Source organism: Sus scrofa, chromosome 1 (assembly GCF_054392235.1).
Source record: "Sus scrofa isolate SSC_HxYL_T2T_F1_AM1 chromosome 1, Sscrofa_HxYL_maternal_Yorkshire_Landrace_v2.0, whole genome shotgun sequence".
Taxonomy (NCBI): Eukaryota; Metazoa; Chordata; class Mammalia; order Artiodactyla; family Suidae; genus Sus; species Sus scrofa.
The window spans coordinates 40,337,886-40,914,601 of record NC_139383.1 but is presented as its reverse complement, the minus strand read 5'-3'; the positions used below and the strand labels follow the sequence as shown (position 1 = coordinate 40,914,601).

Here is a 576,716-nt window from a genome sequence, read left to right as displayed (position 1 = left end):
TAATTCTGATTAAGCATGGTTTATCATGACCTTGTTTATAACAGCATAAGTAGTTTCATAAAAATGATACTTTCTTTGTCCTTGTTTCTACCTTAATGTTTTTACTGCCACAGACTTGTGGAGTTTATGAAAAAGTTATCTAACTGATGTGTTGTTGGAGTCCTTGCCAGAATCACTCACATTTATACTTATTTCAAGGGTATCTGGGAGAGTTTGTGTAGCTTAATCCAAGCCCTGGACTTGTCACTGATCTCTCCCTTGATTTCTTCTGGTTGTACAAATGAGAGAAAGAAGAAAACTTTTGATAAATTCTTATTACCCATGATAGTGGAGATTTTTCCATATTTATTTGATTTTTTTGTTCATTTCTCTTGATTTATTAATTTTATGTTGAGAGAATTAAATATCCATGAAAAGTCAGTATCAAGGGAATGATGCAATGCATTTCAATGAGATAAGATTATTGGAAAAGATTATGAATGAAGGTGTGGCCCTTGAACAAACCCAAAGTGCCTCTAGATTACAAAAAAAGAAAAAGAAAAAAAGCAGCCTTATTAACTCAAGGCTTAGATACATAAGTCCACAAACAGCCCAGTTTTTAGTCGAACTTATTTTCGTGTATAATAAAATTGCAGTCATTTGGTAAAATAGTGTATTCTCTTATTCTGAATAGCTGCTTCTTCTAGATATCCCCAAGTTAGCCATTGGAAAGTTTTTGTTTCAAAAGGTCATAATTGTAATTCTAAGAGGTATTTTAGGAGTTTCTCTGTGGTGCAGTAGGTTAGGGATCCTGCATTGTCACTACAGTGGCTTGGGTCACTTCTGTGGTGCAGGTTTTCTCCCTGGCCTGGGAACTTCCACATGCTGTGGGTGAGATTGGGAAAAAAAAAAAAAAAAAATGTGTTTCAATTGCATATGCTCCACTAAACAGAGTATATTGAAGGTAATTTTTTATCGAAGGTTTGGGATAATTATTCTACTTGCAGGAGAAAAATTATCTTACTAATTTTCTAATATAGGAGAGCCCTATTTGATTGCTAATGAGTGAGGTTTAAAAAAATCACGTCGTGGCTCAGTTGTTAGTGAATCCAACTAGGAACCATGAGGTTGTGGGTTTGCTCCCTGGCCTTGCTTAGTGGGTTAAGGATCCTGAGTTGCCCTGAGCTGGTGTGGGTCCAGACGCAGCTCGAATCTGGAGTTGCTGTGGCTCTGGCGTAGGCTGGCGGCTACAGCTCCGATTCGATCCCTAGCCTGGGAATCTCCATATGCTGAGGGAGCGGCCCAAGAAAAGGCAAAAAGACAATAAATAAATAAATAAATAAATACAAAATAAAAAATCATTTGATGCTGGGAGTTTGGGGTTAGTAGATGCAAACTATTATATTTAGAATGGATAAGCAATGAGGTCCTGCTGTATAGCACAGGGAACTATATCGAATTTCCTGGGATAGAACATGATAGAAGATAATATGAGAAAAAGAATATATATACGTATTACTGGGTCACTTTGTTGTACAGCTGACATTGACAAAACATTGTAAACCAACTACAATTTAAAAAAATTTTAAAAATATCAATTGGAAAAATAAAGACTCAAAGTATTGCAAGGCTGATGGAATGACAGTGGAGAGTGTGCAGCTGACTGGCTGGGAGTACTGAGAGCCTAGGAGATGATTCCTAGTTGCATTTTACATGGGGAGTGTCATCATGGGGTTTTTTTCTTATTTACTTGATTTTTGTTGCTGTGATATCCATTTATCTTTTTAAAAAGGGAACATGGAAAATGTTTAAGTCTGTGGTCTTCAAAGCAATGAAAAACAAAATTCTACATGCAAAATCTCATATAAATATTATCTTATGTGATCCTGAGGACTAGCTTATGAGCTGGAGCTTATCATCACTCTTTTGAAGCTGGAAATAGCTGGAGAACTGTTTTGTCCAAGGCCATATAGCTAAATCCAGATCTGTCTGACAATGAAGTCAGCATTATGTCCACTACACCACATTACTGCAAAGGCAAAGCAGCTTTCTACTAAGCCTTTTTGCTGTGTTTGCATAAAATCAGTTGTAACTATCTTTTTGTTTTTGTCTGGATAGCATCCTCAATTGTTAAGCTTCTCACATCACCTTTTACCTATTTTTTGCTCCTCTGTGTGTGTGTGTGTGTGTGTGTGTGTGTGTGTGTGTGTTTACTTTGGATTTTTTAATTTAAAATTTTAAACTTTTTAAATTTAGCTTTTTTCATTTTTTTAAAGTTCTGTTGAAGTATAATTGATTTATAATGTTGTAAGTGTGTCATTTTTTTGTTTTTGTTGCTCTAGGAAGGAGATTGTTGCATCTGCAGTGCCATACTCTACTTTTCTACGTATATACCTTGCTAGAATTTATGTGTGTATTTTACTTGTAAATACATCTTTAAAAGAATATACACAAAAAAGCTGGTTAAAATGATTGTATTTTAGGAGGGGAACTGAATGCTGGTGAGAAATAATTATTTTCCTTTGTATAACTTTTTGTTCCTTTTGAATATTGTACTGTTTATATATTTTACCAGTTGAAATTTAAAAATACCTCTTAGCTGTGGACATTTGGGGAAAAGCTGTTAAAGACCATGAGACACTGCATTTTTAGAAATCCAAAGCAGAAGTGAAATATTTTAAATGGTCGCTATATTGTTCTTTTCATGGATTCACTGTGATATTGGATTTGAGAATGTGCTAGATAATCTAAATACTTTTGGTATTTGGAGCTTAAATAGCAAGAGGAGGCACAGGTCACAATAACTGCAGCACAAAACTTTTGAGTACGATGTATGTTATAGATCATTTAGTCCAATACCCTTACTTGTGAAGAAACTTAAATAGTAGCAGAACAGGAAAAAACAAACAAACAGTCTTTGAATTGTAAATTGAACATGGCCTCTAATTTGCCTTATGGTAAATATTGGCATGGTAAATTCATAGGAAAAAAAAGACACCTTAAAAATGACTATTATAATATGTTCTGAAGATCAGACAGCTTCTCTGGCCACATCTTTAGGAAAGGTATTTAAGTGAAAGAGGATTTGTGTCAAGAAAATAATTTGCTTTATTTTTCTGAAGGTTCTAATTCTGGTAATGCTGTATGTAATTGTCATGACATTTTGGGAGAAGATATTATTTAACAGCAACAATTTTTTTATGAGACTGTTATTACTGTCCATTAAATGTGCGTATATGCGTTTGTATTTTATTTTGGCTACACCTATATGTGGAAGTTCCTGGGCCAGAGACAGAACCTGTGTAATAGCAGTAACTAGAGCCATATCAGTGACAATCCTGGATTCTTAACTTGCTGAGCCACCAGGGAACTCCTACATGTGTGTATTTTATTTATTTATTTATTTATTTATTTATTTATTTATGGTCATCCACAGCCTGTGGGGTTCCCGGGCCAGGGATCAGAAACTAGTCTCAGTTGCAACGAAGGCTGTAGCTATAGCAATGCAGGATCCTTTAACCCACTATTTGTGGCTGGGGGTCGAACCTGCATCCTGGCCCTGCAGAGATGCCACCAATCCCTTTGCACCACAGCTGGAACCCCATGTATTTTAAAAAATTTAAAAATTTATTATTTCACATATTGCAGCTACAGTAAATAGTGCCATTATCATAATAAACTGACAATGGACAGTCATATCCGTGACAGACCCAAAAGTATGATCTAGCAATGGCAGTTGGATATTCATTATTGTAAAAAGCTATTTAGAGTCAAAGAATCACCAAGTGGAGATGATGCATTCAGATAACAGCCTGATCTATCAATTTACCTACTGTGGATACTTTCTGGTCATTAAAAAAAGAAAATTCCCTGGTAAACTTCTTTGGCATGAAATTTAAAGGCATCGAATGTATGGAATAAAATATATGCCACCTTGTTTTTACATTTTAGGATATTTCACTTTTCCTAGGTTCTCTGGCCATTCTCCCCTGTGGTCATCTTTAATAAATGAGTATTACTGCTGTGATAGGAATAACATCATAACAAGAAAATCATTGATAGATTCTGAGGAATAGGCTGACTCACTCACTGACAAGGAAAAGGAAAATGGATGTGTACTATGATTATCTCATTTGAGGACTCACACATATGAGCACTAGCAGCTTTTGTCCCCTGATATTTCCCTGCTTTTAAAATCACATATCGCTTTTCCCGGTTGAAGAAGACGTGTCTTTGCCCGATGTTTTCCGTTACTATGTTGTGTCACATCCTGATTGACTCACGTCCTGGCTAAACTCTGTTTTCTTTTTTTTCTCCTCTCACACTCACAGTTTTAACAAGGATATCGCTTAAACCATCCTCAACTTTTCTAAAACCATTTTCTATGTAACTCTAATTGACTTTATAAATTTAGAGAAAAAGATTTCAGAAGAAATGAACAATTTTGTATTTTTCCCATTTCTAAATAGTAGGTTTTGATTCAGCCTGGTTCATATCGGATTCTTTGACTTTCCTTTTAGGATAGCTCAGATTATAGCATATTTAGCGAACTGTTATGCTACTTTATCTACTAAAATAAACTCGTGAAAATTCCTTATGTAAGCACAAGATAAGAGGGCCCTGAATTCAAACGGAATTTAGATAAATTTAAATCATTTTAGCACCTGGAGTTTTCTTTTAACACTGGGGCACTTTCAACTGACTTTGCCAATTCAAAGAAAAAAAAGTGGATTTTGCGGTAACAGCTATTTGACACATCTGTGGTTTATTAAATAATGATTAATTAGTGTCTAAAAGGAAAAAAAAAAGCACATAAAATTTGTGGTTAAGTCATGACGGCACTGGTTATTTTTATCAGCCTAAGTTTTCATATTCCTGACTGTTCTCATTAGTAGAATATTCTCATTAGCCTGGTATGTTATTACACTATCCTCCGTGGTATCTTGGGTGGGCGTCCAGTAGATGATGTAACTTTTCAAAGAATTGCAAAGCTCCTTGATGTATATAACAACCTCATTTTAGAAAATTCTTTTTCTAAGAAGTTTTTTAAGAGGATTACTGAGATTTCATCACCTGGATCATGGCATACCACTTAATCCTCTTTAAGCCATAATGTTTGAAGAATTAACTAAGCCATGATTCTTTTGTGTTATGGATTAAATCTTTATTGGAAATACTTTCCTCTATAATTTAAACTTGGTTTTGATGGTACTTATGGTAATTTTAGCAAATAAAGAATCTTAATTGGTATTTGGGCACGAATTTTCAATACACTAAAACTCAGTGATGGATTAATAGTACTATCCATTTCAGAATGAATTTATACCATCAATTATAAATTATCTGATTATTAGAAAATTTATATTAGACTTTAATGACTAGAAGACTGGCTTAAATCACCTCTTCATTTTTACAGAGTAAAATAATACTAGAGTCTATTAAAAGAAGAAACTATATTGAGTTCTCTGGTAGCCTAGGAATTTAGGATCTGGCATTGTCCCTTTTTGGCTTGGTCACATCTGTGGCATGAGTTTGATCCCTTTGGCCCTGGAACTTCTGCATGTCATGGGCATGGCCAAAACATGGAATTCTAGGAGTTCCCATGGCTCAGCAGTAATGAATCCTACTAGTATCTGTGAAGATGTGGGTTCGATCCCTGGCCTTGCTCAGTGGTTAAGGATCCAGCATTGATGTGAGCTGTGGTGTAGGTCACAGACGTGGCTTGGATCTCATGTTGCTGTGGCTATGGCATAGGCTGGCAACTGCAGCTGTGATTTGCCCCCTAGCCTACGAACTTCCACATGCTGTGGATGCAGCCCTAAAAAGGCCAAAAAAAGAAAAGAATTATATATGAATATATATACATATATATAAAACTATATACATATATATTTTTGTCTGTGTTCTTAGCCATGATTTCATAACCACCTACCATGTTCCAGGCATTGTAGTACAGTATATGGGTAGTACAAATATAAATTAGAGCCAGGTCTGCCCTCGGGGGGACTCTCACAGTCTGGACGAAGGGGGAAACAAAGATACAACGTCCTGCTAAACACCTTTGTTAAGGTCTACAGGAGATGTGAGAATAAGGTGTCATGCAGCGCAGACGGGAAGTGGGGATGAGGGTAGCAGGGATTTACAAAGAGAACAAAAGTGCTGTGAAATTCTAAGGACTGAAAGAATGTATCAGAAATAACATTTCAGGAGTTCCCGTTGTGGCGCAGTGGTTAACGAATCCGACTAGGAACCATGAGGTTGCGGGTTCGGTCCCTGCCCTTGCTCAGTGGGTTAACGATCCGGCGTTGCCGTGAGCTGTGGTGTAGGTTGCAGACGCAGCTCAGATCCCGAGTTGCTGTGGCTCCGGTGTAGGCCAATGGCTACAGCTCCGATTCGACCCCTAGCCTGGGAACCTCCACATACCGCGGGAGCGGCCCAAAGAAATAGCAAAAAGACAAAAAAAAAAGAAAGAAAAAGAAATGACATTTCAGGCTGGGACACTGGTGGAGGGCAGGGAGGTACAAAGGGAAATTCCAATGATTCAAGATGGGGAAGGCACAGGCATAATAGGATGATTTGGCCAAAAATTCATGAAAAATGGATTGTGGCACATTATAAATAATATAGAATCATGGTAAAAAATATGGACTACATTCAACAGAAAACAGGACTCTACAAATCTTTGAGAAAATTTGCTTCTTTATTTTGGAATAGCAATTTGAAAATTTGTTTTAGACTAGAGGAACACTAATCCCACACATCAGAATTTGTGATAAAACAAATGTGTGGTATGGTGCTGTCTCCACTTCTTTCTTGGAGATTTGTCATAGGGAAGAACAAATCTGACTCTGTATTAGATCTGTTCCTTTCTCTTTAACTTTAATCTCTGTCCTCTGTCACCTGTGCTTAGTCATCATGGCTCTGCATCTTTTGTAAAAGGATGCTGCCTATAGCCTAAAATATATAGGTTAGCCCATTCATAAGGCTATGGCCTTTAAGAGTATAAATTTTTAGAGAAAAAGTTGCAGAGCAGAAAATAACATTTGTTTTGTTGGGGGTTTATGGGAACATCCTGACCTGACCTACATGGACAGCCACAAGAACAAAGGATTTCAGCACCAAGAATTTTGTAACGATTAACCACTTCCCCCTCCCTTTTCTTGTATAAAAGGATCCTGAATTCTGACTGAGGGGAGATGGTTCCTTGAGACATTAGTCTGCCATCTTCTTGGTCTGCTAGCTTTCCAATTGTAAGTCGTTATTCCTTGCCCTAAGAACTTGTCTCCCCATTTATTGGTCTGTTATTCAAAGAGCAGAACGAACTTGGACTCTGTTAACAGATTCACCATATTCATCAACAGACTGAAGCCTTGGAAAAATTCTGTATTAAATAAGCCTGTTAATATATTTAGCCTACTGTTTCCTAAATTCATATGCATTCATAGAACTCTCTTTTCTGATTTTTCCATTTCTTTTCTGCAGCATACTTTAGAAAATTCTGTTTTATAAAGGAAACACTTATGGATGTTCAGAGTATGGATAAAATGGGAAGATGTTTGAGGCTGACGGCCAGTATGGACAGATATAGATGAGATATGACTGTGCGAATGACGAATAACATCTATTTTGAAATTTGTGTTATTTTGAAATTATGGCATTTTTGATGCCCTTGTTTCAAACCTTTATGTAGACAAATTCTAATTTCCATTTAAATTGAATGAGCAAATCGACTTCTGTGAAACATTTTCTTTTTTTTTTTTTTTTTTTTTTTTTTTGGCTTTTTGCTATTTCTTGGGCCGCTCCCACGGCATATGGAGGTTCCCAGGCTAGGGGTCGAATCGGAGCTGCAGCCACCAGCCTACACCAGAGCCACAGCAACGCAGGATCCAAGCCGCGTCTGCAACCTACACCACAGCTCACGGCAATGCCGGATCGTTAACCCACTGAGCAAGGGCAGAGATCGAACCCTCAACCTCATGGTTCCTAGTCGGATTTGTTAACCACTGCGCCACGACGGGAACTCCGTGAAACATTTTCTTAGACCACTCATTAGACTATCAGGAGTGAGTCTGTAAATAATATATATATATATATTGTCTTCACTAATACGCACTTAAAAAGAAATATACAGTTCCTTTTTAAGAAATCCTGGCAAAATATAGCTATGTTAGTTATAGTTACTACTGTCAGTTTTTAAAATAGTCGTAACTGTGAATAACGTAAGTGAATGAAATCCATTTGCCATCCGTGGCTGGAAATTCTATGGTTTTTGAAAGCTGGAATTACTTGGGAGTGGCCATTCAAATATGTCATGGAGGAGATAATAACTTCACTGTTTCCCCTTAAAATCTGGCCTACACAAAATGCCCAAACAGTTAAAATATTTCAGATGAAGTCTGATTTTGTAACAGTTTCTAAAACTGGCAAAGTAATACATATTGTAAAACATACACAAAGCTTCTTCTCAATTAGATGAAACATTTTGTAGTAAATACTAAAAACTCCATCACTCATGAATTCTGGAATAACCTATTGTAGGTACTTATAGGGATCTCTTTTCCTTCAGCTTAGAGAAATACCATTTTCCCTTGTTTCTCAAAACTGTCTATTTGCAGGTGACTGCAATATCAGGTCCAAATTCCTCTTCAAAACACAGAAAATATTTTCATGTGAAACACCAACACTAAAAATAGGAAAGTGTTTTTGGCTTGTAACCACTGAAAATTATAACATTTAAAGAGAGAAGAGTGAGTTAAATTGCTATGTTAGCTAAAAACTTACCTTACCTCTATAAATCTGTTATATTTAACCTATAAGGATCTGTTTTTATCTTCCTTTAAATGACTTAAAAAGAAAGTGCTATTTTTGCTAACCCTTTGCATCATTTGGCATTGGATATTCCTTTCTTACCCTATTTGAGAAAGATATTTCCTATGACTTAGTTACGATGCATTGTCTGTTTCAGTTCTCAACTTTCTTGAGATGGGGTCTTTTTGTTGTTCATATGTTCTTGAGTTTTTGATGTGTAGTTCATTTCTCACTGTGTTTTCTTTTTCTATAATTTTAAAATTTCTTTTACCTTGACCATACAAGGACATGATGAGAAATTTGCTTATCCCAGTTTTGGGCATATTTCTCTCTCTTCATTTCTAGCCTGTTAGGATGACTTCCTCTATTCACAAGAATAACTATTTGTAAATAGTCAAGAGAGAGACCCAATAGTCTTAGGAATAATGCACATCTATAAATACTCTCTTTCATGGGTACCATTTTTCACACTCTCATAAGAATCCTTAGGAGATAATCTTCAGATTGGTAACCTGATGTCCTTACATAGAATATCATTTTTCACATTATCACAAGAGGTAGCCCAGTGAAAATTCCTTACAGGGGCCTTTCCTTTATGGAGGGGGCAGAGATCCTCTAAAATGGAACAGTGTTATAAAAATACATGTTTGTCCCTTCAGGCAATTTAAAAACAGCTGTAGATGAATGTCAAATTGGGATATGAGGAAATAAGTTGACTAAAACAGTTGATGTTGGAAATCTGAACAACACACATACTTGGCTCAGAATTTCAATCAAATGCCATACTGGGCAAAAGCCCTACATCCTACCTATTTCATGTCTATGTGGGAGGGGAAATTTGGACTCAACAGAAAACAAGCTCAACAAGATTTAAAGAGCCAAAAATTTAAATATTGTGTGAATCATTCATTCTGAGTAACTCCAACTAGGCTGTGAACGTGTCCTGATGCACATATCAACCGAAGTCCTAGTGGGTCAGCTTGCTTCAGACAAAATTGGCTCAGAGAAGCATATGGAACAGTGTTGGGACAGATTCTAACTCATTTGTTTTACGTACGCTAGGGACTATTACAATGTATTAGTAAGGAAATTAACAGCCGTAATAAAACAAAGAAGTAAATGGTCAGCATGCCAACAATTTAAGCAGTTCCTCATTTGTCAATATTGCAAACAGAACCAAAGTGCTGTTTTATGAAAATGTGCTTCAGGAATTTTATTGGATTCTGTTTTGATTATAAAACAATCTTTGATGCTTATTAAAACTTAATTTAAGCCATTTTAGAAGCCTGTATTTTAATGGAAAACATTCTTTTCAATAATTTCATGCAAAATCAACGAGTCCATGATTTTTAATGCAGACCTCTTTTTATGTGAGATCGCCCAGGAACCAGATCTGATATGTTTGAGAAACTTGATGTGTAGAAGAATAGTTAACATGTTACATGTCTGATAATCTCTGTTTACCCCCAAGAAGAGTTAAATATTCCCATGTTTTTGGCATCCTAAACAAGTAGCGGTCTAGAAAGACCAAATCAGAGATTGTTAGAATTTCTATCACCTCTAATTATTATTAAAACAGTTGAATGATTTTTGAATTTTCTTTCCCATTCTTTTATCTACATGGTTAGCCATATAAGACAATACTGAGTGTACTCTCTCTCTTATTCAGCCTTTTAGTGTCTGGTCATTTAGTTGGCTGAAACATTCTCTAATAGATTCCTCTGGAGAGGCTGAAGGGAACACTGCTCTCTGAGAGCTTTTATGTTGACAGCAGCTGCCAGGAGTCTTTCATACGTGGAAATCAGTATTGCAGGATATAAAATCTTTGACTCACATTTGCTTCTCATGAATATTTTATTTTAATTAATTAATTAATTAATTTTGTCTTTTTAGGGCTGTACCTGCAATATATTGAGGTTCCCAGGCTAGGGGTCAAATTGGAGCGGTAGCTGCTGGTCTACACCACAGCTGCAGCAATGTGGAATCCAAGTCCCTTCCCACAGCTCACAGCAATGCCATATCCTTAACCTACTGAGCGAGGCCAGGGATTGAACCCACAACCTCATGGTTACTAGTCGGACTCATTTCCGCTGCGCCACAACCGGAACTCCCCTCACGAATATTTTGAATACTTACTCTATTTTCTTCCACCATTAAACTTTAAGTAATATGTAATTTTCTGTCTCTTCTAAGTCACTTATCACTTTTGCCTAGATGGCCAAAGCTTTTCAAGTCCAGTAATTTTACTAGATTATGTCTTAGTGTAGGTCAGTCTAGGTAGATACTCTTTTTTTTTTTTTTGTCTTTTTAGGAATGCACCCATGGCATATGGAGGTTCCCAGGCTAAGGGTCAAATTTGAGCCACAGCAACGCAGGATCCGAGCTGTGTCTGCAACCTAACCACAGCTCACGACAATGCCAGATCCTTAAACCACTGAGCGAGGCCAGGGATTGAACCCACAACCTCATGGTTACTAGTCGGACTCGTTTCCACTGTGCCACAATGGGAACTCCTGCTCCACAAAGGGGGAACTCCAATATTCTTAGGTATAAAATATGTTCTTCATTGTTTCTGTTTTTTTGGGGGGGGCAGAGGGTGGGTGCTGCCCCTGCATCATATGAAAGTTCTGGGGCTAAGAATTGAACCAAACAACAGCAGTAACCTGAGCCACAGCAGTGATAATGCCAAGTCTTTAACCATTAGGCCACCAGAGAACTACTGAAATTTTTTTTTTATTTCTTTTTTAAATTTTACTTTTACTTTTTTTATTTTAAGGGCCACACCTGTGGCTTATGGAAGTTCTCAGGTTAGAGGCAGAATTGGAGCTGCAGCTGTGGGCCTACACCACAGCCATAGCAATGCTAGATCTGAGCTGCATCTGCAACCTATGCTGCAGTTCACGGCAACATAGGTTGAATGGGGCCATCGACTGAATCCCCAACATCGTGGATAATAGTTGGGTTCATTACCACTGAACCACAAAGGGAATTTCTAAATTTCTTTTTTTTAAATTTTTTCTTCCCAAGAAAGCATTCTTAAATTGTGGTTTCATGCATATGTATATATATATTTTTTATTTGCTTTGGTTTATCTAGCTAAAGACTCCTGTTACCCATGTTCAGATACTCTTTCTCTATTTTCAGTATTTGTCATTTAAGTCCATTTTCTTTCTTTATTTTTGATTTTAAATATTTTCTCCCCTTTAAAATTCTGTTTCTTTTATTCACTTGCTTGTATTCAATTGCTTCATGTTGTATTAGTTTATCCTTTTTGAAGCTATTTTTTTTTTTTTTTTTTTTTTTGTATTTCTTGGGCCCCTCCCTCGGCATATGGAGGTTCCCAGGCTAGGGGTCTAATCGGAGCCATAACCACCAGCCTACGCCAGAGCCACAGCAACGCAGGATCTGAGCCGCATCTGCAACCTATACCACAGCTCACGGCAACACCAGATCGTTAACCCACTGAGCAAGGGCAGGGACCGAACCTGCAACCTCATGGTTCCTAGTCAGATTCGTTAACCACTACGCCACGACGGGAACTCCCCTTGAAGCTATTTTTAAAAATTCTTTTCTGAGTTCTGTCATGCCAATTTTGAGTCTTTCTAACTCAAATCAGAACATTATTCTTTTGAGTCCTATATTTTTTGTTGAATGTCTTTTAGTTTGTTTGAAATGGAAAGTTATATCTTTGATATATTTTGTGAACATATCTTTCTTTGGGTGCTTTCTTTTTCTGAAGATGTGTCATTCTACTCCTTATTCTCTTTTTTTCATTTGTCTTGAATGGTACTTGACTTTGATTACTGTGGTGGGTTGAATGGTGTCTCTCTTGGATTCATATCCATATGGAATCTTAGGATGTGGCCTTATTTAAAAATAGAGCCTTGGAGTTCCCTTGTAGCACAGCAGGTGAAGGATCTGGCATTGTCACTGCAGTGGCTTAGACTGCTGCTGTGGCACAGGTTTAGTCCCTGGCCTGGGAACTTCCACATGTCATAAGTGTGGGGGAAAAAAAAAAAACAAAAAAAAAAACCTCTACAGATATAATTAATTTGTATTAGTTAAGGAACTCAAGAGGAAATCATCCTGAATTAGGGCTGGTCGTAAATCCAGTGACCTGTGTTCTTATAAGGGGAGAGTACAGGAATTCCCTGGTGGATCAGTGGGTTTAAATCTGGTATTATCACTGCTGTGGTGTGGGTTCAATCTCTGGCCTGGGAACTTTCATATGCTGTGGGCGTAGGGCCCCCCCCCAAAAAAAAAAAAAGAAAAAAAAAAGAGAAGGGGTTGAGGAGAGAAACATAGAAAGAAGAAAGCAGTGTAACATTGGAGGCGGAGAATAGTAATTTGTCCACAAGCTGAGGAATGTGAAGGACTCTAGCAACAGCCAAAAGCTAGGAGAAAGGTGTAGGATGGTTTTTCCCTCAGTACTTCCGAAATTCAACCAACCCTGTTGATATTTTGATTTTGGGTTTTTGGTCTCCTGAACTGTGGGAAAGAAAATTTCTATTTTAAGCCACCAAATTTGTGGTAGTTTCTTATGGGAATCCTAGGAAGACCATACAGTCCTTTCCTGTTGTTTCCTTCAATGTAAAATCCATTTTTATGGGATTTTAGAAGTAACTATGGTTCATAGTGGCTTTTATAACACAGAGCTCCTGCTTCTATTGTGTGTGTCTGTGAATGAGTGTGTAAGTGGTACAAAATACGCAGCTGAATTCCTGAGATGTCTTGCCTTTGAATATTGACCTATCTGTTCAATTTTGATTGAACCCTGGCTGCTCAGTTTTGTGAGCTCATGGAGCTGCCTGCTCCATCCACAGGCCTTGTTGTGGATCTCTTACACTCACCGACTTTTGGATGGGTTAACAGGCAGGAAACATTTTCCAAAGAATACCTGTTGGCTATTTTGACAACTTTCTCCTTTACAGATGCCAATAATATGCAGGTCCTGTGGCTACTGTTTTTTTGTTTTTTTGTTTTTTTTTGTCACCTCCCCTTGTTTGAGAGTTTGTGGGGCTACCTGGTCACACAGTATTATATCAAATGTTGTCTGTGGGCTTTTGCTTTGCTATATTATAGCTCTGTCTGATTCTGTGAGAAGGGATCCAGGAACATTAAAAAACTATACCACTAACCCTCACCTTCAACTTCCAAGAATCCTTTCTGCCTAATTTAACCGTTAAGAAATCAGTTTGCATTACGGTGCTTCTGTATAACTAAGATATATCTTCATATATCATTTATTTATTGAATAATAACACTTCTTTCTCTGGATACTTTCCTGAATTAAAGTTAGTATATTTATATATATATTTTTAAGGTCATTGAGTTAAGAAGAGTTCCCATTGTAGCTCAGTGGTTAATGAATCTGACCAGTATTCATGAGGACGCAGGTTTGATCCCTGGCCTTGCTCATTGGGTTGAGGATCCAGCATTGCTGTGGGCTGTGGGGGAGGTCTGTAGCTACAGCTCTGACTCAACCCCTAGCCTGGGAACCTCCATATGCTGCAAGTGCAGTCCTAAAAAGCAAAAAAAGAAAAGTCATTGGGTTAAGAATAGTTGGTGGACTCCCTTGTGGCAAAGTGGGTTAAGGATCCGGCATTGTCACTCCAGTAGCTCTGGTCGCTGCTGTGGCTCAAGTTCAATCCCTGGCCTGGGAACTTCCACATGCAGCAGACATGGCCATTAAAAAAAAAAAAAAAAAAAAAAAGTAGTTGTCACTTTTAAATATTGAAACAAAAATATACTTAAAAGTTGACTTTGGGTTTTTAAATGTCTCATGTAATCCCTTACTGGTATTCTTTCTTCCTTCCTCTATTTTTTAAAGATATCTTTTTTTCAAGAGGTACAGTCAGTTCATGTATAAAATGAACAAGCTACAAGGATATATTGTATAACGCAGGGAGTATAGCCAATATTTTATGATAACTTTAAATGGACTATAATCTACAAAAACATTGAATCACTATGTTTTTACAAATGAAACTAATATAATGTTGTAAATCAACTATACTTCAATGAAAAAATACTCTTTTACTTATACATGCAAATTGTTTGAAAAGTGATGTTTTACAAAGCTATTTAAATGCCAGCGTCTGCTTGTTTTCTTCTTCCTTACATTTCCCACTTTAGAAAAAAAAGGTTTTTTTTTTGTTTGTTTTTTTTTTAGTTTTTTCAGTTGATTCTTTGCCTATTGACTTCCATGTCTCTAAATGAATTTCTTATATTACTTCTTCCTGATTATTTCAGTGCGGGGCACTACTCCTGACTTTTTATCATGTAAGATGACGATTTACCTGTCTTCACCACCCAATGGCCTTCTTTACCCCCGTTCTCACACTTACACTCTTCCTATTCCCTTACTATCCTTATTTAATTATATGATACTTTTGCTTGAATGAAAATATGTTTATTAGATCACAGTCAACATTATTATGACAATTTAATAAATGCCATTCCTCCCAAGAGTTAATAAGGGTCTTACTATTTGTTTGTTTCCTTCATTTTCTATGTTTTTATCAATAATTGAAGCCAAGATTCTGTCAAGTTGTCTGATGTGTTCAGATTCATCAGGTGGTTTATCTATCTCAGTTTGGAGACTTTGGACCTGGGGCTCTCTGAGCTTCTCCAGTTGGCATTGATTACCCTCTGTCTTAGTCCATTTGGGCTGTGATAAAAAACATAGACTGGGTGGCTTAGATTTAGCAGAAATTTATTGTTCACTGTTCCGGAAGCTAGAAGTCCAAGATCAAGGTGTCAGCATGGTTGGGTTTAAGTAAGGACCTTTTACCAGGTTTCAGTTTTTATTATGTAAATGTTGGAAGTTTTTCGTCTCTATCTTTGGCCATTTGGATGATCTCGTCTCCCTTCTGAAACACCCTTGGTGGTTCTAACCAAGCTGGTTTACCCTCTAAGGGGCATCTGGCAATGTCTGAAGAAGACACATTGGGTACTCTTTGAGGTGTCACAGCTAGAATTGCTACTGGCATCGATTGGGAGGAGACAAGGGATGCTGCTAAATATTCTAAAGCACACAAGACAACAGCCTATCACATGAAAATTATCTGTCAATAGTGCTGAGGTTGAGAAACTGCCCTAAACCGTGCATCTTCAACAAGGGTGATATTGCTCCCAAGTAGAAGGAAATTGGTTCCTGAGGATTGGGGTGAGCGGGGGTGGGGGAGTGGCTCAGCTATTATGATCGTTCATGATCATTCAAAGGGCCGTGATACAAAAACAGACATGTTGAGTATCTCTTGTGCTAAATTTTAAGGAAGGGATAATTAAGGAAAAAATGACTGAAATATATCTTAGGGGAAAATTAGTGGGAAAAAAAACCAACGTTGAGAAACACTGCTACAAACTGAAGAAGATTTTGTTATTACCACTCAAATTTTGATGGAACTGCATGTGTGATCCAGATGCAGGAGGCAGGGAGGGAGGGCAGAAGAACAATGCAGTGAAGACTTAGAACCAGTGGGAATTTTCCCATAAGATTGTGGAAAAGAGAGGTTAATGAATGAGGTTCAAGGGGGTGAATGGAACAGAAAATAACATAAATGCATTATTCTAATGTAAACTATGTGCCCATTTCATAGTATTTGGGAGTAGGGAGCATGGTCCCTAGATTTTTTTTTTTTTTGTCTTTTTGCTGTTTCTTTGGGCCGCTTCCGCTGCATATGGAGGTTCCCAAGCGAGGGGTCGAATCGGAGCTGTAGCCACCCGCCTACGCCAGAGCCACAGCAACGCAGGATCCGAGCCGTGTCTGCAACCTACACCACAGCAGGATTATTAACCCACTGAGCAAGGGCAGAGATCGAACCCTCAACCTCATGGTTCCTAGTCGGATTCGTTAACCACTGCGCCACGACGGGAACTCCTGTCCCTAGATTTTTTAATAGAAATGATCTTATCCATGATTTCTTTCACAGACTCCACCACATTCTTCCTTGGAGAGCCACAGCCAAGTAGATTTGGAATAAATCTTCTCTCCCAGTTACCAGCCATACGGCCTTGAAGCTATCACTTACTATCTCTGAGCTTGAATTTATTTGTTTAAGAAATGGAATAAGAATCCTCTCTTGTAGGGTTGTGAGGACATTAGAGGTATGTAACTGAAAAGATGAAAGCTACAATATTGCTATTTTATTTTATTTTATTTTATTTTATTTTTTGGCCATTCCCGCGACATACGGAAGTTCCTGGGCCAAGGATTGAACCTGAGACACAGCCGTGATCTGAGCCACGGCAGTGATAACATTGGATCCCTAGCTTGCAGAGCTATGAGGGAACTCCAATGATATTTAAATAAAATGTTCTTTATGTAAATTATATATAGACCTAGTAACTTCATCAGGGCCAACTCATCAAGGTAGCCCAGTCAGCCTTGGTCAAGGCACATGGCACAATATGCTCTTGTTAGTTATTAGAGAATTCAGTATGACCATTGGGAAGGTTATGTACATTGGTGAGTTATGTGTATATGAATACTTACATATGCTGTAGGTGAGCAAGCGATTGTGGCCTACATCAATCTGCAATTGGGGTGGGGTGTGGATATATCTGTTGATGTAAAAACAGACGATAATAGGACAGCTTCATGGCTTGTGTGAATTTAGCCTGTCTCCAAGGATAAGTGTATTGATTCCAGCTCACTTCTATAACAGAATTTGCTTTTCTTGTGGAGGAGGGTGTACCATGTTGAAGAAGCTCAAATCAAAGGACACCTGTGTCAGCTTCAGTTTCACTAAAAAGACAGAGATAGAGGAAATCAACTATCACAATGTGTACAGTGCAGCTATTTCCAAATGCTAATCTCAAGCCCTTGAAGCTGTGTTGCAGATGGACATGACCTTGATAACTTGAGCACAATTTGCTCACAGCAAACCCAAGGATATTTGAGTTTTTGCCTCTTAAGAAGTTGTTATTTCAAAACATTCTACCACATTCCATATGTCTGTATTAAATGCCTAACACAGTTGCTAGGTAATTAGTGAGATTTTATGCACTGGAATGGCAAAAATCACGCACAATAGAAGCTTTATGGGACCTTTTAGTTAATGATTTGTTCTGTTTTAGGAATCATGAGATGAGTCAGCATATCTTGACAAATTATGGAAAATATAGTGTTAACCTTTTAAAATGTGTATCATGCATCCATTTGCTAAATACATCCATTTGCATTGATACCGATAGTTAAGATTTTAGTGTTTCGGCAGCAGATAAAACACAGTGTAATTATGGCAGAATTCTTATTTTGTGAATCATTTTATAGCTCATGATGTGTTCAACCTTGTCAGTTTCATTTCAAAGTGTAAGGTAATGCCTGTCATGTGTGGTGTGAACTCATTTGTACTGATGAGACCCCTATTGTGTTAGGAAAAAAAAAAAAACAGGATTTTGCGATATGATAAAGAAATGCCTCGTATTTTCATGACCACTTTTGCTGCAGACTTATGTACCTGCCACTCTAAAATTGCCTAGGAAACAGAAGGTGTTTATTGCAACAAGTACAGTCAACTTTATCAGAGACTGTGCTTTAAACCATTGCCTATTCCTTGCTTTTAGTGAATACTAAGCATATTGCCCATCTTTTCCTTTAAGATGAATCAATTATTTAATTTAGTATTTAATTCAGTATTTATTGAGTGCTATAGCATGCAAGGCACTGCAGATGCAACAATAAAATAGAGACTATCTGACCTTCATGGAAACTACATTCTGGAAAGAGGAGGTTAACAATAAACAATATAAAATAAATAAGAAATTAACCTAGAAAAAAATGGAGGAAGAAAGCTATATAGTGTTAGGCAATGGTGTTTCTAATTTTTTTTCTTTGTATTTTGGTGTTTCTAATTTTGGATAAAGTGTCAAGTGAAGCTTTCACTGAGAAAATGACTTTTGAGTAAAGATGTGGAGGACCCAGCATGTGTATATGGAAAAAGGAACAATTCTAAGCAGAGGTCACAGCACTGCAAATGCTCTGGGATGAGAAAGTACTGGTAATTTAGAGATAAAGGAATAAAGCTGTGTGGCTCTAGGGTAGGAAGGAGGGCAGAGTAAGAGAAGATGAAGTCAAAGCCAGTAGAGAAGACAGATCAGGCCACAGAAGGGACTTTGGCTTTTGTGATATGTATGAAACTATTAAGTTTTTCCCTTTCTTTTGGACCTTTTCTCTGACAGCAGAATCATACCTGTAGCAGTAAGAATTCAGATTGTTACAGCATGAATCCTAGAGGAAGGAGGCAGTATTTTTTTGTTTGTTTGTTTTTAAACTTGAACAGGGTACTGTTTCCAAGCTAGCAATATAGCAGGAAGGCAAAGAGGAAAAAGTTAATTTCAGCTTTTTTTCCACTTTCAAAGAGGATTTGAATATCGAAAAGAAAGCCTCTGGGCATTGTACAACCCTTTTAGTGTTGTTGATGGACTAGAGAGAGAGAGAATAGAGGAAGAGACTGAAGATCTCTGTCCACGTCCCACCTTCAGAGGACCCAGAGAGTGGTTGTGTGTGACCTTGAAGGGTGTGTGGGTGGTGCTCCAAGAATCTTGTGCTCAGCCTGAAGTTGCCATCCTCCACTTGGAGGGGGGCCTTAGTTCAGCAGAAGAACTCAAAGATATTGTTATGTGTATTCCTCGAAGAGGGACCCTGCTCCAGGCTGCACTATTGTTTCTTGACTATTTCTCCCCTTTTTCTGCAACCCTTCATTCCCTGATTAGCAACTGTCTGAACCTGCCCTTTGGAACTCGGTGAAGCCCATGGAGGCTGGAGAAGACTTATTTCCTATAAACAAGAAATGGGGGACACAGAAAGGATTTGTACCTGGGAGACCCACAGGGTCCTGCTCAGTTTTGAGACCTCTCTGAGTAGCCCCCTGCTCCCTACTTCAGTGAGTATTTCTCTGCAAGAACCTGTAAGATAGATCCTGTTTATGCCCTGGACTTTCTCATTATCCTGCAAACAAAGGGATGGGGTCAAGTTGGGGCACTGGATATCTGGACAGCAGGGGTCAAGACATGATGTTCAGGAGAGGCTGGACAGTAGGGCAGACAGCTTGCTTATACCTCAGCAGGTAGAATGGTGAGCCTACTGGTGTCTATCTTATAGTTATGAAAGTATTAAAATTTTCCTTTTCATTTTGACCTTTTTTCTGATAGGCAGAATTATATATCTGTAGCCTCAAAGAGTTAAGAATGTTACAGTAGGAATGCTAGTGAAATTGTAAAACTCAGATTGGGACTTAAACCCACGGGCTGGGCTGGGACTTTAACCCAACCATGACACAGGTTTGGGACTTGAACCCACTGTATTTTAATTAAAATCACACTTGATCTCAGAACTTACTGAAGTTCAAGCTCTTTATGTCTCAGTGCAGAAGGAATTTAGTAAGAGGCAAAGGCATAGGTAAATAGATTTACTGAGAGAAATAGACAAAAGTGTGGGCCATCTCAAAAGGTGAGAGAGTGTTCTTGGGACTAATACACTCCCACGGAGTGTCCATCCTCTGAGAAGGGAGGGGACCAGAAATATAGGGGTAGTGAGTTTTTATGGGCAGGGTGGTGAGTTTTTATGGGCTGGGTGATTTCATAGGCTAATGAGAGGAAGGATTTTTCTATCTATTTGGGGGAAGGGGGAGGGATTTCCAGGAATTGAGCCACCACCCATTATTTGTCCTTTTATGGACAATCTTGGACCAGTCATGGCACCTGTGGATGTGTCACTTAGCATGCTAATGCATTACAATGAGTGTATAATGAGGCTCAAGTTTTATTGGAAGTCAAACCACCCGCCATCTTGGACTTAGTTCGTTCTAACCAGTTTTAGTTATGTCCTCAATATCTATGTCATTTTTTTAAAGGTTATGCCCTGTCCTCTTTCCTCCTATTTCACAAGGAGAAAGAAATACTTTTCTTTTTTTATGAAGGAGGGGTGTTTCAAATTAGTAATAAAGAAGAAATGCAAAAAGAAAGAAATATCGCTTTTGTTGGATAACAATAATTTAATTAGTGACAACAAATAGATATTATCCTTCGGCTAGTATACAGTACAAATAAATTTGGACAGGGCATTTATTTTAGTATGTATGTAGAACAAACATGGAACCTTCCTGAAACTTTATTAGAAAAATTCCATTTCAGATACTGACTCACTGAAAGAGAAGTTTTATTAGCTTTTATTTTGTGCAGAAAATAAATTTTCTTATTCATTCATTACTAAACATATATGTATAGTACCTATGTGTCAAGGACTTTTCTAGGTGCTAGAACACTAACAGTGAACAAAGAAGTCGTTGCCCTCATAAAGCTTACATTTCAGGAGGTCCCTTTGTGGCTCTTTGGGTTAAGAACTTGACATAGTATCAGTGAGGATGAGGGTTTGATCCCTGGCCTCACTCAGTGGGTTACAGATCTGAAGTTGCCACCAGCTGCAGTTGTGGGCTGCAGATGCAGCTAATAGCTGGCATTGCTGCAGCTGTGGTAGGCTGGCAGGTGCAGCTCTGACTTGATTGCTAGCTTCCATATGCTGCAGGTGCAGTCTTAAAAAATAAATAAAATAAATAAAATAAATAAAAGCATACATTTCAAAAAATTTGCAGAGTTGGAATAAATTTCTAGGCCCAAGTAGTGTTACCCCCAAACTCAGTTTGCCTCTTGGTGGATGCTGAGCCCCAAAACACAATCAAGCCAAAGACTGGGAGAAGAAAGGATTTAATATCACTTTCAGCAGGTAAAGAGAACACTGGGGATTTTTCCCAAAGCAGTCTCCCAGAACAGCAAAATTGGGAAAGTTTTAAGCTAAAGGTACATGCATATTCATGAAGGGGTTTAAGCTTAGGCATGGGATTCAGCAGTGGAATTCAGCATAGAATTGGGGCAAAGGTCAGGTTGTCTTCCTCAGTTATTTTTTAAACAGTAGATACAATTATAGACTGAGTCATGTTCTATAAACTTTTAGTTAAATAAAAAATCTAGATTATGTAAATGATAGTATTTTTATAAAAGAATTTAATTAATTTATAAATTTACAGACTGATTGAGGGGGTCTGCACATCATAGCCCATGAGCAAATCTGGCCTTCTACCTGTTTACGATTTATTGAAACATAGCCCCAATTATTTTTTTACCTATTGTCTACTGATGATTTTGAGCTGTGACAGTGGATTTGACCATTTACAGCAGATACCCTGGGACTACAAGGCCTAAACTATTTATTGTTAGGACCTTTCCAGAAAATATTTGCTGACCCCTGGTGATTAATCCAAATATAATTTGGAGTTCCTGTCGTGGCTTGGTGGAAATGAATCTGACTAGTATCCATGAGGACAAAGGTTCAATCCCTGGCCTCATTCAGTGGGTTAAGGATCTGGTATTGCTGTGAGCTGTGGTGTAGGTGGCAGATGCAGTCTGGATCTGGCATTGCTGGGGCTGTGGCGCAGGCCAGCAGCTATAGCTCCAATTCACTCTCTAGCCTGGGAACCTCCATATGCTGCAGGTACGGCCCTAAAAAGACAATACATATATATTGCCTTCAAACTTCGTTGCCTTCAAACCTCGTTGAAAATTTTTAGACTGCACAAGCAGCACACTTTCCAAAGCTGTTTAAGACAACTTGGGGGTTGAAAACATATTCATGTGCAAAATAATGTTTTCATCACTTTCATTATCAAAGCGTCAAGGCTCAAAAGGCATATAAATGTACATGATGACATGTGTATTCAAAAAGTTGATTTTCTCAACATTATTAAATAAAAGCTGCAACAAAACAGTCATTGTGCCAGCAACACTGAAAAGTATGTAATTATTCTTATTCTTAAATTATGTATAATTCCTTCCTTTACATTGAATAATTATGATAGATCTTAGTTTAAGCAATTTCTGGACATGTATTTTGAGAGCAATAGTGGAACACACAGTATTTCAGAACTGAAGCTCCAGATTGCATCTTTTACTGTTGAGTTCCTACCTCTCTGGTAGGAGAGAAACCAAATTCCTTTTGGTTTCCCAGATGCTCATGTTGCTCCACTTCATTGTATCCTCCCCAGGTTTTTGTTGAACGCTATGCTTGACTCCTATTGTCTACACTTATTTTCTTTTCTTCATCTATCCCAAATATTTTGCTTTTTTCATGCATTCTTGCTTTATACCATACATACTTGTATTGTATCTGAAGAAACCTAAAAAGAGCTACTAGCATTTCTATACCCTTTGACGTTTTCACTCTGTTTTTATTCACATATGAGATTTTCCTTTGGAATTTTTTGAACTTCTGACCTCTCTTTCCCTTTGGTTCTATTGTCATTTTTCCTGTGTTCCTCTTTCTTTTCATTATGATATATTTTCTCATGATCACAGTTTATCCTCTCAATTCCCATGTAGCTATTACAGCACCTATCATTTTGGTGATACCACACAAATGCTCTGGGTATATGATTAGGGAATTGAAGATGGGGAATGAGCTCTTCTAAGATTACAAAGCTTTATTTTGCAATCTGCCTGACTCTGCAACCCTTCAATCACACAGTTGAAGGCATTTAATTCAACTCAACCTCTCTGACCAATTTCCTTTAAATAGTAGGGATTTAGAAAAAAAATTGGCTGATAACGTCCTCTCAAATTAGCATAGCTCGTTTTTCTCTGATTTTGTATAACAAATTAAATTGATAATCATTCTTGTGACCAAATTCGTTCTAAGAACTGGTTCCTGTTATTCTCCAACAACTGAGGTTGAACTCTGTTATACTCGTTGTATCTCCCTTCCCCTAGAATTGGGAGGGCCAACTAACTTGGTCACTGGGTCTTACCCATTCACTCAGTTTGGTAGCTAAGACCATCTTTTCAACCTCTATAACCTGACCCTGCCTTCAGGGAGAAGCAGCTTGATTAAATTGAGATGGGTCTTTCAAAGTAGCAAAATGTATTTATCCTGTTGGAATAAATCAATAACTCTTGAGGATGGCTTTAGAATTGGTTTTGTTGAAATAAGCCAGACATTACCTCTTCACACTTAGGTCTTACATTGAGAAAGTAATGAACCTACCTTCTTCACATTACTTTCTGAGCTTCTAAGTGCTGCTACAGAAAATTAAAACAAAACAGGACAAAAAACCCAGGATGACTAATACTCATTAAATTCATAGTAATCACTTCTACTGACCGTTGAACACGGATGGGCAATTTTCTCCATTTCCTAAACAAATTTGTCCTTCCACTCTTCATCATTGTCATTTCAAATTTAATTAATTCCCCTCAAATATCAGACTCTAGCTATTTTTTTCCATCCACTTCTCACTTCATTTTCTTCAGTGGATCCTGGAAGGGAAAATATATGCCACTAAGCAGAAACTCTCTCAATGTTCAGCATCACATCTACATACCATTACACTACTCCCACCTTTCTTTCCTCCTCTCCCACAGTTTTAATAGAAAGATTCGCCTCTTCTTCTCTGAGGCTATTCCCCCATCCCTGCACTGGACCTGAAGATTATCCTCCTTTTTTTTTCTATCTCCAACTTCTCCCATTTTTCTTGTACTGTTTTACTCACCGGGTAGGTAAACAGGAGGAAGGCAGCTACACCAGATGAACAGTTCTCCTGAGTTTCACATCACTTTAGCTACTGAGTGTTCTCTTGCTTTTTACAGCCCAAATGCTTGAACAGGTTGCCCATAGTTTTGTCTCTGCTTCCTAACTTCCTGCTGGTTTCTCAAGTCCCATAATTTGCTTTTTACTCTACCACAGGCCGAACTTGCTTCTCATCAAGATCACAAGTGACATTTATGTCCTTAGATCTGCCCCTTGTCTTGATCCCTTGTAAGAACTTGATACCTTTGGAGTTCCCGTCACAGCTCAGTGGTTAACGAATCTGACTAGGAACCATGAGGTTGCAGGTTTCATCCCTGGCCTTGCTCAGTGGGCTAAGGATCTGGCATTGCTGTGAGCTGTGGTGTAGGTTGAAGACGCAGCTCGGATCCTGCATTGCTGTGGCTCTGGCGTAGGCCGGTGGCTACAGCTCTGATTAGACCCCTAGCCTGAGAACCTCCATATGCCGCGGCAGCGGACCTGGAAATGGCGAAAAGACCAAAAAAAGAGAACTTGACACCTTTAACTTCTTCCTCTCAAAGGACACCCTCTCTTATTGGTTTCTTAGATACAGTTGCCTCTCTATTCACAGAAGCGGTGGTTTCTCCCAGGCTTTGATCTCCCTTCCCATATTCTACCCATTGTCCTTAAGTAACCATCCCCTCTCATAGCTGCTATTATTATTTATATTCTAAAAGCTAGCCGCCATCCCCCCATCAAAATCTCTACCCTCTCCTGACCTCTAGACCTATAAACCTAAGAGAAGATTTTATATATCCATTTTGCTGGTTTGCAAGGTATTGCAAATCCAACTTGTTCAAATCTAAATTTATCAATTTCTGTTCCCAACCTTCACAAAAAAAAGTTCTCTTTCGTATCACCTTAACATGATAACTTGCTCAAAAAGTGACAGAGGATATTATTCTTGATGAGTACTATTTCTCCCCATGATCCATCATGTTAATTTTTTTTTTTTTTTTTTTTTTTTTTTTTTTTTTTTTTTGGCTGCATCTGCTGCATATGGAAGTTCCCAAGCCAGGGATTGAAACTGAGCCACAGCTTCAACCTACATCACAGTGTGGAAATGCCAGATCCTTAACCCATTACACCACAGTGGGAGGTCCTCCATCATGTTAATCTTGTGGGAACATCTAACCTGATCACTCAGGTCTTATCCCTTCACCCAAGTTGGTAGTTGAGATGGTATTCCTTGGTTAAAACACTGTGACATGACCCTGCCTTCAGGGAGAAGCAACATGATTAAATTGAGATTAGTCTTTAAAAGCAACAAAACTCTTCTTACCTTGTTGGAATAAATCAATTATTCATGAGGATGGCTTTAGCATTGATCTTGTTGAAACAAGTCAGACATTACCTCTTAATATCGAGATCTTAGTTTAAAGAAAGTAATGGACTGGCATTTTCCACTTTTCTCTGAGCTCTGAGCACTGCTTCAGAATTCTTATTCTTTAAAAAAAAATATTATTATTATTTTTTGGCTGTGGTATGGTATGTAGCAGCTTGACATGGGGTCTATGTTCCCAGACCAGGAATTGAATCTGGGCCACAGCAGTGAAAGCTCTGAATCCTGACCACTAGACCACTAGGGAACTCTTCTTCTTCTTTTTTTAAGTTGAAGTATAGTTGATTTATATTATATTAGTTTCAGGTGCACAACACAGTGATTAATATCCTTAGGGATTTAAAGTTATTATAAAATACTGGCTGCATTCCTTGTGCTGTACTATTTAAACTTAAAACAATGGAAGAGGCAAAATGGACAGAATTTTCTTTCTGTGCAGTTGCCACTGCCTTAATTCCTGCCACTTCCTGAATTCTAAAGGTAGTTCATTTCTCTCCTTTTCCTTTTTGGTTTATAATTTCCATAGTTGGTGTCTTTTTTCTGCCAGTAGTTTGTGTGTTTCTTCAGTTAGAAAGTATAATTTATATACATCAAATTTGCTCAACTCTTTAATAAGTAGAGAAATGCAAACTGAAAGAATAAGTTTTTTCATTAAAGACTGGGAAAAAAAAGAAAGTATAATTTATATATTATTATATTTCTAGCTAATTATTTATTTTAGTGCCTGAAGCTCAGAAGGGAGTGAATAAACAAACAAGTAAATGACTCCTCTAATATTCAGACACCTACCTGCCCTGAATTGCACCTACTGTTTACCTTTTTTTTTTTTTTTTCCCCCTGTGGCATGTGGAAATCCCAAGGTCAGGGACTGAATCTACACCACACTAGTGACCTGAGCCACAGCAGTGACAAGGCCAGATCCTTGACCCCTAGGCCACCAGGAAACTCTTACTGCTTACTTTTAGGAAGACCTAGGACTGTCTGCTCACCTCATCTGTAGGCCCTAAGTGGACTCATTTTAGGTTATTTATGCCTGGCAAAATTAAGATTGACAGTTATTGCAGATCATATTAAATCTCAGCTGAGTTTTGCTGACAGATAACTTTTGGACTTTCAGGCTCTACGACTGGGTGCCCATGACCCGGATCACTGTGTCTGGGAAGCTACAGGGCATTTACCTTCTTAGAATATCTGTTTTGGTCACTTAGTTCTTTGAGATAATATTTATATTAAAACAGGGACATATTATATGGTCAGATGTAGAATTTACAGCAACTTAAAAAATAAAATATAAGATTTCAAGACATGAAACTTCAAAGAAACTTTGTGATGGGGAGGGCCAATCTCTCTTACATTCTCATGCCCTGGGGATATGTCTTCTGCTTATTTATTTGGGGATACTAAACTTCAAAAGTTGAGTTTGGAACATTGTAGGCGTGTGTGTGTGTGTGTGTGTGTGTGTGTGTGTGTGTGCATCTGCGTGTGTTGGAGGAATTTTTGTCTACAAAGATTCTACAGAAAGAATTGTTAACACCCCCCATCACATTAAACAAAACTTGAAAAATCCTCAAAGTTTAGTATACCAGGGCTACCAGTGAACAGCCTAGTTTATAGCTGAATTCCAAGCTTTCTAATATCAAGATCTAACAGTTTTAATAAAGGAAGATGATTTTTCTTATATTATCCTTCCCTGCAGCCAGTGTGCAGTCAAATACCTCACTGCCTTACTTATTGAATTGCTTGTAATGGGAATATGAGAGTAATCTGTCACACATGGAGCTAGAAATTTCTCTTGGTATGTCTAGATTTAAGACAACAGGATTTGAATGTTATTGTATTAACAAACAAGTAAAACCAATAGAGCATCACAAAATTAGCATTAGTAATTCCGCTTAAGGAATTTTCATGAGAGTTTAAAAATCCCTTTAGAGAAGCTAAAAGGCATGCTTCTATGTTTTCTGTCATGGCTAACCACAACAAAGATGGCATATGTTTCTTAATGTTTACCAAAAGGGACAGATGTAGACCTGAATTTTGAGGTCTTTGCTTTTTAAGGAGTCTCCACTAGGCAAATGATTTAGATACATATCTATTAAAAGTAATCATTTCTCTTCCATGTAAAACTAACTTACCATGAATTATGCTGTTCTTTCAATTGCTGGACAGAAGTCTTTCAGGTCTATTTAGTTTTTTTTAAATGACGAGGTCTGCGAAGGGTCACTACAGTCCAGATCATGGGTGTAGCTTAATGATTCTGGAAAAAGCCTTTGATATATCCATAATTTCTATGTCCATAAAAGAAGGAGGCCATGCACAAAAATCTCCAAGCTCTTTCTCCCTTGAATAGGCTGTGATATTATCAAAATAAACAAGAGTCTGGACTGAAGCTTTCCAAATTCAAGTCAGGGAAACAAGTAACATCTCTTGCTTCCACGTTTATTAGACAACATTTCCAATATATACTGAACTTAAATGTATCCAATGAGAATATATCAATGAACACATTTTGGGCTGAGCTCTGCATATTTTTGGTACTTCCTCTTTCTAAAAATATTTATTCACAGAATGGAAAAGATAGAAAAGAAAATATAAAGTGATTATGATCCCTAGATCCTAGATTCCTTCAATGACACACAGGAAGTATGTTAGGAAAATCCTTCTGCTCATTGCTGGCTAACATGAGTTCGTGATTTACTTGAATAAAGCCTTGTGTTCTTATTTTGTTGTGTCTAGACAGCCAAATTCTTTACTGCAATTCAAAGAATGTGCAGCCAGTGTTTACGACATAATAACAGAAAGAAAACAAATGCAATAAATTTCAAATTATGCTTTTAAAAACCATTGAAAAATGAGACAAAGAATGATTTTTGTAAATAGTATGTACACTCCTTCAGGTATATGTTGGGAAGTATTTTAAGGTATGAAAAACAACTGTGAGCTGCAATCTGAAAGCCTTGGGAGATTTTATTTTACATAATTTTGAAATGAATGTGTGCACAAAATATTTCTTTGATTGAATAATGACATTATTATGAAAATATTTCAAACAAAATAAAATTAAAAAGAAAAAAAAAGAGTTATCAAAATCATAAAATGTGGGCAAGGGATGTTAGGAAATAAATAGACACTTTTTTTGTTTGTTTGTTTCTCTTCTTAACTTTAATATAGTAATGAAGTGTTTGAACCTACAGGACCATCAGGCTAAAACACACAATTGTAGGAAGGGGTTAGCATACTTAAAAAACAGGGCAACCACAAGCCAAAACCAAACATTGCATTCGCAAAAAATGAAAAAAAAAAAAAAAAAAAAAAAAACCACTCAAGCAGATAATGACCGGAGACCATCCAACCAAAAAAAGAAAGGAAGAATGGAGAACCATAGAATCAACTGGAACACGAGGTTCAAAATGGCAATAAATAATCATCTATCAATTATCACCTTAAATGTCAATGGACTGAATGTTCCAATCAAAAGACACAGAGTGGCTGAGTGGATAAAAAGGCAAAAGCCTTCAATATGCTGCCTACAAGAAACTCACCTTAGGACAAAGGATACATATGGATTGAAAGTGAAGGGGTGGGAAAAAATATTTCATGCCAATAGACATGACAGGAAAGCAGGAGTTGGAATACTCATATCAGACAAAATAGACTTTAAAACAAAAGACATAAAGAAAGACAAAGAAGGACACTATTTAATGATTAGGGGATCCATCCAAGGAGAGGATGTTACTATCATCAACATATATGCCCCAAATACGGGAGCACCCAGATACATACAACAAATATTAACAGACATAAAGGGAAAAATTGATGGGAATACAATCATAGTAGGAGACTTTAATACCTCACTCACACCGATGGACAGATCCTCTAGACAGAAAACCAATAAAGCAACAGAGATCCTAAAGGAAACAATAGAAAAGTTAGACTTAATTGAAATCTTCAGGACACTACATCCAAAAAAAAAAAAAAAAAAAAACCAGAATACACATTCTTCTCAAATGAATAATGACATTAAAACAGTAATACTGTAGCACTGGCAATAGGCTTAGATGGTCAATTTGAGTTTTGTGGATTAAACCAAAGATTCTTGGTAAGAAACATCAGTGTATTATAAATAGCAAGAGAGACATAGAAAACCATTGGCTCAGCAGGAGCTGTCTATTTGGGAGAGAAGACAGAAGATTTGAAGTTGCATAAATAGAACAGACGTCATTAAAAATACAGCTTATGTAGAAATGAAGAATATTGTACCCCCAAAAATGTTATTTGAAACATTTTAATGGTATAGATGTAAGTTTTTCTGCAGTGATCCAGTGGGTATATTAACTGTCATGTACATCAAATAAAACAAGGCAGTTAGAGTGTCCTGCAATAAGACCTTCATTCAAGCTCTGAGAAAGCAGCCCATTAAATTAACTTTTATGCTGATAAGACTTTTTTTCTGAGAAATCAGGTATCTTTATGTAGTGGCCAAACAAGGCAACCTATGACTTTTTTTGCCTCAAGTCATTATTCACAGAGGAAGCCACTAAAGGAAATTCACTCTTCCTTGGCCTTAATTTGGGATGAGGACATTTCTCTTTTGTATATTTTGTAAGGTTCCTTGAGGCCACAGTGGTGAACTGGGCTGAGGTCAGTAATGAGTAAGGCCGTGGCAACTATTAAAATAATGGCAGTCGTAGTAGCCAGCTATCCTTCCCAAATCCTAGAATATTTCCCAATAAATGATGGCATTTCAGTAATACATAGAGTAAAACTTATCACTGAAAATTATTTATATGGATTGGTTCATTGAGTTTTTCTTTTCAGCTACTTGTTGAGCCCCAAAGATTAAGAATTTATGTTTCTATTGAAAATGTCTCCTTTTTCCCCAAAGAAGCAGCTTGGGGACTAATGGAGCTAGGAACAGGTATATGGACCAGTGAAAGATTAAAGATTATAGTCACATAGTTTAAAATATAAGTGGACATGCACTGATTGTAGCTTTAGGGGAATAGGTAGCCAGTAAAACATATTTTCCTGGTTTTTTTTTTTTTTTTTCGTACTAGCAAAATATCCATATCCCTCATAGAAATCATTTTATAACTTCTTCTTATGAAATTTTCAAACACATTCACAAGTAGAGAATAAGTATAAGGAGTGCCCATGTACTTACCCCCCAGCTTCAACATTCTCTGAGACATTTTACCATTTTCTCAGTTAATATTTCAATCTGTAGCTCCAAAATATAAAGGCTTTTAAAAATAACTCATTGCACAGAAAACTTTAACAATAATTCAAATGGAAAGACATGAAGTGTCTTAACTTTAGGTACTTCATTTGGCATAGAGAAATTATATCCATAATTTATTATTATTATTTTCTTTTTAGGACTGCACCTGGAGCATATAGAAGTTCCTTGGCTAGGGGTAGAATTGGACCCCTGCGATGGACATTTAGGTTGTTTCCATGTGCTGGCTATTGTGAATAGTGCTGCAATGAACATGCGGGTGCCTGTGTCTCTTTTAAGTAGAGTTTTTTCAGAAGATGTGGTATATATACACAATGGAATACTACTCAGCCATAAAAAAGGATGACATCATGCCATTTGCAGCAACATGGATGGAACTAGAGAATCTCATCCTGAGTGAAATGAGCCAGAAAGACAAAGACAAATACCATATGATATCACTTATAACTGGAATTTAATATCCAGCACAAATGAACATCTCCTCAGAAAAGAAAATCATGGACTTGGAGAAGAGACTTGTGGCTGCCTGATGGGAGGGGGAGGGAGTGGGAGCGATTGGGAGCTTGGGCTTATCAGACACAACTTAGAATAGACTTACAAGGAGATCCTGCTGAATAGCATTGAGAACTATGTCTAGATACTCATGTTGCAACAGAAGAAAGGGTGAGGGAAAAAATGTAATTGTAATGTATACATGTAAGGATAACCTGACCCCCTTGCTGTACAGTGGGAAAATAAAAAAAAATATTAAACAAACAAACAAACAAACAAAAGAATTGGACCCCTGCGGCCTACACCACAGCTACAGAAACGCGGGATCTGAGCTGTGTCTTCGATCTACATGATAGCTCACGGCAAAGATAACCCACAGAGTGAGGCTAGGCAAGGAACTCGCATCCTCATGGATACTAGTCAAGATTGTTACCCCTGAGCCACAATGGGAACGCCTATATCTATGATTTACAGAAAAGGGTGAGCCTGAAATGACCCCATTCTACTCAGTTCTTTCCAGAGGTTCAGCTCAATTGCACAGAGAAACAAACCGGGTCATTCCAGCAAAACAGTCATTTCATCGTCTGTCTTTTAAAGGGTTCCAGGAATCTGAATGCAGAAGCTGAAGAGTCAAAATGATGAGTTTGTGCATTATTTGGCTTTTCTCAGATCAAGCATATTGATCATTCACACTTTTCTGGAAGGGTGAATGTTGACACATAGCTCTGAAAAGTGAAATTAAGGGGATCGTGAAAGGAAGTCATCATCTTCAGCGGCAAAATCTAACAAAGCTCAGCCATTTCAAATTATATTACCAATTCCAGTGATTATCTTAGGAAAATAGAACAGAATATAGAATACATTTATATAGTGAGGGACCTCATAGAGCTATCTGCTCAGTGAAAACAATGACATTCCTAGAAAGGAAATCATTAAAGTTGCAGCGTGCAAGCAGGAAGGTGATTTAATAGCAATGGGAAGATACTGTTATCTGACACTAGTGTCACTCATTTCAGGGGACAATGAGGATTTTAATGGTTAATTTTAGCTGTCAATGTGGCCTGGCTTTGGCACCCAGGCATTTGATCAAACACCAGTGATTAACATTCAGGCCACTAGACTATAAGTAAAGACAATTATCCTCCATAATGTGAGCAGGTATGATCCAATCAGTTTTAACCCTTAAGAGAAAAAGACTGAGATTACCTGAGAAAGAAGTGATTCTAAATTGCCTTCAGACTTAGTACTGCAACATCACCTCTTCCCTGAATCTCCTGCCTGCCAGCCAGCCAGCCCTGCAGATACGGAACTTGCTGGCCTATGTGAGCCAGTTCCTTAAAGTAAATCAGTCCATCTCTGTCTCTTTATCACCTGTATCTTCACACACACATGCTCACACACGCACACACACACTTTCTTCCCGCCTTTGGGCAACTCTAACACAGAGATAAAATAACTCTTTTATGCTGTAGAAAAACAACTGTATTTAAGCAATATTATATATTTTGACTAGGCTTTCGGAAAATCTGGAATCATAAGATCTTAGAATCGGAAAGGAACTTAGAGCTAATTCAGTCAGAAGTTTCACCCCTATATTGTTAAAAGTTATACTAAGGGTCAAATGATTCATGTGTATTATACATAATCTTCCTAAAACTCCAAGTTAATATGCAGTTTTATATATGAGAAGATAGGCGCAGAGAAGTAAATAACTTCTCCAAGATGACCTGGGAGGCAGTTGCTCAGCCAATATTTGAATTCGATACTATTTGAATCCAAAGTCCATTATCTCTTTTTTGATGTGTGACTGCAGCCAACATGGGGCCCGGGAAGGGTCTGTCCCAGTCTGCTCTGCCCTATCGCCACAGCGTCCCCACCTGGCTGAAGCTGATGTCTGGAGATGTGAAGGAGCAGATCTACAAACTGGCCAAGAAGGACCTGACTCCCTCACAGATGGGTATGATCCTGAGAGACTCACACGGTGTAGCACAAGTAGGTTTTGTGACAGGCAAAAAAATCTTGAGAATTCTTAAGTCCCAAGGACTTGCTCCTGATCTTCCTGAGGATCTCCACCATTTAACTAAGAAATATCTTGGAGTTCCCATTGTGGCACAGTGGTTAATGAATTCGACTAGGAACTATGAGGTTGCAGGTTCGATCCCTGGCCTTGCTCAGTGGGTTAAGGATCCAGCGTTGCCGTGAGCTGTGGTGTAGGTTGCAGACATGGCTCAGATCCTGGGTTGCTGTGGCTCTGCTATAGGCCGGTGGCTACAGCTCTGATTAGACCTCTAGCCTGGGAACCTCCATATGTCGCAGAAGCGGCCCTAGAAAAGGCAAAAAGACAAAAAGACCAAAAAAAAAAAAAAAAAAAGAAAGAAAAAAGAAATATCTTGAGAGGAACCGAAAGGCTAAAGATGCATTCACCAGTTGATTTGATATTATAAGACCAAATGAGGCCATCCCCCCAGTGGAAATACAAGTCATTCACAACCTTTGCCCTAGCTAGATAAACATGTTGTTGTACTCAAACAATAAAATCATTGTTTAATTAGGAAAAAAAATTCCATTATCTTTCTAGTAAGTTTGGTGGCTTTTCTTCAATGCAGTTCCTAAATGCTTGGACATTTTTGATGATGTAGAATTTGGTGATGCAGAGGCCATTGCATGGCAACTCTATATTTGAACATCTTTGTTAGAAAGGTCTTCCATATTTTGAATCAGATCTTATTATGTGTTTTGCTCTCCAGAGCTACATTTTCACATGTCAGCGCTTCAAATGCTCGAAGCTAGCCATTTGATCCAAAGATCCTTTTAACATTTTTAAAAATGTTTTGTCATAGTAAACAATTTCCAGATTCCCTCCCTCTTGATTGTTTTTTACTGATGTTCTTTGGCTAGCTCTCCCTTGGTAAGATCCAGCAACTATTTCAAATTTGGACTCTAGTATTATCTTCTCAAAGAACAATGGAATGTGCTTTCCCTCTTGTTCTAGATAACACTTTATCGTAATGTAGTTTAAGATTTACTAGCTCTTTTTAAAAAAAATTCAGGAGTTCCCGTTGTGGCTCAGTGTTTAACGAATCCAACTAGGAACCATTAGGTTGCAGGTTCCATCCCTGGCCTTGCTCAGTGGGTTAAGGATCCAGCGTTGCCATGAGCTGTGGTGTAGGTTGCAGATGCAGCTCTGATCCCGTGTTGCTGTGGCTCTGGCATAGGCTGGCGGCTACAGCTCTGGTCAGACTCCTAGCCTGGGAACCTCCATATGCCGTAGAAGCGGCCCTAGAAAAGGCAAAAAGACAAAAAAAAAAAGAAAAAATCAGTGCAGGAGTTCCTGTGTGGCTCAGCAGAATGAAGTTGACTAGTAACCATAAAGACTTCGGTTTGATCCCTGGCCTTGCTCAGTACGTTGGGGATTCAGCGTGGCCATGACCTGTGGTGTAGGTCGAAGATGTGACTTAGATCCTACATTGCTGGTTGTTGTGGCTGTGGTGTAGGCTGGGAGCTACAGCTCCAATTTGATCCCTAGCCTGGGAACTTCCATATGCCCCTAACCTGGGAACTTCCATTTCAGCCCTGAAAATCAAAAAGCAAAAAAAAAAAAAAAAAAAAAAAAATCCGTAGGTATAGTAATTTACAATATTCTGTTAGTTCCAGGTATAAGATTTTTAGTGTAGTTTTGTGTCCTATTAATGTAGTTTCATGTCCTTTTCATAGATACCTTTATAAGAACTGGTCTCTCATCTTTGTATCTGTGTGGTCAGTGTTTATAGAACTTTGAATTATCCACATGAAAACTCATATTATTAGTTTCAATCTAATGGTCAAGTCTACCAAGGTATTTAATATTGTATATTCCATCTGTTTCAATGCATGATTCTGGTTAACTTGTGTAAAGAGTTTAGTTTTATACATGAATACAAAATATTAGAGCAACATAGTAGTATAAAAGTTAAATGAAAACTTTTAGAGATATATTGGAGTTCCCTTGTGGCTCAGTGGTTTAAGGATCCAGCATTGTCACTGCTGTGGCTTAGGTTGCTGCTGTGGCACAGGTTCAATCCCCAGCTGGGAACTTCCACATGCTGCAGGCGTGGCCAAGACAAAAACAAAATCAAAAACATTTTAGAGAAAGTATTTAAAGAAATATACTTTGTGGCTTTATTTGCAGTGAAGCCCTATTTGAAGTCACTAGGAGTGAACACATTGCTATGAGAAAGACTCTAAAAAATGAGAATACTAAAGCTTGAACTTTGGGAAACAATTTAACCTTTAAACATGGGAAAGCCCACTTCAGGTAGGGAAGAAAAAGAGCTAATTCTTTAAAGTATTCGAGAGTAGGGATCAGCCTTGTTCTGAAACATGTAGGAATGAAATAAATATTTTTAGTAAAACCAGTGCAAGAGGCAAAAAAAAGATAAGTTAGAGAGCAAGGAAAAGAAAAGAAAAAAAATAGTACTGCGTTGAGAAGGAGTACATTTGATGCTGTCAAAACTGCAGATAGATCAAAGGGAATGAGAAGTGAGAACAGACTCCTTGATCTGGCAGTCACAAAAGCAGTCCCCAGTGATAGGAGAGGTGCAGTTCCAGACAAATGTGGGTGATAGAAGTCAGATTGTGAGGCGTGAAGGAGTGGATTAGTGATGTGGGGGCAGAGGTTGAGACTTTCCCGAAGCTGAGTGCTTTTAGAGAACTACAGGCGGGTGGCTCTTGGACAGGTGGAACCAAGTATTTGCGCAGTTGGGGAAGATTCATTGGCCTAGAGATTGATGACACTAGAAAGAGAAGGATAATTGAAGGTGTACATTCTTAGGGAAAAGCAGCTGGGATTGGATGAAGAACTGAGCTGAATTTGTGAGTTTTGTTCAGAAGGATAAACATGATTTCCAAAGGCTGAGTCACCCCCAGGAAGGCAGGCAAGCTGCATTACGGTTCTGTATAACCAAGGTGGAGATTAGGTAGTTATCAGGTAGAAAGGAAAAATGATTCAGCTCTGGTCAGGAGGACTTCAGTAGCTCAGTAACAAAGCAGCATAATGAGAGTATGTATGGTCAGGATAGTGTGAGAAAAAGAATGTATGTGTGTATAGGTGACTGGGTCACTTTGCGGTACAGCAGAAAATTGACAGAACACTGTAAACCAACTCTAATGAAAAATAAAAATCATTAAAAAATTCCAAGTAAATTAAAAAAATAATAATAATAATAAATAAATAAATACCCCCCCCCCCAATTCCTTGAAATTCCCCTGGAGAGTGTATTAGTTTGCTAGGCCTCATAAAAAGTACCACAGACTGCATGGCCTAAACAACGGAAATTTATTTTCTCATAGCCTGGAAGCTAGAAGTCCAAGATTAGGGAGTTGCTAGGGTTGATTTCTTCTGAGGCCTCTCTTCTTGCCTTGTAAACGGCTGTCTTCACTTTGTCTTCACATGTTCCCCCGCCCCCCCCCCTCGCTGCCCTGTGCATATCTGTATCCTAGTCCACTTTCCCTATAAGGACACTAGTCATTTTGGATTAAGACCCTCCCCAATCCCTCCACCCGATATAAACTCATTCTACCCCTGAAACTCTTGAGATTCTCAGGGTCATTAACTTCAGCATATGAATTCTGGGGCACGTGGGGGAGGTCAAAGGACACAATTCAGTGCATAACAGGAAGAATGCAGATAAAATCATTTCCACTTCTTTTTTTCTGGTAGATGAATAGGTTATAGAGAGTAGAGCTTGAAATTTAGTGTGTGTGGAAAGCAGAATAATGGCCCCCAAGGACGTCCATGTCCTAATCCTTGGAAACTGGTGATGTGCTACTTTATATGGCAAAAAGCTCGTTCAGATGTGATTTAGTAAAAGAGTTTAAAATGGCGAAGTTGGAGTTCCTGTCGTGGCTCAGTGGTTAACGAAACTGACTAGTATCCATGAGGACTTGAGTTCAATCCCTGATCCTCAAAAGTAGAGATGCTTTCCCCACTGAGTTCAGGGTTAGAGGGAGATGTGATTCTGAAAGAATGGTCAGGGAGACGAAACAGTGCTGTTGGAGGAAGGGAGCCAGGAGACAAGGAAAACAAGCAGCTTTTAGAAGCAAGAAAAGGCAAGGAAATAGATTCTCTTCTAGAGACTCAGTACTCTTCTTTGTCAACATGTCGATTTTAGGCCACTGAGATCTGTTACTCTTCTGACCTACAGAACTGTAACATAATCAATTTGTTTTATGTCTTTTAAGTTTGGGGTAATTTGCTACAGCAGAAATAGAGAAGTAACAACGTGTGCATAGGAGTAGCCTGGAGGTCTATGAAAAATGTGATTCTGGTCCAGCAGGTCTGGGGCGGGGCCTAAAAGTCTGCATTTTAACCAGGTCAGGTCAGGTGATGCCAGTGCTGCTGGCCTGGGGATCACACTTTGAGTAGCAAGGCTGGAGAGAGCATGCATTCGACTCTCTTTATATTATAGATAATGGACTTGAGGTTTAAAATGTGTACTGGTAGAGCTATCTTCAACTCCCAGCCCACTTCTCTCACTGTCATTGCACAGGTACTAAAAACGGAAGAAAGGAAGCAAGAAGGGAAGGCAGGAAGAAAGAAAAAAAGAAGCCCATCAGGGAATGGGGAATAGCAAGCAAGGAAAGGTGCCAGTGTTTGAAACATTTGGCTCCAGAGCCTCTGTGTGTTTATGGTGACTTCGAGGTGTGCTGGCTGACAGCGAGCTGACACAAACTGTTAATTACCAACACATCAGTAAACTAACAGCTGTTCCCTATGTGCAGCAGACTGAGAGCCCTCTTGTTCCCAGGGGTTTCTAACTTCCTAGGTGTCAGCACGTTCAAGAGAGAAATTTCAGGACAAGAGAACATTTTGTTGTGACAGTTTAGAGGGGTAATTTCCAGGAAGAGGCTCAAAAGCTGCAGATCATCTGTAAACTCAGAACTATAAATACAGAGGGAGTGTTTCCAGTGACCTGAAGGGTATGTTCTAGGTTTATCTTGTTGCCTGAGGCACGCTGTAATTATGTGAGAGCAGAATGTCAGCTGATCTCTGTTCAGAGGTTGTAGAAAGTACCAGGCTTATTAAAGAGGTTAAGGAGCTCCCATGTTGGTTGTAACAAAACTCCAAGGTGAAAATCAGAAAGGAAAGGATTCTAAGAATGTGGAAGGGACCTGTGAGGAGAGGCTGGTGAGCCAAAAATTATAAGGAGGAATGAGGAGAAACTGTAACACTGAGGCCACCTGGAACAGTAAAGAAGATTCTCAGGGACCAGAGCGAGGTTCTTAAACAACTTAATGCCTGAGTATCATGTGCTTTTCCCAGATCCTATCACAGAGGTTTTTTTTTTTTTTTTTTTTTTTTTTTTTTTTTTTTTTTACCTTTTTATTATGGAAAAATTCCAAACATATGAAATTAGAAAGCATGATATATTGAACTCCCTCACACCCACCCCAGACTCAACAATGATCAACTCATAGCCAGTCTTCATTCACGCTATTCCACCTGCATAATACCTCCCCTCTCAACTTTCCTTTTGCCCTGAACTATACCGATGTGCAGGCATCATGGAAAAAGCATTTTAAGTGGACAGATGAGTAAGCACAAACACCCCAGGACAGAGGGTGCCTGGCAAAAAGGTCCATGTAGGTGGAATGGGGGAGTGAGGGGAACATTGGTGGGGGAAGAGATTTGGGACGTTGCAGGGCAAATAGGTGTAACAGACACACTGTCTAGGTCTTTGTAGTTCATTGTCACAGCTTCAGCTTTTACTCTGAGTGGAAATTTTAGAGCAGAAGGGACTAATAATTGTGGGAAGCTAAAATTGAGAAGCCAGGGAGTTCCCGTTGTGGCTCAGAGGTAATGAACCCAACTCATACCCATGAGGATGTGGGTATGATCCTTGGCCCCACTCAGTGGGTAAAGGATCCAGTGTTGCCTTGAGCTGTGGTGTAGGTCCCAGATGCGTCTTGGATCTGACATGGCTGTGGCTGTGGTGTAGGCCGACAGCTGTAGCTCCGATTTAACCCCTAGCCTGAGAACTTCCATATGCCTCGGGTGCGGCCCTTAAAAAGATAAATAAACTAAACTAAACTAAAATAAATGAGAGAAGGCAAAGGGGGTGACAGAGCATTACTGGATCTCCATAGAGGAGCTGCCTGGTAGGAGCTGTAGTCAGAGTCAAGAGTGAAATTACAGCCAAGAACTTTGCTCCAACTTCAGGAAGGAGTAGGGGAATGATCACGCCAATTGCCATGGTAATTGGACTCAATATCTCTGATAAGAGTAGCCTCCATCTCTGCCTCTTGGTTCAGGGGTGGGGGGAGTCTGAATGGTCAGAGGGCTCTCTCAGCTTCCAGTTCAATGGAACATGACTATGTCTCTCCTTGGAAGGATTTCTCCCTTGGTAACTAGAACCTTCACATCACCAAGTCCAAGTCTCTGGGGACAGACCCTTAAAATTTCTTCAGTGGATTAAGTATAATAGTGAGAGGGATCCCTTCCACCCCCACCTGTTGGTTCCTGGATTTATGTAATCTGGTGATGGAGGAAATGGTACCACATAGTCCCCATTTCACCAATGAGATAAAGCACTCATTGTTCTTTGGTTTCTATACTATAGGCTTAAGAATTCACCACGTAGTCTATTTCTTTCCTTATATTTTGCCTATGTATGCTGTCCAATATAATTTATCTAAGACTAAGCAATGAACCTAAATATATGAGAATAAAATTTAAATAAAAAATTAACTAAGGCAGGAGTTCCCATCCTGGCTCAGTGGAAACAAATCTGACTGGCATCCATGAGGATGCTTGTTTGATCGCTGGCCTAGCTCGGTGGGCTAAGGATCCAGTGTTGCCGTGAGTGGTGGTATAGGTCGCACCTGCGGCTTGGATCCCACGTTGTTGTGGCTGTAGCGTGGGCCAGCAGCTACAGCTCTGATTTGAGCCTTAGCCTGGGAACCTCCATATGCCATGGGCGCAGCCCTAAAAAGACAAAAAAGAAAAAAAAATTAACTAAGGCAATGCCAACAACATAAATTTGCTTCAAGGTTGAACAATGTAAATACTCCTATTGTTATATATTCAGGGAGAAACCAAAGCCCCACATTAAACCCTTTAATCATTGATAGTTAAACTTGTAGAAGTGACAGGTCATGGTTATTTTCTGCTCTGCCTCTGCCAGAGAGGTTTCAGTCAGATGTTTGGGGCTCCTTTTGCAAATAAAGCCTCAAGCATCCTTCACTAGGTACATGGTTCCTTCAGTGCATGGAAGGAACTGAGCTGAGCTGAGATTAATTGCATTAATCCACCCTCACACTTCCCAGTGTCCTCTTTGTAAAGAGTCTGAGCATTTATGGGACTCATAAGCCTATCACAGTCCCAGCCCCATCCCCACAACATATCAGCAAATCTCTAGTGTCCAATAAACGGTAAGGTAAAGATTCATGCGATCAGCACTCCTCAAGAACCCTCATGGATACAAGTACCAGTTTCTAAAGGGAAGCGAATCTGTCAGAAACTGAAAATCTTCTTGGTTTCATTCTCAGCAGCATCCTGGTTGGCATATGCCAGTTGTCCAGAACTTTAGGCTGTGACTTGACATTTGATGGGGAAACATCTCCCATGAAGATGTTAACTGTGGTGTGATATTATTTACAGCTTCCCTGATTCAACTGCCTCTTTTTTTAGAATAGCACATGAGAAAAGTGAGACATGAATAGGAAAGTGGGTCGACCATTGGCTACAAGATTCTTACCCAAGGTTTCTTCTTCCACATCTTGCATATTTAAAGATCATTTCCAATTTTTCTTTTGAACCCTATGAGACTGGGCTTCCTGAATTGAGGAGTTAACTGTTTAGGGGCACAATCTCCATACTCTCCTCAGAGCAGTTTGCCACTCCTCATTTGCAGCACATTTCATATGCAATGTACTGCACCTCCCCCTTCTTTCTTGTTTTTCTGTGGGTCTGAGTGCCAGCTGCTGGCCTTAATGATTCCTCTGGAAATCCTCAGACTCATTCTTGCTGCTCACTTGCTTTCCCAAAAGGGCTTCCTTGAAGCTCAGGCCAACACACGAAATGTTTATGTCTCTGAGGTGCCAACACATCCTCTGCTTTTTTTTTTTTTCCCTGAGTTTTTTTTCCTCTTAAATTTTGATGTTTGTTATTTTTGCAGAAACTTCATCTTACATTTGTTCTTAATTCAGGAATATTATTAGATTACATTTTGGAGTCTTTCTATTATCCAAAAAACTTTGGGAATCTTTGCTTATGACTCTTCTAATTCTTTTTTTGGTCTTTAGTGTAGGTGACACATTTTGACAAGCCCTTGAGATTTAAATCTTATTTGGCTGCCTTAGAACATCCATGAAAATTTGCAACTTGTCAAGACTTGAATTTCTCCATTACTATGTTCTCTCAGCTCTGCCCCTCAAGATATTTGCCGATAGGCGATTTAAAGCTATAAGCTAAGAACAAGAAATTGATGTTGGTTGGGGAGAAGTTCTGAATGTCAGATTAAATTTGTAGCAGAAATTTATTGGAATAAACCCTTAGCATGGTCACATTATAGAAGAGATACAAACAAGGAGAGTCAAGAGTGACATTCATTATAACTGCTATTTTAGGAACAATACTGTCTTGCTGTTTTGGCATATTTTTTATAAATAGAGGAAGGCAAAGCAGCTGAAGTAAGAGAAACAGGACTTATATAGTGATTTAATACCATATTGAAAACTCACGTTTCTGTTAACAACTTCTTGGCTCATCTAAATATCTATGCTATTGATTTGAGAGCAATGTTTACTGTTAGAATAATAGGACACCTATAATCTATTATTGAGGATGAGATCTTTTTTTTAAGTTAATTTTTTTTTTTTTTTGCTTTTTAGGGCCTCACTTGCAGCATATGAAGGTTCCCAGGCTAGGGGTCAAATCAGAGCTACAGCTGCCAGCCAGTGCCACAGCCATGCAGGATCCAAGCCTCATCTGTGACCTATACTGCAGCTCAAGGCAATGCCAGATCCTTAGCCCACTGAGCAAGGCCAGGGATCGACCCCCAACCTCATGGTTACTAGTTGGATTAATTTCTGCTTCACCACAACGGGAACTCCTAGTGCATTCTTTAAAGAGTGGTCTTGGTCATCTTTATTTCTCTTTTCCTTTTAGTGGAATACATGTTACTGTTTGCTTAAAATTCTCATTCAAGTAACTAACATGGAAAATCTGCCTCATGCATTGGTGTACTTAGGTATACTGATATGTATTTTAACAAAATAAAAACGAGAAGAGTTTTCATTGTAGAACTCTAAAGGATGGATAGATATTTGCTTGTAGCTCTTGGAGAACAAACACTAATCTTGTAGCTTTGGTTCTTGGTATGGCATGTGGAGGATAAAGGAAAGAAGGATTAATGCTTTCTCAGGTAGGATGGTTTTGGTTGGAAGTATCTGAGTATCAATTTAATCTAAATGATAAAGAATTTTATCAGCTCATATAACTATAAATCCAGAAGTAGGATTTACTCACAGTAATATTTCTCTGCTTTTCTCTCAGCTTTGCATTGTCAATGTCATATTTGCCTGCAGGCTGTTATGCCTCATGCTCTCAGGATGGCTGCCAATTGCCAGTGGAACAACATGCTTCCAGTTCACATTCTGTAAAAAGTAGAGAGAACAGTTTTCCATTAATTCCTTTGAGAGAAAAGAGGGATCTTTTCCAGAAGTGTCCATCAACCTTCTCATATTCAAATGACCAGAATTAGGCCATTCTGAACCAGTCATCTGCAAGGGAAATGGAATTATACTTAGCTGGAGCAGACCCATCTCTTGAAGTAACAATAATTCCACAATTGAACAACTGTGTCTCAATTGGAGTGAGTTGTAATGGATATTAGGGAGTCGGTCACAATACTTACAAAAAATGTGAGTCATGTCATAGAAATCTAAAAGGACTAATTTTTTTTTCTTTTCTTTTCTTTTTGCCATGCTTGTGGCATGCAGAGGTTCTGGGGCCAGGGATCAAACCTATGCTACAGCAGTGATCTGTGTTACAACAGTGATAACCCACATCCCTAACCCACTGAATTACCAGACAACTCCTAAAAAAGACTAAATTTTAACTCAAAAAGAATCATCTTTGAAAAAAGCAGCTTCTTTCCTATGTTCAATAGAAGAGAAATATAGCTCAGATTTAATTTACTCCTGGTAGTAATTTCAGTTTTCTAGTCTCCAACGGAAATGGCATTCCATGTTAGACTATACCCACGATGCTTAACATTTTAACTACTAAACCCAAAGTCTCTAAAAGTTTTGCCAGCTGATTTTGTTGCACATTTTAGGTATTAATGATGTATTTTCCGTTTTTTAAATAATTGAAGACATTTATACCTTTCTTTTTTTAATTACTCAATGAATTTATTACATTTATAGTTGTACAATGATCATCAGAACTCAATTTTATAGGATTTCCATCCCAAAACCCCAGCGCATCCCCCACCCCCCAAACTGTCTGCTTTGGAAACCATAAGTTTTTCAACGTCTATGAGTCAGTTTCTGTTCTGCAAAGAATTTCTTTGTGTCCTTTTTTCAGACTCCACATGTCAGTGATAGCATTTGATGTTGGTGTCTCATTGTCTGACTGACTTCACTTAGCATGATAATTTCTAGGTCCATCCATGTTGCTAAAAATGTCAGTTCCTTTTAATGTCTGAGTAATAGTCCAATGTGTATGTGTCCCACTTCTCATTGATGCACTCCTCTGTTGATGGACATTTAGATGGTTTCCATGTCTTGGCTATTGCAAATAGTGCTGCAATGAACAATGGAGTACATGTGTCTTTGTGAGTCATGGTTTTCTCTGGATAGATGGCCAGGAGTGAGATTGCTGGATCAAATGATAGTTCTATTTTTAGTGTTCTGAGGAATCTCCATACTGTTTTCCACAGTGGTTGCACCAATTTACATTCCCACCAGCAGTGTAATAGGGTTCCCTTTTCTCCACATGCTCCCCAGCACTTATTGTTTCTAGACTTTTTGATGATGGCCATTCTGGCTGGTGTAAGGTGGTACCTCATAGTGGTTTTGATGTGCATTTCTCTAATAATGAGCGATGGTGAACATCTTTTCATGTGTTTTTTGGCTATCTGTGTGTCTTTGGAGAATTGCCTGTTTCGATCTTCCGCCCATTTTTTGATGGGGTTGTTTGTTTTTTTGGTATTGAGTGGTAGGAAGTGTTTATAAATTTTGGAGATGAATCCCTTGTCAGTCGATTCATTGGCAAATGTCCTCTCCCATTCTAGGGGTTTGTCTTTTTGTTTTGTTTAGGGTTTCCTTTGCTGTGTAGAAACTTTGACGTTTGATTAGGTCTCATTTGTTTATTTTTGTTTTTACTGTCATCATTCTAAAGGGTGGATCTGTCATTTATGGAAAGATATTTATAACTTTCAATCAGCGTTAGATAAATCATGCTTTCATAATAAATGATAGGATTCTTGCCAAAAGAAGCATTTTTATTTCCCTAAGATACCCTATTGCAAATAAATATACATTTTTCTGAGTCTTAATATATAAAAAATAACTAAATCCCTATCTTTTTAGACCTTCCTAGAGAGGTCTAAAATGCCTCTCTTCTAACACGTTCTTTTTTTTTTTTTTTTTTTTTTGTCTTTTTAGGGCCACACCCCAGGCATATGGAGGTTCCCAGGCTAGGGGTCCAATTGGAGCTGTATATGCCCCCCTACACCAGAGCCACAGCAACTCAGGATCTGAGCCCTGTCTGTGACCTACACCACAGCTCACAGCAACGCCAGATCCTTAACCTACCAAGCGAGACTAGGGATGAAACCCATGTCCTCATGGATGCTAGTTGGTTTCGCTAACCACTGCGTCACATCGGGAAATCCACATTCTTTTTTTTTTTTTTTTTGTCTGATTTTAAGTACATGATCCAATAAATGGTTTAATTTAAATGTAAAGATAAATTGCAACAGTTCTGAGGATTTTGTTAGAGACTTTTCGAGCTTTGGCTAAAAAAATAAGCAAGTATTGAATTCTTTCTGAAAAATAGGAAAATAAACTTGACACAATTTTTAAACTATTTATACTGTTAACACAAACACACACATACACACTCACTATCACCACCACACATGCAAAATTTTAATGGGTCTTCCACTGAGCTTGTCCTGTAGGTATGTTTTGAGGTTTTATTTATTTATTTATTTTGCTCTTTAGGGCTACACCTGGGGCATATGGAAGTTCCCAGGCTAAAGGTAGAATCAGAGCTGTAGCTGCTGGCCTACATCACAGTCTCAGCAACGCCAGATCCTTAACTCACTGAGCAAGGCTAGGGATCAAACCTGCACCCTCATGGATAATAGATTAGTTTCTGCTGAGCCATGATGGGAATGCCCTGTTTTGAGGCTTTTTTATACCAGATATCCCTTTTTTTTTTTTTTAAACAGTGTTTCACGGAGTTCCCATTGTGGCTCAGTGGGTTAAGTACCCAACTAGTATCCATGAAGATTTGGGTTTGATCCCTGGCCTTGGTCAGTGGGTTAATGATCTGGCATTGCCTCCAGCTGTGAATTAGGTCACAGATGAGGCTTGGATCCCAAGTTGCTGTGGCTGTGGTGTTGGCCAGCAGCTGCAGCTTCAACCAACCCCTTGCCTGGGAACTTGCATATGCCAAGGGTGTGGCCCTAAAGAGAAACAGCAAAAACAAACAGTGTTTCAAGAAAGTATGAAATAGAGAGAAAAATAGCCTATGAAAACCAATTCTAAATGAGATATGAACTAAGGCAATGATTAGGGTTTTCTAGAAGCTGCCACACCTGTTCCAATATCAGGCAATGGGAGAGCACCAAATCCTCATAGCTGGGCTCTGGAGATTAGAGGAATGAGAACCAATGAATGAATAATTCATAATTTCAGCAAATTTTAAATGTTTTCTTTTAATTTTTTGTTGAAGCAATTATCAAGATAGATAATTTAAATGCCCTTTTATCATAACCAGAGGATATTTTAAGAAGGTTCCAACTCATTTTACACACACACACATACATGTGTATATATATATATATATATATACACATATATACATATATGCAAAATATATATATCTTGGCCACACCCACAGCATGCAGAATTTCCCAGGTTAGGGATCGAACACACACCACAGCCGTAACCAGAGCCACAGCAGTAACACTGGATCCTTAACACACTGAGCCACCAGGGAACACTTATTTATATATATTTAGATAGTAAAACATTGTAGAATGCTGTAGATGTTGATCAAATTCATAATCTCTTTTTTTTTTTGCCCAACTACTCAGTCCATAAAAATGTGGGTTTTTGTTTGATCTACACATGACAAGGGTGAGGGATGGGGAATGGCGGAAAAACAGCTATAGGGAAATAATTCTATTAAATCTTGCAATAATGAACCAGGCAGTATTTCAAAAAATCATGATCATAAATATCTTTACCATTGTAAATGTTTGGGTCTACTTTTCTTACTGACATTTTTGCATCTTATGTATGTACACCGAGTTTTATTAACAAGAGCAATATTTAGACAAATTAAACCTAACAGAAATCAACATTTATATGACTATGTCCAGTCTCAAGAATAGCAAACAAATTGGAAGTATTAATGAGATGATATTTGAGAGCTTATTGCATCACTGTTCATACACACAGACATGGAGGAAGTGGTTGGGTCATTTTGACGGTCAAGTGTTAGATGTGTTTACACTCAGCCAGATAGTGATTTTCCAACTAGGGGTATAGATTATAAACAAATAGCATATAATTATTTAAAGGGGTTCAGCTTTTACTGAAGGCAGAGAGAAAGCTAGTCTTGAATGAGAAGGAAGAAAATATGTATGTTTTGCTTTTAGTAAAGTCATATTAATTAATATTTAGGATAACTACAAATTAACCTCTTATCAAACAGGCCTCTTATACAAGCAGGGTGCTTGTGGTTCTTGACAGAGATGCGAGCCTAGGAAAATTTTTGCTGAAAATGGAGCTGGATTGGACCTTGAAACTCTGAAGACCTGACTAATATACTATTCAGGAGGGAATCTGGAGTTCAAAGTCAAACAGTTATTCCAGCCAAAGGATTAACTTGGAGAAAGTGGGCACAGAAAGAGAAATTGGAGGTGAAACAAATGGAGTGAACCAAAGACACATAGACCAAACGAAGGGTTCCTGGCCATATTTCGTGAGACTTAAGGGCTCGTGTTTTATATAACCTGTGACTCCTTTATGTATAATGAGCAAGCCACTTGTTAAGGTGCCGTGATGGTTCGTTATCAACCAGAGGTGGCAAAACATTTTATTTTGTTTGCACTGTGTAATACTTAGCCACAGAGTGATTTGAAAGAAATTTGCATTAGTTGGCAGCATTTAACAGAAAAGGTATTTTACCCCTCTATTTACAGCTTTCTGAAAACACCAGAAGATCCATTATCACTGATCTTGCTGCCAGTATTGAGTCACACTCCTGTCTCTTGCAACAGGTACCCATTCCCCTGTCTGCCTCAGTCCCCACCAATCCCCACCATCCCTGACTCAGTGAATGAGAGACAGCGTTTTGCCATCACGCACACCTTGTTTTTTTTGCTTGTGATAGAATTAAGGCAAAATTGAGATATTTCTTAAATCCATTTGTAACTTTTTTCGGTTTTAAAAGGCTTTTGTTATAAAACACTTCAAATATATAGAAAAGTAGACAGAATAGTTAAATTATTCCCCATGACCCTGTTTCATGGTATAACTGTCATTACTCAAGTCTAATCTTGTTTCATCTATCCCCCCACCCACTTCCTTCCACTGTATTATTTAAAAGAGAATCCCTGACATCCTATCATTTTATCTGTAAATATTTTAGCATGTAACAATAAAAGATAGGGACCCTTTTATAGAATAATCTTATAGCTATAATATTACAACATTAGCAATAAGTATTTAATATTCTCAAATACCAGATTACCAATTGTCTCATATATACATGTTACAGTTTGGATGAAAATAAGGTTAATATAGGGTAATTGATTGATGTATCTTTTAAATATCCTCTAATTTATACCATCTCTTAGCCTTTGTGTCTCTGCTTCTCCCTTTGTTTTTCTGTCTCCCCTCACTCCCTCCCAATTTCACTCTTCTCTTTTTTCTGGCCATTTATCTGTTGAAAAAACCTGGTTGACTGTTATGTAGAATTTCTCACAGTCCAAAATTTGCTAATTGCTTGCCCATGGTAAAACTTAACATGCCCCTCTATAATCTGTATTTCCTTTAAATTAACCTGAATTTTTTGGAAATAATACTTCATAGTTGGTGGTGTGTTCTGTTTTCAGGAGGCACATGTTAGGAACCTAGTATCCAGTCACTGGATATAGACTGCTTTAATGCAGTTGTGTTTTGTTTCTTGATGGATTACTATTTCTAAAGCCCATAGGCTAAGTCATATTAATCTTAATATATCATATTTATCCATTTCAAGATTGATATTTTCTTTCTCATTTAGTGAGAAATTTGGGGACTCTAATCATGATTGCTTTAATAATGAATCATAGGACAAAATTCTTCATTAAAATTTTACTATTACATATGTTGCAGAAGAGTTTTTTTTTTTGAGGGGGGGGAGGGCCACACCCATGGCATGTGGAAGTTCCTGGGGCAGGGTTCAAACTTGTGCCACTGCAGTGATCTGAGCCACTGCAGGGACAACTCTGTACTTTTAACCTTCTGTTCAACAAGGGAACTCCAGAAGGAGATTTTTAAAAAAATTTTGTGATCATTAAGCTTTGAGCTAATAGTATTATCCTGTAGGAAAAGATTGATGGTTCATTTATTTCTCATCCTGGGAATTCCATTTTTCCAGAAAATTACTAGTCTGAAAACAACAAATTATGTAATCTATATATAGTATCAGTATTTGTATATCCATTTTTATTTCTGGATTTGCTGTGATACTACTAATGAGAAGTGTATTATCATATCAGAGGCTTAAAAAAGAAAAATGATGAAAATGCTGGAAAAATGCCACAACCTGATAAAATATTTCTTGAAGTTTGGAATAAAGTTTTTAATTCTTTTTGTATGTACTATTTTGTATATAACTATGGAAATGTAAAGAAGAATAGGGAGAGGCAAAAATTGTAGTTAAAAAATGTGATTTATAGGTTCTTATTTTATATTCAGCTGCCAAATGGATTATTTCCTACTCCCACGAATGAGCAGAAGAAGAAACTTCTTAGATTACATATTTTGAAATACATATAACTTCCAGGTAAGTATTTTTTTGGCCAAGGCCTACTATAAGACAGTCACAATTTATTACAGGATAATTCTCCTGAGAAATTATTTTTATCTCTTTATTTGCTTTATGCCACTACTTAAAATGAGTTGACGAACATGGCAGCAAGTGTATTCACCAGTAGTGCTAGGAGAGTAGCTAATAGTCTCACGTAGCTATTTAGCATCTTAAATGTTGTAAATCTGAATTGAGATGTGATGTCAGTGGAAAATTCTGGATTTTGAAAAAATAAAAAATCCAGGAGTTCCTGTCATGGCACAGTGGTTAACGAATCCAACTAGGAACCATGAGGTTGTGGGTTCGATCCCTACCCTTGCTCAGTGGGTTAACAATCCGGCGTCGCCGTGAGCTGTGGTGTAGGTTGCAGATGCGGCTCGGATCCCGTGTTGCTGTGGCTCTGGCGTAGGCCGGCGGCTACAGTTCCAATTAGACCCCGAGACTGGGAACCTCCACATGCCGCGGAAGCAGCCCAAGAAATGGCAAAAAGACAAAAAATAAATAAATAAATAAATAAAAATAAATAAAAAATCCCATAAAAATATTTTATGAAAAAACCTCATTAGTAATTTTTTATTGATTGAATGTTGAAAATAATATTTGAATGTATTGGGTTAAATAAAATATATTATTCACATTAATTTTTACTTGTTTCTTTTCCTATTTTTATTTTTATTTTTTATTTTTTGTCTTTTTAGGGCCGCACCCATGGCATATGGATGTTCCCAAGCTATACCTGCTGGCCTGCGCCACAGCCACAGCAACACCACATCCAAGCCACGTCTTCAACCTTCACCATCACTCATGACAACAAAGGCTCCTCAACCCATTGAGCAAGGCCAGGGATAGAACCTGCATCCTCATGGATACCAGTCAGATTCATTTCCGCTGAGCCACAATGGGAACTCCTCTTTTCCTATTTTTAATGTGGCTACTAAAAAAATTAAAATTATACACGTGACTCAAATTTGTGCTCCTCATTACATTTTTATTAAACAGTGTGATCTAGATGTTTTAGTTTTTTTCTCTAATATTTTACTGTGAAAGTTTTCAAATAAATAGAAAGTTGAAACAATTAATAGTGAACATCTCTATCCTTTACAATCAACATTTTGCTATACTTGTTTTGTCATGTCTAGCCATCTAGACATGACAATTCTCGTCCAATTCTTCTATTTCTCCACCCATCCATGTCACTTTTTGGTGTATTTCAAAGTAAGTTGTAGATATCACTGTATGTTCCTCTAGATTCCTCAGCATGTAGAAGCTTTAGTTTTGGACTCTATCAAGAATTAATAATCCCTTGAGCCATGTTTCTGCCTTTTAGATTTGATTGTGTTAGTGTTCAGAGGCATAAACAGACTAAATGTATCAAATTGGATTTAATAAATCTTCTGACTAAAAGGAACATTTAATCTCTGTTGATGTTAGAGTACAGATCTAGATTACTCAACGAATATTTTGAAACCTTATAACATTAAATACTGGTTAGAGAAAAAATTCCACCTTTCCCTGAGCAAGTGGCAGAAGGGCCAGTCCGTGTTCCAGGTCAACTGTGTGACCATGGATGGTTTAATGACTTCTTTTAGCTTCTGCTCTCAATATAGTGCTTATCTCGCAAGATTACAGAGATTAAAAGAAATAATATGTGCAACCGATTTGCTGGAGGGTTGGCATATGCTAACTTTTAAAAGAAAGCTTGATGGAAATCAATGTAAAATAATAGGAATATTTTGTCTGGTAGGTGGATCAGGGGCTCCTTTGGCAACATAAGATGTATAAGAATAACTCAAAAAGAAAACTGAACATTCTTATAGACTACCCATCATTTATAAATATACTCAGAAAGGCACATATTATATAAAACCATCAAGAGAAATGTACATTAATGTCTTCGGCATTTAACTTATAAGTATCTTATAGAAATAGTCTAAGACATCTGTCAACATTTACCAGTTGAACTCCCTAAACAGTTTGGATTTGTGCCCATACTCGGACTGGGGACTTGAAGAGAAAATGTGTTTACGAAATTTTTGGTGATTCACTAATGGATGATGTGCTAGTTAAAAGGCCAGCATAGTCAAGGAACTGACGGATAGTAGAAGATTTAGCTGTGTTGTTTTTCACTTTCTCTGTATAGCTATATGGTCAAACTACATTAAATATCCTTTAAAATTCTAATGATATTAATTTTTAAAACTTTTATCAAAATAATGCATGCGCATGATTTTATTTATTTATTTATTTATTTTTCTTTTTAGGGCTGTACCCGAGGCATATGGAAGTTCCCATGCTAGGGGTCGAATCCGAGCAGAAGCCCTCAGCCTACGCCACAGCTACAGCAATGAATGCCAGATCCAAGCCTCATCTGCAACCCACACAGCAGCTCACGGCAACGCCGGATCCTTAATCCACTGAGTGGGGCCAGGGATTGAGCTTGAAACCTCATGGATACTAGTCAGGTTCATTATGGCTGAGCCACAATAGGAACTCCAAGAACCATTTTTGAGGGTTTTCTCATTATTCCTATTTTCATCGAATCCTAATCTTTTTTTTTTTTTTTAATGGCCACACCCACAACATATGAAAGTTCCTGGGCCAGGGATTGAATCTGAGCCACAGCTGTGACCTATGCTGCCGCTGCAGTAATGCCAGATCATTTAAATTACTGTGTGCGCTGGGCCCGAGATCAAACTTGCACCTCCTCAGGAACCTGAGCTGCTGCAGATTCTTAAACCACTGTGCCACAGTGGGAATTCTGTGAATCCAGATCTTCTTTCACAGAAGTAAGAACATCCCATCTTTTGAGAATTTTAATATAGTTTAATAGTTTAATATAGTTTTAATATAGTTTAATAATATAGTTTTAATATAGTTTAATAGTTTAATATAGTTTAATATAGTTTAATAGTTTAATATAGTTTCTTCAAATTTTCTTAGCTTCCTCTATAGTTTACAGTTAGTTTTGGTCATTGTCTTTCATGTTTCAGATTGTTTCTTTTTTTTTTTTTTACGGATGATGTCAGAGAATGTTTTGCCTATGTTATTTTGTAGGAGTTTGAGGGTATCTGGTCTTATGTTTAAGTCTTTTTTTTTTTTTTTTTTCTTTTTTTGTCTTTTGTCTTTTTGTCTTTTGTTGTTGTTGTTGTTGTTGTTGTTGCTATTTCTTGGGCCGTGCTCCCACGGCATATGGAGGTTCCCAGGCTAGGGGTCCAATTGGAGCTGTAGCCACCGGCCTACGTCAGAGGCACAGCAACGCAGGATCCGAGCTGCGTCTGCAACCTACACCACAGCTCACGGCAACGCCGGATCGTTAACCCACCGAGCAAGGGCAGGGACCGAACCCGCAACCTCATGGTTCCTAGTCGGACCCGTTAACCACTGCGCCACGACGGGAACTCCCAGATTGTTTCTTAACCTTCTCTGATAATTAATATGTATTCAATAGTGAAACACCAATAAAGGGCTTAGACGCTTTGTCCTTTGGACTAGTGACTAGTGGACCTATGGAATTTTTTTTAATCTTTTTTTTTCTTTTCAGGGCTTCACCCATGGCAAATAGAAGTTTCCAGGCTTAGGAGTTGAATCAGATGTACAGCTGCCTGCCTACACCACAGCCACAGCAACACAGGATCCAAGCTGCATCTGTGATCTACCACAGCTCACATCAACACTGGATCCCTGACCCATTGAGTGAGGCCAGGGATCGAACCTGCATCCTCATGGTTACTAGTCAGATTTGTTTCCACTGCAGCACAACAGGAACTCTGGCCTATGGAATTTTTATTGGAAGGTTTATTATTCTTAGGGAAAGATTCTCCAGTCTCCTGCTCTGAGACTATAAATCTGACAACTGACATTTGGGGGCCAGGGTAGGTCCAGGAGCCATTTAGCTCACTATAGAGTATGTAGAGTTTTACTAGATACCATTTCACCTTCCCCTTATCACACTCAGAAATTAAGTCTAATATTTTACTCCAGAATTGCTTTAGGTTTTGTTTTCCAACTTTGAAACAGTTCAGGTTCAATTTCTCTTTGGAAAGAAATTCTTCTCCTGCAGAGTCCTTGAGTGTACCTAAAAGCACAGAGAAGAGGCAAACAGTGTTACTGCAATGTTTTCAAACCCCTGACATGCCATCCTTTAGAAATACCTGATATCTCTAATTACTGAGATTGGGGGAGATCTGAATACAAACTGATTCTTTGCCCCCAAAACATGGACTTGCACTCTCTCCCTTCTGCTAAGGCATATTCCACTTTTTTTTATCTGCTTTCTAAATTTGTAATCTATTGTGAATGGGGTTACAGATATCTCCTGTCTCCTACTCATACAAAAGAGGGAATTTGTGTTTTTGTGTTTCTGTTTCTTCTTTTTGATTTTTGGAGGGTTGTTTTTTTTTTTTTTTTTTTTTGATCTTTTTTTAGGGCCACACTTGTGGCATATGGAAGTTCCCAGACTAGGAGTCCTGTTAGAGCTGTAGCCACCAGCCTAAGCCACAGCCACAGCAATGCAGGCTTCGAGCTGCGTCTGTGACCTACACCACAGCTCAGGGCAATGCCGGATCCTTAACCCACTGATTGAGGCCAGAGATTGAACTCGCAACCTCATCGTTCCTAGTCGGATTCATTAACCACTGAGCCACGATGGGAACTCCCCTTGCGTATCTTTAGAATTTTGATATATTGCATGTTTTTCTCCTCACTGAAAAGAACTTTATGAGAGAAAGGAGACAGTCATTGTAGGATAGACTTTATACTGGGATTTTAAAAAAAAGAAAAAAGAAAAACTGTGAGTGGTAAGATTTATATGCTTGAGATATTTATACTAGAGTGAAGAATCCTTCACACTATCACATATAATTATGATTATCTCTCCCAGATTAGTTCTTGGCTTACAAAATAAAATGCTTTCCCAGGCTAGACTTCAAAGACACATTTAGCACAGACAGAAAGAAGGAAAGAAAGAGAGAGCGAGAGAAAAAAAGAGAAAAACAAAAAAGAGAGAAAGATGGCTCAGAGGTAACGTTCATAATTAAAATCATGATTATTCTAAAACTAGCCTTTAGAAGTTTTACTAAGAAAACCTTGAAAGTTAATTAAAATAATATAACTTAATAATACTTTAGAAATGAGCATCAGATAATCGCTCATATTACATTAACACTTCATGATTTTCTCAAGAAACACAGTTAGCTTTATGTTCCTTTAATTTAACAATATGCTTACCTGGATTTATAAATTGATATAAAAACACAGTACAGTGTTTACTATGAACAACTATGAACAATGGCCCAAATAGAGTACTTTTGTATTGCCACTGGTAGGAATGCCTCTTGGGATGTACAAAGGGATTTTTTAAGAGCATTCATTTAAGTGACTAAAATATTCATTTTTGATGTTATCAGCACAGTGGGCAGGTTGTCTCTTGAATATGCTTGATTAAAAAATGGTTTAGCTCAGCCCAATATTTTTCTCATTAAAGGACTAAGGCATTACTGGAGAGTTTCATGAATAATCTTTTAAAATACCAACACTATAGTTAGCTATTACCCTAAAATAACATTTCCTGGTTCCCTTTTATACTTATGTGCGTATACAATAACAGTAAAATAAAAAGAAGTTTGGATATATTTAAGTTAGAATCAAATAAAAGGAAAAAAGGACAATATACATTTCACAAAATTAACCCCTAAAGATTGTTTAACATGTACTCCTGCTCGTTAATGAACATTTATCAAAAATAAACAAAAGGAAAAAAGAACAAAATGCTCAGATTTGCAATTTACATCCACACAACTACCGTTAACATTTTAGCAAATTTTCTTCAAACCAGTCTTTTCTTTTCTTCCTTTCTTTCTTGGGCAGCACTTGCAGCATACGGAAGTTCCCAGACTAGGGGATGGAATCAGAGCTGTAGCTGCTGGCCTACACCACAGCCACAGCAACCCTGGATCCTTAACCCACTGAGTTAGGGCAGGGATCGAACCTGTGTCCTCATGGATACCAGTCGGGTTTGTTACTGCTGAGCCACAGCAGGAACTCCAAAACCATTATTTTCTATATTGCTGATGTTATTTATTTTAAACTTCTGTTGTTGATTATAAATAACAATTTTTAAGTATGATAAAGAACAACAAAAGGAAGAAAAATAGAGGAAGAGATCATTAGCAATGGGTCAAGAAAAAGAAGAGAAAAAATTTTGCTTCAGGTGCTTTCCAAATGCTGGCCATTTTCTTTTGATAATAGTTTGAAAAATGTGCAATGAACACACAGACCTAGAAGCTGAAATTACTGAACAATAAAGTCTACAGAATTTAAATGCAGCACAGTGTTATTTGGGCTTTTTTTACATTGGAATAAAGTAAAAAAAAAAATTTAAATTAAAGTTGTCTTTTTTTTTTTTTTGCTCTTTTTTTAGGGCTACACTGCAGCATACAGAAGTTCCCAAGCTAGGGGCCCAATTAGAGCTGCAGCTGCCCGCCTATGCCACAGCCATAGCAATGCAAGATCTGAGCCACATCTGTGACCTACACCACAGCTCACTGCAAAACCAGATCCTTAACCCACTGAGCAAGACCAGGGAGCAAATCTGAGTCCTCATGGATACTAGTTGGGTTGTTTCCACTGAGCCACAATGGGATCTCCTAAAGGTGCCTTTTAAAATAAAATGCACATTTGAAACACCACTGATTGCACCTTATGTACAAGACGTCATATTAGACCACACATTTCAAAATCCATAAATGTTTATTAATCCATAAATATGTATTAATTCATACACAGTGACCGACCCAAAGTAGTTTCTAAAAAATATTTTTTTGAGGAAATGAGTAATGTTCTTAACAGAAAGAGGCTGTGAAAATAATATAATATTTGATCTGTACTCAAAAACACCTTATAATATTGTTGGGAAGATTAGTCAGCAGATGAAAATGTGAAAAGTGAAAATGAGCATATAGAGCAGTTCAAAGAAAGGAGTGGCCAGCAGGTCATGGAACTGGAAGAAAGAATTCACGGAGAAAGAAGGACTGAGAGGGACTTAAAGTTAATTAGAATTTGTATTCTTTAGCTTAGTGAATTAAAGAGGTAGCAGTATCAGAGATGGGAACAATAGTGGGAGCAAAAGTTGAGAGAAGATATTGGACACGAAAATAGTATGAAATTAGAAGATTAATGTTAGAATGATACATTGAAGGCTTAGGTCTAGAAATAAAGCTATAAGACAGCTATCATGAGACAAGCAGACATCAAAAAGGTAGTTAAAATTGTGATGAAATGTATAAAGCTGAAGTTGTGTGCCAGGTGTCAGGAAACTGGCACAGGGAACACAAACACAAATGCATGTGCAGGCAATGCACCTTCATGTTGTCTCCCATTACCCCTTTCTAAAAGAAACTTTAAATCACGTAATGACCTTAAAAGCATGACAATATGGTAAGACATTGAATGATGACTGGCTAGGATTTAACCAACTTGTCTCTTTCCCTCTTTGGTGTGTCTGGGAGACCGTTGGTGGGAGGCAATGGTCTCTAGTTCTTAGAAAACACTGGTGGTGTCATTTTTATCTTATGGTCACTTTAAATGGCAAATAGTTTCTAAATTGGAAATTAGAGGGCTTGTCCCTTGTAAAAAGTTAAAGTTTCCAAGTCCATTCAGTATAAAAACTATTGCCTTCCTTCAGTTAGGCTCTCTGCAGGAGGAGAAGTGTCTTTGCTTTCTTATCTCTTTGTCATTTAACTCCTCACCCTTTTAACAGTTGTTGTTACTGATCCTTCTGTGGAAGGGAGAGGAGGGAGGAGGAAAAGAAAAATTCTTGTTTGAGTGGGACTATCCTAACCTGACTTCTGGGTTTCTGCAGTTCTCATATCTACTCCTCTTGGACTACAGCTGACGTCCCATCCACTTTTGCTCCCATGAATTATTCCCTATACAGAAGCCACAATGGCTCTTTTCAAAAGACAAACCATATCATGCCCCATTCAGGATGTAGCATGGCTTCCAGGTGCCTAGAGAAAAGTCCTGCTTGTTCTGGACCCTGTCCATTCTTTCAACCTCACCTTTTTTCTTTGTTGTGTGTTAACATTGTTTCTAAATTATTGCCAGTAGGTCTGTTTTCATTTCATTTAAGTTTTCTAACAGGTTTTTACAGGAATATGAAAAGCTATTGATTTTTATTTCAGACAGTTTACAAGTAGATAATATGTCAAAACATTTAGGTTAACTTTTTTTTACAAAACAGTTATAGAAGGAATGAACCAAAACAAACGAACTCTCCCCCAAACCTGAATTCCTTTGTCATAAACTTGAATCTTATTTTGACTTCAGTAAGAAAAAAGAAAGCTTTATAGAGTGTGATATTCTCACTTTTACACAGGAATAGAAGAAACCAATATACGGTGATGAGAATTATGGGAAAATGCCAACATCCAGTTTTCCATTTTCCTATTTATTCAAACTTCTCCCTATGGTTCTATTTTGCTTTTATACCTCTCTTAGCCTGAGTGAATATGTATTGGGCATAATATCAAGATAAATTTTCTGTTGTTTGTCTAGTGGTGCTTTTCGTACCACTACATTTAGCCTTATTCCATATTGAAATGAACCCATGAATTTGGGGTAGATTTACTAAGCCATTAACATTTTCTGTGGTGGTAAAGCATGGTTCCTGAGATTTTAACACGGAAAATTTTTTTTCTCCTCTTTCTTTCTTTCTTTCTTTCTTTCTTTCTATTTCTTTCATTTTTTAAAATACTAAGTTGAAAAGAATTTGTCTGGACATCTTTAAGTCTTACGATTACCAAAAACAAATAAACAAAGAGGATAATAAAGACATTTGTTTGGCTTCAGTGATTCTTTGTAGTCTAGCAATTCAAAAATAAATAAGTAAAACTGAAAATAATTCCTACTTAAATGTTTTGGGAGAAGATTGTTAAAAGATGTTTATTAATTCAGTGTGATCTGTATGAACTGGCAGCCTTGGCTATTTTGAAAATTTTGCAATGAGTCAAAGGTTTTCAATTTACATGTCTTAAAGAGAATGTTAAAAAATATGAGGATATTCCAGTAACAAAAGAATCTCAAATTAATCTGTTTGAGATACTCTATGTATATTTTTCTGTGATTTATGAGCTGCTGCTCATTTTTATGAGTTTTTAAGAACTTTCCCTCACTAGCACTCCCTTAAAATATCCCAATAACTTGTATAACTTTTGCAAATAATACTTATGTAGAAATTGGCAAGGAAATAAATATCATTCGCAAAAGCCAGAAAATAAATCTTAATTCAACATAGTTAATAGCTTTTTTCTGCTTTTAGTATATATAAATAGATTGATTTTTGCTTTGTTATGGGACATCCACATCCAAGTATATAATTTGTTCTAACCAATCATTTCCCTACTCTATCTTAATAGCTTTCATGACCTCAACTTACTCAATGAACTGTAAGTGTAGATGCACTTGTCTTATTGATTTTATGTTTGCTTTATGGGAGACACAAATGAATAGGAAGAACCAAAGGCTAACAGAGCAAATCTGATACATGATGATCTGGCAGGGCTACTAATTTAAACAAGTCTTTCATCTTCAGCAAGGTACTCTATGATTTATCCAGAATGCCAGAGGAGACATGCACCTAAAGGTGCCCCTCTCATACTCTCTAATAGGATTTCATGGTTTAGAATAGTGGTTCTTAAAGTGTTGTGGGTACCAGCAGCATCACCATCGCCTAGGAACTTGTTAGAAATGCAGATTCATGGGTGCTACCCCAGATTTGCTGATTCAAAATCCCAGAGGGTAAGGTCCAATAGCTTGTATTTGAACAGGGCCTCTAGGCACTTCTGAGGGCCAGTGTCAGATATGTTGCACATAGCCTTGGCACTGTTGCCAGAGGAGGGGCCGGAGCTCCATGCAGAAAAACATGATCAATTTATTACATTTGGATGTGTTCTGCCTCTTTCTCAATGAATGATATACTTCCTCTGGGTAACTTGACATGGAGGACATATGTATGCAGTCTTAGATGGAAGAAAAGAGACCTGTTCCTCATCCTCTCCTTGTGCTCTACACAGTTTAGAACTTGTTATATGAGGCAGAAATTCCAACCCAAACTGGCTCAAGTGAAAAAAAGTATTAATTCACTCAATTTCTGACCATCTAGGAATTAATGACAGTAATAGGTAGCATTTATTGAACACTAAGTATGTGTCAGACAGTGGTCTAATTGCTTTGCATGGATTAATTCATAATACTCACAAAGACTCTTTGAAGATGGTAGTGTATCTCCATTTTAGAGATGCAGAAACTGAAGCAGAGTGAAGTTAAGTAGCAGGATAGAGACTCAAACTGAGACAGTGGAGCTAGCTTAGGGCTGGCTTAATCAGAAGTCAAGTCATGTCTCTGGAAATCTTTCCACTCCCAAAGTTAAGCAGAGGTCCTAAGTCTCACTCATATTGACCCAGAGTCATAGGCTCCTCTCTGAACCAATTTGAGCTCTGGCCAAAGGGATGAGATGTACTGATTAGCTAAGAAAAATCAGGACCTATTTCCAAAGCTGGGAGTGGAGTGAGAAAATCGACCCTCATCCCAGGGTACTGTTTTAAGAGAAGAGGGGGAAGAGAGAACGGGTACTACAAAGGGGCAGAGAAGATCACCAAAGGCACAGCTTTATTAGTCAAGACTTTGGGTCCAAGTGGCATGAGCCCCACACAAACTAGCTTTGACAAAGAAGCATTTATTGCATCGTATTATTGAACCACGGGAAGGGGAGAGTTGCACGAGGATTTGAGGGATGACCACTGATGAACTGTTGCCAAGACTCCCTCTCTTTACCTTTCCACCTGAATTTTTTTTTACATGGGCACTATCTTTCTTTCTTCCTTCCTTCCTCTCTTTCTTTTGCTTTTTAGGGCCATACCTGCGGCATATGGAAGTTCCCAGGCTAGGGGTAGAATCAGAGCAGCAGTTGCCAGCCTATGCCACAGCCACACTGTATCTGAGCCGTGTCTGTGACCTACATTATAGCTCACCCCAATGCTGGATCCCCAACCCACTGAGCAACACCAGGGATCAAACCTGCATCCTCATGGATACTAGTCATATTCGTTTCCTCTGCACCACAAAGGCAGCTCCCCCATGGGCATTGTTTTTGACACCAAGCAATTTCATTCTCTAGTTCTGAATTCAAAGATCTCAGAGATGAGCTAAACTTGGGTGAAGAATCCAACCCTGAGGGACTTAGCTGTGGCCAGAGAGCTGAAATAAAAAGAGTAAGGGCTATCTTATGGGGAGGCCATTAGATGCTTACTCAACAGCCATTCACTTCTTTCCCCTTTCAAGTCAAACTCTAATTTTGTTCAGATATCTAATTTCCTTTGGATATGGCTACCCTTCAGGAGTGGTGGCTCCAAGCTCCAGCTCCAGCTCCAGCTCGTGAATCACAACCGATAGAATATAATCTGTTGCAGATACTGTTTTAGGAATGAATATATAAGCCAGTTCTGGCCAGAGAGAAGTAAGGGGCCTCTTCTGAGAGGTTTCTTAGATTGGATTTCCTCGCTGATTAAAAAAAAAAAAAAAGTATGGGGTTAAAAACGCCCACATACACATAAAAAACAACTTCTCTATTAGTGTAAAAGACAACAACTAAAAACAGAATAGAGGTACTACTTGAAGTGACCTTGTTCACACCAGAGTTGGCTTTTGCTTTTAATCTGACGACTATTTCAAGAAATTGTTGTCGTCTCTGTTTCACAAATGATTAGTCATTTCTTGATCTTTATCTTGGAGACGATTAGTCATTTCTTGGTCTTTATGTTTGAGTGCCCATACCTCATATGTGCTTTCTTTTCCACTTACATAAGAACAATGAAATGATGGCTCAGTACGGTTGGCATTATTTATGTCTCCATGCCCCCATCCTCAGCTTTCCTTTTAGTAGAGTCTGATACTGATTGTGTTTTCCTGTAGGCAAATGCTAGCTAGTTTCATTGTGGGTTTTTACAGAACTTTGTGACTTATGAGTAGGTGTCCTCAAGGAATTAATTTTTCAAGAACATGAAAAAACAGGTACGATGCAAATAAGGAGTAAGTGTATGTCAAAGGCTTACTTAGCTCATCAATTAGGGAAGCAGAATGGTGAAATGATAAAAAAAGCATTTGAGGAATTGAGCGTTGTCATGCACTGAACAAAAAATTTTGGATTTCTAGTTAAGTACAAACCTGGATAACATCCTAATGGACAATAAAACTATTTCCTCTGGTTATAATTTCAACCAGACAGAAAGTATTTGCGTCTTTACCAGACAAAATCCACAAAGTAACACGTAACATTAGAGTTGGACTCTAGTAATAAAGAGTATGTCAGAGAAAGATTCATTGCTCTAGAGATTTCAATAAGTATTAGGTGAACCTATTACATGCTCCAGCATGACACTGAAAACACATGTAATCATCCTTCTGCTTTATTTCCAAGATTTTCGTATTGTTTCTCAATAACAATAATGCTGAAATGTTGTCATGAAGATAATAAAAGAAAATATGTGAAAATGCTTTATGTCATAAAGCCTCATGAAAATGTAAAATGATGTTTTTGTAAGTCATTACTACAATTACACATTATTCCAAAGGCCAGCTTGACACAAAGGAGTCAAGTTAGAGTTAGACTGTCACTATTTTTTTTTTGAAAGATCTAAAACACAAGACATTGGTGCCTTCAATGGCAGGATGAAAATGAACTGTTTTTTTTGTTTTTGTTTTTTGTTTTTCAGGGTCACAGCCACGGCATATGGAAGTTTCCAGGCTAGGGGTCGAACCAGAGCTGTAGCTGCTGGACAACACCGCAGTGACAGCAACGTGGGATCCTAGCTGTATCTGTGAACTACAGGACACCTCAGGCCACACTGGATCCCTGACCCACTGAGTGAAGCCATGGATCCAATCCACATCCTCATGGATACTAATTGGATTCGTTTTCTGCTGCACCACGATGGGAACTCCTGGATGAGAATGAATTTATGTCAACTGGGACATGATATGCAGAAAAGCTTAGAAGAATCACAGACTTTTTTTTTTTTTTTTTTGCTACACTAGGAAGAAACATTGCAAAATAAAATTAAGTCCATTTTCTTGCCCCAGCCTGAAGATAATGCTCAGGAAAAACTATGAACACCTTACTTTATTAATTCAACAAATGCTATGCTGAGCACTAAAAAGATGCCCCGTGTGTCTTACTGTGGGGAGACTGAGGGAAATAAGATATTCTTTCTCCGGCAGAGTCCAGGTTTAGCAGCAGAAACAACACAAAGATACCTGACTGGAAGAAGGAAGGACAATATTTTGTTTTGAATAATGGCAATATGAAGCCTTGATTAATTTAACTACTGTTTATTTAATCATTTGTAAGTTGTATTTCTTGTTTTTGACAGGATACTTCACACTGAACTGCATAGGAATCTCCTTATTGCTCTGTCTTTATATTTTATATTTCGTTTCATCATTTTTTCTCCTTGTTTTTATATCTTCAAATATAAAGTAATTGAAGAAAAAAAGTAATTGAAAAATATTCTCTGTAAATTTTTTGATTTTTTAAAAATGAGTTTAGGAGTTCTTGTTGTGGCTCAGCAGTAGGGAACCTGGCCAGTATCCATGAGGATGAGGGTTCGATCCCTGGCCTTGCTCAGTAGGTTAAGGATATGGCATTTCCTTGAGCTGTTCTATAGATTGCAGATGCAGCTCAGATCTGGCATTGCCATGGTTGTAGTGTAGGCTGGCAGCTACAACTATTTGACCCCTAGCCTGGGAACTTCTACATGCCACTGGTGCAGCCCTAAAAAGCCAAAAAAAAAAAAAAAAGAGTTTAATAAGTCTAACAAAAATGTTAGCTTGTTTAATGCCTAGTATTAAAAAGAAGAATACAGACCTGTGTTTGAAGAACCAAACAGGAATAAATTTTATTTCTCTAGATTTTCCAGTGATTCTATAAAATTTTATGAGTATGATAGTTAAAATTCTGGAAAAAATAGTATTTTTTTTTACTACCAACTAATAAATTATTATTAGTATTGTTAAACTAAACCAGAGGCATAACCTGCCAAAAAAAGCTGGGATATTTCAATGAAAATGATGAGAAGAAAGGAGAAAGCTACTTCTGAATTGCCGTGTTTATTAAAATAAAAAATTTGCCCAAACCATCTGTTTCCTTGGTGTTTGTGAAAACCCCCTAAATATACCCTTCCAACTTTTTGCAGAAAATTATTTAGACTAATAACTACTTGATATTTCATCATAAGTCATTCCAGTTTTTCAAGTACAATTTTGGAAAGACCAAGAGCTGCCTGGAGGACAGAACGCATCTGTGATATTACTGAACTCCATAAGCTTTAGTGAAAGGAAAACTTGAATACTGTATGTAGTTTGTTACTGCTTGTTTCAGACAGACCTTTATGTATCATCACTGTTTACGCAGAAAAATCTTCATAGCAAACATGTTTTATCTTTAGAATTAGGTTCAATCTTATAGAATTCCAAATAGTTCTGGTAAAAGACCTAGATGCTATCTGGGCTGGAAGGGTAAAACTTAGAATTCCCATTCATCAATACTATAAGTTAGTTCCATATGCTAACTGGAGATGATTGCCAAGAAATACTATCGAGTGAAAAAATAAATTGTGGGGTCAAATATAATAATCTGATCCTATTTATAGTCAAACTGTAACAGAAGAGTCTACATGTATGTACCATTATGAAATGGAAACAAGTGTGTTCCTCTCTCATTACTGAGGGGAAGCCTCTTTTTCTACCTTTTTTGTTTTTTTTCCAGTGCTTGATTTCACAGCACTGGAAACAAACAAATAATATATAAAATATATATATATATATATTATTTTTCATGTGTGTATGTAGTGGATAAAAGGATAAAGAGATAGATAGATGAAAGGGGATTTTGACTTTGCTCTATATACATGTGTGTGTTTGATCTTTTTTTTTTTTTGGCCACTTCCACGGCATGCAGAAGTTCCCGGGCCAGGGATCAAACCTGTGCCACAGCAGTTACTCGAGCCACAGCAGTAATGACAATACTGGATCCTTAACCTTCTGGGCCAGCTGTTTGATTTTTTATAGTGAATATGTATGATCACTTTTAAAATAAGCAGAAAATCAAGATATGTCATTAAAAAAAGAAGAGATGAGCTATAAACACTCACATGTAAATAGATACATATTATGTATGTTAAAACATATTTTATATGAACAAAAGCAAGATAAAAAATAACATGGTTTTTCCTATTTATGTTAGAAAAAGAAAAGCAAACTCTGTTGAGAGTGATGTTGAAGAGAGGCTTTCACTTTTTCTTCTACATACTTCTGTGTTGAAGTTTATTTAGTAAGTTTGTGTTTATATAACTATGTGTGCTATTTATGAAAAAAATATTTTTTGTGCCAAGAACTATCTGTTTATTTTCTGCCTAATAAAGGATGAGTCAAAAAGAAAGTTTAGGTGAACTTTTTAATATATATTCAATGATTGAATAGGAAAAGTCTAATTTTGAATAAAAATCTCAATATTAATCAGAAGAGTCTCTTATGAAATTTTCTGAAACCATTTTTGATATTTTTTCTCAATTTAAGAAATTGTCCTTTATTTAAATACTATGTTTTTCCTGCTTAATAGCTCTAAGGAGCTCTTTTAAATTGATGTTTAAAATATTCCATCTTTATTCTTGACAGGGATACTTATGTATTTTAATCTAGTCCATTAAGTTTGCTTTCTCATGAATAGGGTTGAGTCTTTCTTTCATAGAACTTGCACAAATGTCTGTTTATTTAATTGAATTAATTAATTTGTTTTATTTTATTTTATTTATTTATTTATTTTTGTCTTTTTGCCTTTTCTAGGGCCGCTCCCGTGGCATATGGAGGTTCCCAGGCTAGGGGTCTAATCAGAGCTGCAGCTGCTGGCCTATGCCAGAGCCCAGCCACGTCTGCAACCTACACCACAGCTCAGGGCAACGCCAGATCCTTAACCCACTGAGCAAGGGCAGGGATCAAATCCGCAACCTCATGGTTCCTAGTCGAATTCTTTAACCACTGTGCCACAACAGGAACTCCAAATGTCTGCTTCTTTTTTCTTGTGGGTTCATATTTATGGAGTTGCCATCTTTCTTGCTGGCGACGTGTACCCGAATGGAGGGATGATGACAGCTCAGATACTATTTGACACTCTTTCTGGTAAAGACAAAGTTTGTGTTGGGGTGGCAGGTGGGAACAAAGGGAAAAGAACCTCTTGTATTGCATCTTCTAGCCTGCCACCACTCAACCTGCTCCAAGCACTGCATTTATGGGGGTGGAGGGGAGGTGTGCCTCCTCTTGCAGTTACCAAGTAGGGGCTTTGTAATGGGAAGTCACGTGGTCCTTCTGCACTAGATAGTCAGCCTATCCTTCCTACCCACCCCTGGACAAGTTATGTTCAGATGAACCGCCACCTGTTGCAGGCACTGGACTGGAACTTAGGTCTTCTGTCCAATCCGTGAACCCAGTGTGGCCGAGGAGGTGCGGAGCTGGTCAGCGAAATGTAAAGAGAGGAAAGTACAGAACTAGAAAGATTTCCTCCATGTTCTGTGGGACCTGACCTATCTTCTGAGTCTCCAAGGCCTTTTTATAGGCTTTGATGTAGATTACGGGATCCCTCAAAATTCTTTTTAACTTTGTGGCATCTCCAGGTTTGGGTTCAGAGGAAGGATTGAACGATTCATGCTTCTTCACAATCTGATCCTAACCACCATAACAATGCCGGCTTGAAATGTACCTGCCCGTCAAACCTTCTCTCTTACATCTAGCTTAATGTTTCTTATTTCAGTCCCTTTCCTCAGTGAAGCCTGATTCATGGATTAATATATATTTCCTTATACTTATCTATATAATGCTGACAGTTGGGAATATATAAGAATTTCTTCAATAGCTGGCCATCACCCCAGATGTTAAGGTCCGTGAGAGCAAGGAATAGGTCTGTTTTTCTTGTTTACAGATCTATGGCATCTATCATAGTGTCTGGACAAGAGCTGAGCATCCATGGATGTTTTTCAAAGGAAAAGTAAAGGGAAGGAGGAACAAAGAAAAGATCTATTTTAATTAAATTGAAACAAAATGTATATTTAGTCAGGAATGATCTACTTCTGAATTAGTCACATTTGTAATATATAAACAGTATGGAACCACAGACTGGCTTGATCCTGGATGCTAAATAACATTTGGCCTTCTTATTTCATTAATATCTTGTTATAGACCAAAAGTAGATGAATTTTCTGGAAAAGAAACATAATATGTTGCAACATCAAATAAAATTAATTCTGTATTATCCATTGAGAATGACGAATAAAGTGTTAACTGTGTATAAAACTATTACAATAAGAGTCTACACAATTCCTAGAATGGAAAGAATTCTTTATTTAAAAGTCTGAAAGTCTGTGTGAAAAAAAAAATAGCACAAAATTAAACTTTCTTTACTGAAGAAAATGACCACAGAAAATCAGTGAAGATGAAATAGGACTAGAGCAATAAAGGAAAGAAAGAAAAAAAAAAATGGAAATGTTAGGCATGCTTTTAAGATACTCCTTCTAAACACTTTAACAATTAAGTAAGTTCTCCTCTCTATTTGTTCTAACGTATAAAGGAATTACTCAGACCATTGTCTACGTGTCTCCTAAGCCAGATAGTTCAGTTCTAGGCACATTTCTCAGATTCTCAGAAGCTATTAGTTCATAAAGCCTTTTAAACGCCAGATAATGTCAGGGTATGAAATGATGTTACAATCTCAGACTATTTTTCTTTTGGGACGCCAGAGCTATGGTAGAAGCAGTTGGTGCTGCAGTTATTCTCTTATGTAATCTACCCCTCCCTTTCTGGTACAATAAGCTAATCTCAGATACATGAAGAGGCAAGATGTCTCTCTCCCATCTCCCCTCCCACATCTATCAAGTTCTCCAAGGTTGTCATCTTCCTTTGTGATCTACAATTAGAGGGTGAAGTCAAGTTGGTTTACAATGAAGCAAACAAGAAACTTTATCTACGAAATCTCTGCTTTTCTCAGTATTATTGCCTTTCACAATACAGTTTCTATTCCGTGCCAATTTGTTTTATTCTTTTTGCTTGCTATTGAGCCAACTTTCACTCCTTTGTGCAAAATGCACCCTGTGGAAGTTATCAATTACCAATTAAGGGAGTTCCAAGTGCTAGGAAGGAAAACAAAACAAAGCTCTCTTGGGAGGCAGGGCTTATACTGATGTGGAAAGCACCAAATTAAGGCTAATTCACAGAACTTCAGAGCATGACTCAGAGGCACCGATCATGAGTCATGGGCTTTCATTGAGATAAGGTCGGCAATACACATAGAAGAGCCTGGTGTACACAAAAACAGGCTCAAAAACATAAACTTGTCATGAACAGACTCGTGTGTTGCAAAGATGTATATTATGACTAGGATTGTCATATCAAAAAAAAAAAAAAGGTTAATAGGACCTGTGAAGAAATCAGTGTTTCTGGTGACCCAGAACACAGTGCACTGTAAAAGAGAGGCTCTGTTTTTATTGAGCTTGTCACTATGACTATGAATATTTCCAGTATGAGGAGGAGTTTTGGTAACACTTAATGGAACAAGTAAGGCACTTGAAGACCTGCCATAAGGAGAGGAGTAAAAGCAGGGCGCTCTGTGCCAGGTCATCTGTGCTCATGGGCTCATTCTCACTATCTACCCTGCCATCCCTTTGGCCCTAGTCTGTCGTTATCAAACTCCCTCTCTCCCTCACTTTGTGTGTCCAGCCAGCTTTTTGGCATGAAACTCTTTGTCATGCTATGGACAATACTGCATTTTCCTACCCTTCGATTCATTTTCTCCCAACAATGCTAGCAATATTACTAGAAATCTAATTTACTCTGGAGTTTTATCTCTAGCCTGGTTCGTTCCTTATCTGCTGCTTCCTCCACCTCCAACCATGTACATGCACACAAAGGTTCTTCACTCTTTTTCTGACTCTATGAGGCATGTTAACCTCTCAGCCAGGAAACAGTGGTGGATTTCTTATAGATCTTAGAGTCTACTGAGAGAGGAAATGGACTGAGGGACACTGATTCCTAGGTAAATGGGAAATAATGTGTAGGTTCAGAGATCTGGAAACAGTGGATGTAGAAATTGGACATAGAGGAAAACAAGAAGTTTCATTATTATTAGTAGTATTGTTATTTTAAGAGGAAGGTATCAGATGAGCGAGAATAATGGTTACACAGGTGAGGTAGTACAGAGGATGACACTAGAAATTGAGAGGAGAATTTATGCTGTGGAAGGTTGTAGGAGCCTGGGTCTGAATTCTTGGTAGAAAAACACAGCAGACAATGGCCATTTCTAGTTCGTGTTTCTTCCTTCACTGAATTATTGTTTCTGAACAGGGAGGATCCCAGGCAGTACAGGGTAAGGGTGAGGAAAGCAGATTCTCAACTCCAGCAAACCTGATCTTAGGTCCCAGCTGTGCAGGATCCTGGTATGTGAACTTGGGCAAATACAAACTCTATTTGGGCATTTGTAAAACAGACCTAGTACATGTATCCACTTCTTCGAAATAGTTGTTTATGCTCATTGTTTATGCTCTTTCTACCTCCCAAATTCCTTTTTACTTAATACAGCAGCTGCATTTGGCAAGTTAAGCCCTCCTTCCTTCTAGGTATACTTTTTTCTCTTGGCTTGGAGGACACCACACTTTCCTGGTTTTTCTCCCATGCCACTGGTTGCTGCTTCTTGGCTTTCTCTTACTGGTTTGTCCTTTTTTCCCCAGACTCTCAATGTCGAAGTGTCAGAGTTTAGTTCTTTTTCTCCATAAGCGTTCCCTCCCTTAGTGACCTCAAGCAGTCTTGCAGATTCAAATTCTATGCATATGGCATAGCCTTCCAAATTTATGTCTTTAGCCCAGACCTCTCTTCTGAACTTTAGACTTGTATACCAAATTGCCTACCAAAAATCTCCATTTGTATGGCAAGGGGGTTCTCAAACTTCACATGTCCAAAACAAACCTTCTGGTCTTCTCTCCCTAGGCTCTTTTACCTGCAGTCTTCCTCCTATCATTTGATGATGCTTCTAGGCCTGCATTTTTTGGAGTCAACCTTTTTCTTGCTCCCTTTCTCATATACCACATCTACTCCCTCAGCCAATCCTATTGGTTCTACTTTCAAAATATATCTGATCATTTCTTACCACTTCCTGTGGTCCCACCTTAGTCCCAAACCCATCATCTTTACCTGGATTACTGCAGTAGTTTCCTACCTGGACTCCATGCTACTAATCTTGCTTCCCTACAGTTTTTTCTTAATTCAGATTCAGAACAGGCTATAAGTCAGATCATATCAGTGCTCTGCTTAATACCTTCCAAACATATCAATCAGAGTAAAAACCACTTTCTACAAGGCCAACTCTTTTACCCCTACTCCCTCATCTTTCTGACTTTACTCTACCTTCCTTCTTTCTCCTTTCCAAGCTCACTTGCCTCCCTGTGCTACTTGAACATGCTAAACCTGTCCCCACCTTAGTGCCTTTGCACTGTTTTTTCAGTTCATTAAGAATGTTCTTTCCTCCGTATATCGTCATGGCCAGCTTCCTTCACCCTTAAACCTCTGAGGTCTGCTGTGTTACAAACTCAGTGTGGCTGACCCTCATCATCCCATTTAAAATTACAACCTGCCCTACCTCTGGTACTCTTCATTCACCCTTTAAACATCTCTATTTTTCCATAGCACTCATCGCTCTCTAAAAAATGTATATATATATGTATATATGTAATTTATTTATTATGATTACTGCTTATTGCTGACTTTTCTCAGTAGTATATAAGCTGTGACAGAACAAGGTTTTTATCTGTTTGCTTCACTGCTATGTCCTAAGCAACTAGGAAAATGCCTGTCACACAATAGGGATTTAATAAATATTTGTTAACTTAAATAAAATTATTTATTGGTTTTAGAGGGTTTGGGGTGTTATACAACAGGTGCTGAACCTTACATCAATATGGTGCCTGACCAATAAGCCTAAAAAAATGAATGACATCTATGAGCAAATATGCAGGATAAGAAAATTTTCCAGTCTTTAATCTTCCCTTTCCCAATCCCTTTCACTCAATATGGTGCTTAATTTTCCACTCTTCTTCTTTTTTTTTTTTTTTTTTTTTTTTTTTTTTTTTTTTTTTGGCTGTGCCCACTGCATATGAAAGTTTCCTGGCCAGGGATAAACTTGTGCCACAGCAGTGACCAGGGCTGCTGCAGTGACAGTGGCAGATCTTTAACCTGCTGTGCCACAAGGGAACACCTAATTTTCCTTTTTTAAGACCCAGATATAACCAGAAATTCCATGGAAAGAATCCATTAAGTTTAATCTTCAAGGCATTTGTGTAAAGGATGATTTACAAATTTGTTGATTATTTGATAATATATGTTATTTTCCAAAAGCTTTCTATTTTGAAAAATAAAAGTAATCTTTAGTCAAAGGAATATATCTCAAATTGGATTTGGGCATTTCAAAGAATGAATTAAAAAAAGTATTCTAGGGATAGAGAAATTTTTGATATATTTAAAATTATGTAGAGTATGTGTGGGCGTTCATTTCATCAAGGATTGAGAATGATCTTATGGATTAAAAAAGCTTTAAGGAAAATTAGTCCAAAGAAAGTCTAAAATTGTAAATACTTCATTTGTTGGAAATGATGACATTCAGTCCACTTTGAATAAGCAGGTCCATGGCTTGACATCTTATTACATAGAACAAATTCATTTCCATTTTGTTCAAAAGTAAGAAGATATTGGGAAGATCCATAGTCAAATAACTTATTCTCTATGAATAATTTTCTTCCCTGTTTATTGGCTCCAATCCCTTTTACTGAATTTTAAGCTGTGTAAATAAAGACACTAGATGCAAGAAAAATGATGGATACAAAAGTTTAGCATTATACATGTGTACTGAGAGCACTGTATTATTGATTCAATATTGAATATTTCTTGAGTTCCATTATATTGTAAGCAGTGTATTAGAGAAGTAATATACAGCTTGAACCTCAAGTAAATATAGAGAAAATTAGGATAAAATGTAAACCTACCTAAAGAAACAAAGACCTGTACTCTGAAAACTGTAAGATGCTGATGAAAGAAATCAAAGATGATACAAACAGATGGAAAGATATACCATGCTCTTGGATTGGAAGAATCAATATTGTCAAAATGACTATACTATCCAAGGCAACCTACAGATTCAATGCAATTACTAGCAAATTACCAATGACATTCTTCACAGAACTAAAACAAACTATTTTAAAATTTGTATGGAAGCACAGAAAACCCCAAATAGCCAAAAAAATATTGAAAAAGAAAAATGGAACTGGAGAAATCACACTCCCTGACTTCAGATTGTACTATAAAGCTATAGTTATCAAAACAGTATGGTACTGGCACAAAAACAGAAATATAGATCAGTGGAATAGAGTAAAAAGCCCAGAAATAAACCCAGGCACCTAGAGCCAACTAATTTATGACAAAGGAGGCAAGAACATACAGTGGAGAAAAGATAATCTCTTCAATAAATTGTGCTGGGAAAACTGGACAGCTACATGAAACAAAATGAGTCAGAACATTCTCTAACACTATACACAAAAATAAACTCAAAATGGATTAAAGACCTAAATGTAATCCAGATACTATAAAACTCCTGGAGGAAAACATAGGTGGAACCCTCTTTGACTTAAATCACAGCAACATCTTGTTCAATCCCCTACTAGAATAATAGCAATAAAAACAAAAATAAACCAATGTGACCCAGTTAAACTCAAAAGCTTTGCACATCAAAGGAAACCATTAAAAAAAATGAAAAGACAATGCATAGAATAGGAAAAAAATCTTTGCAAAGAATGCAACTGACAAGGGTCTAATCTCCTAAATATACAAAAATCTCATACAACTTAACAACAACAAAACAAACAACCCAACTGAAAAATAGGCAGAAGACCTAAATAGACATTTCTCTAAAGAAGACGTATGGATAGTCAATAAGCACATGAAAAGATGCGCAACAGCATTAATTATTAGAAAATGTTAAGTCAAAACTACAATGAGGTACCACCTCATACCAGTCAGAATGGCCATCATTAACAAGTCTACAAAAAACAAATGCTGGAGAGAGTGTGGAGAAAAGGGAACCCTCATTCACTGTTGGTGGGATTGTAAATTGGTACAACCACTATGGAAAACAATATAGAGGTTCCTTAGAAAACTAAATAAAGAACTACCATATAATTCAAGAATCTCACTTCTGGACATATATCTAGACAAAACTATAATTCAAAAAGATATATGCACCCTTGTGTTCATTGCAGCACTACTCACAATAGCCAAGACATGGAAACAACCTAAATGTTCATCAATAGATGAATGGTTTAAGAAGATGTGGTATATATATATATATATATATATATATATATATATATAATTGAATACTATTAAGCCATAAAAAAGAAAAACAATGCCATTTGCAGCAACATGGATGCACCTAGAAATTCTTATACTAAGTGAAATAAGTCAGAAAGAGAAAGACTAATATCTTTTGATATCATTTATATGTGACATCATTTATATGAACTCTAAAATATGGCACAAATAAACCTATCTACAAAACAGAAACAGACTTGTAGAGAATAGACTTGTGTTGCCAAGGGGGAGGAGGGAGGAAGTGGGATGGATGGAGAGATTGGGGTTGGGAGATGTAAATATTTGGAATGGATAAGCAGTTGGGTTCTACTCTACAGCACAGGGGACTATATCCAGTCCCTTGGGATAGAAAATGATGGAAGATAGTATGAGAAAAAGAATGCATATATAAGTATGACGAGGTCACTATGATGTACAACAGAAATCGACAGAACACTGTACATCAACTATAGTTTAATAAAAATAAAATAAAAGATAAAATGTAAAAGATGCCACCAAGAATCTTCCCCACTGATATTTAAGAGGACATAAACAACTCCCATGAAAAGTATACAACTTTGGCCAAGAATGAGTATAGCTGGTACAACTGGTTATCACAAAACTTTTGGTTCATTGGTTACTCTCTTGCTGTTCTGGTCATTTCATTAACCTCATAGTAATATATTCCCTCATTTTAAACAATCAAAATTTTATATCTTACTTGTTTTATGGTAGGGTTTTTTATATTATATTTATTCCTTCTCTCTCTCTTTCTCTCTTTCTTTCTTTCTTTCTCTCTTTCTTTCTTTCTTTCTTTCTTTCTTTCTTTCATTTTTCAGTCTATGAAACATCAAGAACTCATTTTGATATAAAATATGAAGTCTACATGAATTCTTGCCCATAGACAGTCCTTTTTGTTTTTAATTGTTGTTTTATAATGTTCTGTTAGTCTCTGGTGTATAGCAAAGTGATTCACTGTGTATGTAAGTGTATGTATATGAATATATAAATATATATATTCTTTTTCATGTTTTTTTCCATTATGGGTTATTACAAGATATTGATTATGGTTCTCTGTGCTATAGAGTAGGTCCTTGTTGTTTATTCATTTTATATATAATAATATGTATTTGTTAATTCCAAACTCCTAATTTATCCCACCCCTCCTTCTTCCCATTTGGTAACCATATGTTTGTTTTCTATGTCTGTGAGTTTGTTTCTGTTTTGTAAATAACTTCATTTGTATCATATTTTAGATTCAACATGTAGGTGATATGATATTTGTCTCTCTGTCTGACTTACTTCACTTAGTATAAAATCTAAGTCCATCCATGTTGCTGCAAATACCATTATTTCATTCTTTTTTACAGCTGAGTAGTATTCCATTGCATATATGCACCACATCTCCTTTATCCATTCATCTGGTGCATAGACATTCTTGGTCTATGGTTGGCAGCAGCAATCCCAGAACTCTGGAGAATAGATGGCATTAATTTTGTCAGCTTCCTCTGGGAAGATTAGGAGCAGAGAGTATTTCTAAGGGTAGAATCGTCTGGTCTTCCCTTCCCAACTTTACATCCACTTTGTGCCTTAACCCAAACCTAACCAGGAATTTTAAAATAGGTTCTATATGAAGATGGGAATCCATTGCTAATCACATTATATCCAAGGTAAGATTATTTTTTAATAAATGATGTGAAACTTTACTGTAGAAGAAATCACGGTAGATTTTTCAAAATAGTCTTGAAGGGTGGAAGGCCTTTCTAAATGTGACATAGTACCAAGAAGATATAAAAGATGTACTGATAAGTTGAAGTAAAGTAGGACTCACTATACGCAAAGGCTAAAAATAATTACAATCTAGAGAAAAACATTCAGAACCCAGAATTTTAATTTTCTTAATATATAAAAATTATCTAAAATAATTTGAAATCCAGCAGCATTTTGACAGAAACATATTCAAAGGCTAGGAACACATGGTTTGGAGAAGAAAGCAAAAAGTACATACTTAAGTGTATGTAAAGACATAAATAAAATGAAAATTAACATGGCACTAAGATATCATGTTTTGTTTACCAAATTTCAAATATGAACTATTTCATAATGTACTCTATGGGCATAAGTCTGTGGAAATATTAGTTTTTATACTTTTTTGTACATTGCTACTGAGAATGTAAAATTGCAGGGCTTCTATTCAGTGAGATCTATAAAAATCACAAATACACATATTCTTTGATTTGGCCATTTCACTCTGGGCCTCTCTCCAACAAATACACTTGTGTAAGTGATTCATATACAAATTTATTCATTGTATTTTCTGTAATTATGGAAAATTGAGACAATCTGAATGTCTAATAAGAGGCGGCTGGTTAAATAAGTGATTGCATATTCATCTGAAGAATTATCAGGCAGTTCTGAAAGATGGGTAATCTATGTACGGATAGGATTTCCAGGATATATCACTAAGTGTTAAATGCATGGCTTAGAACAGTCTGAACTGTTATATATACACCAAATTTTTATACAGCATTGAAGAAAATAGACAGAAATCCTGACTGCTAAAAATCAATGAAGTTTTATAATGGATTGGATATTAGCCAATATGAGAGGTCTATTATTAATTTTTTCAGGTGTGATAACTATTGTGGTTATATAAACAATTTATTTTTAAGATATGCTTGCTGACCTATTTAGAAATGTCAAGGTATATACAACTTGCTATCACATAATTTGGAAATCAAATTGATTCTCCAAAGATCTTTTAGAGCTCTCCTTTGTGATCAAGTGGTGTATTTGTGAGATAGTTGCCTATAAGTAGAGAGTATTATCTCTATTTATTTTATGAAATTTTAACATATTTAATTGCATCCTTTTCCAGATAGTTAGAGCAAATAATTAAAGTATCAACCATCATCAACTCTCAGTGATGAGTAGAAGAGAGGTCATTATATAATTCTTTAACTTTTTCTGTATAAGAGGTACACACTAGTAAGTATGAAATAAATAAACTACAAGGATATATTGAATAGCAGTGGGAATATAGCAAATGCTTTATAATTACTGTATAATCTATGAAAAGTTTGAACCATTGTCATACAACCGAAACTAATATAACATTGTAAATCAACTATATTCAATAAAAAAACAATTTTTTGTTTGACTTTTTTCATTTATTAAAGAGTTCAAAAAATATCTACCCACTAAAGCATATATACTAGAGAGTGGAGACAGACATAAAGAAATAAATAAGTAAATACATAATATTTCAGATGATAAATATTTTGGGGAATCACAAAACAGAAGGGTGGATAAGAGACAGAGGTTTAATATAAATAATTTATAAATAAATCTATGTACTTGAATAATATTTAAACTCCCATGGGCACAATAACTAGCAAGTAATTTCTTTTCTATGGGGTGGTCAAGAAAGGCTTTGAGTAGAAATTACTGGAGCAAGATCATAAAGGAGAAGTGGAAATTTAATAAAATTTAATAAAAGGACAAGAAGGGTGGGGGCTAAATCCTGAGAGAGAGTATTCTGGGAGAGATTAATAGTAAGAATGAGTAATTTACAAGCTCTACTGAAAAGATTTTGGTTCACAAGCCCTGAAATTTGTATTTTGCAAAGCTCCACAGATAATTCTAACGTGCTTCAAAAATTGAGATTCTATAGCAGAAACAGGTATATCTTATGGGAAAAGAGAAAAACAGGAAAGTAGTTGGAAGTACAAGCTGTTGCTAAGCATGAGAGAGTCTTTATAACAAGATAACGAATTTTGTTATGCAGGCGCATGGGAGCCATAAAAGTTTTTTTTTAACCATGGGAGTTACATGAGTGATCATATCTGAATTTTAGAAAAATCGCTCAGATGATGAGTTTAGGTAAGAGGAAGAGGTGAGACACTAGTGGCAGGGGGACCACTTAGGCTACCCCCAGTAATTTAAATCAAAGATGGTGGAATCTGCCCTGGAACTTGCAGTAGAAAGATATTTGGAGGGATACAGATCTTAGTCATGTGATATGAGTGAGAAGGACTCCAGATTTCCTGGTTTTGTGAGCCACTGACGGATGGACTTAAGGAAAGCAGAAGAAACAGGTTAGCATAGATAGAGAAGATACATCAACTTGCAACTCCTCAAGAGCTTCGGGGACACAAGTACGAATCTCTCCAGAAGGCAAAGGAAAATAAAATCCTGAAACTTGAGAAAAGTTTGGTGACAAAAATAAAGGTCTTAGACACTTTATTTTGTGTGTGGTATGTTGGACTTGCTGGGAAAACGTACTGATGCCTGAGGAAGATGCTGAACAAAAGGGAAGAGAATGTGAGCAGCATTTAAGAAATGGTCAGAGGAGGAAAAGGCAATGAAAGCCACGCATTCTGTTATGCCAAAGAGTCTAGAAATTCTTCCAAGACAGAATGTTAGCTTTTACCTTCTTTGTACACAATTTCTGAAGCATTAGTGCAACACATAGAACAGGTACTTAATAATTGCTTTTTGCATTGATGACCTAATGGCATGTATAAGGATCAATTTTTGCCTCTGAGCAATATTTCTGAAATCTAGATGAAGGACTTAGAGCCCAGTATCAAATACCAATGTTATTATCAATAAATCAATGAAAACCAATTAAAACTGATCTTCCTGAGTTGTTTTTTCAGTGTTATAACAGCCTAAGAAAAAAAAAAGACTTCAAATTATTCACGTGAACTTTCTGAGTGGTTTAATTACATGTTAATGAAACTAATACAACATTGTAAATCAACTATACTTCAATAAGAAATAAATTTAAAATATTATATGTTAACATTTCTATAGATATTTTGTTCTCTTTCGCCTAATATTTTGGGTTTTTTTTCACAGTAAAACATTAGCCGTAATAATTTTTAATTGTTTAAAAATGTATATGATACAACTTATACGGTTTTTGCCAACAATTAATGACACTTCAAAAGTCATACCGTAAACTATTTAGTACCTTTCTAAGAAATAGTCTTTTTTTTTTTTAGGGCCACACTTGTGGCATATGGAGGTTCCCAGGCTAGGGGTCTAATCAGAGCTGTAGCCACAGCCCTACATCACAGCCACAGCAACACAGGATCCAAGCCTAGTCTGCGACCTACACCACAGCTCATGTCAATGCCGGATCCTTAACTCACTGAGCAAGGCCAGGGACCGAACCCGCAACCTCATGGTTCCTAGTCCGATTCGTTTCCGCTGTGCTATGACAGGAACTCCAAGATAGTCTTTTGACTACAGTGACACTTGTAGCTACTTGTAGCTTAATTTTTTTTTTCTTTTCTTTTTAGGGCTGCACCCGTGTAATATGGAAGTTCCCAGGCTAGGGGTCAAATTGGAGCTGTAGCCGCTGGCCTACACCACAGCCACAGCAACTCAGGATCCGAGCCACATCTGCAGTCTATACCACAGCTCATGGCTATGCTGGATTCCCCACCCACTGAACAAGGGCAGGGGTTAAATCCTCATCCTCATGGATACTACTAGGATTTGTTTCTGCTGCGCCCCTATGGGAATTCCTATTTGTAGCTCAATATAGCAACTAGGTAAATTGAATGAAAGGCAACACTCAAATTGTAAGTTGTATGATCACCATCTCATCAGGTCACATAGTAAACCAGATAAGCAAAAGACTAAGACTCTGCATGGATTATTAATTAAGTAAAAAGAGGAAAACCAAAATCTGTTATTGTCAAGATTAGCAGTGGTTACTCATACGGTAGCTGGATGACCTTCAAACCAAGAAGACATGCAGATGTGTTGAAAGGGATGAAGAAGAAAAGGATAATGTTTATTGGACCCAGTGGCATCTTACAGCATTCAGACTCATAATTTCCTAAATGACTCAGCGGAATTACACGATTGATGCTTTGAAAAAATCAGTTCCTTAAGACAACTCCAAAGTACTAAATGGTGCTTTACTGACCTATGTTATTAAAATCCTTCTGCAATTTACCAAAACACACTCTAGAATAGTGTGTTTACCTGTTAGATCAGCTAATCTCTATTTCACTAAAAATGTCTTAAGAGCCCTGACCACACACATTGATATATTTAATTTTCTTCCATAAGTCTAAATAACTGTAAGGGTCAGAGCCATTAACTCTTCAGTATTTCCTGTGATATTTTGAGCTTCTTCAAAAAAAAATTTTTTGGTCATATACTGAAAATAAATTTCAGCCATATAATTATTCTTTATTCAAGAAGAGGCTGAAAGCATGGGGAACTTAAAAATTAGAGCAAAGCTGTTGTAACCCCCAAAGGCAAAAACTTCAATTCAGAAAAGTGGATTCCTTTTCAAATTACAGCATAAAAACAATCTTGAAAAAATAAATACCATGGCTTACACAAGCTTCCATCACTAAAAGCTGTTCTTCACTAGAAAATCAACTTATAAGCTTGTGAAAGAAATGATAAGGGACAGGGTGCTGATATTTATTTGTTTGGTCAAGTTCATTAGTTTCTGTTCACTGCTACATAAATAATTTTATCATGAATTAGAAAAAAAGGCAGTTAATGACTTGAGGCACAAAACTAGAAGGTTAATTTTTTTCACTTCCAAGAATTTAGCACTTGGTAAATCTTTCGTTGAGCTGATAATTAATAATTTATAGTAAAAAGCATAAATTATATTCTGGCATGAGTTTAGCTTTCCTGGGAAATACACATACTGACTAGCATTGTGTCTGTTTACTCATTTATCTTAGTTATGTTAATAAAATTTAGGATGTTGAAACTAGAAGCAAGTGTTTAGTTTGGTAACATTTTTAGGAAATATACTATGTTTAGACAGACTTTCAAAACAATCAGCATCCGGACGAAACATCTGATAAACTGTAAAGCAGGAATAGGTGCTTTAATTTTAGATAGAGAAAGGATGACTTATTTCCTGTCACTGCACGTCAGTGGCTTCTTTTATTCAGGACCAGTGTTAGGTGGGAAGGCATTGCAACAGGGCTTTGCATAGATTAGGGGAAGACATTCCTTAGTTCCTTAACACCTCTAATAGAAGTTGTTACAACCTGACTTAGTCTCCAGACTTCAGAGATCCCAACTTTTTTTCTAATTAGGTTGTAATTTACTGAAGGAGTTAGTTGCTTTTTTTTTTTTTTTGTATGCCAAAACTATGCTTTGGGAATAACTGATCCTTACATTTAAATCAGTATAGGGAGTCTGAGAAAGTCTGCCTCTAGTAAGCTAGTGTCTGGAGATATTTCTAAAATTTATATTAGAAAAAATTTTCAAAGAGATATTCATTTGCTTTTCTCTTGTTCTGCCCCTAAGTGAACAGAGGAATTTCTGCAATTTGGCCTGAAGAAAATGAAGAAGAATAAAATTAGATCATTGTGCTTCCATTAAAAATTTTTTTACTTCGGATCTCCACCAAAGGCTCTTAAATGACATAAATGTTCCTTTATGACAAAATAGTTTTTGTGTTTGTCCACATCTAACAATCAAATGATTGTATGAAAATTCTAGCCTCTATTGTTCTTTTATTGGGAAAGCCTTTGAAAACCAAAAAGATTTTTATGAACTTCAAAAAGGTGTGATGGCCAATTGTGTGAACTCCTGAGAGAGAATTCTCCCACTTATTCATAGAACACTGTGTTGTGATGTTGGAAACTCAGATCTACACAGGATGTTAGTGCCTGTGCACGTGTCTGCCACTGTGATGTGAGAAATACAATACCTCCAGGTTTATAAGGAGATCAGCTGTAAACAGGATGCTGAGTAAAAGCTATGGACACATAGCCTTGGAGAGAGAAAGGCTTGAAGGTATTAATGGCAAAGTTCTCCTGGAGTGAATATGAAAAACACATTCAAATCCTTTTCCAAATATCTTCTATGTATTTCTTATATGTCCCAAATACAAAATCCTATTTTAGAGCATAAACATTAATAAAATTGTAGCACATTCTTCGAATATTTCAAGGGCAGCACACATCTAAGTTCTTTTTTAAAAGTAACACTTCATTTTATAATAAATAAAAAATAAATCAAAAAAAGGAGATTTGATCTGGTTATTTATGAATTTTCTTCAGCTCAAAGATCAGAGTGTATAGTTCTATGCAGTATATGGAAATGGCTTTTTGATTGATTTAAATATAAAGTTTTCTGCACTTTAATTTTATAGGAGTTAAATATCATCAAGTCAAGGTATAAACCCTATGTAGGGTTTATATTGCTATAAACATTGAGCTTTTAGCTATTGGCCTTTCTATCCCTTTTGGAAAGATACTAGCTAAGCAACACTTCAGTAATTGCCTTTGCTTGGGGCTGCCTGCTGCAGAAAGCCAATGGAAGACCTTTTAGGGAGTACACGTATTCTCCATGATATCCTAATTAAAAATCAATATTTAAATGTGGTCAATTTCAGTTCTTTTTATACAAATGAATTTTATTGGAGTACTGTTAACATAGAATGTTATATTAGTTTTGGGTATACAACAAAGTAAATCAGGTCCTTGTTACCTATCTATTTTATAGAGAGTAGTGTGTATATGTCACCAGCTCCCAAAATACCAATACCAGCTCCCAAATTTATCCCCCGCCCCACCACATTTCTCCTTTGGTAACCATAAGTTTGATTTCAAAATCTTTGAGTGTGTTTCTCTTTTGCAATTTCTTCTGTACCATTTTTTGTTAGATGACACATTTTAGTGATCTCATATGATATTTGTTTTTCTCTAACTTACTTCACTTAGCAGGATAATTTCTAGGTCCATTCACATTACTACATGAGGCATTATTTCACTCTTTCTTTATGGCTGCAGTCTCAGGTCTTGTAAAGGGCAGAATCAGTGTGATGATTCGAAGGAAGATAGAAAGAAATCCAAATTTCCCAAGAAGGGCTTTGTCGTATCCACTTCCCTAAATCATTAACACTATTCTTAGGCTTGCTCTTTCCCTTCTTTTCATTTTATCTCAGCAAACTTCCCTCAGCCTTGCCACCTTACACGCACAACTCCCCTTGCCTCCTTGTGGTGAGACTGAAGTCAGAAAGAACCCACAAGTCAACCCAATCTTACCTGTATTTTTACTGCTTCTCCCTCTTGTCCTCTTGACTCATCTTTCTGCTTTCAGTTCTTGCTTCATGCACTAGCCTGTCATTCAAGTGCCTCTTCAACTTTCATTCAAGTGTCTCTGATCTTAAAAAGAAAACATAAGAAATGGCCACTTCTATTTTGTATGCTTCATTTACTTGGCTCCCTCTTCTTTTCAGAGACAAGTCACATTCACTGTTTCTACTTCCTTCCTGCCCATTCACCTTTCAGTGTGGTGGAATCTGGCTTGAGATTCCTTTACATTGGTTCAGTTCCCTTTGAGGTCCTCAGTAAAGTACTAGTAGGTAAAATTAGCATTTTTTTTTTTTCAGTCTGGGAGTACTAGACTTTTCTTAAGCAACTGAAATTACTCATCATACATTCTTTAAAACTTTTAGGTCCTTTGGTTTTGGTGACAACTTACTTTTGATAATCTCCTTACTTTGATTACTTTTCAATCTCTTATGGACTCCCTTTTCTCAAGCTTTTCTAAATACCAACCATCATCAGGAATCTGTTCTGTAGTCTTCTCCATTCTCTTTTTGAATGATCTCATCTACTAACTATATGTCGACTACTCTTGTTGTGAGCTGATCTGAACACAACCCTTAGGTTCTTGGTAGAAAATGGTAGTCATAGAAGAAATTTTGAGGATGGTGGGAGCTAGCTATCCTCCAGTATCATTCCTAGGTAACAATAACCATCACTACTATTAGCAAGGTTTTGAGAAAATTTTGCTACACATAAAAAATATTTATTAGCTAAATATTTATTAGAAAGTAATCACAAAACAATTTGTGCAATCTGTTCTGTAAATCTGAGGCAACAGCAAAATCCAGAGATAGTGGTTCTATTACCTCTATCATTAGCATCTGACAAAGTCCTTCAAGTTCATGGCTTATACCTGCCTAAGACATCACTAAGAGTACAGGCTACTAGCCTTGCTGGTTTCTTATTCTCTGTTCCTGAGTAGGAATGAGCAGGGAGTATTTCTCAAATACTTTATCCAATCCACAAACTGTAAACACCTTTACTTTCATTGAAAATACATTTCATCGAAATAATTTAAAAGTCACTCATTTCACCAATAAAAATCCATTTCTAACAATTACTATGCTAGTTAGCAAAGTATTGGTTTCAGTAGAGAACAAGATGGCAGAAGTACTTGTACTCATAGGAGATGACTCTGGAGTGTGGGGTTTTTTTTTTTAAGCTTCATTGAGGCATAATTGATAAATATAATTGCATATCTTTAAGATGTACACAAAGAATGATGACTTGTACCTTGTAAAATGATTACCACAACCAAGTTAATTAACACATTTATTGTCTTACATAGTCATCACTTTTTATCTCTGTGAGTGTGGTGAGAAGACTTAAGATCTACTCTTAGTAATTGTCAAGTATAAAGGACAGCATTATTAACTATAGTTACCATGCTGTATGTTAAAGCCTCAAAACTTATTCCTTCTGTAACTTAAAATTTGACCAATATCTCTCCACTTCCCCCATCCCTTGGACCCTGGAAACCATCATTCTAATCTCTGCTTCTGTGAGTTTGACTTTTTTAGATTCCACATATAAGTGAGACCACACAGTCTGTGTCTTTCTCTGTCTAGCTTATTTCACTTAGCATAATAGGGTTTTTGAGTAGACAGTCAGCTATCCTCTCAGACTCTGCATGCTTGATTGGAGATGAGGAGAGCCTGGCTTATAATCTAAGTATCCTATATAGAATATCACATTGTATATGTGGAAGTGTTTTAAAGTCAATTACAAGCATCGTAGCAACATCCTTGTAACTCTAATTTTGGGTATTCATCTTCATCTCAGAATTTTCACCCCATTTCCAGACTCACATGCAAATGATCAACTCATCAAAAACTCAGCTTGCCCAAACTGAACTCATATTTACTCCTTCTCTCAGATGTTCCTTCTTCAAGTTTTTCAGTACTTTGTAGTAGTGTGTGATCTGTTATTGCCTTTCCCATACTCTTACACACATGTAATCACTCAACAAATTCTCTCAGCGTTGGAGCCAAATTCTTCAAATCCCAACTCTATCATTTACTAGCTATGTGACCTTGTGCAAGTTTCTTAACCTCTCTGAATCTCAATTCCTGCATCTTTAAAACAGGAATAATAACATCTGCTTTCCAGGTTTAGTATAAGGGTGAAATGAAATAAAGCAAGTAAAGTACCTAGCATAAGGCTTGGAACATAATAAAGGTTCAAGAGATGTTGATTTCCTTCATTTCCTTTTATACAATCACCATCCTTTGGTGACCGAGTCTGTGCCTTTAAAGTAATTCATAATTAATTCGTTGAATAAATATTCATTTATTCTCTCGTGTGCTTAAAAGGTACTCAAAGTACTGGGAACACAGTTGTGGAGTGGGGTAGGGAATACAGATATGGGTTACATCTTATCCTCCATATCTAACAGGCCTAATATATTGCCTTGTACTCAGTAGGTACTTGATAATTGTCGTTGAAGAATTGCTGTGATAAGTCTAACAGTACAGTCCTCTTCCACTGATTCTCTTATTCTATGTCACTCTTTCACAACAAAGCCAGTACAGTTTTACTAAAGCTCATGATATTTTTGCTGGGGAAGAAGATTTGGGAGCTTCAATTATTGACTCAGCAAACCACAGGATGTCTCTGCAGAGAGCAGACCACAGCGGTCTGGTGGTGAGCTTGCGTGGACATGTATATCCTGGGACCCTCCAGATCTTCCAGTTACCCCATGTGACCTTTCACCAACTCAGCAGTGACATAGAATCTTCGTTTTTACTAATTTCTGAGCCCTTCAAAGAAATGCAGCAGACATTGCCCCCTCCAAATCCCTCATATTTAACAATTGCAATTTCATAGAGACACTTAGTTTAAAATGGGAATACTTTGAGGAAAACCGTACACTTAATGTTTGTGGTATGAACCTCGACTCCAAACTCAAGACCAAGTGAACCCTCTGTTTTCCAAAATTAGACTTCACCATTTCTTGCAGTAATGTAATCATTTCAGAGAAGGCCATTTGAATGCACATATTCACTACTTTTTCTGGAACTTAACAATTGTATTTTTTTCTCTCCTAGAAAGTATCTTACTCTTGAGAGAAAACTGCTGAATTTCTTTTTAACGAAGTGAAACATCCACCTTCAAAGATAAAGAATCAAACAATTAACAAATCTAGAAATAATATTACATTTAGTATTAAAGATCCAAATTTCAATGAGCAGTGTTTAAAATGGCAACTCTAAAGTAGCCTGGTAGTTTTTGGTGGTAGGGGGTTCTCAGAAGGAGACTTTGAGAAGTTGTACCCAGTAGTCAGTTTGGGGTTCATTAAATTTCAGAAAAAACTTTTCCTAGGGTTGATTTTCAACATCTTTTGCATTCCTGAGAACAGTCTTCTATATGTTGGGTTCATGAGGGCAAAGTAGTTGGCAAGAAGCAAACTTTCAAGGCAGAGACATGGAAGAAGGAGATAGGCATTGGATTGCAAAAGTTTTCCAGTCAAACCCAAACCAGTTTCTTTAATATTTCAAACCTGTGCATTTTAAGAAAATGTAATCCACATGTGTTTTATTCACTTACAATGAAATTGTGGAATCTTTAAAAACAGCTGTTTAATGTCAAAAAAAAAAAAAAAGGCATTTCAATGTTTTAGCTTCCTCCAGCTAAAACCAGAGCTGCATTTCTCCATCAGAAATTGATTTAAGGATCAAAGGCTGAGATGCAATTTGAAACTCCAAACCTATTCTTCTGAGGTGAATGTTTAGCATCCATCAAAAGAGTTGTCCCCTTAGAGAAATCATAACCTGGGGAGAGACTTTTCTCTTTTAAGCCTGTTTGACAATAGGCTTTGAGGCAATTTTTAGTTGGGGACATTTGAAATGTAAAAAATCCTTTGTTTTTCAAAAAGCCATGTGTTGTCATAATGTTTTTCCATGCTAAAAGATCAGATCATTTCACCGAATATTAGTTAAGCAATTTAATATTGCATTAGTCAGGGTTCTCCAGAGAAACAGAACCAATAGGATATGTGTGTTTATATATAAAGAGGTTTATTGTGAGGAACTGGCTCATACAAGTAGGGAGGCTGAGAAGTCCCAAGATGTTCAGTCTGTAAGCTGGATACCCAGTTTGTAGTTCCCGTAAGAGTTCAAGAGCCTGGGATCCATGTGAGTTGATGGTGTAAGCTCTAGGCTTAAAGCTTGCAGGCTGGGGATCCAAGAAGGGCTGACATTTAAGTCCAAGTCCAAAGGGTGAGAAAGACCAGTGTTTCAGCTCAAACAGCCAGGCAGGATGTGCATCCTTTTACTCAGCCTTTTTTTTTTTTTCCCGACTCAAGTCTTCAGCTGATGAGGTGAGGCCCACCTACATCAGGGAAGACAATCTGCTTTACTCAGTCAGTGGATTCACATATTAATATCATCCAGAAACACTCCTACAGTCACATACAGAATAAGGTTAGGCTAAATGTTTGGGTACCCTGTGGCTCAGTTAAATTAACAACAATAAATGTGTTCTAACACAGCTTTAGTCACTGAAAATGCCATGTTTACAATGTGTGCTGCCATCTTGAAAAGCTTATAGTCTAGAAAAGGTGGCCAACATGTAAACACAAAATCTCAAAGCAAGGTGATGAATTTAGTAATACACATAGGGTTCCACTGAGCTGTGAAGAGGAGAGTGAGGGGCCTGGTGGAAAAATGCTGAAAAGTAAAAATTTAGGGTTTTTTTTCCTTTTACATGACTGCTATCTGGATCAAATAACTTAATGATAGTTTTTTTAGACTCAGACATAGAGAACAGACTTGTGGTTGCCAAGAAAGAGGGAAGGGAGTGGAATGGACTGAGAGTTTGGTAGTAGATGCAAACTATTACATTTAGCATGGACAAACAACAATATTCTACTATATAGCACAGGGAACTATATCCAATCTCTTGGGATAGACCATGATGGAAAATAATATTAAAAAAAGAATGTATATATGTATATATGTTTGACAGAGTCACTTTGTTGTACAGCCAAAATTGGCACAACATTGTAAATCAACTATACTTTAATTTAAAAAAATAGTTTTTATCTTTTCTTGCAGGGGGATGGCTGTGCCCAAGGCAGGCAGAAGTTTCCAGGCCAAGGAGTGAAACCACACCACAGTAGTGACCCAAGCCATGGCAGTGACCCAAGCTATGGCAGTGACAACACTGGATCCTTAACTCATGAGGCCATTAGGAAACTCCAGTAATTTTTATCTATTGAGCCACTGCCCTGTGCTTGGTAGGGTGCTAGGTGGTTCACCTTGAATCCTCACAACCTGGTAAGAGAGTTGTTATATCATTTTAACTGTAAACAAAAGCAGATCAGGAGGGTTAAATGGCTTTTCCTGGTTTTGTTAGTGGAATTGAAATCCAGGGTCACTTGGTTGATTTGAAAGTCTATGCTCTTTCCCCTGTTCCATAAGTCTTTCATTCAAGAGTATTTACTATAAAATTTATAGTAAATTTCAACACAGTAAAATACCATTGTGATGCTATTTTTCCATTTCAATTAAATTTGAAAGATGCCGTGTTAATAAAAAGTTTCCGAACTCTGAGTATATAAGGAACAATCTGACAAAGTATCAGCTCCCTTGGGGAAGAAAGTGGTTCCTGCTCTAATACTCTCAGAAGTATTATGGCAGATTTCTTCAAGGTAAGATTAAAGGTAGTGTAAGGAGTGGTAATGAAAGCAGTAAGTTTCTCCACTAGAAAATGCATGTGTAAACATCAACCTTGGTAAGAAGGCTGCTTCTTAAATAAAAAACAGCAACAAGCACCTAAGGCAGTTTTAAGAGAGGAGTCAAGTCTTATTGAAAATGCATAGTGACATCAAACACCAGCTGCTGCTTACAGAAAATCCGATCCCACTTTTATCTCTTTCTACTCTGAATTCTTGAAGTTTCCCTTATTTACACCTTTACTTCTGCCTTCAGCTCAGTTTCTCTCCCTCTTTGTCATTCAGACACTGCTTGTGTTCCTCTTAAGGAAGCACAAGAGAGACCCTCTCCCATCATCTAGAACAAGGGAGGCAACAGACTCCAGAAGTTTATTTTTGAAAACAAACAAAACAGAGCAAAACAAAAATAACTTTTCTCACACCTCTCAAACACAATCTATGCTCACACTCACTCTTCATGAATACACATGAACATAAACATATGTGCCTACAGGAGTCCGTTGTGTGACAGGAGCAAAAAGATAAAGAGTAATCAACACTTGAAGAAAAATGACTAGATGATACATGAAAATATAGGCTAATGAGGTAAGGAGGAATAGCATGGGAGAACAAGTGTGCTGGGTAATATGGATGGATGCATGAAATCTGGGTTGGTATAAGCAGCACAATCTATGTCCAGTCACTGACTGCTGTGGGGGAGACTTCCAGACTGATGGCCATAACTTCCAGCTAAGCTACCCTTGATACAACTTGCGTGGTTGGTTGGTTTGTTTTTATCCTCAGCATGTGAAATAGTGATACCACAATCTCCATTCTGTCAACTCTAGGAGGTTCCTTGAGCTTTCTCATTGCACACTGGAAATCATGAACTTTTAATCCTGGTCTCCCATCCCAGCTCTCTCCTTTCCTGGGACTCCATCTGTGTTTCAGTCATGTCATTAGTTACTGCCAAGGTGGGAGCTGGTGGCTAACACCACCTATCTCATGAGATTTGTGTGAGGAGCAGAACAGCTTAAAACAAACAGAAAACCTGACACAGAATACAGTCAATAAAGGGTACCTGGGAGTAATTATTATTTTTAAGTTGATCAATACCAGGATATGAGAGAACACTGTGAAATGATTCAGGCTGTGAATTTACATTTTTACGTAGGAAAAAAGAGCACAGAAAGAACAAGGAATAAATTCTTCCTTGATAGGAGGTCCTCAAATACGCTTTGGTCTGTGAAGAATTATTTTTTTCTTTCAGAAACATCCCTTAAAGGCTAACAATGTTCCTCTTTTCTTATGCACAGATATCAATGGGAAATTCATAGTTAGAAAAACCGGCTCCTTTGTGCGACCGAGAGTCAAACTTTTGACTCCAATAAGTGAGTGCTTGGAGGATGACCTTGAATTCACTGCAGGCAGAGGAAGATAATTGAGAAATTTAAGTACAGAAATAATCTATTTTCAGATTATGCATGCCTTAGCATAGTGCATATGTTACTTCCTAGAATATATCACATTAACAATACTGCCTTTATGGAATCGATTCCTATGTGATCTATTGGTCTTATTTGAAGGTTATCGTGAAACACTGGATAATCACTTAACATTTCTGAGCACTAGTTTTGTATCTGAAACTTGGGAATAAAAATATCTATTTCTCAGTGTTATTGTGGATATTAAATGAAATAATTTTCAAAATATTAAGTATATTGTTTAAGATGTAGTAGGAAATGTCCATAAGTATTAGAAAATGAGACTTAGAAGCCTGATGTTCCTTTGCTTGTCTTGCTTCTAATTCAGAGATTATCAAGAAGGTAATCAATTGACACATTTAATATCTTATCTCTGTGACAATAAAATCTAATAATCATATGTTTCTAATAACTTTCCATAGGGTGTCTTTCCTCACCTTTTTTTGGAGGGGGAATAACCTAGATGCTTCTTCTTTTTTTTTTTTTTTTTCCTTTGGTCTTTTTATGGCTACATCCGTGGCATATGGAAGTTCCCAGGCTCGTGATCGAATGGAAGCTGCAGCTGCCCAGCCCATAGCACAACCACAGCAATGCAGGATCAGAGCTGCATCTGTAACCTACACCACAGCTCGGATCCTCATCCCACTGAGCGAGGCCAGGGATAGAACCTATATCCTCATGGATACTAGTGGGGTACATTACTGCTGAGCCACAATGGGAACGCCCTGTCAGGCTTTTCTAAACTTACCTTAAGGAAGTAAATAGTCTTTATTTGATTGCTTTTTTTTGATGAAAAGCAAATGAAACAAAACAAACACCAAGCTCATAGATACAAAGAACAGATTGGTGGTTGGGAGGATGGAAGATGGTCAAAATGGGTGAAGGGGGTCAAAAGGCAAAAACTTCCAATTATAAAATACATAAAGCTTGGAGCTATAATGTACAGCATGGTGACTATAGTTAATACTGTATGCATATTTGAAAGTTGCTAAGAGAGTAGATCTTAAATGTTCTCATCACAAGGAAAAAAATTTTTGTAGCTGTGTACGTTGACAGGTGTTAACTAGACTTATTGTGGTGATCATTTCACAATGTTTACGAATATTGTATCATTATGTTGTACACCTGAAACTAATGTAATGTTGTATGTCAATTTTACCTTAATTAAAAAATAAAAAGTCATTTCCTGATCAGCTATCTGATTGCACCATCAGCAGCTCAGCCCACTTCCCCACACTCAGTCCTTTCTAGCCTTGTTTATTCTTCTCTGCCCTTTTCTGCCTGACCTTTGAGAGGCTTGCAGATGTCAAGGATAGAGCATTCTCCCCTTGCAACAGTCCCCCTCCTCCCATAATAGTCAGCCCAACCCTTACCTCTGCTGCAATAATCTTTTTAAATAAATTCTCTCATCAAAGGAAAAGAAAGAAAGAAAGGAAAGATTACTCTTGAGAATTTTGGGTCAGTATCTGAATAAGGTTAAAAAAAAGCATTCAAACCATCTATGCTAGCATTAATATAGTTTGAAAAGATGCAAATTACCAGGTTGATTCTGATCACTAGAAAACATATGTCTATGGCACTACACAAAGAAAAAGCAGCAGAAATGTCTAACTACGCATGTATAATTCTAGGCTATTTTTATAAAGGCATTGGTAAGTCCAGTAAGCCCACAGAATTCTGCCTGTTCAGGTGTGCCTAGTATATGGGCGGTTGAGGGACTCAGGAAGTAAGTGATGGTACCCCGTTAACTTAGAAGGACCTCCAGGCATCCAGAGAGATTGATGGTTAGGGACTCTGGTGCCAGTCGAAGAAATCTGGCAGAAACAACTGCTGGGAAAGGGGCTGCTGAGGCTCTTTTCTAATCCATGTTTAAGAGGACAAATGACAAGCATCTCCTTCTACTCAATGGGGAGAGCAGAGGCCAGGATATTTAGCATTCATTGGGTACAAGACACTGAACAGATCGTGTAAGGGATGCATATTTATACATGCAAACATGCTATATAATGTCTTAAAGATGCTACATAATTCAAAACATGTTGAAGACAGTTTTTGAAAGAATGCTTGCTTTGATAAATTCTAACAAAAAGGGAGTTATCTTTACATGGGGGAAAGAGAAAGCAAGAAGATGTATTTTTCTTTGAGTTCCTATGTTTCTCCAGAGTCACAGAAGAGTTGTCTTTTAAAGGGATGCATAATAACTTTTTTTCTGTGACTTCTTCCATTAAGATGGTAAAATTACCTCTAAGGAATCTCAAAGTAGTTAATCAAGTACTTAGTGGGTTTCTATTGCTGTTTCTACCCAACTGTGTAACACTAGTTACATTATGACTGTGGTAAAGACAGTGCTATGGAAGAGATCTTTGTTATGATACCTGCTTGCACACTACTTCTTCAAGTAGATAAATCATTTGACTGTTCTTAGATATATTTATCCCATGATGGAAGAAGAAAATCTTAATTTTTTTTTGTAGAGACATATTTTTTTAGCATTTGGAAAGGACCGTTTTTCCTTTGCAAAAATACCAGTTTTCTAAATAACTGGAAAGCTACTTTTTCATTGCTGCCACTCATAATTATTTGCAGAATCAGTCATCCAGTTTGATACTGCTTTTTAGGTCTAGGAAACAAAAGTTTCAAGGTCATTCTAGTTCTAGGATGTTACAACTCTAATACCATTGATAATTCTCTTCTAAAATTGAAATCATTCAAAAATTTGGGGGATCAGTTGAAAATTTATGGGATCAAGAGTGTAAAACTATTTAGGTGACCAGTAACTTTAGGTGCCAGAGATGAAATGCAGACATATCAGTAAAAAGAGTAGGATAAACCAATACCTCTGGGGCTTGGGTGCTTGATAGGTCATGTGCCTGCCAGTTCCAGAACCCCTTCTGAGAAAAGTGCCAAATACAGAACGAATCTTCTGTGTAGATGGCTCCTTGGCAACATGCTTACCCACCATCTTGGCAGGGATTTTGTTTGAGCCAGAGGTGACCTAGAAATCAAATTGGTTCAGTAAATGTGAAGCTGAATCTTCAATGGTGACTGTCTGACCCAGTCAACCCTTCAAAGCTCACTCTCGACCTGCTGAATCAGAGACTGAGTCAGCAACGTGTGTTTTAACAAGTGCTCCAGGTGATTCTGACGCATGCCAAAGTTTAAGAACCACGGCTCTAGACTCTGAAGCACAGAGGAGGGGCCTTTCATTCACTGTGGGTAGTCAGGGAAGGCTTCTGGAATGGAGAGTCATAAACTGGATAAAAATATGTTGTGGCAAGAAACTTGGAATGGGTGTTTTACAAAGGGCAAGCAGTTTAAGACAAAGAATGGGGAGATTTGTTCCATAAAAGATGTGCTGAAAATGGCATTATAAGGCATGGACGTGGAGCAAACATAGTGTGAAAGAGAGAAAGTTGTAGGTCAACTTATTCCAGAACTTGTGTGCTAAGACTTAAGAGATCAGATAGGAGGCTGTTGTAAAATCCAGGTAAGATGTGATAGAAATATAAAAAGAGATGGTAGACTCAATAGTTCCTAATGAGGTATAATTTTTGGGGTTTGGTGCTGGACTGAAAGAAGGAGGGAGAAAGAATAATAAGTAGGATGACTATCAGCTTCCTAGGATGGCAGTGCTGTCATCAAATGAGTTATGATCCATAGGAGGAGTTTGTGTGTGTGCGTGCGTTTAGGCAGGTTGAGTTTGAGTTGCTAAATGGCAACCCTGAGAAAGTTCATGTTCGGTAGGAGATTGAATATTCATGTCTGAAATACTAAAGAGAGAAAAGGCTTGAGGTTGACTGTATATATGGTTGTTAAAGCCATGAGAATGGATAAGATTCCTCAGGTACAATGTGAAGCTAAAGAAGTTTTGTTTTCCTTAACCATTAAATATTAACCTCTTAATAATCTGATAAAATTATTGATCCTCTTTTCAGAGAAATGCATTCACAGTTAAAACTTTGCACATAATGCCTGGGTTCAAGGGTTTCTGGAAGCTCCTCTTGAGATGCCCAGGGATCCAAGTGAAGAATATTGGATCAAGTTCCAGTTGCCTTAGAAATCGAGATTAAAATAGTATCAGTTCATAGGTTGTGTGGTAAATGCTCAGTATGTGCTGCAACAGTAATAACAAAATAAGTATTTTGTTAATTCAAAAACAACCTAATTTTAATCCCGCATTTTAATTTCTCTCTCTCTGTTCTCCTCTTTCTTACTCTCTTCATAATATACACTTTGCTCCCTTTAGGGAAAAACCAAATGAAAGCCAAAGTAAGGCAAAATAAATCTGCCTGTCCATATAATCCATACCCTTTGGCTCTGTATCCTTCCATTGGCTTCATTTCTTGCAGATTAGAATCAAGGACTTCTACTGTCTATTGCAGACTTTCCTACAGAATATTGCAACCATGCACATATCATGTTTTTTGCAGTCATAGTTTTGCATTCAGGTTTTACCATTTATGAATTATGTGTCCTCAGCTTTTGTATCTTAACCTCTAAAGCCCAGTTTTCTCATCTCTGAAAAGAGTTAATCATCTCTATTTTGCCGAAGAGCATCAAGATTAAATAATGTGGATTTTGCAGAAACACTAATCCAAGTGCTCTGTCCACAGCAGGTCTTCCCCTAGATCCTGATCAAGGCCAGCACCTGAGAGAAGTGTCCATGAGGAATGATTAAACATTATTCGGTTGCTAAAATATCCCAGGACTTTTAACCAGATGAAGAAAAAAAAAAATATTTACCAGCTCTCTGCTTAGAGAACACGCTTGTCTGTGGTTCGAAGGAAATACTTTGACAAGCTGTGTGGAGTGTGAGGTGAGCTGCCTCCTTCCCCCAAAGAGTATTTTGAGTGAAAACAGATGGTCATTAAACTGAGTCCCTAGGAAGGTGGGTTCAATTTAAAAGGGAGCTTTAATTTGTTCTGTAGGTTGTACAGAACTGAGCCATTACCCCTCAGTGGCTTTAACCTTCCCCACCCTGCCCCCATATGGCTCACAGCTTTTCCTCTAAAGAAAAGGTAAATAAATATTTTTTTTAAAGTATTCAATTAGTATTATGCAAATTTGTTGACCATTCTGCATCCCTGAGTATTTGTTCCCCTATCTTAGTGTGGCTAAAATAGGGGTTGGTTGTGGAGGTACAATTAAGTTCTTAAATGGTGCAACTGATAGGTCATGCTTCATGGAAGTAATATTCTAGAGCTACGGTTTGCCCTCATTTTATTTTGAATCTCAGCAATGTGGACACCATATTCCTAGAAAAACTTATGAGTCTGAGGAAGCCTTTGAGGACTGACACAGGACAGGTGCAGATGCGGGGGGCGGCAAAGGAAGTCTTGTTTGTGAGTGGTTCTATTTTTTATATTTCTGGGGAATTTTTTTCTGATAAAGTTTCAGGTTTTAAGTTGTTTGAAAACCCATGTGAAAAATTCATAAGATTTACACTATTGCAGAACAAATAAATCCATATTTCTCAATTTTTCTCTTTGGTTTCACATATTTATGTTTCAGTATTAGAATATTGTTGACAGTTATTCCCATCTAGGAAAATTCAATTCCTCCACCCTACCCCCCTGGTGCCCATGTCTCTCAGCTATTCAAGTTTCCTCTTCAACAAATAAACAACAGTACCCTAACTCTGCTTTATAGGTTATGTAACAAATGTATGAAGTTACAAAGTGAAATGTCGTGGTGTGCATTTAAAAAAACTATTTTCTGATTTTTTTTTTTCTTTTTGGGGCTGCACCTGAGACATATGGAGGTTCCCAGGCTAGGGGTCCAATCAGAGCTACAGCTGCCAGCCTACATCACAGCCACAGCCACATAGGACCCAAGCTGTGTCTGCGACCTATGTCACAGCTCATGGCAATGCCAGATCCTTAACCCACTGAGCAAGGCCAGGGATTGAACTCACAACCTCATGGTTCCTAGTTGGATTCATTTCCACTGTGACACAATGAGAACTCCAATTTTTTCTGATTTCTCATTAGCTTTTCTCTGTACTTTACTCTTCCCTTTGAAGTAAGAGCACTAACCTGTTACCAGTTACTTTCATGACCAATCTATCCTCCCACTCTTGTGATGTAACCCCATTTTACATCTGACCAACCATTTAGCTGTGATAGAAGGGGCAGGTAGGACTTAATATTCTCCATGTGGAAGACAAGTCCTCCCACCGAAATACACAAGTGAAACTTACATTTGAGGAGGACAAATGGATGTTCAGGAATAAGATATTTCTTGATTATTTTTTAAAGTGAAGGTGAATATGTTTGATTTGGGGAAAGACTAGGGATAGGGTTCCAAACAGATTTATTACACTTACTATAAATTTACTACAACGGTGGCAGACCACTTAGTATAAAATGGAGCTTAAATCTTTGGTGATCAGAACACCATCTCAGGAGAAATCTGTTCTGAAATGTGTACTGTTAAGCCCTGTCACAAATAACTGTGAAGATGACATCCTGAGAGAAGATAAGATAAACCATAATAGATTGCATATAAATTTACTCTACTCTTACCCTTCAACGTATGTCAAATCAACTTTACAACTTTTTTGGATCAGTGCCTATGAAAAGATGTACCATGGGTCAACCAACATGTTCTCCTTTTAATTAAGGAACACAAATAATTTAGTGGGGGGGGGGAGGTGAGTTTGAGAATCTCTGTTTAATTGCTATTGGTCACAAACTTCCTTTTTTATTAAAATTAGCTCATAATAAAAAGAGAAGCCAATCTATAGAACAGATTAATTGCCATAATTGTATATCCTTTCATTTTTTCCATCCAAGTTATTTGAGGAACTGAATAAAAGGAAGAACTTGAATTTCCAAGGGTGAAAAAATTTAGAGGTGGAAGGGAACAGTGATGGCCCAGTGGTGAGGGAGGAACTGCGATATGGGAAAAATGTGAAGAATAGCAGAAAGCAAAATGAAAAAAATATTGCTATTTTTAACCAATTGATAAGAATTGGTGAAATTTTCTCTTAATTTCTCTCTTTCTCTCTCTCACACACTCATATATACACACGCACTGCACAAGCGAATCATTCAGTGGTTTCCATTAAAGCTAGGAGTTAGAACCATAGCTAATCGGCAATGTAAGCACATGAAATCAGAAAGGCTAATGGATTCCATAGTCATCAACTACTCTCCTGCTTTGGATCACAGACCAGGAGGGCATGTTTTAAACATGTGAAATAAATGCAGAGATTACATAATGCGGCTTTAAATTATAGTCATTTTAAACAGACCACTGTTATGTAGTAAAATGGTGTGTGTGTGTGTGTGTGTGTGTATGTGTGTGTGTGTGTGTGTCTAAGGGGGCATGTAGTTCGAGGAAGTATGATTTATGCGATCTGGGAAAATCCTTACAAATGAATTCCATCCCACCCTATCCAGGAAATACCTTGATTGTGGCAGCTACCTGCTTAAGCTGTATTCTATTACTGGTCTCTGATCGGTATCTCTGTATTGCTTGTCTTACAAGCTAGGGTAGTAAATAATAACAGGAAGTCATTAAAATAAGTATTTATAGTTAAATCTTTGTTGGTCAACCCAAGAGGGCTTTTGGTTATGCTGACTAGAAAGAATTCTTTCTATAATACACTTTCAGTATAATCCCCGCCTTTATAAGACCTGTTTTACTGAATGCAGTCTTTGTTCTGGGAGGAAATATCTCACCTCACAGAACAGCCTGAAATGTCGAGAAAAGTTGCTGAAAGAACCTAGTTCTCCATTTCTCATTTCCCTGAACTTTCTCTCATGAAATTTTTCAGTGCTGTACATATTCAGGGGAATGTCTTAGTGAAAAAGAGTAGACAGAAAGTTCCCAAAAAGATCAGTGGTTATTAAACAAAAACATGGGTCAAATAGAATTGTAGGACACTGAGGTATAAGAATAAGCAGCAAAGAACAAGCTTCAGACTGTGGAAAATTTCTTTTTGTCTTTTCAAAGTTACTGTACATACAAAATAAAATAAATCAGTCCTCTGTTCCCTGTTTCAATAACAATAAAACAAAAGAGCGTTTACTGGATTTTTCTTGGTTCAACATTGTTTTTCAAGATTTAAAATCTTCTAAAACACAGTATTCCTAATTTTTCCAGTGTTTTGGATACATATATTAGTCTCCAGAAAATTTATTATACTATGTTAGTTTCATGAAAAAATTTTCTTGAATAAGCATTGATTTCAATACCTCATAAGAAAGATACAAATATGCTAGTTTTTAATATTATAAAAATGATTAATTTTACATATATTCATATGCATACTTATATATGTTCAATTTATATTTTATGAATGAACATACTGTATTTTAGAATGTTCCTTGCAGTTTTATCATTTTGAGTTTAGGATGTATTTTTTTCATAAATACAATTTTGATGCTATTTAGCTTTTGAAAACTAGAACATCAAATCTTATTTAATTCAAAGAGCCCATGAGAAGGAATTTTATAATGCCCTTTGACCTAGAACTGCTTTATCAAAATTCACTCCTAATTCCAACTCAGGATTCAGAAAGATGTTTTGTGTATTCACTTACTCCTAGTGGTACCAATAGCTCAAAAGTTTGGGTGGGGTGGAAGTGGACAAACACTAAAGATGAAGAAATTTCTGTGTGTCTGTGTGCTGCCTTTCTGTTTGCATCACAAAAAGCAAATTGCCAGCTAGTTCTTCTTAGTGTTCTACATTGGAATAGATCTGGCACTTGGAAGCAAACAGTACCAAAATATGGGAAATTTTAAGTTGATCAGTCCCAATTTCTTGCCATCCACCCCACCATTTATCCATGTAATTAATTCATTTTGTGTACTTTATATTGTTTGTGCTTAGATTGTCACCCTTTCAAAGAAATGACTATTATTCAATGTATGAAGGAACTTCATCTCTCAGAGTAGTTTCAACTTTCTTTCAACTCTTATGGTTTTGGTTGTAGGAAAGCCTAGGATAAATTTGGCAACCTCTTCCATTTTAAAAGTCTAGAATGAGGGAAATGGATAGAAAGCTACCAAAGAACTGTACTGAAATTGAAGTTCTAATGCAAAAATTATTCTTTCAAGTTCCTAAGTTGAAGACAAATTACAGTTAGGCCTTGCAATGGAATAATTGCAAACATATTTCCCCTAAAACCATAAGAGGCTAAAATGGTTTTTCCAACAAAATATTTGGTCATAAGCTTTCAAATACATGTGTGATCTATGTGTCTCTCTCTAATTGCTGCTTGATAGAACTTTACAGATTCACTAAAAAAACCTCTCAGTAAATTTATTTTTAGATTTTTTTTTTTTTTTTTTTTTTTTGTCTTTTTAGGACCGCACTGGAGGTATATGCAGGTTCTCAAGGCTAAGTGTCGGATTGGAGCTGTAGCCACTGGCTGATACCACAGGCAACGTGGTATCTGAGCTGCTTCTGCAACCTACACCACGGTTCATGGCAATGCCGGTTCCTTAAACCCCTGAGGGAGGCCAGGGATCGAACCTGCATCCTCATGGATACTAGTCAGATTTGGTTCCGCTGAGCCACAACAAGAACTCCTATCTTTAGATTTTTAAAGGTAATTTTTTTCTGAAATTTTTGCTTGAGAATTGTTTAAATGGACCAGTATTCCATGAAGCATACTAGAATAAAATGAATTGATGTTTTAAATAAAGAAACCTGCTTTTATATTCACAAAGCTACTTATGCTATGGATTATTTTTGCTTTCTTGAAATTCTGGTTTCTTTCATTTTCCAATGCAACACATTATATATAGCATTTCCTTGGTTCTCTTGTTACCTCTCTGGTCTTTGCTTTTTTGTTTGTTTGTTTTCGTTTGGTCTCTTTTGTCCTCACTCATTTATTCTGCTAGCTTTGTGTCTTCTCTGTTTCAGTCTCTCCTTTTTCATTTCAACAGCCTTAATTGCCATCTCTACTGAGATAATCTTGGAGCCTAGGTGTCTAGTTTGTCTCTTTTCTGCATTTCTTCCTGACTGCTTAAAGATCTCGATTTAGGAGTTCCTTTGTGGTGCAGCAGGTTAAGGATCCAACGTTGTCACTGCAGCAGCTTCAGTCGCTCCTGTGACATGGGTTCCAGGGAACTTTCACATGCTGCAGACACAGCCAAACCAGCAAACATTCCCTTCATTTAACTCTTCCACAAGCACTGTAAACCTAACATGTTCAATACAAACCCATCACATTTTCTTTAAAAGCTTCCCAACTTTTCCTCAAGACATTCCAAATTCTGCTAGCAATAGTACCCTTTCCTCAGTCCTCCAGGCTTCTCAACATCTCTGGTGTCTCTTACTTTCCTCTACCTCCTGAAGAAATGACTCTATTTCCATGTCTACCTTCTCTCTTCCATTTATCTGCCCTCCCTTTTTTCAGGCAGTCATTATTTCTCCCGTGGATACATAACAAAGTTTAGTTGGTGCCTCTGTTTCCTGTCTCTCCCTACCTGAAATCCATCCTATACACTCACAAAGTAATCTTCCTAAAGTACAGTTTTCATTATATAAATTCTCTACCAAAAGTTCTTAGCTTACCATTCTCTGCTTATTAAGTACAATGTTCTCATCCTGTGGCTCAAGTCTTTCCAATCTTCATCTCAAAGAGGAGTAGCTGGTATTCCTGGGACAAACTGTGATTTCCTAGATTTTTGCCTTCATCAATGCTGTTCCTTTCATGAAGACTATCCTATCCTATCATATGTCTCATCTTGTGAAGATACCACTTAGTCTTCAAATGCTACAGCCATGCACTCTAGCCAGGTGTAATTCCTTTTGTTTCTTTTACACTTTTCCTCACAGCACTGTGCTTTTATGTTTCTAGTGTGTCCTGCCTTCTTCCACTTTGTACTTTAGCTATTTGAGATGGGTTTATTTCTGTTTAACACATTTTTGGTTACTCATTTGTGAAATAAAATGCATCTATAAGAGTGGAAGTTCTCTGAGGGAGGAGAGTGCTTATTCATATTTGTGTTTGATGTGACACATGGCAGGCGCCTAGGCAGTAGTGGGTGTCTTAATTACCACTGGTTTTACCGAGTTGTGAAAAAAGACACCAATAGCATTTAGTATATGCACACTTATACTTGCTCTACAGTTATTTGAGATATCTTAGGAAGTATTCCAAGAATTTAGTCCTAAAGAATACTGTCTTTCAGAAATCATTATATCATTTTGCCTCATTTTCTCATTTATAAATTAGGGAACAATAAACTTGAATTATATGAATTAACACATTCAAAGTACTTAGCGTCTGGCACAGACTAAGCACTTGATAGCATTTAGCTAATGTTATTATCAGTCACAAACAAGGTGGCTCCTTTCAGGAAGCAACCCCAGAGTGGTTAGAATGGAGGCATCTGGAGGCAGGCACAGATTTTTCCTGTATGTGTGTCTTTGTCTAAGTTCTTGGATCCTACGCATCTGGATAACTGAAACTAAAGTGAGCTGTGCCTGTTTCCCTCTTCACCTAATATAACCATCACCACTTCTGAGTAAACGTTACTGATTATGTTTAGATGGGGAATTCTCATGCCTTTCTGTTTCATGGTGGAGTGAATCAGATTCCATATCAATTGCTTATTTAAAATTATACTCTGTCAGTTTCATAAAATATAAACTTCATATGAAAAAAAGATTGAATATTGTTTATCACTGTACCTTAGCCCTGGCACACTGCCTTGTGTATTGCAGGCTCTCAAAAAACATTTCTTGAAGGAATGAGTCAGTTAATGGAATTAAATGACTAAGGCATGATTTTTTTGACCTTTAGAAGATATGCTATAGATAAACTTTTTCTCTTGAGAGCAATTAACCTACAGTTTTTAGTATAAATATAAATTACCCTTTACTATGTATTAACAGTTTCTTTGCAATCTTCTAGCGAAACAGTTCTATTTATTTCTCTGATATGTGAAACTTCAGTATAAGAAATGAGCAGTAAAACTTGTTAATGTATGACAGGGTTAGAAACATCCCATCTCACCTACATGAAAATCATCTAAAAAGATTAAATAACATTTAGCAGGTGCTTACTATGTGCCAGACACTGTTTGAAATGTTTTGAAAAATAAAATATGCATTTTCCTAAGCTTAGTGTGATATCCTAGATCAAATCTTGGAATAGAAAAAAGATATATGTGGAAAAATGGTGAAATCTGAATAGAGCTTGGAATTTGGTTAATTACCATGTACCAATGCTGGTTTCTTAGGTTTTGACAAAGGAATTGGTACACAGAGGATAACATTAGAGAAAGATGAGTGAAGGTGATACAGGAACATTCTGTACTTTCTTTGCAACTTTTGTGTGTATCTAAAATTATTCAAAAATAAAAGTTTATTAAAAATGTGTATTCATTTGTTTAATACTTAAAGCAAGCCTATGATACAAGCTTCATTATTATCCCCATTTTACAAGTAAGAATCTGAAGTACAGAGAGGTTAAATTATTTCTTCAGGGTCAACAGCTGCCATCAGTGCCAAGACACTGGCATTAAATAGAGGCATCTCACTCTAGGCTGAATACTCCTAACCATCTTAACCAGTACCTGTTCCTTTATCTCTTGATTCAAATTATCATAAAGCCATATACTAGGTATAACCATAGTTCCACTGATAATTACATCTTATGAGGCTCTGGTCATAGTGTGTGTGTGTGTGTGTGTGTGAGAGACAGAGAGAGAGAGAGAGAGAGAGGGAAGGAGTCTGCTTTGTGTGGCAGTGATACTCCCTACATAGCCTAGGCTTGGCGCTATTGCTATTGGCTTCCTGATTTCAGAATGTTGCATAATCAACCACACCCCACTACCATGACTACAGATTCCAAACTGGGTACATCTTAATTGGCCATTCCTGAAATTCTTATGGTCATGCCTGAAATTCATGAATCTCAGGCTGAGATATCAAGTTCTATGGTCAGTTATGAGAAATGCCACTGTCTTAGCTCCCTGTACTCGAACATATTCCACCACCTTCCATGTGGGTCAAGTCTATACAAGGATCACACTTTCATGCTTCCTTTGTCAAACTATTAATATAAAATGCATAGTTGCTACAAAGGACTGAAAAAACATTCAGAGAAGAAGGAAAACATACCAAAAAGCAAAAAAGCACACCAGGAAAGATAAACAAAAAAATCGCTCAGAAACTGTAAAGTCTCTGGCCAGAAACTTGAAGCTTAGCAGTAGCTAACATGTTCCAAATAATCTTATTGTACACAGCAGTCAAAAACCTCTTTATTCTTTAATGGGTATTTCTAGCTGCTTTCTTACACCCCTGAAAACTTTAGCCTTGCCTGCACAGCTGCAACTATGACCACAGGCCACTTCTTTTTCTCATTATATTGCCTACCTATTTGTAACAATATCCTTTATTGTTTCCTTAACCACAAACAGCACTGAGGGAGAAAGAAACACTTGGCCCTCTTATTTATTTCAGTATGACAGATGAAAAAGTATGGGGGAGGAGAGAGAACAGGAAGGGGAAATTTTTTCCTTCGCTCATTAATGTCACTCTTTCAAAGCACACACCGCATTTTCTTTTTTTTTTTGGGGGGGGGTTTGGTTTTGTGTTTTAATTCAGCCAATAAACATTTACACTATTTTCAATGTATTGGGGAAAAATGAAATTATTTATGTTTGAAAAAATTTGTATGGGAGTTCAAAATTTAACTTCTCTAAGAAGAATGTATTGTTTTCCCATAGATTTAGACTATTGATTAAAACATTTGACACATTCCTACTGGTCTCATTTTTCTTCTGGAAATTCTTCTTATTTTTACCTGAAAGATGGTGAAAACTAAAACTTAAGTCCCATAACATTTTATTTATTCCTAAAAAATATATTTCTGTTATGTCTTTGATTTATTCTTTTTTGGGGACAAACCATTTAATCATTTCTGAACTTGGATATTGATAATTACGTTTTCCTTTTGGTTCAATATGTCTAAGATATTTTTAAAAACCTGGAATAAAATTGTATAGAGAGTCATTGGAAGTGAGCCAAAATTGGGTGTAATGTGTAAAGAAAATTCAAATAGTGGTAGAACCAATTTACCTCAGGCTTGGTGTGAGATACTTTACTCTGGCTGCCACCAATCCTGTTACCATGGCCACCAGGGTCCTTCAGTCCCCTCTTTCTTCATTTATCCTTCACTTTCCCTTCCCCCACTTCTCTTCTTCCATTTCTGTCCACACACTCAGAAGGGTGGTTAAAGCAGAAAAGGGGGACATGATTTTTCATTCACCTTTACTCTCTCAGTAGTTTTTATTTTCTTTGACATCAAAAGTGCTGAAGATACCTCATATAATCCAATATAGTTAATTTTTTTTTCAGGATAACTATTAATTTACCCAATATCTTTTCTTTTATTTTTTTTAACATTGCTGGGCTGAAAGTTCACACAAATATGTATCTTGAATAAATACATCATGTTTTTTTTAATGATTTTTATTTTTTCCATTACAGCTGGTTTACTTACAGTGTTCTGTCTTCTTTAAATGACTTTTTTAATGATTTTTACATCATGTATTTTTTTCTCCTTCAGCACTTAGTACACTATTTTGCTGAAAGTGTGCCCTTAATATACCATTTAATACACACATGTATTTGCCTATAATTAGCACCATAGTCCATACTTGACTGAAAAACCTACTGAAAATATTAGTCTACTTCTCCACAGGACCAGTTAAGTTATATTGTTATACTTAGGTATATGCATATAACACCTTATCTTCCACCCTACATTTCTAAGCCTAATGTGTTTTTCACAGCCAAGCATGAGTTCTACTTCTCCCATTAAATATTACTGGTCCATCCTAGCTTTTTATCTTCCCTTACTCCTTCTTTCTATTTTCTGAATCTTATGACTTATACTTTACTGCCAATCCCTTGGCATGTAACTTTATCATTACTATATTAGCACCCCATTCAAATAAACACAAAAATCCCTGTGTGCTTTATCTATCAAACTAGATCTTGAGTTTCCATTGTGACCATGTCTTGTATTTATTGGTAGTCTCTGTTCTCTAACAATGGAAGGTGTCAGCCTATTATGATTGATATTTATAATCCTTCTGCTGACAGGAACAAATTAGGAAAATATATTCTACTTGTTTTCCTATATATTAATTTAGGATTGTTTAAAAGTCTCACACAACATAAACAAATGACATATTTAAAATTACTTTATAATGATTGATGGGAACTCTGAACAATGGATAGAAAAAGGCTCTAGTGCCCCTAAGTAGTTGACCAAGAAGAAAGCGGGTACCAGGAAGGATGAAGACTTTTACATCAAGTGATTTCAGACGGTATGAATGGTTATCTGAGTGGGGTTATGGTGCCAGGTTGTGTGTCATTCTGAGGCTGATAAGAAATGAATCAATTTGGCAAGATAAGAATGAATCACCTAAAGGTTCTTTGTGATTCCGGCATTATTTCTTGAAGATGAAAAGTACTCACTGTCTCAGGGTCAAATTAAAGACTCAACCCTTGGTAGATTAAGATGAAGAAGTCTCAGATTTGAGCAGAACATGGTTTTGCATTCCATTCACCATCCTCGTTTAAGTGCAAATAGCTAGAGTAAATGCTTATGGATATCTGAGTCATGACTAGAAATTAAAAACAGAAAGATCCTAATACCTATGGCTTAAGGACCATTATCACCACTATAATAGGCCATTGGACTTGGATTTATGCCTCTCCACACACTAAGAGCTGCAGTAATATGGTCCAGGAAGGATGATCTCAATTTCAGACTGAATATCCAAACATTAAACAAGTAGATGTTACATTCTACAGCATAAGAGAGAGTTATATTTGCCACACTGCACCTGATGGTTAATAACTTTATTGTGAATGACCTTATACAGGAAAGTTAATGTATTTTCCAAGCATTTTATTCCAAATGGTAGTTGTAGTCATTTGATGAAGGTGAGGTAAATAGTTTTTGTAAGTATACTTCAAATATCGATGCATGGGATATAGCATTATTCCTTATGCCAGGTAACAAATGTTCAGAATCTGGTTATGTATCTAGAGAACCTCAAAAATCACCTGGATTGTACATCTTCAAAATTACTTTAGTTTCTCACTGGCTTTGTTAATTGGAAAAAAAAGAAAAAGCTGCTTGTTGTAAATTGATAGCTGATGGTCATTATCACAAAGGGAAGGGAATGAAAACAGACCAGATTATAAATCTGCATTCCATACTGATTTCTCTGTTATCAAATTAGCTGAAATGAGATACCTAGCTAGCTCATGGACATTTCCTAGGCAACCATCATTCTTTATTCTAAATTTTACCAAGGTCTTAGAATTCTTAAGATAACCTGCAAAGAAGCAAATGCAGGTCTAGGATAGAGAAAATGAAAATAAATTTTGATATTTTACCAAAACCTGACATTGCATAATATTTTGAGGCACAGAAGAAAAAGTAGCCATTCCACACATAGTTAGCTAAGAGTATATTATGTATGTGTGTAGGGGGGAAGGGGGTGCTGGGTGCATAGGAAAGAAGGGGGTGAGAGAGGGAACAGACTATTTACTTTAGTTAAGCATATCCTCATTTAAAGAGTAGTTTTTACATTTTGTGTCCTTAACTCTTGACTTCAGCTTTTCAAAATCACAAAGGATCATGAATTCTATTCTTTTTTTTTTTTTTTTTTTTTGGTTACGCTTAGCAGCATGATGTGGAAATTCCTGGGCCGGGATTGAACCCTTACCACCACGGTGGCCCAAGCCACTGCCTTGACAATGCCGGATCCTTAACCCACTGCACCACAAGGGAACTTCCCAAATTGTATTCTTTCTAATCTCATTTGACAAGAATTTTCTATTGAGCTCTTTGCCTTCATTGTAGGGGTCAGAGAACTGAGGCAGTCTTTGGCAGAAAGGAAATGCAAGATAAATTTATTTCCACACTTCTTGCTATCCTGTATCCTCTTCCAGTTGTTTCTTTATGTCAGAAATTTTTCTTCCTTATCTTTATATCCCTATATCCTAACAATGTGTATGCTCAAATTATTATAATACCTATTATGCAAAATAGTTCAGTTTTGTTTAATAGGTCCACAGATACTTCTCTCAGGTGTAATATTCCAAAACTATATATATAGTTTGCATGAAAATAACATACATTATGTTATCTCACAAGCTTGTGATAACCAATATTTTAGTTAAAAACTGAATTCCATACAGGTTAATTATTTCCTTTTTAAAATTGTGGTCAGAAAACTTAACATGAGATCTACCCCCTTAATAAATTTTTAAGTGTACAATACACTCTTGTTAAGTATAGGTACAATGTTGTAGAGTAGATCTCTGAAACTTATTGATCTTGTAAAAACTGAAATTTCATACCTGTTAGACAACAATTCGGCATTTCCCTCTCTCCCCAGCCCCTAGCAACCATCATGTTGCTTATATTTGAGTATCTACCTCATGTAAATGGAATCGTGCAGTATTTGCCCTTCTGTGACATGGTTATTCTGCTTAACACAATCTTCCCAAGGTTCATCCATTCTGTCACATATGGAAAAATTCCTTTTTTTGCTTTTTTTTAAGCTGTAGAATATTCCATTGTTGAATATTCTCTCATCTGTCAATAGACATTTAGGTTGTTTCCACTTTTTGGCTGTTGTGAATCATGCTGCAATGAACATGGGAATGTAAATATCTCTTTGAAATTTCTTCCATCAAGGTTTTATAGTTTTCAGTGCAGAAGTGTTTCACCTCCTTGGTTAAGTTTATTCTGAAGTATTTTCTTTTTTATGCTATTATAGTCAAGATTGTCTTCTTAATTTTCTTTCAGATAATTCATTGTTAGTATATAGAAATTACTAATTTTTTGTATGCTGATTTTCTATCCTACACCTTCATTCAATTTGATTTTTTTCTATCAGGTTCCTGTGTCTGTGTGTGTGTGTGTGTGTGTGTGTGTGTGAGTGTGTGTGTGTAACCTTTAGGAGTTTACATATTAAAATCCTATTACCTGCAAACAGAGATTATTTTACTTCTTCCTCTCTGATTTGGATACCTTGTGTTTCTTTTTCTGGTCCAGTTTCTCTGGCTAGGATTTCTAGTACTATATTCAATAGAAGTAGAGAGAGGGGCTACCCTTGGCTTGTTCCTGATCTCAGAGGAAAAGCTTGAGCATATGTTTCAGTCTTCTTTTTCCCTTTGCAGAAATAAGTCAGGGGCTGGGAATCTTGCCAGTGGTGATGCACTGAGCTGGGGGAGGGGTCTCTGGTGTATGAGTGTGTACTAGTCCAAACCTTCTTTAGGCATCTAATAGATAACAGAGTATTTCTGAGACCAGCAACTATCCAAGAAATGAGCGACAGAAGCCAACCATTTGGCAGCCCCTGGAAAAATTGGAACATCTTTCTCTTTCTAAGAGAAGCTTGGAATTTGGATTATTTATTTATTTTTTAACCTACTCTCACTGCACTGAGACAGGAGGAGATGCTATGGCAATGGCTTGCCAGCTGATCTAAGCAGTTGTTTTTTTTTTTTTCCTCTGTGGCTCCTAATCTGGTATCCTTTTGTGTTAGTGCTCAGATTCATGCAAGACAGAAGCCAGTCCCCCAGGCAGACACTGAAAAAAATCAGAATGTTGGATGTATGATTGGGTCCTTTTCTCTCCCCATACAGAAGATGAGAACAGGAGGTTTCCTCCCAATCACAATCCCGTCTGTCGGGTTGGGGAGGAATTATGATGAAAGGGTATTTCATACTTTCCTTCTGGCTTCAATGTGGTTGGTTTTGCTTGCCCCCTGGGTGCAGTTGCTTCTCAACTCATTTCTAGATTTCTCACAAATGGAACTGATTCATGTATTGTTGTTGAATCTGAATGTCCATGGCAGGGAAGGTAGGTGCAGAGCTTTCTGTTTAACCCTCTTGCTGATTTCACCTCCCCTTTGAATTACTTGTCTCTCCAAGTACGTGGTTTAATAGTCATATATTTTTCTTATAATGCTTTAAAATTGTTAAAAGGCAACTGGGCTTAAATATACATCACAAAGTAACAAAATAACACTTTTTAGAAATTTAGCATGAAATGGTTAAATCTTTTGTGTAATTGCATGCAATTCTTCTTATGCAAGGCTCTAGATTCAGTTTTTTGCTGATGGATTTTCAGCAAGGAGTTCTTAGAGTTGCTAAACCTGCTGTTTAAGATGTGTGGGTTAGTTGGACTTGGGTGAAGAATTGCTAAATATTAAAACCTGGAAGAAGATTTTACAAATTTGCAATCTATTTTGAGAAGTAAAGGAAGAACTAGAAATTGAATACTGTGCAGCATGCATTGCCTTCCAACTTGAGGTACAAGAGTTAGAGGTTTGTTATGCAGTGTAGAGATTAGCGACCATAGTGGAAGAACGTGTCCAGATGTCCTAAGAAAACAATGAATGCAACAGACATCGTGATGAAAACTAGACGATCTTGGAATCCTATGATCTCTTTAAGGATGGCCAGGTAGGAATGTAAGAATAACCTCTGCCTCTAGGCTAGGACATGCTGAGTCATTCTCACATCTAGATGAGCAGATCAGAGGTAGTATGTGACTGTTTTAAGACGTGGAGCCTGAAAAGAGACAGAGAGTGGGGGTTAGAAATAAAGCCTAGGATTGATCAAACTCTGTCTTTCCACATGCCTGGTTTGTCACATTAAATTGTTGATTTCATTTGAATAAAATATCTAAACTTTCCAAACAGAACGGCAGAGGGAAGAGAGAGACCCTCTTCCCTGCTTACTTGATGGGTATATATTTAATAGACATACTCTAGCTAACTATTTCAGTCAACTGCATATGGTTTAGGGGAGAGTTGGGAGTGAAGGATAACCTTTGACTGTTAGTTATTACTCACAAAATTACAAGGATCTCAGCTTTGTTCTATCAACAAATATGTTAGTTCATACTTCAGATAAGGTAATCTTATTTCATGAGAAGGTGATCTTGGCTTCAAGTATGTATAAATTTTGTTGTTATTTTTCTTGAGTGGGAAACTTTGCACCTGTGCTTCCTTAAAGTACATTGGAAAAATGAAGACTCCAAAGAGAATTATTTTCTCTTTCCCATTCTAGCCAGTCCCACCTTAGCAACTTGGGAAACTACAAATTATCATGGTTCTGAAATTGGCAGACTTATGTAATTAGTTCCCCTAAATGCTTGGCATTCCACATCAATAAGTAGAAAGAAAGAAAAAAAAAAAAAAAAAAAAGAAGTCTTTCCTGTGGGGAGTATGGTAGAAATGTTAGAATTCTTTCCAGAAGAAATCCAAATCCACAACAGCACATTGTTTGCGTGTTTTTCTAAGCTATATTTTCAGCCTTGAAAACTTTCACGCAGAGCTTCCTGCCAGAATATGACATACACCACTGGGACTGAAACTAGCACCTGTGAGAAGGAAATCCATGACCATTAAAATATTCAATCCCTGGGTGGGACCTAAAAAAACCTTGTTTCATTGAGGTTGTGCCAAGAAAAGGCCACAGTTTAACTGGCACCGTAGCCATGGCCAGAGGCAGTTTATCAGGCACTTGGAATTCACAACAGTGCTCCAATTCTTAAATCCGGCTACACTGAACTAGATTCTAAGACGGGGATCTGTTTGATGCATATATCTCATGTACATGATATTACGCTTGCTTTGATTACTGCACATGTTGTCTTAATATCGCAGTCTCCTCTTAGCTTGTCAGTTTACCCCCTAGACCAGTCTTATAAGTGAGTGAAGTGAAGCCAGGTAAGAACAGCCAGTCAATATGAGTTGTCCCCACTTCTGGTAGAGACAGGGTGCATTGCATGAGTGATGCAACTAACCTTTGACCACACAGTGTACACAACCCTTGGCCATGGCAGAGACTGGGCAAAAGGGACAGAGCTAGTCCTACCCAAGGGTGTGGCAGTTATTCAGCTCCATCTGAGTATTACTACACAAAATATGGGTCCTTGTGGTAACAGATCCTCCACATTCTCAAGGGAAGCTATATGTGAAGTCACAGTGTTTAACCATATGTGTCAGTGCAGTCTGTAAGCAATTTAAGGGCAGAAACTATGTGTTTTATCTTCCAGTTGCAAGTAGTGCCCTTATAGCAGATCAGTATGTCCTCTGCACTCCCCCCACCCCAGTTTCCTATTATTTTAGTAAACTAAAATGAATTACAGCCCATGTATTTTATAGACATGCATGTGATATATAAAAGAGGTGGTCACATGATAGTACTTTGCTAATATGTTCCCTGTCAATGAAAAAATACTTTTGTATTAAATAGGACAATATAGGTATTGGAAAGAGAAAATTGAAGCACACTATGGATGAGAAATTTACAGAAACAGTTAATCCTACAGCTTGAAGATTTTCCACCTGGATACATCACATCTCAGAATATGAAGAAAAAAATCATCAAACTACTTAATAAATATTTTAATGAATACATGAAATAAATATTTCTAAGGTGCTGGATATAGTTAGACAAAAATAGTTATTAAAAGAGTCCAAGGACATGTGTCAGCTTCAGAAAATTTTTGCTGATCTGTAGATAAATGAAAAAGTGTACAGAGTGTCTGAAATATGTATATATGTTTATTTGTGTTTGTGTATATAAGTGTGCATAAATGTTAACTCTGTTTTCAAAAGGACTATTTTTTTAGATTTCTGTTCTTTCTACTTTTTAAATATTGAAACCGTGATATTATGATGATAGTGTATGTTAATTTATTTTCTTTAATATCTCTTTTGTCACAATATAAGACCATTAACTCTAGCTAGTCCCCAAAATATTATTTAAAATTTTCTTGATGCAAGAAATCCAAATGTCTGGTCATCACTGTATTGGGTGCTCTTTAGAGTTCCTGATTCTCATCTCTTTCTTATTCCACATGTTTGCCTGTGATCGCATTACAGTTAAGATGACATGGGCCGGTAGGTGGAAAGAGATTCAAATTATACAAGATGATAGAATGAGAATATACAAAGGTCTTGGTAGTTTGGTAAGTGGATCACATTTTACAGGATGTTTTTTTGTTTGTTTGTTTGTTTGTTTTTTGCCATGTCTATGGCATGTGGAAGTTCCTGGGCTAAGGATTAAACTCATGCCATAGCAGTGACCCAAGCTGCAGCAGCAACAATGTTGGATCCTTAACCCACTGAGCTACAAGGGAACTCCCAGGGTATATTTTTAATATGAACAAATTCTGCAGGGTTAATTGAAGAATTGAGGACCCCAAGCCAATGATACGATTATCTAACGAGGGCAGAGCCAACCCAGTGTGAGATCTAGGAACCACTAATACAACTGTTAGGAAATCGTCCTGTTCAGCTCTGCCTTTGTCAGCAGGTACAGGAAAGTTCCATAGGAATTTAGATGTCATTTCAGGAAGGATGCCTCTGAGCCAAGTAGTCCTCATTCTGTGGAACAGGAGCTGGGAGACAAAGTACATGGTCCACACCAAATGAAGAATAAAATCCAGGATATTTGGCTTAAAGAAGCAGGTCCAGGAGAATTATTATCAATATCAAATACTTGCAGGAATAGAGATTCTGTTCATGACATGAAGGGCAGAATTAAGAACAATGGGCACAAACCATGTGAGACAAACTGTGATTTGATGCACAAAGTGTCTCACTAGAATGGTAGTTGTAGAAACGCATAGCTCTGGGCGGTGGGCAATCAAGTGAACAAGGATGAAGGCAAGGTTTTTGCCAGTGGGGGGACTAGACCTTTTAATCTACAATTTATCTGGGAGTCATGTGTGTTCCCATTTTATCTGTGCCACAGATGATGTGGGTTGGTGTGGAGAATAGAAATTAGTGAGCTTTGTCTCTACTGCCTGTGGGAGGTGTGGCTAGTCACCTCACATCTGGGACCCTCACTGTCTCATTTATATAATGAGAATGTAGAGTTCAGTGACCTTGTTTATGTTTCCTATTGCTGCTGTAACATATTTCCATGGGCTTAGTAGCTTAAAACAACATAAATTAGTATCTCACAATTCTGGAGGTCAGAAGTCTGAAATGAATCTCATTGGACTAAAATCAAGGTGTCAACGGGGCTAGATTCTTTCTGGAGGCTCCAGGGAAGAATCACTTTCCTTGCCTTTTTCAGCTTTTAGAGACAACGCACATTCCTTGGAGCATGACTCCCTTCCATCTTCTGGGCCAGCAATGTTGAGTCAAGTCTTTTTCACATTGCATCACTCTGACACTCACTCTACCTCCCTTTTTCCCATTTATGGACTATTGTGGTTACAATGGAGATACCTAAATAGTCCTTATAATTTCATTTTTTAAGGTCAGGTGATTATAACATTAATTCCATCTGCAACCTTAATTCCTCTTTGTCAATAACATATTTATTAATTCTGGGGATTAGGACATTGATAGATTTGGGAGGGGGGTCATTATTCTGTCTACTGCATCCTTTAAAATCATTTTAAGTTTTATTACCTTATAGATCTGGGAGATAAAGTCATCTTAAGCCTGACTCATTACAAGCGAATGAGATGATATCTAGGAAGATGAGTGGGCCTGAAGTTTGTTAGCACTCATGGAATCCTCTTAGTGTCCTACAGAAATTCCACCTATCTCTGAACTACTAAATGTATATGATACCAGATGTTCTTTCCAACCAGTCCTCAGCTGAAGATCATCATCTGAATAGTTTGATTTATTTCTTTTCCTTCCTTCCTTCCTTCCTTCCTTCCTTCCTTCCTTCCTTCCTTTCTTTCTTTCTTTCTTTCTTTCTTTCTTTCTTTCGTTCTTTCTCTCTTTCTTTCTCTCTTTCTTTCTTTCGTATTTTTAGGGCCACAGCTGCAGCATATGGAGGTTTCCAGGCTAGGGGTCACATTGGAGCTGTAGCTACTGTCCTAGGCCACAGGCAGCAATACTGGATCCCAGCCACGACTGCGACCTACACCACAGCTCATGGCAATGCTGGATCCTTAACCCACTGAGCGAGGCTAGGGTTCAAACCTGCATCCTCATGGATACTAGTCAGGTTTGTTCCCTCTGAGCCACAAGGGGAACTCCCTTGATTTCTGATATATTGAAAGAGCAATTTTCTGGATGATCGGATGCCATTTGGTTAAGAATTTTAAGAATGGAAGTGCACAGACATGGGTAGAGCTGCTTCAGGATGCTTGAGTGGTTTCCCACAGGGTAGCCCCTGCCATGTGGCAGTCTATGTTTAGCCTAACATGCCTAGATGACACCCTTCCTTAAGGATGAAAGGGAGTCTACAATTGCTCCCTTGCCTCTAACGTCACTGTGCTAAACAAAGAAGTGGTGTTAGAGAAAATGGCTTTTACCCCATTTCCCTTCCCTTTGACTCTCAGTGACCAGAAGCACACTTTAGAAGCATTCCATATGCTGCTGAAAAACAGGGCACTGCTCTGCTTGCACAGCTAGAGAAAACCCTGGTTTATAACCTGTGATAAATCATTACTCCAAACAAGCTCATCTATGTGTTCTTTTAAAAATTTTTTACTAGAGTATTTATGATCTTGACTTTGAAAATTCAAAGTGCTTTGTGAGCACAATAGAGGAGTGAGTAGCATGGCAGACTCTTTTCCCAACAAACAAGATTTAACTGGAAAAGAATTATTGAAACAATCATTTAAAGAATCTGGAAATTGTCCTAAGGGCATACAGGAAATGGAGAAACATTCATTCAAGAGAATCTACTTAATCTCAGTAAGAACAGTGAGAGTCTGTGGCATTTGAGCCACATCCCACTTCCTTCCTCTCCCTCTCCCCACAAGCTCTTTATGAAAATCACTCCAAGAGCTCAGTTCTGGAGACGAAGGTGGGGCTCCCTCTTCCTGTAGTCCTGATCTGGGGCCACATTTTCAAATTATTATCAATGAAAAGACATAAATTAGACTAAATTGGGAATTTTTTTGTTATTCAATATTTGCATAGCCTTTGAAATACTAATTTCTTAGTGGCACCTAGGATGTATGAGGTATTCTCTTTTGCGTAATGGTCACTGATCTTCTTAGGTGATGCAGGTGAAGTCACTGGTCAGTGCAAAATGTATTAGAACTTGATGAAACAAAGCTTTGCATTTAAGAAATAAAGATATATTTAAAAACAAACCAACAATACAACCACCAAACACTTGTGAGGAATAGGTTGCCAGTTTTCCTCATCTCCTTCCATCCCATGTTGCAGATGCTTTATTCCAGGCAAGAAAGAGTAGCTGAGAGGATCAAGTCTCTCTTCCCTCACAATAGAAATGACCCAGGTATACAGCAGACTGATGGAAAGGCAGTAAGCCTGCAATGGCTCCTGCCCAGCTCATTGAAAGGTGGTTGATTTCAGTCTGGAAGAGGCAAACCCGTGAGACTAAGGACCACCATTCCAGGCTCCTAGGGATTGCTCAGCACTTACTTGTCAAGCAGAAGTGTCACTCTGAGAAGCAGGCCACTCTGCTTCCTGCTCTTTTGTAGTGCTGCAGAGGTTTGGCCCTGGGGAAGAAGCAGGCTTTAAAGACAAAGAGCTTTATAGTGCTCCCTGAGGCAAATGACTTTTTTTGTGGAACAGAACAGGAAGAGTTCCATGCCTAAGGGCATCATTGAACAGAATGAAGATTTTGGTGAAAGTTGTTAAAAAGACTCTCATAACTCCCTGATACAAGTAGAAATAAGCCAAATGATAAAGCAATCAGAACTTTAATAGAGATAACCGAGAAAAGAGACACTCAGGAAGAACTCTCCTGAGATCACAGTCAATCCTGCTGATAGTTAGTGCTGTGTATAAGCCCTAGGCATCACTTAGGGGCCATGAGAAGGGAGTGGGGAAAACTTGAAAATATTCCCCAAGCAGCATACAGATCAATCATCAAAGGACAGAAGTCTCACTGGCCCTAGGACCTTACGCACAACTCCTGACCAACCACTAATTGTATAATAAGCTACTTTTACTGACCAAGGCAACTCCTGGGATGACAGGCTTAAAAATAAAATCACATGTAACCTTAGCAGTGTGGGAGACTATGTGCATGCCCAAGATTGTGCCTTTTCAGAAGTTATCAGAGGCAAAATCAAAGCTACTAAATACTGACTGAGCACAAGGCAAAAGCATAAACTCCTTGAAAAATATCTGACAGGGACATCAGAGGCAACACACTGAGGGGAAGTAGGTGGCATAAAGTCAGATCAGTCAATTCACTAAATGAATAAGTAAGTGACAAGCAAATAACAGAAGCATTAACACATGGGGGAGGGTATTAGTATCCAGAATTCACCATAGCACATTTAAAGTTTTTATTTTCAGTCAAAAAGTATGAGACATGCAAAGAAATAGGAAAAGCTGACCCATACACAAGAAAAAAAAAAAAAAAGCAGACAACTGAAACTGCTATTGAAGGGGTCTAGATGTCAGATGTGGAACTTAGGGGGCAAAGACTTCAAAGCAAGTATCCATTATAAATGCATGCAAAAAACAAAAGGAAGTTGAAACCACACAACTCAGATTGGGACTCCAACACACTTTTTGTTGTTGTTTGTTTGTTTGTTTTTGATTAAAAATAACACGTCTAGTCTCAGGGCTTACTGAAGTTCAGGTTCTTTATGCCTCAGCAGAGAAGGAATTCAGCAAGAGGCAAAGTGATAGGTAGGAAGTAGATTTATTGAGAGAGGCAAAGTGTGGGTCATCTCAAAAGGTGAGAGAGCAACTTTGGGAGAAACATTCCATAGACAGAGCATGGGCTGTCTCAGAAGGCAGGAGGTTCCTGGAAGATACACACTCCATAGGCAGAATGCCATCATCTCCAAAGGTGAGAGCGGCCCCCAAATGTTAGGTGGTGAGTTTTTATGGGCTGAGTAATTTCATAGCCTAATGAGTGGGAGGATTTTTCCAGCTATTTTGGGGAAGGGGGAAGGATTTCCAGGAATTTGGGCCACCACCCACATTTTGGCCTTTTATGGTTGGCTTTGGAACTGTCATGGAACTTGTGTGTGTATCATTTAGCATGCTAATATATTACAATGAGTGAACAAGGAGGCTGATGATCCACTGGGAGTCAAATCTCCATTTTGGACCTAATGGGTTCTAACCAGTGTTTTTTGTGTCTTCAATGGCCATGTCATTTTTTTTAAAGGTCGTGTCCTGCTTCCTTCCCTCCAGTTTCAAAACTATGTATAAATGATTAAAGGAAGGTGTGAGGACAATGTTTCATCAAATAGAAAATATCAATAGGAGTTCATGGCTCAGTGGTTAACAACCCAACTAGTATCAGTGAGAATGTGGGTTTGATCCCTGGCATTGCTTAGTGGGTTAAGGATCCAGCACTATCATGAGTTATGGTGTAGGTTGCAGACATGGCTCGGATCCTGTGAATGCTGTGGCTGTGGTGTAGGCCAGCTCTGTAGCTCCGATTTGACCCCTAACCTGGGAACTTCCATATGCCACATTTGTGGCCCTAAAAAGCAAAGAAAAAAAAAGAAAATGATACAAATTATTTTTGAAAAATCAATGGAAATTCTGGAGTTAAAAAATAAATAACCAAATAAAATTCACTAGAGAGGCTCAACAATAGATTTGAACTGATAGAAGAAATAATTGGCAAACATGAAGATAAATAAATGGAGATTATAGATTTTTGAATGCAAAGAAAAAAAATAATGACGGAAAATGCACAGACACTTAGAGGAATTTTAAATACCATTAAGCATACAAATATATGCATAATGGGAGTACCAAAAGGAGGAAGAGGAAAGGGGAAGAAATAATAGATGAAATAATTAATTAAGTAAAGAAATAATTACTGAGAACTTCTCAAATTTGATGGAAATCATTAATACATAGATCCAAGAACTTTAAATAGGATACATGAAAAATATTCATACTTATACAAATTGTACACAAAATGCTGAAGGACAAAGACAAAGAGAATCTTGAAAACAATAAAAGAAAAAACATTTCCTCAAGTGTAAGAAAACCCCAATAAGATTAATAGTTGACCACTTATCAACTCAGTGGGATGAGAGAATTCAGTGGGATGGTGTGTTAGAAATGCTATAAGTAAAAAAGTTCCAGCAAAGAATCTTATAAATAGCAAAATGAACTTTTAAAAATGCAGGTGAAATAAAAATATTCCTCCATAACAAAAGCTGAGAAAATTGATTCTGTACAGCTAGTGGATCTGCAATCCAAGGAATTCTAAAGGAAGTTTTTTAGGCTGAAAGCAAGTGACAATGGACATTAAATCTAAGCCATACATGCAATAAAAGAGTTCCAGTTAGGCAATTATTCAGGTAAGTTGTAAAAGGACATATAATTGCATATTTCTCTTTTTCTTCTCTTATCTGATTTAAGGAGAAATTTCAGGAAATATATGTATTTAACTATATTTTTAGACTTATAGAAATGTGATACATTTGACAATATCACCACAAAGGAGGCAGGTAAAAGAAAAGTTGTGCTGGAACAAGAAATGATTCCAAACTCTACCTCAAATCCCAAAAAGAAATGACAAAAGTCATAAACCATAAATAAGAAGGTTAATATAACAAACTCTAAACATATGTACTTGTTCTCCTTTCTTCTCTCAGCTTCTTTTTAATAAATTATTACATAAAATAATAATTGTAACAATATATTATTGGGTTTGTAACATATATTAACCTAACATGTATAACAATAATAGCACAATAAAGGAGGTAGGGAATAGAGTTACGTAGGAGTAAAGTTTCTTTATTTCACTAGAATTAACTTAGTATAAATTTGAAGTAGGTTTTATAGGTTAATATGTATGTTAAAAGCCCTAAATCAAACATGAAGAATATTTAATTAAAAATTCTTAAAGGAGTACAAATATTACACTAGAAAGTATTCACTTAATACGAAAGAAAATAGTAAAGGAGGAACAGAGGAACAAGAAAGACATGAGTCCTTTGGAGAACAAAAATTAAAATGGCAAATAAATCCAACCATAACAATAATAATGTTAAAATGTGATGGATTTGTGCTGGAACAACTGGAGATCCACACGAAAAAAAAATGAACCCAGCATGAGTTTATAGCCTGTGCTGTCACACGATTAACTCAAAATGGATTATGTAACTTATATACATCCATTTTACTACATGTTAAAGACAAAATTATAAAACTCCTACATAAGGAGATGACATAGGAAAAAACTTAGATGACCTTGGGTATAGCAATGACTTTTTAGATACATCACCAACAGCACAATCTGTGAAAGTAACAACTGATAAGCTGACCTTCATTAAAATAAAAAAATACTGCTCTGAGAAAGATAATGTCAATAGAAGACACACCACAAACTGACTGAAAATATTTGCAAGACACATCTAATAAATGACTGTTATCTAAAACATATAAAGAATTGTTAAAACTCAATAGCCAGAAAACAGCCTGATTAAAAATGGGCTAAATACCTTAACAGACACCACACATACACAATATACATATAGATATATAGATATCTATTTACATATTATAAATATAAAAATAATATAAACAAATATTAAAATATCTATATATGGATATATATAATACAAAATATATTATACATATTATAGATATAATATATATAGGGCAAACAAAGCATATGAAAAGATGCTCCAAGTCATACATAATTAGGGAAATGCAGATTATCACAATGAGATACCGCTGCATACCTATTAGAATGGCCAAAAACTGAGACATTGACAACACCAGATGCTGACAAGGATGTGGAGCAACAAAAGCTCTAATACATTGCTGGTGGAGATGCAAAATAGTATAGCCACTTTGGAAGACAGTTTGATAGTTTTTTACAAGACTAAACATATTTTTACCACGCTATCTAGCAATCCTGCTCCTTGGTATTCACTCTAAAGGTATACAAATTACATCCATATAAACCAACACATGAATGATTACAGCAGTTTATTCATAACTGGCCAAACTTGCAAACAAACAAGATTCTTCCATAGGTGAATGAATAAACTGTGCTATGTCCATACAATGGAATATTATTCAGTGCTAAAAAGAAAGAAGCTGTCAAGTCATGCAAAGACATGGAAGTAGTTTATTTATATTACTTAGTGAAAAAAGCCAATTTGAAAAGGCTACATACAGTATGATTCCAAAGGTATGACATTCTGGAAAAGGCAAAACTATGGAGACAGTAGAAATATCAGTGGTTATCAGGAGTTGGTGGTGGGGTCAGGAAGGGGATGAATGAGTGGAGCACAGAGCATTTTTAGGGAAGTGAAAATGATGGACCCATATCATTACACATTTATCCAAACCCATGGAATATACAACACCAAGGGTGAAACAATGTAAACTATGGACTTTGGGTGATTATTATGTTTCAGTATAAGTTCTTCAGTTATAAAAAAAATGTACTCTCTAATGTGGGATGCTAATAGTGGGGTGGGGGATATGTATGTGTAGGGGCAGGGTATATATGGGAAATCTCAGTACCATTGCCTCAATTTTGCTGAAAGCCTAAATCTGCTCTAAAAAACAAAAAGTCTTAGTTTAAAACAAATGTGAATGGGAGTTCTTGTGCAGTGGGTTAAGGATCCAGCATTGCTGTGAGCTGTGGTGTAGTTTGTAGACTCAGAACAGACCTGATGTTGCTGCAGCTGTGGTGTAGGAAGGCAGTTGCAGCTCCGATTCAACCCCTAGCCTGGGAACTTCCACATGCCACAGGTGTGGCCCTAAAAAGCAAATAATAATAATAATAAATTTTAAAAATGTGAATGAATTTAAAACTCAATCAAAAGGAAGAGATTAGAGATTGAATAAAAAAATATGATCCAAATATATGCTATCAATAGGAGATATATTTTGGATTCAAAGGTACAGATACATTGAAAAGAAAAAATATTAAAAAAGATACACTATAAAAACAGCAACCATTAGGGAGCTGCAGTGGCTATACTAATATCAGACAAAATAAGCTTTAAAGTAAAAAAACTGTTCCTAGAGAAGGAGTGATATTTCATAATGATAAAAGGTTAAGTCCATAAGGAAGATGTAACAATTACAAATATGTATGCAACTAAAATCAGAGTCTCAAAAATAAATAAATAAAAACTGATAAAACTGAAGGAAAAAATAGACAATTCAAAAACAATAGTTGGAGACCTCCATATCTCACTTTCTGTAATAGATAAAACAAGGCAGAAGAATACAAGGTTGGTTTAACATATGCAAATCAATCAATGTGATACATCATATAAATGAATTGAAGGGTATCCTTTCATAGAACCTAGAACCCAGAATTTAATGAGAATCAATATTTTCATAAACAAGCTTTCAAAATGAAGGGTTCTGCTTAGATTATTACAAGATTTTTTATTTTATTTATTGTTCTTGTGATTATTACAAGATTTTTTCCCTCCCCTGATCATCATCCAGCAGCATTTAAAATTAAAATCAGTAAAGATTCATTTTACTTTGGAATGGTGTTCTATCACTTACCACATACCCTTTCCTTCCCCTTATGAGTATGTGCTGAGTTCAGAAGTCGATGGGAAAATCTGGCTTAGAAATGTAAGCCCTCCAGTTTCCTGAAATTCCCAGCATATTTTTTGTTGTAGAGGTGAAATATTTTTTCTTATAGTGCTGCATGCAGATTAAAAGTCAGAAAAGGCCTTTTTTGTTTTTCATCAGAGTCCCACAGAGTCTGGCCTCTCAGTCAGATCTTAATATCTGATAGGCAAGTAATGCAGGTGTTCCATAATATCTTCTGGTTTTTGTTTGTTTGTTTTATTGATTATCAAGGGTTGATTAGGACCTGTGAACACCTATGCCAGTCAGCCTTTCCAGGGATTGACTTATTCCAGGGAATGAATTTAATTACCTACACCAAAAAAAATTTTTTTTCTATTAGGGAAAGCTACCTCAGATTTAAGAGTTCCCTTGTGATACAGTGGGTTAAGGATCCAGCATTGTCAGTGCAGCAGCTTGGGTCACTGTTGTGACTTGGGTTCAATCCTTGGCCCAGGAACTTACACATGCCATGGGTGTGGCCAGTAAAAAAAAGAAATGGAGATTTAACTAAACCTAGAAATTATACTGATGTATTAAATATACTAATGGGGCTATACTGAGAAGTATATGACACCAGAAAAAATACACTTGCCTAGAGAAATAAATCTACTTTTCAGCCTTTTCTTGGCTGGTAGGTATTTTCTCCTTAGATGAGTACCAAAAAAACAGTACTCTATTTTCCAAATTATCTCCTTTTGTTATTATTCAATATTTGTATTTGACTGATGGATTAAAACAAAACTTGTTTGCTCTCATCTCTACTTCGTATTAATAGGATGAAGATATTAATAGTCTCTCATCAGGGGTAATGTTTTATTTAGATTTTCTAACTAAGGAGTCTAGGAGAGATTGTAGTGAACATCTGGTGTTTTGTTAATCAGCATTATTTCACACCCCCTCTTTTGTTTTTGTTTTTATTTGAAGGAGAGGTGAATAAAATAGCACTATAATGGGAAATTGTTATTTTCTATCCTCTTGATAAGTGACGGTGGTGAGACTGACTTAACTCTTCATTCAGTTCTATATTTTGGTGAAGTCATTGGTTTATTCAAACCTTCAGCCACAGTGATTTACATAGTGATTGGAGAGAATATTCGCTGAGACTAGTGGGAGGAAAATGGCTTTTTCCTTTTCTGTAAGGCATGGTGTGAAGAGTTGAAGCCAAGACCTGTTGAAGCTATTTCCCCCCTACCTTAAGGGGAGAATCTAAAACTGTCAAAGGGGCCAATTTTGGAGTCTGGGGATAATGTTATTACTGTGGAATGCAGAGCAGGGGGATGCAGAAGAAAGGGCCTTTGGTCATAATATTTGAGTCACTGAATCAAACCTCATCTGAAATTAAATCATATATATATATATATATATATATATAAATTTTATATGTGTGTATATATAATCTATCTAGACTTTTAAATGATTAACAGATTTAATTTATAGTTGTTAAATTTAGATTTTCTGTCACTTGCTGATGACTCAACTAACGAAATGTTACTCAAATGATAAAGTAAAAGCTCATACATTACATTTTTCTCTATTAATATACATAATGTATTTGACCATTAGGAAAACTTACCACCTACAAAGTTGTGTGTGTGTGTGTGTGCATTTTCAATCAGTGGTGTGATTCTTGTGACTGGGAAGCACAAGCAGAGAAGAGTGTGGGTGGGCTGCGACCCCAGTATCACACAGATGCTTGGTTCCAATCTTAAGATCATAGGGAAAATACCACTTTGGAGGTCAGCGCTTTTTTTTTTTTTTTTTTTGCGGGGGGTGGGGATGCTACATTTAACTGTTGATTTACACTGTGAATTTCTTGAATACTATGCAAGCCTCTTTTAGAGGCTTAGGTTATGGTGCTCACAAACTCCCTCAATGTCCTTAAAAGGACAAGAAATATTGGCATGCTGCTTCTCTTTGTTCACGTTTGGATACTCCTTAATAGAGGGTCAACAGTGGCAGCTGTGTACAATTTCCTCAAATTACTGTAATTACTTTTGGCCTTTGCACTTCAAATGAGCGAGGAGGAATTCCTTCAAAAAAAATTTTTAACGTAAATGCTATACTTATGTCCCATAATAAACACTAAGTTATAATCTCTCTTTTCCCCAATAAATTCTACCATTACCTGTGTTGGACTTCCTAGGACATCAACTCCTACTGGGAAAGTTCTCTTCTATCTTCATCTCCACTTTGGAAGACTGGCTCTTTGTTTTGTTCCTTCACAGTGGTACACCATTAAAAAAGGTCTTAGAAGCTCTTTCAGTTGAGTATTTTTTATTTTGTTACTATTTTAAAAGACTGCATTTAATTTTTCAAAGAATAAGCATTTTATCACTTCAAATCTGATTGCCTGAATGAGGTTTGAAGTCTTGGGCTGTATATACAAAGTTTAAAGGAAAAAAATCTTGGAAACCATTCATTTGATTTTAACAAAGTGCAAGATGCTCAAGACTTCCACATATGATTAATTAGCAGATTAGATTACATGGATTGGCTCTCTCTTTATATAAAGTCCTTCTTTTCTTCTCTCTACTCACTCTTTGTTATCTAGAAATAAGGGTTTGGTCCTGATGTTGCATTGTAAATACTCCCTCAAAAGTAACCAATTCTGGACATGGAATGCTGTCTCAATTCATTTTTTTTTTCTATTCTCTCTAGCTCCTAGTGAAGGAAATAAATAAGTACTCAAGAAAATTTTTGAATTTATTACCAATTCTGGGCAAACTTAATGAGGTTATGAAACAGTCCTCAACACTTTAAACCTTTAATATTTTCACAAACAATTTCTCTAAGTGGAAGAAAGAATTTTCTTCTCACTGCACTATGTATAATATAGCTCTGTGTAAAATCAGACTGGATTAGTGAAAAAAATACAAGATGGTTCCAGATAATACAACTGAAGCCTCAGATATTTTCTTAATATCCTTGTCCTTTTGTCATAGCTAGAGCTGGATTCAAGACTGAGCCTGGCATTGGGTGGCATTGTGGCCAGATTACATAATCATTTGAGACTTGTATTCTTATTTGTAAAGGAAGAATAATACTCAATACTAAAATTATTGAGAATAAATAAGACAGGGAGTTCCCTGGCAGTCTAGTGGTTAGGATTAGGTGCTTTCACTGCTGCAGTTTCAGTCCCTGCTCTGAGAACTGAGATCCCCCACATCAAACCACCATGCCTCCCCCACCACAAAAAAGAATAAACAGGACCTTGGATATAAAGAAGTGATAGAAAGAACCTACTCATATGCAATAGCTACTATTGACATTTTCCTCTAGGATGGCCTACGTTCTCTTAGCTAAAATGTACATCCCTCTCAACTAAATGCGATCTTTGAAACTTTAGTTGACTCCCTGGCCAGGTTGCTCCTCCCAGTTTTATCATGCATTAAATTCCCTGCTTTTTCAAATTGTTGACATTCTGCCTTGCTTAGAACATCACAATATCTGCCATGATATCTCCTTATTAAATTGTTGCAAAAGAAAAGAAAAATTGGCAGCTATTTTTTCACTTATTGTGATCCAAGACAGTTCCCTTTGTATAGCATAGTCCCATACAGATGGTGGTTTTATTTTTTTATTAACTTCTAATAATATAAATGTTTTGATCTGTTCTTCTATCTTATTGCTATGTAAATGGTAGAGCATTGTCTATATTAGAAACAGATTGAGTGCACATTTTGAAGAAGGAATCTTCACAGTCTTCCATAATCTTCATGGTCAGGGAAGCAGAGATACCAGCACACATGTTCCATTGCCATTATTAGACATTCCTGATATCTAGTGCTTTATAGTTTACTAGATACCATTGCCACATCATGAAATTTGAATTTTGCAAAATCCAGTTAGAAAGATAAGGCAGGCACCAACATGTCATTATTATAAATGAGAAAGCTGAGGCTTGCAAAAATTAATTTGCATGAAGTCACATGTTTTATAATGGAGAGCAACGTGTAGAACAGTCTCCTGACTTCTGGAAGCTCCCCTGTGGCACAGCAAGTTAATAGTCAGGCATTGCCATTGCAATGGATCAGGTTGCTCTGGCGCAGGTTTGATCTCTGGCCCACAAACTTTGCTGTGGGTGAGGCAAAAAAAAAAAAAAAAAAAAAAAAAAGGAGAAAAGGAATCAAAAGGAATCAAAAGGAATCAAAAGGAATCATCTTCTAATCAAAGATGTTTTCACCTAAACTCCCTAATTCTTAATATCCATGAGCCCTATGGTAAAATTAGTCATGTAATCATGTTTGCTAGGCAGCAGAATTTTAAGACAAACAAGATATCCTTCTAAACTTTTAAGACTCTTGTTCTTGCTAAATAATTCAGCAAGGAATTCTTTTCATGTTATTGTCCATCTTTTATGGTTGAGTTCACAGCATTCCTATCTTGATATAAAACCCCTCCCAACTTTTGCTAATTTTGTGTCTTCTCTTTCCTTCTCTCATTTCTTTGGCATGTAAACTGGTTGCAAAGTAAGTCAGTAAATAGGAGAACAGTTAAAATATATATATATTTCTGTGGAAAGGTTCATTTGTGCTATATATTAGATTCCAGATATAAGTGATATCATATGGTATTTGTTTTTCTCTTTCTGACTTACTTCACTCAGTATGAAAGTCTCTAGTATACCAGCTATAATGGAAAAAAAATAAAAATCATTATACAAATATATATATATTTGATGTGTATGTACTTTTCACAAAAGCGAACAAAAAAAATAGATGCTGATAAATGGTATAAAAAAATGAAGTGGCATGTATAGCATACAGCGAGAACATAGATAGGAATTCCCTAAAATAATTATGTAAATAGGAAGACATTTACATATGATTATCTCTGCTTAGTATTATTCTAGTCTATTATAGACAGAGCTCTTTGTCCAGGAAGACAGATTTATTTGAGTTACAGAAACGGGACAGCATTTCTGCTTTAGGTATTAAATTCACCTATTTGTAAAGGTGATTCTGTTTCATTTTTTCTCCTAACAGTTGATAATTGATTTTTAAGGCTCAGAATTACTCATGGTTATTTAATTCTGAACATAAAAAATTCTCAATATTTTTGGTACAATACAAACATCATCTTGCCTCAGTTTTTCCATTAGTAAAATGGGAACAATAAAACCTCATACAATTTTTATGAGTCATAATCATATACACCTGGTACATAATAAATGTTCAATGCATGCTAGTAATATTATTAATAGTATTGTCTCTCTCCCACTTCAATATTAAGCTCATGGTGTAGTTGGTTGCAAAAATGACCATGATTCTTCACCCCTCCCTGTATCCATACCCTTTACAAAGGGACTTTATAGCTTCTCCTCAGGTGCCCTGTGGCTTGCTTTTACAAATAGAATATGCAGAGATGCCACTGTGCCTTCCATGGTTTCATGTTGTCTCTTGGGACCTCTGCCTCCATCATATAATCAAGCCCAGACTAAACTAACAGAGAATGTAAAAAACAACAACAACAAAACTCATGTGACCTAATGACGACAACTCTCCTTGGGTTGCCCAAGGTGGCTTTCATAGCTGCCTTCCTGACATTCAATAGTGTGACCATGTGAATGAGCCCAGCTGGCATGAGTTTATTTTGAGTACATGGAGCATACAAGTGACTGATGTAAAGTAGATATAGCTTTATTTTCTTCATAAGGAATTGAAGAAACAAGATATATAAACAATAAAAAGCACTTTAGTGTTTTTATTTTGTTTGGCTGTGCCCTTGGCATACAGAAGTTCCAGGCTAAAGATCAAACCTGTGCCACAACAGTGACCTGAGCCACAGCAGTGACAACACTGGATCCTTAACCTGATGAATCACTAACGAACTACTAGTATTGTTATTAACACAATAAATTAACATAAGTAATTAATATATCATAATAATATATAGTAATTAGTAATTAGTATTAAGAAACTCTAAATACTCTTGAAGCTAAAGGGTACCTTATGAATGTTTTCCTTGTAAGGATAAATTCTGAAAACACATTAATCTTTTTTTATGTAGGAATCTTAATCTGACATGAAATTATTTACTTTTTTCCCCTTAGATCTAAATGAGAATTTTAATTCATTGCATTATGTTAGCCAAATACACCCTCCCAGTGAACTTTTTGTGACAATAAATAAGAAATTGAAAAATTAAATGCATTTATTCTTGATAAACTTGACAATCTCCCTTTTAATTACTCTTTTTTTTTGTATTTAATAAGACAAATAAAATTTACTTTGGTGCTTCTTTGAAAAATATTCTGGAGTAAAAATTAACTGGCTCCTTTTGTAACACAAACAGAAACAGCATTTAAAAAACATTTTATGGTCATCCCAATGAGACAAAGTATTAGAATAGAGGATGGAAACTGAGTGGAAAACAAACCCTGACAAACACCTGGAAAACCTAAGCATTTTGTTTGTTAAATTTCCAAAAAGAAGAGACTGTTTTGTTTTTGTGTGTGTGTGTGTGTGTGTGTGTGTGTGTTCAACATATATAGCATTTCTATCCTAAACAAACACATTTCCTATTTTAGCATAAACTTCCTCACACTAATTAAGTGACTTTAAATATAATTTGTTTATTATTCGATGACACTGCTTTCTTCACCTTGTTTTCCCACCAGAAATGTATGTACCACATCCGGATACTGTCAGGGAATACTTTTTAACTGAGGTTCCCATGGTCTGCATCACCTATTGTTTGAAACACAATAAACTGGCAGGGAGTGAATCTATAATAAAATCAGGAACAGTTGCTTGGCACCTGGAAACACATGATATGATGCAAAATGACTAAGTATTGTGTAGGGCAAGCTGTCACTCTTATACAAACCTTGTAACTGTTGGCAACTAGAACAGATATACACTATTTCCAATCCAGTTGCCTTTAGTTATGAGCCAGACACGATTTACCTCTCCCTGAGAAACAAAGGTTTCTGGATCATGCTTCAAGGGATTGAGAAACCATCTTCTGCTATGGTATTCAATGAAAAAAAGATTTTGAAATCTTAGTTACACTATACCTCTTTCACTCTTTCATGAATATGAGCTGAGAGAATGTAGTTTTGTCTAAGGAGGATCCACAGACAAAAATCAATTAAGTTTAGTAGGAAAATTATAGAGTTATGGTTAGATTCTGATATAAGAAAATATATTTTAAAAATATTTTCAAGTGTTTTGTAACTAGGTTTTTCAATTTTATGGTCATTGGCTTACTTAAAAAAATGTTAGGATTAATAAACGATATTTGTAGGATTTGCAGAGGTGGACTGCAGAAAATGCTTCCTATTTCTATTGCCTGCAAATTCTCAGTGTTATATATTACCTCTCTCTTTTAAAGTAGAACAAGTAAATCTTAATTCTTCAGTGAAGAACTATTATCTTCATAGTCAATTTTATTTCAGAATACAATTCATTCGTACTTTATCTACATAAAACTTTGAAATAGCTGACCGATTATAAAAAAAAAAAAATCCCTGATTGTATTTAACTAAATTTAATGAAGCTGAGTTTAGTATTTAGCCATCTAAGTGGCCAAAATTGACTTTTAAAAAACTGTGCAAAGTATAGATGTACAATTAGAAGGAAGGATCTCATTAAGCAAAGTGACAAGAACAACATGAACTCTTAATGAGAATAGCAGCATCACAACTGAATCAAAATAGGAAAACAGAATTGGAAATTATCCTTGAAGGGTTTTGAGTCCACCATTAAGTTTACTTTTGTTACTGAACAGTCGATGACTTTTCATTTTCAAAAGAATGGCTTTAATCCATAAAATATGAAGTTTCAATTTATAAATATAAGTACTTTATGGAAAACATGGAACTTAAGTTGAGAAAACTTTACAGTACTCTCAAAGGCTTCTCATTTCAACTGTAGTTTGTTTCCTAGTCTATTTCCTATCCACATCATGGGTATCATGAGTCATTATTTCTCCAAACTATGTTCTTTCCCCTGTAAAGAATAATCTTTCCAGCGTAAATCTGATTGACCTTCTCACTTTATGCGTTTCTTCCTTCCCTTTTTTTCTAACTTGAATTGCTTTAATATTTATTTTGAGTCTCTGGGTCATCCTGAATACAACTATAGCCCATATGGGAAAGAGCTTTCCCTTCTGTGTAAAGTGACTAGCAATCAGTCAGTGGTCAAGATAATACCTACCTGTCATGGTGCTTAATAATCAGAGGCAGAAACATTAGGTGGTGGTTAGAGAAATGGATTCTGGAATCAGTTCTTGGTTTCAAATCTCAGCTTTAAAACTTACTAGTAGTGTGGTCTTGGGAAAGTTGAATGATTTTTCTGAGCTTTTATTTTCTCACCTGGTAAAAGGAAACAAACAATACTAACCATTAGCCTAAATTATATTTATTGGTGAAAGAATTATACCCTTTAGGGAAACTAAGCCCAAAAAGAAAAGCTAAGACAGAAAAATATATTATTTTGACAGGGAGCTATTAATTAATTATATTTTAAAACAAATTAGTACAGTTGAAGCTGTTTTTAAATGTATTATAATTTATGTGTATTACAAGTCTGGGAATGAAGAAAACTCAAGTTTGCTCCAAATATTTCTATTATGTTTGTAAGCATGTGTATCTGTGTTTCTTTTTTCAAGAATATCTTTGCAACAAAAAGATATGATACAAAAAAATTAAGATAAAACTATTTTGTATTAAAACCTATGGACAAAGCAAATAGGTAAATGCAATTTGATTTCTACATCTTTCTTATTTCTGCATTTCTAAAATAAATTATCTGTCATACAAAAATCATATACGTGATGATACATAATGCTGAGAGACAACAAAATTAATAATCAGTGTTGACTAATCCAACTTGAGGGGGAAAAAAAGACTTTAAAATATTTAAGATTTAAAATCTACTCATTCATCCATTAATTTAATAAATAATTATTGAGTTCCTATCATGCGCATGCCTATAAGGAACTGTCCTAATTGCACGTGTATAGTGCTATCTGTTCAGTATTGAATTAGTGGGGATCAGAGCATTAGAGTAATCTTGATGAATGCAGAACCGGTGAGGCAGTTTTGGGATTAAATTTCTTCTGCCGAATTAAGAGATACACACAACTCTATGGAATAATCTGGGTCCCATGTCCTTGAAGATGCTTCTCTGTAGAGAAATTAGTAATGTCACCCTTCCGTTTATTCCAGAACAATTTAATAGATTAAGGTAAGAGATGTTATAAAAAGTTTTTATTTAGGGAGCTCCAATAACTGGAAAAATTGAAATAAATATACTTGTATTAGTCACTAAATCAACATATTTTATGAACCAGGCTCATTTCCAACCATTTTATTAGCAGATTATGGTCTAGTTTAGGGATCAGTAGTCATATAAAGAAAGTAAATGTGAACTTTTAGAATGCAAGCCTTAGCATTTCCCATTCTGGTAAACTCAATGGGTCACACTATAAGGCTTGAGCCAAAATGTGGGGACTTGCCTCCAAATAGCTTGACCTGAAGTAAAGATAATAGAGGAACTATTTTCTTTGGTTTTCTTTCACAGCTGCTTAGGGTTTTTTGTTTGTTTGGATGAAAACACTAAGGGTTTTACCATCATTTGGTTAAGACATTATTCTTGTAGAATCCTTTTCTTTCCCCAATGAAGAAAACAACCCTGTTTACATTAGGGCAATAAATCCAAGAAATAAAGGAACTATTGTCACCTCTTTGCCCTGTTGATAACAAAGGTTTGTGTGAAGCTTACATTCCAGAGGCATACACATTCAGTTCTACAAAGTGAGCACATTTTTACAAGCGCCAATTTCCTCTGAACCTCTCAAGCTCTCAACTAATGAAGTTACTTTTGACTGATTTTAAGTAGTCAAAAATTTGGCCTTTTCCTGTTAGCCTCAAAAGGATGAGTTTATATTTCTATCTGTTCTAAATTGCTTTCCCATCTAATACTTCCTCTGATATTCTTAGCAGCCTTGTGAGATATGTATTATCCTCCATTATGTTCCATCATAAGTGATTAGATATAGTTCCCTGTGCTATACAGCAGGACCTCCTCATTGCTTATCCATTCTAATCCGTTAGCATGATATATCTCCATTTAGTTAGGACTTCTTTATTTCAGCATGCTTTATATTTTTAACGTAAAGTTCTTTCTCATCTTTTCTTAATTTTTAAACTTAAGGATGTTGCTAATAATTACGTATTGCAAACATTTAGATTTAAATTTTTTTCAAAAATTTACAGCTAGCATATAGATATACAATAAATTGATTTTTGTATATTGACATTGCTTTTTGAAACCTGGTTAAATTAACTCCAAATGCAATATTTTGCATCTACTAACCCCAAACTCCTAGGCTATGCCATTCCCTCCCCCACCCCCTTGGCAAGCACAAGTCTGTTTTCCATGTCCATGAGTAATTGTTTCTTTTCTGTAGATAGGTGCATTTGTGCCATATATAAGATTTCACATATAAGTGATCATATGGTATTTGTCTTTATCTTTCTGACTTACTTCACTTAGTATGAAACTCACTAATTCCATAAATGTTGCTGCAAATAGCATTATTTTTCATTTTTATGGGTGAGTAGTATTCCATTATATATATATGTACCACACTTTTTTTTTTTTTTTTTGTCTTTTTAGGACCACACCTGCAGCACATGGACGTTCCCAGGCTAGGGGTTGAATAGGAACTGTAGCCATGGGCCTATACCACAGCCACAGCAACACCACATCCTTAACCCACTAAGCGAGGTCAGAGAACTGCATCCTCATGGATACTAGTCAGATTCATTAACCACTGAGCCACAAAGGGAACTCTTATACCACACTTCTTAATCCTTTCATCTGTTGATGAACATTTAGGTTGGTTCCAGGTCTTGGCTATTGCAAATAGTGCTGCAATGAACATAGGGGTGCATGTATATTTTTCAATGAAAGTTGTGTCTGGATATATGCCTAGGTGTGGGATTGCTGGGTCATATGGTAGTTCTATATTTAGTTTTCTGGGATAACTCCATACTGTTTTCCAAAGTGGTTGTACCAATTCACATTCCTACCAACAGTATAGGAGTGTTCCCTTTTCTCCAAATCCTCTCCAGCATTTGTTATTTGTAGACTTACTTATGATGGCCATTCTGAATGGTGTGAAGTGGTGCCTCATTGTAGTTTTGATTTGCATTTATCTAATTAGTGATGTTGAGCATTTTTTCATCTACCTGTTGGCCATCTATATGTCTTCTTTGGAGAGATGTCTATTCAGGTCTTCTGCCCATTTTTTTCAATTGAGTTGTTTTTTTGCTATTGAGTTATATGAATTATTTGCATATTTTGGAGATTAAGCCCTTGTAAGTTGCATTGTTTGAAACTATTTTTTCTCCCATTCCATAGGTTGCCTTCCCCCCCCCCCCCAGTGGTTTCCTTTTTTACCTTTTTAGAGCCATACCTGTGGCATATGGATTTCCTAGGTTAGGGGTCAAATCAGAGCTGCAGCTGCTGACCTATTCTATAGCCACATTAGCCAGATCCAAGCCACGTCTGTGACCTACACTGCATCTCACAGCATTGTAAATCAACTAATTTTAATTTTTAAAAAAGATATAAAAATAAATCAGAATGGGGAGTTCCCACTGTGGCTCAGCAGTAACAAACCCAACTGGTATCCATGAGGATGCAGATTTGATCACTGGCCTTGCTCATTGGGTTATGGATCCAGCATTTCTGTGAGCTGTGGTGTAGGTCACAGATGCAGCTCAGATCCAGTGTTGCTGTGGCTGTGGTGTAGGCTAGATCTGCATTTCTGATTGGACCCCTAGACTGAGAACTTCCATATGCTGCAGGTGCAGCCCCCCCAAAACAAACAAACAAACAAACAAATAAATAAATCAGAATGAAAATAATCATAGGATTATTAAGGATGGAATCACTACAATTGATTCTAACTCCGATTGGTTTTTCACAATGATCCTCTCAAATTCTACCTACTTCCTCCACAATGTGCCATTGCTTTAAGTAGTTCTCATCTTATAGGCAATATTATCTACTCTAAAATATTTAATAATGTCAATCTGCTTATATAAATTCAAACTTATATAAAATCTGTTTATATAAATTCATTTTCCCCTGATAGCTAGTCCACTAATTCTTCAGTCTAAACCAAGACTATTCTTTAAGAAACATTAGTAGCTCTTTAGATCCCACAGAAATCTTATCATCCTCTCAACACAGAGAATAATTGTGTGTGTATGTGTGTATGTATGTGTAGTTATTGGCCAATTACTCATTTAGGACAGTTAAATTACTACATTTTTTCTAAGCTTGTATATTTATAGTTATCTCCATAAATAGTATAGATGTGCCCTCCTTGGCCATGGTCTGTTATCTTATACTTTAAAGTAGTAAGCCAAGCGCTTTTCATATGATATGGTGGGTAATATGTGTTGACTGATAAGCCACAATTCAATCTAACCAAATCAAATCTTCATACTTGTCTCATCCACTGCCTCATTCTATTATTGAATCATAGAAACACCAATAAAAACAACTCTAAGTCAACCACTTCTACTTCTTCAATTTTTCTAGGTGAGTTTTGGGATTGAGGGTGTATAAATATTTCCTCATGGGGTAGAAGGTAGCCTGAGGCTGAGAGCCAGAGACTAGAGGCTCATCAAAAAGTTCTTCACTGTAAGAGAGGGAGAAGTGGGTGACTAGTAGGGATGCAAAATGCATTTTTAAATTCATCAACCAGTTGATTTCTGATAGGTCATGAGAGCGTCAATGGTTCAGAACGAGGGAGCATTTGTGATAACCTCAGAGATTCTGATTTTGGATAGGAACATGCTCAGATAAAGAACAAAACCCCTATTTTGTCATCTTAATAGCAGATAAACCTACTCTTCATTCAGTCATTCAACCAATACTCTTTAAGCTTATACTAAGTTCTAATTTCGTCTTCTGAGTTCCTGTAGTTTCTTCCCTTTTACTCTCAGAGTCATATTTTTGGTTGAGGCTATTTGAAATTTATTTTATTAAAATCAAAAAATGGGTTTTTGTAATTATTTATTATATATTGCTTACATTATATAGTTATATACTAGATATATATTAGATATTATATCTTTCTTTTTAATAGGTTCTCTTTCTTATAAACACTGATTTTTTAAAGTTGTATTTCAAATTCTGGACACCACTCCATCATCATGTGCCTCTATTATTTATTTTTGTTTGGTTCTCTTTGGAATTGTTTTTTAAGCTCAAGTCACTGAATCTGCATCAATTTCCACTTCTTTATATGCATATTCCCTTCAGATAATAGGAAAGCCTGGTTGCTTAAAAAAATAATAAAATAAATCAAAACCTAAATAATTGCTATAGCTAATTTAATCTGTTGTTTGGATGACTACATTCTCTTGACAGCCAAATCAGCCATGCATATACAAATCCTAGAAATTAGAGCTGGTATAGACAGTGGCAAACTTCTAGTCAGAACACTAGTTGAGAAAACTTCAGTGTAAGAGGTGAAATAACTCCTTCGAAGTCTCACTCCCAATTTGGGTCTCTTTTCACAGGTTGCCAATAGAAAGGTTAAACTAACAAGTTTCATTTCTTTGATTCTTATTGCAATTACTTCTTTTGCTGTTAATAAGTATAGAAGAAAGGGAGGTGAGAAATGTCCAGATGAGAAGAATCATTACAAGGCCTTTCTGCTTATTTTTCCTATGTCTTTGAATGTCAAATTATATTTCCATTTCTTTTGACCCTTTCTATTTTCCTATAAATAATGATGGTCCAAAATTTCCTTTCAAACACTGAGTATCACTCTCTTTCATCCACCCTCATCTAATTATTTTTTTTCTTTTCCTCTCTTGTCAAGTTAACAGCATCTGTTGATATTTTCAGAGGACAAATCATGTGTGAAGCAAGACCAACTTTAAAGTTTCTGGTACAATAGATGATCAGTCTAAATATTGTACAATACATGCTGTGCTTCATGGATGGCTGCTGATAATTATTTTGAGGCCAATAAGCAAGGTTTTCCTCCAAGGCACAGATTAGGATTCAAAAATATTTGATAGAGACAATCGAATTGGAAAGGATGATGGAATTCATTGTAATTAAGTTGAGCAAAGCAGTTGAAATGAGATCCAGATAACACTGTTATTATCCCTTACTATCTATGAGGAGATCAGGATTTATTTTACACAAATCATTCAAATGCATTTTATTATGCAAATACTTCCTATGGACTACAGAGATTAAAGAAATTACAATTCTCTCTTGGTAGTGAAAATGTTAAAAGGTTCAAACACTGGAAAGTTAAAGATCATGATATATGTGATTTATGGCTGGATGTGAAGGGAAAAAGGAGAACAGCCGTTAGCCAACATCTGCCTTCCACAGAGCTTTCTTTCCTTTTCAAGTGTTTGAGAAAATGTTTGGCAGTCTCTTTTTCCTGAATCACTATGATAAAAGCATTGCCTAGCAAATGTATTCCAAATGAATAACATTGGATTGTTTGTGAGATGGTTACCTATTTCTTTTCCAGCAATTCAATATTTTGCCTTTGGTAATAAATAATGCCTTACTTTTTGGCACTACCTCATTCTTTCATAAGCTTTATTTAATTGCGTCCTGTCACCTTAGGAAGGCAGGCAATGAAGGCACAAAGGAAACACTTGCCTAAAGGATTATGGATTTATCATCACACAGCTTGCACTCTTTGTATGTCAGACTGATGCTAACTCTCGTCATTAGAGGCTGGAGTACTCTTTTAGTGAAAGAATGGTAGGATTTGAATGGACTTTAAAGACAATTTTACTTATTTTTAAAACTTTTACAAATGAGATAGGAAGTCCTCAAAAGCTAAATGACTTGGCTGTTTTTCCCCCAAATTTTCTCTGTTGCTGGACTTTTGGAGGCTGCCCTGATTTCTGTATTCTGAATTTAAGGGCCTATGTTACATTAAAAAATGTTTTTACTACCTTCCTACTTTAATATGAGTAACTGCCATGTGTGTTATACATCAATTGTGTCCAACAGCATGACACACATCATCTCAGTTACTATTCATTATAATCTCTGAAGTATGAACTTTATCATTCTAATTTGGAGGACTTGAAAATTAGGCTTGGGTCAAATAATTTGATCAAAGTCACAAAGCTAGTCAATTATGGGTCCAGAATGAACAACTGTAATTTGATTCCAGATATTATACTACATTTAAAGAGAGCCTAGGTATTTTGTTGCCCAAAAGGTTAAGGATCCAGCATTGTCACCACAGTGGCTTGGGTCACTTTTGTGGCATGGGCCCAATCCCTGGCCCAGGGAACTTTCATATGCCACAGTCATGGGCAAATAAGTAAATAAATAAATAAAGGAGAGCCTATATAGGTAGGTAGTATATACATTAAACTGTAACATATGCAATATATATATATATTTATTTATTTATTTATTTATTTAAGCTGACAGAGCTCACAATTTAGTTGACATTTGGATACTGTCATAAATTTATAACCATAAAATGTGACCAGCAATATTAAAAGGTTCTCAGCATAGTGCTCCAGGTATTTGTTGAACGAATGAAAGAAAGGCAACAAATCATAAGTGCTAAGTAGCATAGATTAAAAACTGCCCTAAGGTTAGAGGAGCAAGAAGGAAGACATATCTTTCCTGAAAAAACAAACTACATTTAAACATATAGAAAAACATTGACTGTGCTTAGTCCAACTATCACATTGAGAGACTCACATCTATCATTACATTATCTCTGACAGTGACAAATGTGTTGTTTTTAAAAGTGCTATTGTTAATAAGCAACGTACTCATTTATTTATCTTTAAAAAGCTTTGTCATGTGAAAGCACAGACCATGTTTCATAAGCTTGACTAAATAATATGTATCAAAATCTTTGGCACATAGTTTGCACATGAAAAAAATCTCTGGATTTGAAATTAAATTATGTATTTCTCATGTGTGAATTCAAACAAGTTTCTGAGATTATTTCCAAAACTATCTCTAAGGGATGAAAAGTCCTTATATTGACCCTACTCCACTGAAACAGAGCTTCTTTTTGTATTTCAAAATGTCCCATTCAACTATGAGCTCACTCTTTGCTTTCTTTCACAATCCTGTAGACTTCTCAAATCTTTACTTTTCATGTATTACTTTTTTTCCTTTTACTTCTCTTTCACTGCTTTGAAGCTTTTTTTAAAAAAATCCCATACAATATTTGAGATTTTAAACTAGAGAAATATAAGATTATCTGTATTCTATTCAATATCACATCTTACTCATTTTAATATGCATGGCATTTTATAATATTCTTAATAATTCTCAAAAAGTATAGGTATGGAATTTCCTTATATAGATTTGTCCCCCACATAAAGGAACAAGTCAGATTTTGCTATGTTAATAATTTTTTTAGACGTGACATATTGGTTGTTATCACAAAACAGTAATTCACCAAGGGATTTTAACCTCATTGATTCCTTGAGATTACTCAATTTCAGGTAACATCTTTCTAACAAAAGGTTTATGTACTGAGTGAATGAATTTCTTCTAAAGACATTTTAAAGACAATCTAGTCCTTATTTTGTACATTATTTGTTATTCTAGGAAATAGTAAACTCTCCTAAATTTACATAGTCATTTAACATAAAATTTTTCCCACGTCAAAAATTATTTCTTTTAGGAGTTCCCATTGTGGTGCAATGGGATCAGTGGCATCTCTGCAGCTGGATCCCTGGCCTGGAACAATGGATTAAAAGGATGTGATGTTGCCACACCTGTGTGTAGTCCACAACTGTGGTTTGGATTTGACCCTTGGCCCAGGAACTCTATATGGCATGTGGTGGCCAACAACAACAACAAAATTATTTTTAAAAAATTATATATGTTAATTGCTGCATGTTTAACATCAAAATTTCTGCTCAAAGGAGCAAAACAAGCAAATAAGACTTGAGGTGGAAAAAGAGTGTGCCCATTAACAGGCCAAATAAGATTTATGGTTCATTCAAACTATCATCAATGAATGCATTAGTTACATGCAATGGCTTGTGAGAACGTCCATGAAGCTTATTTGAGTGAGAACTGTGCAGAAAAACATTGAAAGTACAGCATTATAGGATGTAACCATCAACAGCATTTCTCACCCATAATTGCTCTTATAAAACTATAGAGTATAGCTCTTAGGATTTCTGGATTAAAATCTAGTGCAAACTTGTAGTTTATTGCTATTAGATAACAAAAAATCTTTAAAACATTTTGAATTAATGACCAATTCAGTAATTAATATGTCCAGTAAGTATAATAATTAAAGACTTCAAATTGAAAGCCCCTCCTCTCCCAGCTCTGCTTTAATACTGAAGGGGAGGCTCTATGCCTACCTGTGTTTCTATCTTTGCTCCCACAATTGGCAGACTGTGGTTTCTGACTCCTCTAGCATCAAAGGGGTGGTGGCAGTGGAAGAAAGAAGAAGAAGACCTTAGAAAGGATCAGGAAAGATTTTACGTGACTGAGTTCTCCTGAGTTGGCACTCTCTGGGCTTGGCAAATGTTGAAAGCTAACTACTTCTAATGGATAGTGTGTGGGTTCTTTGGAAATGTTCCCATTACTGGACCTGTCTTCCTACAATTCACTTGACTTAGCCTGATAGAAATCTCTGTCTGGTAGTTTCCAACTTCTTCCTAATCCCCTAGACATCTGCTGGTACCCAAAGGCAGCCTCCCTCTGGGGAGGTCTCTTCTTCACTCCAGATAGCCCCTTTAGGCAGGATTTATAACAGCTTCATGCCAGCTCTCTAGTGTGGCCCACATCTCATCCACAGGAAAGATATAGTTTTGGTTTTCTGTTGCTAGACCACTAATGTCCCTCCACTCTGTTCACCCAGTTCCCTTCAGCAATCCTCTTACCTTTTAGCTCTGACAGCACTGGGGGCATGTGTCAAGTTCTCCAAATGGTTTCTTTAAATTTCCTGTCAATAGGCTTGAGGTGAACGGTGAGCCCCTCCACCTTGCCTCCCATGTGAGCAGGAATTGGCATTGTCAGCAGATGATAGCTCTCCAATGAAATCTTCTCTTCAGTCTCCAAGGTGGCCCCTTTCAACAGCAATCCTTCTATATCCTGAACAAAAGTTTGGGAAACAGTCTGAAATTTATTTTTTTAGGACGTTCCCATTGTGGCTCAGAGGCAATGAACCTAACTAGTATCCATGAGGACAAGGGTTCAATCCTGGCCTCACTCAGTGGGTTAAGGATCTGGAATCGTTGTGAGCTGTGGTGTAGGTCACAGACATAGCTCAGATCCCATATTGCTGTGGCTGTGGTGTAGGCCGGCAGCTGCAGCCTGGGAGCTTCCATATATTGAGGGTGTGGCCCTAAAAAAGAAAAAAAAATTAGTTTTCAGTTCTTTATTTTGCACATCCTGTCCAGATGATCAAGTAGTTAGGCCTCAGACAAAACTGAGATAATTATCTTCTAATGTGTTTGCTATAACCCTACTTATATGTAGATTAGTTATCTATTGCTGCATAACAATATTGCCACAAATTTAGTTGCTTAAAATGTCACAGATTTATTATTTCACAGTTTCTTGAGTGAAGAGTCTGGGTATGGCTTAACTGAGTCCTCTCTTTAGAGTCTTACAAAGCTATATAGTCAAGGTGTCACCTGGAGCTGGGGTCTTATCTGAGGCCTACCTGGGGAAGGATCCACTACCTAGATCACCTGGTTACCAGCAGCATTTAGTTCCTCCAAGCTTGTTTCTTGCTGGTTGTCAGTGGGGGCTTCCCTCAATTTCTTGTCAGGTGAGCTTTTTCCAAAAGGCCACTTGCTTCCTCAAGATCATCAAGGAAAAGTCAGTTTTTCATCAGGATAGGCGATACAATTTTATGTAACATAATCACATATGTGAAATCACATACATCCAATCACCTTTCTATACTCAATTTATTAAGAGCAAAGTCTAGATCCCACCTCTTCAAAGTGAGAAAATTATACAAGAGTGAGAATATCAGGGTCAGGATTATGGGGGCCGCATTAACATCTGTCAGCCATAAAATACAAACAATGAAAAAAGTCAGATATATGTGTGTCTGTGAGTGTAGTGATATCTGTGTAAGATTACTTGACTCTGGAGATAATATGGGCAAAGACACTAGATTTTGATATAGAAAAAGATAATGGAATGTGTTAGTATAATAAGAAAGAGAAGAAGGAGAGAGGAAAATCAAAAAGAAAAGGGAAAAATTCATTTAAAAGTAAGCATGCATATGATCATATTTATTCATTTATAGAAAATACATGTATAAACTATATACATGTATGTGAAAGAAATATAAATAAATTAAATTAAATGCTTATAAAGAAGAAAAAAGAGAAAGATTTAGCCTCTTGCTTTTCCTATGAGATGCTTCTAAATTTGGTTAAGAGAGCGGGAGTTTTATTTTTCTTTTAGAAGAACTATAAAAACAACAACAGCAGTGGACACAAAATATTTAACAACTGAATAGCATTTTATACATAATTTACTAAAAACTTTATTAAAAACTTCACCAAAAACTGTTTCCATGGATGGATATAGCAATTAACTTGCCTTTTCAATCACATACACACACACACACACACACACACACACACACAAACACACACACATCAGAGCCCAGTTTTGCTTTGGATTTAGTTTGCAGTACAGGAGAATAGAGTTTGATTAAATGATTGTCAAGTGTTTAAAAACTGTCCAAACAGTTCTGTTTTAGAGCATACAAGGATAAAACAACAAATGAAAATAAACAACAGATTCCCCAAAATTCAAAATCATCAATAAATCTCAATACTTGGAAGCCTGTAGCTACAGAAAATGATAATATTATGATTACCTTATTAGACACACTGATAATCTAGCTTTTTTAACAAAATAAAACATAGACTCATTGTTCCAAAGATCTCAAGTAGAAAATAGTAGAAATTTTGGTATAAAAAATTTGAGAGAAAAAGGCAAAAGAGATTAAAGCCTTAGAAGTATATTGAATCATAGGACCTAGGGCAAAATTCAGTCTTTGCCAATTTCTCCTATGCTCTATACACCTTACAAGCTGTATTCCTACATCTCCTTTCCTCTTTCCATGGCATCAGTTGCTTTGATTCTTTTTTCTATTTCCTCCTCTTTCTTAATCCATTCTAGATCCTGTTCTTATCCTTATCCTTTTAAACTCAAGTATTCTCTCTGACAGAGTTGAAAACTTTTCAGTTCTTCCCTTCTAAGAGAAAACATCTTCATTACTGCATGGATACTACTGCTTTATAATTATTTGTTTATCATCTGTCACTTCCAGCAAATTGGAGGTCCTTTTCATGTCTTTATCAACAGCTACATGTACTGTGCTTGGCTTATTGGCAAAATGTGCTGACAAGTGAATGAATTTTTCATTTACTTTTATAATGTATCCTTCCTCTAAATCATTATCACTCTTCTGGCCTCTCTGTACCACTTTCTGTTCTGCAAGGTCTAAACATTTTACAATTAGAAGGACCCTTAGAAATGAAATATCCTATATTTCTCAAGGTACAGTCTATGTACTTTCCTAGACTCTAGACCTTGCTCATTAAAAAGGTATGTTCTTGGTGTCAACCCAGATCTACTCGAAATCACTTGGTTACAGTTAGGGAACTGAACAGTCCCTGTCAACAAGCTCCTGAGTTATTCTTATAAAAATTAATGGTACAGATTTACCAGAGCACTATTTGAGTGGATTAGAAATTTAGAAATAGAACAAAAAGAGTCAGCTTGGAATCCTTGAGAATTGAGAAGTCATTTAGGGACTAGATTGGTAGTGCAATTGTGACAAAGATGAAATCTTTTCTAATTTCTTCCTTTATGAAGTCATTTAGGGACTAGATTGGTATGCGATTGTGACAAAGATGAAATCTTATCACAATTTCTTCCTTTCTGATTTTGTGTGACTTAAAGGGCACATGTGACTAGCCATCAATGTACATATTTTTAGCATTAAATGCACTTCTCAGAGAATGTGCTAGATTGTTTCAATTATTACTATGAAATTGACTGTACTCGGGCTATAGACATGACGTCCTTGAATCTTCATGGGGAGCTGGCCTGTTTGCAATTGAGTATAGCCTAAATTAGAAAAATTTATGGTCATTCAGTAATCATTACTGAGTTCAGGTAATAAGAATAAATCTACCTATGTCCATAATTTTATAATTTAATAAAGTATAGCTTTCACATCTGGGTATCTCATAGGGCTTTCTAGTGGTTTGGTTTTGTACTTGTGTGTCTGTTATTGGAAAAAGTTTAGACTGGAGCACTATTAGATTATACAGCTAAGAAGTCACAGGTTTCTCTTAAACATGCTGCCTTTTGAGTGGATTTTGAAAGGAATTCAGTGATTTGTTCTTTCTGGGTAAAGTGCTCCTGCCATCCTAGCCTGTGTGAGCAGAATGAAGTCCACATATGGACTGTAACTTCTATCTTTGTCATATATTTTATCTCTCCCTTTCTTGTTTTTAATCCTTTTCTTCTTTCTTCTTTCTCCCTCTCCTTCCCCCTCCCACTCTCTTTCTTCTCTCTTCTCTTTGACACATATACACACAATTAAGGAGTGAAAGAAACAAATTAATATCATTGAAATTGTTAACAAAACTCAGATGTGTTTCTAATTTAAGACCAAATTAGACTTCCATTTTTAGTTTTTCCATATACAGCTGCATGCCATGTTGTTCACAATTTTCCCTTTGCCAAAGATACTGTTAAACATTGATTTTCCTTAAAATCTGAAAACAATATACATTTTTCCATGAATATTGCCTTCAAGATCACAAATAGTCTTTTACTTTTTCTTCATAAGAACTCTGAAGGTTTCTCTTAAAGATGTCACTACTTATGGGTATAAATAGAACTGAAAACCTGAAGTACATTTTTTCTCCATCACTTAGAGGTGACCCACCAAGCCTTAGGCCCATATGGACTTGCCTTTTGGTACATGTGCTTTATTCTTATGCTGAACAGATTCACCCTGACCCTGGCTGCTGTCCACCATTATGGTCTGGCTATTGTCTTTTTTCAATCAACTAAAAAGATTTACTTAGAATCTGAGAGCTTGAAGAAACTTTGAGTCATATCCTCTAGTCAATCACTTTCTCATAGAATAGAGACCCAGGCAGGGTGAGGAACTTGCTTTTGTCTACAAACTAGGCCATGAGGAGGATGGGTATAGACAGGGCTCTGTGCTCATGATTTCCCAGTTTTAATTGTCAGTGGTTTCTTGCAGAATTTTGTTCTGCCTATCATGTTTTGCATGGCTCTAACCCAGGACTTTATTGCATAGAGGTGGTTTTTGACGATAAGTTATGAGGGTTAAAACCAAACAAAGATATTTTAAATAGGGCTTTTATGTTCACTAAATATTATTATAAAGGTAATCTGGAAGGTGATTTTTCTTTGGGGGGGTTTGCACTCACAGCATATGGAAATTCCTGGTCCTGGAATTTCCACATTGCCACAGCTGCAACCCACATCACAGCTGTGGCAATGCCAGATCCTTAACCTCAATGCTCTGGGCTGGGGACTGAACTTGTGCCTCAGCAGTGACCTGAGCCACCACAGAGACAACACCAGATCCTTAACCTTCTGTGCCATAGTGGGAATTCCAAGGCTTGTTCTTAAAGTGAGTAGTTTCGACGGTAAATCCTTTTTAAAATCTGTGGCCTAATTTGGAGACTGATAGGCTGAAATAAAACTCCATAAACCCATTGGAAAAAAACTATTTCTCTTCATATTTTCCTCTAGTCTCTTGTACACCAATTTTTAAGTTATTACTTCCTGATCGACAAGAAAAATATTTTAAAATTTACGAGGTAAGTATTATTGTCCCTATCTTATGGGTAAACATCTTAAAAAAGAGTTTTTGGACTCTTTGTGGACATTTGTGAACTTGATGGAACATCTGAAATAAACAAGTTACCAAACCTTCTTGTAAGGTTTCTAAAACCTGTTGAGGTAGGGAAAATAAGAGTCACCTCACAGAGCGATGGAGATGGTCAAATGAAACAATGTCTATGATGTTCCCCTCGCGGTGCAGAGCCACTGAAAACACTGTGATCGTGATCACAAAGAAAATAAGTGTCAACCTCTCAAAGGTTTTAACTTAAAATGTGAGTGGGGAATGGTGTTCTTCAGAGAATTTTAGGCTTACTCTGATGGTAGATTTCAGGTGTCCACTGAGAGAGTTCCTAAGGAGCTTTACGAATAAATGAAGACATTGGGTGGACCTTTATTCCAGGTCCTTATTCATCTTTCTTGCAAAGTGCTTTCTCATAGACTTCAATTGAGCACATTCTCTTGGACAGGAACTGAGAATTCCTGACATGTGATAGGAAACAAAACATACCACATTGACACCGTGGACGTTCAGACTGCTGGTATACTGGCATCCCCCATCTATGCTCACTGTATTTAGGAGCAAAAAACATATAGTTCCACTTCAGTATGGGCCAGGTCAGGCTACAGGGAGTATTCCCTACACTTAAGAGCAAATTACAATTGCTGACCTCCTAAGAAAAAGGCTCTGTAAACCAAATGAAACAGGAAATATGAAAGTGCTCCTAATGTTTCAGGAGAAAAAAATGGTCTAAGTCCAAAGGAGTATAATTTGGTCAGCGAGCTCAGCTCAGCTTTTGCACACATTCCATGAGGTTGTAGAGTGAAACATGCTCCCAACCACCAAGTATTTTTTGAATTATTTCTCAGGATACTTTCAGTAGCTCCATAAACAATATATGCTATGCTCATTACAATGGGGTAAAATGGGTAGTAAGGCAGGAAGATTGTGCTTAGCTTTTGTAGAAGGAACCGTAACGTTTTTCAAAGAGAAGTGGATCCACTTTGAATTTCCTATCCTTTTTCACTGCCTTTGCTGAAAAGAGATATCAGAGATAGAAAGAAGTAAGTGGGCTTTGAGGAGTAGAGTGAAGACAGAAAACCACTTTTACATAGAAATCAAATAGCAGTAAAACTGCAAAATAATAGCAGACTTGGCAAACTCTAAAACAAATGTGTTTTAAATTTGGCCCTGGAAGATGTCTATGGTATAATCCTACACAAAGACTGAGTAAAGAACCATCTCCATTTAAATCCTCCTCAATGCAAACTGTCATTTACACTGCCTCTAGTTAGAGCTGAGGGAAGAATGAGGCCCATTTGCCTTCAAAAGAAATCTGGTTTAAGATAGAAGCTAAGCAGGTGTACAGGAATTTTGGATTAATAAAAATGTAATAATCTTTCTTTGAAGCTAAATGACATCTGGGTTGCCTAATACTGCAAGTATTAATCTTAAATATACAAATTAAGCAATTTTTCTGGGGTGGGGTGAGCAGGGGTAATGAGGGGCAGCTTCTCATGGTCTGGGCAAAGTTAAAATGGGTTTTGAGGAATACCAGAATGAATGTCCAGAGATCATTTTGAGTTGACTCTTGGCCGACAAACATTGCTTATTTTTGAAAGCATATTTACTAGAGAATAGGACACACACAGAGTCAAGAGTTCACAAGGCCTGAGGATTCATTAATAATAATAATTGTTGGTCTCCCAAGAGGCTATTCCATTCCATGAAATAAGCAAAAAGCATGTGGCCGAGTGATTTTTATAGGAGAGAGCTTAAGTGTTGAAGACTAAGTGATTCAGACAATTTCAGCACCTTACTGGGAGCAAGAAATTGAGATTCTCATCTAAGTCTAGATGTTTTTCAAGTGCAGTTATTCTAAAGTAACCTTAAATTCGAGATCGTGTTGCTTCTGTGAACCAAATTATGAATAAGACGAGGCTCAACGTCTTCATGCAGTTCAGGAACAACTGAAATCCTGAGATAATAGACATGTGTTCATGAGATTTATTGTGCTGTTTTATTTCCCTCTACATGTTTTGTCATCTCTGAAGTTGCTGTGAACTGAAGTTTGGTTCTTGCCATCAGCCTCTATATGAATTAAATCGTGAGCCACTATAGCTGCTGACCCACAGCACTCCCCGCCCCCAGCAGAGCTCAGGGTGAAAATCAGTAGTGAGGCACTCTGTGCTCTGAGAAAACTGGAAGAACAGGGCTTCAGAGAGTCAGATATTTTTAGGATAAGATTTTATGCGCCCAATTCTTGCATCTCCTCATATCTAAAAAACACTAAAATCCTTCCTGGTGATGTCTGCTGGTAACCTTCAGATCAGGAACAAAATTTGTAAAGTGTGTGTATGGCTGCGTGCACCTCCTCCGCACCTCTATCTTATCTTGATATTCCCCCTTTCCTCTTAGGGTGGTATTTCAAGTATCTAAAATACTGCCTCCCAGGCTGTAGTTAAGGATAAAACAAAGAATGTCACGGTTGTTGGTGGATGCAGTCACCTCCAAGGGTGAGAGCCAGTGAGTCCTGCAGGCTGTGAAAACTCAGGATAAGGGTCCTGATAGCTGAGATGCATATCAAAGGAATGATTTCAGTGAGCCCAGGCCTCTTTTGTTCCTGATACCTCCCCTTCGTTGCAAAAACTCCTGTATATCCTAGCTCTCCCATGGCTGCTGCCCCAGAGCAGTTTTTCAGGGCTACCTGAGATGCTGTTTCCAGGATTAAGTCCTAATTTTGCCCCAAATAAAACTTAACTCTTAACTTTCAGGTTGTGCATTTTTTTATACCGACATTGCAAAGGGAGTTCCCTGGTGGCTGAGTGGGTTAAGTATCTGGCATTGTCACTGCTGTGGCTCCAGTCACTGCTGTGGTGTGTGTTCGTTCCCTGGTCCGGGAACTTCTGGATGCCATGGCAGCAGCTAAAACAAAAACCAAAAACCAAAAAAAAAAAAAAAAAAAGAGAGAGAGAGAAATTGCCACAGTAAATGTCCATAGTAGCAGTGCCTACCTTAGAAACTGTTCCCTGTTTTCTTTTTAAGCAATGAATTAAACTTTCATGTAGGTACAAACAGGCATATCTGAAACAAATTCCTTAAAGAAAGATTATGTATCTTCTTCATCATCCTGCACTTTGGGTTAAAATGGGTAAAGCGCAGGCATAGATACAGAATTTTTAAACAAGCAACTTAGGTACGAGACAGGGCTGAAAGTGACCTTATAGTCAGGCTATAATAGCACAGCCAAGCATGCTTTTTTTTTTTTTTTAACTTTAGCATTTTTTTTTCTTTTAACTTTTATGGTGTGTTGATTTGGAGTGAATCTGGCAGTTATCGGCAGCACAGCCCCACCAGGCCTTCCTTTGCTGCTTCCAAAGTAGTGCAGCATCAAACTTAGCTATTCAGTAAAACCATGTTAGTTGGAGTTAACATAAAACATTGTATATTTTATGCATTATATGTATAATATATACATTACATATACAGTCATCCCTAGGTGTCTGTGGAGGATTGGTTCCAAGACACCCCCAGAACCTTGATACCCAAATCCATGGATGTATGCTCAAGTTCTTTATATAAAATGGTGCAGTATTGACATAAAAACTACTCACATCCTCCCACATACATTAAATCATCTCTAGACTTCCTATAAACCTAATACAATTAAATACTTTGCAAATACTTGCAAACACAATGTAAAGGCTATGTAATTATTTGCCCACACAGGGCAAATTCAAGTTTTGCTTTTTGGACCTTCCTGGAATTTTTTTTAAAAGTTTTTTTTATCTGTGGTTGGTTGAATAGGTATTTGGGGAATCCAGGAATACAAAGAGCAGACTGTATGCACGCGTGCACACACACACACACACACACACAGGCACACACATATACATATGCACACATAGGTACACTAACATCTGTACATATGTTACAATCCAGCTGTTGATGCTCACTTCAACCCCTGCTAGTAAAGAGTCAGTATTTATCCTATCTCACCTTCTGTTGCTGCTTCTTTTCTTATGTGCATTTTCTGTCTTCCCAAGCAGAGTAGCTGTGAAAGTCTTCAAGGACATAAACAATCTTACATACAAATACGAAGTTTTAGGCATCATACTTATTTGTAGACAAAAAAAAATCAGTATAGACCAAAATAAATAAATGATATTCCCCTTTTTGGCAACAGTGTGAGGGCATGAGATAGTGTGATTTAGTTAACCTTTAAAAAGGAATATGGATTTGTCATAAATGTATTTCTATTTTTTAAGGGATGTACAGACAGGAGCCACTAAGTATACTCACTAAGCTGCATTACTGTCTCCCTGAGCTCCTAAAATGTTATAGTGTCAACCAGACTTCACTGACTCATGTGCCTGCATGGGTAGTCTCTGATGTCTGTGACCTGATTTTTTAATTAAGGAAAGTGTTAGTATTTATATTTAGAATTGGGAGGGGAGGAGAGAAGAGATAGAAAGACAGGCAGATACAACTTCACTTCTCAGCAAAATCAAAGCTTTAGCTCTACAATATTTTATACAATATATCTCTGATTACTGAACATTGGTTACTACCTGTAGGTTTATAATATCCCAAGAAGTTTTCAATTAGCATATGAACTATTAGAAATCCATGTAATTCTCAAAGCAAAATAGTTTTGGTTAAATCTAATAGTCAAATTCAATGTATGATTTAACATGTTTCCCCGCCCCTTTTTTTCCAGGACGTAAAAATGGGACTGATGGAGATAGCAGACAGAGTATTACATAATCAAATAACAAAAGATGTTGCATTGCCAAAAATGTCTGAGAATCTCTTTGCTGGGCCATCCCATTTCCTTATTTATTTGTTTTTTTCTAGACTGAAATGGTACACGACATATTCCACTTCCCTTTTCTCTTAAAACCTGGTTATAGCTCTATTTACTTTGAGGTCAGTCTAACCATACCCCCTAGAGGCTGTGTAATTTCAGCATGGATGGCTGAAATAATGCCTCTTCTGGTTGACTGAGGGGTACATTAATGAAAACAGATCATTTAGTAGTACTCTGGTATCAAAAGGAAAAACAAAGTGAATTTTCTCAGTTTTCCAAACAGTAATTCTATGAAAGAAACATACCTATATAGCTTATTGGTATTCATTCTGTGAAAGTAAACTAACAATCTAAACTGGGAGCAATACTATAAAACATTAATTATGTGAGTTTTGTTTGATCTGTAAAACAAAAACAAAAATTTAAAACTTCCCTTCCATAATGGTTAAAAAAAGGAGGCATGACTTTCTAATAACAAATCCTGAAAGACTGGTCTTTGCCATGAAAATCTGGACAAGAGTTTCTCAAACCACTTACGATCCTGACAGATGAATAGGATCATATTCTAACACTAATTGGTATTAATTGCTTTTAATTTTTAGAGATTGATCCACTAATCTGTTCGTGAGGAAGAAGACAATGTTTGTGTCAAGTCTCTAACTCCATTAATCAATGCTAACATTAAAAAAATCTGATATTCCCTGTTTAGAGTTGAGCGTTCTCAAAGGAATAAATTTAATTTTAAGGAGTTTAATTTGAACTATGGCTATTCTGAATATATAATTGTGTGCTTTCAAAACCGTTGGCCTTAAAACAAAAAACTTTTGCCCTTGAAGCAAGAATCAGGAGCTGGCTAATCTTTACACCTTTCTTTTAATATGAAACACAATTCATATGAATAACACTGAGCCCCAGCCTTTGACCCTAAAACGAGAGATTAGGATGCAAATCTATTTACAGTTTTGTAGGAGTTATTTGTGTACAGAAGTTGGAAGACTAATTATAACTCCCATTTATTGAGTGTTTCCCATGTGCCAGCCACTGTTTGAAGAGCTTTACAAATCTGCTCAAGTAATCCTCTTAACAACCTATGAAGTAGTTACTAATTATCCTCCTCTTATTAAATATGAGCGAGATACACACAAAAGATATTAATCATCCTGCCCAAGGTCACAAAGCCAGTAAGGGGAGGAATTGGCATTCTGAATCTAGGGAGCTGGACTCCAGAGCCTGCCTTCTTGATCATGTGGTACACAGTCCCAAAGACTAGAAGACATGCTAAAACTAATTCAAATCATCAACTCAGAAAATAAGACTAATATTCCTTCCATACCACCCTACTAGATATATTTTACAAAATGTTAAGCCATGGACTCTAATACAAATATTTAAAATTTGATAACAGAAAATATAAAAAAAAAATCATGGGTCAGCTACATATCAATCATTATAAATATATCATTTTATTTGCTACTATAAAAGATGCAACTGTGTGTAAAAATGTCCTCTAGGAAATTGCAACTTAGCAACAGAGGGAAGTATATAAACAATATAATGTAATATGTGAAAAGGCCATATGACCCTATCAACACAATGGACTTCAGAAGCTCAGAACAGAGTTCTCGCTTTTGATCTAGGGTAGGTAGCATCTAAGCTAAAGCTTAAATGTCAGTTGAGAATATATTATAAAAAGTTTTGAATGCCATGTGAAATACATTTAGGCTGCAGAGAACCTCTAAAGATTTTTGTGTTGGCAGAAGGAATGTTCAAGTGAGTTTAATAATGTAAGAAGAGCCATTTTGAAAATTGTAAAATTTAATTTGGATATAAAGATTAACTTTTTAAATTGAGGTATAATTGATCTAATGTTATATTAGTTAGGTATACAATGTAATGATTTGTGTAACACAAAGTATAAACATTCAATGATTAATGGGGAAAATTTGGGCGGAAAATTTCAATAATAGATAACATTTATTGAATGCTTAGAATTATCCATGTTATCTTAGAGAGACATTGCAAGTTATACATGTATTACCCTCATTGATAATGGAGGAAAATACAGCTTAGGGAAGTTGAGAATTTGCCCAAGGTTGTCACGAGGCTTGTAGTAGAAAGGGCCAAATTTGAACCTAGATCTGTGATTACAGAGCTTGTGCTTCTTCCACTTCACCATATTATTTGTTCATTCGCTCTATTTATGTAGAAGAAATACATAATATACTAGGAACTGAACAAGGTGCTGTGCTAAAACACTAAAATACGGAGAGTCTTATTTTCATATGTTCTCGTAAGTTAACGTATTGATTTTTCACTGAACTCTTAAAATGTACAAGGCATTATGGGAAATGAAAAATGTAAGAGAAATCTCTCCTCTCTAGTTGCTCCATTTATAAGTATATAGATAGATAAGTATATATACAACCATACACATCAATTGTATGTGCATATGAAGATAACCAGAAAAGCCAAATTTTCAGTGCTAAATAGGTGTTATAAACAATAAGCATAAAACAAAAGTGTGTAATGTAAAAATCACCATGGGCTGGAGAGGTTAAGAAGGCTTTGTGGCAGACACAGAAGGATGCCAGACTGTGAAGGATGGAAAGAACCTAGAACATTAGAAGTAAGGAAGGCATTTCAGACAGAAGTGAAAAAGGAAGCAATGGCAGAAACACTCAAAAACTGACCCTTGTGCAAAAAAATACAAACAAATGTCCCTAGCTTTACCCTGTTTTATTATGTCTGTGTGGGAGGTTTATTTGGGGGAGAAATAGGGCATCTGACTAGAACAGTAAGTTGGGACCACATCATGAAGCGCTTTGAATGGTAGGATAGGAGTTCAGACTTTTCAGGAGAACTTTGAAGGCTAAGCTGAGAACCTGAATGAAATTGGCAATAATATCCATTAAGGAACTTAGAATGTAGTCTTGATTATGATAGTTCAGGGATGAAAAGTTTATTGGATAAACTCTGGTTTTCGTTCATGGCTAGCATCCCTCAAGGTTCTTCCAAATGAATCCCTGCCCTTCTTTCCTGTCCAAGTCACATCTCAGAGTCTCCTCACTTTAATCAAGCTATCTGCAACTTCCGTACACATCTGGTCCAGCAATACCCCTGGTTGTGTTCGGTTAAGGTTTTGCCTGGAAGGCCCTCATTCCTCAGCTGCATGACCCGAGTTTTGCTTCCTCTAAGACTTTGCTTGAGGCTCATGTTCCCCTAGGTGCCTTCCCGGACTAACTTCCCTTCTTTGAGATCAACTCCCGGCTTTGTATTCCTTGGCACTTGTGGTGTGTTTGTAGGTATGTTATTTTGGCTTTGCTTTTGTGGTCTACTTGTTGTCTGTGTGTTACTTTTGTCTTCTCGGGTGTGTGTGTGTGTGTGTTTGTGTGTCAATGACCTTGTCTCTTATTTTTTAGTATTCTTTGATTCAGCTGCCATACTGCTTTGAAAACAGGAGAAGAACACAAAGAAATGGCCTTGAACTCAGCTTTGTTTCTCCGGACTAGATTTGAAGGTCACAATAACTAACAATAGTATATCAAATTGAACTATCATTTGTAATATTTTGGATCTGATCATAAAGTGAGATTTTAAAAAAATTTCTATATCTAAAATTTCATTGTGGTTTGGCAAACTCTTTTTTTGTTGCTGTTATGAACCCTATCTTAATTGGAAAATCTAATGGAAACTTCACTGAGTCTTATCTAGGGACATTTATAACTCCTTACAATTTATTTTCTATCTTCTAGTTCAAGTCAAACAAAAAAATTATGCATTCTTTCTTTTATATTTGTAGGCTGTTTGGAAAGAATACACTTGCCAACCAAGATTTTAAGGATCACTTTCCCTGACATCTCATTTAATTAAGGAAAGCATTCTGCAGAATATATAAGCCCACTGTCCCCAGACCTCCTCTTCCAAATGCAATTTTCACCCTAATAAAACTCAAGTCACTCTACAATCAATATTTAAAATTGCACTCTAGCTGATCTCTGTGCTCTCCATCTCTCCACTGTCCCATATGACATGTTCCTCACTTTCTTTCTTTTACCACATTTATTAAGTTTATGAAAAGGTTTCAGATTTTTAAAAGTATAATAAAGAAGAAATCTCCATTTAGTGTTAGCTTGATTAGGTCATTACTTGAAACATACTAATATTGGTTTATTTATACATAAGAACATCAGTACTCATCAACCTGGTAGAGTATTTTTATTCTCAATCTGTTTGTTATTTTCTTTCTTTCTCTCTCTCTCTCTTTCTTTCTTTCCTTCCTTCTTCTTTTTTTTTTTTTTTTTTGTTTTGTTTTTAGGGCCGCACACTTGGTATATGGAAATTCCCAGGCTAGGGGTCAAATAGGAGCTATAGCTGCTGGCCTACACCACAGCCACAGCAACACAGGATCTGAGCCACGTCTGTGACTTGCACCACAGCTCATGGCAACGCCAGATCCCCGACCCAATGAGTGAGGCCAGGGATTGAACCCACATCCTCATGGATACTAGTCAGATTCGTTTCCTCGTGCCACAATAGAAACTCCAGTTTGTAATTATTTTCTACTTTACTTTTACACAAAATAAAATTTTAGAGTCAGAAAAGGCCATAGTCTCATTTTAAAGAATCAAGAAAAATTAAGAGATTCATCTAAAGCAATGAAAGTAGTTAGCTTCAGAGTTGAAACTGGCCCTTTCTTTACTAAAACACATGGAACAACACAGGTCCACAAACATGTATCCTGATTCCATTTCTGTTATGACTGAGGTTAGTATGGACTCTGGGTTTACAAGATATCTGTGATGTACCTGGATATTTGAATTTACATGGAGTGGTGAAGACAAATAGATGAAGCAATCAATTACAGTACAAATTGTAAGAAATACATATGCAACATGATATGGAAGTTCAGAGAGGATTTAGGGAAGGTCTTTAGAGGAATAGTTATTTTTTAAGTTCAACTAAGATTCTTGTAAAGTAAATATAAGAAAGAAAACATCAGAAGGAAAGCAAAACATGAGTAAAAAATATAGGAGTATTAAGAGTGCACGGTTGTTCAAAAAATGGTGACTAAATTCATCTAGTGACAGGTTGGGGAGGGGCATGAGGAGGAGGAGAGTGGCATGAGACGAGTTAAATTAGAGCTAATTTTTGGTGGACCTTATGTGCCATGCTACAGGTTTTAGATTTTGCATTTTAGAGACAATAGGGAGACACTGGGATTTTTTAAGTGACAAAGTTATGTGGTTAGGTCAGTGTGTCAGCAAGATAAATTGTGGTTCTATGATAGCATGGGTCGTAGAAAAGAGGTTTTGAAGTGATTCGGGGAGAACTGATCAGGATCTGAACCAGGACAGTGTCAGAAAATTGGAGAAAAAAAGATTGATTCAAAAAATTCTAAATGTGAAAAACTGTTTGTGATTTAACTGAATGGATTTAGAAGGTGAAGAAAGACTTGTTGGTACTTACTGTAGATTACTGGGTGCCATAAAAAGGACATGAAAAATACAGGAATTCATTTCAATGTTCTACACAATAAGCAATGCCAACAATGCTTATCTTGCTATTTTTTCAAAAAAACTGACTAAAGCTTGCATTTTTTTTTTTCTTTTTTTAAAGGGCTGTACCCATGGCATATATATGTGAGTTCCCAGGCTAGGGGTCAAATTGGAGCTACAGATGCCGGCCTACGTCACAGCCACAGCAACAGCAACACGGGATTCAAGCTGAGTCTGTGATCTACACCATTACTCATGGCAACACTGGATTCTTAACCCACTGAGTGAGACCAGGGATCAAATCCGTATCCTCGTGGATACTGGTTGGGTCTGCAACCAGCTGAGCCACAACAGGAACTCCCTATCTTGTATTTTTAGACATAGACTTTGTTCAATTCAAACATTCTTAATATCTAAACTCCTTTCTATATTTTAGTAATAAAGAATTAAATTTAAATTTCAGAGTTTAACAATAAACATAGCAAAAAGTCAGGAATTTTCATATTTAATTACTTTTTGAAAGAGTAAATTTCATGAGACTAATATTTCATTAACAAATATTCATGAATGCCTGAACTTTGAGACATAATAATAAATTTGATATCATAGTCCCAAAATTCCCATATAAAATATGTACACACATATATGGATACTCATACATACGAATATATGTATACAACACATATATATGTAATTATTTAGGACTTATTAGACTAATGTGTTTGTGGTTATTCTAAATGATTTACAAATGTTGACTCATTCTTTCTACATAATAATGCTGTAAGGTATAACTCTGGTTTATAATTATGGAAGCCCAGATTGTTTAAGAAGCTTAACCAAAATGACAAAGCTAGTAAGTGGTATAACCCAACTTTAATTTCAAATGATCTGACTCCAGCGTTCTTGTTACATTTTTTTTTTAAGAGTATAAGAAACAATCATTTGCCATTTTTCCTATACGTTAATTTTCAGATAAAGCACAGTTGAGCCTTTGGTACTTTGGTTGTTTGAAAACTCTGTAGGCAAGAAAAATAATGTAATGGTTAGATAAATTCTGAACAGGACTGCATTGGGTGAATATTCAGTAGATAGGTAAAGTAAATATGGCTTGTTCATTGAATCTATAATGCAATTACGGATCTTTGACTCAATACTCCATAGACTCTGACAAGTGAATATCTATATGTATCATTTTTATTTCATTTCCATAAAAAAATAAGAGCAAATGCAAAACTTAAAGGTGTTATTTAGCAGTTGGAAATTAACGTTTACCATGTGCATAAACACATTTGAGGGTCATAAGACACACTAGTAACATTTTAAACCTGTAAAATAATCTTTTTATAAATGATTCTGCATTTATGACTTTGAGGAGTTAACAGTAGGAGGAAAATTAAGGGAGTAAACTTGGGTAGAATACATAAAGAAATGGAAAGGGCCATGATGGTTACTGTTCTCTTTCCCTTTAGCTATCAAGGCCATTCTTGAGTTAACCTGGTATCATTTCAAATTCCTACCCAGTCTCATTTTATCCAGATTGCTTTCTTTGTTGTAAATAGTCTTCCTGGTTGAAAGCCTTTCTCACCTTAGACCCCACTGGGGCGTCCAAGGAAGTACACGGAATTCATACTAAAACAGCGTTGAACGTATTAATGGCCTAGTGCCCATGGCTCACACGCATGAATAATTTGTGTTAAAAAGCTGTCCAATATTACCCTAAGTTTCATAAGTTCATCTGATAAAAATTGCTTAGGGCATGGGAGGACAAAGGGATTGGTTGCAGGCATACATTTATGGGAGAATGTATCTTAGTGAGGCTGGGAAAATGTGTAAATGTATTTCTATGCATTCCAGTGGAGGAACACTGGAATATTTGATCAGGTATTTATATGACAAACCACCTCCTCTATATCCCCATCTCCTCCCAAAATAATACACACATATCCCCTTTGTACATTCTGTTTATTGCTTTGCAAAGAGCTGGACTAATAAATAAAAATTCTTCTTGATTTACACTAAAAAAGAGCTCTAGAGATTCTTTTTCATGTGGGATAAAAAGTCTAGCCACCTGGCTTCTAGCCCTCAATTTAACACTTAATCGCCAAGACAGTACTGATGAAAATTCCCACCTTCCCTGGGTTTCATCTGCACAAAGATATAAAACTATATCTCCTTCCTAGGAGTGTTATAATCATTGAATAACATGGTCAATGTATATTCTAGAAAAAAACTTGTTTTTTTCTGAGTTGCTTTGTTTTTTTGATTCTACTAACTGATAAAGAGTATAATATAATAGAGAAACAGAAGGGAAAATTAAATTTGTGTGTGTGAATGTGTGCATGTGTACTCATATGTATGAGGTGTTTGTTTTTCACTTTTAAAAGATAATGCATTAGTAAAATACTTCAAACACTGATTTTTTTTCTCTAGAGTCACAATGAATTGGGCCAGTTCCTTCAAAATATGAGAATTAACCATTATGAAAGATCAATTTTGTCTGTAGAATATTGAACTTGATTTACTACTAATTACCTCTACAGGAAGTAGTATGACATAGGTTCTAGTGGCATGAAACAAATGATAGATAACAGTGACAAAAGTAACTAGCACTAGCAGAATACCATTTACAAAGAGCTTTCACAAGCTTTACCTTGCTGAATCCTCACAACTATCCTGGGAGGTAGAGGTCATTATTATTTCCATTCCATAAACAGGGAAGTGGGCCAAAAGAGATAAACTTCCCCAGCACCACACAGCGAGGAAGAGACAGCTGTTACTTTGACCTAGGTCATATGAAATCAGATTCTGGTCTGTTCCCACTATACCGCATTTCATTCCCCAAAACAATTCTTTTTAGTCAAAAAAAAAAAAAAAAAAATCATCTAATTCTTTTTTCCCTGATGGTTCCCAGAACCAGAACTGAAGCTGTTAGGGATGAGACACATATCTCAGGGAAGACAAAATCTGGAGATAATAGCCATGGATAACATTTCCAGAATACTTGCTTTATGCCAGATACTGCTCTAAGGACTTTGTACATATAAATTCTTTCAATAGATGTAAAAACCCTGAGTCCTAAGGTACAACATTCTTCTCCCATTCGCATGCCCACTCACCCTTGTAAAGCAAATTAGTTGAACATCAGGATTTGCACCTTGGAAGCCTGGCCTTGGGGCCCATTGCATAACACTTACACATTGCCTCTCCTACCAGCCAGTGTCAGATACACTCAGGGGCATCACCAGGTTCACAGCATATGGGAAATGCCAGGCTGGCAGACAAAGAGGTTGCAAGGAGACTAAAGCAAAAAAAGGTATACACTGATCAGAGTTAAAAGATAAGAGGGGAGGCCTAGCAAGGGAGAGTAGATAAATCTCTCCATGATAGATGATTAGCTCCAGTGGTGAACTTACCTGTGTGGCTGGCACATGATAGGATCCTGGCTCCTGAGGACCCTGGGCAGAATCGGGCAGCACACAGTCTCAGACCAAGGAGTCAAATGGTGTGTTTTTATAGTGCATCCACGTTATTTTGCTTCTAACTGTGGCAAAGCATCCCAGAGTCTGTCTCCATCTGAATGGAACATATACGGCTTGCAACTCACTGCTAAAATCTTAAGAAGTTAAATGAATCTTTCTCTGACATAGAGAACAGGAGAACGATTGCTTACTCATGGCAATTTGATTACAGATCGTCTAATTGCTCTCCAGAACAGTATGCTTTTCAACTCATGTGTCTACCCAAATTATACATTTCTTGAGGGCATGGAGAGTGTCTTACTCATTTTTGTTTCCACACTGCCTAGCTCAATATAAAGGAAGTGATTAGTACATGTATATTGAATAAATGAATGGGACTATATAAGACAGTCTCCTTCATTTCAAAAGGTAAACAGTGTGGTTGGATATAAATTATATACATATATACAAATATATATATATGTAAAATATATATATAAATTATATACATATATACAAATATATATATATATATATATATATATATAATATATATATATAAATTTACCTACAGGGAGAGTCCTCTATCACTTTACCAGTGAAGGGGAAAAAAAAAAAACAGCACTGTTTCAAGGCTGCCAGAACTTAGGGACTCTGTGTCCTGTCTTTGAACTGCTATTTCCGCAGAGGAGTGGAAGTGCTTTCCATTATTTTGAGTAAAAAAAAAAGGACATGCTCTGTGGGGCTTCCCATAATTGTTCCGAGAGCCAGCAAATTGGACTTCGAAAACCTCTTCTCCCAGAAATCAACATTGTTTCCTCTTTCGCTCTACCTTCCGGTTAAAAAAAAAAGTTCCTGTTTGTGATGAACAGAGGTCAGGTTCTCCGTGGGAATATTCGTAAAGAATTCACATCCTTCTCCAGAGAATGTCACGGTGTCATGGAGCACCTTTTACCTTCCACATAGGGTCCCCATGTGGAATCTGCCCAGCCCTGGGATAGTCATTAGGGGATGACAGACTTATGGCAACATTGGGGTCAATGCCAGACCAATTGGAAATGAACATTGGTGGCTGTTTGAAATAAAAGGATAAAGCTGCCTGGCATGAATCAAGGCTGCACTAGCAAGTAGCATGATTGCATAAAATAAAACTCAAGTATTCCGAAGCTCTAGTCTATGCCCTAAAACAATCCTGTTCAAAACATATATGTATTTTTCAAGTATCTATACCTAGAAAATAATTACACAAAAGTCAAAATAGTAAAATCCAATAATGTACTAATAATAAAATCCAGTAAAATCTAATTTTAAAATTTCTTAGCATGCTTATATCTCTTCTAACACTAGGATTTTTTTTACTTTATATTTAATGTCCAAACTATGTTGTTTTTTTTTTTTTTGAAGCAGAAACAGAAAATCATTTAATGATAGAGTGATAATAGTTTGATATTAGGAGGAAAATGTAGCATCAGCAATTGAACACTGGACACACACACTGGACAATACTAAAACCTATTCTGTGGATTTGGTAAAGCCCTGGAAATTTTATCATATCTTACCTGTTGGCTGTGAGAAGGATTAAGTCAAACTAAATATTTGACCAAAACTTTTGCAGTAGCTTTTATTTTTTGGCAGTGCCTGCACCACAGCAGTGATAATGCCGGATGCTTAGCCTGCTAAGCCAGAGGGGAATTCCCTGCATTAGTTTTTAAATTACAGTGATCTCCAGGAAAGCTCAGTAAAGATGGGGAGTTTTAATTTTCCCATCAAACCTAGCAGAGTATATTTTCCAAGAAGGGTGTCTTAACACAGAACAAAAATGAAAACAAACTAGGAGAGTCCTATGTAACCATGGCCACAATTAACATCATAAACAAATGATAGCTTTCCCGAAATATAACAGTTGCCCCTTGAATATTACCTGGGCAGGAAGTTAGGGGTTCCAACTTCACTGAGTCAAAAACATCTGCATATAACTTATAGTTGACATCTCTTTGTATGCAGCTCCTCCATACCTGCAATTCCTTATCCTTGGATTCAATCAAAATCGGATATTGTAGTGCTGTAGTATTTACTGTTGAAAAAGAATCCGTGTATAAATGGACACAACACAGTTTAAACTTATGTTGTTCAAGGGTCAAGTGGCATCAGATTCTCTACAACCAATTCTTAATGAGACTGGCTTACTACCTGATAAAAATATCCATTAATAAGAAATAGCTCAAATAAATCATTTTCTGAAGTTATAGGTAGTCATCACATATTATTTGGTAGGGACATCAGAGGGAGGTGCATCAGTGTTAATATCGATGGCTAATGTTTCTTGAGTGGATGGACAGTTCTAAGACGTTTGTATGCGTTTATTTAATCTTCACAAAAATCATATAAAGTGGCTGCTAATATTATACTTATTTTATAGATGAGGAATTTGAGGCACAACAAAGGTAATAATATGTTCAAAGTTTATAACTAACAGGGCAACTGATCTGGAATTCGACTCATACACTTAGCTCCAGGATCCATGCTCTTATCCATAATGCCATGGGGAATGAATATCAAAAATAGTATTGAATTTTGAGGGATTTTCTTCCCTCTCTTTCTCCCTTTATCCCTTCTGTTATTTTCCCCTCTCTCCACTCTCTCTCTACCCCCTTTATTCATCAAATATACTTTAAATACCTAGTATACTATGATAGAGCAAGAAAAATTTATGTATGAATATACAAAATAAGTCCTAAGCTAAAATGAATTTCACTATTGATGTTACATTACATACTTCAGTGTTCCAATAATAATTATTTTATTTATTTATTTACCTTTTCAGGGCCACACCTGCGGCATATGGAAGTTCCCAGGCTAGGGGTCGAATCAGAGCTGCAGCTGCAGGCCTACACCACAGCTGCAGCAATGCAGGATCTGAGCGACATCTACAGCCTACACCGCAGCTCACCATAACACCAGATCCTTAACCCACTGAGAGAGGCCGGGGATTGAACCTGCATCCTCATAGATACTAGTTGGCTTCATTACTGCTGAGCCACAATGGGAACTCCCCCAATAATTATTTTATATCCAAGGATCTCATGTAGCATCATCAGTGGAAATTTATTCAAAATACTCCAGAGTCAAACCAATTCAGCCAAAAGACCTCAACATTAGAAGAAATTCCCCTTGACAGAAATAGCAATATCAATAAAACATACCGTGATTTAAATTCAAACTAATCTAATCAAGCATTATGTATTAATTGAGTGAAATTTTTTTATTGAATAAAGCTTATTTATCAGAAGTGTATAAACTGTGCATAGCAGTGGAAGACATTCTGCTTGACACTAAGGACGGTAGTCACAAAAAGAGAGTCCCAGAGCTCAGGAACCCTAAATTCTCCTTTGCCCTGGTGGTAAACAAATATAATTTAAGACAGGAAAAAATACATTAAAGGGAAAAAATATCACAAGGGAATAGAGAGTAATATAGGTCAATGAAGGACTTAACATCTAGAGAAATGCCTTTTTGAAAAGATATGTGAGCAGAGATCTGAATGTCCTGAAATAATTAATCATGTGATCTGAGCAGAAGAGCCTTCCAGACAGTCAAAGGCCAGATAGTTAGGAATAAGAATGGGTGTAGCCCCTATTCCAGGAAAAGCAAAAAGGCCAGTGTGACAAAAGCAAGTCAACCAAGTAAGCAAGTGGTAGGAGATAAAATGGAGCTGAAGGCAGGAGCCCATTCATGGGTGACCCTGTAGGCCACAGTAAGACCCCAGACATTACAGTAAGTGTGATGGGAAGCCATTTGAGCATGCTAGTAGAAGGTGCTTATCCAGTGAATAGACCGTATCAGGGTAAATTTGCTTCTTCTAAAAGTCCTTCAAAAGCACTTTATAAAGCTATCGTACTGCTCCAGGCGTTATAAAAGAAGGTGGCACTTCTGATTACAAGAGGTGCCAGGGCAGGCAGTTAGAAATGGCCATCTTGGAGTTCCCATTGTGGCACAGTGGAAATGAATCTGAGTGGGAACCATGAGGTGGCAGGTTCAATCCCTGGCCTCCCTCAGTAGGTTAAGGATCTGGCATTGCCATGAGCTGTGGTGTAGGTCGCAGATGCAGCTTGGGTCCCAGGTTGCTGTGGCTGTGGCGTAGGCTGGGGGTCGTAGCTCTGATATGACCCCTAGTTGGGAATCTCCATGTGCCGCAGGTGCAGCCCTAAAAAGAAAAAAGTAGAAAAAAAAAAAAAAAGAGAGAGAGAGAGAGAGATGGCCATCTTAGTGGTATATTTTGAAAGTATTTACTGCAAGTTTTGAAGATTTGCTGATAATTTGGATGTGCAGTATGAGGAAGAGGCCTTATTTAATGATGATTTCCAGGTTTTTGCCTGAACAATAGATTGAAGGATAGTACTAAAATAGGGAAGAACAGGTCCGAAGCCAGTTTGGTGTAGGGAATCAAGAGTTCTTTTTCAACAAGAAGTTGAATTTTCCATAATACATTGAAGTGACGATGTTGAGTGGACAGGTTTTGGAATTCAGAGGAAGAGTCTAGACAGTGCTCTGGTTATCTATTGCTGAGTAACAAAATCCCTAAAGCTTAATGGCTTAAAACAACAGCACCCCGTATTTTGTTTCAAATGTGACACTTGAGTAGGGCTTGGTGGGGATATATTTCTGCTCCATTTGGCATTAGTTGGGGCTGCAGACTGGAATCATTTCATGCACACATCCAGTGATTGATGATAAAGGCATCAGCCATTTGCTGGGTCTGGGCCAGAACTCAACACACGGCCTATCCATGTGGCTGCTTGACTTCCTCACAGCCTGGGGGCTGAGTTCGAAGGGTGCACATCTAAGGAGAGGGGGCTGAGTTCGAAGGGTGCACACCTCAAGAAGCAGGTCAAAGCTGCATCACCTTTCCTAACCTAGTCTCAGAAATCTTACAGCCTCACATTTGCCTCTATTCATTAGAAGTGAATCACTAAGGTTGGCTCATGTACAAAGGGAGGGGAATTCTATTCCATCTTTGGTAGGAGGTGCAGCAAAATATTTGCTGATGTGTTTTAAAACTATCACAGCTAAAGAAATAAATTTGTGAGTCATTGGCATATTGATGACATTCATACCCATTAGAGGGGATGGAATAACTTAGGGAGAGATTACAGTTATGAGAGAAAGAAGACCGAAGACCAAACCCAGAGGGCCCACTATTTAGAGTCTCTCAGAGGAAGAGGAGCCCGAAAGGAGAAGGAGAAGCCATTGAGTTTGGAGGAAAAGCCAGGATAACATGGTGTGCTAAAAGCCAAGCAGTGTAAAGTGTTCCACGAAGGTGGCAAAACTGTGTCCATACCGAGATGGTTCAGATAGGCAGAGTAAGATGAGGATAGGAAATTAAGGAAGGTTTTGAGGACTTGTACAAGGGCAGTTTCCCAATAATATGGTGACAACACAAACCTGATTAGGGTAATTTAAAGAGAGAATTGGGAGGTGAGAAAGCAAAGGTTCTTTTTTTTCCTTCTTCTTTTACATGTTCGGCCCTGATACAAGGTCTCATGGGGTCAGGATACAGAAGAAAAGGGGGGGTGAGGTGGAGCGTGGGAGGGCATATGGGAAATCATTCAGGTGGAATGTTGATATTGGGCTGTGGTTGAAAATAGTCCTTCAGGGCACATTTGCTGTGCTTTTTCCCCTCAGTGAATTTTTGATGGCTGAACCCTCTAGTTATAACACAAAGGTATGACTCTACATTGATAATTAAGATTGACTTCTAAAGTAGTTCTTCGGTCTTGACACTGGTAGTAGGAGACACTTATGTCGTGACACTGACAGCAGGAAACTTTCAGCAAATAGACTGAAAACTGTGCAAGACATTAACCACAGGGCACATTCCTAATGAATAGCAGAGACAAGAACCTATTGCATTTAAGCACATTTTCAGTTGTTGATTTCTATTACATTTTTTTTTGTGTGTGTTTTTGTTTGTTCTAAGCAGAGAAGAAATGAGCTGTTCAAAATGGGTCTTATGGACATATTTAACTCTAATTTTTAAAATTAGCCTTTAAAACTCTACTAAATTAGGTCAATCACATTTTCTAGGTAAAATTATTAACAATAACTTAACCCTCAGTGACTACTTTTCAGTAATCACTGATCTACTTTCAATCACTTTTGAACACATGCAATATATAATCTCATCCTAATGCTGTGAGATGGGTTCACCCTATAAATGAGGAAACTGAGGCTCAGAGGGATCAAATGACTTTCTTAGAGTCAGACAAGGAGGCATGGAACCAGGCTGCTGAGCAATTTGGCTGGGAGTCTGGGCTCCTACTTACTAAGCATACTGCCCCCTCAAAAACATGCTCTATTACCAGAAAAGGCAAGCAAACTGCAAATGCTTTTCAACAAGTTGTTGTTGTTGTTTTAAATGGCCAAATAAAATTTTATTGTGCACACCTCTCAGTTAAGAAGAGAATGTGAAACTCTCAGTCCCATGGGTGATTATTTTTTTAAGTGTAGGGAAAAAAAAAAAAAGGAAAAAAAAACCAACGACGCATACTGCACTGCTCTAATTAAAAAATACGCCAACACAGAAGGGAATGCAAATTGCCGCAGTACTTCCAGAGAGCAGAGAGTTCTGTCTTAAAAGAAGCTTTGTTTGAAAGACAAATACTAGGGAGGAAAAGTATTGGTAAAGTTTCATCAGGAGGCAAGCCTTTTTCTCTGGGCCAGCAGCTATACACTAGTTTCCAGAAATGGTTAGGATGCTGCCTTTCTCTAAATTCAGATTAAAGGAAAGCCATCTGAATGGGTGATATTGATTATGCTGGTGGGCCAAAACCTCGTGGGATTCAGAAGACAGCCCTGAGATCTTGGTGCAGCTGGCTTCCTTGCCTGTCAGCCTATTAGCATTCGGCTAAGGAATAATAGTTAATTCAATTCAATAAAAACATGTTGAGCAGCTACTATGTACTAGGGATCCCAGGGATGCAAAATGGAGACAAAATTGCTGAGGAAGCTAACAGTCTCTCTCATTGGTAGAAAGACAAACAGGTGGAGTTCTCTTATGGCTCAGCAGGTAAAGGATTGGGCATTGCCACTGCAACAGCTCAGGTTACTTCTGTGGCGTGGGTTTGATACCTGGAAATTCCACATGCTGTGGGCATGGCCAAAAAAACACAAAGAAAAACAAAACAACTGAACAAAAGACAAATGAACAGGTAATTAAAATGCATGGCAAGTATAGTTATTATTGTTTGATGGGAGCAAAAGATAATATAAGAGTGGGTGATAGTTTGATTAGGCTTTGAATAATAAATATTGGTGTTTTGTCAACTAGGTGGGATAGGCACAGAACAGACATTCTGTTGGAAGAACACATGAGAAGTTTTGAAAGACAAAGTCGGAGAAGATAATGTACATTACAGTTAGAGTGAAAACTTAAGCTAAATATAATATAGTCAAGCGATATCTGTATAGGAAAGTAAAGAGGTCTAAAAATCCCCATATTCAGAGACAATCACTCCTTTGTTTCCATTAAAGGATTGCTAGAAAAATACCAATTATGCCCTCTCTCCCTCCTCATTCATTCTTTCCTGTAAGATGAGAACTGTGTTATCTGGTCATGAACAGACAGAGCACGTGGTATCATTTACATTGTTGGGCAGGCTGTGGTTAACTCTGTTCTTGCCTCCATGCAGCAAGTCCAAATTCTAGAGGCAGATCAGGAGATTCATCACTCTTTGTTCCCAGTGCTAGAGCCCAGTGGGCACAGAGAATAAAATTTCCCCTTATGGATCTGGGAAGCAGTCAATTTTGCAGAATTAGAATCTCCTTTGGGTGGGTTATGCTGAGGTGAGACCCTGATGGAAATAATGGGAAATGGATCTAGCCCTAGGACCAATTCACATTTCCAATCCAGAACTGGCAGCATAAATGTTTTTGGATCTTTTTTTTTTTTTTTTTGTCTTTTAGGGCTGAGCCCGCAGCATATGTAAGTTCCCAGGCTAGATGTCGAATCTGAGTTGCAGCCACCTGGCCTATGCCACAGCCACAGAAATGTGGGATCCGAGCCATGTCTGTGACCTACATCACAGCTCACGGCAACACCAGATCCTTTAACCCACTGAGTGAAGCCAGGGATTGAGCTTGAGTCCTCATGGATACTAGTCAGAATCGTTTCCGATGAGTCACAATGGGAACACCCCTTTCGGACATTTTGAATTCTAATTGCTTTCTGTATTTCTTTGTTAATTGTTGCATATATATTCTCAATATATGACAGGAACAATCTCACCTCAAAGAGGTGATATAAGAACTTAGCATTAAACATTAATGCTGCCTCAGTATGCTCGACATATAGTTGGTAAAGGGTAGAAGTTCATTCTTCTCCCCTCCTTTTCTAAAAACCATTCAGGATTTCAGAGGCAGAGATTTCCAAAGAGGTATTGATTTCCTCTCTACTAATGCAGTGATCCTGTACCAGAGTTCTGAGTTTGAAGAAGTCTAGTGAAAGAAAATATACTACTCTGTAACTCTAAACTTAAAACGAATGCACATTCTTTCCACAGATGAAAAATTTTCATTATTGAAAAGTTCTAAATTAAACCATGGCCTACCCATGTATAGTGCTCCATCATTATCCTGGAGTCTATTTTCTGGACAGGCATAGTAAGTTTTCCATTTCTGCTGCTTGAGAATTACTCAAAATATCATGCCTTCCTCCCCCATGTTAAAGATCCTCGTTTCCTCATTGTTTGTTTTGTTTTTATTCTTGTTTTTTGGGTTTGTTTGGTTTTTTTTGTCAGTATCAGACAGAGTAATTTCTTAACACCGAATAACAGAGCTCCAGTCTCATACAGCCAACTGACTACTTGATATTTCTCTCTATTTTAAAGGAGCAGCTCAAATTTAGCATATCCAAAAATGGTACCCTTGATTTACTCCCCCATCTTCTACTCCCATTTTTAATCTTTTCTATCTCAAAATTGAAAACAAACAAACCCAAACCAAAAACCAGCCCTCTATTCACCAAACTGTTCGGGAAAAATTTAATAGGCATTTTTAAAATAATCTTTTTTATTTTGTATTGGAGAAGAGTTGATTTACAGTGTGTTAGTTTCAGGTATATAGCAAAGTGATTCACTTATTCATCTACATATATCCATTTTTTTAAGATTCTTTTCCATTATAGATTATTACAGAATATTGAATAGAGTTCCATGTAAGTGCCATTTATTTTTTCCCCTTCTCTTTTATATCCAATTTGCAATCTTAAAGCAAATCTTGACATATCTTTAGTTATACTTTAAAATAGCTCTCAAATCCATTCTTTTATCTCCTTCCATCTTTACCACCTGTACCACAGTTCCAGACCCCTTTATATCTTCCTGAACACTTATAAAGACCTTCTCATTTTTTTCCTGATTCTGCTCATCTCTCTTTAATGCAATTTTCAGACTGCATACAGGGTAATCATTTAAGAATAAAAAGCAGATAATGTTGTTCTCTACCTTAATATCCTACAAAAGCATTTAATTGTATTCAGAATACAATTTTTAAAATTACCATTCCTCACAAGTCTCTGCTTTATTCTCTATACTCATCTTGTACAATTATCTCACTTTCTTACTCTAATCTACCCCACACTAAACTTTTTCTATTTTTGTTCTTGAAATAATCAAGATTTCTCCAATTTAGGGCCGCTGCACATGCTGTTCACTCTGCTTTTTGTGTAATTTCCTTTTCTCTTTTTGTGTTTCTTTCTACTCCTTATATCCTACCTGATGTGACCTCTTAGAGGGGCTATGACCAAACCAGCCTGGGGTAAAGTAGGTTCCCATCCCCCTTGGTAATTATTGTCTGTCACATCACCCTTCTACATTTCCTTTCTAGCACCTATATCTATCAGAATTTATCTTGTTAACTGTTGGTTTACTTTTTTATTGTATGTTTTCACATATCATATGTTTCTTGTTCATCATATTATCCTTAGTGTGTACATATATATATGCATATATATATAAAATTCATTTACACACAAGCATGTATTATATAAGACATTGCCTGGCATATAATAGATGTGAAATCAATCTTTGTTGACACAATAAATAAATAAGGTGGTTCTTAGAGTCTTGGAAGTTTAAAATATGGATTTCAGAGGTAGAAAATCTATAGGTGATAAGAAGGTCCAAAATGTGGTTTTAAATGTGGGAAAGAATGAAGGTTACTGGTGTGAGGAGGTTAAGGTATAGAGGAACTAAGAGGCTGGGTGGTCAAACATATGGACAATCACCTAGATTGATAATGGGTCTTGGGTGGGTGGAAAGTGTTCGATTTTCATGCTCCTATTCTTGCCTTTCTTTCTTCATGTTTCTGGAAAAGCTTCCCTGGAATGAGATTCCTATTGGTATTTGTGGTGATTTTTTTCTCTCTTCCTATAACCTTGGCTGATCCATTGGGGTGTTAAACATCTGTGCTACTTAGTATCAGCCAATATCGTACCCAGGCTTTTTTTTTTTTTGACAAATCCAGATTACACACGGGTGATACCAATACACCAAAATATTTTACTCATGCTGCCCTTCAGTTTTGTGATATCAGATTATCTCTAGTTTTCTACCACTGATGGTCCTAGGCCTATTCATAAACAATCAAGGATTAAGCAAATGCAAAGTTAAGAATCAGTACTTTCTAGAGAGTGAGAAGGACTATCTTCTTCAGACGCTGTTCTTCAGGACCAGAATTGTCTTTTATCTTTGAAACGGATGAAGAAACCAAGGACAAGATTTTCACACAGTAGAGGAATACCTGTCAGAGATAATTTACGTCAATAACATCTTTCAAAGCGTCAGGTGTTAAAGGTTGAAAACTCTTAGGTATTTTAACTAGATAATTTTATTTCCTTTAATATTTTCATCCAGTACTATGTAAGCACATGGAAACACAACCGTGAGCACCCAAGTGCTGGGTGGGCCAGTTTAGGAAGTGGTTGGCAGGGCTGGGGTGGCGGGGGGTGGGTACAGGGGGTGCACATCCACCTATGTAAGCATGCAGTTGTATTTCCAACATAATCAGCTGCCAGAATTCCATGCCTAAACTTAGACGATATGTTTTCAATGGTTAGTAATTAGGAGTTATTTAAAAATGTTCCCTGATTCTTTTTTCAGCACTACCTATAAATCAAATTACGTAAAAATAAATTTGATTTTGAAATCATTTGGGGACTGTTTCCTGTTTTGTGTATTTTATTGGTATGCAATATTTATAGACTTAGAAAAGGAAATATAAAAAATACAATCATGGCACAAAACACAACAAAAACAAGAAAACATTGCAAAAAAGCAAGAAGAATGACGAATTAGAAAAAACACTGCATAAAGCAATAAAGGACAGATTCCGCTGAGTTAAAATCCAAGCATGAGGAGTTCCCTGGTAGCTCAGTGGGTTAAGTATCCAGCATTGTCAGTGCTGTGGCTCAAGTTGCTGCTGTGGTGCCGTGGTGTAGGTTTGATCCCTGTCATGTCAAAAAAAATGCAAGCATGAGAAAAGATAGAATCATTAGAGATTTTCTTTTTTTTTTTTTCCTGCTTTTTTAGGGCCATGCCCACAGCATATGGAGGTTCCCAGGCTAGGGGTCAAATTGGAGCTACAGCTGCCAGCCTACACCATGGCCACAGTAAAGCCAGATCCAAGCAGCATCTGCGAACTACAACACACATCATGGCAACACCAGATCCTTAACCCACTGATCGAGGCCAGGAATTGAACATGCAACCTCATGGTTCCTAGCTGGATTCACTTCCACTGTGCCACAATGGGAACTCCAAGATTTTCTAAAGAGAAGATGTGTGCTTATAGATACCAGAGAGGAATATTCCTTAGCTTTACTTAAGGCTGAATGACTTCATTTAGATAGTGCCCCAGTTTTTTAAAATATGATTTAGTTTATAAAAATGCAAATTTAAGGCAGCTGTTCATGAAAGAATCAGTTCAGTAAAATAAAATAAATCTATAGTATCATAGTAGGTTTCTCCACTATCCTATGCTTGCTCTGTATGTTCACATATCTTTGCTTGCCGTGCTTACCTCAGTCTGGAAAGCTCTTTCTCCATAGTTTAATGATTCCTGAGATTTAATCCTTCTCCCAGAAGCTCCATTTGGAATCCCCTCCCCCTTTTTGCTCCAGCCCATGATAGCATTTATTTTACTGTTATAAACTCAGGTCAGTTTTTCTCATCTTCCTTTCCCACTAGATTACTTGTAAGATAGAGGCTCTGTTTTATGACTCTCTATAATCTATGGTGCTGAAACACAGAGCTTTAATTATGACAGAAAATATGAGTCAAGATATTTAAAGGTCTCTAGACTTTAGACTGTTCCCTCACTTGACAGTGCCAAATAGCAAGGGCTTTAAGTAGAAAAAAGTTTGTAGGTTTTAGGCTTGAAAGAATATGAACTGAGTCATGTGACTGGGTTTGACTCCCAGCTCTGCCAAGTACACACTGTGTGACTTCTGGCAAATGGCTTAAGTTCTCAGGGCATCACTTTCTTCAGCCCTAAAATGGAGAAATAATAGTTATGATCTCATAGGTTTATTGGGTATTGCAAAATGAGACATACGCAAAAAGAGCTTTGAATAGTACTTGGCACATACGCTTTTGGTATATGTTAGCAATTATCATTAGTCATAAGAGCATATTGATACACTACTTACATGAAGGCACAGCAAGACTGTGTTCACTTTACATAAAACAGAACAATGACTTACAAATAAGACCTATAGCTTGATTCTAATGTTTTGATAATGATTATCATTTTTTTATGGCACACTTTAAAAAATTTTTTTAAGTTCCCTACATATATTAGCTTATAGTAGGACATTAGATATTGTTTCTTAAACAGTTGAGGATGCAGATAAGTAAAATTTTGTAATAGGAGATGATATAATTCCTATTTATTATAAATTTAGGTCAAAAGTATGAATTTAATTTAAAATCATGTTGGGAGAACATGAAAATCAAAGTTTTATTTCAACCATAAACATTCAATGAAAATATGAAGGGAAATGTCTCTAGGAAACTTCTGGGAATTTTCTGATGAGCTGAGGTTACATGTTGTGTTCTCTTGGAAAGGTCTGATTATATTCTGATGCTGAGGCAGCCTGCATTTCAAAATGTTTTGTTAGGGATCAACATTTGTTAGGGAGGAAGAGAAGTGGGCAGAGGAAAAAGTTGAACTGTGATGCAGTCTCATGAAGAGCTTGGCCAGCCTGTGGGTCTCTGGGATGGGTATTGTTAGCTTGAGTGCTCCGGGTTTCTTTATCACTGAGTGTGGTCTGTTGTATTTTAAACAATTGTCACATTGTACATGGTAGTAATATTTTTGTTTTCTATTTGTTTTATCCTTAAAATTTCCAAAAGGAATCAGAGCCACAGACAAGTTAAAGCCTCTCTTAAGATCTGGGTTAGTAGATTTAATCCCAGGAAGCTTGGCTCTAGAGCCTAATGAATTAACTGTCATGTTTCTGTGCTTCAGAGAAAGAAAACTTGTAATCGCTTTGTATGAATTGGGTCTCCAACTGAATTGCCTTCCAAGATAATGAAATAAATCACAGATTCTATTCTATCAACATCCTTGGTAATGATTCAGATTGTGAAAATTCATAGATAGATAGTTATAAGGATTGGAGAGATATTATAACATTTGATCAAAAGAAAAAGTGTTGTGCATATGAGCCATAAATCAGGAACACTACAAATGAAAATATCATAGATCCAAAATAGGTTCACCAAGAATGAACTCACCAAACAATATCTCTATTTTTCCACTGGTACACTTACATATCAATCGATAATTGCACTAGAATAAGGTTATAAAAGGCACTACTTTCTGTTAAACAAATTACAAAACACCTTAGACCCGAGTTTAGAATTAGGCAGAATACGTGGTTGCTTTCATGGCATAGCTTGAAGAGGGCATTTATTTAAATAAAATCTATTTAAATCCTGTCACAGGGACAGATATTACTATTTTTATTGATATTACTATTTTAGGAACTTCTGAATAAGTCATTTAATCAACAACTGTTTTGGGAGTATTTTTGGTATACCAAGGAGGCCAAAAGTCTCATCTGAGGGTAAAATTCTCTGGTTCTTAATCCAATGGAGTTTACATCTCTTACATTAGCACTATATTCCATGGGAATGCTAAAACCTCAAATAGACATCATTGTTTGTGATTATCATACCATCTACCATCACTCAGCAGATAGGGGCTCACACTCACAGTCAGTGGAGCCAGAACAAGACTTATCTCACCCAAGAATACAGGTACCTAAATTCTCTTGGGAGTAAAATAGGAAGAACACAAGGAAGAAAAGAGTAGTTGTGAAGAATCCATAATCTTTGCATTGTGCCAATAGTATTCTCCATTTTTGCACTGGAAATCTCTCTGTGTGCTAAGTAAAAAGAAGTGAATTACACTTAGATGATGAGATGAGTCATTAAAAGACTTTAAGCCTGATGAAAACACCCAAGGATATTTCTGTATATGTTATAACATATTCAGCATTTGAAAGTGGTGGAAGGAACAAACCTCTCATTGCCAGGTAGACTGTATGGAGACATTCAGTAACTTTAAAGTAAAAGCCATTGCTGACTCATGGATTTTGCTTGAAGCAAGACCCTAGAAAGAATGGGGCAAGCTAGATATTGACATATACTCTGCTTATATAAAATATTCTCTCCAAACAGAAAGGTGGTTTATTTTCTAGTCTTCCCAGGGTTACAAAATATTATAATAACTAAGAAAAACAAACCAAAACAGAAACAATAAAAGAAAATTTAGTAAATGAGTATTCAAAACAGCTTAGAATTGAATCATCTCAAAAATATAATAGGAACTTCAAATAACTGGTATCTCCATGATACAGGGATATGGAGTTGAGAAAAAAAAATGCAAGTGATTAATAAGGCCCATAAAAACCTGATACTTGATTTATCTCAGTTTTATTTTTTTTTAAATGGAAATTCCTGATAGTAATGAGAGTAATAAAAATGAAATCCTGAATTAGAGAATATATTTCCTCATAGAGTGTAAAGTGTTTTCTAGTTATTGTGTTTGTTCTCAACATGCCCTCCATGTGAGTGTGGATGATAGATTCTACCTGTTTCACAAATCAAGAAATAAAGAGACAAAACAAAAATAACAAACGTCAAGTTAACTTTAGCCAGCTTTCCTTCACATTGAATAGAAGCAGGACACATTGCTTTATAGAATGTGTCTTCTACTAAAGAACAATAGCAACACAACCCAATTCTCTTTTATATTTGCATACATTCTTCCTTTCTTCTCTTTCTCTATGGGCCAATGTTTTTGTTTCTTTCTACTTGTTATTTTTATATGAAGAGAATAATCATTGCTTCATAGACTCCCATGAGCCAGCAAGATGAAACAAGCAATGGACCAGTAGGAATGACAGTAGTGGCATATATACCACAGGGTTGACATCTTAAACATTTAATTAAATCAGACTTTTCCAACAAGGACTGTAGACTATCTAGATTGAATCCCAGTTGAGGGATTCTTGGGTAATCATCACATCAGGAAAATCAGGCATCAGCTTTTTTTTGTTTTTGTTTTTATGACAAAGGTATTGGGCAAGCAATGTAGTATAAAAAGATAGTATCAAATAGCAATACTGTAATTCTGACCACAAATAAAAAAGCAATACTTCCAGCATCCCAAATAGCAAAATCTGCTGCTTCCTTTTAAAGAAATACAGCATCACCCTTGAGGATCATATCTTGTAGTGGCACTTATGGCTATCTCCTGGAGACTGGAAAAGAAGGGGTCAGAGGAACAGAGGGAGGGCTCTTCTTTTATTCTCTACTCTCTTTCCTCTTCTCTATACTCTTAAAATACACCTATATAGCAGTCAAGTTGAGATGCCCATAGTTAATGAATAGAAAACAATGGACATTTTGGCTATCACCTTTGTTACTGATATCATTCCTCCCAGAGGCATTTGTCTAAACAGCTTTGTCTAGAAGAATGAATTTTTAATAGTTAAATTTTTGGCATCATGATATGAATGACGGTAAGACATTCTTGGGTTTTTGATTCAAATCCAATCCCACTTTTCAATTGGGTTGTTTGGGGGCTTTTGTTGTTGAGTAGTATAGCTCTCTGTATATTTTGGAAATTAAGCCCTTGTTCATCACATCATTTGCAAATATTTTCTCCAATTCTGTGGATTGTCTTTTCATTTTGTTTGTGGTTTCCTTTGCTGTGCAAAAGCTTGTAAGCTTGATTAGATCCCACTTGTTTTTTTTTGCTTTTATTTCTATTGTCTTGGGAGACTGACCTAAGAAAACATTGGTACAATTTATGCCAGAGAATGCTTTGCCTATGATCTCCTCTAGGAGTTTTATGATGTCATACCTTATGTTTAGGTCTTTAAACCATTTTGAGTTTATTTTTGTGCATGGTGTGAGGTTGTGTTCTAACTTCATTGATTTACATGCATCTGTATTGTTTTCCCAACACACATTTGCAGAAGAGGCTTTTTCCCATTGTATAGTCTTGCCTCCTTTGTCAGAGATTAATTAACCATAGTTGTGTAGGTTTATCTCTGGACTCTCTATCCTGTTCCACTGATCCATGTGTCTGTTTTTGTTCCAATACCAGGCCATTTTGATTACTGTAGCTTTGCAGTAGTGTCTGAAGTCTGGGAGGGTTATGCCTCCTATTTTGTTCTTTTTCTTCTGGATTGCTTTGGAAATTCTGGGGCTTTTATGGTTCCATACAAATTTTAGGATTATTTTTTCTAGTTCTCTAAGAAACATCATGGGTAATTTGACAGGAATCACATTAAATCTGTAGATTGCTTTGGGTAGTGTGACCATTTAATAATATTAATTCTTCTAATCTAAGAACATGGGATTTCTTTCTATTTCTTTGAAACATCTTCAGTTTCCTTTATTAATGTTTTATAGTTCTCAGCATATAACTCCTTCACCTCCTTGGTTGGGTTTATTCTTAAGTATTTTACTTTGGAGGGTGTGAATTTTAAAATATTATTTTTTTAAATTCCTAAAAATATTATTAATAAATGAAAATTTTCATTATAAACTTCCCTGAAAATTTTATTGCATTTAGAATAAATTTTCCGGTAGCATACCTAGGCCTATATGACTCCTGAGTGACCTGATGCTTATCTATCTCATCACATTTCAGTCATATTAACCTTATCTCAATGCTTGGGACACACCATGTGTTTTCATACCCCACACTCATTGTCTATTAGGTTTCCTCTCCTTGGAAGGCCATTTCTCCTCTTTTGGGGTTTGTTTAATTGTTATTTAACAATATGATCTCTGTTCATACTTTCAAAAAAATCCTCCTGTCTTATTCTCTATTGCAACCCCTACTTTGATTCTTTGTTCATGCTTACAACAATTTGCACTTCTTTTATTTGCCTGTTCACATACCATTTATTCCCCAATGGAGTGGGTGAACTCCATTAGGGAAGGTGGTGTCTGTTCCTTTCATTACTATGTCTGCAGCGTCTAGCCCATGGTGAGTGTAATAACATTTGTAGGGTGTTGTTGGAGTGAATGAATGAATGAACTTTAGGCATAGAAGTTCACAAGGACTCTGAACTTGAGAATATTCTTTTTTAAAATCAAATTAAAGTATATTCTTAAAAGGGATAAATGGAAATGATGAAATTTTTGCAAAATCATCTTCCTGGCTTGCTATATTTAAAAAAAGATGACATCCATAAGATTTAGAAAACAGTTTACATAAGTAGAGTACCATACTTTATTCAATTATTAAAAATATATGGATTATTATTCAATATCTCTATTTTATTCAGAATATCGATATTGTTACTATTATGTAATTATAGTTTCCAAGCCTTGTGGGTCTAGTATTTTCAGGAGTTCTTTGTATGTCCCATATAAACCACTCTTTTTTTACTAAGAGGGGAAAATATTGTATACATACAGAATATTTTTAACTTATATACTATATATAATATAGAATTAATATATGTATTATCTACATAACTTTAGGAAGAAAGTAAAAATGAATATCATTATGATATGATCTTAAGTGAATCACTTGTAAAGGAAAGAGGAATCAAAATTTAAAAATAAATTATGTTTTGCTTTTTAAGATTTTAAAATACCCATGAACAGCAGCTGAGGCTTGTTTTATGAAAGCTCTTTTCCTTGGAGAAACTGAGTCAGAAGAGGATTGTTTAAGGTCACACCGTGAGTCAGTGACTTTGCTCGGAATGAAAACCCAGAGAGCTGACTCATTGCATTCCACATGGTGAGCGCTCAGCCACGGCCCTCAACAGGCATACTCAGTCAGGCTGAGGTCAGCAACTCGTTCAAAGCAATTGCGACTGTCTTCAATCATGGCAGAAGGAATTCTATAGATATTGACATGTGTCTTGTGGTGTTTCTATTTTTCTTTGAAAAAAGGAAAGAGCATAAATAAAACACTTGAAGTACACTAAAATAGTGTAGACAAGAGAAGTCATCTTGAAAGTTTTTATTTACATTATACAGACTGTATAGAAACCCTAAAGCTCTCTAAAATAACCAGTGCATGAAACCATATTTTACCAACAACAATAGTCTCAGTTCTCACCGCTACCAACCGAAGGGACATCAATATTTTTCTACTCTGTTGTAAACGCTTTCAGTAATACGTAAAGTTAATTGCTAAAGTAACTGACACTTTCAAATACTAAGGTCACTTGTATTCATTCATTCAGTTATCTATTCAATACATATATTTTCTTTTTTTCTATTAAATTATTAACTGAAAAATGATACTAATATTACTAAAACTTTTTCTATAAAATATGCAGTATGTACAGATATTTGTTAGTGCTAAATTTAAAAAGAAGCAAAAATTAATTAAAAACATATGAACTGTTGCTGTATATATATTAGAAAGAGCTATGATTGTGGGTAATGAAATATGTGGCTATTACTGGCCAGAAATGCCAAATTATGGTACAATCATAAGGATGTGGATATTATACAGCTTTTGAAAATCAGACTGTGTGTACAGGCATAACAGAATTGATGTGGGCTAAAGTATTCAGGTGATTATTTTCACTATGGCCCTAGTATACTGCTAAATGCTGTAGTAGACAATCAGAATTCAATTTATTCATGATCATGTACAAGTGCCTTTGGGTACAATTAAAAAGCATTCATAGCTTCCAAAACCTGATCATTGTAATCCTCCTATGGTTAAGAAAATATATGTGTATTTTCATAATAAATTACAACTCAAGATTTGAAACGGATTTAGAAAGTGTGCCATATTTTTCTCACACATATGCTTGTGAGATCTTTTTTTTTTTTTTTTTAAATATCCCCAAATGGAATAGGTTATATTGAAATGCCACATTTAGTGTTCCAGGGCAAGTAAAAATTTTTTAATTAATGGATATTGTATAAAGATATTCTATGTGGAGAGAACAGAAACCAGAAGCCCTGACTCACAGTTCCTAGCTTTTAACCACTACTTTATTTTACATTCCCCTGACTCCTAGTGTGAAGAAATAACACAGGAATAAAAATTGTGAGGAATGAAGTCCTCAAATTTCACACACACACACACACACACAAAACAATTCTGTGAGAGGCTAAATGGGAAGAGCTTTGCAGTTAGAAAAGTCAGTTTTGAAAATCTGAAGCCCATATATTTTTCCTCCTTAGATTTCAATCCTCTCATCCCGAAGGCAGGAATAATAACGCTGCAGTCGTGATCATGATGACAGTTTGTGGTGGTGGTGTTCGCCCTGTGGCGAACTAGGGTTGGGTGCAGGCGTGGAGGTGCTCTGCATGCTGTGTGGAGTCTGGGGCGGGTGGGAGAATGTGAACCTTGAGGCTGCTGGAGGGAGCAAGGTCTGAGAAGCGACTGTGATTACTACACGCCCTTGGGTGAGTTACCTTGTCTCTGGCTCTCAGAGTTTTTACCTATAAAATGGGACTAATAATCATACCTTATTCTTAAAATTGTTGTGAGGATCAAGTGAAAACTAAATGTGTGTGACATGCCCCCCCTCGTCATTGCCTAGCTTATGTTGGCACTCTTCCTTACTCCTTGATAAGACACTTTGACACGTATAACCACTTCTTCTTCAATGAAGGGAAATCATTAAGCCTAAGCATGGCTTGGTTTTCTTCATGTGTGGGGAGCATCACGTACTCCTCCAAAATAAAAAGGGCCCCACTACCACAGAAAGTGTCTATATTAGGGGATGAGGTCTTTAAAGAGATAGTGATTCATTTAAAGTGAGGACACATGAGTGGGCCCTAATTCATGCTGATAGGTGTCTTTCTAAGAAAAGGAAATGATACAAAGATGGCTACCAGGGACATGCATGCCCTTAGGACAGAGACCACGTGAGGATGCAGAGAGAAGGCAACCAAAGGGAAGCCACCTTTACATTTGGACTTTGATGTGGGACTTCTAGCCTCCCAAACCGTGAGAAAATAAATTTCTGTTGTTCAAGCCACCCAGTCTGTGAAATTCATTACAGTAGCCCTAGGAAACTAAGGCAAGGGGTTTCTCTACTTACAAAGTGCTTGCGTGGCATCCCTTTAAAAAGAGGGAGGGTGCCAGCTTTCCAGGCAGTCCCTGTGGCTGGCTCAGCTGTGCCACCAGTATAGTGTCTGGGACATAGGGTTCTAGGCGCTTACTGTCTAAACTTCACACAAGAACTCTGCGGCTTGCTTTTTTTTTTTTTTTTTGCTCAGAGTATCATATCGTTAAAGTGAACATTTGTGTGATCAATTTTTGCATATGCCGGTGGTTTAGAAAATATACAATGAGTGAAACCCACAAGCATAGAATGTGTTAGCAAGAAAAACGGATAAATATTATTATTGATTAACAAATGGATGGGAATGCAAGGAAAGCAAGGGGTACACACACACCCTTCCAAGGCATGCAGGATATCTCCTATGAGACGTTTTATATGGTCTTGTATTAAGGCTTAGTTGCCAAAGTTTATATTTGATAAGCTTTTAAGAAGAAATGTCTTCTAATTTCTATTGACATTAAACATGGTCAGACCATCATATACTTTAAAAAATTCGACCTTTGAAAAAGACCCTAGTCATTTGAGCTTTCTCAAGATGCAGTACAAAACCAGGCAGTCGCCTTTAAAACAATGTGACTAGAGATGAAACAAATGTAGGGGAGAGGAAGGACAGAACATCTCAGATTGTGAAAGCTAAGATTGTTTAGAATGTGGAAAGGCAGCCAGTGGAAAAATCCCTAGGGTAGTAGGAAAGAAAAACACAACAAAACACGCAAAATAAGTTTTTAAAAAGGACACTGAAGGTATTGTAGAAATTCATAATGATTACTTTTTTTTTTTTTTTTGCCTAGTATTTAACAGACATATTTATGTACTCAGGCTATAACTATAATTTGGAGAAGAAAAAGGTGGCCAATTCCTACTGCTCCATTATCTTGATTCCTTTTTACACGTGCTGTTTCCTCTGCCAGGAAGATATATCCTCCTTGTCTTTGCTTCCTAGGAAGCTTCTCGTTTCAAGAGCTAGATTGCTGACCCCTTGTTTCCTGACTCTCCCTGATAGATTTGTCATTCTCTAAACCATATTCTCCATCCCTTTTGGCTAGTGTGAAACTGTGCACACCTTGATAATGATCCTTAGTATGATGTGTCAGGATTTTATGTGTTAATGCATCTCTTTCTCCCAGCAGATCAAAGGCATTCGGGAGCTAAGGATTGTAATTCTGTAAATTCAGTGCCTTCCTCTGTGCCTGCCATAATATAGATGCTCAGTAAAAGTCTGAAAAAAAACCTTTTTTCAAATACATTAGAAATACATATTTAAAATATAACAAATATGCATATTTCTTACATATGCATCAATATATTCTCACTGGAAAAATCCAAATTATGCAAAATGATAGTGAGCAAAATGTGGGAAGTCATTATTTTGTAAACCTACTGAAGCTATAATATTCTTTTTTCACTTGATGATATATAATTCTATATTTTTGTGTTAGTAGTTCATGTTTATTGGTAACAGCTGTACAGTATTCCATAACTTGGGTTTACCTAGTTTAAATAACCCACATACTTGTTTATGACTATTTAACTTAACTTTTTTTGTTTATATGTTTGCTTGGTTGTTTTTGCTATCATAGCTAAAGAAGCAATGATCACCTTTGAACCTAAGTCTTTGAGCACAAATATCTGTTTCTTTAAAAAAAAAAGATTACCTGAAAAGAAATTGCTCCAACAAAGAAGACATATACTTAAAATATAAGTAGATGCTGACAATTTGCTTTCCAAGAGATTTCGCCCAATTTAGACTGCCTTCGACAGTTTGAGAATGTTCATTTCTAAGTGATAATTCATGTTTTTAACCCTTGAATTGTGCTATTCTGATAGAAAATATTATGTCATTAAAAACTTATTTTCCTGATAACAAGCGAGAGTGAATCTAATTTCAAATGTCTATTGGGCAATTATATTATTTTTGGAATTATCTTTTTCTCTTTTTTGCCTATTCTTTGAAACTTGGGTTGCTTGTCAACTTTATTTATGAAACCTCCTTATATAGTTTGATATTAATGTTTAGTTGTCAGATAAATCATACCCATTTTTCCCCCACTGTTACTCGAGTTTTAACATTCGTATGGTGTTTTTGTCGTCTTGAAGTTCTTTGTTAAATATATTTTTAAAAATTTGGCCAGATGTGTTAGTTTATTCCTCATGTTTTCTGGAATGTTTAAAATATTGGTTAGACAGGCTTTCAATACATCAAATTATAAAAATATTCTTCTATATTTTATTTGTTTTATGGCTTACTTTTTTATTTTTAGCTGTTTTATTCATTTGGAGTTTATTTTTGCATACTACACAGCATGTAGAAGTCTAACTTAATGATTTCCTAAATCAGTAAACTACTTACATGAACTATCAAATAGACCACATCTTTCCCTTACTGATTTGAAATATAACTACCATCATAAGTATGTACATATATAGGCAATTTTCTGTACCCTATTCCATTCTAGTCATATATTTGTATTTGCAACAAATATAAAAATGACTATTAATTTAATATCAAAGAGTCTTTTGGAATATGGTGAGACAATCCTCTTTCATTCCTTTTTTGTTTGTTTGTTTGTTTTGCCTTTTCTAGGGCTGCTCCCGTGACATATGGAATTTCCCAGGCTAGGGGTCTAATCGGAGCTGTAGTCACTGGCCTAGCCACAGCCACAGCAAAGTGAGATCTGAGCCGCATCTGCAACCTACACCACAGCTCATGACAATGCCAGATCCTTAACTCACTGAGCAAGGCCAGGGACTGAACCTGCAACCTCATGGTTCCTAGTCAGATTCGTTAACCACTGTGCCACGATGGGAACTCCCTCTTTCATTCTTTTAAAAATGTTTTTGCTATTAAGGATTTTTCTTTTTCATGTAAAGTTTAGAATTACCTTGTCAAGTTTTATTTTAAAATAACAAAGTGTGGAGTTCCTGTTGTGGTGCAGTGGTTAGCGAATCCGACTAGGAACCATGAGGTTGCAGGTTCAGTCCTTGGCCTTGCTCAGTGGGTTAAGGATCTGGCGTTGCCGTGAGCTGTGGTGTAGGTTGCAGATGTGGCTTGGATCCCATGTTGCTGTGGCTCTGGCGTAGGCTGGTGGCTACAGCTCCGATTAGACCCCTAGCCTGGGAAATTCCATATGCCGCGGGAGCGGCCCTAGAAAAGGCAAAAGGACAAATAAAATAAAAAATTTAAAAAATTTAAAAAATAAAATAACAAAGTGGGATTTTAATTAAGATCCATGAATTATAAATTAAATTAAGGAGAATTGACTTATTTATGAAGCTGAATTATCCCATCTAAAAACATAACATAATTGATGGGTCTAATTATGTGAGTCAAGTCTCTTCACCTCTCCATGCTTTAGTTTCCTTATTTGTAAAATGGGGGTTTTAAGAGTACTGATATAAAAGAGTTATTATGAGGATGAAATGAGCTAATATAACAAAAGATTGTGGAATACTACCTAATGTTTAATATATGCTAATAAACAATGTTCTTATCACTACTATGATTATTATTACTAATTGATTAGACTACTTCATGTTTTTCAGTTAAATTTTATAATTTTCTTCATTTAAATCTTATACATTACTTGCTGAATTCAAATTTAAGCATTCTATGTTTTTTAAATTGATATTGTGATTGTATCCATTGTTTATTTTTGCTTATTGATATCATAGCTAGGAATGTTGACTGCACTTGTGTTAATGTTAAAGGTTTTTCCAGATGATTTTCTTAAATTTTCAAAGGAAACAATTATACTGTCTATAAATATTGACTTTCCAAGATTTATGCCTCAGATTTTACTCATCTTATTGAACTAACAAGGTGAAATTGTAGACTCACATGTCTACAGAGGCCAATTAACAGAAATGAGGGCAGTAGGAACTGGGTTAAAAAAGGGAAATTGGTGGGAAATACAGTAAACTAGGGAATGCATTCTCTATCTAAGGCATTAAAAATATAGCGAGGGGACCAATATGTTTGGTATAAGAAATGCCATTTTTCTGGCTCCTTATTTACCTAGTCATCATATTGTATTAGCGGTTCTCAAAGTGTGGCTTGGTGGCTCTTGGGAGTTCTCAACACCTTTTCAAAGTTAACAGTATTTTCATAATAGTACTAAGACATTATTTACAGTTTTACTATGTTGACATTACATTGATGGTACGAAAGCACTGGTGAGTAAAACTGCTGGCTCCTTAGCACAAATCAAGGCAGTGGCTTGAAAATGTCATAGGATTCATTGCATTTTTCAATTCTATGTGCTCACAGTGGGAAAAAAAAGCCAGTTTTACTTGAGAATATTCTTGATGGAGCAATAAAAATTCTATACTGTATTAAACTTAACCCTTGAGTGTGCCTCTTTTAATATTCTGTGTGAAGAAATGAAAAATGCTCAAAGCATCTCTATTGCCTATTGTTGACGACAGAAATGGCTGTCTTGAGGAAAAGCACTTATGCAATTGATTTCCAAGCTGAATAAACTAGCTCATTTTTTCATGGAACACCATTTTACTTGAAATAAGGACTAATTAATAGACAAACTATAGTTTGGGGGACTTGGGTATTTGGGAAAATGTTCTTTAAAATGTTCAAGGAAAACAACTGACAGTATTTACTGTCAATAATAAAATTCAAGCTTCTAAACAAAAATTAGAATTTTGGAAAACTAACAAACACTAGGAGCTTCCCAATACTAAAAGACGTTTCTCTTGTGATCAGTGGCAAAAATAATCAATGTTATTACTTGATATTATATTATAAAATGTGTTAACATTTAGAAGATCTATGTTACTCAGTGACTCAATATTTTCCACAAGACTAATACACAATGTTACAAAACCATGCATGGGTTAAAGAGCCATTCAGGAGTTCCTGTTATGGCTTGGTGGGTTAAGAACCCGACATAGTGTCTGTGTGGATGCAGGTTTAGTCCCTGGCCTTTCTCAGTGGGTTAGGTATCTCTGTATTGCTGCAAGCTACAGTAGATGGCTCAGATGCGGCTCAGATCTGATGTCACTGTGGTTGTGGCATAGGCCCACAGCTACAGCTCCTATTCAAATCCTAGCCCAGGAATTTCCATATGCCATAGGTGCAGCCATAAAAAGGAAAAAAAAGATTGATTCAAAATGCACGATAGGGAGTTCCTGTCATAGCTCAGAGGAAAAGAGTCTGACTAATGTCCATGAGGATGCAGGTTCGATCCCTGGCCTTGCTCAGTAAGTTAAGGATCTAGTGTTGCCAAGAGCTGTGGTATAGGTCACAGATGTGGCTCAGATCTGGTGTTGCTGTGGCTATGGCATAGGCCAGCAGCCACAGCTTCAATTCAGCCCCTAGCCTGAGAATCTCCATATGCCACAGGTGTGGCCCTAAAAATACAAAAAAAAAAAAAAAAAAAAAAAAAAAAAAAAAAACCACCCAAAAAAAACGCAGCTGACTTTTCAGCAGAAACTCTACAGGCCAGAAAGAAGTTGCACAGTATATTCAAAATGATGAAAAAGAAAAATGTACAGCCAAGAATACTCTACCTGACAAGACTTTCATTCAGATTTGATGGAGAGATCAAAAATTTTACAGACAAGAAAAAGCTAAAAAAATTAAGCACCACCAAACAGGCTTTACAAGAAATGTTGAAGGGACTTCTCTAAGTGAAAAAAAAACTAGAAATATTAAAATTATCAAAGGATATACTCAATGTTCATAGTAGCATTATTTACAATAGCTACATATGGAAGAAACCTAAGTGCTCATCAACAAATAAATGGGTAAAAGACATGTGTATATATACACACATATATATATAATGCAATATTACTCAGCCACTAAAAAAGAATGAAATTCTTCCATTTGCAACAACATGGATGGAATAGAGTATTATGCTTAGTAAAATAGATCAGACAGAAAAAGATAAATACAGTATGTTATCACTTATATATGGAATATATGTACAACATAGGGAATTAAGAGGCATGAAATACTATATACAATATATATAAGCTACAAGGATATATTGTATAGCACAGGGAATATAGCCAATATTTTATAATAACTTTAAATAGAATATAGTATATAACAATATTGAGTCACTATGTTATACACCTGAGAGCAAGATAGTATTATAGATCAACTACACCTCAATAAAATAAAATAAATTACAAAAGGAAAAACCTACTGGTAAAAGAAAATATGCAATAAAGGTAGTAAATCAGCCATGTATAAAACTAGTACTACATTTAAAAGATAAAAGTAGTAAAATCATCTATATCTACAATAAGTAGTTAAGGGATATACAAAACTAAAATATGAATAATATGTCAAAAACAGTGAATGTGATGGGGGAGTAAAAAAATGCAGAATTGCTAAGATGCATTTGAACTTAAAAAATCAGCAACTTATAATAATCACACACATATGATTTGTGGGGAATATACTCAACAACAATGTAATGTATTTGGTGCTGTATTGACTTGTCATCATTTTGAAATGTGTAGAAATACTAAATTACTATGCTATATAATAGGAATTAACGTAGTGTTGTAGGTCAATTATATTTTAAAAACAAGCAAACAAATTCATAGAGAAAGGGATCAAATTTGTTGTTACCAGTAGTGGGGGGTGGGTAGAGAGAATTAGATTAAGACAGTCAAAAGGTATAAACTCCCAGTTATAAGATAAATAAGTACTAGGGATATAATATTCAACATGATAAATATAATTAAGCACTGCTGTATGTTATATATGAGAGTTAAGAGAGTTAAAAAATGCAAAATAGTGTGTCCCCTGTTGGTCTAGTAGTTAGAATTTGATGCTTTCCCTGCTGCAGCCTGGGCTCAATCCCTGCCCTGTTAACTGACATCCCCCATCAAACTTAAAAAAAAAAAGAAAAATAGATCAATAAATTGTAAAGTATGGAAAGTTCATGATATAGTTTCTTAACCCCTATCATAATAATCATAAGAAACTATAGATGAACATCTCCTCAGAAAAGAAAATCATGGACTTGGAGAAGAGACTTGTGGTTGCCTGATGGGAGGGGGAGGGAGTGGGAGGGATCGGGAGCTTGGGCTTATCAGACACAACCTAGAATAGATTTATAAGGAGATCCTGCTGAATAGCATTGAGAACTATGTCTAGATACTCATGTCGCAACAGAAGAAAGGGTGGGGGAAAAAAACTGTAACTGCAATGTATACATCTAAGGATGACCTGACCCCCTTGCTGTACAGTGGAAAATAATAATAATAAAAAAAAAAAAGAAACTATAGAACTTGTTGAGTTTTGATATAGTATCAAAGAAGAACATTTACAATTATCCAAAATGTCTCCTCTTTTGTTTTCTAACTACATCTGTGTAAAGCTGGATATTCTTCATTTACTTCAACCAAACAGTATATTGCAATGGACTGAATGCAGAAATCAATATGATATTCCAGCTCCCTTACACTAAACCCGACTTTACAAAATGTGTTAAAATAAAAATGTAAATGACAATCTTTTCACTAAATTTTTCTTTGAAAATATCATTTTTATTAAAATATTATTTATATTAACTATAAAATATATATTAGCTATAAAATCACATCACCCAGGTGATAGGGATATAGTTTTTTATATTACTCAATGAATTTTATTACATTTATAGCTGTACAATGAGCATCACAACCCAATTTTATAGCATTTCCATCCCAAGCCCCCAGTGTATCCGCCAGCCCCCAACCTGTCTCTTTTGGAAATCATAAGTTTTTCAAAGTCTGTGAGTTGGTATCTGTTCTGCAAAGTTCATCATGTCCTTTTTTCAGATTCCACATATAAGTGATAGCATTTAATGTTGGTGTCTCATTGTCTGACTTCACTTAGTGTGATAATTTCTAGGTCCATCCATGTTGCTAAAAATGACAGTATTTGGTTCCTTTTAATGGCTGAGTAATATTCCATTGTGTATATGTACCACATCTTCTTGATCACTCCTCTGTTGATGGACATTTAGGTTGTTTCCACGTCCTGGCTATTGCATAGAGTGCTGCAATGAACATTGGGGTACATGTATCTTTTCAAGTCATGGTTTTCTCTGGGTAGATGCCCAGGAGTGGGATTGCTGGATCAAACAGTAGTTCTGTTTTTAGTTTTCTGAGGAATCTCCATACTGTTTTCCACAGTGGTTGCACCAATTTATATTCCTATCAACAGTGTAATAGGGTTCCCTTTTCTCTATTCCCTCTCTAGTATTTATTGTTTGTAGACTTTTTGATGATGGCCATTCTGGCTGGAGTAAGGTGGTACCTCATAGTGTTTTTGATGTGCATTTTTCTAATAATTAGTGATGGTGAACATATTTTCATGTGTTTTTTGGCCATCTGTATGTTTTCTTTGGAGAATTGTCTGTTTTGATCTTCTGCCATTTTTTCATGGGGTTTTTTTTTGGTATTGAGTAGAAGGGGGTGTTTATAAATTTTGGAAATTAATCCTTTGTCAGTCACTTCATTTGCAAATATTTTCTCCCTTTATGTGGGTTTGTCTTTTTGTTTTGTTTAGTGTTTCCTTTGCTGTGCAGAAACTTTTAAGTTTAATTAAGACCCATTTGTTTATTTTTGTTTTTATTGTCACTAGGAGGTGAATCTAATGGTTTATGTTGCTGTGGTTTATGTCAGAGAGTGTTTATGTCAGAGAGTGTTTGGCCTGTTTTCCTCTAAGAATTTTATAGTATCTGGTCTTATATCTAGGTCTTTAATCCATTTTGAGTTTATTTTTGTGTATGGTGTAAGGAAATGTTCTAATTGCATTCTTTTACATGCGGCTGTCCAGTTTTTCCCAGCACCCACTTATTGAACAGGCTGTTTTTTCTCCATTGTATATTCTTGACTAATTTGTCATAGATGAGTTGACTGTAGGTATATGGGTTTAATTCTGGGTTTTCAATCCTGTTCCACTGATACGTTTCTGTCTTTGTGCCAGTAACATATGGTTTTGATAACTGTAGCTTCGTAATATAGTTTTTAGTATATACTCTGTAGTATAGTTTTTTATTAAAATATTATTTATATTAACTATAAATTACATATTAGCTATAAAGTCACATCACCCAGGTGATAGGGATTTAGTCTTTTGGGTTTTTTTGTCTTTTTTTTTCTTTTTAGGGCCACACCCACACCATATGGAGGTTCCCAGATTCGTGGTCAAATTGGAGCTACAGCTGCTGGCCTAAACCACAGCCAAAGCAGTGCAGGATTTGAGCTGCGTCTGCAACTTACACCACAGCTCAGGGCCATGCTGGATCCTTAACCCACTGAACAAGGCCATGGATCTAACCTGCATCCTCATGGATTCTAGTCAGATTTGTTTCCTCGGAGCCACAACAGGAACTTGGGGATAGTGTTATTTTCAATTATTAATGAATAAATACTTTTAAAATTTCTCAATTTTTATTATAAAGGCCCATTGTTCTCATATGACTTAGGTTAAGACTCACAGAAACTTTTTCTCCTGATTCCCATAAGAGTTGAAATGAATCCCTTCCTTACCTATGACCAAGCCAAACACAGACTCTCTAAGTTCCTATTCTTTGTCTCATATAATCACTTGAGCTTCCTCTTCACACCGAAAAGCCCCAAATGAATTAGATACAAAGACAAACATTGTTTTTTATCATTAGACTGACTGAGATCCCTCTGATGACAAAACCAATCCCATGGTGAAATCACTTCTCCTATAATGTGTCTGCGCCTTTCCATTAAAGTTGAGGGTAAAACAACCTGCCAAGATACTCTGATCTTCGGACCTAGAGTGTGTTCCCTATTCCAATAATAGCTAAATAAAATCGAGTTCCTCTTCATCTGCTCATTGATTTTTGTTGTTGTTCTTTGGCCTTTGATATTAAAAATAATTTTGGAGTTCCTGTCGTGGCTCAGTGGTTAACTAAACTGACTAGGAAGCATGAGGTTGCGGGTTCGATCCCTGGCTTTGCTCAGTGGGTTAAGGATCCGGCATTGCTGCAGTGTAGGTCACAGACGTGGCTTGGATCCTGAGTTGCTGTGGCCCTGGTGTAGGGTGGCGGCTACAGCTCTGACTCTACCCCTAGCCTGGGAACCTCCATATGCCTGCAGGTGAGGCCCTAGAAAAGATAATAATAATAATAATAATAATAATAATTTCATGTTTTTGTTATAATCTAGCTTTCAAAATATGTTGTTGTCTACAAAAATAAGAAACTCTGGGTTGACCTTTATTTTTAAAATCACAAAGCATTTATAATGCAATCTTTATCTGCTAAAACTTCAACACCAGGAAAATGAAGTTGTTTTTCCACATGTACCTACAGTTTTTTATTGACGTGAAGTGAAAGAACTGGCTGAATCAGGAAGGAGTTATCTGGCAGCAGAAGAGAAAGGGCTTCCTATGTAGGCCGCACACCGGAGAAAAGGTCACTATATACATAATGCCATTTGTAGAGCACAAAGCAGTCCTCCAAACCCAAAATATCTCTCTTTTACACTTGGGCACATGTGTGTGGATGGAGGGAATCCACAAAATGCTTTTAAGTGAATTGTGCATCACAAAACAAATAATGTGAGGCATTGACTTAGCGCTGTACACTAATGTTAGCTATTGCCTTAGCAGGAATTAGTTACCTGCTGAGAAAGGAAGATGACAAGGTGGTTCCCAAAAAAAGGGCATTGCGTAGGAAGACAGGAAGGAAGTACCAGGAAGCTGACTGTGACACTGAAAGAGTCTGGTTGTTATTCCTGTGCAGTTCTGCTTGGGTTCAACACATTGGTCTTTGACTTGATTCACTGACTCAGGAAATCAGGAAGCTCCCTAGAGGCCAGGAGTCAAGTGTGTTTTATGGCGCATTCATCCCTGCTCTGCTGCTTGACACTGGCTCTTTCAGGCTATGTGCTTGCATAGGTGTCCTGGCCAAGAAATAACCAAAACAGGTTCAAACTTACCGAGAAAAGACATGTTCTCCCTTAATTACTGGAACCTTTAATTCCTGTCACCGGAACAATGTATTTTTAATAGTAGTGAGTATAAAAACAAAGGGAAAGGTTAATGGATAAAAGTTCTCTGGTGAGTCTTCCGTTCCTAATATAATTCTAACTTCCTGTGAAGAAGTAGTTTTTTTTATTACCATCAAATAAAGAACATTACAAACACAGACTTTCAGAGGCAGGTATATTTGTTACACTTTGGCAATGTGATGCTAAAGACTAAGGAGAATTTTACTAACTACATCCTGTGGTAACAACTCAGAGTTGAAAAAAAAATAGCATTACTGACTATTTTAAATTCAAGGTATTTAACTTCAACTTTTAACCCTGAGATATCCTTAATGCAACCAATATACAATAACTCATTGTAAATTGGGCTTATAAATTGATTGTTATAAAATTAAAGTAGATCTTCATCAAAGTTTTTCCTACTTTGAAATATTAAAATTATTTTTGTAAGATTGATTAAAAATAAAAAATTTTGATAATAAAATCTTTGGAATTATATACCATCATTCCACTGAAAATTTAAAATAATTTGGGAATTTAATTATTCTTTTAATATTTTCCAGAGACAATTAAATAATACAGTCTGGTATTTTAAATTATTTGGTTTCTTGTCTTAGATATCAATAAGCTTCACCTGAGTGAGAACGAAAGTGAAATAAAATCACATTACCTCTAAATTACAGATAAATTTATAGTTTATTTTCTGAATATAACTGAATATAAACAATACAATTAGAGATTAAAAATTTCCTCCATAATTTTAAAAATACAGAAAATTTAGGAAAATTGTCAAGATTTTTCAAATTTCAAGCTTTACTTAATTTCCCAGAATTTTTAATGTTAAAATTCTGGAATACTAAAGTAGCCTACTATTGGAAGGTATATCTATTATGTGCTTTTTTTCAGTGAGTCAGAAAGAAAATATCTAGAGTAATTATTTTAGACACTCTCATCCTACATAAAAATCTAATATGGATGATTCTCTAGAGAGTAAAATCTCACAGTAACTTATCCTTTACTACGATCCCATAGCAATTTTTTTGGAAAAGAAGCCTATTTCTGAAGAGAGGACTCACGTTATAAAAGAAAAATCAAATGCTGTGAATTTAAGAAAGTACATTTGGCCAATGTGATCATCCGCTGGTGAGCAGCTCTCGGCGGTCACTCAGCAAACTTGCCACGACCAGCTGAGAGGAGCTTTCCAGGATTCTGCCCTGAATCAGTCTGCAGGCATTCAGAACATACTGAAAAGGAAGCACTGACTCTGAAATCATTTCCACATTTTCATCAATAATTTCCTTAACTGTAAAAGCTTGAGATGTATTATGTAAAACATCAGAAGAGTCCCAACAGAAAGAGACCAATCACCCATGTTCCCTGGAGGCAACAGGTTGTCCTATGAGAACATGTTTTCCTGAGTTCAAGGACTTGGAGTCTCAGCTAGAATTTTAACTCACTGCATGACCCTGGAAGAGGGACTCCTGCCTCTGTGGGTTTCCTCACAACTCACATGCATCATCCAGGAGGTAAAAGACATGGGATCAGATAACCCAGGAGATTTCTTCCGGCAAACTTTCATTCCAGTTGTAAACTGTTTAAGTAAAGATTTTTACTATCATAAACATATATGTTTATAGAAGCAAAAAAAAAAAAATCATTAATGGTTAGAAAATTCAAGATTGTCAGGAAAGAAAAAAGCCCCCAAATAACTATGTTATTCTTGAGACAAAATATAGGCCCCACGTAGAAAATGCATTAAAAAAAAAAAAAACAAGCTAATTCAATTTCTCTTCCATCTTCCCTCTCCACTAATCCTTCTTCAGTTTTTACCAGGAATGTACGGTATGACCAAAGCTAACAAAAGCAGTTCTCTGCGCATGGATAATTCCTAGCCAGTGATCAAGGGTAAAAAAGCAATGACCATGTATTAAAGGGTCAGAGCTGTGTGTCAGGGGATGGTCCACACTCCCACTGAGAACAAGGCAAAGCTCTTGGACTCTGTGACCCTAAGTCTGTTTCTTTGTAAAGTTCAAAAAGAGACTCAGTGAAGTGCTAAATAACAAACTTATCCACGGGTGCCTGAGAATGGATTTACTCTACAGGAAATTAAATCCAAGGTATTGAGGGCTTGAGCTCATCCTCACTTTTTTAAAAAAATCATTTTCTTACAACATAACCCAAGGCTTATTTTCATTGCACCCCACCCACTTCATTTGTTCTCATGGAACACTGACTTTCTTAAGCCATTGAAACATTAGGTAAAAAAAAAAAAAAAAAAAAAAAAAAGGGTGAATACCATGAACACATGAAGTTATGTTTTTTCTTTGACACAGATTTATTCTGAAAAACAAAACAAAACTAATAACATCAAAACAACAGCAAAAACAAGAGCTCCTGAGACAGAGAACTAAAATATAACAGCACATTACAACCTATTATATGGTTGAAAATCTCCCTGTTTATGGTGAAGTTTAATACTTAATTATATGGACATGCATGCAGCACATTTTTATTACAAAAATTAGAAGTTGTCCAGCTTGTATTTTTACCTCAGAATTGGAAAGATAAAGCCAATAACGCTCCACGCATTAGAGCATAAAACACTGCTGCATAGATTTTACATCATAATTTTTACAGGTTGGCTTGGAAACATTTTTTCTTTTTAGAACAGGTACCTGGCTACAATTTCTCAAAAAATTGGGCAAGAACTGTTAAAAAGGTAGAAGGAAGGGAGGAGGTTAGAGACTGCAAAAATATGTTCCTGTATCAATATATTTTAGCAGAATTTGAGCAATTTTTATAGAAATGAAAAGCAAATATAAAGTAGCTCTAAGTTCAATTATGCCTTAATTTAAAAATTCACAACTTTTTTTTTTCTTTTTAGGGCCGAACCTGTGGAATGGAAGTTCCAGGCTAGGGACTGAATCTGAGCTATAGCTGCTGGCCTACACCACAGCTGCTGCAATGTCCAGATCCCAACCACATCTGTGACCTGCACCGCAGCTTGTGGCAACGTCTGGTCCTTAACCCACTGAGTGAGGTCAGGGATTGAACCCGCATGCTCACAGACACTAGTCAGGTTCTTAACCTGCTAAGCCACATTGGGCATTGCCAATAAATTTTTTTCTTTAATTTTTAATGTGAGATATCATGACATTATTTGTCACTGTTCAAAGTCTTGTTTCTCACTTTAATCCCAGTCTTCTTTTTTCTAATTGCTCTCACATTTCTTTCCCTAATCTTTTCCCCTGGCCTTCGTCTTCCTCCTACCTCTGTTTTCTCCTACAGGCATTAGATGTCAGGGCCCAGCCTCCAATATCCCCATGGGCACTTTAAATGGAAGGCCCTGAGGGGTAACTGTGGGTGGGCAGTAGCAAGGGGAAGCTGGGAAGGCAGCCAGGCTGCAGACTCAGGAGAAAATGAGCTGGATTCAGGCAAGAGAATGTTAAGAGCCCAGAAAAGAAAAGTCAGAGTGACAAGTTGCCCTGTTTCTAGGTGGCTGGCCTGTTCTTACTCCAGTGCCTTTTGAGGTGGCCTGTATTTTCACTTCTAAAAGAGCCCTTAAATTTCTCCAATACCCCTTCTCTTCTTCCTTCTCCTCCTGCTTTTCGTATGTTACAGATTTTGGAAAGTTTATTTCAACCAAAACAAATGGCTATAGATTGAATGTTTCTGTCCCCCTAAATTCATATGTTGAAACCTGATGCCCTAAGTGAGGGTATTTGGAGATGGGCCCTTTAGGAGACCATTAAGTCTTCAGGGCAGATCCTCCAGGAACAAGACTAGTGCCCTTATAAAAGGGATCCCAGAGGGAGTTCCCTAGTGGCTCAGCTGCTTAAAGATTGGGCTTTGTCAGTGCTGTGGCACAGGTTCAATCCCTGGCACAAGAACTTGAGAAAAAAAAAAAAAAAGAGAGAGAGAGAACGAGACCCTTCCACTTGGTGAGGTTACAGCAAAAACGCAGCCATCTGAACTAAGTAGACTCTCACCAGATACTAAGAATTTTAATCTGATATTTAATTTAACCATTACACTGCATCATCTTCTTCTAAGTATGGAAATCAAGGCTCAGGAGAGCTTTGGAATGTGGGTGACAATTTGAACCTCAACTGACCTGACATTCCTCTTTTCTTCCCTTTGTTCCTTCCTTTCTCCCTCCCTCCAACTCCCTTTTTTCTCACCCTCGCTGCTCCCGCCCACCACTGGCAGGATTTAGTGATCACAGGAAAACCCTACCCAAGAGGAAAATCTATGAAATTGATCCCCTAAATCTGAAATAAAAAATAACCATCTCAGCCAAAGGATGTTAACAGTCTTCAGTGATTACTGAAGTTCGGTGAGGCCAAAACAAGGTTAGAAACGAAAACAAAGTAAACAAAGAAAAAAAAAAATTTTTTTTTTTTCAAGTTTAGACTCTTGAGTCCTATGGTGGCAAAATTAAAGAGCAAGTCTATTACTGGACAAGAATAAAACTGAAAGTAAAAGTTGGGAACGGGATAATACATGTGTCCTATTGACAGTACCAGAAACAGAACACTCATAGCCACTTTAGGTAACATATTACCAAGACTCCCTTTACTGATGGTATTGAGCATACATGGTTTACCTTTGCCATTTGCTATCAGTAAAGAGTCACATGAACCTCCCAAAGCAAAATGGGCCAGACCATGGCTTTTCTCTTAAATCAATATTCAATGTGTCTGCAGAGAGGAATGATGGAATTACCTGTTATTAAGCAACAGTTAATATTATTAGGTATTTTGGCTGACTATATCCCTAACTCTATAATCTAAATATTTCTGTCTCAATATTAGAGACTAATATTTCTACCTCAATATTATGTGGCATTACATTAGAACCCCAGTCGTGATGCTCTAAAGCACTGATCCACTTCTCTTGTAGGAGTTCCAGTCTTTCTCAGGGTTCTGTTACCCAAATATTTTGATACTTCTCAGTGCTCAGAAATGGATTCTTCTCTCTCTCTCCCTCTTTTTCCTGCTGAGCAGAACTTCATACAACCCACTCTATCATTCCCTCCCAGAGCCAACCGCTTTACGATATATTCTGGAAGTCCCCCTCCACGGCCCTCCAGAGCCATTGAGGGCACCTGAGGCTGCCATGGCTACTCTTTCCCTGGGGGGACAGTCTAAGGGTCAGGGCCTGACAACCTCATAGACTTCTTATCCTTTACATGTTCATCTTCAGGCTCATTGCTGTTGAATCTTGGGTCTTTGAATCTGCTAAAATAAAGCCATGACTCAGTCACCAGCCTCCACAGATTGAGGTCATTCAAAAAAGACAAAAGGGAAGAAACTATTTCCTTCAGTCAGGAGTGCACTCCCCGACCCCGCACACACCCACACACAACTTGGGCCCCAAGGTTTACAATTCTAGTGTTTTGAGCCCTCAAATTCACCCACATAGCCCATTTTCCCCCTAGTAGACCCATGGTTTCAGGCTGGCTGGGTTAGGTGGAGAATTACTAACCATTCCCAAGTTGACCAGAACCAACCTCATCCATTCCACATTCTCAGTCTCCATCATGCTTTTCCAAAATCGTTCCTTGGTTAGAGCTTCCTTCGTCTTACTATAAATAAGCAGGAGTGTTTTCTATGTCCAAGGCAAGCAATTGTAAACAAAATAGAAACAGCCTACTATTTTAATCATTTGAACCTCAAAGAGAAGGTATAACACCTTCCAAACACTTCTTTTTTTTCTTAGAAAGTTCTTCTACCTCATCTGTATTTATGTATTCAAATGGTTCCATGGAATCAGCCAGGTAGAATCTAAAGTCCAATTAATACATTGTGTGAGGAGTTGCACAACTCCAAATATCTACAGTGTCTGAGCTCTGGCTTCCTACTCAGTCAAAAGCTTATTTTACACCAGTGGCTCACCAAGGACAGGGCAATGGGAATGGCTGTCCTGGGTGCAGGCAGTAAGTGTGTACATTGTCTATGGCATTTTGCTCTTTATTAGCACCAAACACCAGTGATTCAAAACAGTATCAGTGTGAAAATACTCTTCCCAGAAAAAAAAATCTTTTGTTGGTCTAAATTAAGAGTTAGCACGCTTTTTCTGGAAAGGACTAGCTAGCAACAATTTGGGGCTTTGGGGGACATAAAGTATCTGTCACAATTATTCAACCATGGCACTGTAGAGAAAAAGAAGCCATAGACAAAACATAAATGACTGGAAGTGGCTGTGTTCCAATAACATTTTATTTACAAAAATAGGCAGCAGGCAAGATTTGGCTCAGGCTATAGTTTGTCATCTAAATTCTAAATAATTGTTATTCTTATGAATATTAATACTGTATCTGAGCTTAAAATGAGCCTATTATTATGGCTTATCTTTTAGTCAATGTTGGGTTCTATATATAAATTAATGCAGAGAACTTCCAGTTATACAGAGGTGCTGACACACACAGACTACATGACAATTTCTAGAAGTAAATTCTTAACAGTAAGGAATCATTTGTGTTTGCTTCTGCTTAGTTCCAGTCTCAAGCCCCTATGGCTCTATAGATTTTTGTATTTAGACCTAGTTTTAAAATAAACAGTGATCACAGTGATATAAAGAGAAAGACACAGAAGCAGAGTTCCTTTGATTTTATTATGCTATTTCCTCTGTGAACATGCATCCCTGGTGACTCTCTGTGTTCAAATTTCCTCTTCCTATAAGAACACCAGTCAGATTGAATTAGGACCCTTTGTATTGGCCTCATTTTAACTTACTCTCCTCTTTAAAGGCCCTATCTCCGAACCCAGCTATATTCTGAGGCTCCAGGGGTTTAGGGCTTCAATGTTTGAATCTGCAGGGGGGATACAATTCAGCTCATAACATACAGGATAAGTTGAAAATATTATCTTATTTTTTTAAGCCTGAAGGGAAATAGATCCCACTTGTTCATTTTATAGCTGAGGGAACAAAGGTCTTTCCAAGGCAAGCTAGCAGTGAAACCATAGAAACCCATACTTGAGCTTAATACTCTTTTCACTAAAGTTCTTTGTATAAATATTTTTTTCCTATTTTTTCTCCTCTGGCTGCCATTAAAACAGTAACATTGCATTATGTCATTATATTACCTCTTGTAGAAATTTTTTGATTTTGGTTTTTACACATTATTATACATACTTCTGTTACCATATTATGCAGAACAATAAATTTGGAAAAGTCTCCATAAAGGCCTAGAAGCTCAGTTCTTTGATAGAAATGCTGATAGGAACCTGACAGGAAAATTTTGTACAGGGAGCCAATACTTTTCATGATTATAAAAGGCTTTATCCTTCCCATCTGTCCCCCAAATTGCCTTTTAAGGAAATAAAATATATTTGGGATAACTTGAGAAATACTTCTGATTCAAGGAAAAACCAGGCATCATATGTTTTCCATAAAACACAGCCATTTAAGCTCTATTCCAAGAGGGTAGAAATATTTGTGAAAGAAAAATGCAATTACTAAAATCAAAAGAATTGCACAGCAGAAAGACGATTTTTTTTTTTTTCCTGAAAGAGGAGTATTTTAAAATGGAGGGAATTTTTCCTGTAGATTTCTCTGCAAATTTCCCAATTTTTAAAGGCCTCTTAGTAATCATTCTCAAATGAAAAACACACACTGTTATCTGGGTCTGAGGCCAGACAAGTTTGTTTATAAAGACGTCAGAGCACTTCAAAATGCTTGATGCTTATCACATACATAAGCTCCTGTAGTAGGCAGTGGGATGAAGAGAGGCATTTTCCCATAAAACCTACCAGAAATGATCTTGAAAGCATAGCTAAGATTTTTCAGATAAGGAAGAAGAACATGGTGCTTTTTTTTTTTTTTTTTTTTTTCTTTTTTTAAGAGTTAGGGTGATCCTGATTTTGTAGAAGCCTTTTTTTTTTTTTTTTTTTTTTTTTTTTTTCCTTTCCTGTACAAATGTCTGGGATTCACTCTGGAGTTTCAAATGTGTTAATAGAAATGAGCAAAGTGTACTTTAAAAACTAGTGATAACTGGCCAATTCCCCTCTATGTGTCACTCACAATCTAATGACATTTTAGACTCTCAGCCTGGAGTCTGGAGCTACTGGAATTCTGGCCTCAATTTTGTTCTGTTCTTCTCTGTAATCCCCGTGAGGATGGAATAAATTACGGCAGTTAATAATAATTATGGAATATTTTAAAGCACACTAATTAAATCTGCAATAATAGCTGAAATTTGGATTTTTTTTTTTCTTTTGGAAAAATGTCAATGTCTTGGCTGTTTTTCTTCTACTAGATCTATTTGCATCATCCTATTTTCCTGAAGGATTAGCAGTTCGTCGCTGGTAGAAAAATACAAGGAGTTTCCGATTAAAGGAATTTAGAGATAATCTATCCAATCTTCTTGGAGTTGAAGAAATTGAAATGTAAAAAATGGAGGTGATATTCTAATGCCCTGTGACAGTGTCACAGCAAGAACTTGAACCCACATCTGCTAATCCTTCATTGTGTTCTTCCTGTCATGCCATGCAAAAGAGAAGCATTCAAATATGTTCATGATCTTTAAAAGAAAATACAACATCAAGTCTTTTCCAAGGAAGAGTAAAGGATTTTATAGTCTCTCACTTCTCTAATAGAAGTTTCTGTTTTCTTCCTTCTGAAAAGTTGATTCTTACTAGATATAGTTTTGTTTTATTCAAGTATAAGGAAAAAGTAATTTGGAGAGACTCCATGTATTATTTTGTCTGGAGAGCCCCAATGGTCACTCAGACAGAGCTTCAGCCAAAGAAGATTTCAAATGGGGATTGCATTCCGGAGATGGGTTCTCCAGCTTTCCAGATACTTTGAATTTTTTGTCAGTATACTTTAAAGTAATGGATTAAGTTTTGTGAACTGACACACAACAAATTTACTGGAAACTGATTTATAAAGAAAGTCCACTGACTAACTTGTAATGTAAACTAAAACTACCAAGCAGACAAGAGTATTTTGTTTACTAAACAGCAAATAAAAAAGATGCCAAAGTATAATCTTGAGGTTGCTCAGAAGGATTTAACTAGCATCTGGCAAGTTAAACAATTTAAATTGTTAACATCGACAGTATATTGATAATATGATTTTAAACACAGGCTTACTCACAAATTTTAGTTTACATGACATCACGAGGAATTATGGCATGGAGAAACTTCTAAAAAATGTATTTGTGTATATGTGTGTATGACATTAATAGTTAACACACATTCTTATATCTACAAAAGAAAAATGTGCATTGAACTAAGCACATTTCCTTAAATTTGTTACTTGTTATAGTGGCTTTTTATTCTTTTCATCTACGTAAAGAAAACAACATCTATTTTATTTTATTTATTTATTGGCTGCACCCATATCACGCAAAATTTCCTGGGCTAGGGATTAAACCCACACCACAGCTGTCACCAGAGCCACAGGAGTAATAACACCAGATCCTTAACCTACTGAGCCAAGAGAGAATTACAGAAAACATGTATTTTAAAGAAACATTTGGGTATTTGTGGTGGTAATGCCTCAGATTCCTACCTTAATAGTAGATTACTTTGAAATATGTTTTACTCACTTTTAGAATGCTACTATAAATTCTGATTTAATGCTAGGTGATCAGCTCTCTTAGGGACTAATTCTTATCCTTTAATAGATTACTAAAATAGTCATTTACATGTAACTGGAATATGCACTCACTTTTTTTTGTCTTTTAGGGCCACATCAGTGGCATTTGGAGGTTCCAGGCTAGGGGTCCAATCAGAGCTGTAGCCACCCGCCTATGCCACAGCCACAGCAACGTCAGATCCAAGGCACGTCTGCAACCTACACCACAGCTCATGGCAACGCCAGATCCTTAACCCACTGAGCAAGGCCAAGGATCAAACCGGGGTCCTCATGGATGCTAATCAGTTTCGTTAACCACTGAGCCAGGACGGGAACTCCTGCACTCACTTTAAATATTCTCTGTCCATCAAAAATCAATCTTCAAAATCCTCTTAAAAACTCCTTACCTCTTTCAGAAAACCCTGAATGATAAATTCAGTCTAATACTGATTATGCTACTATTATCATTTCAGAACAGATATGTTAATTTTAACTCTACTGATATGCAAGTTAATTTTTTTTTTCTTTTTATGGCCGCACCTGTGCCATATGGAAGTTTCCAGGCCAGGGGTTGAATAGAAGCTACAGGTGCAGCCTACACCACAGCCGTGACAACACCAGAAGCGAGCCCCCTCTGTGATATGTGCCACAGCTTGTGGCAACGCTGGACCGGTAACCCAGTGAGTAAGGCCGGGGATTTAATCTACATCCTCACAGAGACAATATCAGGGCCTTAACCCATTGAGCCCTAATGGGAACTCTTGCATCCACTGATTTAAATTGAAAATGTGGTTTTTGTCCCTGTTATTTAATGATTGTGGTAATCAGCCTCAAAGATGGATCCAAATACCCTCCCTCCCAATATTCGTGATCTTAGGTGTATCCTTCCATAGTGAACACGGCTAAATCCAATAACCAACTAGATATTCCGGGAGACAGACAGTGACTTCTGAGGCGAGGTCATAAAAGACACTGAAATTTCCCCTTGCTCTTTTGAATCACATACTGTGGGGGAAACCACCTGGACACTCAAGACGCTCTATGAAGAGGTTCATAGGGTGATGAACTAAGGCCTTCTGCCACCACCACCTGAGAAAACCATCTTGGGAGAGGATCTTCCAGCCCCAGCTAAGCCTTCAGTGGACTAAGATGACATCTTGATTGCAACTCATGCGAGATCTTGAGCTGGAACCACCCAGTTAAGCTGCTTTCCTTTTCCTGCCGCAACTGTAAATTTGTTATTTTAAGCTACTAAATTTTGCAGGATTCTGCCATGCACAATAAATAATTCTAACACAATAATTTTGTTCTAACATTTAAAACTGCTTAAGATCATAAAAGTTGTTATTTATTTCCCCCTCCCTTTTTTTTTTTTTTTTTTTTTTGCACAATGCTTTAGGCGTAGGAGAAGTAGCAGAATCAGTATACAAGGCTAAAGATAAATGTGATAATTAGTGATCTTGTCTCTGTGATTTGGTGTCATGTTGTTTTCCTCTGTAAATTCACTGATGATAAGAATCACAGCTTACTCCTATGTATCTTCAGTAATCTGAACTAGAATGACAGGTATCAAAATCTAATCTTTTTTTTCCTATAACAGATAACTCCCTGGTAGCTAGCAAAATGTCCACATTTTCTTCTTCATCTCAACTTCTCCACTTTAGGTAATAGTCTATTGGAATTTTAGCAAGCCATGTGAAATTATTTTCAATCCCTCTGTCTGTCTCTCCTGCTTTCTTTCCTTTTCCATCCTTCCTTCTTCAAATAACAAGCTGGGGATGGAGTAGAGGAAAGTTTTTTGACTATTTTTAGCATTGATGAGGAATAGTTCTAAGAGTTTCCTCCTATTTAATTTGGAAAAAAATCTCTTTTTTTGAAAGAATATTTAAGAAAATTGCCTCTATTTTTGATATTTGACTTCTCGTAGTAATTAATTAATCAAAAATATATCTGATGGTGGGATAATCAATGATGAACTAAGATGTGGAGATAAAAATAATGCTGATGGGAAAATAAACAAATTAGAGGGTTTTAATTTAAAACCATTGCTAGTTATGATGAACTGTAATAACTATTTTGCAAATATCAGAGCTGTTTTCATCTATAGTAAATGTTTTATTATTCAGAAGGTGTATCAGTCAGTGTTCTCCAAAGAATTAGAACAAGTAGACAACATATATATGCAAATAAAGAGATTTATTTCAAGGAATTTGCTTTTGCTATTGTGAGGGCTAGCAAGTACAAAAGTTGTAAGACAGGTCTGCAGGCTGGAAACATCAGGAGTTGGTTCTGAGGTCTTTGGGCAAAATTTCATCTTTCCCAGAGAAACCTCAGTATTCGCTTTTAAAGCCTCTCAGCTGTTTGGACAGGCCCACCCCCATTATGGAGAGTAATCTCCTTTATTTAAAGGCAGCTGACTATAAATGCTAACTACATCTATAAAATACCTTTGCAGTAAAACCTAGATTAGTGTTTGACTGAATAACTGGGAACTATTGCCTAGCCAAGTGGAAACATAAAACCATCCATCCTAGAAAGTATGAATTCAGAGTTAACTATACAGTTCCCATTAATACTAGGAATTAAAAATGCCCCAAACAAGATTATCATAATAAAAAATGCTTCTAAAAACACTTAAAGTCAACTACACATTGATTTTTGTTGTTAAAGACTGAAATCCTTTTTTCAATAGTGAACTGGTTTAATTCTTAGCACTGTACCTGAAAAGAGGTCCTATACCTTCAAAGATTTCCAACTTTTAACATTATACTCCTTCTATTTCTCTGAATAAAATGAGTAAGACCTTTTCTCATATAATCTTGAGTGAGAAGAAGAAAATTGAAGCTTGCACAGTCCCCATTACACCCACAATTTTTCCTTTTTATCTGTTGCAGATTCTCTACCAGTGAAAATGTTAGGTTTAATTTAATCTGAAACAGATGTTTCAGGCAGATGCTCAAAGTTCAAAGACATTATGTACACAATTGTAAAAATTTTCATTTTCAGACAACAAGAGTAAAGCAGTCTAAGTGTAGCATGCAGAGGGATTCAAATTACATCCTTGTATTTTATTTAAGAATCTACCTAATATAATGCTTCCTAGCAGCTAAGGAAACAATTCTGTCACTTCTCAAGGCCTAGAAAAGCCAGTGCCAGGTCCCTGGGGAGGCTGCCTTTTGTCATCTCTCCAGATCTGCCAATTGTTTATCTCAGGGCAGAGATGTTTACCCTGCCTCCAAATAAACGTCGCTGATCTTTACTGTAAGCAACATTAACAACAAAAATCACCCATGGTTACTGAACCAATTACATCTTTCAAAGTACAAGCATTGGTTACCTGCTCTTACAATAGACTGCCAAAACATACTAGAAAGATTTTCTATCTCTTGTAAATATTTCCAAAACCACCTAAAATTCAACTGAGAATTCTGAGCACTTGCTCTCCTGGGATGTGAATTTTTGTCACCTGCTGGGCAGATGTGTTATCACTTGATTCTATCATTTATTAGTAACAGAATTGCCTGATGCGTGAAGCATTTCTGAAAGAGTGAATCAGTTCTAAAGAAAACACTAATGGAAAGGCAGTATTTTTATAGTAGATTCTCTGCTCAAGTGTAAATAAATTTAGATATGCATGATAACTTTTGATAAGCTAACAAACATTGGTACTTCTTTAACACATCTTTTTTTTTTTTTAATTCAAAAATTCTGGATGGAAATTAGGCTATTTTTACTCTTCAAAAAAGTTACCGTTTGTGGCTCAGCAGTAGCAAACCTGACTAGTATCCTTGAGGATCTGGGCTCCATTCCTGGCTATATTCAGTGGGTTAAGGATCTGGCGTTTTGCCTTGAGCTGTGGTGTAGGTCACAGACGTGGCCCAGATCTGGTGTTGCTGTGACTGGCAGCTGCAGCTCAGATTTCAGCCCCTATCCTGTGAACCTGCATATGCTGTGAGTGTGGCCCTAAAAAAAGCAAAAAAAAAAAAAAAAAAAAAAAAAAAGTTACATTAATGACCATTGATAAAAGATTGAAAATGCTGAGGTTTTAGGTTTGGCATTGCCACTGATTAATTAGAAGATCATAAGGAAGATACTTCACCCCTCTGGGCCTCAATTTCTTCCCCTGAAAAAGAGAAAAGTGCATGGGGGCAGGTTAAGATGTGACTGCCAGTTTGACCTGTGAGCTGGACTTGGGCATTTGGAGCCTGCTCACCTCGGTGCTGTCCTTGCTTGCCCTCTTCATACCAGAAGCTACCCAAGGACATAGTCTTGAGATAGTAATGTGGTATTGAGAACATCTGGATTGTTCAAGTGACTTAACCCAGTGTAAGCGTCTACATAAACTTTTAAGATTTGGTGAGTGGGGGAGTTCCCGTCGTGGCGCAGTGGTTAACGAATCCGACTAGGAACCATGAGGTTGCGGGTTCGGTCCCTGCCCTTGCTCAGTGGGTTAACGATCCGGCGCTGCCGTGAGCTGTGGTGTAGGTCGCAGATGCGGCTCGGATCCCGCGTTGCTGTGGCTCTGGCATAGGCCGGTGGCTACAGCTCCGATTAGACCCCTAGCCTGGGAACCTCCATATGCCGCGGGAGCGGCCCAAGAAATAGCAACAACAACAACAAAAAGACAAAAGACAAAAAAAAAAAAAAAAAATAAGGATTTGGTGAGTGGGGGCTAGATCTAGTCATCCTGGGCTGCCCAACATAAGCTTCATAAATTCAGCTCCCTTGCTTATTAAACTTGTCACCTACCAATGTAGAGTTGGTCTGCCTCTTTTCTTTGCTCTCTCCCTGCCCTCTGTATACTGGGTTGGTTTCAGGTGACACCTGGGACGCTCCCAAGGAGGTTGCCACCCAACAAAGTAGGACTGCAGAGGTAGCTCCAAGACTTGTGTGGTACATGGATAAAATGAAAAACAAAAGTTACCTGGGGGCTCAGCTGGTTAAGGATCTTGCATTGTTACTGCCACGGCTCGGGTCACTGCTGTAGTGCAAACTGGATCCCTGGCCCAGGAACGTCAATATGCTATTGGTCCTGTTTAAAAAAAAAAAAAAAAAAAAAAAAAAAAAAAAAAAAAAAAAAAGGTAAGTGCAACCAAGTTCCCTGGTGGCTCATGGATTAAGGATTCAAGTTGTTACTTCTGTAGGTCAGGTCCCTGCCCTGGTACAGGTTTAATCCCTGCCTCGGGAATCTCTGCACGCCAGGCACAGCCAAAAAAAAAAGATATGGCTTGGGGTTCTCTTGTGGCACAGCTAAGAATCTGGCCTTGTCACTGCAGGCACACAGACTTTAAGGGAACCTGGGAATACAAGATTCTCAAGTACATTGACCCCAAAGTCCCCACTGGAAGTTTCAGAGTGCTACTTCTTGCCAGTTAGGTCCCTGAAGGACTGGGTTGAAAACTCATCCTTCCCTGCAATACCCTTGTATAAGGCCTAGGTTTTAACCTCAGCTTTTCGTGCTTCAGGCTACAGAAATGAGTGTACATGATGCCAAGGCCTTCTGGGTTTCACATTTCACTTGTGTTGGTAATTAATTGTCCAGGACATTTTCTTTCTCTAATGTTTCAGTAGCTTCTGGCAACAACCATTTGATTCCATGATCCTTATAATTATGACTTGCTCCTGAACCTCTCAAACACCTGAGCTATTTTCAGTATCAGTACATTTCCTTCAACTTGTATCCCATTCCAACTGCATTGTGCAGCATGCTGGAGGCTCTCTGAACTCCACCTGATAGCAGCGAGGGGTCCTCATTGCTACTGGATGAAGGTTGATTCAACTCCAAAATCCCATTTTATTTTATTTTTTGTCTTTTTTTTTTTTTAGGGCCGCCCCCACATCATATGGTGGTTTCCAGGCTAGGGGTTGAATCTGACCTGCAGCTGCAGGCCTGCACCACAGCCACAGCAACGCCAGATCCGAGCCACCTCTGTGACCTACACCACAGCTCATGGCAACACCAGATCCTTAACCCACTGAGAGAGGCCAGGGATCGAACCTGCATCCTCATGGATACTAGTCAGATTTGTTTCTGCTGAGCCACGATGGGAACTCCCCCAAATCCCATCTTAAAACTCATTCCTAGAGCCAACTCTCTGAGATGAGTTTCCTGGGGGAATAGGCGCTGGTAGAAATTTAAGTGCAGGAACAATAGCTCTAAAGGAAAGAGCGAAGCAAGACTGGGGAGAGGGACACCTAAATGTGATGCAGTTTCCACAGAGGCTCTCACTCCATCCCTGGTTGAGGCAAAGGGGTCTGTGCATTTACACTTCAGTGTCTGACAGTCACTGAATGTGAGCACCATCACCTCTGGAAAGGCAGCTCTCTCAGTTAGGGGAGGCCCATGCCTGGGGAGGAACATAGCTGTGAGCCATCAGTAGGCAATAATCCCAGCAGCTAAGAGATTGAGTACTTCAGCCTGAAATAAGAATCTCTACTTAGTGACCCAATCACGTCTTTCTTTTTTTTTTTTAATTTATTTTTTACACATCTTTCAATGGAAATTCTTGGCTTCCTGCCTCTTGTATAGGTTGCCAAAAGATGTTAGCATTTTTAACTTCTGTTACTACACTATCCATTACAAATAAATTTTGAATTATAGCCTAAAAATGCTTATATTTATTATCTTCTTCAGACTCAGTCCTTTATTTATCTTGTATTCAATACCTGTCTAAACATTAGCTAATGAGTACTCATCAAGCACTGGACTGGTAATGGGACCACAGCAACACATGTAACAGGCAAGTTCCTTCCTTCATGGAATTTACATATTTGTGAGTAGGACAGGCAATAAACCACACATTAATTTACTTAGCTAATATTTGAATTAAGCATCTCCTGTTTTTGATCGATCCTATTTTAAGTACTAATGAAATCACAGTGAGAAAGACAAAAAATATCCCTACTCTCAAAGATCTAACATATCAGTGGGAAAGATGGAAAACTTATAAGTCAGTAAATGAAAGAACAGTATTATTTCAGATAGTGATAGTCACTATGGAAGAAAGAACACATAATAACGTGATGGAAAGTGACAGAGAGTGGAGGGTGGCCAAGAAGGGCTTGCCTGGCAAGTGGCATTTGAGATAAGACCTGAATGATGAAAGCAAACGAGTCATGTGAAAGCCAGAGGGACATGTGCTCAAGCAGAGGCAACAAGCGAATGCCCTTAAGAGAAACAGAAGAAGGTCAACAGAAGTATGGCTTTGCAGAGTGAGGAGGGAGGGTAGATAAACGGTGACGTTAGAGAAATGGGCAGGTCTTGCAGGCCATGGTAAGGAGTTCAGATCTCCCTCTAAGTGATGGGGAAGACATCAGAGGCTTTTTAAAAATAGGTACATGAAGAATCTGAGTTAGGTTTTTCTAGAAAAGATTATTATGACTATTATGAAAAAATTGAATATGTGAAATTAGATGTAGAAGCAGGGACAATTGCAGATTAAACTGGTGATGCTGGTAACTAGATAGCATCTTGACAGGAAGAGATGGAGATGAATAAACATGTACTGAGTGCATTTTGGAGACAGAGGTGACTAGCTGATGGATCAAGCACAGGACTGAGGGAAAGAGAAGAATAAAGAATGATGACACTTTTGTTTGACCATATACTAGACAAATAAATGAGATAAAAGTGGGAAGAGCAATGAGAATGACGTGTTAGGGAATAATGGGTGAGCATCTTTATAAGGAGATAGAATGGTTGTGAAAGGCTCCTTGTGAAGGTATGGTTTGAACAGAGATGGAAGATGTGAGAATGAGTTGGCCAGTGAAGGCACAGGGGCAGGGTGAATAGTCCAAAAGGCTACTGACACCATGATGAAGGCTTAATATAAACAGGAGCCCATTATGGCTGGACCACAGTGAGGGAAATGGTGTGAGATATGGATGGAGAGGGAAGCATGAACCGTAAAGTAGCTGCTCAGGAGTTTTTTTTCCTAGACTTGTATTTAAATCAGCAAATTCACTGATTATATAAAAAGGAGTGCATTAGAACTGGAAGAAGACCAGTATGGCTGTTGGCAGGGTGAAATTTTTATAACTCCTCATATTTGGCAAAGCTGGTTTGTTTTACCACTTATTTCCTAGGGCCACTTTGAGATCCTTTAATTGTGCTTCAAGATTCCATATGAATGAGTAAATGAAAAATTCATTTGTGGCTTTTAGTTTTAAATTTAGAATTAATTTTTGGCAGGTTTACTAACACTAATAATACAGAACATGTGTAATGTGCAAAATGTTCTCTATTTCCAACATTTTTGTAAGGCAACGCAAATATTATTATGCTCATTTTATCAATGAGTTAAAGTGAGCCATGGAGCAGTTTAGCGGACTTGGCCAAAATGAATTTCCAAGTAAAGGAGGAGTTGGGATTAGAATTCAGTTCCCTTGTTTCTTTGTGCGGAATCCTGTCTAAAAGACCCCTTCTTGTCTGTAAATGATGAATCATCACAGAGAATAATGGTTAGCAAAACAAAATTTCAGAGTTTCAACTTATATGAGCAAAATTACAGAAAGAAGCTGCAAAATGGTGAGGAGGAAGCAAAAAAATTCAAAAACTGAAAGTGGACTATTGCTTAAGACTTTCTTCTCCTATTTCTAGTCTTTCCCTTTCCTGTAAAATGCTGATTTTTCTAAGATCAAGGAAAAAAAAAAATCTAACTGCTGGTCTCTCACTCACACCTACTTTACAACTGGCGAAGCTGGTCCTTACGTCTTTCTTATTATACTCTTTCCTTCTTAACCCTGTGGATTGACTTTGGATTTTTTTTTTTTTAAAGAAAACTTTTAGATCTTCAGCATTGGGGCATCAGGGATGATAGGAACAGTATCATTTGAGCATTCTGTACAGGGTACTGTGTGTTGTGTGAATACATGGGAAACATTTTTCATAAGGTGATATAGCTTTTTTTTTTTTTTTTTTAAACACAGGCAGTTACAAAAGGGCAGTGACTGCTTATTGCTAGTTCGTTAGCTAATAAATGCCTGTTCAAAGAATATAGGCACTGTATCTGAAGTTGAGTTTCAACATGTTCAAGTGGGTATGTGTGGGTTTGGAAGTTTATGTTCATCATAGATTGTGGGGGATTTGATAAAAAGGAGTGTAGGCAGAGACTAAAGCATGTACCAACAATTGAAAATTTTTCTACTTGCTTTGAAATAAGTTAAAAAAAACAACCTGAAACTGAGTTGAATAATTCTGCATACTTCTGCTGCAAGAATAGTAGATGTTTGTGTATTAATTGGCCCATCTGGCAGCTAAGGTGTGAGACCCTTACTTCAAAGTAATCCAGTGCCTTGAAAATGTGTTATTTGTTCATATATTGGAAAAGTCACCCAACTCTTCTCAACGTTTCATTTAGGTATACACAGGTTCTTCTGCAGTATAAATTTTGGGGCCATGTATGGATAATCACAAGATTCTCTATAAGTTCTTTAGTTTCTTCATCCGAAATAAAAGGCTATATTTCTTCTTTATCTTGACAGTCAATTAACTGTTACTATTAGATGGAATAATCTCAAATTAATTATAAAAAAGATTAGTCAGAAGATTTAGCTCTGAAACTGAATTTTAATACCATAGGCAGAAAATCTAGGTGTGTGTTTAAAATATCTTAATTCTAATAATCTAAAATATTAATAATAATGCATAATAATAATTACTAAATAGCATATGGTTATATATTTTAAATGTCTATTTGATGTGGTTGAGACAAACTCTAAGATGAAAGCCAACAACCTTTCATTTCTTTGTTCTTCTCCCAAAACCCTCCCCATTGATCACAGCCACTCACCTGCCACTCATCTACATGGGGCATCCTGCAAAGACATGTTGGAAAATGTCTTTCCTTTGAAGGATATACAGTTTCACATGCTATATATCTTATTACCCCTCTCCACTTCTCTGCTTCATGAGTGGTAAAATCACACTGCATATTTTGTTATGCCAGACTGTGAAAAATAGCTATCTGTTAAAATCAGCATTTCTTACACACAAGTTTTTTTCAAAGAGAAATAGCATTTTTGTCAGGCTGGGTTTTATTTAGGGAGAAAGAATCTAAAAAAATTATCAGATACAGATACGCTGAGTAACTATTAGAAGCAATTTTCTCTTTGCGCACATGTCTCTGTTATATCATATGCACATTATACCTGCATTTGTATTCTTTATCATTCCCTGCTTTGAAGACTGAAATATTTTGCATAATTCATTTCTGTCCAATAACTATCTCAAAATATACTTTACAAAACATAGAAATGAGCTTCAACACTCTGCAGTGATGCTCCTGGAAATCGTCTGGAACATCACTAAGAATATTGTCAGAATTTGGATTTCCCATTGTGGCCCAGAGGAAACGAATCTGACTAGGAACAATGAGGTTACAGGTTCTATCACTGGCCTCACTCAGTGGGTTAAGGATCCGGTGTTGCTGTGAGCTGTGGTGTAGGTCGCAGATGCGGCTTGGATCCCAAGTTGCTGTGGTTGTGGTGTAGGCTGGCAGCTGTAGCTCCAATTGGACTGGGAACCTCTATATGCCACGGGTACAGCACTAAAAAGCAAAAAAAAAAAAGAATATTGTCAAAATTTGAAGAGAGATTTGTTCTAGGCGTGCCATAAAATGTAAAAATTAAATTTCTTTCACAAACTCAAAACCAAAACATCGGATAACCTTTCTGTGTTTTGGACCCAACATGTCTGTGTCTATTTGGATGAAAACTGTTGAATGCACATTTTTTGGTGAACTGTCAACAGCAAAGTATGAAAACAGATGTGTTTCTGCTCTTTCCATTATTAGGGAAATAAAAGCAGCTGTGCTAGGCCTGTGTATGAGGGAACCTCTCAGTGAGGCTGTCACACTGTGGGAGTTGGGAAACCTGGCAGTGTAGCCCAGGATATACATCATGAACACCTTCAAACAAGGCCACTGAGGACAATTCCTGGTCACTGTTCAGCACCTCACTCCTTTCTGGAGTTGTTATTGCTGTTTTTCTGGTACCAGAGTTCTGTGTGGAATGTATGCTAAAGTGAAGTAAGGTTGTTATGGCCTTAGTTTGCATAAGTGTCTTTATGGAAGAATCAAGGTTGTTTCAGAACCTCACTTGTCAGAATTTGAGATTCTGTCATTTAAAGAGTGAATATAGGAGTTCCCGTTATGGCCCAGGGGGTTAAGAAGCCAACTGCCGTGGCTCAGGTTGCTGTGGAGACATGGGTTCGATACCCTGTCCATGGCAGAGGGTTAAAGGATCTGGGATTGGCACAGCTGCAGCGTGGGTCACAGATGTGGCTGTGATTCAGTCCCTGGCCTTGGAACTTCCACATGCCCCTGGTGCGGCTATTAAAAAAATGGGGGGAGAGGAGTGAATTATGTAACATCACATTTGGGGGTGACAAGTACAAACTAATTCTAGTACTTTGATATAATTCTGCTAAGACAGTCTGAACAAGGAAGACCAAATTTACCTTTTCTAGACAGGATGCACACAGTGGGGAAAAACCCAGTATGTTTAGTGAAAAATAAATACAAGTGTAAAAAGTCCTTTCTGCATTTAAAGACCTGACAGTAACCAGATGGTAGTTTTTTTTGCATTGAATTGGTGGTTTTTGTGCAGAAGGGCTATTTTTGGTCAGTTTGGGAAATTCGTCACAGAAGTTTGTTTGTTTCAGGCTTTCTCTTCCTTCTGTTGGAGTCTGATGTCTGTGTCTTTGCATGAGTGTTTGTATTCTTGTGTGTGTGTTTGTGTAGAGGTCTGTGTAAGTGTGTAGAGCAAATACTTGTATGTGTGGTGATAATTCACTCTGCCTTTATATAGAGCAGAAATTATTCCTTGGCAAGGAGAACGAAGACAAAATTAGAGAACGAAGAAATCTGATTTCTTTGGGTTGATCTGGTGTTTGAACTGATGTTATATGGTTGATCAGGGTAAGAAAAGATTAAAATGAAGACACTGATAAAAGAGAGCTGTGACATACTTAACTGTATACAAATTTTCTTTTTAAAAAAAATTTAGCATTAATTTTATATTGGAATAGAGTTGATTTACAATGATGTGTTAGTTTCAGGTGATAGCAAAGTGATTCAGTTATGCATATACATATATCCTTTCTTTTTCAGCTTTTTTTCGCATATAGGTTATCACAGAATATTGAGTACAATTCCCTGTGCTATACAGTAGGTCCTTGTAGATTATCTGTTTCATATATAGTAGTGCATATACGTTAATCCCAAACTCCTAATTTATGGCTCCCCTCCATCTTTCCCCTTTGGTAACCATAAGTTTATACGATTGACTAAGCACTGCATTGATTGATAGTATCTTGTAAAATTTTCTTGAGGGGAGGAATAAGGTCAAGAATGAACATGATAAAAATATTAAACATTAAAATTAAAAAATTAAAAAAAGAAGGAACATGATTTTTTTTTCTTTTTATGGCCACACCCACTGCATATGGATGTTCCTGGGGCCAGGGGTCATATAGCAGATGCAGCTGCTGGCCTATGCCATAGTCACAGCAATGTGGGATCCAAGCCACATCTGTGACCTTTGCTGCAGCTTGCAGCAACATTAGATCCTTAACCCACTGATCCAGGTCAGGGATTGAACCTGCATCGTTATGGACACTATGTCAGGTTCTAAACCCACTGAACCACAGTGGGAATTCCAAGAAGGAACATGATTTAAAATGGGCTAGAGATCATCAGACAAACACGCATTTAAGAAAGTGTATCTTCTGATTTAAAATAAAGATGCTGTGGAATTCTCTTTGGTGCCGTGGGTTAAGGATCAGGTGTTGTCACTGCAGCGGCTTGAGTCACTGCTGTGCCTTGGGTTCGATCCCTGGCCTGGGAATGCCCACATGCCATGGCCAAAAACTTGAAAAAATAAAATAAAGATGCAGTGCTTTCTTTAAGTATCTGTATGAAAGAAACTCAGCGCTGTAGCCTTAAAATCTCCAGGTCACAAAAACAGCTGCAGGTGTTTCTATTAAGAAATGAAATTCTGTGGTGTCTTAGCATTCATTTTCACAAACTGCCTGTGTGCCAGAATCTCCTAAAATTTGATTCGTTCCCTCTCTCATTATAGATTTCAGAAGACTCAAATCATGAAGTAGTTTTAAAAAAAGAATGAGGAAGAAGAGAAAATTGAGGTATAAGTTCCAAAAAGCCTTGGCGTAAACCCTGAAACTCCTGCCCACACAAGCCATTGTGGAGAGCTCCCCAGAAAATCTTTTTTCCCAGGTGAAATATTTTTGGTTTGGCAAGTTCAGCTCATAAGTTAATTTTTATTTTCATAATGCTCCTTTTTTGTTTCTCCTCTCTCTCTCTCTTTTTTGCTCTCATTCTCTTTTTCCTTTTACTTCTGGTTTTCAAATAGTATTACTAGTGGCTTGTGTTTGACCAAGCACAGATAAGCTTATGAGAAAATAGTTTAAACATTACCATCACAGAATGGTTGCTAGAGATGATCCTTCAAATGTGTAGGATGTGTGATGAACTGTCAGAGAAGTATTATTTAAAAATTAGTACAGATTTAGTCAAATCCTATTTTTTAAAACCTCAGTCTTTGAAAATAACTGTGTCCAGGTTGACCTGGCTAAATATTCTGAACGGATTACAGGTTGAATGGGGAGCCAGGGAGCTCCATTCTGTAAGAGCAGGAGGTAAAGGCAGAAGCCAAGGGAGAGTAGGCAGGCCAGGCTCCACCTTCTCCAGGGTGATAAGAGATATGTGAGGGACTGCACTCTCACCCCAGAGCAGGGCCTGCTGGGATCAACCTTTAGGTCTTTCTCTTGCTCACTCTTTTGCCTTCCTGCCTTCTCCCAGGATATTTCATCCCCATTTCTTTGGGCTTGATTTAAATCTTGTGTAAGTGCTGAGAGTGTGAAGAGAGCGGTTGATTCCATAGCTCCTTCACTCCCAACTCCTTTACACTCAGCTGCAAAATTAAGTCTGTTAAGTAAAAGATCCCTCAACTTTCTTTTCCCAATTCTGATCCACCGGTTTGCACGCGCACCTTCCAGTCTCAGAGGATGAGCCCTCCCTCATGATCAAGGTCCCCTTCTCTACCATGCTTGCGATTCCTCCCTTTGTGGAGCGGGCCCTCCCTCCACCCATTATCTCACCCCATCTTCCCCTAAAAATATCATCCCAGCATTTTCCTGTTCTTTCCTACTCACATCCCCCATTTGCTCTTCAACCTACTACAATCTGGCCTTCTCCATCCCCCAGAGCAAGGCGTTTACATCACTTCCTTGATTCTCATCTTGCTTCTCTGACTGTCCTTCCTGGTTTCTTGAGGGGCCTCTTTATTTCTGCCTTCCTCTAAAATTTTGATGATCCCCAAATTTTCTTCTCACTGTATTTACATTATCTTAGAGATATCCATTTTATTTCAAAATTTTAAGTATCATCTGTTCACTAAAGACTCCTCGACAAATTTCTCCAGGATGCTCTGAACTTGAGAAAAAGCATCTTATATTTCCCTCCTCTGGAGTTCATAAGACTCTTTTATTATAATACCTCTCAATAGAATCAGTCTCCTTTTCCTTCTCCTCATGATTTCTGGACATTGCCCTCTTCCTTTCTCTCTCTCACACTATTACAACCAAACCACACTGAGAACTACAGATTTGTTTATTAAATATTTCTTGACCTTTTTATCACTCTCTCATCATCTCTTGTCTGGATTCCTATGATAACCTTCTCTTTTTTGTGGTTTTTATTTTATTTATTTATTTATTTTTAATTTTTTATTATGATTGATTTGCAATGTTCTGTCGATTTCAGTTGTAAAGCAAAGTGACCCAGTCTCATATATGTATGTATATTTATATATACACACACATATATATATATTCTTTTTCTCACGTTATCCTCCATCATGTCCCATTACAAGTGATTAGATATATAGTTCCCTGAGCTGTAAAGCAGGATCTTATTGCCTGTCCACTCCAAATGCAAGAGTTTTCATCTACTAGCCCCAGATCCCCAATCCATCCCACTTTCTCCCCCTCCATGAACCTTCTAAATGGTGTTCTCATCTCAAAATTTTTGTTTCTTAAATCCACCCTTCACACTGGTATTAGAATGGAGTATCAAAAAAATCTCTTTTGCAACCACCCTATTCAATATTCAAATGGCTCCTCTTGACTTAATGTATAAATTTTCCATCATCTGGCTTCTGCTACATGTTCAGTCTTATTCCCAGTCTCAGTTTGTTTGCCAAGGTTTCTTTTCATTCACTGAATTTCTCTTTCCTTCATGGCCTTTCCTGCTGTTTCCTCTAGCTGAGTCCTCCTTCCCTCATATCTTCATCTAACTTCTGCTCACCTTTCAAGATGTCACCTTCTATACATGCCTTCAATATCCCCTCAAGTCTGTCAACCTCATGAATGGGTAATGTTTATGCTGATGACTTGGGGGCCTCAGAATCTCTGCTAGATATTGAAAGCCAGCCAAATGGTAAAGGTCAGATTAAGAGCACTGGTTTCTCAAAAAAAAAAAAAAAAAAAAATCAGATCTGGCATTGCTGTGCCTGTGGCATAGGTTGGCAGCTATACTCCAATTTGAGCCCTAGCCTGAGAACTTCCATATGCTACAGGTGCAGTCCTAAAAACAAACAAACAAACAAATAAAAATTTTAAAAAGAGCACTGCTTTTTCATCCAGGATAATTGTTCCAAATAGCTTTGAAGGTAGTATATCCATCATGTTGAGAAGATGGGGTAGGAGAGTAGAACACAGAAACCAGTAAATAAAAACCCAGTGATCTCAGGTTTTAAAATTATGTCCAAACTTTGATTGTGGTTACTCCCAAATGGAATTGAGTAGGAACAACAATATTGGAAACCTACCAAATTTTTGAGGACATTGCACTTCCAAAGAAGCTACCAGCTAAAACAAATGAAGTCAGATTACAAAAGCAAGGCAGCCTTCAGACATCTTCAGAGGTGGCCAGAGAGGACACTAGAAATAAGCTTCCCTATGGGCAAAGTCAAGGGATCCTCGTAGAGAGAATATTCAGGGCAGTCAGACTGGCCATTTAAGGTACTTAAAGGTAGGTAGTCTTTGCAATTCTTACCACTAGCCCGTGATAATCTCTATAGACTGATAACTGTCCAGTGTTTCCTATTTTTTTTTTCCTTGTTTAACATTAGAGACTTAATGACAATTATCTCAGTCCTATCCCACCATTATAAATTTGGTATGGAGGGGCACATAACTTATCTATTTGATGGTTGTCACATACTGAATGAGACTTAGAGAGGGCTTGAATGTGCTCTATGAAAAGAGTACCACAGATATCTGGGTAGGTGAAAGGGTGGGCTGTGGGAAAGTTAATTGACCCCCCATATGTGTCCTCCTCCTCCACATTAATGGAATTTTAACTTTTACAAGGCCATTCAAAGCAAAGAGTGCATTGTCTAGTTTCCCCTGCATCTGATCATGGTTACATGATTGAGTTCTGGCTTTTAGAGCAGAAAGAGCATGTTCTTGGATTTTCCCTTAATGGGATGTCCTCGCCTTACTCCCTTTGCCTTTTCCAGGAATAGAGACCAGGGGGGTTGGTCCAGCCATTGAACATAAGATGGAAGCCACATGTCATAAAGGTTAGAACAATGAAATAAAAGGAGCCTTTGTTCTTGGTACTTGAGCAGTCACCAGGCAAGCCAAGTATCTCATTTAGGGGCTCTTTCTATCTCAGCACCAAACTAATAGGATAACTAATATAAATTATATGAAGAGAAATTTTACAAAAATGTCCTTATAATTAACATAATTAATTCAATTTTATGATTAAATCATGTGTTTATTGGGAAAGTTTTTTTCAATTTTTTTCAAAAGTAGTTCCAAATCACCCTGGAATCTACAATAGCAAAGTCATACTTGCATAGCTATTTTTTCTCTTTTCCCATCTATAGTTTACTTGAAAGTTGGAGTGGGATATGGGATGGAAATGGGGCACACTTGGAGGATATATGAAAATGAATTATCAGTTTCTACCCTCCTTTCTTCGCCTATGTATTAATTATGCCTCATTTAGTATTGAGATACTAGGTATTTCTATCACTGTCTATTTTGGTGAATATTCATATATAATGATCAAAAATCCCCAAGAGATTAATTTCAAGTAGCGTCAAATGACAAAAGGTAAATTTGAGAAATCTAGGTAAAGGGTAATAGTAAGCACATTTATGAGAGAGATAGAACATTGAAAGTCAGGATTTCCTTGGTCATAGCATTCTAGAAAATTCTAAAGCCCATTTCATTTAAGCCTGGTGGATATATTGCCAGGTAATCCAGTATTTCTCTTCTCCTTATCTGTGTCCTGTCCTTTCCTGGCCTGGGAGATTATTTTAGATTTTCTGCATAGCCTCTGGAGCCATCACATGTACCCTTATAGAAAAGAGGGAGAGGGAGATTTAGCACACAGAAAAGATGATGCGACAACAGAAGCAGAGAGTGACGGGATATAGCATTAACCCCAAGAACGCTAATGAAAGCTGGCAGCCCCCAGGAGGCAAAAGACACCAGGAATGGATTCTCCCTCAAATCTCTGGAAGGAGCATGGTCCCGACCACACCTTGATTTTGAACTCTGGACTCTAGAACTGTGAGAGAATTAAATTTGTGTTGTTTTAAGTCACCAGGGCTATGGTAAAATTTTTTTTTTTCATGGCAACCACAGGAAATTAACACAGTAGGTAAGTTATAACTGTTTAATATACATTGATTTGTCTTTTTTTTTCTTATATAGGTGTATATACCAAGATTACTCATTCATTCACTCCTATATTCACCCAGTAACTACAGTTCTTTTCTGGTGATTGACTCTGTGTATGTGTGTGTGTGTGTGTGTGGGTGTGTGTGTACGTGTGTGTAGTCATGCTGACCTTGTCTTTTCAGTATTTAAACAGACAGCCTGATCCTATGGTGACCTTTTCTTCTTGCTTTATTCTTTCCTGCTCTTCATGACTTCAGCCTTTCTAGGCTATTTCTATCAAAAAAAAAAAAAAAAAAACCCAAGTTATGAGTAAGTTAATTACTTGAAGTAGTTTCATCTGTTAGTGCTGTTATTTGCTGATACATGCAAGCATAATTATTACTCCACCTGGCCTGGCAGTGTGACAGATATTTGAGGGATGAAAGGTTTAACAATGTATTTTATTCTTCTAAGCATTGCTCAGACCTTTATGAGGGTCATATTCATGACAAATAGACCATATGTTTAAAGGAAGTAAACAACTGAGATTTAGAAGTCAGCAAGCTGGTCTACAGACAGGGAGCCAAAGCCTCTCCTGCCGTTAGCCTGTGTTCTACTGGAGGAGACACACAAGAGAGGTATGGATAATACTTGACAGGTGTTAAGCCTACGTGTTTTTACCCCTCTCCTCCATAAACCACGTCCTATCACAGCAATTCTGTTGGTGTAGCCCATGGAAAATGGGTGGTGACAAATGGTACTTTAAGAAGATGGAAACCATGTGGTCGTGAAAGTCTGTGTTACAAAGTAGGCGGCCAGCCCATCCCCTTGGCCCAGTAGCTCAGTGGCAGAAAAAGGGAAAGGAAAGATGGGACAAAAATAGAGGAGTGAGACAGTCAGACATAGGCTCTTAACAGAGAAGGGCATAAGGCCTTGACCCCATTCCCCATTAAGAGTCCATGAGGACCCACTGAACAGAGTGACCACACAAAAGTATGAACTTGCCCCCACTGGGTAAGTGGGTGGAGTGGCATGGGCAGGCTGAGACAGGGCTTTGTTTTTCCTCCTCAACCTCCCTCAGGTCTTATGTTGGGTGAATGCTGAATCGACAGCCCAGCGTCTGGCCAAGCCAGGTAGACTCAACCACAAGTTCCTTAGGTGTAGATGCCAGCAACAGACACCAGCCAATAGCATAAGGATGGGATGGAGTCAACCACAGGTCAGCACAGGATGGAAGCAAAAGGCATGGGTTATAGAGAAGACTGCCTGGGTATAATTCTCGGCTCTGCCATGTAATAATTTTGCAAAAATACTATTGACTTTTTCTGCCTCAGTTTCTTCAACTGTAAAACCAGGATAATAAAAGAATTTACCTTATAGTTGTGTTGCAAGGATTATATTAAATAATGCATGTAATCAATTTAGAACCATGCTGGGATTATAATACTCATTCGTTAAACATGATCAAGTTACTCCAGAACTAACATGAGGCCAGAGATTCCCCTTTTCATGCTGCTTTGAGGTGATTTAAATCCCTTCTCTCTCCTACTTGAGGAAATTAAGGAGTTGAGGAGATACATGTAAAAGGTGGAATTAATCAGTTTTAAAGTGGAATATAATTCTTTTTTTTTTTTTTCATTTTTCTTGCTGCTGGCTTGTGGAATTGGGGCCAGGTTTGTGAGTGCGATCAGATTAGTTAATAGACTAAGAAATGATTCTCTCTCTCTCTCTTTTTTTTCTTTGCTTTTCTAAGTGTAGTGTGGATAAATATCTGTTCTATATTCACTTTCTGGTAGTATTGATTTGTGATAAAACCCTATAGAGGGTGAAGTGATATGTAATGATTGTATAAAACAATCTCAGCATTCTTTTTGATAGCATGTGTTGCTTAATTTAAAATTGATGCTTTTCATGTATAAATTTGTCTATAATAAGGGAGCACAAGACTAGGAAGAACTCCCTGAGAAGGTCGGGTTTAGGCTCGAAGTTGAGGAGTCAGGCTTACTTGTATTTGGAGAAAGAGCTTTTCAAATAAAAGAAACAGCAGTGCAAAGGTCCTGCGGCCAGAATTAATTGCTGTTGTTTCAGGGACAGGGGGAAAGCCAATGTGGCCAGAACGATGGAGATCAAGGAATGTACCACGAAGGGATTTATAGATCATGGTAGGGAGTCTGGGTTTTATTTTAAAAGAAATAGGAAACAGCTGGGTTATTTTAATCAAGGGGTAAGATTACATTTTTACAAATTATTTCTTTGCACAGAAACCATTTTCCTTCCTAAAAAACATGAGTGGAAGAGAAGCAGACTATGAGCTAATCCAGACAAGTGAACGTGATAGTTTGGACTAGGGTGATGGAAGTAGAGATGGGAAAAAGTGGGTGGATATAGAATATATTTTAGAAGTAGAGCAATCAGTTCTGCTGATGCATTAGGTGTGAAGTTGAGAAATTGAGGACACTCGATTTTGGGCTCTCTTCTGGATGAATGAAAACAATTATCTTTTACTGAGGTCAGGGAGAACAGTTTAGGGTTGTTGCCACAGGAAAGAACAGGCATCAAGGATTCTGTTATGGATATATTTAGTTCTAAGTGTTTAGAACCATGCCAACTGTCAATATCGAATAGACAAATACTGTAAGTGATTATGGAGCTCTGGGTAAAAGTTCATGGCTTGGGCATTTAAAATTCAGTGTCACCGGCCATATAGACCAGCATTTAAAACCAGTGGACTGGAGTTCCCATTGTGGCTCAGCAATTTAAAAACCCTACTAATATTCATGAGGATGGGGGTTTGATCCCTGGCTCACTCAGTGGGTTAAGAATCCAGGCTTGCTGCAAGCTGCAGAGTAGTTTGCAGATGCAGCTCGGATCTAGCATTGCTATGGCTGTGGTGCAGGCCTGTGGCTGGGGCTCCAAATCATCCCTTAGCCTGGGAACTTCCATATGTCACAGGGGTGGCCCTAAAATAATAATAATAATAATAATAATAATAATAATAATAATAAAAAATAGTAGACAAGGAACAATCATCTAGTAGAGAATACAGATAAAGGAGAGGGGAGGACTTGGGATCTATTTATCAATCAAAATACAATACATGAGCCAAAATTCTTTCTCTGCCTTTCATATATTTGTTAGTGACTTGGAAGAGTGCAGGAAGAATACAATCTAAACTTTTAATACCAATTCTGTGATGCGTGTGCTATTGGAAGTGGCTGAAGGAAAATGTTTTCTTTTTGCTCTAAGCATATGAGTACTGTCTAAAGATGCCCGACTTTAATATACTAATCTTATTTCTTTTGTCATTAAAACAAAATGCTTAAAAAGTGTCATAAGTCATACATGGCAATTATAGACAGTTTAGAGAATAATGTCAAGCCAAACAAATAAATGAAAAATCTTTCATAACCCCATGTCCCAGAAGCAATCATTTAACATTTCAGGATATGGACTTTTTCTTGTGTACATATATTTAGATGTAGGACCTTAAATATTTTACTTTTAGTTTTTCACACACATATGAATATTCACAGAGTTTACGTTATTACTCTCTATTCTATCCCACGGTGATTTTTCAACTACCATGTTTTGATACCACTTATCTAATTCAGATTTTAATCCTGTGTACCAAACTCCTCCACCCCTACCAGCCACAACATAATTTCACCTGGGTATCTTCTAAGAATCCCAGATGCAAGGAATTAGACTCGACATTTGTCAGTTTCTACAATTTCCACATTCTGAGTTGTGGTAAAAGTCACCATTACCTCCCAAACCAGAATTTTTAGGCAAGTTCTCAAGCTTGACCAATCTCATTCCCTTGTATCCATATCTAAATAGTTAGCATATTCTACAAACTCTACATTTTGTATGGCTTTCAAATCTGAATCAATTATCCTCATTGCCACAGCTTCAGTTCAAACCTTCAGAACTTTTTATTAATTGTTATGATGGCTGTTTAATTCTTTTCTGATCCTGCTGTAATCTAATCTTTCTAAGAAAGTAAGCCTGATTATTGGCACTCTGTTATTCCAAATTCCTCAGTCACCACCCACCACCTTCTGTGTAAAAGCTGAACTCCATCACATGGCACAGAAGGTGCTTCAATGATGGGGCTCCTTTGCCTTGAGTGCCTTGTATCTCATTATTTTCCTCCTTGCACCCTTATCTCGAGGCACTTGGGTGCACCTTGTGTATTTCCCAGAACATGCCCTGTTCCCAAATATGCCTACAGTTCCTGATAAAATACCTGACACCAAACAATCATTCAATGCATGGCTATTGAATACAAGAATGTTAAGTTTAAGAGGGTTCCCAGATCCTGCAGTGTGGACATGTGAAAGAGCAGACTGTAGAGGTGAGGAAGTCAGTGAAAAAGGAGATGTATCAAAAGGCTTCAGAATAAGGAAGGAATATATGAAATCACAGGGCTATAGTACGCAGAGATTCACATTCCAAGCCATGCTGTCCACTAGAAAGGTGATGTCGGCCATGTAGATTACTTAATATTTTCTACTGACCTTCTTAAAAAAGTGAAAATCAGATAAAAATAATCTAAGATAAACCATTTAAGTTAATATAGCCACCATATTTTCATTTCAATGCATAATTGATATTAAAATGATTAAGATAGTTTACATTCTTTTTTCATACAAATCATTTGAAATCCAGGGTTTGTTTTACAGTTAGAGAACATTTTAAAATGGAGTAGTCACATTTCAAGGGCTCAATAGGCAGATGTGGCTGGTGGCTATTGTAGTGGTCAGCAGAGGTCTAACCACTACAGAGCAGAGGTCTAACCTCTATAAGGAAACACTGTGTTGTTATCACCAGGAGAAGACAATGTGCATCCAGAAGTTCGAGCTTAAAGATTTAGGAATATACTAAATGAATATGAATCAGAGAAGTTAAAAATTGAGGGGAGTAAAAATTAAGAAGAAATTTTATGGTGAAGAGTGATGGTAAAAATCATGCTACAGAAATGGGAAGCCCCAAACTAAAAGCTGAATTGCTATGGTACAATAAAATAAGATATAGCTTCTTCAGATAGGTTATCAAAATGCTTATTTAGATTTTACTTAGTATTAAATACTTATTTAGATTTTTCCAAAGGATGTGTTTTCTGATGTACTTTTCATGGCCTCAGTGGGAAAAAAAAAAAAAAAAAAAAAAAAAAAACACCATTTCAGAAGTTCTTATATATTTAACAACATTTTTCATTTGTTGTAACTCAAAATCCAAAGCAGTGGTTTCCATTGTTGCCACCTTGAGTTAGGAGTGAGTTAAAATCTCTGAAATAGTACATGGTGGCAGCAACCACTAAGCAGGACTTGATGACAGTTCCTCTGCCTCCCCTCCAATAAATAGGCTGTGAGTTCAGATAAAGCACAGAGGAACCCTGGCACCTTTATAAGATAAGGACACTAATTATAGTGAGGTAGGGCACTATTCGTTTACATCCTGTGGTCCTCCTGAAGAAACAGGAGCAATGATGTGTCAGAACCGATAAAAGGTGCTCAGAAACAGGCTGCCTGGTTTTTGTCCACAGAGAGTACACATCTGTGTCTAAAGATGTGAAAAAAAGTCATGATACAATCTTTATAAAGGAATTTCTTTGACTATCTACTTGTAAATAAGAAATAGCCTTATTATTTTCTTGTCTGATAGAATAGTTTAACTCTTGGAAGGGTAATTGATGAATTCGTACAATTAGAAAAGAAAAAAAAAGAAATGCAAAAAGAGTTCCTTAAAAGAAGCAAGTTCTTTTACATATTAAATCCATTGGCTATTTGAACATTTTCCTAGTTTTTACCATATCTATAAGCATCTGATGAGTTAATATGCAACAACCATCAATAAATATTTTGCTTCTATATATTCTTTTTGTACTCAGTTCCTCCTGATTAGTTACCTAAGTGCCCCAAATGATAAAACATTTATACTATTATTTAGCTTTTTGGTTTTGAACTTCAATAAACGTTGAATGAGTTTCTTTTATGTACTTTTCAGTAAAGAAACTCAATTTTCTTTACTGATTTTTATTCAATTTTTTCTAACAGACTTGTATGTCTTTTAAAATTCTGCACCCAAAAAAGAGCAAAATTTCATTTTAATCACAACAACAGAAGACTGATTTATATATGCCATAGAAAATTGATTACAGAGGTAGGCTTTTGAACCTAGTTAGTTATACGAAGTCTTTCTAATGATGTCCCCGTTTTTTTGACCCTCATTTAGTCCAGATTTAACCCTCTACTGGTGGGGATGGTGGGGAGCAAGTTGGGCTATGATTTGTGGGGGAGGGGAATACAGGGAGTATGTGGGTGAAGTAAGTGTATACCTTTTTATGAAACAATGGCTTTTGAATGTCACAGGAAAAAATTTTTTTCAGGATAAGAAAACACTTGCCATTTCTGCATTTGTTTTAATTAAATAATTTTTAAAACATATGTCTTTAAAACACACATATAAATGTTCACTGAAACAAGTAATGTTAATTCTACTTGAATAAAAGCCCAAGATAATGCTCATTTTGCTTTCTTCTTGGACAAAACCCATGCTTCCCACTTAATCCTATATGGGGGTCTCTTCCTCACAAGTTTTAAACAGGTGTAATTCATGACAGTTCATGGAAAGATCTAAAAGTTGATGATGGTAGATCTCTGTGCCAGTGGTCATTCTCCAGTGGCCTTACTCAGCTCTCTGGGAATCAGTGCTCAGAAGGAAGAGTTTGTCAAACTTCTCTAACACCAATCAGGCTTCAGGGAGAGGATTTTCTCATTAAAAAAAAAACCAAAACCTCTTGGGCACCCCCTTTTAAAGTCTGCTTCCATCACTTTGAAACTACAAATTTATTATAACCCATCTGCTAATGATCTTAGACAACTATATATCTTTATTTTATAGAGAAATGTTTCCACTGCTCCTTCCAAATTATTTTATAGAAACATCTCCCACACAACCAGGAACAATAAATTTGGCAAGAAGGAGTTGTCAAAGCCAATTCATAATAATGGAGAATGGAGTTCAGATAATTTGCACTTGCCTTGGTTTAACTTTTACCTAAAGAAAAAAAAGCGTTGTTGCTTTCAAAGGTAGCTTTCTTGGTTTTGTGGTGCTTTTTTTTTTTTTTTTTTTTCTTTTTAGGGCCTCACCTGTAGGATATGGAAGTTTCCAGGCTGGGGTGGACTTGTAGCTACAGCTACTGGCCACAGTCACAGCAACACAGGATCCAAATCACGTCTGCGACCTACACCACAGCTCATGGCAATGCCAGATCCTTAACCCACTGAACAAGGCCAGGGATGGAACCCATGTCCTCATGGACAGCAGTTGGGTTAGTTTCCACTGTGCCACAATGGGAACTCCCCTGTTCTGCTTTTTTAAATACAAAACTATAGAGGGAATTTCTGAGGTATTAAGTAATACTCTAGGTGTATTTAAGACAGCTAGTTACTGCATTTGGTCAGTCACTCTAAAGATACTAAAAAAAAAGTACAAATCCAATATGTAGTAAGATTCTAAGAAAAAGGAATAAAGATTAAAGAAAAAATTTAATGGGTAGTATTTAAACTAGCTACATTTGGGGTATGTCTTAATAAGGGTGTCTTTAAAAAAGGAGGAGAGTTATTACATAGGCCAAAAGAAAATTTATAGTCAGATTGCTGTTCAAAGTTAATAGCACTTATAATTTTAACATACTCTGATGTAAGCTTCACTGTCAAGTTGTTAAAAAAAAATGACTCAGTCTCCACTTATAGGACAGTCCATGGCCTGTAGCAATCTGTAAGGATGAGAGAGAAAAGAGAACAGGATTAACGTGTCACTCTCCCATGCTACGGAACCATGGGACCTGCAAATCCCAAGAAAGAGGGAGACTTTCACAAGGTCACTAGGGATTAGGCATGCACACTAATGGCCTTACTCATTGTTCCAAGGGGTCCTGTGATTGGGCTTGGAGCCAACACACTTCAGCCAACAGAGTCTCTCAATTAGGTACAGTCCCAATGCCAAGTTTCTCAGCAAGAGCATGTGAAAGGGCTCCTTTTGACTTTTGATCAAATCCATTTAAAATCTTTGCCATGGGGTGCTGAAAAAATCAACATTTTAAAATATGTCTAGAATGCCTCATACCTGGGAACTAATATTAGCTACTTGTTCTTATTGTAGAGATTATGATCAATGGATTCACAATGCTCTCAAGAAAATGGATTCAACATAAAATATTACTGTGGGTCATGGTGGAAATGAGAAATTCACTCATATTTGCCAGCAGTGCTAGACTATCAGCTCTCTGGGGTGGGGATCTTGTCTTACACCTCTGTGCAGGTGCAGAGCCCTCACCATGTGGTAAGTAATTGGCGGATTTTTTTTTTTTTTTTTTTTTGACTGGATGGATGATTTAAACAGATCTGTTTACTGGGCTTGCAAAATAATCATCAAACAAATAGGCAGTTTACTGTTTGGAAGATCCTTTTTTACCCTACTTTCCCAGTTACCCGTGGTGAGACTTGAACTGTTTGTCCTTTTAGAACAGAAGAAGAGCTTTTTACACTGGGAAACCCAGACCAATGGCGGCGTGCCTGCTTTGTGGAGGTTGCCTAATCCTTTCTGCTTTGGAATGCTCCTCTGGGTTGGGGAAGTCTCCTGCCTTGGCTGTGATCACAGAGCTACAGAGGGAGGCTTTCACTTCAGCATCCTTTCTTTTCTTTCCAAGTGTAAAAAAAAAACAAGGTTTGACTAACATGTAATACTGAACACTTTGTCTTCAGATCTTGTCTTCTCTATTACATTTTTCAGTGACAATAAGGAAACAATGATTCACAATCCGTAAGAAGGATCCACCCTTGTTCCCTTTAAGAGGGATGCTCCCATCATTTCAACTCAGTTCAAGTGGAAACACTGAACCCAAAAGCAAAAGAGCTAGGACAGACTGGCAAATTCTGTGGTTTGTGCAAAGGATTACGTACCATTGACTGAAAGAAAAAAAAAAAAAAAAAAAGCACTACCTAAAATTTGAGGGTTATGTTTTACTCCGATGATTTTCTGAGGACTTCAAGCCCAGGACACAACAGCTCGAACAACACTGAAAACTTTTCCAGAGAGGCAATGATGGGGAGCTAGGATGTATAGGAGTTTTCAACAAAAGACCAAGCAGTCAGAACATCAAAGGATTATTAACAATTAAAGGAACTCAGGAGTGTCCCTTGTGGGTCTCAGCAGGAATGAACCTGACTAATATCCATGAGGATACAGGTTAGATCCCTGGCCAGCTCAGTGGCTTAAGGATCCTTCATTGTTGTGAGCTGTGGTGTGTTTTGCAGACGCAGACAGATACCTTGTTACTGTGGCTGTGGTGTAGGCCAGCAGCTGCAGCTTCAATTTCACCCCTAGCCTGAAACTTCCATATGTGGCTAAAAAGTAAAAGAAAAAAAAAAAAACCATACATTTTACATTAAGGAATTTAGTGCTTTTCTGTGAATGGGAAGATGCAAGAGTTTGAGCTCACTGAAATCACCCCTTTGATATTCACCTCAGCTATCTGGAGCCAATACTCTGTTTTCTCAGGGGGCACCATAGGGGGTAGCTGAAGCTGCTGACTGCTTAGATGGGCTTCGCAGTGAGCAGCCCATTTGTCTCCATCCTGAGTTTCCTCAGGGCTCGCTGTCCAGTTGGCTGCAATGTGATGGCTTGGTGGCTGCAACATCCTTTGTTTACTGTCATGGCAGGCAATATTTTAGCTCTCACTATCTATCCTGCTAAACTCCCCTACATGGAGCAAAACACATCTTCCGAGAAAGGAAATTGTTTTTGTTGTTGTTGTTTTTCCTGATGAGAAATGTAGGAATGTATGAGATATCGAACATTTATTTATTTATTTATTTATTTTTGTGTTTTGTCTTTTTAGGGCTGCACCCGCAGCATATGGAGGCTCCCAGGCTAGGGGGTCTAATCAGAGCTACAGCTGCTAGCCTAAGCCACAGCCACAGCAATGCCAGATCTGAGCCTCATCTGCTACCTACAGTATAGCTCATGGCAACACCAGATCTTTAACCCACTCCTCCAGGCCAGGGATGGAACCTGCAACCTCATGGTTCCTGGTGGGATTCATTTCTGCTACGCCACAAGAGGAACTCTGAGATATTGAACCATAAAGGCTCTGAGAGGGCAAATTGTAAAAACGTACTTTTCCAAACTTAAACAATATTTGCAAACTCAATTGCCTATAGAGACAAAAAATATAACAAAAATCTGTGATGAAGGCCAGATAGAAGATGAATGGAGTTGTAAAAACTTGAGGGAGTGGTAAGTTTGTTCCCGTTTCAAAGTTCAAATTCTCGAAAACACACATGCACACACATATACATTCACACAAATAGACATTCAGAGTCACTTACCTTGAGTGAAATGCAGTCTTTTGGCCATTATTTTTAAACCTTGAATTCTACCCTACAGTTTTTTCAGGTTAGGGCAGTTTTTCCAAGTAAGAGTCAAGCCTGGATCTGCTCTCTGTCATGTGAAATTTTTAAAAAGGCGAGATTTCAAAAGAATTAACGATTCAGCCTAGTGGAGGCTAATTCCTTCTAATTCCCTGCTAATTCACCAAAAACTCAGTCTACTACTACCATGACCCAATGTAGCCTTAGACGTGACCCTTATTCAGTCCTCCTCTCCTTGAGCTCCCCCTAGAGGTTAGAGTCTGCCAATAACAGAAACCCCGCAGTGACTTCTCAGAAAAGATGGAATTAAAAAAAAAGGAATAGGAGTGGCACGGGGGTGATTGCTAAGAACATAACAATCAAAAGAAAAATAATAAAAATATTTATGTGAATTTATTCCTCATGTCTTGTGCACCAAGTAAATATTTAGGGCATATACTATGTGCAAAGAATTGTGGTAAATGTTCTGGAAAATGCTGAAATCACCAATTACACAATTTCTTCTTCTGTAAAAGATTACAAAAAGCAACATTCTTTCTGCTTTTCTGACCCTGCAAATTCCTCTTTCACTAATTTTTCTATTCTATTCTTCTTAAGTAGTGGCCTTCTTCAGAACCCTCTTCAAATTCTCTTCTTTCTTGCTTTGCATTTCTTTGTTTATGTACTCTCATTAATTTTTCTGGTTTCAATCACCACTTTTTTTTTTTTTTATGATTTCCACCTTTATATCTCTGGACTGAACTTTTCTTTGAGTAGCAGATACATGGTTTCACTTTTCTGCTGAAATTCTTCACTAGAAAGTTTCAGTCATGTCAAACAACATCCCCCAGAGCTAATTCAAGACCATAAGCATTTAATGACAAATAGGCATTGTCAGTGGTAAGTGATATGATTCAGAAGATCACTTTGGGGTGAGGTTGTCTGGGAAAGTCTCCCGGCAGAGCCAGACTTGGGCAGGAATTTGAACAAGAGGTTTGTGGACAACAGTGTGAACAAAATCAGGAGGACATCCATCACGACTTCCTTCAATGGAGACTTTTTCTGCCATGCCAGTACTTTTCAGTCCAAATCAGTTTTGACCTCTAGTCCAATACAAATTTTTAAAAAAGAGAGAGAAAACAAAATAAAAACTTGCCCCATGGTAGTTTTTCTCTATCTGCTTTTTCCTCCTTCCAGATGGAGAAATTGAAGATCAGAGACCAAATAAGCAAAGGACGAAGCCATTTTCCACTCACAGTAGAAATACACAAATTTTCGCAAACATAGGTAGATTTCTCTACCCTTGAAAACTGAAATGGCAATCCTGAAGCCCAGCTGAGAGTTGGCCCTTGAATACCAGGCATTTTCTTTATTCATTCTGCATCCACTTGGTTCTGGCCTTGCCTTTGTCCTAGCCAAGGAGCTGAATGTAGCCTCTGATGTTCGCAGCACTGCCTTGCAATCTTGAAAAAGTTGTAAAAGGACTGCCTTTTTTCCATTCCCTCCCTTGCAGTGGCACTTTCAACATAAAAAAGTAACTTAACTCTGAGCCCACATTGGACTTTTTTATAATCGCATCAGGCAAGCTCTTTTGGTGATTACTTCAAAATAAAATAGATGTTTTCTTCTTTTTATCTTATGCAATGTTGTTATTTAGAAGGAACATGGGGAGGCTTATCTGTTCCCTGAGTAATCATAGTGGTTGTTTTTCCCATACAGAATTGTAGCTAATTAAGAACATTTTTTTTTTTTAATGTTCAACTAGATACACCATGAAAATCTTAGTTGTGTGAAACTTTTTTCATAAGAAATTTCAACTCTTTTCTGTGATAGCTTCAGGGGTCAAGGAAGTTAAACTATGACAGCTTACAAAAAAAGGCAATTGTGAGAATTCAGTCAAAAACAACAGGCTTTATTGAAGTCTTCTAACCTTCTTTGGTAACCATACAGACAGTTTTAAGATTTTTTTAAAATTCGATTTATTTTTTTTATGGTCTTGGAATAGAAATGTGTTCACTGCAAGTCAGGTAAATACCTTTAAATATTTGTCAACCAGCATCATGAAAGAAATCTTTTATTATTGCACCTGTTGAAATTAATTGGGCAGTATTGTACATCATGACTTCTCTGCCATAATACTGGCTTTGTTACGAAACTGAAGTGCTATTTGCTGAGTCTGCTTAATGAAGGGCTATGTGTTTTCTTTTGTAATCCCAAAAGTCAGAAAAACATAGCTCAGATGAATGAAGATATATGTGTTTGAAGAAAAAGAGGAAGTTTCCTGATTTTCATTAGTTTATAAGCTAGATCTTGCTTGGCAAAGCAGTAAGAAATATGTTCTGTTTTTAAGATAGAACAAGATGACAATGAACTTGGCTTGAGCGTTGAAGGAGGGGTCATTTGGCTTTTAGGAATACATCCTACAGAGATCCTTACAGCTCCTGCTCCTCTGAGCTTCAGTAGAATGAAGAGCTTGAACAGACTACAGCCTAGCATGACCTGTTTCAAAGTTCAGGAAACAGATATGGTTATAACATGGTCATCTCCAACCCCTCTCCCTATCAATCACCTTTCCTTACACTTTTTTAGAAAACAACAACAGCAACATTTATTGCTCTTTCAGCCATTCTCTCCTCTCAAATAAAATTACCCCTGAACCCTCAGAACTTAAACCCAGTCCACAGGAAGTGAGTGTGAGGATTTGTCCTGATTCCAACACTATACAGAGAGAGAACTATCTGCCTGATTAGCCCTCTTCTGCCATTGCTTCTCCCTGGCAGATGATGTTGATGCTAAAGACTCAGCCTGCACAGCTCTATGGACAGTGTTTGTGTACTGTTGCTGGGTTACTCTTGCTGATATATACACATAGCAGCCACAGAGATGCCCTGCTTTATGTGTCAAGGTTATGGCTCTTTTTAGTTCTCATCACCATGCTTAAGTCTTGTTCCTGAAAGCACACAAAATGGAGGAAAGAACAGCACGTGTGGATAGCTATTTAGATAAAGAAAAATACAGGAAAATGACACCAATTTTTACCAGCTGTTATTAACTCTGAACTAGAAGATTATGGATGATTTTGTTTTCCTTACACTGTTTTCAGCTCTTTTACTTTTTTTTTTTTTTTGAAATTATACCACTTCACTTTATTATTTAAACATTTTTAAGTACCCAATAAAGTAAAGAAATTAGCAGTATTGGGAAAAAGTTGAACTTAGAATAATACTATTTTAAAAAAATAGTATAAGGCAGCAGTCAAGATAGATAATAGAAGGGAATGGAGAAAATGAATCTAGAGGTGTTACTTACAACACTGGTGTAGGAATCCAGGTCTCAAGTGAAGAGGTCTTGGCCTGGGTACTGCTAGGTGCTGTGGATATTATGGTTACATAAGAAATAATTTAAAGTTGAAATCAAGATGGAAAGCTTTCCAGCCTGTCTTCCTTATAGTATAGATGCCACCCATAGCAGATGCCTGAGAATTATCCTTACTCCTTCATTTTCCCTTCTAAGATTTTTTTCTCTTTGTCTTTGGTTTTCTGCAGTTTGAACATGATCTGCTTAGGTATATATATTATTTGTAATTATCCTGCTTCTGTTCTTTGAGCTTCTTGGATCTGTGGTTTGGTATCTGTCATTACTTGGGAAAGTTCTCACCATTATTATTACTTCAAATGTTTCTTATGTTCTTTCTTCTCTAGTGTTCTAATAATGCATATATGACATTCTTTGGAGTTGTCATACTGACCTTCAGTATTCTCATATTTTTAATTCCTTTTCTCTTTGCATTTTAGTCTGGGAAATGTCTATTGATTTATCTTTAAGTACACTGATTCTTTTATCAATCATATCTAGTGTATTGATGAGTTCATCTTCATTCTTCGCTTACATTACAGTGTTTTTGACTTTTAGAATTTCCTTTTTTTCTCTTTCTTAGAATTTCTATCTCTTGTTCACATCATCAAGCTGTTCTTCCAGGTTCTCTACTTTTTCCATTAGAGCTTTTTAACATAATAACCATAGTTATTTTAAAATTCATGCCTGATAATTTCAAGTTTATGCCAAATGTAGGTCTGGTTCTGAGACTTGCTCTGTTTTTTCTTGTCTTTTAGCATGCCTAATAATTCATTTCTGAAAGCTATTATGTATTGTATAATAAGGATTAAAGCAAACAGATTTTTAGTGCAAAGTTTTATGTTAATCTTCTGAGTTGTGTTGCCTGTATTGTTTGTTTTAGCTGTAGATATCAGAAGCTTCAATTTCCTATAGTGTCCCTGATTTTGTTTCCTGTTGATTTGGGGCTTCCTTAAGAACTCTTGTTAGATAGAATCTGAATCTTGTAGCCCTTTAACCTGTAGTCCACTGCTATTACATTGGAAACTTATTGGCATTGTGGTAAGATATTGGAGGGGAAAGATTCTATAATCTTATGATTAAATCTCAGTCTTTTAGTGGGCTTGAGTTCCTGGGTTGTGACTTCCCTTTTTCCTCCCCTTATTTCAGACAGGAGGCATAGAGGGGGCAGAGGTTGAGGAAAATGTCCTTTTCGCAGGTTGAATATAGGCCTTTGTTACAGAGAACACCGTGGAACTCTGCACCTATTTCAAATTGATGTTTTACCCCTCCCCCTGCCAGAACCACATGGGGATTTTCTTGGCTTTTCACAAAAAGAACCTGGTGGGACTTCTGAAAGCAGAATCCATGAAAATGTGGGTGGTCCCACTAAGACTGTGCCCTTAAGGATTTTCCCACTCTTATGCTAGCCCACACTCAGTCTCAACTCATCAGAATTAACATTTGTGTTTCTACTAGTTTATGGTTCCAAAGGCTTCCTCCCTAGGTAAACATATTCTGGCTGTGACTGAATTTTCTGTCTTGCCAAATTTGGGGATGGATATTTACCTTGTGACTTCAGTTCTCTGATGGGTCCAAGAAATGTCACTTATTTTCAATTTGTTCAGTTTTTTTCTAGATGTAAGGACTGATGGGACATCTTCCAAATTTTAAACATATCAGAGCTGACAGCAGAGATCCTCTCCTCTTCTTCATCCTTTGTAACCATTAATCAAAGATTACCAGTTTTATCTTCTAACTATGCCTTAAGTTCATCTCTCCTTTTTACCCTCACTACTATTGTTTTCATAGAGCTCCTCTGTCTCCAACTTAGATCATTTCGGAAACTTCATAAATGGCCCCACTGCCAAGTCCCCTCAAATTATATTAAACATACATCTAGTTTTCCAGAGACAGTCCCAGTTTATGCCTCTTTTCTGAGTGGGATGATAGCAGTGCTCCTTTTTCAGTCTCAAAGTGTGTCAGTTTGGCAACAATTTTGTGGTCACTCTTGATTCACTCAGGATTGAATCTACCTCTGCCCTCAAATAATCTTTCTCCATTTTAAATATGACCATGTCCCTCTTCTGTATAATATTTTTCAATTTGTGTTCTCAATCTATAGGTAAAGTCTCAATGCCTTGTTATTCCAGGGCATCCAAGGTCCTCCATGACTTATCTCCTGCCTTTTTGGGCTAGTTTTTATCATGCTTTCCTCCACCTCTTAAATTGGAAGACCTGGAAAGATAGAGCTACTTGGTATTCCTTGAGTACACAGGTCGTTTTAAACCCTGCACCATTTCTCTGAAACCATTCAGAGCCAATTCTTCCCCCTGCTGGTCCTTCCTACCTACCTCCCCCAAATTATTAAAAAATCATGGTTAATGAATCATCAGTCATTTATAGTTACATATTATTACAATCATTTTTATAGGTTGTGTCACACACATACAAAGACATCCTATACACACTATGTTACAAACTCCTTAAGAGCAGAAAACAAGTCCTAATCATTTGAATTCTCAATGTCAGACACTGTAGGTTCTCAGTAATGTACCTGGTACTCAACAGTCACTCTGTTGAGTTGCATGAGGAGAAAGGAAAGCAGTAAATGTTCCAGTTAGTAGCAAAGTTACGCTCAGATTCATGTCATGGATTACAGAGTGAGGGTCCCTTAGACCTACACTTCCCCTCAGGAGAATTTACAGTGATGATTTTACTGATTTTCTGTAATTCTGAGATGTCAAATGACTAGAGATGGAAAGAGCAGGACAATTTGATGATTTAGAAGAAGAAACAAAGAATAATGGGGAAAAAGTTACCCTTCACCTCTTGAGTTGTTTCCAGTTTAGAATCCTGGAATTCCTTAGAGTTCAGGGCTGACTTCTGGTACACAGCACACCCCCTTGTTTTTCCTTTCCACTAGCAGCCCACTTTTGCAATCTCTGCCCTCACTCTGCACAGACAACCACTTCCTGGCTGCTCCACCCCTTGGATCTAGAGTTGTACACACCAGTCGTGTGGTCAGCATTTTTGGAGTCTAGCCAAAGGAAGTGGCCTATGTAGGGAACATGAAATTCTCTGGTGTCTGGAGTGTACTCTGGAAGGGTAAGCAAAAGCCTGTGGCTTGGTCCTATAGATTCCTCATGCCACTGGGAGAAAGAAAGCTGAGCAACAGCCCAGTGGGGTCCTAACAGCTAGTTCTGTGAGTAGAGGCATCTCCTGACAAGGTATAAGGGTGGTACTGAAGTGAAGACTATCTAGGAGACAGCAGAGAATAGCACTGTGTTATCATTAAATAGGGAGGATTTTAATAGAACAAGAGGTGAGAAAATGTTTGGAGAAACTATAAAGTCTGTACTTAATAGAATGGGAGCCCTATAGGACAAAGTGGGACAACATAGACAAAAAGCTACAGACGGAAGTAAATATAAATTAGGGGTAAATATTAGCTCATAATCTCATTTCCTCCCCCTCTGCCTTTCTTGGCTCCCTATACCTGGACACAGTTGTTCCTTACCTTAGAATCACACTCACTTCTCTTTCCTAAATATGCCTTTTCCTTGCTGTCTACAATAGGCTTTGAAAGAAGACATTTCTAGATTCAAGTCCTCCTTCTTTCATTAATTATTTATATAGCCATCAGTAATTTGGGTGGCAAGATTTCATTTCTCATAGACCTGAGATTAAGATGGGTTACCAGGTTTATTTGAGGAGAGTGAGAGAGTTGATAGCTAGAAATGCAAAAGCAGAAGATACCGAGATACAACCAGATATTTATCAGAATTTCCCATGAAAGCTTTGTGCTATAGTATATAGAGCCTGTTTTGTCAAGAACCTTGCAATTGCTAGAGACTTAACTGACACAATCTATTAGAAGTATGGAGAGAGAATTTATTTCAGCCATAACTACTTTCCCAAATAATTTATCAGTCATCTGTTTTCCTCTACCTACCACAGGTAGAGCCCTCCAGAAGCAGAGGCTAAGATGGAGCTCAGAGTGCAAGCTGTTACCTGTGATGGGAAAGGCAAAGGGAGAAGTGAAACCATGATGCAGGTCCTGCTAAACCTCAACCAACCCCCTGAGTTAATATTCTGCATTGACCATGAGGTCTTTCCCAAGACTGGTCAAAATGGCTGGTCTTGATAATGTTGCACAGTCACTAATGTGGGCTGAATCATAAGGGCATGTCCTCAGGTGAGGCAACTCTGTCAGATGAGGCAGACTCTGAAGAAGCTGATGGCTAGAGGCCATCGGATGGCCACACTCCCCGCAGCTGGGCATCCAGTCCTTCCCTGAAGAGAAACCTACACAGCACATCTCCATGTCAACATCAACATCTTTGACTCTGCTTTCTTTCTTAAGGGCTGGCTTCATTCCAGGGCTTTTCTAAAGTTATGATGAATGTGTTCACCAAAAATTTGAGACTTATGTTTTACCACCAGGACAGCTTTAGAGGAAGAATTTCCTTTACAAAAATTCCAGTTAAGGTCCTGAGATTGGATATTATCAGTTTGGCTTGGGGTCATGAGCTCACTTCCAGCACCAGGGTCCAAGGTTAGCCTCACCTCTACCAAATGGACTGAGAGCAGGAGTGACAAGATTCCCTCAAGGCACATCATGATACTGTGGCCCAACAGAGTGTGTTGGCGAGCAAGAGATAGATGTCTTTTTCCCTGCTGTAGGCCTGAATACTCATGCACCCTGGAGGCTTTCCAGAGTGGTCTGGGGCTCCCCAAAGAATTATGGGACTGCACTTAATTCCAGGTAGAAGATCTCAAAGGATGTCATTAACATTCACAGAAACCCTCATTATTTTAGAAGACATGACCTTGAATTCTCTCTAAATAAAAAAAAATTCATAATATTGTAATGTAAAATTATTACAAATTCCCCTTTCCCTTTCTACAAATTGTACCAATTTTATAAAGCACCATTTGCTTTGCTTTTATTTGTGATAGTGTGGAGAATAACTGTGGTATTCTGCTCCATACTGAATGGAAAAGTAGCACAAGAACACAGTACAAAGAGTCTTTCATGCTGCAAAGACGCGTACTCCCCTCGGCACGGAGAACCTCTACCACTGGGACTGAAAAACTGCAAGTCTGTGAAAAGAAAGAGATTTCCACATTCAGAAATACTTCATACATTTAAAGCAGGATCAGTTTTGTGTGTGTGTGTGTGTGTGTGTGTGTATTGACACGCATTTTGTGTGTGGGTCTATGCATGTACAGATGTTTAAATTTTTATTTACAATCTCTTTGTTGGGTTTATGAAAGTTTTTTCCTCTTTGGAGTGCTGAGTTTCTTTGTCTTAGATAGAGTAAACCAGGGCTTATACTCTGAGGCACATATCAATGCAGCCACACTTTTATTTAATATTGAAATATTTTTCTACCGGTTAGGAAATAGCGTGACAGTAAATGTGCTAAGTACTCAAATTAATGAATTTCAGCACATGGGGTTTTTCTCAGAAACCACACACCACTGTAATTCCAAGGTTTAACTTTTTTTTTTTTTTTTTGGTCTGGCACCAGAGCACAGATCTAGAAATCCTGCTGAAGAGATCCTTCTATTTCTTTCAAGGGCTGAGGAATTTCTTTGGGGTTCAAATGTCCTTGGCTGGGAGAAGGGAGCTCACACAATCTTGTTGAAGAGAAACATGGTGATGGTTGAAGGGTTCGGGAGAAGTCTGTGACATAGGCAGCACAAGTGGGACTTAACTTTCAGACTGTGGTAATGGCCTCTCAGGTGCAATCAGGTAAATACGCTTTACTGGAAAACTTATTCCCTGGAAGTACTGTACCCTGTGAAGTGGTTTCTGAGGAGGAGCTCTTCCTGGGATCCCATTCGAAGGTCACAAGACTGTGAAATGCAGAAGTGACAGTGAGGGCCTCACCTCTGACCCCTCACCCCTTCCCACAGCCAGTTCTCCCCGGGGAGAAACTGCACGATGCCCTGGCCCTTCTATGCCCACCTCGGCTGGTTCTACAGCTTTCCAAGCATTGGCACTTGCTGAGCCTGGCAGCGATGGCCCTTTATGTCTCACTTCCTCTTCTTCCCCTTCCTGCATTTGTCTTGCTGGTTAAGTGTGTCTCAACCAGCTGTCTCCACACCTGCACCAGTTGTTTCCTAACTGGACTTTGCAGAGAGGCAACCGTCTAACCCGCCTCTCGGGGGAAAAAAGCAGATAAAATACGTGGGTAACTAGCATTGGCCAATAACCACCCTCTGGTCCCCTTTTCTTGCCTCCCTTTGGTTTTAGTAAGATTTCTTATTATTTAGGTATGGTAGGGCCAGTAGAGCCAGAGACAACGGCCATTGAAAAGAGAGTTTATTATACACACAAGTGAGGGAAACATTTCATGCCCTTGAGGGTCACAAGGAAGCACCGGGGCAGTCCGGAGGCAGCGGAAAAGACCTGTGCGCAAGAGCTCTTACCACATTGTCTGTGGGAAGAAGCAGGTGAGGTGTGGTAAACAGGTTTGAGACTGGCTTGTCTGATACTTCGGAGGCCTTTGGGGCACAGGGGCTGTCCCTAGCTGGCTCACATCTGGCCCTGTGGTGACTGGGCAGGTGGATAGTGGCCAGGAGTGTGAGCTCCTGACGAGGGAGGTGGTTAGGGGGTGTAGGCGCTGAATTGGTTGGTTTGTATTTGCAAAGAGTGGCCTTGTGAGGATGATTCCTCCTGAGGGGGAGGAAAGCAAAGGCGTCTGAGGCAAGGTGACTCAGCAAAATTATCAGCTTGTTGGGAACAAGTGTGTCTGATACATGCACATAGGGCAGATTTTTTTTTTTTTTTTTTTGGTCTTTTTTGGGGCCACACATGTGGCATATGGAGGTTCCCAGGCTAGGGGTTGAATCAGAGCCTTAGCTGCTGGCCTACTCCACAGCCATAGCAACGTGGGATCCGAGCCATGTCTGCAACCTACACCACAGCCCACGGCAATGCCAGATCCTTAACCCACTGTGCGAGGCCAGGGATCGAACCTGCATCCTCGTGGATATTAGTCGGGTTCATTAACCACTGAACCAAGACAGGAACTCTGCAGGTAGGACAGATTTTAAACCATCAAATTATAGATGTTAGAAATAGGATTAATACATCCTTTCCCTCTTCTTTTTTTTTCTCCTCTTTCTCTGGCTTTCATACTACTACCAATAGGGTTGTGACAAAGGGTCATAGCCTTTGCTATTGGACAGTGGTTGGAGAGAGATTTACTTTAATGGAGAAGTCTTTGGAAGAATTTTATACGTAAAACCTCAGTTAAGGAAGGAGCATCAATTAGCTCTGTCAATCAAACATTACACCAATGATTTCAAAATCTTAGAATGACTTGAAGAATGACTTTACTATAAATTTGATTATTTGGCAAAGATAAATAAAGTGTAGAGAATACAGTTGGCTCTTGAACAACATGGTTTTAAATTACATGGGTCTACCTATGTGCAGATTTTTTTTTCAATAGTAGCTATGGAAATACAACCCAATTCATGGTTGATTGAATCTGTGGTTGTGAAAACTTGGATGATAAAGAAGCATTGATAGAGAGGAAATGAGGATACAGAAAGTTGACTATAAGTTGCATGTGGATTTTTGAAGGTTGGCATCCCTAACTCCCATGGGTTTAAGGGTCAACAGTATATATTTAGAGAATAAAAGAAATATATTTCACAGCTTTGACTTATACATTAAAATATAAGCTCTGTATTGTATATTTTAAATATTTATATATTTAAATTTTATATGAATTAAATAACTATACATTTATTCCATATGGCATTCTTGTCACCACCAACTTTCTAAATCATGATTTTCTTTCAAAGCCTATTTAAAATACCATCTTCTTGGGAGTTCCCTGGTGGCCTAGAAGGTAAGGATCTGGCCTTGTTACTGCTATGGCATGGGTTTGATCCTTGGACTAGGAACTTACAGCATTCCATGGGTACAGGCAAAAAATAATGATAAAGTATCATCTTCTTACAAACTTGCTCATGATCATAACTTGTATGTCTTCTGTCAGTCATTGCCTCCACCCTGTCATTGCCTTCCAAGTTTTAGGGTGGTAAAATAACTGATTTTTCTTCCCCGCCTCTGTTCCTAGAACAGTTGTCCTTTTCTAGGGACAGATGTAGGTCAGACTCGCTGGGAAGAGTCTCTTCTAAAGTCTGTATTTCTAGTACTTTACCCAACTGCACACACAAAAATATATCTATCTAGGAGATATCTGCATCTAATGAACAATTTTTCTTCAAGTGTATCAAAATCCCTTGCGGGAGCAAAACCAACCTAAAGCAGAAAAAACTGGGGACTCTCTATCCCTATCTCCTCTTCCAAGCTGAGGAACTTGATACTGAACAGTGTTCCTTGACAGACTGACCTTGGTCATGGTGCTCTAGTGTTGCTCACACTTACAAATAGGATCCAAATCATGACTAGCACTGGCCACTGGACTTCTACGATGTTTTCCAAGTCACAATTGTTATTTACTATTCCTGATAGCAAATCTCCAATGGCTGGGGTGTAGTCTCATTATCCCTCTCCCTTTCCACCCCTCTTCCCCCACATCCTGCATGTCCAGCCACAAGAACGCCGTCCTGACCTATGGTTCGAGTTTTCACAATGGTACACTGACATGTTCTTTCGATCTCCTGAAGGGTTTCTGCCAGTACAAAAGCCCAATCTTTGTACACTATGGATTTCCTGGATGGTGTCAACAAACCTGTCCTTACAGCCAAGTATCTTCTTCTGCTCTTATCAGCTGGGCCTGGTCTCCATCAACCTATCTTTCAGCCCTAATGGATGAGTTTATTCTTTAAGTTTTGGCCATTGTCTGAAATTAAATCTTGCTCTGAGTAATTAGCCATATCTAGATAATAAGTGATTATTATGGCAAGATAATGGAGCTGGGATACATTAGGCACCCCAGCTCCATTTACTTTCCTTGAAAACTTTCTATCAATACATAGGCTTTTTTGGTAGCTGTGTGGATTTAGGTCATTGTGCTTCCCATTATATTCAGAGGAGCTTTGAATTCTTCCTGCTTCCTGCTCCTCAGAACTTGTACACATGATTATTTGATAAATAATCACCTCCCACACTGGACTGTAATTTCTAGGAGGTCACTGATCTTATTCCAGTCTTCACGGCCATTGCAACCCTAAGGCCTGGCAGTGTGCCTGGCACGTAGTAAGAACTCAATAAATATATGCTGAATAAATTAATGAAAATACTAATGCCCTTGAAAGTAGGGGACTGCGTAATGTAAACTCCACCTTAGAATCTACTGTTACGTTACTCAGCCTCTCAAAATATATTTAAATGATGAATGAAGATGCTTGAAGAGATATATAACTCAATGTTACATTGGAATTCATGGGCTTCGGGAGATTAATGTTCCATTTCAGAGAAAAGCATTCTGCATAAAGGTTTAGGCCTAAATATAAGAGGGCATATCCCTGAGTAAAAGCTAAGATCTCACTCTATAGAGCAGTCCTGAGCCCATTATGATGGTCAGTATCCACATTCCTTTTAAAAAAATCTTTAGATAATTTTCTCCTTTTCATGTTGGAAAAAAAAAAAAAAAATCAGATTGACCAAAGGACTCAGCACAGTTCCTAACCATTGCCCAAGCCAACAACAAAAGACTCATTCTGGGTGCATTTTTGGGTTAGTCCACATCTCCCTCATTTATTATGGAATGTAACTGGTATTTCCTGCTTCCACAAAGAAACTCAAACCCCAGTTGATACATCAAGGACTCAGAAGGCCAGGGCTGTTTTCTCTCTCTTCATCCATAGAACAAAGAATCCTCTCCTCTTGCCACAAAAAATTCCCAAATAAGACCAGAGGGGCTAATAACTTTTTTTTCGTTCTGTTACAGTTCTGTCTGGTAGAAATTTAGTGCCATCCATAAATGTGAGATTCATATGTAATTTAAATTTTTCTAGTATCCACATTAAAAACAGTAAGAGAGAAATTCCTGTTTTGGCTCAGTGGAAACGAACCCAACTAGTATCCATGAGGATGGGTTGAATCCTCGGCCCCACTCAGTGGATTAAAGATCTGGCATTGCCGTGAGCTGTGGTGTACCGGCAGCTGCAGCTCTGATTTGACCCCTAGGCTGGGAACTTCCATATGCTACAAGTGTGGCCTAAAGAAAAAGTAAGAGAAACAGGTGCAAATAATTTTAGTAATAGATTTTATTTTTATTTAACTTAAAATACCAAGATTTATCATCTTAACATATAATCAATATGAAAAGTTATTAGTGAGATATTTTACATTGTTTTTCTGTGCTATGTCTTTGAAATCTGGTACGTACTTTACAGTACGCCTCAGTTCAGATTAGACACATTTTAAGAGGTGAAAGCCGCATGGCTGATGGTTCCACACTGAGCAGCATAGTTCTACAATGTGCTTTTGTGCTCTAGTTTTCCATACAGTCAGAAGAGATGTTCCCACTCATCTTCACTGCAGCCCCTGGCATCTTAGGAAAGGCAACATGTTGAAACCTCTGAAAAGTGTTAAGTACATTCAATAAATAAGACCTGTCTCAATGCTTCAACCATCTCCAGGCCCTGCTTCACCCAGCTCAGAGGCTAGTTTGAGTGCAGCTTTGATAGGGCATGTCTGGGCTGAGGCTGTTTTTGTTGCCCTTATCAGTATGTCTCTGTCCAGGCTGTCATGCAACCTGGGCACAGGGGAGAATTTTTTTCCCTTTGGCATTCTGCACAGCCAAGGGCGATGATGCCAAAACTGACTCAGCAACTCAGCACCACAGCCTTTTTTCAGATGCACTCACATTTGGGTTTTTTGCTGTGTTTCTTACTCTGGATAACACTGAAGATCATGTAGAATCCTTCCAGGCCAAGTACTTAGAGATATGAATACTTAGAATAACATTTTTTAATGAAGCCTTTATTAGAGAGGGCTGATGAATTTGTGGGGAGTTAGGGAACTGACCCATCCTGTCCTGAGAACCACACATTTTCTTATATTGAAATGCATTGTCCATCATGAAATTTATACAGCAGATTCTGACAATTTCCAGGTCTCTTTCTTAGGGAGTGGTTGATGATAAACGTGAGCATAAGATGATTTTTAAAAATTTTCAAACTGTGTTTCTTAGACCTCATGCCTCCTCGGAGCCTGCTGCAAGGACCCCCGAGGCTAGGGAAGGCAGAGGCAGGGAATCTAGGAGGCCTGCAGCAGAGCAGGCCCCCATCTCTGTCTTCAGCCAGAGAAGCTCTGTTTGTTTTTTTTCAACACTTCTGGGCAAGATCTAGTACAGATAAGTGGTGTCTGTGCCAAATTTTGAGAAAACCACCCACCTAAGGGAATTGTCTCTGTTTTGATTCAGTCTGAATCTGTTTCTGCGCTCCCTAGACGGCATTTTTATCCTGCCATCTGGTCTGAGATGTCCACTTTTTCCTTAGGGCTTTTACTACTTAAACAGTTAGTCTTTGCTTGTGCAATTGTGCAAAGAAAAGCCTTTAAGTGCCACATCTTCTAAGCTCGTTTTTTTTCTTGTTTTTGTTGTCTTTTGTTTACTAATTCCTGCTTATTGTGGGAAAATGAAAAAGAAAACTAGATAGAAGGAGAAATTTTTAAAAAGCATTCATAACTGCATCACACAGAGATAAATTGTATTAACATTTTGAGAGATTTCCCTCTGAATTTCAATATGCACATATTTTAAACTAAATTGGAATCATATTTTATATGGTTTTATGTCTTACCTCAGCTAGCACCATATTGTGATCATGCATATATTTCATTATCTTTTAAATTCATAATCCTATGAATGTCTCATAATTTACTTAATCACTATTCTGTTGGAAATGTTGATTGTTCCTGATTTTTTTGGTAAAGATTAATGCTTCAACTATCATTCTCATGCAATAATGATTCTTCGATGAACATTCTCACACATAAATATTTAACTGCTCCTCTAAACTTATTTCTTAGAAATTACTAAATAAAATTTCTAAATGTCTGCTCTACATAATGCTCAAATATTGCCCTTTTGTATTAAAATACAGCCCCACCAGTAGCAAATGTGAGTGCTAGTCTATTCTTGCCCTTCCTGACTTTTTAAAAAATTTCTATTATTATTATTCTTTTGTCTTTTTAGGGCCACACCCATGGCATATGGAGGTTCCCAGGCTAGAGGTTGAATTGGAGCTACAGCTGCTGGCCTACACCACAGCCACAGCAATGCCAGATCTGAGCTGCATCTTTGAGCTACACCACAGCTCACGGCAACGTCAGATCCTTAATCCACTGAGCGAGGTCAGGGATCGAACCTGTTTCCTCATGGATACTAGTCAAATTCGTTTCTGCTGTGCCGGGAAGGGATCTTTTCACCCTTCCTGACTTTGAGTTCAATACTTTAAAAGAATCTTTTTCAATTTGATTTTTTTTTTTTTTTAGTTTATTAAACATTTATTTTTAAGTTTTTGATAGCTTGTTAAGGGACATTTGTATTTCACTGTCTGGAGATTTATCTATCCTTTTGACCATTTATTTTCTGAATTTAATTTATAAGAACTTTTTATGTATTAAGGCCCTCAAATCTTAGCCTGGCATAATCATTGCAAATACAAATGACCTAGTTTGTCATCATCTTTTACTTTTGTTAAACTCTTTTCTTTGACAGCAGAAGTTTGGTCATAAGCACTCTTCTCAGTTCTATTTATGCTGTCACTCCAAGTAGTCTCATCCACACTCACAGCTTCAATTATTGTCTATTACACTGATGATTCACAAACTTACATCTCCAGCCCAGGAAGCCTAAGACTGAGAGGGACTGTCTCAAAGAACAATGTTGGTTTGGCTTTTATCTAACATAGTAGAAAATAAATGAATAAGAAAGAAGAGCATAATGTTTTTTTTAATTAATTTTATTTTTTTATTATTCAATGAATTTTATTACATTTACAGTTGTACAATGATCATCACAACCCAGTTTTATAGCATTTCCATCCTGAACCCCCAGCCCATCCCCCCATGCCCCAACCTGTCTCCTTTGGAAATTGTTAAGTTCTTTGCAGAACAGATACAACTCAGACTTTGAAAAACTTATGGTGACCATAAAGTTTTAAAGGATGTATTAGCTTCAACTAAATGATAAAGACAGGACAAAATTAAGACAGGCCTTTGGAGCTCCTGAGCAGATACATACATATACATGAGAGCCTGCTCGTTTTGTTTCTCTGGAGTGCCCTGACTAACACAGGCAGTATATAATTTGTGGCCCTACTTCATAGATCTTCAACTGAGAGGAATTATATTCAAGGAGTTATACCCAAGGAAGCACAAATGCTTTTATGATTGTATTTTAAGCCAACTCTTTATGTTTTGTCAGAGAGATTGCTAAGGACTTCATCATTCGATTCTAAGGGATGCTGCTTGTTTCTAACATGTTTATCAGAAATGTAGCCTCTGATATCGCTCACCAACCCTGGGAAGGACAGGGAGTTGCTATCCGTAGTGACTGAGCAATCAGCTTTCTTCTCAATGGCAGCTGAATTCTCTGGATGGGATCAACCTTCTGCACATGTCAGTGAAGTGAGAGGGAGCACTTTAAAACCTCTTTTGACAGGTTGAGCTACCACTAGCAAAGCACGTAAGCTAAAAATGCTTTATTTGTAGCACCATAATCTTTCTAGTTCAAATTTTAATAGCTATCATTTGTGTGTCTGGCATTAGCTGGAATGCTTTACATGTAACTTTTTATCTTCTTTTAGCATCCTAAAGGGTTAATCTTATTCTTCCCATTTTACAGATGACAAACCAAAGCTCAGAGAAAAGCTATCGCTTCTAGGGAATGGCAGTAGTTTGAAAACGAGGCCATTTTACTTCTAAATCTGTGTTTTCTTCCATTGCACCAAACCCCCATTAGACAGAAAAATGCCTGACGGTACATTCCTTCTGTCTCTTACCCCTTCCTTGAGCTTTCCAAAATTTTACTGTTTACTCACTTCAGGCTGAGTAGGCAATTGTAGTACTATCTTGTTCCTGTTCCTGTTGCAAAAATCAGTAAGCAGTGGTCTAACACAGACACACCACAAGGAAAACAGGGAGAAGCACAACGTGAAATTATTAGGAAAGAGAAAGCCCATCTTAAAGGAATTCAGCTCAATAAACATTGGATTAGCTGGTTATATGGCGATTCTTGGGTTGATAAGAGGGTGAAATTAGGGAGTTCCCATCGTGGTGCAGTGGTTAACGAATCCGACTAGGAACCATGAAGTTGTGGGTTCGATCCCTGGCCTTGCTCAGTGGGTTAAGGATCCAGTGTTGCTGTGAAATGTGGTGTAGGTTGCAGACGTGGCTTGGATCCTGTGTTGCTGTGGCTCTGGCATAGGCCGGGAGCTACAGCTCTGATTAGACCCCTAGCTTGGGAACCTCCATATGCCACGAGAGCGGCCCAAGAAATGGCAAAAAGAAAAAAAAAAAAAAAAAAGAGGGTGAAATTAGACCCAGTGTTGTATATAAGGGGCTCCCAGATTATTATAAGTAAACATGATTTGAATTTCACTAGTATAGGATATCCAAAACATGATGCTGTATCATGAAAATAAGGGTCACAGTCAGAGGGCTATGTCTCCACTGGCATTTAAACACCATGCTTTGCCCTTGAGTTAGTGACTCAGCTGGAAAGAATGACCTCAAGTGACATATTGTTTTTTAGCCAATAAACAACTAATTTCCAAAGACATAACAAGTTTCATAGACCACTCAACTTCTCCCTGGTATTCAAGCAATATTTTTTCAATTAAAAAATTAATTAGTCTTTTTACAGGAGTGTTTGTAGATGCTTCATAGACATTTCAGAAAACTACTAAACATGAGCTTGGAACATTAACAGATTTCTAATATCATTGTCTTAATATTGTCCACATAAGAGTGACTGTTAAATATCCCTCAGCTCCATTGTGAGGAGCAGAGCATCATTTTTTAAAAAGTCTTTGATTTAAAGACATAATACAGGAGTATCTGTTGTATCTCAGAGGTTAAGAACCCGATGCTGTTCCTCTAAGGATGCAGGTTCGATGCCTGGCCTTGCTCAGTGGGTTAAGGATGTGGCATTGCTGCAAGCTGTGGCGTATATTGCAGATGCAGTTCAGATCTGGTGTCACTGTGGCTGTGGTGTAGGCCTGCAGCTGCAGCTCCAGTTCGACTCCTATCCTGGGAACTTCCATATGCTGTGGGTGTGGCTGTAAAAAGGATAAAATAAAAATAAAAAAAATAAAAACATAATACATCTCAAGGAAACAGTGCTTATTCTTGTTTAGTGTTTGCATAGTACATGTTTACTTGGAAAAATTAAAACTTAGCATGCTGTTTTCTGTAACTTGATATTAAAGTACCAAGAGTATATTTAAATCTTAGCCTATAAAATATATCTGAAGTTGAAATGTTACTTATTTTTTTAACACTAAAACTCTATGTACAATTTCTGATCTGATATGGAATATTGTATTTCAGATTTCAGTGTGATCATCTTCAAGTTTGTTATTTGTTGAAATGGTGTTTATTGGAAAATTGGACACCCTGTCACACTCTAATTTGGCAACATTAGAAGTGATGCCAAATTTCCTATATGTGGTCTCTGTCCCTCTGAAAAACCTCTAAGGGGAATCGTAGCAGAGACTAGTAGTACTAAGATTAAAAAAAAAAAAAAAAGCTTTCATGTAGTAAAATTTAAAAATGTGTAAGTTTCCACTGAGGTAGGTAGGTTATGAAAGTACTGTATTTAGATTAAGGGACATGATGTTATACTTTTCCTTATGTTTTTATTACATCTCAAATTGCAACAAATCTAAAAAGATAAAACTTTATGAGACTACAATGATTTCTTTTAAGACGCTTGCTTGTAAAATTTTTTCTCTGCCTTCATTCGTTTTTATTTTTATTTTAAAAACTAAAACCAAGCCAGGAACAGGAAGACAAGATGAGAAGTCCCAAATCAAGGTAAACATTTTATCAAAGCACAGTATTGTGAAATAAAGTTGAAAGAACCTTATCATGCATGTCATGCAAGCTGTCCTGTATGCCCTTCTCCCCAACAAAACTTGCTTTATCTTCCTTAGGGGTATTTTCTATATAAATTAGAGACTACTAGAGAAAATATTTCTGCATATTTGTCTTTCAAAAATGTGTTTCATATGGTATATGTGTGCTCCTTTTTCTAATTTCCAGCTGAGAGAAATATGAAATATCCAGGTTCTGCCTGGAGGTTGAACAATTTTCTGTAACTGATACAATAAAAAATAAAGGGAAAAAACAAGGCTTGACTGTGACAAGCACCCACACATTTGGGCATAAAGCTGAGTTATCTCCACTCATATGAAAGTATTATGAAGTTTTTGGAAGATTCTCTATTTCTTCTTACTTTCAGCTGCGTAGAAGATAGTTCAAGATCTTTAAAAAAGAATTGCTACTCAGCAGTTTGTGTGTGGTCAAATGGTCAACAAATCAGTTGTGTGTCAAAGGAAAAAAAAGATTTTTATATGCCAACATAAATTCTGTGGGTGCTTAACAAATTATAAGGTATAATAATAATAATGACATCATAATTTTAAAATATAGTCTAGAATATACTGAAGACAAGAAGAGTGCCTGAAATTAGATGCATTTGGTTGGTTTCTGCCTTGTGTCTCTTGTCTTTTTCTTCTCCACCCTCCTGCCACATTATGTCCCCTCAAGGGCACATGCAGGCCCACAGACATAATCAGGGTCACCTAGAAAGTTTCTGGGGGAAGCTCAAGCCCCCAGGGAGTGCCTCTTACAATGGAGTCAAGTCACCAGGAAGACATGATGTTTCGTGTTTCAGGGATAAACTCTGTTTACTGACTAGATTGTAAGTTCCAATATTCTCTTTTATCCTAATTTTTCAAAATGCCTTCTTGTCCTTTAATTGAAGGCCTCAATACTGAGCTTGACTCCAATCATCTCCCTTTTGCAGAATTAAATGCTGAGTGTTGGGCCCACCCACTGACTTTGTTGTGTTTGGACAGATCTCCAGAAATCAGGATACAGCATCTCATCTGAGAGATATTAAGTCAAAAGAGTTTTCATGGCTGTGCCTCATTCTTTCACTCATTTGTTCATTTATCCATGGACTAAACAGTACATTTATATATTTAATCAATGTGTCCAAAGGAAATTCTTAAGGAAGGACCACCAGGATTTAGTAGACACAGATAGAAATAAAGGGGAAGCCTTTATCTGTTCTGGTTTGGAGAAAAACTTTGCCAAGCAAATTTCTGCTACCAGGGATTCAGATTATTAGCTTTGTAGCCCTCTCCCCCTTGACTCTGCTGAACAAAATGTTCAGGAAAGGGGGTCCTCGGTTCTTCCTTCTCAGTTCTTTTACTGCCTTTCCTGCTAGCTGGGAGGGACGGCCCCAGAGTTCGATGGGCCCCAGCCACCCAGGAGCATCCCAGGGCTCAGTGCTATCCGAAAGGGACTACGAGAGCCTCGTCATGATGCGCATGCGCCAGGCCGCTGAGCGGCAGCAGCTGATTGCCCAGATGCAGCAGGAGGAGCAGGCGGGGCAGCTCACCTATCCTCCTATCCCAAGCCTTCCCACCTAGCCTTCCCAGCTAGCCTTTCCTGCTAGCTGGGTATGCTGCTCCCACAATGGTAACTTTGATCTGAAAGTTTTTTAAAAGCGATGATTTTAAATTGGAAGCTAAACTGGACTTAAGGTATATAACCTTCTTTTTACTATTTAGTATAAATACTAAACTCCATATTCCATAAACTACCCTTCCTTAAAAGAAATAATAACTGGATAAGCCAAATGTCTTTAGGTATTTTATGAAGCGAAGCAAAATACTGAATAAACAAATGGAATTTGCTGTGTATTTCTCATCCTCAGGAAAACCTTCTCTCTGTGATTATTATGTGTTTTTATTATTAACGGGAAAGACTTAATTTATAGAGTAATGACATAAAATGTAATTTTTATTTTATGTTTTTTTTTTATTGTACCCATGGCATATGGAAATTCCCAGGCCAGGGATCAAACTGATGCTGCAGCCATACCCAGAGTCACAGTAGTGACAACGGTGGATCCTTAACCCACTGAGCCACCAGGGAACTCTAAAAATTATGCTTTTTCAAAAAGTGAGCTACTTTTTTAATGTTATAAAGCCAAGAAAATGAAGGAAGACAGGCTATTTTGAATGCTCATCTCATACTTCTGTAAGGTAAAGCAAAGCAAATACTTTGTGGGTGAAACAAACAGCTTTCCATGGAGGGTACATGATTTGAGTGCTAGACAAGTGATAAAGACTAGCTTTGACTTGATCTTTTTTTTTTTTCGTACATGAGCAAACTCCATGTTTGAACACATTAGTTCAAAGCCCACCTTAATCCTAATGTACCTCCCAGAGGTTTGCTGACAAAAAGAACCATTGGTGAGTCTGTGCTCTCTTCACATAAAATCTAAAGAAATTATTATTAAAAAATCTTCCTTTATCCTCCTTATCTTTGAAGACTTTAGGACTGGTAAATATTATCTTTTGGATGATAAACTTGCAAATGAGTACTAAATGAAAAGCTGTTATTTCCCTGGCCTGGCTATGTTCAGAACAGACATAATCTTTTCACGCTGGTCTGTACAAAGTCTGTTTTCTTTTTAAGATGTTGGGAAATGAAGTGAAAAACTTTGAATAGTCCTTGTTCTGATTTTCTCCACATCTTCTTTATTTCTATTTGAAAATCCTGCAGGCTAGTAAGAAGACATGAAGAAGAGTTGACCTTAGTTTCAGAAAAAGTAAACTCGTGATTTTAAACATGCAATTTATTAGGCATCTACAATGATACTCACATTGGTCAATGTCATCTCTTAGCAATGAAATTATTCAAAATTTCTAAGTGTTCTCTATGTCAACAGAATAAACAAACACTGGAGTTCCCGTCGTGGCGCAGTGGTTAACGAATCCGACTAGGAACCATGAGGTTGCGGGTTCAGTCCCTGCCCTTGCTCAGTGGGTTAACGATCCGGCATTGCCGTGAGCTGTGGTGTAGGTTGCAGACGCGGCTCGGATCCCACGTTGCTGTGGCTCTGGTGTAGGCTGGTGGCTACAGCTCCGATTCGACCCCTAGCCTGGGAACCTCCATATGCCGCAGGAGCGGCCCAAAGAAATAGCAAAAAGACAAAAAAAAAAAAAAAAAAAGAATAAACAAACACAAATTTCTGTTTAGAAAAACATATAGTTTCCTTCTAAATATATAACTCTACTGAAACAAACAGAAAGTCACGGGAAGGAAAGTGATGGTGTCTCAGTATCCGTGAGTGTGACAGTGTGGTTAACCTGGCCGTGCTGCAGGGTCTCTACGACAACTTCTTCTAGAACCTGATGTGTTCTCAGGCTCAGAGATATGTACACATGACTGTATTAGCATGGGAAAGACATTTGGCACATCATTAACTCATAATCTAAGAGTAATTCAAAACTGTGAGGGCTGTGAACAAGAACAAGTTGGGAAAATGTAAATAGATTACATTTTTTTTTTTAAAAAAAAGCAATTTTTACCAATGCACACAAAAATAACTTTTTAATTCTATTTTAAGTTTTTTTGTTGTCGCTTTTTTTTTGACCATGCCTGCAGCATGTGCCAGGCCAGGGATCAAACCCTCACCACAGCAGCAACTGAAGCTGCTGTAGGACAACACTGGATCCTTCCTTAACCCACTGTGCCTGAAGGGAACATCTAAAAAGGTTTTTTTAAAAATGTCGTGGCAAGAAGTCTGTTAATACCTTTTGTCTAGACTGTCTTAAATATACTTTTTTTTTTCCAAGAAAAAAAGCTCGTATTTCTTTTAGCAACGATGGTAACTTCTGCATTTGTTAATGATGTATTTGGTTACATAAGAACATTATTTCCTAGTCTGTATATGGACATTCCTTTAATTTTTTTTAAAATTTATTTTCTTGAAGGAATAAAATAAAAGAAAATGTTTACAGGAGAAACAAGAGAGCTAGCTTACTGATCCTTCTTTCTTTCAACTTTTTGTTCATAAGTAATCTGAAAATAAATAGTAAAAATTTGTCCTCTCCTAGGATGATTTTGGAACATTAATACATAAGAAAATACTTTAAAATGGAGTATTTTTTAAGTATTAATTTTAAAATAAAATATAATCTCTGTTGAAATATCATGGGGGAAAATGATAAAGATGAGTGAAAGAGTAAAATAACAAGAATCTACTGTTGAAAGATCAGGGAAAAAAGATTAAAGAAAATAATAAAATAACCTATAATCCCCCCTGACCCATAGAGAACCAATATTAACATATTGGTGGACACCCTTCAGAATTTCTATGTATGAATAAGCCATGTCTGGTTTTAGAAAAATTTGGAAATAAAATAAGGTTTCATTTTTTTATTTGTGCAAATTAAAAAACTTAACTTTGGTCCAGTCCTTTCTTGTGATCAAAGATACTCAAAGACCTCTGGTTATTTCTGAAAATAAGAGAATTAATCCTTATGCTAGCCTCTGCTCTCTTTTGGGAGAAGAAAACCTCAGCTATGACCCTTTGCAGCCAATCTCTTTGAGCAGTCCTCCAGGCAGTGACCATCCCAATCTCGTGGTCTGTGGCCTCCAGCTCTTTCTTCCTGCTATCAGTTTTTTCTGCATTTTGCTGGTGAAAACAGAATTCAAAATTACTTCATTTAAATCAGATGTCAGCAAAATTTTTCTGTAAATTGCAGATAATAAATCTTTTATTATTACATTAATAGCATGTAGGTACTTACATGAAGAGAAAGATAACAAATTTCTACATACTTTTAATTGATGAAATGCAAACATAATGATAGTAGTTGAGTACTCCAGTAGTCAAATTATTTTGAGGACTACAAAATAATATTTTGTAATACAGCACTATAAATGGGAAAAAAAAAAAGGACTTTTCTTTTTTAAGGGAGGGGTATTACATTTTGCTTCACTGGAGTTCAAAGTTAGTGTTGTTCCCTATCATCCAAATCAATTACCAGAGTCTCCTTGTGGTAGAGTGGGTTAAGGATCTGGTGTGGCTGTGGCGCAGGTTCAGTTGCTGGCCCAGGCATTTCCCTGCACAGCATGTGCGGGCAAAAAAAAAAAAAAAAAATATATATATATATATATCAATTACAAACATTCATCTGTTAATGCTATCTGTAGTGAGATTTTCTGTATTTCATCTTTCAAAATGTCTTTTCACAGAGATAATACTGCCAGATACTGTTATCAATACACCAGTGTACGATTGTAATCATATTTAAAACGTGAAATACGTTAATAGGATTCTGTTAGATTCCTCTTTGATATTTGCCTTTTAGCATGTCATTATACCTCACATTAATAACTTAAAATCCAAGGTTAGGTGAAAGCATCTCAAATGTACAGTGAAATGGATTTAAAATAATGAAATTTCTTTTTCACTTGCATCAAGGTCTGAAAAATGCTGCTGAAACTGTAGTTTGAGTTCCAAAGATATACTTGCTCTAAATTTGTATGGGGATAAAAATCTCGACTCTTGTTTTAACTTTTGCCAGCACATGATGTGTGTAAGACAGTTTAAAGTTATTTGTCATCCAAGAAAATATTGTCAAAATATCTTTGCTGCAGTGTAAGCTTCACATATAAACTCTATATTGCCTGTAACTTTCGATTCAACTCATTATGAGACATTATTAAGGCTGCAGCAAAAACGACCTTCCAAAACTATTCAGTATTCAATAATACTGATTCAGGGAAGTTCTTGTTCAAGAAATTTTCCCAAGCTTAGTAAATTTGTCCAACGAAGACATTTTCTGCTTCATACATATTTATTCCCACCATTTGTTGTAACACATTTTAGAAGATTACACTGCAGATTGTACTGAATTAGTGTTCTCAATTTTGGGGGAAAATATTCTCTCCTGTAATTATACCACACAGGCTGTCCATAAACTCTAATTCTTCAATCATGTCAAAAACAAAGTCGGCATTGATTTCTCAAATGAATAATAATTGAGAAGTACTGGTAACATCTGTTAATTCATCAAGAACCAAAGAAAACCACCAAACATAATTTCCTTTAATTTTTAATTGACTACTGAAGTTGTTCTCTACATCCCCAATCCTTTGAACAAATACTCCCACCAAAAGGCATATTATAGCTTAAAGCTATAAAAGCTATGTCTTTTAAAGCTAAAAGGCTTACACAGGCCAATTTTCTCTAGATACAACTCCTCAACCGTTGCAATCAAATATGATCCAATTAATTCACCATGCTAAGTGTCTTTCCTTGCCTAGCTAACAAATGAGCAACCTGGGTAGTTACTTTGGTGCTGTCTCACTTTAATATTTTATTTTTATGAAGAAATTCTGCTATGAAGAAATACCCCACATTACACTTTCTAATTTTTCTGATCACTGCTTTTCTCTGAGTTGGAAATATTGTAATAGAATGCTTGGTAATGTTGATGCATATTGTATGTAGTATTTTAGCATAGTCATAGTGTGACTACATAATAAACACCATTCTTTGCCGTCTAATTCAATAATAAAATAACCCATGCTCCACTGTGCCTTATAAGCATAAATTTCAAAGTCCAATTTTCTCTTTTCTTGTGTTGACATGATAGACACATACTCACTGGTGATTTATAAAATCATGTCGTGGTACAGCAATGTGCATGGCATTTGAAACACGGTTGATTTATAATCACATTGCTGTGATTGGTAGTTCCTGGAACAGGGGTGTGAAGAGATGAGAGTATCACACACCATCTCTGTTGCAGCTACATGCCAGTACAGCATGAAAGCAATGATAGATTAAATAAATAAATGACTGTGGCTGTTCCAATATTATTTTATTTATAAATACTGAAATTTGATTTCATGTGTCATGAAATATCACTATGCTTTTGGATTAATCTCAAGCATTTAAAAACAAGAAACTTATTCTTAGCTCATCAGACTATACTATAAAAACAGCAGGAGTTCCTGTCGTGGTGCAGCAGAAACAAATCCGACTAGGAACCATGAGGTAGCAGGTTTGATTCGTGGCTTCATTCAGTGGGTTAAGGATCCGATGTGGCTGTGAGCTGTGATGTAGGTCACAGACACAGCTCAGAACCTGAGTTGTTGTGGCTGTGGTATAGGCTTGCAGCTGCAGCTCCAATTCGACCCCTAGCCTGGGAACCTCCATATGCCGCTGGTGCAGCCCTAAAAATCAAAAATAAAATAAAATAAAAACAGTAAAGGGTCAGATTTGATCCATGGATTAGAGTTTGCCAATCCTTATTTAAACTAAAAGCTTCACGGAAGTTCCTGTTGTGGCTCAGCAGGTTAAGAACCCCATGCTGTCTCTAGAATCATGCTTAGACCTCCTCACGACTCTAGTTTTGTACTGACCACATGAAGCAAGTAGCTCCATTGTCCTGAAGTCAGATTTAAGATGAATAATTTAGGATTGTTGGTAATGAGAATATGCACTGACTTGTCCTTCCTGTCATCATTTAAATTGCAAATTAAAGTAGTGCAATGTTGATAAATTTTCAAATATCTGCTCAGTCTTACTCTTGTTGATGTTGTTGGTGTTTTTTGTGCATGTACTATATCTAAACCGGAGTGCTCCCTATCTGCTGTTCTTCCCTTTTCAAACACATACTTTTAGAAGAGGAAATCGTGATGAATTTAATTGAAGCTGCTATTTCTCAGGAAGGGACACTAAGGCCAAGCCACTTATACTTAATAAGACATCTTTGCAATCATTCTATGCTAAGTTGGGGCATGAAAAGTTCAAATGCTCTGAGAATAATAATGATAGAGTCTATTGTTTTGAGAAGGACAGGACAAAGTAAAGATAAAAGGTTTAAAAATATCCTTTTCTTTTTCTTCCTTTTTTATTTTTATTATTATTTTTTATTTCTAGGGCCACACCCATGGCACATGGAAGTTCGCAGACAAGGGATGGAATCAGAGCTGTAGCTGCGGCCTACGCCACAGCCACAACAATGCAGGATCCAAGCCACATCTGCAACCTCTATCATAGCTGATGGTAATGCCGGATCCTTAACCCACCGAGTGAGGCCAAGGATCAAACCTGCATCCTCATGGATACTATTCAGGTTCATTACCATGAGCCATAACCTCCTAGACTCATATTTCACACACACACACACACACACACACACACACACACACCCTGTGTATGCGTGCATGAATGTATCCTGGACTTGAGATTTGGCTTTGTAATCTTAGGGCTGACCATGGTAATTACTAGATGATCTAGGGTGAGAAGAAGCTATGCTTTCCTCTGGAGTACTTACTGAACCAGGATTGAAGTAGTCATATTTACTTTTAATCGTGTAATAGGAATGCATCTCAACTTCCTGAACAAAAGGGATTCTCATAAACATTTAACCAAAGTTAGAGATATCCTTCAAATTGCCAGATAATAAAAAGACCAAAAAGAAATATTTACCTGCTGAAGAAAGTGGTAAGAGTTCCCAAACAAGGGCAAAGACCAAAACAGGAAGATGAAGAAGGATTTCTTTAGGGAAATGTAATTTTTATTTATTTATGTATGTATTCTCTTTTTTAGGGCCACTCCCACAGCATATAGAGGTTTCCAGGCTAGGGGTTGAATCAGAGCTGTAGCTACCAGCCTACGCCACAGCCATAGCAACTCGGTATCTGAGCCGAGTCTGCCTACACCACAGCTCACTGTTTACACTACAGCTCACGGCAACACCAGATCCTTAACCCACTGAGCAAGGCCAGGGATCAAACCGGCATCCTCATGTACGCTAGTCAGATTCATTTCTGCTAAGCCAGGAACTCTGGGAAATGTAATTTTTTAAAAACAGGACTGGAAGGAAGGAGTTTTGTGAGAACCTAAGTGTGAAAGTATAAAGGAGTAACTACATTAAGTACATTGGAGGGAGTTCCAATTTTCCTTTCCTTTCATTTTATTACCATCCATAAATTTCCCCAACTCATTTTTGCACATCAGCATGTTTAATGTGGTAGCGCCAGTGATGCCATGTGGTAGGAAGAAGGATAGATTGAAAAAGGGGCAGAAGAGATTATAGGATTATAGGTGTCCTTTCATACCTTGCAAGGGATTATCCTGTTCTTTAAGAGTGTACTTCTTTGCAGAACAGATACTGACTCACAGACTTTGAAAAACTTATGGTTTCCAAAGGAAACAGTTCGGGGGTGGGGGGGTGCACTGGGGTTGTGTTGTGGGATGGAAATCCTATAAAATTGGATTGTGATGATCATTGTACAACTATAAATGTAATAAATTCATTGAGTAATAAAATAAATTTCAAAAAGAGTGTACATCTTTGATTGCTTAGGCTATTTTGCAACTCCAGAGTGATAGGAAACTGATAATTTATAGAAAACTACACATAATGCAGATAAATCCTTTACAGAGTAATGCAAATGAAATTGTCTCTTAGATATATTATCAATTCAAAGATTAACATTATAATCTATAACAGCAGTTTCCAAAGTATGATTCAGAGTCCCCTTGGAGTCTAGAGATCTTTCATGGAGGCCTAAAATGTCAAAACTATTTTCATAATAATACTAAGATACATCTGACTTTTTCACTTTAATTCCTTCACAAGTTTACAATGGAGTTTTCCAGAAGCTACATGACATATGATATCACAACAGATGAATGCAGAGCAGATATAAAAATCCAGATGTTTTCTATTAAGCCAGACATTAAAGGGATTTGCAAAATGTAAACCAATGCTACTCTTCTTACCAAATTTGTGTTCGTTTTGGAAAGTATATCTAATTTCATAAATACATCATTTATGATTTAAAGTACTATATCTCACCTCAAAATGATATAGTCATTATATTTCTTCTAGCATCTCAGGGTTTCAATGTTTAATATTTAATTGCAGTAAATTTGTAATTTATTTTGCTACATGGCATGAGGTAGGGATCTTTTATTTTCTCAAGTGGTTGGTTAGGTTTTTTTGCTAAATAAGCTTTTCTTTCTCAGTCATTTGAGATGGTACCTTTGTCATATGTTAAATTTTGATATATATGTGGTGGTTTCTAGATCCTCTATATTATTACATTAATTTCCTTCCATTCTAGTACAGGTTATGAAAATTTTAAACTATTAATATATTTTAATTTATATTAAAATTATATATATATTGTGTTATATATATAGGTTCTATTTCACTGGAAACTCTAATACACACATTTTTAATACAAAAAAATTAAGAAAAGCAGCAACAGCAAGAACTATGGCATTTTAGGAACATTTTGAGTAGCTACTCTTAATTTCCTGTCTTCTAATTATTCATCCATTTATATGTACTAAATATTTCCTAAACATCTCTTGTAAGAAGTTTTGTTTTCTCCTTTTTCAGCTTAATTTATATAACATGAAGCTACATGTACAATGACTACATGGTTATTCATATGAATATTTCTTTTCTCTACTCAGTTCTTCAGGCTTTCTATATAAAATGTCTTGGCATAACTAACTTATTCCACATTTTGCTGCCTTTGAAATTCCAAGAGAGGTTTCCTGTCCTCTGTTGGCCTTTCCTACTTTCTTTCTTTTCTTTTTCTGCCCAGATTCTTCTGGGCAGTAATATAAAATAACTATGAGGACATCTGATACTTCCAGAGAGAGGATTTTCTTGCAGAAAAAAAAAAAAAAAACTTTTTGGAAACAGGAAATCATTTTTAGTTAACCACATTAAGAGTTTCAAAGCTTAAAACCTTGGAAAGTTTTATTTTATTGCTTTTTGATGTTAGCAATAATGTGGTCTCCCATACTTAGTCTGGATGTCTTACGTGGAGTTACTGCTTTAGAAAATGATGCATAAAAATATTCAGCAGAATATAGCCTGATGTATGTGCCACTAGTTCCACCTGTGTGTCTATCTATCTATCTATCTATCTATCTATCTATCCATCATCCTCTGTGAAGTAAACAATGCATGTAAAACAATAGACCTATATATGACAAACAAAACTAGAAAGATAAGCAGTGACATACGATGTAATGTGAAGAAAATTACTTTGGAACTCTATGAAGAATTGTTTTAATATATAATCTGCTTGGGTTTATGTGCTCGCTCTTGAATACGTACATAATTTTTTATGTTATTAAAATTTTAGAAGACAAGGAATATGAAAACAATTATAAGATCTTCACTTATATGGAGACAATTGACAACAGCACTACTTTGACCCAAGTAACTCAGGCTTAAGCCATAGGATTTACAGTAAGCCCACAGAAATACAATTGAATCAAAGGGAACTGGGTAACATTCCTTCTCCACTGTGTTTGCCTTTCTCTACTCAAAATGTCAAAAAGAAAGATATTAGTGAATTACCTCTTTTGTAATTTTTTTTTTTGGTTGCATTGGGTAGGACTCATGAAGAAGACTGAAACACAGGCTAAGTACTTACCATTTTTGAAAAGCCAATTAATTCATTTTGCATAACTATCTTGGAAAACTAAAAAAAAGCCAAAGTTACACCAGCATTTCTTTTCTGTATGTGCCATCTATCCTGAAGCACATGAAGAAGAATCACCACCTTTTCTAGTAACCTGGGTTTGGACCTACCTAGGAGAGAGTGAATGGCTTTCCTCTGGAACACCTTGAGGTGGAGCATCCTGGCATCATGACTAGGCATAGAAGCCTACTCTAAGCAACAAGGAGTCGAGGGCAGTGTACTCTTCTTCCAGGCTGTGAAAGCCTCTAAAGATGTACAGGTCAACTTCCTGATGCTACTAGGGGAACACTGAACCCAACTGTCTAGAGAACTTCACGGGGTAAGTGCCTCTCCTTACCTTACCGCATGCTTCCTATTACAGAGATTCCAACCGGAGTGTTCATTACTGTTTCTGCAATGTTTACAATATTGTAGGTGTTCAACAAATGTTAAGGAATGTGATAAATGTTATAAACTGCCCTACAGAGATGATCACAGTAGTATTTCACCTTCAAAGGGATCCAGAACCAAACTAAGGATTTTAGAGGGTGTTAGATATTGCATTAGATGTTTAGAGGGTTGTCGCTGGAAACAACTATCACAGGAACTGCTGCCTAGAGAGAAACCATTGGTAACAGAACTATCACTGAGAGCAGAGCAAAGGATGAGAAGCAGGGGAGGAAGAGCCACCTTGAGTCACAACTTTTGCTAATTGGAACTGCCGCTAATAGCACCATCCAGAAAGTTCAGCACCCAGCTCTCTTCTAGGTAACAAAGGTGATAAGTAGAAGATTTAGAATCAAAGAGACAAAAGTAAAAGAGTAAAAAAGTAGATAACTTGTGATTTATTATTCAATTTAGTGCAATTTCTAGCATGTCCTTTTATTGTGGATTCACTGTAGGCTGAGCACAATTTCTAAGCCTCTTATTTTTTTAAGCCCTAGTTTTAATTAATTATTTAATTGTTTTTTAGGGCTGGCACATGGAAGTTTCCAGGCTGGAGGTCGAATCGAAGCCACAGCTGCTGGCCTGCACCACAGCCACAGCAATGTGGGATCCAAGCTGTGTCTGCAACCTACACCACAGCTCTCAGCAACGCTAGATCCCCAACCCACTGAGCAAGGCCAGGGATCTTACCTGCATCCTCATGGATACTAGTCAGATTCGTTTCCTCTGTGTCATAACAGGAACTCCTTGAGCGTTAGTTTTAAACATCCATAATTTCAACTATCAGCTCTTTAGGGTTTTGAGGGGAAGAACTGACCCACATGGCTCAACCCACATAAGAAGGGGTTATACCAGAATCAATTATTCCACCATTTTTTTTAAGGCATCTACTAATGTTCAGTACATTGCTTTGGGCTAATTACAAAGGGGAATGCCTAAATGTGGTTCAAAGTATTCCATTTATATATACATATTTTTTTCCCCGGCAGGGGCTCACCTGATTGAAAACCATACTTGTGTTCATTTTTTCCCAGCTCACGAAAAGACCCATCTAGGTAAGGATTGTTTTAATTGTATCACAGTGAAATTCATCCCAGGAATACTGGGATTCACAGGGCAGTACGGCAGGTGCTATGAGTGGAATTCCTGCTGACGAGCCAGATCTCCGTACCACACAGTAAAAAGAAGGGTTGAGATTCAAGCCTGGATCTGTGTTATTTCAAACAGCCGTTTGTTAGCTCTCACTGTTTACTGCCAGTACCACAAGGGAGGTCACAAACACAAACATGCTTGAAGATGGATCATCCACAAGAGTAACAATCACTTATTTTAAGACAGAAAAACTGTGTTATATTCCCAGAAAATTGTTAACCTCTGCATTTATGGTTAAACTGAACAAGGCTGAAGACCACTGAGACCAGGATGTCCTCCTAAAACAAACTAAAACCTTGCCTTTCAGAATCAGAGACACTTGGCAATCCTAACTTAGCCACATGTGTTCCTTTCTTACATATGTGGCAGCAAACAGATGTGCAGACACTGCAAAGCACAGAAGAGCTTGTATTGGAGACTGCTTTGTCCCAAACTTGACTTTTAAGTTCTCTAGGGAAATATTAAGTCCTTGAAGTTATATACAGTTTTAGCAAGAACTCAAGGAATGTTCTTATTTTTTAAACTAATGGACAGTTATTAAGAAGCACAATGCAGCCCAAATATATTTACTTTAACTGAAAATGTACTAAAATCATTGGATTCAGATTTTCCTTACTCCAAGGGTGATTATACAGAGTTTAGCTTGGGCTTAGGGGTGAGGGAGTGTATGTTGAAGAACTCACCTATATCAACGCTTGTTCTCATCTCAGTTTCTCTGAAAAGTTGGGGTAATAATATTTCTGAACTCTGTTGTAAGAGGTAGTAGATGATCCATGAAACATACTCAGAACTATGCCTGCTCAGAGCTTGCAGGTAAGAATATTAGCAATTCAACACTGGAACAGGTTAGTCAACAGAATCTTGTGAACATATATTTTTCTAATTTTTAATGGATTTTGAATAATATGTCCTTTCATCTTGCAGTACACGATTGAACATTTAAGAAAAAACCTAAATCATACTTAACTCAGAACCATAGTTCCCAGACTTTCATCTTACTGCTCTTTCTGGCACACTTAGTCTTCATGATTTAATTCAACATTAAGAGCTCTTTCATGCTCGCTCTTGTTTTACAATTGCCAAGTCACTTAAAGTATTAATCATATGCCTTTATTATGTTTATTAGCTTTGTATCTCTGTGATCTCTTAGTATGAAGATTTTTTTCCTCTGTCATTTTAATAATCTATCCAAACTCCGAATCACAAGTTTAAAACTATAAAATTGACATGATCAAGTACAGAAAGAAGAAAGCCATTAAGCCAAATGAGCATTAACAAATGGCTCTAAATCCCCATGCTGCCCTGTAGTCAGTGTGACCTTGAGTAAATCACTCATGATTCCTTAGTTTAGCTTCCTCATCTGTAAAATAAAGATCATAATATCTGTCAGACCTTCCTCCAAGGGCACTGTGAAGTAAGATATTATATGTGAAAGCCCTCTATAAACTCTATAGTCTGGGAGTTTGAGAGCTTGTTTATCCAAAACTTCATGGTGAGGTAAGTGAAAGCCCTCTATAAGCTGTATGGTGCATTTGCTACACGTGACATTGCATGAGAGCTTATTTATTTAATTCTTCACAATGGAGGCACTTTGGTGTGATTTGGGGTTTTGCACTGTTGTAGAGGCTTTCTAAGAATGATAGCACACAACACTAAGCAGAATCTAATAAAGATTCAATCAGTGGTTTCACGGGTTGTACTGTAGGTGTCCAGAGAAGGAAATGAGACCTGGGGACTGGCTGGGCTCTTTAGAAAACATCTACAGAGAGGTGCGTTTTTTACTTTACCATTGAATATTGGGTAAGATTGAAATAAACCGAGGACAGAAGTGAGGGGGTTCCAGATGGAGGAACAACTTGAGAGAAGATCCAGAGTAACAGTATATGGAAGCAGAAGAGCACAGAGGCTGAACAATGGACTGATTTGGATGCAGCGATCCCTTCCTGTAGAAAGCAGTGGGAGATGAAACTGGTGAGAGTGAGGGAGTCTCAATGGAATGCCGAAAGAATGATGCGCTTTGTTTACACAGCACATTTAAAAGGAAGGCCACTGAAGGGTTTTAGAGCAGGAAGAGTGATGTGGTAAAAACTGTGAATTCTAGCTTCAGACAAACCAATTTCGAATCCAAATTGGCCTCTTAGCCAATATTTTCTTAGGCAACATTTACTGGACGTGCATGGTGCAGTGGGAAAAGTGTGGGTCTCGGAGTCAAGGGAGGGCCTTTGGAATGTGAGGTCTCTTTTTTGGACCTACCTTTCAGCCAGCGTGGCTGGCAAAGCCATCGTCTTTTATCCTGGCTCTTTCTCACCACTTCTGGAACCATTTCTGCCACTTTTTATTTCATCGAATTTCTATCAGTGTTCTTCTAGGTTACGAGTGCAAAACAGGTTACAACATGTTTTCTCCTAAAAGCCCTCAGAAAAGTTTCAAACTACCCTGCCTGCTATTAATTCTTTTTCCATTCCACTATTGCTCAATCTCCTTTAGTTGATCACATTGCCTTTCAGCAGAGAGTATTACTACATCACAATTAGAAGCATATGATTAGATTTTAATGACCATTTCCTGTCCAGATTCATCATTAAAAGGGCCTTTGTCACTAACAAATTCTAACTCATATTTAATGCTATTTTAACATCACATGTGTTCTCATTATTTAAAATTATCTTAAGTCAGGCTTATGCAGTGAGTTTGAAAATCATCTTTGCATCTACAGAGGCTTATATCAATCACATCTTTGGCGAGAAAGAAAAATACTCAGTTCTGAAGCTATTGGTGTGTCCCCTATTGATTATTAAGGTACTGACATGCTAGCAGCAAGATTTTTCTTTCCTTTTCTTCCATTTTTTTAACTAGGGAAAATAAAATCATTCTACCCCTCAACTCTCCTTTTTCAAAACTGGAAAACAGGAATGAACTTAAGTTTTCACCTAGTCTTTGATTTTTATCTCGGCTTCTAGAGAGGGGTAGAAACCTGACAAATGTAGATTTGGAATGAACATTATTTAAATCACTCTCCACAAAACCTAACTAGTAGACAAAGGACATATCTGTGCCAACTGCTAAGTCAACGGGAGGACTACACAGAGGGTCAACAAAGTTATCAACAAGGTATCCATCCCACTGAAGGATGAAGTGAAAATATGGGTAGTCTAACATGGCCACCCTAGAAAAACAAGGATCACAATTTCTAAGTTTCTATTTATTTCTCTTGCATAGACATGGGATATGACTTGAGGTAAGCTGTCTTACCTTCAAGAATGTGTTCATATTTTACTTTTCACATTGTAAAATGATATAGACACTCTATGTCCCAAATAATAATGATCTCTCTAGGGAGCAAACATTAAACAATGGTAAAAATGCCTGATGGTGATTTATGAGACTGGAAAGCTTGAAAATCTCATTGCCATCTCAGTTTTAAATTGTTATAAAATAAGAACAGGCTTGGAACACTGTTACGATGTATTTATTCCCTATGCCTGCACATCAGTAACATCTTACAAATATAAAGTGATGTTTTCAAGATAGTTTTTTAGGGTGTTTACTTTCTAGTTTATTATTGTTACACTTGAAATGTTCAGAGGTGAAATTATCTGGAACTAAACATCAAGATGGTCAATATATTTTCCTGGCTTTTCAGATAGCTTAGGTGTGGTCTATTGTGATCACTCTTTGGAGAATTATGTAGACAAGCCCACTCCTTTTCAGATAGAAATTTGAAATAATTAAAAGGGATTTTTATAAAACAACTTGTTCTTATTAAGAAAATCAGAATTCATTACTGAAGTAATGGGATGAGAAAAACCTAAAAATTTTTCTTGCCACTTTTTGAAAGTTATGCTTTCATAAATTACATTTTCAAAGCCAGCACTTCTCCCAGGTGATGAAACAAACTGAAAACTGAATGTTTTAAATCAAAGAAAGCATGCTTGTGCTAGAGAGAGGGAAGGAAGACGTATTACGCTTTAGAACTATTCTTCATTTCAAGTACAGTTATGAATTATCATCTTTCAAAGTTAAGAAGTAATTAATATGTGCACAATATCAGCTGTGTACACGTCTATGGTGTTAATCCAGTGACACACAAGATACGGTCACTGGTTATAACCAAAAGGGAGAAATAAATGAATGTGTATATTTGCCTGTACCTGGGCAAGAGTATGAGAATGGATATGTAAATATCAGAGCACATTTTAGGAAACACAAACATAAGGGTGTGTTTTAATATACTGTCACAAAAATGTGAACATAAACAGGAAACTAGAGACAGCAAATAATTAAACCAGATAGTTCAAAGAGAAGGTGAGACTGCATGGTTTAGGGGCAAGGCAGGAAAAAGAGGATACAAAGAAATACCATGTATCACATACCTGCAGGTGACCCTCCAGAGCCATTCTCCTTCTGTTTCCATTTGCCCTCTGCCTCACAGATGGGTGGCAGACGCTACACGAACAGGACCTGGTGTACTCTGGCTTCCAGGTAAGTCTGGGACTTTATTTTTTCCAGGCTCCATTCCTCAGTCCTTTGGCATGAAGAGAGGTAACATCTCACTGCTGTTGGCCCCCATTCCTGCCCTATTTGTGGTGATTTGCTTTTACCCCAGGCAAACTTTTATTATCTATCACTTTTTAAATAAATACTCATCTAATGATTTCTTTTCTGCTGGAAACTCTGCTGATACATTAGTTGGTAGCAGAAGTGGCCCCAGGAAATAGACTCCTTGAACCGAGACTCTGGGCTTAGCACATTATATATTTGAGGAGTACAGGGATAACCTTTTTGCTGGGAGTGCGAGAGAGATAGAGTAGCAGTAGTGCTTGGCATACTGTAGCATTGTAAACATTCAAGTTAACACTGTGGTTGCATGAGATGAGAGTTTGCAGAGATCAAGTGGCTGTGACACACAGCTGCTCTGACAATTAAGATTTTAAAGTCATTAGTTTCTTTCGACAGTCCCACAGAATATCGATAAGGCAAAATAATTAAAAATATGAACATAAAATTACAAATGTGCAGAGTCAGAAAGTTTTCTGAATAACTTTGAAGGCACCCCCTCTCCTATACTCGTGCAGAAAATATAGCTGGTGATCAAGCTCACAGCATGATTGTAAAGGTTGTAGATTCATAGAACTAATTATAAATCAGATCCACCAGATCTACTATGCTAACAGAAAGGCAATTATCAGGAAACAATGGAACCATGCCTCATTGAATGGGATATTTTGGTAGATATAGATGAAGTTAAGGACTATGAATCTCCAAATTCTCCTGGGCCACCCTTGCCTCATAAGCAAATACACCCTTCTTCCCACTTACACCCTTCAGTGGGCTCATAATGCATAACCTGGACCGAAGGTACGAGGGCCTATTCATAAAAAAGAAGAATGAAATTTCATCTCCCATCAGGCAGAAAAATCCTCATCTAGCTGAAAGACCTGCAATAACTAAGGGAGCATGGAATTGGATGGTGAAAGTAGATAGTTATGATAATCTGTTTATCCTAGTGGCTGGCTACTGGGGGAAAATTCAGCTGCTGCATTTTATGGTACTCCATAATTTTTTCCTACTCTTTTCCTCATTAATTCCTTATATGAAGAATAGCAGAAGTAGCCAATATTTTTGATTCAGGGGAGGAAAATGACTGAATTGAAATTACCCCATGATGATATGATAGCTGTTGAGACCCAGTTCTCGCTGGTCACAGGCACAGGATTTCCACCCAGATAAAGACAACACTGCATGCTGAGGGGCACTAAGGGTTAACTCCCTTTGCATTACAACAGAGAGCCTCCCATAGCCTCTTACTTCATGTCAATGCGGATCCCAGCAGAAGGTAGGATGTAGGGAAGAGTTTGAGGGCAGGGAACTTAATCCTTGGTTCCTTTCTGGTGAAGTTAGGCAGGGCTGGCTGTGCTCCCAAAGGAACAAACCCCGCTCCTCTCCAGGTGGTCTTCTGTTCTCATCACTTCCTGGTGAGTCCTCCTCTTACCTCTCAGAACATAAGGAGGGAGGGGAGGGCAGGGAGAGCTCTGTTGTGGGTGGTCCTAGGCCCCTGCGTGATTGTTTGTTTCCTAAACTCCATTCACACCTTGATCATTAGTCTCTTTGTAAATAAACCTTCCTTAAGTTACTCTGATGTGAGTGGGCCATCTGTTTCCTGGGAGGAAGGATCCCAGCTGATACTTAGATGTCCGATAACAAACATACCAAAACCAACTTCAGAATATGCAGAGGCAAATTTGATAAGCTTTCCTGTCAAAAAAAAAGTTCACTGGAGTTCCCGTCGTGGCTCGGCGGTTAACAAACCTGACTAGTATCCATGAGGACACGGGTTTAAACCCGTGGGTTAAGGATCCGGCGTTGCTGTGAGCTATGGTGTAAGTCAAAGATATGACTCAGATCCTGCATTGCTGTGGCTGTGGTGAAGGCCTGCAGCTACAGCTCCAATTCAACCCCTAGCCTGGAAACCTCCAAATGCTGAGGGTGTGGCCCTAAAAAAAGACACACACACACACACAAATCCACTAACAACTTTTAAAGTTTTCTGTATTGTGTATATTTTCTGAAAAGACATCACTGAATCATGTGTGAGAACATAGGTTTTGAGCTCCAACCATTTCTGAAATGATATTGATGTTCTCCAGGAAGGCTGCCAAATGTCCAAGTCATGGAATGTCTGGAATGTTTTTTCACTTTTTATGCTTTTAGTTGAACTCACAGCATATGGAAATTCCTGGGGCAGGGATCAAACCTGAGCCACAGCAGTGACAATGCCAGATCCTTCACCTTCTGAGCCACCAGGGAACTCTGGAATGTCTGGAATTTAGAGTAATACTTTGGATGCTTTTAGTGAAGGTAGTCTATTCTAGAAACCTTAAAAAAATTCTACTAATACAAAATCATTTACCATACCAATTAATATGAAACCATTTACCGTAATTATTCCTCAAATTCTTCTTATTCTCATTTTACCTCTGTGTACTCAGTCTAAATAAGCATGACATCATCATGTAAATCACGTGTTTTGAGAACTTTCAAACAGCAATGGTGAATTTTTACTGTTCCATTTGATCTCTCTTGTTTATTTCTCTCTGGTGACTAATGGTGAGTAATCAGGGAAGGTAACTCATCTGCAATTAGGTTTCCTATCTGGTTATCTGGTTACCTATCTCCTAATGGGTTAGTCAACTGTAGCAAAGCCGAGAAACACATTCTAAGTAATTAAAATCCATTAAGTTTGCTGGCTCTTTCCTAAAAATCTAAAACAAAGAGAACAAAATAAGGGACAATAACATTGTCCTAAGCTGGAATTAGGCTTGTTGTTTTTCTTTTGTTGTCTGACACATTCATTAATTCAGCCACCATTTGAACATCAACAAGTGTTAGTTTAGGTACGGATGATGAAAAAATAAAAGAAAATATTAAATCCAAGATCCTAGATGAATCCTCCTTTTAGAGAGTTTCTAGTCCAGTTGGGGGGAAGCCATTACAATACAAGTTCCATGGTAAAGGTTAATCAAGTGCATGCATAGGTGGGGCATCTTTGGCAGGTTGGAGTTGGTCCAGAAAATCTTCTTAGAGGCATTGCATAGGAGAAAGGTTTGGGGAATAAATAGAATTAAATAGGTCAGGAAAGGGGACAAGGACTTTCCCAGGAGAGGGACAAAAAACGCAAAGATCTAAAATAGTCCAATGTGTTTAGGGAACTACCAGCAGGATTTTATAGCTGGAGAAAAGGGTGAGTATAGGAAGGTGACTAGTCATGAAGCAAGAGAAATAGAAAGGAACCAGATCACACAGCCTGAAGGAAGCTACAAATATACATTTTGTAGAGAAAGTTGTAGGGCTATATTATTTAGATTGCCAGTGGTTGCAAGGATCAGAACATCCTATGGTAAACGGCTTAAAAAGAAGGAGATGTACTGACTTGCATAACTCTAACTCCAAAATAGGGTTGGCTTCAGATGTGGCTAAATCCAGAAGCTCGCTGTGATTTCCTGAAGTTTTCTGTCTTCTATTCTTTGAGTCCAACCTTGGACTATAAAAATGCCCCAGGAGGAGTTCCCGTCGTGGCGCAGTGGTTAACGAATCCGACTAGGAACCATGAGGTTGCGGGTTTGGTCCCTGCCCTTGCTCAGTGGGTTAACGATCCCGCGTTACGGTGAGCTGTGGTGTAGGTTACAGGCGCGGCTCCGATCCTGCGTTGCTGTGGCTCTGGCGTAGGCCGGTGGCTACAGCTCCGATTCGACCCCTAGCCTGGGAACCTCTATGTGCCGAGGGAGCGGCCCAAAGAAATAGCAAAAAGACAAAAAAAAAAAAAAAATGCCCCAGGAGAGCAAAATAAATGTCACTGCCCTTGGACTCATTGGTACACACCATAAGGGCCAAAGAAAGAGAAGAAGTTTCTATCTGAGCATTTGATGCAAAAGTTCTGAGATTCACCTAGACTGAATTTTTTTAGGTCACATACCTACCCTTAAACCAACCCAGACTCAACCTTGGTAGTAAGAAATTTCCCATGAGGCACATATGTCAAATTCTCAAAATGTAATTATTTCACATACGATGGAACTACCCTCTTTTGAACACTGCATTTTACCAAAAAGCTCAATTAATGCTGTCTCAGAGAGGCTTTACTTCTTTCCACCATAGTAAGTCACATGGCCAAAGATACTAAGTCATGGGGAAGACGGTGGCGCATTATAAACCAACTGGAATTCCATTTTATTAGTTAGGTTAATTATGCACAGTGGGCACCAGAATTCCAATGCCTGTTCCCCTTTTCTAAAGAATTGATGAGAACATCTACCCAGAATCCATATGGCTAGGAACAGTGTCACAGAGTCTAGTATGAGTCCTTTGAATGTGGGTTGTATAATATTCTGTATTGGTCAGTTCATGCTGAGATATCCAAATTTAGCTTTTGGCATTTTTATTGAATTCCTACTTCTTTCTAGGTTTTCTTCGACACAGAGTCTTTGAGGACAGCATTTTATCTTTGCATTTGGATTTCTTGCAGCATTTGCTTCTCTCTAATATGCTTTGTACAATGTTGCCTATGCTCTTTCCACCCATTCTTTTTGGTGGCTTCATCTTTCATGGGATGAGATGCTTGCTCTCATCTTAGAGGCAGCAGATGCATATTAAGCTGCTTTTGTGAGAAGCCGTTTTTGGTTAGGAGTTCACTGTGCCTTGCCATACCAAGAAAGAGAATTCTAAGCACAAAAAGATGAAGCCACTCTTGAGCTCTGTTTAATGTACAATATTGTATAGACTATACCTCTACTAAGAAACTTTGTGGGTGTCTATATTGATGCTTGTTGAAGTTCATTTCACATTTGTATTAATAATGGTAGATGCTTTCTTCCCTTTCAAACCAGTTACTTTTGTTTTTATTGGTCCTTAATGTTGAACTGTATCTGGACAGGACTGATTAACCTCTTGCAAGATACTGTCCAATTTCTAACAATGTTTGAGTCAACTGTTGCATGTGACATATTGATTAAACATTCATTGTATCATCTTCTCTATTAGACAATAAATTCATTTTTAATTTATTTTTTACTGAAGTATGGTTGATTTACAATGTTGTGTTAGCTTCAGGTGTACAGCACAGTGATTAAGTTATACATATATATAGTCTTTTTCAGAATATTTTATCTTATAGGTTATTACAAAATATTGACTATAGTTCCCATACTATAGTATGTCCTTGTTGGTTATCTATTTTATATATATATATAAATGTATATATATATATATATGTATGTATATTAGTGTGTATATGTTAATCCCAACCTCCTAATTTATCTTTCTTCCTCTTTCCCCTTTAGTTGCCCTAAGTTTTTTTTCTATGTCTATGAGACTCATACTAAATTTCTTTACAGTAACATTACTGCTTTCCTTCTCAATTATTATATATTCTTTCTAGTATTCGGAGGGCTAGATCTTCAGTGAGTATAGAGCATATAATTGAGAAGACATGCTTTTAAAACCAAAAGTGCTCTTAATTGTAGTCCTTTTATTTGGTCAAATGATTAAATCAAGTATCTATCGAAAGATCCAGTGTTAAATTATATCAGATTCACTAATGATGTTCTTCTTAGCAAAGGATACTTTCCTATAAAGATGATTTCCATTCACCACCTCTGTTGATGACTTCAATTGTAGAGTTTGGAATTTGCTCATGAAATCTGCAGAGAATTCCAGATTTACAGGGGTAGGTAACAAAAATGGGTAGATATAAACTGGTTTTAATACTTGGCAAAAATGACCCTATAAAAGTCTAATGGATTTTATTATGTTAGCGTATGTAAGTTTTTTTTTTTTTTTTTTTTGTCTTTTTGCCTTTTTCTAGGGCCACTCCTGCGGCATATGGAGGTTCCCAGGCTAGGGGTCTAATCGGAGCTGCAGCCCCCGGCCTACTCCAGAGCCACAGCAACGCGGGATCTGAGCTGCATCTGCAATCTACACCACAGCTCATGGCAACGCTGGAACCTCAACCCACTGAGCAAGGCCAGGGACCGAACCTGCAACCGCATGGTTCCTTGTCGGATTTGTTAACCACTGCACCACGAAGGGAACTAACTCCGTGATATATCTTTAAAGTCATGAGTCATAAGGCTTTGTCCAAAGGCGGCCAATAAAATAAATAATAGAGTGCAGAACCATTGAAGAGTTATGTCATGCAGTATTTTTAATTAAGAGAAAAAAATTATTGGTTGTTTTGAAAGTAATGATATTTCTTCACCTTGTTCTCATTTTTTCCTTTTTTTTTTTTTTTTTTTTTTTGCTTTTTAGGACTGCACCTTCGGCATATGGAAGTTCCCAGGCTAAAGGTCCAAACAGAGCTGCACCTGCCAGCCACAGCCACAGCAATGCAGGATCCGAGACACATCTACAACCTACACCACACCTTACAGCAACACCGGATCCTCACCCACTGAGTGTGGCCAGGTATTGTACCTGCGTTCTTATGGATACTAGCTGGGTTCGCCACCACTGAGCCATGATGGGAACTCCCACCTTGTTCTCTTTTACATCTTTAACAAAATACTTTAAAATGAAGTACTTCTTATTGTAATATCAAATTTATTCCTTTTGCTTCAAGAAGTATATCCCACACTTGGAAGAGTTGTGCCTCCCAAGGCATAAGTTGGTCTTCCTTAATTTGGATAGCTACTTGATGAACTCAGTGGATTTTCTGAGGTTTTTTTCAGGTCATTACTCTATTATAATTGTGAAAAAAAGATTACTGTGCAGAATAGCAAGAAATTGTGGATAATTTCTCCTCCCCATTCTCTGAACCCATTGAAGTTTATACTTCCTTTGTTTTGCACTATAGTTAGCTTTATACTTGTCTAACTCCTTCATTATTCTACCTTGAAAGGCAGGGACTGTGACTTATGTATCTTCTCATTTCTGGCATAGGTAGGAAAAGTTCTTTTCATATAAAAGGGGCACCCCAAAGTTTGATGAGTTGAATTGACTGTCAGGAGAACAATGTAAAACCCACTCTTGTTGTTAATTAGCCATGTGACTGACAGTTGATGAATCATTTAATCCTTCTGGGCCTCAGTTTCTTTGTCTGTAAAATGAAGGAGCTGAGCCAGCTAATCTTGAAGATGTATTCCAGTTTTAAAATGCTACACGAGTGTGTGATGACAATAACCAAGCATTAGTCATCCTTATTAATGTACCACTACTAAAACTCTATGGAACATGTTTATATCCCAATATATTTTGGATTTCATCTGCTATTAATCATCTACAACCTACAAGATGGTTTGGATTCCAACAGTTTTATTTAGGCTCTTTTCATTAGCAAATGCCCTGAATTGCATTGCTTTAATGCATTCTGACCATTGGTCCTCCTCCAAGCCAAGTCTGGGTAAAGGGATCCTTCCCTGTAGGTTAAGTAACTCTAGAGATGTTGCACCTCCTGTAAGATTTTTGGATTTCAGTATTCGCATGACTTTGCCATGTTCCCCTAGGCAGAAACTTCTCTGGTGACATAGGCAAAAGAATTTGAGAAGAAAGTTTTGTCTTGTACGCTCGTTTTTTTATCTCGACTTTCTAATCAGTACTGAAGTAAGTGATTGAACATTTTTTCCCCTCCAGTTTACCTGATTGGAAAAAATGAACGGAGTGTAAAAGCTACTGACTCTCAGGTGTATATGGTAAAGACCAAATGTTAGTAAAGGTTCAGGGTAGATTAAATGTGTTCTGAAATAATGAGTTTCTTGAATTTCTAAAATTATGTATTTTCTTTAGCTCTACATTCTGAAACAAAGCACACACATCCCCCACCCACCCACACACTTTGCTGAGCTGCACTTTGGCACCGAGGGTGTGACTGCTAAGTCATAATAAACAGAGTAGCCAACAAAAACCACTTAACTAGGCCCACCTATACAGTGTGACCATGTGGAGGATAAGCCTCACTAAAATATTTCACCTGGCATGAGTTCCAGTTTTGAAAGTTGAATGAGTTTGCTTTTGTTTCTCACTAAGCTTGGAAGAAAGAGGACTCTGAGGGAGGAGGAGGGCAAAGAAGGGAGGAATGAGTTAAGTCCTTAGCATCTTTACTTCTTTTGCTTTGCTTCTTTTCAAACAAGTGCACCACATTGAATAGCATGTGGAAAATTGGCATTTCCAGTGAATAAAAATTAACTGGCAAACAACAAAAGGAAAAAATGGAGGAATGCTGTTAGATGCTGTTTGGCTTGTCTTGTCTTGTCAGAGAAAGAACACGTGTGAATCGAATGGTTTAAGATGAATTTCACCTACATGCTGGCTCCTGTTCAGATGTTTTAGATTTCTTAGTTGAGTTTGTTTACTTGGTAGATTTTTTTTAAGTATATATATATATATTTTTCCTGTAAGTTAGGGATAAAAAAGAAGATCAAAAAGTAATATGGGTGAACAAACTGTTCAAATGTTCCACTTCAAAAATTTTCCTCACTTTTCTTTTTGGAAAAAATTTAAAAAATCATTTAAAAAGTCAGAAAACCAACAAAAGTATCTGTAGAGTTCTGGCCTTTGGAGAAGTGTGCTAATCTGACATTTTCAACTGAAATCATGTCTTTATAAGAAAACACATAAAACTGTTTTCAATATCAAAATACTTTTCTTCATGCACAATAGCCCCCTCCCTCCTCCACCCCATATGCTGCATGGACTTAAAATATTTGAAATTAAAACCTCAGTTGGAGTTCGTCTTGTGGCTCAGCAGTAAGAAACCATGTATGAGTCTAACAAACAGATTAGTATCCATGAGGAGGGGGGGGTCAATCCCTCGTCTCGCTCAAGTGGGTTAAGGATCCAGCATTGCTGTGGCTGTGGTGTAGGCCCCCTAGCCTGGGATTGGACCCCTAGCCTGGGAACTTCCATATGCCTTGGGTGTGGCCCTAAAAAAAGACAAAACAAAAACAAAAAGAAAAACTCCTCACTTTATCTAGGGAATTTAGAAGTGTTCACTTGCCTCTCTGTGCTGTGGATTTATCCACTGACTGAATGTATTTGGTCTTAGTAAAAAGCCAGAAGCCAGCCTCATGGCTGTCTTGTTCCTTGTCATCTTCCTTTCAGGAAGAAAAACCATCTGACACAAAACACAATTTATATTTTCATTTAAAGAAATGATCCTCTGAATACAAAACAGACACCCTTTGTCATGTCAACTCCACCGTGGCTTGCGATGGAATCAATTAATCAAAGCAGGTATCTGGTAAAAGAACATATGTTCAGTGACAGATTTCAACTTTCCTGAAAAATAGCTTCATGAAAAGTTGCACAAGCTTATAGTTTAGTGACAAGGATGTCAAACAACTCATCGCATACGTAAAATAACTCACAGCAAGGACCTTTCTAACAGTATCAAGGTCATGGGGTTTTCACTACTCTTAGACAGGCCATTAAATTATAATGACTAATGGTGCATTTCAAACAGTGTTTAACTTTCAAAATAATTGGACATTAACTTCAAGGAAAAATATATCACAAGGGAAAAAATTCCCTACAAATGATACTATTCTGTAAAATCAGAGTTCATAATTTGATATTAAGTTATGGCCATCTGAAAGATAGGAAATTTTAGAATCAGAGACTCTTGAATTGTCTAGGAACTTAGATCACTCAGTATAATTATGTTACTTCATGGATGAGGAAGCTTAGGTTTAATGATATCAAGTGAATACACAGCAATTTATGAGAAAAGCTTGGTCAAGACTCAGTTTTCCCAACCCCCAGCCCTACTAGGGCACATTACACTACAGCATATTTCATGCAGTTTCTGGGATGATATACTTGTCTCCATTTCCTATCAGTGTCTCTGGCCTCTACAGTTAAAAGGAAAGGTGTCTGGATTGGAGCTGAGGAGATTAGAGTGGATGGCACACTAGCTTTCCTTACAAAGTAACAGCCATATTTCTCCTGAGCCCAGAATCAGACGATTGCCCTTTCTAAATAAGATCAGAGTGAAAGGAACACTTTACTGTCTTTTGAACAAAACCAAGAGCTCAATCCTAAGAAAGAAAGAAAACCCTTTTCCCCAGTGATTTTATCATTTTGATGAATTTCTGTTAGAAGTTGACAATATCTTTTTGAAGACAAATATTCCTACAAAAGCAAAATAAGAAAGAGAATTGCTGTTAAAGAGTTTTTTTCAATGACCTCTTTTTCAATTTTGTTTCTGTGTGTGTGTGTGTGTGTGTGTGTGTGTGTGTGTCTGTGTGTAAAAGCTAAATAAAAATATGTTAAAGCATTTGGACCATAAATAAAAAAAGAAAAATTAAATCAAACATTCCAAACGTTAATTTTTATGTTCTAAAATGGATTCACTCTATGACTGTTTTGTTTGATTGTATTTGTTTAAAAATTACAAGATTTAAAGCAGGGCATATTCAGCAGACTTTGAAAAGTTTGTAACCATTGACTGTAGAAGCAGGTGATTAAGAAAGGGTTCAGAAACTACTTTGCATGGGCTTCCAAATTATTCATCATTTGAATCAGTCCAATGTGTTCAGCTTTCACAGACCAGCGTAGTATCACTGCCAAATTGAAGTTGGCATCTTGAAAGCTTATTGAATGTTTTCGACCAAGTGTTTTTTTTATTGTTTAAAATTTTGCAAAGTAAGAAAGAATAATTATTGACGATGGAAAGCACTTGCTTGTGAAAATAAGTATTTAACACTGTTCCTCCAAGACTGGTGTTCTATTTTGATATCTCATATTTCTCTTGTATGCTGGTGAATAGTATGTCTCAGCACTTGTCTTCCTGGAAACTTCCTTCATCGCACTTTGGCTCAGGAGAGTTGAGTTCCAGTACTATTGACCAGGGTAATTTAACTCTCTGGGAAGCTAACACTGAAAGTATTATTTCTTATTACATTTTTTTATGTTCGCCTTTAAAGTCACTTAATCAAGTCAGCTAAAACAAAAGTTCTTACATTCCCTCTAATGAGTTTAATTTTTCTTAGAAGATGTTGCTTGTTTATAAAGTTAAAATGGGGAACTATCTTTTATGTAGAAAATAATGATTTACCTTCTGAAAATGCAATATGGACAAGTGGTAAACTACTTAATAAAACTTAAGCTGCCCACAGTGTAACACATTGTATAACCAAAAAGGCTACTTAGCTCATTTTACTCTAAACAGCAAGAAGAAGCCTGAGGGGACTTTCAATACCACCTGGAAATCTTAGCTAGATCAGCCAGTTCCTCAGGTACATTTCACCTTCCATGTTACTACAGGCACCAGTGTTGCTAAATTTCTACAGCAACATAGCAGAGATCCCTCTCCCCCAGTGTTCAATAACGTCACGTCACTTTTCTTTACCCTTCAAAGGTGGTCAACCTTTGCTGAAAGTCTCTTTAAGGCCTCTTATATTTCCTTTAGGTGCCTTCAGATTCTTCCTTTTACCTCACTCCAAATCCACTGTCACATTTTAAGACATTTGTTATGATAGAACATTACTTTGAAGCCCATATATTTATATTGGTTATGTATTACTGTGGGATGGATCACCTCAAATCTCGTGGCTTAAAATGACAATATTATCATCCTTCATATTTTCTGTGGATCAGGAATCTGGGAGCAACTTCCTGGATGACTCTGGTTTGAGGTCCTTCAAACCAGACCTATATTTCAGCTAGGAAGGTAGTCACCTGAAGCCTTCACTGAGTCTGAAGGATCCTCTTTCCAGGTGATTTGGTTGCTGAGCTGGTAGGGTGGCACTGCTCCTGTGAGAGGCCTCTGATCGTCACCACATAGATCTCTTGATAGGGCTGTATGAGGGTCTTATGGCTTGGCAATATTGGGAGACAGTTTTCTGAGCGTTTCATACTTTGTGAGCAGAGGAAATTACCTCCTATGTTCTGAACTGTCTTTTGAAGAGTGTTTGTAGAGCAAAAGAGCCTTGGTAGACAGTCTCTCTCCAATCAGAGGGTAGTTCATTTTTCTTCTCCCAAATAATAAAGGTATTATCTCCCTAAGGTAAAGATCAGACAGGTTTGTTGCCCATTATAAAAAAAAACAAAACTGGGTTTCCTAAACTTGGGGTCCACTTCCTTTAATGAAACCACTTCATGGATAGGTATCACTTGGCCCACTTTGCAATGGCCTATGGAACTGGCACAATGCTGATTCTCTTTCTAGTTCCATTGTTTTCATAATAAATTGTCCTTTGGGGATGACCCAGGAGTCTAATATCTTCTACTATCTCTCATGAAACTGTGGCAGGGCAACTTGTTAGCTTGCAAATGGGTAAAATCTCAGACCTGCACAATTCTTGACAGGCACCTGGCTTCCCTCAGAGTGAATGACCTAGCAGGCCTAGACTGAAGCTGAGGTGACTTTTTGACTTAGCTGAGAAAGCTACACATCATCACTTCCATAGTGTCCTACTGGCCAGCCCTGACTCAATGTGGGAAAGGATTATACAAAGGTAGGAAATATCAAGAAGGTGAGGACAATTAAGAGCTATTCTGATACTGGGCTATCACAGCTTTCCTAAAAACTATTAAGAGTGTAAAAACTTGAGCTCAGGAATAACATATTGATTATCTATGTGTTCTCTGCAGAATTCAAACTAATGTCTTTCATATAATGGCTACTCAAAAATAGTATTTATTGAATTGCAGTTGGTCTAAAAATACTACTTATGGTCTAGGGAACAGGACACATGAAATGTGATAAATAAACCCATAAAAATAGGAAATATTTCTCAGTGTACATTTTATTATCTAATAAACAGAAGAAATCTCAGCACTGAGTCAGAAATGGTAGAGTAACTAGTCTTATAAAAACCCACAATAAAAGACATAACTGGCTGATTTTGACTACCTAATATTTTCTGCTTTATCAAAATCTTCTGAACATTATAAAATAGAATTGAGAGAATAAGATTTGTGGAATGTGTGGCCAAATTTCAAACACTCCACTCATAAATGTTTCAATAGTGAGGTAAGAAGAATAGATTAAAAAGGACAAAACCACTTTAATTCATTCAAATAACTTAACTGGAAAATAATCATAAGATTAAATATGGCCTATTAAATCAATTTTTAACTTAAAATCATTTTAAAATTATAGAATTAATAATTTAACCAGAGAAAATGATTTGTATTAATCCTTAGATTGCTTACAGTTATTATTATGGAGTTCAACTATATTTTTGTGGAAGTGTACTAAAATTCCTAAAAGCAAGTGAATTTGGATGCAGTTGGAGACATACGGTCCATTTTGTGTACATTTAAATTTGTAAATTTAACTTTCTAAGTTAAAGGGAATAAAAGAAGAAAAGTGCCTTTCACAAAATAAGGCTCTTGGCTATATGCAAATTACTTCCTCTGACTTGCAAAGAAACAGTCATCTGTCCCTACTTTAGGGAAAGTTGGCTTACTGTAGTGAACTTCCTGAGAAATAGATCCTCAAACCATGTTTACTTCATACAATCTCAAAGACTTTCAAGGTTAATTTTGACATATACAATTCTTCAATAAATGTCTTTAAGGATTTGATCACTGAATAATATTTCAACCACACTATGCACTATTTTTACGAAATTTTAAGACAGAGAGGAAGAAAAGAGATTTGAGTATGGTGATGTTTTTCATCTTAATATATGTAAATCAAGCTTCCATCATCAAATTCTGCCCCATTTGGGTTCATGATATCAGCTGAGCTAATAACACAGGCTTCTTTGAAGCTCAGTGACTGAGATTTATCCAAGAAACCTGCCACAATCTCAGCAGAAATAATTTCCAAATTCTTAGGCAGTTATTATATTTCCTGGCCTGGGAGCATAATGAGTTTAAAGCATTAATTAGGAGCACATTCCATCTTTTGCCTCCCATGGTTAAACTGTTTAATTAAAGGCCTTGAAGCCTTCTGGGCAAAACAATCAGCACATGGTGTGATCATCTCTTTCTTATTCTCTTTGCTTTGTGCTTCTTCATCTTTTGGAACTTAATTCGTTTATTCTAGGACTGTTTGGCACTCTCTACTCAGGCAGCAGTAGACAAAAGAAGTCACTAGTAGCTTGGTTTTGTAGATTCTCAGAGAGATTGATTTTTGATGGTTGAAGACAGTCAGGCACTGCACAAATATTTGGTTGAGTGAGTGCCAACGAAGCTTCCTGACACTGCTGGATGTTTTGAAACAACCGATGAATCAGATGTCCTTCTGTGTTTACATGTGAAGGAATGTTCAGGCAAGAAGAGGAGATGAAACTAGAAAGGAGCTATAACCCAAAGAAGCAAGGGGTAAAAGGCCATGGTAGAATGTTACAACAACACAAACAGTGAGGAGATTATTTCTTGACAGGGGGAATTAAGAGAGGACACAGGGGTGGAGTAAGATTTAGGGTCCACTAGAAAAATTTAGACATGCAGAGTTTGGGGGTTGGGAGAACATGGAAAACAAAAAGAGAGAACAAGTAGGCACAGAGAGTGTGGGTTACCAAAGACAAGGATATAAAAGAAAATAATGGAGACCAAATTTGAGTTAAGGTAAATCAGGGAAGCTGGACTTCAAATTCTACAGCTAACAGGGAGCCATCAAAGATTTCTTTTTTTTTCAACAGAGTTGTGACATAATCTAAATTTGCTTGAGTGCAAGAGAGTGAAGGCAGTGAAACATTTATGAGGTCAAATCATGTAGATTCTTGTTAGGTCATTTTAATGATTTCAGACTTTATTCCAAGACCAAAAAGAAGATATTATTAAAAAGCTTTTAATTGGGGAACTAGTTATTTAGATTTGTGTTTTAAAAAGCTCACTCAGGCTATAGGGCAGATTGGATTGGAAGGGGTAAGAACAGAAATGGAGAGAAAAGGAACTATCCTGTCTCTTGTAGCTCTTAGTATTTGCAGGCTGCCCTTTTTGTTTGATAATCCATTTCAGACAATGACAACCCCTTCTGGCTTGACTTGGTATCCTTTTCCAAGCATCTTTTCAATATTCATTGTCTGGTCTCTCACCTTGTGACCATAACCAAGAAATATCCTTTCCCTCAGTAGAATCAATAGACTGGACAACTCACTACATGGTTTCCCCAGTAGGGGAACGAGGAGGTAATTAGAGAGAAATGCTGCTATTTGTCACCGTGATTGTAATAGATTTTCCTCGGTGCATGTGCATGTGTGTGTGTGAAAGAGAGAGAGAGAGGAGAACACACCAGCCCATCTCAGTATTAGAGTCACAAACTTGAGGCCTGTGAGAGTGTGAGGTTGGCAATGAATGTGGGTTTGGAACAAAGGGAATCTGATTTCAAATCTTTTTTTTTTTTTTTTTTTTTTTTGTCTTTTTGCCATTTCTTGGGCCGCTCCAGCAGCATATGGAGGTTCCCAGGCTAGGGGTCTAATCGGAGCTCTAGCCTCCGGCCTATGCCAGAGCCACAGCAACGCGGGATCCGAGCCACGTCTGCAACCTACACCACAGCTCACAGCAACGCAGGATCGTTAACCCACTGAGCAAGGGCAGGGATCGAACCCGCAACCTCATGGTTCCTAGTCGGATTCGTTAACCACTGCGCCACGACGGGAACTCCTGATTTCAAATCTTAGGCTCAGTGGTCTCAGGAAGCAAGTACCCTCAAACTTTTAAGATTGTGGGAATAGGTGGGGAGCAGGTACCCTGTCCAAAATGAAAGGGCTAATTAATATTTTGCCAAATGCTGTGGATGCTGGAGCACCCTGGGGCAATAGCAGACTTGGAGAGGCATATATACATATATATATATATATATTTTTATATTTTTTATATGTATACATACATATATATATATATATATATATATATATTTTTTTTTTTTTTTTTTTTTTTTTTTTTTTTTTACAAAGAACCTTTAACAAAGCTTGTGGGAAGAAAGCAGATGGGTAAAGCTGTAGCAAGTTAGGGCATATATGGTTACTTCCCCAGGTGATTGTTTAACAGAGAACAGGTCTATGGTCAGAATCCCATCACCTTAAGTGCCCCATGGTTGACCCGTTTTTATACCTTAGGCTTGATAATAAAGATAGTTGAGCCAATTGTAAATATTTCCTTCTGGTGAGTAGAAATAAATCTTAGGAGAAAAGGCTGTAATATAAAGATTCTCTGCTGGCTTCTTTCTGTGTTCTTGTATTGCCTTTAAGACCCTGTGACTAAATTAATAGTTTCAGTGTGGTATGAAATAAAAACATTAAAATGCACCTTTGAGAGTTTTCTGGTGGCTCAGTGGGTTAAGGAACTGGTGTTGTGACTGCTATGGCTTGGTTTGCTGCTATGACGTGGATTTGATCCCCATCCCTAGAACTTCTGCATGCCACGAGTGCAGCCAAATACAATAAAATAAAATGACATAAAAATGCACTTTTACAGGTGGCAAAATGTGACATAGCAAGAGATCAAGAGATAGAGTTTCTTTTTTTTCTTTCTTTCTTTCTTTTTTTTTTTTTTTGTCTTTTGTCTTTTGTCTTTCTGGGACCACACCAGTAGCATGTGGAGGTTCCCAGGCTAGGGGTTGAATCCAAGCTGTAGCTGCTGGCCTATGCCAGAACTACAGCAGCAACACAGGATCCAAGCTGCATCTATGACCTACACCATAGCTCATGGCAACGCCAGATCCTTAACCCACTGAGTGAGGTCAGAGATGGAACCTGTGTGCTCATGGATGCTGGTTGAGTCCATTAACCACTGAGCCACAACGGGAATTAGAAGATAGTTTCTTGCCCAAAGTTACATGGTACATTGGTGTGGTGCTATGTTATATACAACTTATCATCAGGTCAGTGAATGGGGTTTTAGGTGTGAGCATAAGACTACGATTAAAACCCAATAAAAGAGGATAATTGATGATATAGCTGAGAAGGTGACTCACCACCAAAGTACCATGAGTGGTACTGTTTTTATGGTTGGCTACTTACACCTCATCTGAAATTTCAATATAATTAAATATAAGAAAACATTTAGAATATTCAATTTATGAGGGAGTTCCCGTCGTGGTTCAGTGGTTAATGAATCTGACTAGGAACCATGAGTTTAAGGGTTCAATCCCTGGCCTTGCTCAGTGGGTTGAGGATCCAGCACTGCTGTGAGCTGTGGTGTAGGTTGCAGACGCGGCTCGGATCCTGCGTTGCTGTGCCTCTGGCGTAGCCCGGGGGCTACAGCTCCGATTAGACCCCTAGCCTGGGAACCTCCATATGCTGCGGGAGTGGCCCTAGAAAAGGCAAAAATACATAGAAAAAAAAAACAAAAAAACATTCAACTATGAAAAGTACTTGCTTTCCTAGGAAAACATGCCCATTCATAATACTGGGTTCAAAGTAGGTATTTAATTGTAAGAAATCTAGCTTAGAAAATTATGAAACAAGGAGCCATCAAGGCCCAAACCCATAATCATTCCTTAGATACTGCTAAATATTGTTTGCATTATCATCATCATTATTATTATTTTTGTCTTTTTAGGGCTGCACCTGCAGCACAAGGAGCCTCCCAGGCTAGGGGTCAAATTGGAGCTGCAGCTGCCAGTCTATACCACAGCCACAGCAACGCTGGATCCAAGCAGTGCCTGCAACCTACATCACAGCTCACAGCAATGCCAGATCCTTAACCCACTGAGCAAGGCCAGGGATCAAACCCACATCCTCATGGATACTAGTCATGTTCGTTAACTACTGAGCCATGACAGGAATTCCTGTTTGCATTATTTTAAAAACTATTTCATGGGTCTGTCACTGAATAATTGTATGCCCTCTCTCATGTAAAAACAACTGTATGTGACCATAGTTTGCAGTCTGAAGTAAAAATAAAACTCTTCAACCAGAGACACATCTCAAAATGTTTCAGTACTTGCCTATATTGATTTTATATTGATTTTCTAACATTTATTCATTAATTTACATCCTCAAGAAGTGTTAGCAATGTTATCCAATAGCAAAGAACATAGGTCCCTGTTCTCAATCAATTTATGGTTTAGAAAGACAAATAAGACATATTTGTATATTAAGACAATTTTTTAGTTATTTCTGTTAAGACTATCTGCCCACTTTATAAATATGTGAGAAAATGGTATACAGTAGTGTTTTTTCCACATTTTTTAATGCATATGCATTTAAAAAATGATTTCAGCCTTTGAAGTTGACTTAAATAGTTTTTCCTACTCTAAGATTTAAAAATAATTCACCTATATATATATTTGTTTGTTTGTTTTGTTTTGTTTTTATTTTTATTGGGTTTTTTTTGTTTGTTTGTTTTTAGGGCTGCACCCATAGCACATGGAGGTTCCTAGGCTATGGGTCGAATCAGAGCTACAGCTGCTGGCCTATGCCACAGCCACAACAACATGGGATCCCAGCCGCATCTGTGACCTACACCACAGCTCACCTCAGTGCTGGATCCTTAACCTACTGAGTGAGGCCAGGGATCAAACCTGCAACCTCATGGTTCCTATTTGGATTCGTTTCTGCTGCACCATGAGGGGAACTCCATTCACCTATATATTTTCATAGTCTATCATGACTTCATTTTTATACTTATATAAATTTTCTAGAATTAATAGTGTATTAAAGAGAATTTTTAAATGTTTAGCAGTTCCTCAAGCACCATGTGGTATTTTGTTCACTTAACCAAAATATTCTTATGTTTAGAAATTTTTATTTTTATTATTTATTATTTAAAATATGTTTTATTAACATTTTGGGGGATTTTTGTGAATATACTTCTTCTTCATATTAATCTAACTAGATTTTCTAGTGACAATTAAATCATGTTTTAATTATTGAAACAAACAAACAAAAATCACCTAGCTTGTAGGATTAGTATTTTAGAGAGGGCAATTCTGTAGTACCTGTCCAAGTTTAAAAGACAGATAGTCTTTGATATAATTTTACATTCATAGATCTCATGTAAGACAAATCAGTGAAAATCAGTAGAGCAACAGACTGGGAATCTAGCAAAGAAGTCTAGGCATCCAAAGAGTGTGAATCAAACCCAAAATGCAGGAAGATACACCTTGACACTGAACTAAAGGCCACTAGGTACTCAACTAAGTCAAGGTCTCCTTTCATTTCAATGTGAATATAATCACAAGAAAGTCTACTTAAACTTCAGATTCTTGGAGGAATTTCCAACAAGCTCCCACATGCTGGTAATTCTGAACATGTTAGTCTTCAGATCACACCTAAAGTACCAAGGCTCAAGTACTTCCCGCTAAAGCAATACTTTAAACAAAAGAGTAAGAAACTAACTGCCTTGGCCCCCATTCCTGCCCCTCCTCACCAATGGCTAATAACATTAAAATTTAGAGCACTGTGTCTGGTGATTCCACACTAAGACTCAGAATATAACTCACACAATACCCCATTTTTCATGTATATTTGCTCAGTTCTACTTACAACATATTCAAATGCAAGGCCACTTTTCATATTATTTTATGCCGTGAGTTCCCAAATGTAAGTGTGCATCAGAATTACACAGAGAGATTATTAAAACACAGATTGCTAGGCCCATTACCCAAAGTTTCTGATTCAGTAGGTCTGAGATGGGGATGAAAATCTGTACTTTTAGCAAGTTCCTAAGGGATACAGATGCCGCTGGTCAGGGACCATACTTCAAAACCCCTGTTTTATGCAATAGTTTACATGCAATAAAACTGAAATCAGGAGTTCCCATCGTGGCGCAGTGGTTAACGAATCCGACTAGGAACCATGAGGTTGCGGGTTCGGTCCCTGCCCTTGCTCAGTGGGTTAACGATCTGGCGTTGCCGTGAGCTGTGGTGTAGGTTGCAGACGTGGCTCGGATCCCGCGTTGCTGTGGCTCTGGTGTAGGCCGGTGGCTGCAGCTCCGATTCAACCCCTAGCCTGGGAACCTCCATATGCTGCAGGAGCGGCCCAAGAAATAGCAACAACAACAACAACAACAAAAGACAAAAGACCAAAAAAAAAACTGAAATCAAAACAAACATACTCATGCCAATGTCCAGTGATTAAAAAAAAAAAAAAAAAAAAAAACCCAGAAAGTTCAAATAAATGCAAAGGAAATATTTTTCTTATTTGAATAAGTCAAACTGGAAATGCAGGTCCTTTCCATCCTCCATGAAGAAAAAGGAGATAGGATTGGAAAGGCAACTTCAAAGCCAAGGGCACTCCCTGGAAAATGCCCCACATCCAAGTTAAGAACAGAAATGTGAAAAAAAATCTTAATCACCCTCTGAAGCAAGAGAAACATTGATTCATGAGATGTGTAAGCATGGCTCTTAAAAGCAAAAACTTGACAAGGCTCAATCTTGTGAACTAAAAAGGATGGAAAAATATCCAATATGCAGCCATATTAAAATATTTCATAACTCTTCCCTTGTTGAGACCATTGAGAGGAAGTCCTCCAGGCTTAAGTGTAAACCTTTAAGTATTACAAGAAAAAGTCAGGGAGAGTTCTGTGACCTTCTTACCTTCTGCATTAGGACAGCTAAAGCCCTTAAGTGATAACCAAGGGCAAACATAGAAATTTTGTTAGTATGGTAATCATTTCTTTATTTAGGTCTATACATGTGATGTTTGGGACTGAAACAATGTCTTTAAGAATAAAGTTAAGTTTTCCTGGCAAAGTTTATCCAAGGGAAGATTTTAGGGAATCAGTGAGCTTGGAAGTTGCCACCATTCCTAATACGATGTTTAGAATATTTAATGTGACCATAAATAAGCTTCTGGATGGTTTGAATGCTTTCCATTCGTAATAGTAACTGAATCAAAAAGGAATCAAGAATGATTCACCACATAAATTAGGCATTTTCTGTTTATAAAATTTTCTCTTATATTTGAAAATTTTAGATTTTTTTTTTTAGACAAATGAGTACCTCATCTTAGGAAAACATAATTTACATTTGGAAATTTGAGGTCCAGTTAGTCAATAATAATGACATTGATAGATTTAAGTTGCTACCAGCTTTTTGCTACTGCATTCAATGTGCAATGAATGCTCTTATAAAGACAACTTTGTGCCCATATGGGACAGCTTCATAGATGCAGCATTACTGGATCAAAGACTACATGCTTTTAAAATCTGATTGATTATGCCAAATTGTCATCCAGAAGCTTGCACCAATTTACCCTTCCACCACCAATTTGAGAGAAGTTTTCACATTCTCTCCCATAGTAAGTGTTATTAAAATATTTATTCTTTTCCAAACTGAAAGGTGAAAAATGTTTTTTAAGTTTATAATTATTTGCTTATTAGTTAAGTTGAAGGGATAATAAAGAATTCATCCTAAAAACAGGGAGGGGATGAGGGCAATGGTGGCAATACAACATTTAGTTTTTGGAGTGTAGTAGTTAAGGTTAAGTCTAGCTGGTGATATAGAGAGATTCTGAAAGGCAGTGGCTTAAATACTATGTAGGGTTTCTTTTTTCCTCTCTTGCTCATGAACCCTTCTGGCTACTTGGAGCTAGTGGGGCAGCTCTGCTCCATGCAGTCATTCAAAATCAGGTTCACAGCATTTGCCACACCTAGCATTTTCTCTTCATCTGCATGGAGGAGGCTGGGTTGTGAATATCTACATTCCAGCTTATGGGAAGGGAAGGAGAAATTCCAGGACAAGGAACTTCCTTTGTAAATGCAGTAAATGTTGTATACACCATAGATTCTCACATTTCAATTTCTAGAAGGTAGGCGACTAGCCATATGGAGCTACAAGGGAGGCTGAGGTATACAATCTCTAGTTAGATATCAGAGTGTTCAAAACCAAAAAGCTAGCTATTTTCCTGAGATGTTTTTCAAAGAGAAATATTAGCTTTGCCTTCAGATTCTATGCGTCTGCCCTGTCTGTGCCAGAGGCTTTGCATAGCATAGCTGGGGATTGAGAAAAAAACAAAAACAAAGACAAAAACATTTGCCAGGTGAATAGCTGCTATCCTAGGAAGTTGGGAATGTGTTAATTTTCTCCAGCAAAGATATAACTTCTGGAATAGTAACTACAATCAGATTAAGTTTTTGATAATCCAGTCATTCTCCAAGGTCCATCTTCCCATCTTCCCAGAAGCTGATTTCCCAGGTCCTTCTTCGAAAACTTCCTAGGTCTAGAAATTGAGTGGGAGATTATAAGAAGTAATGAGCTCTTCCTTCGGTCACTCCAGTTAGGATTTTGCTTACCAGACATACACTCTTTCCAGTTTTAGAGATCAAGTAATGCCTGCCGGCTGCTTATCCGCTTTATACCAGAGAACATTGTTGCCAACTAGCCACAGCAACAGATCTCTGCAGGTCAAAACACTGGTTGCCACTCAGTCTCTGTGGCTGATTATGGCAATTGCAACCACCTTTTCTCTGAGGGCTAAGCCCTAACACATGGTATTTCCCACTCCAGGACTGCATTATTCCCATTGAAATGAGAGGGTCCAAGAAATGAGAGACCCTAGTACAATGGTTACATCCTTCATCTTTATTTTCAGTTTGTCAAAGGAAGCTACCATGGACTTTCTCAAGGACATTGTTCTCTTCTTCATGAATTTCTAAAATTTCTTATTGCCTCAATGGAAAATATGTTCTCTGGGATCTCCTGACTGACATAGAAGAAGGATGTGTAGGTTATATATAATAAATCTACCTCAATAGTCTCAATTCTCTAAACCTTTAGATTCCTTCCTTCACATAGGGCAAGGAAGTTCTGGCATCTTGACATCGTGAACTGTGGGTTTTCATTGAATCCATGCTTCAGTAGTCAAGAGAGGACACTACTAAATGTACTTAAAGCTGCTTTGGCTGGCACACTAAATTCAAAATTCGAGCTAAGTACATCTCTACAGGTAATTCACTCCTATATTTTGCCTTCTTCAACAAATATTCTTAAACACTCCCTCCCCCCAGCTCATTAGGTTCCTACTGATACAATTTTAAAAGATTTTCTAAGTGTCAAGATGCCTACTCAGTCTCTTCTGGAAATAAGCTTATCAATTTTCCACCTGAGAGATTCTGGGATCTAGTTCTAGTTATGGGTAGAGAGACGATGAAGGATGACACACAGGTGGGTATTGAGAAGAACTGATATCTCATTGTGAGGTAAAAGTCCAGATGAAGTCATTGAAAGGTCTTTATGAATGGAAAGATGATTTTTCTCTTACACGGGGAGAGAGGCAACTTCATTCAAAAGAACCTCAGGATGATTTGAGGAATCCAAGTTCACACCTTTATATGGATTTATCCAAATATGCTTGTTCCAAGTCTCAGAGTCCAGCTTCTTAACCAATGCTCTAATCTTGTGGTGATGGTGTGTATTTATATAATGTAGCAATTCTGCAACATAAACAATCTTATTTTGGGCCCAATCCTCAGGGATATCTGCCCTATGGTTACTAAAGAGAAGAGGTTCTCTTAAGGTTACCACAGAAGTTTTTCACTCTCCACTAGTGCTTTGTGTTTGAAATTTAAGTCCTGTAACTTATCTTTTTTTGTTTTCATAAGCTCCCAGGATAGTTGGAAACAGCTAGTCTACCCCATAGTCTTTGTAATTATTATTGTCAGAGAATCCAAATGCAACAGCCATTTGATATCTGGCTCTCCATCCCACATCAGCACTAAGTATTTATGATGCTATGCCATGACATTACCAGTTTATCATTTTCCTCCAGGAAGACCATGTGTTCATCAAATATGTCAATGAATCAGTTCCAGAATATTATATTGAGGATCTACTTTGTGTGGCTACTTCTGGTGTCTGGTACTAGGTTAGTCAGAATCCCTACAGTAACAGAATTCTCCCCAAATGGTTCAAATGAAGAGATTCTAACAAAGGGCTACCTATGGATGTGTGTGTAGGGTGAGGGGTAGTGAGAACCCATAGTTATGTCTGTGATGATAGTACATCAGCAGGAAAATATACCATTCCTAGGACCAAAATACCAGGGAGGAAATGAAGTTTCTTGAGCCCAGAGAGAGCCAGAGTAATAAAAAAGGGGCCAGCTGGCTGAAGTTTTAGACTTGGAGAGATGCAGCTAATGCTGAATAGAACTGCCAAGGCATGAAAAGTCAGAAAAGAAATACTCTGATTTCTCTTCCTAATATCCTGCCTGTGCTTCCACTGGCTGAACTTAACTGGAAGTCAGTCAATAAGAGAAACAAGGAGTTGCAGTCCTTGAGGGGCAGTCTCTGGCCACAGAGTTAGGCAGGGAAAGGGAGAAATGGAACTGTGAAGGCACTCACAGGGGCAGGATGGAGGAGGGATGCAAATGAAGAATGAGCAGCAGAGATAAATGTTTCGTATGTCATCACAGTTTATCCTTTTGCTAATATTATCTCTGTTTCCTATATTTTATATATAAGAAAAGGGAGGGCAAAAGGAGCTAAGGAAATAGTTTAACATCATATAACTAGTAAATGGTCAATCCAAGGTCTATATATATAGTGCATATTTATGTTCCTTCCTCTTCTATACCATATCATGACTTAAACATTTAGATATGAGCAAGGAAATGAAAGGAGATTGAAAGTGATGGAGTGGAAATGGGTGAAAGAACACAAACAAAACATGCATTCTTGACATTCTTGAAACAAGTACTTTTAATGACACATTTTCTTAAGAGAACTTATCACAATCTGGGAATACTTCCTTCCTTACAAGTTTGTCATTTGTTTCATTTTACCAGAATGCCAGGCCCATAAAGACAATGGTTTTGTCTGTCTTGTTTATTGCTGTATTCCTGGTGCCAAGATCAGTACACATTTGCAGATTCTCAAAGACTATTTGTTGAGTGAAAAAAGTAAATATATGAATAAATGAGTGGGTCAGGACATAGCATATTCCTTTGAAAAATGGGGAGCACAGAGTAATATCCTGAAATATTAAATTTTCAAATAGTCACAAATACCATTCAACCTTTTCTGTACAGGCATCTATTCTCTTGCTTAAATACACTAATCATTGCAGTTGTACCTTTACTAAAGGCAATCAGTTTTGTTTTTATCCCCAATTTTAACCTCTATAAAACAAAGATAATATATTGACCACAGCAGCCTTTTAAATACTTGTTAAGAAAAAATATATAATTACTTTTTCTCATATTTAAGATAAGCACCTGGTTCCTTCAGCTTTTCTTCAATGTGGACTAATTTCTAGTAATGTTACTCTCCTGGATGTTGTCTTCTGTGCACAGCCCAGACTTTCAATAGTTGTCTTGAAATTGATGACACCAGCTTAATAGAGTATTCCATATATTGACTGGCCAATCAAGAGCAAAACTGCTTCTCTTATTTGGGGGAATATATCCTAATTAACCTAAAAGTAAACACTATTTCCCTTTGTAGCCACATCCTGTTGTTGATTCAAATTGAACAACCTAGGAACTAAAACCCTGTAACTAAAATCAAAATCCGTGGGATTATATCAGTGCCAGCTTTGGCTACACATTTAAAATTCCAGGTTTAGGATGATGCTGAGATCCATCTCATCGTGCTGTTTGGTGGCTGGCGCTCACTAGATACTGATTTCAGATTCCAGTCTATTCAGTTTGTACAGACTCACCATGGGTATCACCAGAGTGATTTGCTCTAACCCAGCACTCACATTTTCTTATACACTTTTCCTTTTCTCATTTCCTTCTTTTAAAGTAGTCTTTTTGAACAACTTGTCTAATTCTATGCTTTACCTAAAACCCACTGAGGTAAATGGAATCAAAGGAAAGTCACTGCAATACCAAAGGATGTACCTGGACTTGAAAAGGCTAATTATGCTTGAATGAATGTTAGAGAATGACAAATGTTTGTGCAAATATTTGCCCATCTGTGTGAATGACTATGAAATCCTATGTTTACCTACAATTGTCATTATGATGTGGGATTGATGAAATATGTACAAATAATTTTTCTTAAACTAAGCTTTTTTTTTTTTTTTTTAAATGGCACCCTTTGTAATATATACCACCAGTGGCAAGTTATATCAGGCTAATGTACAGCCTGAGGTGGTGTCAAGAAACAATGAGATATTTCACCCAATCATATCCCTTCTCATTGGTCACTATTGTAGAGTTGATGATTTTTCTCAACTCCCCCTCCTGCCATATGCCTGGCAGTGCACGTGCAAGGATGGAGTGTATTTTCCCTCCTCATTGATGTTGAAGTTGACCCTCTGAAGTTTTTGGCCAACAGACATGGAATTCTGAGCCAAAGTCTTCAGAGGCATCACATGTTTTATTTTGCCCTCAGAGCCTCCTGCGGGCCACTGTGAAGGGGTCATGGCTTGGGTAACTCCTGGTATTTTAGTATGTGGAGACATAATGAGCCTACCTACAGCCAACCAAACTGAAGCCTGAGACAAATCCCAACCAACCTACACTCTGTGGCAGAGCCTCTTCAGACAAGCCATAGACCTGCAAGAAGGTAAATAGACACTTGTGGCTACAAAGCACTGAACTTTTGAGTGATTTGTTATGAAGCATTACAGTAGCTACAACGGATTTATTTAGTCACATTAAATTTGGGGGGAATTAATATCAAAAGAAGAGATAATAAAAAACAAAGTTGAAGGTGATGTCAGGAAAGGAGCACAACTTTTTTAAAACCTGAGAAAAAATGGAGGTCTTATTAAAAAGAACCAGTTCCCTTTGCCTTCAATTCCTGGCCTCCTCCCAAATAATGGGTTATATGAATTGCCATCTTGTCATATCAAAATTTTAGTTTTTAGTAATTTTACAAATGTGAGTAACATTTTACTAGTGCGAATAGTGAATAAAAATATCTAGAAACAAAGGAAGAGTTTAGATTTTTTTTTTTAAAGGATAAATTGGGGTCTGAAGGTAGGCACAGATGGTCTGTGGTTCAATTTTCATGAATTAACATTCCCAGTGAAATCCTGTGTGCATCTCAAAGGGGTTTAAATGTTAGAGATCCATTTACAGAGTACAGTATGTCTGCTTTTGATATCCTAATCTTAACGTGCCCTGGAAAAGATAATATGGACTTGGAAAAAACTAAAAGAAAGAGACAATTTTCTTTTCTTGTGGGAGAAAAATGTTTCTAAAACATGCCACAAGTCAGTTGAAGCTTTGTTTTTAGGTGTCTTGTGCTCTCATCCTGTTAGGAAAAGCTGAATGGAAAAACCGTTTCTATTTCTAAAACTGGGAAATTAGAACGTTACTCTTCAATGCTTTTACGGATATATAACTAATGAGAAATAAATCTAGTTACATTCTTTAACTCCTGCCACCTCCCAAGAGTGGTGGCTCTAATTTAGCATGACCTGCTGTCGGCTCAGGAAATTTCCACCCTGAGATTTTCCTAGCAGAGTCAAAATCAGTCACAGTCAGAAACAGATAAAGATTGTTTTTATGAGCATGCCTGAAACTGCATTTAAATTCTATCTTTAAAATTTGCAAAGGGCTTGGCTAATGATTTTCCATAGTGTCATTTTTAAACTATTTTGGCATGGTCTGTGAACAGTATATACATTTACTGCTCAAAAATTAATCAAAAAAAGCCATTATATTTCTTGGAACAGAGTACCTTTGAGAAAGTAAAAATCCATCCCAATACACTGACATTATCCAACTTATTAGGGGTGACAGACTTAGGCCTGGGTAAACCTTGGCCTGGTAGTAGACTAAGAGTAAAAGAGGAACTTGGAACAGGCTGGGTCTTAGGCAAAATGATGATGTGGGTTCCAGGTAGAAATAATTCTAAGTAGGTTTTAGAAATGTCTCCACTCCTTTCCCCCAGCTGAGTTAATAGCCTTTTCTCCAAAGATAGTCTTTTTGTTCAGTCTACTGTAAGGAAAGTTCCAGGCCTACTAGACCTACTATAAGGAAAGTTATAGGATCCATAAATTCTCCTTTTCTCTCTTTCTTTCTTTCCTTCTTTCTTTCTTTTCTTTTTCTTTCTTTCATGAATTTTTTTAAGCTGTTCAAAAAAAATTCAGTTAAGAGGCAGAGGGAAAACACTTTGCAGATGAAATTATAAATGAGGTATAGATCCCTAATGTGGTCAGTTATTAATTACATAGTGAATAGTCTAAGAAACAAGCATAAAACTGTCAATTGCCTATCACTGGAAAGATGGGCACAAAGGCAAGAGGAAAGAGCTTATAGACAAGCCAAATTAAAATTAAAGCGAAAGAACTGAAATGGATGTTACAAAATATATTTAAGGTATCTCCAACATTTGCAGGCAAATATTCTATTCTGTGAATGTCATTTAAAAGTGTAATAATATAAATTTAGTTCAAAGACACTAAACTTCCAATAAATTCCCTTAAAAATGTCTAGAAGTTTACTGTTAAACAGTCTGAACTGAACTGTTTACATATTAAAAGTTCTATCTTTTGTCAGTTATTGGAATAGGAGCTGTGTCAAGCAGAATTAGAGTTCAGGCTCCCTTTCCTTCCTTACTTAATTTCCTTAGCTTTGCCTGGGTTTGGTGCTGACCCTATAATTGATTCAGAGGTTAGACATTAAACACATTGAAGCAGAGACTGAGACAATCCTTTCACCAACACCAGTACCTAGCACAGTACCAAGCATGTAGCAAAAACTTCATAAACTTTTGCTATATAGAAAACATGGATGATTGGTTGTTGGCCAGGAGTGGAGCATTGGGGTCTGAGGTGCTAAACAAACAATACTTCTCTATCTGATTCATGAACCAACTGAAAAGTAACAACAAAATAACTCTTGGCAAGGCTGATAAAGTAGTATGACTTAAATAGGTGGGTGAATGGATTTCCTAATACTGATTCTCAGAATTAGATGAAATTTATCTGCACAGGGACAAGGAGTGCTGGACCACCATCTCCCAAAAAGAGAACGGGAAGAGAATGGGGCTAACTTATTCATATTTAGTTTCTTCCAGATTCACCCATTAAATTGAATCTTCTGTCTCCTTGAGGAGGAATAAACAATGGGTGGAAAGAAGCTAAGAGCATCACATTAATGGGACACTGCCACATGGAAGGCAACTTTAGGAACATGGAAGAGCCATCTTCCAACAGTGAGCACCATTACAGAGCTGATTGCTGAGGCTGAGGCATTCTTGTTGCATAAAATAGTGTCCACTTCTTTCTTTTAGTTTCACACAGCAAATGCCTTCCAAAATGTTGACTTTCTGATATCTTGTAGAAATTAAAAAGGTTCACAAATATGTCATCCCAGTGTTTGCCTCCAAAACTTAGCATAAGCAGTCAATCCCTAAACAATCAGGAGTAGAATCCAATTTCCCCAACTGCTCTTTAAGTTCAGAGGCAAATTCTGAGCACATCATTGTCCTCAATGGAGGCTTCATGGAGTGAGTCACTGATGGAATTACACATGAATCATGGGAAAAAAATTCAAATGCCAACCTAAAATATTTTGACGCTATCTGGGGATTTAGGAAACATGTTAGGCTAGAGAAAATCCTTCAGTTATTTCTATATATAATGGTATTTTAATACGATAAAATACACTCAAGAAAATCTTCAAAACATGCAGATATGGATTTGTATATCAGTTCTAAGAAAAACAGAACCCTATAAAAATTCAAATTTAACTGATTTTTAGGGTCAGAAGCCTTAGAAAGTACTGAGCAGCACATGGTTCCCATCAGAACATAAATGAGTCTGGTCAGCCAAAAATTCACTCCTGAATTGTCAAATTGTTTCAAAGCCACACTGAGAACATGGTCAAAATTATTAAATTATACTGAAGGAAAAGTTTCACCCTATTTCACTTTTTGTAATGGAATTTTCCCTTGTTCTCTTGATCTAAAAGCAGCTAAAACTTGTTTCAAATGATTGAAAGTTGTCAAATGCAAATACTTAAGTGAAACAAAAGGATTACAAAGTTATGCTTACCTGGGAAACTTAGAAAGTAAATAGGAGTGTTTTAAAGGAGGAGGAGAAAAAAAAATAATCTGGTTGAAATATTGCACTGAGAGGATTAAGTTTGTCCAAGAATTATTTTCTTCTTGAATTGAAGCTGAGTCAGTGGAAACATGATAAAAATCACTAATTTGATTAAAAAAAATTCATGAATTAGTCTGTTTCTATATTTGGCTATATTTCTTATTAAAAATGTACAAAATAATTTAGGGGCTTTCAGAGTCCAACTTCTCTGATTTCTGGTTTCATATAGAACAATCACAAACAGCTATTTCTGAATAGTTTAGATCTTCTTCTCATCCTTGCATTTTTCCATGATGTTTTCACAGAAGAAATGTAATAACTTAAAATTTTATATGCCCTCATCAATTAGCAGTATTATATTATCATATATCATATATTTTTGTCCAGTATTCTTTTACAAGATAATTTTAAGGAAAATGTTAATGGAGAGACACGTAAGTACAGAAACACATGGAATACTATAGAAATAAAAATTCACATTCCTACACTTCCTTACCTTTTCCATTTCTCTCACCTCTACCTCTTGTTTTCCCAACAATCTACTTCTGAATATTTTCCAGCCTTCCCATGTGTGTTAATTCAGAAAATTTCTACTCCAGTCCAGTGCTTTTATGCACCGTATTTTTTCAGTGATTCCTAAATTTCTAAGCTGGATGTTCTCCTCTCCTTTGTGGTTTAATCCTCATTTTGTATTTCCTGAGAAAATTTTTTTTGAGAAAAGGGATACTAAATCATCATCTAAAATTCAAGAGCTATAAACAAAACTCATTGCTTCTCCCTCACACTGACTTCCTCTCCAACTCTGGGTTGCATCCAGGGGCACTGGGTCTATGTCAAGTCTCTCGAAGGAGGAACTTGTTACTCTCAATATTAGAGGCCATGATATAATAACTAGTATCTCAAGCAAGAACTTCAGGGTTATCGTCTCTCTTCTGTTTTTCCTCACTCAGTCCTCTCCACCTAATTTATTACCAAATAACTAACTTTTTCCTTTGACAGAGTTCTCTGATATGCTATATTTTCTATAGAGAGTTGTTTTAAAGTGTAAATATTAATTCCACAAGTATAGAAATCACTCTGAGTAGAAACTGAGTTACAACAAGTTTGGTCTCATTACTCTTCACAAAGTTTGAAGATAGATATGTCTACCTGGTACCAAAATAATCATTCCTACCCTGGATTATCAGTAGCCTGATAAAAATAGAATATATGTACACACACACATATACACACATACATACATATGTATATTTAACTTATAGGTATGAAATCATCAAAGTACACAAAGTATTTGAACCCATCCTGCAACATCTGCTTTGATTATTACCATAAAGGAGCTCTCAAGGTGCTATATTTCTTTTCCTGGCTTCTAGGGCTGATCCTGTACTTTAGGGGCAGCACAGTTTCTAATATTCACTAATCATTCACTAATTCACCAATCCATCATTCACTAATTCTCATGGTCTTATGACACAAATAATGTGATATTAGCCAGTCACTCCTTTCTCTAACTTTGCCTCCTCATTCCTTACTGGCCAGCAGGATAGCCAGCCATCTTAAGAGACAGCTTCAAATTCAGTCTTGCCAGAAGCAGAAGGGTGGATAAAAGCAACAGATTTCAAGATCCCATCATTTCTAAAATTTTGTTTACCCATTTATTTATTTTTAAAGAATTACTTGATAAGTAACTACACTAAGTCTGTGTTGGTGCAACCATGTGAAAGATAAGCATCAAGAAAAATGTCATCACAATAAGAAGCTTTAGCCATTATACAGCGGGGAGAAGATAGTTGTATAAAATTTATACATATCAGTTTCCTTTATATATTTGTAAACTTTGCTTTCCTTTAAATTACATTTATTTGCCAAGTAATATAAAACTTCACCAAAATTATGTCAGATTATTAAACACACCTGTATAATTTAGTTGATTAAAAGATACACAGATGAGTTTGATCAAAATGCCTGGCTATCTTACTAACTGAACTCATTAATCAGCTAACAGTGGAATAATCAGTAGTAATTAGCCATCAGCCTCTTTTCCACGGTCATTTTACTAATTAAAATGCTAGCTTTAATTTGGAGCATAGGAAATATAAATTAAAAAGTATTTATTCTAACTACAGTTCACAGTGACCGATCCATTCTTGGTTTGCTTGTTATAATTTCTGTGAGAGGACACAGGAACTACAGATATTTCCATTTTATAGGAACTGAATGTAAAATTACTTATCAAGTAAGTGTTAAATCAAAGAATTAAAAATACATTTAGATCTTACTGTCATCTCATTTTAAAAAATAAAAAGGAAAAGGTTTTGTTCAACAAAAAACCATTGACAAAATGAAAAGGCAACCTACAGAATGGGAGAAAATATTTGGAAATCATGTATTTGATAAAGTGTCAATATCCAAAATATATAAAGAATTCATAAAACTCAGTAGCAAAACAGAAACAAAAACAAATCAAAACACAATCTGATTTTTAAAATGGGGCAGGAACTGAATAGACATTTTTCAAAAAAAGAATACAGAGAGCCAATAGGTTTAGGAAAAGATGTTCAACATCACTAATCATTAAGCAAATACAAATCAAAACCACAATGAGATATCACCTTGTACCTGCTAGGATGACTATCATCAAAGAGACAAGAGATAACAAATGTTGGTAGAGAAGTGGAGAAAAGTAAACTCTTGTGCACTATTACTGGGAATATAAATTGGTGTAGCCATAGAGAAAACAGTATGGAGTTTCCTAAAAAAATTAAAAGTAGAACTACCAGATGATCCAGCAATCTCACTTCTGGTATATATCCAAAGAAAATGAAAGCAGAATGTAAAGAGCTATCTGCACGCCCATGTTCATTGCGATATTATTCACAATAGCCCAAAAATGGAAATAACCTAGATGCTCATAAATAGCTGAATGTATAAAGATGTGGCTAATGTGTATAATGGAATCATTATATCTATCACTATATGTGTTATTCAGTGATGAGAAAGAAGAAATCCTGCCATTTGCAGCAACAGGGAGGAAATTTGAGAGTGTTAAGCTAAGCAAAGAAAGCCAGACAGAGAAAGATACATACTGCATGGTATTTTTTATGTATGGAATTTTTTTTAAAGTCAAATTCATAGAAATAGAGAGTAGAAAAGTGGTTGCCAAGGGCTAGAGGGTGGGGATAAAAGTACAAATGTTTAGCTATTAAACAAATGTCTTAAGGATCTAATGTAAAACATGCAGACTACAGTTTATCACATTGCATATAATTTAAATTTGCTGAGAGTAGAATTTACACATTCTCATAAAAAAGATAAAAATGTGAGGTGACAGATGTATTAATTAACTAATGTTGGGAATTAACTAAATATTGGGAATTCTATATGTGTACTATATCAAATCAGCACAATGTTACATTTTACATATCTTATGATTTTATTTTTCAACTATAACTTTAAAAACTGGAAAAAAATTCAAAAATAAAAGGAAATTTTTATTCAAGCCTAAAAATTACTCCCTATCAGTTGTCGTCTTGTTGAAAATCTTAACAGTGCCAAAAAAGAATTTCAGCCAATCTCAAGGACTAAGATATAAAAATGCATTTATTCCTAGTTAATAAACTTTTCTATCTCTCATACAAAAATAGAACAAATCCATGAGTAATAGGGTGCAACTGAGGGACTGCTGTTCTCCTGTTATCACTGTGGCTGATATGTTTGTAAACATACGTAGAGAACTATAACAAGAATAGAGGAGAAAAAAAGAAAATTCAATTTCATATTTCCATGTAGGTCCTTATTGCTATGGGGCCCCCAGATGACTATCAGAGAGGGTTCCCAGGGGCCTTTTACCTTGCTTAATCTGAAAGTCTCTGATGCAAAGAATGCTCATGAACTCCCCAGACATTGCTCTCCTTAGTACCTTCTGCTTTAGGCAAAGCTTCACATGATTGCTCATATTAGACAAAGGTCTTACTTTTATGGAGAATTCCACAGACTCCATGGACACTCTATTCCAGAATTTAACAACTCTCAAGAAGCTCTGCCTTATTCTATAAGGTCCATTCTTTCTCCCTGTTCTGTGTTCTGATGAGATCAAAACATCTGGTCCTCATTCCTAAAGTAATGATATTTCCTGCTTCAGTGTTCCTTTTTAAAGCACCCTCACCCTTCCGAACTTCTTTAGGCTAAATTTCAGATCCACGCACCCTTCCTCAGAGTCCTAGGTGCCAAGCCTCTAAGTATCCTTGCCTTCCTCTGAACTGGTAAAGAGCCACTTTCCTCCTGCCCAGAATTGGACACTGCTGACAGAAGCAGCATTTCCAACTTGGCCCCTACCGAGCATTCACACGACCACCCTTCCACATCTCTGCACATACATGTGGTCCTCAGACTCCCTGAAGGAGGAGGCACTCTTTCATTTCACTGGGGGGCGGGGGACTCTCTTTCCATCAGCTTGCTTTTCCTCTCTGTCCCCAGGGAAAAGAGCAGAGAAGATTGAGCTTTGGGAGTCAAGTGGCAGACAGCTGTGGTTTCGGCTTCCAGTGGTCACACAACTCCAGAGGGACCGGAAGGTCAAGGGAAGCATGTAGGACCGCAGGCTGTTCACGTGGCTCGGAGGAGGAGATGACCAACCCCTAATAAAACACCGTCTGCCGGACATGCCATTGGGACTGGCATGCTAATTGAAAGCAGCAGGAGTGGGGTTGCCCCTCTTTGACTTTAGCGCTCAGCTTGAAATAACTTTTCCTTCCACAGAAAAAGAAGTACTCAGCCAGTAAAGCAGTACTGTTATTAAAAAAAAAAAAAAAAAAGATTCAAACAAGCCAGCATCACTGCTCCAGTAGAAGATAAAGAAATATTTATTTCTCTTTATTTACTTTTTCAGCAAGTTCATTATCTTGTTTATTTCCTTTTGACTGGGTCAAAGCTTGATACTGCTGTACACAAATATTTTATCATCTTAGAGGAGAGAATATCTGTTAATCCAATTCATCTTTCAATAATAGTAGTGCCCTGTTATTTTTTAACTATTTATTTTTTTTCTAAATCAAAATAACACAGGCACATAGGTCAACCGTTCTGTATTATTTTCATGGAATGGCAGGCAGCATGCTATCTACCTCCCTGCAACCTGGTGTTCCCTTCCCAGAAGTAACTTCTTTGTAATCCTTTGGCTACTTCCCTTGCTACTTACCTATGAAGCATTTTTAAATATTGAGTATTTAGTTTAGCATTAGTTTTAGTTTTGTAAAAGGCATTATATACTAACTTTCCACTATGGAAAAGGAAATTTAGCTTGTGTCACTATATTTTCCTTATTCACTTTCTGATTCCTCAGCCTCTCAATATAGTTGTATCCTAACTCCATGATTCTCCCTTAAAAAAAAACAAACAAACAGAAAAACAAAGAAATGAAAACTTTTCTTCACCCTATGTAGACTCACATATCCAAGTTGCTTTTATCCCGTATCTTTTGCAATATTTATGCCTTTTATGCTAGAAGATTTCTTCAAGTGTTGACAATCATTTACAGTCTCTTCTTAAATAGTTCACACTGTGATATGAATAAAGTGATTGTAAAATTAGTTCTCTCTGTGTACTTTGCTCTTTGTGTGATTCTGACTGGGCCAATTCATTGGGGGAAGCCTGTGTATATATATTGGGACTTTTCTCTTAGGTTGATCAAATTCTTCAGAAAATAATTCTACAGTCTTCTGCTTGGGAGCTAGTAGTTGGCTTGCTAGTATTCTGGAAACCATGTAGCAAAAGAAAACTGGTGCCACAACATAAGTTTTTATTACATTGAATTCTTCTGTTATCTATAATCCCTAAATCTCAGCTCTTCTGGGTGTCTCCCAAAGTATTTCTTCTTTATTTTTTCCGGAGGAAAAATATCCTCTATTCAGCTGGGATGGGAGAAGGGAAATGTATGGGAGGAGAGAGAGGATCTAGGAAGTCTCACATTACTTAAAAAAACCTTAAAATTATTCTTTTCAGCTGCACATTCAACTCATTTTCCCAGGTACCCAATGTTACTTTACTGGGTCATTTGATGCATGGTAGGATAAACTGAGTTGCTTTTTGTTTTCCTATTTTTTTTTTTTTTGGCCTCGCCTAAGGCATGAGGAAGTTCCCAAAGCCAGGGATTGAACCCACACCACAGCAATAACCAGGGCCACTGCAGTGACAATGCTGGATGCTGGATCCTTAACCCACTGAGCCATAAGGGAATTATTCCCAACTATCTTCTTAAAAATCTGTTTTCTCAGTCTAATGATGTCAATTACCACTTATTCGGTTTTCAAGTTTTCCAAATTTTCTTACATATCATTTCCATTTCTTTTTGACCTTGTAAATTTCATTTAGTAAGCTTTCTTTTATTATTTTAGTGACTTTTTAATGAATGAAGAAAATTTATATGTTAATATGTCACCTTTAACTGGAAACCACCTTGGTTATCATTCATTTTCTCACTTATCTAAAAAAGTCTAAATCTGGGATACACATAAGCAGTCATGGAAATAATCATGCAGAGACATTAACTCATAGAATTCTGTGTTTCCACCTGCATTACATCTACTAGATTCACAGATTTGTATCATCTCACTGAGTTTTGTAGAGATTTGAGCTGGTAATCTCTTCCTGTAGACAGAAACAGCTTTAGATTCTAGCCTTGTAATTTACTAGACAGTTAGCTTTTGACAAACAGTCTAACATCCTCAAATTTCAATCATATCTCTAAAGTGGGGAAAAAACTTCTTTATATGATTGTTGTAAGAATAGATGCATTATATGCAAAGTGCCTGGGATATGGCCATTATTATTACTTTATGAGTTTCCAAAAATTATTCCGCTAAACTATTGCTTAATCCAAAATATTTAAAATGTTTACTTATCTCTGTTTACTATGTTTTTTAGCTATATCTGTGACTTTATCCAAGTCAAACTGCCAGTGGATATTGATTGTAAATGATTATTCTGATCTCAAAATTTTAGATAGAAATAGATATTAAAGCTGTTTTGTTTCCTGATCTTAGCAGAAAAGTTTTTAGTTTTTTACTATAGAAAGAGAAAATACTATGAACAATTATATACCAACAATTTCACAACCTAGAAGAAATGAACAATTTTCTAGAGACATAGAGCCCACCAAAACCGAATTAAGAAGAAATAAATCATTTGAACAGACTGATCACTAGAAATGAAATTGAATATGTAATAAAAACACTCCCTACAAAGAAAAGTCCAGGACCAGATGGCTTCACAGGCAAATTTAGCTAAACCTACAAATGAGAACTTATACCCATCCTTCTTAAACTTTTCTGAAAGACTGAAGAAGGTATACTCCCAAAGACATTCTATGATGTCACCATCACCCTAATACCAAAAGCAGACAAAGATACTACCAAAAAAGAAAACTATCAACCAATATCTTTGATGATTATAGAAGCAAAGATTCTCAACAAAATTTTAGCCAACCAAATCCAATAACACATAAAAAAGATCATACCACAATCAACTGGGATTCATTCCAAGTTCACAAGGATGATTAAACATATGCAAGTCATTCAATACCATATACTACATTAACAAAAGAACAGTAAAAAAAAAAATATCATCTCAATAGATGCAGAAAAAGCATTTGACAAAATCCAACATCGATTCATGATAAAAAAATCTTACCAAAGTTGATATAGAGGGAACATACCTTAATATCATAAAAGCCATTTATTACAAACCTACAGCCAATATAATACTCAATGGAGGAAAGCAGAAAGCCTTCCTGCTAAAATCTGGAACAAGACAAGGATGCCCACTCTCACCAATTTTATTCAACGTAGTATTGGAAGTCTTAGTCACAGCAATGAGACAAACAAAAGAAACAAAAGGTATCCAAATTGGAAAAGAAGAGGTAAAATCATCACTATATGCAGATGACATGAAGCTATATATAGAAAACCATAAGGACTCTACACCAAAACTACTCAAACTGATCAACAAATTCAGCAGGATACAAGATTAACTTTCATAAATCAGTTGTATTTCTGTATATGAATAATGAAATATTATAAAAAGAATATAGAAAACAATACCTTTAAAAATCACACCCCCAAAATAAAATACCTAGGAATACACCTGACCAAGGAGGTGAAAGACTTATACACTGAGAATTATAAAGCATTAATCAAGGAGATTAAAGAGGATTCAAAGAAATGGAAAGATATCCCATTAGCCTGGATTAGAAAAATTAATATTGTTAAAATGACCCATATTACCCAAAGCAATCTACAGATTTAATGTGATACCTATCAAATTACCCATGATATTTTTCACAGAACTAGAACCAAAATCCTAAAACTTATATGGAACCACAAAGGCTCCAGAATTGCCAAAACAATCCTAAGGACATAAACACACACACACATGCACACAAAAGTAGGTGGTATAACTCTCCCAAATTTCAAACAATATTTCAAAACTACAAGAATCAAAACAGTGTGGTACTGGTTCAAAAACAAACATACAGATCAGTCGACAGAACAGAGAGCCCAGAAATAAACCCAGACAACTATGGTCAACTAATATTTGACAAATGAGGCAAGAATATCAATTGAAAAAAGATAGTTACTTCAGCAACTGGTGCCGGGAAAACTGGACAGATGCATGTAAATCAATGGAACTAGAACACACCCTCACACCATGCACAAAAGTAAACCCAAAATGGATCAAAAACCTAAACATAAGACAAGATACCATAAAACTTCTAGAATAGAACATTGGAAAAAGAGTCTCTGATGTCAACCATACAAATGTTTTCCTTTGGGCTGTCTCCAAAGGCAATAGAAATAAAAATAATCTAATGGGACCTAATAAAAATTATAAACTTTTGCACAGCAAAGGAAACTATTTTTAAAAATGAAAAAAAAAAAAAACAGAAATATAACTAAATGGTACAGGATAGAAAGCTCAGAAATAAACCCAAGCATCTATGGTCAACTTATCTATGACAAAAGAGGCAAGAACATACAGTGGAAGAAAGATAGTCTCCTCAATAGATGGTCTTGGGGAAATTGGACGTGTAAAAGAATGAAATTAAAACATTCACTAATACCATACACAAAAATAAACTCAAAATTGATTAAAGACCTAAATGTAAGGCCAGATACTATAAAACTCCTAGAGGAAAACATAGGCAGAATGCTCTTTGACATAAATCACAGCAACATTTTGTTTGATCTCCTTCCTAGAATAATGATAATAAAAACGAAAACAAACCAGTGGAACCTAACTAAACTTAAAAGCTTTTGCACAGCAAAGAAAACCATTTAAAAAAAAAAAAAAAAAAAGACAATCCACAGAATGGAAAAAAGTCTTTGCAAATGATGCAACTGACAAGGGCCTGATCTCCAAAATATACAAATAACTAATATAGCTCAACAACAACAACAACAAAACAATCTGATCAAAAAATGGGTAGAAAAACTACGTAGATATTTCTCCAAAGAAGACATACAGATGGCCAGTAGGCACATGAAAAATGCTCAAAATCGCTTATTATTAGAGAAGTGCAAATCAAAACTATAGTGAAGTACCACCTCCCACTGGTCAGAATGGCCATCATTAAAAAGTCTACAAATAATGAATGCTGGAGAGGGTGTGGAGAAAAGGGAGCCCTCCTACACTGTTGAGATTGTAAAATGGTACAACCACTATGGAAAACAATATAGAGTTTCCTCAGAAAACTAAATATAGAACTACCATATAATCCAGTAATCCCACTTCTGGGCATATATCTGGACAAAACTATAATTTAAAAAGATACATGCACTCCTATGTTCATTGCAGCACTAGTCACAATAGCAAAAACATGGAAACAACATAAATGTCCATTGATAGGTGAATGGATTAAGAAGCTGTAGGACATATACACAATGGAATACTACTCAGCTGTAAAAAAGAATGAAATAATGCCATTTGCAGCAACATGGAGGCAACTAGAGATTACCACACTAAGTGAAGTAGGTTAGAAAGACAAAGGCAAATACCATATGATATCACTTATACGTGGAATCTAAAATATGGCACAAACGAACCTATCTACAAAACAGAATCAGACTCAGGGACATAGAGAACAGACTTGAGGTTGCTAAAGGTGAGGGGCAGGAAGGGGGATCAACTGGGAGTTTGAGGTTAATAGATGCAAACTATTACATTTAGAATGGATAAGCAGTGAGGTCCTGCTGTATAGCACAGGGAACTATATCCAATCATTTGTGATAGAACATGATGGATCATAACATGAGAAAAAGAATGTATATATATGTATGACTGGGTCACTTTGCTGTACAGCGTAAATTGACAAAACATTGTAAATTAACTATATTTTAACTTAAAAAAACTTTAAAAAATGTATAATCTCTTTTCCCCTCTGGTGTCTGTGAGTGGTACTGCAGGTTCTCTGGAGCTGCCATAAGCTACCCAGCTATTTCATGTCCTCAAAGACCCCTTGGCATATAGAATATGCCAGGTCCTCAGCACTCCAAGTCAAGTGAGATGGAAACCAATTCCTCTAGCATGTCCTCCACCCCTCCAAAAAAGCCAGACATTTGGATACATGATTCAACTCCTTCCCTCTCCAGAAAGAAGCCAGGAGTTGCACATTTTCTCCCACCCACTTGCTCCATGCTCAGATAGGGGAGTGGCAATCATAAGTGTGTGCTGGTTTAAACCTTCACCCTTGTTCTTACCAGACACCAACCTGGCACTTTCCTGTCAATGCTTAGATTCAAGCAAGAAAAAAACCAGTCCCTCTGTTAGGAACCCCTCCCCTCAAGTCAGAATGCTAGCTGCATGTTCCATCTGTTCTTTCCCTCCCCAAGAGAAGCTAGGAGTTGGCAAGTTCCTTCGATTATGCTGCACTGTACTGTGCTGCATTGTGCCGGTGGGAGGGACTCTGGCAAGTGAGTGCTATGAATTTTTCTATTACCTTTGATGCAGCTGGTTTCATGCTTGTCTGGGGTGAAGCAGGCTCTTAACTGTCTGTATTTCTCACAAAAGGGAATTGGTTTATGTATCACTGTTGAATTGATATCACCATGGAGAAAGGAGGCTCTGAGGCTCCCTATTCTGCCATCTTGCTGATATTTTCCATTCAAAGCATGATTAATTTTAAAAATAATAACAAACTTTTTCTAAAAGTTCAAGCAGTTATTACAGCATACAGATATGTTATTAAAGAGTGTTTTTTTGATACATACAACTCCCAGTCTTCCTTTGTTACTTCTGTCTTCTCACTGCGATCGAAATTGAGGCTTGAATTGCAAAAAAGAAGTTCTAAAGGAAAGAGGAAGGGGGCCTTACAAAGAAATTTTACATGAGGTTCTTCTGATATTTTTAGAGTATCTGAAGTAAGTATTCTGTGAAGTAAGTTTCTAAAATTCCACATCTTTTCTTTCCTTCATCACAGCCTTGAAGTTGGAAAACCATATTTCATATTAATAGTCTTAGATAATGCGTGTCAAACTTCATGTCATAAGTAGTGCAAATCGCCTCAATTTCCCTGGCCTCTTTTTCAGGTAACTTTTGCATGGAGAAATGAGTCCTAACTACAGATTTTTTATAGCTGTCAACTTTCCATTGACCAATAGTTCATCTTCTCATTTAATAAATCATTTCCACTCTGTACACAGTAGGAAACTTCTTGGTGCTTTTCCAACACATAGCTAAAAAGGATTTGATGTTCTCGACTTCTCCCTGAATACTGAATGAAGATATAAGAGAACCTGCAAAGTCTCTGTGTGCTGAACATGGGAACATCAAACAGTTTGTCAGCTTGCCAGAGAGCCAAAGAGAAGCAAATGGCAGTTGAAGAAAAGTATTCTGTTGGCCAAAAGGAAAGATGAGCACATCTGGATCACACATTCCAGTCCCAAAGACTGAGCTCAGCTATCTATGCATATGCGTATATATGTACAGTAGAATATCAATAATAAGTTATTCATAAATATGCTAGAAACTGTTTTTCTTAATTTTCTCCCTATGTAATAGAGTATGTTACCATACTAGATATTCCATTGTCTTGGATCTCTTATTTGTCTTTTCTCCATATTCTGAAGTAACTTATTCACCAGGCACAGTGATAAGGACTGACAAAATAGAAGAGAAAAAGTAAACAACAGACATATAGTTAATTTAAAATAGTTCTACTCAAATGGTTTTCCCTAGATGAATAAACAAATTTAGTCTAGCAGGGCATAAAGATACTGGTGTTTATTTTTGGCTCTTTGGCCATAATGCTTTTAGTGGAAAATTTTTCTAATACTAATTTTAGGAATAATATTAATTAACAAGTAATCTTTAAATAATACTTTTTGAGGACTTAATCTGTTCCAGGCACTGTTCTAAGTGCTTAACACATATGGCCAGGTCTGTAGTGACCATAACAGAGAGGTCACATAGCCAGGTGGTGGAAGAGCTGGAATTGAAATCCATTCTGCCTGACTATAAAGCCTGTACTCATAAACATCTTATCCTGCATTCATTATTGGTGGTCAATGAGTAATAGCACAGTCTGCTTGATCATAGCCTTAAACAGTGAAGGGATGTAGTAGGAAAGAGCTGAATTGTAATAAGGAACTATATCCAGTCACTGTGATAGAATCTGATGGAGGATAATGTGAAAAAAGGAATGTGTGTGTGTGTGTGTGTGTGTGTGTGTGTGTGTGTATATGTATGTATATATATATATATACATACATATATATATGACTGGGCCACTTTGCTGTACAGCAGAAATTGACAGAACATTGTAAATCAACTATAATAAAAAGTCTTGAAAAAGCAAAAAACAATATTCTACTCTTTTATTGTAAAGCAAGTCAGGTATCACAAAAAATTATATGTGTGTATATATTTTCTCATTGTGAACCTAAAAAGTCTCATTTTTTTGTTACTATGCCTAATGTCTAAAGACTGAATTGAGTGCATAGTACCTTCTTAGACATCTATCCAGGAAAGGATAAGAAAGTTTATCTGCTTTTTTTCTTTCCTAAATGGCAAAAAGCCCAGACTTTTTTGTTACCATTCCATGATAAACATTTGTCTCTCCAGTCACCCAGATTCATGATTCATTTGTTAGGGGCTTAGCGGGCACATTTTGGCCAGCAACCTTCCATGTGCCCATGTCGGGCCTTGAGTGAGTTCTGTACAGAGGAAGTCGCCTTTTGACCATACAAGAGCATGTGTATGGGATTTCTAACTAGGAGCAGCTTAGCAATGAGATAGGTATGCAGTACAGGAAGGGCCTAAGGAGGCACCTCGCCCATGAATTACCATGGGAGCCACACTGAGCATTGAGTCCTTGGCTGTGAACCACAGTTGCAAACCAGAAGCACTGTAGCTGCATTGTTCTATCATCTCTCTTTATGCGTTGGATAGGAGAGATGTGGCTGCTTTACGATGCCATCACTGCTTGGAACACATTTGAAGCAAGTTTGGAATCATTGCACCACCTGACGACTGTGTGCTTACCTGATTTCATCATGATTCACCCTGGTCTCTTGAATTTTGCAGGTTCACTATTTAATAGCCTCATTGTTTAAAAATAAGATGAGTCTTCCATTCCTACAGAATCTAAAAATCTGCATAAAACATCTGCCCTGCTGCCTTCCCTCCTTACCTTTACCACACTTGTTGGAACTCAAGCTCTCACATCCAAGGGAGCGATGGTGCAGAACAATAACTGTATGAAATTTGAAAATAATGTAAATAAAGGGAAAGTGAAGAGGCTCTAAAATAAAGGATCAAAACCGTGTCTTTTTTACTTTTTATGTTTCTTATTTCATTCATTCCTTCTATGAGTAATTATCAAGTACCTTATATGTGGAAGGGAGGGGACATGACAGAAAGGAGATGATTTTAAGCACAGACTACTTTGGGAGGGTGGCTGGGCCTGGATAGTGTGCCAATAAACGTAATTTAAAGCAGGAAATGAGTAGAGCATACTCCCCGAACTGAGCAGTGGCAACACTCAGGTAAGAGAGGAAAAAAATATAAAGTGAAAATATATTGCCTATGCCAACATTTTATTCATAGCCAGCCTTAAAGGAAAGAAGTAAATGTGTGTTCCCTACCTCCTTCCTCCCTGAAGTCAGAGCTCTGTCTCAAATATAATAGCCACAGTGCAACTTAATTATACAGTCAGTGGGTTTCAGGTGGAGTGAGGCTATGATTTGAAATATTTTTCTGTGAGAAAGTATGTTTAAGAGCCAAACCATTTACAAGCAAATTTTGAGGGCTGTGTGTATCTACATGGACTCATGTTTATTTGTTTGTTTTCCATTTCTTAGGACTTAATATAACTGTGTTTTTAACTATACAACCATATAGAGTTTAACTATGTATGTAAAGGCAGGCTGAATATGTGGTAAAATTTCTTTCTTCATAGTTAAAATTTCAATATATATTTACGGCCAGTATCTTTCCATCTATAATAGACATAAAATGATTTTTTGTGGGGTTTTCAAGCATGGGATTATTTTTATTCTAAATATTCACTAAGAATATATTAAATAATGCATTTAAAGTGTTTTCCTCCTGAGTTTAAATTTGTGGTAGAATTCTTCCTCAAACTTAACTTAGAATTCACCTAATCTTTCTTTGGGTGAAATTTTCAAAGCAGTGAAAGGAATACTTTTTTTCCAACTCTGTACCAAGATTATTCTGAGTAACATTACATATTTAAATTCTCTTGACTAATTTTAAAATGATTTGCTGAGAGATCCGCTTAATTACTTGAGAAGAATCATTAACTCCGAGGTAGCTATGCTATGACATGGATAAGATTCTTGTTACATTCTTCTCCTTCTCCAAAATTTCTCAGACCCAAACACTTTATCCAATTTAATCGCTTTTGGGGGAATTACACCTAGAGACTTTATCGTTAGTTTTTATGGGACCTGAGTCTAAAGAGAAAAATTAGTATGGCTGTTCAAATCTGAATTAATATTGTTGAGATTCCAGTGGCAACACAACCGCTATTTTGGAATATCTGTTGTGACTTTAGTCATGAAGATCGAGTGCAAAATATAATCACATTTCATAAAACGTCACAGACAGAGTTCATTTTGGGTTGCAGTTGTGGTTCCGATTTGTATTTTTATGGATACACATTTAATAGCAGAGTAAATGTCCAGTATAACTGACATTCTGAGAAAAAGAATTAACTGAGAGCTTTCTCAAGTTTTATGAGTAGAAAAATCCCAAGAGAATCAAGCTATCCCAGAAATGTCATTAACATATTAAGGTAGACATCCGTACTCACTCTGCCCAGCTTGGAGAGGTACCTCACTGAGTAGTGTCCATCAGAGGAGTGACTCATAAATCAGAACTGCATTTTCATGCAAATTACTTAAAGTTTCTAGGCCTTGATTTCCACATATGTGATAGAAATAAACAGTACCAGTATCAAGCTATTTTGAGGATTCAACGAGATCCTGGACAAAAAGCATCCAAGAAGTGGCTGGGAGACAGCAGCTCTTCAGTAAATGGTAGCTGTGTGACTGTATATACCAGGAAGAGAAATGCTGAGCAATAATGAGCAAGTCAATCACCACAGCTCTGTGAGTCTTGGCCCTGAATCCTGAAGAACTTATGGAATTGAAAAGCGTCGTCCTCCACTGTATAGCACAGGGAACTATACTCAATAGTTTGTATAACCCAAAAGGGAAGAGAGTCTGAACACTGTGCTGTACCCCTGAAACTAACACGATATTGTAGATCAAGTGTACTTCAATTAAGAAAAAGAAATTAAATTTGAAAAAAAGCATGGCAATTTCAATGACTAGTGTGTATGCGCGTGTTTGTGTGAGGGTGGGTGGAGGTGTGTATAGGGAAGACATGTTATGATATATGAGGGTTGAAGTCCGGTTTTGTTTCCTTTCACTCAACAGGCAAAAGAGTCTCATGTTCACAACCTCTTCCTTCCTAGTGCTTATCTGAAGCCTTAAGTCTAGCTTCTCCAAGTGTACGTGATTGGTAATGGGAATTAATCATGTAACTAGACTCTGAACATGTGTCAGCTAATTCTTTACGCTTCTTGGGTCTAGAAATGTTTTGACTTTATTAAAATCCTACTTTCTGAAGAAAGCACTGAGAAATACATTGTTGGAGAATTTAAGGAAAGCTACTGGGTGTCATCTTTAGGGACTTTTGTGTAAGTTATCCTTGTAGACTTCTGGACACCTTTTTGCACACAGGCCAGTCCTGTGGCTTCTCTGTTGTTTCCAGGGTCCTAGTCAGCTAAAGATGAGGCTGTACTATTTAATCATAACAGCCTAGATTGACCTTATTCTTTAGTTATGGGATATGACTAGGAAAGTATGCTATGAGCCCTGCTGATATCTACATATTCATATCCAGTTAAAATTCAGTAACTTATAATTTATCCACAGAAAAATAATTGGAAGAAAAGCAATATGAAGGAAGGAATTCACTGCAGTGTTATTTATAGTAACACTGGAACTTGTTGAACTTAACAGGAGGGAAAGAGTTGAATAAATATTAAAGCAGGTCAATGAAATATTACATAGTTGCTAAAGTAATAATTATGAACATTATGTAATAACATGAAAATGTCATGATTTAATGCTAATTGAATAAAAGAGAACAAAGATCACATTACCTCATCATTAAAACTTCAGAAACTATGTAAGCATGAATAAATACTAGGACTAAAGACTGCAAATTATGTACTGTGACAGTGGAAAGTATAGATGTTCTTCTTTTTTATTTTATATATTGTCATAATTTCGCTTATACAACTGAAACAAGTATTCAGTAAGAAATAAATAATTGAACATGATCCACAAAGTACACAGTACTATACAAAATATGTTCAGGTATAACTTTGTATATTAAGGTTTAACTTGGTTCTATTTATATTAATAATTCATGAATATTTCAGTACATGGTTACTTTTGTCGTTGAAAGTAAGGTAGTGAATTAGGAATACAAGGCATGGCATGTTTCCTCAAAAAAGCCACTAACTGACCATTTAATTTGAAACGACTTATTGCTCTGAAACTGAATTTTCTCAATTCTTGTAAAACTCAAGAATTGGAATGGAAGGTTTTTTTCTATTAACTTTCCTATCTAAAGTTCTGTGATAGATACTGAGCTTACAGTTCTTTATTCAAGCCCTATTGAATGTTTACTTCCCCTATTCAGGCACTACCTTGCATGCTAACAGTACTATTAATTACTGTTATGGTATTAATTCAGAACACCTGGTGAAAATGTGATTTAGTTAAATCCCAAATGATTGTAAATGTTATCTACCATTATAAACTTCTTCCCAACTCCCTATCAATCCTAGAAATTTTATCTTTGGTGTTATACATGGTAAAAATTATATACAGGGAGTTCCAGTGGTGGCTCAGCGATAACAAACGGACTAGTATCCATGATGTTGCAGGTTCAATCTCTAGCCCCGCTCAGTGGGTTAAGGATCCAGCATTGCCATGAGCTGTGGTGTAGGTTGAAGATGAGGCTCGGATCTGGCATTGCTGTGGTTGTGGTATAGGCTGGCGGCTGGCATCTCCAATTTGGCCCCTAGACTGGGGACTTCCATATGCCACAGGTTTGGCACTAAACCTGTGGCATATGGAAGTCAGTATTTTTCTACATACATGCTTCTTCTCTTTTTTTCCCCCTTGGCTGCACCCACAGCGTTTGGAAGTTCCCAGGCCAGGGGCTGAATCTGAGCCACAGCTGCAACCTATGCCACAGCTGTGGCAATGAAGGATCCTTAACCCACTACGACCCGCCAAAGGATTGAACCTGCACCACAACAAAGACATTGCCAGATTCTTAACCTGATGCACCACAGCGGGGACTTCCAAACTTCTTTTTAAACTTCAACATAGCAGTTCCCATAGTGGCGAAGTGGAAATGAATCCAACTAGGAGCCATGAGGTTGCCGATTTGATCCCTGGCCTCACTCAGTGGGTTAAGGATCTGGCGTTGCCATGAGCTGTAGGCTGCAGACACAGCTCAGATCTGGTGTTGCTGTGGCTCTGGAATAGGCCGGTAGCTGTATCTCCAATTAGACCCCTAGCCTGGGAACTTCCATATGCCATGGGTGTGGCCCTAAAAAGACAAAAAAAAAAAACAAAAACAAAAACAAAAAAAACACTTCAACATAAACAATTAAAATTTTGCAATTTAGCTAGGAGGTCATAGAATTATGATATAAAATTTTCCATAAAAATATGACTGGATCAGATACATTTTCTTGTTAATTATAACTCGCAACTATAATTAATTAAAAGTTGTTAAGGTAGAATTAGGAGTGAGGAAATCACTTTGCTTACGAATATAAAACAAACTCCTGAGGATATTTAAAAATAAGCTCCAGCAAGAAAGTTCAAAAAAATCTGTGAAACAAAATACATTCTAATTCTTACTGCCTTAGAACTAACTAGAATCATTGTAAGTAAGCTACAGAGTTAGGACCATCTAGAGGCAGCTTACTTTTTGACATTTTCAGTGTCAGGAAGGAAACAAATTACCTTTAATCAGAGACTTTGGTACAATTCAGGAGCTGACCTACAGGAAATGAAAAGACAGAACACAAAATCTGTTAAAATAGCTTGTTTTGCTTTGATCTTCAGTTAAAAATCTGTGCCCTTGTATTTTCAATTTTATTGAATGTAAGGGTTTATAATGGACACAGCATGTTGACGTCTGATTTCAGTGAGGAAACTCCACCCCTTTCTCTCTGCTCCCTATTTTTGTGTTTGACAAGAAGCTCTTCCTTTTGCAGATATACTCATAAAACTTTAACTGATAGGGCATGAGGTCAAAGTTTGAATAAACTATAAAACATTTAGGTTTTGTGGCATCCAACCAAATTTCATAAAAAAATATTTCCTCAAACAGCTTAGAGTATATACTGTAAAGTCTTTTAACCAACAAATATCTATGGAATATTTCATTGTACCAGCACATAAAAAAAAAATTTTAAGTGCAAGAAAGGAAAAAGGAATTACAAAATATTCAGCATCAGCAACCCTAAATTTTAAAATTCCATGGGATCTGAGGTTTGATTATTTAGTTCAAGCTCTGGCTTGGATAAGAGACATTCTGGTCAGAAGACTTATTATTTTGGAGGCTTTATCTCCTGAGTAATATTGGTGATCTAGAGATTCCAGGAATATATGGTCAGGGAAGGTGCAGAGAGCAACATTGTCATCACAGGTGGTTGAGAGGTTGGAGAGTTACAGCAAGAGATTAAATAAACTATTTCCCAAGCCCCTGTTTATCACTTACATGAATGACCCCTTGCCCAGAAAGCAGCATAGAACTGACTCAAACAAAGCCTATTTAGTAAATCTGCTCATCAATTAAACAGTTCCTAGATTTTCCCCATGCACCAAAATCTGTGCCATGCATGAGATCTAGCAATGACTATCAAGATAGCTTTTAACGGGAGCAAATACTCATTTCAAAGTCTAAAATGTCTCCTTCAGTTTTTTTTTTTCTTTGTAAAATTTTTTATTAAAGTATAGTTGATTTACAATGTTGTGTCAATTTCTGCTGTACAGCAAAGTGACCCAGTCATACATCTATATACATTCTCTTTCTTATATTATCTTCCATTATGTTCTATCACAAGAGATTGGATACAGTTCCCTGTGCTGTACAGTAGGACCTCATTGCCCATCCATTCTGAATGTAATAGTTTGCATCTACTAACTCCAAACTCCCATTCCATCCCACTCCCTCCTACTCCCCTTCGGCAACCACAATTCTGTTCTCCATGTCTAGGTTCATTTGTGCCACATTTTAGATTCCACATATAAGTGATATCATGTGGTATTTATCCAATGATCATTTCACATAATTCCTTATGATTCTGCCATTTTAGACATTTGGTTTTTGAACTGAGGCTACTGAAGGGAGGTTAAGAGAACATTCCAGTTGACCAGGATGGAATACTAGCAAGGTCCTTTAGGTTTTTGTTTCCTGAGGTTGTCCAAGGAAGTCCTCCTGAGTGACATCTGCCTAAACAGAAATAGCATCAACTATATACTTCTAATCAATAAAAAAAAAAAAAAAAAGCTTAGTGTGGCTTTACCAGGATTAACGTAGTAAGGAGAAAGTTAAAGCCCCCATTTTTAGAATTCATTTTGCCCCATTTCTCTTTTTAATTAATGAGTGTGAGCATCTAAGTACATGACTTTTTGGACCACGGTCTTTCTAGTTGGTCAAAAGCTCAGATGTGGGAAATACAAGAATTATGTACATTTTTGTCAGATTTCACCCTTGAGAAAATTTCACACTATTCTCCTTGCTCCTCTCTTACTTTATAAAATCCAGTATGACTGTGATTTCAAAAATGGCCCTTTAATTTGAAATCCAGTTTCTAAAATTCAGGGGTGACTTTTTAGCCCATTTTGCTTATTGATTCATTGTTAATCTTTTAGTTCTAGAATAGGGTCTTAGAGCTTAGTTTCACTGGAGTTTATCTACTTGTTCCATTAATTTAAGCTAAGGACATGAGGCTCTTTTCTAAATCACACAATTTGTTTCAGTGGAAACAAAGTGGGAATCCAGGTTTCCAAAATCACATCTGTGTTCTTTTTCGCCCTATCTTTTAAAAAAGTTTTTACCTTCACTTATTCCTTCTTTTTTGGTTTATTTTTAATTTTTTAATTTTAATTTTAGTTTTTGTCTTTATAGGGCCACATCTGCAGCATATGGAAGTTCCCAGGCTAGGGGCTGAATTGGAGCTGCAGCTGCCAGCCTATGCCACAGTCACAGCAAAGCTAGATCAGAAGTGTGTCTACGTCCTACACTGCAGCTCATGGCAATGTTGGATTCTTTAACCCACTGAGTGAGGCCAGAGATCGAACCCACATCCTCCTGGAAACTAGTCAGGTTTGCTACTACTGAGCCACAATAGGAGCTCCATTCCTTCTTTTTTAAATTTAGTTTTGATTAAATTATAATTCATTTATAATGTCTCAGGTATACAGCAAAGTGACTCATATATATGTGTGTGTATAATATTATTTTTCAGATTCTGTTCTATTACTACATCTTATTCTGGCTTTTAAGATGCACTATTGTATATAAATAATATCTGAGGGTTTTTTAAATAAATATATCTGATAATAACCAGCAAAATGAAATCTGGAAGCCAGCTGGTGAATTTAGTCAGGAGACATAATCCCTCACAAACTAAGACAATGAGAGAAAGAAAGCAAGAGTCTTCTCAGTCTCTCTGGATCTCAGTCACTTCTCAAGAAAAGAAAATTCCCCTCTATCTGGTTTGTCTCTTCTGAAGACCAGAGCTTCCTTGTGGAATGATTTCAAACACTAGTTTGTGGCTAGAAAAGCTCTCTGAGAAACAGGTTGAAAGTGAAATCTTGATGTTGCCATGGAATATTTTAATAGCATCCCTCAAATGGGTTACAGAACATACATTTTGTCTGATTCTACTTAATGTGGAATTCCAAAGTCATTTTCGTTATAGAAACTGCTCTAACCTGTTGTTAAACTCTACATTTGTTTTTTTTAAAAGATAAAAATTGCTTAGGTAACAACTGTAAAATTCAAAAATCTGTTAACGTCTTAGACCAAAAAGCCTAGTAGAATGAAATATCCGTATCTTTATTTATGATTCAAGCATTACTCTATCTTAATTCAAAATGAATAGATCTTTAATCTTTTGTGGTTATAGGTAGAATGAAAAAAAATTCTGTCTCTAAATGTACTTGATGAAAATTAGTGAGATATGAACATGGATATATGTCTCTAAAATTTCATTTCTCAGGGAAATATCCATTTTGCTCCTGAAAGCTTTTGTCAACACAGTTGATACAGAGGAAAAACTATTAGGGTTTTCCAAATTAAAAGTCAATGTATGACCAGTGATGTTAGAGGATTTTGAAAAATCCAACATAGTAAAAGTGGGATAGGAAAAATTGGAGTAAAGCAATAATAAAAGAAAATAAATCAGCTAAACTGTCAAGCTTTCTTAATTTATTGAAGGAAGTGTTTGGAAATTAGGTGTTGATTCTTAACATTCTCATACCTCAAGGAGAGATGATGTTAGCACAATCATTTAGGGCCCTCCCTCATTCTCGTCCATGTTGTTTGGCAAGCGTTAGGCAGATGCTTCTGTGGTACAGTAATATCTTCTCTTTGGATATGATTTTATCTCAAAACAATATACAAACATTACACCTCCAGTTCTAGGAGAGCTCGAGGCACAAAGTAAAAGCAGAAGGGATGTGATCATGGGAATATCCATAGTGAGGCATTAACATCTACAGTAAAACATGACAGCCTCAGACTTCCTGCTGTACCACCCACCATTTCACACAATTGAGCCAGCTGACTCATTCAAAACCTTGAGGCTCACCAGAATAAATTAATGAGTCATAATTAATAAACAGGCAGAGTATGCCCATTTATTCCTCAATGGGGTAAAATAACCCTCTGGAATACTTATGGAATAAATGTATATCAACTACTTAGTGTTTTGAATTACTAAGACTATCAATAATAATTTATGTACTTAGGGAAGACAAGAAATTTTCAGAGTTCTGGGTTACTATCTGCTAAAAACTGTAAAGAAATGATTTTCCATGTATTTATGAAGAGAAATTCATTGATAAACATCTTTGTTATGATTCTTAATAATAGTGAATCATAGTATTATGCGTGTGGTTGGCTGAAGCAGCCTAAGATCTAATCCTGGCATTTCTGTCTACAAGTTCATAATTCATCTAGCGGAGGAATCAAAGAAAGGCCTTTGTTTTGCCTTTTCTTTGAGTTCAGAAGTCTCACACCGTGCATAATAATATTTTTCATTCCTATTAGGTGATATAATAATAAGAATATAGATAAGATCAGCAGCTGAGGCATTAAATGTAAATACAATGTGTTATTGACAGAAGCCAAACACCCATTCGAAATTCATCAGGGGTCAACATTCCAAACAGGGCCTCCATACCAGTCAGTGCTTGTTTTAATCATATTAACTACTTCAGTAAACAATGTTCCTTTGGTTTTTTTCTATTAATTTTTAAAATACTTAACAACTGTATTGAACTAAAATTAACATAGCATAAAATTCACCCATTGAAAGTGTGCAGCCTGTTGACTTTTAGTGACATTTAGAATTGCACAAGTATCATCATTTTCCAATTTTAGATAATTTCCTTAACTCTAAGAAGATCACTTGTGTCTGTTTTCAGTGTAACTTGCTCCTACTTCCTGACCCAGACAACCACTGATATAGTTTCTGTCTCTATACTTTTGCTTTTTCTACAAATTTTATATAAAAGGTGTGAGAGGCAGAGATGTAACATCCTAATCTCTGGAACTTCTGAATGTGCTATCTCCCATAGCAAAAGTGACTTTGCTGATGTGAATAAGACTTCTACATGGGGAGATTATCTTGGGTTGTCTGGGTAAACCCAATCTAATCATGTGAGATGCAGGGAAACTTCCCAGTTGGGCCAAATGTAAGACAGATTAAAGAGATGCAATGCAAGAAAGATGACCCACCATTGTTGGCTTTGAAGATAAAGAAAGGGGGCCATGAGCCAGGGAACGCAGGCAGCTTCTAGCAGGGAAAAGCCAAGGAAATTGATTCTCCTCTATAGTTTCCAGAAAGAAACAATACCCAAAGCACTATCAAATATAAAATAATCCATATCTTTTGAAAGGATTGCTAATTATTTATTGATAGCATGTAACTTTAACACAATGTACAGCCTTAAAAAGCTGGAGTTGTCCTTGATGGCATTCAAAATGGTAGAACCCAGAGAGAATAAACAATGTTTTGATTTTCTACTACTTCTTTCTTCCCATGGGACCACATAATAAATATTTTCTACCTTTTAATTTCTGTTCTGCTACTGTATCAACATTGCTAGTCTAAGAAGAACCACTTAAAAATTTAAGTGAAACAAATATTAGCTAGTTAGTTACTAGCACATGATTGCTTTTGCACAGTCTGTATGAACAGGTGAATTTTCTCTAGCACTGAATCTCTCCATTTAGTCAAACCACTCCAAACATGAGTGAAAATGTCAAAATCTGAATATTCCTATTTACTTTGGACTCTCAGAAGAATCAATATGGTAAATATGGTATTTAGCCTAATTACCATAATCTAAATAAATCATTACCTAATTACCATAATCTCATTAAATCATGTCATGTAAGAATATGTCAATGAGCCCAAAATAATATTATTTCCTATTAACTAATTTAGTTATTTTCTCCAAATCTCTATTTTTGGGAAAATATATGGAGTCCCCTCTTTGTTAGTTTTTACTTGAGTTATGTAAATATACAGAAGAATGTCTAGATTTTGGGTTAGGGTTAAATTCAATTCATTTGGCATATGAAGTTATAGCTTGTTAGAATTACAGAAAGCAAAGATAGCTTTTATTTGTATAAATTGTAAGAGACACATCTAGAAATGGTTGGAATATGTTAAACTACACATATCACTGCATAGTAACCCATCCTGAAAATAATTTTTTTTGTGAAGTTTAAGTGATGAACTTGTTTTTGCTGATATATCTGCCACTAGATGAGGTATGTCTGAATATACTACTTAGAATTCTGTTTGTAAATTTTAAAAATTAATAAATCTAGATTTATTTCATGAAATAAATGTTTTGAATTGCATTTAATCAAATTAAAATGGTAAAGACCAAAGTACAGAAGATTCAATGCTGCAATTAGCTCAGATTTGTGCTCTACAGACAATTCCATTTATGACTGTGATATCAGTATGCTTTTGGGATTTGTAGTAATTGCCACCATAAGATTAAATTAAAATGTTATCTCTTTACCGATTGATCCTTCACTCATCTTTCTGTATAATCCAAACTTACTATGCATGTATTTGTGAAAATTAAAATCCTGTTATTTGTTGCCTTATTTTTATGTGTAAATACATAACACTTATTTTTAAAAATTTTGTTTGTGAAACCAATTACAATAACAGAAAATTAGAGGCTATTTCCTTTTCTTTCTTTCTTCCTTTATTTTTTTTTCTTTTTTGGCCATGCCCACAGCATGCAGAAATTCCTGGGCTGGGGATCAAACCTGTGTTATAGCAGTGACACAAGCCTCTGCAGTGATAACATCATATCCTTAATTGCCAAGCCACCAGGGAACATCTAGAGGATATTTTCATCACTTATCTATTGGTCATTAATTTAAAAATTAAACCCCCATGTTAGTAGCATATTGTTTATTCATAAAAATTTTAGAAGATAATTAATAATTTCAAAGAATATTTTATGATTGCCTTTGTACTATTTATCCCTAACTTCTTGCTATTTGGGGGGTTTGGTTTTGGTTTGCTTTCCATGAGAGAGTACAGATACCAATTGAATTAAACTTTCTTACATGTTACTTTAAACTATTTAAAATAGCATCTGATGGGAATTTTCTGTTCATCAAGATACTAAGTAAAATTGACAGCACAATCCAAAAATAACGTTTTTATTACTACTATTTTTATTTATTACTTAAATTGAGCCATCTTTAAAATAGTCCTGCTTGAATTAATTCCTCAGTTGGTTACTTATTACATGAGTTATACTGAAATTTTATGTTTTTAATTTTGCAAAACTTTATACTTTAAATACATAAATTTATGTGCCACTCAGTACCTGGGATGAGTAATGCAGAAAGAGTGTCATCTTTCATTAAGGGAAAGGGGCACAAAATTAAAAGTTAGGAGAGAGCTTGAGTGATTGGAAGAACTGAGGAAATCCTCCCACACCTCTCTAAGCCCAAGGATATCCAGAATTTTTTCTTTGAGGACTCTATGCACCATATTTTAACTTCTATTTACATGGGACAGGGTTCACTTCTTTAAAAAGAAAAGCAAGGAGAGACGCAATACTAAGCTCTATCATGCTATATTCCAATTTTTCACTACCATACAATTTTCTAATATTCTGTAAATTATTTTACAATGACAGTGGAAATCAGAAGAAAATATACCTGGCAATAATGAAGTGCTAATTTATCAAATAGGTTGAGCTTTTACCTTATGAAATCAGTGGCTTTTCTTAATTGCCAAGTTAAGCTCAAATGATGAATTCCTTAATACATATGATTCTATCTTTAGTAAAGATTTGGAGATTATACTATATAGTTCACTGAGGTGCCCAGTAATTTCTAACCTTTGATTTTAAGTCATATTTAAAATATATAGCTTGGGACAGAATGAAAATACGTAGTTGTTTGAGTAAAAGCAAGTTTCTCTTTGCAAAAGCAGCATTATTGCTATAACCTTTTTTTTTCCCCTCTATGGTGACATTCTTAGACTTCACTAAAAATAAGAAATGTATTTAAGTATTCATTTCACAAACCAGTGGTTCAAACTATCATAAGTTCTAGGAATATAATTTCCTGCTATCAACATTGTGAAATATAATTTTCCTGGTTAGCAGGTTAAGGAACGTCACTTCCGATAATCCTGTGTCAATTGCTATATTCCGTGTGGGTGGCTGAGTTTAAATGGACTTTTGCCCTTATGTTTTAGTCGACATGGATCCTGGGTGTCTTGCCTGGCCTTCTGAGAATTCTCTGTGGCATGACTGTATCTCTGCCTTTCCAGCTCCTCCTTTTCTTTAATTTTTGATTTTCCAAAAAGGCAGCATTCACATTCTCCAATGCCTTCACCTTGACTTCCTCAAAATATTAAGGGTACTGTAGATAATACTGGTAAGTGTGATTTTACTGTTTTCTTCTATAGCTTTAGGTTTCCTATTTCCTTTTTAAACTACCATAATTAATGTATTGAACATACATGCACTTACAGTTTAATGAAATATCAGAACAGAAAAGACAAAAAGACACTTTGCTTTCTGGATTTCTCATGAGGATTTTCAAAGTCAGCATTGAGAACTATGTCTAGATACTTACATCGCAACACAACAATGGGAGGAAAAAGTATGTGTACACGTGTGTGTAACTTGGTCCCCATGCTGTACAGTGAAAAAAAATTTTTTTCTTAAATATATTGAATAATAGCATAAGCTCTTTGTTAGCACACTCAAACATGGATTTGAATGTCAAAATACATTTTTGTTTCTCTATAATTTTCAGCAAAATGCGTAAATAAAATTACAAGCCAATAATCAAAGGGAACAAGGAGATTATGTGACACAGTATCCTTTATTTCAAAACAAATTTGGTATTGTTAAATTGACTTAAAACAGTTGTGAATTTTCCTTTCAGTGACTTAGTGGCCCTGAAATATTTTTGTTTCTATTGAAAACATTATGATCAGTCATGTATTAATCCTTCCAAGAAAATTTATAATTTTAAATAATATATCTGGATATTAAAGAAAAACTTCACATCAGGAATTTTTTCATCAGAAAAAAAAACAAAGTTCACTTTTTTCCTTTCTTTTTGCTTTTTTTTTGGCCACATCTGTAGCACGTGGAAATTCCCTGATCAGAGATCAAACCCAAGCCACAGTAGTGGCAATGCCAGATCCTTAATCCACTACACCATGAGGGAACTCCTCACTTTCTTTTATAATTATTTTTGATTCTCTGTGTGATCATATAGGCATTAGACCTACTTTTATATTATCATCTAATACCATACTGTACAGTAGAAAATTGACAGAACACTGTAAACCAGCTATAAGGGAAAAAATAAAAATCATTATATATATAAAAAATAAAAATTAAAAAATAAAAGATGAGATTGTCATTAATTTTTCAACTAAGATTTAATTTGGAGTTTAAAATTTCAGACAAATGGGAGTTACCATCGTGGCGCCCTGGAAACGAATCCGACTAGGACCCATAAGGTTTCGGGTTTGATCCCTGGCTTTGCTCAGTGGGTTAAGGATCTGGCGTTGCTGGGAGCCGTGGTGTAGGTCGCAGACGTGGCTCAGATCTGGCATTGCTTTGGCTGTGGTGTAGGCTGGCAGCTGTAGCTCCGATTGGACCCCTAGCCTGGGAACCTCCATGTGCCCCGGGTGCAGCCCTCAAAAGCTAAAAAATAAAATAAAAATAAATAAAATTTCAGACAATAATGAAACATATGGCTGTCATCTGGATTTACTGGGGAAAACTGCAGCACCAAATATTACAGGCACTGTCCATTATAATTCCCAGTATATTATACTTTTGAGGGTATCCTGATGTACCATTTGGCCTCCTTGTTTTACCTCTTCGTTTGCCAAGATAAGTCTCAATGAGGTGCAGAAAAGATATTTGGGTCCAAATAAAACAGTGTGGTTGAAAAACACTTGCCTCATGTAAATATAGCTTTGGTGAGAGATCATCTATGATTTGCCTCTCCAACAAAAATACCATGTGATCTTGGAAAAATTCTGCTATTATTGCTTTAATTTATTTAAATGTAAAATTTTAAGGACTTAATTGATATTGTCACACAAGGATGATCCTCCACTCAAGTTGTTAATTTGGAATTCTTTGTAAAATTAAAAGCCAGCAAAGTAGTGTTTGATTTCAATATAACAGTTTCTTCAAAAGGACTGTAGTAGAAATAGTCGTTGAGAAGAAAAAAAATCATTATTATAAAGCAGCATCCAAAACAGATTATTGTCCGTTGTGTTGTAACTCGCTGACGAGCATGGAGAAAAAGTTTCCAGTGGATGACATTATATGTATTGCGGTAAATCTTTGCTTGAATTTTGTGTCGGCTTGCTTGTGATGAATTATAAAACAGCTGTTGCAATAGCTCTGCTCCTCCTCATATTTTGGGTTGTGGTTGAGGCTTATAAGTGAAGGGTTTTTTCCCTACTCGATTTAGCAATGCTGTTGCGGATGGGATATTAAAGTGAGATAATACAAGGAAAGTGGCTAGTCAAGGATGATTGCATGATTCCTCAGAGTTTTGTGTGTGCTCTCATAGCTCATAACTACAGAATTTTGTTTTTGAGATTCATAAAAGACCCAAGTTTGGAATTCCCAGAGAATTATTTGCATTACATTTCTTAGAATTATATTTTTGATGGCCCTCACCTTTATGTAATACTCTGCCATAATGCTGATCTTCTTTCATAAAGAGATGGCAATGGTATTCCTACACTCTTAGTATTTATGACACAACCTTTCTTTTTCTATTATTAACCAAATATTAAAGGCCCCAGAGGAGTTAACAGGATAGAGGTAATGATTTGTCATCACACAGTCCCAGGTTAAAATTTTACTTCTGCAATGTTTTTGCTAGGAGGACTAGATTCTTAAACTTTCTTAGCCACCATTTCCTTTTGCATAAGATAGGGCTAAGGGTAGAAGCTAAATAAATTATAATTATCTTAGGTCCGTACCTCAGATTATTTAAATGAGGCTGATTTGTAAAAAGTTGAGCAACAAGGACTAGAGCAAAAATGAAAATGGACCGAGCTTGAGTCATGAAAGATTCCATGAAAACGTCCTTTAGAAACAATAACTCTCTCACTTGCAGAGGATAACTTGCAATATCTGTAGGTAGACAAAAAGGAAGATGTTATTTCCCTTACTATCAATACAACCTCTGGGATGGGTGGGGTGGTGAATCTTCTCTCTGCCTATGTTTATCAATTTGTGAGTGTGTGTGTGTGTGTGAAAATACGTGTGTGGTGTAGGTGTGTAGAGATGTAGGAATGTTGGTGAACTGCTAGGTTTTAGGACTCAACCCAACACTAACTTCTTCTGTGATCTGGACTCTTAATTGTGGTTACCCCATGTTCAAAAGAGGGTAATAACAATTTATCCCAAAATGTGACCAGGTTATTATAAAAATCACTTGAGATAAGTACATGCAAGTGATCTGTAAACCATAAAGTACCGTAAAATGTGATACACTCTTTTATTTAAGGTATGTATATTTGCATTCAAATAGAAGGCAAATGCCTTCAAGGCCCACCATTTGCTCTTAACGTTTTTATTATAAAACGAAGCACAAATAATAAAACCTCACAAAATCAGTGTATAACTTAATGTATCATTATGAAGTAAACAACCTTGAAAACACCTTCCAGATCTAGAAATAGAACTCTACCAGATACCCCAGAAGATCCTCTGTGCCCCCATCACAATCTTAACCTCTTGAGGTCTCCAAAAGTAATTTTTATGGTGATCACTTGTCTGGATTTTTTTATCATCCAAATGTACATCTCTAGACCCTATAATTGCATTTTATCCATTTTTTTCATTTTTTTATTACTCAAATGAATTTATCACATTAATAGTTGTATAATGATCATAACAATCTGATTTCACAGGATTTCTATCCCACAGCCCAGGCACATCCCCCCACCCCCCAAACTGTCTCCTCCAGAGACCATAATTTTTTTAATGTCTGTGAGTCAGCATCTGTTCTGCAAAGAAGTTCAGTCTGCCATTTTAAAACAATATATTTTTAAGCCTCTGTTACCCTACTAATTCCCTTCTCTATTCCTTTCTCTTTCTTCCTGTTCAAAAATCCAAATAATTCACACTGGAAAATTCCCACAATCTGAATTTCGTTGATTGGACACTCGTGGTGGAGTCAGAATGGTTTCCTCATCCTCTGTGCTTCCTGCAAATTGGCAGCTGGATCCAGATGCTTGATTGGAATGTTTATTCTTTTGGCAAGACTTTGGCTAGTGTTGGATTTATTCATCAGTGTCTGATTATTTCTCTTTCTGGATGTTATCCAGTGATAGATGCTCAGTGCCTAGATCCATTAATTCATAAGACATCATAAAATAGTATTTATTCAAATTTATAATTTTATATTCATGCATTAGTTAGAATACTTTTAAAAAGCTGTTTAGCCTCATATATTATTTGTTCACTCAGTGGTATAGTTTATAGAAATAAGGCTTGGTTGTTTCCTTTTTATGCACCAGTTTTTCAGGATAATGAATTGCAAGTATTATCACATTTGAAGTGCAAATTGATTCATGGAACCTTGACAATTTGTTTCCTAAATCTTTTTGGCATGATCTTTGTAGCCTTTGATAGTTCCAGATTCATCTTTTACATTTCTTCCTTCAAATCTGTAATTATCCATTCCTCTTTGAAACCCTGATTTCTTTAAGTGGGAAACAGTATTTCAAAACCACAGCCTGGTTGCCAAAAACGTGCTTTTTTTTTTCTTTTCTTTTCTTTTTTTTTTTTTTTTTTTTTCCCTAGGCCTTTCCAGTGGGCAGGACTGGAAAATGTATGCATATGTATATAAAATATATCATGACTTCATACTCATACTTTCAATTCATATTCAGTACTACTGAGTTTATACTTAACCTCTTCTGCCCATTTCTTCATTCTTCTACATCAAGTATTCTTGTTCTCAGGGACAGAGGGGATAGCAGAATTAGGTTATCTTATAACAATTAAAATTTTTTTCACATGATACACAACATCCTCAGAATAACAATATTTTGTATGATTATTAAGAATACATAGTTGTTTTATATATGCTCTACTCAGTCATCTCCTACTTTATATTTTTAAAAAAATTTTTGACTGCACCCATAGCAAGTGGGAATTCCTGGGATAGAGATCAAACAAGAGTCACAGCAGTGACCTGAGCCACAGCAGTGACAATGCTGGATCCTTAACTTACTGTGCCACTAGAGAACTCCAATCTCCTACTAAAAAAAAAAAAAAAATAGTTGTACAATATTTACATTGTCAGAGAATCTAGCTATTACAAATGCTCTTTTTCTTTTCTTTCTTTTAACTCTCCTTTAATTTTGGTTCTCCAAGTAAATATTTATTTAAAGGTATATTTTCCTCCCTACTTTTCATTATGGCATAAAGCATTGCTGTCAAAAGTGTGAAAATCTATTTTTCCTTAAAAGATGTTATTTTTGCTTATATGTCCTCATTTTTTTCATTATCTTCACAGTCCATTATTTTATTAAAATATGATTGATATTGATCATCCTGAAAAATGATCAATAACACTTCCTTTAGGGTTTATGGGGCCTGGACCAAAGAAACCATCTGAGCCTATAGGAATTCTGACCTATAGGAGTATAACAATACATTTGTGCTATTTAAGATACTAAGTTTATGATAATTTGTTACAATAGCAGTAGAAAAACTGAAACAGCCTTTATATTCAGCTACTAATTTAAGCTGCTATTCTCAAATTCTCATTATCCTTCGATATGCATAATATTTGGAGAGGCTCCTGGACTCAGGTCCATCAAATGTTCTTTTGTCCACTTCTGCTTCTTTTCATCAAGTCTTTTAGCTGAAATAAATGTGTCTTCTGCAGCTAGTATTTTGTGGTTCATAGGGATATCTTGTGAACCAGTTTCAGTTTCTCTATTTTCTAAAAGGGAATACAGAGAGATTAAAAAACTATGCTGCTGCATCTTCCCAGAATCTCTCTGACCTACAGTTCCCTTGTTGGTCTATGATTGTTACCCAAGATATGATTTCCTTTTATGAATATTCTATAATTAACCTCACCTGACTTATATTTGCCAAGAACTATTTACCTCATCTCTCTCAGTACTTCTGAATTCCATTAGTACATATACTATGTGGATGTATGCCTATTAATATGCTATTTTGGAAATGACATTTGATTGTTTCCTACTGAGAGTTATTTCATCCTCCTCAGGTGTGGACAATAACCATGTCCACCATATTTTATTCACTTTATGGTGGCACTTAGGATGGCATCAAACACCCAGTAGGCATTTTATACATTTGGTTAAATCTGTGTCTAATTGAAATAATGGCTTTTTTTTTTTTTTCTGCATCTATGGCATGCAGAAGTTCTCGAGCCAGGGATTGAACCTTCACCACAGCAGTGACCTGAGCTACAGTACTGACAATGCCAGATCCTTAACCACTGGCCACCAGGGAACTCCTATAAATGATGATTTTTCAATAAGAAAATCCAAGAGAATTCCAAGAGAAGCAACTAAGAAGCTGTTACAACCAATGAAAACATTTTCTAATGGTCATTGGAAAAAAGAGATAAATAATGAAGAAGATTATTGATTTCATAAGTATCAGAAAGAAAACTAATTATAAACTATGATAAAAACAGACTCCATTCATAATAGCAATCAAAAATATAAATGACCATGTAATAGATTTAGTGAGAAAGTTGTAGGACCTAAATGCAAATCCTTATGGAGGGCCAAAAAAGAATATTTAATACACAGAAATATATATCATATTCTTGAATGTGATTTATTTGTCAGAAATAATATCTTATGAGTACAAAAATAAAATCTAAGTGAATATACATATAACAGTAAGAAAGACCTTTCTAAGTACAATATTAAAGGTATAAATCATAAACGAAAGATGGAAAGATTTGATTCTCAACTTCCATCTTCTCTCAAATAAAACTAGATCTTTTAAATTAAAAGAAACATTAAAAAATTAAAACTTGGGAGCTCCCATTATGGCTCAGTGGGTTACAAACTGGATTAGTATTCATGAGGATGCAAGTTTGATCCCTGGCCTCGCTCAGTGGGTTAAGGATCTGGCATTGTCACAAACTGTGGTGTAGGTCATAGATGCAGCTCAGATTTGGCATTGCTGTGGCTATGCTGTAGGCTGTTCAGCTGCAGCTCTGATTCAGCCCCTAGCTGGGGAACTTCCATATGCCTCAGGTGCAGCTCTAAAAAGCAAACAAAAAACCAAAAAACTCAAATAATAAGCTAAGAAAAATATTTATGCATATATAAAAAAGCATAATAATCCTTGTTGGTTATAGTATAAGGAAATATAATAATCTTGTTTGTTCAACATATGTTTAAAACAAACTTATTCACTAAAATAAAGAAACCCCAATACTACTTTAAATAATTTGCCCTAAGATCATCATGGATCCAGAAAAAATTTCATTCTAAATGTATTAATCACAGTATGTTTTATAATGTAACAATTCAAATATCACAAATCAGAAAAATATGAATTTAATAAAATATAGAATTGGCCAAATTAATTACACCTCACTAATACTAGGATATTTAGGTATCAATTAAGAATAATGTTGGTTGTGTTTGTGCCTGTGTGTGTGTTTACTGACTACAAAGATATTCATATTATAAAATGGCAAAGCAGCTTATAGAAGTGTGTACAAATTACTCCATCTCTTTTTAGGAAAAACTCTGAATATTTCTGAAAACAAGGGTTTCAGAATTTAACAATTTATTTAAATTTAACTCATTTTAACCTTTTTTTTTTTTTTTTTTTTGGTCTTTTTGCTATTTCTTGGGCTGCTCCACTGCATATGGAGGTTCCCAGGCTAGGGGTCTAATCAGAGCTGTAGCCACTGGCCTACACCAGAGCCACAGCAACATGGGATCTGAGCCGCATCTGCAACCTACACCACAGCTCAGGGCAACACTGGATGCTTAACCCACTGAGCAATGCCAGGGATCGAACCCACAACCTCATGGTTCCTGGTCAGATTCGTTAACCACTGCACCACGATGGGAACTCCAAAATTTAACTCATTTTAACCTTTAAAACTGTCCCTGACACAAGGAGATCCTTTGGTATTATTGATGTTTATTTACATCATCTAATGGAAAAAGATGTTATTTGTATTTCTACTTCCTTTTTATACAAAGATGCTGCTGTTTATATCTTTGTTAACAGGATCTTTTCTTGTTCTCAGCAGTTATTTAATTAAAATAATAATTTACTTAAAATAGCCAAAAATAGACTTGTTATATCCAATCATCTGGCATTACATAGACAACAAAATTTGGGGTCATATACTTAAAAGGAAGAAAATTTCACTTAAATAAATAAAGGATTGATTCAATTGTTGAGGTTAATAATATCTTGCTATGTTACTCTAGTCAGGCAATTTGAAATTGATACATGACAAATACACATAATTACATGTAAATGTATAAATTAAAAAATTAAACATATTGGAATTACCTTCGTAGCTCAGTGGTTAACAAACCCGACTAGGATCCATGAGGATGAGGGTTTGATCCCTGGCCTCACTCAGTGAGTTAAGGATCCAGGGTTGCCATGAGCTGTGGTGCAGGTGCAGATGCGGCTCATATCCTGTGTTGCTGTGGCTGTGGTGTACGCTGACAGCTATAGCTCTGATTCGACCCCTAACCTGGAAACTTCCACAGGTGTAGCCCTAAATATGCAAAAAAAATATTAAAAACATTACCTTACTTAATGTAGATTTAAACCCTTGCCTTCAGATAATGAGCACATGGTAAAGATATTACAGCTTTATATTATCTCAAATTTTTGTCTATCACTCTATACAACTGATAATATTAAGGAGAATTTGACTCATGTATACATATTCATTACATGTCAATCAACAGCACTGAGGTAAAGAAAGGAAGAAAAATGACTAACTCTTCAGTAATAAATAGGAATTAAGTAGTTAATCCATTAACCCATTTCAGTAGTTTGGCTTGAAATTTCTTTTTTATCTCATATTGGACAACTTTCCATTATGTAGATGCAAAATAAATAACTGAATAACCTAGACATCCACTCCATGAAAGTTTTACATTCTGGAAAAAGTCTTAGAAAGGAGATTGACCATGCATTTGAGGCAGTCACCTTCCTTTAGTGAGATTTTATTTGAGGAAATTGCATTCTGTCTTGCAGAATGTTTGACCAGCTCTCCAGCTTCCTACTTAGCCCTCGATTCTTCCCAAAACAAACTTAAGTATTATATTATTAATATTAAATGATGAAGGCAGTTTTTCTCTTTAGAGGATGTTATATTAAAACTGATGCAAAATTGGAATGTATTTTGTCCCTAATTTTCTTCACCAACTCACATACAATTAACATCTACTCATATGTTTTCTCACATTGTAATCAATGTTCTTTCTATATTAAATTTTAAAATAATAATCTTTGAAAATACTTCAGGCAAGATAAAATTCTCATTACAGAAAACTCTTAATTTTTGCTAAACTTCCTTTTCTATGTCTATGTGGATTCCCTTGGTTAAATCACTCTTATCTCCTGAAAATGAACAAGACCCATTTTTTTTTCCTGTTAAAGATTAAAAGTGGTCAAACAGTAAATACTCAGTACAGTAACATGAATATTAAAAAAATAAGCCAGAAAATAATACCTCACTCTTTCTTCCAGGCTCTGTCACTAACCCTATCCTCACTTCAGCATGGGTTAGGTGGGTAAAAAGAGAGAAGTAAAGGGACAGCTTGGAAATTCTTCAAGTTCATGTTTATTTAAACCTCAATCTCTAGAAAGCTACTCTCTGAATATTATCATATTTCACATCTACAGTGACTCGATTAGGAATTCCTGCTCACCTTTCTAGTTGAAGCAGAAAGCAGAAAAGTATGGTCCACACACAGAAACAAGGAGAATGTGAAATTATAGATCAAGACTTTTAAGTCAGGATTTTTTTCAATCCATGTACATTTGTCCTACTAATTAAGCCAAGATCATTTTAATGAGAAATTGAGTCTAAGATTGGTGAGTTATGTTCTAAATAAATGCCAGTCAAATATGAGAAGCAATTAAGAGGACACAGAAAATACAGGATTTTTTTTTTAAGAAAGTAAAGAATCTCTGCATTGCAATGTTGTATATCAAATCAGCAAATTTGTTGAAAGCACCCCAAAATTGCAGGTACTCTAGAAAAATCAATTAATCTAAGAAAGCTATTAAGTTACTATTGAGTTCTTATTGCAGTGCTAATTAAAGCTCATTCTGAGTCTCTGAATTTTATTACAGAATTAACATCACCAAACTGAATTAACATCATCTCCCAGTTGTTGGAAAACCTAATTCATAGAAATAACTGGGTTAAAGGAAAATACGTGTATGAGCAACATCAACAAGATGCCTGAAGTGTATACCAGGACTATTTTTGTTTGTTTGTTTCAAATGAAAAGAAAAGTGATTCAACTCGACTTAGGCAGAAAAGAATGTATTGGTTCATTCATATGAAAATCCAGTTTGAACAAGTTTTGGTCACACATCCCAATTTATCACTATGGATAGATGGATATGGGGGGATGGGGTGGACAGGTGAAGGGAGACATTAAGGAGCTTGATTGGCCAAGTCTGGACCAAGTACTCTAGTCCTGGAACCCCAAAGGAAAAATGTGGATGTCTGAGGCAAAGTTGGATGATGAAGATTGCTTTAAGGAAAATAAATTTGGATAGGCATGAATAAAAAAAAAAAGAAAGAGAAAAGAAAAACAAATAGGGAAACAAAAAGGCAGTTTTTATTGAGATTGCAGCTGAATTTCACTTTGTTCTTTTTTTGAACTTATATTCTATGATCTGAAAAATAAACTAAAGTACTCTTACTGTGAAGTGCAAAGGTAATAGAAAATTAAAGTAGTAATAAAACCCAAAGAACTATAATACACAGAAAGCTTGGACTCCAGATAAGATTCTCCTTAAGAATGAATGAATGAATTCATCAAAAGTCATGTACATCCAGAAGTTCTGGGCACTGCTGAATACAACAATGATTTTTCCAGTTTGAGGCAAGGTCATGCCCTAGTCACCCTTTTCAGGAATATCTCCAGACCAGAATTGATACCAGAAATGTGTATATCCGACCTTAGGCGAGAATACCCTGATCTTGGTGTTTCCAGTCTGTCCCTTGAGAACTTTAATCTGTGCAGTGAGTGGATCAGGTTTGCAACTTAGGTCAAGAAACAGAAATTCAATCTTTGGAGTCAGAATACATCTCTTAGTCCCTGTAAAATTGTGAGACACATAGTTGGTGCACTCAAATTTCAACATGATATTGAAAAGGAAGCACTTAAAATAGGTTTATTAGAAATGAATGAATATAGGTTTTGCTATTACAATAATTTTCTATGTAAAGCTTTGTTGTAAAGTTGATTTTCTGTTATATGTCTTTTCAAAGGTGGCTGTCGTAAGAAATGGGCTACCCCAAACAAAACATATTATTTCTACATTGCAAATTAGAAATGGCATTTGATAATCTCTGAGACTTGTCTGCTCCTTGTGATGAACATTAGAGCTAAGTAGGTAAAACATGTATTCTCCTATAATTTATTTTTCTTGAAATCAAATAAACTAATGTGTGATTATAAATTATTTCTTTCAAAATGAACAAAAGCCTTCATTCCAGGATCCTTAATTCTCAAATATGCACTAATAACATATTTTAAGCAGCATTGTTGGTTATTTGACAGGTAAATAACCTATAATATGAAGATACCTCCTTGCACACACAGAGTGAACCCTAAGGTTTGGGTGACAGCGATATGTCAGTGTAGGTTCATTGATGGTTACAAGTGTACCACTCTGGTGGGGGATGTTGATGGTGGGGTGTGTGTGTGGGGGGGGGAAATAGAGGGTATATGGTAACTCTGTTTTCCACTACATTTCCACTCAGTTTTGCTGTGAACTTAAAACTGTTCTAAAAATTAAAGTGTATTAATTAAAAAGAGCATACAAATAAGTACCTTTATGAAATTACATGTTACTCTAAGATGCATCTCAATAATTATATTCACTGTGGCTAAAATTCAAGCTATGCACAAAATGTGTACTCCTAATGTTTTTAGATGTTTTTCTTTAGGTACTTTTTCTCCCTTTCTCATTTATCTCATACCGATACAATTGGCCTTTTAAATAAATTAATTACAGTGGGAGAATAAAAATAAATAAATAAATTAATTAATTCCTTTAATTTATATTATTTCTGAAGTCTCCTCAAGATGGATCTTAACCCACCTTTGTAAAAGTATGAAGCACAAGTACTCTAGCCTAACAGGAGTATTGCATTTCATAGTTCGCTTTTGTGGAGAAGTCAGTAACAAACTACCACTCATATGTTTGCTCAATAGAATATTTCAGTCAATGAGGCCTGTGTCTAGAGCCAGGCAGGACTAGTGGCACTGGGCTCTAGCCAAACATCTCAAACCATTTTTCTAAATGTTTTAGGTCTAGCAAAATATAAAGCTGGCTTTACCAAGTACTTTTTCTCTTTAATTTTTTAATTTGTGCACATTGTGAGGGAAATGTAATCCATCTGTTTCACTGGCACTTAATTCGACAAATTATTGTTTTGTAATAGGAATTTGATGTCCAAGAAGCCTTGTGAGCCTTTTTATGAGCATTTGAAAACCTCCACTCTCCTCTTCCAAGATCCATTAGAACCCCTGGGAAGTGGGGTTTTCCAAAAGCAAATGCATCTCAGAATTCAGAAGGCACTGATTTAATGAAAATATTGTGCTGCTGATATTCTTCATTCTAGGCAAGTTTTGCCCAGAATTACCAGAAGGATTAATTAAAAATACAGTCTAGTGGATTTAAATATTAGGCTTTTATTCCCAGTTTCTTGGTAATTCTTTCTAATCCCAAGTATTCCTAGGTGGTATGATACACGGTTCCCAGGCTGCATAATTTTTTTCCACATCCTGAGCATCAGAAGGTGATGTTTTCCTACAAAGGCTTTGATTACCTCGAAGTGATTCCATTTCCCTGGGGCCTGGCTCTGTGTACACTTGGTATGTTTGCATTGTCTGTTGTATGTATGCATCAAGCATATTTGATATCACTAGATCTGCAGGGGTTTGATGTGTGTTGTATTTAAGAAGCCTTTGTCGATTCATAAATTTTAGAAACACCAGGTTAAAGGAAGCTAAATAGTTTTTTTTTATTTCAATATTTGGGGGTCTTTACTATTTTAATGAGCATTGTGCATCCCCTAGAGAGGGCAGCATGGAGAACTGCAAAAATGTGTCCCGCCACAGAATACACTTTTCTCAGAACATCTGGTTGGACTAGAGATCTGTGGAAAAAACTTGGAAACTTCTGATCTACATCTTTTCTCCCTGCATTTATTTCATTACTCTCCTGCCGTCTAGTGTCTATTATCTAAAGACAAACAACGAACTGCCTTTTTAAAAAATTTAATTAAATTTTCTTTTAATTAAAAAGACAGGAATATTCTTTTTGACCAAAGAGACAAGACCTACCATCAATAGAAAGTCTGAAATATCAAAGAATATTTTGATACTTCCATTTGCATGGAATTCCCCACTTGTTTGCATTGCTTAGTGAACTAGTGGGTGGTGGGGCTGCTTGGCTTTAGAAGAGCTGGTTTACTCTTTGTGTTAATATATACACTTTATCTTTTTTTTAAGCAAAATTCTGTGAGAATTGGCACATGTTTACTAAGCTGGGAAAGAAGGAAGTAGAAATAGAAAGAGTTTTTCAAAATAGCCTAAAATTAAGAAAGAACTAGTGTTGGAAACCTTTTCTATAATAGTTTGCTAAATCTATTATCTATTTATCTATCTATCCATCTATTATATCTGGTCTACTTACATATGCATACATACAAGGAAACAGTCATTTAGAATTACTTTCTCTTTTTTTCCCTAAACCATTCTGAGGTAACCTCTCCGAAATGACTTTTCAGCATTTGTCTCAATCCCTTACCTCAATTTGCTACATGGTTAAGGAGCCACCTTGGGAGATGAGTGGGTGAAGAAACTGCTTGTCTGAAAACACCCATGAGAACATTCTTTGTGAGTGCACATATAAATCTTTCAACTCACAAATGCAGGGAGGGCGATTGTGAGTTCATGACTCAGAAAAGGAAAGAAATAAATTCCACCCTTTTCTCTGATGAGAAAGTTCTACCTCTGGAGTAATACATTCTCTCTTGAGCAGCTTCTTTTTGTTCTAATCCAATTTTAATATCTATTTCCAGGGCAGAGGATGCCACCTAAACACATAGTCATTATTAATTGAAGTCACCTGAATTAGCTGTTAGGCTTGCACCGCACTCTGCCCTTGTATTCCACCCCCGAGTTTGCTCTAGAATGGTCAGCTAATGATGCTCTCTTCCACTGTCCTGACTCTACAAGTGTATCTCAATGTTGTTCCCATTAACAAAGGGGATCACAAAGAACTCATGACTTCCTTTCTGCTTATATGATGTGTTTTTTTGCATTATATATGCCACTATAAATTCATATATTTATTCATAAACCATTCATGTGACTCACTTATATATTCATTCATATATGTATTTATGTACTTAACAAACATTTATTCAGCACCTACTATGTAGAGGTTAGGAACTTTCCAAAGTTTCTCACTTTGTAATCAAATAGAAGTCATTCCAGATTTTCTGAAAAAGATTTCCAAACAAAATGTAAAAATATAGAACAGAATAAATATTAAAGATAAATAGTAAATTAATGGCAGATTTAATTCATTTTAGCTTAGAAATAATGATTTTATTGTAATCTCATATAAAACCCACATAATTCTAGGATTAATGTTGGGTCCAGAATCACAAGGAATGATATTTGCTTTAAACAGAGTCAATATTCTACATTTTCCCTGGATTTCAACTTATGATTTTATTATGCTTTCATTTTAGTTGTTAAGTGGAATATCATTTTGGAATGGAAGTATCTTAGAGATAGAATGGCATAGTTTATAAGTCCTATAATAGAATTAAGTGCCACACTAATATTTACTCTCATGGTTTTGTTATTGTTACTATTAGGTAAAATTTAAATAGCTAGTGTGAAGAAAGGAAATGTTTCTCTAAAGAAAATTTCAAAACATTTAAAGCCATTTAAAGCCAAAATAATTTTCCTTTTACGCCAACTTCACCTACTTTCTTAAATATTTGCAAGTCTGTTCTTTCAATAAAGCCTCCATTTCTCTGATTCTGTCTTTGTAATAGATCTCCCCAGAAAGGTTGTCTATATTCAATATTTTTAATTACTTTCTTTCCATTTTCTATTAAAAGAATGCTAATTTGGCTCCATCCCAATCATCACTCCTAACTCTATCCTACCAGTTGCCCATGCTGATGATATTGGGAGTATACTTGACTCTACTCTATTTTTCCACCCTCTATCTAATCCAAGAACAAATTATGCCAATTCTATCTTTAAATGTTATCTAGGCTCCAGCTGGCTGACTCACCACTTCTACTGCCACCAGCCTAGTCTAAGCTCCTGCACTAATGGTGGCAGTCAGGATTAACTCTTACAGAAGACTCTTGGGACTCAAAGTGAAAATTCTCATAAATCTAAGGTTTACTATTGGGAAAGCATATGATAAAGCAACAGTTGAGGTAAGGATGCATTCTAGCTAAAGCCTGTCTCATAGCAAGGGTCCAAGAGGGTTTGAACTTGGGGTCCAACTGTCCTCTCCTGCAGGGCTCTGCAGTTTTCTCTCACAGATCAGAGACCATAGATGGGTGCACTGCATAGAACACTTTGGAATCAAGGAACCCTAAAAGGATTTTTTTTTTGGTCTTTTTGCCTTTTTAGGGCCATACCCGTGGTATATGGAGGTTCCCAGGCTAGGGTTTGAATCGGAGCTGAAGCTGCTGGCCTACGCTAGAGCCATAGCAATGGGGGATCCAAGCCACATCTGCAACCTACCCCACAGCTCAGGGCAACACCAGATCCTTAACCTGCTGAGCAAGGCCAGGGATCAAACCCGTGAGCTCACGGATGCTAGTTAGGTTCATTAACCATTGAGCCACGATGGGAACTCCCTTAAATGGATTTTTGAACTGAGATATTTTATACTTCACTGGTCACACAGGCATATTTTTTGGCAGCTAAACAGCCCAGTCTCAGAGCCCTCTGGGAGTTTCACTGAGACCAGGTACAAATCAGCAATCTCACTGTTGCCAATAAACAAAATTAACAATGCTGATTAACTGGTAAAAACTAACCTGAAATTTACTTTGGACTCATAATTACAAAGCAACATTATTATTCAGCATATTTCATGTCTTGACTAGAGGTTAGTGCCATCCAGATATATCTCTTACTTCAGCAAAACAACTCAGGCCAATTCCAGGCCTGCTGGAATGGACCATCACAGCACAACCCCCAATTAATTTTCTCTTGGGTTAATCTAATCTTCTCTGCTTCCATTTTGACACTTGATTGCCTATTTTTAACATAAGATCAGTGATCTTTTAAAAACACATCAGAGCATGCCACTCATTTGTTAAAACTTTCCATGAGAGAGCCCCTTGTTCCTGACCAAGAGAAGAGTACAAACCACTGAGTCACTAGCACTTTCTCTAAAGACATGCCAAAAAATAAAACAAAACCCCAAACAAAAGAATTGTGGCTGAAACGAGTATCAGAGGATGAGCATGTACCTCAGAGCCCCCCACAATAGCTACAAGTTGGCTTTCCCTTCCCATGAGACACACAGTTGCTATCTGGGGAAGGTATTACTAAAGACTAAGAACATACCTGAAAGATTATTGAATTAACTGTAATTAATTATTATAATAAATTGTTACTATAATAAATTACTGTAATAAATTAATATCCTGGAATAAACCAAGGTTCTGTCTCAGGTACTTTCTTATATATAATGGGGGTATAATAATAATAGTAGCTCCATTATATTTGTGAGGATTAAGTTAAAGCATTTGTTACATGAATGTCTGATACAAAGTAAATATATAGTAAATATTAACAGTTGTAATTGTAATCCCTCTTCTGAATTAGCTCTAGAGGTTACTCATAAAGACAAATTTGTTATCTCTGTTTTTTACATAAAAGAACAGCTCTATGTTGAGTACACCACTGAGTTCGCCTTTCAAAATTGTATTTATAGTTTTATTATCAAATAAACTGAAAAACTCTACTAAAAAAATAAATTAAAAAATAAAAACACATCAGAGCATGCCACTCATTTGTTAAAACTTTCCATGAATTCCTTCTTATCATGGTCAAAAAGGCACCATCTGGAACCCCTGCCACCTTCCTTTCCAACTTTGTCTACTACAACCTCCCCTGATGCTCATTCCACTCTAATCACTTGGACGTCCTTCCTGAGGAGGCCATGACTACTTGTCTCTTCTCCTCAGGGTGCACTCTCCCTCCTCTAGTGGCTTGACTTCCTCTCTCATCTCCTTTAAGGAAATCCACCTTCCTAGTGAAGCTTCCCCTGATTATCTTATTGAAAAGTGCAAACATCCTCTTCAAGAACTGCCTTGTCATCTTCTCAGCTTTACATTTTCTCCAAATAACTCACAACCATTTAATGCGCTGTATGTTTCACTATCTTTACTGTCTCTCCAAGGAAAGAGATGTTTATCAAACAGACAAATCAAAGCACCTAGGATAGTGCCTGCTGAATGAATGAACAAATAACAGGTATCTGAAAACCTTGGACATTCATTAGATCTCCAGCCTTCAAAGTGGAGGAATCATCTCCCCAAACACCTGTTGTTTATAGAAACAGAAGTCTTATTTCATAATACCAAGAAAATACTGAATGCCAATAAGAATGTTGGGTCCATGCATATGAAAATAATATCTGCCTTAAGCAGAATTAAGGAAATATTCTATGAATTCAGAAAAGATCACTACTTTTAAATTTTACTTTGTAAATCTGAGTTTTTAGACTATAAGTAATTGAAGAAATTAGGTAATGTTTTTGTTAAGTTATACATCAAAACAAGAGTCATCTTGAGATAAACCAAGATAATACCTCAAATCTCAGATATTAAGAGGCATCCAGAATTTAAACATTAAAGTGACTATGGAAGGTTTCATAGAGAATATCCACTGAGGCTGAACTCTGAGTCATACATTCAACTGCCCATGGTTTTATCTAGATATCTCCCAGGCATCTCAAACTCGTGTCAAAAGCTGGCTCTTCATTTCCCCAGATTAAATCTGTGACCCTCTGCCAATCCTATCCTCACTGAATGACATTAGAATCCGCTTAATTGAAAGAAACAAAAACAAAAACAAATTGGGAGACATTTTAAACTCTTTTAGCCCCAGAAACCAACCAAACATCAATTTTATCCAGTAAGTATTTGTATATCCACCTACGTCTTTCCATTACCCCTAACACTACTCTAATTAATGGCACCATTATTTTTTACCTGGATTCTTACCAAAACCTCCTAATTGATCACTCTGTCTTCCATCTCATTGATCTTCGTGTTCTCCCTGTTACAGATAAAGTGAACTGACAAAAATGCGAATTGAGCATGTTGCTCTTCTACTTCATTCAGACCAGAAAAACTACATAAGCAAAGCAACTTCCAAGGTGTATATTTTCTTCAGGATATTATAATTATTGTTGGAAGTTTTCTTAACATCAGGAACTCTGAAACTTCCTCTGATTATGTGATTTTTCTGGTCATAAATAGTATTTGCTGGAAGCAAGGAATGACAATGTTTAGCTGTACCCTTTGTGCATTCTCCAATTAGGATTTGAGTGTCATTACTGATTGTCCTCTTTTCTCTATTACCATGGAAGCAATGCTGTTCAACCAAGGACTATGTTCCATGAGTGCGGTGTGTTAGCAAAAAGTAATAAACAAGCAAAACCCCGAAAACCTTCTTAAATCAATCCCATGAAGATGGTTAATACTAATGTTGTGGCAAAGATTCTAAGAAGTGGTTACAAAGGTTAACGATAATGTGAATTCTATTTACTGGAGAAAGAGCAGACTCTGGAGACCTTTGTAGAAAGTTGGTCTCTCCCTTCAGCATAGATTTTCTCTGCCCAGCAGACATTAATTAATCTTTTTATGCCCAAGTTTATGCCTCTATAAACTGAAGAAAGCCCTTGCTACCTACGCTTAGAAGAATGTTCTGATAAATAATGAAGTCATGTCTGAAAAGCACTATATAAAAACAAAGTTTCATTATGTTTTTTTTAAATCAGAATTAGCTTGTTTTCCAGTTTCTAAATAGTCTCTAACAACTGAAGAACAGTCAAATATTTTCTTGACCCTTTTTTCTGGTTATTCAAGCAGCTCTTAGGAGTGCTAACATGTACCTACAATGCTACATGATTTTTTTAAGAACAGGGCAGGATATTTCTGTTGAGAATAAAATGACAAGAATCTGCTTCATTTTCAATATTTTCCAAGGTGAGCAATGTTATTGATTGTCCCTTTCATGTGATAAGACTCACTTTCCACAGTAAATGTTCAAAATTAGTTATTGGGGAAAAGCAGATATGTGATACCACTCTTTCTGAGGCAGTAAAGAAAACTTTGAGCTTTCAAACAATAGCAAGTTCATTACAGAGCATTGACTTTTGGGGAGCACTTAGAAGTTGATGCAGCAAATCTTAACTAAATAACCAATTGCTTAAAACAGCATCAATCTGACCTCTCTGTCAGTGTGAGATACAGAACTCATTTATAAAGTGCTTCTGGGTTGAAGTAAAGAACATTTCTCCATATTATGCAGTGTTTCACTGCCTCTATAAATCCTCAATTATTTTTAGAGTTTGGGATATTGGGGAAATTTCTATTAGTTATGTACTTCACAAAGCTCAATTAAATTCTAATTTTTACTAAGCAAACTCACTCTTTTTTATTCCAGGCAATGGAACAGAATTAGCCACATTGAGTCTTTACCAACATGTGTGCAGACAGGGAAAGGCATATGGCAAAATAGTCGACTGATATTTAGTAAAAGATGTATGGTTAAGAAATATTGCATTACAATTATTTTTTGAACTTCTTTTCAATGGTCATTCACATAACTGCTCTTCCTGCATCAAATTTCTCATTTGAAAAAAGATCTTTGCCAAGAGACTTTACATCTCTTTGAATAGGAAAAAGATTGTCTATATTGCAACTCTCCTTTCTTCCATTAACTGTGAAGAAATCTGGGGTCTGGGGAAGGGATCCTATCCCTAAGAAGATCAACCCCATGTTATTGGTAGCTTAACTGGTCTTGGTGGCAAAGATCTGGAAAAGGAAAAGAAACAAGTGGGTCTTAGGTTAACACTAACAAGAAAGAGGAGATAAATGCTGAGCCATGCTACATTTAAGGAAGACCTTCAACTTGGAGGTGAAGGTGAGTAGGATAGAGAGCTTCCACCTCTATTTTGAAATGAAGGGAGGACTAAGCATGTTTATCTTGAATTTGCCTATATTATTCAATCATTTCTGGCATGAGATTCCCCACTACTCACCAGGAGCCTCCTCACACCCAGGAACATATGTTTTCAATTGGGAAGTGCTTGCAAAAAGACCACCTGCCAGCAAAGGGAATGTTTTTCCTCTCCCAGTGGGGGGCTTACAGACAGGTTTTAATGTAGTTAAATAGGAACAGAGAAGCCTGGGAGAATGATGTTACAGGCTAGACTGCTTATTGAGATTTATTTTTAAATAGAAAAGGGAAATGTGTAAGGTATTAAAATGATGGCTTTTATTCCCTTTATGCGTCCTCCATCAGAACTTTGAGTCCTTTCTTTCCTCACACCTCCTCTCCATATTTCTTTGTTCAGTTGTGTTTGGTGATATAACCCAACAGTTTTAACCTAATAAATAAAATATTTTTAAAGTTTCCATTCTGAGAGCTACTGCTCTAAGCAAATACAAAACTCTGTGGTTGTGAGTGTAGATGAAAACAAATCCTATTGTTTACACTGTTTTTATTATACCATCACCAAAAGTGAGGAGGGAATTGCGGAGGCTATTGAAGAGCTAGCACCTGAAACATTTAAGTATTAAAATTAACCTTAAGCACCAATGGCAAACTTTTATGCACAGAAGAGAGAAGTTGTTTGTGGGGGAAAGGGAACTGAGAAGGAGAGGAATGCGGGGAGGAAGAAACCAAATACCCTCCAAAGAGTTTAGGAAGGGGGGCCATTCCTTACTTATCCTCCTGATTTCAGCCGTTTTCTTCTCACAGGTACTCAGTCATTCCATGAAGCGTAAACAGATGCTGGGAGACTGAGTTCTGGAGTTTGATAAAATGTTTTTTTTCTTAATTTTGCTGTTTTGTTTTGTTTTATTGGTCGTGCCCAGGGCATGTGGCAGTTCCCAGGCCAGGGACTGAACCCTGTGCTGTGACAATGTGGGATCCTTAACCCACAGGGAATGCCAAGAAGAAAGGCTCCTTCTTAGGAAAAAAAAAAGAAGAAGAAGAACGGAATGAGGAAAACTCAGCCACAATATTTGATGAGATAAAAAGCTGTGGGTAAAGATTTCACTACACATATCATTTTATACAATCAATCTCACAATCAAATAGCTAGAGGGAATGCTTCCTCCTTGGACATTCTTGGAGTCCTCCTCATCCCCCGCATTGGAGGCTTTTCTATTAATCTCTTAAATCCAGGGAATGCAAGTAAAACAACTCTACCAGCAGTGATAGCCTTGTCTGAGTGGACTAGCCCTCATACGAATGCTGCAGGCACATTCCACAGGGATGAAAGTGATCTCAAACACCCCGCTACAGTTGACAAAATCTAGGAGGCAGGTGACAAAGTGGTGACACAGTCAATGATGACAGCCAAAAAGCAGTTCCAAGTTAATATCACACACAGACTTGCGCTTGCTTCACTCTGTGTCACATTGTTATGTGGTAGAGACAAACTAAAATGAGGGGGTGAAAAACTCATTCCACCAGCCTTCCCTGTTGTGTAATAAGATTGCAGTACAAAGGTTTTTCTACCCATGGGAGGTCTTTGAGTATTTCACCACCCAGGAACCCAAAGTTAACTAGATCAACTGCTTAAAACAATAAGTCTAAGATTCTGTATTGCATTAGCTCACCAAGCAAAAGGGAAGAGAAGAAACAGGAATATAATAAGGAATTAGGTAAACTTCCTATGCTTACTTTCTCATGACACTCTTCTCTTGAGAATTCATAGGCTAGCACTGTCTTACAATAACTTGCCTTAAAAGTGACATAATAGAAGTGTGTGCAATTAATTCACATTTAGTGACCTCAGAACAGTCTTTCATAAGACGATGTGTAGTCACGTCCCTGTCAAGGCAACCCTTGGTCTATAACCTATAGGAAGCAAGGAAGGAGAGTATTCCAGAAGCATCCATCACTTTCTCTTGTATATTATGGAACACCTATTGTTTACTGTGAGTTTTTGTTCTTTTGTCTCAGAAGGTTCATTCCATGTGCAAGCCATGAGGTTCATACCTTCTTACTTTTCAAGAGGGGAAACAAAATCTTTTACTTTTTCCAAGGAAGCTAGCTTTTATGGAGTGTATTTTCTTTTAGCTAGGTAACTCAGAATTGCACATCTCACAAAATCCTCTCCTTTGGTAGCATGTCTCCAATATTTGAATGAAAGAAAAATGTTGTGTTTGAGGATGAAACCTATTATCTTGTTCAGAATACCCACAGAATGTGAAGAAATGGAAATCAAGTTTTAGAACAAAGTGAATGTCTGAAAAAAATCACTGTATTTTCCCATTCAGAACTTTAAGAACTTGAATTTAACCAAATTGACCTTTCAGCCTGTTTCCTACCCTTCCTGTTCCTGCCTCTCCCTTTTAACCTCCTTCCTTTCCTTGACAAACATTTATTGATGACCACTTACTCTGTGCCAGGCAATTGTGCTAGGCTCCAAAGGTGGCAGAAAAGGAATCTAAGATGAATGAAAAATTTTGTCTTTCACATTTCACTTCATACATTTCTGAAATATTTGTGCTTTCTCCCACCAAGTATGTATCACCTTATGACATTTTAAAAAGAACTTTTATAAAAAGTAAAATAATCATGATATCCTAAAAAAGAGGTCAACACATTTTCTGTAAAGGGCCATGTAGAAAATATTTTAGATAGTGAATATTTTCATTATCTGTTTGGAACTTACTCAAGTCTGCTACTATAGTGTGAAAACTGCCATAGACAATATGTAAAAACATAGGTGTGGCTATGTTCCAATAAAACTTTATTTACAAAAAAAAGTGGCCCAGATTTGGCCCATGAGCCTTAGTTTGCTGACACCTTATCTAAAAAATTGAGACGGGGTCTGTCTAATCCAGGGATTTTTTTTTTTTTTTCCCATCTGTCTTTTCTAGGACCACACCAATGGCATATGGAGGTTCCCAGACTAGGGGTCCAATCGGAGCTGTAGTGGCCTGCTTACACCACAGCTCACAGCAATGCCAGATCCTTAACCCATTGAGCGAGGCCAGGGATGGAATCAGAGTCCTCATGGATGCTGGTCAGGTTCATTAACTGCTGAGCCATGATGGGAACTCCCAGTGATTTTTTTCTGGAAAAATCTAATCCAGTGATTATTTCCAATAGCATCATGTACAAGCCATAGTAAAGTACTATGTTAAATATCAGAATACACTGATCTTAAAAAAAATATATTAACCATTTCTGGGCTTCAGTAAAGATAGGTATATTGTCATAGAGTTCTATAAAGTGGGAAAGCAAAATTCATCACCACCATTTGGAAACAATATACGACAAGGAAGTTACATATAGTGCCTACAGCTCACATCTAAATACCAACCTCACACTCAGAAGTATGAAATGTTCAGGCCAAGCAGAGCTTTTCTGCTCTGCCCATGTTACAGAGACACCTCATTTTTACCTTCTAGGAGAAAGTAGATAATAAAACTCTTCATACCTCTTCAAATTTCTTCAAAATAAAAATACATTGTAAGTTGGATTTTTAAAATTATATTTTTCTCTCTAACATTAGAGATTTGGTCATTGAGATGACAGCAAAAACATCAATTAGTTCTGAAAACACTGTATTTTTGCTGACTTAGTTTTCACTTTTTTTCTTCATGTTTTTCACACTCCATCTGGTTTTATGTATTCGTCCTTTTCCTTATTGCCAAGTTCAAAAAAATGCACATGCATCATTCTGCATCTTCAAAGCATTTTACAAACACTACCAAACTGAAATACTTTAGTGGTTTAAAATTAGCTCCTGCGTATTTTTCTCATGAGCCTCTAAAATACCTCAGTCAACAGTTTTATTTTTTTATTTTTTTTTAAAAAGATAAATTTTGTTTCCATATTTAAACAAATATTTTTCTGTGTTTCAGTCGATGTGCATTAGAGCATTTGCATACTCCAGGCTTTCAAGGACAAAAATTTAACACATGGTAAATCCCTGTTTCTGTTTTAATTTTTCCTCTGCGGTTTAACTTTGTTTTAGTACAGTTTAAGTGTCAAGCATTCTGTGGCTGCATTGCATCCTGACCCAAAGAAGCAGAAGTGAGTCTCAGCTTTTTGGGAAGTCATGATTGCTGGGGAGACAGACACACTGAGCTGCCACTGTATTAAAGGCAGACTGTGGTGAGTGCTAGAAAACAAGCTAGCAATGAAGACAACAAAGACGGCTAATATTTGCTAAGTCCTTATGGTGTGCAAGGCCATTTCTAAAAGCTTTTCAGGAGTTCCCATCGTGGCTCTGCAATTAACGAACCTGACTAGGATCCATGAGGATGCAGGTTCCATCCCTGGCCTCACTCAGTGGGTGAGAGTGCCGGTGTTGCCATGAGCTGTGATGTAGGTTGCAGACATGGCTCAGGTCTGGTGTTGCTGTGGCTATGGTGTAGGCCGGAGCTATAGCTCTCATTGGACCCCTAGACTGGCAACCTCCATATGCCACAGGTACCTAAAAAGCAAAAAAAAAAAATCTTTCACACAGCTAACTCAGTTACTGCAACATGCTATAGGAAACAACAAAGCACTGTAGAGTTATGGTGGAAGAGGGGCAGAAATTAATTTCAACTGCATAACTAGTATTCAGCCAAGTTTGTGAGCATTTTAAATACTTCGCAAATCATTTTTCTTTCATTACCTCACACAACGGTCTTATCAGCTATCTTTACGCCATATTTTTCATTTCTCCCCTTTTATGTTTATAGTATACAAAAATCCCGTTACGGGCTGCATAGTGTCTCCCTCAAATATTCATATGGAAGCCCTAACCTGCAGTCCCTTAGAATGTGACTGTATCTAAAGGCAGGGTCTTAAAGGAAGTAATTGAGTTAAAAGGAGATCCACTGAATAGGCTCCAACCTGATGACTGGTGTCTTAATAAAGACAATGAAATTTGGACACAGATAGGTAGAAGACAGGGAGAAGGCCGTGTGAAGACACAGGAGACAATGGCTTCTTCAGGCCAAGGAGAGAGGGCTCAGAAGGAAACCAACCCTGCTGACACTCTGATCTCAGACTTCCAGCCTCCGAAACTGTGAGGAAAGAATTTCTATTGTTTGAGCCACCAAGTCTGTGGAACTTCGTTATGGCAGCCCTACCAAACTCATCCACCACAAATTGTGCACCTTCTTCACATGATTTCTCATCATATTTACTTCTATTTTATTTATGCTTTGTACTTTTAAAATAATCCCTTGTGCAAATGACACAATTTGTAAAAGTCAAAATTGAAAGGGGAGAAATCAGGTCCCACCATGTCACTACCTGGGCCACCAACACTGAGTGACCCTAACCTGGTCTCACAGGAAGGGTGCTCAGAGTCACCAGTGACACCTCCACCGCAGCCCTGATGGCAGAAACAAAAACGTCTTTGTCCTTTAACAAGTTTAAAGAACAAATAGATAAAACTCATGTCACCATAAGAAAACGTTTATTTAAGAACTGGGAAAAGAGATGTGCCTTTCCAACTCTTAATTCTAAATGTTAGTTCATATAATTTTTGAGACTGTACACTTTTCTAAAATATTAATAGCAGTTGTCAGAGTGGCCTGGGCCGGGAAAATAAATATTTTAAGAAAGTATGTATAGCTTCAAAAATGTATAAATTATTATTAGAATTGTTTTTTAATTCTACGCCCTGCCTGGCCAGGGTGGTGGATGGGGGAAGTTTTTAAGAGCCATTCTTGTTTTCTTTAAACTCTTATAGGTCTAACAGAGCTTCAGAGTGCTTCAAGTTAAACACACCCATAGTCTAGATTCTGAGTTTTGGGCCTGAACAGGAGGAAAAAAAAATAGCTGCTTAGGATTTAGAGATTTTAATGATAACAAATATTAATAATATTAAATTACTTATTTTTTCTTTTTTAAGCACTGTTTCTCTCTACGAACACCTACTGATTCTTTTGCCCCTTCCCCAGCAAGTGTCTCAGCTCCCATCATCTCTCCCTAAAGGCTTGCCTGGCACAGAATAATACTGCCCTAAACATGCCCTAAAGGAAACACTTCTATACCACTACTTTTGTTTATCTGGAACATTATAGCTAGATTCCTTTTCCCTACCTTTTTTTTTTTTTTTTTTAATTCTCCTGGAGAATATATTTTAATCATCATTAATTGTAAACCTATATTTGAATTACAATAGACTTTAGAAAAGTACTTACATTTGACACTTAGTATTTTTGGAAATTAATTATCCATTTAATCTAGATTTACAAATGCACTGCTCTGCAATTTATTGTTTTCTTACAATTTTTTTTAAGTCTCCTCTATAATGTCCTTGTTTCACTCTCCATTTCTGACAATTATTTGTATTTTTAAAGTCTTGGTCACACTTGCTAAAATACCTCATTATTCTTTTCAAAGTACTAGTTTTTGTTTTTACTTATCTGTTTTTAATTTTTTATTGTTTTCTAGTTAGTTGGTTTATGCTTTCATTTAAAGTAATCTTTTTTGTTTATTTTGTTTTCCTAGATTCTTGTCTTAAAAGTGAAGATCATTTATTTTCAATATTCTTTTCAAATAGATACATTTAAATTCATACCTTTTCTTCTCAGTCTTGCTTCAGTCATATTCCACTAGTTTTGTTACATAGCACTTTCATTGTTTATTCAGCTCCAAATAGTTTATAAGTTCCAAACTGATTTTCACTTTAACCTAATAATTATTTGTAATTGTTTGTATGTGTATGTGTGTTTAATTTCCTTGTACATGGGGATTTTTTTTTTTTTTTTTTGAGCACTAGAATTTCTTGTAATTGTTGATGCTTAAGTAAATGTAGCCTGCCTGTATAATATCACCTTTATGGAATTTGCTGACATTCCCATTGTGGTCTAGCGCATGGTAAATTCTTGTGGCCGTAGTCTGTGAGCTTGAAAATAATATGTAGTTTTGTGTGTATGGTGCAGGCATCTTTGTGTAGCTATTCAATCAGGCTTGTTAAGTGAATTGCACAACTCCTCCATATCCCTCCTTATTAGTGGGTGGTTTCTTGGTTGGTTTTTGAGGGAGAGATGTTCAGCTTCTTGCTGTGATTATGAATTTGCCCATTTTCCTTTGTGAGGCTACCAGTATTTGCTTTATATATTCCCCTTTGTGCTACTCCAGCTCGCCATCATGTTGGTTGTCCCAGGCTCTGTGACCTCCACTGTCACATGAAGCTGCCTTGTTCTCTCTCACCTCAGGGGCAGAATATCCTCTTTCATATTCTGTGAAAGAGAATTCATATTCCTTGTTCTCTTTTCAGTTTGATCATTGCTGTCAAGATTTCCTTCCATGTCTAGTTCCCTGAGAGTTCTCCTTCTTGATTTTGAGCATTCAGCTGTGAAGTATTGTTTTCTAACTTCTATCTGGGTTTGGTGGAAGAGGTGTGAGAAGAGGCTAAATAAAGCCTGTGCTCATTTCAGTCTTCTTGAGATTAAGTTTAAGAGTGATTCTAAAATGGCTTTGATTGTCTTTCTTTTCCATTATCCCAGGCTTGCCTCTGATCATGCCACCCTTTCTCCCAACTTTCCAACCCTATCAATCTTGTTTCAGTTTCTCAGTACAGAAAGCTGTTCCCTGACACAGGATTTTTACACAGTTTTCTCTGCCTGGAATTACCATTTTCCCCATGATTTACCTACTAAACACATGCACCCTTCAGGAATCATTAGGTTAAATGGCACTTACTCATCCCTTGTTAGACAATCTAAATCAGGGCATTCAGTTCTACTTTCTTGCTGTAACCGTCCTTTTTTTTTTTTTTTTTTTTTTCCAGTAAAGTACATTTCAAAATCATATATTTAAAAAAATCTGACTATTTACTTGTTTTTTTTCTTTCAAATTAGTTTCAAATCCTAACTGTGAAGCAGCAGGTAGATGGGTCCCAGGCTGAGCAGCTGTAATATATGTCCTATAGACAGATAACTTTAAGATAAAAGCTGCATCCTGCTTGGATAAAAGAGACCACATATTTCTCATTCTTGAGGTCAAGGGGACCTCTGGAACTACACACAGGGATCAGAGAAAGAAGTGGCACGAGACCACAGTACATCCTGTCAACTTCCCAGAGACCCTGTGCTGGAATCTATCCTGGCTAAAGATGTGCAAACACACACACTCAGTGGAGGGCCTGAGTCAGACCAATACCAGATTAAGCAACATGACTGGCCAGAGGAAGCCCAGAAGGACTGCCTCTGTACAATTGATTTAAACCACCTCCAAGCACCTGTCACTCTCTTCCTCTCTTGCTCTTTTTCTCTGTCTCTTTCTCTCTCCCTCTCCACCCTCCAGCCTGCCTATGCCTGTGCTTTCTCTGAACCTATATTCTCTCTTTCTTCTCTCTTTAAATAAACACTTAGTTGCCTTACTACCTTCAGTCTCTTCGCCAAATTCTTTCTCCAAAGGGACAAAGTTCTGGGGACCTACGTCAAGGGGTTAGGGTTCAGCATTCTCACTTGACAGCCACTTGAGAACAACTGAACAGAGAATATATCTCTTTTCTATTTGTTCCTCACTATATACCCATTACTGAGACAGTACCTGGAATGTAAGTGGCAAAAAATAATATAAATTTGTTGAATGAATGAATGAATGAATACTAGCCTCAAATAGCTGCAGATTTAAGGTTGAGGTTACAAAGATTATAAGCACTAATATAAGTTTACAATTCCATATAGCTATGACATATTCCATTTTAAAGAGATGTACCTATTCTGAAGAATTAAGAAAATCATAATAACTCTAGGAGCATAACTTCTAGTCATTTTACACTCATTAATCTTTGCAATAACACTGAAATTTACAGATAGGTATATTGAAGATTAGTGAAATCAAGAACTTACGCAACATCAAGTTATTTATAATAGCAGAGATGAAATTCAAAACCAGATTTGTTCATTTCTAAGGTTTACCCTTTCTTTACATTATCATGCTATGCACCATTATGCAGCATTTGGTAATCTAAGGAATCCTAATAGTTTCATTTGGAAACAATTTATTTATCTTAAGGAAACAAGTGACATTTTCAGCTTTGAACTTGATCTAAAGTGAGACAGATATAAAATGTAGTTACCAATTTGAATTTTTTTTCAAATTTTACATAACTGAAAAAATACTCAAAAAATATCCTTTCAGACTAGATCTTTAGATTCTGGGGGCAGGACCTCTCTAAATTTTATTGAGTTCAGTTTTGCCAAAGTGAATAGGCATGACCACAGGATTTAATGGGAATGTGGAGTACCAGTTTCTATTTCTCTGTTAGGGGCATATGGTTGGGCTCCTTTTAATATTTTCAGCAGTATAACTCTGCCATGAAATTAAGATAACAACTCAAGTTAATCTGGGTCATTCAACTGTTTCATACACAGTTGACAAAACATCTGGACAATTGTTCAAACATCTGGATGATTGATTAAATCTGTGACTGGATTAATGGAACACTTGGGCATCCTAAAAACAAACAAAGAGATATCTCTCCTGACTCTCCAAGACAGAAATGGAAAAATTAATATTTGTCTTTAAGACCTTTCCTCACCTGTCTAATATTCTAAATGCAACTTAAAAGGAGATGAACATTGTGTGTGTATGTATTTTACATTCCTATAATCCCTAGAGAAGTTCTGTTTACTTAGTTTCTGTGGCTGACTATTAAAACAAAAGTGAAGAGAACAACTTGGAAAGATTTTTATGAAAACAATAAATTCACTCCACCCTCATTACAGCATTATTTTTATTTAGCCTGTTTTTAAAAATAGGTTTGCAATCGAAGCAATAAAGAAGAGGTATAAAATACCTACAACCTACTAGTTATAGAAATTGAGAAAGAAAAATTTCAGCAATATTTAATACATCAGTATGAAATATACCCAGATAAGAAAAATAGTAAATGTCAAAGCCCATGAAAAAAATGCATAAAAGCAGAGAGAAAATGAATATAGTATCTTTGAAAGAACATCTTACATGAAACCCAACAACACAATTACTATAATAGTATAAACTGACAAAAAGCTCACAATATAAAAATTAGTAATTGTCTTGAACTTGAAATTTATATTAATAAATATAAATTATTAATATAAATATTATAATTTATATTTTGTTTTCCCAAATTACTAATTTTGTAAATTTATTTCATTTAGTTTTTACTCACTTTGAAGATGTTCACTCAAGATAAAGAAGGCCATCATATCTTCTCTATGTGGGGAATAGATTCACTGGGTTTGTTGGAAACATACAAATAAGCATAAAATGGCAATTAAGATCATGGGCCTCCTAGATGTGGTACATATATACAGTGGAATATTACTCAGCTATAAAAAAAGAATGAAACAATGTGATTTGCAGCAACATGGATGGACCTAGAGATTATCATAGTAAATGAAGTAAGTCAGAAAGAAAAAGACAAATAGCACTGACATCACATTTCTGGAATCTAAAAAATGATATAAATGAACTTATTTACAAAATAGAAACAAACTGACAGACTTAGAAGCAAATTTACAGCTGCCAAAGAAGAAAGGTGAGGGGAGGGATAAATTAGGAGATTTGGATTAACATAAATGCTACTACTTATAACATAGATAAGCAACAAGGGCCTTCTGTATAGCACAGGGTATTCTACTCAATACTTTGTAATAACCTATATGAGAAAAGAATCTGAAAAAGAATAGATATATGTATATGTATAACAGAATAACTTTGCTACATACCTGAAACTAACACAACATTGGTAAATCAACTATACTCCAATACAAAATATAATAATAATAAAAAGATCATAGGTCTGGAGCCATAATACTTATCCACCTAAATCATTCATGCAAAAAAACACATAATCCCATGTACACAAAATTGCTTCCAATTTCTACTTGCAGAATTTTTTTTTTTGTATCAGAAGAGTAATCTATCTATGCCCCTATTTGCATCATTGACAAATTAAAATAATAATAACAATCATGCAATACGGTCACTTTGAAAACAAATTAGTTAGTACACACAAAGCAATAGTACCAACACAGAGAAGATGCTCAAAACCATTAGGAAGAAAAGTAATTCACTGGTGTATTTCTAGTAACAGGTTTATAAATGGAGTTCTATGAATATTTGCCTAATATAAGGTCTATCATACTTACAGCTATTATTTTGCAGACACAAAAATGGAAGAAAATTAGACTGAAGACCACAAGGAAGAAGATGCAAAGGATAAAGTACAGGGAGCTGCTTTTTGCAGTGCTAAGGGACTTTATAGGAAAAGGTAATAGTGCTACTTTGGACGTTTTACAAACTTGTTCTTAAGGACTTGAAATCTTGTTTTTGTCCCACACAATTTATGTCATGAATCTCAAAGATCATTAAAAACCAACCTATTATCACATTTCATCTTCAATGTTCCCCTCACTCAGAATTTTTCAACATAAAGCAACCTCTTGTCTCCCTTATTTCCTTTTGCTTTAGATAATATGACAATGCATTGATTTTGTTTTCCTTTATTCTTCTCTCCTTCCGGGATTCTTTCTCCTTTGAAAACTTTTTCCTCTTTCTTCCATGCCCATCCATGGACATTCTCCAAGACTTTTAAAACTAGATAAATGAGATGCTATATATGAAATACCAAACCCAGAGTCTAATATATAAAAACTGATTTAAAAATGTAAGTTCCTTGTTCTCCCGTGCTCTTATTTTCCCAGTGATAACATCTGTGCTCATGGCTTCAACAACCACTGCCACATAAATGAGGCTGACATTTTTGTCTTCTCTGACTTCTCTCTTCAGATTTACTTCTGTGTTCCTACCTGCCTACCACATGACCAGCTGTTGAAATTCAATTGCCCTTGCCCTCATCCACCTACCACTTCTCACAACTTCTATGCAAGCTGTCCTCTGACTTTTCAATAGTGCAGGCTGTATTTTGATATTCTTGAATCATCAGAGATGACTTGCATTCTTTGTTCTGACCAGTAAAGTTACTAGGTCCTGGAGGATCTATTTACAGTGTCTATCACATTCAAGCCCTCTTTTAAATTTTCAACATCACCTTACTAGTTCAAAAAAACTGTAATCATTCTAACCTGAGCAACTGATCATAGACTGAACAACTTCTCATTCCAAATCAATGCTTCCAAAATTTTGTTGCCATTAATACTACATTAATCTTAAGTGTGCCTGGTACATCTCTTTGACCATGCAATTCTTTTTTATTTATTTTTTAAGATTTTTATTTTTTCTATTATAATTAATTTACAATGTTCTGTCAATTTCTGCTGTATAGCAAAGTGACCCAGTCATACACACACACACACACACACACACACACACACAAACATTCTTTTTCTAACATTATCATCCATCATGTTCCATCACAAGTGACTAGATATAGTTCCCTGTGCTACACAGCAGTACCTCATTGCTTATCCACTCCAAAGGCAATAGTTTGCATCTACTAACCCCAAATTCCCAGGCCATCCCACTCCCTCCCCCTTGGCAACCCAAGTCTGTTCTCCAAGTCCATGAGTTTGTTTCTTTTCTTTAGGTGGGTTCATATGTGCTAAATATTAGATTCCAGATATAAGTGATATTATATGCAATTCTCTTTTAAAAAAACATTTAAGAAAATCCTCTCAAGTACAAATTCAATATCTTTTGAAGTATTTATCAACTTATCTTTGATGATTTAAAGTCCCTCACTGCATTACATCAAGCTATGTTACTATGAGTTTTCTGGTTCTGCCTTATTCTTTCTTACCATTTTTCCCTTCATGCAAGATATTTTTCCCAATAACCATCACCGATCGACACTGAACAAATAATTTAAGGCTTAGTGTATGGACCATTTTCTTCAGCGAGTGACCTTATTTGATTCTCAGGCATAGACAGCAGGAAACATACAGAACACATCTTTTACTTTGGTTGTTCACAGCTTCTACCACAATGCCCTCCACCTTGCAAGGAAGTCCCACAAATCTGATGAATGTAGGAACAATCTGTCCCTCTTGGGTTTCATGTATTTGTTATCACTGTGTGCTCTAGAATAAAGCCCTTTGAGAGAAGGGTCTCTGTCCTATATTTCACCTTTCATTTATCTAAGGTTCTCAGGAATATACCAGAACATCTAAAAGAAAGGGAAAGAGTTTTATTTTGATTGTAGGTTTTGAAGAGAGCAGTTACATCTCAAAGATAGAAATATGAAATGACAACTAACTGTGGTCAGAATGAGCCATGCCCAGAGGTCTAATTTGAGTTATCAGAAATGCAATTTCAGCAGCAGGAGCAAGAACCACTGTAACCACCACATGATTTGAGCAAAATATGATAGGTCTTACACTCATAATAGCTCAGCCCTTGTGATAAAGAGAATCTAAATAGAGGCCAAGCAGAGAAATGGTCAGAGGAGAGAAAAGAGTGTCAGTGTTACTGATGGTTTCTCCACCAGCAGATGGAGGGTTTCTAAACTGCAGCTGGTGCTGAGAAGGGCTTAAGTATTCACCCCAGCCTTTCAATAACAGATTCACTCATATTTTTTCCACATCTGTAGAGATGAATGAGATGAATGTACAAGGAGAAAAAAGTTTTTCCTATTTTGCCACACAATATAAATGCTACTACTACATTTTGATAATAATTTAGTGAAGTGTCTCCACCCACATTTATCTGAATGGCAAGAGGCTTTTATGAAGTGATTGATATGGACTGCAGAATTAATTTTTTTAGCATTCATTTTTTCCATTCACTTTCTTTACTCTCCTTGGGTATTTAGTTCTTATCAATGCTACAGAAATATCAACTTGAGAAAATGAGCTTTAGTGAAAAGTCTTGAGATCAAATCCCAACTCCTTCATTAGGGTAATAACAAATATGATAAACAAAATAAAGAGCAAATATAAACAAAAATTATAGCAGCTTCTATTTGTTGAACACTGACTTTGCATCAGCCACTATTCTGAGACCTGTATTTTTTTCTTATTTACTTTTTATTTCAGGCCTGTGAAGCAGGTAATACTATTTACATCCTGTAGAAGAAGAAACTTTAGCTCCAAAAAAAGTTTTGGTTCCAAACTATGTGACTGCAAAGCCCATATTCTTCATCTTTGTGGTTTGCTCCTCTAACTCTACATTTCTGTCTCTTAATTAACTTCTCTGAAACTCAATCACATTGTAAAGCAGGGTCTAACTATAACTCCCACTGAGATTCAAAATTTTGTGCATGGGATTTAAATTTAGGATATTTTACTCCATATCAGCTAGAGAAGTTCTCAACTTTTTACTTCATTTTGTAGTATTTAGTCTTGGATTGTATTTGATACTTATGAACAACAACAAAAGTACAATGAAATGCAAGTTATTGGCTCTAAAAAATAAAAAAAAGATTATTTAACTGAAATTTTTAAGCACTGAAATAAACTCAATCAACTCAATCAAAACTTTCTAGGCTCATATAAATATTCTATTAATATATACTCATAACATTTATAAATACAGAGCAAAAACTTACTTTTAGAAGGGGAAGTGGTTCATTAGTGATATTTAGTCAGTATCATAATTTGATTTCTAAAAATTATCAAGTTTGTGTGATTGTTAATTTCATGTATCAACTTTCCTTGGCTTCAGTGCCCAGATATTTGGCCAAGTGTTTTACCCTGGGGGTTTCTGTGAGGGTGTTTTTGGATGATATTTACATTAAAAATGTGGACTTCTAGTAAAGCAGATTGCCCTCCATTATGTGGGTGGGCTTCATTCAATCAGTTGAAGGCTTGACTAGAACAAAAAGCTGACGTCCACCCAGCAAGAAGGAATTCTCCAGAAAATTGCCTTTCTACTTCTACAGAAAACTGCATTTGGAGTTAAATCACAATTCTTTCCTAAGTTTCCAGCCTGCAGTACTCCCCATGAAATTTTGGACTCACCAAGTCTCAGAATCACATGAGCCAGTTCCTTAAAATAAATCTCTCTCCTCTCTCTCTTTCTTTATATATATATATGTGTGTGTGTGTGTGTGTGTGTGTGTGGTCGTGTTGGTTCCAGAGCAACTTGTGGAAAAATTTCATGATTATTTTGAAATTTTGAAGTGAAAAATCTGATTGAAATAGAAATCACTTTGCATTACCATTAGAAATTTTGTGATGATACTGGTCAGTGAAAGAAAAGAAAAAGTTGTTAGATTTAAGAATTGCAAATATTAATGACAATTTAAGTAGCTCTAGTTATCCAAATTCTAGTTAATGACGAGAAAGGAGTTTTCATCAATATACAAAGAATGATTACACACCTCTGTCATTTGCTTTTTGTAAAACAGAGATTGATGATTATTATGATTTTGGAAAGGGTATCATTAAAAAGCCTTGATTAGACAAGAGAGTGTGGTACTGGTATCAAAACAGACATACACACCAAGGAAACAGAATAGAGAACCCAGAAATAAACCCGGACCACGGTTAATTAATCTTTGACAAAGGAGGCAAGAAGATAAAAAGGAAAAAGACAGTCTTTTCAGCAAGTATTGCTGGGAAACCTGGACAGCTGCATGCAAATCAATGAAACTAGAACACACCCTCATACCATGCATGAAAATAAACTCAAAATGGCTAAGACTTAAATATAAGACAAGACACCATCATACTCCTGGAAGAGAACGAAGGCAAAACATTATCTGACATCAACCTTACTAATGTTTTCTCAAGTCAGTCTCCCAAAGCAACAGAAATCAAAGCAAAAATAAACTGATGGGACCTCATCAAACTGACAAGCTTTTGCACAGCAAAGGGAACCAAAAAGAAAACAAAAAGACAACTTACAGATTGGGAGAAAACAGTTTCAAATGATGCAAATTGACAAGGGCTTAGTCTCTAAAATATACAAACAACTTAGACAACTCAACAGCAAAAAAGCCAACAATCCAATTGAAAAATGGGCAAAAGACCTGAATAGAAATTTCTCCAAAGAAGATATACAGATGGCCAACAAGCACAAGAAAAAATGCTCCACATCCCTGATTATTAGAGAAATGCAAATCAAAACTACCATGAGACACCACCTCACACCAGTCAGAATGGCCATCATTAATAAGTCCACAAATAACAAATGCTGGAAGGGGTGTGGAGAAAGGGAACCCTCCTTCACTGTTGGTACAACCACTATGGAGAACAGTATGGAGGTACCTAGAAAACTATACACAGAACTACCATACAACCCAGCAATCCCACTCTTGGACATATATCTGGACAAAACTTTCCTTGAAAAAGACACATGCACCCACATGTTCACGGCAGCATGATTCACAATAGTCAAGACATGGAAACAATCCAAATGTCCATCAACAGATGATTGGATTAGGATGATATGGTATATATACACAATGGAATACTATTCAGCCATGAAAAAGAACAAAATAATGCTGATATGGTATATATACACAATGGAATACTATTCAGCCATGAAAAAGAACAAAATAATGCTATTTGCAGCAACATGGATGGAACTAGAGACTCCTATACTGAGTGAAGTAAGTCAGAAAGAGAAAGACAAATACCATATGATATCACTTATATCTGGAATCTAATATACAGCACAAATGAACCTTTCCACAGAAAAGAAAATCATGGACTTGGAGAATAGGCTTGTGGTTGTCAAGGGGGATGGGGAGGGAGTAGGATGGATGGGGAGCTTGGGGTTATTAGATGAGGACTATTGCCTCTGGAATGGTTAGCAATGTGATCCTGCTGTGCAGCACTGGGAACTATGTCTAGTCACTTATGATGGAGCATGATAATGTGAGAAAAAAGAATGTATACATGTATGTGTAACTGAGTCACCATGCTGTACAGTAGAAAATTGACAGAACACTGTAAACCAGCTATAATGGAAAAAAATAATCATTATAAAAAAAAAGTCTTGATTAGAAATTTGGTGAAGCCAATTGAAACATAAATTTTAATACAGAAGTTATAAACACATTTACCAATTCAAAAATTTTAGTAGAAAAATAATTAAAATACTTTATTTAAAAATTTTATACAAATAAAATTATTTAGTTTCTTCCCTTACACTTTACATTTTATTTTTCCTATTGTAACTATTCGACTTAAAATTTAATGACTTTAAAAAAAAAAGTATCAGGAGTTTCCCTCATGGTTCAGCTGAAACAAATCTGACTAGTAACAATGAGGATGCTGGTTCAATCCCTGGTCTTACTCAGTGGGATAAGGATCCAGCATTGCTCTGTTCTGTGGTGTAGGTCTCAGATGTGGCTCAAATTCTGAATTCCTATGGCTGTGATGTAGACTGGCAGCTACAGCTCCTATTCAAACCCCTAGCCTGGGAATTTCCATATGCCCCAGGGCTGTGGCCCTAAAAAAGACATAAAGAAATAAACCAATATCAATGTAGACTCCTTTAACCCCTCCACTACAGTATTCCAGAAAGCCACATAAATATTATGGTTTTCAATGTGTCATAATATCAAAAATGTTAGAAACATTGTAAAAAAGGGGAAAAAATGGATTTTTTTCTAAAGGCAATAAGGCAATAAAACCCAGAGGGCATTGGAGATTTGCATATAATTCTGCTTATAACATTGTATCTGGGTGGCTTTGAGTTTTCATTCCAGAAAGTACTTTCCATATGTTTCATAGCTTAAAAAGCTTTTGGATATAATAGCCTCATTGTAATGAACAAGAAGAGGCAAGACTAGATACATGAGACTATTTAGAAGATTGTTGTAATAACCCAGATCAGAGATGATGTAGTCTGAATCAGGGTTGTGATTGATGGTAATGGATAAAGTTGAAAAAGCTTTGGAAGATACTTGTTAATTAGAATCAATGGTATTTTTTTATTGATCTGATGTGAGGAGTTATGAACAAGGTGGAAGGAATCAAGGTTTCTGAATGAATAACACATCAGCAACAGTCTTTTGGAAGGGCTCCATGTGATGCAGAATAACATTCACTTTAGTCCTCACCTCCTTCATTCTTAGAGCCCAGTGGTGATCCTTGGGTCCTTCTGTCAAAGAAACCAGGGAATACAAGAAGACCGTAGGCTTTTTCATATTATCTTCATTGAACAAAAAAATAATAAAAATTGATTTTGACTTCCTCACAAAGAATAAGAATCGATTTTGATCCCACAGATCTTCCCAGAATTCTGAATCACGCAAATGGATAATCCTTCAAGTCCATCAGACCCAATTTTTGGCAACTGATCTAAGCTTTATTTTACTAAAGTGAGGGCTTAGCCCTTAATTATTCCTACCTACTTCTGTTACCATTTGTATTGCTACCTTTCCTTATATTCAGTTAAGGAACTGAAAGGATCCATTGTGCCCTCTGGAATGCTGGCTTCAGGAAAGGCAAAGATATTAGGTAGGCAATAAAGAAGTGAATCAAACACATTCAAAATAGAGGGACATTGAAAACCACTTGATCCATCCTCTTTATTTTATAAGCAGAAAAGCTGTGGCCGGGAGGAGACGTACAATGGATGGAGAGCGGGAGAAGATACATCGCAGAAAGCTAGGAAGTTTATTAGAAACATAAATGTAAAAGAATTAAGTCAGGTCAATTCACCCATCTTAACAACTACATATTCAACAAAATTAAGATACCATCAGTTGTGAGGCATGAAAAAAGATATCATTGTAAGATACATGCCAATTCAGATTTGTTAGTATCAAAAATAAAGTGTCTTAGAATTGATGGACCCCAAAAGCCAAGTTGTCAACCAAAAATTTCTACAGCAGATGGTGGCATTTCTATCCTTATTTTAAAAGTCAAGAGTCTTTTAAGCACTAAGATATGCAATCAGAAATTGTATACAACATAATCCTTTAAAAATTCTTATTTTTCTTGTATTATAGAAAAATGGACTCACAATCCTATGGGCTCATTCAGAATTTTGATTACAAGAAAAAATTATAATGATGTGTAGTTACATGCAATGACTATAAACTCCACCATATTTTGGAAGGGGTCATAAACCACAGAACTTCTTCATTCTGCTTTATTTCGAAGCTCGCGGTATCAGTCTAAGTAACTGTGGAAACACTCAGATGGTACAAAATGCACACTGACTTTTATTTTGTAAGCAGTCCTAAGACATGAGTCATTAGATGAACTTCTTTTTCTAAATAAATGTATCAAATTATTATTAAGTCATAAAATTTTAAGCCAAAAATGGGAAATGAAAGCACAAGCTATAAGAGAAGGAAGAAATAAGGAGGTATGGGGAATGGTGATATGTAGAAACATGTAAATGTTATCCAAACTTCTTAAGTCAGATTTCTTTTTTCTTTTCAGGTTAGATTCTTGCATGATATGTATGGAATAACTTTTTCAGGACTATAATTAGAAATACAGTGTTAAAACCTACCTTCCTCAAACGTGCCATGACTTCCTTCTGAGAGAAGTATCATATTAAAGCATATATTCTGCTCTACGTAGCCAAATCATGTGAAATCTTCCCATAGATTAACATGTTTGGGAAAAGTATATTTCAGATTTGTTGTAAGAGATTATTATTTGTCTGCTCACCACATTGTGTCTAGGTGGCCTCTGGGATTCAATGCTGGTAAGTATTCTTTTTATATTGTAGAATTTAAGAGGTTTTAGAAACATCAGCCTCACTGCATTCTTGAGAGAAACATGCTATAAAAACTCGCAGAAAATTATACAGATATTTTTCTTTTAAATTAGAATTCAATTTACTTAAACTAAAAAGCAAAACCAAACAACAGCAACAACAAAAAAACCCCAGTTCACTCATTACTCTCATCCCTCATTCCCTGCTTCCTGAAACCAATGATCTGTTGTTCTCTTTATCAATGAGCTGCTTTTTTTTGACTTCACATGTAAGAGAAATCATACAGTATTTATCTTAGCATAATGCTATCATATTTCATCCATGTTCTTGCAAATGGAAAGATCTCTTTCTTGTAATGGCTGAATGATATTCCATTGCATATAAGTTCCACAATTTCTTTTTCCATCAATGGACACTTAGGTTGCTTCCACATATTGGCTATTATAAATAATGCTGCAATGAACATGAGGATATTTATATCTTTTCAAAGTAGTGTTTTTTTTTTTTCCTTTGGATAAATACCCAGAAGTATAGGTGCTGGATTTAAATGGAAGTTCTATTTTTAATTTTTTGAGGAACCTCCATATTGTTTTCCATGGTGGTTAGAGCAATTTACATTTTCATCATTGGTGTATAAGGGTTCCCTTATCTCCACATTACTGACAGCATTTGCTATTTGTGTTTTTTGATGATAGTCATACTGGCAGGTGTGAAGTTATATCTCATTGTGGTTTTGATTTGCATTTCCCTCATGATTAGGGATGTTGAGCAACTTTTATGTGCCTGTTGGCCATCTATATTTCCTCTTGAAAAAAATGTCCATTCAGTTTTTCTGCCCATTTTTTAATTAGTTTTTTTTTTTATTTTGAGTTGTATGAGCTGTGTATGTATGTGTATATATATATATATATATTATACTATTAACCCCTTATAGGCCATATTATTTGCAAATATTTTCTCCCATTCTGTACGTTGTCTTTTCACTTTGTTGATGGTTTCCTATGCTGTGCAAAAACTTTCATGTTTAATTAGGTTCTATTTGTTTATGGTTTTTTTTGCCTTAGGTGATCCAGAAAAAATATTGCTACAGTTTATGTCAAAATGTGTTCTGCCTATATTTTCTTCTAGGAATTTTATAGTTTCTGGTTTGTCATTAAAGTCTTAAATCCAATTTGAGATTATTTTTATATATGGTGTGGAAAAATGTTTTAATTTCATTCTTTTATATGTAGCTGTCCAGTTTTCCTAGCACAACTTACTGAAGAGACTGTCTTTTCTCCATTATATATTCTTACCTCCTTTGTCATAGATGAGTTGACAAAAGGTTAGTGGCTTTATTTCTGGGTTCACTATCCTGTTCCATTGATATATGTGTCTGGTTTTGTGTCAGTATCATACTATTTTGATGATTGTAATTTTGTAGTATAGTCTGAAGTCATGAAGTATGATACCTCCAGCTTTATTCTTTTTTTTCTCAAGATTAGTTTGGCTATTTGGGGTCTTTTGTGGTTCCATGTAAATTTTAGGATTATTCTATTTCTATGAAAAATGTCATAGGTATTTTGATATGGATTGCATTCAAAGAATCAGCTCAGTTTCATTGTTCTTCTCCATTGTCTTTTTGGCCTCTATTTCATTTATATCTTATCTAATATCTGTTATGTTCTTCCTTCTACTAGCTTCAGGATCTGTTTGTTCTTATTTTTCTACTTTTTTGAGGTGAGAAATTAGGTTGTTTACTTAAGACTCTTTCCTTCTTTCTCTTCCTTCCTTTCTTCCTTCTTTTGTCTTTTTAGGGTTGCACCCACAGTGTATGGCTAGGGATCAAATGGGAGCTATAGCTTCTGCCACAATAAAGTCAGATCTGAGCCACATCTGAAACCTATACCACAGCTTATGGCAATATTGATCCTTAACCCACTGAGCAGGGCCAGGGATCAAACCCGTGTCTTCATGGATTCTAGTCAGGTTCATGTCTGATAAGCCACAATGGGACCTCCTCTTCTTGTTTCTTGAGGTAGCCATCTGTTGCTATAAACTTCCCTCTTAAAACTGCTTTTTCTGCATCCCATATATTTTGGTATGTTACATTTCCCTTTTTGCCTGTCTCAAAGTATTTTCTTTTTTTTTTTTTTCTTTTTTAATTTTTTTTGTCTTTTGTCCTTTTAGGGCCGCAACCATGGCATATGGAGGTTCCCAGGCTAGGGGTCCAATTGGAGCTACAGCCGCCAGCCTACACCGCAGCCACAGCAATGCAGGATCTGAGCTGCATCTGCAACCCACACCATAGCTCATGGCAATGCCGGATCCCCAACCCACTGAGCAAGGCTAGGAATCCAATTCACAACCTCATGGTTCCCAGTCAGATTTGTTTCCACTGCACCACAATGGGAACTCTCTCAAAATATTTTCAAAATTCTCTTTTGATTCTTTCTTTGATATTTGTTATTCAGTAGCATGTTGTTAATTGCCACATATCTGTGAATTTTCCAATTCTTTGGTGTAATTAAAGTCTAGTTTCATATCATTGTGGTCAGAAAAAATACTTGATATGATTTCAATTTTAAAACATATGTTAAGACCTGCTTTGTGACCTAACATATGAAATATCTTAGATTGAGCTATTATTGCATCTTGAGAGGAAAATGTTTTACAAACACTCAAAAAATTAAATAGATTAATATAGATTCAAGATATATCTCAAGATAAAGGTTTAATAAAGGAAACATTAAGATTTTCATGGAAAATTCTATACTCCTGGCATTCCTACACAAATCTGTGGATGGCAAATAAAACAAAACAACTCCTAAAGACATACACTACTTTCAATTTCCTTGACTCTTAATTTTCTTTCATTAAAGTTTAATGGTTCCTGAGTTTTCCAACATTTTCAATGAATCTTTAAGATATGTTAGTAATTTCCATTATGTTTTATTGGCTCTTACATTAAAGCCTCCATAGTTTTTAAAGATAAAAATGAAATATTATTAAAGACAATTTATCACAAATCCTTAGGAATTTATGGAAATGAAGAGGGCATCAAATTACAGCAGAAGTAGAACATTCTTTCATGCCTGTAAAAACACATTTTCCCCTTGAGTTTTAGGGATGAAAACAAGGATAATGTGCTTAGAATAAGAAATACTAGACTATGAACAGAAGTTAATTAAGTACTGAAGCTTTACTATTTGCTTCTTTATTTAAAAAACTTTTACTTAGTACAGGCAGAATACATTGAGACCAAAATCCATGAAACTAATCAAACACATGAACAGTAACCACAGAGTTCACACACACACACAAAAAAAGAGGTAGTAATGTATGGGTGATTCCTACAGTTCAAGAATCCTGCTCCAATACTCTCTTTTTTCCACCCTTCAGAAATCATCCTAAAATGAATGATTTTCACAACTGAAAAGTAACTTAAGTTTCAGAAAATTGTTTAAAAAAATTATGCTTATGTATTATAATTTATATTTCCCTACCCCTCAAGTTTTCCTCTTATGAACATACTTTTTACTCTTATAAATCGGTTTTTTAAATTTTTTTATAAATTTTTTTTAATGTTACTCAATGAATTTCTTACATTTATAGTTGTACAATGGTCATCACAACCCAATTTTATAGCATTTCCATCCCAAACCCCCAGCACATCCACCCACCCCCCCATCCTCTTTCCTTTGGAAACCATGAGTTTTTTAAAGTCTGTGAATTAGTATGTGTTCTGCAAAGAAGTTCATTGTGTCCTTTTTGCAGATTCCACATGTAAGTGATAGCATTTGATGTTGGTGTCTCATTGTATGGCTGACTTCACTTAGCATGATAATTTCTAGGTCCATCCATGTTGCTAAAAATGCCAGTATTTCATTCATTTTAATGGCTGAGTAATATTCCATTGTGTGTATGTACCACATCTTCTTGATGCACTCCTCTGCTTATGGGCATTTAGGTTGATTCCATGTCTTGGCTATTGAAAATAGTGCTGCAATTAACATCGGAGTACATATGTCTTTGCAAGTCATGGTTTTCTCTGGATAGATGCCCAGGAGTGGGATTGCTGATCTAATGGTAGTTCTTTTTTTCTTCCTCAGAAAAATCTTTAGTTTTCTGAGGAATTACCATATTGTTTTCCACAGTGGTTGCACCAATTACATTCCCACAAACAGTGTAATAGGGTTCCTTTTTCTCCACACACTCTCCAGCACTTATTGTTTGTAGACTTTTTGATGATGTCCATTCTGGCTTGTGTAAGGTGGTAACTCATAGGGGTTTTGATTTGCATTTCTTTAATAATGAGTGATGTTGAACATCTTTTCATGTGTTTTTTGGCCATCCATATGTCTTCTTTGGAGAATCATCTGTTTAGATCTTCTGCCCATTTTTGGATGCGGTTGTTTGTTTTTTTGGTATTGAGCTGCAGAAGGTGTTTATAAATTTTGGAGATGAATCCCTTGTCAGTCGATTCATTGGCAAATATTTTCTCCCTTTATGTGGGTTGTCTTTTCATTTTGGTTAGGGTTTCCTTTGCTGTGCAGAAACTCTTATATAATTAGGTCCCATTTGTTTATTTTTATTTTTACTGTCATTACTCTAAGAGGTGGATCTGAGAAGATGTTGCTGTCATTTACGTCAGAGAGTATTTGGCATATGTTTTCCTCTAAGATTTTGTAGTATTTGATTTTGTATCTAGGTCTTTAATCCGTTTTGAGTTTATTTTTGTGTATGGTGTTAGGGAGTGTTCTAATTTCATTCTTTTACATGTGGCTGTTCAGTTTTCCTAGCACCATTAATTGAACAGGCTATCTTTTCTCCATTGTGTATTCTTGCCTCCTTTGTCATACATTAGTTGGCTGTAGGTGCGTGGGTTTAATTCTGGGCTTTCTATCCTGTTCCACTGATGTTTATTTCTGTCTTTGTGACAGTACCATATGGTTTTGATGACTGTTGCTTTGTATTACAGTCTGAAGTCAGGAAGCCTGATTCCTCCAGCTCCATCCTTCTTTTTCACCTTTGGCTATTTTGGGTCTTTTGTGCTTTCAAACCTTAAAATATTTTGTTCAAGTTCTGTGAAAAATGTCCTTGGTAATTTGATAGGGATTACATTGACTCTGCAGATTGCCTTGGGCAGTATAGTCATTTTGATAATATTGACTCTTCCAATCCAAGAGCATGGTATGTCTTTCCATCTATTTGTGTCATCTTTGATTTCTTTCCTCAGTGTCTTATAGTTTTCAGAGTACAGGTCTTTTGTCTCTTTAGGTAGGTTTACTCCTAGGTATTTTATTCTTTTGGATGCAATGGTAAATGGGATTGCTTCCCTAATTTCTCTTTCTGCTCTTTCATTGCTAGTATATAGAAATGCCATCAATTTCTGTATATTAATTTTGTATCCTATGGCTTAGCCAAATTCACTGATGAGCTCTAACAGCTTTCTTGTAGAGTCTTTAGGATTCTCTAGGTATAGTATTATGTCATCTGCAAATAGTGATAGTTTTACTTCTTCCTTTCCAATTTGGATTCCTTTTATTTCTTTTACTTCTCTGACTGCTGTGGCTAGGACTTCCAAAACTGTGTTGAATAGTAGTGGTTAGAGCGGACATCCCTGTCTTTTTCCTGATCTCAGAGGGAATTCTTTCAGTTTTCACCATTGAGAATGATATTAGCTCTGGGTTTGTCATATATGGCCTTTACTACATTGAGGTAGGTTCCCTCGATGCCCATTTTCTGAAGTTTTTTTTTTTTTATCAGAAATGGGTGTTGGATGTTGTCAAAAGCTTTTTCTGCATCCATTGAGAGGATCATAAGGTTTTTAATCCATCAGTTTGTTAATGTGGTGTATCACACTGATGGATTTGTGGATATTGAAGAACCCTTGCATCCCTGAGATAAATCCCACTTGATCATGATGTACAATCCTTTTAATGTATTGTTGGATTCAGTTTCCTAGTATTTTGTTGTCGATTTTTTGCATCAATGTTCATCAGTGAAATTGGCCTATAGTTTTCTTTTTTTGTAGTATCTTTGTCTGGTTTTGGTTTCAGGGTGATAAAGGCCTCATAGAATGAGTTTGGGAGTGTCCCTTCCTCTGCAATGTTTTGGAATAGTTTCAGAAGGAGAGGTGTTCTCTTCTCTAAATGTTTGATAGAATTTGCCTGTGAAGACCATCTAGCCCTGGACTTTTGTTTGTTGGAAGTTTTTAATCACAGTTTCAATTTCAGTTCTTGGGATTGGTCCATTCATCTTTTCTATTTCATCTTGGTTTAGTCTTGGAAGATTGTACTTTTCTAAGAATTTGTCCATTTCTTCTAGGTTTTCCATTTTATGGTCATATAGTTGCATATAGTAGTCTCTTATGATCCTTTGTATTTCTGTGATGTCCGTTGTTACTTCTCCTTTTTCATTTCTAATTTTATTGATTTGAGACCTTTCTCTTTTTTTCTTGATAAGTCTGGCTAAGGGTTTATCAATTTCATTGCTCTTTTCAAAGAATCACCTTTTTGTTTCATTGATCTTTTCTGTAGTTTTCTTCTTTTCTATTTCATTGATTTCTGCTCTGATCTTTATGATTTCTTTCCTTCTACTAACTTTAGGCCTTGTCTGTTCTTCTCTATCAAGCTGCTTTACATGTAAAATTAGCTTGTTTATTTGAGCTTTGTCTTGTTTCCTGAGGTGGGCTTGTATTGCTATAAACTTTCCTCTTAGAATGGTTTTTGCTGCATCCCATAGGTTTTGGACTATCGTATCTTTGTTGTCATTTGCTTCTAGGTATTTTTTAATTTCCTCTTTGATTTCTTCAGTGTTTCATTGGTTTTTTTAGTAGCATGTTGTTTATTCTCCACGTGTTTGTGTTTTTTGCAGTTTTTTTCTTTTTGTTGATTTCCAGTCTCATGGTGTTATGGTCGGAAAATATGCTTGATATGATTTCAATTTTCTTAAATATACTGAGGCTTGATTTGTAGCCTAGGATTTGATCAATCTTACAGAATGTTTCATGTGCACTTGAGAAGAATGTGTATTCTGTTGCTTTTGGATGGAATGTCCTATCAATATCTATTAAGTCCATCTGGTCTAATGCTTCATTTCAGGGCCTGTGTTTCCTTATTGATTTTCTGCCTGGACAATCTGTCCGTTGCTGTTTAAGTGGGGTGTTAAAGTCCCCCACTGTTATTGTGTTATTGTCAATTTGTCCTTTTAAGGTTGTTAGCAGTTGCCTTATATATTGTAGTGAACCTATGTTGGGTGCGTAGATATTTAAAATTGTTATATCTTCTTCTTGGATTGATCCTTTGATCATTATTTAGTTACTTCTTTGTCTCTTAAAATATTCTTCATTTTAAGGTCTATTTTGTCTGTTATGAGTATTGCTACTCCAGCTTTCTTTTGATTCCTGTTTGCATGGAATATTTTCTTCCATCCTCTCATTTTCAATCTGTATGTCTCTAGCAGTGAAGTGGCTCTCTTGAAGACAGCATATATATGGATCTTGTTTCTGTATCCATTCAGCCAGTCTATGTCTTTTGGTTGGGGCGTTTAGTCCATTAACATTTAAGGTAATTATTGATATGTATGTTCTTATTGCCATTTTATTAACTGTTTTGGATTTGTTTTTGTTGATCTTTTTTCTTCCTTTCTTCTCTTGTTCTCTCCTCTTGTGGTTTGATGACTATCTTTAGTGTTGTATTTGAGTTGATTTTTCTTATTTGTTTGTGTTGTCAATTGCAGATTTTTGGTTTGCAGTTATTCTGAAGTTTTGATATGAGTCTATATGTATATGAGATTGTTTAAAGTTGTTGGTTTCTTTATTGCAAGTGCATCTCCATTATTCTGCATTTCTCTCCTCGTCTCATGATTTCTGATTTTGGTGGCATAATTGTGTGTAGATGATTTTGTATTTTTACTGTATATATACCCTTACTGGTGAGCCTTGTCATTTGTGATATTTTTATTTTTGGTTGTGGCTTTTTCTTTTCTGCCTAGAGAAGTTCCTTTAGTATTTGTCATTAAGGCTGGTTTAGTGTTGCTGAATTCTCTTAGCTTTTGCTTATACACAGATAAGTAAAGCTTTTGATTTCTCCTTCAAATCTGAATGAGAGTCTTGCTGGGTAAAGTAATCTTGGTTGGAGGTTTTTTTCCTTTTTTCATATTAAGTACATCATGCCACTCCCTTCTGGCCTGCAGAGTTTCTCCCAAAAAATCTGCTGATAACCTTATTGGAGTCCCCTTGTATGTTATTTGTTTCTTTTCCCTAGCTGCTTTCAAGATTTTCTCTTTGTCTTTAATTTTGGTCAGTTTGATTAATATGTGTCTCGGGGTGTTCCATCTTGGGTTTATTTTATATGGTACTCATTGTGCTTCCTGGATTTGAATGAGTGGTTCCTTTCCCATGTTAGGGACGTTTTTGGCTATTATCTCTTTGAATATTTTTCTGTCCCTTTCTCTCTCTCTTCTCCTCTGGCACCCCTATAATACAGTTGTTGGTGCATTTAATGTTTTCCCAGAGTTCTCTGAGACTCTCTTCATTTGTTTTCAATCTTTTTTCTCTTTTCTGTTCTGCAACCATGATTTCCACTAATCTGTCCTCCACCTCGCTTATTCATTTTCCTGCCTCCTGTATTCTGCTATTGGCTGCTTCTAATTAATTTTTTATTTCAGTTATTGTATTTTGCATCTCTTCTTGCTTAAGTTTTATATCTTGTATCTCTTTTCTAAGTGTTTCCTGTTTCATCTTTGCCTCCAGTTTATTTCCAATGTCTTGCATCTTCTTCAGCATCAACAGTCTAAAGTCTTTTTTCTGGAGGTTGAGAATCTCCTGATCACTTAGCTGTTTTTCTGTTTTTTTTTCCTTCTCCATTATCTGAGTTATAGTTCTCCGTCTTTTCATTTTTATAGGTTTTTGGTGTGGTGACCGTTTTACAGATAATAGAGTTGTAGCCTCTCTTACTTCTGGTGTCTGCCCCCCCTGTGGCTTAAGTTGGTATGGGGGCTTGCTCTAGGCTTCCTGCTGGGAGGGACTTGTGCCTGCCCATTGGTAGGTGGAGCTGATTCCTATCCCTCTGGTGGGTGGGGCTTTGTCACTGGGTGAGATTAGAGGCCGCTCTGTGGCTGGGGGGGGGGGTGTCTTTAGGCAGCCTGTTTACTGATGGGTGGTGCTGTGATCCCACCTGGATTGTTGTTTGGCTCTGATGGGTGGGGCATTTTCCATATTACAGTATTCTAATGTGTATCCACCATTGACATTTTAAGATATTCTGAAAAATACTGAAGCAATAGCACTTCAAATCAACACTCCAACTCAACTTCTACTCTCAGTCATTGATGCCAGCAAGGATTGGTTCATAGAGGTGTGAGCTAAGAGTCTTTTATATCAGAGTGTGTATATAAGAATTAAAGAGTAGTGGTGGTGGACAAGTTTGAAACATCTTATTCAGCAGTTTAATGACTTGAGAATTTGTGTGTGTATGTCATCATACTTAATTTATTTGGCTATTTAAATTAACTTCAAAGAAAGGGATGAGATTTTTCAAAATGTTGAAATGAGATGTGTTAAAGAACTAAGAAATACATTTCCTATTTTTTTATGGGCATAGGGCTAAGTACAGTTATTTTCCATTCTACAAGGGTGAGTGGAAATAGAGCACAGATTGTTGCAATGTAAAAGTATTGCAGTTACAGTGAAAAAGGCTGAACCATAGTGAGAAAGGCTGAGCCATTCTGGTCTCCTGGCCATGCTTCTTAGGTCATTTTGGTCTCTAGTAGAATACTGTTGCTTGCTACATACTTCTTATCCTTTAATGTACTGGACTAATACTTCTAAAGGAATTTACTTGAAATAAATTCCTTTATGAGGATTTAATTGAAGTAAATTAAATTTCTAAGTGCAGAATTTTAACTACCACATTCATCTTTAATACACACCACATGGGTCACTTCATACTCAGGGATATACATAGTGCTCCTGTCCTCAGAGAGCTCATTAAGAAACATAGAACATGCTGGAAATAAAGACCAAGCCCTAGACAGGTATAAGTACAACAGAGACCTTTGGCCCATGCAGAGTATATAATAGAGCTGAAGTTGGAAGAGTATTTGTTGAAATATACACTCATTTCTGGACTTCGGTAATAAGTGAAGAAGAAAAAAGTGAAGATACAGAGAATTGCTTCAACATATAGAAAGAGGCATCAGTAGATTTTGCAAAAGGCTTGTAAGAAATGGATATTTATATTTTAGTTCATAAAGTTATTTTACACATATTTACAGAGAAATATAAAAATACTTTTAGGACAAATGTTCTTGAACAAATATGTTTAATAAATTGAGTATTTTATTAGAATTTGGGCTGGAGATGTTGATGTTATTTTAGTTTCTGTAAGTGACTGAAGGAATAACTTTGACAAGTTTAGGGATGATAGTAAGGAAAAATCACAAGTGATTGCTGATTTAATGGCATATAATTTATATTATTTTCCAAACTTGTGACCTAAGCTGTGTATCTCTGAGTAATACATAAGTATCTCACATTTTTATTTCAAAAGTTTTTCAGATAGAACAGTGCTTTCAAGGATCATTTAGCAGTAGAATCAGTAGTTAAACTCCATACCCTTTGTATCATACTAAGAGGCAGAGAATAACTTATGGATAGACATCCTGAATTGCTAGTCAGATTCCTTTCAGACACATCTGTGCACCAAATGAAAATGTAAAGCATTTCATTGTACAGCATATCATTTGATTGGGAATAAATGGAAGATTTATTTCTAATAGTTTCTTTCTCTGTTCACATTTAAATATATAACATGGAATGGAAGGAAGTTCTAGTTTGATAGTGTCTTGATTACAATCATCAAAAGCAATGATTTATATTTCCAAAGAACAGACAGTCATCACTCTTTCAGCTACTATATAAAACATCTAAAATTTTTATCTTAAAAATAAGCACTCCTGCATGATCACGTTTCTTCCCCAGTGAACTTCAGCATACTCTGTGAATTAAATACCCTTGCTATCCAGCAGAGGAATTGCCAAATTTTTCCCACATACCCTTAATCTTTACCACTATTTCAAAAGCAGAAGGGATTGCTCAGATAGCTTAATCGAGCAAGTGTTGAAACAAACTCACCAGAAGAGAATAATTTTAAAGTACAAAATAATTAAAAATTGTATTGAGGAAAGAAAGGGAAAATATGCTGCTTTGGAATTTAAAACAAGATGGCAAATGATGCTTAAAAGTTTCTTATTTAGAGAATTATAGATTCATTAGGAAGTTGCAAAGATAATGAAAAGAAGTACCATGTTTTCTTCACTCAGTTTCTCCCTTGACTACATGTTACATAATAGTAGCATAACATCAAAAACAGAAAAACTGACATTAGTACACTGTGTGTGTGTCATTCTATGACATTTTATCTCCTGTGTAGATTTGGTTTGACCAACATAATCAAGATAACCATGCCATCACTACAAAGATCTCTTCCCTTTCACTACCCGTCTATCACACTCCACCACCATTCATAATCTCTGACATCACTAATTTGTTCTCCTTCTCTATAATTTTGTCATCTCAGGAACATTATACGAATGGACTTACCTAGTATGTGATGTTTAGACATTGTTTGTTTGTTTTTCACTCAGCATGATGCTCTTGAAATTCATCTAAGTGGGTGCTTTATGAATTGTTTATTCCTTTTTATTGGAATTAATGTCAAGGACTTTAAGTTCTGAGTTGTATGGTAAGCATATGTTTACTTTCTAAGAAAACTAAACGATTTTCCAGAGTAGCTGTATCATTTTACATTTTCAGCAGTAATGTGTGAGAGATCCAGTTTCTCTGCATCCTCACCTACAAATTAATACTGTCACTATTTTTACTTTAGCTGTTTTAATAGGTGTGTGGTAACACCTCATCATGGTCTCATGCATTTGTTGCTATCTCTACATCTCCTCAAAGACACTGTTTATTTATTTTAAATATATTCATAGGATACCAAATGATTTCATACGATATCAGTGATTTATTCAAGTAATAAAGAATGTATTTATTAATCAAATATGTTAGTTTTCCTGCAGAAGGTCCTTTGTAACATAATCTCAGGAATTGTACAGAATATAATTACAGTGCATGTATCATCCTATAATTAATGATTACTAGCGAAGTTTAAGAAATACTTCCAAAACAGTAAAAAGTAAAAGTAATATAAAATTCCCCAAACAAAATGAAACATATAAAAAATTAAACACTTGATGTTTTCCAAATAATTTAAAATAATAAGTAAGCTTATTATTGTAAGAGAACACAAAGGAAAGGTGTTTAATAATATTTTTTTGAAAAATCATTTTGTACAGAATAATATGATATAATGAATATATTCATAATAACTAAAAGGTAATAAAAGATAATTATTTAACTTAGTTACATTTCCATACAGGATTAATTTTCAAGTGCCTTTCTTTATCCCTGTTTTTGCTTTTTACTAACACAAGGAAAGCTACTAAAAAGTCTTAACAGACAAAATGAAAAGTAGGCTTATCACAGGGGAATCAAACTTTGACATAATAGTTATTGAAATTATATTTGGAATGTAGTTTATAATCCTCCTAAAATATTTAATTAACTTGGGTGAAAGTATTCCTTCAATCAATATTTATTATGCACCACTGTATATCTTTATTAAGTTAGTACTTTCAAGGCTCTTGGGATTCATGGATAAGTGAAACACATTCCCTGATTTTAAGAGACTTTCATGCTAGGTGAAGTCAGAAAGAGAAAGACAAATACCATATGATATCATTTATATCTGGAATCTAATATACAGCACAAATGAAACTTTCCACAGAGAAGAAACTCATAGACTTAGAGAACAGACTTGTGGTTGCCAGTGGGGAGGGGAAGGGAGTGGGATGGACAGGGAGTCTGAGGTTAATAGATGAAAACCATTGCCTTTGGGATGGATAAGCAATGAGATCCTGCTCTATAGCACTGGGAACTATATCTGGTCACTTATGATGGAGTATGATGGAGGATAATGTGAGAAAAAGTATGTGTGACTGTGTCTCTCTGCTGTACTGTAGAAACAGAATACTATAAACCATCTATAATGGAAAAAATTAAAATCATTAAAAAAAGAGACAAAGAATAAATAATATTTTATGGTCCAAGATGGTTAACCCTCTGAATTTAACAAAGCTATTCTGAATATTTAATAGTGTTCATTTACATGGTACTTTAATTTTTAATTTATATCCATTTAGAAATTTCAAAATTCATGAAAAATAACAAAATGAGAGAAAAATTAAGATGGCAGTTGAAAGCAACATTCTCTACCTAATAGTTATGAATTATATATTTTTTTTGTTTGATTAACTTCAAAAGATTTGATTTGGTTACGGCTAATGGAAATTCTAATGCATATATGTTGTGTCCTGTAACCATTTGCTTATTTCAATTACTTAATAACTAACTAACTATAGATGCTAGATTGTACATGTTGGCCTACATAATGATAGGTTAGAATCTGAGAGAGTATTCTAATAGAATTCATATATAATGTGGATTTCCCCCAAATTTGATGGGTTTCTTAGACCAAAGACCTCAAGAAAAGAAAAGTACATGCATAAAATGATAGTGTTCCCTATACACCTGGAGGGATTGCACAGGAAAAGAACAGGAAGAATTTTTCCTAATTTCATTCAGGCCTAAATATGAAGACATGAACAATAGATGCAACTTGGATAGATTTCCTGGGTGTTTCAAATTTGAAAGGGATAAATAAAGTATGTTAAAAATATCCACTCTAAAATATCTGAGATAGAATTTTCTTTGTAAAGGTCTAATGAGCCAGGAAGTTGGACTAGATTCCTTCTCAAGGTCATGCCAACCTTTAAGAAATTTCTGCCTTCTCTTCTGTAAGAACAGAGCCTCCTCCTCTCCAACCCCCACCCTGATCAGCTGAGGTAACTGGCATTTTGCGATGGCTTTCTTAATGCTAATACCGTAATAAACAGTGCCATCTACTGACTAAATTATATTATTGACCACCTCCCAGAAGGAGGAACTATTCTTGGGATTATAAATCCTAAGAGGTTTGTTATATTCATTTACATGAGTAACATGTTATACACACTTACTTAAAGTTACAGGGAATGTAGATGTAGTATGTTTTGGACTTTTTTTTTGTTTTTTTGGTTTGTTTTGTTTTCATAGATGAGAAGATTTAGATTCAAAAAGATCAATCAATTTGCCCCAAATTTTGACATGGCATTTTTCAGTGAGCACCATTGTGAACTGAACCCTAGGAATGGAAGGAAATTTATCACTTTGGAGATGGAAATCAATCTGCAAAGTTGTCCATCCATTGGGGGAAAATCTGACAGATGTGATTAATGACGGAAGTATGAAATCAATAACAGTGAGGAAAGGTGGGAAATTGCTGATGTAAAGGTTTGGGAGGACATGCTCACATGTAGGCTTAAGTAAAAATAATGATAGAGGAAATATTAAGTCAAGGCTATTTTGTTTCTTTCTTCTTAAATACAGAGAGTTGGACCTACTTGATGATGATTGCAAAAGCTTGATTTGTCCTCATAAAAGTATGATATGTAAAATGAACCCATTTTCCTTTAAGACATTTCCCATCCCAACTTTACAGCTCAAGAATTAAAATAAGTATAATCATATTATATATAACTTCTCCATTTATACCAATCAGGTAAGCAAAATACAGCAAAAGCAATGAATATTTTCCCATTTTCATTATTAGGAATTAAACCATGTTTGGTTTATATTTGTGCCCAAGACATAAGTTATTTATTAGATTACCTCTAAATATTCAATTCCAATGGACTCTTACTTTTACCCTTCATAGCATCTAAGTGCAGTGTGTCTTATTCAAGCAAGGGACTTAAATATTTGTGAAGTGAATGCTGGTGGAAGGATAGTCTGCCTTCCCACTTAAGGTAATAAGTTATCAGGCTGATTACAACAGACCCAGGTATTTCGTTGTTGTTATTGCTTTTAGGCTCATACAAGTTTAAGTAAAACATACAAGAATATTAAAAATATAAACATACCAAATTAAGGAACTTAGTGTTAACAACAGCAAAATTAATCACATTAGAAATTATTTCCAATCATAATAGTCAACCTTCATCGTGATCTCTTCTGTCTTCTACACTTGGAAGAAACTAAAACACTGAAAACCCAAGTTTGACTTTGAGACTGTGTGAGCATTTAGGATTTCAGAACGTGGCTTTCTTTCTCTGCAACCCATATCCCAACACTTTTCTGTGAGTCAAACTAGAGTCTCCTAAAGGAACCAGAATCCACCAGGAATAAGGTGCCAGTGATAATAACAAAAGCATTGGGGAAATGTATTTTCAGAAGGGGTGTGTTGCTTTGAGAACATACATGGTATTGAAAGTGATCTGGGGACTAAAGAGAGAGCCTCTGCTGAAGGCACATTACAAGTCTCCACAAAGATGTCCTTTTGGCACAGAATGAGGACAGAACCCAGAAATGCTGACTGCAGCAACTGGAGCAAATCCTGAAACCACACGACCATTTAACAGAACACGCAGATGCTTGTTCTCTGTACATGTATATTGGGGTTTGGATAGGATTTCAAAATAATTCACACTCAGCATCTTCTGTTCCCAAGATCTTATTTGATGACCCCTTCTCTTTCCATTATTTGATCAAAAGACATGGAAAATGTGATTCTTTTTATTCCACTTTCCTATTTATCTCAGAATTAAGTTTTATGCTCTGTTTTCCATGTATACTATTGCATTTACGTTCTATGCCCTTTTTAGCCCTCTATTGGCAGAAGTTTTATATCTATTTATTTGATATTCATTTGCAGATGACAGGAGAAAAATGAGAATAATACCGTGCAAACATGCTTCTACTTCTTGCTTTCTTTCTATTATGGTGAACTTCCCCAATCCTCAGACATCCAAAACTGAAAGACATTTACTACATGATTAACTAACATCTGCAGGCTAGTTATAAGGTGCTTCATATAAATTTGGTAGTTAATAATCTGACTTTGGATTTGATCAATTTTAAATTTAAAGGGAGAGAGGGTGTGTGTGTGTAAAATATTTTTTAAAAAGGGAACAAGAATTTGAAACATACATTTACAGAGACAAAAGTAATAACCAGTGCAGAATATTCACTCTTAAAAGGTAAGATGCTCCCCTTATTTTCATTGTTTAATTTTTAACCACAAATGGGTCATAAGGGAATTTTAAAATTTGGAATGCACCACACAATTTTCCAACAAAGCATAGTATTTGCCATTTTCCAGGACACAGAACCAGGGTAATAGAAGTCCATTTTCAAATTCTCAAATTCAGACAGCTCTCTAACATACAGGCAGAAGAGTTTTTACAACATTAAATCTCTGAATTGTTTTAAAGTAACAACATTAAATCTCTTAATATGTGTTTGAAGGATCTTGGTCCTTTAGTAAAAACTCTCACTGAAGAGTTTGCCTATACTACTCCAGACAGTCAAAGTCAAATATATAGGAGGAAATCTGCTTAATTTTACATACATGAAAATTCTGAAAGTAAGAGATAGGATTCTTAAAAGGCTTGTTTTCCTTGTGGAATAACTTCTTTACGAGACATATTCTATAATCATTCAGGGTCATTCCTCAAACTAGCAAATGCAATTCATGAAAGTAATTCAAAGTGAAGTTAAAATATTTGCAACAATTATTTCCAGTTTATAAATTCTCTACTTGACTCAAGGCATCCAACTACCATTTTTTAGGGTAAATCTTGGAAGTTGTTGAAAATTACAACCAAGGACCAGCCACTAACCATAATAAAAGACCAGGCCTAAGGATCTAGGATTAGTTATAATTCCCACTGATTTGGGAGGAGAAAAATCCATGTCCTGCCTACCAGTACCCTCTCCTATTTAATTACCTTCTAAAGTGGCCTGAGGAGGAAAGAACAAGGTCAGTTGCTGCTTCAGCCACCCTCATTCTTTGGATTCGAATCCATGGTAATACCTGTATGTCCAGGTACACCCAGTTTTGAACAGATCTTGATAAGAGATAGATTTTAACAACCTCTTCAATTCTGTCAGTAGAGCTTGGAGTACACAGAATCCAGAGGTCCCATCAGGATGTTTGTGCTCCAGTACACACCTTCACAGGTGGTTTCACCTGTGTTTCTGAGCACACCTGGGATAGTCAAAGGAACACAAAGGAAGCCCATTCAGAGGAAATTAATACCATTCAGAATGGGGCATCAGTTTAGGTTTTGCTGTCCTTGGTTCTTTAGTCTAAGTATCTAAAACAGAGCTCTGGCTTGAAGACCTGCCTAATTCCTGACATTTTCCCTTCTTCAGGTGCTGTATCTTCTTTACATATTGTCCACTGTAATAAGAGGTCTTTTATAAATAGGATGAAAATATAATTTAATATTTTCCCAGATGACTTTTTATAGAGGAAGAGAAAGATATTAATGATGACACCAGGATAATAGGTATAATCCAGCGCTGCACAAGCAAATCAGAATATATGGACCCCCATTATAAGCCATTAGGTTTGTAGGAAAAAAAAAGACTGTGGTTGGGTCCAATGTGGCATGGTGGGTACCACCCCATTACTAAAAGCCCATTCCTTCATGATTCTTTCTTGTCTTTCACTTCAAATGCTCCCTGGCAAAGGGATCATCTGCTATATAGAGCTCTCAGTTTTGCAATTAATCTATCTTACATTTGCCATAAGTACATTATACGTACACCGTCTTATATATTAGTAGGAAGATACAGTAGAAATAATGAACAATCAAGTGATATTAATGATTTGCGAGAGTGTTATGGCTATTCAACGCACTGACTAAGGCCTTTAGAAATAAATTATCTAGGGTTTGCTTAGAATTATTTATCACAATTTGTCACTTGACAGAGTCCCTTGTATTCCTTCTGGAAAGGGGTCTTACACAGAGTAATGAATGATTAGTGCAAGGTTCATTTAGAGAACCATACTTATCACACAGTTTATCCTGTAGGATTTTTTTTTCCTTTTAGTTGGAATATATTTTCAATATAAATTTTCTGTTCTAAATTTTATAAGGTAGGTTTTGAAAACATGGCTCCATTTTCCATTGTGCAATTTTTTCCTTCAGTTTCTAATGGTTAGTTGCCATGTATCCTTATAGATATTTTGAACTTCTTTTAATAAGTACTTTTGTCATGTTTGGGACGTTATGTTTCTTTAAAAAAGATGGAAATCAAAACTACGATGAGATAACGGCTTCACATTAATTAAGATAGCTATAATCACAAAGATAGTAGTACATATTGACAAGGATATGGTGAAATCAGAACCCTCATACACTGCTGGCGAAAAGTAAAATGGTACAACTGCTTTGGAAAACAGACTAGTAGTTCCTTATATAGCTAAATATATAGTTACCATACCATCTAGCAATTACACTCCTAGGTATACACTAAGAGAAATTAAGTCATGTTGACACACAAAAACTTGCACAAAAAGGTTCACAGTAGTAGTATTCTGAAGAGCCAAACAGTGGGAACCACCCAAATGCCCATCAACTAATGAATGAATAAATAAAATGTGATATGTAAATACAGTAGAATATTATTCTGTAGTAAAAGGAATGAAGAACTGACATATGCTACCATATAAATGAGCCTGGGAAATATTGTGCTAAATGAAAAAAGCCAGACACACAAAAAATCATGTATTGTATGATTCCATTTATGTGAAATACCCAGAATAGGCAAATCTATAGAAATGGAGAATAGATCATAGTTGCTTTGGAATGGGGGTGTGGGGCAGTTAGAAAATGATAGTTATGGAGTACAGGTTAATTTTAGGGGTAATGAAAATGCTCTAAAATTGATTATAGTAATGAATTCATGGCTGTGAATATCCTAAGAGCCAGTGAATTGTATACATTAAATGGGAGAACTGTATGGTATGCAAATTATAGCTCAATAAAGCTATTTTTAAAAAGGGTAGCTAGAATATTCTGTCTCACAGAATATTAGGTCAGGGACACATTCACAATTAAGAGATGAACACAAAAAAGACAATATTAAAATAAAAATAGAGTTAAGCCAATTACTAGTTAAATCATAATATATACAACTCAGTAAGAGGTGAATTCCAAAAGATCCACATATAGAAAGAATGCTCAAAGCCCTTGGAATTTAAAATCCAAGCTGAGTAGTGATATAAATTGCCAGAGCTTGGATGAATTATCATAACTGGACAAACCCTATTAGCTTGATCCCTGACAAAAGATGTTTGTTAAGCCAAAAGGCAGAAATAATTGTTGAAAAATAAAGTCTGCTAATGCTAGACACAAAATTTAGTTTATTCTCAATTTAAGGCAATGTGTTTTTTTGTTTGTTTGTTTTTTATGTCTTGACAAATTTGGGAAATTTTGAGTCATTACTTATTTGCATATTTTTCTTTTTTGCTTTTTAGGGCTGCACCTGCGGCATATGGAGGTTGCCAGGCTAGGGTTCAAATCGGAGCTACAGTTGCCAGCCTACACCACAGCCACAGAAACATTAGATCTGAGGCACATGGCACATCTGCGACTACACCACAGCTCACAGCAACGCCAGATCCATAAGCCACTGGAGAGGCCAGGGATTGAACCCGCAATTTCATGGTTCCTAGTCGGATTCGTTTCTGCTGCACCACAGGGGAACTCCTCAATTTATGAGTGTGCTTATGAGTGTGAAATGTGGAATTTAAAGCAGCTTGGGTTTGAATCCTCTGTGACTTAATATCTGTGTGACCCAAAACAATGTATTTCACTTCTCCAAGGCTCAGTTTCATCGTCTCTAAAATAAGGCATAAATTTATAAATTGGTGTAAAACAAACAAATGCTCTTGGCACTTAGTAAGCACCAAATTTGCTGTGTTTAATAGTCATACGTTTAAAAACATCAGATATAGGCAGTCACAACTTGAAGCATCTCTTGTCTGGTAATAACTGTCAGGCAAATATGGGAAAGTAAGCACAAATGTCTGGAAATCAGACTGACATTTTAGTGTCCAGTTGCTGTGTAATTCCATCAGTGATGAGTGAGGACTAAAATCTAAAAAGCACTGTAAGTTGTGAATGATAACAATATCTCACTCAATGGAAAATTGTACCAGTCATTCTGACATTGGAGAAACATGAACTAGAGCCATGAAAATATTTCAATTCTGTGTGTATTCAATGAACATTTATAACATAATATTTCACTATTTGTTGTGTGCTCTGATCTCCTTTTAAATCATAAACGAACTTATTTTCTATTTTCTTGTGCCTTAGATTTATCTTATCAAGTACTGATTAGTTTTTTTCTTCATTCCCAAGTTTTAGTGTTGGAAAAAAATCTAGGAAAATCTCCATTGCATCATCAGGAATAACTGATTATGACCTTAAATTTCCAAGATTTCTAATAGTAATGTATAAACACGCAATGATCTCATTGATTTATAAATTATTTAATGAGGAATATAAAACTTTCCATTTTGCAAAATAGTAGAGCTGAAAATTGGCATGGGAAACTATTTACTGCTCCAAAATGAAAAGATAAGATCAACTCTCTCTCTCTTTTTTTTTTTTTTTTTTTTTTTTTAACATAGACTCTGAACTTCCATACAGGAAGGAATATGTACTAACCCAGTAAGGAGCAGTTTCAATGTAACACAAAAAGTTAAGGGTGTTAGATCTGTACTGGACTTTCTGGGTTGAATTTCTGCTTTTCCTGCCTGCTAACTGATTTTGGGGAACTATCCACTCTGTGCCTTGGTTTTTAACTGTATTATAATAAGAAGAACAATAATAACACCAAACAGAGGTTCTGTATGTGCAAATTATTTAGAAGATGGCATGTAGTAAGTGCTCAGTAAAGGCATTATCAATGGATAATTTTTAAAATAATTAGCCAAATCAAGAAGGCAATAAATATCTGGATTTCCTTACATTAAAACATTACCATTATTTATGACTATGAATTAGGAAATTACTCTCTCAGAGGCTGGGGCTGTGCCATATCAGTCTTTACAAGCCTCATATCTACTCTAGTGCCTGGTATGTAGTCCATACTTGCTAAATGTGTGTAGAACTCACATCCTCTACAAGACAGGTGTGCCTGATTCCTCTTGCCATCCAAGCTCAGCTTCAAGTCCTTGCCTTGGAGACTCCTTACGGAACCACCCTGTTAAAAGCAGCTCATCGTCCCCACACTCTCTGCCCAGTACCTACTTTATTTTCCTCACACTTCTTATCTATAACTTGCATTTTTTTCCTTTATTAGTTTACTTATTTACAATATTTTTTATTCTTGCCACTAGAATGCAGGGTTCGTGGAACTGGAGAAACTTGTTTTTTATTTGCTATTTCACCACAAAACTGTGACAGGAACATGCTAGCTTCCCCACAAATATCTGCCAAATGAAGGAATTTATTTTTGGATGAAAATACAGGTTTTTGAAATAAGGGTGTAAATTGTAAAGAGGATATATTTCCCGTTTTTCCATTTTGTTGCACTTTGGATTTTGTGGGAAGTAAACTTTGTGTTTGGGATGTTTTTAGGGAGTCCTTGGGATTTTTATCTGTGGAGGGAGAGGGGAAATGTAGGCTCTATCAAGGGAGAGACCAAGCTGTGCTGTGAACCAGCAGCCTCAGCCGGCTCCTTGGGTGTGCGCTGGAGTTGAAATGGTCTGTCAGTTTTCCTGCATTGCACTGAAATGGCCCTGCCTTTGTACTTTGGCCTCCATCAGTCACTATCTGTGGACCACCCACAAAAGGGCATGACCTTGGCAAGGGGGTTTCTACAAGGTGAGGTGATCCTGGAGGGGCTGAAGACTGAAGGGGGATAGCTGGGTGGTGCATCTTCACTTTCACCACTCATTTCAGTGTTTCTCATTGTTTTATGCTTTTCATTCACTCAAATCCACAAAAATTAATGTGTGTTTTCCATGTGTTAGCCACATTGTCAAGTTCTGGGAATTTCATAGTGAACAAAATAAAGTCCTTGTCTTGAAAGAGCTAACATTCTAGAAAATGAAAGATGTACTTAATAATTAGTCAGGGAATTATAGGTGTTACAAAGAAAAGATGAAGGTCAGCAAGTGCTTTTTCAGCTGATCTGAAGGAAATAAGGGAGATGCCATGTTTATACTAGGACAAAGAGCATCCAGGCAGATGGAGCACAGCATGGGAAGCCTGGTGCTCATGTAGTGTGAGGGGCTACGTGGGACGGTGTGGGAGAGGAGAGAGGTAGAGGGCAGCTGGTTTCTGAGTTGTATTTCTTTTGTGTGTGTGTGTCTTTTTGTCTTTTCCAGGGCTGCACCCGCAGCATATGGAAGTTCCCAGGCTAGGGGTCTAATCAGAGCTGTAGCGGCTGGCCTATGCCAGAGCCACAGCAACACAGGATCTGAGCTGTGTCTGTGACCTACACCACAGCTCGCGGCAATGCTGGATCTTGAATCCACTAAGCGAGGCCAGGGATCGAACCTGCAACCTCATGGTTCCTAGTCGGATTCGTTAACCACTGAGCCACGACGGGAACTCCCCTGTATTTCAAAGTTCAAATATTGGAAACTTAGATTTGTTTCAGTAGTTTCCTGGATTTCTGCCCAAAACATACTCTTTTATCCTGACAAGGGATATTTAGTTTGGGATTTGATGATTTCTCCTATTTATATGTTGTTCCACGGACTTATTTGGCTGTTTACAAGCAAAGGGCAAGAAAAGTCTCTGTAACCAATGACTATAATTTTACTTCACAACTGAAGACTCCCAGATGTTTGTTCTGTTTTCCACTTTCCTACGAGAGGTTTTAAATGCATCTGCTTGCCGGATTAATATTTTACATTTTACTTTCCTTTCCTTGGAGGATTTCTGCTCTCTTGGAAGGTTTTAGTTTTAATTACTTTTTTATTCTTAGTATTGGTTATTTGTGATAGTTGTGACATCTAGCCAGGTATACAGTACCTTATAAAATTTGTCATACTAGCAGTACTACTGCTAAACAAAAATAAAACAAGAGTGCCTTACTCTGCACTCTAATCAGGGGGGAAATGAGTCATTCCTTCTAGTCTTAGAGAAACCAGGTGCTTTTATCATAAATATTCTGTTAACATATGTAAGCCATTATGCATCACAAAGCAGACAGGCAAACAAGATCAAAGTTGTAATCTTCGACTTGTACCAACCAAGGGAAGCAAAGACAAAAGACAGGATAGGATCGAGTATCCTCAAGGCCAAAGAAAACGAATCCACTGAATTTTAGTCAAACACCTTGTCCTCACCACCTGTAACAGCACAATCAGAACAAACCGAAGCCAACCTCAGCTGAAACAGCTTCTGCAGTGTCTAAGCTCACAACTACATACTCATTTTTTCTGATAGCCCCTCAGATGGTTCTAAAGGCAATGGTGACTCTTCATGCTTTGCCAGAAGCCTCAGAATTTATAGCAATGCCATTGGAAATTTAGACTTCCATTTTACCAAAAATGAGGAAAGCAATAGAAAATGAGGGGAAATGCTGCACTGGATTGAGCTGAATTAAAAACTAGAGAATTTCTTACCACTCAATATATTCTTCTCCCTGAAAGTAGGTAAAGGGCACACTGGAACACTGTTCCCTTCTCACCTCTCTCTCATTAGTGGTGCACAGAGCAGCTGTATCTTCCTTGGGAGGAACGGAGTAAGCACTATTTGACATACCTCAAGTGTCCTGATATGAGCTGGAGGATAGTCAGGGTCCATATACAGGCAGTAAAGTCTCAGCAGCTGCCCTACAGGTAGACTGATAGCTGCCAACATTTGATATCTTATTTTCACTCTCCTATGAGGAAGAAGAATATAGGGATTAGAATGACCCTCCATCCATCCGTAGTCAAGAAATGAAAGACTGAGTCCAAAAGAGCTTTACAAGGCACTCCAATCAAAGTAAAAGCTCTGAGCACGTAACCAAGACAACAGTATAATGGAGGTCTCAGAAATCGTAAATTTTTATCTCTTGCTTTCCATGTGTTCCCTTCTTTTTTTTGACTCTGCACTTGCCTCTGACTTATAAATCTTTTCTTGCCTCTAGTCTCCTGTTAGATAAGATGCCTACAGGTTAGTATACTAATATGGCCTGGAGAGTTAAGAAGAACTTTATCAGGATGTAGGGCCCAGAGATGAAGTGGATTTGATATATAGAGGGAATGAATATGCAAATCAGAAAGAAAAAAAACAGGAACAAGAAGCACAAACTAAACAGTTTTTGCAGTGTGTATGTGACAAGGCTATGGTGAAAGGGGAGAAGGTTGTAGGTGGTCGAGGAAGAAGCAAGGAGCCTTAGTGTGGATGACAATTCTTTACATGTCTATGTATTCCTTCTCCATATGTTTTTCCCTTTTCAACATAGTTGCAATGTAGGACTCCTTAGTCCTGATTAATAAATCCAGTCATCTTTTCCTCTGAGATGAGCTGTGTTTTTGTGCTAAATATTTTATTTTGTTTCATTTTATTTTATTTTTTATTATTTTTTAATGGCTGCACCTGCAGCATATAGAAGTTCCAGGGACAGGGATTGAATCTGAGCCATAGCTATGACCTACATCACAACTGTGGCAATACCTTATCCTTTAACTCGCTGCACTGGTGGGGGATTGAACCTGCACCTTCACACCAGCCCAAGTTGCTGCAGTCAGGTTCTTAAACCACTGCACCATGGTGAGAACTCCATATGCTAAATATCTTAGATGGAGAAAAATTAAACAAAAGTCTTTGCTCAGTGCCTGGTGTATAAAATGTAAAACTCATTTATCATCAAGAGTCCTTTGCAAACAACTGAAATGGTTCTATCAAGCAAAGAACAAAATGTGTTAGAATGTGTTCTGAGGACATAACAGAAGCATAGGAATAGATGAACAAACTTTGGGGAACATATAAACTTAAATCTTCGGATCTAGTATCAAGTTCCTGGGGACAGACCATCTCTTTATTACACCGCAGTTGGGAGACTCAGAGCCTACTACTTTCCCTCTTCATTTGTCTCCCCTCAGGACACAAATTTCCACATTGAAAGTGTGATTGCCCCAGCTTTAACACCACATCAGCCACTGTAAGGTGGGATGAGGGATGGAGAATAAAGACAGGTTCTGTGATTGCCATTCTAGAAAAATCATGTGGAACAGGAGAAGGTCAGACATACAACCAAAGGGGGAGGTACTGAGATGATCAAAACCAGATGGGCCCATTATAATTTGGGATCTGACAGTTGCTCATGTTTTCTATCATGATAATAAAGACATGCAGCAGAAAAAGGCAAGGGGTGGAAGGGGGATAGGAACAGAGGAAGAGAGAGGAAAAAATGAATAATTAGAAATGTCAGGAATTTCCAAAGATGTTGGGTTTGTAACTCCAGACATTACTGCAAATTCCTGGCATACAACTATTTGAAACAAAGAATAAAACAAATGATACCTCTATTGTTCTTTGAAATAAACATTGAGCATGGCTTTGTGTCATGGAAATTCTGTTGAAACTTAACTCTGGTACACTGTCTCATTACAGGTCTGTACCTATTTTTCCCCTTTTACATGTTTTACAGTCTCAAATTTAATACTTAAACTGGGTTAACGGCAAAAATAAAGAATAGGTCATTTAAAGATTTTTTTTTTCCATTACTACAGAGTTAATTGAAAGGGGACCCATCTTCAATTCTCCTCAAAGGTTAATCTGCAAAAAGGCCAACACATGGGATACATTTGCTAGCTCCTCATAGTAAGTTAGCACCATCAGGCACTCCGTTGCGACCAAGAACTTTTAAAAGTTCTGTTGGAGTTCCCATTGTGGCGCAGGGGGAACGAATCCAGCTAGTATTCATGAGGATGGGTGTTCTATCCCTGGCCTTGTTCAGTGGGTTGGGATCTGGCATTGCCATGAGCTGTGGTGTACGTTGCAGACACAGCTCAGTTCCAGCGTTGCTGAGGCTATAGTGTAGACTGGCAGCTGCAGCTCCAAATCGACCCCTAGCCTAGAAGCCACCATGTGCCACAGGTGCAGTCCTAAAAAGACAAAAAAAAAAAAAATTCTCTTTTTATTAGCTGTGTGCCAGTTACAATGAACTCACACACACAAATTTTTAAAAGCTTTACTTTATATTAAGAAAACTCGTTTAATCTAATTTGTTGTTTTTAACTTTTTCCATTATTTGTTTTTAACATGCAAAATATATTAACACTTTGACCAGCCTTATTGCTACCTTTTCCTAAGAATTACAACTTATGGGAAAAACACAAATATTCATCAAGACACTGATTATATAAACTATAATTTATGCAGGTATGAAATACTATACATAAGTTAAAAAGAATGAGGCAGCTCCATCTGTATTATCAATGACACTGGGTGAAAATAGCCAGTTACAGAACATATACTACATCATTTATGCAAAAATTAAACAAAAGAAAAGTACATACATGTATATTCAAATGCATTGAAGAGTCTAGAAGGGCCTGGAGAGTTAAGAACTTTATTAGGATATAGTCCCCTCTTAGGAGGAGACTAGATTGAACATAGTGAAAAAAGATGTATTACTTTCAATGGGAGTGTATTACTAGAACAATTAAAATAAATTTTAAAATCCTAAAAGAATTATTATCTAAAGGATTTTTTTTAATTAGTAAAAATAATGTGAATAGCTCCTCATTATTACAAATCCTCAGTTAATTCAAGTTGACTCTAATCAAATGCCTGTATGCTGTCTTCCCAATCAGATAACAAGTTTTTAGAGGTTAAGGGTCAAGTCCTTCATTTCAAAGTTTGGCCCCTCTCACACTGAGTACATTGCCATTGCTTGTTTGAGCTCTACTTATTTGTTTAGTAATTGTGCCTTTTATTCCAGAAACATGAAGTTATAGTTGTCATTGAGAGAACACAGATATCTAAACAAACATACCATAAAAATCAATAGCAAACTCCTGGAGTTCCCGTCGTGGCGCAGTGGTTAATGAATCCGACTAGGAACCATGAGGTTGCAGGTTCGAACCCTGCCCTTGCTCAGTGGGTTAACGATCTGGCGTTGCCATGAGCTGTGGTGTAGGTTGCAGATGCAGCTTGGATCCCACGTTGCTGTGGCTCTGGTGTAGGCTGGTGGCTACAGCTATGAATAGACCCCTAACCTGGGAACCTCCATACGCCGCGGGAGCGGCCCAAGAAATGGCAAAAAGACCAAAAAAAAAAAAAAAAAAAAAATCAATAGCAAACTCCTATTGAGCAACTAGCATGTGCTAGGCACTATAATAACTTATGAATATATAAATCTTACTTAATGTTCTTAACAAGCCAGTGAGGCACATCAGGCATCAGGTATTCTTATTTTTTCTAAACCTTAGAATTACCTGGGAAGTTTTAAACAAGAGCATCTATTCAATTGATAAAAGGATGGGCCCCAACAATCACTTTTGTTTAAAAGCTCCTCTTTGATTTCACCTGTGATTAGAAGGTTGCTAATCAGTGAAGTAGGCATTCTCAACACCCCATTTGTTAAAAGAAAATCATGACACAGGTTAAGCAACTCAACAGATACGCAGTTAGGTCAGTCTGCCTCTAAAATTTGAGTTCTGAAACTATATCATGGTAAAAGCAGCTTTTGACCAAAACCCAGCTGTATTCAAGTCTAGAAGGGCCTGGAGAGTTAAGAACTTCATTAGGATGTAGTCCCCTCTTAGGAGGAGATTAGACTGAACATAGTGAAAAAAGATATAATTGCTTTTTAGTATTACTTTCAAAGGGAGTGTATTACTAGAACAATTAAAATAAGCATTGGCCTTGAGAAAATAATTTAACCCATTTAGTCTTCAAGTTTTACTAAGCTATAAAATTGGCATAATAGTAACCTCCTCGCTAGGCTTTTGTCAGAATTAGCGGAAATAAAATATAACACAGTGCCTGCCACATGGTAGGTGCTCAATAAATGGTAATTATTGTTACTAACACTGAGGCATCAGTATTATTAATAAACTTTCTGTAGATAAATAGAAGAAATATCCACCATGCCAGGATTTGCTTATCTCCTCCTTGCCATGAGATGCTATTTTCCTAGCACATGAATATTTAATTGGCAGACTATAATATTATTATAATCCAGATGCTACTTACCCTAACCTGGACCTTAAAAATACCTCTTTGGATTCCTAACATTTAAATATTAAATTGGAAGTATTATACTCAGAACATGTTTTTAGACAAAGTCCGAGATTCTGAATGAAATTCATTCATCCTGTGGAAAGTGTCTTCTGGAAATATTATGAGTTATATGACACATGTACTACATTACCCACTGATATAATTGGCATTTCCTTGCTTTTATTTGTTTCAGTCTGACCTTTCACGAAACTGGCCTCTTTTGTTTTCCTTAATTTATTTGGAAGATAATGCCGTGTAAGGGGAAGCAAGAAATGCCATAGCTCTAATCCTAGCTCTACAATTTACTCTCGCTGTGGTCTTTGAAAATTAATCATTCTAAGATTTATACCTATAGAATGAATTGAATTAGGTAGCAGTTCAAGTAACAATCCAGGAAAATAGGATGTAAAAATATGATGATTACAAACAGATGAAATGGTTATTTACTTTGGGCACCATATTTCCCAAATGGCGGTGGCATCTTGGAAGAACAGCTACTCCAAAAGAACTGTCCAGAGTACAGGTCTTTTGTTTCTTTAGGTAGGTTTACTCCTAGGTATTTTATTCTTTTGGGTGCGATGGTAAACAGGATTGCTTCCCTAATTTCCTTTTCAAAACCATGATGAGGTACCACCTTACACCAGCCAGAATGGCCATCATCCAAAAGTCTACAAACAATAAGTGCTGGAGAGGGTGTGGAGAAAAAGGAACCCTAGTACACTCTTGGTGGGATTGTAAATTGGTGCAGCCACTGTGGAAAGCAGTATGGAGATTCCTCAGAAAACTAAACATAGAACGACCATTTGATCCAGCAATCCCACTCCTGGGCATCTATCCAGAAAAAACCACGACTCACAAAGACACATGTACTCTAATGTTCATTGCAGCACTATTTTCAATAGCCAAGACATGGAAACAACCTAAATGTCCATTGACAGAGGAGTGGATCCAGAAGATGTGGTACATATACACAATGGAATATTACTCAGCCATCAAAAAGAACGAAATACCAGCATTTTTAGCAACATGGATGGACCTAGAAACTATCATGATAAGTGAAGTCAGCCATACAATGAGACACCAACATCAAATGCTTTCACTGACATGTGGAATCTGAAAAAAGGATAGACGGAACTTCTTTGCAGAACAGATGCTGACTCACAGACATTGAAAAACTAATGGTCTCCAGAGGAGACAGTTTGGGGGTGGGGGGATGTGCTTGGGCTGTGGGATGGAAATCCTGTGAAATCAGATTGTTATGATCATTATACAACTACAGATGTGATAAATTCATTTGAGTAATAAAAAAAAATGAAAAAAAAAGAACTGTCCAGTCTTACTATCAATAAAAGAAAAGAAAAATCTTTCCTCATTAAGAAAAAAGTCTCCTCTATATGTGAATAGGAATAAAAAGGTATTATAAATACATGGCTTACATTATGCAATGAGAAGAGTTATAAAGCAGAGCATGGTAAATGAAGTCGTCCAACACCAGTACCACTGATTCTTTGAGTAGTGTGAGTGCTTTTAATTGCAGTGTCCTGTGTAGTGTCAATAAAGTTTAAGAAAAATTTAATGGTGAAAATGATATTCTTGATTTTGCATCAGTATACAAATATAACCTCACATGTTGATATTCCAGTATCACAAGTCTGTGATTGTTAGATGCACAGACATTGCTGTTCTGCTAAATAAAGATAAGTGAAAAACAGTTATCAATGTATCTCGAATTTACCAAAAATTAAAGTTTATTACTTTAAATCAATATGCCTTTATCAAGGACTCAAAATAGTAATCAAAGAGCACATAAAACTGATTTCTTGATATCATTCTAAATATTTAGCATTTTATCATCAATTTACAGGAAGAGAACCTATTTTAAAAGTTGTTACTTAGTTGATACGCTTACACTTTGTGAAATAGTGTTAAATGTAATTAACATTATCTGCATTTATTTAATAAAGGCATTACATTAAATTATTATTTTTTGGTTTTCATTTGTTAAACTGATATTAAACATTATTTTAAAATTTCAGTGTTAAATTTCTCCTCCCATCCTCTCCTTTTTCCCTATACTGCAACTCAAATTCCTTCAAGAACATGAACTAGTTTGCAAAATAATGTTTTGCTGACACAAATGACAATTCAAACATAGATTAAATTTCACTTTCTAATCTTAAGGGTTTTTTTTAAAAATAGAAATTTGTTTGGAAAGTAATAATTTGGTGTTTACTGAACCTCAAACATTCAGAAGGAATCTTTGATCTCTTGTTCACTCTCGTAAATCTCTCAATAACAAACCATATTTTAGTAACATGAAAAATTAGGGTCACAACCCTCCAATTTACTGCTCAAAGGATTCTCTCAATGTTAGACCTTTTTAAAAGAGCATCTCATCTAAAATCCTATAATATCTTTCTGGAGTTAATTATTGTAATGCCTTCAGGAAAAGCGAGAATGGAAAATTAAAATAAAGAAGAAAAATTTTTTAAATAAAAAGGAAAAAGATATTTTTAAACATAATGTTTTGGTAATTTTATTTGGCAAATTCAATTCATACCTAAAAATAATTTCCTATTCATCTTCTTTTGTGATGTATTTTTTTAAGTGTGTAAAAGATCAGCTTCTCTCTCTGCCATGAATCTAGGTTTTCCTTTGTAGAACTAATTAAATACATTTAAGAACTATCACAATATTTCCCATAATTCTGGAGAAAAGCAAAACAAAAAAAATCTGTAAACTATGTTATACAGATAATAAACAACATGAATAAATGATATCGCTATGTTTCTCTTGCCCTTTTGTTTTTTGGGCAACTCTGCCCATTTTTCTTTTTTTAAACTGAGAAACACTCATGACAGAACTTCTGCATTCTCACCTCAGCTGTCCCCAGAAATACTGGCAGCAGGGTTGGTACAGCAAAAGAAACACACTTGAGCAAGGACCACAGCACAAAAATGATGTTTAATATATGTCTACTTTCATTAGCCTTATAGCTTTTAAGCCAAATAGATACAGGAAATCAAATCATGATTTAGATGGAAAACAAGAACATTTTTACAAAGATGTTTTTCTTTACTCTTTGGTTGCATTCATAAGCAGTTAATACCACTTAACATCCTTGCATCACATTTGAGCCTATCTCTTATAATGTTTTAAGAAATTTTTAGCCTAAAAATTTGATTAACTAAGCATAAATTAGGTAGAATTTTATTCAGGCTTTCATGGTTAAAAACAACTAAAAGTTATTCAGATAAGTTGGATTTGATGCAAATCAACAATTTGTTCTGTGAACACTACTATTCTTCAAAATATTAGATTATTACATTAATTAAGAATGGACTTAATTTTAGGACTCATAAGTATAAGAATAAAAAAACTAAAATAATGATAAAGATACACATTTTTAAAGTGGTATTATTATATTTAGGCATTTTTTTAAATGTCATTTTCATGGTCTGAATCTTATCAATTGCCTTTTTTGTAGTGTATCAGTATCAGTATGTCCATCCCAGGGAAAAAAAAAAAAAAAGATCACATGAAAGATATATTTCTCAGGCCAGTGTATATTTGGCCCTAACTTTAAAAAAAAAATAAAATAGTGAAGGAAGTGCGTAGGTTTTACATAAATATACATGGGACAAATGAAATAGATCTGTGATGAAGCAAATTGTTTGCATGTGTGGCTTTATTTTTATAGCCAAAATGGCTTACTCAGTCAAACATGTGAGCTGAATCTGGCTTTTGCTCTAAAAATTATCCCATGTCATACTGCCCGTAATACATCCTTTTAACTCTGCATATTTCTTCTATGTGGCAGGTCCTCTGCTTAGCTGTGTTCTAGATACAGAAGGTAATGCCAAGGAAAGATTCCCGAGAGAGCTCACAGGGTGCTCGGTGTGAGTAGTTATAAAACAAAATAATAATAAAGCATAATTTATGACGTTCATGGGGATTCAAAGGTCAAAAAGATTCTGTGCAATTTAAGGGGCTGAAAGGATAATAGAGAAGAGTTTCTTGGTGAAGTCTTTCACGAGGATTTCAAGTGACGGAGATAGTAGGGGAGAAGTCAGGAAACTCAGAAAGAAGAGTCAGGGGATGAGAATTTAATGGTAGGCTAAGAGTAAAAAATAGGATTAGAGGCTTGTACCTTCATTTCTCAGGTAAGACTTGAGCCAGTTAAACCATGGGCAAGATTGCTCTGCCATGGCAAGAACCACTCATTAGCAATTAAAAATGAAAATCTCTTTCATATGACTGAATATAGCTCCTTAACTCAGTTCAATGGAGCATTCAACATCAATATAATTTGATGACATTACTTATAACTGATTTTATTACTTTATATGTTTTTGAAACTGAATTCTTTCTTTTCTATATATACAATACTTTAAAGTATAATCTAACTGGGCAAACACTATTACAGTGGGACGTTTCTGTTTTATTCATGAAATGTTCATGAATGACATATGTATCCTGTCAAATAATTTGTTTATTCAGAGAAGTAAATTTCTTGGCATTTAAAAGCCCAAAATATTGATTTCTTCATCAGCATTTTTACTTTTTTTTTTTTTTACCATCTTTGGTATCTAGGAATCAAAACTAATCTATAAACACTTAGCAATACTTAATAGGAACAGTATTTCATATGAGTGACTTCCCTGTTCTGAAATGTATTAGGATCACATCTGAATCTATATCTATTCCATGCATAAGGAGGATTAGTGAATTTTATCAAATATAAAAGGAAGTTATAAATTAACACAAGGCTGGCACAATAATTCACAGATTTTTAAATTTAATCTTTATTACAGTTTTACAGAGTCATACTACCATTCTTATTATATATGAGAAAACTGGTGACCAACATGGTAAAATAATTTGCCCACAAGCTGTCTGCCCAAAAACACGCCTACATGCACAAATTCATGTGCATGCCTATTTAAACTCCATACCATATATTCTTCCCATTTTATTACAATAGTTTTCTGAAAGAAAAGAAGAACATGTCAAATAAGACCCTAATTGTCAATTTATAGCACTTTATTTATATATACAGATAAAAATTATTTGGGGAATTCATTTATTATTAATGTTTTATCTATTTCTTTGAGGTTGGATGTAACAGTGGATTTTAAGGTATCCAACAGGCATTGCCTATTTCATAAACGAAACAAAGCAGTTTATGAATATTCACCCATATCATTTGTATCCTGAAATCAATAAAGCACTAAATATTTTATATCAACAGGGATATAAACTCAGAACTTGCTTGGGATTGGAACATCCAAAATTTTTTCCTAAATCTGAAATTCATTTTCCCAAGGATTTTTTTCCATAATTTAAAAACCATGTTTTGTTTAAAAGATAATAGGGAAATTTAATCCAAATAGTTCTGATTCATTTATACTCAGGCTCATCGAGTTTTTTTTTTTTTTTTTCTTTTGTAAGGGCTATGATGAATAAAAATATTTTGAGCACTGAATAAAAGCATTTTGATTTTTTTCAAAAATACTATGATTAATGGAGTGTAAATTAATTCAGTACTTCAAGCATTTAGGATTACTTTAAAACCAAGGAACTATTAGAAACACACATATGCAGCAAAAACACAGAAATAGGAAGGAAAGGGAAAAAAGAAAGATGGAATGAAAGGATGGAGAAAGGAAGGGAGAGAAGGATAGGAGAGAGAAAAGGAAGGAAGGAAGAAGGAAGAGAGGAAGGTAATTATCCAATATGCTCAATTGCTTTAGTTTCAAATAATCCCTTCACGTATATTATCTCACATTTTCTTTACTTTTCAGATATACAACCACCCCTTCCTCATAACCGAATCTGATGTCATGGGTTCTATTTCACTGCTAAATAAAGAAAGCCAGGCAGTTGACTACTGCGTCTAAGGTCATGCAGGTAGTTGAAAGTGAGGATAGCTACCTTAGAATATTTCTTAAAAAATTAAGGGTCTGCATTTGGTGCAGCTTTGATTTGCATCATATATTCTTATACAAAATACAAGGCTATACCGCTCCACCAGTGGCCCTCAAACTTTAGCCTGTACCAGACTAACCTGGAGGTCTTATCAGAACACATATTGCTGGCCCCCATCCTCAGAGTTTATAATTCAGGAGGTCTAAGGTGGGACCCAAGAATCCACATCTCTCTCAAGTCCCTGGCAGATTCTGATGCTGCTGGCCTGGGACCACTTTTGAGAACTGCCATTGTAGCCTCTAGAGGGCTGGTTTCTGAGAGCACATGGCCTCTGTGTAGGAGGTCTTGTATCAGGAACTACTTTTCACATCATGTGCGAAGTTAGGATTATAAAAAAAAAGTTGAATTCAAAATGAATTCTTTTTTTTTCCTTCCTCATTTTAGACTTTCCCACACTAGGGAGAGTCTCCTTTAAACTGACCTGAGTGGCACAGACCAAGACATACACAGTCCAACAACCAACAACCCCTCCTCCCCTCATCTCCAGTTCCCTGCTCTGGCAGCCCTTCCTGCCTTCCATGGTCACCCAAGCAATGTCATTTAAAGGGCTCAAATGAATAGCTCCCTTAATGCTCAAAGTGCCTGCAATTCCTCAAAGCAAGATTTATGCTTACATATTAAGGAGTTTTCCCCTAATATTTCCTTTGTCCAATGGTGAAAATTTGCCTGATAATTTTTTCAGTAATTGTCAAAAAGCAATTATTGGCTTTCTGGTTTACCAGGTGGGAGAGCCTGCAAGGGTAGAAGCAGTGTAAGTAATAGCTGAATGCAAGTCCAGAGGCCAGACTGAGGGAACAGGTAGTGGGGAGGGTCAAGGATGAAGATAGAAGGTGCAGGAGGAAGTAGACAACCAGAGTAATATGGCTATTGGATCTGGGAGGTATGGGCGAAGGATTCTGAAAAGACTAAGGGAAGATACAAAGACAAATGAGACCAGCTTGCCCTCACGACCCAGTCTATACCCACAGAAGAGATATGCCATGTTTGTGGTGCTCCTACAGCCCTCACCATAGAGGGGGATGACCTTCAGTGGGTCAGATTGGCTTTTCAAGGGCAAGAGAAAACTCTCAAGAAAAGAGTTTAGTTGATAAAGGAAAGCATTATCAATAGGAAATGAGAGGACTGATAACATTTTAAAACCACTTGAACATAAAAATTTACAAGACTTTGGGACTGCAAGGATACTCTGAGTCTTGAGCCTCGTGAATTCCTGGAGGAAAAACAGTCAGTTTTACTTTTTAAAGATCTCCTATACTATTTTCTTAACCTGTAAACTTTCTGTAACAGAGACTCAGAAGTCTCCTGATCCAGGGTGAAGTGAGGAAGCTGTGACTGTCATCTACCATTCTTCACTGTCATTTATTATTCACTGACTATCTCTCAGTGAGAAATATTTGGATGAATGACAGGAAGCATCATGAACCCTGCACCTGCACAAGATATTTCACACATTCCTCTTTGGACACTTTGTTATTTTTCTCTGAGCCGATATCCTTTCCATTTTATACAGGAAAGATCATTAAGAATTTCAAAAGCATAAACATTTCACATTCAAAATTCTGGTATTTTGGTCATAATATTTTTATAACAGTACTACTATAAATCTAAATTTGGATTAATTTCTCTGCCCTGTACTATCAGCCACAATTTAGATGTACTTCTCCCCCCGACCCCCCAGCATATGGAAGTTCCTGGGCTAGGGGTTGAATCAGAGCTGCAGCTGCTGGCCCACATGATAGCCACAGCCATGGCAATGCTGGATCCAAGCCACATCTCTGATCTACATCATAGCTTGTACCAACGCTGAATCCTTAACCCACTGAGTGAGGTCAGGGATCAAACCCACACCCTCATGGACTTTATGTTGGGTTCTTAACCTGCTGAGCCACAACGGGAACTCCTAGAAGTAGTTTATATTTATACCCTAGGCATCCAATCTTGCAGGAAGGAGGATTATTCTTTACCATGTGCAATGCCCCCAACACTCTTATATCACAAATCATAGAAAGGTAATGTGTTTGCATTTTCCTGGAGACTCAAGAGATAACTCAAAGTACTTTTGTCAAATGCTAAAAACATCAATGTGCATCCTTCCTAAAATGTTAATATTATAATTACATGACAATGCTTTTTGGATTGTGAATAATTTTTATAAATAATATAGCATTTGACCATTTCAGTGGTAACATTATCCCATTCTGTGGGTCAAAAAACTGAGGTTTAGGAACATGAAGGGACTTGGTTTAATCAACTAATCAGTAGGTGATGGCAGGGGATTTAGAGGCACTCCAGGCTCCAAGGTTGGGCCTTTGCACTATACCTATCTGCCTTTTCATGGAAGCATAACTTTAAGATTCTTGCCATGACAGTCACCAGGAGCAGAGGAGTGGAAGTCACCCTGAGAAGCACAGAGCTGGCCCTGTGCCATAGCACTGATTTCCAGAATCCTCCTCCTTCCCCTCCTTCCTGGAATCATCATCGTCAACACTGTCCTCCTCTCCTCTTTCTAGAACAAGTCTAAATTGAACAACTTAGCTGTTAAGGACAGGTTCCTTAGGGCCCAGGGCTACAAGCACTTTGTTGAAGGGAAGGACCCCCTTACTCACTAACTCATCATAAGTTATGTTAAATCCTCCTTCGTAAGGACCATGCAGGGTGAAGCTTTCTGATCACTGCATCAGATCTGGGACATTGTGTTTTCAGCTCCACTGAGGAGACACAGAGAGTGTTTTATCCATGACAGTCATAAAAGCCTGTTCCATTTCCTCTAGGTACAGAGGCCTAGATGCTGTTAATCACTTCCAATCATAAAACTTTCTGTGCTCTAAATAAAAATGTTTAAATATTTAAGAACAAATACAACCCCATAAATAGGTGTGTTAATGGGTTGTCATGGCAACATTTCATCTCATTAACCAGAGGATGGCCCAGAGAGGTGAGCTCTGTCTTCCACCTGTATCCTTGATTCTCTGACATCTGGGGTTGTGTGCTGCCAGCAAGTTAGGGAACAGAGGAGCCAGGATTCCTACATCAAGATGGCCTGACAAGCCAGAAGAGTGATTTCTTTTCATATTTTAGGTTGGATATTTGGATTAACTATCAGTTAAACCATTTGTCTTTACACAGGATATGATGTCTCTTTCATATTTAATAAACAAAAGCCTTAGATTTATATTCTTTCTGATTTCTTTGTTCCCTTTAAGCTTCATTCATGTGAAATCCAGGAAAGACTGAATAAAATCATCATCCTGTTCTTTCCCTACAACCCTCCCTCTTAATCTTAAGCTTGCCTAAAAATTTTACTGTTTAGGAAGATGATATTAACCTAATACCAGCCTTTTCTGGGAAAAATCTGCCTGCATTATCACTGCATGACTCTGAGCTAGAAACCCTTGTGCCTTTTTTTATTAACAAAGGGAGGAGAAAGAACACGTAAAACATGTTACTCAAAAAGAACAGCTTAGGCTCATGGTAAGAAAGTAGTCTGCACCATGGCTGTACAGTAAAAATTAAAACATTGTAAGTCAACTATATTTCAATATATTAAAAAATAGCAACAACACAGAAATGATATAAGAATGTCGAATTATTTGTGTTTCTTTCTGGCTGCAACCGTGGCATGTGGAAGTTCCCAGGCCAGGGTCGTATCCAAGCAAAACTACGACCTATGCCACAGCTGTGGCAAGGCTGGATCCTTAACCTACTTCACTGGAGGTTCTGGGGATCGAACCTGGGCCACCACAAAGACAACAATGGATCCTTAACCTGCTGTACCACAGCAGGAACTCCCAAAATTGGTGTTTCTTTACTGGCTCTCTGTTTTACTATAGCTGAAAATATGGCTCTTCTCACCAATCCCAGTGCAAGTTAAAAGTTGAGACAATGACTAATTTGGGGCTGAAAAAAACAGAGGACAGTGTTGCCCTGGGTAAAATCCCAAGGCTGCCCTGATTTTGTGGAGAAGCCTTAGCGATAAATCAGTTTTTGCCAAGGTGACACCAGGATGCTGATATTGATTATAGGTCAGGTATTCATTGAGGTCAATTCCAAACCTGAGCAGATTTTCATTCATATGGAGTGTTCTTAGTTAGAAAATACCAAATTTCTAAGACATGAAGATAGGTTTTCTTGCTCCCTATCTCTATGGAAGATGTTGTCTGGGAAAGAAAAAGGCCCTTCTATCTTCAGGTACTTGTATTAAAATGCACAGGTCTGAGAGGAGGAAAAGAAATGAAGATTTAGGAAGTCTATTTTAAGACTCAGATGACACTGAATAACCAGTTAGATTTCTGTTGATAATTTTCTTTTTTCCTTTCCTTTTTTTTTTGCTTTTTAGGGCCTTACCTATGACATATGGAGGTTCCTGGCTAGAGATTGAATCAGAGATGCAGCTGCTAGTCACAGCCACAGCCACAGCCACAGCCACGCAGGATCCGAGCCACGTCTGCGACCTACACCTCAGCTCAGGGCAATGACAGATCCTTAACCTAGTAAGTGAGGCCAGGGATTGAACCTGCATCCTCATGGATACTAGTTGAGTTTACAACCCACTGGTCCACCACAGGAACTCTCTCTGTTGATAATTTTTTTCTTTCTCCTTGGAACTGTATAGGCAATTATAACTGTCATATGATTTTTTTGTAGTATCTATATCAAGCTACTTCACCAACTGATTTCCTTTTCCTTAAGAGGAGAGATCATGCATTATTCATGTTGTAGCCCTTAAAGCACTCAACACACCACCTAGTTCCTAATAAGTGTTTAATAAATATTCATTCACTATCTTAGCCAGGATTCCATAGGGAAAAATACTCTGGTGCAAAATATCATGTATTAATACTTTATGGGGAGGCTTACCGGGGAAGCAGGAATGAATGCAAGAGAAGAGGAGTGAGGCAGGGAAGGAGAGAACAAATATAAAGTGTGCAGGCCCTAGCTGGCCATTGCTTGATCTTAAAGAATTGCTTTCAGGGAGGCCATATGAACAAATGTGATCACAGGACAGTCCCTCCAGGGAGAAGAAAGAAGGTACATTTTTTTCGATATCTCCTCTCATCGGCCAAACGTGAATGACCCTATAAGCCATTAACTCCTCTGTACTTCCACACTGCATGTGCCCTGACTCTGAGAATGTCTGCAGCACCTCATACTGACAGCCACATGTGAACTAGAAGTTGACTGGAGCCCACACAGTTAGTCACCATAACATCATCTGAGGAAGAACCAGTGGCCAAGGCTGCTAATGACAGTGAGATTAAGAGAAACTCAGGTGGGATTAAGAAGGTATCTGAGGAGTTCTCATTGTGGCTCAAAAGGGTAAGGACCCGACATTGTCTCTGTGAGGATGCAGGTTTGATCCATGGCCTCAGTCAGTGGGTTAAGGATCCAAAGTTGCCACAAGCTGTGGCATAGGCTGCAGATGTGGCTCAGTTCCAGTGTTGCCATAGCTATGACTTAGGCCTCAGCTGCAGCTCTGATTTGACCCTGAACTTACATATGACAGAGGTGCAGCCATAAAAAGAAAAAAAGATATCCAATACTTTGGTCAAAGTTACTAGAATTCTTAGACTACAAACTAGCTAAATAACATGATTCTATTAACTGTTTCTGAGGTTTACTAGGACAAAAAAATCACTCAACCACTCTCAAGCTATACTGTTAAGATATTGCCTTAGGATTATTCCATCATAAATGTTCTTAACATTTAGAACAATACCATATACCTATGTGAAACAATACCATGTTTCAATGTGAAACGTGTGTTGTAAAATATATGCCCCAAATGAGACAACGTAGTGCTAAGGTCAAGTTCATCAGTTAAAAGCTACATATGTTAATGCTACACCTGCTTATTCTTCCTCAAGATTTTCCCACTGTGAAAAATCCATGAGAATTTGTACATAAACACACATAAGTATGGAGGGACAGCACATTTATTCCACACAGGTATATACAATCTAGCACTTTATCAAGTAAGCTCCTACTCTGTCCCGACAGGTGCTAAAGATGCATGAATAAGGAGCAACCCTGCTTTCTAGCCATTCATACTTAAGGAGAATGGGTAGACAACTATATCAGAGCTTTACAGTTTCCACACTATGAAAACAAACCCATCAGAAGGAATGGTAAACCAGGCCTTGGAAAATAAGGGAAGGTTTTAGAAAGGAGGTATATGGAAGTGAGGATTTAAAGAATGAAGAGATATTTATTGGAAGAGAAAAAGAATAGCATTCTAGACAGAAGTAATAGTACAAGGGAAAGGCTCCTGTCCGGTAAACATGATCCCAACTGAACAAGGACACCTATTCCTCTAGGAATGTATTTGCATGCAGTCCTAGGGACTTAGAATTTCTTTCACCTGACCCTGAGACTGGAATTTGATTTCGAATTGGGGTAAAGAGAAAAATTCAGCCTAAGGAAGCATTAGAATGAAAACCAGAGATGGTACTGGTGCTTTGGTCCCCAGGGCACACCCAATAAGAAACTCTGCTTTGCTTCCTGCCTTGACGTGATGAAGCTTCTTTCTCTTAGTTTAATTTCCCAGGAGACCTCAGCTGTTCAGATCTTTAAGGTGATGAGGGATGGGTGGTGAGCAAAGTAGAAGCCTGGAGAGTTTGAGGAAATTCCGGCAGAGGTTGACAGTTCTGATGGATTCTACCCACTCCTCTCCACCCTGGACTAATGGAGAATGACTCGTATGGTAAAGTCCTGCATTCTTCTCTAATGCTTCTTTTAAATTATGGTAACTTAGAAAAAGCATAAAAATTTAAAAGACATTATTTTCTTTTCTGTCTTTTTGAAAACTAGTAAAACATGTTGCCTTCTTATGTTTTTCAGCATTGATTTTTTTTTTTTTTTTCTTTTTTAGAGCCATACCTGCAGCATATGGAAGTTCCCAGGCTAGGGGTCAAATCAGAGCTGCAGCTGCCAGCCTACTCCACAGCCAGCCACGGCCACAGCAATGCCAGATCTGAGCCCCATCCATAACCTACACCATAGCTCACAGCAACACCAGATCCTTAACCCACTGAGTGAGGCCAGGGATCGAACCAACACTCGTGGATACTAGTTGGATTCTTAACCCACCGAACCACACAGGAACTCCTTGAGCACTGGTTTGTGTATCCATTTATTTAAAAATTCATAGAAAATTAAATTCTTCTTCTCCGCCAAACAAGTTCCCTAATTGTCTTTGTAGCTTGGTAAAGAGAAGGGGAAAGAAGTTGGGGCTATTTTATTTTAGGAAATTCTACAAAGTTAGCAAATATTTTTTAAAGTGTTTGCACATACATTGTATTTTCCATTTTAAAACATCCCCCTTTAGGAGTTCCCGTCGTGGCTCAGTGGTCAACGAATCCAACTAGGAACCATGAGGTTGCAGGTTCGATCCCTGGCCTCACTCAGGGGGTTAAGGATCTGGCATTGCTGTGAGCTGTGGTGTAGGTTGCAGATGTGGCTCAGATCCTGTGTTGCTGTGGCTCTGGCATAGGCCGGCAGCTACAGATCTGATTAGACCCCTAGCCTGGGCACCTCCATATGCTGAGGGAGCGGCCCTGGAAAAGACAAAAAGACAAAAAATAAAAAATATAAATATAAATAAAATAAAATATCCCCCTTTAATTGAGAAAAACTTGACTTTTTTTGATGAAGACAATATATTATGCAGCCTTGAGTAAATTCTTTTTTTGGGGGTAGGAATTGCAATCCTAAAATAAGTTGCATTTTACTTTTAACTGATTTGTGAATACCTGTGTAGTGGCTGGAGATATCTACTAAAAGAGAAATAATATTTTTTTAAGCTTAGAAGTACCGTAATATTTAAACAACACAGCTAAGTTTCTGTGGTGAATATCAACTACCTTTGGAATATACTGTTTGCCAATAATACCAAATATCAAAAATTTATCTCAAGAAAGAAGTGTAGCTTCTTTCTTAGTCTGTGGACTATTTTCTTGATGTACAAACATATGCATGACAACTATTTATTAAATCCTGTAATACTTGCAAATCAGTGTAATAGCAAAAACCCAGAATATCTTTTTTAACTGATTTACATAGACATTATAACTTCAGTTTTTATTCGGAATAGTCTCACCCATAATTTTTATGTTTTCCAGCATATAACAGCACTGTGATCCAGTGGGGGTTATTGTGAAAACTACTAGATCATTTTAGCTACTACAAAAAGCAGCAGCAGCTTGCTTGCTTAAGGGTCCCAGCCAGATGGATCATATTAACGTCCACGCACTACAGCTTGCACTGGCTACCAGGGTGTTTCTGGATACAGTTCAAAGGGTTGCCTTTGATCTATGAAGCTGTATGCATTTTAAGCCAGACATTATTTATCCTAAAATCATCCATAGTGGGCAAGATGAAACAGGGAACCATTGTTGAAGCTGTTAGCATCATAATTCAAAGTTGGTACCTTACTCAGTCACATGCATCAAGTTGTCATTATCTGGGAAATTCAGCTGCACTCTTAGTTCACTCTTTACTGGATGGACTAATGTAGAAAAGAAAAGTATTACTCTTCCATAACATAATATTTCATGTATTCTAAACTAAATAAATTACTTTGGTATATTTAATTTGCATTTTAATATTTTATAGATCCTGATTAATTTAAAAAATTAAATCCATGGTATTTTTTTAAGTGAGATTGCATGCAGATAATCCAAAAAAAAAAAATTATAATTACCCATCATTATACCACCCAGATATTATAGAAGGTTTATAATGGCCTTGAATTTAACAAAAGGCTATGTACCTACCATTAACTAAATTAAGAGATGTTCATCTAGCTATTTATTTATTCATTGATTCATCAAGTAAAAATATAGTGCTACATACTAAGTTTAAAAAAACTAGGTAAGGCATTCCCTCATGGCTCAGTGTGTTGAGAATCCAGCATTGTTACTACAGCGTGGCTCTGGTTACAGCTATGGTGGTTCTACCCCTGGCCCAGGAACTTCCCCATGCTATGGGCATGGCCAAAAATAAATAAATAAATAAATAAATAAATAAATAAAAACAGGTAAAACTTGATCTGAATTAAGAGGAATCATGTAAATAATTATAGGACATATACTATAGTGTTATAGTTGTAATATTTGAAAACATTTTTTAAAAAACTTATTGGCCCAAAGGATAATAATAAACTCAGTCTAGAAGTTGGGGGGGGGGGGCTGGGAGGCTCAGGGGTGGGTTCCTAATCAAATTTGAGGAAACATGGAACTGAAGCTAGATCTTAAAAAATGAATTGAACTGTGTCAGGAAGACATGGGTAGAAGGAAGAAGAAAAACACTAACTCTGAGACTAAAGCACCTGGATTTTAATCCTGGCTCTAACTTGATACATACTATCTGTGGGACCACCTATGAGTTATTTATTTTGTTCCTCAGTTATTTTATTTCTACAAAATGCATATACTATCATTTACTTCAAAGAGATGCTTAAGGATTAAATGAGTTAATCTACAGAAAATTCTTAGATCATTAGCTATTACTATAGAGATATGTGACATGCTAGGGTGTATTTGAAGAACTGCAAATATTTGGGCCTTTGAGTGCAGAGAAAGAGCTGGGGATTTGCAGAAAATGAGGCTGCGGAGTGGGAGTCAAATAGTGAACAAGCGTAACTATATGGCAGGCTAAGAAGTTTGGACTCTCTTCTCTAGGAAAAGGAGAGCCAAGGAAATCTTCAGGCAGAGGAATGATGTGATACAATGTGCAAATCAGCAAGAGGATTTTAGTGGCTATAGAGATAATGAATTGCTAGAAGAAAAGAGATTAGAGATGAAGACAATAGTCCATAAACAAATTACTGCTATGTCATATTTAACAACACCAAGGAAGCATTTGACTGCATTTTCCACGTTTTTAACATACAGCTTAAAAAGTTCAAAATTGATATTACCCCAAAATGGAAGAGAGAAACAACATAAGAAACAGATACATGAAGGCTATTTATATTTTTCCTTTCCTATTAAAATACTTCTGTATCTTTAAAATTCTGTTTGCATCTTGCCTCCTGGAGGTCTGCTCTAATGATTACAGGACCAGGGCCAGGGCTATACCTCATTTAAATCTCCAGAGATCTGATCAAGTTTTAGATCTGCATATATTTAGAAACTGACAACAAATAGCTTTGGATTAGTGACGGTCAGGAAAGTTGAATGGCCTAAGTTGCGCTGAAAGAACAGTGAGATACCTTCTGGAAAGGAAAGGTAAGACAGCACAGGCAGAGAAAGAAATCTGGAATTTGAAAGGCCAGCTTCACTAGAGTCAGGTACTGTGGTAGGGGTCATGGGAATAAATACAAGCATATTTTAAACATAAAAGATGAAACTGCCAAGGTAAGATTTTTCTTTCCCTAGTTCAGAGGCAGGCAAAACAACTCTTGTGTTTTGATTTGTTTTAGCTTTTGATTCTCTATGCACTTGCACATTCATCAATCTACATGTAAATTATTTTTTGAATATGTTTTATGAAATTCAAAACTCATTTTACTACATACTTCTTCAGGACTTTTAAAACTCAGGCTGTATTTATAAGAAAAGTAATCCATATTTTTCTAAGTCATCTCCACTGCAACTAGTGGCAGAGGTTAGAGCCATTTCATATGCAAAATACATGCAACCTTTTTTTTTTTCTTTTAAACTTTTTTTTCTTCTCAGGGCCGCACCCATGGCAAATGGAGGTTCGCAGACTAAGGGTCCAATCGGAGCTGTAGAGGCTGGCCCATGCCACAGCAACACTGGATGCCAGCCGTGTCTGCGACCTACACCACAGCTCACAGCAATGCTGGATCCTTAACCCACTGAGCAGGCCAGGAATTGAACTTGCCACCTCATGGTCCCTAGTCGGATTTGTTTCCACTGCACCATGACGGGAACTCCATGTAACCTTTTTTTTAAACATGAAATCTCCTTCTCAGACATAACAAATATGAACATTGCCTCAAGCGCTCCAGTCTTTCAAATCTAAATGACATTTCTAGTCTATATTAAAAATTAACTGTAAACTTTCTCTAAAAGAAATTCTACACCAGGAAAATGTAGAAAGGAAAAATCTCTGGTTAGTACCAAGTGGTAGGAATACTCCATGGTGATGTATCTCTGAATTAGAAGTTATAATAAACCAGCTGCCTGATCTGCTATAGGGTTTTCATGCTAAGGCTGGGTAGTGGAAAATGTTAAGGAGAAATTTTCCATTCCTCTCACATACTTCACTGCTTAGAAATATGAACCACCTGTAACAGGAGCCCCGGGGGATTAACAAAAGTCGTGCAGATTACCCATTAATGGCTCAGACCCCCTCCTGTTTGAAATCCAGCCCTTTTTTCCCCCTCTGAACATTTCATGATCTCCTCCGCTAATTATTTGGAATTCGTTTGTAATAAATGCCTTATGTTCCCCTACTGAGGCATGCTTGTTCACTAACATTTCACATTTTCTGTGTGATGTGAGCACCACAATAGAATTTCAAATGAAGAAAAGATAAACTCTTGGTTGAGCTGTGTTTGTTTTACAAAAGGAAAGGAAATAAAAGTGTTTATTTGGGCTAGGCTGACTGGTCCGGTCACTGCATTTTCTCCGATGATTCTTTCATTTTTCTACTTCACTACAGACAGGAAAGGCATTTTTTAATTCTTGAGGAGAATCTAACTTGTCATTGAACTGTGTGTACAAAGCCTTAAATAATTTGTTTAAAGTTGCCATTCTATTGTTTATTTAGTTAAAACACACACACTTGGACTTGAATAAAGTTATTGAATTTTTGGGCCATAGCATTGTATCTGCACTTTCAGAGACCTACGTCTCTGGGGTGTTTCTAAGAAATACCTAGTTTGTGTATCTGTATGTTTAAGTGCATCAAATCTACTTCGTGTTCCAAAAATAATTTTTACAAGGTATATTTAAATTATTACCAATGAATAGCTAAAAATCATTCTGGTCACTGCTCGAACAGCTTCTAGGCAGTGATTCTCAAATGGGGGGCAATTTAGCAATGTTGGCCATGACTAACACAGTTGTGCTGTTCACAAATGGTGTGCTGCTAGTGGATAGAGGCCAGGGAACCTGCTAAACACCCTACAGGGCACAGGAAAGCCCCGTACAACAAAAAATTATCTGGGCCCAAAAGTCAATAGTGCTGAGATTAAGGAAAATGATCTAGACGAACTTACCATCTGAGCTTTTTTTCGCATCACTTGTGTAAAGAGATTGTTATGAAAATTTACTGTAACATTTATGCTACAAAAAATGCATGTGATTTTTTCTTATGTTGGAAGTTATAGATTAACTACATTAGAAATTCCACAACATCTTTAAAGAAGCATGACTTCTGAGACCTCTGAAACACAGAAGGCCATCTCACAAATATTGTAATGATGCTTTCAGAATGGGCTATAGCAGAAAAGCTTACCCCTTATCTGGAAGAAACATGTTCAAAGGATGTTGCAGTTGGCACCCATTAAACACTGGCTCAGATATCCAAGACGTGAGGTATTGAAGGGATTATTGTCATGTTTATTGAAATGGCCCATCATTAAAATAGTATAGTATTTGGGAAAGCAACAGTGAGTCAGGAACTAAAAATCACTGAGAAGGGCAACAACCGATCTCAGTATTAGTAGATGACACAAATGACAAGGAGCACTAGTATTATAATAAGTATTCTACTTATGTACATTATAATCATTATACTAATGTTTTTATAACCATTTATCTATTTAAGAGGCCCTGTAAGTATTTTTTTTTAATTTTGTGGTTTTTTTTTTTTGTCTCTAATTATTTGCTGTGATAAATAAAGCAAGACTTCTACTTTATTAATGGGTTCCCCCTTATCTAGCCCAATAAGAGGCAAGGGATACAAGCTTCCTTTTTTAGATCTATTCATTAGAGAAACAAAACATGTTTTTCTTTGACACCTGGGCAAACCACTTAATATCAAACTGATATTGCTAAAAGTCAATCTTTGTAGAGTCTTCTAAACTCTCCCACGGAAGTTCCTTAATTATAGATCTCCCTGGAACATAGTTGATTTTGCCAAACACACCCTCATTTCCTTTGCTGATGCCCATCTCTTTTTTTTGGGGGGGGAACACCCTCCCCCACTCTTTGTGGCTCTGAGAATCTGCCAATCACACTAGGCAGACTGATGGCCAAAGCGGTGAGTATTGTGACCCAGGAATGGCCACTGTAATTGCCAAAGGTTAGGCACCTGACCCAAGAAAAGTTAATCGGCAGTTTTCTCTGGGGTTTTTTTTGGGGGGGGAGGAATGGACATACAAAAAAGTTGTGTTTCAGGAAAAAAGGATAAGAGAAACAAATACTTGGCACCACCACCCTCGTGATGGAAACCCTTCTACAAAAGGAGAAAATAAAGCCAAAATCAAAGAAGAGCACACTGAGTGAATTTCGGTAGCTTTTACCTTTTAGGAAAATTTCCTATTTCATATAATTTGTCATATCTATGACCATAGACTTGATCATAATGTTCCCTTATTAACATTTCAACATCTGTAAGATAAGAAATGATATTCACTCTCTCATTCCAGGATATTCTCTCTCTTTTTTCCTAACAAGTATGGCTTGTGATTTATCAGTTTTATTGATTTTCTCAAAGAATACCATTTTGGCGTCATTGATTTTTTTTTTAATTATTTTACCATTTTTAAAATTTAAAACTACCAAAATTTAAAACAGTTGATTTCTGCTATTATGTTTATTATTTCCCTCTTTCTGCTTAATTCAGGCTAAATTTTCTCTTGCTTTTCTAATTTCTTCAGGAGTAAGCTAAGGTCATTAATTTTAATCATTTTTCTTCTTTAATATAAGTCCTAGTGCCAGAAAGTTTTCTTCTAAACACTAATTTCGTTGCACCTCACAATTAAAAAAAAAAAAAGTTTCTTAAATTCAAGATGTTTTCTAATTTCCTTTGTAATATCTTCTTTGACTTGTGCACTATTTAGAAATATATTGTTCAATTTACAAATATTTGAGGATTTCCAGACTTCTATTGATTTCTAACTTAAATGGTTCTCAGAGAGTTTAGTTTATATGATCTGAATATTTTAGAGTCTATTTAGACTAATTTTATGGCCCAGAATATAGTTGAACTTAGTAAATATTCCACTTGCACTTGAAAAACTGTTTATTCTGTTGTTGTTGGGCAGATTATTCTATAACTGCCATTTGGTCAAATAAGTAGAGTTTTTTAGGCCATTTCTAACATTGCTCATTTTCTGTCTCTTTGCTCATCTATTATTGAGAAAGAGGCATTGGAATTTTTCACTATAATTGTGGATTTATCTGTTTCTTACAGGTTTTTGTTTGTTTTTTGTTTTTGTTTTTGTTTTTGTTTTACTTTACAGAGTCTGGAGATCTCTTATTAGGTGCCTACACATTTAGGATTGTTTTGTCCTCTTGTTGAAAGACACCTTTGTTACTGTAAAATGACTTTATATTTAGAAATGAACCTTGCTCAGAAATATGTATTGACTGATATCAACAAAATCCTTCTAGTTTTTGCTTTATACCTGGAACAAGTCAAATTTATTCTTCCACTGGCATTTTTCACACATTGGTCCTCTGGCTGAAAGACTCTCCGCAGGAAGTTAACATAATTGGTTTCTTCTTGCAATTGAGGTTTAAGTTCAAATTATGCCTTCCCAGAGAGCCTTCTCCTGACCTTAAAATGGAAGCCTCTCCTAGTCCTTCTTTTATTCCTTTTCTTTAGTCTATTTAACTAATTTATGTTTTTATGCTAAGAATATCAGCTTATCACTAGCTGACACATTATTTATTTTTAACATTTCTATTCTCTCCTTCACTAGAATGTATGAGGGCATGTCTTAATCACAGCTATGTTTTCACCACTAAAAATAGTGTCTGGTAAATTGTAGGAACATGCTAATTATTTGTTGAATAAATATATGAAGGAAAGAAGGAGTGAAGAAAGGAAGGAGAAAAAAAAATTTTATCATCCAGACTGTTATAAGCCTTGGAGAATAAAACATGAATAATACATTGATTTTTTTGTCATCTTACACTAGACAGTGGGTCCTTTGAGAATAGAAATGAAGTTCAAGTGCTATAATAGAGATCTAGAAAAGGAATTGGGGAATATTAGAGAAGAAACAGCTAATTATAAAATTGTTAAGAGGGAGATCAGAGAAATCTTCTTAAAGAAGGTGATAAATAAGTTAAATCTTGGTGTATTTATGTAGTTTTGCCTAGAGGAGAAAGCATTCCAGAAGAAAAGACTATAGCCTGAGCAAATATTGAGAGGCAAACATATTTATGCTAGATTTTGAACAATAAAATATATATTTGAGGAAAAGTATTCAAATTTCCCCCTAAAATTTTTCTCATGAAAATGAAATTATTTTATAAGCATAAATCCTTAGATACAAATAATATACTGAGTAATATGTAGAAGTTTAATAATTTGCTATAAAATTATGTCTAAAATTTATGCATATTTACATATATTTAAGCTTTCCAGGTGTACAATAAACATAGTTTCCGTCTTAATTCCTGGATTTATAGAACATGATTTTGCTAAGTGTAAGAGATTAGTTTAAATAGAAAAAAAACTTGAGAGCTACTGTCACTGATATTGATGCTTGCTAAGTTATTATATAACCTTAGCAAAATAGATCAATTTGTGTAATTTACTGAAGAATAATTTTAAGTATTGGCTTATAATAAAGCTATATCCTCTTCCCTTTGCCTGCATTCCTGCTCCAACCCATCACTGCACTTGCTTTTATTTTCTCTAATTTGTGTGCCAGAAATAATACATCTGAAATTGAAAAATACTGTCAGGATGTGTGAAAGTACATTCCTTCTCAATGTGGTTTTATTTTCATTTGTATTCCTGAGTCATTAGTATAAAATGTCCTATTCTTTTTTTTTTTTATTATGCCCTACTCATTTTTTCTTTCCCCTTCTTTCTAATCTAAGTTCCTATATATATGGTTAAGAAAATGCTTTTTTTTTAAAGAAATATTTTTAATTTAGTTTGTTATGAAATCATAAATTTATTTTCATTAATTTAACTAGTATTTCCCAAGAGTCTACTATCAGCTAGGTTTGGTGGAATATAGTAGTGAAAAGTAAAACAGAATTCTCTGTCTTCATGAAGCTTATACTTAAGAGGGTAAAACTTTTTTTATAAAATAAATGTCAATATATACAATAATTTTAACTAAGTAGATGAGAAGTGAATAAAGTAACACAGACCAAAATGACAAAAATCAACTGGGAGGAGACAAATAAATGGGGAGATGAGAGAAGTCTTCTCTTAAGAGGAGATATTTGAGTTGAGCCCATGATATTAGATGCAGCTACACAATAATATGCTATAAGAACTTTCTAGAATGAATAAATAGGCTTGGTGATATGTAATGAGTGTCAAAAAGATTCAGTGTGGCTATAATATGAGAAATGGAAAACAATATAGCAATGAGTTGAGAGATAATCAGAGATAACTAGGGATATATAGTCCATATATGTGTAAAATTTTTGTTAATGCAATAAAAGGCCACTGGAAGGTATGTAAGTGGAGGAATGACATAATCTGATTTAGGATTAAAAGATTAGTTTGGCTTTTCTGTAGAGAATTGACTATCAGGGGGACAATAATGCAAACAGAGACACCAGAGGAAATTATTGCAGGATCCAGGGAAGAGAAAAGCGGTCCCCTAGGACCAAAATAGTATGTGGAGATGAAAGGAGAGATTGAATTTGGGAATATAGATATTGGAAGGGGTGCTGGCAGAACTTGCTACTGATGGATTGGATACAAAGACTAAGACAAAGAAAAGAGTTAAGTATACATGTGGCATCGCATTAGCTGGACCTTAGGTTGGAAGCCTGGTCCCGGCACTTGCTAGCTGTGAAAGCTCTAATAAGTATTTAACTATTCTGGGACTCTGTTTTCTCAACTTTGAAATCAGGATAATAATGTCTAGAACTAATAGTATTATAAAAATGTAAATTTTATGCCCTGTCAAGTATAATGACTCAAACTTAATAGATGTTTGACAAATACAATACTTTCAAGGACTTTTATAAATAGGTATTTAAAAATCCCTATAATTTATTATGTAGTGCACTGTGATTTCTGTAAGGCATTTAATAAAATCTCTCCTGATATTTGGTGAAAGAGTGAAAAATTCCTGAACCTGCTGATAGTAATTATATGTAATCATATAATTACTGATTGACGGACTATACCAAACAAGCATTGATGACTGGTCTGCTGCCACCTGGAAGGCTCTCTCTCTCTCTGCTACCATGCTCAAGCCTCCACCTCTGCCCAGGCAAGGGTTTGACATTTAGTTAACATTTGGATGAAGGAGGACATGTGACTTCAATGTTATAGATGACACAAGATTAGAAGAGAGAGTTAACAAGAGAGATGTTGTAATTGGGACTCAAAACATTCTCAACTGGCTGACAGCATGGGCCAGAAAAAACAAGGAGAAATTTAAGAGCAAGAAACATGGAGTTCTACATTTCTGTTAAAAAAAAAAAAAAATTAACCTCACACGTACAGGATTAGCAGCAATTCATGTGAAAGGATTTGGCAGTTAGAGTTGACTGCAAGGTCAGAATGAACTTGCAGCATGATTTAGCTGCTAAAATAGTAAAGACAACTTTCAGCTTCGTTAATAATAGGTGAGTGTCAAGGACAGGAGAAGAGATGGTTCTATTGTGTTTTGTTCTAATCAAAGCCATAAGGATCATGTCCATTTTTTGAGGCCATGATTTATTCTTTTATTACTGAGTAGCTACAATGTATCATATAAGATTGAGATTGTAGGAAAATAAAATTATATCAAGCAGAGATCCTACCCTCAAGGATGTCACAGTGGAGTGATGGAGAACCGACATATGTGTACATAACTAACACACAAGGGATAAAGAGATAAATGCCTCAAGGAAGATAGTAATAAAACAATACATATGTTTGGGATAGATGTTGGTAAATATCAACTGCAGAAATCAAAGAAGTTGGATTTCATTCTGTAGGCAATGGGGCAGCCACTGGAAATGTCTGTATTGCCAAATGATATAATCAAAGCTGTGCTTCTAGAAAGAAAGGAACTGGGGGAAAAAAAAGAAAGAAAGAAAAGGAAAAAGGAACAAGACAAAATTTACCCAAAAACTTACACATTAGTCCATATGATCCTCACAGGGTTGTGGTTAGAAAATTTAACCACTTGAGACAGATCCAGGAAAAACTGATAGAAATTGCAAGGAGGAGATATATTTTGACTTAATGTAATGAATTCCTAGCCATAATGATGTTAAAGACAAAAGAACTGCTGATAAGCAAATCACCAGCCTTCTCAGTGGAAGAGTTCAAGTAAAGACTGGATGGCCACGTCTCAAGCCCTGCATAGGCTGATGTAGCGGTTAACCTTGGGGTTTCCTTCCAGTCCTGAAGATCTTGGAAGTCTATGTTTTCATGGCATATCAACATGCTGGTTAATTAACACAGTAAACAAAATCATTTCTCTATTTTGTTAGCTTCATATATGTTCTTTCTATTATTCAAAAATACTACTATGTACTTTAAAACCTTATTGTCATTTTTTAAGTTACAAGCTCATGGTAAGGAGCTTTTCTAGCTGCTTTTATAACACTGTTTTAATTCATTGCTTATTACATGCTTTGATCAAATAGCATTGATTTTAATTGTAGCCTCAGTAGGAGCTCTTACTAGATTTAAAATGAGCTCCAGAATCTTCATTTTAAAATAGAGACCTGTAAGAGAATAATTATTAAGCACAGGTATATGTGGTGTGGGATTATCAATTAATAAAATCAATGTGATTAATCTGTATCCGTCTATGTGCCTTCTACGTGCCTTCTATGTTAGACATACACATAGCAATAGAATAACAGAAATGGTGATTTGGCTGTCTAATTGACAACTTTAATTTCAAAAACAATGATGAAGTATATTAAGAGTTTGTATCACAAATTATTATTCTAATTTCTTAACATTTTTACAAAACAGTATTTTTTCAAGTTTTTGTTAGATTAGTGTTCATTCTCAATATTGTCCATAAAACACCAAAGCATAGGCAACAAAAAACATGTGTCTATCACTTTTACACTGGAGAAAGTAAAAAATCAATCAACATGCTGTCACAAGCAAGGAAACATCCAGGAAACAACAGGAAAGGAGACCACAGCACAGGCTCGTAGTGATAAATTACACCATGGCTAGTGAATGCAACTAAATCAACAGTGGTCTGATTAATAGCTTCTCTGCATAACATTGCAGAATGATAAAAGAAAACTTTGTAGGTTTTCATTAGGGAGTGTTTCTAGTACCCCCAGAGGTACAGTGAGAAGAAAAACGTGTATGAGAAGTTTTTTCTTTAAAACAATTGTTAACAGAAAACTTACTCCAAGAAAATTAGAATTTTACTTGAGCTTTATTTATAAAGAATTTTTTAATTGCCAGTTTAAGTGAAATTTGTGTTGTCCTCCAGAATTTTACAATACCAGAAAATATAACTCAGCGAGAAAAAGGAAAAGTGTAACCCACAACACTTGTAATATTTAGACATCTTTCACTGACAAATAAATGTTGGATCAGATAATATTAGATTAGAAAAGGTAAACACAACTCTGAAGTTGCTAGCAATTCCCTATTTATAAAAGTGACTCCCAGTTTGACTTATTTTAATTTTTTTTCATATTTTTCTAAATTTGATTTTTAACATGGTATTCCAATTAACCCTCATTTTGAGCAGCAAGAGTGCAATCCCTAATAGTGAGACTGCTGTTTTGTTTTTGATGACCTTAATTGTTTTGAGAAGTATTGGATAGTTAGAAGTTCTCTCAATTGAGATTTGTCTGATATTTTCTCCGTGGTTAGACTGGGATTAGGAAAAGGAACAGAGAGGCAAAGTACAATTTTCATCATATCATATCAAGGGCTCATACTGTCAACATGACTTATTACCTTTGATGTTAACCTTGATTATATAGCTGAAGTAGAGTTTGTCAAGTTTGTCCACTATATACGTGCTCTTTATCTCCCTTTATAAACTATTTTAAATAAAAATGTCACTATGTACAGCCCATACTTGAAGTAGTGAGGACTTTTTTTACTAAAATTTAAAATCATCCTAAAGTTTAATCACATATTTCCTAGGAAAGCTGTAGCAGCACAATGGTAGCACCTCAGCATGCCTTCACCTTTGACACAGAGGTAACAACACATCAGCCAATGCTGTCATATTTGGGTACCCGCCCAGCTCCCACCCACATAGTTTCTAAGAACAGCTGTGACCCCAGGATCTGCGCCCAAACAGACATAAATGTGCTGAATAAGTCTATAAAGCAGATTAGATGCCAAAATCTATAACTCATTAGTTACTCTTCCTTGTCGTTAGTTATTTCCTCTTGCTTGGTTTGCTAAAATTTACCCTACTTTTAAATTAATTTCTGGTCATCCATTCTTTTTTTCATTGTTCTTTTCTTACTCTGCCTTATTTCATAATCATCCCATTCCCAAATCGCCTTTTACAGGTCACTTACAGTGACTTAGCAGAAAAATTTAATCAGATAAACATTAAGCAACATCATGTGGACTGTCCTCCACTTTCATCCATTGTTGATACCACCCCTATGCCTCACATGCTGCAGTTGACCTATTAAACTCCTAAGAACAAAGAGCAAAATAGCAACTTCCATGGTGACACCATTAGCAATTAATTTTAGGCAATGCAGCTTTATATAATAAAGCCTCAATAACATCAGTTTTCTGTGATTTCTTTCAAAAATATGTCCTGGAGTCTATTGTCCCCGCACTCTAGAACAGATGCTGAAGACAAAAAGAAATGGTCCCTGACATCAAGAAATTTGCAGACCAGTAGGCAAGCAGTTACTACTCACATGATACAATTGCAAGTTATCACCAACAAACAGTTTCTCTGCATTTATTCAGAAATTCCAATCATTACCACAACTTTTTTGTAAATGTTATATTAAACAGTGACCTAATGCTAATAATAAGAGAATTACAAATTAAATAATAATGTACCCTTTTTTTTTAAAGCCTGACAATGATTTAAAGATTGAAAATATTAGGGTACAGTTCCATGAATTGATGGCCTATTTTCTTTGTTTTTAATAAGGCTGTTCATCTCCTTTATCTGTTTGTGGGTGTTCTTTATTTGGTTTACAGTTCTTTTATATATTATAGATTTCAGATGTTTTCTAATGTTCACCTCTCTTTTTTTTTTAACATATCCATAACATTTTTTCTATTCAAAGAATTTTAATTTTTAAATTTTATGGCCAAATTTATTAATATTTCCTATAGGATTCTTCCATTCATATCCTTTTAACATTCTTACTAAAATATCACATAGAAAATATTATAGTTCATGTATAAAATATATATAACCTGTATATAAATAATATAATATTAATTCTGAAAAAATAAAACAAACAGATAAGAAGGAAGGAAATTGCACTTCTCAAATTTTCCAAATTTTCTTTAGTTTATGTATAATCAGAAAAGCTATATATGCAACATATTTTTAATGTACTGATGTATCTCAAAGAGAAAACGCATGAGCCCTCGAGCACTTACCATCATTTCAGCATGGAAAGGCCAGTATCTTTGGAAACAGAGCTTAGGGTAGGTGAATTGTATGCAAATGACAGGAGAGAGTCCAATATTCCTCTTGGGACAGACATCTCTCCTCTGCCAAGACTGGTAAGGCTGGTATATAGTCTGGGCATAAGAGAAAAGACACTGAACAGCTGGAAAGTAAAAAGAACCAAGAAGAAAAAATGAAATGTTGAGTAAATGCCACATCACTTCCTTTATTCATATTTGAATGAAGGCCCTCTTTTCAGTTAGTAACTGAAATCTGTAAATAATTTGGGAAAAGGCAATAGGAATTTGGAGGTTATTATCTTTTTTCTTAACAGACACTAAATGCCTCTGAGTCTATAAAATGCAGCCATTTAGACCACAGGGATCAAAGACAATGTGAGCGTGAGTGTTTTAAAGCAGAGTCATTCAACAAATGACTGGAACTAGCAAAATGGGAAGGAAGGTCCTGCCTGGACGGAGAAAGGAGAGATTCAAAAGAATTCTGACCAAGAACAGATTGTACCCAGGAGGCTTAGGAATCATCTGCAGTTTAGCTATGTGTGCTAAACTGTGACTATTCAGTCAATGTGGTCAGTGTAACAGAGCAAAGTCTGACACTCGGAGTACGAGGGTTCTGAAGCTAGTCTCACCTTCCCCATTTATTTATTTACTGTGTGACCTTCAGCAAATCAGTTCTTCTCCAAGACAACGTGTCCTCATTTCTAAACCGTGGATAACACCACGGCAAAAACACAGAATGGATGACTGTAAGCAGGCTGCAGATGATGTCTGTAAGGCGCGTACACAGCTCTTGCCTCACTGTACACAGACCCACGGCAAACCTGGTGGGTGCTCAGTAAGCTTTTGAGCAAATGAACAGAAAGCATCCAACAAATAGCTAAGATGAGGAGTTCCTGTCCTGGCTCAGTGATTAACAAATCCAACTAGGAACCATGAGGTTTTGGGTTCAATTCCTGGCCTCTCTCAGTGGGTTAAGGATCCAGCATTGCTGTGGCTGTGGTGTAGGCCGGTGGCTACAGCTCTGATTAGACCCCTAGCCTGGGAACCTCCACATGCTGTGGGTGTGGCCCTAGAAAAGACAAAAAACAAACAAACAACAAATAGCTAAGATTAACTACTGTTTCAGGAAGGAAAGTAAATGCAGGTAAATGGTGCAGACATGTGTGTTATATTTGCTACACAGAAAGACTACTGCGTGGAGTGAGTGTGGTACAGGAGTTTGTAATGGAAGAGTCAGCACTTGACATGGTTTTTGATAAATGAGATAAACTTGAACAGATAAAAAATAGGATGAGTAGAAGCATTTGGATAAGACTACATAAATCATTTGTGACTCAAGCAAATAGAGAGTGGCAGAAGATCAAGTGGAAAGTATAGGAAAATTTGAGTAGGGCACAGGGAGCTAACAGAATAAATAACATTCTATCATTTAAAGTTAGGTGGTGAGGTCACAAGGATTCTACCATCATCATTATTATTATGCTTCATAACTTACATAGATGGCATGTATATTTATTTGCATATATCAAATATAAATAATATAAGTGGGCAGTGGCTGGAGAGGAAGGATTGGCATGTCAAATTGCCAAGTGAAGGTAAGGTGCATGCATTTATGTTTAATAGGAAAAAACTCTTACCCCACATTTCTAGTATAGCTGTCTCCTCTACTTCTCTATTTACATTTTGTAACTGTCTCTGTGGACTTTATATAAATTTGTTTTCTAATAAATTTTTAATAAGCTGTAAAAGAAGGATGTTGTCATATTTTCTATACTATCCTTCATCTCAGAAATTGAGACTCCTTCTTAACCAATCCCTTACTATAATTCTGGACATTATTGCTTCATTAAATGACTGAGTATAAGATGTAGCTCACAACCAAAGTGACCAAAAGTGAATACAGTGTACAATACCTTCTACTCCTTTCCTGCTCTGACATAATCCATTTTTGCTGAGAAACTGACTTATAAACTCAGCCTGTTTATCAGCATTTCCTCTTGACAATTTTAACATTTTAATGAATTAAAATATGTTGCATACCTTTAATTTCAAAAGACTTTTGCATAGAGTCGCTCCAAGAAGGAGTTTGCTACTAGCCCCAGGGGCAAAGTTAGAGGGAGGCTAAATTGTGTTGAAGGGGAGCAGGACTGGGTGTGGGGAGAGATGAAGTAAGTCAACATGGTAGAGGGGTCATGCTGAGACCAGCAGTTCTGGATAAAAGTGAAGGGAGAAATTTTGAGTGGGCCTAGAGCCAATGTTTGTGGAGGGGAAGGAAGAGCACTGAAGAGGCAGTTACAGGAAAGGCCAGAAGAATTTTAAACAAGAAACAGATTCACACTTAAGCAAAATGTGACCATTTGTACTCCCACTAAGTGAAGGAAATTTGGATGGGCAGAGCTGATACAGGCCTGCTCTTCCTAAGTGCCTGTAGGTTCACTGCAAATTGATACTAGAGCCATGAGAGTATGGCCATTAAAACAATAATAACTCATGGACATGGAGCCATCGGAGCCTGGTAATTAAAACAATAATAACTCATGGACTTATGGTTGCCAAGAGGGAGGGGGAGGGAGAGGGGGGACTGGGAGTTTGGGGTTAGTAGATGAAAACTTGCATTTGGATTGGATAAGCAATGAGATTCTGCTGTATGGCACAGGAAACTATATCTGATCACTCGAGATGGAACATGAAAGAGAATAATGTGAAAAAAAAAGAATGCATATGGATGTATAGCTGGGTCGCTTTGCTATGTAGCAGAAATGGACAGAACACTGTAAATCAACTATAATAGAAAAAATAATAATACCAATAAAAGTAGTAGTAGTGATTATTTACTGAGATGTTTCTGTGAACCGAGACTGTGCTAATTGCATCACATGATGAACTCTCTCATTCCAAAAACCTGTGAGGTGGGTGCGGTTATCCCCATTTTATAGATGAGGATAACGAAACCCAGAAGAGTTAAATAACTTGCCCAAATTCACAGGATGAGTGAGTCCTCAGGGAAGGCAGAAGCTGCCAGAGACTTCAGAGCTTTCTGTGTAGATTCAGGGCACTCCCCACCACATTTTATCACTTTTTACAAAGTTGTCTTCATAATTTTGGCTTGCATAACTCTTAAAAGAATTCTGAAAACACTTCTATTCCCGGGCACACTTGTAAGTTAACATCTGTATTTTTTCAGAGTTTAAATAGTGATAAATGTGGTAATTTCTGATTCAGTTTAAATATAGACATTTTAAAATAAACTTTTATCACTTTAATTTACCCAGTGGAACATATATTGCAGTGTTGTAACACCAATCATTATTCATTTTTAAAAGGCAGGAGCAAATTTTTTGAAGTTACTATTTTGACCTCTTCCCTTTCTCTGTTTGAGCTCATATTTCTGTCCCACTTTTCCCCACATAATTTTATTCTATTGTAATATTTCTTTATACTTAAAACCACTCTAACCTACTTTGCGATAACAAAAACATATAAACATATTTTATATATTTGAATGTTTTTTTTAAAATTTAACTTCCTATTACTTCAAGTTACAAGAATTGAAAGTTTCCCAGATTTATTTCCTTCAAATATTATTGGTGTACAATTGACCAAAACAATATAAGTATAATCTAAATATTGATAGTTATTACAATAAAAGTACAAGTTTATGAAAAATACATTGTTTAGTAATAATATGGATAGAGCTTTCTTTCAATTGGTTGATGCATTCATGAGTAAATATATCTTATTGCTAGAGTGGGTAAGGATTCAATAAAAATAGCAAAAAAAATAGCATTTGGCCAATTTAGGGTGTGGCTTGAAAAAGCTGTATTAGTCATTGTTAAGTCTTATGTGACACACATCATAATTTAATCAAAATCTAATATGAATTAATAAATGAGGAAAAAAGTGGTGAGGAGTGGTAATGGGCAGAAGACTTTTGCCCATGTTAGGATAAAATACTGAAGAAACAATTTTATCTATTAAGTAGGAAAAATTGTTGAAGAAAATATAGAATATTATATTATTAATGTTAACTTTTATAAATTATTTATTTACCTTATTTTCTTGTACTTGTAGACTTAACACTGATTCCTCAGAATTAGATTTGAAACATTTTAGTTCCTCTTCCATGAAAAAAATAAAACTGAGACACAGATGGCACCTTGATAAAAAAAAAAAGAACAACTCTCAGATACTACTTTGAACTGTCAACTGACTTTTTATATGTCACCTTAGAAAGTCACTTATTTTTTACTCTCTGGGACAATTTCATTGTGAGATTAGGGATCAAGATACCTTTCTTTTTAAAGTAGAGGAATGATAGCTGTGGAAGAAGAGGTGAAAAGTAGAACCCATATGACATCCCTGACTAAGAAACTGAGTCCCTAAACCTCTCCAAAGCAATGAATCCATTGGAAAGTGTTCAGATACCCCAGGAGTACTCATGTCCAAGTTGGAAGGCTGCTGACATATGATACTAAACATGTTGGAAAAGGAGAGTGGAAAGAACACCGACTTTAGAATCAATCAGATGTTGGCTTAAATCCTACCGCTGCTGCTCATAACTTGTGTGACGTTAAGCACATTACTTAAACTGTGAGTCTCAGGTTTCTAATGGTAAAAATGAAAATCATCATTCTGAACACCCAGTGTGGTTAACAGGATAAATAGGACAATGTGTGTATATTCCATAAGGTAGTGCCTGGAAAATGTACTCAAGAAATAATCATTTACTCTTAATAAGTTTCTTCACTTCCTTAGAGAAATAGATAATAGCTAACTTATTTCACAGGGTCTGTTGAGGATTAAACAAAGTAATTTCAGTTTTGCTTTCTTTCCCTACCAGAGTATCAGGAATTTTTATTTATCAAGAAATTTGAATATTTAATTCAGTAAATAATCACTGTGTGTTTATCATGTGCCAGTCAAGGATGTCGCGTGGGTTCTACTCTGCACTTTTCCTTTCACAGCTGCCATTCCTCTAGTTTAAAAAGAAAGGCATCTTGAACTCTAATCTCACAAACATTACTGTTTCCAGGTGCCTGGGTTGAAAAAATAAAAATGACAGTTTCTGGACTCAAGTAGCTCACAATTTCGCCCCAGAGATGAATGTATCTACTAACTATGTTATAACAAGTTAACTAAATTATAATGTGTTAACTGATCTGTAAGAGAACAATTTCAGTAAAATAAATGAAAAAGATCATTTTAATGGTGTGAGGTATAAATGGGAAGAAGTGGAGACAGAGTACATAGACTACTCTGTCAAGAAATTTAAATCAAAACGGAAGAGAATGACGGAGCTGGTTGAGAGTAAAGGATGTGAGAGATGCTAGCACATTTACAGATCTGCTAAGAGGGACTGGTACCCGACAGAGACTCTACATTGCAGAGGCAAAAGTGAAGGTGAATAAAATGTGGTTACCACAAGTGATTGGAAACAAGTAAGGTAGAGTTGGAAGACAGGAAAGAAAATTGAGGAAAGCAAAACAGGAAATACAAATGTTGGTTATTGGGATTGGATTCCAGATACCAGTCACAGCTGATACCCATATCTCAATGAAGAGACATCCTGCTTCTGCCATGCTGATGTCAGATCCATCTACAAGGTCACCACTCAAAGTGCACTGAGTTTGGAAGTAAAACTTTAATGATAACATAAATAAAGGATAAAAGCAGGCTAATCAAAATAATAAAACTCTCAAAGAACTCTTTATATTGATTTTATTTAGAACTTCCCTGCGAGTGCAATCCACAAGCCAGTATTTTATTGGTTATATTATTTAGGATCACTAAGTAGAAGTACTTCTTTATAGATTGTATAGTCCTCACCAATAATTCCTTTTTTTTGTTTTCACATCCAATTAGAGCCAAGGATATTATGGTCTCCAAATTTGTACCTGTGTCTTCATGATTTTCTAGAAACATAAAAGAGTGAACCTGTTTTGAGTGTGGTGGGGTTTCTAAACAAAAAGAAAAGCATAATCTTTTTTAAAAGTACATTATATACTATTATTCACTTATTTTATGCTTAATGCAATAAATTGAAAGAACATTTGTAGGCATAGAATTGTGCTAGATGTTTAGACATTATTTTGTTCTTTCTTCATGAAGAATTCTTTTTTAAAACATTTTTTATCTTTTTTTTTTTTTTTTTTTTTTTTTTTTTTGTCTTTTTAGGCCCACACCTGTGGCATATGGAAGTTCCCAGGCTAGGGGTTGAGTTAGAGCTGCAGCTGCTGGCCTATGCTATAGCCACAGCAACTTGGGATCCAAGCCATGTCTGTGACCTATACCACAGCTCATGGCAATGCTGGATCCTTAACACACCGAGTGAGGCAAGAGATTGAAACTGCATCCTTATGGATACCAGTCAGGTTTGTTACCACTGAGCCACGATGGGAACTCCAAGAATTCTTTTAAAAATCTACCAGAAGTAATCCTTGTCTAGCTGTTTTCCCTAAATGAAACATATATGCTAGAATCTAGAATAAAAGTTCAATCAGAATTAAGTATATATGTCAAGCTGAGTAGTTTTTAAGTTTGAAATTATTAACAGGTGATTTAACAATAATAACCAAAATTACCTCTGTTTAGTTGGTGATGTCTGGATTGCAAAAACAATAGTGAATTCTCACTTTGAATGTTATACATTAACTATCTAAAGGTAAGTTAAGCAGAGAAAAAGAAATTTTATATTTAGTAATAAAACAATAGTTTGCTATTAATTGCTGACTACTCTGTAACACACACTGGGCTACATATTTAATACAAAATCACATTATTTAATCCTCTCAACTACCCTGATTCATCTCTATTTTACATATGGGGGGTGGGTTCTTAGAAAATACAGTGATTTGTAAAAAGTCAAAGAGCTGGTAAGTGGCAGAACTGAATTTTGAACCTGTGTGGTCTGAATCTAAAGTCCAAGCTCCATCACTTAAGCATTTTTTTTTTTAATGTCAGGAGTAAAGAGTTAAGACTCATGTATAGAACATGCCTACCAAAAGCAATATTACTACTACTACTAGTAGTAATAATAATAATACGAAGGTAGTGGCAAACCCTTGATGAACTCATAGGACCTATTGTGTGGCTTGTGTTATACAAGAATTTAGTAAAAATTTCCTCAGTGTGAACTATAAAAACACTTTAGGTTGCATTCTGCAGCCAATCGATTAAAATCAGCCAGTGTACAAAGAGCAGCCTCAGATGTGATGTAGACCTATTAGGTTTCAGTAAAGAGGTCAGAAGGAGATAGTTTCCATGTAACTAGAGAAGGTTTGTTTCCTAGAACATGAGGTTAATGCCTTTCTGGGGAGCCTTTAGGGTTTTTCACAAACTTTCACAAACTTTGAAGGGAAAAGTGAACTGAACACCAAAAGACTACTTAGAAATCTCCAAGTTTACATGGAAAGCCCTTGATTCACGTATTGATTGCTACAGTACCTAATATTTGCCACACAGGGCTTTGCCTAGAAACTGGAACCCCGGGCAGGGTCGATGGGAATGTAACATAGTATAGGCCCTGTGGAAAATAATATGGTGGTTCCTCAAAAAACTAAAAATGGAATTACTATTTCTAGAAATTCTACTTCTGAGTATATACCACAAAGAATTGCAAGTAGGGTCTTGAAGAAATATTTGTATACTCATGTTTAGCTTTATTCACAGTAGCTAAAATGCAGAAGCAATGCAAATGTCAACTGACAGATGAATGGGTAAGCAAAATGTGGCATGTACATATAACAGAATATTCTTCAGCTTTAGAAAGGATGGAGATTCTAGCATATACTATACATGCATGGATCTTGAAGACATTATGCTAAGTGAAATAAGTCAGTTACAAAAAATTACGTATGATTCCATTATATACAGTACCTAGAGTAGTCAAAATTATAGAGACAGAGGAGTTCCTGTTGTGGCTCAGTGGTTAACGAATCCAAAAAGGAACCATGAGGTTGCGGGTTCGAACCCTGGCCTTGGTCAGTGGGTTAAGGATCTGGCGTTGCCGTAAGCTATGGCGTAGGTCACAGATGAGGCTTGGATCCCGCGTTGCTGTGGCTCTGGCGTAGGCTACAGCTCCGATTCGACCCCTAGCCTGGGAACCTCCATGTGCCGCGGGAGTGGCCCAAGAAATGCCAAAAAGACAAAAAAAAAAAAAAAAAATCATAGAGACAGAAAGTTGAATAGTGGTCTTTAGAGGTTGGGGGAAGGCAAGAATAGGGTATACTGTTTAGTGGCTATAGACTTTCAGCTTTATAAGAATGAAAGAGTTCTGGAGATAAATGGTAGTACTGGTTGTACAATAATGTATACATAATAACCCTAAACTGTACATTAAACACAGTTAAAATGGTAAGCGTTATGTTGTGTATTTTGCCACAGTAAATTAAAAAAAAAAAAACAAGGAAAAAACTCTACAAATATTTATGTGTAAGGTTATTAAGCATTACTTATAATTGGAATAAAAAAGTGCAAATGATCTCAATGGTCAATAATAATGGTTTATTTAAGCAAAGTTTATACATTATGCTTTAGAATAAGGCTTAATGCTATGAAAAATGGTTAAGTGCATATTAATGGTAAAGCAGGTCACAACACTGGCAGTAAATAGGGCATGATTTCAATTTTGTGACACCTAGTGAGGTCACTTAGAACAGAAAACATTTAGAAAGACATACACTAATATTCTTTCTCCATATTTTTCCAGGTTATAAATAATCCACAATGATCTATAGTAATTATAAATTGATTTCATAATTAGAAATTATATATTAAAATGTAAAAAAGTATTTGCAAATTAAAGATACGAATTAGTAACAAAAAATGTGAACCAAAATACGAGAGAAACATAAATGTCCAATAAGCATATGAAAAGAATCTAATGTCACTGATAATTAAATAAATGTAAATTAAAACTATTACGAATTATTAAATTGAGAAACAAAACACCCAAACATCCGTATGTGAAAAATCCTATAAACTAGGGAAAAAAGCCAACAGGGGGTTCTCGTGGCTCAGAGAGTTATGAACCTGACTAATTATCTATGACGATGTGGGTTTGATCCCTGACCTCACTCAGTGGGTTAAAGATCTGGTGTTGCTATGAGCTGTGTTAGATCACAGATGCAGCTTGGATCCCTCAGTTTGATCCCTAGCCTGGGAACTTCCATATACTGTGGGCATGGCCCTTAAAAAAATAGCAAATGAGGAAAATATTTCTAACAAATACTGTAGACCAAGTTAAAAACATCATCTACAAATATTTAGGATAAGATTATGGATCATCATAAATTCATAGATAAAAAGGATGTTACAGCACATTTTCCTGTTGAAAGACAAAGAGAGAAAGAAAGAGAGAGAAATGAAGCAACTGAGAAAGGGAGAACTATAGCTATAACTGCAAAAAGGATGAAAAATTTAAAAAGAAGAAACCTTGTGTACAAACTCAACATCTTTCTGGAAGAGGTGGAGAAATGAGACTTCTAGGTAGCAATGAATGGTAATTTTATTTTAATAGGTTACTGTAAGCATATGTGAAAAGCTATTCTTAATACTACTTTCAATAATATATAAAGGGCTTTGCGTATCTTAATTTATTTAATCTTCACAATTACCCATAGGTTAAGTTGTGTGGTTATCCCATTTATAGAAAGATTTAGTGACTTGCTCAAGATACTCAGCTGATACCAGGCAGAAATCTAGCTCTAACACCTGGGCCTTAGCCACTAGACTATTTGGTCCCTCTTTGTGATTAAATTCAAAACACAGGCTATTACTCTGAGTAAAAATATAAATATGTTCTGTAATTCTACGCATGGGAATACATTTTAAAACTATTCATTAAACACTTTTTACTTAGTGTTTTCTGCAAAAAACAAAGCAGTGGTATTTTACCACAGGAAAAATACGTATTTTAAGCCCACCCACACTGAGAAAATTATTTCCACATTATACTTATAAAGAATTTTTAAAACTCAAGTTGTTATTTTGAAATATTTTTCACTTTTCTAGCTTTCTAAATCATGTTTCACATGAAGATAAACCATTATATTTCAGAATTGCTTAGAAGAAAGCTTTGAAAGCATTGATAGCATAGTATTTTCCTTTACATCTGATTTGGGTTTTCTATTTTGTGACCATTTTAATGTGATACAGGTTAAAATCAAAGTATTCCACTCATGTATGGCAAATGATCACAGAAGGCTAAAATCTTGTAGTATGATTTTTTTGTAGTGATGTTCTGATTTTGGAGAAATTTTTGCCCATTCCTCTAAGAGATTTTTTGGTATGTGTGAGAAAACTGTGCTTCCATGAATGTTGAAATAATGTCAAGGAAAGAGTCAAAAGAGATAAAAAGCCAACTGATAAAAAGACAAAATACCCAAAATACATTCAGGTGAAAGAGTGGAATATTTTGATGGAGTTGCTGAAATGTGGATCCTTGTGGATAAGAATTATTTGTTATTCAAGTTTGTAATCCTAGCACCTAGGAGAGCACCTGTCAATATGCTAGACAGGTTCATTAATTTCTTCCATCAACATTTATTTTGATGGTCTGCCTACTTGGGGATTGTGTTAGTAATAAGAAAAGACAGAGGGTGGAAAAAGGAGAAGGTGCTGATATAGGTAAAATAGATAGGTAAAATAGGATGGAAAAAAGAGAAGGTGCTGATATAGGTAAAATAGAGCTTCAATTTAGAGGGAGAAGAAAATGATTCTCTTCCCTGTTTTGGTGGAAAGCCATTTCAAGCCTCTGGTCCTGGGTTGTGCAGTTGTCATGACCACTGAGTAATTGAATTAAAGTATATTCATTGACTTATTTTTCCTATTTATGACATAAATTCCTACTTATGACTGTTTACATAATAAAATATTCAAATACATTGACATGCTGTGTGCTATATTCTTTCTTTGTAAGATTGTCCTCTCAATATTCTACACATTGCCTGCTTTGTGAAGTTGTTTCACAACAATATAATCCATTATTTATCCCCATATTTTGGTTACTTGGGCATTCTTTCTCATTTTTCTCCATGGGGCCTCAGCTTCCTCATAGTATGGTAGCTTTGTTCTAAGAGAAAGCATTCCAACAGGAACTATGCAAAAGCTTTGGCAGATTGTATGACATGGCATGGAAGTCACATCGTGTCACTTCAACTATAGTCATAGGCTTACCCAGACTCATAGACTCCTCTTCCCTCACCCTGATGGGAAGAACACCATTGCCATTCTGTAAGACATTCATGTGTGATGGAATGTCATGTAATATCACATCTCAGTACAACATAATATAGCAATGGGTAGCCATTTAGAGAAAACATAATCTGCCACAGTTCACTCTCTGGTCACAATTTACATTCCTCCAACATGGAAAAAATATTCATCCTTTCTTTCAAGACCCCCAAATATCATGTGAATACAATCAACTCAAAATCTAGGATCTTATCAACTAAGTCAGGTTGAAGTGTGAATGAGGTTCAGATATAGTTCCTCAGGTATCCCTGAGTATGCTTCCTCTCAATTAAAGATCTTTTAAACAAAGAGACAAATCACCAATCCTACCTGATATATAATATACAACGGTGGGAGAAGTGTAGGATATCCTACACTTCCTCCAGCCAAAGGAGTTAATGGTCCATAGTAATTCCGAAATCTAGCCAGCATGTATTGCCAGTCCCTTGACTGGGGCTCAATCCTATTCTTTAGAGTTATTCCCTGTGGCTCTTGGCTCTGCCAACAAAGCTCTCTCAGGTTTATCCTTTCCTTTCTATAAAACTTAGCCTACATATGCACTAGAATGGGATTTTAAGTCTGTTTCATACTCATAGAAATTAGGGAGCTGATAAGTCTTCTTTTCCCTTTGTACTCTTCCTGCTCCTATCACTCCAAGCTGGTATAATTTTTTTTAAAGAACTTCAGAGGCTTTTGAGTGTCCTATTGTAATGAACTCCATAACAATCCACCCACAAATCTATTTTAGATAAATCCTTCTTTCCTAGGATCTTTGCTGGAGGAAAGTGTCCCCTGAGTTCTCAGAGGCCCACTGTTTAACAAGGAAGATATGTGAGGTGTTTTCATAAAACCTCAACAGGGCTCTTTGCCTGTTTGAAAGGATCTGTGAGATACTATCTCAAATCTTTTTTGGGGTTTTAACAGGGCTCTTCATCTAGAACATGTTTTCTTTTTAGTGCTATGAGTTTGATCTTTGTCCTGAAGCCATTTCTTAATTATAGAATCATTTTCCATCTGAAGAGACTGAGAACAAGAAACAGTTTTATTTTATTATTTTTTCAACTCACAAGCCTTGGCATCTTTATATTAAATGGTTTGTTCCTTGTCTTATCTCTCCATTTTATTCATATTATAGGTGGCAAGAAGTCAGATGGTGTTTTTAATATTCCTATTAGTACGTCATTTGCATTTATAATGTTATTTTACATAGTCTCCTTTCTTTGATTAAATAGACTTACAAATGATTCTATTTTTTATTGATTTTTTTGAAAGCACACAGTTTTGGTATTAATGAGCAAGCCTAATTTGTTTTGATTTTCTAATTTATTAATCAGTACTTATCACTTTATTAATAATCATATGTATTTAATTGTTTTTCCCAGTTGGTTAAGTTCTTTGCCTTTGAGCATTTAGAGTTATAAAATTTCAACTGAGAAGCATTTTGGCCACACTTACATGTTTTTAAAAAGTTTATAAACAGTGTTTTTAATTTTTAAATTACCAGGAGCAGATTTAAACTCTTATTTATTTTTATATTTATTTTCTTATTGCTTTGTTATTAGAGAATGCAATCTGCATAAAATCTTTTTACCTTAGAACTTCATGAATTAACTTTCCAGTATAATACTTTCAAAGGTTATTCCTTTGAAAAATGTATATGTTGTTTATTGTATGTATTTGTGTATATAACACATATTACATCAAGCTTTTTAAATGTACTTTATAATATCTTTCTAGTTTTGATATTTTGTTTTGTTCTTTTTCTTAGTCTACTAAGTCTGCTTTTATAGGATATTTTTGACTCAATCCAAGATTTTGTATTTTTCCAAAAAAGAACTTATTTTTCCAAACTTGTTCCCCTACCACCAAACTTTGTCTCCACCTCTTAACCCAAGCACTCCTCCTCCACAGGGGTCTTTGGAGAGGCTTCATGAATACCTAAAACTTTATCAGATAACCAAAACACTGGCCTACTTCATAATGTACCTGAATAATTTCTGGTAAGTGGAAAATCTTTGTGGCTTCTTAATTAACCAATGTTTTAAAGGCTTTTCTGTTTAGACTTTTATAAAGGAAAATACGAATAATTACATTTTGATATTTTAAAATCAAAGGCTAAATGATAGTCCCAAAAGATTCCTCCAGATCTGATGGGAAACAAACTCAAAATAATGAATCAAAATGAATCACAATGAAATTAACAACTAAAACCAAGAAAATTATCTTCTTATCCAACACATGAGACGTATGAGGAGTCAAATAAATGGGCAGCTACATTCCAAAGGAGGAAAATCACCTTTGGTTTTAGTTTGGTATAATAACAACTTGACCCCTAACAATCTCTGCTTTTGACTCCTTAGCTAGGAATATCCATGTCCTAATCCTGTGTGAACACTTGTTTTCTCCAGAAGCCAAGTGATGTGTGTCTGCATCAAACACACTTGCTCTTCATACTAAATTTCCATGAAGCAATTCTGTCTGCATTTACTCAAAATGCAACTTAACTAAAAGACTACTCAAGCCTTGTAGATTGTTAGCTGAAAATCAGATTTCTTCTCTGACAGGTAAAAATGCCTTTCTGTGATTCTAAATGTTTACTTTTAAAAACTCACATAACCCTTAAAATAGCAGATTTGCCGTTATAAATCATGAATGAAAGAACGACTTAAAAGCCAAATTTAATTATTTTCTAAAGCAAAGTCCTGCCCAGCTTAAACAAATCTAAACTTTAAAACATTGATTTTTACTTTCAGTAATAGATGACTCCTGTAAATGATACTTATTTTTTCTATTAATATGACCATATTGTGATTTAAGTAAGAGTAGAGGACATTTTATATAACTGTCAAATCTCTTGGGCAACGAAATTTTCTAGCTACACCTTCTCAATGGTTTGAATAGCCTTTATTATAAGATGCATACTTTTTTTTTTTGGTCTTTTTTGCCTTTTTAGGGCCATACCTGCAACATATGGAGGTTCCCAGGCTAGGGGTTGAACTGGACCTGTAGCCACTGGCCTACACCACAGCCACAGCCAATGCTGGATCCAGGCTGCGTCTGCAATCTACACCACAGGTCATGGCAACACTGGATCCTTAACCCACTGAGCGAGACCAGGGATTGAACCCGTGTCCTCATAGATACTAGTCGGGTTTGTTTACTGATCCATGACGGGAACTCCAATAAGGTGCATAAAATTTTTAAGTGAAGCTAAAAAAGATTGTGAAACATCTCAGAGTATTTCCGAAATTAGACAACACAAAATTTCCAAAATATTGAGTAGTACTCTAATGTTCCATCTTCAAAATTTCTATTATAATTCTTTTGTTATTTTTGGTTGATTGTCATTTGGTGTAAATCTATATGTGTTTCAGGGGAAAAAAAAACTAGCATGTCCAAAGCAAATATGTGGCAACATGTAATGGAGCATTTTGAACATTTTGACATCTCTAATAAAATTCAGGACATACTTCAAAGTATACATCAAGAACTATTACTTACAAACCCAGAGCAAACCAAATGGAAAATAATATTCTCAGCAATTTAATCTGGATTACGTTTATTCATGTTTACTTGCTTCTGTACACTTAGACAAACGAATGCTAAAAAAATTAATGTTGGCAAGAGGAGCTATGCTAAAAACTTTTCCTAAGACATTAATTCCCTCTTATCTTTTGGAATGCATAATCTGTAAGTTTTACTGACATTGTAAATCAATCAAAAGTGCTTAGAATGCCAAATGAGTGTATGCGCCACAGTTAAGTGTACGATAATGGAAAAGATGAAAAACATTACTGCACCCCTTTTATTGGCGGCAACATTTATCTAATTACACAGCTCATCAGCCTCTGCCAACTAAAAGGGCAACAGGCAGGTGGAGCATCTTGATTTGCCACATAGTTCTTTATCAAGGATGTTCAAAAATATTTTATAAAATTTGGAAGAGGTAAGAGGCAGAGATCAGCTATTAAACCACTCAGAAAAATGCATTTTTTCAGGCTTATTTTTGAAGCAATAGTTTCAGTCAGTAACTGTGAATACTTTTTTACGATGGACTAATACTGCTGAGGAGTAAAACTTCAGCTCTAATCTCCTTTGACATTTGCCTTAATTTTGAGTCTTTCCTGTGTGGCATGGTTTTTAATAAACCTAACACTTAATTGTACAACCACTGGCACACCCAAAAGCGTACAGTTCCTCATCACAGAGAGAGAATAACTCACAAAGCTTTCAAAATTAAAATAAAAACAAAAGTAGCACAAAACATCTCTCGTTTATCAGCATCTGCCATTTATCAAGATCCAGGAGCAATAAGACTGTAGTCTCACAATAAAGAGTCAACTACTGATTTTATTTAAGCATAATTTTAGTGTAGTTGTGGAGTAAACTACTATTTCTTCTTCATTATAGTAAGTCTTAGACAGAGCCACTAATGGCTTCAATTGTCTGTCTCCTATTTTTGCACATTTAGTTACCAGCTAGTCCTTCTCTTACTTCATGGTTTCTCACCCTCCATGTTAGATTATTTCCTCACTATGTAAGAAATATCAATCTAAAGGTATTCATTATATATATTTAAACATAACTGTTCAGTAGATATATTTAAGTAAATATGTTCAGTATATATATTTAAAATGTAATATCTCAAATAGCTGGCTATCAGTAGGTATTTGTGTTTATACTTTTTACTGAACATCGTTACTATCTTCATTCCATATGATGTCAAGTGCCTTCTACAAAACGCCACCTTCTCCAAGTTCCTGTTGTGCCTCAGTGGTAACAAACCCGACTAGGATCCATGAGGGTGCAGGTTCAATCCCTGGCCTCACTCAGTGGGATGGGTATCCAGCATTGCCATGACCTGTGGTGGAGGTCACAGATGTGGCTTGGATCTTGCATTGCTGTGGCTGTGGTGTAGGCCAGCATCTGTAGCTCCAATTCAACCCCTAGCATGGGAACTTCCATATGCCATACCTGTGGCCCTAAGGAAAAAAAAAAAAAAAAAAAAAAAAAAAGCCACCTTCTCTGCTCCTCTGTGCTCTCTGTACCAGCATAAGCTTTATAACACCCTTAGGTTAGCAAAACAATGGAAGAAAAAAGCAAAATGAAATCATTACTGAATACTTACTATGTACCAGACTAGTAACATGATATAACTATTATACATTTTCTTATCTAATTCACATATTATCTCTCTATGGTAGATATCTTTATCCTTAAATTAAAATTAAAGACATCGGAGTTCCTGTCATGGCCCAGTGGTTAACGAATCCAACTAGGAACCATGAGGTTGCGGGTTCGATCCCTGGCCTTGCTCAGTGGGTTAAGGATCCGGCGTTGGCGTGAGCTGTGGTGTAGGTCGCAGACACAGCTCAGATCCCACGTTGCTGTGGCTCTTTCATAGGCCGGTGGCTATGGCTCCAATTAGACCCCTAGCCTGGGAACCTCCATATATGCCGCTGTTGCGGCCCTAGAAAAGGCAAAAAGACAAAAAGACAAAAAAAAAAAAAAAAATTAAAGACATCAACCAGACTTCAGCAGGCAAAGACACATGCCCAGGTTGTACAGTTATTAATGGAGCTAAAATATGAATAACCTCTGGGTCTCAGCCTGCATATATTACAAATTCTAGGCTCAATAAATCCTGAAAGAGTTTATCATTACTAGTGAGATTTAGCTCTGCAATTATTCTCTGCTTTGTGCTATCAAATTTCTTCCTACTTCTTCCTGTCTCACCTTGTAGAAGCAGTTGAGTTGATCATTTGTGGTTCCTTCGGAATTTTCTTGTTTGACTATTCTATTACTGCTATATCAATGATGGTATATGGAAAGGACTTAGCATTGTCTGTACCAAGTCAAGAGAGCTTACAATTGGTATTTCTTCCTTTTTTTTTTTTTTTTTTTTTTTTTTTGTCTTTTTGCTATTTCTTGGGCCGCTGCCATGGCATATGGAGGTTCCCAGGCCAGGGGTCAAATTGGAGCTGTAGCCGCCAGCCTACACCAGAGCCACAGCAATGCGGGATCCGAGCCGCTTCTGCAACCTACACCACAGCTCACAGCAACGTCAGATCGTTAATCCACTGAGCAGGGCAGGGACTGAACCCGCAACCTCATGGTTCCTAGTCGGATTCGTTAACCACTGCACCATGACGAGAACTCCACAATTGGTATTTCTTAAGTCATTTTTATAGCAATGTTTAATATTGTCTTTAGGAACTGAAAGGAGTGGAAACATGCATTTTTATTTTACAAGTCCTCAGCCCTGTGTACAAGTTAACACACAGGTGTAATAGCACTGGTCAGAACCCCTACAAATTTTAAATAAAATTTGAAGATTGAAGTAAATTCAATAAACTAGAGAGAGAAATAGAATAAAATTCAGGAAAGGATGTCTGCTTTCACCGCTCTTGTTTAACACAGTGCTGGAAGTTTTAGCCAGTCGGAAATGCAAGAAAATGAAATCAAAATAAGGTAACTTGGAAAGAAAGAAATAAAACAGTCTTCATTGTCTTGTGATGTCATTGTCCATGAACAAAATCCCAAGGAACACACAACATACCTCTTAGAACTAATAAATGAGTTCAGCAAGATTTCAGGATACAAGCACGCAAAAGTTAACTGGATCTCTATATAGTAACAGGGAACGTGTGGTCATTAAAACTTAAAATGTAATACCATTTTATATACTTAGGTGTAAATCTAAATACAAGACTTCAGATAGGATGCTGAAAACTAAAACAAACAAACAAACAAAAAACAGCACAGTGATGAAATCAAACAATATCTAAACAAATAGAAGGACAACATATTCATGTTTTGGGAGACTTAAAATAGTAAAAGTATTAATTCTCCCCAAATTGATGTACAGGTTTAGTGTTATATATATCAAAATCCTGGCAAGACTTTTTTAGATAAAGACAAGATTATTCTAAAGTGTATACGAAATGGCAAAGAAACCAGAATAGGTAAAAAACAGTTTTGAAAGGGAAGTATAAAGTGGGAGGAATAAACTTCCCTAATTTCAAGACTGATTACACAGATACAATAATCAAGGCTACATAGTATTGGCAGAGAGGTAGGCACATAGATGAGTGAAACAGAATTGAGAAATCCAAAATAGTCCCACAAAATATGCTGAGCTGCTGTTTGTCAAATATGCAAGGGCAAGTCAATGAAGGAAGGATAATCTTTTCAATAAAATGGTGACAGAACAAGTGGACTTCCACAGGTAAAAAAACCCAAAACAAAACAAAACAAAACAAAAATGGGTTTGACCTAAGTGTCACATTTTCTATAAAAATTAACTCAATATTAATCATGAACACAAATTTAAAATATTAAGCTTGAAATCTTTTAGAAAAAAAAATAGGATGAAATATTTGGAATTGATGGATAGGCTAAGAATTCTTACTTAGACTTGATACCAAAAGCACAATCCATAATAACAAAAACTGATAAATTTGCCTTCATTAAATTTAAAAATATCTGATTTGTGAAAGACCCTGTGAACTTATAAAAGTTAAGCTATAGAATGGAAGAAAACATTTGCAAACTACATATTTAACAGGACTATTATCTAGAATCTATGAAAAAAATCTTTAAAACTCAGCAACTAAAAAATAATCCAAATAGAAAATGGACCAAAAAAACATGAACAGACTTTTCATCAAAGAGTAAGCTTGGCAAATAAATACATAAAATGATATTCAATATCATTACCCATTAGGGAGATGCACATTAAAACCACAATGAGGTATCACACTATACACCTAGAAAAATGGCTAAAATTGTGACAACAGCAAATACTGACAAGTATGTGGAGAAACTGAGTCACTTTCACATTGCTGTCGGAAATGTAAAATGGTAAAACCACTTTGGAAAACAGTTTAGAAATTTCTTTCAAAAGATTTTAACTAAACATGCAAGTACCAATCAACCTAACTATTGCACTCCTGCTCATTTATCCCAGAAAAATGAAAACATACAGTCACACAAAAGCCTGTGGGTGAATGTTCCTAGTGGCTTCATTTGCAATAATCAACAACTAGTATCAGTTTATATATCCTTCAACAGGTGAACAGTTCAAGTGCTATGGTATATGGAGCATAGAATACTACTCAACTACAAAAAGAATAAACTTTTGATATACACAAGAACCTGATGAATCTCCAGAGAATTTAATGAGTGGGAATAGTCACTTTCAAAATGTTAAATACTATATGGTTTGATTTATGTGACATTCTTGAGGCAACAAAATTGTACATTAAGAGACAAGATTAGTGGTTGCAGAAATTAAGGACAAAGAAAGGAGAGAGGAGTGGGTGTGGCTAGAAAAGAGAAATATGAGGGATCCTTTTGATGACAGAATGTTTTGTATCTGGATTGTGTCAGTGTGATACTATACTGTATATAGTTTTGTATGATGTTGCCATTGGAGGAAACTGAGTAAAGAGTATCTGGGATCTCTGTATAATTTCTTGCAACTGCACACGAATCTATAATTATCTCAAAAGAAAGGGTCAAACCTATTTATTAAGATTGAAAAAAACTTAATAAACTATAGAGAGAAATTAAATCAATTACAAATTAGTCCTCAACAACAAAAAATTGGACCAGAAAAAAATTTTTGTTTTTGCATTATTTTAATGCATAAAAATCAATTAAAGAAGCGCCATTTATTTCTGTATTTGTTCAATACTATATTTATTTAACTGAGTCATTGAATATTAACTTAGAACTTTGAAGACATCCTTCCCAACACATTTAAAATTTGTAGAGACCCTTGAGAATGTAATTTCTGTTGGACTTTCAACATTGACTTAAAATGTCTCTATGGGAGTTCCTGTCATGGCTAAGTGGTTAACGAATCCGACTAGGAACCATGAGGTTATGGGTTCAATCCCTGGCCTCACTCAGTGGGTTAAGGATCTGGCATTGCCGTGAGCTGTGGTGTAAGTTGCAGATGCGGCTTTGATCTGGCATTGCTGTGGCTCTGGCATAGGCTGGCGGCTACAGCTCCGATTAGACCCCTAGCCTGGGAACCTCCATGTGCCGCAAGTGCGGCCCTAGAAAAGACAAAAAAAAAGTCTCTATGATGTTATTTTATTATGTGCAAACATGAAACTAGGGATTTGGTCCTATGCTTGTAGACCTTATCCTGCAATGAAACAAACACTGAAATCTGTGGCATGCCTGGGTGAAATAAGCTCATCCCAACAATCCAAAATGTGCCTATATATACATGAAAATACAAAATATTCAAAAGTTAAAACACAAATACAGATTAAAAACACACAAAACATTTTCAGATGTAATGTGTACCTTTCAGGGTCTCTAACTATTATGTGGGTTTATATATGACTATATGGGCATATATGCAAATAAAAAGTAACTGAACCGTAATAGAGGTAATAACCAAAAACCAGAATGGCCTCATACTCTAAAAAGGAATCACATAAGGCTGCACATACATATATACTATAGACTATATTTTTCTAGTCTGGTTCAGAAAGAAGTGTTTGTGACAGAAAATGATACAGGAAATATTTGACCCAACATGAACTAAAAATAGAATTTTAAAACTGAAACATCAATGAAAAAGAGAAAGGCTGAATTGAACTAGGTACTTGTATTGAAAACAAAGATTCTGCATTACATTTCTGAGGGCTGATTCCATACTTAAACAGAGGCATAGGGAGTTTAAACTTAATTCAATAAGAAGTAATACAAGGATGATTATGACTTAAATGTGGCTTGAAAATTCCCTTGCATGGATATCAGTAAATTTAGAAAATAAATATTCCAATTTGTTTGAGATTTATTTGTAGCAGTTAAAATCAGAATCAACTCAAATGATTTAAATAAAGAGGATTTTTTTTTTTTTTTTTTTTTTTGCCATTTCTAGGGCCGATCCCTCGGCATATGAAGGTTCTCAGGCTAGGGGTCTAGGGGTCGAATCGGAGCTGTAGCCACCAGCCTACACCAGGGCCACAGTAACGCAGGATCCGAGCTGCATCTGCAGCCTACACCACAGCTCACGGCAATGCCGGATCCTTAACCCACTGACCAAGGCCAGGGATCGAACTCGCAACCTCATGGTTCCTAGTCAGATTGTTAACCACTGAGCGACAAAGGGAACTCCAAATAAAGGGAATTTAATGAAGGGACTATTTACAAAGGTAAGAGGGAAACACAAATGACTTTGAAGCATCTAGAGGCTAGTTAATGATAGAGAAAATTCTACCCACCCTGGGACAGGAAAGACAAGAAAAAGAATGCAGCGCCCAATGAGAGCTTGAATCTTGGAGGGGGCCTACACAGAAGGAGCTACAGTCCTTGAGGGATGCAGATAGTCAAGAATGTGGTGTTAGTGTGGATAGGAGAGGAAAGGAAGATGTCAGTATGCATCCATACCTCTTTCTCTCTCTCTCTCTATTACTTTCTTCTCACCCTCTTACAATCTCCAGCCAAAAAACTGACATGAGGATGAAGAACCTAAAGAGAATAACCAAGAATTATTTAAACTTATTAATATCTTAAGGTACCAGTCAATGGCAAATACTTATTGTAAACTCTTCCAGATTATAATTCTGGAACATCTTCACATCAATTTCCTAAAGAAATAATGGAAACTTTCATGATAGTTAGAAATTAGTGATTTACAACATTTGATTTGAAATTTCATGAGAAAACAGAGATATTACAATAGCCTTCTGTGATGCTTCTTCCCACTCTTTTGGGTCACAGGAAACAGGTTTCTCAACTATGAGATGCCTTAGTGAATTCATAAAAGGAGCAAAAAGGAGAATTTTATTGCTATCATTTTAAGGATTTGAATATGAATAATGAGTTCTTTTTCTTCTAGAAGGATGATCTATACATAAGTGTCACTAATCGATACATGAGTACTGATCTAAAATTTTTACTATGTAATTGAAATATCAGGTAGATATATGTGAGGGATAGATCATTTTTAATACTAACACTAATAAAACCAATCTTAGATTAGATTAAGAAGTTAGATTAAGATTTCGGGATTCAAGTTTTATTAACTACATCAAAGCATGCAAGCAGTTAAAATCATTATTTCATGATGATGGATGAAGATTAGTCCATCATCTATTATTTCTATTATAAAATGTTCCAGAAACTGGGTAAAACGAGGCCTCATTTTTTTTGTTATAAAATTTTCTAAGTATATTTTATAACTTTTACAAATTGCTCACTTTACCAAATGGTTAGGAAAGCAATTATTTGAGTTAAATTTGGAATCATTAGGTTTAATTTGTGTTGCCACACATGATAATTCATAAGACAGTACTAAATATGAACATTAGCACTCCCTCCCAAAAAAGCAAAAAAAAAGTTTTGGCGCTGCAATTTTAAAGAAACCTAAGTTTGGTCAAATCTCTTCACTGATTCATGTTTAGAAATAAATGTATAGGGGAGTTCCCGTCGTGGCGCAGTGGTTAACCAATCCGACTAGGAACCATGAGGTTGCGGGTTCAGTCCCTGCCCTTGCTCAGTGGATTAACGATCTGACGTTGCCCTGAGCTGTGGTGTAGGTTGCAGACGCGGCTCGGATCTCACGTGCTATGGCTCTGGCGTAGGCCAGCGGCTACAGCTCCAATTAGACCCTTAGCCTGGGAACCTCCATATGCCGCGGAAGCGGCCCAAAGAAATAGCAAAAAGACAAAAAAAGAAAAAAAGAAATATATGTATAAATAATCTAACAATATAAATTTTAAATGGATTATATGTAATTAATTTAAAGATACTCATAGGACACAAAACCAAAATCTCAAAGACTTGAATCACTTGCCTCTAGTAAGTAACTGCTCAGAAATCAAACGCATATCAAAATTTTCAATTTGTTGTTTTATTTTGTGTATTAAAATAAAAATCTGTCATGGCTAGGAAGAAAGCCATGTCACATCACTTTTTTGCAAAAGCTATTGAACTGTTTTATTGGTGGAGGGTTAAATACAAATTTCAGATTTAAAAAAATTACCTATCGTCATTTTTAAAGGATTATATTTCCCTTGGGCTGATCATTCTGATGAAATATTTGTGTATCTTTTCTCAAGTTCTCTTTTTAAATTTCTTTAACATCTTTGTGGAAATTCACCACCCTAAGAAACATTACCTAAAAGGTAGTTCTGGTGTTTGAAAATAATAAAATTATAATCTGAATTCCAAATGCAAGTCTACATATTTTCTTCAAATTAATTCAAAGGACATAATTTTTCGTAGATACATTTGAGCAATCATAAATATCCTTACTATTGCTACACAAAGAGCTTGGCTTTCTCCTTTACTTCAAGAAGTTGATAATCTTAAGCAACCAAATGCATCCAGCCTAGTTGCTTAAAGCAAGATGGATCATCCTGAGAATCATTAGGGCCTTTCAAAACCTCCCCAACATGCTGGGCCAAATAAGAGCAGAGAAAGAGAGTAGACACAGATGCAGATGCCAAGTACAGGAACCAAAGTCCAATCTGGTAGACTCGGGGAACAGGAATCCAGTAGCAGGTTGCAATCTGGGCTAGTGAGCAAGATAGAGGTGGTAAATGTTCCAGTGGGTAAGAACATAGTGATGAGAACTTAAGTGTGGCAGGGGATACTGCTCCTAGTCCAAGCATGCTATAAAATGCTGATATCAGGGGAAGTCATTCAAAAGGTAACAAGACTTTATTCACTTAGCTGAGGTTTTAGAACTGAGCAGTAACATCATCCAACATTCATTTTAATAGGGAAGTCTGGATGCAAGCAAGACCAGTTCAGGAAACTATTGCAGTCACAGAGGTAAGAGATGATGTGGCTTGAATCAGCATGGTGACAGTGGTCATGTGAGTAATGGACAAATTCTATATATATTTCCATAGTAAACCCTGTAGTATTTCCTGATAAAGTAGATTGTGATATGGGTGACAGCGTGCAGTATTCCTTGGGAGTCTAAACAACATAGAAAATGAAATTAGCATTACTATATGTGAGCATGTAACATATAATGACTTTTGAAACTTAAAGAGGTTACTTTTGAAAGTTAGAGAGGATGCTACTAATAATTATGTTGAGAAAACAAGCAAAACGGGTATATATACCCCCATTTAATGAGTTGGAAACATTATAAGCGAGATTGAATTGGAGGTGGGGCTGTTGTATATTAGGAACTAAGTTTTGGATATATTGAATTTAATAAGCCTATGAAATACCTTAAGGAGTGATTGCAATAGGTCATCAGGTATATGCTTCTGAATTCAGAAAGAGGTATGAACTAGATACAAATTTTTGTGTCATCTGTATATTTAATGTCTTGAAGTTGCATGAGAGCAAGAGGGAATCAGCACAGCTACCTAAAAGGCCAAAGGACTGATCCTCGCTTGAGCCACTCCAAAACAAAAGTCAGCATTCTCCCCACCAAAAAAATAAAAAATAAAAAAAATTTTAAAAATATAAAAAAAGCAGGAAGAAATTTGACCTATTTAGAAGTATATTTCTGCCTCATGTACATATAACTCATCAGATTATACCTCTAACTTGTTTTAAAAGTTAATACCTGAGTTTTTCTAATACTAAAATGTTGCTTGCCTTTTCAAATTTATAATAATGAGCCTTAAACCACTGCTTGAAATCTAATCAAATTCTATTTACTCTCATAGCTAACAACATTCCTACCTTCCACAAAACAGTATTATTACAAAACTCTCATAAACCTTCTGCTAATGTCCCACAAATGAAATTTTAAATAGAATACATCATGGTCTGTGTCCTGATTCAACTCAAGCTACATGTTATAATCACTAATAGAAGGCTGCCAAACCCAAGTTCCCATGGGAGGTGTTAAGACACAGAATAAGCCTTTGTAAAATTATTTGTATAAAATTCACCAGAACAATGTTGAGGCGGATCACTAACCAGAGTATGGACAATATCACCATCCATCAAGCAACTTCTTATTAAAGCAAAAATAGAAGTCTTTTGGCATAAAATTAAAGACTATATTTTGAAATGAAAAAGTTCAACAGATGAACAATAAAGGCTTTAAATATTAAATGCTCACCCTTAAAAACTTCCCTCAAAAATTTTCTTTGCTTAGCTTATTTTTATGGTTGAGAGCAAGTGTTAATTCCATTAAAAATCTATCCGATTTTTATTGCTTTGTCCTGTGACAAAAAAACATTTCACAATAGACAAGGGAAAAGCTAAACTGAAAGTGTTTAAAATTCAGTTTTGAAAAAATTGGGAGAGATTCATTTTTCCCAGGGTTCCTAGGGTCCAAATGTTTTTATAGAATGTATACATTTTTTTTAAAAAAAGACTACCTTTAAACTTGAGACTTTTTTTAACAGCTTAATCTGAGAAAAAGAGTGGTTTCAATCTAAGACCAAATTGCTTACAAGACATTTTTTTTTTCTCTTAGGTATAAAAAGAGTGGTTTTTAGGTGTATACCTTTTAGGTATAAAAGGGTTTTTTAAGAGGTAAAAATAAATAAGGTGCAAGGATATATTGCACATCTCAGGGAATATAACCAATATTTTATAATAACTATGTTGAACAACATGTTGTATAGCTGGTGTTTATATAATATTGTAAATCAACTGTATCTCAAAAAAAAAAAAAATCAAGGCCAAAAATCAAAACAGAAAACCAGAATGTTCATTTTCATTGACCCAGTAATTCTACTTCCAGTAACATATTCTAAAGAATAATTTTACAGTGTCAAAAATTAACATAAGAACAAGATTATAATAGTGAAAACTTGGAAACACAAATGTACAATTATGAAATAAACAAATTATTACATATTATATAACCATTAATATTTGAATACTAATTACAATGGAAAAATATTCAAGATATTGTGTGAAGAAACTGATATAAGTTATATGAAAAAAAATAAATTTAAAAAATCCTATTAACTATGAACAAAGCATACAAAATCCCCACCCACATGGAGCTTGTATTTCATTTAGGGAGACAATAAGCAAATCAGCAAATTATGGAAAGAACACCTTGTGAAAAGAAAAATAAAGGACGAGAGGGATGCTGAGTGTTGAAAAAGGGGAGCAATATCATCAGGGTGTTCAGGAAAGGGCTCAAATCTGAAAAAGGTGAGAGAGAAAACCATGAGGCTACCTGGGGGAGGAGATTTTAGGTAAAAGAAACAGCTAATACAAAGACCCAGAATTTTGAGAAACAAAGATGAGGCTAGTGTGGGACCAGAGGGAATAAGGAGAGGCTAGTCTGAAATGAGCTTAGAAAACAGTGGTGTCAGAACTAGTAGAACACTGTGGGAACTTTTCAGAACTTTGGCTTTTATTGAGTGAGATGAGGAGACATAAAAAGATTCTGAGCAAAGAATGGCAAGATCTGATTTTTTCTTATGATTACTCTGTTGAGGGCAATCTATTGGGCTCAAGGATGGATGCCAAGAGACAGTAATCTAGGAGAGATGTGATGATGATCTCCGAATAGCATAGCGTGAGGTTAGCAGAGGTGGTGAGAAGTGGCACATTTCTATCTTGAGGGTAGAGCCTGAGAGTAAAGCCAACTGGATTTAACAACTGCTGATGTGGATGTGACAAAAGAAGTCACATTAACTGAGATGGGAATGACCGCGGGTGAAGCAGTTTAGGGGTAAGATTTGGTTCACTTGTGAACATGGTCAATTTTAGATTTCTGTTCAAGTGGAGATGTTGAAGGAATCTGAGGTTTAGGGAAGAAAGATAATTAAAAGTGTTAGGGAAGATGGAGAAGAGAGTTGAGAGCTAAGCCTTGAGGGTCTTCAGTATTAAAAGGTCTCTGGGAAGCAAAGAAAACATTTCTGGAATTTCTATTTGGTTCTTTTCAAATGAGCCTTTTTTTTTTTTTTCATAGTTTGCTATTCTATGTTTTGATTCCTTATTCTAGTAAACATACATTGTATCATTATAAACATACATTTTTATGTTATCTTTCAGATTGTTTTCCTAACGTCAGAAGTTCTTGATACTCTGACTCGACCATGGGAGAGCTCTTCTATAATGGGTGGTGTAATTGCTTCTTCCAAGTGGCCTGAACAAATATTATTTTTCAAGTTGATTTCTCTTTTACGGATCTCAAACCTCAAATTCATGGGGAAGATAGCCCAGGATTTTTATTTTTCTCAGGGAGACCCCTAACCCTGAGACCTGACAGAAACACATTTCTTGTGCAGTTGTTTTATTTTTAAACTGTTTATGTTAACATGAAGATTTTTGAGAAATTAGGCTTTTTTTTTCCCTCCCAGATTTATTGAGGAATAGCTGACAAACCTTGTTTATATTTGGGTATAGAACATGAGGTTTTAGTATATGCATACATTGTCAAATGATTATCACAGTCAAGCCAATTAGCATACCCACATATCCATCACTTCACATAGTTACTATTTTGTGCCTGTGTATGTGTAGCGGAGATCTACTCCTTTAGCACATTTCAGGTATATAATACCTTGTTATTAACTATATTCACCATGCTGTATATTAGGTCTTTAGAAAATACTCATCTTATTCTAAATGTTTGTACCATTTCACCAACATCTCCCTCAATGACACCAGCCCCTTGGTAACCAGAATTCTACTATCTAGTTCTATGAGTTCAACTTCTTAAGATTCTACATATAAGTGAGATCAGATGATATTTGTGTTGCTCTATTTGACTTATTTCACTTAGCATATTGTCCTACAGGTTCTTCCACGTTGTCTCAAATGAAAGATGTCCTTCCTTTTAAAGGCTGAATAATACTTCATTCTACATAAATATTTTTTCTTTATCCATACATCTGTCATCAGACACTTAAGTCGTTTCTGTATCTTGGTTAATGTGAATAATGCTATAGTGAGCACTGGAGTGCAGACAGCTCTTTGAGATAGTGATTTTATTTCTTTTGAATATATACTCAGAAGTGGGTTTGCTGGATCACGCAGTATTTGTATTTTCAAGTTCTTGATGAAACTCTATATTGTTTTCCATATGCCTGTATGAATTTGCAATCTCACCAACAGATTTAAAGTCTGACCCATTTCTCCACATCTCTGTTAAAACTTGTTATTTTTTATTTTTTCATAATAGCTATCCTAACAAGCTTGAGGTGATATCTCATTGTGGTTTTAATTTTCACTTCCCCAGTGATTAATAATGTTGAGCATGTTTTTATATATCTGTTGGCCATGTGTAAGTCTTTGTTGGAAAATTGTCTGTTCAAGCCTTTTGCCCATTTTTAAATGTTTTATTAAATTATAGGTTGATTTATAATGTTGTGTTAATTTGTGCTATACAACAAAGTGACTCAGTGTTCTTTTTTTATATTATTTTCCGCCATGGTCTATCCCATGATATTAGATACATTTCTATGTACTACAAAGTAGGACCTCATTGCTTCTCCATTCTAAATGTAATAGTTTGCATCTATTAACCCCATACTCCTAGTCCATCCCACTCCCTCCTTCCCCACCTTTGGCAACAAGTCTGTCCTCCATGTCTATAAGTATGTTTCTATTTTGTAGATAGGTTTATTTGTGCCATATTTTTTAGATTCCACACATAAGTAATATATGGCATTTGTATTTCTCTTTCTGACTCACTTCACTGGTATGATAATCTCTAGTTCCATCCATATTGCTGCAAATAACATTATTTCATTCTTTTTGTGGCTGCTGTTGTATAATTGGCTGTGCAGAAATTTTTTAGTTTGATATAAATTATTCAGGCTTTAATAGATTTTTTTTTTTCAAATCTCCCTTCTTTTGAAGATCCAAGGCCCTCTTGAGTCCTCCCACGGACATTAAACTCAAACCCCACATCAGTGTCGTCTTCTACCACTCCAGGCAGCAGCAGGTAAATAATCTCTGAGTGGTGGAGAACAAGAGTTATAAATGACGTTTAATTTCTTCCTTTTTGTATTTCTATATACTCTTTTCTAAAATAAAAGTAAATTTTTATAATGGTAAGAAAGACAAACAAAATTTGAGTTTGTAGGTGTTCCCTCCAAAAAAGATACAACATGCATGATTTACTCTGTATGACACAGAATTATCTGTATGTCTGAAACAATAAAGGATGTATCTTCTCTTTAGATCAGAGTTGCAATATCCATATAGCTTGTCTTCAGTGGTACAGGAAAGTCATTGGGGCCTTTAAAAGTTTCTAAAGCATATTTCAATTTTACACTTCTACCCAGTTGTTTGAACAAGAAATTAGGTGCTGATTTTACTTCAGCATGGTACCAAATATCTTAATAACAGCGGTCTATTTCTTAGTCATCTGAATCTTTAGTGTACGTGACACAAACGTTGAGATTTTTTAAAAAGAGCTATGGTGGAGTTCCCGTCGTGGCGCAGTGGTTAACGAATCCGACTAGGTACCATGAGGTTGCGGGTTCAGTCCCTGCCCTTGCTCAGTGGGTTAACGATCCGGCGTTGCCGTGAGCTGTGGTGTAGGTTGCAGACGCGGCTCGGGTCACGCGTTGCTGTGGCTCTGGCGTAGGCCGGTGGCTACAGCTCCGATTAGACCCCTAGTCTGGGAACCTCCATATGCCGCAGAAGCGGCCCAAAGAAATAGCAAAAAGACCAAAAAAAAAAAAAAAAAAAAGAGCTATGGTGACTTATTTTTTAATGTTCTTGTTGAATGCAGGCATAGTATGAACTGCCTGCAAAGGACATCTCCTTTCTTCTATTCCATTTTTAAGGTGTCTGAGAAAATGCATTAAATAAAGAGATGAAAATAAAGAAGGCTATTGTAGAAATGTTTCCACTTAAGGAATTCTTCCTGGTTAATATACATTTCGGTGTGAAATTGGGGGAGGGGTGTCTTTCCTCTCTCAAATCTTTGATCCTAACAAAAAGAAACATTCCAGATGAAGGCAATGAAGTTCTCTCTTCTGAAGACAGTTAAGTGTTGAAAAGTTTTACCTGTCCTTGGATCTTAATACGGTTTGCTTCACATTAACCAAAATGAAAACTGAGATAAATGTGAACTATGTAATAAGATGAGTAAATTGAATATAAAATGAATTTTCAAATTGCTACATTCAGAAATGCAACTACAGCAAAATAAGAATTTCTTTCCAGGGGGAGGAGAACAAAAGGGAAGAAGAAAGGCTTGCTGAGTATTGTATTTACAAAGGCAGAATAAAGTAGAAAGTTAAGCTCTTCTCTGAGGAAACTGGTCTTTATGAAATGGTGTCTCAGCCAGGTGATGTCTTCCTTCCCCTACACTTCTTTGCCCTTTTTCCTTTCCAATCATCATGCCAAAGGTGATTTTCATGCAGAAATGCTCTAAATCCATTTTTACAGTTTCCAAAAAGGCTACAACAGAATCATGTGATTTTTTTTTTTTTTTTTAATTCTCCAACACATTTTCTCTCTCCAGACTCAGAGAAAGGGTGTGAGGTTTGTCCTCTAGCTTCTGTCAGCAGATGACAGGTTCTATTCTTTTCAGAAAAGACTAGTCTGCTGAGAGTTCATTCTAGTAGATGTGTAGAAAAGTCTAGAAAGATAAGTTTAGGTGGTCTCAATTCGCCAAGTTTTTTTTTTTTTTTTTAAAGTACTTTAACTTCCTTCCAACAGGCAAGAGAGGTGGTATGATTCAAAATACTCTTGCCAAAGTTATATTCTTGAAGGGCTAAGGATGTTTATGGCTACAGATGGTGTAAAGGATCAACACATCACATTCTTGCCTTCTTTTAAGTTCCCTCTACGAGCAGGATTAGTACAGAGAAGGCTTTCAGAATTTCTTAAAAAGTAACATACATGAAAGTTTCCAACTGGATCTGATCTGTTACTCATCTGCTCCTGGGTTTGCTTTCCTTTGGAATCATAATTGAAAACAAACAGAATTTCTTAGTAATACAAATGCAACCCTGTAATTAGGAAGTGCATAAAAGGAGTTAAATTTCCATTCTCCCTATTTCTGCTGTGCTTTCCAGGAAAGAGACATGGTATGGTATTTGGAAGTGGGGGCAAAGGGAGGATGGACAGTGTTTCATCTGTGCGTTAGTAATTGGTTTTGAAAGTTCTTCAGGAAAAAAACTGCTTTCAGCTTCCACGATAAATAAAATTATGCTTAGGTATTTAAATACACTCCCTATTGACATACAAAGAAGGTAAACATTTCTTGTCAGTTTCTGGTTGACAAAAACTCTATTGCTCTTCTGTAAATTCCACAGATATGCTTTAAGAAAGGGGATTGATAGTGGGAATTATGAAGACATTTCTTTAAGTTTCTTTAGAAATGTACATTTCTAAAGGCTTAATTAAAACATAGAGGGGAAATTAGCCAGAATTTACAAAGTATAGGAAGTGAATTAGTGGGAAGATATGTATTTATACAGAACTTTTCCTAACAGGCTTAAGATTAATTAAAAATGCTTAACTATGATTCCCTGTAAACTAAGAGGTATACATCATATTTTATAGATTAGAGTCCAGAATTCTAAAGCAAAGAAAGATTGAACAACTTGATAAAGGTCATTGGCAAGTTCTTCACACCATGGAAACTGACACATGAGTTCTCTGGCAATCCATACAGTTTTGTATTCATTAGATTATGCATGATTAATTTTGACTTGGTTTCGATATGGACAAACCTTGAACTCATATTATATTTTGGAAACAATTAGTAGATTTGACCTTAAATGTTCACAGAGTAAGAAAAAATAGCCTTCTGTTAGACAAATATGGTAGTGGCTTAGGTGGGCGTGCTACTGATTTTACCAACAGAGACTCTTTCCCGAAATATTGCATCACTGTTCTGGAACACATGCTGCTGCCCTCTTTAATTATGTGTTTGGATGGCAAGCTACTTTCTGGAATTAGAGAAGCAGCAGTTCACCATCTAGCTCCTAAATGAACTGGATGACCTTACCTTATAAAGGAATGGCAAAATAGGCACTGACCACAGGCCTGCCTGCTGGATCCAAAGATATGTTTGTGGGTTGTAATGCTGGATACTGTTGGGATTTATGTCCTTCTTTATAATCATTTCAAAAGTCAAAAAAAAAAAAATAGGAGAAGAGGAAAAAAAAGAAATAAGAGGCATGAAGTTGATGCTGTTGACTGCTGAGACTATTTTATGTTTGGAAGTTCTTCGAGCTAAAATCCCAGCCTGGAGTTCTCTTGTGGTGAAGCAGGTTAGGATCCTGCATTGTCACTGCAGCAGTCCAGGTCACTGCTCTGGTGTGGGTTTGATCCCTGGCCCGGGAATTTCCACATGCTGCAGGCGTGGCCAAAAAATAAATTAAAAATAAATAAATAAAAAGATAGATGGATAGATAATAAAATCCTAGCCTGGTAATAAAACAAAGATAAGTTGCTAGATGGCTCCCAGGAGAGATCCAGAAAATGCAGATTAGTTAGACTGTCCTATTGATGTCAGTCTAATCAAGCCTGCAATTTATCAGTTATATAAATTTTAAACTGTACTAGTTAAATACATTTAAATAGCATGCACCTGTGTCTCATGTTGGCGAGCCTTAATAGATTAAATTAAATTGTAACCATATTGCTTTTTACATTGTGCCAACATAACTAAATCCCAAAACAATGCAATAGGAAATTACTAATACAATCGAAAATCATTAATATGGCATACAGTTATCTTTCTTGTCAAGTTTGATATAGAGTTTCTGTATTTTTCCAAAACCAGTTTCAGCCCAACTTCCCTTAGTGGTTTTGAAAACACAAACAGAGTTAAGTTGAGATGGTGTATTGCCTCCAATTCTATTCCCACAGGTGGATTTAAGTTAGTGCTACGCAGTCCAAATTGTTAAAGAATTGGCAGCTGTAGTATTGCAGTCTGAAGTCCATTCCAGCAATTCTAAGTGGGAACAATACAGCATTATTTTTTTTTCTTTAGGAATGTGTATCACTTTACTAATATTTCAGAGTTTTATGTGTAGGGGTGATATTATATAAGTCTTTCATCCTAATAGATAAGGCAGCTGAGTGCCAGACAGCTTGTTTGATTTGCCCAAGGGCACACAGTTAATACTTGGAGTAAGAAGGCCAAGGACTCCAGCTTTTTGGCTGATAGTGAGGTGTTTGTAATGGGAGCCTTCATATAGTTGCCATTTCACTTGTGTCATGATTTTTTCCCCCCAGGAAACATTACAAAGTTCATCTCAAAGTTCTCAGTGGCAAGTAGAAAAGGCATGGACTTTGGAGATACTGGGATACAAAACCTGACCTGATTGAAACAGAGAGGTGGACTAGACAGGCAGTCTCAGAAAACTTGGGATCTTGTCTTTGTTTAGCTCTTATCTTAATAGCTGCAGTTTGCCTCAACTCTTTGTGTTTTTTGCTTTAGAAAATAAGAACCACATCCTTTGTCTTGCCTACACCAAAGGATGGTCAGAAGCCTGAAATTCAGTCATTTAGATAAAAACATTTTATAAATTATAAAGCACCTCAATTGTAGGCCATCATTATCACAGAGTACCACTCAAATTTTTGAAGATCTCCGAATTGGGTTCTTCACTGGTGAGAAAGAACACATACAGATGCATACTACAAGCCATTAGTTAGAAGCAAAAATGATAGAAAGTGTTCTCCAGCCCAAAAGTTTGAAGAATCAGAAGAACTAAAATGCCAAGGGTGGGATATTTAGACTAGCAGATCCTCTCACAGGAGAAATTTTTACCCTTTTCAGCCTATAGCAAAGTATTGAGATAGTTGCTATTATTTACTTGACTGTCACTTTCCAAAGTAGTCAAGGCAATTATTTCTAATGACCTTTATTACCTAAGAGAAAAACATGTGGTAGTACATTTTATAAAAAAAAAAAATATTGTTTGAGTCTCAAGCATTGTTACATAGGAAACTTTTTTCTAACATACAATTTTTAAATAGTATTTTTTTATACTCTTAACAAGCTCTATAGTATTGTGTAAATGAAAAATAATAGTAATCCTTTGGAGCTATTATTCTACACAGAATTTTATACCCTTCCCTAATATAACTTTTTCTATTATGAAAGAATTTTGAAGGTCTGGAATGAAATATAAGTGAACCTTTTCCAGATGAGTCCTTTTTGGAAGGACTGACAGACTAAAATTATAACAAAGAAAAAGAAAAATCAAAAGAATCGGGGAAAGAAAGAAACCCTAAGAATGAATATGTAATAATTGTTCTTTTTACGTTTGCTTTGAAGTATTTTAAATATACTTTTAAAGCTTTGTAACTTTTTACATAAAACTTATGCTAGTTTATCAGTATTGTTTTAGAATTCAAACATTTATAGAGGCAACAATATTTACGAATAATGAAAATAACATTTATTATTTTCCATTCTAAAGCATATACACCCTATGAGGAAATTAATACCTCATTCACTACCTACTGCTTATTCTATTCTTATGTCATTCTCCTTCATCTCTCTAAACAGCTTATATATAATAGAGTGCAACTTATTTATAAATTTTTATAAGCTTACAATTCAAAACAACTTTGCCTAACTTACCTAAGTACTCCCATTTCACTGCTTTAGAACAGAAGCTAATAAAGTATGGCCTGTAGGCCTAATCTAGCCCCCTACCTTTAATTTGTAAATAAAACTGGAACACAGCTATGCTCATTTCCTTATGTATTGCCTATGGCTTTTTTGCCCTCCAATGATAGAGTTGAATAGTTGTGACAGAGACTGTACAGGACACAAATCCTATTCATTATCTGGCCCTTCAGAGAAAAAGTTTGGTTGCTCCTGCTTTAAAGTACTGGCGTCTACTCAATTTGCTAATTATGAACGCCTGAGTACTTCCTTCTCTCTCTCTCTTTTTCCTCAGACCTCTGGGAAATAGCGTGCCCCTTAAAAATTCAATAATAAGAGACTAAGTATATTCAGAGCTATGTTGCTCTTTCCTTCTGAGTGGGAGCTACATGACATCCTGGGGTTAGGAAGTGGCTACTCATCCCAGGGCCATTGCACATTGTAAATATTTAGTTGCCAATTTATGATGTACAAAACTGCCATACAAAATGGCACCATTTTCCTCTCTAGAAATCTCATCTTCTGTACTATCTCATCTTGATCATCTTTCAGATAACTGCTAAGGCCTTCCTTGACCATTACTTAATAAGATCACCCTATTTTATAGTTCTCCTCTATACCTTTTTATGGTTCAGAATCTTTCAGTTCCCTTTTTCTATGTATCCATACACCCCTTCTCTCCATATACCCTTTTATATCCATATAGCCCATATCACATTGGCCCAGTATTTCACTGTTCCTTTTTCATCTCTAAATATTCTCTTAAAACATACACTCTGTCTAGAATGCACTTAGCCATGAGCCAGCTTCTACCATATGTATGAGGTCAATATCCTAAAAAATGACAGAGAGGGAGATCCCACTGAAGCTCAGCAGAAATGAACCCGATTAGTATCCATGAGGATGAGAGTTCCACCCCTGGCCTCGCCCAGTGGGTTAAGGATCTAGTGTCTCCACGAGCTGAGGTGTAGGTTGCAGATGCGGCTCGGATCCTGTGTTGTTATGCTTGTGGCGTAGGCCTGCAGCAGCAGCTCCAATTTGACCCCTAGCCTGGGAACTTCCATATGCCACAGATGCAGCCCTAAAAAGCTAAAAAGAAAGAAAGAAAGAAGGAAAGAAGGAAGGAAGGAAGGAAGGAAGGAAGGAAGAAGGAAAGAAAGGAAGGAAGGAAGGAAGAAAGAAAGAAAGAAAGAAAGAAAGAAAGAAAGAAAGAAAGAAAGAAAGAAAGAAAGAAAGAAAGAAAGAAAGAAAAGAAAATGACAGAGCAACAAGAAAAGGACGCCTGCCTTGAACCACCAGTGTACCTATGAACTGTTGTGTGAGCAACAACCTCCTTCTTGTTTGAGCCACTATATTTTAGGAATGTTTGTTACATTAAATTTGTCTGTTCTCTAAGTAATGCATAACTAATTTAATTTATGTGAGCCCAGAGCCCCAGCAACCCTCCCCTTTTTTAAAGTACTTGGCAATAGCAAGTTTAAGTACAGAACTCTGGATAAGCTACTGACTCTTCTTTTCTCTTTCCTCATTTATCTATTTACTCCCCATGTAACTTTAAAAAATAAAAGTGTTTCTCCCATGTTGTGTTAATTTTATTGGAATAGTTTTATATATATATATATATATATATATATATATATATATATATATATATATATATATACACACACACACACACACACAAACATATACACATATATTGCTGAAAATCCAGATTTCTTCCTGTCTTGTGAAACAAATTTTTGATGCATTCTCTGAGACAAAGGAAAACTCTGTACCTCAATGACTTTGATTTAGTAACTAAAATCTCCTAGCATTATTAGAGGACCATCTGTGCCCTGATGGTTGTTTATCTTCAGACAAAAAGGAGCTGTTAAAATAACTATGGTTACATTTAAATGTAGTCATGTTACTTGTCTTCATAAATATTGATAACTATATATTCTTCGTGTTCAGTAAATATTTTTTTCACTTTCTTTAAACATACTTTCTTACACAGAGGAGCCAACCTTGACCCCCAAGCCTAATCAAAGTAAAACACAGTGTTTTCTTTATTTACACAATGGGAAAAAGTTGAATACAGTAGGGTCAATTAAATGATTATAAACTTTTAAATTCTGGCCAGGGAGTTTAATCTTCTGATACAAAAAAAGAAAACTGTAAGGGGGAAAAAAAATCTTCACAAAATTACAAAATTCTAGGAAATTTATGTGCCTGATATTGCAATGTTTTTGAGAAAACAGGCTCTGTAGAAATATAGCCATCCGAGATAGTAGGTATTCAGATCAAAGAAAGCCTCTCTTACAAATGATAACCTCAGGAGAAATTAATGTGACCTATAGAGAGTGCAGGAGCAGGTTGTGTGGTTAGGTTGAGTGACAAACAGTTTGAAAATCTATAAATTAAAGTTGTTTTAATTCATCATTCAACCAATGTCATTTTTAAAAACTAATACTCTTGAAAAAACAAAACTGTTTAAAATACTTGGGTTTGATTTACGTTCACATTAATTTTACTTAATCCCCTTTAATTTTTCCAAAGGATGACAACTATAAGATAAAAATTACATACATCACAATTTTTTTTTGTCCGACAAGTGAAAACAACATGCATTTTCAAAAGCAAGTAGGATATATGATCAATCACAAGGAAGGAAACACAATTCCTTATATTTAAAGTGCTGAAGATTAAATGCCTTTTCTGTTGAAAAAAATTCATAATAAGCTATTCCATAAACTTCAGAATCTTGTCAGCCCTTACAATACCCCATGGCATTAAGGATCACAGGACTATTCCTAAAACAGGTAATTTCTGTAGTAATTTGATTCAGAAGGAAAAAGAAGTGTAACAAAAAGTGCCTTAAAAAAATAACAGGAAAAAAAATAACAAGAAACAGACCTAAGTTACCAAAAGTCTTAATGGAACAGTAAAAAATGTCACTTTTCCTCTGATGGGCTCAAAAGCATCACATTTTTCAGACTTCAAACAGCTTTTATATGACTTCTTCCTAGTTTATTTCCCAACAACGAACTTTATTTTTAGCCTGTTAAATATCATAGTAAGGATGTGCAGGAAACACACATAAACCTTAAGTTTCTCAGATATGGAAACCAAACTAGTTTGTTATTATTGAAATAGTGAGTTCACAGGAAGCATCCAAATGCTAAAGTTAGATATTCAGGAATACTGGAGTGTCACTAGTTTTAGTAGGTTGAATTTTCAGTCACATTATCATATTATGTTTCAAATAAATTTCAGTCTACTGGGAAATATAAGGATATCAAGTTTTATGTTCTCTTCTTTGAGAATTTTACTCTTCTTTTAGTTGGGAAGGAGTATTTCTTTGTAAGTGTCTTGGACTTTGATCAGAGGAAAGAGGAAAAAAATAAAGCATTTATTACAGTGTGTTTTTTGTTTTTTTTTTTTTGCCATATGGAAATGTGAAAGAGAAAATAAATGTAATATATTACTAAAGGGTTTTCAGGTATTTCAGGATAAAACCTTCTTTTTATTTGCATGCTTTGAGTAATTTTCCCCATGAGCCCTTAGGCACTTTAAAAGTCCAGGCAAATTTAATGCCATTCCCCCCCACCCCGCCCCCAACACTGTTAAGTGTGTTTAGGCCCCTGAAGAAAATGTTTTCTAAGTTTCCAGTTGTGGTCTCTGCATTTCACCCTGTTTGGCAGAGTATGGATAAGCTAATAGAAGGGAAATTAGTAAAAAGATTTCTAAAAGGACATCTAGTTCCAAAGACACATCTTTATAAACTCTAAATCATTTTATTAAACATATTTATTAAGCTACATAGTTCCCCTCTCTTCTTTAAAAAAAGCCATAAAATTAACCTCCAGAACTAATTTGCTAAGTTAAGAAGTTGCATTTGTTCTATCAGGACACCTAACAGCATGAAGTAAGGAACAAGACTAGGTAGGCTTCACAGCCAGCCAGATCTGAGTCTTGGTTCTACCACTTACTGAGTGGCCATAGGGGAGGAGCAAGAGGAAGGAACCTTATGCAATGAATTCATATATTCAACACAGTTTTGCTGAGTAGTTATCAGGCATTCATCTATTTAATGGGGATAATTCCCACATCATAACATTATTGTGAGAACCAAATGAATTAGTGAATCTAGCATATTTAGAGTTCCAGGCATACACTAATAGTTTGATACATAGTAGCTACTAGTATCATAATCAATGCAAACAGCTAATAGAAAGGATCTTTGAGGATCTACAGACCAAAGGCACACATGCAAAATGACCACAGAAAAAGGAGTTAGGTTACACAGTGATTAAAGGATTAAGACTACTAAGAAGAAGGTTCTGAAATTCTCTCTAGATATTTACATCACCTTACATCTTGCTCATAATATATTCCCCAAATTTATATCTAATAAAAATAAATACTGTTCATTAAAGATTGAAGAAGTTTTAGTAAAAAAGCATTTTGGAACATGTATATATATGCACCTGTTCCTAATAATCTAGGTCAGAGAGTCTCAAAGTGTGGTACATAAAAACCTAGGGCTCACTCACAACACTTTACAAAAACTATATTCATAATAATGTTGTTATTATTTGCTTTTTTTTTCACCGTACTGACATTTGCATTTATGGTGCAAAAACAGTCGTGGGTAAAACTGCTGGTGCCTCAGCACAAGTCAAGGCAATGGCAGTAGTAGTCATCGCATTAGTAGTAGTAATCATCGCATTCTGCATCCTCACTTGGAATAGGAAAAAGCTTTTGATGTTCTATTAATGTATGTTTCTCCCTTCCCACACATCTGTTTCTTCCCCTTTCTGGTAAATGTCATAATTTACCCAGGTAGCACAAACCAAAATTATATGTCATCCTGATTCCTTTTATTTCTTCACTCCTCACATCCAATCTACCAGCAAGTGTTCTATTTTCTGTAGGCATTTGTACAAGATTCATGATATTTCTTCCTTAAATGTTTGATAGATTTTACCAGTGAAACAAATGGCCTGGATTTTTCTTTGAGGGAAGTTTTTTGATAACAGTTTTAATTTATTTACAAGAGGGCTATGAAAGTTATCTGTCCTATATCTTATCAGTTTTGGCAAAGTGTTTTCAAGCAATTTGTCCAATTCATTGAAGTTGTCAAATTTGTTGGCATGAAGTTGCCCATAATATTTATTTATTATCCTGGTCTGCTCTGTAGAATCTATTGTGACAAATCCCTTTCATTCTTGATTTTAGTAATATATGCTCACTTTCCCTTTTTTGTATATCAGTCTAGCTAGGGGTTTATCAATTTTGTTCATCTTTTTGAAGAGGTATCTTTTGGCTTTATTAAATTTCTCTGTTGCTGGTGGATTGGATATGAGGAGTGAACAAACAAAAGGAATCAGGATGACATAACGATTTTGACTTGTACTACCAGGTAAATTGTGGCATTTACTAGAACAGGGAAGAAAGGGAGAAAACATACGTTAATATCCCTGTTTAGAACATTGTAAGTTTACATGCCAAGTATGTATGACAAGTCTACAACTGGATATATGACTCCAGAGATCTGTGGTGCAGTCCACGGCAAGAGCCATAAATGTGGGATTATCAGCATGTAAAGCCAATGACTGAGATGACCTGGAGATGGAATGTACACAGAAAAGAGAAGAAACCAAGGGACTGAGTACACCAGCTTTGAAAGGTAGAACAAAGGAAGTTAAGCTGGCAAAGGAAACTGAGATGGTGTGGGCACTGTGATAGTAGGAAAACAAGGAGATATGTGGAGATGAAGACTATGGTCTTTTCTATCAAGTGCAACTGAGAGGGTAGGAATAATTGAGTTTGGCTACACAAAAGTCATTGTTGACCTTGAGAAGAGCATTTTTAGGGGAGAGAGGGAGAAGGGAGTTTTATTAGAGTGGATGGAGAAGAGATAGAAGACATAACTCTTTCAATAGGTTTGGCTGTAAAGGGAAAATTATTAGTAGATTATAGATATGAGGATCAATACATTTTGTAAGATGATAATTCCAATAAGGAAAATCTACTAGAGAGGAACGCATTCGTGATGTAAAAGAAACAGGGTTGAATTGTCTCCTTGAAGCCTTTGAGGAGAGCAGAATGAGCAGAGAGGTTGGGAGGGACAGCAGAGTCTGTGCAAAGGCACAGGTAGGTTTCTGATTTGCTGGTGGGATTAAGAAGGTATTCCTATCAGAGGGCTTCAGTTTTCTTTGTGAAGCAGGAGGAAAGTCAGCAGATGAACACAAGAGAAGAGGATGGGACAGAACATGAGACACCAGTGTTGGAGATGAGGAAAGTGAACACTGGGGAATTTCATAGGACTGGAGGGTAGTGTTGAGTGCCCATATGAGAAATACTGTGAATTTAAAGTAAAACCATTTAGCGAGTTGTGAATTTTTTCTCCAGCAATGTTCAATTACTTTAACTAGGAGTAACTGGATAGCTAATCAGGGTGCTGGAGTTGTCAAAACAAACAGATTGGACAAAGTGAGAGAGAAGCAGGGATGTTGAGTGTCTGCACAACCATCATCTCTCCCTAATGTCATCAGAGTAAAACAATTACTAAGGACCTTCTCTTTGAAATCCACTGCTAAATACAGTATTAATGGAACTCATGGAGTTCCCCAGTGGCTTAGTGGATTAAGGATCCGGCATTGTCACTGCTGTGGCTCAGGTTGTCACTGCGGTATGGGTTTGATCCCTGACCCAGGGACTTCCATATACCATGGGACCTCCCCCCCCCCCCCCAAAAAAAAGAGAGAGAGATAAATGTCCTTCTTTAAAAAAAAGAAAATAAAGAATGGAACTCATTTTTCCAGAGGTTATGGCTACATGTCCATAACCTCCACAGTTTTCAATGGAAAGAGGAAAAGACAGTGGTCTGCTGCCTTGAAAATTCTGCCTGGCTTTTAGATTCCACTTCCTTGTATTTTCAGCCATCATCTGACCATAAACCGCTATATCACATATTTCTTTTTCTAGTGAGATATTGAGAAATTATCTGTCACCCTGCTCAAATAAAAACTTGGTTGCTATGTATTTGTTGAGCCTCACACAATTCCTGATCAACAGAGAGTTGGCCCCTTTTTCATGGTGACAGGAATCAGTGTGACAAAATTTCAGATACCAAAGATTTGATAGGGGCTAGAGCATCATGACCAACCAAATCATGATGTTGTCCTCATCAAATAGTACTTATCCTCTAAAAGGCTCACTGTAAGGTCACTGCACTTCTGATCTAAACCAGCAGAGAGGGATTCTCTGCAGGCTGGTGATCTATCTTTAGCGCTCACTGGAGTTCTTGGCTCTTCTAAAGCTCATCATGTGAAATGTTTCAGTCATCTTTGACAATGTTATCACCTAACATGCACATGAGATCTACTTAACACCACTAGTCAGTCGGAAAATATAGTACCGGGCTCTAAGATCAGTTGCTCTAGACTGAAAATCTATCTCGACCACAACCAGAATGACAACAGGGATTTGCTCATCTAGTTAGTTTTCTTCCATAGCTTCATTTGGTGATTGGTAACTATAAGTACCAACATTTATAATGGTATACTGAAAACCATTCCAAGTTTTTTATATTGATTACTCATTTAATCCTTGCCACAACCTTACATGGTAGGTACTATCATCATTTCTATTTTAAAGGTAAGGAAACAGAGTCACAGATGGAGTAAGTAACCTGCTCAAGGTGAAGGAAATATGTATCAGAGCTCAGATTTGAACCCTTGTATCCTGGCATCAGGAGGTAGAAATAATCACATGATATGGCCCCAATAATTAACTGGGCTTAAATAGAAATAGTTAACTTATTAGATTTTGTCACCCTGTTTCTACTAAAATTTTATTCCAGAAAACCCTATAATTAAATTATTTTTAGTCTGATCATTTAACTTGAGAAAGCTGTGTTTGCATGAAAAAGAATCAGTCTAGTTGACCTAACAGAATTCCCTAAATTCTCCTTTCTAAATGATAGCCAGAAAAAATGTAAGTTCGAACCATATAAAATTGCTTTTATTTTACTTCTTTGACTAACAGAACAGGCAATTTTGTGTGGCTCAACTTAATACAAAGGGGAAGCTACAAATTCATATTCAGTCTAGCTGTCTTTTTATTTAGCATCATGATGATTTTCACTGCCATTCACGATCTCTTTCTTGGCATCCCTCATGTCAGGTAAAACTACTATCTCTTGGTGACAGAGAACAAGTCAGGGCCAGGGGCCTAGACTGTAACTGGGGGATAAAATCATTTCTTATAAGATAGAACTTGGCCTCTGATGTCTGAAGAGTCCTAACCTTGGCCTCATTCGCCCTGGGAGCTCTTCAGTACAAGTGCTTAATAATGTGAGATGTGACTTGCCTATGAAAGTAGATTCAACCCAAGCCTTTATTATTTTACTGCTTTTCAAAGAAACTCCTCTTGAAACCTAACAGCAAAAGAGGCACATTTTCTGATTGAAAAGTTAATTAGTTATAATAGTTCAGAGAATGCCGTAAAACACTCAGAAACCATAACACCTACAACATGCTAAAATCCTCATTTCTTCCACAGGATTTTTCAATGCTAAAAACAGCATCAGTGCCAGTATTCCTGGCAAAAACATTGCTAATTGATAATCAGAAGAATCCAGCTAATGTGTTTACTGAGTGTGAACAAGAAAGGTTGTCACATTCAGAAGTTCCAAAATAGTTTTCTTTCTTTAGAAAATGCGTACCTTCCCAGGACATGCAGCAGCTCTCTCATGTGATTTAGTCTGTGTCACTGGCCCCAGCTGATTCAGAACAGAGGTGACTTCTGGGCTATTGCAAGTGCCATTTTCTGTACTTGGCAATGGTGGCAGTCTGGATGTCCTCATCACGTGAAAAGGTTGACAGCACAGTCATTTTAAAATTTGCCCAGAAACCCTATAGAAGGTATGAAAGGTGGCACCCAGAAGATAAATGGTAGGATCAGGGAATAGGAACGTGGTTGTTATCGCTGACACAGACCATTCTTCCTGTCGCCAAGATATCACCAACACGTCTTTCACTGTGAGGTGATAGGTTTGGGAGATACAAATAAGAGCATATAATTTTTATCCACTTCAGAAGGAGATAGGCACAAACACCTAAAAATGACACTCTAATACAAGGCCAACTCTAGAAGAGCGAATGACACTTGGTTTTATAATCCCATCTTCCCAAGTTTCTAATGGCCATTTAAACAAATTTGTGTTGTTAGACAAAAAGATGTATAATCTTATAAGCATTTTGGAAGCAGTCTTTTTCAGCCATAATATATTAATATATCACACTGGAAAAATTGTCTACAACTAGAGTGATGAAAAGAAAGTAGGAAACAAGCTTCTAATAGTTGGAAGAAAGTACACTTTCTTCATAACACTGAAAATAGTCCTGCTCTTGGCAGGAGCTTGGATACCCTATAATCCAATTGCCTTCTCTTTAGAAATAAGGAAACTGAGCCCAGAAAAGCTAAGCAATATATACATTTTAAAGAGCATTTTATTAAAACTCAATAGAGGAGTTCCCTTGCGCCACAGCAGGATAAGGATCCTGCTTATTGTCGTCCCTGAAATGGCTCAGATGTGGCATACTTGTATTTCATCCCTGGCCCAGGAACTTCCACATGCTGTGGGCGTGGCCAAAAAAATCAATAAACCTTCAATATTCTTTTAAGAATATTTTTACTCTTTTGCTTTTGACAAAATTACAGAATGTCTAAGCTACGAAAGGTTGGCTGAAAATTGAAGACTTCAGGTCTGTTTAATACTTGGAAACCAGTGTGGTAGCCAGTGTGGTATATACTCAAAGTAATTCTCGGGAAAAGAGAGACACACAACTGTTTTTTACATTTCATCTTCTTCAGGCATCCCAATGAGCAAAGCTTTCAACAAAATGATAGACATTGAGACAGTTTATTATGGAAAAAAAAAATGCTTTTTGAGTCATAAGAGTCTGTTCCAAAGAGTTAGGGCTACTTGGTGTGAGATACATTCTGCCTTAGCCTCATTTTACAAAATTATAAAATGTGTTTAATACTTCCTGACCTGTTGTAAAGTCCTTCAAAGCTAGATTTAAGCCTTGAACCAAATTATTCTCATGATTGTGCATGCATTTTAAACATACGTATGTATTTACCAAAAATAACATTTTAAAATTCTATTTTAAATGGTAAAATTAAATTGCATAAAAATTAAATTTAAAAGTAAATATAAATAATAATAAAGATTTAAAGGTTATTTAGAAGTTAGATAAGACACTATATAAAACACAATCAATATATTATGCAAAACATATGGTAAATATTTACTGTCTTTATTCATTAATATATTCAATAAATACTTAAATCCTATTCTCTGTAAACCCAGTATTTTGGTGGGGTTTTTTTGAGTAATAAAGCAATAAATTTTACACAAATCCTATCTTGAGGGGCTGTTAGTATTTACGTCCTCAATAAGATGGAAAAGTGGTATGATTACAGACGAAAGGCTAAGTTCCTTTTATTGAGTTTTAATAAAATGCCGGGAGTTCCCATCATGGCGTAGTGGTTAACGAATCCGACTAGGAACCGAGGTTGCGGGTTCGATCCCTGCCCTTACTCAGTGGGTTATGGATCCTGCATTGCCGTGAGCTGTGGTGTAGGTCGCAGACGCGGCTCGGATCCCGCATTACTGTGGTTGTGGTGTAGGCCGGCAGCAACAGCTCTGATTGGACCCCTAGCCTGGGAACCTCCATATGCCACGGGAGCGGCCCAAGAAATGGCAAAAAGACAAAAAATAAATAAAAATTAAAATAAATAAATAAAATGCCAAATTCAAAGGCTAAGTTTGAATTTTAGGACCTCACACACAAGTTTACTTTGTCACAGGTTTTTCCAAGATATTTAATGGCATTTAATCCTGTTCTCACAACAACGATCCTATTCAGCAAATCATTCTTTACTTGTTTGATTTTTAAAAACCTCTATTCTATTAGGGAAAATAATTTATTAAAACTTTGGATCTCTTTATTATAAAAATCATTAACAAATCCACTGAACTCTATGTCATCCTGCTTTTTATGCCTTTCGCATACAATTTGCAGCTATACTCTAGCAACCATGAAAATCACTATAATTTTTAAATGTAAATGAAGACTATTTTGATTAAACAGAGTAAATATTTTAAAAAATATTATCTCCTTCATTTAAATTGCCTTGATTTTCCATTGCCTTGTGATTTTGACTTTTATAACATCATACTCAAGTTTAGAAGCCTGGCTCTGCCACTAACTAAATTGGTGACTTTGGTTAAGTTATGTAATGTGGGTACCTGAATGTGGGTATCATCTATACCATGGGGATGAGATCAAAGATTCTTTAGGAAAATTAAATGAAGCCATGTATGTTGATGGCTCAGCATCTCCTACATACTCAGTAACAGTTTTTATTGTTTTATTAATAATGTATTTTGGCGTTATACTTGATGAGATCATTGCCTTTATCCTCTTCAAAGTTTTGTTCTCAGCAATTCTGGGGAATAATAAAATGAGAAATACTCTGCCAGAGTAGCATCCTGCTTATTTTTATATTCATTAAAGTAAAACTGTCTGTATTTCTACTATAAGGATTCCCTATAATCCTTTTTATTAATTTTATAAAGCACTCTTAATAACATGTTTTGGCTTTTTAAATGTGAAACGCCTCGCTTATTCAATGCTCTGCCACAACCTAGCCACTCCCTCATGGGCCTGAGTTTGTCCAAGCTGAAGTATTATATCTATGTTTTCAAGATGGCCCTAATTGGGGAAATTTTTTTCTGAAAGCTAGCAACCTCCCTTCAAATTTTATGATCTTTAGCAAAGTCCTTCTTTTAGATGTTGTTAAGACACACATCAAGATGTCACTGAGTCTATAGATTCCATATTATTAAAACTTGTAAACCAAAGAGCAAGGAAACAGCAGTGAACAAGACAGACATCCTTCTTGCTCCTTGAATTTACACTCTAGTGAGAAATAAGAGTAAACACCAGCTTAAAAAGAAAAAATTGCCATGTACCTGTAATGAGTAGAATGCAGTGATATAAATAAACACTGAGCTGAAAAAGGGAGTGATGTTGGAGGGTGGAGTGGATGGATGATAATGGTAAGGAACTACCTTTTGGGGGGGAGATGCTGAGAATGTGGCATGAAACACTATATGCAAATATTGAAAAGAAGCCAGATATACAAGGTATTGGGTAAAATTTTAGAATTTATTCTAAGTGCAACCAGAAGTCACTGAAATATTTGGAGTGATGCTGTTTATGTTTCAAGATCATTTGATGATTTTCTCTATGCAGATTAAGCAAAAGTTGTTAAGGAAAAACTGCTTTTTTTTTTTTTTTTTTTTTTTTTTTTTTTATTTTCCCACTGTACAGCAAGGGGGTCAGGTCATCCTTAGATGTATACATTGCAGTTACAGTTTTTTCCTCCACCCTTTCTTCTGTTGCGACATGAGTATCTAGACATAGTTCTCAATGCTATTCAGCAGGATCTCCTTATACATCTATTCTAGGTTGTGTCTGATAAGCCCAAGCTCCCGATCCCTCCCACTCCCTCCCCCTCCCATCAGGCAACCACAAGTCTCTTCTCCAAGTCCATGATTTTCTTTTCTGAGGAGATGTTCATTTGTGCTGGATATTAGATTCCAGTTATAAGTGATATCATATGGTATTTGTCTTTGTCTTTCTGGCTCATTTCACTCAGTATGAGATTCTCTAGTTCCATCCATGTTGCTGCAAATGGCATTATGTCATCCTTTTTTATGGCTGAGTAGTATTCCATTGTGTATATATACCACCTCTTCCGAATCCAATCATCTGTCGATGGACATTTGGATTGTTTCCACGTCCTGGCTATTGTGAATAGGGCTGCAATGAACATGCGGGTGCATGTGTCTCTTTTAAGTAGAGCTTTGTCCGGATAGATGCCCAAGAGCGGGATTGCAGGGTCATATGGAAGTTCTATGTATAGATTTCTAAGGTATCTCCAAACTGTTCTCCATAGTGGCTGTACCAGTTTACATTCCCACCAGCAGTGCAGGAGGGTTCCCTTTTCTCCACAGCCCCTCCAGCACTTGTTATTTGTGGATTTATTAATGATGGCCATTCTGACTGGTGTGAGGTGGTATCTCATGGTAGTTTTGATTTGCATTTCTCTTATAATCAGCGATGTTGAGCATTTTTTCATGTGTTTGTTGGCCATCTGTATATCTTCCTTGGAGAAATGTCTATTCAGGTCTTTTGCCCATTTTTCCATTGATTGATTGGCTTTTTTGCTGTTGAGTTGTATAAGTTGCTTGTATATTCTAGAGATTAAGCCCTTGTCAGTTGCATCATTTGAAACTATTTTCTCCCATTCTGTAAGTTGTCTTTTTGTTTTCTTTTTGGTTTCCTTTGTTGTGAAAAACTGCTTTTTTTGATAATTTTTTTTTTCATTTTGGAAATGATGTTATTGTTCAGTCACTTCAATAAATCTGTCACGCGACATGTCACTGTGCTAGAAAATGCTAGGGTGAAGATAGTGAAAAAATAGTCTGCATGCTTACTTATTGGTTAATTCTAATAGCTGAACCCCTATATACAGTGCTTTGTTATTGTGCCTGTGAAATCATTTATATTTCAAAACTGTGTGCTAGAATTCTACTTCTTCTTTATAGGTCCAATACCCAGTGCCACTCAAACAGAAATGTCGCTAGCATCAAAAACAATTTTCTTTTCTTTTCTAATACTCTATGCCATAGTCTAGTTTGCTTTGTATTTTAATCATGACAGATTAATATAGCTTTTTTCCTTCCATAGAGTTTCAGCTCTTTTCCTTTTTGGTGAAAGAAGAATCTGTGTTCACAATATTCTAGAGTTTTCCATTATCTTAATCTGGAATTTATTACATAGAATCTTTCTTTTTTCCTGATACATTCTGTCCCTAAGCACAGCAGTCCCCTTCTCCAACCTGAACCAGTTGTGTTCTAGATTGTCTGCACAGCAAACACCTCCCTTCCCTGGTTCCTCAATTACATTCTTTCTTATATCTCATATCTTTCACTTTGATGGTTTTCTCTCACAACCTTCTTAGGTAAGACCTTAAAAAAATTCTCAAAGAAAAAAATGCATAGACGCAAGACTTTTCAGTCTTTGCATGACTGAACATATTTCTATCTGGCCTCCACACTCAGTTGGCAACTTTAGCTGAATATAAAATCATAAATTCAAAATCTTTTTCCCTCAGAACTTTAAAAACATCCCTCCAACTCCTTGCTCATCCCCCCTCCCCCCCCCAGCCACTGATTGAAAGAAAGTTTCCTCCTCCTTCTTTGCCTCTATAATCTCCTCCTATTCTTTATATTCTTATATCCTCCTCCTATTTTTAAATTGTATATATGTTCCTCATCATCTCTCTGGTAAATTTTGGAATCTTGTCTTTATCATTTGTGTGTGCAATGTTCATGATGATGTAATCTTCATATATCCTATGATAAGCATTTCTAGTCAGAAGAAAGTTCCTATTTTCAGCTCTGGGAAATTTCATTGTTATTACTTATTTGATTATTTGCTCCTTTTCACATTTTCTCTTCTCTCTTCTGAGACTCCTATCTAATGAGATGGAGAAATTCTCTATTTCCCTTATCATTTCTTTCATATTCTCTTTTTTTTCTTCCTATTTATTAGAAGACGATCAATTTCATCTTCTAGCTCTCTCATTAAACTGTATTTTGGCATTCTCTTTTTTTAAATATCCAAGAAATTCTGTTTCTTCTGTTTTCTTTGAGCATCCTTTTGGGTTTTTTGGGTTTTTTTTTTTTTTTTTTTTTTTGCTTTTTAGGGATGCTCCTAGGTTATATACAAGTTCCCAGGCTAGTGATTGAATCAGAGCTGCAGCTACTGGCCTACACCACAGCCAGAGCAACGCGGGATCTGAGCTTCATCTATGACCTACATCGCGGATCATGGCAATGCCAGATCCTTAACCCACTGAGCAATGCCAGGGATCGAACCCCTGTCCTCAAGGATACTAGTTGGGTTTGTTACCACTAAGCCATGATGGGAATTCTATCTGATCATCTATTTTTTTAAATTATTTTCTTTCATTTATGTGAACGAATAACTTCTAAATTTCCCTAAGTATAGAAATTACAACTTTTAATATCCTTCCCCCCCCGAATTATCTCTTCTTGCCCTAGATTTTGTTTTGTTAATTATGATCCTTCTCCTCCATGATGCTGGCTTTACTCACATGCCTAATGACCTGTACATGTCCCTTTACTTTTAATAATGAACAAATAGGCTGATGATTCAAGGTGGTTGAGTGATTTCTCTACTGTTGCATTTATATACCTATTTTTTGAAAGGGAAGAAAGAGAGAGATCTGAGTCACTGAGCAAAACTTGTCAAAGGGCAAGTTTCAAGTTAGAAAGTACAGATAATTAGATACCTGGAAGTTTAGGTCCCCAGATGTCAACATAGAGTTTTAATCTAGACCCTAAAATTCACCTCATGCAACCTCAGCTCTTCCTCAGAAAAATCATTCAATTGTTCTAGAGAAAGCCACTTGCTTTTTTTGTTGTTGTTGTTATTGTTGTTTATTTATTTATTTTTTAATGTGGGTAAGTCCCAGCTGCCTGTTTAGCACATAGGCATGGGCACATGGGAGCGGCAGGGCCAGAAAAAAAGATTTTATAGAAGATAACATGGTCCTGATTTCAACTCTACTCCTTACCCCAAGGTATTCAAGTGAAAACTTCTTCCCCTGCAGCCCTGAAACAGTGATCTGGACCACAGTTTCTGTTGCTCTGTTTCATCATCCATTCACTTCCTCCATCTGCTTTCTGCTCTCCAGAAATGTGTTCTATTGTTGCTTCACTGAAGAGCATGTGTGATGGCAAATTATTTTGCAGCCATTTTTGGAAAATGCAATCTGGCACACTAGAAAATGCTACAGTCATAGCTATTAGTCAGTTTTAGCAGAGCACGGAATGAAACAGGTGCTGGGTAAGGCAAGAGGTATAGACAAAAACAACTCATTTCATCTTTATCTTCAAACTCAATAACTGAGTTAAAATATACTTATTCAGAAGACATTTATTCAGAAAATAAGCTTTTCTATTGTTTAATTTTGTCCATGTATTTGCTTTCCTTTATTATTGGCTCTTTATATTCATTAAGACTTTTAGATCTTGAAATTCAACTTAAAGAATTCAATTCAATTTAAGGAATATCTACTGATACACTCTGTTCCAAATATGCTCACAATTTTTATATTGTCTTCTCTCTGACTCAAAAATGAATATTCCCTAATTTAAACATACAGCCTATCATATAGCTTTCTATCTGGATATAATATTATGCCTTGTATGACTTGATTGTAAATGGAGCAAGAGGCGAGTCTTCTCCATTTTTATATGCCACTAATGTCCAACACTTAATAAGTATTAGTTGAATTACTAATACATTTGCCTTAGACGCTCAGGAGCTAAATTTTACATCTTTTAGTAAGGGAAAAATTTCTCAGATGGATTTACTTTTGTTTTATTCAGATTCTTCAACACATTGTTATATGATTTCTCAACCTACAAAATAGCTGTGCAGGAAGTGAAAGCACTCTTTCCTGAACTATGAAGGGAAAAATAACTTACAGAGCCAGTCAATAAGGATAAGACCAAAAAATCATCAAAAACAGCCTGAACTTTTAAAGTGAATTAGTATTGGTCAGTTTAGAATACTCAGTGTAAAACAAATAAGCATTAGTAATTTCTAACAGTTTCCCTGTACTCAAGCCCAGTATGAGGACTAACTATTCATAACCACAGCAGTACGGTATTAGGGCATTAGTCACAGGAATCTGGAGATCCAAATTCTTAGATTTAAACTCTGATTCTTTCATGTAACAACTACATGGCTTTGGGAATGTTGTTTTCCCTATCTGAACTTTGATTTCCTCATATTTAAGAAGAGAATAATAATTCCTATGGCTCTTAGAACATAGTAAAACTCAATAAATGTTAGTTATGACTATGTTCTAGTCTTCTATACCAAAACTACTTTAGATAGCTTCATTTTAAGAAAAGTATGGACACCATTTTTAAAAGATTCTCATCTAAAATGAATCAAAAGGAAAAAACAGAAAGTGGGAGAGGAAATTGATATTTATGTAACACCTATCATTTTTAAGCAGCTGTGGTGTTCCAGTCACTAAGATAGAAATTAAATGTTTCCTCATTAAAAACACACACTATCATAGGTATTTTATCTTCCTTGTACGTATAGGAAACTAACGCTCAGAGATAATCCCATCTATTTTTTAAATTATTCAAGTAACATTTATTGAGATTCTATAGTCTATAAAATACTAGCACAAGAAGCAGAGCCTATGAATCTAGATCCTCTTCCATCCATCATAATTTATTTCGAAACTTGACTTAAGTGAAATGTTATTTTCTATACTAGATAAGTGAATTGTTTGTTTTATGTAAATAATTATCAAATATAAATTGTAATGTAATAAATTGTACTCAGAGTTACTAAAATATAGTCAATAAATGTTCAAAGGCCATCTAAATATATGAAAAATGTGAGAAGGGGAAAAGATTAAAAAGTATAAAATAAACCTAAGCCCTTCAACACAAGTATTTTATGTCTTTTTTGTCTTTTTAGGGCTGTACCCGTGGCATATGGAGGTTCCCAGGCTACGGGTCGAATCGGAGCTGTAGCTGCTGGCCTATGTCACAGTCACAGCACTGTGGGATCCGAGCCACGTCAGTGACCTACCCCACAGCTCGCAGAAATGCTGGATCCTTAACCCACTGAGCGAGGCCAGGGATTGAACTGGCAACCTCATGGTTACTAGTTGGGTTCGTTAACCAATGAGCCATGACGGGAACTCCCACGTAAGTATTTTAATAAGCAGATCAAATCACATATAACACTCTCTAAAGGTGTCCAAATTATTCTATTAAGCCATGATTTTATGACATTAACTATTTCCTATTTCCTAGTACATATTTTAGGAGACTTAAAGTCTCCATCATTATACAAGTATTATCTTTGTAACATTTTCCTGATAGGATTTAACTACATAAATACAGCACTTTTTTTTTTTTTTTTTTTTAGCTATTTCTTGGGCTGCTCCTGCGGCATATGGAGGTTCCCAGGCTAGGAGTCCAATCAGAGCTGCAGCCACCGGCCTACGCCAGAGCCACAGCAACATGGGATCCGAGCCGCGTCTGCAACCTACACCACAGCTCACGGCAACGCCAGATTGTTAACCCACTGAGCAAGGGCAGGGATCGAACCCACAACCTCATGGTTCCTAGTCGGATTCGTTAACCACTGTGCCACGACAGGAACTCCTTTTTTTTTTTTTTTTTTTTTTTTTTTTTTTTTCATGGAAAGAATGGTCCACCCTCCTCTCCTGTTCTTCCTAGAAGTTCTTGGGTATTTTGCTACTTTTTACCATCTTTACCTTCTTTAAATTTAGGGGCTTTAAAATAACATAGGCAAAGGACTAGATCTCAGTGATAGTTGAATGGGATATTTAATAAATATCATGATTTACTGTCTTACTTGCATGGATTCTCTCAAAGCTGTGGTTAGTTGTCAGCTCTGGAAGGTTGCTTTGAATGAGCTGTATGTTTCAGATGTGATTCAAGTGGTTTCTTCCACTAACTCCCAATGAGGGAGTAGTTTCCTGGCTTTAGCACTTCCCTGGCAGAAAATGATGCACTCAAAAAAAAGAGATATTGGATCCAAGCATTTTAAACTTTATGCATATTCATTACTTTATCATCCCATATCCAAACCATCACTGACAATGCTGCAGAAACCACACCACCTTAGAAGTTGAGTCCAAGGCTCTGATACTGGCCCTGACATTCCTTAGCTTTATGGCTTTGTCTAAGCCATTTAAAAACTGGGTCTCTCAGTTTCTCTGTCATTTGGGTTATAATGTATCTACCTTGCAAAGATAAGGCAAATAGATGGTCATATGTATGCAAAAAAGTGTGCAATTTTTTTCCCACCTCCAGTCACACACTCTCCCCTAATTTTCACGTGTTTCCCAACCCAGACGCTCTCTTAAGTCCATCCCTTTGAGTTTTTATGGAGGCTTCATTATGTAGCCATGATTGATTAAATGCCTGGCCATTGGTGACTGATTCAACTTCCAGTCCCTCTCTCCTCCTTAGAGGTCAAGGTGTGGAACTAAACATTCCAGCCCTCTTATCACAAAGTTGGTTCTTAACCCACTGAGGCACAATGGGAACCCTCTTGCAACTTATGAAGTACATGGTTACACTGGTATAAATTGAAGATTAACCCGAAAAAGTGGTATCCAATTGTAGACAATACTATCTTGTCTGAACAGGTCTCTCATTCTCTCACCACACTGTCCTCATTGTACCTCGACAAGCTTTATAGTCACAATTCCTTTCACTGGAGTTTATAGTCTAAACTCACAGCCCAGTGCTCTCTCTCAGCTTTCCTCAGTTATCTTTTAGGTAAAAAATAGTATTTGTTCAGTGCTTTCAAGCTTACAGAGCTCTATCTTATTGAACTTGATTCATACAACCACCCAGTAAGCTACCTATGTATAGAAAAGGTTATCTTGTTATCGTGGCTATTGCATTGTAGTCTATTCTCCATCTCCTTTTGCAAACATTTGACATAAAAGAAATTCTAAGCCACATTTTGCAAATTAAAAAAAAAAAAAAAAACACTCAAAAAAGTTAATTGGAAAAAGAAAGAATAGAAAATTAGTTGTAAATCCAGGTATTTTAACTACATATTCCACGATTTTACTGCTATGTGATTACCTCTTCTCTCTGCAGGACTGCAACCACAGCATATGGAATTTCCCAGGCAAGGGGTCAAATCAGAGCTGCAGCTGCTGGCCTATACCTCAGCAACGCAGGATCCGAGCCTTATCAGTGACCTACACCACAACTCATGGCAACACCAGATCCCCAACCCAGTGAGCGAGGCCAAGGTTCGAACTCATATCCCCATGGATACTAGTCATATTCATTTCCCACTGTGCCATGACAGGAACTCCTGTAGTTGTTCTTATTGATATTAACCTCATCTGTATCTACTTGTTCTACACTTAACAAGCAGTTCAGTTGCTAACTACATTTTTTTTTTAATTTTCCCAATACACTATTTTTCTTTTCCTACTGTACAGCATGGTGACCCAGTTACATATACATGTACACATTCTTTTTTCTCACATTATCATGCTCCATCATAAGTGACTAGACAGAGTTCCCAGTGCTATACAGCAGGATCTCAGTGCTAATCCAATCCAAAGGGAGTAGTCTGCATCTATTAATCCCAAACTCCCAATCCATCTCACTCCCTCCTTCTTCCCCTTGGCAACCACAAGTCTGTTCTCCAAGTCCATGATTTTCTTTTCTGTGGGAAGGTTCATTTGTGCCATATGTTAGATTCCAGATATAAGTGATATCATATGGTATTTGTCTTTCTCTTTCTGACTTACTTCACTCAGTATGAGAGTCTCTAGTTCCATCCATGTTGCTTCAAATGGCATTATTTCGTTCTTTTTTATGGCTGAGTGGTATTCCACTGTGTATATATACATGACATCTTCCTAATCCAATCATTTGTGATGGACATTTGGGTTGTTTCCATGTCTTGGCTATTGTGAATAGTGCTACAGTGAACATGTGAGTGCATGTGTCTTTTTTAAGGAAAATTTTGTTACATATTTTTTTAATTATAAATCTCTCATTTATTTTCCTAGTCCCAAAGAAATACAATAAAATGTGATTAATAGTACAATGAGAGAGAGCAAATAACCAATCTTTTATATTAAGCTAAGGCAACCAATTTAACTATTCCCCACAAAACTATAAATAATGATATTTGAATTGGGAATTAGCTGCTTTCTAATACATCAGGAAACAGATTTCTAATTCACCCACTGTTTTGTTGGAAGTACTTCAGTTTCATAGAATTGTAGAATATCAATTATGATGTTATTCAACTCTAAACTCAAAACATTTACAAACCAAATGTAAATTTTGACTATATTATTGGGTCATTGTTCCTCTGTATTTTTTACTATTGTTATTTCTGTTCACATGTAATCTAATCTCAAGGATTCAAACGTTCATAATATTTCAAAAGTACAAACTTCGAGAAGAAATAAGCCAGATTTCTGTTTAAAAAGATGTGTATTGATCTATGCAGTAATAATTAAATGCCAGAAAGTAGCATATATATTTCAAGACAGTACAAAAACCAATTAAACATGAGGAAAATATATCCCTATCCCCACTTCCCCATCATTTGTACGTGGGCAAATATAGTTCAGGTTCAAGCATCAAGTCAGCCAAAGAGTAAATGAAATTACATCCAAAAAACCACACCAATTTTAATATCTAATAAAATGTTAGAAAAATTGAAAACCCTAGCACATTCCTTAAATGTAAAGCCTTATAAACATGAAAATAATAAAAACAAATCATAACATTCAAATAAATAACAAAAGATATTTAATATTAGATGCAATAATTTGCATTATGCAAAACATTATACTTTTCAAATATTTGTTCATATCAATTCATTGTTTACTGCCTATGATTTCTGGTCCTTGAATCTTGTTTACATTGATAATCCCCAATAAGTATGAAACATTTTAACTTTAACACTTATTGCTACAAAGAAGGCAAGAGCAAAGAGTCTAGATTTCCTTGAAAAAACTTCCGAAAGGAAATAGAATATGACATTTGGACAAAATGAAAAGACTCATTTTCCTTTGCTGTTTCGTTTAGAAAATGAAGAGAGTTTGTTTCATTATTTCTGCTTTCATCTCATTTTTGACATGCTTCTGTCATATTATATCCTGTTCTCTCCTCACAATTTCCACAATGAAATAAAAAAGTGAAGATCCCAGCATTTCCAGATGTAATAAATTACCACCATGAAAAATTTAAGTGATTGTCACCTATTGTCCTTGAATTTGATATTTTTTCCTTTTTCTATCTGCATGTCCTTCAACACCTACTACACTTCCCTACAGGTGCTGAGGTCTCGGAATAGGACAAATAGTAGGTGAGTCAAACAAAGACCAAAACTCTAAATCTGCTGATAACTGAAATGCAGGTGGAATTTTTTTCCACACTTTAAAAAGAACAAATATATTACTGCCAAATAGACATTTTGCTAATAAAGAAACTGGCTCAGGTCTTTTACCCATTTTTCTATTGGGTGTTGCCTTTTTTGCTGTTGAGTTGTATAAATTGCTTGTATATTCTAGAAATTAAGCCCTTGTCAGTTGCATCATTTGAAATTATTTTCTCCCATTCTGTAAATTGTCTTTTTGTTTTCTTTTTGGTTTCCTTTGCTGTGCAAAAGCTTGTCTGTTTGATTAGGTCCCATTGGTTTATTTTTGCTTTTATTTCTATTGCTTTGGGAGACTAACCTGAGAAAACATTTGTAAGGTGGAATCAGAGAATGTTTTGCCTATGTTCTCTTCCAGAAGTTTGATGGTGTCTTGTCTTATATTTAAGTCTTTGAGCCATTTTGAGTTTATTCTCATGCATGGTGTGAGGGTGTATCCTAGTTTCATTGATTTGCATGCAGTTTCCCAGCAATAATTGCTGAAAAGACTGTCTTTTTTCCCATATTATGTCACAGAAAAGAAAATCATGAATTTGGAGAATAGACTTGTGGTTGCCAAGGCGGAGGGGGAGGGAGTCAGGTGGATGGGGAGCTTGGGGTTAATAGATGCAAACTATTGCCTTTGGAATGGATTAGCAATGAGATCTTGCTGTGTAGCACTGGGAACTATGTCTAATCACTTATGATGGAGCATGATAATGTGAGAAAAGAGAATATATATATGTATGTGTAACTGGGTCACCATGTTATACAGTAGAAAAAAATTTATTTGGGAAATAATTTTAAAAAAAAGAAAAAAAAGAAACTGGCTCAGAAAAGAAGCAAATTATAAAGAAATTATATCATTAGGAAGAAAATTATATGGAAAGTCAAATCTTACTAAGTGTGGTACTTTGTGGTTGTGCTATAATGGAACAAGACAAAATGACCTTCAACTGAGTTTCAACTTAACATTTAATTTGTTATTACTAAGGCATTGGATCTGTATATAGGAAAATTCAGAGCTAGAAAATAAAGAACTTGATCAGTATCCAAATGTAGATACTGATATGGATTATCCACATTAAACCCAATGTGGATAAGAAAAGGAAAGCAGAAAAATTGTTTAATTACATGAGCACTAAACACTTGGGAGAGTCGAAAATACACCATGAAAAAAACAATCCTAGTTCTTCACAATTTAAAAATTTATACTAGTCATTCCTCTTAAATATTTAAGCATTCCTCCTTGTAACTTACAATTTATACAAAAATTGGTTTTTTTTCCCTTGTAGAGAAAAAAAAGTGATCCTTTATTTAATAAAACTTTTAATATGGAAAGGGTCAATTCTTCATGCTATTTCTTATTCCCTGGACAAGAATATTACTGTAAAGAGTCAAGTAATGATCTGGTCTTGGAAGAGATTTTTTTGATATTACCAACACACCTATTCAAGTTGAAAACTTTGATTTTGGGGTTTTTTTTATTTTTTAATTTTTTAATTGAAGTGTAGTTGATTCACAAAGTAAATATATATACATATATATGTGTTATATATATATATATATGTGTGTGTGTATACACAATCTTTTTTTAATATTATTTTCTACATGGTCTATCCCAAGAGACTGGATATAGTTCTCTGTGCTATAATGTAGGACCTCATTTTTTATCCATTCTAAATGTAATAGTCTGCATCTACTAACCCCAAACTCCCAGTCCATCCCACTCCTTCTCCCTCCCCCTTGCAACCACAAGTCTGTTCTCTATGTTTGTGAGTCTATTTCTGTTTTGTACATAGGTTCATTTGTGCCATGTTTTAGATTCCACATGTAAGTGAGGGGTGGTATTTGTCTCTCCCTTTCTGACTTACTTCACTTATTATGAGAATCTCTAGTTGAGTCCATGTTGCTGCAAAGGGTATTATTTCATTCTTTTTTATGGCTAAGTGGTATTCCATTGTGTATATGTACAACATCTGTTATCTGTTCACGTGTTAATGAACATTTAGGTTGTTTCCATGTCTTGGCTATTGTGAATAGTGCTACTTTGAACATAGGGGTACAAACATCTTTGTGACTTATATTTTTGTCTGGATATATGCTCAGGGGTGGGATTGCTGGAACATACGGTAATTCTATTTTTAGTTTTCTAAAGAAACTCCATACTGTTTTCCATAGGGGCTGTATATTCTAGCCAATGGTATAGGAGGTTCCCTTTTCTTCACATCCTCTCTAGCATTTGTTATTTATTGACTTTTTTTCTTTTTTTTTTTTTCCCTTTTTTTTTTTCCTTTTCTTTTTAGGTCTGCACCTGTGGCATATGGAAGTTCCCAGGCTAGAGGTCAAATCAGAGCTACAGATGCTGGCCTATACCACAGCCACAGCAACATGGGATACAAGCCGTATCTGCAAGCTACACTTCAGCTCATGGAATGCTGGATCCCTGACCCAATGAGTGAGGCCAGTGACCAACCCTTATCTCTTAGTACACTTTGGATGTCACACTTACTTAATGTTCTATGATACTTGGGCTAATAGCAAAGTAATAAGTACTATATTAGGTATAAAATACCAATCCTCTCTACCTCCCAACACATTCAAATAATACTACTTACTAAGTTAACCAGCTTAATGCCTTTTTTCAGATTTATAAATGTAAGAAGGCAATAAACAGAGATAATAACTTGTTGACAAACTTGAGTTCAAGGCATACAAATTATTTTTTGCAATTAATGCCAATGCTCTTTTTAAATGTATACTGCTGGGAAAAATATAGACAAAATGACAATATTAAAATAATTTACCACAAAGGAAGACATTAAACACAAGGTTCAAGAGACTGAGAAGGACAAAAAGGGGATTCAAGGTCTCATATAAGAAACTCAGATCTTTCCACAAAAAAATTCATGTTAAAGATGAGAAAGTATTAAGTTACGATCAACAATAAAAACAAAAAGAGCATTTTTATCCAATTGGCTGGCTAGGAATCAGACTTCCTGGTCAGGAAGATGAAAGTGCCAACAGAAAGAGATGGAGGATGTCTGTAATCCCATTATTACTATGCTAAAAGATGGCAGAAACAAGCTGGATGATGACTTGCAGCTTCTCACAGGTGAAATAACTCTACTCTGAGGTGTCATTTCCAGACCCGGTATCAAATAAGGTGGCTAAGCAGACCAGAAATACATATTGTATTAAGTCTGTCACAAAATTTGAAGGACTTAGAGCAATGTGAGTTTAGGAACAGTTTAAGAATCTCATTTAAAATGCCATTTCTGGAGTTCCCGTTGTGGCACAGTGGAAACGAATCTGACTAGGAACCATGAGGTTGTACATTTGATCTATGGCCTTGCTCAGTGGGTTAAGAATCTGGCATTACCATGAGCTGTGGTGTAGGTTACAGACGAGGCTCGGATCTGGCATTGCTGTGGCTGTGACGTAGGCCAGAAGGTGTAGCACCCCTAGCCTGGGAACTTCCATATGCCACGGATGCATCTCTAAAAAGACAAAAGACAAAAAAAAAAAAAAGCCATTTCTAAGTATTCTGATTTTTTTTTCAGCCACCCTGCGTTGCATACGGAAGTTCCTGGAGCAGGGATCATATCCGAGTAGGTCCTATGCCACAGCTGCAGCAATGCTGGATCCTTAACCTTCTGTGCTGGGCCAGGAATCAAACCAGCGCCTTCACAGAGACAAGCCAGATCATTAACCCACTGCGCTACAGTGGTAACTCCTGAATTCTTAAATATAAGTTTCATCAGCATCCTATACTAGTGGAAAACAGAATTCATGTCCTTTGCAGACCTATTTGAAACTGGCTCCATTAAGCATTTCATGATAGACATTGCTTATTTTTAAAGGGCCTTTATTTAGGTTCACTCTTCTAATGACAGAGGTAATGAATCTTTTTTTATCCCACAGATTACCCTGTTGCCCAGTATCCAGGAAGAAACACAGAGCATGCTTTGGCTAAGTTTGGGGCTCTGTGACATTGTGAAAATTGGGGCGTTTCCTAGGGAGAAGGATAAGCAGCATTACATAATTAGATGTACCAAATTTTCTGCTTAGCAACAAATTTGTGTAAGCAAAAAAATGTATTCAGCTTGAGTTACTCTAATGAATGCTATAGAGGCCCTTGGAAGCCTAGAAAAATCTTTTAGCCACTTAGGGATGTTAATTTACAAGGGACAGAAAAGCAATATGCTAATTTTTGTAAACAGCTATTCTTTGAACAAACATTCTGTAATACTACGGAGGAACAAGAAGAGAGAGTACATCTACATTATTCTCAGAGACCCAAAATAGTCTGATCCTAATATTATAATTAAATAGGGTTTTAAAGAAATTTTCCTTCATGAATAGGACTGAAAATTTTCAAAATGCTTGTTTGGACATAAAGTCCTTGTGCCTCTTCAGTCTGAAGGAGATTTAAGGGTTTCTGTCTCCAAGGTAGTGATTTCTCCCTTCTAAAAATATTTTTGTTGACCTACTTTGATTGGGCTTTTTGGGGGAAAAAACTTGGAAATCCCTTTTTTTACAAACTCTCCCCAGTTCAGAAATTTTACTGACAGCATTTCTGACCTATGTCCCTTCTACCTGTCTGACACTAGCATAAAGAGGGTCATTACCTTAAAAAGTGGGTCACTCAATTTAACAGCTCTAATTGTTCTAAAGTTCCTCCTTACATTGACTATTCAAATCTTCCTTTCTTAATCTTCCACTCATTAGTCTCAGTTTTCCACTTATACATAACAACATTTTTTCTCCTATGCAACAATCCTCTCAATACTTAAAAACTATTAATGTTAAAAACTATTAATGTTCCCAGTCTTTGTTCCTTTTACCTCATATCATGTTCTCTGCTTATAGCATTTTTTAAACTGAAGTATAGTTGGTTTACAATGTTGTATTAGTTTCTGGTGTACAGCAAGGTGATTCAGTTACATACATGTATATACATTCATTTTTTGTATTATTTTTCATTATGATTTATTATAGGATGTTGAATATGGTTCCTATTCTACACAGTAGGACCTTGTTTTTTATCTATTTTGTATATAGTAACTTGTATCTACCAGTCCCAAACTCCTAATATGTCCCTCCCCACCCCTTCCCCCTTAGATAACCATAAGTGTCAGTGCTATCTGTGAGCCTGTTTCTGTTCATTTCTGAAAAGTCCATTTGTTTCATATTTTAGATTCCGCACATAAGTGATATCATATGGCATTTGTTTTCTGACTTACTTCACTTAGAATGATAATTTCTAGATCCATCCATATTGCTGCAAATGGCATTTATTTATTCTTTTTTGATGGTCAAGGAGTATTCCACTGTGTAAACATACCACATTTTCTTTATTCATTTATCTGTTGATGAACATTTAGGTTGCTTCTATGTCTTGGCTATTATAAGTAGTGCTGCTATGAATATTGGGATGCATGTATCTTTTCAAATAGACTTTTTTGTCTTTTACAGATATATGCCCAGGAGTGGGATTGCTGGATCATGTGGTAACTCCATTTTTAGTTTTTTAAGGAAGCTCCATATTGTTTTCCATAGTGGTTGTACCAATTTATATCCCCCCCAACAATGTAGGACAGTTCCCTTTTCTCCACACTCTATCCAGCATTTTTCACTTGTAGACTTTTCAATGATGGCCATTCTGATCAGTGTGAGGTGGCACCTCATTGTATTTTGGATATTCATTTCTCTAATAATTAGTGATATTGAGCATTTTTTCATGTGCCCATATGTCTTCTTTGGAGAAATGTCTATTCAGGTCTTCTGCCCAATTTTTTATTTTTTTTGGGGGGGGGTCTTTTTTTGTCTTTTTAGGGCCGCATCCACAGCATATGCAGGTTCCCAGAATAGGGGTCCAGTCAGAAATACAGCTATGCCAGAGCCATAGCAACCTAGGATCTGAGCCGCGTCTGTGATCTACACTACAGCTCATGGCAACGCCAGATCCTCAACCCACTGAGTGAGGCCAGTGGATTACCTAACCACTGAACTACAATGGGAATGCCTGTTTTGTTTTTGTTTTTGTTTTTTTAATTGAACAGTATGAGCTGTTTGTATATTCTGGAAATTAATCCCTTGTCAGTCTCATCACTTGCAAAAAAATTTTCTCCCATTCCATAGGCTGTCTTTTCTTTTTTTTATGGTTTATTTTGCTGTGCAAAAGCTTTTAAGTTTAATTAGTCCCCATTTGTTTATTTTTGCTTTTGTTTCCATTACTTTAGGAGACAAATCCAAAAAATACTGCTGTGATTTATGTCAAAAAGTGTTCTGCCTACGTTTTCCTCTAGTTTTACAGTATTCAGTCTTACTCTTAGGTCTTTAATCCCTTTTGAGAGAATTTCTGTATATGGTGTTAGAGAATCTACTAATTTTATTCTTTAATATGTAGCTGTCTAGTTTTCCCAGTACCACTTATTGAAGACATTATCTTTATATTCTTGCCTCCTTTATTATAGATTGATTGATCATAATGGCACAGACTTACTTCTGGGCTTTTTATCTTGTTTCATTGATTTATGTGTCTGTTTTTTTGTGCTAGTACCATACTGTTTTGATTACTGTTGCTTTATGGCATAGTTTGAAATCAGGAAGCATGATTCCGCCAGCTATGTTCTTTCTCAAGGTTATTTTTGCTATTTGGGCTATTTTCTGTTTCCATACAAATTTTAAAATTTTTTGCTCTAGTTCTATGAAAAACACCATTGGTAATTTGATAGGGATTGCACTGAATCCGCAGTCTTGGGTAGTACAGTCATTTTAACAATATTGATTTTTTTCAATCCAGGAACATGGTATATCTTTCCATCCGTTTGTGCCATCTTCAATTTCTATTATCAGTATCTTATAGTTTTCAGAGTACAGGACTTTTGCCTCCCTAGGAGATTTAGTCCAAGGTATTTTATTATTTTTGATGTTTGATGTGATGGTAAATGGTATTGTTGTCTTAATTTCTCTTCCTGATATTTCATTGTTAGTGTATAGAAATACAATAAGTTTCTATGTATTAATTTTGTATTCTGCAACTTTACTGAATTCATTGATGAGCTCTAGTAGTTTTCTGGTGTGTATATATGTATATGTATATATATATATTTCAGGAAAATAAGTATATTTTGGAAATGTAAGTGTTTAACTCCTCTTTGCATGATTATCAGAACTTATTTGTACATACTAAACATAGGTTATTAGGATATGTCATGGCTAGGCCTGTATTGAAACTTTGAGTAGCAGGCACAGTGGTGCATCAAGAAGTGAATCACAGATTAGAGCAGGTTGTAAAAGTGTACTGCAGCAAGAAAGATAACTCAGATGCTAACATTAGGACCAGATAACTTGAAGTGAAGTGAAAGAAGACCCTCTGAGATAAAAATAAAATAAAAGACAGGAATCACTCATGGTTATGAACCCTCTATCCACACTGACTGCTAGGATCATGGAACTGAGACCATGCTTTCTTAGATACAAGTGAGTTTGTAGGAGTTATACTTCCTCATGCTGTCTTGTCCTTGATAGCTGGTATATAGTTCATGTAGTTTATTTCTTGATTCTGTAGAAAAATAAGATAAGAACAACCTCAGCTGAGACTGATATCCTTGGATCAAAATCTATAGTCCAGCCTTGCTCTCTGGCCCATTAATGTTGGGGGAGAATAACTTCTAAAAAGATATCAAAAGTTCTATTTGAAAATTAGTTAATGTTATTCACCATACCCACAGGTTACTGCAAGATTGTGGGACATAAGATCAATAAACAAAACTCAATTGCCTAGGATAGTCCATGATAGAAATTTATATATATATATATATAAAATATACATAATACATATATATGTAATGTACATAATGTTATTAGGTATGACTGTGTCACTTTGCTGTATAGCAGAAATTGGTACAATATTGTAAATCAACTATACCTTAATAAAAAATTTTAAAAATCTATTGTATGTCTGCCTACTAGCAATGAAAAACTAAAAATTTTAAAAACTAATATATATAATAGCACAAAACATAAATAATTGACTGTAAAAAATAATAAAATATGTGAAGGATTAATATGCTGAAAACTACAGAATACTGTTTACAGAAAGCAAAGAATACTTAAAATATAAATGGAGAAATATCATTTTCTTTCTACCTGAAGAACTTTTAAAAAAATGTCCTTAGTATAGATTTCCTGGTGTTGGATTCTTCCACCTCTTGTATGTATAAAAAATATTTTTATCTTCTTTTTTGAAAGATATTCATATTTCGTATAGTATTCTAGTTAGAGGTTTTTTTTCTTTTAGTACTTTAAAGATGTTCTACTGTCTTCTTACATACTTTTTGAAGGAAAATGTTGCTATCACTTTTCCCTTCATTCTAAGACATTTGTACATGTGTCATTTTCTACTAAATCCTTTAAAGGTTTTTCTATCACATAATTTTTGTATTTTAATTTTTGTATGCCTTGCTATACTTTTCTTCATGTTTCTTGTGCTCAAGATTTATTGAGCTTCTTGGATCTGTGGATTTAGTTTTTCTTAAAATCTGGAAATTTTTCAGCCATTATTTTCTCAAAATTTTTTCCTGTCTCCTACTCAATCTTGTCTGCTTTATGAACTCTAATTACACATTGATGAGGTCTATTGTTCCACAAATCATATCTTTTTCCTTTTTATCTCCATATAATTTATATTTCTGTATATTCAAATTCAATATTCCTTGATCTTTCCTTCTTCAAAACCCAGTCTTCTATTAATCCCATCCAGTGCATTTTTCATCTCAGACATTGAAATCTTTGTTTTGTAAGTTTGCATTTTTCAAAGCTTTTACATCGCTGCATAATATTTTGAATATATAAAATACATACAGTTAAAACTTTTGTTGTCCTTGCCTGCTAATTCTAGGATGTGTTGAAATTATAGGTATATTTAATTGATTGCTTTTCCACTTATTATGGATCATATTTTCCAGCTTTTCTGAAAGACTAATAAGGTTTTATTAGATGTTAAATACTATAAATTTTCCCTTACTGAATGCTACATATTTTTATATTACTATAAATATTCTTGAATTCTGTTTTGTAATGCAGCTAAGTTATTTAGAAGCAGAATCTACTATGTCTTATTTTTAAGCTTTCGTAGGCAGAGCTGGAGCAGTCTTTAGGCTAATTATTTCTCACTAATGAACTAAAACTCAAGTCTTGGGTGCTATACCTAAAACCCCAAGTATCATAAGGTTTTCCAGTATGGCTAGTGGACATAGGCACTATTCCTATCCTGTATGAATAATAGGCATTGTGCTCTCCAATCCTTTTGGATTATCTGGATAATTTCCTTAATGAATGAACTGATCAGTACTCAGCTGAATATTAGAGGGTAACTCTCTTCATATTGCAGAAGTTATCCCTCTGTGTAGTCCTCTTCTCTCCAATACTTTGTCCTGTGAACCCTAACTGCCTTGATCTCCACAAATGGTCAGCTCCATCTCATGTGCTGTGCTCTGCCTGGATTCTTCCTCCCTACACAAGGGTTTGGACCCACTGTCAAGAAATTCACTTGGGGAACTGTAGGATTCACCTCATTTGTTACCAGTGTCTCAAATGCCTTTAAAACCTTTATTTCACATATTTTGTTCATGATTTGGTTGAATCAGGGGTGAAGGTAAATCTAGTTCCTGTACTCCATCTTTTCCAGAACCAAAATCTGAAAGGAACTACTGAAATGGCTTCATAGCTAGCTTCCCTACTTCTAGATTTGCTTTTCTTATCTTTTTTTATTTTTTTTTATTTTTTTTTATTTTATTTTATTTTTTTTTTTTTTTTTGTAATTTTAAGGCCACCCCATGGCATACAGAAGTTCCCAGTCTAGGTTCTTAGCTGGGTTCATTACCACTGAGCCACAGTGGGAATTCCCACTTTTTTTTTTTTAATTTTATTGTTAGTTTCCTTCTTAAAACCTTTTGGTAACTCCAAATTGTCATAGCAATAGTGCCCAAATATTTGTTTTTAGACAATGGCCAATTCTGTGGTGATGTTCTCACCAGAAAAATGAAAAAATAAGAACAGCATATTAAGTTAAAAAGCATTTATTGGAGTTCCTGTCATGGGCCAGCAGAAACGAATCCGAGTAGCACCCATGAGGACACGGGTTCCATCTCTGGCCTCACTCAGTGGATTAAGGATCTGACATCGCCGTGAGCTGTGGTGTAGGTCTCAGACACAGCTCAGATCTGGCATTGCTGTGGCTGTGGTGCAGGCCAGCAGCCATAGCTCTGATTTGACCTCTAGCCTGGGAACTTCCGTATGCTGCAGGTGCAGCCCTAAAAAAAAGACCAAAAAAATTTTAAGAAAAAGCATGTATTGTTAAATATAGCATCAAAAATCTTCAGGATATATAAAAACAGTTGTAAAGTTCACTAAAGTATCACTAAGTAAAAATCAATTTCAAATCAACAAATTAAGAAATATAAAATTGCCAGCTCTCTAGAAACTCTATACAGGTCCCTTCCAAGCCGAATATATACCTAAGTACTGTGTTTTACCTCACTTACTTTTTTTTCAGTAATTGCTCATAGTTAGCCAAAGTTAACTACACAATGAGGTATGATGGACTGCATTTGGAACCTCACAGACCTGGGGCAATCAGAGTGACTTTCCTTAAGGAAGTTCTATTTACACTGAGACATAAAGAATGAGTAGGAGGTATTCAGTCAAGGAAGAAAAGAAGAGAGGTAATATGAGAAAAACTGTGCTTTCTGAGGCAGAAGTAACTTTTGGCTAATCTTTTTTTTTTTTTTTTTTTGTCTTTTTTTGCTATTTCTTGGGCCGCTCCCGCGGCATATGGAGGTTCCCAGGCTAGGGGTCTAATCGGAGCTGCGGCCACCAGCCTACGCCAGAGCCACAGCAACGCGGGATCCGAGCAACCTACACCACAGCTCACGGCAACGCCGGATCGTTAACCCACTGAGCAAGGGCAGGGATCGAACCCGCAACCTCATGGTTCCTAGTCGGATTCGTTAACCACTGCGCCACGACGGGAACTCCACTTTTGGCTAATCTAAACTATCAAACACACCAAATGCACATACACACCCACAACTGCAAATGAGAAGGGGATAAGACTACAGAAGACAGGTATTAAAATCATCATAAAATTGTATATTAAACTTGAAACTTCCAATAAAATTAATATTTTTCTAGGGAAAAATGAATTGTTATTATGGGAAAAGAAGAAATCAAATACCTGGCTACACTGTTAATTATGAAAGGATATTTGAAGTAATATAAGAATTATCCAACTATCCTGGTTTTACCAATTTCATGAGTGCTCTCTTTCAAATTAGCAAGGAACAGATTGTATTTCTTCTGTAAAATATGTTGAGGCAAAAAAAAAGGTAGAAGGCTGAAATTTATTTTATGAAGCTTTTGAAGACAACACAAAAATCTATTCCATAGTCTCATATACACAGCAATAATACTAGAAAAAAATTATCTATCATGAAATTAAAGGGAGCATACATGATCAAGAAGAATTTAATACAGAAATAAATGTATGGTACCAAATCTATTAATAAGTTAATATACAAAAAATTTAATTGTTTGATAATGTAATATTAAATTTTTGATCTAAAATTTTTTTTGAGTACCCACTATGTTCCAGGCACTAAGTTCTAGGAATACAGAATAAGCAATACAACATCTAGGCCATCATGGAATTTACATTATAGTGGGATAAAAAGATACTAAATATTTTTTAAAAAATAATAAATACTATAATTTCAGGTAAAACTAGAGTGCTATAGGCAAAATTGTAGAGGGATGAAGGAAAAGCATCATTTAGACAGAAGTGGTTGTTGTAGCAGGTAAGTGGTAAAATACTTCTCAGATAAGTTTGGATGATGCAGAGAAGCTTGCTAAGAGAATATGTGAAAGAAGAACTTCAAAGACAGAGAAATAAAAAATATAAAGTCCCCAGGGTGAGAATGAGAAAATATGTCTTGGGGCAATAAGAAAGCCTATGTTGGTAGGTAGCAGTTGGGTAGAAAGGAAAGGGTAGGAGATGTAGCCGGAGAAAAAGACAGAGGCCAGATCTCTCAGAAACTTTCTTGCCGTAATTTTAAGTGTTAAAGGATGCCAATTGGAGGGTTTTAAGCAAAGTGATGTAATCTGATTTCCATTTTTAGAAAGACATTCTGCTATGCAGAGAACATATTATAAGGCACAAGAATAGAAACAGGAAAACAGTTATGAGAATATCAGACTAGTTCAGCCTAGGGAGAAAAATGGTAAGGAGTGGTTGGACTGGAGAGATATTTTGAAAATATGAGGATGGATTTTCTGGATAGACTAAGCATGATAAATCAAGCCCACTTTATAGCAAGGGGCCATTTCAGGGAAGAGGAGATGTGAGGAAAGGGGCAGGAGAGATTAAGATATGAAGTATGCTCTTTTAGACACACAGGTTAGACACCCTAATTAGGATCAGTTGTTGCTGCATCCTCAGAAGTTGCTTTCATCATGGATCTGAAGCAGTGGATGCTGCTGATGTCCAATTCTAGTGACAGGAAGGAAAATAGAGTGGAAAGCAAACCACTTCCTTATAATAATGTGATCCAGAGTTGAAGACATCCCTTCTGCTCCCATCACACTGGATAAAACTTATTTACACTAGCATGGCCTCTAACTGGACAGCCATGTGCTCAGTTGCACCTTAGGGGAAATCTATTATTAAAAGGAAGAAGAGAAGAAGGCATAACAACAAAAAATGAACTGTTTCAACAGTTTGGCAAAACACTCAAGCAAGATGCCAAATGGCATTTGATACATGTATAAAAATGGCTTCTGTAACTTAATAAATATTTATGTAAAAATGAGAGCTAACATACTTATAATAATATATTAGAGAATTTCTTTTAAAATCACAACTAACACTGGTTACAGACTATCATTTAACATGATTCTGGGCTGCTAAATTGTAAGTCAACTGAGAAATAACTAGCACTAACAAGAATTAATAAGAGCTCAATGTGACCAATTTCAGAAATATGCAAAATAGATTAATTTCATATACATGCACAAATGAGTAATTACACCTGTAACAGCTATAAAAATATGTGTGTCATTGTAGAAACTTAGGAGAATATAATAAATTAAGAAATAGAAACTAAAGATGACCTCGCCTCACTCTACAGAGGTGTCCACTATTAACACCTTGCTGTGTTTCAATATAAATATTCCCAGATTGTTTTTTCTTATAATTTATGCTTATATTGATATAGATTTTTAACATGCTTTCTTTACCTAAGATTACCATTTTCCTATGCTTATACATTGCTGTGGGAGGGGGATTGTCTTTTTTTGTCTTTTTTTTTAGGGCCACACCCACAGCATATGGAAGTTCCCAGGCTACAGGTAGAATCAGAGCTACAGCTGCTGGCTTATGCCACAGCCACAGCAACGTGGGATCCGAGCTATGTCTGTGACCTACACCACAGCTGACGGCAATGCCGGATCCTTAACCTACTGAGCGAGGCCAGGGATCAAACCCACATCCTCATGGATACTAGTCGGGTTCATTTCCACTGAGCCACGATGAGAACTCCTGCTGGGTTTTTTTAAACATAATTTTTATTATTGCATAATAGTTGATACATGGCAAAGACCTGAATGAAATTTGGAAGTTTTACCACTAAAATTGCTGACATGTCTTTGTTCAAGTGGAAGAAATGATTCTCCAAGCAGCAAGGATACATCCTATATTCCAAAAGCTTCACGACGTTAACAGACACTCTAATACCTCTCTTTAAAGTCTCTGGTATTAAGAAAAGACAATTTACAATATGATGACAGTAGTATTAAGAAGTGTCTGGTTTATTTTTCTGATCTACCAACAAATCCCAAGTTGCCCTGATATATTGCCTTGAGACATCTCCATGACAAGAAAGAATCTTCCACATGTTTTGAGCCTTAATTTGCAGATTTTTTTAACCTGTAGTCACAAGAAACTCCTTCCCTAAAACACTTGTCAGGGATAGACGGAAAGAAATACATCTTTTAGAAGTGATGAGCAATGCTTCTGGCAGTACTTGCTAAATTCCACCTAAGGATTCCATATGACCCAGAGAAGGCTTTAGGGCTCTAGTGATCTCAGTCTCGCCTCCCCCAACCACAGCAGCGTTCATAGATATTGAAGAATAGAGAAAAGGAACTAAAGGAACTGATCATCTGGAGGGAAAAAGGAAATGTAGATCAGTTTTGAATGTTCAAAGCCTGGAAGGTCAAAACCTGGAAAATGTAGAAACCCACCTGGTTTCTTCAGCTCTAAGCTTCTGTATTCTCAAATGCAAAAGACAGGACCGATAATAATTGAGCTCTACCTCTCTGCTCAGCCCTTTAAATGCATGATATAATTTACACCTCACAACTGGCTATGGTAGGGACTGTCTTCCTTACTCTGTAAATGAAGGTTCTGGGATTCAGAGCAGTTAGAAATCATGTCCCAGGTGATGCAACTAGAAAATGCCCTAGGTAGGACTCCCCACATAGCACTCCTGAGTTTCAAACATAAGCTCCCTTCATTTGTCACCATAAATGCTACTTTACCCACTGACTTTGGTAAATACTAAAAGTTAGGTGCCTATTATTATGTCTCAATAAATGTTAGTTGACTGAATGAAAGATTATAGTCATCTGTTAAGGGACAATCCAAATTGAGTTAAATTTGCCGAAGACTGGAGTTCCCGTCGTGGCGCAGTGGTTAACGAATCCGACTAGGAACCATGAGGTTGCGGGTTCGGTCCCTGCCCTTGCTCAGTGGGTTAACAATCTGGCGTTGCCGTGAGCTGTGGTGTAGGTTGCAGACGCGGCTCGGATCCTGCGTTGCTGTGCCTCTGGCGTAGGCCGGTGGCTACAGCTCCAATTCAACCCCTAGCCTGGGAACCTCCATATGCCGCGGGAGCGGCCCAAGAAATAGCAACAACAACAACAACAACAGACAAAAAGACAAAAGACAAAAAAAAAAAAAAAAAAAAAAATTTGCCAAAGACTTAGAAGCTGGTATTATTTAAATATGTACTAAAAATGGCATAGTTAAGGAGTAGAGTGAGAAAGGAGAAAGATTGTTGATATTATAACTGAAAATTTTGTATCCCATTATATAGAGGAAATTTATATATTTTCACATCATTAATCTTTTATTAGTTAGAAGCCAGTTCATAAAGGGCCTTGGGTACCAGTATTAGGAATTCTTATTTATCTACCTTAGAGCCCCACAAAAGAATTTTGAGCAGTGGTAAGAGTATGAGATTTTATATTGAAAAGAACACTCCCAAAGATTTATTTTTGTGAGTGCAACGGTCTATCGGTAAAGAAAGTCTATGTTATATTGCAGTCAAAAACAAATCTAAAATCTCAGTGGCTTAAAACAATCAAGGTTATTTCTTGGTCTGTCTCCAATTTAGTGTCCAGTGAGGGTGCTATTCTATTTCATCCTCCTTCAAGGACTCTGGCTGTCAGAGCTTTCACACATGACCAACACCAGTAATAATACCACAAGAGGCTGGAGGGATGGTGACTTAAGCCCTTACCTTTATGGGTTCCCAACAAGAAGTGACACATGTCACATCTCATATTTTATACAAGGACAAAACAGTGCAACTTTAATATATGCTGGAAGGAAGAGAATTGAAAACATTGCTGAAGAGCACATATGTTTACCACTAATCACTTCTAAAAAATGACACTAGAGATAAGAAGATCAGTCCAGCAACTGGTGAAATTCAACATGAAAGACACATGAGGAGACCTGAGTCAGGAAAGTAGCTGAGGGGAAAAAAAGAATGATGGGTTAAATGCAGTATTAGTCAAACCAATAACTACAGAATATGGGCATGTCTTGAATACAGATGGAGAAAAACAAAACACAAAATGCAAAGATCATCTATGCACCTACCTACAGTCTTGATAAAGCTTAGGTTTTTTTTTTTTTTTTCAAGGTATAAAAGTAGTTTTAACTAACTTTTTAATGGGTTTAACCTGTTTTTTAAAAAGGTACTCAGAGCAAGAGAAATAATTTATACAGAAAGTTGTTTACCCATTTTTATTCTTCAATATAAAAAAACCTGTCAGTTATTGTAAAGAAAATTCTGTTAAAAAAGATGTCAAGGGGGTTCCCTTGTGGTGAAGCAAGTTGATGATCTGGTATTATCACTGCAGCAGCTCAGGCTACAACTGTGGCGTGGGTTAGAGCCATACAAACTTTTACATGCCATAGGCATGGCCAAAAATTTTTTTAAAAAAGATGTTAAGAAGAATATATTCAAGAAATTAATGAATAAATTATGTTAACAAACTAAACTCTAAATCTCATTTTAAAAATAAAAACAATCATCCTTCTGACAAATCTTCATCATTAATGTGGTCTAAGAACAGCACTAGAATTGGGGGGGGGAAATGATAGAACTAGAGTAAATTTACAGCTTAAAACTGAGTTACTTCTGGGACTACATTTCCTAAGTAAAACCCACAAAATTAGTCCCTAAAGTGATATATTATTTAAGCTGGAAGGAACAAAGTGTTTGTGGTAAACATGTTCAGGAATCTAGAATGAATACTAATTTAGCAATAAGATATACTTAAATTATTTATGCCAAATAAAGGCAATTTTCCCTGGCAAGGGTTTAGGAAGGACTGTGGTATTGCTGTTAAAATTCTAGGATGGGAAACACCGAGTCAGCATATTCTTACCCTGGTCACAGGGCTGTTTTACCACAATGGAGATGTTGTGAAACAAAGCACATTCTTTCCCATTCTGATATGATACTGTATGGATATGCTGGCCTTTGTTTCTCTGTTGAAAACTGCATCGCAAGCCTCAACAGAACAAGGCAGAATGTTAAGAAAATAAAATTCAACTTGATCTAATTTATGTAGTTAGCAATTCTGGGTGTACACTACTCTCCACATCTTAAGCTGAATTATTAGTCACAGTAGAAGAAAGGATATCTGATTCCCTTCAAGTGTTTCAGTCAATTTTTATAAGTTATAAACCTGGAAGGCACATTAGAAGTTGATCTACCTAGGAGTACTCTTGTGGCACAGTGGGTTAAGGTCTGGTGTTGTCACTGAAGCGGTTTGGGTCACTGCTGTGGAGTGGGTTCGATCCCTGGACTAGGAACCTCTAAATGCTGCAGGTATGGCCAAAAAAAAAAAAAAAAAAAAAAAGAAGAAGAAGTTGATCTCCCTAAATGTAAATTCTGAAACATCCTTAAAAAATGCCATGCAAATGAGAATCCACATGGAAATATTAGAGGAGAAAATTGTATATTCTTTTTTATAATTCATCAACACTCTGTCTTTAAATCATGGTAAACGAAACTACAGAGAGTATTATTTATTTTTAAATTCAGAAAAACTATGAATTTTAGGTTTAAAGGAGTATAAAACTCCATATTTCAAAACTAATTTTTTTCAAAATTTTATTTGCTTTCTTCACTTTATAATATAAAAAACCCAAGTAGATATTCAGATCCCTAAGTTACAAGATTTGTATATTTCTAGTTCTGCCATTAGTCTTAATAAGACAAAATTCTTCTGTGTGCTTCAACACCCTTGTCTACTAAAATAAAATAATTTCCCTAAACTAAACTGAAAATGTTTCCATTGGAAAGGTGTAAGCAACTTGTCCTGCCAAGTGTGAAAAAGCAAAAATCCCCATTTTCATTCACCTCCTGTAGTTTACTTTGAACTTAAAGTAAGATTAGACAGACTTTTCTAAATATACCTAAAGTTATAGGCAAAGCATTGTTTTCAGATTTAAAACTCTTCACATCCTATTTGTAACTCCTAATAACCTTTCAGAGTAGACAAAAAAGACATTACTTTCCTATTTAACAGATCAGAGAACTGAGGTTAAAGAGGTAAAGCAATATATCCCAAGGTTACATTGATTTTCTGAGGGCTGGCCAAGAGCTCTTTCTACTGCACTAGATTGTATATTTACCAATAAACTGTATTTTTATTTACTTTTTTATTTTTTATTTTTTATTTTATTGGAATATAGTTGACTTACAAAGTTGTGGTAATTTAAGGCATACAGCAAGTAAATCAGTTATACATATACATATATCCATTTCTTTTCAGATTCTTCTCCCATATGTTATTACACAGTATTGAGGAGATTACCCTGTGCTATACAGTAGGTCCTTGTTACCCATCTATTTTATATATAGTGGTATGTATATGTCAGTCCCAAACCCCTAGTTTATCCATCCCTCACCCCCTGCCCACATTTCCCCTTTGGTAAACCTAAGTTCAAATAAACCATATTTTTAAAAATATTATCTACTTGTCACACACTTTCAGGGCTTACAAAGAAATCTAAGATATAGTCACCAACCCTAGTAATTATTAATGTATTAGTGAGTCAAAACACCTAAATCCAAGGAGGAACAATCAGCAGGAGACAGACTGAATGAAAAGTCAAACAAAATGAAGACTACCTATTATATATAGAAACTGAGAAAGGATCTCTATCAGCTAGAGCCTTGCAGAAATATTTCATGACAGAGCATAACATTTAAAACTCATTATTTGTGCAGATGATGAAGTTATGAGGCTTTCTGGTTAGAAAGGGAAGTATTTGCTAAAACACAGAGATAGGAACAGGTGTGTGTTCCTGAGACCTTGAGGATAAGAGGATACATGTATGCTTGAAATGAAGCTTGTGAGGCAAAGAGGGCTGAAAAAAAAAAAAAAATTGGAAAGATAGAAAAGGGCAGGATGCTGAAGTCCTTAAAGTGTTGCTTCAGAGTTTGTCTTTGAGGTAAATATTGAAAGAGGACAATGTTCTAAAGTTGGTGAAAGCTTTTATGGAAGTTCCATTTAAATTAGTTTAGCCAGCTCCATCTGGCTAATATGTGCATGTGTGTCTGAATCAAACTGAAGTCGCAGTGTAATAGCAACCTAAGTCTACAGAGATCAGCCTTGAATGGTAAGTCATGACAGAGAGGAAGAAGGATATCTATTTTTTGTTAAAGAGTGGGCACAGGAGAAAAATTTGAAGGAAATTTGAAAGATATCACATCTGGGTGCTCAGAACAAAGAAAGGAGGAGGAGTTTCATGGAGAACATGGTTAACAGACATCAGAGTCAGATGTGGAGGAAGCTGTGGACTGATGGAAGAAAAAAATCAGAGCTGCTAAAAATAATCACATCCCTGGACAATCTTAGAGTCTACAATAATTTTTCATTAACAATATAAGACTGCAAGTGAACACAAGCACAAGTAATCACAGGTACAGTTATAATGCCTTATTTAAATAGAGCTCTATTACAAAAATTTTTTCTTGCTGTATTGTGTGTGGCAACATGATGAGTGGGATATTTTTGTTGCCTTGGAATTAACTAGTGACTAAGATCCAAATCTATGATACAGAGAGATATTCCATACTAACCACCGTAAACAAAATTGCAAAACATGGTATCCTTCCCCCAGGTGGCCAAACCCGCCATCCTCCTTTGTAATCTCCACAAGCCCCTCTCACTAATTACATAATCAGGGTTGGAGAAAGAAGGGGGAATTGGAATAAAGTTATTAGAATTGTAGGGAAGTTTTTGTTTTTTTTTTCTTCCTTCCACAATGTCAGTTTGGGGGAGAGGGGATTCAAGACAATTATTCATGGACAGCTCCCTGCAAAAAATGAAAAAAAAAAGGAAACTGGTCTTTTGTTCCTAGTTGGACATTAGCTTATGAAGTGGACTTGCTCTTCTTCATTACTGTACCGAACAAGGGGAAAGGAGAATGGGGTGGGGGGTGGGGTGGGGGGAGAGGATAGAACAGAAAGAATAGGCATCTGTGGAAAGTCTGAACTACCCCCATGAGAACAAAAAGGAAGTAGGTAAAGTGTATCTCATGGAAAATAGTTTTGAAACCTCTTGAACATTCTAAGCCCAAGATGGCCACCTCAGCCTATCCCAGTAAACATTCAGTAATAGACTCTCAGAAGTGATTAGGTAGGAAGAAACCAAATTGGGCTTGGTCCCTCACACCAGTGAAGCCTGAAATGAACAGACCCCACTCCCCAAAACAAGGCAATCCAAGAAATTCACACATATATACTAAATGAGGATCAGCATCAAACTCTCTTATCCAGAACAATATCAAATGGCAGAAGGACAAGCAATTCAAGATCCATTATAGACATTGGGCCCTCTCCACCTTCTTTCTCCTTTATTTAGCAAAGGGAAGGAAACACACCCCACACACAGAAAAGAAAGAGGAAAGAGTTGATAAAAACAGACATTTCTTCTCCAATGTAAGTCTCTTGCGACAAAGTTGCAAGAGATGAGTAAACCACAGAAAAAGATGAGCATTAAAAAGATAACCTCTCTTTATACTGGAAAGTGACCATAAAGATAAACAATCTGCCCAAGGTAGGCTTCTCTGAGAGGCTAGGGTAGTCAACAGCAGGCAGTGACTGGGAAACAAATTAAAGACTCGTGGTAGTTTCCTGCAGTTCAGACTATTCAGTAAACCAATACATAATGACTTAAGTATGTAGAATATTTTATAAAATATCTGATACTCATGAAAGCTGTTTTGATTTTTTCAAAAAACATAAATAGAAAACATATCTGAAGTTTTGGAGGCTTTTTTTTATTTCAAGCAGACACAAGCTATAGAATGGGAATAGCTTGTCTCAAGAATGAACAAAATTTAATCTATACATTAAAATGAAAGTAAACTGCAAACTATTCAACAGAACTGGAGTATAGATTTTTCTTTCAGAAAGCATGATTTGTTTTCAAATGTTTTTGAATAAAAATGTGTCAAAAGTCTAACAAAAAAATGTAAGCTCTAGAAGAAGTAGTAATCTAGCTTTAATAGCGCTTATGAGTACATGGCAGATACCCATCATACTTAAGTTACATGAGAAAACAAAATAGAGACAACAAAAACAAAAAACGAAAGCTTATTTTAATATGAATTTTATTCCCCCATGGTAATCCCAAATAATACCTTATGTCTTATTCTAGAAATACCCTTAGTCCCTTAATGGGAATAACAATAATGGCTCTTGTCAGGGCAGTATTTTATAATTTATAGAAAAGTATTTCAGAACTTCATTCATGGGAATTTCAGTGTTCCTGGAGTATCCATAGGACTCTCTTACACCACATGTAACTACAGAGGATCACTTGACCAAAGCAGTCTGCTCCAACAGAAAGCCTGCCCAAATGCTAAAGCATTTAGAAACTCTATGAACTAGCAATAGGCTACAACTGTTATGATTCAGACATCAAGCAACATATTTTGCTTGAGATCTCTATTTAAATAGGCAGTGATTCCCATTTTGAATCTGCATGAGTCACTTGTTTTCTGAGTGATAACTTGGAAATTACATTCTAACTTCATAGACAGAATTAAAGTTTGATTGCCTTAAGCACACAAAGCAGTAAGTTAGAGTTTTGAAGATAAAGTTCACAAGCCGGATCAGAGTATGTCCTTACTTCCTAGTCACATCTCGTTTATTATTTCTGTAACACATATTTTTTTACTCTAAGCCTTTACTCAACCCAACATCATTCTCCCTATAGAGGGGGGAATGTTTGGCATGTAATTGCTGAAAGATGAGAACTCTATGCACAAGTTTCTCACAGCAGCAGTCCAAGCCTCCTCCTCTTCCGAATGTGCCCTGAAACTGTTCCAGTTGATTGTAAACACTTGCCAGCAAGTTCTGAAGCATATTCAGTTTTTTCAGCTTGCTGTTAAAAGCCTTCACACCATGGCCCCAAGTTTTCATTTCTTCCATTTGAGAAGAAATGGTCATCCAGTTATCTTTCAGCTCACAAGCCCTGAAGAAGTCATCTTTCATTGCAGATAACCCCAAGTTCTGGCATGTTCTTCATTAAAGAAATCAATCCCTGGGAATATAAAACTGAGATAGCTCAATGTGATTTGACAGAGAGTGTCCAGAAACATAAGCCAATTGACATCTGAAGAGCCTTGAGGGATTAAAATGCATTCCGTACATCTGTTCAGCTTCCCAGCACAAGTTTTCCCCAATACCTCCCAAGGTCCAGGCTATCTTTTAGTCTGACAGCCTCATCTACAACATCTACATGTTCAGAGAAAACAGAGATACATAGTATTACGAAAACATAAAACATAATGCACCAAAAATTGCAACCCAATGACAAGGCTTTGAAATAAGAATCTAATGAGGATGGAAATCCTGTGAAATCAGATTGTTATGATCATTATACAACTACAGATGTGATAAATTCATTTGAGTAATAAAAAATTTAAAAAAAAAAGAATCTAATGAGTAAGATTTCCTATGTTTTCCCTGACCTATTGTGAGTGATGAATAACTTAACTGATTTAAAATCCTATTACTGTGGCACTTAAAGTTACAATCTGATTAACCAAAATCATGCTTCAGAATGATAAAATATCATGCCTATCAAGTCTCTCAACTGCAGCTTAAGAAATGCCATTTTATCTCTCCACTGTATTACCACGCTGATGTTGTAATAAAGTTCTACAAACTCCATTGGCAAAGACCTAATTCTCCTGATTAAATGAAGCTTTAAGACCCCAAAGTGACACTGGAAAATAATTTCACAATGCTATAAACTCAGATACAATTAAAAAATATATTACTGAAAAACAGAGAAAGCTCTATTGTAACATTTAATGATGTAAACTGCTAAAAAACTACAAAAAGACAAGCTAACTATGGCCATTATGACTGAATTAAATTATGAAGAGCCTGAAGACTCTTGAAAGAACAATCCCAAACAGGTAAAGTATGGCTAGCATGTACCTTCATAACAATTCTCCAGTTCTAGGAAAAATCTCATGAATCTCTTGAATTTACTTCAGAGGCAAATTTAGAGTCTGTGTGACATCAACAGGCCTCCTCCCCAGTAGTCTTTGTGTGCCTTCAATGTGTCAAAGGAGATAAGTTGCTGTTGTGTCACTGACAATAACACAGGAAACAATAACTATGCCCCCTTTGATATTTCAGGCAGCTCCCTTTCCTCGTCTGCATCTCCAGGCTTAGCTCCAAGGAAATAAGGATTTTCCTTCTGACAAGAGAGCCTCTCCCACATCAGGGGTTCAAATCTCTCCCTACAATGATTTTTCTTAGTCAAGGTTTTCTTTAATCCACGTTACAGATCTTATCTACAGCACTGGTATTTGAAAGTAAGTTCCATACGACGTTAAGTTGTAATCAGCTCCTCCATTAGTCTCGCCAAAATTCCATTAAGTAGTGTTTCCAAAAATTCCAGTCAGTACACGACATTATTAGGTTTTAAAATTGTACCACCCATCTTTTTCATAATGATATTGAATTTAATCAGCTCTTTTCTATGCAGTGTACTTTGTGATGTTTGTTTTAATCTCCTGAGAAGTTTCTTCCAGATTTTCAATGTGTTTGTCATTTCCCATAATTTAGAAGTCCAACTTTGCTATTTTAGGCAAGAGTACTTCAAGTGTTCCCTCCGGGAAGGTCATGGAGTTATATAGTTTCTTGATTCTGAAAATAATTTTTTGAAACAAGCTTTCATGTGGAATCCAGAGTTCTTGACAGAGTCATTTTCCCTCTAAGTAGCCTTGCTTACATGCTGTAGAAAATGAATCTTTAAAGCACCTGATGTCAAATGAAATGTGTAGATCATGTGGACCATAAGCTCTGTGCTTCCATAACAAAATGCTGGATGGAAAGTGGAAAATCTACTCCAACATTTAGATGGGTGTGTATTATTAGAACTAAAGTTTTAAATGTGACTTTAGGAAAACTGGGCGCTGATTTCTCTAACATAATCAAATGATGGGTTAGAAAATTCATCTCCCATAGCAATTCATCTGCTGAGTTTGTAAGAATAGCACATAATAGTAAATGATAATAAATTTGGAGACATTTTTATGTTTGAGAATTCATTTAACACCCCTTTAAAAATAAGTATTAAGAATATGTGTGTATAACCATTTGATTTGATTTGTTTAGGTCAGTATTATTGAGTTATAATTAACATTAAATAAAATTCACCATTTTAAAATGTGCTATTAGATAAATTTTGAGAAAAATATGCAGTTATATAACCAGTACATTTATGATATAGAAGATTTTCATCATCCCAAAATTTTTCCTTGTATTCCTTTGCAGTTACTCCTCTTCCCCTGTAACCTGGGCCCTGAAAACCACTGATTTGCTTTCCATCACTATTGTTTTGTATTTTATAGAATTTTATATAAATGGAATCATTCAGTATATATTCTTTGTGTCTAGCACCTTTTACTTAGCATAATGCATTTGAAATTCATTCCCTGTTGCTAATTAGTTTGCTCTTCCAGTTCCTCACTTCCTAAATTGGAATTAACTTAATTACAAAAAAGCTGATAGTGGCAATAGTAGTCCATCTATGAGACACCCCACTCCTACCTACAAGGATGTGGGCTTATGTCATGACATCCTAAAGATGAAAACACTGTTGGCTTCAGATTTTTCCTGTGCTCTAGGCTGACCTCTGCAGGTGGTGTTTCCCTGGCTCAACATCAACTGACTTCCGCTCACTGAGACAAGATACTGGAAGGTAGGGGAAATGGAGTAACCTTAGTGTTTTCTCTACCTCTCCATCATTTCCTTTTGTCAGCTCTTTTGAAAAAGGCTGAATTTCCTCTTTGGCTTCAGCTCCCAATAGACAAGCCCACCATGGTTCCAGTTTCCATCAGGTCAACCTAACCCCTGGGGTCTAACAACACCAGTTTATCTCTTTCCTTCGTCTTTCAAGCCTAATGGGGAACACTTTTGCTGTTGCCAAATTCCAGGTCCTTAGCATTCCTTGTTTGGTTCTCATCTCCGGCATCACCTATGTAACACATTCCCTGCATTAAATTTCCTCGGCTGTAGCTACTTAAACTGCAATTTTCTTTTCCTGGTTAGATCCTGTTATGAACTAGCTGTGTACCCTCAAAATTCATGTGTTGAAACCCTAATCCCAAAGTGATGGTATTTTGAGGTGAGCCTTTGGGAGGTAATTCTATCATGAAGGTAGAACCCTCATGAATGGATTAACACCCTTATTAAAAAAGGCCAGCTGGAGTTCCGTTGTGGCTCAGTGGTTAACGAATCCAACTAGGAACCATGAGTTTGTGGGTTCAATTCCTGGCCTTACTCAGTGGGTTAAGGATTCGGCATTGCCGTGAGCTGTGGTGTAGGTTACAGACACGGCTCGAATCCTGTGTTGCTGTGGCTCTGGCGTGGGCCGGCAGCAACAGCTCTGATTAGATTCCTAGCCTAGGAACCTCCATGTGCCAGAGGAGTGGCCCTAGAAAAGGCAAAAAGATGACAAGAAAAGAAAAGGCCAGAGAGCTAGCTTGCTATTTTTTCCATGAGGTGAGGAAAAAACAAGAAGAGGGTTCGCACCAGAAACCAGCCATGCTGGCACCCTGATCTTGGACTTTTAGCCTCCAGAGCTGTGAGAAATGAATTCCGTGTTGCTGACAAGCTACTCAGTTGGTGGTATTTTGTTAGAGCAGCCCAAGCTAAGACACTCTGATTGCATTTCACAAAGTCAGTGTCACTATGTCTTATCCATGTTCACCTAACTTCCAAACACAAAACTTATTTATTTATGAGGCATAATTATTATTCCCATTTATCAAGGAAGAAATGAAGCCTGAAGAAGTTATACATCCATCATACGGGAGGTCACAGTGCCAATAAGCAAAAGAAGTTAAGGTGCTAAAAGGTTGAGAATAGTTTGAGGAGGCTAATAACAGGCATTGAGAAGTGCTGAGTGGGCTGAGTGTGGTTAGCAGAGAGTAGGAGAGTTTACATTTTGCCAGAGGGTAAGAGAGTTTACATATCATGGGGGGAGGTAGAAAAGTATTCTGTAATCTGTTTTATATGAACATACATTTTCTGATCCTCTTTTCTGTTAAGACTGGAAAGAATGCATTTCCCAGATTAATCACCACAAACAAGGTACCCAAGGTTGTATTAATGTTCTCTGGCAACAATATCATGTCTGGCACAGCAGCTAAAACTGGGGCTACTACTTGGTTGAGTTTGTGCTAATCTGCTAACATCCTGGAGGATTCACTAGGTTTTAGCAGGAGCAAGACTGGTAAAGTAAATTGAAATATAATGGAAACCACCACCCTGGATTATGTCTTTAAGGGCAGTACTAATCTCTGCTATTCCTCCTCAGATAAAATAGTATGAATAATTTACTATTTGGTCAGGGGCAGCAGGCAGAGTTAAATTATTCTACTTGACTTTTCCTACAACAACAGGCTCATGAAGACAATGTGGGGGACGTGCCAATTATCAAGTATGGCTATTCCCATTACACAGTGAGAAACTGGGATAATGACCACTGAGTAGGTCTGTGGACCCAGCCTGAGCCCATTGCATTTTACTACTTGACTTTCAGAGGTTTCCATTCTAACAGAGCATTATGATGGCAACCTGGACTCTGTATCTAACAGTTCCCAAAATGTTTGGCATTCCTTTTTCCATATTTCATAGTTAGTGATTATATAAATGTCCACATATCTCTTTGTGGAAAGAATTGGGGACACATTACCATGTACATTGCCATGGTGTTAGTAGAGTCCTTCTTCCAGAGGATGTAGCCTCTCTTTCAATCAATGGGAATCCAGGTGTGAAATTGCTTGAGTGCCAAGAATCATGATTTAATTGAAGCAACTTCGGTCATCTTCCAGGTCATCCACCCTTGAATCTTCTGTACAGATCAAGTAGTCAGGTGTGGTTATCCTTTTCTTACTACTAGGGATACCACTTCTCCTATGCATCTCCATAGCACTTTATAGCTCAGGCACTCAGGATGCTTCTCCAACCTTGCCACTCATTGTGATAATCACATATATCTGGCCCTCATTGTTTCAGTATTGCCTTCATTCTCAGTGCTATATGTTCCACAATGGCATTCTCATCATTGGCCCTGGCCTGCAAAAGGAAGTCACCACTGAATTACTAGGTAATGCAGGTGTTCCTTTCACCAGCACATTCCTGACGGCCACCACTGGACCATATGCCCTCTCATGGCACATATTTCTCTGAATCTTCTGGGTTTACATAGTTGATTCTATTATGAACCCTAAACTGAATCTTTTACCATACCTTTTTGTCAAGAGACATGTTTCTACAATATATTCTTAGCCTCTTTGCTGAAAACTCCATCTTATCCTACTTTACTTCATCCCATCTTCCTGCTTGAAAAACAGTCACAATGCTGGTAAATGACTTAAGCTTAAGAACAAAGACCTAAAGGCGTAAGTTATTCATAGGGTCAGCTGAATGAGGACTTAATGCGTTTGTCTAGGCAAGCTGGACCTGTGCAGATTGGCACGCTGTTTGCACAGCATGATACGTCCTCTTAAGAATAAAAGAGGAGCCCCACGGCCCCAAGGGGTTTATGAGGGGTCATTAGCAGGATATGCATTAGCAAGGAGAACGGAGGTGCAAACCTAGGCACTCCAGGTTGCTGCAGTAGGCATGCTGTCTGCAGAAGCACAATGATGATTATCTAGATGCTATGCATAGACAGCTGATGCCAAGCTTCCTCAAATGCTAATGACTGTTAAATGCCTAAAGGTCAGAGTAAAAGCTTAATCAGCAACCAGCTATGTGACTTTTAAAATAACTTAAAAAACCTATATCCTGCACCTACAACCCCCTTCTCACTTGATGTAATCCTAAAGAACACAATAAAAGCAGTGTGGTTTCTTAAGGCGGTACTCTTGGTCCCTGAGACCTTGAGTCCCCCTGTTCCCACCTTTACTTAAGATAAATGTTTCTGTGTCTTGTTTTATGTTAACTTTTTTCCTTAAGTTTCACAGCACCCATTCTTCAGCCCCATCCTGCTGAGCTGGCCTCAGCACCTTTTTCCATAGCCTGCCATGAAAATTCTGTCATTTGAACCTCACATCATATAAGCCAGAGGTCAGCAAATGATAGACCAAATCCAGCCTGTTACCTGTGTTTGTAAATCAAGTTTTATTGGAACTCACATTTGAATAGTTGCAACAGAGACTATCTGGCCTGCAAAGCCAAAAATATTTACTACCTCTCTTTGGCAGCAAACATCTTCTCTATCCTGATGTAGTCCACTACTTTTTCTTTGCTTTTAGAAGCCATTCTAATAGAGGAATATTTATCAGATTGTTAAATTCTGTATCCTAGAAGAGTATTCCCAAATTGGAAAACTTTTTCTTGATCAAGCTACCTTGATCAAGTATGATCTAGTCTCATGCGTAGTCCCCCAATTCTTGCTAGTGCAAACTGACTAGGTCCTTTAACTCCTTGGGAGTGTAATCCCTTCTTCATTATCAAGTTTTACATGTCCCTGGCTGTGCTATTTTGTAACCTAACTTAGTTATTTCTGTAGCCTTTAGAAAAGGAGAAAAGGGAAGATCCTAAGGCAGATAGATAACTGTTGCCTTGCAGGGGTGAGAGGTAGGCTTCATTTCCAAGCAAGGAGTAAGTCCCAGCTTCTTATAGGGAGGCACTGTAGGTCCAGAGGGTTCACAGAATTGTGCCTTTCCAGATTTATGAGGACATCAACTCAGATCTCCCCATCATATTTATCAGAATCTCATCATTTCTCAACTAGTATTTCAATGTTCACATAGCAAGTCTGCTTTACTATGAAATTTAACCTCATTGGAGTTCAGCTACTCTGACAATTAAATCCCAATCTTGGTCCTAAGCTTACGCTTCTCTCTTATTGCAGACTATTGCAAATAGTCTCTTTATGTGCTTCCAAAGATGCTATATAGCTTTTATATTTATTTTGGTATTATTGAATACTTGCTCTCCACTCTTCATTTATCTTCACCTAGAACATCAACCACATCTGTCATTACAATCATCATTCCCACATGTTTCTAAATGCCTAATACAGTGAACCAGCTATGCATTAAAATTTCCTTTTACCAGTATAAAGTCCATCCTAGTTCATCACTGTGAGTGTTTTAACGGCTACACCAAGTACTGTCTGTCCTTCATCTATGACTAGTGATGGAATCCACTGGACAATACTATATATCTCTACTCCCAAGAAAGTAGAAAAATAGAACTTGGAATGTGGAAGATATAACTAACATCCTGGATTAATCTCTTCATCCTTAATTATAATAATTGCCAGCCTCAGAGTTTTGCAAGATGATTAATTACTTCTTCCCCATTGTATCCTTCTTTAATTCAATATAAAAGATATCAGCACTCTATCACAATTCTTATTACTAGTAGCACCAACATGCTCTATCTATGAAATACCAAAGTGAAATATAAATATTAACCTGCAGGTATAACCCAGCTTATATGGTTGTCCCAGCCGTCATCCTGCATTAGGAAGGACTTCCACTAAACTTAGAAGGAAAAGAATTGACTTTGTTTACATTTGGATATTTAAAATTGTGCTAACACACCATGCTTACTTTTAAAATAGGAATAGAAGTTCATATAAACACTGCTTAAATTCTTTCATGCATAGCGATTTTTTTTCCTCTCACAACATAACTGCTGCTGTTTTCTTTCCTGTCTTGTTACACAAGAGCATTCAAAAACATGAAGGTTAGAGAGAGCACTCAGGGAATGACCTCACTGTTGAAATATCATTGCTAGGTAGTGGAAAAGATTAAGAAAAAGAAATAATGACATCACTGCAAGGTTTTTAACTATAAATATTTAGAGACATCTTATCCAGACCTAATAGAGCTGAAAGAAGAAACATTTTTATTCGCTCAACCTTTCAAAGATATCATAAAAGAATGAAAAAGTCAATAATCATATACTGACTATGGGATATATAGAATACATATTAACCAGGCAAATAGTGACTATTGACATTTTCAAAGCTAAGCTTGAAAGAATTCAACTGCTGTTGTAAAAATAATGGGAAAAAATAGTGCATATGATAATCAAAAGAGGAAATTGATTGTTTCTTGTCTTTGTTTGTCTTTTTAGGGCTGTACCTGCAGCATACAGAGGTTCCCAGGCTAGGGGTCCAATTAGAGCTATAACCACCAGCCTAAGCCAGAGTCACAGCAACTAGGGATCTGAGCCGCGTCTGCGATCTACACGATCTACACTATAGCTCGCGGCAACTCCGGATCCCTAACTCAATGAGCAAGAGCAGGGATCGAATTCTTGTCCTCATGGATGCTAGTCAGGTTTATTTACCATTGAGCCATGATGGGAACTTTAAGGGAATTGATTCTTAAATATCATGAAAGAACATAAATGGGGTTATTTAGAATGTGGGGAAGAGTATATGAGTAATTGCTAATTACACAGAGGTAGATGGAAGAAACACTTGTGAGAAACAAGTGATGTAAGAACAGCAGAGAGAGAGATGCTAATGGCTAATAAGAATGTAGCATAGGAGTTCCCACCGTGGCGCAGTGGTTAACGAATCCGACTAAGAACCATGAGGTTGCGGGTTGGATCCCTGTCCTTGCTCAGTGGGTTAACGATCCGGTGTTGCCCTAAACTGTGGTGTAGGTTGCAGACGCGGCTCGGATCCCGCGTTGCTGTGGCTCTGGCATAGGCCGGTGGCTATAGCTCTGATTCGACCCCTAGCCTGGGAACCTCCATATGCCGCAGGAGCGGTCCTAGAAATGGCAAAAAGACAAAAAAAAAAAAAAAAAAAAAAAAAAAAAAAGAACGTAGCATAAAGCAGGTAGAACTAAGTGGGAATGTGGTTGTCAGTCTTGTCTGGATCCTTCCACACATGGTCTGTGGTTGCAGAAGAGGAGGGCTATACACTTTAATGGAGTATGTAAATAATGAAAATAAAAAACATCGTACATGCTATTTGGCTCCTCATAATCTGTAATATACATGAAGGGAGAAATTACACACACACATACACTGCTCCCCAAAGATGTAGAGATATTTTATGATATCATGTCACAAATCTCAGTTTCTCTAAAATAGAACCAATTGAACCCAAACCTGTAGCTACCCTTGGAATGTATTTCTTTGGACATATATCATTTGTGGGATCCCTAAGCCCTGGAAATTATCAGTATTTCATCTCAACAAACAAAAATAAAATACATGCTTGAGTTATGATTCTGTTTTCCTCTGCAATCTGAATATAAATGACAGAACCTCAAAAGTGGAAGCATAGATTTATCTCACACCAGAATCCACTATTTAAACAATAACTATGGACCACTCCTTCTACTATTAAATGGAGTAGAATTTGTTTTGATATAAAAATTATCTTCCAAACATTAGGCAATAAAATGAAATATCATCTAGAAAAGAAAATTTTGCCATTGTCTTAAATTGATTCTTTAAAAGTTAAAAATGGAAATAATATCCTTATTCTGAAATATCAAAATATGAAATAACAGCATAAATAAGATAATAAACTAAAATAGCAAATCATATCTCAATTTAAATGCTGAATTCAATAAAGTGGCTTCTATAGCAACTAAACAAATGATTTTCTTGTGCAATAGGTATATAAATATTTAAGAGTTTGGCCCAATTTAAAGCCCTAGATTATTGATATTGTTTAAAATATTAACCAAATTACTCAGGGAGGTATTCATGGAAAGTCAATATGCACACTAATCTTGTATCTGATGTACTTTCCCCCAGAAGAGAAAACTAGTCTTTATAATCAAAAAATGAAGAAGCAGCCAACCCCAGATAATAAAAGCTCTATTAGGGGAGGTAAAGGGGGGAAAATAGCCAGTTCTTTGGAGGTTTGTGTAAAGGTCTGAAGTCCGCTTTTATCCCCTGAAGTAGGCAAAAACGTAATTGTTTTTCATCAGAGTGTTCAGAAATCTAATATATGATTGGAATGTAAAAAAATGGAGATTCTGATGCATGACAGAGCAAAATCAGATTGCAGACTAATCATTTGCCAAAACTGAATGAAATGCACAATAAAAAGGGGAAAAAAAGAGGCTTTGAATTCACCAGTAGCAAATATACAATGAAAGAAATTCAACTTCATTCCATGAACTTTGAAACTTGATTCCCCAGGAGAGAAATGGGATTCTGGCTAGTAGAACATGGCTCTTAACTCAGGGCCTCAGAAGCTATATTGACAGAAGGATAATCAGCTTCTGACAAATCTCACTAATACCACATAATCTACAGTGACAAAAGAAACCTGGAAGAAGTCATGGTAAAATCCTCAAGAATAGATGCCCAAATTATTAGAGACTAGGTCTTGGGTTCTGAGCAAATGCAGCCAAAAGTTTACAGCTCACCATCTTATAGGGCTTCACTCTGAATTGGGAAAGTGATCTGAAATCCCAGATTATATTGCCACAGGACTAAGAGTACAACTATAACTAGATGCAGGACAAAAATCTGAGAGCAGAAAACAGAGGCCAGGTCATCTAATACAGACTGGATTCAGGCCTTAACAAGATTAATTCTTTCCTGGCCCATCACCACCAGCAGGCTCTGGAAAAAAAAAACAAACAAAAAAAAAAACGTGGTTCTAAAACTCAGCTCACTGGGAAGAATAGTTCTCAAGCATGGTAGTTAAAGACAAATTTTGACTACTCACTCCCTGAATCAGTTCTAATAGAAGGTCTATTCAGAACCGCTGGTATTTAGCATAAACTACACACACACACACACACACACACACACACACACACACACACACACACACACTAACTACACTAAAAGCAAAATAAAGAAAAAAAGTCAGGGGAGAGGATAGCCCACAAAACCAGATGAAGAATTTATTTTGGGAAAAACAAATATCAAACCCACTGAAATATCATTCTCTACAAATACATCATGCTATAAAAGAACTTAATAAGAACATAAATACAATAACATAAGAGCCCAAAGCTAAGGTAAACAATCAAATGAAATAAAAAGAGAAACTCCAGAGCCAGAGAAATAGAGTCCAAACACTGTTTGCAAACCAACAGATAAATTATAAACATCAAGCCACAGACATACAAATACTCATGCGATTATCAAGTGCATGTAGAGGAAACAGATTAAGAGTTTAATCAAGTAGAGAGAGAATGTGATACACATGGAATGAAAAGATGATCCAGATCAAGGAAATCAGTATATTTGAAACAATATATGCAACCTATGGCACAGAAAATATGTTCAAAGACAAAATACAAAATTTTCCTAAAGTAATGAAAGAACTAAAATGTCATGTGAAACATTTAAGAAGTCCTGAAATAGAACACCTACGAGCCTTTCCAGAAAAGTAAAAAGCCCAAACAACCAAAAGATAAATCATAAGAAAGAGCTCAGTAGAAACAATGGTTAAGAGGATCATGGTGTTTGGTGGGTACAGAATCCACCCACATGCAGGAAAAATACAACTAAACGTCGGTGAGATTTATGTTTTAGAAAAAGAATGTTTTAGAAGATCTGACACAGTAAAAGGAATACTATAAATAATAAAAACACAATAGATAAGAAGGCTGGAGGTCATTGCTTATTTTCACATAAGAGGTCACACAATGCTACACAAAAGTTAAACAGTTTTTGACACACATTGATCCTTTTATACCTTGTTCTTAATTTTAATGGGATCTTTATGAACTGTTGCAGTAAAGAATTATTTATTCAAACTAATCTGCTTATTTAGTTTTTCTTTGTGTTAAAATAATAGTTAATTTCAGTACTGCTAAAATATCACTAGTATATTATACCATTTTATAAAAACTATTGCTACCTGTGCGGATGGCTGTTAATGAGTGTACATCTTTCTATCGGTATAAAAGTAAAGAGAATTGTCAGAAATAATATTTAACTAAAGCTAATGCTGGTTGTTTCAATATTATAAAAAACTTGTGGTGATATTTTGCTTTTTTGTTTTTTCTATTTCACTTAATTTTTTTATATCAACAGTGAAATAACTTTACCTAAAAACTGGGGAGAATTAATGGCGATAATGACAAATACCCCATTTGGAACTATTTGGCTGTTTGAATTTTCTTGGCTGGGGTTTTACTGAGCTGAACAATTTTATCCTAAAGAATAGAAAGCTGTTAGCCAACTAAAAATTATGGCTTTTCAGGGAGGGTACTGAACAACAGAAGTGCAATAAATATGTTTTGAGTCCAGAAAAGCACTTGGGAAAAGCATTGTTGACAGTCAAAGAATAATAATAAAATTTTGCATTTACATACTGCCTTTCACCTTCAAAGCTTTTCTCACAGAACATTTAATTATTTCTCATAGAATACCCTGAAGATACTTGGAACAATCTTGTTTTTCATTTCTGAAAAGGGGAAACAATTACAAAAACTATGTCTGCTTCCCTCCAAGTTTATGAATGATTGCTTATTGTTTTCTAACCTTGAGGACAATGAGTGCAAAGCAAGCAAGTCAATGACAAGAAAAATCTCACAATTTAAAACCTAAAAAACACTCCAGTGCATTTATATTTTATACCAATATACTTATAGTTTAGAATAAATGTATGATATCCTCACAGAATTTGTCATCCACCATTTGCAGAGGTGTACTGTAAGTTCAAACACCTTCTTAAAAATATAGAAAATTAAACTAGAAGAATCTCTAGTTTAATCCCTCTCATTTTACAGGCAAGAAACCTGAAATCTTGGAGCTGATGATTTGCGAAAATTCATTTAACTCAAGTTCAAACTTACATCTTCTCTCAGGTCTTTGCTCTGTCTATACCAGATAACAGCACTTTTCTTGAGTTCTGCCTATTTTCTAAAGGAAGAAAGGAAGGGAGGGAGGGAGGGAAGAAGGAAGGAGAGCCAAACCAAGTTGTCTTTGCATTAATAAAGAAATAGTTGAACAAAAGTTCTTTTTAAATTTTTATAAATCCAATTTCAGTATAAAAATTCATAGTAGATTAAAAAAAATCTGAATTATTGCACATTAAAAAAAAATGCTTGGTTTTACTATGTTTTACAAAACCTCTAGCTCTGAGACACAAATATGAAGCCACATGATAAAGTCCATATCAAAAAGTTACAACTAGTATAGGTTCCCTTGATTAGGAGATAGAAATTTCTTATCAAAATTATTAGTCATTTAATTAATTGTCTAGGCAGCTCTAATTTCTAGCACAAAATTTTAGAAATTAAGGGATTTGGGTTCCCAAGTCCAACATACAGCATACAATGTGGTAATAGCATAAATAGCTTTAGCTGAGACAATACTCTCACCCAGAAGAATGTCATCCTTTTAAAACTATCCTTATTCTTAGAACACATTTAAGACACTGTTGGTTGATTTGTTCATTTGTTTTAATATACCACATTTTAAGCTGCTGTACATTACTTGGCAACTCTCCTATGTAATTTTTTATGGTTTTCTGTTTATATCTATCTGAAATGTGTCATTCAAGCTTATGATCTCATATTCATTTTAATTCCATTTAACAGGAATGTAACAAATACTTGCTTTGTGTAAAGCATTGTCCTTGACACTGAGAAACGAAAGGAGAATGCAGTGCAGCCCTTACACTTAAAGATGTAATATTGGGGAAAAACACTCTACATAGAGATAACTAAAATATGAGTTTCAATGTGAAAAGTGCTGATACATAGAATAAACAACATGTTTTGAGGGAGACCAGTAAAGGGAACAGGTAAAGAAACCCCTTTGCTGAGTCCTAACCCAAATTAAAGGTTCAGCAGATACCAGTGTTTACTTTCTTTTTAATCTTACTGTAGGACTACACTGTGACCTACTTCATTAACTCACTCCCTTATACAACATCAGCAATATAAAACACCTATAGTTTGCTACCCAAAGTCTCCTCCATTATCAAAGAAAAGCTATTCTCAAAAAAAAAAAAATTAAATCTATTTTATCTTATTGGCATGGTACAATTAAGTGTTCTTTTTTTAATGTTCGAAATTTTCTCTATTCTTTTATTTCTCTCTTTCTCTGCTTAGTCCCAGCAAGGTGGCCCCAACAATTGAAGCTGGGATTATGTCTAGGTTCCTCTTCATTGATACAAGAGTAGTATCTTCAACACATTCAAAGAATTATATTTACCGTTAAAATATTATAGCACCATTCCCAAATCCACTTATGCAAAAATAATCAAGAAAAACTGACAAAAACAAACATAACCACAGTCCTTTTACTGTATGTGCATCATTCTCCTATACGATATCATTTCACTAGCAAAAGCAGGGTCTTCAGAGCTCAGTATTAATTACAATGCCATTCCACATGGCTATATACATAGCCTTAGAAACACTTTGTTTTCTTTAGATGTAGGAGCAGTAGGAGAAAATGGAAAAGTGACTTCTCAGAACAGGTTCACCAAAGTGCCAGTTAATCCAATCCAATTGTTTGGAATGAGAAAAATTTCTGTCAAGTAGTTAATCATCCTTTCCAAAGTTTTGCAGAAACTTTGTACTCTTCTGCTCTTGGCACTTAGAAACATTCCAATCTGTTAGCTCTGGTGGAAAAACAGGATAAAGAGTAAAAATGGAGCTGGGAGTATGAAAAACCTTGCCACTCACAAACATTTGACCCAATCAACCTAAACCCAACCTACAAAAAAATGTATCTTCAGATGTCTCTAGCCTTGTCCTAGAAATAAAAACCAGTATCAAGCCCCACTTAAAGATAATAGTCAACTTTCAATTAAAACGAAAATGCAACATATAAAAATTTATAAAATGCAGCTTAAACAGCACTTATGGCATTAAATGTTTTTATCCAATAAGAAAAAAGATTTTGTATCAATAATGTAAGATTCTACCTAAGAATACCAGATAAATGTAGCAAAATAAACATAAAGAAACAAGTATAAAAGAAATAATAACAATTGGACAAGTGGGATTTATCCCCTAGAGGATTCTTCAACATACACAAACCAATCAGTGTGATACAGTACATTAACAAATTGAAGAATAAAAACCATATGATCATCTCAATGGATGCAGAAAAAGCTTTTGACAAAATTCAGCACCCGTTTTGATTAAAACTCTCCAGAAAGTAGGCATAGTGGGAACCTACCTCAATATAATAAAAGCCATATATGACAAAACCTCAGCTCACATCATTCTCAATGGTGAAAAGCTGAAAGAATTTCCATTAAGATCAGGAATACATCAAGGAGGTCCACTCTAATCACTTTTATACAATAGCTTGAAACTCCCAGCCACAGCAATCAGTGAAGAAAAAGAAATGAAAAGAATCCGAATTGGAAAAGAAGTAAAACTATCATTGCAGATGACACAATGCTACACACAGATAAGCCTAAAGATGCTACTGGAAAACTATCAGAGATCATCAACAAATTTGGTAAAGCTGCAGGATACAAAATTAATACCAAGAGATCTCTTGCATAGAGAAATTAAGGAAACAATCTCAAGTACCATTGCATTAAAAAAAAAAAAAAAAAAAAAAACTTACCTAAAGAGGCAAAAGACCTATACTCTGAAAACTACAAGATGCTGACAAATGAAATCAAAGATTACACAGATGAAAAGATATACCATGTTCTTGGATTGGAAGAATCAACATTGTCAAAATAACTATATACTACCTAAGGCAATCTACAGATTCAATGTAATCCCTATCAAGTTACCAATGGCTATTCTTTTTCACAGAACTAGAATAAAAATTCTTTAAATTTGTATGGGAGCACAAAAGACTCCAAATAGCCAAAGCAATATTGAAAAAGAAAAATGGAACTGGAGGAATCAGGCTCCCAGACTTCAGACTATACTACAAATCTGCAGTCATCAAAACAGTAGTGCACTGGCACAAAAACAGATATATAGATCAATGGAAGAGAATAGAAAGCCTAGAGATAAACCCATGCATTTAAGGTCAACTAACTATGACATTACCATCCACCATAACATCTAATTTAATAAAATATCTAGGAATAAATTTAACAAAGGCAGTGTAAGTTCTGCACAAGTAAATTTATATAATATTGCTTAGATGATTAAAGATCTAAAAAATGAAGGTAAATTCTATATTCATCAATTGGATTACTTAATATTGTCAACATGGTAATTGCCATTTCATCTAAAAATTCAATGCACCCCTTGTCAATTGTAGCATGCTTTTTTGTAGAAATTGACAACCTAATTCTAAAACTTGTATGGAAGTACAAATGGCATAGAATATCCAAAACAGTTGTGAAAAAGAACAACAAAGTTAGAAGACTATTTGATTTCAAAACTAACTGTAAAGCAACACTAATCAAATGAATATGGTATTAGCCCAAGGATAGCCATATCAGTGGATTAGAACTGACAGTCCAGAAATAAACCCTTATATTTATAATCCATTGATTTTCACATCAGTTTGTTGAGCCATAATTCACATACCATTAAATTTATTCTTTTAAAGTATGTAATTCCATGATTTTTAGTATATTCACAGAATTATGTAATCATTAACATTATCTAATTTTAAAGCATGTTCAATCATCCCCAAAAGAAAGCCGCACATACAAAAAATCGCTACCTATGTATTTCCCAACTCTCTCCATCCCTAGGCAACCATTAATCTACTTTTGGTCTCTACAGATTTGCCTTTTCTGGACATTTCCTATAAATGGAGTCATACAACATGTGGTCTTTCCTGACTGGCTTCTTTCATATCACATATTTTCAAGTTTCATCCATATTGTAGCATATATCAGTACTTCACTTCTTTCTATTGTTGATAATATTCCATTGAATGAATATGTCATAATTTATTCACTCTTCTTTTTGGATATTTGGGTTGTTTCCATTTTGGATTTTTATGAATAATTCTATCAATGTTTGTATACAAACTTATGTGTGAAAATAGGTTTTCATTTATCCTGAGTATATACCTAGGTGTGTAACTGCTAGATATTAAGGTAATTATATGCTTAACTTTCAAGAAAGTGCCAAACTGTTTTCCAGAGTAGGTATATCATTTTACATTCCTACAAGCAATAAATGAGGATTCTAATATTCCAAATCCTTACCAATAATTCTTATTGTATGTCTTTATTTCAGTGATCTTAGTGAATTTGAAGGAGTATTTCATTATGGTTTTGATTTTCATTTCCATGATGGTTAACGATATGAAATAAACATCTTTTCATGTTCCTATTGGTCATTTGTGTATTTCATTTAGAGAAATGTCTATTCAAATTCTTTGCCCATTTTGAATTGGATTATTTATCTCTTTAATATCATGCTGTAACAGTTAGTGCCCTTTGAAGCTCAAAAGTTTTTAATTTTCATGAAGTCCAATTTACCTAAGTATTGGCAAGCATGTGGATAAACTAGAAATCTCATATGTTGCTTGTCAATGTGAAATTATACAAGCACTGTGGAAACTAGATGTAGTTTCTTAAAATATTAAACATAAACTTATACAGCCCAGTCATTCCACTTTCAGGAATCTACCCAAGAGAAATGAATAATTACGTGCACAAAAAGACATGTACACAGATGTTCACAGCAACATTATTTATAACAGTAAAAACTAGAAATAATCCATTTGTCCATGAACTGAAGAATGGATAAACTAGGTATGGTATATTCACATAATTAAATGCTATTCAGCAATAAAACATGCTACACATGATGAACCTTAAAAACATTTTCAAATAAAAAAGCCAGACACAAAAGAACTACATATTATATAATTCCATTTATATGAAATGCTAAGAAAAAACAAATTTATGACAACAAAATGTAATCAGTGGTTGCCTAGTAGTGAAGGTGGGAGTGGGGATTGAATAAGGGTACTTTGGGATTGATGGAAATGTTCTAATGCTAAAATGTGAAGATATTTGCAAAACTCTAAAATCTAAAAATCACACTTTTTAAAGTGTGACTTTTTCCACTCAGACTATGGTTCTTGTTATAGCCCCAAACTAAGACAAATAAATAAATTAATGTGTCAGAATATTTTTTTTTTAAGCATGACTTCTATGGCATGTAAGTTCTACCTCAGTAAAGCCTTCTTTTTAAAGAACAAATGCAAATGTTTTAATGGTAATTAGTAGCACAACTTTGATTGAAATCAAGAAAAAAGTATTAAACATTAGAGTTGAGATCCTAGCAAGTTTATTAAGAAAATATGAAAGATAAGATATATAAAGATTTAAGTGTAAGAAACAATTTTTTATTATTCAAAGATTGATTCTTTTATCTCCAAATAAAGTCCAAAATAATCTAACAGAAAATCATTTTAAATAATATAAGCATTTAGCAAACTGGCCATATATAAAATCAACATATTAGTATTAATTACATTATATTATTGTACATATAATTTAAATATTTTATATGTAGCACAAAATATTTATATATTACATATATTTAAAGATATATTTATATCTGTATGAAATATAATACACTTTTTATATCTAACATACACACATATATACACACAAAATATCTCAGAATATGTCTAAGAAAGTACAGAATAACTCTATATAGATTACTAAAAAACATTAATGAATACATAAACAGAAGTTCCCCATTTATTGTATTTATTCATCACTCATTAGTGAAGAGGAAATTTCAATATTCAAAAAAATGTCAAATTTCCAAAAAGAGAATTGCAAAATTAGTGCAATTCCTCACAAACCCCAACAAGGTTTTTCCAATTTTTTTAAGCTGATTATAAATTTATAGGCACAAGCAAAGTCCAAAGATTAACCAAGACACTTCTGATGAATAAGGTGGAGAGATTTATCCTAGAAAACGATGAGTTATTATTTATTAGTAGTTAAAACAGGGTCGTATTGGAGGAGAAATAGATGTACCTATTCATATAAAAGCATTATGAAGAACCCAGAATAAACCAAAATTACATAAATTATAATCCAATCATCTATCAATGGACATTTGGGTTGTTTTCATGTCTTGGCTATTGTGAATAGAGCTGCAATGAACATGCAGGTGCGTGTGTCATTTTTAAGTACAGTTTTGTCTGGATATTTGCCCAAGAGTGGAATTGCTCGGTCTTATGGTAGTTCTATGTATAGTTTTCTAAGGTACCTCCACACTATTCTCCATAGCGGTTGTACCAGCTTACATTCCCACCAACAGTGCAGGAGGGTTCCCTTTTCTCCACACCCCCTCCAGCATTTGTTATTTGTGGACTTATTAATGATGGCCATTCTAACTGGTGTGAGTTGGTATCTCATGGTAGTTTTGATTTGCATTGCTCTAATAATTAGGGATGTTGAGCATTTTTTCATGTGCTTGTTGGCCATCTGTATATTATCCTTGGAGAAATGTCTATTCAGGTCTTTTGCCCACTTTTCAATTGGGTTGTTGACTTTTTTGCTGTCGAGTTGGTATATATACATAATGGAATACTACTCAGCCATAAAAAAGAACGAAATAATGCCATTTGCAGCAACATGGATGGAACTAGAGACTCTCATACTGAGTGAAGTCAGAAAGAAAGACAAATACCACATGATATCACTTATATATGGAATCTAATATATGGCACAAATTAACCTTTCCACAGAAAAGAAAATCATGGACTTGGAGAATAGACTTGTGGTTGCCTAGGGGGAAGGGGAGGGAGTGCAATGGATTGGGAACTTGGATGCAAACTGTTGCTTTTGGAATGGATTAGCAATGAGATCCTGCTGTGTAGCACTGAGAGCTATGCCTAGTCACTTATGATGGAGCATGATAATGTGAGAAAAAGAAGGTATACATGTATGTGTAACTAGGTCACCATGCTGTAAAGTAGAAAAAAATTGTATTGGAGAAATAACAATAAAAAAGTTTTTTTAATTACATAAGTTATAAAATTCAGCCAAATATAATATTAAGCCACAAGGAACCACATTTAGTGATTCAATATGAAACCATTTTTATGAAGTTTAGGAACAACTGAAACTAAAATACATTGTTTTTAGGTTTTTTTGCACACACACATAATGTTATATACATCAGTTTTTATATCAATAAATAATGTGTATATATATGTATATATATATTTTTATAAGGGAAAGAGAACACTAAACTATAGATGTATTCCTTCTTTCATACTATAAGATAAGTTTTAAGACAATGGAATGAAAGTCTGTAAAATATTTGATCATGAAATACTAGTTTTCAAGAATTAAGAGCAGGCCATGTGGTTGCAGTGCTTGCCTGTGAATGGAGTATATTATTTTCCTGCCTCGTTGATATCACACTTGGCCATATGACTTACTCAGAATGACGACAAGTGATGGAGGAAGTGTGGAACAGAATATTCAGGTGTGCAGTAGCAGTTGTTCAGCACAGTTGTATCACTGACCTGAGCCCTAATGCCAGAGACTGAAGGAGTCCACAGAGCTCAACCCAAGTGCTTCATGGTTCTGATGCAGCACACAATTCCCTGTCCTGTCAACAAGAGCTAACAGCAGGACCACTCTTAGATATATAAGTTGAATGCATTCAAGTAAAGGGCAAAGGCTGACTTTACTGCCATGCATGTGGATCAGAGGTCAGGGTGTAGAACATATTCATCTGCTTTTATTCCAAGAGAGAGCACTCCACTTAATATAATAATGGATTCTTCAGAGCACAGAATATATGTGAAAGGGTTCAGAATATGGCAACCTCAAATACACCACTTTGGTATATTGACTATTTTGAATTAAATCTACTTAAGAAATAGCCAATGCAAGAAGATCATTATGAAAATGAAAGCAGAAGATAAATATCCTATAATAAAGACATCCTCCTTGCACCAGGAGAATAGAAGACAACCTTACCACTAGAGATAGGAAATTTAGGGCTGTAAAGTTTGTTAAACTAACCTTTATCTTCCTAGTTCCTTCTTCAAACACCTTTGTTTTGTCAATTCTTCACAAATGCATTGCTTTTTTGTCTAAAGGGTATAAAAAGCTTCCTGCTCTGATCATTTCTTCAGACTTTCATTCTCTTGAGAAGGTTCCCGTGTATACGTAAAAATTCAATAAAATTTGTACACTTTTATTGTTAATTTGTCTTATGTCAGTTTAATTCTTTGGCCTAGTCAGAAACCCAAATAGGGTAGAGGAGAACTTTTCCTCTCCTACATACTTAATGTGTTATTTTAAATTGTTTTTCATTAATTTATAGATCTCGATCATTGTAAGACAATGTGTCACACTCAAGCAGCTGCTTTGCAAGATCCCCTCTGTATCATTAGGATATAAGCAATCAGTGTCACCCAAAATTGGTCACTGGATCCTTTGAACAAACTTTCCTCTAAACAATTATCCTTTCATGTAAGTGATTTTTGTTTTTTCCAGAAAACTCAAAGCAATAGGAAAATAACATAAGAAACAGCATAATCAAGGAAGGATAATTAGAAAGCAGAAGGGCTAAGATTCAAAGTAATTCCTAGGTTCTTGGACAAAATTTTCCTAACGTTTTAACTAGGAATAGAGTCCTCATTTTACTTCATGTTGAGGAAGAGTGCTGTAAAATAATTATAACCAAGACCAAAGGATTTTATCATGATTACATATAAATATATAACTTAGACGCAGTGTTCCATTTAGCATTCACCAAAAAGTGGCAAAAAATTAACTAAAGCAATGAAGCTTACCAAAGAATATTTACACTCTAACTGATGGACAAATTAGACTTTCATTCAGATTTAAAAAAAAAAAAATAGAAATCTTTTAAGTATATGGTAAAATAGCAATGGCTTAGAAGACATGATTTAGATTTTAGACAATTAAATTTGAGAGTCCAGGTATTCTGTGCTGCTGCCTGTCTGAAGACATTGTACCAAATGTGAATGTTTTTATAGAGTGTGAGTCAAGAAAGTACATCCAGTAACCAAGAGGTAAGATCAGAGTGGTAGGAACAGCAAGAATGTGTGATCCTCTCTCTAGAACCCCCACAAATTTGGATGATCTGTACAAGGTGTGAGACTGCTAGTGGGCAGAGGACCTGGCAATGGGCAACCCATGTAGAACACAGGGGACTCATAGGAAGAAAGCCCAGCCCTTGGAAACTAATGGTAGGCTAGGTACATACATACCAAGATACTAGGTTCACAGAAAACAAGGAAAATAAAACTCTTCATTTTTTACTCTTAAAACAGAAATCTGAGGTGGGATTGAAACTACAGAAAAAGATTATTAATCCCGGTCATAGAGGGTTTGAAGACAGGAACCAACAAGGACAGTGTACTTAATTCAAGGTCTGGTACAAGGTCAATGCTTCCAGACAAATTTGTTTATTTTTATTGATATAAGGACAACATTTGGTATGGTCACCTCCTTGTAAAATAATATATGTGGCAACCTTTAAAGAGAACAAAAATCTAAATGGAAAAAGAAGACGGTGATAAACATTTTCCTTTTTCACATCCTAGGAAATGACTCTCAGGTTTACATTTCCAATAGCATATTAGCTAACCTTAGCGGTAAAATATCTATACCCAAGCCATCAAAGGATCTAAACTATAAAACGGCGCTGACACCAAGAGATAAGTAATGCAATCCAATAAGAATCAAGCAATTCTTTTAGATAATCTTTTCCTTATATTTTTGCTCAATGCCCCAAAGTGAAATTCAATGATACCCTCAGAAGTCTCCCAGGAGTAAGGCTCTCTTACTTTTTAATTAGATATAGCAAAAACAAATGCAAAAAACCTACGATATACTTTTTACACTACACTACACACTTTTCAGTTTATATTTTCAAATTTATAGATTGTATATTCAACCTATTTGGTTAAATTGGCATCAATGCCAAAACCAAACCCTTCCTATCTCTTCTTTCCTCAAAAGACATGATGGTAATGTACTCTCTATGACCATAAAAGCACAAAGAATAATAAGGAAAAAGGATATCATAGGAAAGCAACAGATATTATTTTACAATAAAAAACAGATGATTTTTAAATGATGCTATGAGTCCTATGAAAGATATTTTAGTCTCTTGAAGTTTACTAAAAATATAATTATACTAATTACAAAACAAAAATTACCAATGTTGTTATTCTCTCAAGCCTTCAGCCAGAGGTCAAGGCAGCAGGTTTATCTAGTTTGAGCATCAACACTGCCCTTTAGCTATTTCCCTCTGCTCAGATTTGGACAATTGACACACATGGAAACAAAAGAGGCTAACACTCAGGCAAATGTTTTAGAGGTCTGGAACATTCACATGGAAGCTAACATTTAAATCTACAACTAATGTGAAGTTTTAGGAACTTCAGTCTTTCAATTACTATAGTTCATCATACAACAAATTTAGGTAAACTTAAGGAGCTAAAAGCATGGGCTTTGGAATCAGAGACTTAGAATCCTCATTTTGTCTCATAAAGTAACTTAGGATAAATTTATAAATCTCTCTAGATCTCTGTTTTTCCCTCTATTAAAAAAAAAGTATTAGTTACCTTGTGAGATGTTTTGAAGATTAAAGATTATACATTTTTCAGAACTGAGCATTGCCTGGTACAGAATAGATGCTCATTATTCTATTATATTTATTACTCATTCTTACTCTTATAAATGGGCTAACTTTTAAGAAGACTTCAGAGAAGTGTTGGAGATATAATTCTGGTTTAGCAAGCAGACAGCAATGCCAGCCACTGCTAGGTGGGCAGGCAACCGCTGATCTTTACCAGAAAGCCCTGTGGTTGCTGAATGTTGGCTCCCAACACTAGCCCACACTTCAGCTAATGGAAAAAGCTCCCCTGATAAATGTTACTAATGTTTCTAACGTGCCCACTAAGTATTGGAAGAGAAATTCCAAGAGCTCTTCCAAATCTAAACAAAATTATTGGATTTGATTCAAACGAAAAGTCTGTTCATTACCAAACTGTTTGAATCAATCCCCAGAACACAGAGCAAAATGGTTTTATTCGTTTTAATTAGGAGTCTCTTTTTGATGCCTGTGTCATCTAACAGCAGGGGCCTAAGGAACACTTCCTTGTTAGTCAATAAAGCTGAAAGCTACAAAGCATTCATAAAATTCAGACTCCAGCTCTCAGCAATCATCAATCTCTAGATTTAATAAACTTTCTAACCAGAGTCTTCATTGCCAGTATAATGAGTGACCAGTATACACTCTCAATGAAACAGCATTCTTTGTCTAGCAATACACTGATTCTGACAGATGGAAAAGGCCAACACAGAGGAGACTCTGAGGGGAGTTGCTGAGAAGTTAGCAGTATTGACTATTAAACTAAACACCATTCATCTACACACATACTGTGAAAGGTCTGAAAAATCATGTTATTCTTCTCATATTCCCATTCCAGCATACACATTTAATTTAACATAGAAGGTCTTCAGAGATCTGAATCCCTGGTCTTTCTAACATTCTGTGTACCATTTGGACAAAACAGAGTATAAGGAATAATCACTCTTTCCTTCTATGTGCCTAAGGACAATGAAAAGATCATGTATTCATATCAGCCCTTGTGTGGTACATTTGGATTGGAAATTAGAGTTGTTTTCTACTTATTTATTGCTTTGAATACTGTGTACAGAATAGAAAGAAAAGGCAATAGAAGTTAAACAAATGACTTGCCAACTTGTGTCACACCTTAATTATTAGTATAATTTATCTTTTGCCATTTCAGTGTCATTTTCACCTTACACTGTGATAGCTGGAAAGAATGATCTTCCAAACATCAGGCTGATGTTAATCAGAGGAAATTATTCCCCAAAGAAAATTCAAGACCGTTAACCTTAACTAACTCTTGCAAACTAGCATAAGTAAGTTTTCAGTCACTTCAAGTAGAATTCTGCCACTCTCCCTGGTCCCGTTCAGCATTGACAGGAATGCAGTGTTAGCAGTAGGACGCCTGTCCACATAGTCCTCTGCTCACAGCCTGCTCCAGCCACTCCATGATGAGCCATTACTGAGGGTAGATGTGTTTCCTTATGCTCGCATGGGAAAGGAAGGAAGTGTCCTGTCTGCTAAGTTCACTGCTGCTGCAACCCTTCATAGAGGACAAGGAGAAAGGCTTTCATGTGTCTGGAGACAGGGCTAGGGGATGGGGAATTCTTGAGTGGGGGAGTAAATAAGCTGTGAGTTGAAACATGTTTATCCCAAAAGAAGGAAGATAATAATAAGAAAGGCGGGAAAACAATGCAAATGCAGTGATTTGTATGCTAATAGTACCTGCTGTTTTATGACCATCACAAGTAGTGCAAACTTCCACAAGTGAGATACAAAATGAGCCAATTTTTCAGAAAATACCAACATAAGCGGGGACTGATTTTGAAATGAAAGGGAAGAAAAAAAAATGAAATGCTCTGAAAAATTTCCAAGTTTTTGATAATTGTATTTTGTGACTAAATAAAGAATAGTTTTTCAACAAAAAGATTTTTGTCAAGACTTTGTTGAATAAACACTAAAGTAAGTATACATAAAATTTGAGATGTGAGCAAAAATATATTCACAAAGTGTTAACTTCAGATTAACTTATAACAGTAAAAAACAAGAAACATTTTAATGTCCAAACCATTGCTGATTAAGAAAATTATACACTCCAATATAATGGAATAATATGAAGCCATTAAAAAGTTATTCACAAAGTTTTTATTTATATGGGGAAATACCCATAAGGTAAATAGGAAAAGTAATGTGAAATAGAAAAATCAATATTTTTGATGAGAGTCAAATTGTTCTGCTAAAGAAAGTGGGAGCACTTGTTTTCTTTCTCTCCTGGGAAAGTAAAATTGAGAAGAGAAGGGAGGAAAGATAGTAGGAGAAAGAGCCAAATAACATGAGACAATCACCCAGGAACTTTAAAGAACAAGAATACCTAATATTCGATTTTAGGATCACTTTGCCAAAGTAAACCTGTTTGGCCCTCTAAGACCTCACTTAAGAGTCTGACATAAGCAGAGTCCTTGTGAAAGAGGGGTGTTTGAGAGAAACTCAAAGCCAGATAGTGATTTCACTTATGAGTCAAAGCTTGGAGAGATATAAAGAACTTCAAATGTGAATTTGCTAGAGGCGGTAAGCTGGAGCCTGAAGTGACCATGACACTTGGGAAGGGCCCTAGATTTTCAAAAGAGCATGTGATACAAAACCCTATAGTGAGCAAGTGGTAGAGCCAAATCTGTGAATGCTCTTAATACAGTAGTTATCTTTTTTCCCACTCAATCGTGCATGCGTGAGATTTCCAAGGCATTTTTTTTTTTAAGGGAAATGACTACTTTGATCATTAGGAGAAGCAGCAGTAAAGCATTGAAATGAAGACATTTCAGTACCCACATGAAGGGACCTTTCAGAAGCTATCCAGGGACACTTGGGCAATACCCATGCCTACAGATCGAGTGGCATATAGTATATCATGTGGTTGGAAAGGAAACCCAAAAGAGAGCAAGCAAAACAAGACAATTCAGACCCAGGAAAGAAAAGTCAGCATCAGAGAAATCAAACAGAACATGTCTACATCTTTCAAAGGAACAGAAATATATGGGAAATACAGAAGATGCTGTAGTTGATTACTGCCATTTGGTAATAATCATGGAGTGTTTTACTGAGAAAGGCCCTATGAGAACTGCTTAATGTACATTGTTTCCTTTCAATATCTCAATAACATCAATGTTGTAGCTATCACTCCTAATTAACAAACAAAAAAAGAAGATGTACACAAGGACTCAGTAATTTAGCCAGTGCTACTCAGATATTAAGTGGTAGAGCAGGATCTGAACCCAGATAGTCCAACTCTAGATCTGCAAAAAAACAATGACAGTGACTTACTATGTGCTGGGCACTGTGTTAGAGGTCCTGCATGGATTACCTACATAATCCACAAAACAACCTCTTGAGGTAAGTGCTATTATTATTTATATTTATGGGCAGTAAACCCAGGTCATCCTAGCGTACAAGGAAAAGTAACTTACTGATTCACAATTTATCATAACTTATGGTGCCAAAATCTTTTTATTCTTCCATTTGAACATAAACTTTGAGGCCCACAGGCAAAAGACACACTATCATTATCATAAACCTATTTACTATTTGTATAATTATATATTTATTCATTTAGAGGACATTGTATAATAACCAGATGTTACTGTCTTCCATGGTAAACATGGGAACTGACTTTCAGGCAGGAAATTTATTTCATCATATCAAACTTGTTTAGATATACTTGCATCATTTTACTTACCTGTTTATGATTCATGGTTGCAATAAGCAGTTATGGCTCAAGTGATTTCAACTGATTTTAATATTACCCGACATAAAACATCATTAAAGTGAAACATTTTGTGGAGTCGTTGGAGGTACTATGAGAAAAATGGAAAAGAAGGAAAGAAAAAAGGAGAACATTTTAAAAATTATGTTTCCCAAAGCCAAAGTCAGGTTGTGGGAATAACTGAAGTTTGAGCTGTAGAGATGTACTTCATTTCAGATGACCAGAGCACCCCCTGGTGAACAATGTTAATATTTCACAATTTTTTCCAAAATATTACAGGCTGCAAAATCTACAAGTGGCTTTTAGAAGTAGATTCTCTGGTCTGTTTATTGTTGTTGTTGTTTGTTTTGGAGGAGCTTTGGCGGGGGGGGGGGGGGAATAAGTAAGCATGTGCTCAAAGTGCATTTACTTCCTCTCAAAAACTGTTCCAATCCCAAAGTGAATTTTATTGTTAACATGCGAATTCTACTTCCAGAAACAAATAAGAATTGTAGGAACTTGACTATCTTGGATTAATCAGAGCATACAAATTTAGAAGAATCAAAAGCACGCAAATCTTATCTACAAATTATTCCAACAAAATTTTTTTCTCTATTTTCAAGTATAAATTTCATATTTTCTCTGGGCTGAAGCACATAAATGCATCTACACACTTTGCTTCCCTATCTCTTTTAGATCTCTTTTTTTAGATATGTCGCTTTCTTGGTGATATTTCTATTGACCATAAACATAGGTCCCGTACCCTACACCCAGTAAACTTTTGTCCACTTCATTTTTCACGATACTTTGGATGGCCAAATAAATTTTTGGCAGTCAGATGATTTTTTGTTTTTAACATCTACTGTTTTCCATCACGGATCATATAAACATTATGTGTAATCACTGTAAGTGGAAACTTCTTTTAAATATAAAGAAGAAAAGAAAATCACTTCAAATTCCTCTTCCCAGAGTTAATCAATGCTAATCTTTTCTTCCTGTGTTTCTTTGTGGACACATTACTACATCTGGGAAATGGAAGAGAGAAACAGACCGTATCCTCATTCTGTCACTAACATTCATTTTATGATTATTTATCCACCTAATTAAGGATTCTCTGAAAACAGAGTTTTAATATTTATATAAAATTTATTGTAGGAAAGTATCAAAGTTTCTTTATTTATTATCCTGCTGGTAAAAATTTAATTGTTTCCAAATTTAGATATAGCTATTACCAAAATGAACACTGATTGTGCATTCACCTAAATGTACTTGGGATACTGCCACTGGCCTGTACTTGACCCCATGAAATATTGTTATAGCTAGTATGTCCTGCATGTTTATGTCCCTTCAAAAGTCATATATTGAAGTCCTAATCCCCAGTGCAAATGTATTTGTAGACAGAGCCTGTTACATGGTCATAAAGGTTAAGTTAGATCACTAGGTCATAAGGATAAGGTCCTAATCCAATAGTGACCCTAAAAGAAGAAGAGACACCAGAGCTTTCTGTAAGAAAAGACACAACAAGAAGGCAGCTGTCTGTAAGCCAGGAAGAGAATCTTCCCCAGGAACTGAAACAGCGCCTTCATCTTGGACTTGCCAGTCTCCGAAACTATGCGAAATAAACTTTTGCTGTTTAAGCCACCAAGTGAGCTGCATTTTGTTATGACATCCAGAGAAGACTAAGATAGTTGCCATAAATATCTGGCTAAGAACATTGTTAATTACATTACACAGTTCATGTTTAAGGAGAAAAAATTATTTTTGTAATTTTTTATTATCTCAAGGACATTTAATTTAACATGAATCCTCATGTTCAATTTGCTTTGTTTGCTTGAAATCTTATAGCTGAATAAATGGCTCTTTCCTCTTTGCCCCAATTCTCTTATCTATTATTTATTTCATATTCAATTATAGCATATGTATTTTTATAGATAACATTAATCCTGTTTTGGAGCAGGCTGCTTGCAAATAAATAAATAAACAGATGAAATTAAATGAACATTATTTCAGCCACCATAGGAATACTTAAATTCAACAGAGCAGTGACATCATGGAGCTAAGCATTATGCAAATTATTGAACTAGAATCATTATATGAATTGATAGAGAAATATATCTGTATTTTTCATATATAAGTGTATACAGTAGAACAGTTACAGAAATCACAAGAAATTGCATATTTAGTCAGAGACAAATCTAAGGAAACATACTTTCCTTGGTCATAACCAGATAAGGAAATGAGACTTCAAATATCCCTTGATTAAAAAAGGATTTTAATAATTTAAGGAAAGGCAAATGTTGCCTTCATAACCTTCATTGAAAGAAAAGATTCAGGAGTTCCCATTGTGGCTCAGCAGAAACAAATCTGACTGGCATCCATGATGATGCAGGTTTGATCCCTGGCCTCACTCAGGGGGTTAAGATCCAGTGTTGCTGTGAGCTGTGGTGTAGGTTGCAGATGCAGCTTAGATCTGGCATTGCTGTGGCTGTGGTGTAGGCTGGCAACTTCAGCTCCAGTTCAACCCCTAGCCTGGGAACCTCCACATGCCACGGGTGCAGCCCTAAAGAAAATAGAGAGAAGACTCAGATGTAGGGAGGGTACTAACTGAACAGGACTCTAAAGGAGATCCAAGTTAAATAAAATAGTTGATATAAGAATTTATAATTTGATATTTATTGTAGACATGGTGTACCTTAATGGAGAATAAATAGCATAATTATTTTTTCACATGTCTCTGAAGTGACATCATACTGATAATATGCAACTGCATGGAACATGACTTCCTGAGTGTGCAAAAGCTTTTTCTCTGAAAATATTGCTATATTTTAAGAGTTTCGATCAGTCACACAACATATCTGACCAGCTTGTTAGGCTGGAGGAAGGTTTTAGGGCTAAGTGAATGATTGCACAGTGGGAATGTTTTGGCAAGAGCTAATCTGTACTTTGAGAATTTCAACCAGTAAAAGTTAAATGCAAAATCTGTTTGCTTGTCATCTGTAATGTAGCAGAAGGGAATAAAGTGAAGTTTCCAAAGGAACATAATTCTTTAAATCTTGAGGGGGAATGTGTGTTATATGCAAAGTGCTATTTTCCAGGAGGCAAGATCCTCAAATCAACCAATATTTCCAAATTCATATTAAAAAAAAAAAACCTTTTCTCTTAAAATATCTAGTGAAAAATTATTAGAGATATTGAAGTTTATATTTACTAGGTATATCTGAAATTGGTGAAACAGGAGAAAGAAGAGGATCAGTCAATAAATCAAATGGTATTTCCGACCAGATCCATGTGGCACAGAGGAAAGAACATGGCTTTGAAAACCAGATGTCCTGGCCTCAACCCTTATCGCCATGATACATGAAATATGCAAAGCTGGTCTATATACATGCATTTTCTAATCCTCAACAATGCTAGCTCATGTTATATCTGAGGAGAATGAGACAGGGCTTATTAATTTGTAGATCACAAAGCAGGCAAGTGACTGAATTGGAAAATCCTGGTATAGTTTACACTAAAGTCTGCATTCTTTCCACTCCACAAAAAAAGTGCGAAATAAACAGTTACAAAAACTGTAAAGGGTCTGAGATTTTAGTCTGTCTCAATTTCTTACATGTTAGCAGAAGGTATGAGACTCCTAGGTCAGAGACAAAGGGTTTTTTTTACTCATAGAACAGCAAGCAGCATGAGTTTCATGTTTAAGTCAGTTCACCCCCAACCCCCAAATGTTAAAGGGCAATCAATGTAGAGCGACTCAGGTGGATGCTGAGCACACAGTGGGCTTGGTCATAGCTTATTAACCTTGAGTTTGTTAAAGCTATCACTCTTATAAAGAATGATGCCAGTAAATAGTATCATTCTTTGTATAAGAGGGAGATATTATTTTTATTTTTACTGTCCTGGTCAGGAAACAAATCTGCCCTCTACCTTTATACGATATGTAGAGACTCTATTTCTGTCTTATAAGACTGTTGGATATATAAACATCCTTTAAAAGACAGTCTGGGACAAAACTGTCATGGTCATTTAGAAATACCATGGAAAACTGCCCCCCAACAATAGTATCTGAGGAAAAATCTATATAAAATAGATTATGAGGTCTACCAGAGAATATAACAAAAGCCCAAAGAGCTGTGTTGAAATTGTGCTTGGGTGCATGCTTGCATACATTCATATCTCAATCTGATTCAAATGCAGGTCCTTGGGGTCTGAGGTCCATGTCATCAGCCTATTCACAATAGGACATAAGGCAGAGACGACTGGGAGCAAGAAAAGACTAGCAAAATTAGGTAAGATGTAAGGGCTCCAGTTAAGGATGCTATGCTTGGGGCAAAATTCATCCTAGACAGGAAAATCTAAGCAGAAAATCAGCTGTATGAATTAAGTCCATCTGTAAGGACAAGCTCCATTCAATTCACTGAGCACTCAGGAAGTTAGTAACTCCGGGGCAGGGGCAGATTTGTTTCCTGACCAGAATAATAAAGATAATGTATTCCTCTCGGGCAAAGATTGTGCAGTTGAGCTTGCAGCCCCAGATAATAGCATGAATAATTCCAGGCTTGGTGGATTTAGAAGCTTTCATGTACTTCTTGCTCAGATTAGAACTAGCCAGCTAGCTGGTAGGGCTATGTATGCTTGTTGATGAATTCCAAGGGATAGAGACTGAGAGAGGCAGAAATTGACAGAAAGAAGAGATAAAATAGCAAAGTTGGGAGGTCACTTTTTCAAAGAGATAAGTGAAATGTCAAAAAAACAAAACAACAACAACAAAAAAAAACCACAAACAAACACCCATGTGCCTTTCTGCACAGGCAAAAGTGCTGCAATCTTTGCTGAAGAATTAAAAATGAAATGTCAAGCCAGGTTAATAGCAGGCCCTACATGATAGCAGAGCCAAAGAATTAGAATTTGCAGAGAAAATGTCCCCTCCTAGTTATTTAAAAGAAAACATTAAATAATTCAGTTAAATTAGATCCAAACCACTTTGAAATCCAAGATATTATCATTTTATCATTAAAATTCCTTGTCACTAGATAGCTAAACACTTGCAAGATCTTAGAAATGCTGCTTTGATGCACTGTATTATTTGGGGGAATATCATCTTTATGCATTTTCACTCTGACGAGTCATCTCAGGGTCCGTTATATTCAAATCCTGCAATCATTTCTTATAAAAAGGTAATATCATCTGCCATATTATATTGCAACCATTTCACAATAAAAGTTACAGTGAATGCTGATAACAACACTAATTAAAAGAAAGGTATAAATATATATATAATTCTAATAAATTTCTAAGAATAAATTTAAGAATATGCTAAGGGACATCATTTTATCTACTTATGAGTCACTGTATTCTCACATTTTAATTTAAAGTTTTGATCATAATAAACTTTTTCCAGGTCTAAGGTAGCAAGAGCAATAATGGCTTGTCTTCAAACTTTGTGGGGAATAAAGAACAATTCTCATTTTAACTTCATAAAATTGATATAAGAAATAAGAAAAGATAATTTTTGATTCAAGTAACTTTAACTTCATGTTTAATAATCATACTTGCATAGAAAAACATTTATAAAAGAGTATAAAAATGAACAGAAATATGACCCATTTTCTCATATGATTTGTTGCCTAAAAACCTGAAATTATTTTAATACACTAATATAGTTTAGAAAGGAATTTTAAAATTAAATGTATTTAGTTTCCAAACTTTTAGTAGAACTAAAGTCTATTTATACTAGTCTGCTTTAGAGATCACAAATATAAACATTTCATTTTAAAATTATTATATATGGGAAATTATTTCTGTAAGACATTTCAAGAGCTCTTGTCAGTTTCCTCCTTTTTCCCCTAAATCTACAAGCTCAAAGAAAAGATAGGTTTTAATTACTTTTTAGGACAATCACACACAAATTCAATGAGAATAAATATTGCAGGATGAGGAGAAAAGGGAACCCTATACACTACTGGTGGGAGTGTAAATAAGCACGACCATTATGGAAAACCACAGTATGGCAGTTCCTCAAAAAACTGAAAGTAGAACTACTGTATATTCCAGCAATCCCATTCCTACGTATATATCCAAAGGAAATGAAATCTGTACCTCAAAGAAATATTTGCATTCCTGTGTTCACTGCAATGTTACACACAATAGCCAAGATTTGGAAACAACCTAAATGTCCTTTGATGGATGAATGGATAAAAAAAGATATGGAATAGCAACAACAACAACAACAATAACAACAACAACAAAAAAGACAAAAAAAAAAAAAAAAAAAGGAGTTCCCGTCGTGGCGCAGTGGTTAACGAATCCGACTAGGAACCATGAGGTTGCGGGTTCGGTCCCTGCCCTGGCTCAGTGGGTTAACGATCCGGCATTGCCCTGAGCTGTGGTGTAGGTTGCAGACACGGCTCGGATCCCGCGTTGCTGTGGCTCTGGCGTAGGCCGGTGGCTACAGCTCCAATTCAACCCCTAGTCTGGGAACCTCCATATGCCGCGGGAGCGGCCCAAGAAATAGCAACAACAACAACAACAATAACAAAAAAGACAAAAAAAAAAAAAAAAAAAGATATGGTATGTATATACAATGGAATATTAGCCCTAAAAATAAGGAAATCCTGCCATTTGTGACAACATGGTTGAAACTGGAGGGCACTGTACTAAATAAAATTAGAGAGAAAAAGACAAATACTGTATGGTATCATTTGTTTGTGAAATCTAAAACAAAGAAAGAGAAAGAGAGAAAGAGAAAAAGAGAGAAAGGAAGGAAGGAAGGAAGAAAGAAAGAAAGAAAGAAAGAAAGAAAGAAAGAAAGAAAGAAAGAAAGAAAGAAAGGAAGAAAGAAAGAAAGAAAGACAGACGAAGAGAGAAAGAGGAAGAGAGAAAGAGAGAAAGAAAGGAAGAGAGAAAGAGAGAAAGAAAGGAAAAAAAGAAAAGCAAATTTCATAGAAATAGAATGGTGGTTGCCAGGGACTGGGAGCAAAGGGAAATGGGGAGATGTAGGTCAATGTGTATAAACTTTCAACTGCAAGCAGCATAAGTTCTGAGAATCTAATATACAGTCTACCGGTGACTATAGTTAATAATAATATTATATTTAATAGATAATATAGTATTTATAAGAATAAAGGTAATAATATTATATAATTGAAAGCTGACGATAGGTCTTAAGCATTATCATCATAAAAAAAGTTAATTACATGAAGTGATATGTCATCTTGATTTTAGTGTTAATCCCACAATGTTTACATATATAAATCATCATACTTTATGTACACAATTACGCATGTCAATTATTCCTCAATAAAACTGGAGAGGAGAGTTCTATAATTGATAAAAAGAAATGTGATCTTTATTTTCTAGACTGTTTCTTGAAAAATCTTGGTAGGTTTTAAAGTATTTTATAATTTCAGTATTACATTTATCATTTATTCTTAACATACCTGAAGTGAGAAAGTCAATGTGAGGCATACAGGAGACAAAAGTAAGTCAGTTTACTGAAAATATTAATATACCACAACTTGCCTGGAAAAATTAACTCAAGTCGTAGAAAACTATCCTTGATGATCTATAAGGAAGAGGATGTCTCTACAAATGTGAAAAGGTCCCTAACATCTAAACTAAATGTTCTAAACCATCAAATCCCAAAGTGCTGGAAATGTTGGACCTAGAAGTTATTACTGCTCTTCTAAATTGTAAGAATATAAACATGTCAAGGGGAGACAAGTGTGTGTGAGTCTGAGTTAGTTCTACTAGAATAGAACAGCCCAAGTCAGACATGCAGGATTTCTGGGCTTGACTTTTCCTAGCTGAAAGGATTGGAGAAGTAGGGGGGAAGAAAGAAAAAAAAAAGTAAAACCTCAACCTCAAGGTTACATTATTAATAAAACATGAATAAATAATTAGATTTTAGCTATAAAACTGAGTGCTTGACTCACTACTTCCTCCCACAAACTAAGAACTTTACCTTGATCAAGTAACCCCTAATTTTTATCATTTAAAAAATATATTAAACAATAACTCAAAACTTACATCCACCAATCTAATAAAGAAAACTTTTATTTTCAATTTGTAAGGAGAAAATTATGCAGCATGTTACAAAGGAAACTAGGCATTATCTTTTAAACTCGTAATATGAAAACATCTTGTGAACCTAGTACACTAAAATCATAGATAGAAAACCAGAATGAGAGAGAGGATTGTTTTTGAAAGGATTTTACTGAACAGAAAGGTCTCTGATTTTAGGGGGGAAACATATCCAATTCTAGTCTCAAAATGGATTAAAAATCAATAGATTTGAAGGTGATGTAATTTACAAAAAGAAAACATCTTTTATCCTTGACAGCTGTAAGAAGTGACTGCTGTGTTAAATCCTCCTCACCCCTGCCCTGAGCTGAAGCTGTCCTTCAGCACCTGGTGATGTTTTTCCTCCGCTCTGCTGAAACCAAGCCAGTTACCTCTGGGGGCCCTAAATCCAAATGACTGATTACAAAGTTGGGATATTTCAGGCCATCTGCTCCATCCATGCATCTTACCTCTTTTCATTTTTTGTTACTGCCTTTTCCTGAGCATAGATTTTTTTTTTTCCTCTTACTCTCACCTAAGTACCTTATGCTTTCCTCACAATTTATCCACAATTAATTGCTTCTCTCCCCCCTGCTCTTTTCTTGCAACTCAAATCTATGCCACAGGGCTTTTTTGAATCTCTGTCCATTGTAATCACTCATCACCCCCTTCTGAAAGTATTTTTTCTGCTTCACTGATATGAACAAATGCTCCTCTCTCACAGGGCTACTCTCTCGTGCAAGACATCTCTTCTCCCACACCCATCAGCCACTTTGGAGACTAGAGAGAACACTGATTCTCTCCTAGCCCTTCAGTTCTCTTCCATCTCTATGTAATAACTCACGTTTTTTGACTCTCTTTCTTCCCCTCGGCTGCTATCATCAGCTGATGTCTGAGTAACTCCTCCATTTATTTGGGAATTTGCTATTTGATTTTCTCCACTCCCAAATGCTTTTATTATCTTGAGTCATCTTAACATCTAGTCATATTATCCAGTCACACAAAAGCATTATCATTTCTGAACCTCTTAGCTTCAGCTACCCTCATTTTTACTTTCTGCTCCAGTCGCCCCCCTCCCAATACACATCCTTGTCACCACAAGGAATTGTTCCATGTTTGGTTTTTTTCAAATAACTCTTCTTCAATCACTATTTCCTTTCCTTTCAGTTTCTCATGCCCTTATGACACTGAGAAAGGCAAAGTCCTTGAGGCCTCCATTCTCTTCCAATTTATCAGCCCTTTTCTATCCACTTTCCATTCCCTATAGCTCATGGTTTATCATGAGAACTTCTCTAGCCAGCATGTCCAAGTTCCTAGTACCCAAATTATTCCACTGAAACTAGGCAGGCAAAACTCTAATCTTGAAGAATACTACTAACTCACCTTGTCTGTTCCTGCACTTGGGTGACCAGGCTTTGCTAGAGAAAAATCACATGACCATATAGCTTGAATCAAAGATGAATTCTCACCTTCAAACCCGGCTAGGCTCTTAGCAATGCTTGGCAAACCTGTTATGGCATCCTCCTCAGTTATTTATATTTCATTTATTCTCAATATAGCTAATTTCTAAGTCTTCCATCTAGGTGCAATTTGCTACTCAATGGCCATTTTTTTTTTTTTTTTTTTTTTTTTTTTTTTTGTCTTTTGAGGGCCTCACTTGCGGCATATTGAGATTCCCAGGCTAGGGGGCTAATTGGAGCTGTAGCTGCCAGCCTACACCACAGCCACAGCAACGCCAGATCCGAGCCGCGTCTGCAACCTACACCACAGCTCATGGCAACGCTGGATCCTCAACCTACTAAGCGAGGCCAGGGATCGAACCCACAACCTCATGGTTCCTAGTCGGATTCATTTCCACTGCGCCATGACAGTAGACCTCCACAAGGGCCATTTTTATCATAATCGAGGTTGCCAAAAATACAGTTAATATGTCACTTTTACTAGGTTTGCATGGGAACAGAGATAGAAAGTTAACCAAATGTCAACTGTTCATACATAAAGCTGTAAGGTTTTGTTAACCCTTTAACCATAAAACAGTTGCATATTTTATTGACATAGTTCTACTTCAATGTCTATCTTCCATATCAATCAGTAATTTCTTTAAAAAAGAACTGAATCTTATTTCTATGTATAGCTCTACATTACATACATACTCAATAACTACTGCAGTCTAAACATATTTAGAAAACAGTGAAAGAGCTTTCTTAAACACTCTACAGACCTAAAATTAATCCATGACTGAAAGTACTATTTAGTTTTGAAAATCAGAAAACATAGGTATCAAGAAAATATGAAAATATGGTCTGAATACCATGTTTTAATTAAGGAAGAAATTAAGCATGATGTATGCTTTAGTAATATTGTATTCAAATATGTTTTTATATTTTAAAAGTTTTAGAATTTGAATGGGTAATTCAGCCTAAAATACATTAAGTATCTGCAGTAGACTGATAATGATAATGCCTTCCAAAGATGTTTCCATGTTCTAATGCCTGGGACCTGTGGATACGGCAAAAGATGCAATTCAATTAAGGATCTTTAGAGGAGGAACTTCTGATTATCCAGGTGAGCCCTAAATGCAATCACGTGTTTCCTTATAAAAGAAAGGTAGATGGAGTTTTAAAACAGATGCACATAGAAGAAGGTGATGTAAAGATGTTAGCAAAGATTGAGGGATGTGGTTACAAACTACAAAATGTCAAGGATGGCTGGGAGGCATCAGAAGCTAGAAGAGGCACAGAACAGATTCTCCCCCAGAGTCTCTGGAGGAAGCATAGCCCTGCTGACACCCCAATTTCTGATTCTGGAAACTAAAACTATGAGAAAATGAATTTCATTTTAAGCCCCACCCGGTTTATTGAAAATTTGTTACAGCTCCCACAGGAAATAAACACAATATCACCATTTGTCAGGCACAAAATGAGTCTCCAAAGACGTGGATTAAAAAACAAAAGTTGAGTGGGACATGTGCCCTGACCCTATTAGTTCCCAATTTAGTGAGAGAAGCTACTATAGACATTTAAAAATCACCTATGTGTGACTTCCACACTGGAAACACATATTGTGACACTGAAAACACAGAGAAGAAATCTAGTAAACTGATGAGGAGTCATGGCTACATGGAACAGCATCTGGGAATCAAATATTTAAAAGAAGATGATAGGTCTAGAGAATGGTGAGCAAATTAAAATGGATCACAAGTGGTAGGGGAATTGAAGGGAAGTGAAACTGGAATGGCAGATTAGAAAGCAAAGCATTGTTGTTTAGACAATGGGAAGTCAGTGAAGGATTTCAGTAAGAAACCTACATGCCTTGATTTCTGTTCTAAAGAGATACTCTGAAGCACTTATGTGGAAAATTCGCTTAAGTGAAATAACTCATTCCCTTGATGATGCCCGAAAATGAAGTATTACCAAACTAAATTGGTTCCAATAGCGAGCAGTGAATTTTCATTTGTTTTGGCAACATAATCACAAGCAAGCATGCTTAAATTCAACTACTAGACAGGTCATTAACATTTCTTTACTCAGCCAAAATAGAATTTTTCATACCTCTCATTCCTAAAAGAGTAGGTAGATTCGAGCAGAGAGCTTCAATTTATCATGTGGATTATTATTTAAAAGTATTCAAATGATCGTTTTAAGGCAAGAACCTGGGGAATGTAGTCTCCGAGAAAAGATTACATATATCTTGACCCCCTACCCCCAATACTGAGTACTTTCATTATATCCTCCATGGGCAAGAAATTATTAGCCTAATTGAGTCCATGACTTACTCCTCCAGAAAAAAAAAAAAAAAAAAAAAAAAAAATCCCTAAGAAAGAAAGCTGTTAAGGAATTCTTAAGGAATAGTAAATGCTGGTCTTTAAAAAAAATACAGAAAGTAATAAAAACAAGCTGCTTCTGTTAAGCATTGGCCAAGCTGCACCAACAATGATCTTGAAGTTCTCAATGAGGAAATAAAGAAAAGAAAAACTACTTCCTAAAGTAGCCACAAGTGAGTGAAGAGAAATTAGAGATAAAAATCTACATTTTGCAGGCTTAACAAATATTGCAGACAAATATACCAAAAACACATTTTGAACAAATATATCAGACCAAAGTCACATTTTGAAATGGTTCTGTTCATCCAACTTAGAGGTATCTGGTACTTAATGAACCCACATTTTAGGACTTTGGTACCCAAGCCAAGCATTGACCACTGACCAAGAATCACAAAAGCAATAGTTTGAATTAGGACCAGTCCACAAAACTGAGACCATGATGCAAGTTATATTTCAAAGACAAATATTTTTATTTTCAGTGATTAAATCAAACCTTAAAGCTCTGCTTCACTTTTATCCTTGATCAATATAGCCCAAAGTAAAGAAGGGGCCAGTAAATATCTGAGAATAGGGACAATGAACATAGCCAAATAGGCGTTTTATTTTTGCCTAAATAGTCTAGATTTACCAGTTAGTTGCTAACTCTGCATTTCATGTTTTGATCTGCTGACCTTAGTAAGTTTTTCTTCTTTTTTTATTTAGCATATCCTGACTGTATTCATGGAAAACTCAGTGAATGGGGAAGAAGATAAAAAAATAGTCAATGAATTTATCACCATATTTTGGACTAGGGATAAATCTACTTGTAAAATTCATGACTCAATGAATGTGTGATTGGAAAAATTATAGTATTTGAAAAACAATACATATCTATTACACACAATAGACTTGGCACAGAGCAGAGAAAAAAGTAAATAATCCTTGCTCTCCCAGTCATTAAATCTAACTTTACTGCTGAATCAAAATTTTACAGCCAAAAGAAAACATCTGTAATACAATAGTAATTCTTTAAACAAAAAGAGAGAATGGTGAAAGTGTTGATAGATATGCATTGGAAACAGGATGTTGGACTTGGAAATCAGTGTGATAGAATCAGTTTCCTAGGAAAGGCCCACATATAAGTGTCTACTTCGTTCTAATCTTGATCATACTTCTTAATTTACATAATTGTGGTAATCCCTCTAAATTTCAATTGTTCATTATGATGCTCATTATGTACGTACAAAGCATGGTGAGAGATATCAGGTAGGAATATTTAGGGTACAGACCATGTGATATGGGACCAACAGTGGGGACCTCTGAGAACCCAGTGCAAGGTTTCAGATCTTGTCTGTATATGTGTCTTGGAATGTGTGTATGTGTGTGTGTGTAACGTTCTCAATTCCTTTTTCTCTTGAAATCTAAGGAGTTTACACAGTTAGAATACTCTCACAGGATTATCAATCTACACTTAGATATAGGATTGGAAAATCTTCAGGACCATCAATTCTCAGCAAATCTATTTCATCCTTTCAGAGTCATAGGAATGATGCTTCTGAGATATCCGAGACAATATTGGGCTAAAGGATCTCAAAAGAAGAGCATCCAATTCAACACTGGTTGGATCAACAAGATATTTACATAATAAATACATTTTGAACTACATTTTGAAGTTAATAGATGTTTTTCAGAAAAGGAAGAGTGAATGGCTATTCTAGACAGAGGAAAATACATGCTCAAAGATACAGAAGCATGAACTAGCACGGAAAATTCAGGGAATAGAAAATAGTTCTGCACTGCAGTACTAGACAAAGTTTGGAAGAAGACAAAATATAAGGGAACAGTCTCCCACAACAAAAGCTGTTCCCACCCTCCCTTCCTCAACACACATTCCAATCACATTCTCCCAAATGTTTATGCCCAAGTGCCTACCTCTTACTCTTGCTGATTCTATACCTCCAGGTAGCAGGATCCCATGTACCAAGTATAATACATAGTATCCAGTTTACTTTATAACAACCTTGGAAATTAAATAGGTATCAGTATCCCCATTTCAACATAAATCCAACTGCGTTTCACAGGGCTTAACAACTTGCCTAAAGACACAAAAGAAAAAACAGAAGTGGAACAATCTTCAAATAATATTTGTGTTTACTTTAGAAAATCAGTTGCCTGCTTCATCGCTCCGCAGCTCTTTCCTATGAAACAGCACTGCACATTTATTTATGCTGTACTGAACTGCCTCCTGCTTTAAGAATTTTTTATTCTTCTTTGAGGAAAATATCCCATTATCTCCTGAGTTTCATGGTTTAGCATCATTGCACCGAAAGGCCAATCTATAGTGGAAAATAGTGTGTCTAGCTCCCGAAGCCAATTTAGGAGCATATTCAACATCCCTTATCTTACAATGGTCAGAACAGTCCATGAAGCAGCTTTCCACCCCATTAAATGGAATCAGGGCTCTTTCCAGCCTTGGGATCATCACATCATTAATATTTCTGGAATTTACCAAACAGTGAGAATTCCAATACTCTAACAAGCCAACAAATTTTTTGAAACCTTATAGCAATAGTAAAACTATATACTTTACATATGAAAAAACATTTACTCTCATGTCTGAACAGCAAAAAAAGCAAATCTACAAATTGACAACAAAGTCTTAGAATAGCATATTTCATCATTACTGCAAAACATAGTGCTGTTATTGGCCACTGATGTTTAAGTAGAAGATTCTATATGTCATGATTATATTACAAATGTTGATAGCCATGTCATATGCTGCTTTCAGACAGAATAATTAATAAACATAGGATCTACTTAGAAATGGCTGGCCATAAATCTATTTCTGAGTAGTCAGTAATTAATAGAAACATATAAAATAAGTAGAATTATCCCCTTTCATCTTGTTTTTTTTTTTTCTATGAAAGACCCAAATCTGGTTCCAATCAATGCGAAGATCTTTCAGAACCCTACCTTTGCTAGTCTGATTAGATTAAAAAAAAAAAAAAATCCCACAAAACAACAAAAGTGAAATCTGTTGAATAATATAATTTTTTCTCCAAATTATTTTTCCAAATTCTCTGCCAAAGCAAACACACGGTATGTGTTAGTCAGCTGGGTCTGCATCAATTCATCAGTTGTATGAACTGCACTTATTTTGTTGCCAAAGCTATTACACTAAATTCCACTGTTTTTAAAACCTGACTCCAAACATCCTTTTAAGCTTGCAGAACATTCTAAATGTGGCCTAAATGTACACTATTTTTAAATTACTTTTTTTTTCAGCAAACTTTGGGAATAGTCTTCTTGGGAAAATCCCACATTATAAATTCTATCAGTACCTGCTAACAGAAAGGTATAATATAAACTTTTGTCTTTGGCACAAAGTATAAAGACAGGGAAAAATGTATTTTCCTCATTTTTGTCAAGATTTTATTTAAACATTCCCCAAAGCGAAAGGAGCTATTAAAATAGTTTGACAAGAAATGTTATCAGCAGTTGGAATCCAAAATTTTAATATACAAATGTGAATTCTCCCACAGCCTCATGTCACTGAAAAAGTCACTTATTCTATCTTTATGATAGAATTTATTCTTTTACCCTACAATGATTTTAACTCACATAAAGAACATCAGATTTATTGGTCTTCAAAGATAAAGTTGATAGTAATGATTATCATCTTGTTTCTTAAGAAAAAAGACCTAGGAAAGAACAATAGCACTTTTCATAAATAAGCATAAATTTTTATTATAGCAATAAAACGCACCTATTTAACAGACATGATGTGAATCTGCTACAATTTTCAAAAGGTGTTATTCTAGTTTATACCAAATTCTAGTCTTCAACGTTAACTTTTAAATCAAGTAAGTCTCTAATTCAAGATACCTGAGTTTTACCTACCTAATCTGAATATTGCATAATTTAATGTGACATTATACACCAAGAGCTCACTGTAAGCCAATGATTGAGAACTTCAGAAGAAAACATCCACAAACCATCACCACTTCACCCCCCCCAGATACTAGTATCTGTTCCTACCTACTGTTTTCTCTCTGGTTAAAATGGATGAAATCTTTCTTCATTCTTTGCTCTTAGCAAACGTCAGCCTCTCCACTTGCTTTCTAATCTTGTCTGCTCTCTACAACACAAGATCATTACTTTAGCAATTCTCACTTCTCTCTCCCACACCATCAATTTTGCTCCCCCTTCTGAATTGCTCTATCAACATATAAAAATGTTATTGTTCCATCTTTAAAAAAAAAAAAAAAAGAACCTTAAACCCTTTCACCATCTCATTACTCATTTCCCTCCTTTAGGAAATACTCCATACAATCCTTTTAGAGAAAAATTCTTCAAAAGATTGTCTCTGCAAATTCTCTCTTAAATCCATTCTATTCAAGATTTTCTCCCCACCACATCCCTGAAATTATCTTGGTGAGGTCACCAATGACCTTCTTGTTGGTACATTCAATGGCCCCTTTTCAGTTCTCATGTTACTTGATCCCTTAACAGCTTTTGGCACAATTGTTTACTCCCTCTGCCTGTAAACACTTTTTTTTTTTTTTTTGGTCTTTTTAGGGTCACACCCTTGGCATATGGAAGTTCCCAGGTTAGGGGTTAGCTACCAGCCTACACCACACCCATAGCAACACTGGATCCCAGCTGTGTCTGCAACCTACACCACAGCTCACCGCACACTGGATCCTTATCCCACTGAGTGAAGCCAAGGATTGAACTCGCGTCCTCATGGATACTAGTGCAGTTCCTTACCACTGAGCTATGATGGGAACTCCCCTGAAAACATTTTTTTTGCTTCCAAGTCACTAAAATCCCAGTTACCTCTTTCATTTTGGCCACACATTTTATTCTCCTTTGAAGTTTTTGCTTCATCTCCCCAACAACGTCTGAATGTTGAAATAACCAAGGGCTCAATCTTTATGTATCTTTTGTATCCTCACTTACTCTTCTTCATACAGTCTTACATATCTGATGCTTCCTGATATACCTGAACATCTCCTGTAAGCCCCAGGCCCAATTACACATCATATTTCCATGTGAATGTCTAACAGACATTTCAACATACCATGTCCAAAACTGACTTCCCCATCTTTATCCTCTTTCCAAATCTGCTCCTTCTATGTCAGTTAAGAGCAACTCCACACTTGCAGTTGTTCAGAGAAAACCCTTTACACAATTTTTTCTCACAGTTCACAGTGAGTTCACAACAAATACCATTAGCTCTATTTTCCAGATATATCTAGAATCAACTATTTCCACCATTAGTCACTATCCCAAGGCCCTTGAATTGTGACCAATATCCTCTATAGTGGTTTCTCTGCTTCCATCCTTTCTCCCCTTTAGATTTTTCTCATAAAACGTAAGTCAGATAATGCACTATTTGCAAAGTATTCCAGGAGCCTTTCATCTCTTTAGATAAAAGTCTAAGTAATTGCAACAGCTACAAGGTCCTATGTAGGTGGCTCCCTGTGCCTCTGTGAACTTATCTTCTAGGATGCCATGTATTTACTGTGCTCTATCACACAGGCCTCCGATGTACCTTGAATTTGCTCAGCATTCTCCCACTTCAGGGCCTTCACAATTGCTCTATTCTTTCCTAGAATCTTCATTTGCTAGATAACCCCATGGAAAGTAACCTTTAGCTCCTCCCAGTTTTAACTCATATATTATCTTCTCAGAGTGTTCTTCCCTGGGCATCCTACTTAAAATTGCAATAGTCCCCCAAACACCCACTGTCCCCTTCCCTTGGTTATTTTGCATTGGCATCATTATAATTATCATACTCTATAATTTACTTATTTAGTTAGTTTCAATCCTGTTTCCCACCCTCCACCTTGCAGGTTCCAAGAGGGCAAGGTTTTTTGTGTTTTTTATTTTCTCCTATAGACCTGGTGCCCAAAGAATTGTTTCAATTATTATAGTGGCTCAATATTTGTGAAATAATTATATGTAAGGAGTAGAGTCCATGGTGATTAAAAGCACAGATTTCAGTGTTGAGGAGACCTGGATATGACTTCTTGCTCTGCCTCTTACTAAGTAATTTACCTTGGACAATTTTTCTTAGCTCCAGTGTAGTCATTATAAAATGATTACAATGATACTTAGCATTCAAAATTGTTTCTATAAACTTGAAAGCAAACAATAAAATTTAAGCAAAATAAGACAAATATTTAAGCAAAATGAATCACTTGTACAGTGATTTGTATTCACCATCAATAAAGAGTATAACATTATCCAGAAATATATGCTAAATTGTAACTGCTTTAACTGACCACTAAGTTAATTATTTTAATCATCTCAAGTTTACTCAAAATTTATTTTTCAGTTTATAGTGCCATTTGATACTCATTAAAAGATGATTAAGAAAATTGTAGTACATTTATCATCAGTTTTGAATTATAAAATGTAATTTTCTAAATAAAAGTTTTTATATATAGTTTCCATAAAGAGTTCCATGTTCAATTTTAAAATGTAATTATAGTATTCAACAAAGGCACTTTAAAAGAATAAAATAAATTTAAATGTTAATTATTTTGCTGAGCTCCAAACTTAAAATGAGCTTTAAAGTTAGTCCTCATTTTATCTCATGGTCCTAGGCTGTTGATCTTTCAACATAAATTTCTCCCACCATTCTACTTTTCCCACCTGCCTACCTTTATTTCCAAGGTAAAGAGATTGCACTTGACAAAACACAATATTGACTCTGTTTCCAGATACATAGATTTCTACTTGCCATAAATTTCTCTGTCTCCTTACCTCCCAGTATTCATAATAGCTGTCACCAACCCAAGCTCCAGGAAAATTTAAAACAACTCTATTCCACAAAAGCATTGAGGAGACTTGATCTAGCAACTCCTCTTGCTAGAGAATAGGAAAATTGAAGCACAGACATACCAAGTGGTTCAAGTTCACAAAGCTAGTCTCTGAAAAAGTTGGATCTTGAATCCATTTTGCTAAATAGTCAACCACCTGTTTTTTGGCTGTTGTTGTTTCAGTTTTTTTTTTTTTTTTTTTTGAGGTTTTTGTTTGTCTGTTTACTTTACTGTATAGGCTCAATTTATCTTCTCAGCTTTACTCTAGAGTCAAACGCCTTAACTGTTATCTTAACACATATATGTATGAGTCTAACAAACATTTTATTGTTGTTGAATATTGTAACTGGAACATTCATGCGCCACTGAATATTGTTTACCGACTATCTTACAGTTTTAAGTTATTGGTATGGAAAAAGCCTGGAAGAAATGCCAATACACTTCAATGATTAACCATTTTCATTTAATTTTTAAATTGTAAAAATAAGTGGGATGTCTAAAAATTGGTTGTTTGAATTTTTAAATAATTGTTATTTTTTATGGAGTATCTTATATTTGCCAGCCAATGTTCTAAGAACAAAAATGCATGTTCTGTGCTAGATCCCAAAAACAAAACAGGAACTTAAATGGAGGTCTAACTCCTAGCTCTTTCCATTTGCTGCAATAATACTTAAGTTGTTTGTATATCGGGAAGAACATTGTCTACTTTCTATGTGAAGAAAGATTTAAAAATGCAATCAAATGTATTCATGTCTCCCTTCCCTTTGTGCCTCAAAATATTGAACTCAAAGCTCCAAACAAACTTATTCCAAGACTTTTAGTTCAGATTATGTTGGACAGTCTCACAATTTGAAAAAGTTGTCTTTTAAAACAACACTATTGAGTTTATCCTAAAGTGCATAATATCTGTCGTTAATTTTGAATCCTAGCAAAACACTTTGTTCATAAGTAACATTGCCAGTTATATAAACTGTTGTTAAAGGAGCTGTGTATTCAGCAATAGCACCTTTGTGGGAGAGAAAGTAACATTCCATCTCTTGTTGCACTAATACTGGTACTGTAGCTGTACTAAATTGGCTAACATAGTTTTCCATTTCAAATAAAGTTTGTTATGCAGAAATGACTAGAGGGACAGCTGTTATCACTTTCTAATTCTCTCTGATAATATGAAATAATAATATATTATCATTAACTGGGTAATCCTCTGATAGCAATATCAAAAGTTTTTTAAAGTCCTCATATTTAAATTATTAGTGGAAACTTCAATATCTTTACTGAAATAATAACTCTAAAATGTAAATTTTAGTCACTGAAGAAGACCTTTCAATGGGCATGCAGCTCTTAACTTCAAATGGAATGTGATATTTAATGCATTAGTATATATCCACTTAGGCAATATTGGAATAGATAAAAATAATCAGAAGAGAATCTTAATAATGAAATTAGTATCTTAAGAGCTTAAATTTTTGAAATCTACCCCCTCCTTGCCTATATAAGAAATGTTCTACCTGTGTTTGGCTCAGAGTTTAGTGTTACATATACTGAGAGTTGTGAGTTGTTCAGAAACTACCAGGAGTGATGAGCTGATTTTTTTTTCTTCGCTTCTCTCTTACCACCTGTGTAAAATAATTTTTTCATCATATTTTAAGAAACTTATGGTTTCTGTGATGATAATTCAATATCATTCCAATTGTCAAACCATCTTTGATTCAATTTTAATATTTTATATGCAAAACTTAAGATTTTATCATTTAATGAAAATTTTATATACACTACTATTAGGTCTCAAAACTGGTGAATATTCTCTCTTTACATACTATAGGAATAAAACTTTTCAATAGTAAATCATGTCACTAGACTCGATGCTATTTACACAATGGATGAGACTAAATGTCCACAATATGTTCATAACAAGAGAGCACTTTGAGAAGTAAAGCAAAAAGTGATACTAACTCAGAGCAGCAGTAATAGGTAACAGAAGTTCATACTGTGTACAAAGCACTCCTCTTCATGTTTTTAATGTTTTAATTGATGCAATCTGTTTCAGAAAATTATGAGTTACATGTCAACACTGAATCTATTTTAAAGATGGAGAAACTCAAATACAGAAAGGTTAAACAAGTGATAGAAGGGAAAATTAGAACCCAGGTAACTGAAAGCCAAAAACTGTTCTCTTAACTACCATGCTCTACTGCCTTTGCAGCCTTTGAAAAGAATGTGAAATATAGACTATTTGAAAATAGGAGAGAAGGAACCAACAGGTGACATCACAGTTATGTAGAGAAGTGGAAGGAAGAGAAACTGAGTAAGTACTCACTTGACTTGCACTTTCTTTGTAAGGTAGAAGGCAATATTACCTGTGGATGAATAGGTATTTGGACGTAGGGCAGAAAGTTTAAGGACCATAATATACCCGTAGAAACACCAGACCAGGAAGCTTAAATGTAATCGTGTCCATTAATTATCAACCTATTTCCCAAATTACCTTCCCTACATTATCTTAAATTCTTACAGAAAACTTCACAAGATAAGGATTACTGTTCCCAGGAGGTGAGAGGGATGAACTGGGGGTTTTGGTTTAGCATATGCACACTGAGGTATATGGAATGATTGGCCAATGGGGACCTGTTCTGTATAGCACAGAGAACTCTTACCCAATATTCTGTGATAATCTATGTGGGAAAAGTATCTGAGAGAGAATGGATCTGTGTATGTTATGACTGGGTCACTTTGTTGTACAGTAGAAATTATCACAACCTTGTAAATTAACTATATTTTGATAAAACTTAAAGAAAAAGAATTGTTGTTCCCATTTTATATATATGGAAACTGAGACTCAAGGAGGTTAATAATTTGTTCAAGATTATTCAGATAATAAGTGATAAACTTGGGATATGAATCAAGGTCAATCATCATTACAAAACTTGGATAGTGTGGACCATAAACAATAATCTTCTACTGCTAGAACTTGGCTGACAACAGAGTTGTGCCTTCTGGTAAAAAATAATAATAATTCAAAATTAAAATTATCACATTAGGAGTTGCCCTTGTGGCTCAGCAGTTAATGAACCCAACTAGGATCCATGAAAGTGTGGGTTCGATCCCTGGCCTCGCTCAGTGGGTTATGGATCAAGCGTTGCCATGAACTATGGTGTAGGTTGCAAATGCAGCTTGGATCCCACATGGCTATGGCTGTGGCATAGGCCAGCAGCTGTGGCTCTGATTAGACCTCTAGCCTGGGAATTTCCATATGCCAAGACTGCAGCCCTAAAAACCAAAAAAAAAAAAAGTATCATATTACAAATAATCATTTTAACCCCACATTCCAAGTTGTTGCATCCAAATAAACTCTTTGAGATCATCATTCTCATATCTATTGAATTTACCAACAAATTAATGTACAAAATTTATTCTAGTTAACTGTAATTGCCAAGACCTGAACCATTACTCAGTTAAAAATTCTGTCCTAACCACCTGAGGTCTCTGAAGCAACAGAAGATCTTAACATTACTATCTGATTGACCTCCTGATCAGTTTACAGAGCATAACTTGTCTTAAGTTGACTCAAAAAACATAAGTAGCAGGGCATAGCAGTTTATTTTGGGTTTAATCTAAAACAAACCACTAGCAGGATTTTCCATTGAATCTTTAAATGATAGTGTAAAATGATGTATCTATTCTAGCAAATGGTATATCATATATGCAAATGTCATTAATGATTATCAGAAATGAACTCCCACATAATGAGACGGTGGTTCTACACACTAGCTTCAGTGTAAGGGAAAAATTTTATCCTGAAAAAATATTTTAAGAGCTGTAGTTCTTTCCTCATCTCCTTTCCTACAAACAAATTAAGCAGTAAAATTTGGTGAAGGCTGAAATAGGCATCTCAGGCTTTATGTTTCATATCTCTGAGTATACCAGATTATCTTCTAACACCAACTTTGTAATGTTCTGCTTTGCCTGGTTCTTGAAATTACAAAGAAATATGTTTCTACTTCTCTTCTTGGAAGATTTATTCTTCTCCAATCTTTAATATTATATTCAGTCCTCTAAAAATCCATATAAATGCTTTCTCATAGTGAAAATTTTACTTGCTGAAACTTTTTCTATTACAATATAATAGAACTTTACATCTTGAAATAAAAATACACCCTCCACAACAGGGTAGCCATTTACTCTGGCAATATTTTACATATATGGGTAATGAGGTGACTTCAGCTATTCAAAAATGAATAGTAATTCATTACCATACCCAGTAGAAACCATTTTCTCCTTAAAGATAGGAAAAAAAAAAATGACCTTCAAAAGCAAAATCACAGGTTTAAAAATTGGCAACTGTTTTTGGTGTTATGTGACAAAAAGGGAAATGTGACTTACTCAGAAACTTTTTTTTTTTTTTTTTTTTTTTTGTCTTTTTGCCTCTTCTAGGGCTGCTCCCATGGCATATGGAGGTTCCCAGGCTAGGGGTCTAATCAGAGCTGTAGCTGCCGGCCTACCCCAGAGCCACAGCAATGCAAGATCCGAGCTGCATCTGCGACCTATACCACAGCTCACGGCAACGCCAGATTCTTTAACCCACTGAGCAAGGCCAGAGACCAAACTCACAACCCCATGGTTTCTAGTCGGATTTGTTAACCACTGCGCCACGACAAGAACTCCCTACTCAGAAACATTTTTAAAAAACAGATTCTAAAGAATTTTATAAGCTATAATTATTTTGTGAAGCTTTTTATTTTTTATTTTTTCCTTTGTTCTCATTTTTCATTTACTTTCCACTATTTGGCACTAGACTCCACAAATATATTTCTTCTGTGATCTAGAATCAACTCAGTACATTGTATAAATGTAAATCATGTAGTAGATATATTATATATTGTAACAAAATGCAGAAATACATATATGGTGTGTTTGTGCTTGTGTGTGTATATGTACAATTATAGTTTTCATATTTCCAAGGCAGAGTGTTTGTACTATATTTGATAAAGTATAATTAATGTCTTTTTAATTGATCCTGTAAGACAAAATCTAATTTATATATGTGTCAATTGGTGAATAAGAGCACTATTACATCATAAATACTACTTTTATGCTTTGTATAAAGTAAATAGAATGCTCTTTATTGTGAAACTATTTTGACAATATCAAATGCTAGGAAAATGGAGGAGGAGAATTTTCTCATTAAAGTGCTATATTTGCTATGCTATACCTTCTCAATAAAGCAGCAAGTTTTTATTGTTGGACAAAAGAAGTGTTTTTAAATGAGATTATTTTGGCCCTGAGATCAATGAGAAAACAAGTCAGAAGTAAGAAACACAACAGAAGTTGCTATGAGTTAAGAGTAGTATTATTCCTTCACTCAATAAGCATATGCTTTCCACTCACGTCACAATCCAAATGGGTTTTGCCAACTGCAACTGGCCTTTCCTGATGATGGTATCTGGCTCTCCATCTTGTGTTGCTGAGATCTTCCAGGGCCTCCTCAATCCATATCCAGGCAGCCAGTGAGCAAAGAGCAAAGCTGAGGAACATCATCCAGGAGACTTTATGACTAGGCCTCATATTAGTACACATTACTCCCACCCACATTCATGTGGCCAGAACCAGGAAGGTAGTCTGACCTAATGGCAATGGGGAGCAGGAAGTCTTGCCATCAGGATGCCCATGAAGAGGAAATGGGCTTGGTGAACATTAAGATTTGAATTGTGTCACCCCAAAAGCATATATTAGCATCCTAGTCTATATAATCCCTAGTACCTTAGAATGTGATCGTATCTGGAAAGGTCTTTACTGAGGTAATCAAGTTCAAATGAGGTCATTAGCATGGGCCCTAATCCAGTTGACTGGCCTCCTTATAGAAAGGGCAAAATTTTGAACGGAGACAAACATGTACACAGGAGAACATCAGAGGAAGAGACAGGGGAAAGACAGCTATAAGCCAAGAAATGCCTAAGGAAACTAGAAGCTAGGAAAAATCCAGAATAGATCCTTCCCTAGCACCTTCAGTGGGAGCACAGCCTTTCTGCCTCCAGAACTGTGAGACAATACATTTCTGCTGGTCTAAACACCCCAGTTTGTGGCTTTTTGTTATAGCAGCCATAGTAAACAAATACAATGAGCGGGTGCTGGTCTCTGTCCCCCTCCCATCATTCTTAAATAGAGGTTAGGTTATTCAGAAAAACATTGCCAAAGAAAAACAACCAACTAAAAATTCTGCATAAAATATTTGTAAGCCTACTTAAAAGCAACGAAGAACTGACAAGGAAAGAAAATGCTAGGCCAAGACAGGTGGGTGGCCAGGATGGTGGAGCAGAAGGACGCTGAGCTCACCTCATCCCACGGGGCACACAAAAATTGCAGCTACTGATAGGGCAACTATTGATAAGAAAAACCTGAAGACTAGCAGAAAAAGATCCTCTACAACTAAAAATATAAAGACACCACAAAACAGGTAGGAGGAGGGGCACAGATGCAGTATGGTCATGGGCTAGTGACCCACAAGGCGAGGATAATTTCAATTGCGGAGGTTCTCCCTGAGGAGTGAGGGGTCCGCGCCCCTTGCTGTGCTCCCCAGCCTGGGGGGGTGGGGAGAGCCCTGGACCAGGAAGCGGAAGCCCTAGAACAACTGTCTTTGAAGGGCAGAGGTGCTTACTTTCTGGAGTCCCAGAGGACTGTAGGAAATAGGGTCCACTTTTAAAGGGCGCACAGGGAAAATTTCCCATCCAATACCCAGATAAGAAGCAGTAATTTGAAAGGAGCCTGTGTCAGACCCACCTGCAAAGGAGCCTGCGTCAAACCCACCTGCTGGTCTTGGAGAAGCTCCATGAGCGACTAGAGCTCACCCTGCGGACACAGACCCTGGCAGGAACTGTTTCTGGGAGCTCTTTCCACCACTAGCCCAGAGGCTAGGGCAGCGCCATTGCGCAGCCCTCCCTCTAGCTTTTTAGCGCGGGAACCTGACCCCGCCCACCAGCCCGCCTGAGGAAGCAATGGCACTGGCGGTGGGAAACCTCCCGCTAAGCTGCGCACCCTCGGGCCACCTGCCTCAGGAACCTCTGAGCTCCCAGCCATCTCGAAACATGAGAGGGCCCCCTACCCAGCCCTTCCCACCAGCGTAACAGCTCCGGCCTCAGGACCCCTCCCCACAACCTTCAGACAGCAGTCAGGACCTGACCTCGGCCACCAGCAGGACAGCCTCAATTCCAGGACTCCAGGGAACTGCAGCAGGAGAACTTGGGCAGCTGCTCCACCTGCCAGTGGGCCAGCATTATCCTCAGAACCAGCCTTACCCACTAGTGGGCGAGCACCAACTCAGGGACCCCTACAGCTCTGCTCTCCAAAGGACCAGCACCAACTCTGGAACCCGCAGTGCCATGCAGTCAGAGACCGGGGACCTGGCTCTGCCCCCACCGCCAGACTGGCACTTGCCTCAGGTTCCCACCTGCCTCACGAGTGAGGGGACACCAGCTGAAAGGATCTCCTGGGCCCCAGTCCCACTCACCAGCAAGCTGTCAACAGCTCCAGCACCACAGCAGCCTGGCAGCCCACCAGAGCTGAGTCTCAGGGTCTCTGGCTTCAGGGCCCTGAGGGTCCTGCAAATGAACTGACTGGTAAGTGGGGCCGGGTCATGAGCCTTCTGGTGGCCACGGCCATGTCCAGGGGTGCCTGTAGGCTCAGCGAGTCTTCTGATGGGTGGGGCTGTGTCCTGCCCAGCTAGTTATGTGACATGCATCCCTGTACTGGAGCCTCCCGGCTGTTGGTGGGGGTGGGGCTGCCTTCCTGTTCTAATAGGCAGAAGACCCTCCTGATCAGCAGGTAGGTCTGACCGAATCTCTTTCAAATTGCTCTTTCTGACCCAGGTCCCAGAGCATGTAAGATTTTGTGTTCTCCATTTAAGAGTAGAGTCTCTATTTCCCCCAGCCCCCTGGGACTCCAGAAAGTAGGTGCTGTTGGCCTTCATAGATAAACATTCTGGGGGCCCATCTTCCTGGTGCAGACCTCGCAGCCTTTGGGAGAACCTCAATTGTAATTATTCTCCTGTTTGTGGGTCCATAACCTGGGGTTGTGGAATTGACAATATCACAATTTGCCCTTCCTACCCATTTCCTTGTGGTTCCTTATCTTTATTTTTCATCCATGGTTGTTCTGTAAATAGTTGTAAATTCGGTGTGACCTTGAGAAGAGGTGAGCTTAGGATCTTTCATCCAGTTTAAAAGTGTTCTAAATTCTGCCGTGTACACACAGCATCACCGGCACAATTTTGCCTTTTGTACAGAACAAGTTAACTCTAGAGAGTCATTAGCTATCAATTTTATTTGCTTATAAATAGGCCAAGTTTTGAGCGTTAACTATTTTCCAGTTTCGCTGAAATATTTCGAGAAACATAAAGATGCATATAGTAAGGTTCCTGCCTTCAGAAATCTAACCAAACAGTTGAGAAGAGTAAAAGATATGAAACAGAGAATAATAAAAGATAACACAACAAAGTAATAAGTTCAGTTAGGAGAATTCGAGTGAATACCCTTTTGAAGATAAAAATCAACTTCCATATTAAAATATTTCATTGATTTAAGTTAATATATTTTATTAAGTATGTATTTTCTGTTATGAGGTGAATATGTCTGAACCTTCAGTCTATATGATGGGGAGTGTCTTTCAATCCTTGCTGTTTGCCCTAGATTCTATAGCTGGTATTATATTTCTCCATCAGTGTATAAATATCACTGAATGACTTCAGGCCTGTTGAATTTTTATTGCCCTCTTCCAGATAAGATTAAAAAGGAAAAAAAAATTTAAATATATATTTTATCACTGTAAGGACTCTGTTTAGTACAATAAATTACACTCTGCATCTTGTTGTCAAAACTAGTTTCTAAAGTTTCTTTAAACTTAACTCTTGGATCCTCAAGCCATTTTAGAAAGGAAGCAGGATATAAACAAACATGAATAAAAATAAGTCATTTCAAGTAGAGAATCTATATGGTAATAAATTGTAATTTTTTTAATTTACAGGTGAGATAATAGGAATAAATTCTCTAGTTTTCAAAAGAATGTAAGACCACGGAATAAGAATGAGATGGAGCTGTAATAACTGGGCAGGTGTTGAAGAATGCCACCCCCAACGGCAAAACTTTTTGAGATATATAAGGTGATTATGAGAATGCTCACATACACACACACACACACACACTTATTTTCTGTGCATTATTTAAACTGATTCGTTGCAAACAACATCAATATCTATGCATAACTACTCTGAAAAGTTAAAAAGCACTGAATAAAAGAAAGAGAATTAGGTGTCTCATCCCTAAAGCATTTATCTTCTGTTGTATTGCAATAGCATACTTTGAAAAATCTGCATGCTCTGTGGCTAAAACACATGAAGGATTTTGAAAATATAAATAATTAAATAAATCCAAAATGTGTTCTTATTAAATTATCTGAGGGTAAACATTCCAAGAGATCCAATTTCTCTCACATTACAAGTGTTTTTATAGAAATGAAAGAGAAGATATGTGTAAGCCATATTTGGAGTTTGAGAGAACCTCAAATTCTTTAAAAATCACTTTGAAACTTCAGGGCAAACACAGTCAGCCATGCTAGAATCCAAAAACATCTCTAAAAGAGCCACTACTGTTAAATTCCCTCAAATGGTTTTTAAAAATCAAGTCAAAGGAGACTAAAAGTTCAAAAGATGATTAAAATTCAACAGATACAGCTATTGAGTTGATCTTTACCAAGTGGCAAAGATATTTTTTAAAAAATCAAACTTGAATTTTATTTTTAAGATATTTAATTTCACTAAGATATTTTAATTCATTCTGAAAAAAATCTTGCCGTTCAATAATGTATCAGAATCCCAGTGTATGATTTAAGGATGCTAGAAACTGGAGAGAGAGGAGTGATCATTTGATAATAAATTGGTTACATAAGCCAATGGACATGAATTTCTTCAGTATAAAATTTAAATAGAACAGTAAGGGATTAGCAGGCCAAAACAAAACCCAGTAAAAAGACATCTGCAACTGCCTTTTAAAATCTGTTACAAGTAAAAAAAAGGAAAAAACTACTACTTCCTGGGCACTAAAACATAGTAGCTCCATCTGAAATAAGAAATAAAGGTCAGAATCCTGAAAATATTTCCAATCTTAATTATCCTTAAGTATTCTCTGTTATTATAGAAAAACTAAAATCATTATTATCTAACCAACATATATAAACACCCAGTAACATCAAAAAATATCCCACTAATTGAGTTAACTCCAAATCTATGTATGGAAAATTGCATTGCTTTTTCGTTTTACAAAGCTATTCAAGGATCAAGTTTTAAGCTCCAATAATTTATTTTTATTTATTTATTTATTTTGCTTTTCAGGGCTGCACCTCTAGCGTATAGAAGTTACCTGGCCAGGGATCAAATTGGAGCTACAGCCGCCGGCCTACACCACAGCCACAGCAATGTATGGATCTAAGCAGCTTCTGTGACATACACCGCAGCTCACAGCAACGCTGGATCTTTAACCCACTGAGCAAGGCCAGGGATTGAACCCGCATCCTCATGGATACTAGTCAGGTTTATTACTGCTGAGCCACAATGGGAACTTCCTAAGCACCAACAATTTAGTTTTATGAAGAACTGAAACATTTGTGTAAAATAAGGTAGAATCTTAAAAGCAATGATGGATTTGCATCATTTCAGTTGCTTAAAAAATTAAAATATACTTTCGGTAGGCTGTTTTGTTCCTTATTTTTACTATGTGGTTTTTAATTTTTTTATTGAAGTATATAGTTGACTTACAATGTTGTGTTAGTTCCAGGTGTACAGCAAAGTGATTCCTATACAAAGACATATGTGTGTATATATATATATTCTTTTTTGGGTTATTTTACCTTATAGGTTATTACAAAATATCAACTATACAGTAGGTCCTTGTTGGTTATCTATTTTATAAACAGTAGTGTGTATATGTTAATCCTAAACTCCTAATTTATCCCTCCCCACATCCCCCTTTGGTAACCAACCATAAGTTTGTTTTCTATGTCTGTGGAGTCTATTTCTGTTTTGTATATAAATTCATTTGTATCATTTTTTTTTAAGATTCTACATGTAAAAATTAGCATATATTTGTCTTTGACTTACTTCACTTAGTACGATAATCTCTAGGTCCATCTGTGTTGCTGCAAATAGTATTATTTTATTCATGTAAATATATATGTACATATATATACCACATCTTCTTTATCCATTCATGTGTCAGTGGACATTTAGTTTCCTTCCATGCCTTGGCTATTGTGAATAGTGCTGCTATGAACATACAAGTACATGATTCTTCTGAATTAGAGTTTTTGCCTTTTCAGAATATATGCCCAGGAGTGGGATTTATAGAGTATACGACAACTCTGTTTTTATTTTTTTAAGGAAATTTCATTCTGTTCTGTGGAGTGGCTGCCAATTTACATTTCCACCAACAGTTTAGGAAGGTTTCCTTTTCTCCACACCCTCTCGAGCATTTATTCTTTGTAGATTTTTTGATGATGGCCATTCTAACCAATGCGAGGTGGTAACTCATAGTTTTGATTTTCATTTCTCTAATAATTAGCAGTGTTGGGCATCTATTCATTTGCCTGTTGGCCATCTGTATGTCTTCTTTGGAGAAATGATGAGGTCTCTGCCCACTTTTTGATTGGGTTGTTTTGTTTTGTTTTGTTTTAACTGAGCTGAATAAGCTATTTGTATATTTTGGAAATTAATCCCTTGTCAGTTGCATCATTTGCAAATATTTTCTCCCATTCTGTAGTTTGTCTTCTTGTTTTGTTTATGGTTTCCTTTGCCATGTAAAAGCTTTTAAGTTTAATTAGGTCCCATTTGTTTATTTTTTCTTTTGTTTTCATTACTCTAGGAGATGGATCCAAAAATATCATTGCTATGTGTTATGTTAAGTCTTTAGCTTATGTTTTCCTCTTAGAGTTTTATAGTACAGTTGTACATTTATATCTTTAATCCATGTTGAGTTTATTTTTGTGTATTAGAGAATGTTCTAATTTCATTATTTTACATGTAGCAGTCCAGCTTTCCTAGCACTACTAATAGAAGAGACCATCTTTTTTCCATCATATATTCTTACCTTTGCCGTAGATTAATGACCATTGGTGCATGGGTTTATTTCTGGGTTTTCTGTCGTGTTCCACTGATGCATGTGTCTGTTTTTGTGCCAGTACCATACTGTTTTGATTACTGTAGCTTTATTATATAGATGAAGTCAGGGAGTATGATTCTTCCAGCTCCATTCTTCTTTCTCAAGATTGTATGGCTGGCTTATATTCTTATAAACTGCCAATGTCATGGAAGACCAAAAAAAAAAAAAAAAAGCCTGAGGACTTGACTCTATTATGTAAGCCTAAAGGGCTATGATAGCTAACGGTAATAGGAGGTTCTAGACTGGGGATAATTGCTGTCAAAGACATTATTAGAATAGTTTATGAAATATGAGATTAAGCTAATGTGTTAATGTTAAATATTCTGAATTTGATGACTATATTGTGGTCATAAAAGAAAATATTCCTATTCTTAAGAAATGGACTTTAAAGTTTTAAAAGGTAAGGGGGAGTTCCCGTTGTGGCGCAGTGGTTAACGAATCTGACTGGGAACCATGAGGTTGCAGGTTCGGTCCCTGCCCTTGCTCAGTGGGTTAACAATCCAGCGTTGCCGTGAGCTGTGGTGTAGGTTGCAGACGCGGATCGGATCCTGCATTGCTGTGGCTCTGGTGTAGGCCGGTTGGCTACAGCTCCGATTCAACCCCTAGCCTGGGAACCTCCATATGCCGCGAGAGCGGCCCGAGAAATGGCAAAAAGACAAAAAATAATAAAATAAAATAAAATTTAAAAAATGAAAAATAAAAAAAAAAATCTTGAAAAGGTAAAGGGACATAAAATCTATTTTAAGTTATTTAGAACATTTTTCAGAAAAAGTATATATGGATATATCATATAATAATATATATTATCATATAACATGATAACATACTTTATATATATATGAGAGTGAACAAGGCAAATAAGGCAAAGTAGTAATGGAAAGCTTCTAGGAGTTCTTTGTACTATGCTTGCAATTTTTCTATAGGTCTAAGATCATTTCAATGTAAAGAGTTTTTTTAAATATTGAATAGATACATTAGAATCCAAAAGTTTTTCATTAAATAATTCTTTCATATTTACTTGATCAAAGTCATTTTCAGTTTTTTTCAAAATACATTCACAAACATTATCTAACTTGCTCTTACAACTATCTCACAAGTAGAATAGGCAAGATAATTGCTTCTGCTGTGTTAAAAAAGCAATGATAATCAAAGAGGCTAGTACCCTTGCCATGGATCTCATAGCTGTAAGAGAAAAAAATCAAAGGTGGAACACATGTATTTTGACTTATTATCCGGTGTTCTCTCTACCACATTATCCCTTAACATCTGACAAAATAAATGGAACTTTTCACAATCACCTCAAATGTTTAAGTACATTAAAATTGGGGCTAAGAAAATTTTAAAGAAGTAGTCAGTCAATGCAAAAGTTCTTTACCCCAGAGAGTTTTTAATTTTTTTATTGTTATTTCCCAATACAATTTTTTTTCTACTGCACAGTATGGTGATCCAGTCACACATACTCAGCCATAAAAAAAGAACAAAATAATGCCATTTACTTCAGCGAGTTTTAAAGACCAATGTATGCACAAAGCCAGGGCAACCATATGTTTAACAAAGATAAATGACACATGACCCAGGAAAGGGCCCTATGCCACTGCCATACAATATTCATAATTTTATTAATCCCAATCATGTATATCAGAATTGTGATTTTTATTCATGCTGTACTCAGATATGCACATAAATATATTGCCTCAATTTCTAGAGCTAACATAATCTTCCTAACCCCTCTAGGTAACATGGAACCTTGGACTAATTGTGTAACAAAATCTCAGTCTCTTATACATTAAACAGTCTCCTTCAATTCAAATACTTGATCTGTTTGAAGTTCAGCTCTGTGTTTGGCCTAGTTTAAATAGCTCTTTTGGATGGCTTAGTGTTGTAGGGAAAATGATGAGTCTTTCAGAGTTTGGGTACCTCACGCTACCCTGTTGAGAAGACATCCGACTGGGTGAGGGTATGTGTACCATCCCCACAATGGCCTTGGGTGGGCATTGGTGTACTAAGGAGAGACCTGGGACCCCTGCCTGGTCTCTGCTGGGGTGAGTCTACTCTGATCTGCTCCCTGCACAGGTAACTGTGATCTGGCTTTGGGGAGTTCTCCTATGAAACTGCACCTCTCCCTGGTCTTTTAGAGGAAGAAATTCACTCTCCCTGGTCTGAGAGACCTTGTATACATGTCTGGATGCTCCTACAAGCCCCTACCCCACCTCAGAATGGATCTTGAGGGTGAGAGGCTTGGAGTTGGGAGAGGAACACAGCAAAACACTGCCATCAGATCCTGCTAACCCTATATCCCACCTTCCTCTCAGTGCACTCCCTGTCCTTCCTTGCCATAATTTCCCTCTCACATCCCTTCTCATATTACAGATTTATGAGTCAACTCATGAAGGACCCAGTGCAGGGGAAAAAAGCCCAATAATGTAATGGAGGCTTGAAAAATCTAGTGTACCTATGTATGTCTCCTAGCTAGATATGAGTCCAGGACTGAGATAGGCTGGATTCTACCCATGCAGAATTCTCAGAAGACAACTCCTCCACCCTGTTGGTATTTGGATGCAAACAAAAGCCATTATTTGGAGTTTTCCTATGCGTATTTGATATTTTAGCCACCATGCTCCTCTCGGTAGTCAAAAGCATTTAAGTTCCGTCAGAGTTCAGTGAAATCTAACTGAAGAAACAAAAGGAGAGGCAGGTCACGCTGCCCCTGTCATCACACCATTCTGGTCATAATTGCATGGGATAAACATGTGCTTGGGAGGCATCCTTCTTTTCACTGTCCAGAATAAAGTGATTAAACACATCATTTTCTTTGCTCCCAAGTTGACTCTGCTGCAGCCTGAAGCTTCCAAATGTTCATTTATGCAAACAAGTTCCATTTGGTATTTCTATCATATATTTTTAAGTATGAAATATATACCATCTTCACTAATTCTATAATTCATAATTAGAAACTAAAAGTTATTTGATCATGTGCAGATGTCCTTACAAATTCAAATTGAGTTAGAGGAAGGCTTGATATGCCTAAAGTAGCAGCATGCTGTTTTCTTTTCCACAAATTCCGTCTCTTCTAACATTCTTTTCTCTGCACATAAAAAAATTTGAGGCCAAAGAATAACTGATATTTCACAGGTAATTTGGTAAGGCTTCTCAGGGTCAAAAAAGAAGGCAAAATATTAGGTTAAATTTATTATCAAAAAGTCAAAACATACAAATAGAACAAAGATCAGATAAACTAGTGGAAATTTATTTAAAGCAAAGAAAGGCATTGCATGGTTGAAAGGCAGTGAGAAAGAGGAAAGAAAATGTTAGGTAGTTATAAGCTTGTATCCTAACAATCTTTGTTTTTTGTTTTGTTTTGTTTGCTTTTTAGGGCTGCACCTGTGGCATATGGAAGTTCCTAGGCTAGGGGTCATATCAGAGCTGCAGCTGTCAGCTTACGCCACAGCCACAGAAATACAGGATCATAGCTGCGTCTCTGACCTACACTACAGCTCACAGCAATGCTGATCCCCAACCCACTGATTGAGGCCAGGGATCGAACCTGCATCATCATGAATACTAGTCAGGTTCGTAACCTGTTGAGCCACACAGGAACTCCCCTAACGTAATCTTTGAATTGCTAGACGTAACACTGAATTTTTTCCAATTAAATATCTGCAGTACATAATTTGAAAGAGAGCTTTAACCTTTCAGTAGTAGAATATGTTTCCTAAGAAGTTCCAGTCTGCCGAAAAGGGGAAAGCCATACTATGCTCATCCTTAACCATAAAATGCAGTTGCATTTTGTGGTATGAATAGGTAATTTAACTACAGGATCAATTATCGACATCTCTAGGCAATTATTTTGTTTGCTGAATTTTTTCCTTTGTGGGCAATCTTTTATAGTATTTTAAGGGAGTATTTATTCTCATATATCCTGGATAAAATTAAGGCAGCTACAGGATGCAAATTAATTGTCCTAGCTAGTTCAAGCTGCCATAACAAAATATCATAGACTGATTAAACTACAGAATTTTTTTTTCATAGTTCTAGAGGCTGGAAGATCAAAGATCAAGGTCCAGCAAGATTCAGTTTCTGGTAAGAGCTCTCTTCCTAGCTTTCAGATGGCTGCCTTGTCATTGTGTTCTCACATGCAACACACACACACACACACACACACACATACACACACACACACGCACAGTCATCCTTTTCTTATAAAGCCACAGTCTTACCAGATTAGGGTTCCATCTTTATTAAAATTAATTTAATTTTAATTATCTCCAAAAGCCTCTGTCTTTAGACAAGTCACATTAGGGATTAAGACTTCAATGTATGAATATCTGAAGGACACAGTTTTGTCAATAGCATAAATCAATCGAGCTTCTTAAAAATGATCGGTAGGATTATACAATATTATTTTCTACTGATACTTCCTTTTTTTTTTTTTTTTTTTTTTTTTTTTGGTTGTGGAAGTTCCCAGGACACAGGAACTACTGATACCTGATACTTCTTGATCCAAGTAAAAATTCAATAAATTAATCGATGTCTTGATTGAAAATGATTAAGGCTGGAAGTGTGCAGTCTTACTGTTGACCCCAAAGTTGAGAAGCAAATGTTAGTAATTTTCTAAGCCTGAAGGATTTGTTCCCAAATATTTGAGACCATGACCATTTGTTAACAGGTTGTTGCAAATATAATTTCGAGGTCTCCACATCTGAAAGTTGAATGTCAAGATATGTTTTCTTTTCCTCTGCTGTGTTTTTAATCCAAGGTTTAAATCTCTATGTCTTAACAACAACAACAAAAAAAAACCTACCAATTTTATCTTAAAAAGAGTCTGTATTCCTCTCCATGAAGTCCACGAGGCTTTTGGGGATGCCAGCAATCTTCAAAGCCTCAGAGTCAAGTGGTGAACTATTAAAAAGCATGTTATGAAATTCTTTGGTTAAATCCACTAATAAAACAGGACCAATAAAAATGAACTCATGTTCCTTGTTGTCCTTATACTTACTTTGACTTTTCCATTATCCTTTTGATCTTTACATCTAGGACTGAACAATATCAGATTAGACTTTTAGGACTGATAAGCTGTTTTCTAAAATATCTGAAACAAACAACAGGTATTTTCCTGTTGTGTTTTGGTATCTATTTGTAGAGAACAACAAATGTCAGAAAGTAATGCTCCTGGTCTTTCTGCCCACTGCATGCCAATCCCTGAACAAATTCATGTAACAGATTGAAGTTCCCCATGAAGAAATTATTTCTACGGTATATTTGAAGATGCAAGTGAAATAGTTAAAAGCACATTGTAAGCTGTCAAATATTTTTACCAGTTAAGGACACATTTTTTATTGAGGGCCAGACCAGATAAAAGTTAAATATTAAGCGATATTTATGAAAATATAATATGTCATTTTTAAATACTGTTATCAATTGCCCATTAAAATGGAGACAAGTATGAAATGCTTTAATAAAAATCTCACAATTATCCATCCAAATAACGTTCTCTTTGTTTTGACATAATTTTTTTTAAAAAATCAGTACCTGAAAAAAAAATCGCAATATCAGATTGAGTTTTTTAGATTCCTGAAAACACACATCTTCTGAGGATGCACTAACAAGCATTATCACTGTCAAAAATAAGGAAAGAGGGAAGAAAAAGCACATATTAGATGATCAGCCCTGCCTAATTGTTGTGGTTGTCTCAGCCATCTGATAGAAGATGGCAAATAGGAATTTTTTTAAAAAAGGAAGGACATGGAACAAATGAGAAAGTAAAACTTTATTTATGGAGGGGTTCTTTTTTGGTGCAGTGGTTTAAGAATTTGGCTTTGTCATGGCTATGGCTCAGGTCACTGCTGTGGCACGAATTCTGTCCCTAGTCCAGGAACTTCCACATGCCACAGGTGCAGCCAAAAAAAAAAAAAAAAAAAAAAACCTAAACCAAAAACTATCTTGATGGGAAAAAAAACACTATCTATCTATTATTTCACTAATTTGTTATACATTATGGTCACTTCATGGTCTTGTCTATTCTTTGTACATCCTATCAAACCCCTTAAGTATAACATGGATTTATGGCAATTTGAAAAATGAAATTATGGTTATATTTGGCTCAACAATAAATAAAGGGCAGTGTAAAAGTGAATGGCAATATGTGTGATCTGCTAAATTATAAATCCACATTTAATGAATCAGAACTGTAAAAAATGTGGATTATGCAAAAATATCATAGTACAACATGTAATTATAAGCAGTTTAATTTGATAAAGCAGTCAAAAGCAAATTAAAGAAGAATTAGATAATATGACAGTTATATTTAGTATAAATTTTGAAAATTTGGGGAGATTTCCACTTCTCTGTAATAGAATAACAAATAAGAAGAAAATTATACAGATCAGGGGTTGGAAAGCTTATTTTGTGAAAATTTAGATAGTAAATATTTAGGCTTTACAAGCCACATACAGTCTTAGTCTCCTCCTCCTTTTTGGCCTCTTTTATCTCCTCTATCCTTCTCCTCCTCCTCCATCTTTTTTCTCTTTTTAACAACCCTTTGAAAATGTAAAAACCATTCTTAGCTCACTGGTCATACAAAACCAGGCTGACTAGATGTGGGTCATGGCTGTGTTTGCCAACTCTGATGTAGATAAACAAAATAAGGCCAGCATCTTTATGGTTTTCCAGTATACCAAAATCTCACTTCTCATTTTCTACTTTCATGCCTTTGAACTTGCTGCTTTTCTCACCTTGACTACTTTTCTCTCTTTCTTGGCTAATCCATAATATACCCTTTAAGATAAAATTTGCATTCTATTTCCCCCAAGTAACTTATTTGCTCAACATAAAGTAAAACTAATATTTTTGTTATGAACCATAGAAATCTACAAAATGTCACATAATTCATTATTTATATTAACACTTCCAGGTACCAATATCCAGTTTTGTTATGTACAACTTCCCTATGATTTTAATGACCATATTTCAATGTTGTAATCATTTTAAAGTTATGCTTCATACTCTTTAAGCCTCAAATTTAGATTTTTTTGTTGTTGTTATATTAACTCTATTAAATTAATGCATCTGTTCTACTAACCAGATGCTTTAAAACAACTATGGGGACTCAGGGAGACTCTGCATCTGCTTAGGATTCTAAAAAAACCACGAGAATGTTGCTATCATCCTAACAACAAGAAAAAGCCAAATAATGTACAAAATCTGTATTTTCTTTACTCTGTAGGAGAGCTGAGGTTGCAAAGCAAGCAAATGCTCTGAATTCCAAGGAGTAACATGCTCTCTGAGGAGAAAGAATACACAGAAATTTTCACCTTTGGCAAGATCTGAGAGGAGGAGATGCTAACCATAGAAGTGAGTAAGAATAAATCACAGTAAATTTTAACAATTTCTTAAAGGCTGAGAATTGACTAGCATATAAGTTTGGAAAAACGCAAATCCCTAGGAACAAGTATGTTTATACTCACTGACAAATATTTTTCCATGAGCCAATTCCATGAAAATTGAAGGTCAAGGCAGAAAACTGGAGAGAGTCTCCCTCAGTAACATCAGTGTGCAAGTGATCAGCTACTCCTGGAGCAGAGATAAAACTTTGTATTTTCTCATACCCTCCTCTTCTAAAAAGAAAAAGCATTAAGTTACTGGAATAGAAGCAGGAAGTGCTACTCCTCCAGGATCCAGGCAAAAGCCTTATGTTTCTTGGGGAGGGGTAGAGGCATAACCCATCTACTTCAGGGGAGTGATTAGGAAGTCCTCCTATCTTCAGGACATAGATATATCTACAGTTTCTGAGGGATGAGTAGAAAGGGGAGAAGGAAAAATTTTCTGCTCCTGAAAGAGAGGCAGGTCACCCTCTTATACTCAAGATCCTACACTGATACAAAGCAGATGTCTGCTACCAGTGAGGAAGTAGGAAACACTCTCCCACCCAAGACATTTGAAATATACAAGGCAGAGTTTGGCTGACATGAGGAAGAAAGCCAGGTCTATGAACACCCCACCACTAAGCCCTGGAGCAGACAGCCTACCTAAATATGAGGCTAGACCAGGATAATAGAGCACTCTCTCCCTGTAACATGAGTAGCAATCAATAGCAATCTGGAGAAGGGTAAGAACTTTGGGAGACATCCTGTCTGTAGTGTAGCCATGTAGGACTCCTGAAAGATGAAGATGGAACAGTAGTACTGTGAAAAGCCCTCCAGCACTCCAGGCAACACTCTCAGCACCAGGCAACAACAGACCACGCTATAGGAATTTAAGGCCTGCCATTCAATAAAGGTTAAAGTAGCAACAATCAAATCCAAACCCAGCTCAGGTACTGACAGGATTTACTCAGCCCTCCATACTAACCACCTGACAGAAAGGATATAACTTTTTACCTCTGTTGCAACTGCTCTTCTATTCATAATATCTGGCATTTTGTCAGAAATCATGAGGCATGCAAAACAGTGTAGGAAAAAATCATTGTCAAGAGATAATCAATAAAACCAGAGCCATTCCTTAGGAATGTATATGTGTATGTGTGACTGGGTCACCTTGCTGTACAGTAGAAAATTGACAGAACACTGTAAACAAGCTATAATGGAAAAAAATAAAAATCATTAAATAAAAGAAACAGAGCCATTCCATGTGTGGCACTATCAGACAACAACTTTACACTAACTTCAATTAACATGTTAACAGACCTTCTAGGAAAGATGAATTATATACAGAAAAATTTTCAGCACTATTATTGAAACTATAAAACAAGAGTAAAATATAAATGCTGTAAGTTTAAAAAGCACAATATCAGAGATGAAGAATTCCTTTGACAAACTTATCAATGCACTGGACATAACTATGGGAAAAAAATAAGTGAAGTTGAAGATAGGTCAATAGAAATTATCCAAGCTAAAACAGAAAGAAATAGAAATAAAATAGAAAGGAAGAGAAAACAGAATATCCAAGAGGTAGAGGAAATATTAAATGCACTAGTATACATGAATGAGTCCCCAAAGAAGATAGAAAAAGACAGCCAACATCACAAAGAGGAATAAAGATAAAAAAAAAAAAAAAATTGGGAGTTCCCGTTGTGGCGAGTGGTTAACGAATCTGACTAAGAACCATGAGGTTGCTGGTTGGATCCCTGGCCTTGCTCAGTGGGTTAACGATCTGGCATTGCCCTGAGTTGTGGTGTAGGTTGCAGACGCGGCTCAGATCCCGCCTTGCTGTGGCTCTGGCATAGGCTGGAGGCTACAGCTCCGATTAGACCCCTAGCCTGGGAACCTCCATGTGCCGCGGGAGCGGCCCAAGAAATGGCAAAAAGACCAAAAAAAAAAAAAAAATTATAGCAAATTTTCCATCAAATACTACACAAACCAAAGATAATGGAATGACATTTTAAAAATATTGATAGAAAAAAGTCTCAAAATTGTATACCCAGAAAAAAAAATCTTTTAAAAGTTAAGGTAAAATTAAAATGTTTTCAGACAAAAAATAAGGTGCATTAGCTTCCAGCAGATCTGCACTGTAAGAAATGTTGAAAGAAATTCTTCATTTATCAGGAGCATGAAACCAGATGGAAATTTGAATTTACATTAAGAAAGCAAAAATGCCAGAAAGAGTAAAAATTGAAGTAAACATAAAGATTTTTCTTTATGTTTAACCATTCTAAAAAGATAATGTCTCTCCAAACCAAAAACAGTAATAATGTATTGTGGGTTTTATATCATATGTAGAAGTCAAATATATGAAAATGCCAACATAAAAGATGGAATAAACTGTATTTAAAGGTGTATGTTAAGATGTAATGGCAAACTCTAGACCAACTACTTTTTAAAAAGGTAGGGCTAATAAGCCATATAGGAGATTAAATTGTAAAAATAATCAATTAGTCCAAAAAAAGAGCAGTAAAGAGGAACAAAAGAGACAAACTGATGGGATGATAGAAAACAAATAGCAAGATGGTATACACCAATCCTGTCATTCAAGTAATAATTAAATTAAATGGAAATAGTCTAAACACTTCAATTGAAAGACAAATTGTCCAGTTGAATGAAAAAGAAATAGCCAACTGTTATCTACAAGAAACCCATTTGAAAGTGAAAGGAAGAAAAATATATACTGTTCAACACTGATCAAAGCTAACTTGGAATAATTAAAATCATATGAAAACAAACTTCAGAATTATAAATATTACCAGGAAAAAGAAAGACATTACATGATGATGTAGAAGTCAATCCATCAAGAAGATACTTTGTGACTTGCTGCTGTGGTGCACAGGGTTAAGAATCTGGCACTGTCTCTGCAGCAGCTCAGAGGTACTGCTGAGATGTAGGTTTGATCCTGAGCCTGGCACTGGGGTTAAGGATCCATGTTGCTGCAGCTGTGGTGCAGGTTGCAGCTGTGGCTTGGATTCAATCCCTGGTCTGGGAATTGTCATACGCTGTGGGTGTGTCTGAGAAAGAAAAAAGACACATTTTAACATTAAAATTATATATGCCCAGTGATGGTGTTCTAAAATCTAAAAATCAAAAATTGATAACATTAAAAAGAGAAATAGATAAATTCATCATTGGAGATGTCAACAATTCTCTTTGAACCATTGTCAATTCAAGAGAGATAACAGTAAAGATAAAGAAAATTGGAGCAGCAATATAAACCAGTTTGACCTAATTGACATTTATACAACCCTCCATCTAAAAACAGAAGAATGTATAATCTTTTCGAATGCTCAGGGAACATCGATGAAGATATGCTGACATATAAAACAATCATGAACAATTTATTAAAAATTTAAGTCATACAAAGTATGACTTGGATCATTGGAACTAAACTAAAAATTAGTATCAGAAAGATTCCTGGAAACTCCCCAAATGTTCATAATTTAAGCAATACTTTTAAGAAAACACTGGCCAATGAAGAAATCATACAGGAAAGTATAAACTATTTTTTACTGAGTAAAAAGAAAAGACAACACATCAAAATTTATGGAGTAAAGCTAAAGCAATACCTAAAGGATAATTTCTAGCATTAAATGCTTAAATTAAAAAATAACAAAGACTTCAAATCGATATTTTAAGGTTCCACATGTAGAAGCCAAAATAGAAGACCAAATTAAAGCCAAAACAAGCAAAAGGAAATAATAAAACAATACACGATGTCTTTGTAGAGTATCTGTAGTAATAAAATGTGGGATTTGTTTCAATTTATTTTATTCTCCAATATAGATTTTCCTTAAACTTGTCAACAATCAAAATATCAAGGCAAACAGTTGATAGAATTTTTGCAATAAAAGCTAACTGTCAAAAAGTTGGGCTTTTTAATATGATACATCTCTAAGAGGGTGGAAATTTATAAATATTGCTCAGCCAACTAAATAAACAAGGTTAAATTTGCTTACTTCCTCTTGGAAAATAAATCTTCATAAAGCTTTTGTAATGTTTCAAATTGTCCATTTTTTCTCACACACATATTACTTGGAGATCTGGGTTCTTCTAAAAAGAAACAAAAGCTACCCAATTTTAAACCGGTATTGCAAAAATTTTTAAATCTATAAAGTTTGAGTTCATTTGACTTTAAGAAATAAGATCCAAATTAAATTCTAAATTCCAATTTATAGAGTTATATTTAGCTTCTAAAATTACTTGCCAATTCTGTATAGACTTTGTTCTGGCTTATAAAAAATGAAAGCTGTATTAGTAAACACTGTTAAAATTTGACACATTTTATGACTGGAAAATAATCTAATCTTGGCTGAAAATCTCTTAATTTTGGCTCAGATATTTTGGCATGTAAAAAATGAAAGATTTTCATTAGATACTAATTAACAATTTTTCTGGCAATGTCAATCTCCCTTTTGTTATTTTAATTTTTAGAACCTCTGTTTAACTAATAGACCTAATATAGCTAGTTAAAAATTATAGCCTCAGAGTTCCTGTTGTGGCACAGTGGAAACGAATCTGACTAGGAACCATGAGGCTGTGGGTTTGATCCCTGGCCTCGCTCAGTGGATTAAATTTAGAATTTAATTTGGATCTTATTTCTTAAAGTCAAATGAACTCAAACGTTATAGAGTTTTAAATTTTTGCAATACCGGTTTAAAATTGGATAGTGTTGCCATGGGCTGTGGTGTAGGTCGCAGAGGTGGCTCGGATCCCGTGTTGCTGTGGTTGTAGTGTAGTCCGGCAGCTGTGACTCTATTAGATCCCTATTCTGGGAACCTCCATATGCTGTGGGTGTGACTCTAAAAAGCAAAAAAAAAAAAAAATTGTTATAGCCTCTTTTAATGATAGATGTTTTAGACCATTCACAATTGTTTGCTGCAACTTGCATTTCTTATAGAATAAAAGCTAGTAATATAGTTTTTATCCAGGGATCTTTATTATTTGACATATTAATAAATACAGTTCTAAGAATCTCAGGACTATATCATTCTCACTTCAGTGAGCACCATGATTTGGTATACAATGAAGATTTTTATCATTAATAACTAATGGGTTATTACTGCCAATCGACATTTGTTAAATTTTACTTGTAAACAAAGTTATTTATCATTAGATTCTCCAGCTGCAAATGCTTTTAAATAGTAAACTTTGGGACTATAGAAATGGAAAGAGAATGTAAAAACATCAATCCAACCTCTCTAAACAGCACAACATGCACTGAAAATCAGAACCTGAGCATTCTTAAAATCTCCTGCAAGAGGGAGTTCCCATCATGGTGCAGTGGTTAACGAATCCGACTAGGAACTATGAGGTTGTGGGTTGGATCCCTGGCCTTGCTCAGTGGGTTAAGGATCCAGCGTTGCCGTGAGCTGTGGTATAGGCCGCAGATGTGGCTCAGATCTCGCGTTGCTGTGGCTCTGGTGTAGGCTGGTGGCTATAGCTCTGATTGGACCCCTAGCCTGGGAACCTCCATATGCCATGGGAGCGGCTCAAGAAAAGGCAAAAAGACCAAGAAAAAACAAACAAACAAGCAAAAAAATCTCATGCAAGAAGCAACAAAGACAGAAGCCTAATAATTAAATTAACCAAGGGAAGACCAAAAGGAGGACACGAATCAGAGAAAAATTTAAATGTAAAAGTATAGTTGTAAATTAAACTAAATTTGAAATAAGATGTTGCTGTCATTATTTATTTGATCTGATTCTACCTCTTAAAACACCACCTTTAACTGTTTCCAAGGACAGTTGATGCTTTTCATACTTAATGTTCAACTCTAGTTGAAGATATGTACTAACCAAACTTCGCTATTTTTGACCTTTCCTTTACATCTAGCTAATCAATATAAAAATAATTCAACAAATATATACTGAAGTTGAACATATTTTCAGCACCAAACAGTTTTAAAATAGTTTAAGATTATTTGAAGCTGTGAGACCAGAACACACTAATTGGTCAGTTTTAAGTTTCCTCAGTTCAGATAAGCTTTACAATCATTTATTTTTTCTTATTGAAGTATAGTTGATGTAGAACATTACATAAGATACAGGGGTACAATACAGTGATTCATAAATTTTAATAGTTATACTCTGTTTATACTTATAAAATATTGGCTATATTCCCTATGTTGTAGAATGTATCCTTGTAGCATAGTTTATACAAAATAGTTTGTATCTCTTAATCCCCTACCTTGTTCTGCCTGTCTCTTCCCTTTCCCTACTGGTAACCACTAGTTTGTTCTCTGTATACGTAAGTCTTCTTCTTTTTTTATTTTCTATTCGCTAGTGTGTTATATTTTTTTAGATTCCACAGCCATTTATTTTTATTTTTATACATTTTAAAGGATACTTTCCATTTACAGTTATTACAAAATATTAGCCAATTCCCATGCATTGTATAATTCATCCTTGAGCCTGTCTTACACCCAATAGTTTATACCTCCCACTCCCCTGCCCAGAAGTTGTCCCTCACTGCCAACTGATGAACACTAGTTTGTGCTCTATGTCTGTGTGTCTGCTTCTTTTTTTGTTACATTCACTAGTATGTCTTATTTTTTAGATTCCATATATAAGTGATATCATATGTCATTTGTCCTTCTCTTTCTGACTTAGTTCACTTAGCATAATTTCCATTTCCCCCAAGTCCATCCTTCTTGCTGCAAATGGCAAAATTTCATTCTTTTTTATGGCTGAATAGTATGCTATTGTATATATAACACCACATCTTCTTTATCAATTCATCTGTTGGTGGACACTTAAGTTGCTACCATATATTGGCAACTGTATACAGTGCCTCTATGAACATTGGTGTGCATGTATCTTTTCAAATTAGAGTTTTTGTTTTTTTCAGATATATACCCAGGAGTGGAATTGCTGAGTCATACTGTAGTTCTATTTCTAGTTTTTTGAGAAACCTCCATGCTGTTTGCCATGGTGGCTGCCCAAGTGTACATTCCTACCAACAGTGTATAAGGGTTCCCTTTTCTCCACATCCTCACCAACATTAATTATTTGTATTCTTTTTGATGATAGCCATTTTGGCAGGTGTGAGGTAATAGTTCATTGTGGCTTTGATTTGCATTTCCCTGATTATTAGTGATGTTGAGCATGTTTTCATATGCCTGTTGGCCATCTACATGTCCTCTATGGAAAAAATGCCTTTTTTTAAAATGGGCACAACCATTTATTTTTTAGTGTTATCAAACACAAAACCCACAGGAACCCCAAAGCCAGATAGACCAGAGGAACATTCTGCATTACCTCTTATTCCTTCCCTATATATGGGACACCATAAAGGTCCTCTTAATGGAAATATATATTGTATTTACTCTAAAACAGAAAAAGGTGACAATCCTGCTTTTATGGCATGGTTTTTATGGAACTTATTTTCATCTATTCAACAAATATTAAATATTATTTATTAAGTGCCAGTGTAGATATTAATACATAATTTCTAAAATATTAACTTATCTTCTGGCTTGAAGTGTTTTCTTTCAAGTTTTACAATTAATTCAAAAGTTAATAGTCTTGGGTTTTGGTTGTAGCATTGTTTTGTACATCTTAGCATAGCTCATAGTTAAAAACAATATCTCTCTTATCTGACATAAAAATAAACTCAAATGGTTTGCAGGACATTCAAGAAGTCAGCCTGACCAGAATGGCTGAAATTGAAAGGAAAAGAGCTAGGAGTACTAGGAGATTATTATGTGATGGAAATTAAAGGATAGGAACACCAAGACATGAATAATCAATAAAGATAAATGTAAGAAATAAACCAAAGTGAATAAAGTAACAAAAAAAATGTTGCTGGATTTAAAAAGTGTACTGTGGATAGTATTCATGAGAAAAATTTCAGAAGAGAGGACTATTAAAAACAAGGTCATTTATTTGATCAGAGGAGTTGTCATAGTTTTATTTATTGCACAGAATGATTCACTATTAAAACCTAGTCATTCAGTTGTTCCTCTGAATATAGTGCATCCTTCCTTTTTGTTCTTGATAAAAACAGCTTAATAGGAGTTCCCATTGTGGTGCAGCGGAAACAGAAATGAATCCAACTAAGAACCATGAGGTTGTTGGTTTGATGCCTGGCCTTGCTCAGTGGGTTAAGGATCCAGCATTGCCATGAGCTGTGGTGTGGGTCACAGACACAGCTCAGATCTGGCGTTGCTTTGGCTGTGGCGTAGGCCAGCAACTACAGCTCCGATTAGACCCCTAGCTTGGGAATCTCCATATTGCCATGGGTGCGGCCCTAAAAAGACAAAAGACAAAAAAAATAAATAAAAATAAAAATTTTAAAAACAGCTTAATAATATATATCTTTTTTACTTTTAGTTGCATATTTTTTAAATTAAGATCACTTGAAAAAATATATTCATTCTATTATGACAATTTCCTAAATTTTAATTCAATTCTTTTAACCATAGCTTAATCCAAGTGAAAGTGAATTAAATACATTATGTTAAAAATAGAAAATATATTATCTATTATCTATAATTCTCATTCATATTTCTTTATCTCAATAAAAAAAGATTTATTATTTCATCTAATTATAGAAATAATATTTACCAACATAAAACTTTCAAAAGACACTCACAAATATAAAGAAAGTTAAGTCACTAAAATCCCATCTTGGAAAAACTATTTTTAACATTATGATGTCAAAAAAAAAAAAAAAAAAAAAAGGAGTTCCCGTTGTGGCGCAGTGGTTAACGAATCTGACTAGGAAACATGAGGTTGCGGGTTCGGTCCCTGCCCTTGCTCCGATTCGACCCCTAGCCTGGGAACCTCCATATGCTGCGGGAGCGGCCCAAGAAATAGCAAAAAGACAAAAAAAAAAAAAAAAAAAATGATGTCTATATCTTCATGCATTTCTTTAACTTTTTTCATTTATATTTAACAGTGGCTTAATATTGTCATGAATATGTCTCTTGTCATATAGTTATTAAGCATCTATATGGATTGGATGAAAATGATAAGGAATTCTTCATAGATCTTTAATGTAGCTTAAGTAATTTTATACCTTTTCCATCTATGTAAACACCTTGTGAAAATATTTTTTCAAAAAGTTGATAAAGGAAACATCCTTTCTATTTGATACCTTTGAATAAATACAATGTATTAAATACAAAAGCTAAATCCATATCTTGTAATAAATACAAGATGCAACTTTTATTATCTGTGTCTACTGATTAGGAAAAAGAAGTTGAAAACTGAGTAGGAAATGTCAGTGGGAACCAGTCATTAACAAAGATCTGCAACATGTCAGGAACTTTGATAATATCTCATTAATTTTCCTTATGAGGAAATAAATAAAAGTTTATCTATTTAATACAGAAGTAGACATCACAATCTGGTGCCCAGAGGATCAATCTTAGCCAAAGAGGTATTTTTTAGAATATTTTATTTACTTCCCAAATTTAAAAACCAGATGGTTGAACACAGAGCTACATAGATCCACCTTCTCTCAGAAATCAAAAGATCTAACCACTGAACATAGAAACAAATGACTTCCAGTTCAGATGAGGCACAGACACTCTGGATAACCAACTCCCCATCCTGCCAACTTCACTCATTTTAGTTTTGCAGGGACAACATAGCTTTTAGATTTGTGATCTGGCTTTGAGAAAATTGTCCAGGTTTATCTTGTTAGGAAGGCACATGGTTAAAAATCAAAGCCAGGTCTGTTTATCTCCAAAGGCCATGCTCTCATTTATGGCTCCCGTTTAAGTTTTTGTGCATAGCGATATACATTGAAATTTTCTATAAACGATCCTGATTTGTCCCCTGCTTTCTAAGAATCACTGCTGTAAGCAGCATTTTTATGAACACTAAAGTTTTATCATAACCACTTTTTAGCTCAAGTATTTGGTTTTCCATATGCTATAGATACAAGTCAAAATTAGAATGGAGAACCATAAGTTAATATGGTTAATATGTTCTGCCTCATTCGAACATGTCTTATAATTCTATGAAATGCACAGATAACACTGAAAAGCATTGTTTAATTTCAGTGAAAATTGTAAATAATCCCCTTTGTGGACAGATTTCTTTCCTGTATCAATATAATGAACCAAATATTTATAGTGTTTAAACTTTTTGTTAAAACCAACTCAGTTTGCCCTGTCATCCCTAAGCACCCTTATGATTTAAGATAACTTCCAAAAAGTACTCATAGTTAAAATATAAATATCACTGACATAATGGATAAATATTTCAATATATTGAACGTTATAGATGTAAGTGCAAAGAGCAGGTTTTTGGACAATCATGGGTGTAGAGATATATTTTTCAGCTTAAATAGGGTAGCCTTGCTAAGATGGGGTCACTTTACTATACAGCAGAAATTGACAGAACACTGTAAGTCAACTGTAACGGAGAAAATAAAAATCATTAAAAAATTTTTTTGGAAAAAAATTTTTAAAAAAATAAATAAAACAAGCCCAGATGGCTGGCTTTGTATTTATTATGCTGGCAAACATATACCCTCTTATACTTAAATAAATTAAAACCGTCTTAATACTAGGAAAAGCTATTAGTTTACAAAACAAATGAAATACAACCAAATAACTTTTTCACAAGGAATAATTATAAAATACTACTGTTGACCTCACAGAGAAGCAAACCACATAATGTTGAAATATAATTATAAGCACTAAGGAGTAACACTGACATCTCAAATATGTTTTAGAAAATCAAAGAATAAAGGTTCAAGTAAAAAATCTCCATAATAAAATTAGGGAGTTCCCGTCGTGGCGCAGTGGTTAACGAATCCGACTAGGAACCATGAGGTTGCGGGTTCGGTCCTTGCCCTTGCTCAGTGGGTTAACGATCCGGCGTTGCCGTGAGCTGTGGTGTAGGTTGCAGACGCGGCTCGGATCCTGCGTTGCTGTGGCTCTGGCGTAGGCCGGTGGCTGCAGCTCCGATTCAACCCCTAGCCTGGGAACCTCCATATGCCGCGGGAGCGGCCCAAGAAATAGCAACAACAACAACAATAACAACAACGACAAAAATAAATAAATAAATAAAATAAAATAAAATAAAATAAAATTAGGTTAATGATTTTTTAATTATTTTAGAAAGCCACATAAGCTCAGAATACTTTAACATGCTTCATAATAAAGTTATATTTTAAATGTTTTTCATGTATATAAGTTTTCAACAATTAGGTTCATCTAACACTGTTAAAATATATACAGATTTTAAATAATAATACTTTAAAGAAAATCACAGGGTTTTTTTTGTTTTGTTTTTTGGGGTTTTTTTGTGGGTTTTTTTTTTTTTTTTTTTCGTCTTTTTAGGGCTGTACCCATGGCATATGGAGGTTACCAGGCTAGGGGTTTAATCAGAGCTGTTGCTGCTGGCCTATGCCAGAGTCACAGCAATGCCAGATCTGAGCCACATCTACGACCTACACCACAGCTCATGGCAACGCCGGACCCTTAACCCACTGAGGGAGGCCAGGGATCGAACCCTCAACATCATGGTTCCTAGTTGGATTTGTTTCCACTGCACCACAACGGGAACTCTGAAAATCACAGTATTAATTAGAGCTAATGTAACCTTTAAATCTTTCTAAATGCTCTACAGTTCCAGGATTATAAGGTTCCTGATAAGGTAGAAACTTTTTTCAACTTCTTGGCTTTTTATTTCCTTCTTGGCTTTTTATTCCCCCCAACCCACATCTTCCTTAACAGAGTCTACTTATAGTAACCATTAATTATGTAAAAATGATTATCTAATAGCATATACCAAAACATCTTTATGAAACTTTTATATAAAATCAATCACTATTCAGAAAAAGAGGAAAAAATGTTATTTGTTTACAACCTTTATTTTTAGATGATATTTAAAATTATTTTTTGAGTTCGCATTGTGGCTCAGCAGGTTAAGGACCTGACATTGTCTCTGAGGATGCAAGTTCTATCCCTGGCTTGGCTCAGTGGGTTACGGATTCAGTGTTACCGCAAGCTGCAGTGTAGGTCACAGATATAGCTGGGATCCATTGTTGCCATTGCTGTGGTGTAGGTGGCAGCTGCAGCTCCAATTTGACCTCTGTAACAGGAACTTCTATATCGTACAAGTGTGGCCATAAAAAGAAAAAAATAAAATAAAGTTGCTTTCTACCAATCCAATTGAAAATATTTACATAGTTGTGTAGCTGTCATTACATGTTTTCTGAGTTTCTTTCACCCCAATATTGTGAATAAGATAAATTGAAACTGCTTTAATTGATATAATGAACTTTTATATATCTATATCTTAGCATTAATAAACTTCTCTAGTTTACCTATCAAATTGACTCTTAAAATTGCTTCTATGACATAATTTCTATTTTTAAAAAACAACTTAGCAAAATATAAAACATGTATTTATTGAAAATCCCTTTAAAAACCAAATAATACATCTTTTTCAACTGATGATAAAATATAACACTTCTGATTTCTTCCTTCTCTTGATAAGTGGTTGATGCTCATCCATGGATGACTTATAGAGAAGTAAATATCAACATAGTTCTCCTTCAAGGCCTGAGATCTTAATTCTTTGAGTAATAGCATGATAGTACCAGTGATGCTAAAATCATAATACCAATAAATTCCAGCTCCTAAACTGTCGTAACAATAAATCAAAAACTATTTTAAGGGCACTGGAAGCATAGGTAACTCACAAATTATTGAAATGCCATAGTAAGACCTGATAGACCTGATAATGTATGTCATAAACACATAAGTTCAAAAATTCTTGGACCAATGAACTATTATAATTTATTTTGTAGGCTATAGAGTACTGAATAAATAAACATAAAAGGAGCTCAAAAACTGGTCACATTCTCATATTACAACATGAAAAAACAATACAATAGCTAAGAGAAGAAATGAATGTCCCCATTAATGACTAATTAAATCATTACACATATCTGTATTAAATATGAGAATCTGGAAAGCATGTATGGCTATTTATTAATAATAATTTGGTCTGGAATATTTGAAAGTGTGTGACGCTGAATTGGCAGACACAAGAATGGAATGGTTTTTCTTTTTCTTTTTCAGGTAGAATCTAAAAGTAGTCTAAGGGCTATCAAAGTTTGTGATGAGGAATATGGATGTTGAAATGGTGGAAACATGGGTTTGACAGCCAATTCTTCCCCTATCTCCTCAATTTGAGTAAATTAATCAGCTTTACTAGATTTGGTGCAATTGAGGTAACATGAAATCATTTGATAATTATTGAATTTCCACTTGTACTGGACACCATTCTAGGTGTGAGAAACTCAGCAAGGAACAAAACAGACAAGATCCATGATATCTTGGTCTTAAATTACAGTTGTCAGGGGAGACAAAACAACATCAAGTAAGCAACTAACATAGTTTCGTATAATTATATCCTAATTGGTAAGAAATAAAATCAAATGATGTGTTAAAGAGAGCCAAGGACTCTCTTTAGATGAGATATTATGGAAGGCCTCTCTGAGGAGACGATATTTGAGGTAAATTGGAGGAAACACCTCCTGAGTAATAATCAGGAAACAGAATATTCCAAATAGAGGAAGTATACATTTAATTAGAAGCCTATGAGGATTTTAAAAAATGATTGTACAAAGGGTTTGGCACAGTGGCTGATACATAGAAAATATCCTATAATAGTAACTCTAATCAAAAGGAAAATATTTATCAATGATCTCTATCACATACATAATTTCTTTGTGGGTTATCTTCGAACATAAAAATCATATAGTATATAGTTTACATTGATTGTGCTCATCTATTTCAGATAGATAATGAAAGACTATGGCGTATAATATTGAAGGCATTCTTGAAATTATGGCTGTTAATCCCAGGAAACAATACATGGTTGAAAAACTATATAGAAAAGCAAAGACTGAAGCCCCAAAGCGAAAAATAAATATCAAGGAAAGGAAGAGGAAATGGTTCTAGATCAGGAGAGTGACTGGGAAGAGGATTTTATGATTTTAGTCAAAAGAGGATCCATGAGGCAGAATCCAGTCCACATTTATCCACTAACTCACTCTATATGAAAAGCAGGAAGTAAAGTAAAACTGTGTGTGTAGCCTAACATGGCCAGATGTTTTTAGTATGCTAACTGACTTATCCCTTACAACAGTCTTATATGAACTACCTGTACCTCCACTTACTAACTGAGCTTACATAATTAAAGGAGCTTAGAGAACTCATTTTCCTAACATGTATAACTAGAATTGACTGGATGACCTCAAAATTTTCCATATAGTTCTAGAAATTCATGATTCTGATAATAGGAAAATGAAATTATCTATAAAGATGATAGATGTAAGGTCCTAAAAAATTAATTGGTCATATGACCTGTCAATCTGTATAAAGATAGGCTTTGAGAATATTTAGCTAGGAACTGCAGTCCCAAAAACATGCAACTCGTTTCTTGGGAGATGGATGAAGAATGAAATATTCAGACAGGGAAGACCTGGAAAGAGGCCTTAGCAGATTTGCGGGGAAATCTGAATAGCCATCCAAGCTAATCAAGTTTTATCCAAACCAAATATCCAGTCCTTTTGAAGTTTGCCAGTTACTAATCAAAACTCCACTAAGCGCTTAGTATCTCAGACAGTTTTAAATAACATCAAACCAACTATCATGTAATATAGTGAGTAAAGCCAAATCTGGATTTTCTCTCAGAGCTGCACAGACACACAAAAATGTGTCTGAAGTAGCACTAGCCAAGTAAGAATTTAAGACAATTTTAATTGCTTATATTTTTTTACTCTTAAAATCATCCCAGTAACTTTTAAAGGGTTAAGAAAACTAGCTTTCCATAAAAAATGAATTATTAATGATAACTCTCTGGAAAATTAATTGACTTTTTTGTATTGCAAACACACTGTAAAAAAATTAAGATTTACTAATGATGAAATAAGAGTATCAAATGTCCAAGGTTCTTATGTTTTGTCGAGCTAGGTAGGCAAATTTTGAACCTAAAATAAATGAACAGCATTGCTTTGATCTTAATACATTTCATTCTCTCAAAATTATAACAACATTTTGTCGCAATAGAGGCTGTGATATCAATCAGCATTCTGCAACTGTGCTGTAAATCAACTTGGCCAATTTTCTTGCAAAAGATTTTCAGAATCTCAACAAAATGATGAAAGTATTACAAGATAATCTTAACATCTTTTATTGATTTAATTTAACATGAAGTAAATATATTACCACAATATGCTACCACTGTCATTTTTTCCACTTTTAATCAACTCATTTCTTCTCCTTGAAACAAAATTTATGAAATGTCAGAATGGAAAAACATTCAGTTTTGCTGGCGGAAAAAAAAATTTAGTCCTACTGAAACACACATTCTCTTTTCCCCCAATGTAAGTTCCATATGTTATGTTAAAATGAGAAAGAAAAAAAAAAGAAATAACTTGCATGTGTGTGTATAAAGTAATCTAGAAAGGGAAAGGAAAAAGCATTAGGGATTCTGAGCAGATGGTGGATGTGTCACTGCCTTCTTTTTAAGGGTCACCTGCCAGACTTGGAAGATGCAGAACTCAGGTGGTACTTCTAAGAAGCTTCCCAGTCACTTGCTACTATATTTTTCTACTTGATTTCTCAAAATAGTATTTATCCAATGTTTTCTTGCTTATTTAATTATCACTTGGCTGGTTAATACCTATCTGCCTCCACCAGAATGTAGGATTCATGGCAGCAATCACCTTAACTCCATTATTCACCATGTATCCTCACTGGTGGGAATATAATTAGCCTTTAATTTGGCAATGAATGAAAACCGTTCTAACCACCAACAAAATTGACAACCATGAAACTTCAAATATGTAAGAAGGTAAAGGAATAGACTTAAAACTTAACTAAGAAAAATTTTAAGTAAACCAAAAAAAAACAGCAAAAATAAAATGAAATAGAAGAAATACAAGCAAGTATTTCAACCATCTCGATAAATATAAAAATGTTGCTTTCTCCTACCAAAACCCAGATAATCAAACTGTGCTTTATTTTTAAAGCAGCTCTTGGTTGTTTTTGAAAACTACAGCAATAACAATGGCAATGAAAAACTGAAAATAAGAAATGGGTAAATGCAAACAGATTGAAAATAAGATTAGATATTTAATATTTTATATTCATAATTAAATAGGCAATTTTAGATAAAGTAAAATCTAAAATTAGTGACATTGATATAAAAAAGGAGGAAATTGGGAGTTCCCATTGTGGCTCAGCAGAAATGACCCGACTAGTATCCATGAGGATGCAGGTTTGATCCTTGGCCCTGCTCAGTGGATACAAGCTGTGGTGTAGGTCTCAGATGTGACTCAAGTCCCACACTGCTGTGTCTGTGGCATAGGCTGGCACGTGTAGCTCCGATTTGACCCCTAGCCTGGGAACCTCCATATGCTGCACCTGAGGCAGAAAGAAAGAAAGAGAAAGAA

General features: G+C 36.3%; 3 long non-coding RNA genes across 9 annotated transcripts; 1 reads left to right on the top strand and 2 right to left on the bottom strand.

Annotated features, from left to right (window-relative positions):
• Nucleotides 1-123,748: 123,748 nt before the first annotated feature.
• Nucleotides 123,749-227,144, bottom strand: LOC102158650 (uncharacterized). Of its 3 annotated transcripts, XR_014839915.1 has the most exons (7): nt 226,938-227,077; nt 224,242-224,323; nt 216,731-216,834; nt 203,767-203,874; nt 138,892-139,102; nt 129,158-129,315; nt 123,749-125,073 (listed from the first exon to the last, which is right to left on the bottom strand). It is a non-coding gene; the product is annotated as an uncharacterized LOC102158650 (long non-coding RNA). The 3 variants fall into 3 exon arrangements; XR_014839911.1 differs by lacking the exons at nt 123,749-125,073; nt 129,158-129,315; nt 138,892-139,102 and adding an exon at nt 201,020-202,965; XR_014839913.1 differs by lacking the exons at nt 123,749-125,073; nt 129,158-129,315; nt 138,892-139,102; nt 224,242-224,323 and adding an exon at nt 201,020-202,965 and having other exon boundaries at nt 226,938-227,144.
• A 21,847-nt stretch (nt 227,145-248,991) lies between these two features.
• LOC110260218 (uncharacterized) lies at nt 248,992-264,201 on the bottom strand. The gene is made up of 3 exons (XR_002343077.2): nt 263,748-264,201; nt 249,503-250,957; nt 248,992-249,217 (listed from the first exon to the last, which is right to left on the bottom strand). It is a non-coding gene; the product is annotated as an uncharacterized LOC110260218 (long non-coding RNA).
• LOC146406045 (uncharacterized) lies at nt 263,653-445,342 on the top strand. Of its 5 annotated transcripts, XR_014839875.1 has the most exons (4): nt 265,206-265,349; nt 429,159-429,247; nt 440,000-440,051; nt 443,211-445,342. It is a non-coding gene; the product is annotated as an uncharacterized LOC146406045 (long non-coding RNA). The 5 variants fall into 5 exon arrangements; XR_014839880.1 differs by lacking the exons at nt 429,159-429,247; nt 440,000-440,051; nt 443,211-445,342 and adding exons at nt 290,044-290,217; nt 298,187-299,295 and having other exon boundaries at nt 265,182-265,349; XR_014839886.1 differs by lacking the exons at nt 429,159-429,247; nt 440,000-440,051; nt 443,211-445,342 and adding exons at nt 305,178-305,286; nt 305,401-307,509 and having other exon boundaries at nt 265,196-265,349.
• Nucleotides 445,343-576,716: the final 131,374 nt, after the last annotated feature.